Source organism: Acipenser ruthenus, chromosome 27, assembly GCF_902713425.1.
Source record: "Acipenser ruthenus chromosome 27, fAciRut3.2 maternal haplotype, whole genome shotgun sequence".
Taxonomy (NCBI): Eukaryota; Metazoa; Chordata; class Actinopteri; order Acipenseriformes; family Acipenseridae; genus Acipenser; species Acipenser ruthenus.
In genome coordinates, this window is record NC_081215.1 from 18,256,646 (window position 1) to 18,803,880 (window position 547,235).

The 547,235-nt window shown below is 39.4% G+C and overlaps 11 protein-coding genes and 1 non-coding gene across 29 annotated transcripts; 7 read left to right on the forward strand and 5 right to left on the reverse strand.

Annotated features, from left to right (window-relative positions):
* Positions 1-2,159: 2,159 nt before the first annotated feature.
* On the reverse strand, positions 2,160-6,671 carry LOC117432153 (rhombotin-2-like). The gene is made up of 3 exons (XM_034053674.3): positions 5,943-6,671; positions 4,039-4,254; positions 2,160-3,298 (listed from the first exon to the last, which is right to left on the reverse strand). Exons 1-3 carry the CDS (start codon positions 5,981-5,983, stop codon positions 3,079-3,081), a joined length of 477 nt encoding a protein of 158 aa, XP_033909565.1. The 5' UTR covers positions 5,984-6,671; the 3' UTR covers positions 2,160-3,078.
* A 12,155-nt stretch (positions 6,672-18,826) lies between these two features.
* Positions 18,827-46,610, forward strand: LOC117432274 (caprin-1-like). Of its 3 annotated transcripts, none has more exons than XM_059001835.1 (19): positions 18,827-19,063; positions 21,351-21,521; positions 26,643-26,705; positions 27,825-27,911; positions 29,080-29,318; positions 31,172-31,254; positions 32,904-33,053; positions 33,149-33,201; positions 33,708-33,791; positions 34,212-34,388; positions 35,115-35,223; positions 35,610-35,671; positions 35,911-36,021; positions 37,272-37,421; positions 39,283-39,436; positions 39,671-39,871; positions 40,142-40,248; positions 40,525-40,585; positions 45,129-46,610. In XM_059001835.1, the coding sequence occupies exons 2-19, from the start codon at positions 21,351-21,353 to the stop codon at positions 45,191-45,193; spliced, it is 2,127 nt and encodes a 708-aa protein (XP_058857818.1). In that variant the 5' UTR covers positions 18,827-19,063; the 3' UTR covers positions 45,194-46,610. The 3 variants fall into 3 exon arrangements, with proteins under 3 accessions (XP_058857818.1, XP_034760860.2, XP_033909841.3); XM_034904969.2 differs by lacking the exon at positions 18,827-19,063 and adding an exon at positions 20,065-20,224 and having other exon boundaries at positions 37,335-37,421; XM_034053950.3 differs by lacking the exon at positions 18,827-19,063 and adding an exon at positions 20,066-20,224.
* A 1,382-nt stretch (positions 46,611-47,992) lies between these two features.
* Positions 47,993-69,012, forward strand: LOC117432121 (RNA cytidine acetyltransferase-like). Of its 2 annotated transcripts, none has more exons than XM_059002258.1 (29): positions 47,993-48,061; positions 48,982-49,108; positions 49,796-49,887; positions 50,417-50,588; positions 50,718-50,840; positions 51,358-51,419; positions 52,294-52,408; positions 52,911-53,018; positions 53,407-53,540; positions 55,184-55,277; positions 55,376-55,474; positions 56,256-56,392; positions 57,740-57,864; positions 58,710-58,860; positions 60,437-60,533; positions 60,743-60,859; positions 61,148-61,249; positions 61,761-61,835; positions 62,036-62,152; positions 62,286-62,419; positions 62,766-62,814; positions 64,030-64,126; positions 64,804-64,914; positions 65,310-65,482; positions 65,877-65,996; positions 66,417-66,515; positions 66,878-66,951; positions 67,213-67,296; positions 68,272-69,012. In XM_059002258.1, exons 2-29 carry the CDS (start codon positions 49,001-49,003, stop codon positions 68,387-68,389), a joined length of 3,087 nt encoding a protein of 1,028 aa, XP_058858241.1. In that variant the 5' UTR covers positions 47,993-48,061; positions 48,982-49,000; the 3' UTR covers positions 68,390-69,012. The 2 variants fall into 2 exon arrangements, with proteins under 2 accessions (XP_058858241.1, XP_058858240.1); XM_059002257.1 differs by having other exon boundaries at positions 48,000-48,136.
* On the forward strand, positions 64,546-64,674 carry LOC117432477 (small nucleolar RNA SNORA54). Its single transcript, XR_004548792.2, has one exon. It is a non-coding gene; the product is annotated as a small nucleolar RNA SNORA54 (small nucleolar RNA).
* Positions 69,013-81,246: 12,234 nt separating the features above from the next.
* LOC117432141 (ankyrin repeat and BTB/POZ domain-containing protein 2-like) lies at positions 81,247-123,159 on the reverse strand. Its single transcript, XM_034053661.3, has 17 exons — positions 121,734-123,159; positions 96,718-96,864; positions 92,627-92,834; positions 90,041-90,193; positions 89,519-89,684; positions 88,804-88,893; positions 88,483-88,584; positions 88,147-88,243; positions 87,610-87,745; positions 86,709-86,944; positions 85,767-85,945; positions 85,549-85,654; positions 85,087-85,189; positions 84,648-84,735; positions 84,124-84,192; positions 83,368-83,481; positions 81,247-82,646 (listed from the first exon to the last, which is right to left on the reverse strand). Exons 1-17 carry the CDS (start codon positions 122,581-122,583, stop codon positions 82,449-82,451), a joined length of 3,042 nt encoding a protein of 1,013 aa, XP_033909552.3. The 5' UTR covers positions 122,584-123,159; the 3' UTR covers positions 81,247-82,448.
* Positions 123,160-126,369: 3,210 nt separating this feature from the next.
* On the reverse strand, positions 126,370-264,439 carry LOC117432458 (N-acetyl-beta-glucosaminyl-glycoprotein 4-beta-N-acetylgalactosaminyltransferase 1-like). The gene is made up of 20 exons (XM_059002225.1): positions 262,429-264,439; positions 216,608-216,720; positions 188,927-189,037; positions 179,934-180,029; positions 179,486-179,576; positions 178,733-178,833; positions 168,888-168,955; positions 156,501-156,579; positions 147,221-147,287; positions 139,394-139,537; positions 138,661-138,770; positions 135,218-135,318; positions 134,380-134,453; positions 132,457-133,708; positions 131,691-132,004; positions 130,341-130,494; positions 129,877-129,949; positions 129,029-129,182; positions 128,487-128,613; positions 126,370-128,060 (listed from the first exon to the last, which is right to left on the reverse strand). Exons 1-20 carry the CDS (start codon positions 262,577-262,579, stop codon positions 127,952-127,954), a joined length of 3,489 nt encoding a protein of 1,162 aa, XP_058858208.1. The 5' UTR covers positions 262,580-264,439; the 3' UTR covers positions 126,370-127,951.
* Positions 264,440-278,238: 13,799 nt separating this feature from the next.
* LOC117432164 (lysoplasmalogenase-like protein TMEM86A) lies at positions 278,239-289,490 on the reverse strand. Its single transcript, XM_034053691.3, has 3 exons — positions 289,316-289,490; positions 282,892-283,156; positions 278,239-281,304 (listed from the first exon to the last, which is right to left on the reverse strand). The coding sequence occupies exons 1-3, from the start codon at positions 289,334-289,336 to the stop codon at positions 280,877-280,879; spliced, it is 714 nt and encodes a 237-aa protein (XP_033909582.1). The 5' UTR covers positions 289,337-289,490; the 3' UTR covers positions 278,239-280,876.
* A 2,899-nt stretch (positions 289,491-292,389) lies between these two features.
* On the forward strand, positions 292,390-302,847 carry spty2d1 (SPT2 chromatin protein domain containing 1). Of its 2 annotated transcripts, none has more exons than XM_059002498.1 (6): positions 292,390-293,301; positions 295,404-295,521; positions 296,098-297,930; positions 299,090-299,252; positions 300,497-300,574; positions 301,942-302,112. In XM_059002498.1, the coding sequence occupies exons 1-6, from the start codon at positions 293,242-293,244 to the stop codon at positions 302,030-302,032; spliced, it is 2,343 nt and encodes a 780-aa protein (XP_058858481.1). In that variant the 5' UTR covers positions 292,390-293,241; the 3' UTR covers positions 302,033-302,112. The 2 variants fall into 2 exon arrangements, with proteins under 2 accessions (XP_058858481.1, XP_058858480.1); XM_059002497.1 differs by lacking the exon at positions 301,942-302,112 and adding an exon at positions 302,127-302,847 and having other exon boundaries at positions 292,395-293,301.
* A 1,276-nt stretch (positions 302,848-304,123) lies between these two features.
* LOC117431922 (CD82 antigen-like) lies at positions 304,124-345,203 on the forward strand. 4 transcript variants are annotated; one of them, XM_059002500.1, is made up of 13 exons: positions 304,124-307,278; positions 311,040-311,105; positions 311,657-311,788; positions 312,004-312,135; positions 312,206-312,376; positions 326,810-326,889; positions 329,433-329,505; positions 338,169-338,293; positions 339,107-339,181; positions 340,837-340,932; positions 341,410-341,565; positions 342,357-342,440; positions 342,824-345,203. In XM_059002500.1, exons 3-13 carry the CDS (start codon positions 311,761-311,763, stop codon positions 342,899-342,901), a joined length of 1,098 nt encoding a protein of 365 aa, XP_058858483.1. In that variant the 5' UTR covers positions 304,124-307,278; positions 311,040-311,105; positions 311,657-311,760; the 3' UTR covers positions 342,902-345,203. The 4 variants fall into 4 exon arrangements, with proteins under 4 accessions (XP_058858483.1, XP_058858482.1, XP_033909078.2 ...); XM_059002499.1 differs by lacking the exon at positions 304,124-307,278 and adding an exon at positions 310,741-310,887; XM_034053187.3 differs by lacking the exons at positions 304,124-307,278; positions 312,004-312,135 and adding an exon at positions 310,755-310,887.
* Positions 345,204-374,962: 29,759 nt separating this feature from the next.
* LOC117432047 (tetraspanin-18-like) lies at positions 374,963-416,277 on the forward strand. Its single transcript, XM_059001974.1, has 9 exons — positions 374,963-375,276; positions 400,306-400,360; positions 408,390-408,484; positions 409,536-409,730; positions 410,938-411,012; positions 412,869-412,967; positions 413,094-413,270; positions 413,655-413,739; positions 414,132-416,277. Exons 3-8 carry the CDS (start codon positions 408,422-408,424, stop codon positions 413,736-413,738), a joined length of 693 nt encoding a protein of 230 aa, XP_058857957.1. The 5' UTR covers positions 374,963-375,276; positions 400,306-400,360; positions 408,390-408,421; the 3' UTR covers position 413,739; positions 414,132-416,277.
* Positions 416,278-416,951: 674 nt separating this feature from the next.
* Positions 416,952-474,149, reverse strand: LOC117432401 (tumor protein p53-inducible protein 11-like). 4 transcript variants are annotated; one of them, XM_059001976.1, is made up of 9 exons: positions 474,132-474,149; positions 470,601-470,706; positions 454,897-454,932; positions 439,920-440,080; positions 431,648-431,706; positions 429,246-429,294; positions 428,386-428,482; positions 424,728-424,829; positions 416,952-422,308 (listed from the first exon to the last, which is right to left on the reverse strand). In XM_059001976.1, exons 4-9 carry the CDS (start codon positions 440,046-440,048, stop codon positions 422,175-422,177), a joined length of 570 nt encoding a protein of 189 aa, XP_058857959.1. In that variant the 5' UTR covers positions 440,049-440,080; positions 454,897-454,932; positions 470,601-470,706; positions 474,132-474,149; the 3' UTR covers positions 416,952-422,174. The 4 variants fall into 4 exon arrangements, with proteins under 4 accessions (XP_058857959.1, XP_058857961.1, XP_058857960.1 ...); XM_059001978.1 differs by lacking the exon at positions 474,132-474,149 and adding an exon at positions 441,481-441,554; XM_059001977.1 differs by lacking the exon at positions 454,897-454,932.
* Positions 474,150-523,898: 49,749 nt separating this feature from the next.
* LOC117432095 (synaptotagmin-6-like) lies at positions 523,899-533,720 on the forward strand. Of its 8 annotated transcripts, none has more exons than XM_034053556.3 (10): positions 523,899-524,097; positions 526,229-526,343; positions 526,579-526,636; positions 526,846-526,968; positions 527,440-527,635; positions 528,104-528,198; positions 528,651-529,061; positions 529,513-529,635; positions 531,067-531,178; positions 532,162-533,720. In XM_034053556.3, the coding sequence occupies exons 5-10, from the start codon at positions 527,461-527,463 to the stop codon at positions 532,467-532,469; spliced, it is 1,224 nt and encodes a 407-aa protein (XP_033909447.1). In that variant the 5' UTR covers positions 523,899-524,097; positions 526,229-526,343; positions 526,579-526,636; positions 526,846-526,968; positions 527,440-527,460; the 3' UTR covers positions 532,470-533,720. The 8 variants fall into 8 exon arrangements, with proteins under 8 accessions (XP_033909447.1, XP_033909450.1, XP_033909451.1 ...); XM_034053559.3 differs by having other exon boundaries at positions 526,846-526,933; XM_034053560.3 differs by lacking the exon at positions 526,579-526,636 and having other exon boundaries at positions 526,846-526,933.
* The last annotated feature ends 13,515 nt before the right edge of the window (positions 533,721-547,235 follow it).

Here is a 547,235-nt window from a genome sequence, read left to right on the forward strand (position 1 = left end):
TTCGACAATGGTTTGCACCTTGTCAGAGGAGGTGCAAAGCTTTTGGGTGGTCAGCAATTGCCTAAGTGCAAGGCAACATCTGTACATCTCATTGTAATGTTTGCATCCGCTTAGTATTCCAGATGCCCGTCCAATTCCAGCAGTGTGGAGTAGTGGTGAGGGCTCTGGACTCTTGACCAGAGGGTTTGGGTTCAATCCCAGTTAGGGGACACTGCTGCTGTACCTTTGAGCAAGGTACTTTGCCTAGATTGCTCCAGTAAAAACCCAACTGTATAAATGGATAATTGTATGTAGAAAATAATGTGTTATCTGTATAATGTATATAATGTGATATCTTGTAACAATTGTAAGTCGCCCTGAATAAGGGCGTCTGCTAAGAAATAAATAATAATTATTCACCTCTTCAAGAAAAGGAACAATGAAGCGGGGAGTCCCGTGTCAGGTGTGACAGAGCAATCATTTCAATGACAAGGCCTCTGCTTGAACTCTCTCTGTTGTCGGGATATTGCATTTGTACAACTGCAATCGCTACAAGGGGCGGATAGTAGTGTATATTACACCGTGTAACAATCTTTTTTTTTTTTTTGGGGTTCCTGGGTAGTAAGTGTTATTTCCTAATTGCTTATGCCTCAAAAGTATAGAAAATGGCTATTATTCCCCACAAACTTTGCTTTTGTGACCAGGACAGTGATATTTTGAAATTTACCTATTTTCCAGAACATTCCAGATAGATTCAGTGCTGAGTAAACTTGGAGTAACTTCTAGAACTTTCTAGAACTTTCCAGTAATATAAATAGTAGTATAAATACAGGGGCCTTAAGCCCACCAGTTCAGTTTAGTTCCAGCTGCCTAAGTGGATACATATCTGCATTTTTCTGAGATGGCATCAAGGTCATAGGAGACTTCAAAATGGTGGCATTCCTGATGGGTCTCCAAGGCGGTTTTACCAAGTTTCCCTGCTATTTTTGCCTTTGGGGCAGCAGGGACACCAAGGCGCACTACCACAGGCAGGACTGGCCACAGCGGACCAGTCAAGTGGGAGCCACTAGTGTACCCCCGGAAGGTGCTGATGCCACCACTGCACATCAAATTGGGCCTTATGAAACAATTTGTCAGAGCTCTAGATAAGGAGTCAGCAGCCTTCAAGTACCTTCAAGACTTCTTCCCTAAGCTGTCTGAGGCAAAGGTCAAAGCCGGTGTCTTCGTCAGACCACAGATAAAGAAGATCCTGGAGTGCAATGAATTCCCCAAGAAGCTCACTAGTAAGGAGAAAGCGGCTTGGAACAGCTTTGTTGCAGTGGTTTGGGGCTTCCTGGGCAATCACAAGGCCGAAAACTATGTGGAGCTGGTTGAGACTCTGGTGAAGAACTATGGCACAATGGGCTGTAGGATGTCCCCCAAAGTCCATATCCTTGATGCTCATCTTGATAAATTCAAGGAGAACATGGGAGCGTACTTGGAGGAGCAAGGCAAGCGCTTCCACCAGGATATACTGGACTTTGAACGCCGCTACCAAGGACAGTATAACGAGAACATGATGGGAGACTACATTTGGGGGCTGATTCGTGAAAATGATTTACAGTATAATCGTAAATCTCGAAAAACTACTCACTTCTAAATCTTTTGTAGTCATTTTTGTATTACTTTAGTATAAATACATGTTAATTTGGATTCATACGTTGTTTTTGTCTGACTTTATGTGAACGAAAAGACACAAATTCGCCCCTTTTCTCATTGGAAATAGGTACATTTCAAAATATCACTGTCCTGGTCACAAAAGCAAAGTTTGTGGGGAATAATAGCCATTTTCTATACTTTTGAGGCATAAGCAATTAGGAAATAACACTTACTACCCAGGAACAAAAATTGTGTTACATAGTATGTCTATTCCAGCCTTAACGCCCCCTCTTGTGGTGAAACTGTTAAAATGCACCACAAATTACAAACTCAGTACATGATACCGAAAGCAGATTACATACCTCTGGAAACGACCCAGGTCTACACTGCAATACACCAGCTCGGTTTGCATGTAATTACAAATTTGTACCACCTGATGTCAGTATAAGCAAAATAATCATCAACACAAAAGGGAGCAAGATGTACAGACAGGTTATCAATGTCTTCACACAATGTAACACCTGTCCTTGTCGTAGCAATGGTTATCAATAAAACAGACCCAATTTAATTATCAATCAATTAAAATAATAACATTGTGAATACAAATAAAACATTTATTCATCCTTTATTTTCTAAAATAATATTTATTATTACAATGAGTGCTTGAAAGCACCCTTTAAACACAACCTTCAGTTGTGAAACATTCAGAGCCTGCTAAACAATAGCTGCAATGAGGAACATGCCTACTGGAGAATAAGAGAGACTGAGCAAAACAGTCTAAGCCATTCCGGGTTTTACTTTGAGATTAATAAGATGCACATTGCATAGTAGTATGTTATATTATATAGACTATGCAATGTGTTTAATTAAAGAGCCCTTTGTCATTCTCCCCCCCCCCCCCCCCCAAATAAAACAAATGTATTCGTCATTTATAAATCAGTTTATATTAAGCTAATATTAAATCATAACTTCAAATCACACTTAATAAAAAATATAAGGTGAAACCTATAAGGCTGACAAACGATTTGGCTCCAGCCTTCATCAGTGTAGCCTAAACTGTGGTTTACTTGGTTTATAAACTTTACCTAAAGCACTGTGGGAGTCATTTCCATCCTTAAGGAATTCTCTTTCCTTCCCTCTAGAATAATTTATAATAAGGGGGTTTGGCAGGAAAATCCCTTCATTTTTTTATTGCATTGCAATAGAGTGAATAATATGCACCATACATCCAACCACAAAACAAAGAAAACGCCCCGCTGTTTGTCAGAAAGGCCGGCAGTGGTTCCTCCATTCTTTTCCTTCTCAGTAAATACCCCACCAAAAACACAAGGGAATTCCTCCAGCCTGCACTGCGGTTTATAAGAAGCAAATGCTTGGAAATGAGCACGTTTCCTTAGAGACGGAAGTCTGCAGCCACACGGGAAGTTAATTCACTGCAAGGCCTGTTCTCATGGAGCCAGTCTAGAGCATGCCATTGAGTTTGGTCCACTCGAAGATGTCCTGTTCACACACGATGTCAGAGTTGATGAGGATGTACCGGTCCCCCACGCAGAAGTGCTTCTGACAGGCGGCACACTTGAAGCACTCCAGGTGGTACACCTTGTCCCGCACGCGCATCGTCATCTCGAACGCTCGGATCCGTTTGTCACAGGACGCACACATCCCGTCCTGCCCGAACAACCTGCAACAAGCACAGAGACGTGTCTGAGAGGATCAGTACTGCAGTATAATCCCATTTGTTATCCAGCAGCCATTCAAGACGAAGTAGCTTCAAATTACATCTACTTACCATCTAGTGTAGTGGTACTCAACTCTGTCCCTCGACAGCCAATCCAGTCCAGGTTTTTACTCAAAGCAAGTTCTAACGTAGTTAACTGAAGCTGTTAAGAATCTATTAACTAATTTAGAACCTGGTTGGAATAAAGACCAGGACTGGCATTGATCTTGAGGGTCAGAGTTCACTGATCTAGTGCACAGCAGTGTCCTGCCTGGAAAACTAAAGAAAATGTGTTTCCAAAGTGGCAGATCCCTTCTGCTGATCTAGTCTATGTTGCATACGTCTATGGCAGGCAAATAGAATTAAAGAGTCACTCCTGAACTCAGGTGAAAGCACTTGATGACAGACTTCAAATAAAAATGTATTTGAGTCATAAATAGAAACACTGATGCTGGTAATGGCATGTCACTTTGAAGCACTATAGTACAGAAATGTAGACTACAATTTTAAGGAGATATTAACTTTAAAACATTAAAAGACACTTTATATCGGGAGGGGCGAGGGGCACCAAAGTGGGCCTTTCCAGTTCTGGTCTAAATTGTTTAATTGACCCAATTAAACCTCCATCCAGACCTTGAGGTAGTTCATTATCTCATTTTACCTCCAGGCCCTCCAACGGCAGTGTCCCCAGCCCCCTGCTTTACCTGAGGTAGTCCCTGCGGCACAACTTCCTCCCCAGCTTGTAGTAGAGCCGGCGCCCCACCTCACCCAGCCGGCAGCCACACAGGTCGCAGCTCAGACAGTCCTCGTGCCAGTACTGCTCGATGGCCTTCAAGAAGAAGCGCTCCCCAATGCTTTGCTGGCAGCCCCCACAGGTCAGGAGGGAGGGGGGCACCTGCAGCACCTCATCCACGGGCTCCCTGGACAAAGAATAGACATTTCAATCATTTACACTGCAGACAAACCAAACACCGTCCAGTTTAGCCTTTTATATGCTCACCCTCGCCTGAATTCAATCAAAGTTTATTTCAGTGCTATAACTAAACTTTATAATGTCGCCACCATCATTTTTATTTAATCCATGCCCCTGTAGAGATTCTTGAAGTAAAATTGGGAGTTTTATTTGGTGCAGCCTATATCAAGTACATCAATTGGAACAATAAACAATAACTAAGAAAGAAAATACTTTAAACACTAAATAGTTTTCAAGTAAATACTAAACATGGAATAAAAAATATGGCTAACTATTAAGTTATACGACAAACAGGTTGAAAGTAAAATAAGGATAGAAGACATACAATTTTGTAAGTGTCCTACTGTCAGTGACCACTAGATGTCAGGGTTTTTCAAAAGAATGAAATGGAACGCTAAATTAAATGCAAGGCATTGCAGTCCATTATGTTGTTTTTGACTTGAGGTGTTTATGCTTAGTGTTGCTGAAGGAATGCACTGCCTATTTGATTTACAGTGAAAACTATTTTCTCTTTGAAATATTGTTTTCTTTGTATTCTGTAATATGCTTCCATTGTAATATGACATTTATAAGAGAGCCATTCCAACCAATCCATGTACCTATTAAGAGGCATCTACTACCCCAGTGAAAGCAGGTACAGTACAATAAATAATGTACACTTTTAAACAAAAATAATAAATCATTCATGTTTAATATAATGTAAACCTCAACACAGCCAGCAAAGGTTCATATTACTTTATTACACTTAATTGCCAGTGTTTTAAAAAAACAACAAGTACTTTGTTTTTAATACAGTAAAATGTTAATGCTGTGTCACCTGTGCGGTTTAATACTTTTATAACCTTAAGTTATTTTTTCCTAATAATAAAATACTTAAATAATATTTAAAGTGTGTTATTGTAGATGCAATTTCTTCACTCATTGAAGTGAAAGTGACCAATTCAAAAGGTTACATATATCTGACGACACGTTTTTAACGTTTTAGTTCATAAGAAACGACCTGCCTGGTTACACACAGCAAAACAATTGTATTAACAAATGTGACTGCTTTAATGAATCCCTTTATTAATTGATTTGGTATCAAAGTTTATGGTAGATTAACTAACAAATAAGTTGCATTTGTAGTTGGTTTTGGTTTTTAATATGGGTTACAAAGCAAACCCGCAATTAAATCCCTTATAACCGCTAGATTAGAATTTGAAACCCAGAGAATACCGCACACATGTAGGCTACCGGTATGCATTCAGTTAAAAGTGAATATTTAAGAGTTTTACTGGTATATCCGAACAATTGTGTTTAAACATGCAGCTCCGTTTTTATTATTTATTTAGCTTTCCATCTATTTTTTAAACGTTATTTACAAATAATTTGGAATTTATTTCACAAGCTGCACAAACTCATGCACAAAAGAACATAAATGTTTTATTGGGATGTGTCCATCGAACCAAGGTGTAAATACAGGTGATCCGGGCACCAATGAGTTCTGAGGGACTTTTCAATAAGCACCACAAAACCAGCGCATGTGTTCTAGAACATTACTTTGAAATTTAAAATAATGGCACAATAATTATATCATATTATTACACTGCCAGTAGAAAAAGCTACAATTAGGGTTTAAAACGCGCGTTTACTTACTCTGTTGTGTCTAAGGTCTTTCTCTCAATTGCCGATGACATTCCCAAAATGTTCCTTGAAGGCGCCAATACCGATTGCTTGAAAACAGTTTGTTGTTGAAAAATATACCCACGCTAGTTGTTTGTTTTAAGTACGATTTTGACTAATGGAAACACCTCTACACATGTTAGGGCGTCATATATTCAGGTGGGTTTTTTTTGTTTGTTTGTTTTTTTCGTTTACAAATGTATGTATAAATAAAATGTGCACCTGTTTTGTTAATTTAAATTTAACAAACAAATGCCTGTCCTCGTGGAGGAAACGTCAACTCCTCTTCATTTAGCAATATCTGTATTACTTAAAAGGAAAATGCGTTATAAACCTGTATACTGATTTAGAGTAGACTAAATATTTTCAATGGCCGATGATTCTGTATTTCCTGAAGAATTGCAGATCGACGACTTGTCTACTCTATTCATTATTTATCCTTGCAATTTTCCTTGCTGCCTGATTTTTGCAAATTAAATAATAATAACAACAAAAATGTACAAAGGTATATTCATGTCTAATTTTTCTGCCTGCTATTTCTCTTGGATATTATTTCCCCAGCTCTCTCCGCTGACAGCAGGGCTGCCTCTAGTATCAGCTATAGTATCACTGTTCTGTACAGAAGGCTATTTTAAATAGCTCGGCCCCTTGGTTTCTGGTTTAGCTTCCTCTTTCGTGATCACGACTACACTGCTACAATTGAAGGAAATCACATTTAAAGCGACAGCGGTCGCGCTTTTAACTATACCCATGGGGCCCTTTTAACAAAACGTGAGCCTGCATCGTGTGTATATTACACAATATAGCATATACCCTGGAGTATCTAGTTTCAATGCAAAGAGGGCTCCTGACCTCAGGCCATAGGGATAGTTGGCCAAAGGGACATATTGCTAATGCAATTCTGGTGTGGGGATGGTATGCACAAATACATACAGTAAAGACTAATTATATACAGTTGTAGTCAAAAGTTTACATACCCAAATGGAAATTTATAATTTCTAGAAATTTCTCAAAAACAAAGAATTAGAGGAAAAATCTTTTGTAGCAAGTTTTAATTTTGTGGATGAGGAAAAAAAGTTACAAGAAATAGATGTCTACAATTATTTATTTAAGCAATTTTTTTTTGCAAAACTCCAAAAATGCTAATTCAAAAGTATTCCTAGCCTGACAAGGAAAATAGCTGAGGCACCTTTAGCAATAATAACCTAATTTAAACCATTAGGATATCTATCAATGAGATTTTGGCATGATTCTATAGTGATTTTTGACCATTCTTTAACGCAAAATTGTTCCAGTTCATTCAAATTCCGAGGACTTCTCTTGTGCACAGCCTTCTTCAACTCATACCAAAGATTCTCAATCGGATTTAGAGCGGGACTTTGACTAGGCCATTCCAGAACCTTGAATTTATTCTTCTTTAACCATTCTGCAGTAGATTTTGATGTGTGCTTTGAATCGTTGTTGTGTTGAAACGTCCAGTTGCGCTTTAAACCAAGTTTTGTAGTGGAGGGTTTCAGATGATTGGCTAGTCTCTTTTGGTATGCTATGGAATCCATTTTTACCATGTATTGGAACTGAATTTCCTGTGCTATGAGAGGAAAAACAGCCCCACAGAAGGATATTACTACCTCCATGCTTGACAGTGGGTATGGTGTTCTTTTCTTTGTACGCCTCACCAGACTTTCTCCAAATGTAACGACTATCACCGTGACCAAATAGCTCGACCAAATTTTTGTTTCATCACTCCACAAAACCTTTGACCAGAACTCATATCTGTCATTCAAATGTTGTTTTATTTTATATAGCACCTTTCATAGTGGACCACCATCACAAAGCGCTTAACAAGATAGTGAGGAACAATGCATAACACATTAAATACAGTGAAATACAGGGCATAGTACATTAAATGCAAACAGTAAAAAACAATGCAAATACATTAAATACAGGTATATTACAGTAAATACAAGGCTAGGATGTGAATTCTTAACATTGTGGATGTGTGTGCCATACAGAACCATACGAATAAGATGGAGTGAATATAAATAATTGTAGACATCTATTTCTTGTAACTTTTTTCCTCATCCACAAAAGCAAAAATTTTGATACAAAAGATTTCTCCTAAAATTCTTTGTTTTTGAGAAATTTCTAGAAATGACAAATTTGCATTGGGGTATGTAAATTTTTGACTACAACTATATATATATATATATATATATATATATATATATATATATATATATATATATATATATACAGATCAGACAGTTGTTTGGTTAAAAGCTCCCTCAAATTAAGCACATATTTTAACTCTAATGAGCATTTACCATATGGTCACAAAGTGGATAAGGCAATGCATTCATAAAATCTTCACGGTTTGCAAAGAAGAAAATACTTCTGGGAAATGTTTAATGTGACAATTTAACAATATTCTGATAGTATATGAAATTATCATGTAGTGGAAAACTGGGGTCATAAAAACCATTTATACTAGATCCAGATATACCAGATCCAGTGTAATGAGTTTTAGTTGTCTCAGACCCAGGCCTGGTGATAATGTGTCGCAAAACCACCTTCTCAATTGCACGTACTCAGGGGCCTGGGTTTGAGTGTCACAAGTGAAATGAGTTTGGTGGTCATTGGTGGACATTAGTCTACATTACAAAGCCACCACATAAGCTCTCTGCTTGAGAGACACCCAGGACTGAATGACGGGGTGTTCAGGTCAGGATTTAGGTGAGCAATGAGGGTAAGCTCTCTGCTTGAGAGACACCCAGGACTGAATGATGGGGTGTTCAGGTCAGGATTTAGGTGAGCTATGAGGGTAAGCTCTCTGCTTGAGAGACACCCAGGACTGAATGACGGGGTGTCAGGTCAGGATTAGGTGAGCAATGAGGATAAGCTCTCTGCTTGAGAGACACCCAGGACTGAATGATGGGGTGTTCAGGTCAGGATTTAGGTGAGCTATGAGGGTAAGCTCTCCTGGTGCTCGCCATTGTACCTGAAATAAGCACCAAATTCAAGTCAAGTGGAAAAACATTTGATTTTGTTTCCTATGGTTTTATCCCCAAGTTTTTACGATTGAGTATTAGAAGTTATGGAGGCATTTTGTTTTAAGAAAACCTTGAAAGAGGAATGCAATTCATTTCATAGTAGAAACCCAGCAACAAACAACTGCAATAATAATATTTTAACTGTTGTTTCTTGCCTTGTTTTAAACCATTACAATAGTTTTATTCCTATATTAAAAATGCAAAATACAGCCAATAACATTGTGGTCTGTACCAGCGACTGACGGGTTAAGTGTGATTGCCCTGCAAACGCCCTGCTGCTGTTAAAAAGAGTGCCCTTATCTGCCGCCAGAGTTGAGTCCTGCTCCCTCATTCCTAGAAGGGTTGGGACAGCAGACACCCTGGGCTCTGAGATAACACACCAAGGGCTGTGATAACAAGACATTGGGCAGACACCGGGAGCCAAGCATGAGAAACCAAGAAGCTGTTGACTTAGTGAGCTCTTTTATCTAAACCGCTTCTTAACAATGCTGTAATAAAGATTGTGACACAAACATCCCTGGTTGGTAGTAGTTAGAACTCACAGCAATATTGGGATGCCAGGAGGCACACTGCTAATTCACTGCCATGCGTTTCAACTATTGAGGCCTCGATTCAAATGTTTCCCAGGTTAGCCTTGCTCCTGAGCTAAAGCACAAACCTGCCGGCCAGACACCTGGGAGCTCATGTGGACATCTGCAAGTCTGGCCGTTAGCTCTCAAGATCCTGGATTAAACAGACAATTAACTTGGTCTTGGAATCGGAGGATGCCCACTGACCATCAGTTCTCCTGAACTGTTGTGGGGAATTACTGGGGTGATAATTAGGTGTAGCAAATAATCCTGCATTAACATCTGAGCCACTATTGTCCCTCTATAAAGAATGCTGGAACAGCATGGAACTTCATCATGCAGAAATAAGTTCACGCTGAGCACCTCCAGACCTGATTGCATCTGAATCATTCTCTTGCAGTCCACAATGCCTTTATCTTCCTGTAACAGGGATACCTGACTCAAAGAACATGATTTAACATATGTTTTCCTTCCCCTTTTTGTGTTACTTTCTTACAACCATTGACTTGATTTCAGATTTTCATCTGGCTCATCTCCAAAGTTATGTTGATACTTTTAATATGTTGTGATTTACAGGAACATTCTATTTGGATAACAGTAGGATTCTCTACACATCCCTATACAGTACCTTACATGTACAGACAGCAAAATGGGCATCTGAAAATAAATAAATCACTAAAAAGGCATTTTTTTGCACATTTACCTAAACAGCATAACTTAACTAAGCAAAACAGAGCAGCTGAAATACAAAAGCATACAATGTTGATACATTTTAAAATGATAAAACTGACTAAATGTACTCAAAATCTAAAATAGCACTGGCTAACACCTTCACAGCTTCCATTCACAGCTCTGAGAGTGAATACATCTTAATCCTGGCCTGACCTCCATTGTCTCTCTGAAGCTGCCAAATTGCCTGGTGGTTTTAGAATTCGGTCTCGTTTGAGACCTCCAAGCTCATTTCACTGACCTGAACTGGATTAAAAACCTTGGTTTAATTTACTGTACCGACTGCTTTTTCAAATAGTTTTCTTTATGACCAGTAACATATATTTTTTGTCATAATAAAGGTCCCACATGCACCTCTGAAACCTTTCTATAGTGATGAATATAACGTTAGCCCCGCCTTATCGCATGTGCTTCATGACAGCACATGGTCTCACTCACTCCCTCCCTACCGATCCACAGAGCCAGGCAGGGAGAGCCGGGAGGATGAACAGGAAGTGCTGTTTGTTGCCCTGACTTCCTGTCTGTTCCTCTTCAGTGTCCTGCTGTGCTCTGATAGGTCGGCCTGCGTCCAGATGGCTCAATCTGATAGGCCAGGTTGACCACCACAGGGCAATCACCGCCAAAAAAATGTACATATTTTATTTTACAGAAGTGTTACCCCTTTCTGCTTTCCCACACATAAATCATTTGCTTATCGTTGTGCATACTCTCCACCAGAGTGGAGAAACACATTCTTATAAAACTTCACATATAATAACTTCCTGCAAGTGGAGGGACATTTAATCTTCCCCTTATAAAAGGTTACTGCAGGAAAGAATTGGGAAATCATTGAAAAACGATTGAAATATGACAAAGTATGTTAAAAATATGGGAATTATATAGTATATTGTGTGAATAGTGTGTGGGGGAATGTAAGGTTGGCAAGGATGGGGTTTAATCTGTCCCTGCCAGCAATCACAGGTGTGGCCATTCTCCATTTAGGTAATTGATGCTAACTGGAGAGTGGTCACATGTACACAATGTGGCGAGGGCCTTTGTTTGCTGGAGGAGTTTGTGTGGAAAAGAAACTACTCAGAATTGAACAGCTCCTTCCAGCAACTAAGTTGTTTCATGCTTGTTGTATACCATTTCAATTGCTTTATTCCTCTCAGAAAATGTGCATAAGCTCCAAGTACACCAGGTACACCAGTGTGTAACCATTAGCCTGTCTCCCTGCAACACTCTGGCACTAGTAGATTAATGAAGTACCACATGTGTCCTATGCTTTATTTCCTTGCAGGGGAATAGGTTAATATAAGATATAAGTTTGACATGTTTCTGAGAGCTCTATTGAGGCCAATATTGCTCTACTGGTTTTTAACAAGTCATCAGGGTGTAATCCAGAGTGAATGTAAAATACAAGAATAATACATTAGTTAGTATAACTCAGATATCTATCACACGTCCATTTTACTGCTATCAAGCTCCGCACCTGTTTTAAACCCTTTTTGCAGGGTGAGCTGTATTCATGCAGTTGATCTTCCTGCCTTCCACAGTGATTAATGGTGCTGTTTTTTTTTATTCTTGGATTTCCCTCCGATGACAAGGCTGGTCTGGTGCCTGGGAGCTCAACGTGGTTCAGTCAGCATGTTTTCCTGGCTGAACCAAGGAGAGGTACTTGTTAAAAATGTCCAAATTAATACACACTAACAGATGAGTGAGTGTATTGCCACTGTGTCCCTAGCAGGAATGCCAGTGTCCCTTGACTTTGTGTTGTAAGCGAATACTGGGATTGGATGGGTATGGATACTCCCTCATCCCCTAAAGGGAGGGATGGTTCCAGGGTTTGAGGCATTGATTGAGTTTAAACAGAAGGGCAATGGAAGCTTGATTTCCTGTTTTGGCTCTACTGTGCTTAGCAATAACACGAGTTGGGCAGAAAGGTCAGCACACAAAGACAAAGCATTAAAAACAATGTGCAGGAGGGAAACACTGGAATCAGAAGATTGAACGTTTCTTATGTATTCTTCTGAATAAATGGATAAAAACTAATTTAAAAAAATCAGCTAAAACTGTTCAGTCCTTACTTTGGGATAAGCTCAGAGTTAAGCTTATCCTTGATTACCTTATGAAGATTTTTAAGATGTCAGTAGTAATGCTTTGTAAATGAGACCAGATTTTATACTATCAATCTGTTTGTATTAGTTTATAAAGTATTTATTATATTTAATTAGCAACATTTGTTGATGCGCTTAACAGTTAATAATAAAAAAATGTTCATTAAAATAAAGTGTGAACTACAGGTTGTTATTTTTTACAAAAAAAAAACAAAACACTCAATAACTTCATTGTAAAGATGTGTTTCCTAAGGTTTTAATAATCCCTGCTTTTTATTAGCGTCACATTTTCACTGCTTCTATTGGTCCAAACTAAACTTTAAAAAAAGATTCAGTACTGGAGGCAATAACTTTGATGTTTCCATCCCAGTGTTATGGTACACTCAAATGTATTACCCACAATCCCCTTCATGTGGGGACATAACCTGTTTGTTTATTTTCCGATAGAGCAGGCCCCAAAACAGCAATAGGCCTGTACTGCTTCCTGCCTGCCTAATCTAAAAGCAATTACACAACCCCTCCTCCAGAACCATAGGACTCTGCAGTGACAGCAAACCAGTCCATAGCAATGTTTAGAGAGCAGTGGGGGCCATGGGCAGACTAGTCCCAGGGCTCAAAGCACAAAGAAGGGTGACTTCAGATAGAATTTTAAAATCACTAAAAGGAGATAAATCTTGTCACTATTTCAAGGGCAGAGGCAATGGACCACAGGACACAGTTTGAGCGGAGTGTAGGAAACACTTTATTACACAGAAAGTCACGATGGAATGGGTTATTACCAAGCCATGTTATTGCTACTGTCACTGGGAACCTTTAAAATCCGACTAAACAAAGTTCTGGGATCAGCTACTAGGAACCAAGCATTCATGGGCCAATTGGCCTCGTCTCAATCGTAACTTTTCTTATGTTCTCGTGAAACTGGCATTGGCATTGCCATTGTCACTGTCACTGAGAGTTACCTAATTTGGGATCGATAGGTCAAAGACCCAGCCAGTAACTTGTGTAATTTAATTGGGCAGCTAAGATGTAGCTCTCAGATTGGAGGCAGGTGTTTTCATGTTTTGCAACTCAGCCACTGACTCCATTGATGATATGTTGCGGCAAGTGGCACGGCTGTGTTTTGCTGTAAGTCTAAATGTGTGAATCTGAAAACATTAGCTGTCTTGTCTTGCAGTCAAACAGACTGACTGAACAGACTATCAAAATCTAAAATACAGAGAATTGGTTAGAGGTAAGTTTGCTTTACTTGTAGAGTAACTGAGAGTTCTGTAAACTGTAGAGCCGTCCCTGCAAGAGGATACATTCTTTGTATTTTCACACGTTTGATATATTCTACCAAGCATGGTCCTCACTGCTTCTGAGGCCAAGCTGTCAATCCCCAAACTTAAGCCATTTGAAACTAGGGTGACTTTATTGGAAACTTTTAGAAAATAAAGCACAGAATCGTGACGTGCGTACAGGGCTACATCAAAGACTTTTACACATACCAGACCCATTTTTGGTTACCCACATAAGTAGGGCAACTAGACGTCCTGGGAAAACTGGGATTGTCCCAGCTTTTAGCCTTCATTTTTTGTCCCAGTCGGAAACAGTAATGTTAAATCGTCCTGATTTTTCTATTGCATTGACGTTTTTACTTTAAACTACAAAACGGTAGCAGTGTGCTCAGCAAGTTAAAAGTAATTTATTCGACTGTGTCAGCCATTCAAATATAAAGCAAACCATTTGGATTATTTGTTTAATAATTCTGTAATAAATACACCCAATGTTTAATTTTTTAATTATGATTGTGTTAATATATACTGTTATTTTAACGGCTTCAGAGTTGCTACGGTGTTGATTAATTGAAGAAAGAAGTCTCAGTTTTTCACTCTTGGAATCTGTTAACCCTACACATAATTTTTTCTAAAAAGAAAATGTTAATATTCTTTTTTAAAATAATTAAATCAAAAGGGGAACAGAGAGAGCAATGCTCATACCCAGCTGCTATTTTTAGTGGAAAAAGCTGCTGTCTGTTTGAAACAGAACAGCTTACAGAAATGAGTCACTCATCGAACAGGGGCTTCTGTCCTCAAAAACGCCCCTCTAATCAGTATCAGTCCTTTAGAAAAACGCCCTTTCAGTACGAGAACGCGATCAAAACACTCTGTAGCCAGGTTTACTGCTTCCTGTATGTACTTAACCTTTCTGTGCCTGCGGGGCTCAGTTGGGTACAAGTTGTTATTGTTTTCTGTTTTTCCATTTACAACCATGTACACAAAGGTGTGAAATGTAGTTCACATGGCTCTCCCTAGATGGCAGAATGAAGCATCATATCTCCCCCTAGTGGTCTTGGCCAGAGAGTGTTAAAGTGTTCGGCCTGTCAAAGAAGCCTATTCTTTTTACAGTGGGTAAGAATCCGAGATTGCGTTAAAAAAAATACAATGAAAACAATGCAAATAAATTATTAAAATAACACAAACGCTTCTGACATATTTATGCCTCTGGTCAATTATGATCTTGTTAGCCGGCTAAAAATAACCCAAAGGAATTAAAGAAAGCTCATAATATTTAGTTTCTAGTTAGAACTAAATAGTATACATAACCAGAAGTCATTTTCTAAATTGCATTTATAGCACAGCTGGGTCAGATTCCTTGAGGGGCTAGTGGGTTATTCTGCTCTCCTCATTCGTGGAATAACTACAGTAGTATGCATGCTCATGGTGTATCCTCTATATGTATTGCATGTGACAGTATTGAACAGACATATTAATGGAAATGCACCTGAGAGGTGGGTTAAATGTTGTTGCTGCTGTACTGCAGAAACAGAGTTTATGTTAAGCCACACTAACAAATGCTGCCTATACTCTGGGCCATATTCACAAAAAATTTACCACCCTGAGCTTATTTGTCTTTTGGAACACTAAAAAAAAACTGGAATATATAGGAGCACCTAAATCCCTGTTGTTTATGTAGAGCTTTTAACATCTTTATTTTTTTTTTTTTTTTTTTCGAAAACAAAAAAAAAAAAACAGCAAAAAAAGAAACTAATGCAGGGGTGTCTGGTCTTGAAGGGCTGGTGTCCCTCCTGGTTTTTGTTCCAACTGTATTAACTGGACATGTTCACAAGGTCAAGTTGTCTTGGAGCTCCTGAATTAAGTTTAGAGCCATTGTCCCCTTCGAGGTTCTGAGCAGGAGACCCCGGAGACAGCCGGAGGAAGGAACAGCCCTTCAGGAAAGGAGATGCACTTCCCGACCTCCCCCTCAACGAGGCCCGGAGCACTCCAGCTAGCTGACAGCGAGAGGTTTGGCTTTTCTGGCTGCCGTTGTGGAAACGTGAATCACTTCATTCCTGCTGACAGACACAGATCTGTGTGAACGCTGTGCTTCTGCTACCAAAACACATCCTCAGTATTTAAATGTAGGCTTAGGGACAGGAAAGTTTTTTTTTATTTTTCATTTAACCAGAAGAGTTATAGAAGTATATTTTTACCTGTTTTGTGGTGTTTCCTTCTTTCCAGCCTCTAGGCTTTCTGGTTGCGTGACAGCGGAAATATTTATCCAGCATTTTTTCTTTTTTTTTTTTGCATAGTGACAATCTCCCATTTGATTCACAAAAAGCTTTTGAAAATTGTATATGTTTGCAACAGTTTAACACCTTTTCACATTTCTTTTTTTCTGAGAAATGAATGCAAATCAAATGAGAGGCAAATATGACATCATAGCCCCCCTGCAGGTAGTAATTCATATTCAAAGAAAAACCATTTGGGGAAACAACAATATACATTCCATGAAGACTTGATAATGACTAAGAGCTTCACTAATAGAGAGCACATACAAGAAGCCAACGAGGGATGAAGCCACTATTACTGAAGGATGGAGCTACTATTACTCTAGTCCTGTTGTGTGTTACAGTTTATATACAATGGACCAGCTGTGTTTATCACAAGCTCCCAAGCAGGTTTAAATGCAAGGGTAAAGTCTAGACCGAGCGTCTGCAACCTCTTCAGTTCTAGGCCAAGTCCTTGTTCCAACCGTGTCCTTAAAAATGAGATTGAGCCAACTGCTATGAAAACACTTAATTATGTAATTATACACCTAATAAAGGGTAATTAGATAAGTAATAGCTGAAATCCATCCTACCAGGCTATATTAATGTTTGTTTTCACGTAAAAGTATTTCAATCAAATCTATTTAGTGCCTGGTCGTGTCTATTTTACTTCTCTGAAAAATTCTTGAGAATCTCTTTTTCTTGTTATTTAAATCTGATGTTTGAATAAAAATGAGCCACACATTGTGAAACAAACAAAATTCCCCAAGTATATTTAACTGAAGATGTTCATATACACATAATAAACTGTGTGTTGAATTTCTTTGCTGAGACCTAGGACTCTAAGATAAATGATTATTTCGTAGACATGGATACGTATTCTGTTATACTGTACAAGAGATTTTCTTATTTGTTATTACAAAGATTTCAATTTACACTATCGATATAGCGTTTATGTTACAGGACTCTACAGTAATTAGATATTTAGTGCTCCCTTGTGGTTGTGCAAGGATACAATACAAACATAATATATAAAAAAAGAATAGTAATAGTTTATATAAAGTATATATTTAATATTATTACTTTAATATATCATTCATATTAAAATGTAAGCATATGTATTGAAAAGTCATGTATACAAAATAATATATACTAACTTATTGGAATAATCACACATTGGACATTATAAATTTTGTACTGTGTTTCATTCTTACACAAAACATGCATAAGGGATTTGGGACAACATATTTCATGTGTTATGGCAGTGACAAAGAAGTTAGCGTTTTTAAACAATGGCTTAATTATTATCATTATTATTTTTATTATTTTACAGTGTATGTAGATATGCATTTTATGAATTGCTTTTATGTTAACCTAAAAATAACAAACCTTTTAATGAGAAAATGTAGCTGGTGGACTTTGATGGTTGCTGTTAAAATGTAGTGTGGTTCTCTTGAAATGTACATGGCTCGAGATAATTTTACGATCAAAAACTAGAAAAATAAAATAAAAAATGCAAAAACATTTTCAGATTGATTATCTTTGCTTGAAATGTCACAATTAACTTAATTTATTTCTTCCAGTTTCACAAATTGTGGCCTAAAATTGTGGAGCAAGCTGTGATTGAATCGGTGGAATATTGTGACAAACTTGTGTTAAGAATGTATCTTTCCTGTATGCTCGTAAATAAATACAGTTACAACAGTAAGCCACCAGGTGGTGGCAAATTCTAAGAAACAAAAAAAGTACAATTGAAAGGAGACTATCAAGTTACACACACAAGGGGAAGAGGGCTTTCTTCTTTTTTTTACATCCATAAAACCATGTTACAAGATTTTTAAGGCAGAGTCTCCTGAAGGTACTGTACATAAGCACAGTCCAGCAAAGCTCTTTATAAACACAATTATATAGTAAACAAACCGTTTGAGAAAAAGAATACCCAACATCTAAAAAGTAACAAAGTATTTAGCATTGCCATCTCATTAAAAAGGGGGTTTTATAGAGGTTGCATGTAATAGCAGAAGGCTCTCTCAGCCCTAAAGTGCAGACTAACACTTGGGAGCCTCAAAAGCCTTGCATCTTGAGTGGTAACAGATATCCCATCTAAAAGTGTCCCATAGCAAAAACATAGCAAAGTGTAAGAAAGTATAGTGAAATCATGGTAATGCACAAAATAAAGTACTGCTTGGCTAAAGACAGTGATAATGCAGGGCGCAGTGAGGACCTGGGGTCCGCTTGTGACAGTGGAAAGGGTAACCTTGCTGTTAATTCAGGTCTGTGATGCCAGCAACCATAGTTTAGTAAAACATATAGTCAATTTACGGTCTTAATGCAGAGGCCAGAACTATGGTAACAGGTTCACATTTCCTGGTTGTGGTCAAGATCCTAGAATCAGCATTTTGAACCACTCGATACACCAGCCAATAAGATATCACAGTAGCCCAATCAAGAAGGAACTAATTACGTTTATTTCAGTACATCGGACCAATAAAATATGATCACACAAGCATGGATTATCACAGTAATTTAAAAGGCAAAGCGTAGCAGATTATTTCCATTTTTTTCTTATGGATTCTTCTCTGCCATACAGACCTAGCTAACTGATTGAGATCATGCGTATGCATGACGGATTTTTTTAAATGATGTATTCATTATTTATTTATAACAAGACTGTTCGGTGTGTAGTAATCGCACGTTCGTGCTGTTGCATAAGTGTTGTACTGCATACTTGGAACGTGAGTCGTGACGTCCCGGTATTTTAACACAGGCGCTCTCTGGGATAGTCTACATGCCAGGACCCTTCTTTCTCTTCAGGCGGTGGTTTCAGACAGCCCTTATTGTGTTTCAGTAACACTGAGAACAAGATGGAGTATATCATTGTTGATATGTAAAAAAAAAAAAAAAGAAAGAAAGAAAAAAGGTCACACTCTAAATGAAAAATAGTAATAGTAATACTAATACCGGGGGTCGAATAAAAACATTGTATAGATAAGAAAGAGGCTTATTATATATAATTCTACATGCAGGCATACATACACAAGATCATAATTTAACTTTTTTTTTTTACTGCTTTAATGTAGAGAGCATTTCATTTTGAAAGGTTATATCTAACGGTATTGAGGTAAGCACTCGTATGTTTAAAGAACTTAGCTACTACAATAATAAAATTAATTGTTTGTAAAACGTCTCCACAATTAAAGTACCATGCCTTGTTAACATAGCCTAGGATAGGGCTGGTACTAGGTTTGGGATTTTTAACGACAGCCAGGACTGCGTATACCAACTCAAAAAGGATCTTGTGTGTTGGAATAGTGAAAGAGGTGGTCAGCGTCTTCAATATTGTTTTTACAGAAGACACGGGTGCAATTATTACCTCTATCGAGTCGTTAAATAGTTTGTAATGTGGAGGAATTGGGAGACACAGTGCTTGTTCTGTGTGTCCCGTTTTTCTGTCTGTCTGTTTGATTTGTTTTACCTTTAGTTACACTGAGATTTACACAAGAGCTTTCTCCTGGAGATGTGCAGTTTAATAAACACAAGCTTTAAAAAAATAAAATAACGTGTTTCACCAGGATTTTTTTCAGAATATTGCATGTTTTTTTTGTATTTATTTTTTTAAATCAATAAAAAGACAATTAAATAGTTACAGGTATTTAATATACAGTATATCCTGTTTTTTTTTTTTTAACGGTTTAGACAGAATTTATCTGTGAATGTCAAAGCTATATTTGGAAAGTAAAAAATGCACATTAAATATTCCATCAACGCCATTATTCACTGTCAAGTTGTTGTGTGCATGCATATCATTATCACAGAAACACGATGCCAATATGGAACTCTGGTACCAGAGTGACAATAAAAGTTCCCGACTCTGTGCATGTTCCCCATTTACTGCAAGGCCGCTTTAAAAAATAAAAAAACACCTTGAACTGAGGTGGTTCCTTTTAAACCAATGCCCAATGTAATGATACAAGCAGAACAAAAAAAACATAGTTTGTTGCAAAACACTGTCTAGTGAAGAAATCGGTACATTTCTGCTATTTTCTATAATAGTAGTAATTATTTTTTTCTATTTCAAAGCTGGCATCTCCGCGGGCAGCCCCAGTAGGGCCCTTCCTCCATATAAAGTGTTTTCTTCGGCGCTTGGTCTTTCTCAGTTGTCGGTGCGGCCGGCGGGGCGGATCCAAATTAATTTTTAGAAACGCAACATTAATATAAGCAAAGCGTTTTTAAATACTGAAAGCTGTCATTTTTTCCCTTTAGGATTTATACACACTGAAAGGTAAGCGATTTCTGTATCATAACTCCTTTTAAAAAATGCGACCGATTTAATCTATTGCTGCATTGAATTTTTTTTTTTGAGTTTCCACACGCCAAGCACGATTAATAACTATTGTAAACGTGCTATTTTATGCTAAAATCGTGATATATTACTAATAGTCAGTTTCGTTTTCCAGTGTAACGGCGTAACTGTCTGTATAGAACGAAGAATGAACGAGAAAGAAAGGCGGGGGGTGGGGAGGGGGAGAAGTGTATTTAGTTGAAAGACTGTTTAACCGCTATTAAAAGGAATCTGTCTGAATTAAATCAGTAACCTATCCGGAAACTGTTTATAATGTGCCCAGTCACCCGTAAAAACAGGTACAATACACATTTTATACATTTTTACCAATTGTATATTTTTTTTCTAAAGTGATCATTTTAACTCTCTTCAAAGTCCATGTAAAGCCCTTTTTTGAAAATCAAATTTCTGCTATTTGTTGTCTTGATAGTTTGATAATCATTGCTGGTTTTCTGAGATTTGATTATTTTTCTCCACTTCCCACTGTAGTTAGTGTAAAATGTGTGATAAAGGGTGTGTATATATATATATATATATATATATATAATATAAAATGCGTGTGTGTGGAACATGTACAAGATGTGTAGGATTGTACATGTGATATCATGTACTCGCCTCATACTGTTGACAGTGTGCATTTAATTGTCGCTTTTAATCTTCATCACAGTAGCTATTGTTCCAGTTCCCTACCTGACGGAGAGCTTTGTTTTGCGTTGCATCATATAGCACTGTGGTATCAAGTTATCCTAATTGCCCTACAGTGATCCAGTTAGTAGCCATAAATGTCTTTGGCCCATTCACCCAAACAACTATTGTTAAGTAGTTTTAGTTTATGGCCTTGAACGCTGGAATCGAGGACCATAACAAAGCTACAGTACAAGCCCCCACCACCCCCCTTTCACAAGATGGGTTTGTTTAGTGCTGCAGCACTATTGCTACTGAACTGTGTTTAGATGCTCATACACAATATCATAATGTCTAGACTAGTTAAGTGTATGTCTTTAAGTCTGGTATTTTTGCTGCTTTGTTGTCTCCAAACTAAAGTTTCTTTCTCTTTTCTCCTCAGATGCCCTCAGCGACTATCAGCAGCATGGTTCAGGTGGCCGGTCCAGAGGTGGGGTCCGTTCCTGGCTCACACTCCTTGCCCACCCAGTTCCACTCAGGTGCCCAGTCAGAGACAATCAAGCAGGTGCTGGGTGTCATTGAAAAGAAAGTCCGAAACCTGGAAAAGAAGAAGGTAATGCAGCATTTCCACCCGAGAGGGGCTGGTACAGCTGGCTTGGTGGAGAGTGCAGGTGGTCCGTCGTCCAAAAGACCATTTTCAGTAAAGTAAACACAGATCAGTACACTTTCTTTAAATACGTTTGCTACACAGCGTTGTTTTTTTTCCTCTACACAGCTGAAGGGCTTTCCTTATATGTATACAACTTCAAAGTCACTTTTCACAGCTCCAAATCTCTTGTCACCAGTGAGGTGTTTTGGTTTTCCTCAATCAACTTTTAATGCTTTTTCGTCTCCCTCCTTTTAATTTCGTTCTGCTCGTTAGATCTCAGTTTCTTATTCCAGCTACTGTACTTTGCTCCTCCCCAACAGTGTTTACTGCAGCGGTGATCATTTGCAACTTGTTTTTTTCTTCGTTTCTAAAACTTCCAGAAAACTTGCCAAATAGAACGGATTTGTGTCGACCGGCCCCATTTCAATAATTGTATTTGTTTTCAAATAAAAAAAAAAATTCTTTCCTTTGCAACCCTGCTATTGTGTATTTACCTAATCGGTCACTATGCCTTAATATTTATGGATTTCCGAGTTAGTGATTTCACTCATCACAGATCGCAAAAGAGTGAGCGCAAGCAACAGTACTTGCAAAGCGCTTTATGAAACGCACGAAACGCCAACCTCTGCATCCTTGCAATCGCAGACTTATGAAACAGGCCCCTGTCTGGCAGTCTTGAGGATCTAACGTAATGTCTTCCCCATTTACTTTAACAGTTCTAGTTTCCTGACCAAGATAATCCCACAGTTTGAAACTAGCTACTCAGTAGTTTGTTTCAGAGTTATTGAACACTAGAAGCCACCTTAAACATTGCTCATTGCTTAATTTTCATCGTAATGGCCTTGTTCCTATAGAATGAGAGAATTAAGCAAATTCTTTGAAACTGTTTAAAATTGCAATTGTGGAGGTTTACAGAATTTAACACAATTAGTGCCTTTTGTCTGTTGAACGTGCAGTAATCTAATTTTAGGTTGCTTTGTGTCTGGAAAGTGGAATTGATCAGCGGTTAATTTTCCCATAATTCACAAATTTGCAAGTCTTTTTGATAATTTGATAGTTTGGCTGCCCATTTCCCTGGAGTCTGCACATGGACCGAGAAACTAACATGGCGGCTGGGTCGGGAATCCTTGCTTGAAAAGGGACTCAAATACAAAATGTGTGTGGTGAGGAGGGGTACTGTTGCACAAAATAATCAATGTAGAGGGTCTCTCTTCAAAACATGATGAGGTAATTAATAAATAAGTCTGATAGATATAATTAATTTGTTTGAGCTTCTATAGCCAGACATTATTTCAAGACTATCGTATGTCTTTGCATCACAGTTTTGTTTTTTTTGCTTTTGGGATTCCCTTTAGTTTTCCTGGCCATCAACTATGGCAGCTGCAGGTTGCAGATTCTGATCAGGTTACCCCCACCCCCTTTAACTGTATATCTTTCTGTCCTGGTCCGATACTAGTATTTTATTTAACTATTTAAATGTTTGGCAATCGCTGGAATATAACTGGGATGGATCACCTGACTTGTATAGTGACCCTATTAAAACTACAATGCAGTAGCCCTACAAATGTGTTTTTTTTTTGTTTTTTTTTTAGCTTTAAAATATGGTATTTTAAAAGTGCCACCTCGGCTAATATAAATTGACAAGCAAATTGCAGTACCATAACCCTGGATCCCAACAGGCATTCTGTTACCTTTTGGATACAAATTCCCATAACCTTTCAAGGGTATTCAGTGTGGCCTCAACAGTAAAATCTCTGTTCTGGGACCCAGAATCAAAACATCCTGTTTTTTTTTGTTTGTTTTTGTTTTTAAAACACGGCACAGCTGCTGACCTGCTGTGGAAGGCAGTCCCTTAAAGGGTGTACTGCTCCAGTCCAGCTGAGACAAAGAGAATGCAGGCGCTTAAGTGGGAATGTTAATGTTCCCACAAAGCTATGGATACACTCAAAACAATTAGATTTGCAGTTCTCTTCTTGTTAAACTTCATTTGGCCACGATAAGCACCTGTAATTCATTCCTCATTTGCCCCAGAAACATGTGCCTTATTGGCTTTGGTACTGTGGGTACAGCATGAGCAGCTTTTAGGTTCTCAGCAACCTGCTTCTTAAATAATTGTATATCTATACACTAAGGTCACACTTCATTTGATCATTCTGGCAACCAAGAAACTCACTTTGAAAATGGGTGCAATCTACAAAGTATGTAGTTTTGAATAGTGTACATTTGTCATTCACTTTTTCACTTCATCTTTGCAAGCAAGGCTGAAATGCTTCATCTTTACATGTGGTGATGTTATCGGTTACTACACCCCTGTTTTATACTAGCAACGTGCATAACCAGTGCTAATTGACCACACAGCATTCTTTAAGCCCCTAAATAACAGGACCCTTGAACCCTTTTAGACAAATCTGCTTGAAACAATGGATAGGACCTGGTGCTGCATCATGCCCAGAAAGATTGACAAGCCCTGAACAGCATATGACTTCTGGGTTATTACTTTGGCCTAGGATTAAGGCTGTAACAACTAAAGATCACAAGTGTTGTACTTGTTTGCAAAAGATTAGATGTGTCATCTAGCTGCTTACTATTACACTTTTTAAAATGGTAAGTCTTTTAAATGTGTGTGTACCAGGTAAGTTCATTTGACTACAAAAAAGTACTTTTTACATGCCAATGTTCAAATTCAGCTTTATAAAGGAGATTGCAGAAATGCTTTTTGTTAGAAACCTTTAAATGTATGTTCTGACTTGATGTATTTGGGCTCTTTGTTGCATTGATAAAGCTCTAGAAAGTGCCTGTCTGCTGCCAGCTGTATCTTTCAGACTCTGCACAATAGCTGTCCCTTGCTTTTCTCAGACTGTCTGCAGTGGGCCTGAGGTCTCTATGGAGATCTGTTGATGACAAGGCATTTTAAGCCCCAATAGTATTTTTCCTTTTTGCTTTATTCAAAACTAAAAGGCAGCACTTAATTCTAGGTGACTGGTGGTAAACTTTTGGCATGATTTAATTTTGTTTTTGTTTTAATCTGTTTAATGCCTGGATTCATTACTGGACATCAGGCACGACTATTTCAACTTTTTTATTGTACAGTTGCTCAGAATACACTTATTACAAAGGAGTTTATCTAAACTGATTTGAGTATTTGGGCATAAACCTGTTGCATTTTACAGAATCATCAGGTTCCTTCTCTCCCAGGTTAAGGAAGGTGACCATTGCATGCTGATTTCAGCTTCTGTAGTTAAAAATAATTCTAAATGCACCAATACCCAGTAGTACATATCCCAGTAGCAATGTGAATTACGTAGTAGAGAATGAAGGATTCATATTTGTAAAGTTTTTATATGGTGCTTCGGCTTCAGTGTATTTATTTGTGTGAACTAAAAGGCTGTTTGGATGTATTGAAAGTATGATGGCTGTGGAATGGGTACAGCAGTGGGTAGGCCATAATAAAGTTTGCATGATCTCTTGGGCTGTACTTGGTATTTTATAACCAGGTTGAATATAATTTGGGAATCTGTGCCAAAAAAGTTTGACAGGATGTGGGCTACAGTAGTTCCACTTAAGGAAGCCTGTAGAAGGATGGTGGGCAATTCACTGACACACACGGGAGACGGGTGGTTTTATTTGAAACACTGCACTGCTGCCCAGTTTTATTTGGGGAATTATTTTTTATTTGTCGCCCGATGGCATTGGTGCTGCAACTCCCCTTATACCAACGATGGTAAGCAGGGGTTGCACTTGTCAGCACACACAGGCGAAATAAAAAGAGATAATAACACAGTAATAAAACTACAAAATAAAGGTGCTGCTTCCACAGTGCCCCTCCTGCCGCTAAGCCGGTCAGTTCGCGTCTCCGACCTACGCTCAGCTATTCCCTATGCACTGGGGTGGCCAGAGTTCCCGGTATAACTACACGCGTCCCTTCGGGTACATAATTATTTATTTTAATTCTTGGTTTATTTGTTTAAGGCGGGCTGTCTTCCTCATCCATGCTTGCCTGTTTTGTTCTCTCTTCAACCGCTGGCGTTCCTGCCTGGTCTTTGTTTACACTGGCGTCGTACGTCAGCGTCACGGTATCCTCTCTCCGGTCACCCGAATGCATAACCAAGCGCATTGCTTATGGGCCGAGCAATCCCCCAAGGCCCGCCACTCAGCCAACACACCCTCTTCCCCAACCTCTGTGTCATCGCCGTGACTGACAGGTGGATCATACGAGGCTGCCGCCCTCTTCCCGCAGAACCACGCATGCACCAGATAGTCAGCACAGACCTCCCCCATTACAAAGCCGTATCTTTCATATTCCCCAGAGCTGTGTTCAGCTTTGCAAGCGTTCCTGAACATTGGCTAAACTGGAGAGGAGGCATGTAGTGGAGACATGTTCACAAATGTTTACAGAGAATGTAGTTGAACCTATTAATTCAAAGTAGACGCACCATAAAGGTAGCGCTGACTCAGATATACAAAGCAGTTGGTTCGTAGATTGGATGAACTGTCTCTACCTAAACGAACTGAAATGTCATTAGTAATTGGGGGGAAAAAATAGACACTGGAACTTGAGCTCTGTTTTGGCTGGGCTTATTAGTAGTTTGGTGCTCATCTTTACTGATTTTTGGTTTTGTCAAACATGGATCAGTCGGGGTTAGGTCAGAATATGAACTTTCGCGGTGCGAAAAGTAACCCTTTCCCAAATGTATTGGAAGGTAAATGTATTTCCTGCACTAAAGCAGGAGGCGATCTATGGAGGAGTCAGCTGACTAAGCAGTATTCTCAGTTTGTTTTGCAGCTTGTTTGATATTATATAGGGCTCCTGATTTTTTTCCATTCGTGGGGATGGCAAATTCCATTTTTCCAAAATGACCAATTCAGTTTTTACCAATTAAGAATTAACAATGTAATTTGAACATAAATAATATTTTTTACACAATCTATTGAATTCATTTATTCTAGTCCCTGAGACACTGTAGTGTGATACTGTAGATTACATGTCGGGGAGGGTGGGAGGTATTTTTTTTTTTTTTAATTGAATATTGGAGACCAATTATTATGCTACTGCACATCACAAATTTGCTTTTATTTTTATTTCAGGGGAAGCTTGATGACTACCAGGCGAAGGTGAACGGTGGAGAATGTCTCAATCAAGACCAGTTGGTTAGTAGAGTAAAACGGACTTTACATTTACCTGGCTTTTAGATTTTTTTGATGTAGGGGGGGAGAGAGGATCCTTCAAAATTGTTATCTAGGTCATATACAAACTAGTTCAAATCAGATAAGCATTTTTACAGATCTGGTCCCACAGTGGGTTAGTTACACCACTGTTTTGCATACACATCTACCCTGGAAACCTTTTCTCCATCAAAGTGTTGTCGTAAATGTGTAACGCATAACCAGATGAAACTCCCCTTGATAACACGCTCCAAATGAGCATCTATGACTTGCTGGGAACAGCAGAGCGTACAAGTTCTGTGCAATGCTACATTGTATTCTCAGAGGAATGCCTCTTGACTAATAGTTGTAATGCGCTTGAGCACTGTAAATAGAAGTAACTTTCACAGAATCATTAAATTGTTTTTGCATCTGTGTATTTGTCCCAGCATTACCACTTTTTGCTTTAATATCCATGAGAATCAAAACTGGTATGTGATCCTTTCATGCAAAGGTAACACTTTAAAGTAATAGCTGCAAATTCATAATGAAGCACCAGAATATCTTCTGCACTGCCTCTAAATTCTGTAGTTTATTTTGAGTTCAACCCTGTTAATTCATGTGGGTTTAATTGCCTGTATTCGTGCCATGTTAATTTGTAACAAATGTTGATCGCATGTATAAGGTGTGTATTCATTTTGAGAAGTGTTAATTGATGCTTAACCATCTAACTCTAAAGCCAACACTCCTGTGTGCATAAAGATCCAGCAGCATTATTTACACATGAAGTTCACATGGAGAAAGTATATCAATATTTAAATGAGCAGTTTGGCTGTCAAGCTCCACAACTGCTACAAAGCTGCAACGCACTCCAGCATAGTCTGTGTGTCAGCTGGATATATCTGTATCTCATCTGAGTGCATAGTGGTGTGTGTTTGCTCTGAAGCTGGTGATTTGAAAAATAACTAATCAAATAGACCAGCAATTTGCCGCCTTCCCTGAATAACTTGGCAAAGCTATACATAATACACTACCAGTGTTTACCTATGAAGCAAACCATTTTGTAATATACTTCTTGGTTAACTTTCTCTCTTCCTCCCCCTGAAACTTTCCTGATCTCTCTAGGAGGCAGTATCCAAGTTTCAGGAAGTGGTGAATAATTTGGACTTTGCTCGGGAACTACAGAAGGGCTTCCTGGCTTTAAGCCAAGATGTGAGTATGGCAGACCAGTTCGCTGAAGCTAGGAAAATCCTTGGCTCCTAGTCTTGCTGCACCTAGTAGCACGAGTATTCATTTCAACATTAGTAAAATGATTATAAAATAAAGCATGACTACGGTGGTCAGTTAAAGTACCTTAATGTGATTTCCACAGTGAAGTGTCATTTATGGGTCGCTTAACTAGTCGTCATCTTTTTATAAAGGACATTTTGGTAACTGGGCTACACACTAGAACAGAACATGTAACACATGGTTAGTTTCTGGAATCTGTAGAAGCTGAAGGAAATCCACACTTCAGAGTTGGTGCTGATTTAATCAGTAACTGCAAATTAACCATGCTGACAATGAAATGGAACGCTCTAGGCTTTTCACATCGTGTGCAGTATAATCTCGCTGGGATGTAGAACTGTCTTTTGATTTGTATTTTTTTATTTATTTTTTTGGACAAATAGTGGCGTTGTGGTTGTTGCCAGTGGTGGGGAGAGGTTTGTAAGGCTAGTGGGTAGTCTCGTGGTTGGAGCAGGTTTCGTCACAGTAGTCCTGTGTTTACCTTCAATGTATTTATCTTCTATGACAACTTTTCAGACCAGTTGAATTATGTATGACTTTGTGAAAGCTTTCAAAACACCAGAATGTAACATGATTCTCAAAGGCCTGTGAAAGTCCCTAATTCTGTCGTGTGTGTGTGTGTGTTTGTTTTTTTTTTTTCTGTTTTTTTTTTTTTTCTTTAAATTAGGATCCCAGTAAAAATAGAATAGTGGTTGCCGTGACAGTCTTTAAACGTGTAGATCTAAAGCACACATCTGCCCTGTATCTATAGCTATCTCCTAAAGTTTAGCATCACCTAGAATTATTTAACGTCATGTAATCAAAAACTACTAAATTTATATTGCAAGAGGCTACCGGAAGTCATACTAGTAGTTCAGTATTTAATGTTAGGTTTTGAAATGTCACGTTTTAAATTGTCAATTCTTTTAATATGGGAAAACTTCAAAGAGTTATGTAACTCAATATGTTAACGTAACATTCAGCAGGTTTCATTCGACTTTATGAAGCAGAATTTAATTTTATGTAGGGTGCAGCAAAGCTTATGGCTATAGCTGTAACTTGTAGAGAGGAGGTTGTGCCGTTGTCCTGTAAGTGTGACCTGTGTGCTCTGCAGATCCAGAAGGCTGTGAAGAAGGCAGCACGTCGAGAGCAGCTGCAGCGGGAGGAGGCAGAGCAGCGGCGCCTCAAGGCTGTGCTGGAGCTGCAGTTCATGCTGGACAAGCTGGGTGAGGAGACCGTGCGCAACGAACTCAAGCAGGGTCTGAATGGCACCCCCCTACTGATGGACGACGACCTAACAGCCCTCGACGAGTTCTACAAGCTGGTTGGGCCTGAGCGTGACCAAAACCTTAGGTACTGAGACCAAAACATGCCCCATCTTTGCATCCAGGGTGTGCAATTCATATCGCCCGACGCCCGGGACAACAAGATTTGCCATTCTACTTTGCCCGTTTGGACAAGTAGTTTTTTATTTATTTTTTCTATTTTTTTTTTCTGTTGGAAAAACACTCTGGGAATATTTCGAGAGCCACGCACGCATCTGAAAACTGAGTTGTGAAAGTCTAGCACCTACACACAAACATGTAAAGTGTTTACGTCCCACTTCGATCACTTCTGATCGGCTAGCTGTGGAAAAAGCTCATCTTCTATTGGTTACAAAGAAACCCAGAAATGTCTGCAAGAGTGTGTCAGGCAAGGCACAGATTAATCTAAGTATTTCCTTTTTTTTTTCTGTAAAATGGCAAATGTGATACTGCTTAGTTCATGAACATGACATTTAAATGCAGCAATCTAGTAAAGTGTGTGTATAAAAAAAAAAATAATAATTAAAAGTTGGTATTGGCGGGTTAAAAAAAAATTGTTGTGGTCAAGCATGTACTTGTTGAGATGTTTAGAAACATTAAACTTTCCCTTGCAAAAATTGTAATTCTTTAGATTAAGTGTTGTTAACTTAGTTTGCCATTTACCATATTACATATTTTATATTTCGAGCAGAAGCGATATTAGTTAATTATTGGACATGCACAATCCATTTTTTTTTTTTTTTTAGTGAAACTATTAAAACATCAAGATTGAGAAGTGTTTATAATAGAAATGAAATGCTTAAATAAGATGATGTATCATATTTTATTTTAAAACACTGAATCTCATGGCAATGTGTTTATTAGGGATGCACTGATAATCGGTAGCCTATCGGCATGGCTCCGAATTATAAGGGGGGAAAAAAACAATCGGCTTCGGCAGGTTTTTTGTTATTTTAGCCGATTTTAATGTACACCGATATTCATGCTTGAATTTCTTCCAGCACAGAATTTAATGTTTGGTCAGGTGCGCTCACTAATGACAAGAACAGACACTCCTTTTCCCAGTGCTGTGTAACGTGTGACCAAAATGCAGTAAATACGTCTCAAAAGAGCAGTGTTTGAATTTTTTTTAAATATCTGAAGACAACAATAGGATAGAGTTGTGTGCAGAACAGACTTGATGCTACATTAAATCCAACGATGACCTGATAGCGCATTATTCTGATGCTTGCTTAAAAGAAAGTCAAATCCTAAATAACATTGATAGTTTAAGTTGTTGTTGGTTTATTATTATTATTTATTATTATTATTTGTGTTTGAGTACATGTAGCCTATACAGTTACCAGAGTAACATTCACCCTAAGTAATGCTTGGTAGTTGGTTTCAGGCTGACCAAAACTGTAATAAATATATAGGGGTATTTATTCGTAAGAATCGTATTAACCAGGCAATGTCTTGTTCAAATGCAGCATCAATGCGCAGTTAGTTACACCCCTGTAAATGCAGGGTTGAAATTTTGATTTTAAATCTTCAGTTATGACGTTTATACAGGTTTTCAGAACTACCCACAAGTAAGTGTGTTTTTAAATAATTGGAATCCATGAGTTTCAGCATTCTGGTCTCTTGTTCCTCCACAGTAGCTGGATGTATCGCTCTCTTGATCGGTAATCACAAACCAGGGTAGTTTTTATGAAACTTTTTTATATGACTGCTCAGAAAAAGAAGTTTAACATTCAAATTGTTAATTTTGGCCACTTCAAAATATTGGCAACTTTTAGATCTGAATACTAAAATGTTGACTAGGACAAATATTTAATCAAACAGTGCTTGAAATGTATTGGGTGACAATTCCATATTGCAAAACTGTCTCCTAGGCTTGATGAGCTTTTTTTCTTTTTGAAGGTTGAGTGAGCAGTACAACCAGGCAACCCTGCACTACTGGGACCTGCTGGAGGCAAAGGACAAGGCTGTAGCAGGAACAACATGTAAGTTACCACTCCAAAATGGAGCCGCTTACAGCTTCTGCACATGGAGACTGGCTTTTGATCAGTAATTGAGATTTCAACTCCAATTAAAATTAGTTTTAAATCACTTTGACCAATCTTTAAAACTGGGTACCAAATGTAGTAAGCTGGATAGGTATGTTGTCCTTTAAATACTTGTGTGCTAGTGGGCAGGGGGAGTTGTTTAACTATGAAAATGTTTTAAATACTAACCGTCTGCTTCAAAGAAGGATCCAAACCATTTTATTTATGCGAAACTCAGATTATGTAACAATATATTGTAAAAGTCATGTTCTGTAAATTACTTTAGAACGGGGGCGGACGATATTGACTGTTGGACAAGTAATGCCCACTGTCTTGAAACTGTCTGTCTTGATTTTGATTGGAGGGATTCTGCTGTTCAAGCATGGGATGAAAGTGGATTGCAAAGGGAGTATGCCTGTTCATTGCAGCTCTGGAGTGATAGTGCTGCATTCTGTGTTTGTGCTGAATGTAGGCCTACTGTCCTGATTCAGCAGCTGGGCAGTCTTCCAGTTTCCTGCCTTCAACAGCCGGAGATGTGCTGATAAACTGTCTGTTTTAGAATTCTGTAGGCAACAGCAGCGCTGCAGTAACACTAGACAGCCTTACACATTAGTCTTGGGGAAGGCTGTTCTCTCTTGAGAGAGTCAGTCTGGCCAATAGAATAATTGAACTGAAAAATCTAGCACTGCTGTTAATTTTGTTCTTGGCTTTCGAGTAGTGCAGGTTAAATGGATTGTAAGACCTTGCGGCCCTTTGATTTACTTTAACCCTTTGCGGTCCAATTTATTAATTGCGAGTCAGGCACGCCAGGTCTAATTAATTTTCACACGCGCAGTTAATTTTATACGCGCTGTTTAAGTGTTTTTTTCACAGTCAAACGGGTTTAAATGGCCCTGCATATCAACAAAGCACTCGCTAGGCATCTCCAGCCCCGCCCCACCCTTTCGTTTGCTATAACGTTCACCTATGTAAGAAATAAATAATGATAATAGTCGTACATACCGATCGATCATCTCCGGATCACTCGTTTTATCACCAAACTCCTCAATAATGCGATCCAAGTCATTATTTTATTACTATAACATCTCAAAAAAGCTCTGCAAATGTCTGTTTTCTGTGCGCTGATTCAGTCAGGCAACTTGTTCACTTACGTCCGCCCCCGTTATCTGATACCATGTATGACTACTATTCATGAGATACGCCTTATTATTTTTTTTTTATTTATTTTTTTTCCCGACTTGTCTCTGCTCCTGTCGCTCCCACTCGGCAATTGAATGGTTTTCTCTGCTTTTTCCGGAGAAAAAACGACGACACCCGTTTATTGCGTTGCTATAATGATGTCGGACCCAGTCCGACAAAGGACCTGTGAGGAATAATTGCAATGTCGGACCCAGTCCGACAATGGACCGCAAAGGGTTAAGCACCTTGGACACAAATTCAGCACTGACCAGTCTAGATCCATCTGAACCTTATCAATGGTGTTTTGTTTTTTTGTTTAATTTGCTTTGGCTAGTTTTCGAACAAGGATTTAGGTATCTAGTCTTGCCCAAGTTTCAAGGTGCTTCTATGCTTGTCGGAGCTTCTGTTGATGCCTAGTCTCTCGACAGACAAGGCACTGAAGGAGACTCTTGATAAGGTTCTCCAGAGTGGCTACTTCGACAGCACCCACACGCACCAGAATGGAGTTTGTGAGGAGGAAGAGCAGCAGCTGGCAGTTACGGAGGCCCCTGAGGCTGAGGAGCAGCCTGCAGAGCCAGGTAATGATCAAACGGTTACGAAGACCAACACTACAGGAACTTCTCTAAAGACATGGATTCAGTTTGAAGGAAATAATTTATTTTATCTATTACAGAAATTGAAGTTACTGAAGAATACACTGAACCCAGTGAAGTGGAGCCAACAGAAGTAAATACTCTTGATTTTACTGAAGTGCACCATCCGTACGAGCCCTCTGTGCACTGATAATGTACCTTAACCATTGCTGCTGTGGAGGACTGGGCATTTTAGGATGTCTATAGACGGTCTCTGTGATTTTTAGTCTTGTCCTAGCTATTGCTGAACTGCTTATTTTTAGTTCACTAGAAACCTATATTGCCTTAGTCTGTCATCCAATCTTTCAATTTAATCTTTCCATTAGACTGAAAGCAATATCTTTTCTTGAAGACTAGCAAGGTTCACAAACTGATGCTGCTATGCAGTGGGAAGTCATTTTCTCTGACATTTTGATCAGATTGTGTTTTTACTGCTTAAACAATCTCTTGTTTTTGTCTGCAGTAATGGTCTGCCTTTATTGAACTAATGATTTATAGCTGTATGACTCAATCTCCTTTCAGAAATATTTCATCCGCAATCACCATAGTGGGTCAGCCATACAAATTTGTTATTGACCTGAACTTGTTTTCCCTCTGCAGTTCGTGAACAGACAGTTCATGTCAGACGCTCCTTACAGCAGCAGTGACAAAGAACAAGGAGATGAATGGAGCACAGATTCTGAGGTAACAGCCAATTGAAGATTGTTATGTAGTTAAAAATTGACTTCATCCCTGATCCCTTTTATATGCTAAACTTTCTGTACTGTTCAGTTACCAAGCCTGCTGCACATTAGTTTGACAGCATTTGTTATAAACATGCATCATTTCTTAAAGGATAGTTGCATTTGCCTTAACTTTTTTAGTTACAGGCTTAACAGTTGACCCTTCTTGACGTGGATCATTCTGCACAGTTGTTTCAGTCTGCCTGTGTCATCTCCTTCCCCCCCCCCCCCCCCCCACCCCCTGTAATGTGGTATGCAATTGTCTCTAGCTTAACATTGAAGGCCACACAATTCCAAGCTGGCCCTGTATTAAGACCTGACATCATACCTGTCTTGTGTTCTTGACTCGGTAATATATTTTTCTATACTCAAACTTCTCCAGGTTGTTAGTGGTATTCGGCAGCAGTCCCCTGTGCAGTCAGCCCCTCCTGTTGTCGCTGCTGCAGAGCCCCACGCACTGAACCCAGTGGCCCCCACAGTCCCGGCAGACCCAGTTGTCAGAAAACTGAGGGTACAGGACCTCATGGCACAGATGCAGGGCCCCTACAACTTCATGCAGGTGAGTTCCTCATCTGTAGGGCTGCAACGAAGGGTACATTTTGACGTTTGGCACACATTACCGAAGGATGGTTCGAACCTTTGGTACTAATTTGCATAATTTACTGGTGACATCACCATAGCTACTTGTTTATATTTGATTGAAAATCCTATTTTACAGGTAAGCCATATAAATGGAATAAAACCATTTATATGTATGTAGAGGTTAAGAAGATAAAATAAAACCTTCAGACCCCCTTTAATTGAATGAAGGATAACAGACAGCAGTGCAGTTAAGAGTTTATTATCCAATTAAATAAGAATTGAATTCAGACAATCCTTTTTTACTAGCTAACAAAGGTGTATTTATGCTCATCAAATGTTGCCGAGAACATGAACTGTAGCTCTATTAGACTCCCTCTGACCACACACCGATCAGGTGAACTTCAAAACAAAGAAAATAAAATTCACACACACACACAAAGTGAACGTGTAATGTAAAACTAAGCATAGTCTTGATGGACTTGAAATATACTGCATTTTAAGGTTCATTAACCTGACAGTTATTTTTCCATTTCAGTGAGGTTTTCAATTCTTGGAAGTGTAAGCTTGGGGCTAATCTTTGTCTTTCTGCGCTATAGTATTGGGTAGACCTGTTAAATTCCAATAGTCTTGGTAACCTTGTTTTATTAGACCCCATATGTGTTGGAGTTACTTGAAGATGTAAACGCTTGCTTTTGTTCTCAAGGATTCAATGCTGGAGTATGAGAGTCAGGCCATGGACCCAGCAATTGTTTCTGCACAGCCCATGAAGACCGCACAGAACATGGATATGCCACAAATGGTCTGCCCTCCAGGTAAGTGCTTTTAGCAGTATTCAAGTATTTGCGGCTTTCATTATGCACTACAGTGCAAGACGAATTGTTTTGGTTCGGTGCACCAAGATGATTATTGTCTATTATAACTTGTGTTGAATAAATCTGTTAATGTTTGAACCGTCACGTTGTTCTTAAACAAAACTGACCTTGCCTAAATGATATATTTAATACATAAGGACAGCAGATTTTTATACTTTTAAAAATACAAAGAGTAAATTCACTTTACCAAGTTTTAAAAACAGAAGTGTAATCTTGCAGTGAAATCAGGGACTGAAGTAAATACACAGATTGTTGTAGGTGTTAGCAATTTTATTTTGCTGCTGTAGCACATGCTTTGTTAAATTTGTATATAAATTGTTCTGCAGTTCATGCTGAATCCAGACTGGCACAACCTAACACAGTACCTGTACAGCCAGAAGTCACACAGGTAAGTGTTTCCTTAATGGCTTACTGTACCTAACCAACTTCTGTAAGTCTTTGTTCTTATGCGTATAGTACTCCATGTCAAAGCCATACTAAATTTTACAATATGCTATCTGACAGGAACTGGCATATGTCTTGAATATCATAAGTGTCTTGTTATATGTCCACAGCAGTGAGGTTTGAAATTGCTGCAGGTATGGGTCTCAATATGAACGTTGGCCCTTTCCTTCACTGCTCCCTTAGGTCCCTATGGTCTCCCCAGTGCCTGAAGCTTTCGCTACATCTCAACCCTTGTACCAGACTTCCCACACGACAGACCCCCACCCACAGACAGAAGCCATGGACCCCATTCAGGTAATGATTTTAAATTGGCTTTACAGTACTGGTGAAATGAATATTTTTATATAATGTGTTAAAATTAGGGCTGTCCAATTAATCGCAGTTAACTTCTGCAATTTAAAGCATTAATTAACGCATTTCAATCTTACTCCTCTGTCTTGACCTCATACATTAATTGCCTGTGTCACCTGGAGTGCATGCCAGGATTGAATGTGTGTCGTCATTGTTTAAATACAAAATTAGGCATGGAACCGCATTATGTAGCAAAGCATTCAAACTGAAGGACTTGTGAATGGGAAGTTATTTTTTTTTTTTACAACTGACAGTTCATTGGATAGAAACAGGGTTACTTGTCAAAAGTGAGTTCCAGTATCACAGAAGTGCATCTAGTCTGCTGTACCGCCTGCATGCTAAACATGCTGTCTCTTCTCAAAATACACTTTTTAGTAGTAGTTCTGCTACAGACAAAAACAAATGAAACGTGTCTTTCGACCAAATACTCTTTTAGAAAGTCAGGATCGCTGCAAACCCATGAATCAAGCTAAGTACGATACTATAACCAGTGCTGTTGCAAAGTGGATAGCTACTGACTGCACCACTGTTAACAGAATTGTAGCTTTTTTTTTATTTCAATAACCAAATGTATTTTAAACAATGTGATTTACAGTTATGGAGCATATAACCATTTCTCAGTGACTTTTTTGTTTTTATTTATGCAATTTTAAAGTTAAGTAGAGTATTTTAAACAGCCATGAAAAACCGTAAACTGCATTTTAAATGCAGCAAGGTCAGTAATAAACTGACTCCATTGTGATTTTTAGCAGTTGGTTCAAACAATTTAAAAATGCTTTAGTGTAAATATAAAACTGATGAGGGACCAACAAATATGATCTAGAAATAGGAAAACAGGGATTTTTATGCTGGTTTTTTTGGATGATAATAGTAATATCGGTAATAAAACAAACTTAAATGCGTTGTAATTTGTATCAATTAAATGTGGTTAAAACCAATAACAGATTAAAATGATTGACTGCAATTAATTGCTTGACAGCCCAGCTATTGCATAGATCTATATATCTTTCGAGTTATTTATTTTATGTATGCATGTATATATCATCTGTCCTGAAACTGGTATGGTCTGTAGCCTTTGTGATCTACCCGAGTGGAACTGTAGGAAGAGCTTTGTTATAAAGGAGCTCCTAACCTTTGGTGTATTAAAAGGAAAGTGATTACTGTACCAGAGCTGTGTGATTGTTGGTCTCCAGGCTTCAATGTCCTTGGCCTCTGAGCAACCCCCAACTTCTTCAGCACTTCCTGCTGTGTCCCAGCCCCAGGTGTTCCAGGCTGTGTCCAGCAAACCCCTCCACAGCAGCGGGATAAACGTCAACGCTGCTCCATTCCAGTCCATGCAGACGGTAAGCAGCTTGTGCCAATTACATTACATTTTTACTTGTAACCAATTGTGAATTACTGGTATACAAATAACCTAATTTGTTTTTAATTAAATGGTCACTGCCCCCCCCAGCAATCTGCCAACTGGTATGTCTATTGTACCTACATTTCACATATGAACTCCCTGATATCCATTCCATACCCAACAAGACTAGCAGTTGCTAAGAAACTGCTAACTGAAAACCAATCTATTTAGTAGTAGAGGTTTTGTTTCTTGTTTCTATAGATTTTGAAATTGGAAAGGTTTATGGGTGTGAAGATATTTTAGTCTTTAGTAGGGGTGCACCGATAATCGTTTGCCTATCGACATGGCACCGATTTTATAAAGACGGGGGGGAAAAAAAACACAATCGGCGATCGGCAGTTCATTTTAGGGTTGTGTGGGTTTTTTTTTAATAATATCCTGAACACAATAGGATAGCTGAGACTTGATGCTACATTAAATCCCTATGATGAACTGTGAGTAATATTGTTCTGATGCTTTTTTCTTTGTTTTTTCTATTTAAGACTGGAGTGTTCGCCTGCCCATGCTGCTCAACACTCTGTCAAAACAAGTCCTCTTGGTTAGCATAGACTGCTGTAGTATTACACAATGTGTTTCGGATTGGCCTTTTGTACTTGTCTTCATCAGCATTGGTTGTGGGTGTATTCGGTGGCATTTTGAAGCAGAAATTGATTACTGCTGTCAAGTAAAAAAAAAAAAAAAAAAAAAAAAACGTTTGACTGGATTTTGTAACTTTTAAATTAATATTTATGATTAAGTGAACTATTTTAAGCTGTTCTGCATTAAGTAGTGTATGCTTAAAGAACTTAATAAAAGTTGTAGTTGACATTGTGTAGGCTACATTTCTCCTGTACAGTATAGATAGAAATCATAATACACAATGTTTGACAGCAAGTCTAGCTGTCATCTACCGATCGACTATCTTCTACACAAGTGTTTACTAGTACAAATGCAAAATGTTAGTTGTGTGACTGATGTAAAGGAAATGTGTAAATTGCTGTCAAGCACACAATATACTACGTTATTTGTATTTATTTTCTGAAATGCAACAAGTAAACGATATCTGTTCATTTAACGTTTTATAATTATGAAACTGTTTAAATATAGACCCTATGCCTTGTTCTAGTAGTTTACAATAGCTTACCTGCACTATCTATTATCGGTATCCTATCTGTATCGGACGATATGGGTAGATAACCATCAGCTTCGGTATCGGCCAAGAAAATCTTTATTGGTGCACACCTAGTGTTTAGCACCTGCGTGATTTTTATTTCTGCATGTAGGACTCAATTATGCTGATCACGTCCTGAGGTAACTTCAGCATTAGGAGATGTTTTAATATTAGAGTACCTAGTGGGTGTAACAGTTGCTTTGTAGTTCTTTTGTCTTGGTCCAAGCTTTGGAGTAAATGGTATTAGAAGTTACTCTAGTTAAATTCCCTGTATTTCTGAATTAACTTCTCCATGGAACACAGTTCCCATCTTCATTTCATCAAGGTGTCTAAATGGTGCTTTCTTCCAATTTTAGTTGATGAATCCTGGATTGGTTATCCAATGCCAGTAGCTTAAACCAAATAATACATGTCTATAAATGCTGTATACTTTTTTCCCTTTTTGAAACTGAAGGGAGGGCAAAAGCTATTGAACACCCTCGATTTTGCATATTGTGATTTGTGTGAGACAGAAATCTGCAGACTTCAAAAGAGCTTGATGCTGTAGCACTTACCTACAGTGCCTGGGTTTAATGACAGAGCCTCATGTTCAATCTTTCAACAAGTTTTAATGGCTGCATTTTTTTTTCTTTTCTCCTTGTTGTCCCAGGTGTTTAATATGAATGCCCCTGTTCCTCCTGCCATTGAGGCAGAAGCACTGAAACAGCCAAGCCAATACCCAAGCAGTTACAGCCAGGGCTTCAACAGCCAGGCTCCGCACCAAGTGGAGCAGCCAGAGGTACAGCAGGAGCAGCTGCAATCAGGTATGGACTCCTCTACCCAACCCCCCCACCCCTTTTTTTTTTTTTTTTTTAATTTAATGTTTATATGTAAATAGTAACAATGCTACTAAAGTCTTGCACAAGTTTGCTGTTTTTGTAAATGCTAAATATCCAAAGCAGTTATGACAAGGAGTATTTACTTTTATTTGTAAAAAGATTAAACTTTACATTTCAGTTTATGGATGTTAATATGCTAATTAACTGCCTTTCCTATAGTGGTCGGCAGCTTCCATACACAAGACCAAACCATCCCAGCCACTGGTGGCCATCAGCAGCTATCCCAACAGCCTCAGCAGGGTAGCGGCTTCACGCGTCCCGGCCAGTCCTTCTACAACAGCCGGGCCATGTCCCGGGGGGGCCCCCGCAACTCTCGTGGCATGCTCAACGGCTACCGGGGACCTTCAAATGGCTTCAGAGGTATGTCTTCTCACGCACTGTCAAACCTTGAGTTGTACTCTGCTTACACTTTGGTGCCCCTAACTGAAATCTTATTCAAGCCTTCATAACACCAATGGGATAGGTGGAATTCTGGTTAATCCAGTCAAGTCAACTTGGGACTTTCTGCACAGAATTAAAGCTTTTGTGTCTTTGTTCAGGGAATATTTTTGCATGTGTAGAAATGGCCCTTTTTTTTTTTTTTTTTTTTTTTTTTAAAACATTAACCTGACCACCTTAAATTTGTGTTAGGTGGATATGACAACTACCGCCCTCCTTTCTCCAACACTCCGAACAGTGGCTATGGACAATCCCAGTTTAACGCACCTCGTGACTACTCCAACAGCAGCTACCAACGGGTAAGGATGTTATGTCCTCTGTTATGTGTTCAGTCCTTCGTCCCCAGCCTCCTTGTGTCCTGTTTAAAGGATTCTGCAGTATCTGAACTTGCATTTCTTTTTTTTTTTTTTTTTTTTTTGCTAGTCTTCACCATCAGTTTTGGTTCTAAGGCATAGGATCATGCTATTGGAAGCAAGCTGTTCTGCAAAGAAGCCACTTATTCAACCAGTTATCTGTAGGTATAGGCCAATATGTGAACAATTGGTGATAGAGCATTTTATTTTTTCTCTTCCCAGGACGGATACCAACAGAACTACAAGCGGGGAGCTGGCCAGGGTCCTCGAGGTTGCTCTCGAGGTAATGCTCAAGTGATGCGTTCCTAAAGGCTTTCGGACTGGAAATGGGTCACTCGGCCCTAGTGGAAAAGGCGTTGAGAATACTAAAACCTTGCTGTATATTGATAGGCCACACCTAAACAAGTTTTAAAAATATGAATGCATTTGCCCCTGCCGACACACTATTTTTGTTGAAGTCTCTCATCAGTGGTTTAAAAAAAATTGCTATTTTAATCAGAGTAAGTCTGCTTTGATTAAAAGACCAATCTTAACTACGTTTTTAATGAATAAATGCGCCAAGCTGAAATCGCCATCTTGCATCAGGATTTTAAGCAAGCCTGTATTTTGAAACGGATATTCCTGTAAACTTGAAAGATTTCATTAATTTTATTTTTTTGTAAAAAAATAAAACACAAACTTCTGCCACTGCTGGTCCAAAATCCTGGGATTTATTTTGATATATTGTTTTGCCAATGTTAAATTCATTCAGGATTTTGCAAGCTTTTTTCTTTTTTTTTCTTTGCGTTTTTAGAAGAAAAGCTCCCGCAAGTTTCTCAGTTTGTGAATTGATATTGCTTCTGGAGAGAAAGTTTCAATAAAGATGTGTTGCATTACCTGCTGTCTGCTACTCTTTTTTTTCTTTTCATTGTGTCCCTGTTTTTCTGCTTTGGGGCTTTGCACACTTAATTTGCAGATAAATCTTACAGTAGTGTTGTGCATGTGTTCATAGGGCAACTGGGGGTCTGCACAGCATCATATAGGAGTAAGATTTCTCTGGAAGCGAGTGACTGCTTTCTGGCTTTTTGGTCAGTTGCTCTGGCCTGCATTTGAAGCAAGCAACATTTGCAGAAAGGTGTTGGTTGGGCCTGTCTAAACGACACTTGGAAGAGTAAGCTTCTCATGCATGAAATATTTTTAAATAAGTAGTTTTGAACAGCAGGAGATAGTGCTCCCTCACTAACGCCGGTCTCGGGGGTGGGGTGGGGTGGGGGGGCGCCGCGGAACACAACACACATCTTACTAAAATATAAAATAACTCCCTCTCTATAATGCACATATTGTGAATCAAAACTGTAACTTTACGTGAATTAACCGTGCATAAAGCACCATGTAATCAACGCTATGTTTTTTTACAAAAAAAAAAAAAAGTAACATTCCCACTCGTGGATAATTAATTGGCAGTTTTCAAACTATAAATAGCCTGGCTAAAAAGTGGTCGGGAGTTCAGTACGAAGCAACAGACAAGCAAACCCTCTGCAAGGAGGAGAGCGGATCAGAAGAGGGAATGGGCTTGCTCCAGGTTCGGCTGGCGGAGCAGGGCTGAAGCGAAGCTGAAGTGTCGTCTCCCAGAGAACTGCTGCTCCTCTCGCAGCAAAAATGTAAATACATTAGGAAAGAACCATGTAATAGGCCTAATATTTATTTAGTTGTAAAATGAATGCTGAATAAGATGTCTGAAAGTGCCAGCACATATTTTCTTCAGTTCAGATAGGGAACTGGGGGGCATGCTGTCCTGCTGTAGGAGCATTATATCCGAGGCGTGTTACAACCGAGAGCCTTACAGCGAGGGAGAACTGTATTTGTTTATTTTTATTTCATTGCTTTTATATGGGGAGAAAAATAGCATCCTCATATGAAGCTGTCCTGCATTTGTGTTTTCTGTATCTCGTATAAAGTAGTAGTGGTGTGGGTATTTATTTTTAATTACATTTATTTATTTATTTATATATATATATATATATATATATATATATATATATATATATATATATATATATACACACACAGTGCCTTGCAAAGGTATTCAGACCCCTGACCAATTCTCTCATATTACTGAATTACAAATGGTACATTGAAATTTCGTTCTGTTTGATATTTTATTTTAAAACATTGAAACTCAAAATCAATTATTGTAAGGTGACATTGGTTTTATGTTGGGAAATATTTTTAAGAAAAATAAAAAACTGAAATATCTTGCTTGCATAAGTATTCAATCCCCACACATTAATATTTGGTAGAGCCATTCGCTGCAATAACAGCTTTAAGTCTTTTGGGGTAAGTATGTACCAGCTTTGCATACAGTGTCGGAGTGATTTTGGCCCATTCTTCTTGGCAGATTTGCTCCAGGTTGTTGGTTGGACGACGCTTTTGGACCGCAATTTTCAAATAGTGCCACAGATTCTCAATGGGATTGAGATCAGGACTTTGGCAGGGCCACTGTAGGACAGTCACCTTTTTGTTCTTGAGGCACTCCAATGTTGCATTGGCCTTGTGCTTGGGATCATTGTCCTGCTGAAAGGTGAATTTCCTCCCAAGCTTCAGTTTTTTAGCAGACTGAAGCAGGTTCTCTTGCAGTATTTCCCTGTATTTTGCTCCATCCATTCTTCCTTCAATTTTAACAAGATGCCCAGTCCCTGCTGATGAGAAGCATCCCCACAGCATGATGCTGCCACCACCATACTTAGGTTTGCGCCACACATAGCGCTTTGAGTTTTGGCCAAAAAGCTCTATCTTGGTCTCATCTGACCACAAAACCTTTTCCCACATCGCAGCTGGGTCACTCTCATGCTTTCTGGCAAACTCCAGACGTGCTTTCAGATGGTACTTTTTGAGTAACAGCTTCTTTCTTGCCACCCTCCCATACAGGCCAGTGTTATGCAGAGCTCTTGATATGGTTGACTGGTACATCATTACTCCACTCCCAGCCACTGTAGCTCCTTTAAAGTGATTGTTGGCCTCTTTGTGGCTTCTCTCACAAGTATCCTTCTTATTTGAGCGCTGAGTTTGGAGGGATAGCATTTTCTTGGCAGTGCCTGGGTGGTGTGATGCAGCTTCAACTTCCTGATTATTGATCAAACTGTGCTCACTGGGATATCCAAACACTTGGATATTATTTTGTACCCTTTCCCTAATCTATGCATTTGTATTACTTTATCTCTAACTTCTGTAGAATGCTCTTTGGTCTTCATTTTCCTTCAGATTCACAGCCTGACCAATGATCCTTCAACAGTGGGGTTTTTATCCAGAAAATGTGACAGCAACTTTAATGGTTCACAGGTGGAGGCCAATGGTAAGGTAATTGTGTCCTCGTTAGGGCAATTTCTTTCATCGGTGTAAACTGGGAGCTTCCACAGCACAGGGGTTGAATACTTATGCAAGCAAGATATTTCAGTTTATTTTTCTTAAAAATATTTCCCAACATAAAACCAATGTCACCTTACAATAATTGATTTTGAGTTTCAGTGTTTTAAAATAAAATATCAAACAGAACAAAATTTCAATGTACCATTTGTAATTCAGTAATATGAGAGAATTGGTCAGGGGTCTGAATACTTTTGCAAGGCACTGTGTGTGTGTGTGTGTGTATATGTATATATATATATATATATATATATATATATATATATATATATATATATACTGTATATACTAAACTGTCCCCAGATGAGGTTGCCATGCATGAAAGGGTTAAGACCTGTTCAAGTTTAACTAGAGTCCAGTAAACCTGGACATACATTGTTAAACTTTACTCTCGTTAATGGTGACCATCTGCAGACATGATGATATATATATATATATATATATATATATATATATATATATATATATATATATATATATATATATATATTCTCTCTCTCTGTGTCTCGCCTCCACCCAAAAGAAGGTTAACTGTGTCACTACACTTGGCTAGAGTAAATTGATGTAAATGGGCTTTTGTATAGGGAGTCACTCTCTTAAACTAGTTGTTGCCTTAATATGCTTTACCTGGTTATAAATTGTTTTTTGGTTTGAGCACACTAAAAGACTGGTGTCTTTGTTAGACCCTCTACTCATAACGTTTAGATTGACTGCTTTTATGTACAACGGTGTTTGACCTTGCACCATATATTGTAACCAATTTTGGTTACATTATTCAGGACAGGCTGTTACAAATTTCTGTGTTTCTCAACTGCAGTCCAGACTTATATCTGAAGATGCAAAAAAAAGTTTAAGTTGCCAAAAATGTTTTCTTTTCTGTTCAGGTTGTTTGGTTTGTATTCATGCCCCAAACCCCTCTAATCATTCATTTTGGATGCACAGTTATCATGAGTACTGGGTAAAAATAAGAAATCTGTAGAAGTAAACTATATAGCTGATCACATTTTCTCACAACTAGCCAGTACTTAACAGTCTTAAGTAACTTAAAACTACAATGTGAGACATAGAAATTGTAAATTGTATTTGAGGAAAATGATATATTTTTAGTTTTTGGTGGCTGCTACTACCAGTTGATGTAATGACTTGTTATATAAAAGCTCATTCTTGGGTGAAAATAGCCGTGCTGTTTTGCTGGGTGGATATTTTGATTGTCAATATAATAGAGTGTTTGTTTATTTTGGAGGAAATGCTTTTACTTCTTGTCACACCCAGTGCAGGTTACTATGGATTTGCAAGCCATTGAAGTTGCTGGTCATCATGCTTTGCTACTGGTCCAGTGGGAGTATTTAAATAAAGGTGCTGTTAACCAGTTTAAAAAATGTCTTTTTTCCCCCCATGGTAACATGTCTTTGTTTGATTTGCAGGTCGTGGAGGTTCATTCAGACCCAGCCGAGGAATTCCACACATGACAGCTCAGCAGGCAAATTAACCCTCCGCTGTCAATACCTGAAATATCCACCCTACTTCACTCTACCCGTATTTGACAGCCAATGTCATGAAAAACAAACCTCAGCAGTCATTTACATACTGTATCTGAGATCCACCAAAGCTTTCTCTGTGGCTGTCTTCAAATCTAAACTCCCCCCTTTGCTGTCGTACCAGAATGTTTACGTCCACTTAAATTGGCCAGCGCCTGCGTATCAGAAGCTTTAATCTCAACCAGGAATATTGGTGCCTTTTGGGTTTAAAGGAATTGGAAGGAGGACATAAGAGGTGGCTGCATATTAATTATATGGGAGATCATCAAAATTGGCTCCCCCCCATCATCAAGGACATTGGAAATGCATGATTTAGATTAACCAGGAACGCACAAACAAGCTCTTTGTCATACTAACACCTTCTGTATGTGAAGGCCCTCAATACACAAAGCACCTTCATTTTCCCAAATGCTCTGTGTTTGATGCAAAGATGTCAGATGCATGTGGTCTACAATCTTTTTCAGGCAACCAGGTGCTGTGATGTTGCCTAGTGAAGATGTCCAGTGAAAACCACACAAACCAACGTATTCACAAACGGTTTTTGAGCCTGAAAGCCAATCATTTAAAATAATAAAAACACTGTTCAACTATACTGTCAAAAAATTAAAAAAAAAAGAAAGTACAGAGGTATATGAACTATAGTTTCAAGTCAAGAAAATAATCTTTTTCATATATGTGCAGGGAGATATTGGGAACATGGGTGCCCTGAAATCTCATTCCTTACACACTTACCTGGTACTGAAAAAAGTTCTACTCCATGCTGTTATACAAGTCAAATATAATGTAAAACTATAAGAAACTAAGTCAAGTAGACCCATGCTTCGGCTGGTGCCTTCTTCAGTATACACATTGAGAAATGGTATCTAGACACTGAGGAAGGCACTAGCCAAAACTTTGGTATACTTTACAGTTTTACCTTAGATTTCTGATTGAGCATTTTAAAGTTGTGGATAAAGATAAAACATACCAACGCTTGTGTAGGAAATAAAAAAAATTCTCTCCTTTGAGGAGGAACACTGACTAAATAATTAATGCTTGAACCCCCACTCCTTATCAACCGGTGATCTTGCCCACACGCACATGCCCTGTTAGCCTCCATGTTGAACCTCACTCCTGGCTTGTCCAGAAAGAGCCTCCCCCTCACTCCATCCTAACTGGCTTCTCTGGTGCTGCTTATGCCCCCCTGCTCCCAGAGAAAAGCAGCAACGGTCTAAACCACCCACAACTTCCATCATAGCCTTTACAGAATGTAGTACTGTATATGAAGTGTATAATATAAATATACTGCTTGTATATTTATAGTATACACTACCATTTTGGACTAACTATAGTTGTAGGCTTGTGATGTTGATCAAGAAATAAAAATGTTTTTGTAGAAAATGAAACGTATTGTGTTTATTTGAAATCCACATGCAATATTTTGCCCTTTTTTTTTAACCGTTTTACCAGAAACACCATGTTGAGATCAAACTACAATAATTCTTTGCAAATGTAAATAGATAAAATATAGGACCTTTACTCTTTAGAGACTGTACAGAGGCAGCAATGTTGCAAAATCAATATTGTATTGTTGTAGCCTCATGGAAACCTTCAGTTTGGGTTCATCTACAATTGATTGTCAAATATATCGAAAAAGCAATTTATACCTTAACTACAAAATACTCAATGGTGTTTGTAACAGGGTGACCTGTCACAGTGTGGGTACGTGCTGAGAGAGTAGAGAGAGACAGACAGAAGGTTTGCAGTTCAAAACGCCACTCAGGCGTCCAGGTTTTATTTACAAACACAGGGGTTGCAGTGCAGGTCGCCACTAGGGTACCTGCAGGTATCCTGCACATTCCTTTTCAATTAGGCAGGGAGGGAAGTTTAATCTCCCTGCCCTGCCATATCTAGCACACACTATTTCACAAAAAAAAAAAAAAAAAATTTATTTTTAAACCACCAAAACATATTTATAATATAAACCTCCGCCAAACATATTATTTACAGCGCAGGCCTCAGCCTTGCGACACTGTTAAAGACATTGAGAAAGTTTGGTTCTCAAATGTTATTAGATTTGCTGAAACAATTTCATAAATCAGAGCAGGTATTTATTAACCTACAGTATTTCCGATACAGAAACTGGCAGTAGCACAGTACTGTAAAATAACCCCTCACCTGCATCACATTCCATATTGAATTAATACACTTCATGCATTAACTACATCCTGTATTTACATACGCTAACCCATTATCTAACATTTTACTGTTTAGTGCCTTTAGCAAAATACGGATCACGTAATTTATATATGCATTACAAAAAATGTTCCAAAAGCAAGGTTTTGTCTTGAAGAATTTAATGTACAGCCTTGTCTATATACACGACTACTGTATGCAAATAGTGACAGGATATGTATTACTACTGCTGTGTAAATAACAAGACAATGGAAGCCAAACCATAACCTTTCATTATTAGCAAATACTACCAGAAAATCTAAATATTTTCGGATGGTTAATGGTGGTGTAATAAGGGACGAATTTATTTAATTTTCAGCGTAGCGATAGCTTTTTCGCCAATGAAGTAATGTACGACACATTCGACCAGCAAAGTCCTAGATTTTTTGTGAACTATCAAAGCAATTCAACAATATTTTGTTTTATTTATTAAATAGAATCATAAAATACGTCGTAATGTAATTATGTTCCCAAATATCTGTGAACCGTTTAAAAAGAATGCAGGCAGTTAGAGAGGCATCTCTATTTCTGGGTCCTTCCTTATGCATGGACCCTTCGTGTGACTGAAGACTAGGGAGCCATGTGAGTTTAGTTTGGAAACAGCGGTGAGTACAGCCAGGGCAAGTGGCATCAATCAATTCATTTTTACTTTATTGATGCTAGTTAAAAAAAAAAATAAGGTGGGTGACACTACTAATGTGCAGTAATTATCCGGAATTGCTTTTCTTAATCCGCGTGCAAATCATCGTATTTTTTAATTATTATTTCAGTTGTTTTTGGATTATGTGTTAATTGAAGGGTTTGCATATACGTTTTCATTATATCTCCATCTCCTTATTCAGGGGTGAAAATAAGAGTCCTATTGTATAGCTAGCAGTTACACCCATTCCAGGTTTTGTGTTTGCCACAGTGCATAAGTAACAAGCTCATGTGTGTCTTATTAAACTCATCATAGTAAAATCAGGAGTGGATCAAAGTGCTATGTAATGGGAGTCTTACCAGTATTTCAATCTCTGTTATTGGTCATTTTTAACATATGCAGAATTAGACACGTTATGCAGTCATACATTCATGTGAAATATGTACAGTGTATATAGACCATACTCTTTTATATGTGGTTTACATTTTATATTTTATATTTTAGTTTTATTACAGTGAACTGTTTCTTATGGGAAAATACATGTTTCAAATCATAACAAATTATTGTCTTAGTTGGTATTGTGAGTACTGGCTGTTTAGTGCTGTACAATACTATTTTGTTATTTATTTTTATAAATATTACACAGCTGTGGAGTTATTTTTTTTTTTACTGCCTATTAAAACTCGCTCTACTCTTGTGAATAGTACAAGAAAAATCCCTGTGCCCAATTCGGTACTGAAAATAGATGTACCCAAATAATGATATAATCTTAAAGCCTTTTCATCAGCAAAGTGTTGTGGACGTTGGGTTGTGTACCCTGGTTGTTCCCTTAGAATGGCTTGAGATGTTTACCAGCATTGTCTTTTCCCTGTCCTTTTCCCACAGAACTCCCCTGGCCATTGCAATGTTTAGGAAGAAGGTGGACAATCGGATCCGAGTGCAGATTGAGAATGGAGTGGCGGAGCAGCATCGCACACTGTTTGTGGTGGTGGGAAATCATGGGAGGGACCAGGTGCGCATTTCATCTAAAAAGTCATTTGAATCTGATGCACTTCAGTGTTCACATTCTTAACTCAGTTTCCCTCAGTCCAGAATCCAGAATTGAAACGATAAAAGTTCTTGACAAATCCTGCTTCTTTGAATTCCAGAAAAATACATTATTGATGTTATTGATGGGCTATTTTAATAAGTTTCAACAGTTCTATGATGAGATTGCATTTACTGGCAAATAAATTGTATACATAAACTTAATTAAAAAGTTTTTATTTTTTTTTTATTTTTTTTCCTTTTATTTTAAATTTAGTAGTCGCCAATTGTTTGTTTATCATTTTCTCCCCAATTTGGAATAGGCAATTATTTTTAGGTTCAGCTCACCCATACCACCCGCCGCGCGATGAGCGGCGAAGACGAACACACGCTGTCCTCCAAAGTGTGTGCCGTCAGCTGACTGCTTCTTTTACACAGGTGTCACAAATATGAGAAGACAGGCACATTACAGCAGTTATGCAACCAGCAATGCGTCTCACCATAGAGATCCAGGCAAGGCAACCATGGAGGGAAAAAATGTTTATCTGAACTAGTCCAGAGCAGATTCAGCATGGCCATGATTGCTTAGATGGCTGTTGACTATTTAATGATTTGTCGGCTCTAGTTTATCAGTGATCAATACAAATGCAGTGTTCCCTGCTTGTGTCTCCAGGTGGTGATTCTGCACCACATGCTCTCCAAGGCGACTGTGAAAGCCAGACCCTCTGTCCTGTGGTGCTATAAGAAGGAGCTGGGATTCAGCAGGTAGGGCAACTTCAACAGCGTTTAGGTTAATAGATCCTACATCAGGTTTCCCATCAGATCTATATTGGGAAGCATTTTTTAAAGATGGGGTTGGTTAAAATAATGCTGTTATAATTAAATGTTTATCTGTATGTAACCACTGTACAGACATTTACAGGATAATTATCCTAAAATTGTTGCACCAATTACGGCCTTGTTGTGCAGATGAGTGTACTTTATTCCTTATATAATACTTTAATATTATCTATAACCTGGACAGCAGTTGTGTGGGTTTAAAGTGGGGTTGGGGCACTGTGTACCTTAAGAAGAAAATGTACCACACCAATTGACACCTCTGCAGATTTAACACTGCACGTTCAACCAACAGATCAATTAACACTTAACCAAGTAACATAAAAGAGACTTTTCGTGAATAATTTTCAAAGAGACTCATGACGTGAGGGTTGGTTCACTTTGGCACGTTGGAAAGGTGCATGTATGAATAGTGCTCTGTCTTTAATTGTGCTGGTTCCCCCCTCCCCTCCCCAAGTCACCGCAAGAAGAGAATGAGGCAGCTCCAGAAGAAGATCAAGAGCGGGACTCTGAACATCAACGAGGACGACCCCTTCGAGCTGTTTGTCGCTGCCACCAACATCCGCTACTGCTACTACAATGAGACACACAAGATCCTGGGCAACACCTTCGGCATGTGCGTTTTACAGGTCAGTCACTGGCAGCAAGGTACTGTAACAAAGAGACACTGAAGCTTAAAATTGGTATTTATTAAAAGTCATGCACTGATCATTGGTCTTTTTCTCTTTCGCATAACTGTCCTTGGTTTATTTCTAAAGGACTTTGAGGCCTTGACTCCCAATCTCCTGGCCCGGACTATTGAAACAGTTGAAGGGGGTGGCATCGTGGTGATTCTGCTCAGAACTATGAACTCCCTCAAGAAATTGTACACCATGACAATGGTATGATCTAACTTGTTGGATGCACCATTTTGGGGGGATATGAAGGATAAGTTGTAATAGCTTAACATTAGCCATTATAAATTAGCTAGTGCGATTTTTGAAGATGTTAAACAAACCCCCTGCTTATGAATCAATATTATAAAAAATATACTGCCTTTTGATTGGTTGCTGAAATGTGGTGGATAATTAACTAGTCTTTCACTTCTGAAGGCTTGTGTTCAGATCTGCCTAAGGTAACAAGTAGCAGCAGTTAGTGGTCATTACCAAACCTCTACACATTTCAGTGCAGCTGGCAGTCTCTGTGTGACTGTAGTCAGGGACATAGATGCTTGTGTCTTATAACACAATTCAAAAGCACCATGAAATCAAACATTGCTTTTCAAATCAGTGATAAAACAAACCTGAGAAAGACAGCACTTTTTTCTGTTTACTCAAGGGTTCACCCTGCATGCTGGTTGGCCCCTCTCCACATGGCTGTTTGTTACACTCCCTCTCTTTGTGTCTTTCTCTCCTTTAGGATGTTCATTCTCGCTACAGGACAGAGGCTCACCAGGATGTGGTTGGAAGGTTTAATGAAAGGTGTGGTACCGGGACACTGTGTTCCCACATCATGTTCTCTTTGATCCTGGTGCCTGTTAACTATATTATTTCATCGGTTAGCCTCCTGTAATGGCTTTGGAAATAAAGCAGGCGTTGTTGATAACCTAGTTTGTGTACATTTCTCAAAGGTGTTTGTAGTTGTAGGGACATGAGCTTCATCTCCACTGGAAACGTATGTCCTTGTTCCCACCCCCTCAGGATTTGGTTTATATACAGGTCAAACATATATAGGAATCCCAGTGAGGCTCATGCACTTGTCCAGTATATAGTTTGCCAATTTTTGCTTCTGTGGTTTCATTTACATTGATGTACGTTGTCCATTGCCGGTGCTTGTAAAAGGGTTTTTGTTTTTTTTTTGTTTTTTTATATATAAAAATGTAGTGGTCGGCAATTATTTTTATTGTTTTCTCCCCAATTTAGTAATGTCCAATTATTTTTAGGCTCTGCTACCACCCCTGCACTGACTCGGGAGGGGCAAAGATGAACACACGCTGTCCTCCGAAGCGTGTGCCGTCAGCCTTGTGCTTCTTTACACACTGCAGACTCACCATGCAGCCACCCAGAGCTACAGCGTCGGAGGACAACGCAGCCCTGGGCAGCTTACAGGCAAGCCCGCAAGCGCCCGGCCAGACCACAGGGGTCGCTGGTGCGCGGTGAGCCGAGGACACCCTGGCCAACCTAGCCCTCCCTCCCCCCGGACAGCCCTCGGCCAATTGAGCGCCGCACCCTGGGAACTCCCATCCTCGGTTGGCAAAGGAATAGCCTGGACTCGAACCGGCAAAAAAGTTGTTTTTGAAACCTATTTAGTTTGTTTCTTAATTGTAAAGGGTGCCATTTTTCCTGTCCCTTGTAGGTTTATCCTGTCCCTGGCTTCCTGTAAAAACTGCGTTGCCATTGATGATCAGCTCAACATCCTGCCCATTTCAAGCCACATCGCCAACATCAAGCCAGTCCCTCCTAAATCTCAGGTGGGCGGGGCTGGATCTAGGTCTGGGTCTGGGTCTGGGGTGGGGGTGGGGGCAGAGTTTTAGGCCAAGGCAATGATAATCATCATTGTAAAATACTTTTGTCAATCCATTTGTTAAGTTTCTTTTGGTGTTTTTAAATGTAGTACTATTTATTGCCATAAAGTTACTGATGATGAATTATTATCACCTGCGGCCATATGAATATATCTAGACAACCCATTATATAATTGTGAAGAAACTTCGTAAGGATGTTCCTTAGAATAAGTTGTATCAGAATCCGGAACTATATGCAGGCCTATGTCCATACATATGAATGGATCTATGTCACAATTACATTTTCTAACATGACGGTACATTCGGTTGTCATGGTGGTGTAGTTTATTATTTACAGCCATAACGAGGGATATGTGTGTTACATTTTGTTAAATCTATGTTTAACCTTTAAAACTCATTGACACATCGTCTTGTTAATCCCCCGCCTTGCCGTTCTCTCTCTGCCCAGGAGGACAGCCTGACGCCCAGAGAAGTGGAGCTGAAGGAGCTGAAGGAGTCTCTGCAGGACACCCAGCCTGTGGGAGTGCTGGTGGACAGCTGCAAGACCCTCGATCAGGTAGAGACAATTAGCCAGGCCTGTACTAGCTCTACATTTCAACCAGGCGCTGGGCTAAAGGTGTGTAGGAATGCACCTTGGAGACTATAGCCATGCTGGTGTTTGTTGATTTCTGAGACATCAAAGTCACATCATACCCTGCATCACTGCATCTTTAATAGGTATAATTGAAATACTGACCAGGACCAATCCCTTTACTCCAGAACTTGTATGTATAAAGAGCAATTACTGTGGCTACAGAGGCTGCCTGTGCATTGCAAAAGCATGCAACTTCAAAACACATTTTTAGTTGCTGATTGAAACAAAAAGACCACTAGTCCTAGATTCTAGTTTTAAAGCTGTTCCAGAATATTTCAGCCTCCAGACTCTTCTTTCTGTTTGCTGTCAGGCCAAGGCGGTGTTGAAGTTCATTGAAGCGATTTCTGAGAAGACACTGAGAAGCACTGTCGCACTGACCGCAGCGAGAGGGCGGGGCAAGTCTGCAGCGCTCGGATTGGCTGTCGCTGGAGCAGTGGCTTTTGGGTACTATTTGGTTTTTGTTTCTCTTCTGTACCCCATTCACTAAAATGTAACCAGTTTGATACGCTTTTGTTCTTCAATTGTGCTCCTCGGGTCCATGACGCTTTTTTATGTTTCTGTTCTGATTTTAAGTGGTACGCACTAGTATAAAATGTGTTCATGCCAAGGGTTTCTTTTAAGAATGAGAAGCAACCAGATTTAGAGTTGTGGATGTGAAACTGGTGCCCCTTTCACACTGGCATGCTCTACCTGGGTCAGAACCTACCCGTTTGGGACCCGGGTTGGCTACGCGATTTCACAACCTGGGTGATAGCAAGTGCACAATGCGCGTATCAATGCCCCGGAAGCAGCTTGTTACTGACGCTTCCATCCAAGCTTCTCTGGATTGAACCGTCGGCCCAAATGTTGAATGTCTTCATCCCTGCTGCATTCTGGTTCATGGTGTGTCTCAATCAACAAAAATGTGGCTAAACAAAATAAAGATTCAGGCGTGGCTGTTTGTTATTTCGTCGGCTTACGAACGGCTGTTATGTATTTTGTCTCGCTCGACCAGTGTGAAAGGGGCGGTAGTCTGTGTCTTGCAGTGAACTGTACAGAAGGCAGAGCCAACATGGAGAACACAGATGCAGTTTCATACCCCTTACTTTCCTTATCACATTGCAAGTCACTGACGCCATCTAGTGGCTAAATATTTTAATTCTTATTTGTTATCAGGAGTCATTCGGTAAACATGACTCTTTACATTGGTGCATCGCTCCAGATAAGGTTTTGGGTCTGGGAGTAACTTACCCTCTTATTTTAACACTGAGAGAGTAAAGGCTCTAATAGTAATGGGGTAGGTGTTAAAAAAAGAGCCTTCCATTTTAACTGCAGTGTTACTTTGAACTACTGTACAACCACACATGTGTTCTGCAAGGTTCTTATCGACTCAGCACATATCTTGCTTATCTGGACCGCTGGATTGGCGTAAAAAAACAAATGATGAATATTCTACTTTTTAATTTAAGTATTCACATTTTGTATCTGATTCCTCATGCTCTCCATATGAAAACACAATAACACTTAAATTAATTGATCCTAGGTTTTGTGATTTGTTTATTACCTTACATGTATTCATAGTCACATAAGCTCTGCTGTTATCCGTCTCTAAACACCAGATCAGATTTTCTTCTCTACAAGTCAATGTGGGAGGCACCTTGAATAAGCCACTGTCTGTCTTAAGCCTCACAAAGTATCTTTGACTTGTGAATTGAGGTTTCTCTTGTATAATTTGTCCTCTGTCTGTCTTGCATCAGTGCTTACAAGTAAGTTGTATCAGGGTTGGAATAATAATTGATTATTGTTATATAGATCATTTGTTTAGCCTAGATTTATTTCGAACAATCCTCTGAAGCTCCACTGTATCCGCGCCAATGCCACCAAGGTGTTTTTCTCTCGTTAGTGTAGACATCTGATTTGTCCTTTTAAGAGATGCTGGACAAAGTCACAATTAATGGGGGTTGAGTCATGATTTAAGATCATTGGGATTATCATAATCGTTTTAGCTGGTAATCGATCATTGTCGGTGAACTCTGCTGGTAATGAGCCCCTTTTGAGGTGTAAAGCAGGGCCCTGTTCTCTGACCGCTCCCTCCTCTCTCCTCACAGCTACTCCAACATCTTCGTGACGTCCCCCAGCCCTGACAACCTGCACACCCTCTTTGAGTTCATCTTCAAGGGCTTTGACGCTCTCGAGTACCAGGTACACCTCACACTTCAACAGCAATGGGAACAGATTGATTTTTATACCTCTGCAGTAGTATGTTTTTCTCAACAAACAAAAAATGCATTTGTTTTCAGGAGCACTTGGACTATGAAATTATCCAGTCTTTAAATCCTGAGTTTAACAAGGCTGTGGTCCGTGTCAACATCTTTAAGGAGCACAGACAGACCATTCAGGTGAGTCTTTATATTGTATTAGTGTACACTGAGTAAAGGGCATACCACTTGCATCTTCTGATGACAGTGCAGTTATGCTTTACCTTTACAGCAGAGCAGGAAATAAGACTCCTCTTGCATAGCAGTTTCACCCATTCCAGGATTTACTACAAGCTTTTATTAGCCACAGTGTATAGGTAACAAGCTCCAGTGTGTCTTATTAAACTCCTAAAACCAGGTATGGATCAGACTGCTATGCAACGGGAGTCCTATTTCCATCCCTGAAGCAGTTCAATCAATTGAAGCAATCCATGCAAATACATGTCAATATCTTACAAGAAAGTGGTTCACATAGTAGGCACAGAACTGTGTAAAGGTATTAAACCCAGCTGAGCAGTGTTTACGGTACCTAGAGATTGAACCTGTTATCGCAGCCTGTGAAATTGTAAATGTGTTTATAAAACTGTATTTCTGCATCTGTAAAGTTTCTTTATTTGTAATATTTAGATATACTACAGCGTGTACTGATCTGCAGTCATGTCATTAAGCATCCCTGTGAGTGGAGCTTGTATGAACTTGCAGAATCTTTACAGTTTGTACACATCTGTTTTCTATGTGACATTCTATCTAATAAATGTAATTAAAATATCTGAAAAGTGATAAAGGAAATAAAAAAAAAAAAAACGTAGTATGTGGTACCTGTACCGATTGCTTCAGTTCTACCATATAAATACAGGTTAATGCTGAATACTTTACACAGTGATACCAAAGTCTGACCTGTGACCCTGTTCTGCCTCCCCAGTATATCCACCCAGGGGACGCGGTGAAGCTGGGCCAGGCAGAGCTGCTTGTGATAGACGAGGCAGCTGCCATTCCCTTACCACTGGTCAGGAAGCTGCTGGGGCCCTACCTCGTCTTCATGGCTTCCACCATCAATGGGTAGGTATACCATGCTCTGGAGGGAACCCTTGGGGCTAAGACCAGTGAACCCATTAAAGAAGTCCTGTAATGGTAGTGTTTCTGTTTGTTAATTAAAAAATAAACACAATTCAAAAAGTGTATTTTGCGTATCTGTAACAATATATTCAAACAAGGCAGCCAAGTTGTGTACTAGCTCTTCACCTTTTGGAGGCCTTGTTTCAAATCCAACTTCACAAGCAAAAGGAGCTGTCGGTCTTCACTGTCAGGCCCAGGACTGGTGGTAAGCAGTGAAGGTGTGGCTGTAATATTGTTCTAACAGCACCTTTTTAGTGTTATCTCGGATAGTACAAAATTACAGTTTATAAATTGCTGATTTTTCCTATTACAGTCTACTGTTTAACCATCAAAAACTATAGATATTAACTGCCTTAGTGAGGGAAAATAAATATTATTGATCAGTAAATATGTCATAATTCCACTTTTGAAAACGTCAGTGACATTGACCTTTGAGTCAGGTGTATTAATTAAATGATCATATAAAATGTACAGTCAGCACTCAGTTATCCGTTACCCAGATACACGCCCGTCGCGTTTTACCGCCCTTGTATTAAGAATAAAATCAATCCCCACTATATACAGCATATGTAACAAATTAATACACTTGCCGGTCACACGAGATTTCCGACTCGGTCACCAGTTTTCTGATACAAAGCCCATCTCTTCAAGGTTACAATTTGTCTGAATATCCGTCACAGCCCGCTTTTAAAAAAACAAAAACAAAACAAAAATCAAAACCTCTAATGCCAGAGACAAGCTACGATAATGTAACAGTTAATCATTAAACAGTTTTAGATACTGTGATGTACTTTTTTTTTTTTTTTATCTGTGATCTTTAGTTGCTTTTGTGCATTGTCATTTGCAAGTGAACTGACCATTAGGGCCTTATCAAGCACTATATTCTGCAATTTTGAATACTGACGTTGGATACTGTTATAATCTTTTGGTTTTGCTAAATTACATTGCCTTTTATGTTTTACGCAGTTCTGTGCATGGATAACATTTAAATGTTATTTTGCTGTTAGGTCTTTAATGGGAAATTTTACATACCGCTACAATACATACCAGATTTAAAAGTATGTACTGTATTACAGTTAACATGTCGTCTCTTTTGGCAAGTGATATTTTCAGGATCATATCGTTCTGAATTAAAATACTACTTCTGTTAAAAGTATAGTATTGTACCAACAAAACCAACACAGTACATCTAAATGGAAGTCTACTTATTTTAAAATGTTAAACCTATTGCTCTTTTGGTTAATGTCGGTACAGTTTCCATGGTTAATGTGTCTCTCTTTCTCTCTGTAGCTATGAGGGCACCGGACGCTCTCTCTCCCTCAAACTGATTCAGCAGCTGAGACAGCAGAGTGCTGAGAGCCAGCTCAGCCTGACCGCCGAGAACAAAACCACCTCCACAGCCCGCCTCACATCAGGTAGGTAGAGCCACACGCAGCAACCTCACATCGGGTAGGTAGAGCCACACGCAGCAACCTCACATCGGGTAGGTAGAGCCACACACAGCAACCCGACATCGGGTAGGTAGAGCCACACACAGCAACCTCACATTGGGTAGGTAGAGCCACACACAGCAACCTCACATCGGGTAGGTAGAGCCACACACAGCAACCTGACATCGGGTAGGTAGAGCCACACACAGCTCGCCTCACATCGGGTAGGTAGAGCCACACACAGCAACCTCACATCGGGTAGGTAGAGCCACACACAGCAGCCTCACATCGGGTAGGTAGAGCCACACACAATGGCTGTGCACATCTGGAAAGAGTATACTGGAGGTGTGGGTCAGCATGGTTAGCTGGCTCGGGATAACCATGCTGCAGAGTTGGATTGGACTCTGTAGTTTGTTTTAAATACAATATCTACTCTACTTAGTTTTTCTGGTTGCTTTTTAATGAGATGACTTATTTTTTAGACATTTTTAAAGCAGTTTGTAAACTCTATTGTCTACAAGAATTTTCCCTGCCAAGTCTTTTGAAAAAAACATTATAAATCATAGAGTTGATAGAAAACATGATACTATTATACATACATTGATCGAAGGGGGTATTAAAACTAATGACCCCTTTTCAAAGCATTATACAAACAACCAAAAAAAAAAAAAGTTCAAGTTCAAATACAATATTGCCCCTTACACATTTGTTTAATTGCTGCATAGATCACTATCTGACACCTTCATGATCTAGTCTGCTTGGAATCCTATGTGCTGGATTGCATCTCTGCCGTGCTGGCTCTGTATTGATGAGGTGCTCTCTGTCCACAGCGCGCTCTCTTCACGAGGTGACTCTGCACGAATCGATCCGCTACGCCCCCGGTGACGCAGTGGAGAAGTGGCTTAACAACCTGCTCTGCCTGGACTGCCTCAACATCCCCCGCATCATCTCCGGCTGCCCCCTGCCTCAGAGCTGCGAGCTGTATCCTTCACTGCTGCTTTCAGCAATACTGCTTCATTACATAGCAGGGCTGTCAGTTAAGCCTCCAAATAGCAATTGATTAATTGAGCACACAAAATCGAATCGTTCAAATAAATATCAATAATTGTACTGCCCACATAATTTTTCGCTCCATTCTTCTCCCCCCCCCCCAATGTGATTATTTTAATATCGTTGCAGTTCAGTAAAAGCTTGTGCACAACAATTGAATGCGTGGGGTAATTACACCTTGGTAGCGTCAGGAGAAAGAAAAAACACAACATTCGCAACAAGCCTAAAGCAAGTTTAACATACTACAAGGGTGTTACTAAAATATGTATATTATTTGGAATGTAATCTATATAAACTAGACACGAGTTTATGAAAAATGTCTTTTTTTTTTTTTTTTTAATTCAGTGACTGCTGCAGCATCACGCATTGCATCTTGTTAATACTATACCACCTAACCTTCACTATCTGTGAAACACACAATGCGGAAATCCCTGCCAATAATAATAATAATAATAATAATACAAATTAATTGATTTACTTACCAAAACATGTAGGTCAAGCTGATTGTTACTCCAAAATTGCGTTTAACATCACTGATCATTAGTTTTTTTGTAACGTCATTGAATAATGTTAAATATTCATTATATAAGTTCATTTTGAAACTCCAAAGAAGCGCAAACTATATACAGTCAGTTTTCTTCAATGTGCACAATTTATTTACAGTCTGTTTGCCAGGAATACAAGCCTGTCCTCCTGCTCTGGATTTGAGGCGGTGGGCTTTTTTATTTGTTTACATCGAATACACAGAGGGGCGTACTTACAAAGCATTTTCAAAACTGATTCGCTGGTAGGATGGAACCAGCAAATTAGATGCTGGTTAACAGCAGAAATACTGTAAATAGCAAGGCAGGGCGTTCGGTGCATTTTCGTTGATAAACTTAAATAATGTTATTAACTATGCATGTTACAAAAATGTAATTATTGAATCTATTATCCAGTATTTATATCGATTTATATAATGAGGAATGGAATTGATCGAAAAATCGATTTTAATCGTAACTGTATCCAGCTGTATCCTTCACACGCACTGCTGCTTTCAACAGTACTGTCTGCATCGTTACATAGGCCTCCTTAAAGATTAGCCCAGTGTTCAATGTTTTGACTAAGCATTTAACTATTGTCAAATGTACAGGTAAAATGTAGGTTTTGGCCTTAGTGTTTTACATAGTAGTAAGTATACAGTGTAAGCCAATTTATTTCATATCCATTATTTCTTCACTGTCTTTTTCCATATGCAATTAAATGCTTTGCACATAGTGTTATACACAAATACATATGGCAGTCGTTAATAAAAAGTGATGGAGTGCCTTTTCTGATTTGGTTACAAACACTCTCAGTATAACCTTAAAAGTTTTTAAACATTAAGGAAATTAAATGGAAACTAACAACCCTATAATAAAACTTGTCTTCCAATGGTCATCAAATCGAGCCATAATAATACATCGTACATCGTACTGTTTTTCTGGTGTACATCCTACTGTTGCTTCCTTAGCGCCCTCTTGTGTAGATACTATGTAAACAGGGACACACTGTTCTGTTACCACAGAGCCTCGGAGGCCTTCCTGCAGAAGCTGATGGCTCTCTATGTGGCTTCTCATTACAAGGTAAGAGCTGGGATTTCTTATCCACTGCAATTTTTCAGGACAACTGGAGGGGTTGGCAGATTTTCCATTAGGGATGTATGGTAGTGGATAGTATATCTAAAGTTTTACACTTGTGGACTCTGAAGAAACTGGTCAGATACTGGGTTGCCATTCAAGAAGTATACGTGACATTCACTGCACTGAACTCACCTTGGTTTTTCTTCCTCCAGAACTCTCCCAACGACCTCCAGATGCTGTCCGATGCCCCCGCCCACCACCTCTTCTGTCTGCTCCCTCCCGTCCCCACGACCCAAAACTCCCTGCCCGAGGTGCTGGCTGTAATACAGGTAGGACACTTTTTTCTACCTTGACAGTTTTTGTTGTAACCCACAAGAACGAAGGTTACCAAAGAGTATCAGAATGTTTTCCAATAATCACCCAAAGCAAAGTGGGCATCTTGTCCTCCATATATTGGGTATTATAACCCCCTCTTTTATTCACCTGTCATTAATTTAAGGTCATTTTTGTGAAGTCCAGGTAACTTAAATAGCTGCTACAGTAGTTGTACAGTTTGTCCTTGATTGCAGAATGGTATGTTGTGTAATTATGAGTTCCTCTGTGTATTGGCCCTCTAGGTGTGTTTGGAGGGAGAGATTTCTCGGCAGTCCATCCTTAACAGCCTATCGCGAGGGAAGAAAGCTTCTGGGGACCTCATCCCCTGGACTGTCTCTGAACAGGTAAGTGTGGCTCAACACTGCACTGCTCTACCACACATCCAAGACAGCTCTGCAGTCTGCTGTTAAACTAACAATTAATCGTGATTGCCCAGAACTTAAGATTCAGACTTAAGATTCAGGCATTCATATGTATGCCTTTTGATGTCTTAATTCAATACAAAAAAAATGCCACTGCCTTTCGGTTCTGATTTGTAAGTTTATTTTTCCAACAATGCTCTTTCCCAGCTAAATTGGGTGCGAAGTAAAGTAGATACATTCAGTTAATACCTTCGTGCCTTGGTGTAATTTTCTGCAAGGCGTCTGCCAAAACACTTGTGTTCAAGTTTAAGGTGATGAAGTTCAAGATGATGTATTGAAAATTGTACAAGGGGTACCTGACAATTACGACTTTGAACAATTATATATAACTTTCTATCTGTAGAAAACATGTACAGAAGTTAAATGTATAAATGCTTGACGTTCAAGCATTATTCCCAAATGACTTGTATTTTAAGAGTGTGTGTCTCTCCAGTTCCAGGATCCTGAGTTTGGCAGCTTGTCTGGAGGGAGGGTCATTCGCATAGCAGTGCATCCAGACTACCAGGGGGTAAGACTCCGCCTCTTCTAGATCTTGTAATGAAAATAATATTAGAATGGGTGTTTCATAGTTACTGTTAAAACGCGTTCTAGGATTACAGAACTTTCACATCCAAATGCTTGGGTTCGAAGCCAAGCCCCTTTTTACAAACGCATTCTCATCCTTTTTTGCTGTAATGCTCTATTTCGATCTCCATCCCTCTGTTTCAGATGGGTTATGGGAGCCGAGCCCTGCAGCTGGTCCAGATGTACTTTGAGGGTCAGTTCCCCTGCCTGGAGGAGAATGCCTTGAAGACAGTCAGTGAATTCACTCGCGTCAACAGTGAGGTAAGCACAGTGCAGTCGGCCCAGCTGAAGCTCCAGGGTTTAATCCACTTTAGAGACTGCAAAAAGACCATTTTGATCCCTTTTATTGGGCCATAATATACAACTAGCCTGTTGTGTCTCTGGTCCTGCGCAGGCTGTGAGTCTGCTAGAGGAGGTGGTATCGCCCCGGAAGGATCTGCCCCCTCTGCTCTTGAAGCTGAGCGAGCGTCCAGCGGAGAGACTCGACTACCTTGGGGTCTCCTACGGGCTCACCCCCCCGCTGCTCAAGTAAGTGACCGGAGAACGAAAGCCTGGAATCCCTCCAGCACTGACACCCCGACGTTGATCCTCAAAGCTGAGCCTGTGACGGCTGAGGATGTAATCTGCAGTACTTGGGCGCAAAAGGCATTACAATCTGCTACTCTCTGCTCTCAATCTCCGCTTTCGTGCCATTTTATAAATCTGTATTTTTATGTTGTTTTTATTTAATATTTTGGAATATTGTATTTGTTTTAAATGTCAAGAAAGCATGCCCGCTACACAAGAAACTCATAGGACCACAGTTAAAAACAGTGCTGTAGTAAATAAAAAAAGACATAAATAAATGAAAATGTTTCCTGTTCTTTTGCTGCAGATTTTGGAAGCGTGCAGGTTTTGTTCCAGTGTATCTAAGGCAGACCCAGGTGAGTTGACTGTCTGCTTTCTGTACTGCATTGTCACGTATTTTGGATTTTCATGAAGGAGGAGATTTGTTAACAAATTCACTGTAAAGCTTGTTTTAAAAGATTGTATTTTTTAGAAGGACTGCTGAGGTTTAATAAACCACAAGGTCATGAAAGATTTGTATTAAAATAACATTAATAAATGTTTAGTCAGTGCTGGTATTATTATAAAATAATGTGTCCTCTGTTCCATTTAAGAAGTTTAAAATCTGTGTATTGGGTTAGGGGCAGAAAAGGAGTGCCAAAATATTAGGATACTTGACAGACATGTATGCAAACCTACTTTCTGAAATAGCAAGAAGCCTCACCTTACACAATTGTTTTAAAGTATTTTTTTTTTTTTTTAAATTAAATATTATCAATATTTAAATGAAACGTTTTATCAACAAGGGGGGGTAGGTACAGTATCAGGATTGTTACATAATTCACAATTGTTTTCTATTTATGCCAATAGTTTAATATTTGTCTTACAATAAGAACCTGTGGTATAGGGGGGCTCCCGAGTGGCGCATCCAGTAAAGGCGCTCCGCGCGGAGTGCAGGATGTGCCCTATAGCCTGGAGATCGCAGGTTCGAATCCAGGCTATGTCACAGCTGACCGTGACCGGGAGTTCCTAGGGGGCGGCGCACAATTGGCTGAGCGCTGCCCGGGTAGGGAGGGCTTAGGTCGGCAGGGGAATCCACGGCTCACCGCGCATCAGCGACCCCTGTGGCCGATAGGGCGCCTGTGGCTCTGCAGCGGAGCTGCCAGATCTGTGTTGTCCTCAGGCACTATAGGTCTGGTGGCATTGCTGTGGATCTGCAGTGCGAAAAATGACGGCTTGGCAGGAGCACGTTTCGGAGGACGCGTGTTCCAGCCTCCGTTTCCCGAGTCGGCGCGTGGGTTGTGAGCGGTGAGCCGGGGATACAGATAATAATTGGGCATGCTAAATTGGGGTGAAAATCGGGGTAAAATAATTGGCGACGACTAAATTAAAAAAAAAAAAAAAAAAGAACCTGTGGTATACATTTCACAGACCCTGACTGCACTTCCCAATGTTATGTTTGAAAAGGCAGTTCTAATAGTCAAGGCGTCCCTCCAGCTGCAGCTCCATGGCTTTTGGCCCCCGTTGATGATTCTGCGCACTGTGTGGGGCTGTTGTTGTATGTGATCCAGCTCTGCTCTGTCCCCTCACAGAATGACCTGACTGGGGAGAACACCTGCATCATGCTGAAGGAGCTGAACTCAGAAGAGGCATCTCAGCAGAGCAACTGGCTCCCTGCCTTCTGGAAAGGTAGGGTGTGAGCATCAAAGAAGAGAGGGATTTAGTGTCCAGGGGCCTAGGCTGAGGAGGCTCCTCAGCAACATTGGTGGTGCTTGTCTGTTTAACAGTTCACTGTCACAGTGATTTAAGGTGCAAGAAAAAGTAACAGAAATGTAAGGCAAACATTTCAACATGATTTGTCAATGTTATAACAAGATCCTTTGACATTGACACATTTTACAGCTTGTTTCTTTTTTTTGTTACTCGATATTATAAACATAGGAGCGCATAGGAGATTTTTTTGTCTTTATGGTTTTTTTTTTTTTTTTTTTAATAAACCAACATGTTCTCTGTTGACCAAGGAGATAAATAATAATAATGATGACCAATTATCAATGTTGCACAGCAAGTTTTATGAGAATTATGAATTCAGCTTTTAGAGCCCAACCTTGCACTGTTTGTAACCTGTGATCAGCCCCTTTTCTGATTGTGGGTTCCATTCCAGTGCTACATTAACTCATCTAGAACAAGTGGCTAGCTGCTGGTGCAGGCTGTCTGTTCTGTACTTTGATACATAAGAGTCCCATTGGCATGGCTACTATTGATGTACCTATCACAGTGTTTAAAGGCTTTCTCTGCCTGCTTCCTCTCTCTCTCTCTCTCTCTCTCTCTCTCTCTCTCTCTCTCTCTCTCTCTCTCTCTCTCAGATTTTCGCAAGCGGTTCCTGACACTGCTGTCCTACCAGTTCAGCAGCTTCCCCCCTGCGCTGGCACTCAACATCCTGCAGAACAAGAATGCGAGGCAGGACCCAGATCCTCGTGAGTAACCCTCCAGTCTGGAAGACACTCAACACCAGATACTCAGATTCCCCAAGTAACTCCCTTAACATGTTTCAAGACAGCAGGTATTAATAAAACAAAGAAACGTGTTATCTGCAACTGTTCGTCTTACCTTTGTTTCATCATTTTGATTAACTTTTGATTCTTACTAAGCCCCAACTCTTCTAAGGAGTTTCCAATAATTGTGAAAATTATTTGTCCTTATAAGTGTTGAACACTCGTTACTGAAACTGCTGAATCGTTACTTGGAAAATCTGAAAAAATCTGCACCCCCTTACCAAACACAACCGCTTCAAAAAGGGCTGATGGTTAAAGGTGTTGTGGCCTAAAGTTTTAAATTAATTTCCCAAGTATGATTTGCTTCTCTCACTCAGTTCTGAGCCGTGCTCAGCTTGATGCTGACTTCACTGCCTACGACCTGAAGCGATTGGATATGTATTCCAGGAACATGGTGGACTACCATCTCATCATGGACATGATCCCCAACATTGCCAAAATGTTCTTCCTGAAACAGCTCGGAGATATCTCGCTCTCCGCAGCGCAATCGGTACGTAGTGCATCTTCATCGGAATACTGGGCAGATGTAGTTCTAATTCTAGAATAGCAGAAAACAGACTCTTCACTGTGGGGGTGCGGCAATACAATATGCTGCTTTTTTATTTTTTTATTGGAGTGTTTTTTTAAGTAGGGACCAGTTCTAAAGACAACGTAATGGAAATGTACTATTGTGAAAAAAGATTGCTTGATTTTCTTGGTCACAGAGTATGCTTTTAATTTTCAAGAAAGCCAGTTAAATGATTCAAAACTAATAGACATTTTCTGAAGGTGTGTGGTTTGTGATGTAGGTTGGTTAGTGAGCTCTGTGATTCTCGTGGTTGGGGGTGGGTATGGTTTTAATTGAATGCTGTTTTTTGTATGCTCTGTGATTCCCTTGTTTCCAGGCTCTCCTGTTGGGCATCGGTCTGCAGCACAAGACTGTGGACCAGCTGGAGAGGGAGATTGAGCTTCCGAGCAGCCAGTTAATGGGGCTCTTCAACCGCCTCATCCGCAAAGTGGTCCAGGTAAACGCCACTATCTTTCTCTCTAACCATCCAGCACGTGGCTGTCTACCTGATGACATCCTCGCCTGACTTCCATCTACCGTGCACACCAACTGTCTGTTCTGCTGTGCAGACTAGGCCTGTCTACAGATCAAGCTGCAGGGTGGCCCAGATGATGAGACACTTTTCCATTTCCTTATGATCGAGTAGGATATTTAGCAATACATCCCCATTGCTCAATTGTAAATGAACTGAAGTGTATTTATTGCATACTTTTAATGTACGTTTTCTATAATGCAGTTTTTTGTTTTTTTACTAACCAGATCTGTTAGCTAATGTGTATACTTGCCTCTATTTGCTTGTTTGTTGCTGGCTGTTTTTCTTGTTGATTTTCTCTTAATCTAACCATGACTTCCTGTTTTGGATTCCTTTTCTTGGCAGGTGTTCACCAGCATTCAAGAGAAAGCTGTGGAGGAGCAGATGGTGGCTTCCAAAGAGATAGTGATGGAACCCACGATAAAAACACTCACCGAGGATCTGGTATGGCTTGAATTGTTAAGCACTTAGGGAATGTGTGAGGCTGGGTGTTAGTGTAATAGAAAGGGCTCACCCCACCCTCCCAAATATGTAATATAATACTATAATATGTAATATGACACTAGTTCCCTGGTCTAAATACTGTAAATTTAGTCCGAAAAGTCTACGGTAGACCCAAAACCTGAATAAGCTGGAAATGCATTACACAATAGCTATCTACCTGAGTAAGTAGTAGTTTATCCATACATGTTCTCATAAATCTGAAGAAACAGCCTAGTCCAATAGACAAATCCTTCCGCTTCCTGTTGTCACTGAACATTGAAGCTGGAGATGGCTCTGTGACCCCTCTGTGACCCCTCTAACAGGATGAAGCTGCCCAGGAGTTCCAGGAGAAGCACAAGAAGGAGATGGAGAAGATCAAAGAGATGGACCTCACACAGTAAGCACCTGACACTACGACAGGAGTGGGCAGTCCTCACGTTCTCTAGTCACTCAGCTTTATTGTCTGTCCTCTAAAATCTGTATTATGAAAGCTGTTCCTTGACCTTCATTGCATAGATGTGTACTATAGGAACAAGATGATTTATTAGCTTTATTAACCCACCCTACCATAGGTATATTTTGCTACAAACTGTTGCCTTTATTCTTAGCTTTTAGTATACTGCTGAAAAATCTTAACAGATAAACTCCTCCCCAACAGGTACATGATTCGTGGAGACGATGAGGAATGGAATGCTGTTTTGAACAAGGCAGGGCAGAACGCAGCCTTGGTCACCCTAAAAAGGTGAGACCTTGTGATGGAATACGCGTTACCAAGGAGACTCAGAGACCAGAAACGCTGCAGTTTATGAGCTTTTATTTACAAATCACAAACACACACAAACCAACAAAACCCTGCTGCACAGCACCTTCACCATTACTACCTCGCTAGCACTCATGATCACCCTATTTATACACCTGTGGCTAGAGCCTTAATTAATCATTTAATCACTTATTCAATTCACGGCTCCAGCCACATCCCCACAACCCTCTCCCTGCCACCCAATACTCCACACACACACACCACACCATGCCACACTGTCACAGACCTCCATCAGCCGATGGACTATTTTCATTAGTGACAGGGCATCGCCAAATCAGCAGTAACTTAATGTATTGTACACCATTCAAATTTGAATTATGTACACAAAGTTAAGGGAAGTTTTCAAAAGGATGTTAAGTGGTATTACTGATGTTTTTCTTGCATCCACTGGAGGCAGTGTTGCAGGGGGCTAGGATAATGGTTAAACTCTGCTGTACCAGATGTACTTAGAAATTAGAGGCGTTACTGGGAGCTGTATTGAGGCCAAAGGGGTGCTTTGGAAGTTTTAAAAAGTCACCAGGACGTGATGACTAAAGCAGAAAATGATACAAAGGTGAATCTGTACAAAAATGATGTGTTAACTCTTAACATTTCACACCCATACCAAGTTGTTCTTAAGTTGTGCTCATTAAAGTCCAATACTATAGTGGAACGTCGCATATCCGACTGTCACATAACCGCATTGCTAAATAAAGAAATCCGACTTTTTCACATATCCGCCTATACCCCACAGGGGGTTGGATATGTGACTTTGTACTGTACTTCATCATCAGACCATATGATTTATGTATTTGTTTTTTTTAATTGATCCCAATAAGTGATCATTATCCCAATAAGCAATCATTATCCCAATAACCTTAGTTTTAACAGCAACTCTCCACTTTTCCTTTTTTAAAGCAATAAGAAGAGAAAGCTGCTGGACGCTCCCGAGAAGGAGGAGCCTCGGCAGAATAAGAAACTGAAGAACAAGAACAAAGAGAAGAACAAGACTAAGAGAGGCAAATTCAACAAGTGAGCCGCTGCAGGGACTTCAGAGCTGGCATTTAGGAGTTACACGTTCTTTTATTTTAAATACATCTTGATATTGATTTAAAACCAACCCAGTATCACCAGAGCTGTGCTTCGGTTTGAAAAATGACTCGTTTACTGGCTGGGGGAACGTTAGACTCCCGTCGACCCTCTCTCCCTCTCCTGTAACATCTGGGGTCTCCAGGTGGGAAACTGCATATCTGAACGGGAACCAACAGGTCTTCAAAGCTCAAGATTAATGAAGAGTTGTAGACTTGAAATGAAGCTGGAATGTAAAAAATGGCCTTATAATAGCTGTATGCTATGTAACGAAATAAGAATGGTTGTTAGAGTGGGTGTCAGTGTTTTTTATAATTTTAATAGTTGTTTTCACATACATAAAATGACATTTCCGTAAAAAGCAAACAAACATGTAAAATTAGATTTGCAGACAGAATAAAAGCCCTTTTTGTAATTGATTTTTTTCTTCTATACAACTTTCATGTATCTCTTGCATTTTGTAACACATTTGATAGGTTTCCTCTTAAAAATGCTCATACAAAATTTAATCAAAGTTGGGATAATAAAATATATCTAAGGCAGGGTTTGGCCCTGCTGGTTTTAGCTGTCTCCATTGTTTGTCCCATGTGTGTACAGAGCTTCGCTGGTGTCATGGTGTCCAGAAAATCATTAAGCCTGATCTTTACAAGCGGTCAGTTTCATCCTGCAGAACCAATCAAAGAATATTCACAAAGCAGTATTAACCTGTGTGGTTTGGTCTAGCCCAGGTCCGTTTGCTACTAGCCAGTTTCCAAAATTTGCATTGAGGATTAGAAGGAATATTAATACACAATCATTCTGAGAATCTGTGGGATGTGTTAAAAAAAGGTTTCTTCTAGTAATTTAACAAATTAAGAATAATATATATCCCCTTCCGTCACTGCTTGTATAACTGCACCATATTTAGTTGTCTATATATGCTCTACTTTATAAATAAGGCCTATGTTTTTATGAATTACATTTTTCGATGTCTATTTTTAGCTATTTGAGTTTTATGTAGATACCCCAAAAACTTTTTTTTTTTCTTTCGCTTTTTATATGCTGTATAATATTACTGTCTTAGGTTACTTTCCAAAAATCTTGGGCTGTTTTTCATTCACAATATGTATAGTAACTCGACAATACATTTTTAGTTGCACACTTAAGTTGTACCTTCTTCCTTTGCTGTCTTACACAACAAAATCCTTATGGGTACGGGCACATTCTTTTTTTTTTTTTTTTTTACATTTCGCCACAATTTACAATTCTGTTTTAAACCGTTACTATTTAACTGTAATATAGCTGTAAAATCCTGCGAACAATCCTACCTTTCTAATTGTAATGTCATTTTAAATCATCCCAGTCAACGCCTCCCAGCACGAGTGGCTGCATTCCATGAAGACTCAATGCTCAACAAGGGATCTGTAAGCCTGTCACCCCCATGGGTGCCTCCAATAACCCTCGTAGCTGTCCTGGGATTCCCCAGCTCTCCTCTCGCTCCTCTGCTTGGATGGGGGGCAGCCCGCCACAATGCCAGGATTCTGTCGGTGGAATACCACAGATTCTATAGGAATGATGGGATATGCAGCTCCGTCCAGAACCCAGACAGCTGCCTCACCATCAAAGATCAGTCTGAAAGAGGTGACAACTGTAAAGTGTTGAAGAGGCCTGCCTGGGCTGGGTCAGTCAAATTGCAGCTCCCAAAGTGGAGACCCAATTGAAAAACCTAGAAAACATGCCCCCACGCAGCTGTGCAGAAGCTTTCTGGCAGCCTGGCCATTCGACTATTGAAGATTAGTGTTGTTTCATTCTCACATTCTTGCCACTTGAATTACCACTGTCTGTGCGTTGGTGTCATTTTTAGAGAGCTAGACTTTTCTAAACAGTGCTTGTGGTCTTTGTTTTTTCTCATTGGTGTCCCTGGCAACTGTGGAGTGGGTGTTCTCTCCCTGACAACACTTAGAATGTGTAACCCGCTGACCCACTGCCTTCCCTCCCCTGCAGTTCTACAGAAGTTTGTATTTTTGTGTTGTATAACAAAATAAATGTTAAATCAATGCTGAACTTGAAAGTTCATTATTTAAAAGAAAATGACTGGTACTTGAGTTGCATTATTCCTTAAAAATTGTAAACATTTGTAATATTAAACATACAAGCTTAGTATAATATAAAGTCACTGATGTGTAAAATCATTACCGCAAACACCCCAATAGCCATGTCTTGCTTTTGTGATGTCACTGTTTCCATACCAACAGTCTTTTACATCATAAACCACATTGAGGTGTACTAATGATGTCATCACCGTTGCCTAGTGTTAAAATTAATCCAAGCTTCACTATATTGATGTTTTTATGGTAGCCAGTTGTGTTTAATTTGTGCTCTGTACAATCATAAAAAATAGGATCATTTCAATTCAGACCATCACTTTTATTCATAAAATAAATGTTATAACTTTTTTTAGCCATTTTTTCCGATTTGAAAAATGAATACAAAACGATTAAATCAATGTCGGAACTAACTGGGGATTAAGAAAATTGATTAAAATACAGGTACTCCTATAATATTGTTCATTTGAAATGTGTTAATTTGAAACCTGAACACGTCTAGACAGGTACATGGAAAGGAGGTGCTGGCATCCTTCATTGAATTTAACATCTAGATCTTTCTTTAATAGCAGCTTTTAACCATTCCTATTTGTTTTCATAGACGACAGCACAGAAAGGGAAATGGGCGCCAACGATCAGGATGAAAGTCCTACGGCTGGGTATGTATTATTGAAATCTTCATATCCATACGTAACATAGAAACATTGAACACACTGGGGTTAGCGACAGGGTTAAACCAGGTTACTCTTCCTAGGTCTCAGTCCTTGAACCGCTAGATCGAGATGATCAAGAGTAAAATACTATTGTGTTTCTTCAGCTGTGTAGCTGGAAATAGCTTCTGAAGTAATTCAACATACCTTAAATGATTTCATTCCTTTTATTGACCAGTTCCATCCAGCTCTGGAGCAGACCTGGAATGTCCCCTAAAAATCAGTTTTAGACATCACCATCACTGCTTCTAATTCTACCATCAACACCCCCATACCTGAGTTACTACTATTTACATCCCCAAAGCTTGTCGTGACTCCATTCCATACCCCCAGTTATTGGGACTGAGACCCATTTGTAGTGATGATGGTCATTTTTTTTTAAAGAAAACAAATGAAATGTGTGCATTCTTTCAGAAACTGCTTTTCCAGACACAACCATTAGAAAAGCTCAGTTGTGTGTATCTGCAATAAACAGAAAGGATGCTTTGTATAAAAGCAACACGCAGAATACTAATAATCGGTTCTTACCTATCATCCTGGACCAAAAAAATACAACGTATCATACAAAGACATTTTAGGGTTCTCCAAGACGACCCCCCTGCAGCTGCTATTTTCAACAATCCACCATTGATGTCTTACAAAAGAGACACAAATCTATGAGAATATTTAGTCCATAGTAACATGCGACCCAGTTGTGACAATCTTAATCATTCATTTCCATGCAACAGGTCGCGCTGTGATACTTGTAAATACATCCACAACACAGTAATCAAAGGGGCAAAATCTTAATTTACTATTCATGAGACTTTTACTTGCACCAGTAAAGGAATCGTATACTGCATGGATTGTGTGAAGTGTAACAAACTGTGCATCGGAGAAATAAAACAGCGTTTAGCTGATCGCTTTGTGGAACATCTACAAAGTATAAGAATTAACACCTACATATCCTGTTGCCAGACATTTCAACACAAATGACCACACTACAGAAGACATCACAGTGTGGTATAAATAAATCTATGGGACTAACGCAGCCAGGAAGCAAAAAGCACAAATTCATTTTCAAATTAGGCCCTTTGGATCACCTTGGAATTAACATTCTGTTCTGAAGTCATCATGATGTCATCACAATCCGGAACTTTTCTTTTGAAAGACAACTTGTTTATAACAACAGCTTGTTTACAGCACTGCTTTTACCATCCAGCTGTAGAAGGACTTGAAGTCCGAAATCTCCTGATATAATTGACTTTTTTTAATTTTTATTATCAATTATTCACATTTATACTAAGCAAAGATGGACCCACTTGTTCGGTGCTCTTTAAACCATTCATGTGCATTCTTCATATCCACCTGCTGGAGGTGTATGTATGTTAAAGGGAAATGTCTCTTGGTAAACCCTCAACTTTTGCTTGGCAGGCAAGAGCCCCAGCAAGCAGAACTGTTTCCAGGACACAAAGCATTGAAGATGGCACCTGAGAGAGATGTGAAGCACCTTTGCTGTCTCTTGAACCTCTGCGTTCAGCAGATGGTGAGCTTTAGACTGATTGAAATGCCAGTGTCAGCAATGATAGTTATAGGGCATGAACTGTGGTGTTTGATCCACTAGGAACAGCAGGTCATTGACTTTGGTTCTTCACAACAGGAGCAAGAATGTGAAGAGAAAAGAGAAAGAGCTGTTTCTCTCGCCTCTGAGGTAAGTTATGCAAATCCAAGTTTACATCCATTTTCTTTTTCGTTTATCTCTTCATTGTTTCAGGTTCATGATTTGCGCATACTGTACATACTCAGTTTTCTGTGACAGGGGAGGCAAGTGTTGTGGCTCATGTGCCACAGTGTACTGCAGTAATAAAAACGCTCACAGCCTTCCTAAGAGACACATTGTCTTAACTTATATGAACAGGAATAAGAGTGACCAATGCATTTCATCAATGAGATAATATCATATACAATCAAATACAAACTAAAAATTTGAAAGTAATGGTTTTTGTGTAATATTACTTTCTGTATGTGTGTGTGTATATATATATATATATATATATAGAGAGAGAGAGAGAGAGAGAGAGAGAGAGAGAGAGAGAGAATATGTTTTTAAAAACCTTCCTAAGCTAGACCTTAATTCCTTTAGATATCCAGAGAAAGGGAAGCTGTATTAGCCAGAGAAAAGAGCATCAAATGCTTCCAGGAGCAAGTGTCTATCATGAGGGTAAGTGTTGCAGTAAAACTCACCTCTACTGTGCCCAAGACCAGCATTTCCTATATATTAGTGTAGACAATAAGAGGGAAGTCCATCATTGTAATAGCTACATGAACACATGTCTTAACAAGTGAAAGGCATTAGTGGCTAGTGAGTTAACCAGCTAGCGCCATGGTCTCTTAACCATTGCACCTGATTAACATGCTATAACCACAGATCACTGTATAAAAAAAGTTATGTACTTTTTTTTTTTATATATCTCAGATATATCCACAGTATAATGATATAATATTGTAATTGTACATTGTGACTACATTTTTTTCCATTGGTGGAACTTTCATTGGCTGTATTGAGGCCATAGTTTCTGTAAGGTAGCATTGTCGAGATGTGATGAGCTTGTATCTATAGATAAATGTATTAGTTTTGTAGCTCTTCATAAAAACAGCTTGGAAAAATGCAGGACAACCAGTACAATAAGTGTTTGAGTGTTGTATATGTAATAGCACATGCTTTATTCTGTACAGTATAACCTTCTGGATAGAGGCAAGGATCTTCACTACAGCAAGATGATCATGGTGCAGGTAAAGAAACTCAGAGGTTATTCTGTCTAAATGCACATGGGTGGGGATTCTCTTAGAAAAAAATATATCAATCATTCTTCTCTGTTATCTGTTCTGTCTTTCTTGTCTGCAGCTTGATGACAACATGGGGACACTGAAATTAATCACAGAGATGGCTTTAAATGACCAAAAGGTAAGTTAGGATATAGAACCACATTTAATAAAGGTTTTCACTTTTTGTGTAAAAGGAAATTTAAACTAATAACAGCCAATGTAGGCACACTCTTTGACATGCACATGGAAAGATTTGACTCCACTATGATTGGATATAATTTACAAAACAAAAACAATTGAAGTCATTGAGTGTTTTCTGTTTAGGCCACTTGTGTACAAGACTTGAGATGACACTTATTGTTAAAACTCAGACCTAGTTTAGTGTGATAAAGAGAGAAAGTATCGATGCTGCAAATCTCCCTCCCGATTAGAAAGGGCGCTGTGTAAGGGGGAAGGTAAGCTGCCTCCTAGATCTGCCACCTCGATGGTAGGTGGAAACCGGAAGGTGACCATATTAGGAGGGGCGCGTAGCTGCAAGTACTCAGGACGATTCCATTGCAGTCAGCTGCGGGGCAGCCCTCTATTGGAGAAATCATGGCGACGCGTGGGCTGCAGGGAGGAGTTTGCTGGGTACAAAGGGGAAGCAGCTATGTCAAAACCTCCCCTTGCGCTGATAATGAAAGGCAAACGGCCGGAGCCTGTATTGTTTTTATGATTTTGGTTTACGTGTGTTTTGTGTTGCAGAGGAGGAGTGAGCCGCGGACCGGCGGTTTATAAAGAGCACGTCCTTGCACTGCACAGCACAGCACCGCACCGCACCGCACCACTCACGGCACCACGCTTCTCTGGAGCGAGAGCACTGCGCGCACAGAGAACGCGGGGACGGACAAAGTCCCGTTGTTGTTTATTTTTAGAAAAGCTGCCGTGTACCCCCCCAATACCATCGCTGGTAAAGGGGTGGACTTATTTTGTGTTCTTTGTTATTATTTTTATTATTATTAAAGTCCACAGACTGTTTTTGGGAGAAAAGGATTGTGTGGACTGGATTTATTTACTGCACCACTGCACCTGATCACACTTGGTGTCAAGAAGAGGGATTATAAATGGACCCAACCGCATTGGCAGCGCTGTTGGAGGCGCAGGAGCGGAGGCATCAGGAATCATTGACGGCCATGATGGAAAGGATGCATGGCTTGTTCCTGGAGGCCAATCGGGGGAGGGAACCGGTGGTTCAACCAGCAGTACCCCTACCAAGGGTAAGGGTAGTGAAGATGTCGCTGGAGGATGACCCCGAGGCTTACTTAGTTGCCTTTGAAAGGCAGGCAACAGCAGCTCAGTGGCCTCGGGAGTGGTGGGCTACCCAGTTGGGCCCCAATTTGATCGGAGAGGCCCAGGCAGCCTACCAAGCCTTGACACATGAGCAAGCCCTGGTGTACGACCAGGTGAAGCAGGCCATTCTCCAGCGGCTGGACATCACAGAGGAGACACACCGCCGCCGGTTCCGGGAGTACCAGCGCCCCCCAGGACTGCGACCCCGCGTGGTGGCCCAGCAACTTGTGGATCATGTGACCCGGTGGCTCTGCCCCGGCACCAACGATGCAGAAAAAATCACCGAGCTGATTGCCGTAGAGCAGTTCGTGAAGGTGCTGGGGCCGGACACCCAGAACTGGGTCACCAGGCATCGACCCACCACGCTAGAGGCAGCAGTCCGATTGGCTGAGGGGTATGAGGATGCCGTGGCATCAGCTCCCGTGGTCGTTACCCCCGCTCCTCCCTCCAACCGACCCCGGACAGGACCGACTCCGAGGACAGGACCCCCACAGCACTTCACCCCCTCCCCCCACGGGGCTACTTCTCATCGACACCCCACGGGCGGCCTTCCTCCACCCCAATGGAGGGCGAGGTCGACCCCCAGCGGGGTGAGAACAGAGAACCCCTCCCCACTGCCGAACCGGCAGCGGGACATACAAGCTCCATGGGCGCCCTTTCACCCCACGTGTTACCGGTGCCATGAGGTCGGCCACCTTGCGCGGAATTGTCCGGCGGCGATGGAATGTGGTGCGGCCTCCCATTACCTACCAACAGCACCAGGTAAGTCCAGGGGTAATGATTGGGAGGGGCCTTGCATTGTTGATGTACGGGTTGGTGATGTGAGTACCCACGCGTTAGTGGACTCAGGATGTGGGCAGACTTTAATTGAAGAAGCTCTGTTGGCGGGGGTACCTTGGTGGTCACGCGGGGTCGTGGTCATTTCCTGTATTCACGGGGATAACAAGGACTACCCCCTCACTAAATTAGATGTGACGATTGGATGTCATACCCGCCGCGTAATCGTGGCAGTGGCTGCAAAGTTGCCATATCCAGTTATTTTAGGTCGAGACTGGCCATATTTTGAAACAATGATTAATAAAACGGTAATGCCAGTCTCCGGTAAGACCATGGGAGCAGCGGGGGAAACTATTGGGAAAATATTCCCGCTGCAAGCTGATTTGTTCTATTCCCGATTTCGCCCGAAAAAAACAAAAAAAGAGCGAAGGGTTGAAAAATGGGAAGGAATGTCAATAAGACAAGGCTGGGGTTTGGTGGGGGAAACTTCAGAGTCTGTTAAATGTAAGGGAAAGGGGATTGGGACTCAGTGTGACCTGCGGGGGCAGGTTACTGGGGCCCCCAGTGCTGAAGCTACTGTAGCTCCGCTCGATATCCCGAAGTTCTGGGACCGAGATGTGGACCTAGCGTTGGAACAAAAGAATGATCCTTCGCTGGCACACATCTGGGGGCAGGTTCGGTCTATCGAGGGGAAGGATGTAGAGGATAACCGGCCGCTTACATATCCTCACCACATTATTGTCGGGCATTTGCTGTATAGGGTATCCCAAGCCACGAGCACAAGCCAGATTGTAACGCAATTACTCGTTCCTCAGTCTTTTCGACGTGAGATCATGCGGTTGGCTCACGATGTCCCATGTTCAGGCCATTTAGGTAGCGATAAGACTCGGGAACGAATATTGGCTCGATTTTATTGGATGGGAGTCTATAGTGAGGTGACGCGATATGTAGCGGGGTGTCCGGAATGCCAGCAAGTAGCGCCGGGGCGGGTTCGCCCGGCCCCGCTGGTCCCACTGCCCCTGATCTCAGTTCCCTTTGAACGCATTGCTATGGATATAGTGGGTCCCTTGAGCCAGTCTGACTCTGGATACACGCACATTTTGGTAGTGGTGGACTACGCGACCAGATATCCAGAGGCAGTACCATTGAGATCCACTAGTGCCGCAGCAGTTGCTCGAGAGTTAGTACAGATTATAACGAGAGTAGGGATTCCAAAAGAAATCCTCACTGATCACGGAACGAACTTCATGTCACAGTGTTTGAAAGAATTGTATAAATTGTTGCAAATTAAGTCCATTCGAACCTCTGTTTATCACCCGCAGACGGACGGTTTGGTGGAACGTTTTAATCAGACTTTAAAACAGATGCTGAAGCGGTTTGTCACCCAAGAGCAGAAACATTGGGCTAAACTCCTCCCCTACCTGATGTTTGCAGTGAGAGAGGTGCCTCAGAGTTCGACCGGGTTCTCTCCCTTTGAGCTGCTGTATGGGAGGCAACCACGGGGCATTCTGGATCTTGTGAAAGAAGGGTGGGAGGAGCAAACAAAAACTTCCAAAAACATAGTCAAATACGTAATCCTGTTAAGAGACCGCCTGGAATTGGTTGGTCGTTTGGCACAAGAAAACCTAAAACTAGCTCAGCATCGCCAAGAGCAGCAGTACAACAAACAAGCAAGAATTCGGACTTTTCGGCCAGGTGATAAAGTACTGCTGCTACTTCCTTCATCAGAGTCTAAGTTGTATGCTAAATGGCAGGGGCCATATGAGGTGATACGGGGAATTGGTAATGTGAATTATGAAATTAGACAACCCAATCGCCGAAATAAGACAGAAATTTATCACATTAACTTGCTAAAACCCTGGAATGAAAGGGAGGCCCTGTTTATAGCTGGTGACAGTTTAGAAGAGGATTTTGGTCCCACTGTCAATCCATTAGCTGCAACTAACATTCCGATGGGAGAACAGTTACTTCCGGATCAGAAACGTGAGCTCTTCCAGTTGGTGGAAAGGTTTAGTGATGTTTTTTCTGATTTGCCCGGCAGGACTAATGTTATTTCTCATGCTATTATTACTCCGCCAGGTGTCAGGGTCCGAGAGAGACCGTACCGGATCCCGGAGAGTCGCAGGGGTCCCGTTCACGAGGAGGTGGAGGATATGCTCAGGCTTGGAGTCATTGAGCCTTCCCGGAGCGAGTGGTGCAGTCCTATCGTGATGGTGGGCAAAAAGGACGGCTCCACTCGGTTCTGTGTGGATTTCCGGAAGGTCAATGCCATCTCTAAGTTTGATGCGTATCCAATGCCCCGAGTGGACGAGCTCCTCGACCGACTGGGTAAGGCGCGGTTAATTTCGACTTTGGATCTGACGAAGGGGTACTGGCAGATTCCACTCACTCAGAGCTCAAAAGAGAAAACTGCTTTCTCTACCCCAGATGGCTTGTTCCATTTCCGGACCATGCCCTTCGGGTTGCATGGAGCTCCCGCCACCTTTCAGAGACTGATGGACCAGGTCTTAGCTCCTCATCATCAGTACGCAGCCGCATACATCGATGATGTAGTGATTTTTAGCTCCACCTGGAAGGAGCATATTATTAGGCTTTCAGCCGTCCTACAGTCTCTAAGGGGGGCTGGGCTAACAGCCAAGCTGGGCAAGTGTGCATTTGGCAAACAGGAGACCCAGTATCTTGGCTATATTATGGGTAATGGCCGGGTAAAGCCTATCGCCTCCAAAGTCCAGGCGCTGGTGGAGACGGCAATCCCGAGAACCAAGTCACAGGTGAGATCACTACTGGGGTTAGCCGGCTATTATCGCCGTTTTATCCCCGAGTATGCCACCATAGTCAACCCCCTGGTCGATCTCACCCGAAAGGCTGCTCCAAAATTAGTTAAATGGACAGGGCAGTGTCAGGAAGCATTTGATATGATTAAGAAGCGACTCTGTCAAGCTCCCGCTCTGATTTCACCAGATTTCAGCAAAGAGTTCATCCTTCAGACTGATGCCTCCCACATTGGTCTGGGGGCGGTCCTGTCCCAACAAGTTGACGGAGTGGAACACCCTATCATTTATTTGAGCAAAAAAATGGCTCCTAGGGAAATTAACTACTCCGTCATTGAGAAGGAATGTTTAGCCATCAAATGGGCTACTCATGCTCTTCGCTATTACTTGTTGGGGCGTTCTTTCTCGCTTGTCACTGATCATGCTCCTTTAAGGTGGTTACACACGATGAAGGACAATAACGCTCGGATAACTCGGTGGTATCTGGCGCTGCAACCCTTCCACTATACAGTGAAACATCGTGCGGGTAAGGAGCATCAAAATGCAGATTTTTTTTCAAGGGAGGGGGGACCATTGGGGAATGTAGTGTTGGCCGAGTGTTCCTTCGGCATCACTCTGAGGGGTGAGATATGTGATAAAGAGAGAAAGTATCGATGCTGCAAGTCTCCCTCCCGATTAGAAAGGGCGCTGTGTAAGGGGGAAGGTAAGCTGCCTCCTAGATCTGCCACCTCGATGGTAGGTGGAAACCGGAAGGTGACCATATTAGGAGGGGCGCGTAGCTGCAAGTACTCAGGACGATTCCATTGCAGTCAGCTGCGGGGCAGCCCTCTATTGGAGAAATCATGGCGACGCGTGGGCTGCAGGGAGGAGTTTGCTGGGTACAAAGGGGAAGCAGCTATGTCAAAACCTCCCCTTGCGCTGATAATGAAAGGCAAACGGCCGGAGCCTGTATTGTTTTTATGATTTTGGTTTACGTGTGTTTTGTGTTGCAGAGGAGGAGTGAGCCGCGGACCGGCGGTTTATAAAGAGCACGTCCTTGCACTGCACAGCACAGCACAGCACCGCACCGCACCACTCACGGCACCACGCTTCTCTGGAGCGAGAGCACTGCGCGCACAGAGAACGCGGGGACGGACAAAGTCCCGTTGTTGTTTATTTTTAGAAAAGCTGCCGTGTACCCCCCCAATACCATCGCTGGTAAAGGGGTGGACTTGTTTTGTGTTCTTTGTTATTATTTTTATTATTATTAAAGTCCACAGACTGTTTTTGGGAGAAAAGGATTGTGTGGACTGGATTTATTTACTGCACCACTGCACCTGATCACATTAGTCATGTCCTTTCATTAGGATGCTGAAAAAGGGATCGAGAGAATGCAGAAGATGGTGTGCAAACTGAGAGAGAAGGAGCAACGAGAGACACAGAGGAAAGGGAACACTGAGCAGAGTGTGGGGAATGACAGCTATCCGTGAGTACAGGGCAGCTGAACATCTCAACAATTATATGGGAGAAAAGAATAGAGCTGTGAGCCCTACTGGAATTCTACATGTACCTATAAAAAGTTAAAAGAGAATAGTGTTGCACAAACAGACTAGTCAGCTCTCCACAGGTCAGGGGCTTTGGTGCTGATTGTGCTAGTTTACCAATCCAAGTAAAACAAGTGAAGAAACAGCTGCTTGGGTTTGTGTGGATTGCTGTTCTCCGCAGTTTAACACCCCTTTCCTTTCTCTTCAGAAGGAATAGCTGCGGTCTCTTCTGTCTCAATAAATTCTGGAGGAGGAGGAGGAGGCAGAAGGCCTCACAGGCTGAGATGGTAAAATGAGAGCAAATCATACTGTACTTGGAGATTGAGGTTCTCACAGCTATAGATAGGACATGTGTGTGGCCCAATCCCTCAAGAAGTGTTTCCCTCTCTGTCTTGTTATCAGGCATTCTTTTAGAAACACCAGAGATATAAAGTGCTGGCATGAAGTTGATTAAGAGCAGAGAATAGCAACACCAGAGAGGTTTAGACGCTGGAACAGCAACCCTGCAAATGATTTGTGTTAAATCTGTACTAGATTGGAACACGTCTTGTGATTTTGTACTATTATTAACGTTGACACATTGCAGTGTCTTAATAAAATCTATATATAACTGCTCATGAAATGTTTCTGTTTTACTTGTTAGTTAAAGAAAGCTAAGAAAGTTTGCAGAAAGTTTGTTTGAATCTGGGTGAGATCGCACGTGAAATAAGCTTGTTGGTCTTGTGTCTATCACAAAACCACTGCAAGGTTCAACCAGCAGTATTTCAGCTGCAGTTGTTGCACAAAAACACAACAGGAGTCAGGATTCGTTCCTAATGTTTATTAGAGCCTGTCTGCTTAGCTGTAATATGTTCATTAATGCTACACAATGGGGAGTTACATACACTATTTACAGTGTCAGTGATGACACATATGAAGGGTATAAAGTACCTTGTGAATTTACAGAATCCATGAAATATGTAACTGTGAAAGGTCATGTTGACAGAAAACGATAGATGCACTATACTGCATAAGCACCATTCACTAATGCACTACCTCAGTGTCTCACTTTGTGAATTAACAATAGAAAAGTGCAACAAGCAGAGTTATATCATGGCAAGAAGGGATCTCTTATCAATGCAAAATCTATACAGTATAAACAATACAACTATTCCCACTCCAGAGCAGTATTGGCGTACCATGTACCTTTTTCAGTAGATTAACTCTATTTATGGACGGGACACTTCATTGTGTAATCAGATATTCAGATACATAAAAAAAATTGTGCATTACAGGAGTTTTTATTTACAGCATACCAGTAGCTGGCAGGATAACTGGAGGAATGAGAAATGCATCGTGCTTTCCTGGATTACAATATCAGATTTTAAATAGGGATGTCTACAGAATAAAAGGGACCTGGGTTCACTTTGTTGTATACATGTTATATTAATATGGATCTTCTTTTAACATCTTAAGGGTTACAGTAGGTCTTTTCAGTATACACTTTTGGAAAGGGTAAAGCTGGTCATTCTAGGTGCCTGGTGACCATTGGAAGATTGTGAAGTAGTGAATATAATGAAAAGGTATCCATGATTTGATAGCCAGTGAAGGTTGCTGGTTCTGATGTTACTGGTGTAGCATTCACTATGTTAAAATAATTCCCTGTCCTTCCAACTGCATTAACAGTAATGATTGATTGTACATATTCCCACACTGTACTCCAAACAGAGGTATGTAAACTGAGGCAGCAGCGATACACTCCAACTAAAGACATAATCATTGTAAAACATTGTAAAAGTACTGATTGGATTGCATCTGGTGTGTACACTGAATCTGCTTGTACTGCCCTGTACATGATCTCAACAGCTTGTATATCTGAGTAGAATTGATTATGTAAATACTTAATACGTTGACAGCTTTGACATAATACAGAGCTGGTTAAAAAAAAAAAAAGTCCCAAATAAATGTGCGCTCCTCCTAAAACGGTACTAAAACAACTCTTCCCATGCCTTTCCCCAAGCCCCAGCTTCACACCCTGGAGGTGACATAGACAGAGCGCATCCTCCGGGCCAGCCCAGTCTCCAGCTCTTCCAGGGGCTCCAGGCCCTGCACCCTGCTGCTGCGTCCGAACACCAGTGCCCGGAACACCTCCTGCTCCAGCAGCCGCCCCATGCTCTGCAGGAAGTAGCCTTCACAAAACGAGGCCAGCTCTGTGGCGTTATGCAGCTTCAAAAAAATAAAGTATTGTAATAGGTAAGCTTCAGTAACATGTCTGAACTATTCTGTAAATGTATTTGATTGTAAAAGACAAATGTGTTTTGTAATAAAATGTCACTTTTCACTTTAACACCAAACAGCACACTAGGACTATTCCCACAGATGCGTTAACTGCTACTGTATATATGACCACTGTTGATCTCACAGCATATTGTCAGCTAGAGTAACTAACCTGTAGTTTATTCAAGATAACCTGGATGTTTATTTAGCCAGTCCAGGTAGCATATTATCCATTTATAGTAATGATATGCTTAAATGAGTTTAATTTCCATTATTTTGTGTATGGTTCTCTTTCAGTTCTCAATGCTCTTGTCCACTCCAGCTTGATATACAGTATGAACAGTCTTGCCATATTTGCAGATTTGGACATGCAGTGTGTGGACATGCAATATGTCACACAAACTACTGTCCTAAATAAAGAGTCTGACACTTCCTGCAGGGAGTGTTCTGATAACCTGAAAGAGAAGCAGCCAGGGGGTGTGTGTGGAGACACTGACCAGACCCCCACACCTTTCAACAGTTTAAAAACAAGTGAGCTTTTTAAAACTATTACTCTTTGGGAGCAATGGTAGTTTAATAAGAGGATTTAAGTTCAGCTATCTTGGTGAGTTTTTTAAATCTCTTGTAGCTCTTGTGCCCTGTTTTGTTTTTGTAACTCCAGGTCTCTTACCTTGGCGCTGTGGTAAATGCTGACAGAGTTCTCCGGGTTGATGCTCTGAGTGCAGATGATCTCGCAGTGCCTCTGGAGCGCCTCCAACTGGAAGAGACTGGCTGCAGACAACAGCTAAGAGGAGGAGAACAGGTTCTGTACTATTAGTTTATGTAGGAACAGACGTCAACAATTGATTCAACTTTTTTATTCCCTAATGTTTACATTCTAAGGTTGAATTGAGGAAAAAATAAACCCAGCATGCTTCGTAACATAGTAAACAGTTCTCGCTCCTTTTCTCTTATCACATGATCTTCCGGATCTGAGGATCTTGGGTAATGTAGTCGTTTTGTTATATATACTAAAGTCCCCCTTTGTAACAGCCTTTTCGTGAAGAACATAAACAATCATAAATGAGTTGCAACACAGGTTACAGACTGTCCTTGAGGTATCCATCCATTCTCTAATGGCACTGATACTTTTGTATGTCTCATGGGGTTACAAATGCTGATGCCAGTCAAATATAGAAAACTGGGATTTCTATACAGATTTAATGCCTCAAGCCTGCCCTAGGCTGGATGGATCAGCTCTTGTCCGGCTAGAAGCAGTTATGTTTTCATGCCTCAATCCTGCCTTGGATTGGAAGGACCATGGTAGTGCCCTGCTGGTAAAACCAATGGAGGCACTGTCCACTAGCAGGGAAGGAAGAAAGTGTAAAATATCTCTGTAGAAATGACATTCTAAGCTGGAAATGAAGTTGTTGTTTTTTGTTCTTACCTCCAGCACATCAGAAACAGGGATCACCAGCGACTCTGTGCAGCCACAGTACAGGTACTCCATCATCATCTGAAACAGAAGAGCAGGGAGGAGTTGAGAAGCAATGTAAGAGAACTACCATACAACCCAGGGATCATGTACAAAGATCTCTCCTGAAGAAAACAGAGGCGGTAATCGTTGGGGAATGATCCCTTATACCCTTGGGACAACTGGAATGCCTTGCGGGCTCATCATGTTGATGGAGTGCTGTAAGTGATATACCATTGTAATCCCTTAACTTCCGTTGTTGGCAGTCGTATGTTCAGAATCAAGCAACAATAATATCTTCAAAATCGGCAAAACCTGCATCTAAATACAGATTAACAACTGTTTCCAGTTAGTTACAGTGCTTTTTTTAAGAGCAGTCTGCTGAATTGCAAACAGACTGTTGCCAATACGCAGGGGGCAATGCTGTTAGTATTGGAAACAGATGAAGGTGGGTGAAGGGTTTTACGCATGTAGGCCCCCAGGAGGATGTACTATACCTGGAAGATCTTGTACTTCATGTTGCTGATTTCTATGCTCTTGCTGCGGCCCTGTTTATCTTCAGAATTGCCAACCAGTGCTTTAAACCTGGAACAGATGAATGAAATCAGATTTATATACCCTTTTATTATAGCAAACCTTGATGTATATTCAGCATGTATATCGTTATTTTTAGTTGTTTAAACATTGTATGCATATACGTTTTGTATTATCTATAATATGCAGAGTATTATTGCTTTGTAAATTAGATCTTTGATATCAATGTTTTTATCTGGTTAAATAAATACACATTTAAATGAAAAAAATGTGTGTTTAATTGCTTTTTGGACTTGACTGCTGTATTTTTATTAAATGTGTAATTCTTGTTTATATTGCATATTTCTGGAATGATGTATTTTCCACATTAATAAATAGACATTGCTGGAGAGATCTGCTTACTTGTCGGAGGCAGTGATCAGAAGGACCTTGTGGGCATAAAATGGCTTCCCTTCTATCAAGAACGTTACATCCGACATTTCCGCGTTATTCAGGAAATGGTTGTCTAGGAAAAGGAAATCCAAATAATCAGATATCAGTCCTAACGGCTCTGACTCTCAAATCAGAAACACAGTCTATTGAAAGTGTAGTTGTTTCCTGGTGCTATACTTCATTTTCTACATTTCCTTAAAAGGGAAAGACAGTGGCACTGTTTTTTGATTTTTTATTCAGGAAGCAATCCAATGAAGTTAAATTCGGAATTTAAAGTCCATACTTCCACACAGTGCACAGGTGGAATGCACACATTGCTAGATAATCTATTCAGCTGGGGTTTGAAACAGTCACCATGCCACCTGGACACACCCCATGAATAAAGTAACCCCCCCATCCCAAATCATGCAAGAACAAAAAAGGAAAATGTACCTAATTGCGCTGGAAGCGTTTTCTTGATTTCAGGAATCGTAGGCAGAGGACCTTTGCCATAGCACTGACTAAAGATGGAAGCCAGCTGTTGATTAATTGCATCATTCTGTTCAGGAGGAGGCAAAAAAAAAAAAAAAATGATACAACTGTGTAACCTAGTTCAATTCTTTTAGAAGACCTAGGAATAATGGGTTTTATCAGAGATTATTGGGGGGTACCTTACTGCTCCGGAGGATGGAGAACATGAGAGGCAGGCCCTCGCTGACCAGCTCCTCGCAGTAGTCATCCTCCTTGATGGCAGTGAACTCCCGCAGGAGGGTGAGGGTGACAGGGCCCCGACACTGCAGGTGGGAGGAGCGCAGGGACTCGATCCACGCGTGGAGCTTCCAGGGGAGCCCTGTCATAATACACAGTCACTGACACTCTGCTTGGATACCAGCCAGCACAAACCGCTGCTGTGCTACACAAGACTACTCTCACAAACTTATGCAATATGCATTGCCCTCCAAGTCTTGGGAAGCAGACAGACAGCCAACACAATGTACATATTCCTTTACAAATGGTATCAATAACATTTTGTGTGTCTATAAGAAGCATGGAAACGTAGGTCCTGATAACCTGCATCCACAGCATCTCCAATCAAATGCCCATGCATTGACTCCTCGATAGGTGTCAGTACTGTGAAAAGGTAGATCATCATGACCTTGATTCCAATACCCACGTGGGTCCTGAGATAAAGCTAAATAATGAGAATTGTGTGTATTTATACCTACTCTATACATAGGGGATAAAGCACTAGGATACCATTATGATACCAGTGCGCATTAAGAAAGGCTTGCAGATCACTGCAAGCACATGGGTGCAGTTGTGGCTGCTAGTGCTGCACAAAATGATCAGATTGAGCCCTCCACAGGACTATCATGGGGGCTCACAAATAAGTGAGGGTCATTGGTGTTGATTGGGCTAATTTACCAAAATTAAACATCTGCTTGGATTTGTGATGCTTTTCTTAGACTGGAGAACAAGCAATCCACACAAACCCAAGCAGCTGTTTCTTCACTTGTTTCGTTTGGCATGTTAAATGAGTTCAATCAATACCAATGACCCTCACCTGTGGAGAGCTCAATCTGACTAATCAAATAATCGCTTTGCGGACCTACCGAGCGCGTGCAGCTCCATGGTGACGTCCAGGTAGCCGTGCTCAGCACTGTAGTAGGTGGCTTCCTGCAGGGCCTTCATGCGGGCCTTGCACAGCTTGATCTGTCCCTCACTGGGGCTGACCGGCCGGCACACTGGGGCCTGCTTCCCCTCCACCCCCTCTGCCAGCATCTCCTCCAGAGACAGCACGTCCCCCTTGCCCTGCTGGGGCTGGGACAGCAGCTTCCTCAGGACATTCCTGCCGGGACAGGCACAGAAGCCAGGGGTCAATACAGGGTTACGATAGCGTTTCCGGCAGCTGGTTAACACTGTTTTAGCCATGGATGGAGGTCACATTGAGAAAGTAAGAGGACAAACAAGTCCCACTGGATTTGTTTTAACCACAGAATCCTGTTACCTACAGCTATGGCCAAAAGTTTTAGAATTGCAGGATTGAGACATAATTTAAAAAATAAAACAACCAAATGAAAATATCTATTATTTAACATCATGTAATCAAGAAACTACAAAATGATATTGCAAAAGTCTACTGGAAGGCATAATAGTTGTACAGCATTTCATGTTGGTTTTCAAAATGTCAAAGCGGTATGTAATTCTATATATTAAGGTAACATTATTCAGCAGGTTTCATTCGACTTTATGAAGCAAAATTTATTAATTCTATAGGGTGATGCAAAACTTTTGGTCATAGCTGTATGCTCCACTTTTATTTCCAAAACCATTTTCCTGGGAAGAGGCATTATCTAGGAAACAGGTCAATGTAACAAGCTGAAAGTACTACAGATCAGTGAAAAGTAAGTATTATGGTATTCTACTGTGTCTAAAACACTTTACGTATACTGTTTCTGACACAGCCACGAGGGTGGTTTCAGTAGACGAGCAGTCAGGGCTGGACTTGGTTACCTGTGTCCATGGGCAGCAGCGTGACTAAAACAATTCATGTCCTCGTAAAGTGATGATGTCAGAGCCCTGGTGTCGTGAACTCTGAACAAGGCATCTGCACCACGAGACAGCAGCAGACTCACCAGCTCGTAGTTCCCTGAGGAGGAAGAAAATACAAGACCCTCTTTAAGACGCTGAATAGCTGTGGAATTCACTTTGCGTTATCAGGGTAGGGTCTTGGGGGCTTCTAACAATCTGCAACTATGCTTCATGTTTGCTCCACCCCCTCCCTTCCCCACCACAGTTATGAAGTCGAATACAATAGATCAATACAATAAGTCTTTCAAGGCCTTTGAAGGCAAGCTTTCAAAAAAACAAACAATCATCCATACATAGGATGTATACAAACAGCATAACGAGCATTGCAATCTCTTGAACTAACATGAAGCAGCTGAAATCCTGCACACCTGCTCTGACCAGCTTCGAACCACTGCTTGTCATTGCTGGAGTTTCTGAGAGGGGTGTGTGGGGTGTAACAGGAGATGACGGGGTACCCACCTGCTGCAGAAGCCATCTGGAGTGGGGTTTCTGCATTGCTGTCCTCCCCATTGCTAATGGCCAAACCTTCCACATTGGCCCCAGCATCTAGCAGGAGCTGAGCATGGAAAAAAGAAATTCCCTTCAATTTTGTTTCTTGGGAATCATTTGCCTTAGTAACATTACAATCTGTTATTATAATTATAGAAGGTGAAGCTTACTTTACTGTAACAATCTAACTCGTATCAGCAGCTGTTTGCATTAAACTGCAGTTTTCTCTATAGGTTGTTCTCTTTGTCCTTCTCCACTAGAGAGTGCTGTTGGTAAAGAGGTATTTTCTTCACACAGTTTGTTTACCTGAACCACAGAGATGTGTCCGTGCAGGACTGCGAAGGTCAGGGATACCCAGTGTCGGCTGTCCGGGTGAACCGAGGGGTGCTTCTGAGAGAAACCAGGTACCTGCCATAGACACAATACAATTCACAGTGCAGGCACTTCCATACGAGTGCAGTGCAGCACACTTCAGCAGTGGTCTCTAAATGTAGGGTTTACCACAAAACCCTAAGTAAATATACAATTCAGTTCTGTTCTGTAGTATATTCATATACAAATCTGTTACTGAGTTCCTAAGTGGTTTTACTCAAGTCCATTAAGGTTGAATTGCTGATGAGTACTTACGGCAATGTCTAGGTTTGCTCCAGCATCAATCAGCATCTGCACTAAAGCTTCATCTCCAGATGAACTGGCGTACATCAGCGGGGTCATTCCCTGCAGACACACAGGAGCAGGGAGGTTACTGTTATTGTACAATATGCCAGCAGCTTCACATGGCACAGCTTCTGCTCCCAGTATATCACACACTGTACTATAACTGGAGGCCAGCTCAAGCTCAAGCACTTTCAAACCTCACAAAAAAAAGGTTTTAAATTTTGGTAAAGCAATGCGTTTAAATTGTTCTGGAGGGATAAATGACCCTTCATCAATGATTACTGCCTGCAATTCCTTCAGGGAAGTTAAAGGTGAAACACTTTTGCTCCTAATGAAAGATCAATAATTTGTGCAGCCTTTGATACAAAAAGCACAGCTCATGTATATAAAATAATAAATGTGAAGCCTGCTATTTGCATAACCCACATGATCCTGCCAGTTAGCCTACAGTACTTCATAGAACTTGCATACAAGTACCATAGTACTATCCTTTTTCTGGTACTTACATAAGTACATAATGAGTACTTACTGACATTTAAAATAAAGTATTACACAAATCGGTTCTTCATGGGAGGGATTGCCCATCTACACACAACAGCATGCTCCATGTCCCAGGCATTTCCTTTGTCTAGATCCTCCACATAGATCCTCCACACCTATCACTGTAATACCCACTGAACCCTACCTGGTCGTCCATTGTATTGACCCCATCGGGCCCCAACATCTCGATAGCCTGGTTGATCAGGTCGGTCCTCCCACTGTTGAGCATGCGGAAGCCCAGGTCCTGCTGGAACTTGTCCGTTGCTGCCTTGGCGTCGAGGCGTCTGAAGGAGGTGAAGCAGCACTCAGGCCTGGGGAGAGGGGGGGGGGGTGTTTAGTGAGGACAGGGGGAGAAAGAGGGGGGTGTCGGGTCAGGACAAGGGGAGAGATAGAGGGGGGTGTCGGGTCAGGTCCGGACTGGAGGGGAGTTGAGGGAGAAGCGCATGCCACCATAATAATAATAATTCTTTCAGCACTAACCCTAGATTTCAATTTTAAAAATGGAGCTGTTTTTCTTACACTGGTTTTGAAAAAATACCTGATCATGCGGCAAATGAAGTGTAATGATAATGCTGCATAAAATACCCCACATGTTTATCAGAGCTGTACCTAATAAAATAAACAGTAATAGTATTTCCACCCCACCCCCCCACCCCCCCGTTCGTACTTAAGCTGTCGGGGCTCACAGTCCAGCCCGGGAAGCAGCAGCCGCGCGGTCTGCCTGACGTCATCGCTGTCCAGCAGGAGGCTGCGCCGGTGCTCTGCGTGCACGAGGGCCACGCGCATCCACTCCATCAGTGGAGGCAGCAGGAGAAAAGGCCTGCGGGGAGAGGTGAGGAAATCAAATAACACAGTGCGGGACAGAAAGAGAGGGGCTAATTAAATTAGCACTGGGAGGCAAAGCGACTCGCTGGGTTAGGCATCAAATTTGTCTCTGGTTACAAGTGCAATAGTTTTGGGGAACTCAAGTTAACTCTCAGTGGAGGCAGTACGCATTACAAAATCACAGCTTAAAGCAGTCTAGGCAGGCAGACTCAAAAGGAAAGGCTTAAGATATTATTATTATTTTTTATAATAGTACTCATTTTTTTTAAAGATTATTAATAGATACAGGGAACAAAGAGAAAATGACTGATGATTACCAGTAATTCCTGTTAATTATTGGACAGTTAACATTAAAACCATGACCAAGTGCAGCTGTAAACAAGAATGCCTCTGCTAAGCATTATCTGTAGGCATCTGTGGGACAGAGGTGTGTGGGAGCTTAGCAAAAGCAATAACCTCACAAGTTGTGAGTTGGCAGGATGATAGTGTCTAAAACAACAGCTGTACTTGGGACCTCAGAACAAGATGTAGCTTCCTTAATGAGCTATCAATGGACCTTTTCATCCTTGTTAGATTGCAACTTAAATTTCAGGAGCTGATAATGCAGTTGTCAACATACAACATACTTCTGCCAAAGTTGTTAGAAATATGCTGGCAGTAATTTTAAAACAAATGTGGCTGTGCTCTCATGGTTTCCTGCAGTACGAGGGACCAAAAGCTCCTGACTGTCCTTTAAACAAGGGAATGGAGACACAATGAAAGCTATCACATATTCTCAGCTTATCTCAAGCTGGTGAACATGTGTGGCAGGAAAGGCAATGAGAGCTGAACAAAAATAGTCTGTCTTCAGAGAGCTACTAACTAACAGTGCACCTTGTCTCACTAATAAGTAAGACAAGTGAGCCTCCCAGTCTCTTAGCACTAGGCCACACAGCTGCCCAGTTCCCTGATCTCTAACCTCTGTGCCACATTGTTTTCCAAGCCTGGTTAATGGAGAGGCCACAGGTTTCATTTAAGCCTGTTATTAGAATGTAACCGAGTTATCTCTCATAGGAAGTGAATTCCAATCTGTCTTTGTTATCGATTGCAGCTTGTCCTCTTACTCCCCTTAACCCCACTGTAACTATTCAGTTTTAAAAGAGAATGGATTGTTTCGCTAATCAGATAGGAGTGTCGTTTCCTGGGAAAATGAAAGGTGCAGATTTATTTCTCCATGTCATACTTTCAGAGAAAGCAGAGAGGGTTGGGGGGTGACAGAGACTGGAAAACAATACAGACTAATAATTGTTAGCACAGCCTCCCATAAAAACATCAAAAGAGCCGCCTTTAAATTAGAGCCAGCTCGTATATTTTTGTTCCGGGCTGTTTTTTATTTCCTGTTTATTTGATGTTAACAATGAACATTTTTTAAAAGTTGAATCATATATTTTAGGCCAGCTTTCTGTGCTATATGATGAAATTATCCTTAAAAAGGACACCAAAAGAATGCATTCAGAATGCAGGAAAAGGAGCCCTATTTGCAAAGGAATAACAGCACTACAGTGTAATTAGTCTGTAGAGGTGCAGCAATCTAATCCATGCCTAGCCCTAGGCATCTGGTTGTGTCACGGCAGTGTACACCCCTGCAAAGCTGCTTCCTTTAACTACCTCTTGATTATTCCCCAGGGGTCAATAGGCATATTAGCCTTTACTGTGCCCCAGGCTAACTCAGTCACTGGGGTTCCTGCTGGTGGTCAGTCTGCAGCAATACTGCCAGACACTGCTATTCACTGTTTCAGGCTCTAAACAGAGGAATTTACAGCACAGCGTGACTATAGAATCAGGTAAAAAAGGCGGCATTAGCCAAAAGGTTTGTCTGCTTTTGAGGTAGATATTCCAAGTGTTTGCTCCTGTATTTAACTGCTTTTGAAAGGAGAAGAAACCATTTTTAATTTGTATAAAACTAGAACCAAAAACAACAATATAATTCAGGGGGTGTATTGTGTATGCTGACAGATCTAAATACCAACATAAACAATTTAGGGCCAAAAGTTATGAAAATCAAACATCAAGTAGTGTAGGGGAATCTCTTTTATGTATTTGTTTCTGTCAGTAAAAATATGAAAAAACTCAGGAAGGTTCATACTGTATATGATTAATTAAAATGATGAGCTAGTTTCTGGTTTGATCAGTTGAATAGGTATTAAGCAAACAACTTGAGACTGTTTGAAAGACTTTACCAGCTTTGTAACAATAATCTACATTTTAAGGTCATTAAAGAGCAGTGCAAAAGCTTAGAAAATCTGGTATTTTTGTTTCTCATGGTTTTACCTCAGAGATTCTGAAGCTACGGAAGACTAGGTCTGTAGGCCTTAAAGTGTGGGTTTGCAATAACAGGACTCTGGTTCATCATTCTCATCAGCCTCTCCCTTTGCAGGGTTTGCTGTACCTCTCCTTGTTGAGGGCCATTCTGGGGGGGTCGAGGTTGGGGTTCTCCATGGACTCCATCTGGGGGCTGCGCAGGAAGTAGTAGAGGGTGTGCAGGGCGTCGGGGGACCAGGACACAGGCTGCTGACGACAGTGTCGAGCCGGGCTCAGGCCAGGTCGCACCGCACTCAGCCTCTGCATGTGGTGCATCGCCCGGGAGACAAGGTCACCTGAGAGACAAGGAGACACCAACGGGAGAGTCAACACCCACATCCCAGAAACACAGAGGCAGAGTGGAGAGCGGTCTTGGCGAAAAGTACCTTCTCAAATGCTGGGATATTGTTATACTAACAACAACAAAGAAAAAAAAAAATTGTGTTTCTTTCATATACAGTGGTTTTGAATAGGGATAGCAAGACAAAACGTATTTTGGTCAACTTAACAATTTATCAGTCAGTCATTTAGATCAGTCTAAATGAGGTGGTCAGTCAGGAGGAGGGGGTGGGAGACTTCATTCACACTGAAACCAATTACTTTACGGTTAATTTTTAACCAAATAGCTTAAAATAGCGGAGAGAAGAGAGTCTCTGTGTCTTTTTAAACTCCCTTCACATCAATGGAGGGATTCTAAAGGGCCTCTCTGTGTCCAGTAAAGTCTTCCACGAGGCACTTCACCGGTGCTAGAGCAATGGATCCAATAACCAGCTCTGCTCCAAAACTCAGGTGCTCCGAGATGAGTCTGGAATTCAAATCCCCCCCCCCGACCAACGACCCCCGACCCCCGACCCCCGACCCACCTCATTATCGCTGCCAAAAAAACCTTAGGCCTGGAAAGTGAATGAGGGAACCCATTGACTCACACGTCCTGTGAGGCTTGCCAATGCCACAAGCTGGGATAAGAAGGAGGAGTGCTGGGGTAGAAAATAAAGCTGGTTTATAAACACTCCCTTGTGCGGGGGTACAAGAACAGGAGTGTTAAGCCAACCCGAAAGGAAAAGTTCTCCCCTCTCGTGGTATGGGTTGGAAAGTAAACAAACCGCTGTGAGCTGCTAAAGAGTCTCTGGGTTGATTCTAGCTGGTAGTAAGGGGGCGCGCAGCCTCTCGTCTCTGGGTTGATTCTAGCTGGTAGTAAGGGGGCGCGCAGCCTCTCGTCTCTGGGTTGGTTCTAGCTGGTAGTAAGGGGGCGCGCAGCCTCTCATCTCTGGGTTGATTCTAGCTGGTAGTAAGGGGGCGCGGAGCATCTCGTCTCTGGGTTGAGCCTAGCTCGTAGTAAGGGGGCGCGCAGCCTCTCGTCTCTGGGTTGATTCTAGCTGGTAGTAAGGGCGCGCAGCATCTCGTCTCTGGGTTGATTCTAGCTGGTAGTAAGGGCGCGCAGTCTCTTGTCTCTGGGTTGATTCTAGCTGGTAGTAAGGGGGCGCCCAGCCTCTTGTCTCTGGGTTGATTCTAGCTGGTAGTAAGGGCGCGCAGCCTCTCGTCTCTGGGTTGATTCTAGCTGGTAGTAAGGGCGCGCAGTCTCTTGTCTCTGGGTTGATTCTAGCTGGTAGTAAGGGGGCGCCCAGCCTCTCGTCTCTGGGTTGATTCTAGCTGGTAGTAAGGGGGCGAGCAGCCTCTCGTCTCTGGGTTGATTCTAGCTGGTAGTAAGGGGGCGCGCAGCCTCTCGTCTCTGGGTTGATTCTAGCTGGTAGTAAGGGGGCGCGCAGCCTCTTGTCTCTGGGTTGATTCTAGCTGGTAGTAAGGGGGCGCGCAGCCTCTCATCTCTGGGTTGATTCTAGCCTGTAGTAAGGGCGCGCAGTCTCTCATCTCTGGGTTGATTCTAGCTGGTAGTAAGGGGGCGCCCAGCCTCTTGTCTCTGGGTTGATTATAGCTGGTAGTAAGGGGGCGCGTAGCATCTCGTCTCTGTGTTGATTCTAGCTGGTAGTAAGGGGGCGCGCAGCCTCTCGTCTCTGGGTTGGTTCTAGCTGGTAGTAAGGGGGCGCGCAGCATCTCGTCTCTTGGTTGATTCTAGCTGGTAGTAAGTGGGCACGCAGCCTCTCGTCTCTGGGTTGATTCTAGCTGATAGTAAGGGGGCACGCAGCCTCTCGTCTCTGGGTTGATTATAGCTGGTAGTAAGGGGGCGCGTAGCATCTCGTCTCTGTGTTGATTCTAGCTGGTAGTAAGGGGGCGCGCAGCCTCTCGTCTCTGGGTTGGTTCTAGCTGGTAGTAAGCGAGCGCGCAGCCTCTCGTCTCTGGGTTGATTCTAGCTGGTAGTAAGGGGGCACGCAGCCTCTCGTCTCTGGGTTGATTCTAGCTGGTAGTAAGGGGGCACGCAGCCTCTCGTCTCTGGGTTGATTCTAGCTGGTAGTAAGGGGGCACGCAGCATCTCGTCTCTGGGTTGAGCCTAGCTCGTAGTAAGGGGGCGCGCAGCCTCTCGTCTCTGGGTTGATTCTAGCTGGTAGTAAGGGGGCGCGCAGCCTCTCATCTCTGGGTTGATTCTAGCTGGTAGTAAGGGGGCGCGCAGCCTCTCATCTCTGGGTTGATTCTAGCTGGTAGTAAGGGGGCACGGAGCCTCTTGTCTCTGCGTTGATTCTAGCTGGTAGTAAGGGTGTGCTGTCTCTCATCTCTGGGTTGATTCTAGCTGGTAGTAAGGGGGCGTGCATCCTCTCGTCTCTGGGTTGATTCTAGCTGGTAGTAAGGGGGCGCGCAGCCTCTCATCTCTGGGTTGATTCTAGCTGGTAGTAAGGGGGCACGGAGCCTCTCGTCTCTGGGTTGATTCTAGCTGGTAGTAAGGGTAGTAACCACTGTTCCTGTAATTAAACCCTGTCTTATATTTTTACTCTTAAAATGTATTTAAAATTACAATCTTAATATGGGATATTTAGCTTGAATAAAGGTGCATGTTCAACACTTCAATAAGAGAAAATAGAAAATCCAGAGCTTGCTTCCTAACATACAGCTCTCATAGCATATGTAATAAACTGGTCTTGCATTAAGTACTGTTCATTAGGGATGCAAGTCGGTTATGATTGGGGTTGGTTTTTTTTGTTTTTTTATCAGCTGTTTTTAACATTGAACAGGTTGAAAACCAAAATGAAAGTATAAAACCGGACTGAATTTGTGCAGCCAAGAGAATGGGACATACCATAATTACACACATTGTTTTTTTTAACTCTGACAAATAAGCTGAATATGGTGTTACTGCATCACACATACAAATATATTATACATCTAGACACAATGTAGAATGAATAAAAAACTATTAAGAGACATTCAACTTTTGTATTTATTATTTTCCGCAGGCTGTTGTTAGTGGCAAATCATGTTTAAATGATGTTTGAGCAGAACTACAGCTCATGCAGGTTTTTCGAAATGTATTAAATCAACAAGCGACTGAGATGTATGGGTCTTCTAATTTAAAATGTCATTAAGATTTATGTGAGGAAAAAATTTAAGCTGGAACTCAGGCCAGCTGCCAAACCCCCCAAAATATATGCAAAGTTCTTGTTTAGTATGCTGGTTTATTATAGCCCTTTGCTGTGATACACATTCCATGGATAAGGCCCTTACACTTGAATTAAATCAATATGCCGATAGAATGCAGCAACGACGTAATCTAATTCCAATACATGCACAGTAAATGAAGCTACCTTAATTAAAAACAAACTGACCTGCTCACAGGAGCATCTAATTAAAGGATCTTCCAGATATTTACACTCAGACTCCAAGCTGTAGGCTACAAGGCCCCTTTGAATCCAGGTGCTTGGTAAACATGGTCTTCCTCAAATTACTATCAAGCATCCCTTTTGCTTGTTTTGCAGCTTCACCCAGTTTACTATTTATCCAGTTTCACAACGGTTTGGGACCTCAACTAAGATTTAATTTTCTTCCATTACTTTTGCATTTGGCTGTTTTAGTCAACAGATATTATTTAGTAGAAACATGTACTGTACAGACAAATTGCAACAACACTGATATTTTTGTTTAAATCTCTAGGCTTAACAAGTGTAAAAAATATCAAAGCAGTGGTTTTATTTTACAGGGTTTTTTCATTATTGTATTCTATGCCTGTCTGCCTGTCCGTGTGTCTGTCTGTCTGCCTGTCTGTTGGTGTGCCCGTCTGTCTGTGCGCAGACTCACTGAGCTCAGAGATGCTGCCCACGCAGGTGGCGAGGAGAGCCTGCTCCAGGGTGCGCAGCTCCAGCTGAGCGTAGGCGTCCTCGCGGCTGTCTGGGCTTGAAGAGCCCTCTGTGTAGGGGCTGAAGTGTGCAGGCAGGGACAGCACGCCTAGAGAGACAAGAACAGCAGCAGGATGTTACAGCAGGTAAGGGGGAGATCAGGGATTTTACTATATATAATATACCAAAAAAAATGTTTATAGCAATGTTAGAATACATAAAAGTCTTAATTATTATGAAAAAGATTTCCAACTATACCGAAATGCTTTTCATTTTGTTTAATTGCACCTTTTTACAAGACAATTTTCACTTCTTGATTCAGCAGTAGCCTTAAACAGTTTCCCATTTTGAAGCATCAAGTATTCTCCTATTGTTACGTTCTGGGTTTCACCTATATAGCAAAAACAGATAGCCCACTTTGATTTAAGCTATTAGTGACTTAAATGGCAGGCCTTTGCTGTGGATAGTGCTATGGCAAAAGTTAACAACCCGCTGTTGTAAAGTTCTGTTTGGGTGTATTTATAAAACATTGCACCATGTTTTTATTTTGGTAAATAAAACGCAATGCCAGCAGCCAATCCCAAAATGCACCAAATTGTTTAGAGCTGATGTAAGTGAAAGATCAATGGCACACATACTGAGCTTTCAGCTATCAACAATAAAAAATAATTACAGTCAATCTGCTTCTACCTCAAAGTGCCCATATTTCACTCAAGTCTTTTGTTATAATTAAGGCTGTAACTCCCTGTGATTGTCAGATAGGCGTTCTGTGGCTCCTAAATGCAGACAAGAATTACGGGAAGCCTCCTTTTTGCTGAACCCTTAATAATGGAACTCACCACCCTTTTCTGTTGAAACCTCAAGTAAATATTACTAAATTAGAAAAGACTCTTTATGCAGTGTCTTTATACATCCTGCTGTGGCTGTTTTTCAAATTAAGTTTTGCTGTTTTGTTTCGGTGTCTGGATTAAAATAAGGGCAGAGTATAAAACATTACAAAGCTTATTACAAGAGCTGATGTGGAATATTTCCAGCCACAGTAAATCTCTTTTGTAATGGCTGTATGCCCAGCATATCTCTCAATGTAAAAGAGGTGTATCACACAGACAGGCAGCAACAAAGATGCCAAATATCGGATACAAAAAGACACCTGAGACAACACACTGTGTTACTCTTGGACAGGTCAGTCTCCAAAAAGTTTGAGAAAGTGTTTCCTGGTGAAATAATTCAAAATATAAAAGGAGTGAGCTGAGTTTCGCAGTATTTAGTCTCAAGGGACAATTAGACTCCAGCGAAGTGAAGCCGGCCTGGCTAATCCCAGCCACCGAGATGTGTGCTACTGTACTCAAGATAATGACAGTCTCTCTGGGAGCAGACTGTGCTACAGTACCCAGGATAATGACAGTCTCTCTGGGAGCAGACTGGCATTTCCTCAGCCGTCAATTGATCCGGGGAATACAGTGGCGATTTTCCGTTCATTAGCCTTCTAAGCAGATCTGTGAAGGTCATCCCCAATTAAAGCTCTGCCCAAGGTTTTCAAAGGGAAGGAACGCTGCTTCAGGGTTGATCTGATCAGCCTATACCCCGCCTGGATAAACCACAGCTGAATTTCAGCGCATTTTACAAATACATCACACATGAAATGAGTTTGCCTCAGCCCCCACACATAAAAAAGGACTTCATAATAAGCCAATGATTTTATTATGATCGTGAAGCCTGGAGTATTTAACTGGAGACTGAAGTCCATTATTTATCCAGAGAAAGTGTTCATTGAAGTTCTAACTGAATCTAACTCTGTCCACTAAAGAAATTACAAAACCACATTTCCATTGGCCACTGGGACTGACTTGAAAGCGATTTGAAACCAGACTTGTTAATTTCCATCAGCAGCAGATCGAGATCAATTAGCTTTCTTCCAGGCACAGTTTGGATTGCAGGCTGGAAGAACTTGACCCCATCAATACGAAGTGATGGTAAAAGCTACCTAATAAGTGCCAGATGAAAAGAACACAAGAGAGGCTGGCTGAGGGAAATATATGGAAGGATATTCAAAAACACATACAGTTAATCTTTGACCCAGTTTGATATTGGAACAAGATGAGATTAAGTTACAGAAGCTTTCACGGTGCAGACAGAAATGTGGCATAATAGGGGCATCCAAAATGGAGGACAACAATATAGTTCCTTGAGAAACTTCTCAAAGTGGTTAATAAGAGGGCAGGAGAATGGGGTTTTAAACCTTTGGGAGCACAACGGTTTGGAAATGATAATCAGAAGCCAGGCCTGGTCTCCTTGAAGGGGGGTCAGATTGCTGTGTACAAGCAGGTAGTCCTGGTCTGTAGGGTTGAAGGCCATTAGAAGAGGCATGCAAGGCAAGGAGGTTAATTGAAGATAGACCTCACGCATTGAGGGACACAAAAGGATACGAAAACTGTTTATCCACATTCGAATAGGAGAATTCATGTTTTGGAAGTCTTTTGCAAATAATTTTTTTAGTGTTCTTGTTTTTGCAAATGTTCCTAGTTGTTACCGTAAATATGAGTATTTTTTTACCATCAACAGGAATCCTCAGATAGGTGCTGCTGCAAATATTGTACTGAAATCAAGCTTAGAAAAGAATAATTGGTCTCCACCCCTTTCCTGTAAAAGACAGAGTACAGAAAGATCATTGGTGGGCCTTGGCGTAGATCGATACAGTAATGGGAAGTATCTGAATGCTGTCCGTTGGCAGTGCTGGTAGGAATGTGATTGTGTCTCAGGGGGTTGGAGTACGAGTGGAGAGTGCAGTTCTGATGCCTTCCTCAGCACTGCAGCTCAGACACTATCACCAGCACTATTGAGTGTTTTTATAGCTGCGGATGCAGACATAGTTAAACTGATTTTACATACGGTTGAGTGATGAAATACCTCTATTATGAGCTCCAAGATAAATGACCTTAATAGAGAGCCTAATTATTATCACTTAAAGGGGTACTGCTGCATGTACAGCGGCCATTTGTTTGTTCTTGCAGTTCTTACACCAGCTGTCCTACACTTGGACAAGATGATAGGAGTGCAGTAAGTATTACTAATATTAGTATTTTTTTTTTTTTTACTGAAACCAGTAATTCAACTAGCATGACTCTCTCCATGTAAACGAATCCCGATTCACTGTATTTACCAGAACGCTCAGGCTGGCTCCTTTAACAGCAATGCAGCAAACTGAAAACACACTGCTACAATTAATAACACATTGACTTTGAGAGCTTTCTGATGACGCAGGAATGAGCCTTGAGCCTTCCTTTAACTGTTACTTCACAGTGCCTTCTACTCCTTTAGCACATTTGCAATAGTAATAATACTAAAAGAACCACGTATTGATAAACAAACGTTTCAACCAATGCTGTCTTCTTCAAACTGTCTTGAAAGATGTGTTCGAACTGAAGGAGGTAGGTTTTTGTTAAAAGAAGACCACGTTTTTGCCATAGCAGTTGCTTACTTCGAGTATGCTTAGTCATAGGCTAACCAAACTGGAGCCACTGCCTTGCTGAATCAAGTAGACAAATAAACAAACACAAAATAGCCCTAGTTAATTAGCTTCACTGAACTGAACCTCCCTCAAAATCCCAGAAGTCTGTTGGAAAAATTGTTATTTTCTTTCTTTCACACAGTCGTTGCAAACAAGATAATTACAAGCTGCTTTGCTCCACCATCCAGTTCAGTATACACATCTCCTCAATGTAAGTTTAATACTACTGACATTCTTCCTCAGTTAAGACTTCTGTATCTCCTACTTTATCAGGCTGCATATTCTGTTTGTTTAATCTTGCTGAATTACCCTTTTCTGGCGAATTCTTCAGTATTTCAATTTCCCTACACCTAAAATGAGGAGAGGACACCCTTGAATATACTAGGGTCTCATTTGTAAGTATGTTTAGAGGCAAAGAGGAATAAAACCGATGTAATGGAATAAAATCGCCAATTCAGTGGATATATCATGCTGGAAAACCATAGAGTACCGTACAAGAATGCATTAAAAAAAACTGTAAAATACTGTTCATACAGCTCCCCATGGACTGCACTCTGACCAAATTCCAGTATGACTAAGAGGGTCTTTAGTGCTGTGAATTAATTAACAGCATTCTTTCTGCAACATATCAGTGTACGAGCAGCATTAAGCAAGTTAAAAACTATATATATATATATTTTTTTATTATTATTATTTTTTTCCTATGGACTGGATTTACGAAGCATTTCCTACAAGGAAAAATGAAAAAAAAAAGATGCTAGTTCTGTAACATGACCAGGTTGTTTGCTTGCTACATAATGAAATGTCCAAACCTTAGTAAATCTATCCCAGTGTCTCTGGCATTGGGCTCTAGGTCGTGGCTCTTGAAAGTGGAGGTCTGACGCACTTTGGTGTGCTGAGAAACCACAGCAGCTGATAGGAGAGAGAGAGAGAGAGAGAGAGAGAGAGAGAGAGAGAGAGAGAGAGAGAGAGAGAGAGAGAGAGACAGACAGACACACAGAGAGAGAGAGAGAGACAGACACACACACACACACAGAGAGAGAGAGAGAGAGAGAGAGAGAGAGAGACAGACAGACAGACAGACACACACACACACACACACACACACACACACACAGAGAGAGTGAGCCATCGTCCTCTCCGTTCCAGGCAAGGCTCCTGCCCGCACCTCCTACACCATCTGAAACTAATTTACCAAGGTCAAGAAGCCAGGCAGGGAGATTACGCCGCTACAGTTACCTCAAATACATTTTAAGTGGCTTTAACTACGTAGGCTTCGATTGCGTGTAGAAAGGCATATGAATGTGTTTTAGTAAGCATAACTGGCAGAATCCATTTGACACCGCTGTGTGTACTCCACCCTCATTCTATGGTTGTGTAAAATAAAAGTCGAAACATATTTTTATGCAAACTTTTATTTGTGCTCCTACACTTCTACAGTATTTAAATGAAATGCTGTATAATTATTGCTGGGATAAACGCTCACATCTACACAATCATGTGCTAAATAGCACAGTTTGTGTTTTTATGTTGTTTAACTTAGTAATGCATACCTTTAGCATGTACGCCGCTTGATTGTGCATTTTTTATTTAGGTGGGGGTTTGAAACGGCTTTCAGTACAGGGATGGAAATAAGACTCCCATTGCATAGCGGTTTGATTTATTCCTGGTTTTACTAAGGCCCTCCCTGAGCTTGTTACCTATATACTGTGGTTAATCAACCTCTTACTAAAACCTGGAATGGGTGAAACTGCTTTACAGTTGGATGAGCCACTACGTTATCTGACAGTGTGCTGTGGTGTCGGCTTCTGAAGAGTGTGAGCATGAATGAAAAGCTGATGTTCAAGAGGAAAGGAAGCACGCTCATAGCTCAGTCATCATCTACAAGGTCACTGAGTGGCATGAAGTTAAGATTGCTGACATGTAATCTGGAATACTTCACATTATGAGATTAAAGGCGAATGCTTCTGAATTGTGCCATGCAAACCTATTTAGAAACAGAGATTGATAATGTAAAAATAACTTTTCTGCTGTTCCGGTGGCCACTTTGTGTACTTTTCCTATTTTGGGCTTATTAAAAATAAATATATAAAAAAAGCGTGCCGATAACTCTCAATATGCTAATCCCTACTCTGTAATCCCTGGAATGTTTTTGACATTCCACAACTCTGACCTTTCCTACCACCACAATCTCCAGACTTGCCTGTTTAGAGCAAAAGCCACCTGCTCCAGCCTCTCCCACCCTCTTTCACAGGACTCAATGGGGCGCTTGTTTAGACCACAGCCGTGTTGTGAGAAGCCCGGGTTTCATGGGTAAAGATAACACCTAGCAGCCCTGTCTTTCACTGCCGCACACAAGCCAGATCCTGCTAACACCTTCCTGTACAAGCAGGGTATAGGAAGAGTTAGGGTCTCGATCTGACTACAATCTATTAAATTAAATATACAATGATAATATAAGTGTTTCCTCAATTACTACGCTGGCTTGATCACATGCAGTCATGCTCTCCAGCCACGTCATGGAATTCAGAACAGACCTCCGCGGAACGATGTATAAACTCAGGGAACTAAAACTTACTGGACTCAAGACAGGACAAATAAACCAAGGTTGCTCTAATCAGAAACAGTTTTCTTATGAAATATATCAACAGTAAAGCAGTGAATAAAAAACTCAAAAGTACAGCAAATGTACTGTGTATGGGTTACATGCCCTGTTTTTTTAAGCCACTTAAAAAACATTCAAAGACAGCTCTTGGCTTGGTCACATCCACTTGTGCCAATACTCCTGTACACAGAGGCTTATAGTCCAGAAAGAAAGCTTTCATTCAGTACATTTTTCCTGGTTAACAATAAACATGCAATGATGAAAACCAGAAATCCCCACAGACAAAGACAAAGCAAAGAGTTTTAAACTGTTATCTCATTGCAAACTGTTATTCCCTAAAGAGGACTACACTAGCGTGCCGCAGAGATGCGTGCAAGTTCTTAATACTACCTATTCATACTGTAGCACTCACCCACTCTTCCCAAGAGTACCTGTGTTTGATATCAATGCACTCTAAAACAACACCGTCTTAACATAAAGGTACAGTGATTCTTATAATGGCACCCTTTATGGAGGAATCCTGCATCTCACTACTTTAAAATCTGCCTCAACCGCCCGCTCAATCAGTCAGAGTGCTCTCCTCTCCTCACCCCCCCTCCCCCACCCCCCTTAGCGTCCCAAAGGGTCATCCTTTCACTGAATGAGCTTTTTGTGCTTGCACTTTCCTTCAAACTAACCTTTGCTAAGGCTCACTGATCCCTCTGTGCTGCTACCTCCCAGTGCCTGTAATGCCACTCATAAACATTGAACTTGACACGCCAATTTACCAGAGTCTATTAACTGGGCTTTACAGGACGAGGAAGGGAGAGGAAGAGAAAAGGGAGTGCAGAGTAATGTGCCTCCCTGAACAGGAAGCCGTTTCCCTGATAACAGTAGTACTGTTCTTGTGATTTTAAGATTATTCCTTTAAATAAGATGCAGCTTCTTCCCATCTATCTTAAAGTGTGTTTTCCAAAACCTCACAAGACTCTCCCTCATGTAGGATGTCTAACGAGTTTAAAGTCTCTCGTATACTAAAGTGCATCATTGCGTTCATGCAGCTGTCTTTTTATAAACCATTAGACGTATGCACAGATGTTTGCGTATGTTTTGTCCTTGTGGTGTTGCAGACTGTTCCGCACCTCCAAGGACATCTCACAGCAAACCCTGACCACTCGTGAAATCAACTTCAAGACCTTTAGGTTAGAGGTTCGGTAAACACTGCAGTATCTTACGCTAGTTTGATTAAAATATAGTTTTGTTATCTCTGACCAAGAGAGGCAAAGATGCAGTCTGTGTGCCCTAGATGACTGAACTTAAAGGGAGCAATCTATTCCGTTGCAGTAGGGTTGCTTAGTGGCCCAGAGGATTCATTCAGATACCAGAATGGAAAAAAAATAGAAAGGACTTTAGAGAAAGTCTGGTATATTGGTTTGAAATCCATCTGCCTCTCCTATAAAAAAACAGAAGCCTTTTTAGCAGGAGCTGTTATTACCATGCCAAAGCCTGTGCAGAGATCCAACTCTCAGAGAAATCTTGCTGGTAAATACATTTCCTACTCGAAGTGGAAAAGGTCAAATATAGTGGTCTCCAATACATTTTTTTTAAAGCAATACTGTTTTTAAAAAAGAGGACTCCAACCAGAAACACATTTTTTATTTCCATTTTTACTGGCCAATCAGGGACCATGCATTTTTTTTTTTATTAGACTGAGAACAAAAGCTACTGAATTTCTTTTTACATAATTATTTGTGCTGAAGACTAAATCGGGGGAGAAAAACTGGATTGTAACAATTAGAAGGCATAAGAAGATGTTATAGCTGTCAAATTAAAATATGCTAACTTAGATCTTAAACCACAATCAGTAAATGTTTACGTTTAAACGGTACATTTCAGCTTACTGAAGTTAGCGTACACATTTGCAATATGGCATACCTGCGGCATCGCTACGTAAATACCAGGATGGAGTATTGAAGATTCAGCCAGCTTACAAAGGGAACTCTGGGAGGTCGGCTTGACCATTAAACATCACAGGAGACCTGAACCTGTATGACCATGCCACTAAACAAACCTGTTACATAGTGTCCAAACAAGATAAAACATAAAACTAGGACAGCTAGTTATATTGTGCACTGCTGTACAAACAGATCCTTTCTGGTCAACCTGTTTGTTCACAACCTTGAATAGAGGGCTATTTGCCCAAAGCACATTTCTCCAGATGCCTTGTCTCATGGTCCTTTACTTTTGCTCGAGGAATGTTACATCCATGTAAACAGTAGCTGCGGGGGGAGTTCTATAGATGTTGATGGTTTTAAAGCCAACACGCCTCCAGTGTGAGATCTCTCACCCCCAGTGTGGGGAGGTGGATCGGGAGGCTACCGTAGCTTTCAATTGTTCACCCTTAAACTTAAAAGCTCAGTCATGCGATTTTCCTTTTTTAAAACCAGCATTACTGAATCTTGTTGATTGTTGCTTCACTTAAACGCTCTTTTTATTTTCTCCTTAATTTTTCTTCATATGTTGTTATCTTCTTTTAATATTATTTAAATATCATTTCAAGTTATGGATGGGTTTCCTAATACGATAGTAATAAAATATTTAAAGAAGAGGAAAAGACATCCAAGAAGTGCATTAGGTGGATACGGTATAATTCTAAAGATGCTCAGATTAGCAGACAGTCATGGCAGACAATTCTCTAATTCCTGCAAAAGTGCACTGAGCTTGTTTGAAAGGTTAAAGTGTCAGAATTGAATAACTGGATATAATTAAAAGCTTAGATGGGCCTAATTAGAGAGGGAGAAGATGGAACAAAGCTGTCTGTTCTAGACTAGCTCAGGAGATGCAGAATTTAAAATGGAAAGTGACTTTTTTATACTCAAGGTAGACTATTTTTCACAAATAGTCTTGCATGCACAAACACACATAGACATCATATATATTACGCAACCAGAATTTAAAATGCATCTAAATGGAATACTCTGAATAATAACTGTACTCCCAGTGTGCACTGTTTCAACTGCTAATCAATCAAAGGAAGAACAGGATCACTCTATATGCAAGAAGAATCTTAAACAGTCAGTGAAATAGGAACATCATTAGGTGTCTGTCTACTTAAGAATTTATGTTTATGATTGAAGTCAGGTGACTATTTTACATTTATAGATGGATGGACTGACACAGTAAGCTATTGATAAAGACGCCTTGTCAAAAGCTTGTCTACTGGGCTACGTTTCTTTAGTTTTACTCAGATTTCATGATTGAGTGTTTGAATGACAGATAGATATAGAGTGCTACTCCTAGCTACTGTATGACTGTTCATCTGGCCTGGTAAAAGGTATGCATCAGTGAAAAGCCCCAGCCTCCTTTCTAGTGGAACGTGTGTGTGTCACTATTTCAACTAATGATATTCCAAGGCAGACTCAGGCCATGCCAGACTTCAGAAGTTCTTTCCGAATGCCTGTGTTATTAAAGGGGAGGGGGGACATGCGGTCTTTGAAGTCTCCAGTAACACAACCTGACTCCTCCCCTGGGAACGATCCCCTCATTGTGAGAAGCAGAGTCTTCAGTCAGCACTGCCGAGGCAGTGACTCACACACACACACAGCTCCCAGCTCTCACTCTCCACAGATTAGACACTGCTCATCAGCTGGACCCAGCATTGAGTGCATGTCCCCAGCTGGCCTAGCCTAACCTCTCCATACCTCTTCTCTTCAGCAGACTGCTGGGCGCTCACTAACTGACACCATCATAGGACTCATTACATAACCCGGACTGAAAATGAATGCGCAAGCATGTCAGCTTGCTATTGCAAATACGTTTGTTTTGTAAAACAATTGTCTGAATTCCCCTTTTTGTAAAGATAACTATGGATTCACTTCTGATTTTTTTTACCCGCTTTTGCCTGCATGTCTGTTCAAACATAGGTGTTCCAGTTCTTATCAACCCCTCCATAAACCAGAAGCATGAAAAATACAATCAGTCGGACATCCTTTGGTGTCAGTTTTTTTTTTTTCTCTCCAAAAGCCTTATAATATATAGAACTCTACAAGTGCTGTACTGTATTGTGCAAATTATACTAAAACTACAATTTTTGGGGTTATTTTGTTGATCATCTTGCTGATGATCTTCAGTATAAATTGGAGCGAGATATGCATCTCAATATAAATAATAATAATCTTAAATAGTTCCAATTGATTTAAAAATGTGAATCCTGCAAACCATGTCATTTATTTATGCTCCTCTCTTAGTCCATCCCAGACACATCAGGCATTTTCTATTACAAGCTTCGAATGAAATTAGTGCTGAGTTCAACTTTTCCTAATGGCTGTGAGAATTACAGAGCCCGCAGAATGCCTGTGGACAGGCACACACATTAGACACATGTTTTAATGGCACAGAGACACAGCAGACAGGAACCACTTGTTCTTATCGCTATAGCTTCTCATGTATTTCAATTAAAGCAGGAGGCAATTTGGTTTCTAAATCAGGCACAAGCAACCGATCCGGAAGCCAGAAGAGATCAGAGGCTTCCTGTCACTGTCCCCATGTGTGTGCCTGCATCGGGATACTGATCACAGATGGGGCTTTCAGCACAAGAGCAATGCATGAACCCAGCATAGTCATGTCCCTTCAGAGTGTATATAACTGTACAACACCAACATGCAATACATGGAGGCTGCTGCATAAGCTGCAGAGTCTGCTTCCTTTACTCAGTACACAAGCACGAAACTAGTTTTCACCACTTTCATAGCAACTCTATATTACAAAGGCTTGCACGGTCGCTTTAAACTGTCTTAAACCATCTGTACCAATAAATGGAACACTACAAGTATGTACAGAACAACAGATGCTGAGCTATTACAGTACAATTTCAAAAGTCAATTCCAGCAACTTTGATGTAATTCTTTATAATACTATTTGTCAAAGCCTTTTTGTCTGTTGTTAGCAATTCAATGTTTTTCTTGGCAAGTTATAAACATATTTCCAACATTATTCAATACATCAAGAAATATTAAAAAGAACAATCCTAGCATGTCAGTGCACTACAGTAGATGTGCAGTACTTACAATCCTTATCCCCTTTTTATGAACAAACACCCTCGTTTTGCTATGGATTTTACAGTACAGCATTAAATGTGACCCTGTTTCAATTTCTACCCTTTCATTATGCTTACAAAGTCAGGGCTTCTAATTTAATTTATCTTAATTCTTTCAACATTTTAAAGAGATCTCCAAAAAAATAAAATTACTCCAGTCAGAACGGCAGGTTTTAAACTACTATAACATCTGATCCCTTCGTGACTGTTCAAACACCACAGCTTAGAGGTTTGACTGTTGAAAAATAACTCCACTCAACACAAATGACCAGTTAACCAGTCCGGGCCTGGGTATGCACCTACATTTCCTTATAACTTACTTTCAAATAAGACACTAAGACTATTTAATTAGCTATAGTACGGTTGTCTTTTTACAAAGTTACTTTGTTGAGAGAGTTAAGTGGCTGCTGTTTTATTGCGGTACTCTTATCTTGCTCCACAGTTCTTAATACAGTGCTCCCAGTGTGTAATAAATACATGCTTGAAGACCATTCTCATCCCCTCCCCCAGCGACAGGTGCTCCCTGTCTTCACAAGGTCAGCTCCAGGTTGGTTCTTTTGAAGAGGGGATTCAAAGGAGAGAGAAGACCCAGGCTGCAGATCAAACACGCAGCTGTCTGAAATGTTACACTCTGCTGCCAGTCCCCCGGAACTCACTCAGTGACTTTAATCTAATAAATAGTTCCCCGTTTGAATCCTTTATAAAAGTTTACCACTGTAATTTTGCACTTTTCCCATGGTTATACTATGCATTTACCCTAGTTTATCCTGGTTTGCCATGTTTGTTAATATGCTTTACCATACCTTGCTATTCTTTACAATGCTTTCCTATGCTTACTGTGCTTTCACTGTGCATTATTACACGTTGCTGTACTTTTACTATGGGGAACCTTCATAAGGGATTAATACACCTTTCTTTTACACTTGTATGCTGTTTATAATAGTTCAGAGTCTTATTGCTACACTCATTTTAATTCCCCCATAGCTGCATCTATCTAGATAAAAGACTACTGTACAGTAAGTAACTATTCTTAAATTGATTTGATTTACTCAGTAGATACAAGGATATTTTTTCAGAAATCCAGACAGCAGATGCCACTATTCCACCGTCACTAGAGCGGGTCTGTAAAACTGAAACCTCAAAGTTGTTTTTATATCCTACAGAAATGGAAAACTTTCTCGTATGACATGATCATAGTCCTGTGCCAATAGCTGTAAAAATGATTAATCCTTGATATATTTTATACAGGTTAAACATCTCACTGGGATTCAGAATCTGTTTAGCAGAGGATACCTGCTGGCTTAAACATATTATATATACACATAACTAAGACGGTTGTTAGCATATAAATTAGGGATGTGCCGAAACTTGTATTTTCAGAGTAATTAACTTAGAGAAATCTGAAGCCGTTTGGTATGAATTAAATGGAATAAAACATGTTAATTACTCAACACAAAACAGTGCCGTCCCTCGGTCTGCCTTGTTTGCACAATTAGTGTGTTTCAATCAGTACCAATCTGGCTGTGTTATTTAATATAGAACCTGTCCTGATCAAACTAACTAAAGCATATATATGTATTACAATCAATAATTTATTTTATCCTTTTGATATTCAATCTTTTTCTTTCACTCTCTTTAGAAATGTGTCATCTTTGCAGTGTATTGTGGGATTGTAATACTGGCCAAGGTGTCGCCTCTGGTTAAACTCAACAAAGAAATAACTATCCCAGTTCCCACAGCGGCAGCGCTTGAGTTGGGTTTAAGGAAAGGTCACGTTTACTTGATGAATCAGTTGCACTTGCTAGTTTTGCAACATATTTTCATTGTATGGCAGTAGAGCAATGTTAGCACCCTGGATGAGAGGGAAATGTGCTTATCCACGAGTATCCGCACACCCCTATTATAAGCCCATATTGATACAATATAATATTAGCTGTTTAATAAACAAACATGTAGCGTTCTGTTTTACCAAGTGATCTTCAGTGGCAATACAGTGTAAAGAAATGCCACAGCATATTGCGCTTCTAGTGTGGTTGATTATGTCATCTGCAAATGGTTTAATTAATTTACATTGTTTAAAAGGTTGGAATTGACCATTTACTAAAATAGTAAAGGCATCTGTCAGGTATTTTAGTCACGTGCTGATAGATAAAGAGTTCGTCTCCAGGTTAACACATCAGTCACAATACAGCAAGCTGCTCACACCATTATGAAAATGTCTAAATATATAAAATGAATTAAAATAATAAATAAAATTAAAAACACTAAGAGCACCATCCATCACAGTGCTGGGGTAATGACTATATATATATACTGCAATTCATCCCGGGACTGATTAAGTAAATAAATAAATAAACCTGACACCCTCCAAACAACATCAATCACACACTGCTGGGGTGCTGACGTAGTGTAGCCAGGATGTCTTGCTTTCTTGAACTGGAGTGTCCTGTCAAAGAGGATTTTGTTACCTTTTAAAACGCAGTAACTTAGCCCTCTAGAACTAGTTTAAACGTACAATAAAAAAACAAAGTAAAATGCTAAGTTTTTCATTTACTTCTATTTTTTATGCTTTTTTTTAGAGCATTTTACTGCATTGGGGAATCAAACTGAATTGTATTAAATGCTAATCTGTTATCCACAAATTACCCCTTAAAATAGCCATAGCAATTTTTTTTTAATTTCAACCCACATATCCGACTCTGCATGGCATTGGATTCCAAGTTACTGTGTCCAAAATGCTGCAGTTGACAGCTCTATACAGTAAGGTTATGTTATGAATTTCTTAATCGCTCTCCTTATATTTTTCCCCCAATGTGCACTGAAGGTAACAGTTTTCTCACGGCAAGTTATAAATACAAATACAGTATATTACACTACGCTGTGCCTTTTTCAATTATCACACAGCCAGCAATTAAAAAACCACCAACAGTTACACAAGGTTACAGCGATTACTGCCAAACTGGAGCAGAGAAGGCCAGTTACAATTTGTACTTGTTTTTGTGGAATAGCAAGCAGTACAAAAGGGCCCCACTGGAAAGCAACGTCACACTCCAGAGCTTATTATCAGGCCCTGTACCCAAAGAAAAATATCGAGCTGGATAGAAACCAAAAGCCATGCCCTTTCAGTACCTCCTCAGCCCCACTGTCAGTCTCCCATAAAAACTGTACACCTCGGTGCTTGAGACAATACCGCTGTGGGAAGGACTGTCGTTGCGTCCTCCACATCCTCTAAAGCCCTGCCTGAGGGGAACAGTTTTTGGGAAGCTGTGATATTTGAACAGTCACAAAGGGATCGGATGTTATAGTAATATACTGAAGACGACGCAGCTTAAAAAACTCTTTCCTCAAGGCTTTACGAATAAACGGTTGCCATGGTAGATTTGCAGTTTAATTTTGCAGATTGCCATGCTTTCTCCATTAGATGCTTTACTATACATGTTTAACCATGCTTGCTTATGCCTTACCATGTCTCTTTGCTATTATTTTACCATGGTGCACCGCAGTAAACTGTATTTTCATCTGTGTAGACAGCAGGTCGGTGACATACTGCTCAATTATCAATATCATTGGCCACTGGGAGTGGGCAGCTGTTTCTCCATTATGACTTCCAGCCCAAAACCCCACTTTCACACTCTTTACTTTCAATGAATTCATTCAGGAGAAGCAGCATCGAGTACTCTCAAGAAGAATATGGAAGATCAACCACAGCTATAGTGATGTGATGACATATTAACACAGTGTGATAATTACATCCGGAACACAAAATTATAAGTAACCTAAAGAAAAATTGCATGTTGGTAATACACTTTTGGTGTGATGATGACATTGAAATTTGCAGCAACACCACACACACAAAAAAAAGCTACTTACGCAAAGTTTAGCTTTTAGGTGCCATATTATAGTAGTTATACTGTAGTGAGTCCTTTATTAGTATAAAACCCATTTTAAATATGTTTGAACACCAGAAAATGACGCTTGTCGTTTATCCTGTACATAATGATGCAAAATCTCAAAGGAGATTTTAAGATTTTATCTGACGTAGTTTATAATCACAACATGAGCACATGAAAAAAGTTAACAAGCTAACCGCGCACCAAGAAAAACTATTCAAATATTCAAACTATTAACCCCTGACCTCGCTGGGGACATGAATCAATATCTCGGTTCCAGTAACCAGTTATTATAACCAATTACAGTATCCTGGCTGGAGGTTAAACATGCCTCAGTCTAATAAAAACAATAAGTACTTGGGCAGCTTAGTACAATACATAGGGCTGGAACAGCGAGAGTCTCATGTTTCACAGGCAATAGCAAAAGTGTTACCAGTGTTTACAGCATTACAAAAGTAAATACTGGAGTACAACTATATAACAAAAAATAACAGAAGGGCCAGGTGTAAAAGTGTGATGCTCTTTATATTTGAAAATGTTCATACACAGAACGATTTGGAAGGCGACTCATACTGCATTATGAAATTTCAGATCCGTGGGATATATCTAGCCACAACATTATTTCACTCATTTGTCAGTGTAAAAGCAGGAAAATATTGAATCTCGAAAAACCTCTGGAACAATTTAAAAGTTAATAATTTAACAGCAGGAAATGTGCAAGAAATGCCAGGGGATTTTATACATTGAGTTTTGGCCACGCACACACATACAGTAAACTGAGTAGCCCCCTCCAGACATTAACTGCTGTGTACATTTTAACAAGTGTGCTCAAATGGACAAGGACTCCCGCATAACCAGATATTGTTCATTTCAGGCAGTGGAATGGAAAGGGGAACATAACATGAGGTCGAGTAGACAAACGTTTCAGCTACCAGGTGAACAATGTAGCAACCAGTTGCCAGAGTACAATTCTCTAAAAACATCCATGAGAGATGCTGATGAAGTTGAAAAAAGTCCTGTTCAAGTAAGCTAAAGAGATTTGTATTAACCCTCCCTGTGTCGAACAAATAGCACATCACAAGCAGGTCACGTCTGGAATTGTTCAATTCAATTCCAGGTGGGACGAGTTCATAGGTGTAACCTTATCCAGGTCTGCAGAGGGGATGCTGGAGGTTTTAATCAGGAATCTCAGCATGGGGCGATTAGTGGGGACCGTTCACTGAAACAAATCTGTTTCTACTTAGAACTGCAGCCGCAGTGATGGTACTGTGAATAACCAGCACAACAGTTTTAATAATTTCCTACAGCCCACAGCAAACCCGTTTACACACCAATTTATGTTTAGAATTTCTGTGAACACCATCATATGTGTGCAAGATGATGTAATAAAGCAAGATGATCCATGCTTTAGAAGGAGATGTCACTACAATCACTTTTTTAAAGGTTTATAGGGAAGTTAGCGTCTTCTGATAGTCACAATAATTTAGTGGCAACTTTTTGTTCACAGTGGAAATCCTGGTATGTGAGAGACAGGGTGCAGAATGGAGTGGTGGGGGGGTTGTTGGATGGAAGTTGAGATAAAGTGTAAAACTTGTTCAGGAATTTTTATATTTTTTATAAAGTTCTCTGCTCAGCAAAAAAAGCTACAACTTATTTCCCATTCCTACCTTATCTCAACCACCTACTCCATTAAGAACTCTCTATTTATAACTATGTTGATAGTCATGGGAAAAAATCAATTACTGTTAAATATAGAGCACTATAACAAATAATCTAAAGATTTCTATGGCATTTTCCTTTGATCTTACGGTTGGTCAACTGTACGATTCAGCAACTTCCTTCATCGAATAAACCAGTGGACACCTAAGACAGACACCTAAAACAAATGTACACACTCACTTGACACACATACTATACATACATACATACATGCACACACTAACATGTAATCACATTCACACATGCATACAGTACAGACCTTGGAATGACTTTGCAGCAAAATCATTCCAAACTTTCATGTTTCTGGTTTGTGAAGCTCAGAAACTCCAATCTCTCAGCGGGAGGTAGGAAACAGACACCACCCCCCCCCCAACCCAAAACCCCTTCCTTGCGGAGCATGCCAGCACAGTTCCCGCTCGCCTGTTATTTTCGTTCTGGATCAGCGACGGTCACTACATGTGCCATAAAAAAAGCTACACAACATAAAACCTGATCCTCTGGGTGGGGAGAGGGGGTGGAATATCTGAAGTTATGATTTTTAGTCCAGCCAGTAATTAAATACACATTCCAGTAAAGGTATTGTAAGCTGTGGAACATAATTGCATTAATTTTAATAAGCTTCCATCTCTGTCCTCTGGTCGTGGTCTCTGTGCTGAACAGACATGAAAGTAGTGGACTTCAATGTAGTGCATACACTTATGTATGGATGTGTTCCTATTCCATAATCTCATGTGCTTGTATATGGGACTATTTTATCAGAGAGAGGAAAGCTAAAACACATCAGCAGATCAGCTAGGATATATTTGTGAGTTCAGGAGTGAAATTCTACGAGGCTCTGAACCTGGATCCGTTTGCTCACAGTTCTCATCTGTGGCCACACCCAGCACTGTATCCTCAAACTAATAACTTAAGAACAAAGGCATTAAGGAAACATGAGCAAAAGAAGCAGTTCTCAGCTGAAGTTCCAGCTGCAGTCGTCCCCAGAGCTCAGAGTGTGGGTTGGAGGGGCTCCTTCCCAACCTGTCGGAGAGATAGCATTAGAATATCACCTGGAGACTTCCAGGGTGCAAGCCAGCAGGTCCTGCTCCCACTCTGAAAGCCTACATTGTTTCACTTGGAGTCCAGTCCTGTCAAATGAAGGGAACTTGGGGATTGGAGGGGCTTAACATTTCCCTGTGTGAATCCCAGAGCAGCCAAGCACAAACCAATTTACCATCTGGGCCGGCACATTTTATATCCACGGTACTCTTTGCATGTGTGTGTGCGTGCATACATTGGCATGCAAAGTGGTGAATTTCTACTGTTTTCTTTGGTGCAGAAGTTCATTTAAACTGACATTTGAATTTAACAGGACACAAATGAGACAAAGGATAACTACTGTACAAGATTTAGCAAGCCATTTATATTACTGGACAGGTTTTCTCATTTTGCTTTTTCAGGAGTGTTCCGTAAATGCTCTGGTCAACCCCCAGTTCTTCTTGTATTTGCTCTGTTTAATTTAGAGCAAAATCCAATGATTGGACTCTGGAGACATTGACAGGATATATATATATATATATATATATATATATATATATATATATATATATATATATATATATATATTTATATATATATATTAACCACTACTCCACACTATATCCAAACAGCTAAGTTAGTATAAAGGGATCAGCTGTATAAAGACAGGTCATTCCAGCTCAAGTGGACCACATTCTCAGAGGGGTGTTTCTTCCATCTGTGGTTGATGATTAGATGGAAAAAGGATCCAGGGTGGGTGTTGTGTGTGAGGGCCTGTATCATGAGAATGTGTGTGAAGGTGGTGTCAATTTTGATGAACTTTGACATAATTCTCCTCCATGTGACCTAGACAAATATCATTAGTATAATGTAAAGCTTGCATTAAAGGGCTTTCCAACACAAGTCAGTGCCTTATAGGTTCGGTGACCCCTCTTGGCTCTCTTGAGGTGGAATGACCCAGATGTGATGTCTACAAAAACAGCCAAATAACATAAAATGGATCAGCCTTACAATGAGATATCTACAAAGAAAGAGTAGCCCTAAAAATGTGAAACTAGCCTTGCAAGACACAACAGAACTGGGGCTAAGTCCCCACATTCCATTCATAAACTCAAACTTGTAGGAGAGAACGGCTGACATTAAAATGGGGGTCAAGATTGGACAATGTCTGTTGATAACCATAAAGAATGTATCATTTTCTTTAGCCATTGTACTGAAAAACAAGTATCACTTGAAAAACAAGGTCATTTCGGTATAGGTGTGAGAGGCAGCAACCAATGAGCAGGAAAGATGTCCAGACCACCAATCATTCAGCATCTCTGCACTTTTCAACATTTGTTTCTAATTTATTTTTCTGAAAGCTTGGAAACATCTATCACATGTTAATGTAAACAGTTGTCAGCTTTCTATTTGCAGTATACACAAAAGGCATAAAACATTCATGTTGATTGATTCTGGCTTTCACACTTGACTGCAGCCTGTTTACAATATATCATACGGATAAACAGAAAAATGCTATTAAAAACCAACAGAATTTTCACTGCCATCATCTTCAGGTAACAAGGATGATGTTGTTATTTAAAGGGGACCTGCACCCAAAAGGGAAATGGCAAGTTTTAAAGCACAATAAAATGTAGTCCTGTTTTTCCTGCTGTTATGGAGTAGTCAGGGACTTTTGAAATGATCTCATCATTTCTCTATTCAGAATAAATAATAATTCAAATCATCCCATGGCAAAAAAGTGAAGTTGTTTTATTGTTCATTCCATTATAGAATTACAGAATCTTCACCATGAGTGGAATGGACAGAAACTCACTGTTGATGGGACTCTTGACAATTTAAAAACAGAAATCATTTCATATATTTTTCTGGCCTGGAGTGGCTCCATTGAAGAGCAACCAGACTAATACCAGGGCTTAAAGAATTAAACTATAAAGACAGTTTGAGAGACCTGAATGTATTTATCCAAGAACAAATAAGAATTAGATGGGATATGAAGTCTTCAAAATATTAAACACAAACCCTAGCGAATACTTGAAGCATAGCACATAAACCAGGACCAGACGACACAGTTGGGTATTAAGTGGAGACAGACATAGGACAAAGAGAAGGAGACATCATTACACAGTGGTGAGGGGATGGGATGGGTTATTTATAGTCATAATATAGATACTGAAACACTGGGACCCTTTAAGACCAGTATCTGTAGCACCCGGACAACCTTTGATGTAAAGACGACCAGAAAATGAAAGCAGAGGTTTAGTGCAGTCTTGAAAGACCTTGGCTCTTCCACTCCGGTCCATTGTAGGACTTTGTTCCAAACACTTAAAATAATTATTTAATGAACCCTGCTAAATATCAAATGCATAATTACAACTAAGTCTTAGACTACCCCTGTGTAAAACACAAGGAGACTTGTTTATGGTTTTCCCCGTTTTCAAAACAATAAACAACTCAGAATGTCAGAGCTACAGTGTTCCATACCATGTTCAATTTGATACTGGTATGTTAGCTGTTCACCAAAGTTTTCCATGCATCGTTCTAGCTTTATGTGCACTACTAATGAAACTCACACACACCTGGCTAATGTAAAATAAACACAAGCACCCCCTGTGGTTTTGCTTACACTGTAATTGAAAGAAATGGCAAAATAAAAAAAGCCATTCAGAGAGCCAGTTAATTTATTTTCTCTTTTTTCTTATTTCCACTTTTCAGTAGAACAGATAGCCTTTTCTACTTATTATAGGATTTGTCAAACTTTAAACCAGTTGTGTAATTGTTGGCTATTTTCCCACCCTACCCCTGATTTCCTGTCTGGGTCTGGTTTCCATAGAGACGACAGGAACTGCAGCATATGGAGGCTTCTGCAGCTGGTAGGCCTAGGCCCAAAGCCCAAACCCTAAAGCCTGGTGCCACATGTAGGTCATCCTCCAAACAGACACAGTATCTAGCACACTGGCTTTAACTTAGGCCCTTTAAATACATTTAGTAACAACCTCAGCCCTTTGTAATTCAAACAGCATGTGATTTAAATGGAATAAAATACAGTATATTTATACAATGTCAAGTTGGTTAGTCCAGACAAGTTATAGAGGAAAATAGTCAATAATTGAGGAAAGATACAAAGTCTAGATTTTCCTCACATTTTTTCTGCCTAAACATCAGGGTTACCAATCACCAGAAGAACTGCAGGTGGCTGTGAGACTGCAGTGCAATCGGTTTTCAGAAAAAAACAAACAACTTAAAACTAGAACCTGTACAGCCAATAGAATGTTGCACAGGAAAATGAAATTCACAACACCTTCTTCTTCAAGTTCTTCTATAAGTGGTTTGCAGCTCAAATGTACATTTTCTTAAAGGGGTTACAAAAAAGAAGAATATTGTTACAGGCTACTTGCACAGAAGATGTTGCATTGGAACAAAAAATACAAAAATAAGACACAAAGCAACTTAACCAACATTCTCTTTAAAATCAAAACAGCTGATCAGCAAAACTCTCTGCCAACTCGTTTCCTACAGAGCACCATTTGTGATTGCACGCCCTTTCCAGAATTAATTACAAGGGAGAGGCAGCCACATCTCACTCCCATATGTTATTCAACAGCTGGTGAAAGCCCTATTACACCCTTGGAATATGGACAGGTGGATATGGACACTTTACCCGCACAATTATTCAGTAAAGAAATATCCACTAAATGCATTTGACGCTTTCCTGCTTGTCATAAAGACACATTTAGGGTGTCGTGTTTTGTTGTTGTTTTTTTTAATGAATGAAACAACATTGTGTCACTAAAATTACAATAGTGCTTTAACCCAACAGAGATGTCACTATGTGCCTATCTTAACAACAAGGCTAGACTGAAGGCCCTCAAGACAGTGACTGAGCTGGGAGATGAAACAGGGATCTCCTGGCTCTCTGCCCTCAAGGCCTCATTGCCTCTTTGCAGAATCCCTCTGTAAACAAAAAACTCTCGCTTTCCTGCTTTCTTTCCTTTATCTGTTTGGTTTCGCTTGCCAGTTGTTTTGATGTTTAGTGTGCAGAATTCTTTCCTCTTCCTATCCTTTTTGGTACATAAACTGCTCTTTGTTCCTCTCAAGTCCAGATGCTGGCTTTGCGAACCAAAATTCTGGACACTTTCAGCACAAAACAACATAAGTTTTCCAGAAAACCTACCACTACTTCAACCCCTATCTTTTGTCCTTACATTCCCCCCTACTCCACTATTTCACTACATCATTCCCCTCTCCTCCTCTTCCCAGTTTCACCACTGTATTTTCTGATGCCCAGAAAACTCAGAAATGTTTAATGAAAGGTAACAAACTAGCACAGAGGACTTAAAAGAAGAACAAATTGTTACAGATAGACATGGTCAAACCTATGTCTAATGGTCTTACTAAGTACTACTCTGTTTCATATTTACATGGATGGTGCCATCCAATTTTTTAAATTAATTAAAAACTAGAACCAAACAATCTTGCAAAGTTATCTCGCCAATGCTCTGATTTCTATATGCATATATGGGTGTAATATGTAATGTAATAGTCCAAAACTTTGAGTTCTTTGGAACCGATATCTTGGACATGCAGTAAACACAGCGTACAGCAGAAAATATGCAGCTACGCACACAGAAAAGATAATCTCTCAGTTTACATTTGCTAAAGTAATGACTCATGTCTGTGTTTAGAGTTCAGGAAACGTGGAGCGTGAAAGGGGCTGGGGATTTTTTTGGGGGAAAATAAGCTCAATCAGGAGTATACTAAGATAACATCGAATCTTGCTTCTATCAGAAACTGCCCTATTTGTCTGTTCAAACCAAGTGGTTTACTTCACTGCTTTAAAATCTTCAACGTGCATGAAGCCCTTTTATGGGCATAACTGTCTCTAGGGGTGTAACTACAGTAAAGTCATGATACACAATATGCAGGTCACAATACTATTCTAACCCCCATACAATGTAGTCATCCTGAGGGGCTACTTCTGTTTCATGTGTAAAAGATCCAAATGATTTTATGTAATCATTAACCACTGAGCTTCTTAAACACACTATCTCCCAAACTGCAGCCAACAGCACTCTTACAACTGAGCTACTCAAACCCACTACCTTCCAAACTGCAGCCCAGCACTCTTACAGTTAAGCTACTCTAACCCACTATCTTCCACACTGCAGCCCAGCACTCTTACAATTGAGCTACTCAAACCCACTATCTTCCGCACTGCAGCCCAGCTATATGACTGATCATTCCAACCACTCATTATAATTTGGCTTTCCATGGGGTCCAATAGTAGCTCTAAAATTATTGCTGAATTTATTAAGCGATTTGCAGAAAAAGCAGAGAAAATAATATACCGTGTTATTGGAGCTGTAGATGTAATTTTTGAGTTAAAGAGTCTCAGATGTCAAGCTCTATTCTTGTGAAAGTGGTGTTTTTATACTGTATAGTAGACAAGATTTTCAGACTTTCCAGGCAAAAAGGCCTGAAGACGAATAAAATGAATTCGTTTTTAGTGGATGACATAGACACAGACACACAATTATTTAAATGAAAATGCATATTCTATTTTTATTTGATTTCAGACATCTTTTCAAGCATTGACTGCTCCTTACAGAGAGTTTCTGGTACAAACACAGTTTTAAGAAACATAAAAGATAAAAGCTCTTTCAGTCTGTTTAAAATGTTCACAGAAGTGCAAAGGGCTATTGTCTGCCTGTGAAAACCTTTATTTAGTCGGGTGCTGGTGAACCACAAAACAAGCCCCGGTTACAAAGCACTGCGTAGCAATCAACAAGCTCTGTAAAAAAGAATCAGCCGATTCCAAGAGATTATCAGCTTCACACTAAAGACTACGTCAAACCAGAAAAACGTTTTTGATAAGCCCAGGGTGTGTTCTTAATAATGCAGCCCCACATGCTCCATGATCCTGTGTAAATCATTACACAATGGGTTATTGTGCAGATTCATTTTTACTATTCCTTAAAGTGCTCCTTAATTGGCCTTATGCAGTTTCTGTCTGAGAAATTCGACAGTAGCTGAACACCAACCATCCAACTTGACCAATTTTACTTGGTTCTAACTTACAGCTAACTGCTCTGGGTCTAATATACAACATGTCTACAACTGATCATGTGAAATAGTTCCTAATAAACTGTATTCCCCCCCTCCCCCAGGGAAAGTTCTGTAGAAAGATGATCTGGATACAAATGTGTTCATTTGCTGAGTGTTTGCACTAACAGTGCATATTGTATTCCGACTTTCTGCCCATCACTGTTATTACATGTATACTGCTGTATTGTTGCTTGAAGTTATAACAGCTCCTGCAAGCTTGGTCCTGCATTCTGAAGCTATGCCAGCCTGGACACTAGCTAGTGTAAAGTTTTCCTCACTAGCCAGTCACCATTCAAAGTCCCTAACAGAGAACACAGTATGGCAGGTTGTATTGCCAAACTGAGCGATTAAGAAGCAGAAGATCAATTATCCTGTTACTGCAGGACTGCCTTCTCAATAGAAGCAGAACGTTTCTCTTTACTTTGTGATTGAGATATAAAAGAAGGAGGGCTAGGCAGCTCAAGGGAAACCCTTTTTTATTATATTTGCAAAGCCAGAACTTGAAAGATGGACTCTAGCCAACACAATGGTGTTTACTGCAGTAAGAAACTGTGGCAGCATCTGTTTAAAGTTATAGGATGGAATACTGCACTGCAATAGCAAGCCATACATTGGAAACCATGCTACTTTTTTGGAATCATTAGATGCTCTCAATAAATCTCATGTTTCTATGGACTGCAGTATTTTCAGTAGTGTGGCGAAAGAGTGGTGATCAAGGTGCAATTTGTTAGTTTTGTATATATATATATATATTTTTTTTGTCAGAAGAAATTTAAACTCTTAATGTAACAAAACGTCTTAACTTGTTAACAACAAAGACACACGTTGAGTCCCTGAATTAACCTTCTTAGCTCCTACTTTGGTGGAATTTTAACTCACCATAGTAATCTGCTCATAAATTATTATGAAAAGTACAGTAGTGATGCACTGACAGCAGTAACTTGAAGTGAGCATCCTTTGGTCTGAAACACCACTAAAACACTTGTACTAAGGACGGCAAGATCCCTGGTTCAAATCCCCCCATCCCCGTATTGCGACACCCAAGACAGGCTGTACTTACCATTGGCGTTCTTTCCGCAGATTAGGTGCTCATAAGGCTGAAAGAGCCCCCAAAGTTCTGCGTCGTTGTTGACAACAATCTCCAACGCTTCTCCTGTGATCACGCTACCTCCATCATGGTGCTGCGGCTGCTGTCCAGCCAGCACCCGCGACCTCACCTCATCCACCAGCCCCTCCATGCAGGCAGTCAGACAAATAGCAGCGTACTCGTGGATGCGCACAGAGATGCGGGTGTCAACCATCCAGCGGAAGAAGCGGCCAACAGAAAAGGCGAGCCCGCAACGGGACGACTTTCCCTTGCGGAGCCACTCTCCAGCGCTCATGCTGTAGAGCGAGATAGCCTTGACCATGGCTGACATGCAGCTTTCAGAGAGCGCCCAGCTGAGCACCAGTCGGATGGCGCTCTGGACCTCGAAGCGGGTGCACCGGGAGTGCATGACGCTAAGACGCTGGGCTTCCCTGGAAATTCGAATGAGAGCCCTCCTCATCAGCAGGGAGAGCTTCCGGATAGCTTCTTGGGAAAACACAGTACCCTTCCATGCTCCTTTGCGCAAAACCTTGCCCACCTCCTCGTCGGTCCAGGGAAATTCCTCCAATTCCAGAAGCCTGGGACACTTTGAGAAGATGTCCTCCGGGTCCTCTGGTAGGACAGTGTTAACTGTATCCCAGCTGTTGTTTCTGCTGTTCATAGACCCCGAGTAGTACCACCAGTTGCCCCTGTGCGGAGCGCTGATGAAGTTGGACTTGGAGGAGGATAGGCTCAGGGAGTTGCAGGAGTCACCTGCCCCATAGCCAGAGTCCAGGGTCAGGTCCTCAAGCGTCTTCATGGTCGAGTGGTACACCCCTGCCATGGTTTGCTTATGGTGGTTGTACTTAGTAGCCAACGACTGTGCGCATCGGTCAAGCTGCGATACCAAACTTTGTACAGCGTGCAAGTAAAGAAAAAACAGATGCACACAGGTGTTTAAGCACTTTAGCACTCTTTAAAGAAAGGTTTACTGTATCGGCCTGGATAAAACAATACCCACTGTATTATAATAGTAGTGCTATAAATATTTTTATGATGCAATACGACCAAAAATAAAGATTTTTCGTGAACAGACAGCAGCGTGTTTCATTTTTAGAAACTACATTCATGCATACATGTCCCGTCCAATTTTGGAAAGGTCCCTTCTTTCACAAACTGTTTTTGTTTCTCCCAAATTCCGTCAGACTGCCATTCCTGGCTTTTCAATAAATTGAATTGAACTTTTTATAAACACACGCTAATTACTTCCTCCGTGAAAATCAATATTGACAGTTTTATTGAAGAACGCCGACTCCTTCCTCGTAGACAAATCCATATTTATTTTTTATTTTTTTGACAGCTTTTGAAAACAAAAGTTACCGTGCGGCACACACTGCCTGAATCTCTAACTCCCAGGACTTTTTTTACTCAATGCACAGAGCAAACACCGGCCTGCTAGTATTTTAATGCGATGCTTGATGTTGCCCAATCAGCAGCCCACAGTAGCTATTTGCAGCCAATCAAATGGGGAGTGGGGTGTGGCATTCAAATCAGCATATTTTTTTTTTCTGGTCTAATGTCCCCAATTGACTGCAGTTACTGGAACGGACAGCATACGCTGCTTTTAATATAATATAAAAAGTAAAAAGTGTACTACCATAAAGATAAACAGGTAAACCTGATGGAATTACAGTAAACACATACTAAGAATCGAGTACAGTACAGTACAATATATTGTGTATAAATAAGTATAAAGTACACGACAGTATTAAGATAATGCTAAAGTGTTGACTAATTAAACTGACAATTCAATTTAAGGCTGTTATTATGAATAATAACATTATTATTATTATTATTATTATTATTATTATTATTATTATTATTATTATTATTATCTACAGAACTTGTAGTTTTCGTTTTTGTTTTATTTTTTACTATTGTTTTTATATTTTTGCTGTAGTGCAAAGGCATGTATGCAGCATTGTCATCTGCATACATAAGAAAAATACTTGTACAGAACTTCAGCAGATAGGGACCCTTAAATTACAGCAAATATCGTGTTGGGAGCTGACTCCAGTAAATATTGTGGCAGGCAGTTCATTAAGGGACCAATTCTTCTTTTAATAGTAAAATAAATCAGCAGTCTCAGAGCGAGGGGCCACTCAAAGTGATGGATGCGAGTCTCCGCGCCACGTTATTTTCAGGCACGATGGTGAAAAGAATCTTTGTCCAGAGCCAGGCAGACTTGACCTTGGAAGCCGGAGTTGGGTGCACAAGAAATGACTAAACCACACATCAAAATCACTTTTTGTGTACTATTTCCCCAAGAGCAGATGGTGTGAATGTCTCCTATTCTTCTATTCAAAATTCTATAAACAGTTCTTAGCTTCAAATGATGAAAAATAAATAAATACAAATAACTAATTACATGCAGTAAATTATTTTTTCAGACACTAAGGCTACGGATTTTGCTGCTGCCTCTAGCTGCACAAAACACATTAATATATAACTACTACTCATGTCTCAATTTCTCCAATCAGGCCAATCAAACAGGATATGTATCTTTCTTTAGCTTCTACTGTTAAATGCGTGTGTAAGCCGTCTTAATTTCGGGGGTTCATTCTGGCAGTAGAACTGGTCAAAACAGTCCTCCAGTAGGGTGCTGTCAGTAGATGTTCTAAATATCACATGTAAATTATAATAGTTATTACACGACCGGAAGGAGTTCCCAATCAGGTATGGCAATCTGATAGACACAAAGGTGAAAGATCGGTAGGAATTACTGAGGCGGTGCCAACTTTCATATTCGGTAAGCAACAACTTACCTTCCTTCCTTGCTAGCAAAAAGCTCTAGGCAGACATTATTTCATACAGTTACTGATTCTGATGGAAACCGATTTTTATTACAACCAAAAGAAACAGCGGTTCCATCGTTGGAAGGGGCAAACGACTGTCCTAATTACCACCAAAGTTACCACAAAGTTACCCCAAAGTACCACAAAGTTCCCACAGTTACCATAAAGTACCACAAAGTAACCACATACTACCACAAACAATCTTTAAATAGCATAAACAACAATGCATGTATATCATCTGAGCCGATGTACTTTTATAGCGTTTCAGTGCAGTGCTCCACAAGAAGTTTTTTTTTTAACATGTTTATAAAAATGAGGATTACTAAACTTAGCACATTGATTTGTATACAACACAGGTAATGGAAATAAGCATTGAGGAGAACTTATGACGTCACGATCCGATCTATCCTTCGTCCACGTATTTCTTCTCTCTTCTCGTCTGCATCTCCCTTGCATGACAGGAACCCGGCTGTAAACCAGCCTTCTAGTAAACAGTGTCTGAGACTTTTGCTACTATATATAATGTATATAACAGTAATAAAGTTACCTTTAGTTATCCTCATTTATATAAACATGTTTTTTTTTAAGTGTTCTTATTGTAAAGTACTACACTGCAAGGTAATGAAGTATATCGCCTCAACTTTTACATGTTTTGTTATTTATTTATTTATTTATTTATTTATTTATTTATTTCTAAGAGTAACATGCATTGTTGTTTGTTATTTAAAGGTTGTCTGTGGTAACTTTGGAGTACTTTGTGCTACTTTGGGGTGTTTTGTGGTAATTAGTAGAACTCGGCAAGGGTCAAATTAATATGTCAAGACCCCAACGCAAAATACGCCCCCATCTTTTCGTGTTCGGGGTGGGGTTGTCTTGCTAATGACCCCATCGCGTCGGTCTTCCAATTAAAGCTGTACCACATTAGCTGCGCAGTACACAACAGAGTAGCGTCATTTTTGCTGTATTCACAATACAATAACACGTTAAATAGCAACCTAAATATTCTACATTTGTTTAATTCCAACAAATAATAACAGCCAGGGAAGGCAGTAAGCCTACACTGATAAACCAGACATTATGATACATCTATATTACCCAGAGCTGTATTCTTTGATGTGTTTACTGCATTTTTTTTGGTAAGGATCTCTATAGTCTTTATATGGGGACAAATGGAAGACGCAATTGAATGATAATTTAATGTAAATATATGAAAGCATTTTAGCAGCATGCAAAGACAAAAATAGTCTGAGTTATTGTTTACTAGCTTTTTGAATTCCCTTTCACAAGCATTGCACATTTCAAACATTGCTGTTCTGCTTGTGGAATTTCAAAGAGCAAAATGCACAGTAAATGAAACGAGCTAAAAAATATAGTAAAATATTGTTACCTCTTCTAAGAACTGTAGCGCCATCTGGTGGTGTTTAATATGCCACCCAGAAGAGAATTGCACTACAGTAATACCATGTGTACATGTATCAGTAAAATGCTCCCAGCTACCTAGTGTTTTTTTCAGTAATCCAGAATTACTTGTAACATTTAACATTTGTAGGCACCAAGAGTCAGGATGTGAATGGTTGCTACTACAGCCCTATACGATTTGAGTCCAAAACAGCTTTATTAAACAGCAATTCACAAAAAATAAAACTCCAAATAGCAGTTCATGCAATAAGACTTACCAAAGCCAGTCCTAGAATTTTGTTACCCACAAAATAAATAAAGAAATAAACATTATTGCAAACCAAATCAGGCTTTTTGCTTAAAGTTTTATTTTAAAAAAAAAATAAAATAACAAAGAAAAAAAAACATAATACAGTACATTCTGAAAACTCATTCTACAAAATAATTTCACAGAAATCATTCTTGGAATGTATATCCCTGGCTTTCTGTAAGGCAGGGTCCAGCAAATGAGACGGGGCTGGGGCTGGGACAAACCACTGACATGTCAGTGCTGGGGGAGGCAACGGCTGTCTTGAGATCTCTGCTGATAAGATTCAGCCCTTGGGAAGTCCTTTCAAAGGCCTGCTCTAGAGGAGGAGCAGGAGGGGAGTAGGTGAAAAAACACCTATCGGAAGGAACTGTTACATCTCAGTAGAATCATCCTGATATAAATATGTGAAGAGAGGTGATAATCTTGGTAAGAATGCAAACAGGAGACCAGACTGGAGCAGCTGCTCCCTCCTTGTGACACACCAATATATTTCCAGGTCCCAGTCCCACAAAGAACACAAAAAGAACAAACATATCTGTCAGGTCAAGTATTTTCTCATGGTGTAAACTTAATATTCTGTGTGTGAATCCAATTTTATATAAACAGTTCTACAACTGTACACAGTCACGTCATAGCTTTCCACATTTCATTTAAAAAAAGTTTTTTTTGTTTTTGTTTTTTTGAGACATACAGCACTGATTGACTAAAAAAACCCTTTCAAATAAAAGTAATGTAATGCTGAAAATGAAGAACTGGAAACTGTATTCCTATACATGGAAGCTTCTCATCTGGAGCTTGTAGCAACTCATTTAGAAGTTCTCCCGTTTTCAAAGGTGTTTTAATTCATCATTAAAGTTAATTTTTGCAAAGGAGCATTCTACAGTTTTTGTGTGTATTTTTAAATTTCCTTTCATATTATGAACTTTAGCTCCCATTAACCATCGCACGCAAAGCTCTGGCTCATATGAAAAAGTCACATACTGTGAAATGCATTCAAGGAGCATATTTTTTAGTGTCTGGATTAAATAAATTTCTAGAACCCAAACACAATTAGTGGGCTTCAAATTTATGTTACGTATTTCTCTTACCAAATATTTTTCTATGTGTCCATATGTGAAATTCACATAATACTATATGCTTTTACATAGCAGTATTATGTATGGGAGCTTCTATATTGGTACTAACAATACATACTGGAAAAGTAATTATAAAGTCTGAAATCCTCATCTATAGAAATCTGTGGGTCTGACCTGTTTATCCCAGACATCCATTCAAATACACATTGTTTTCACTGGACTGCCAGCAATAAAACTCTCAACATGTCATATCAACCTAGTAACTAGTTTATAAATAGTGCAGACATTGTTTTGTTATAACAAAAGCTGTTATTCCTATTGACAAATACAACAAAACTCTCCCTTTTTAAAATAATTATCCTAAAAAAAATCACACACTTCCTTGAGTACTTGTTAAATTAATTAAAGCAGCTACAACAGATTTATTAAGTCTTTGATTTCAGGACAGCGAACAAGATGGCTGCACTCTCCCTTTTTTTGTCTCGATAAAGGGGTCCTTTAAGTGACTTGGTAGTCCTTCAAGAATGCCTTTGCAGCACGCACTTAGCAGGCTCTTGTTTTTTCAGCCTTTTGCTATCCTTTGGGGGGTTTCTTTGAATTCCACATGCCTCGTTTAGAGTGATAGTAATGGAAAAAGTTCCTAAGTCGTAATCGCTCCACTTCCAAACCATTCTGAAGAACTCTGAACGAAAGAAGAAAAAGAATGTTTACATGGCAATTAGCCTAATAAGGATTCATATGCATTCATATACAGTTTTTTCTATAGTAAATAAACACATACACATGCTACAATCACACACATTGTCATGCTAAACCCCACATATTGTTGCACATTTCATTTTAAAAGCAACCATTGTTTTGGTATTTTACATAACCCATACAGAAATGTATGATAAATCCTAGTGGAATACCATTATAATACCTAGCCATTAGCAGACCACAGCATTCCTGGCAATAGTAACAACAGATGTCTATCAGATTACTGTGGCCCTGATACAGGGCTGCTAAAAAAGACCAAATGGAATGAAATGCTTGACCCATTAAGCAGTACTCCCCACAGTTTAGGTGTGATTTAAAAATCAGTTTCTCTGAGGTTTCTCTGACTTACCTGTCCAGTAATTCCCAGTCCTCGCCTCCCCATCGATCCCGGAATTCCTCTGTGTTCATCCCTCCGATCTTGTCAAAGTCGGACTTGTAAATGCCAAACAAGCCAAAACCGTTTACCTCCCAATACCCTACGAGCAACAACAGAGGAAAGCAGGCTGTTAAAACATTTGAATTGCTTGTGGGAAGCAGCCTGTCAACTCAATACAGACTGAAATGAAAAGCGATCACAAGGTAGAAAAACAAAAAACAATTTCCAAAGGGCAGCCGACAGTGGCTTGCGGAGGAGATTGTGTGCCGAGTTGACAGGGGTCCCACAGGGAGTGTTGCATTGGCCTTGTGTACTCACGTGGGTTAGGGAAGAAAATCATATGGGGATAGAACACCTGCTTCAGTGACCCCTACTGGCTAGGCAGTGATGCTGTACCTGACTCTCTTTGGCTTGTGTAAGTGAATGTGAGGGGGTAATGGAATGAAACACTATTCTACCCAGCATTACCCTGGCAAGGAACCTCCCAGTAGGTTTCAGAAGTGAAAGGCTGTTACCGTTGGGCTCCCGTGGAGAGCTTCCACAGGCCAGCCTCATGACGATGGGGGCATAGGCCAGCCTCCCCTCCACGCAGTGCTTCCGGACACTCTCCACGATGTTGAGAGGGAAGTGGATGTGCAGGTCACACAGGAACACAATGCTGTGACTGTCCTGTAAGAAACACCCAGCACAAGACAAGTCATCCTTCACTGTATTCCTGACAGGGGAGTCCACCAGGGCTATTCAAAACACACAGCAATAAAATAAAAACAGAACCAGTCTGTGTACGGAAAAAGCTATATTGAGATAACCTTAATTATCCTAACCGCAAGACGGAACACAGGTCACCGTTATCAATAGGGTCTGCTGTACCGCGACAAGGAGAAACGGTCCCTGATGGTTTTGCCTTGCAGGAGCACCATAGCCAATTAGATGCTCCCTCTGGCATCCCCAGCAAAGACCGCCGATTTCGCACAGCCAGGACGCGAACCTGCACTCCCCCGATTGTCCGATTCACCCTGCAGACCACAGGCCGTGCTTTTACCAGGTGAGGCACGCGGAGATCCCCCCCTCCCCAACAACCAAGATTTTAACATTAAGTACTTGAATCAATGACAATACCTTTTTTCATTTGTCTGTTCAAAAATGATAAAAAATAATACAAGTTTAGTACAGAAATGTCCTAACCAAAATTCATTGTGCAGTATCTGTACTAAAACTTGGAAACACAGCTACTAGATTCATTCAAAATCAACACAGAGGGTATCAATACTTAATATAATACAGTATATGTAAGTGCCCCTCTTGTACCCTTGCTGCTGAGAATATGCAACAAACCCCTTATTGCCACAACAGAAACCTTTACCTCAACAGAGTCGACTCCAGCCTGCAGCCCAGCAGAGCGCTCAAAGTTCCCTTCACGCCTCATGTAGTGATACCTAACAAGACACAAGGCGAAAAATGAAGAATGAAACTGCCTGTCAAACCTACCCGAAATAGTCAAGAAAGTACAAAATCCCTGCAATTCCATGACCATGAGTTTGTTTTTTTTGTTGTTTTTTTTAACAAGGGGGTATTATTTTAAAAATCATATTATTTAGTTTGAAAATAGCCTTCTGGGATATCCTGGAAACAAATTGATATCCCAATATGATTATCTGTTAACAAAGTATAATATTTCTACTCATTTTTTAATACCAGTAATTCAAAAGTTAAATGGCTTGTCTCTCACATCTTACACACACTATACAGGAAAGAGCAAATGACAGTAGATAGAGAGTGCCGCCCCCCCGCCCTTTACTCCTGACTGCTTCCGTTACCCCTGGTTACCTGGGCAGCTTGCTGTCTCTCAGTGCCTTCTCCACGTTCATGTCCTCGCTCTCGTAGTCCACGATGATGACACTGAAGTTGTCGTCCTTGGTTTCCTGGTGCAGGAACTCCATGTCAGTGATGAACTGCTGGACCCAGCGAGCCTGGTTCTTTACTACAGACAGTGCAAGCACATTGCTTTGAGCTTTACCCTTTCATAATACATAACAAAAACCATGGTAACATTTCTTCCACTGTTTTATAAACAATAGCATGCAAGTAGTAAAAATGGTGCTAAAGCATAAAACGCTGCCTTATTCTGTACTCGTGGGACACTGTTTAATCTTCTTGAAAAAGTAGCTTGTGAAGTATAATTTTATGTAGATTACTGTAATGCTAAATTTAGGTTTAATGTTTCAGGAATCTGCTTCAGAAAATATGACTTAAGTATCACCCTTTTAGTATCAAACACATTTCAGAACACATTTTTAGAATTAATGCAAAGAAAACAAAACAAGCAAAGGACCAAAAGATTAAAAGCACAGGGGCCTATGATAAAGTCAATCAGAGGTAAGAAAATGGATTTGAAAGAATTGGCTAGAAAAACTTTTGTATCGCGCTCTTCCCAGGGTGCTTTACAATAAAAACTCAAAAAACCATTGGCCAATCAATCCAGCTAAAAATGAAGATAACTCAAATAAATATGCTTTTAAATTTGATTTAAAAGATTTGACTGTGCCAGCATTCCTGATTTGACTTGAAGGCAAGGAGCATAACAACTAAAGGTCCTCGCCCCTCCTGATTCTAGATGACTTCTAGGAACTACCAAAAGTTCAGCATTCGCTGATCTTAAGGTGCGACTTAGAGAATAAGGTGCCAACAGTTCCTGTAAATATAAAGGCCCAAAACCATGAAGGGCCTTATAAGTAGTAAGCAGAATTTTAAAATCAATTCAGAATTTAACAAGAAACCACTGCAGTGATTTAAGAACCACAGCAATATGTTGTGAATTATTATTATTATTATTATTTATTTCTTAGCAGACGCCCTTATCCAGGGCGACTTACAATTGTTACAAGATATCACATTATACATTATTTCACATTATACAGATATCACATTATTTTTACATACAATTACCCATTTATACAGTTGGGTTTTTACTGGAGCATTCTAGGTAAAGTACCTTGCTCAAGGGTACAACAGCAGTGTCCCCCACTGGGGATTGAACCCACAACCCTCCGGTCAAGAGTTCAGAGCCCTAACCACTACTCCACACTGCTGATGGGTGTGAGTCAGCACTGTCTGCAGCATTTTGAACCAGTTGGAGCCAACGTAATTTAGAATTGCTTGGCACAGCCCAGCACTCACCTGGCACCACAAAGTGCACCATGACGTTGTGTCTCCACTGCAGGCCGAGGGGCTGGCACAGCAGGGGCTTGCTGTAGGAGGTGCCCCACTGGGGTGGGGTGTGTGGGAGTGTGCTGGTGGTGGAAGGGGGGGTGCCCTCACTGTTCTCCAGGCTGTCTTCGTGACGGCTGCGGTGCAGGAGCAGGTAGATGTACTGGGAGAGCCGCACCACCCTCCTCCCCCGCTCCATCAGCTCCAGCTCGATGAGGTAGCGGTTCCCCCGCGCAGAGTCCCGCCGCTTCTCCATGTTGATGATCCTCAGCAGAGTGTAAATCCTGGGGGAGAGGGGGTGAGAGAAGGTTTATCTTTATTGTTGAGGCTGCCGATAATCTGTGGCAATCGCACACATCGCAAACTGTTTCTCTAAGGCACAGAATAAATACTAAGGCTAAACAGCACAGAAAGTTATTAGGTCCCAAGAATCAGTAGACATTTTAACCTGCAGCACCTTACTGTATTACTTTTTTACTATTGTGCATAAAGAACCAACAAAGCTTCTGCTTAAGAAAACGGGGGCCAGTGGTAATCTTAACAGTGCCAATAACATGGAAAGAAAATTAAACCAAGAAAAGCACAGGGTCAGTCCGTTCAAACTAATGGGGTTAGGGAGGGTGGCTGGTTTGTGCATACATGTGGATCAATGTGTTCCTGAATTTAAAATGACATTTCTACTTAATGAAATAGTCCCGGTATCTGTGATTTGAGCCTAGCTCTCCAGCCGCCTCACCCTCCGTTCCTCTCGTTGAGTTTCTCCATGTACTGCGCCAGCACATCCACCACCTCGGCCTCGCTGAGCTGCAGGTTTCCCGACACGTTGCAGCGCAGGTCGTTCCAGTCGGACCGCAGCAGCTCAAAGTCCATGGTGTTCACAGTAAAGGTGCGCTGCCAGTTAATGGACTCCTCAGCCCAGCCCGGACGAGGGTTCGAGTCCTCGTAGCTGTAGTCAGACAGCCCTCCCTCTTCGGCCTCATCCACCGGCTCTGCCTCCAACAGCTGCGTCTCGGTGATCTCTGAGGTCTTCATGTAGGATGTCACCCTGGCCTCCAAGGGCAGGGTGTTCTCCGAGGAATTCAAGTCTGTCTCTGGTTTTTTTACTGTCAAAGTGGTGGGTGGTGGGACCTCCTTGATGGCACTAGTGGGTGCTGGAGTGGAAGTTTTTCCTTGCCCACCTCTTTCCTTGCCCACCTCTTTCTTGTGCAAAGAGACCCATTTCCTTGCAGAGGCCTTCCGTCCCTGAACAGCCTCCTTGGTGATGTTGCTGCCCAGCCAGGGTCCCTGGCTGTCCTTGAAAAGGGTCCTCAACTGAGAAGCACTTACGAGCCCCTTGCCATTGAGCTTGGTGTTAAGGTTCACAAGCTTGGTGGTTTTGCCGTTCTGGTACAAGAAAACACCTGGGAAGACCTCTCTGGGTTGCCTGGGCAATGTGGTCTTCCTGTTTGGCCGGGGCCTGGTGATGTAAGTTTTGTTCTGGTCTTTCTTGTGGTCCTTGTTGTTGTTGCTGGTGTCTGCGGCAGCGTGGGCCGAGTTGCTCACGATCTGCTTGGCCCTGCTAGTCAGGAAGATGCTGGGCATGCTGTGTTTCGGCATCACTGATTCGTCGCCCCCCTTTTTGCTCAGCTCCTCCGGGCCAATCCGGATCCAGGAAAGGGATTTACCCCGGATGATGATGGGCTCATTGAAGTCCACCACTTCCTGGTTGCCATGGAGATCGGTTGCTGCAGCGGGGTCTTTGGTGTTAGTTCTCTGGGTCTCTTTGTCCTGCGTTTCCTCAGCCCGGAACACTTTCTGCCTGTGTCTGAACGCGTAGTCGTCAACGTCATCCCCGTAGTCGATGGCTGTGGGAGGGTCAGGCTTCCCTTTGACCCTGGAAGTCAAGCGTGGGTCGGACAGGCTGGCGTTGGTCTCGTTTATAATTGCATGGCTCTCAGTAGGTAAAGATTCATCTTCAGGGTCCACTCCTTCCTCCTCATCAGGGAAATCTACACAGAACAACACAGACACAGAAAGTTATATAAAACAGGTTCGACATTTCAGACATTGCAGATTAGGCAAACTACATGATGATAGTCAAGTTAATATATTCATTTTGCTCTTCTTTTAGTTGTGTTCCTTGTACTAAGATACACTGATAAAAACAATTATTGCTGAAATCATTTGTCTATATGCAACATGTCCATAATATCAGTAACATAGTACATTCAGGACCTAATTTAGCTTATTTAACACAGTTAAGATTAACTAACATTCCCAAAATTATAATTATAGTGACAACATTGGCTTTAGACATCAGCACTGCTTGAATTGCAATACATAAGAGTTCAGCAATTAATAATACCAATTGCTGGAAAACAAATGTATGAGAATTATTGTATTTCTTGTTCTTATTGTATGACTTATATTGTAACACTTGAATGTATTTGTATTTGCTTGCGATTGTAAGTCGCCCTGGATAAGGGCGTCTGCTAAGAAATAAATAATAATAATAATAATAATAAATGTAACACTGGTAAATGCAATAGTGATACATCCCCTAGTGGTGATATAAAGAAATGCACTGAAAGAAACAGAAGTCACATCACAGTGACAAAAGGCATTGCAGATTTGTTGAAAAATCTGCTGTGATCTTGTGCCAAGTGCTGTGAGCACTCACCTTCTGGATTTGGAAAGAAGAAAGGCTTGTCATCCTCTTCCTCATCCATCTTCATGTATTTGTAGAAGCCAAACCTGTAAAAACACACACATGATCTTTGATGTGGAACAGACGTTCCTTCCTGAGTGAATGCGCACAACTGGCACCAGTGCTCCAGATAAGGTTTTGGATCAGTAACTTATTCTCCAATGTGAACACTAGGTGTGTAAAATGTATTGTGGGTGAGTAGAATGCAGCATTACCTTGAAGTCATTTCAATAAATACTGTATATACTTTAATGCTAATTTATGGGGTATGCATTAACTACAACCTTATATTTTAATTGTACTTTTACTTTGAACTACTGTACAAAAACTTGGTCTTACAATAAAAACAAATAAACAACTATTCTTATTTGCTTTATTGACCATAAACAATATGTCTGTGAAGCAAATAAAACACAGAAACAGATTATATAGCAATATAAAGAGGGCTTCTAGTTTTTGGTTTTTATTTTCCATCTCTCTCCCTCCCTTTAAACCTTAATTAATAGTTGTTAAGCCTTAACTGAATACCAGATTGTTTAAATTAGTGACGCACTACTAGAAACTAATGCAGTGGAAATTAATAAGATGAAACCGGCGATTAGAGCCAGAATGAAATGCAGGTTCAAATAGAACGAGGTGAGATCAATGCAGGTCGTTTGTTAACTCAATCAAGATATGAGGGTAAAAAGAAACAGCTTAATTTGGTAATTAGTGTTTGATTAAGAAAGCGAATCGGCTCAAAATATGTTTAGAGGGACATCACGAGATCAAAAATAAAACCACCGCACCGCACCATTATCCCTTTACTTACTTTTCCAGGTAGATGGGAGACTCTCTGTAGAAACACTTGTTCTCTGTTTCCATGTGGGTCAGTCTGGTGAAGTCATTGGGATACACAAACGACAGGTAAACCTGAGCACGGAACACACAGTAATTAGAATTTATCTCAACAAAACAATTCCACATGTACATATTAAAAGATGGACATAACAAATTGCTGTGTTAGCCCCAGTTGTATGCTATAATACAGGTCCAGGATCAGACTGCTTGCTCACTAAGTATCTTGGTATCCCTAAATTTGTCTCCTCTTGGTGGTTAGTCTCTCCCACAAGTGCTGTGATACCCCAAATATGATCCATTTACTACCAATGCGGTATGACATTTTACCCTCAAAAACAGGTTTCCTACTAAGGACTGCCCAGGACAACACTACACTGAATACTGTACCAGTTTCAGCAGTCACCACTCAGGAAATTCATTTTTGGGGGTAAAATGGAGAACAAATGCTCCACCCAGTCACTCAGCATTGTTAGTAAATTTATCCTATTTAGGGTACTGCTGAGTTTGTGAGACAGATTGCTCATTAAAATCCTTAGCATATTTATAAACAATTGATCTGTTCAGGGATACCAAGATATTTAGTGAGTGAAGTTATCCGACGACAAACTCCCCATCCCCAGTTGTACTGCTTTCCTAGAAAAAGGAGAACATTTTGGGGTACCATCCTACTTGTGAGATGTCTTGCTCTTTAGAATACTTAGCTACAGTGAGTGTCTTAGATTCAGTGTCCATCACCTCAGACTGCAATACAAATTCAAGAAGGAAAAAAGGAGAACTGGCTGAAATAAAACTCGGGATCGTTGGGGTTCCTTGAGGACCAGGGTTAAAAACCAAAAACCACTGTATAACAGGTATTTTACGTAGATTCCTTTTCAAAATGTATTACTGTACCATACTGTTGTTTACTGATCATACTCACAAACTGACAGAAGGTGGCAGTAAAGCTCTGGTAATAAATCAGATGGCAAAGTGCTCAACTCCTTCCTCATTCCAAAAAAGACCAGAGGGTGCACTTTAAAACCTGATCTACCATCAAGCCAACTGTGATCCCCCCCACCCCCAGCTGACTGGATAAGCTGCAGCGTCTTGTTTGTGTTCTTTCATTTTCCTTCAGGCGCTGTGATCATCAGCTCACTGTCTATAATGCATGTCTTTATTTTGTTCCGTGGAGAATGTACTGCTCATAAAAGGTGCCAAACAGATCCCTTTATTTATAGTACAGGCAGCCAACCTCCAATTCATTTTTATCATCACCCAGCCAGCCACATACCGCTGGGATATGGTACAAACCTTGGTTTTAAGTGCAATACAGCTTACGGTACATAAACAAACATGGCACAATTTTCTAGCAATTTTACATATTTAAACAGTTAACAACAACACTTTAAAAAAAAAAAAAAAGAAAAAGTCATATTTTTTTTTTTGTTTTGTTATTAATTTAGTAGTCGTCAATTGTTTTTTATCATTTTCTCCCAATTTAGAGTATCCAATTATTATTTAGGCTCAGCTCACCACTACCACCCCTGCGCTGACTCGGGAGCGGCGAAGACGAACACATGCTGTCCTCCGAAGCGTGTGCTATCAGCCAACCACTTCTTTTCACACTGCAGACTCACCATGCAGCCACCTAAGAGCTACAGCATCGGAAGACAACGCGGCTCTGGGCAGCCCGCAGGCGCCCGGCCAGACTACAGGTGTCATTGGTGCGCGGTGAGCCGAGGACACCCTGGCCGACCTAAGTCCCCCCCCCACCAGGTGGCGCTCGGCCATGCGCTGCCCCCTGGGAACTCCCATCCACGGTCGGCAATGGAATAGCCTGTACTCGAACCAGCAACACCCAGGCTATAGGGCGCACCCTGCACTACACACGGAGTGCCTTTACCAGATGCGCCACTCTGGAGCCCGCCTGTAAACTGATTTTTAATCAAAGCGCAGGACGTTTGGGACAATATATACTTCTGAATGCATTGTGGTTACGGCAGTAAGTTCATTCCACGAGGTTCCAAGGTGCCCATTTTAAAGATAAACTTCAGATTTTGTTTCCTAGCAGCATGTTTCCCACAGCAGTGGCAGGTTCCTGAAACAATACCCCCTGTAGGCTACAGCTGCAGTGTGCTCTATAATCCGAGTAGGTAGTGCTAAGATGTTGCTCATCCTTTTAAAATTCTGTTGCTCACAACAGCAGCATGGCCTTGGATAACTAGCTTTCTAACTATCCTGTGTTATTGAGAATTGTTAGTATGCCTGCCACTGAAATCTGCCAATAAGAGAGTGTACCATAATGTAACCTGTGTAAAATAATTGACAGAAAGAGTTTGATTGTTACTGCACCACGCGGATATGTTGTGAATGGATAAATCAGCATTACAATGTTTACGGAATCATTTTTTCAACTGGCTTAGCAGGACCAGTTGGCAATCCTGCTTGATAATTGAGTGCAGAGACACAGTTTGTCCTGTGCCAGTCTCCTTGAAAGTAAGCAGCAGTAACAGAGAAGCCCTGTTTCTTCAGAGGGCGTCACTGGTAGGGTAAAGGCCGCTCTACTCAGAAACCTGATTGGCTGAGAATTTTCCACAACTCTGTCTGCCAATGCATCTGTGTAATTACCCTTACATTCTTCATCTTGCCTTGCTCGCTTTAGACAACTATCCTTGATTCTTTATTCGCTGGCTGCTTTTGGACTAGCCAAAGTGCACCTTGAGTCAGACTCAGAATGCCTTGCTTGACTAATCTGAATGAAGCTAAGCACAGATACACAGCAGCAAGTAAATCCAGATAAAGAAAGGAGTCTGCGCTGGCAGGCAGGCTGTCAGGTCAACAAAACAGAACAAAATACTACAAAAGAATTACAAGAAACTACAAACACAATGAAATGATTCGATACCTAGGGGAAATTATAGCACAAGGGCAGCCACAATGGTACATGCTTTTGACAGAATGATATGCCAAAGTAAAATAGGTCCTATAATGGAACACACCATCATTTTTTAGAATATTTCTGCAAGGGATGTGTTGCTTTGTTTGAATACACAAAGAAGACATGGATCTTTACAATTCTGAACACAATGACTCAGACAGAGTGAATAATACTCTCACAAAAGCTTGGAATACTGGGCTCTATTTATAACTCATGATTTATATAAGGAATGTTTATAATGAATTAAAGTTTGATATTGATGAAACTTGCATACAGTAAACTGTTGTTAAAGCAGGCAATAGCAGTCTTGAACAATCACACGAGGTGCTGGGATTGAAACTGGTTGTGAAATTAGCTTTTGTTTTTGCAGTTTACCATACATTTCCCAAGTGTATGCTGAACAGTTATCAGGTGGTACTGTGCTTTCCATTGATCCTTTCTACTTTGCTATGTATTTACCACAGCATAACACAATGCAATCAATAAGCCACACTTACAAACTGCAGGCCCTGGTAGCGAGCGATGGGGAAATCCTTCACAACATAGGTGGGTGAGTACAGGCAGGCCGGCAGCAAATTCTCCAGATGAGACGGCTCTATCATTGGAGCTGCAGAAAAAAAAACACAACACCATACTCTGTGAATGGAGGATGTCTAAACAACCACTAAGACTGCCTTTAGGGCAGAATGTACAGCCGTATCAAAGGATTTGCATTGATGAGACCAGGCTTTAGATACAGAATACAGAATGTAGAAAATAATACAGGTGCCCACAGTCTAGGATTTAGTAGTGCATTGAAATATGTCAGTGAATTGAGCCTGCCAGTCAAACCTGTTCTCTCTCAATACACTCTTTATTTTCTATAGAAAGGTCAAACTTTATCCTTTCCCTGCTGCTTTGAGGATCACGCACTGAATTCAAATTCCAGTGTGGTTGGCATGGAAACAGCACATTTGTTATTCTACTGTACATGAAAAGATTTTAAACCCAGTTCAGATTTTCTTTAATATACACTTCCAGTCTGGATAAACTAGTGCTGTTTCTCACACATTCATTCTATACTTTGCTATCAGTATTTAGTCAAAGGCAACACAGCCCCTCAGGGTTTGATTAAACCCTTGCCTTGTCAGCTAGCTACTGACTCACTTATGTGAATAATTACAGTGCAGTGATAATGATAAAAGTGGATGGTTATTTGTGTGCTGGCTGTCAGAAGCTGAAGAGACTCACTGAGGAAGAAGGTGTCCCTGGCATCTGGTTTCAGCATGTCGGCTCCGTGCTGCCCAGTTTGTGACGCCCCATGTCGTGGCCCGGCGTGGCTTGCGTGGGTCTGTGGGATGTGGTCCACGCTGTTCATCTTCAAAGAGGCCTCCTCTGAAACCGAGTCACAAGCAACACTGCATTTCAAAGGGGTTCTGGACTCACTTTTCAAGTGCGGAAAAAAAGCTGAAGTTAGCCAGCTAACACAAAACATTTGTCTCAGAGAAGCATCAAACTTTTAACCTTGAAAAAAATATTTCAAAGCCATAATAAGACTAATAAGAAGCATATTAGTAACCTACTGCCATGGCTGCAAATACAAAGTAAGAGCGACTAGTATAATGGCAAAGTAGATCACCAGGACATACACCCACTGAATGTACATATACAGTAAATATGCATGTGACAGATGGACAGATTAACATGTTCCTCCATATATATAGTTATACTAAAAGAAACATTTGTCTGTTTCAGCATATTCTAACGTTGGGTGTTTTATAGTTACACTACCGGTCAAAAGTTTTAGAACACCCCCAATTTTCCAGTTTTTATTGAAATTTAAGCAGTTCAAGTCCAGTGAATAACCTGAAATGGTACAAAGGTAAGCGGTAAACTGCCAGAGGTTAAAAAAAAAGTTTAGGTTACCAAAAACTTAAAAATAATGTACATTTCAGAGTTATACAAAAAGGCCTTTTTCAGGGAACAAGTAATGGGTTAACAACTTACAGCTGTTCTGCAGCAATGGAAGTAAATTAAGCCTTGAAAGTTGATGCTAACAATTCCTACAGGTGTCCCAACTTTTGTTGATTACTTACAAACCCTCTGTCTGTATAAAAGCAGTGTTGGAACAGACTGTGTTACTACACCCTCTTAAGCATTATTTGGACAGTATTGTACTGCAGGAAGTAGTATATTGCTCTCATAATGGCGAGAAAAAGGCAATTAACAAAGGAAGACAGACAGACCATTACAACCCTTAAAAGTGTAGGTCTTTCCTTTGGAGAAATTGCAAAGAAAGCCAAGGTGTCAGTGAGTACAGTTTCCTACACCATTAAAAGGCACTTGGAAACTGAAGGAAACTCTGACAAGAAGAGGTCTGGCAGACCCAAAGCCACAACAGAATCAGAAGACAAGTTTCTGAGAGTCAACAGCTTGCGTGATAGGCGGCTCACAGGACAACAGCTTCAAGCACAGCTTAACACTGGTCGAAGTAAGCAAGTCTCAGTTTCAACTGTGAAGAGAAGACTTCGAGCTGCAGGTTTGACAGGTCGAGTGGCAGTAAGAAAGCCATTGCTAAGATGGCAAAATAAGAAAAATAGGCTGGTCTGGGCCTTGAAGCACCGCCAGTGGACTACTGAAGACTGGAAGAAGGTCTTATGGTCCGATGAATCAAAATTTGAAATCTTCGGTTCATCACGCAGGGTTTTTGTACGCCGTCGAGTAGGCGAAAGGATGGTTCCTCGGTGTGTGACACCAACTGTCAAACATGGAGGAGGAAGCGTGATGGTCTGGGGCTCTTTTGCTGGATCCAGAGTCGGCGACTTGCAGAGAGTGAGTGGCACCCTGAACCAAAACTGCTACCACAGCATTTTGCAGCGCCATGCAATACCCTCTGGTATACGCCTAGTTGGTCAGGGGTTCATCCTACAGCAAGATAATGACCCAAAATATACCTCCAGGCTATGTCAGAACTACCTTAGAAGAAAAGAACAAGACGGTAGGCTTCAAATCATGGAATGGCCAGCACAGTCTCCAGACTTAAACCCCATCGAGCTGGTTTGGGATGAACTGGACAGAAGGGTGAAAGCAAAGCAACCTACAAGTGCAACACATTTGTGGGAACTTCTGCAACAGTGTTGGGAAGAACTTTCCGAACAATATTTGATTTCCATTGTAGAAAGAATGCCACGAGTGTGTTCGGCTGTTATATCTGCAAAAGGTGGCTACTTTGATGAGTCAAAAATTTAGATTAAATTTTGTTAAACAAAACGATTCCATGATTTCTTTTTTATCTCCAATTGTTTATTTGTTCTATGCTTTAATTTCAGAATACACTGAGACATTAAACTGTGTAAATTTCAATAAAAACTGGAAAAATGGAGGTGTTCTAAAACTTTTGACCGGTAGTATATGTATGATTACTCCTTATATACTCAGATTCTGATAAGTAATGAATGTCCTAACCAAGTTGTATTATGCATCTGGATGTGTCTATGTTTCCATGAACAACAAACATTATTCCCGGGAGTACACCTGTGTTGAACCCAATCATCACTGGCAAGAAAATGTACGGGAATGAGGTTTAATAAGACAATGCACGGGAATCAGGTTTAACTGAATAAAACCGAAACATGCTGAAAAAGACACTTTGTTGAAAACACATTTGTGATGGCTTTTGTTTTTCATTGAGCGTTTACGGCTTAAGTTATGGATTAATTAATTAAAAGTTAAGATAGGTGAGATTAATTATCTAGTGAGAAAACCACTGCTCCTAGTGTTGATTCTTCTTTTGTGATGCCACAAACAAGCATCGTAGAGTAGCAACAACCATTCTTTCCACATGGACTCCATGTCTCATGTGTTAGGAAAGGCCCACAATAACTCATTTTCCTCATTCCAATGCAACCTGTTAAAGCGTGACTCTGAGCTGTGCTCATTCATTAAAGCTTATCTCCCAGTTATGAAAAGCTATCAAAACTGTCTTGTAGGCTCGGCCGGATGAAGCCGTGTTTAATTAATATTATTGATTGACCAGAGGCCTCTGAGTTACATTAACAGAAACATGATTTATACATCTGAGACTAGAACCTGATGGGGAAGATGTATATAATTAAGAAACTTCGAAGCAGAGGCCCGGAGCAGCGTACTGAATGAGGTCGAGGGCCAAGCGAAAGAAAGGGTCAAAGAGTCTTATGCTGAGCGGAAATTGATTCTGTACAGGAGGTGTGAAGGAAATAGCTTCAGAAGCTGACAGTTGGGACAGGAAACCTGATGTGGTGTGAAATTCTGATAAAGAATGATCAGCTTTGCTCTGCAGGGTGTCCACATATTGATTCCAGCTTCCTGGGTTCGGATTGTGTTGCACTGGGATTGATATTGTGGTAAGCTCCCCCACAGGAGCTGGGAACCAGACTCAGTTGATGTAGCCTGGGTTCAAATCTCTCAGTTCAGTCCCATTACTGGCTTGTTTTCAGAGAGAAAGTAGCTTCAAATTTACGTTTCCTTATTTATTTATTTTTAAATTTAGTGTGCTCCTACTGTTTGTGGCGTTCTTATTGTAATTACTCAAACCTTTTTTAAGGTGACCTGAATTCAGAAGCAGATCTTGGATATACAATGCACTCCACTTAATTGCCTATCAGATAGCAGCATACACCATTTAAATGCATTGCAATTTCTCAGTACCAAAAGTTTGCTATTTGTTTACATGGTATTGCACTCTGCCAAAATGCATATCTGATAATTGCTTAATTTGCTTAATTGCATGAAAGATGCTTTTGTTCACAACTGTCTTATTAGTTCTGATAATTGCATTGGTTGAGGAGTTGACCGTGTGACTACAAACCATTTGACTTGCAGCTATGGCAGCTTCTAAGAGGAAGTATACCACACTCAATGAGTTGAAGTTTTAAAAATGTTAGAAAATAAGCAAAGTCAGAAGTCATTTGCAGCTGAGTTTGATGTTGATCAAAGCGCAGTTTCTCGAATTCAAAAGAACAAGGGAGAAGATTCTTGACGAATAGCAGAACAGCAGGAATCCAGGCAGAACATGACACAGATCTGGGAAAGCAAAAGCCATGGAGGGACACTATTGATACCATTAGTTAAGAAGTCCTGAAGTAATGGATATATACTGTTCGTATATACTGTGCTTTATGTAGTCCTGAAGTAATAAATATATACTGTCCATACTGTATATACTGTGTGTTATGTTTTATGTATTTCTGAAGTAATACATATATATTGTTAGTCTGTTATAAATATAGTTACTAATGAACTAACATTAGTATAACTCTGGGTAATTGCATGGCGTCTGTCCGGTCCCGACTCCATACAGATTAAACAGAGTTTATATATACATAACACAGGTTAGATCAGCAATGAGTATTCTTGGCAATCAAGTTGCATTGTTGTCAATACAAAATACATGTTGACAGTGTTGACAGTAACTGTTCACTAGATGGCACTGTCAGCTACAACAGACAGAGCTGTTCCGCTTCATGACCCAACCTGAACTGGCGCTAACATTTATTAAGCACTTAATTATACATACAGTGCTGGCTTAAACTTAATTAAATGTCACTAAAGAACAACATAATAAAGAGTGTGCTGTACTTTTTAATTGGGGATTAAATATGCAATTGAAAAGAAACAGCAGTGTAAATAAAAAGATAAAAGATAAAGAAAAGCCAGGCTGTTTTGCTGCTTTTTTTCCATATGAAAGCATGTTAGAAGAATCCTAAAGCAAGGTACTGCTCCAAACGAACTTCCAAGCCAAGGAACATCCAATACAAATTTCATAACAAATGGACATTGAGCTACAAATGTAAGTGTGGCTTAATATAGATATGTACCGACACCTCCAATATATCGTTATTTTCACTGTCCAACAAAAACAAATTTACTGCACCATTACTGCAGGATTAGTACATCTGTTCATTTACATAGTTCAGAACAATGAAGGTTCAATCGTTTTTAAACCTCTCCCACAAAACTATAAACACAGCAAGGAGAGGATTTGAACCCGGGTCTCCCAGCTCTCCATGCACTGTGCAGTACGTGTTAAGTGCTGGTTAGACAGGTAAGGGAATCTAATCTTCAGAGGCCGATATGCAGGGAATGATTCATGATGTGTACATGCTGCCGATAACTGCGCAGTAAAGGAATGACCTGGGGAGTGCACACAAATGTTTCAAGCTGTAATGCATCCCTCCACCCTGGAGCTTGTTAATTCAGGTTCAAATTAAAAGAAGGGCATTAGTAGAAATCCAAACATCACTGTGCCTTTTCTATAATTAAAATGCATTTTAAAGGTCTCTCTGGAGCATTGTGCATTTTCACACAAGGATTTATACAGATCTGTTGGAAGAATTCCTAATCCACAGCACAGCCCTGTGTAGGGATCAGAGACAGCATGTTCTGTTTTATCCCTTAAACATTAAACTGCATTTCCTGTGGTTCCCAGAAGTATTGATACCTTTAGGTTACAGAAAATCAATCAATCATGTTGTCCATTATTTGTTAAAGTGGTTGCAGCTAGCAAACAAATTCCACAAATCTGTGGTTCACTTATATTGACTATATAGCTCTCAGATGTGTAGTTTTCTTATAGCAAACCCATATTTTCATTTTAACGACATGATGTCTGGTACTGCGCTTGGTGGAATTGTCCCTATCTCTGCAGTACCTTCCACCCTGCCATTAACTCCTAATGCAGCCACAAGTTTTGACCCTGAAGACAATGCTAAGGGGAAATGATATACTGTACGATATGAAACAGTAACAGCTTTCCTGATAGCAGGGAAAGCAAACTGCAAACTGAGCATTTGAGACCTACCATATAATTATAGAGATTGGAAGTGTTAGCTAAAACCACTTTAATTAAATACCTATTTCACTTTCAATACCATAACATAGCAATACTATTACCAATACCTATAGTCTGAAAAAAATTATAATACTTGTCATAGCTTGTGCAGTGCAAGCTTTTTTTTAACAAGTCTGAGGGATTGTGGCAGGGTGGAAGCCCTGCCGGTGTAATGTTGGTGTGGGGGGAATATTGTGCTGGCAGGGAGGGGGTTAAATTCCTTCCTGCCAGAATACATGTGAGAATGTGTCTGGAGCCTTAATTGAATGATTGATGGTTAATTAGGCTCCAGCCACACGGTATATAGGAGAGGAGAAATCTTTTGTCTGGTTGAAGGAGTTGGTGACTGTAACTGTGGGTACACTGTATGTTTTTGGGCTGTATTAGTGAAAGTTAATGCCCACCCTAAGCAGCTGTGTTTTTTGTGTGAACTGTTTATTTGTTTGAATCTTCCTCCTGCAGGAAACTGGCTTGGCCCATAAGGCTACCCTGTCATAGGGATATTTCAAACAGATCAATACTTGAAGACTGTCTTCCTTTAACCAGCCCCTTCAACTCGACCCAGGAATGGAATATTCAATTCAGAACCGGATAGTCTGGGCTGTGGACTAAGAACCTTGATGTCTTACAATCTTGACGACATGTTTTAACCCCAGTGTTAAAACATGTAATCAAGGGCTCCCGAGTGGCGCATCCAGTAAACGCACTCGCTAGAGTGCAGGATGTGCTCTATAGCCTGGTCGTCTCGAGTTCGAGTCCAGGCTATTCCGCAGCCGACCGTGGACGGGAGCTTCCAGGGGGCGGCACTCAATTGGCCGAGCGTCGCCCGGGGGGAGGGAGGGTTAGGTCGGCCAGGGTGTCCTCGGCTCACCGCGCACCAGCGACCCCTGTAGTCTGGCCGGGCGCCTGCGAGCTTGCCTGTAAGCTGCCCAGAGCTGCGTTGTCCTCCGACGCCGTAGCTCTGAGGCGGCTGCACGGTGAGTCTGCAGCGTGTAAAGAAGCGGGCGGCTAACGGCGCACGCTTCGGAGGACAGCGTGTGTTAATCTTCGCCCCTCCCGAGTCAGCGCAGGGGTGGTAGCGGTGAGCTGAGCCTAAAAAATAATTGGTATTTCAAATTGGGGAGAAAATAATAAAAACTAATTGGCAACGACTAAATTATAAAAAAACAAAACAAAACAAACAAAAAAAAACAAACAAAAAAAACATGTAATCAAAAAAAACATTTATTGCTATTCACAAGGAATTATTTTTTAAATGAATAGAGTAAGTAACATTTTCTATTATAGTAACCATACAGGTTCTTGATTATTATTATTTGTTTATTTAGCAGACGCCTTTATCCAAGGCGACTTACAGAGACTAGGGTGTGTGAACTATGCATCAGCTGCAGAGTCGCTTACAACAACGTCTCACCCTAAAGACGGAAAGCAAGGGGGTAAAGTGACTTGTTCAAAGTCACTCAGCGAGTCAGTGAGTGAGCTAGGATTTGAATCGGGGACCTCCCGGTTACAAGACCTTTTCCTACAGCCCTACAGAAATGCATGTGTTTAAGAAAAGTAAAATGCATGAGCTTAAACTCATTTTAATACTGAACCACTCTCCTTCATCTGATACGTGCCTTCTTAAAATAAAAGTACTTGTGGCGATTATAATTTTTTTTCTGCTGGAATGTAATTTAGTTTCAATGTAAGTTAACAGTAGCTGCCTGGGGGGAAATGATGCTCGTTGAACCAGAACATTAGCAAATTACTAACATTTGAGAGTGGCTGCATGTTTTTTGATACTCGCTAACATCTACAACCGTTCAAATCTGATCTGTTTATTGGAATGCCCCAGGTGCTTTATGATTTTACATATAATTCCCAACAAAACATGTAATTTCATATATAATGTAAGTTTCTAATAAAAGTCTAAACTACTAAAATAATATCATAACAGATGCCCCATGGTAACTTGTGTAATGCTCTTCTGCCTTGTTGGCACAGAAATTGAGGGGTAGAGTTTAAGAATTTAACTATAATAATCAGACAATTCAAACTTAACTTCTACTTATGTTTTGAAACATTCTTTCCATTTCACTACACCCAAAACGGAAACACTGCTGTTCCTCTCACCTACCTCCCCCACCTCCCCATCACCCCCAAACACAATCTCTCCCTCAACCCCCCCCCACCCCCTCACCCAAGAGGGCCAGCAGTGTTGGCTTTACCTGTATAAAGTGAGATGTAGGCGGAATCAATAACTTCAAACTTCAGCCCTGGGAGAAAAGGCCGCCACTGAAACAAAAAACAGAAAAGAAAAAAATAATAATGTGAGCGAAAAATGAAACGAACCGAAAATCAATTAGGTGATTAGAAAACGTCTTAATAAACACCACAGTCCCCACAAAATGAAAACACAGTCTTGAATTAGAAAACATCTTTATTAACATCACATCCACCGGGAGTGTGTCATGCAGAAATGACAGAGGCCTGCTAATTAAAAGCATTACCTCTACCTCCCCAAGCGCAAGTGAAGGGAGCTTTGAAAAGTACTCACAAAGCAATGCTAGTGCTAATAGTAAGACCTCACATAACATCATTTTCCAAATCGGCTCTGCACTTACAGTGTCACTTCTCATTGTTCCAGACATAATCACTCAGGGCAGCTCATTTTAGGAAAGTGCTTGTCTCAGAGACAGTGTTTCTTTATATCAATAATATTGAGTGTATATCAATTAAATCAACGCATGGGCTGCAAGCAAATTGGAATCAGTAAAGCTTTTACAGATTTTTATTTTTCCTTTTTTCTGCCAACTTCACAGTCAAACCATTTGATAAAGAAAAATACCTGGGACAATTATATATCAGTGACATTTCTGAAATTGTATATATATATATATATATATATATATATATATATATATACACATACACTACTGGCCAAAAGTTTTAGAACACCTCAATTTTTCCAGTTTTTATTGAAATTTACGCAGTTTAATGTCTCAGTGTACTCTGAAATTAAAGCATAGAACAAATAAACAATTGGAGATAAAAAAGAAATCATGGAATCGTTTTGTTTAACAAAATTTAATCTAAATTATTGACTCATCAAAGTAGCCACCTTTTGCAGATATAACAGCCGAACAAACTCGTGACATTCTTTCTACAATGGAAATCAAATATTGTTCGGAAAGTTCTTCCCAACACTGTTGCAGAAGTTCCCACAAATGTGTTGCACTTGTAGGCTGCTTTGCTTTCACCCTTCTGCCCAGTTCATCCCAAACCTGTGCTGGTCATTCCATGATTTGAAGCCTACCGTCGTGTTCTTTTCTTTTAAGGTAGTTCTGACATAGCCTGGAGGTATGTTTTGGGTCATTATCTTGCTGTAGGATGAACCCCTGACCAACTAGGCGTATACCAGAGGGTATTGCATGGCGCTGCAAAATGCTGTGGTAGCAGTTTTGGTTCAGGGTGCCACTCACTCTGTGCAAGTTGCCGACTCTGGATCCAGCAAAAGAGCCCCAGACCATCACGCTTCCTCCTCCATGTTTGACAGTTGGTGTCACACACCGAGGAACCATCCTTTCGCCTACTCGACGGCATACAAAAACCCTGCGTGATGAACCGAAGATTTCAAATTTTGATTCATCGGTCCATAAGACCTTCTTCCAGTCTTCAGTAGTCCACTGGCGGTGCTTCAAGGCCCAGACTAGCCTATTTTTCTTATTTTGCCATCTTAGCAATGGCTTTCTTACTGCCACTCGACCTGTCAAACCTGCAGCTCGAAGTCTTCTCTTCACAATTGAAACTGAGACTTGCTTACTTCGACCAGTGTTAAGCTGTGCTTGAAGCTGTTGTCCTGTGAGCCGCCTATCACGCAAGCTGTTGACTCTCAGAAACTTGTCTTCTGATTCTGTTGTGGCTTTGGGTCTGCCAGACCTCTTCCTGTCAGAGTTTCCTCCAGTTTCCAAGTGCCTTTTGATGGTGTAGGAAACTGTACTCACTGACAACTTGGCTTTTTTTGCAATTTCTCTAAAGGAAAGACCTACATTTTTAAGGGTTATAATGGTCTGTCTGTCTTCCTTTGTTAATTGCCTTTTTCTCGCCATTATGAGAGCAATATACTACTTCCTGCAGTACAATACTGTCCAAATAATGCTTAAGAGGGTGTAGTAACACAGTCTGTTCCAGCACTGCTTTTATACAGACAGAGGGTTTGTAAGTAATCAACAAAAGTTGGGACACCTGTAGGAATTGTTAGCATCAACTTTCAAGGCTTAATTTACTTCCATTGCTGCAGAACAGCTGTAAGTTGTTAACCCATTACTTGTTCCCTGAAAAAGGCCTTTTTGTATAACTCTGAAATGTACATTATTTTTCAGTTTTTGGTAACCTAAACTTTTTTTTTAACCTCTGGCAGTTTACCGCTTACCTTTGTACCATTTCAGGTTATTCACTGGACTTGAACTGCTTAAATTTCAATAAAAACTGGAAGAATGGGGGTGTTCTAAAACTTTTGACCGGTAGTGTGAATATATATACAGTGCCTTGAAAAAGTATTCAGACCCCTGACCAATTCTCTCATATTACTGAATTACAAATGGTACATTGAAATTTCGTTCTGTTTGATATTTTATTTTAAAACACTGAAACTCAAAATCAATTATTGTAAGGTGACATTGGTTTTATGTTGGGAAATATTTTTAAGAAAAATAAAAAACTGAAATATCTTGCTTGCATAAGTATTCAACCCCTGTGCTGTGGAAGCTCCCAGTTTACAACGATGAAAGAAATTGCCCTAACGAGGACACAATTACCTTACCATTGGCCTCCACCTGTGAACCGTTAAAGTTGCTGTCACATTTTCTGGATAAAAACCCCACTGTTGAAGGATCATTGGTCAGGCTGTGAATCTGAAGGAAAATGAAGACCAAAGAGCATTCTACAGAAGTTAGAGATAAAGTAATACAAATGCATAGATTAGGGAAAGGGTACAAAATAATATCCAAGTGTTTGGATATCCCAGTGAGCACAGTTTGATCAATAATCAGGAAGTGGAAGCTGCATCACACCACCCAGGCACTGCCAAGAAAAGGCCGTCCCTCAAAACTCAGCGCTCAAACAAGAAGGAGACTTGTGAGAGAAGCCACAGAGAGGCCAACAATCACTTTGAAGGAGCTAGAGTTCAGTGGCTGGGAGTGGAGTAATGATGCACCAGTCAACCATATCAAGAGCTCTGCATAACACTGGCCTGTATGGGAGGGTGGCAAGAAAGAAGCCGTTACTCAAAAAGTACCATCTGAAAGCACGTCTGGAGTTTGCCAGAAAGCATGAGAGTGACCCAGCTGCGATGTGGGAAAAGGTTTTGTGGTCAGATGAGACCAAGATAGAGCTTTTTGGCCAAAACTCAAAGCGCTATGTGTGGCGCAAACCTAACACTCCCCATGCCTCAAGACACACCATCCCTACAGTGAAGTATGGTGGTGGCAGCATCATGCTGTGGGGATGCTTCTCATCAGCAGGGACTGGGCATCTTGTTAAAATTGAAGGAAGGATGGATGGAGCAAAATACAGGGAAATACTACAAGAGAACCTGCTTCAGTCTGCCAAAAAACTGAAGCTTGGGAGGAAATTCACCTTTCAGCAGGACAATGATCCCAAGCGCAAGGCCAATGCAACATTGGAGTAGCTCAAGAACAAAAAGGTGAATGTCCTACAGTGGCCCAGTCAAAGTCCTGATCTCAATCCCATTGATAATCTGTGGCACTATTTGAAAATTGCGGTCCACAAGCGTCGTCCAACCAACCTGAACAACCTGGAGCAAATCTGCCAAGAAGAATGGGCCAAAATCTCTCCGACACTGTGTGCAAAGCTGGTACATTCTTACCCCAAAAGACTTAAAGCTGTTATTGCAGCGAAAGGTGGCTCTACCAAATATTAATCTGTGTGGGTTGAATACTTATGCAAGCAAGATATTTCAGTTTTTTATTTTTCTTAAAAATATTTCCCAACATAAAACCAATGTCACCTTACAATAATTGATTTTGAGTTTCAGTGTTTTAAAATAAAATATCAAACAGAACGAAATTTCAATGTACCATTTGTGATTCAGTAATATGAGAGAATTGGTCAGGGGTCTGAATACATTTGCAAGGCACTGTATATATATATATATATATATATATATAAACCCATTTTATATCACCTTGCTTCATATCATACCCCAATTATTATCACAATTTTTCAAAAACCACTCGCCATGCACTGTAGATTCTTTGAGAAATTACCTCTCTTAATATCATCACACAAACCCGCTTACTGTCACGTTTTGTGCAGCCTGTCAAATACTGCGTGGCTGGGCTTTACTAAGTAACCACAGGATATAATTAATTTCCAACGCAATTAACAACCAATAATCATTGGCTGATAAAATGACATTTTGTGCAGCCTGTCAAATGCTGCATGGGCGGTCTTAAAGGGATACATTTCAGTTACAAAACACCAATGTCATAAAATTTTTCTTCTTAAACATAGTCAGTCTTGCACACAAAAAAACAGTCAGTCTTGCACACAAAAAAACACCAAGTGCAATGCCAAAGCTCTCAGCAGTCGACAATTCATGCCTTTTTGAGATAATGACACAAACAGTTTCGTTCCAGTTAAAGATACAAAATGTATTTGTCCTGTCGTAAACTACATGCATTTGTTTAAATTTAAAGAATGACTAAATGTACAGTATTAAAACACTGCTTATAATGTGCTGTCATATGCAAATGTGAAACCTGGTTCATATCATGACCCGCTTTATATCACAAATTATGATATAAAGTGGGTTCATCTGTGTGTGTGTGTATATATATATATATATATATATATATATATATATATATATATATATATATATATATATATATATACATAAAAATTATATGCTTTTTTGATATGTTGGTCTATTATACAGTACATATTCAAAATGTGTCTTTTAAAACATCTGACAAATATTAAATAAAATACAATGGAGAAACCAAAATTGATTTTGATGATTCTGACAGTTTATTTGGCATATCTATAAACTCGTATTAATGAACAATTTGTGTCAATTGAATAAACTGTTAAGCTATTTATAAGGCAAGTAAAAATTAAAATACTGCAGCCACACAGCCAAAGGCTTGAGGGCTTGAGAGAAGAAACTTCACCTGTACAAAGTAGATGGAATGTTGGTTTTGCTCATTCAGTGTTGCTGAACGGTCATGTCTGCCTGCATGCTAACATGTCCAACCTGTGGTTGAGCTTGGATTGGAATCTTCAATCCGCGATCTCCTGACTCTCAGTCTTTTACTCCACGTCAGCCCTTCCGGTCCAGGTCTTTGTTTCAACCTTGTCTTTAATTAGTAAATCGAACCAGGTCTTAAAGCACTTTTAATGAGACCTGTAGACCTGTGCTTGCACTTGAACAGTGCTCCAGGACTGGAGTTGCCTTACTCTTACTCTAACCGCGTGGTAGCCCTTCACAATATTGTCAAGGCAGGGGGTTCTCATGTAGGACTCAAGACTGATGTTAAAAACCCTTCATTTCTATTATTCAGTTCAGTCAGCAACTGACTGTGTTGCTCAAGGTGAAATTCAAGAGATCAATAAATACAGTTCCAACAAAATGATTGCGATCAATGGATGAAGCTGCAACACTTACAAACCCTAAACAGTGTATATTGAGTGCCTGGGATACAATCCAGGCTTGTAGGGAGTTAGCAGTAAACAAATCATAATTGCATTAATTCCAGTGTGTGTTTATGGCTTTGATTGCCACTCTATCAGCTCTGCAAGGTTTCATTGAAGGCTATAATCTATTTGATCATGCAATAAACAGACAAGCTAAACTTAAACACATCCTGTAAATCTTCTTTTATAAGCACACCATTCATTTTTGCATATGTCTGTTTAACTGCTAACTTAAAATCTCTGCTAATTTGGCTGTAATGAATACTACACAATACAACAGCATTGGATCTAGATTAATGGGGTTTATATTAATGATTTAAAATGTAGAAGATCTTAATTCCATCTTAAAGAGCGTTCATTTTTCGACCCACCACTTCAGATCATTAAAATAAACCCAAATGAGCCTTGGGGTAGACACATTTAGGGTACGTTATACACATATCTAACCATAATGATAGAATAAGGGGTCCATGCAAAAGGCAGGATTTCAAATGCCAAAAGAACAGGCGTGGCTCAGACAGTGAGCCATTGTTGGCATTATCAGTGCAGAGCCCTTTGTACTGTATACCAAGGTTCTGAAAATTAAACGTGTACCGTTCAAACAGTCTGAACCTAAGCAGTCCACAAGCAGTATACAACCAAACATAATGAGAATTGAATGAGCACCAATTTGAGAAGGAAAGCACCCAGGTATTCCAAAAGCACAGCCGGGTCACACTCTGAGCCAATGATAACTCTGTGTTCTCCTCCCGCCTCCAACAACAACAGCACAAAGAGCGCTCAGTCAAGTCAGTTCAAACACGGGCAGGGAGAGAAAATTTAATTAGGGGAGCAAACACAGGAAGCCATTTCTTAATTTACCCAAACACTCCAGCACTGGCATACAAATAATTACTCAGTTACAGTATGTGCATGTACCACCCATTCCACAGGATACAAAGAAACGTGGAAGAACTTTCATCACACTTATCAGAAATCTACATCTAATTTATTTTATCACCCCTTACAGTATCTTCTTCTGTTGTCACAGGGACGATTAAGTACATTTTTCTGTGCTCTGAAGCAACAAAAAGATAGAAATAAGACTATAACTAGGAGCTCTACATGGTGTGGCAAATTTGTTGTTATTCTAGACCCAGAGCTGCCTGTGGTGCTGTCTTCAAAAGTCAAATTCCTACAGTAACAGCCACATGTATTTGTTTATTTAGCAGACGCCTTTATCCAAGGCTACTTACAGAGACTAGGGTGTGTGAACTATGCATCAGCTGCAGAGTCACTTACAACTACGTCTCACCCGAAAGACGGAGCACAAGGAGGTGAAGTGACTTGCTCAGGGTCACACAATGAGTCAGTGGCTGAGGTGGGATTTGAACTGGGGACCTCCTGGTTACAAGCCCTTTTATTTAACCACTGGACCACACAACCTCCTGAGAGCTAACGACAACACATGAGATCAAGTGTTGTCGTTAGCTCTCAGCATTGCAAGAATGGAAAGGTAAAACTTAGTCTAGCAGACTAACTTTTCTGGCATTGCCTTTGTCAGTGTTACACATTATTGGAACTGCAGTAAACATTTTTGCACACAGTGACCTGTTTATGCAGCACTATAGAAAAGAGAAGTAACACAGCTCATAAAACCGTATTTATTTTTTTAGTCCACACACAGGGGCACACAGGCTCTATGCTACAGTAACCAGAGTACACAAGAACACAGTCCCCAAGATAAACCTGTCTTTGAATGAAGCATGTGAATCACAAGGCTGTGCACCAGTTAGAAGTTTAGCTGGGAATGGTTATGAAATGAAGCGATGCTTTTCGTGTTGCATCAGTCTGTCCCTACGGAGCCCTTGTGCTCTGAAGCAATGCACCAAACGCAAGGGGGAAGGACCGTCTGCATTAGTTAGTAATAACAAGGTACTGCACATACTGTAAGGGTCTTTATAATCCAGGGTTGTCTTCCTAGGTGATAAGGAGCTGAAAATGGAGGGAAAACAGAGCACAGCTTTCTTTAAGTTATCTGATGTTCTCTTTCAGAATACAGTGCTCATTATTTATACTGCTGTAGTACGGATCTGTATATTTTGAATGCCTTACAATAGTAATGATATTTGAAAGAGATGGTGCCTTGTGTCCCTATGCCTGACTGTAACCAGTGCTGTTGTCCCTCACCGTTCACAATTTAAATAATACATGGGAAGTTATTTTAGCTTAGCTTAAAGGGGAGGCCATTTTAGCCACAACATGGAGTTTTTTTTGCACACTCCTAACAGGCAGTAGTAGTGGGTGTGGAGGAAGGTGCCACAGCTGCTCCAGCCTCTACAGCAGGCTTCTCTGCTTGGCACTGTGGTTTTAGGAGTGCCACAGAAAGAAGAATAAAACATGCCATTAAATCTCAGTATGTTAATCCAGAACTGATAAGACCTCCCGGAAGCTGTCAGTCCTGATTTAGAGGTCTTATTTGCTGGAACTTCTTCCACTCCGTCGATCACTTCATCACTTTAGCCTCAACTTCTCTCAAAAAGTAGCATTAACGTGGAGACCCCCACCCCCCCAATGATAAGACGGCATAGAAAAATAGATGCCTCCATTCTGCAGTTTTATGTGTTTTCCCATTCAGTTTCTTACTGTACCCTTCCCTGTTATGATTGCTGTGGTTCTTGTAGTCTGTGGTAAGGTGCTTTAAGTTCAGAAGCTGCTCTTCAGTTCAATAAAAATAAGTATATTTACAAGGAACTACATATCACACGGCAATGGGTACATTTCACAGAAATCTGAAAAAAAAAAATTAAAAGAAATACAGCCTTAGTTATGACTTATAAACTCCGGAGATTGTAAAGACACCAGTGCAAGAACTTGATCAGTCCCACTTTTTTGTAACTGATTTGAAGTGCTGTACATTCTGTGATTGTAATAGCAATCAATATGTTTGTTTTTTCTCTGTCTAGGTTTTACACAAATCATACTGAAGTCGCTTCCATACAGAAAGCTACTTGCACCTGTGGCTTTAGTTGCTAACGTGTCTTGAAATAATGTTAGAACAGCCTGGCTGTTGTGTGATTAGGGAATACAGTGTAACAAAAGCATTTTGATGCTAACATCAGATAGAGAGATATTACTTTTTCTAATTATGTATGATATATTTAAGCACACATTGTCTTCTAATTAGCTGGATATTGGGTAAACATGAGTTGGGTTATAAATGGTTGGATATTTGTGGTATTTAATTTTAAAAATACTTTGTTTCCCATCCTTAGAAGCAAGCTGTGGCACCAGCCCTAGTCTGTATCTATAAAAAATATATATTAACAATTATAAAAGAACAACCCTGTACACAGTAGCAAAGTCTTTAATTATATTTCAGCTTACAGTGGCAACGGGGAGCTTCAGTATTGAGAAGGCAAACTCAGAGGGCTACTGCGCCTAAATATATTCTCATAAAAGACAGAAAAATGCTTTTCTCTTTCATTTTGATACCTCAGCATCGCTAGTTTCCAAGTCACATGGGGAAAAAGAAACAAGCAAATAACAGTTTCTTTCTATAACAAAAAAAATAAACTTATACCCCAAAGCAGCACTAACAAAAATATGTAAGGCAGATTTGATACAAAGTGGCTTATCTTTTATTTAATTCCTCTGTACCTTTTTGAAGATTACTTTATTCATTTATATGTTGAATTTTTTCACGACACTTTCTCAAATTGTCCACCCCGCTGTGCTAGCTGAGGGAGGGAAGCAGTCAACCTACTCTACATAGAGGTTTTCATGTCTAGAGCATGCCAGAATACTCACCCCAACCTCAATGTGGTCAGAGCCCTTGTCGTCCTGTTTGTGAAGAACTTCAAAGTAGTAGCGTCTTGCAAAAATGAGGCTGGAAGGTAAGAGAAACACGTCAGAGAGTTTAATTTTCTAAACATTTCCCCTTTACATCCCAATTTCCTGATTGCGGTGTATATTACTTCATACTCAAAGGCAGATAATGTAGTATCTTAGTAGACAGAGAATGTGTCCCTTGTAAAAGTTTATCATAGAAAAAGAATAGTACATTAAACACATGGCAAAGCATTATGAAGCCAAGAGGTATAGTAAAACATAGTAAAAAAGACTAGCAAACCATTGTAAATGCATGGTTTAGCCATGGGACGAAGCATGGGGAAACAGCACAACTACTGCATAAATAACAGATAGACTCCAACACCAACTGACAAGCACTTTCAGTCACCAGACAGAACAGAGACAGAAACAAATCAGCAGGATGACTAATGACTGGCTTCTCTTTACAACTGACAAACTCATTTTGATCAGCTTTGATCCAGCCACACGGTGAAATCACACACAGGGGAGGGGACTTTGTTCCACCATGACACACACCTCGATTATGATATAATATATATCACAGGATACACAATGAATTGTTACACCCCTCAAACAGAGGTGGATAAAGGTTGTTGAATACATGAATTCATATTTCCTCTTACTATATCTCCTTTCTATTTTTAACAATACATGAATTACGCATCATTAATGATCGTACTACCAATCATAAAAAAGGAGTTCATCTGTACAAACGCATGCATCTCAATGCGGGACCTGCATATGGTGTTTATTGTTAACACCTATAAATATATTGTGTCTTTTTTTAGCTAGATTAATCAAACTGTTTTGTGTTTGGAGGCAAACACACACTCACACCCTTATCAAAAACATATCTACAGTATATAATACAAAATTGCTTCACATCTGTTATTCCAGGTTATTGGTCTCCAGCTACAGTTCACACATCATTACTTTTTGCAAAATACCAATAGTAGTAAAGCGGCAGCACTGTGTGGTAATGTCTATTTGACTGCAGGCAGGGAATGCCAGTCCTGAAACTGCTATTTATTAGAAGATCAGACAAAACAGGACTGTGAGGCTTAGCGAATCAACACAACCTGCAGGAGGCTGGTTTAAATTGAGTAATAATAATGGATTACTCTATATTTATTTAACCAGTCGCACCATCTGCAGGATGCAGCCTCGCTTCCCTCTAGCACAGAGATCAGAAGATATCCTGCCAATGTTAGGTCGCACAGTTCTGTAGGAGGTTAAATATCCCATCTCACTCTGTCAAAGTGTCCCGGCCAAATCCTAATACCATAGGAATCCTAATCCTGATATGCTCATGTAGCAGGGCGATTGCCCTGCACGTGTGTATTTAGTGTTGGTATAATTTGTATGGGGAAATGGGTTTATTGTGTATCGTTTTGGAGTTGATTTGTTTGAATGAATTATTGTTTAGATGGGTGCTCGATTGAGACTTGCTGCCTGCTAGGCTTGGTTGAGGGGAAGGGCAGCAAGTGATTGGCTGTGCTGGACCTCAATCAGCAGGTGGGCGGGTCTTGACCGAGTGTCCGTCAGTTTAAAAACATCCGCTCGAGATGGTTCGGGGCGACTGCAACGCCATGCCAGAGGGGAGCGGTGTATACTCGGGAGGAGAGGGTCCGCTCTGCAGGAACGACAGCTACGCAACCCTGAGACTGCAAGCGGTGCTTGTGAAGGCAATGCCCAGCCAAGGCCGTATGAAGCAGCACAAGTCATTGTATGAATACCGGCTCATCGGTAGATTAGTTAGGGGATAGTGATCCCATGTGATGTATAGCGAGGGTTACCTAGTGTAGCCGGTTCCTGGAGTGGGACGCCTCCTTTTAAGGCTAGCGCTCACCCTCTGGGGCACCTTTTATTTGTAGTTTTTGTACTGTGTTTTATTTTGTATTTTTGTACAGCTTGCTGTATGGGTCCTCTCTGCGTTACCATCGCTGGTAACGTCACATGACCATTTTTATTTCGTTTCTGTTTGTGTTAATAAATCCTGCGCGCCTGTGCCGGCGTGTCAACTCCACCCCCCAATGTCTCTCTGTACGTTGTAAACAGCGGCTACCCACGCACGTGACGTAAGACCCTGTCACAGCTCAATAAAGCTCTTCTGTACCCACTTCAATAATTCTGATTGTCTCCAGCGCTGCATATCGCCAGTGTTAATAAGAATCTGTTCTCGCTACCTCTTTAAATAAATGAGGTTATGAGAATGTACCTCCTGTGATATTCTCATATCTCATTTAATTCCAGTAACTATAACAGTGTGAGGGAGATTTAGATTTAATATCCCTACTAACATCCTAGCCACTGAGGTGAAGCCATGTGCTATTCAAAAATCCCATGGTTGCATACAATTGCTCAAAGCAAGTAAAGAAATTAGGAAAGAAAGAAACTGCCGCGTTCATTGTTAAAATCACAAAATAAGAAATGAAACAAGGACTGAGCCAGAGAATGGTAAATGGTGTCATTCATATCAACACAAGCAGCACCCCAAACACTGCACCATGAGCTGATGTACTTGATAAATAATATAAAGTGTTATTAATATCAATCTGGTCACACGCTTCCTTTCGCTAGTACCTGAGCTGCATCCGACGCACAGGCAGGTGCATGGAGCGATCATGTGAGGATCCCTACACTGGGTTTAACGTCACGCTAACTCATCCGCAGCTAATTGTTCTTCAGGTTGTTGCAATAAAGCAGCCCCAGAGTCTCTCTGCGCACCACAACCAGAGACTCAATTACAGCTTTTGTGTTTTTCTTCCTTCTCAATTTCCCATTAGAGTTTTTTCAAAGGAGAGAGCTGAGCAAAGTGGTATAGTTATGTGCCATATTCGTGGGAAGCGCGATATGGCCCAGTCAGCTAACCAGACACCCAAGACTACTGTCTGGGGTGTCATATTGCAGGGGAAGGACAAGGTGAAAACATCTGCCCCTGCCAGACCAAAGAATATCTATACCAGAGGGAGTGAAGTTCTGAACCGAAGTCCAGTCAAAAAGGTGCACTGTGAGAAGAAAACTGTAAGATATAGGATCAGGTGGGGAACTAATACCTGCTGCAAACAAGACGAGAGACTTAAATGTAAAGATTTTGGTAATTTACTCTTTAAATGTACTTTTGCTGTGATAAACAGTATAGCTATGCTCTTCTATTTGTGAAAGGGTAGCGTCAGGGCCCAGGCTGGTTACCCTAAGGAAGCACACTCAGAAACAGGAGGTGTGCAGTATAAGCGCAAGAGCGTTTTATTACATTTGTGAAAGGGTAGCGTCACGGCCCAGGCTGGTTACCCTCAGGAAGCAGACTCAGAAACAGGAGGTGTGCAGTATAAGTGCAAGAGCGTTTTATTACATTTATTAACAAAAACAAAAAAGGGTTAAACAAACAAAGGAACTATACAAACAAAAAGAAACATGCACCCAAGTAACCACTATTCCAGTGCTTTAGCTGTGAGCACACCCTGCTACTCACAGCCTTTACCTCTCTACTACCTTGAGCAAACAAAGGCTTTCTCCTTGCTTTTATACCATGTGGCTGAGACTTGATTGATAATCACTCATTCAAGCAAGACCCAGCCACATTCCACACGTGTATTCAGCAGGGATGGAATTAAATACAATCTGCCAAAGAGTGGAGAAAAAAAATGTAATAACATAAGCACTGTGATACTTTAGCAGCAGTTATATGCTGCTCTCAGAATGAACTAAGTTAAGATACATATGAAAAAATACCACATGAACAAATCAACATGTCTGATGAATCACCACGCAATGCTTGTAGAATTATGAATAAATGCCAGTTACTGTTGATGTGTCCCACTAGTTATTTTAACGACGTGGTAATCTAGACTCTCACATCCTTCATCTTTGTGTAAAACACATCATAAAACCACCACACGGTTGTCAGTTTCTACTTGAGAGAGACCCGGGACTGAATGACAGGTCAGGATTGAGGTACGCTCACTTGAAGAGCTTTGAAGGGACACTGCCATGAGAGCTGCCATCACCGTGCCTGCCAGCGCTATTAACCCTGGTCAACTTTTAAGAGAAAATATTCACTAAATACAAGGTCTTTCCACTTGTATTGTATGTGAGAAAACCTGAAACTGAAGTGTTTACATAATGATGCAGTGCAGTCTATCGGTCTTGTACTGAATGAGTTAAGAGTGTGGGGAATTATCTGCCAGGAGGACTCTTGTTTCTCCGGTTGATCTGCACGTTGTCTATAAATAAATGAGGCTGTTAAAGATCCGGGCCTGGTGTTAATCAATGGAGCGTTAAGCACAGCCCAAGGCCACAATGGCTCTCTCGCATTGCTCTAGTGAGCTCTAGCTGAGGAACCCGCTCCCGGATTTCACTGCTCTAAATACAGAAGGTTACTGAGAAGCTCCCTCTACTCGCCCTTATAGCAGTGAGCTGAATACATGAATCCCAATCACAGACACCGGCCAGGTTATTGTTCCCATCCGATGGTGATGAGATGGAAACATTGGATTTTTTATTTATTTATTGTTTGTTTTTTGGCGAGTGTGAATTTAGTGCTTATGAAAGTGATGGACAATGGCACTGGCTACACGGTTCTGGAAGGCAGGCAGGCACCATGACAAATTCCCTTGAAACTCATCTCACACCTTTACTTATTCAATCCAGCCACTGATTATTATTTTTGGTGGTGGTGTTTCCAGGTAGATTCTCTGGGATCAACTGAATAGACTCCCTTATCTCAAATGGTCTAACAGAGAAATTATTTGGCTGACGTGATATGTTAAGATGAAATGGGCCACACACAGTATGGCCTTGCAAAGAAACGTTTTCACTTACCTCTGTTCAAACAGGAGGCTAATTGGAGTTACAGGTAGAGAATGACCCCTTGACCCTGCACAAAATGTTGTTGTAATTGTTAGGATGCAACCTACATGATGTTTATGTTCTATATGCAATACATTTCATTTTAAATAACTCTAGTATATTCTTATCTCCTTAAAACCTTTTGGAACTGGTCGTTTAAAAAAAAAAAAAAAAAATTCTTAACCTCAAAGTTTCAAAGTAATAAAAAAATGACAGCACTTGTTACACTGTCACATCAGGTACAGGATGTAAGATCCAGAACAGGTTCATTCAAAATGTGGATCCTTATCACTGACCGTGTGCGTCAGTCACACTCGACAGTGATCTCAAACCTCTTGTTGCTCTCAAGATGTCGTTCTCTGCTCTTGAAAAGTACAGGCTTTTATTTTTGAGAGATTCAGACGATAAGCCGGCACGAGGCTAATACATTACCAGCTGGGCTGAATCTCTGTTTTAACTCCATTGTGCAAAATGTCATGCCGAGCGGCACAGAACAGCTGCTGCTAGAGAACCCATACGTGAAGATAAAGCAAATCATACTCAGAGCCTCCTATAGCTCTTTCGGATTGCATTTGGGCATGATACGATACACGGCTGATCACACAGCTATAAAGCAGAGGGGCCACCACCTCAAATGAAAGCAAGGAATAAAAAAGAGAAACTGAAAAGTAACAGCAGATTATGTAAGATGTCTGAATCCACAGCTTTTCTGGAATTTAGAAACACATACAACCCTGACCTCTCGCTTGAAGCAGCTCGTGTGTATGTGTGAAATTCAATTAGAGAGACTGGAGTTCAGTATAGATTGCACACAGAAGGCGGCATTTTTTAAACTGCTCAACAGGTGGCTAGGTGTCTAATGTCACATTTCAATCTGCAACACGAAACCAGTCTGTAAAACACAATCTCGTTCCAATATCAAACTGGGGCTGCAGCCAGTTCCACCTGCAGTGTACAATCGACAATCCAATCACTTGCATGTATCACATTTTTTAAGCATTTCTCCCCAAACCATTGGCAGTGATCAAGATATACATTGGCTTCAAGAGGCTAGCCAAACGAGGCATTTATTTTATTTATTTTGTGTGCAAATCCAGTGGAGATTTTCACTGTCCTTTAAATGGAAATGTGTACTGCCAATCAATTTGTTTTTTAATTAAAGCACATGGAGGTATGGTAATTGATCACTTTGCGCTGAAACATGTGTCTCCTTTATTTCCATTTTCTTTTAATATCACAACATAATTCATTATGTATTTATCTTTCTACCTAAAAAATTATCTTTGATCCGGAATATGAAATTTAAAAATATAAAGATATACGAGCAATCATTCGTGGAAAGAAAAGAACAAAGTTAACTCTTGTTAGCTTTAGTTGTATTCGAACAGTAAAGTTTACAGAGAGAGAGAGAGAGAGAGAGAGAGAGAGAGAGAGAGAGAGAGAGAGGATCACCAGTGATAATTAAGAGATTAAGGGACCATCTCCAAAGAATAATTTGAAAATATATAGCCAAATAATCAATTATTAGCCTATATATAGCAAAAAAAAATCACTGTGATAATCAGAGGTAGTGATATGGATTTAAATGAACAAAACATAACAAACTTAACACCTCTCTAATATCAAGTGTACCTTAATAGCCATTTAAAATAAACAGAACTACTTTGTTATCTGTCTTTTAAAAATATTTTATCACCACTCTGCCTAGGATACCAGTTCTAAAGGGAAATTAGTTGTAGTGGTCTTATCCCTTAGTGGACTATAACTACATTAACTATAGACGTTATTACACATATTTATTAGTGTCCGTATCTCTGAGTGACTGGCACAATAAATCATCACAAGTGAATGTGTTTTTATAAGTCTTCTGTATGCCTCTTTCAAGTGCAGGGTGAAGCAACACATTCCGCAGATTTATAGGTCAACAAATGCCTTTCACCTTCAAATCTCAATTTTCTTTTCTTTCGTCAGTGTCACATTCCAATATCTACAGGGAGCAGTTTTGAGCTGCTAGAATAACAATGACAAAAAAGTAGTCTGCTGTCATGAGGCCATAATAATGCACACTCCACTCTCAGCTCTGACAGTCTGCACCTTATAATGAGCACTACAGCACCCCATCGTCCACAACAAACAAGAGGTTATATCCCGCAGATTATTTGCTGAACTGCTTCTCCGAATGAAGCATTAATTAAACAGGGGATCTATTAAACAAGAAAAACTAAAACCAATCATATTCTTTTATGACAAATCTGGCATTTCTGATTTTTCGGACAAGCTCTGTTTTTGTTTTTGGGGAGAGGCTGAAATTTCCCAGGTGGTCTCTGATTTTGCAAGACAGAGAGGCAGGCAGTATATATATATATAGATATATATATATATACACACACACACCATAGAAGATTTATAGTTCCATATTAGATTTATATTCCTTACTTTCAGGTAGTCTGTTACTGCATCACTTCCTAGGTCATTTCACCTCGGCCGTGTCTTTGGGTCAAAACATGTCATGGGTTGAAAACGGTGTCAGTCATTACGGTAGAGAAAGCAGTTTATGGGTAAAGTCAAATCCCCGGGATGTGTCTGAGGTAAACTGTTCAGCTCTGCAGCTGCAGTCCCTGGCATGGGGGCAAGGCTCTGCCCTGCGTTGTCTGCGTTGTCAGTTTTCTGGGAGGCTGGTAGCTGTGTCTGTAATCCGTCAGGTCCGCTCTGGCAAGGCTGAGCAGACCAGCCGTGGGCGCAGTGGGTTTACCTAGAGCACACTGATATATCAATCCAAGCTGTCGCTTCTCATCCATACAGATGCCCAGAGGTTGTCTCTCCAGTTGCCACGGTAACCGCTATAATTGGCTGCTGCCTCAAGCGATCCCTGAAGCTCAGAAATGAAAGGGTATCTCTCTTATGAACTTTGCCTTGATAACACTGCACAACCAGGAAGCATGCTTCATAACCAAAAGCACTGCAATACCATTAGGCTGATTGAACTGTGTAACTTTGTATCCGTAAGCAGGGGTGGCTTCACAGAAACTTGCTATGTGTAATGGTTTTTGTTGCTTCGTAGCTTTCTTGACAGACAGTGTGGATATACTGCGCTAAGTGTTCAAACAGAAACATCTGCACATTTAGTTAAAAATAAGCTGTGCAGGCCCAAATAGGAGGGTGCAGTATGTTATATTCTGTAATGAATATAGAATATCTGTTCTGAGGTTTACTCGCCTGGTACAGGTTTTAAATATAACCTTTTAATTAACCTTTCTCTTTTGATCTAAATTGCTTTATTCAAATTTTCTATGTTCCATGAGATACATTATCATGCATCCCATTTCTAAAATAGTGTGACCATGTTATAAATTTTCCTGCGATTTGCCCATAGGGGAAAATAAAGGCCATTGAGTATCTCTGTAAATAGGCGTACAATTTCAGGTGAGAGCTGAAACAGTACTGGAATGAGAATTTTACAAAGCAAATACTTTTCTTCTGGTGACACTGGTGCTTCAGGCATTGGCTTTGAAAGTGAAGGGACAGAACGTTACAGAGACACTTTTAATGATATCATTCAAACCTGTCCGCTCAATGCTATCAGTGACTTTGCTGTTAAATGAGTGACTCTAGTTAGCCGGACGGCTGCTTGCCACTTTGACCACCTGATGTTATCCCTGTTGAGCCAGCTAAATCTAATGGCTATCTTTCACACTTGTGCATTCTCTATATTCTATAAAAGTGGGTTTTATATCTTCAAATAAACCAGTTAAGTGCATATACCCAATAACTGCAACTCTGTCTGGGGAAAAGACTCCAGGTATGACACTATGACACTTAAAAAAATAAATGATAATATTACACATTTCGGTCATGCTTTATATTATTTCAACAAGAGCAACTACATGCTCAATTATTATTATAACATTAGTGTAAAACCATGGTAGTAGCAATGGCCAAAAGTTTAATCAGAGTAATATATACACATAGAGGCTTGCTGTAGTTCTAGGAGCGAGGCTCAGCTCGCTACGCTAATCCTAGTGGTTCCTCAACCTATATAGTCCAGGCTCACCTTCCAATACTTGTTCTGTAAGCCTTTCTCCTCCACCTCCCCACCGCCGCCTTTGCAACTGTATCTCCCTTCTGGGGGTCAGTGGTCCTCCTTCATCCAGCCTTGGTGACCTCTGACCAACGTCGGAGGTCACACCTCAAACCAGGGCGGCTCCTGTCAGTCCAGAAGACGAGATCCTGGGCCAAACAGTCAATCATCCCACACTCCACTTTAGATCTTACACTGCTGAGCTTCAGTCTTTGAATATATTACTCTGATGAAACTTTTGGACATTGGTACTATCGTGGTTTTGCAATGGATAACCAGTGAATATTAAAGGAATAGAACCATATTTTATACAATTGCATTGATCATTTGAAAATGCACAGCTATGATGCCATTTTTCCAATAAGCCATAGCATTGTAGCTACAATTGCCCATTGGTAAAGAACCATTTATATGTCCATTGTAGAGCCATTGAAGATATAGCTTGCAAAAATCCAGCTTCTCATTTACATCAAAGTATATTAGTAGATTAGTTTCAGTTAGCTGAAAACAGACATCCATCCAGTATCGCCATTATTTATTTAGGAAAAGTGAAACACTAGCTGGGTAAACTATCATATACGCTACTTCCTCTTTGCAGATGCAAAAACAGAAAGGGTCAGATTATATCTTTTTTTGTACAGTATCAGGTCACAATAGGCTACAAAATAATTAGCAGATAAACTAGGCCACTGAACATGATTTTGGCTTCACAATTAAAATGTAGCACACCTGATTCTGAGATAAACAAGACCTCAGTTTTTAAATGGTCGACTCACTGAGTCATTGCTGGCTTCAGAGACTCTGTATATCACACAGCTCTTGAATCAAACACGAGAAATCTAGCATGAGAAACCTAGATATTTTGTATTTTTAGGGTTTCTGGTTTTAAGATGCAATAGTTATTTTTAGTCCAGCACATTCTTCAAGAGCTCATTTCATGTACAACCATCTCAATGTTTAACAAAGGCGCTGTGGCATAAGAAAGCACGTCAGTGAAATTCATAGACCATGGTGAGCTTTTTTCACTTTACTGGTGGCTATAATTTTGCTTTCATATAACTTATAATTTTGCCCAGTTTTATGACTGAATGACTGAATCATTTATTTTAGATATATATAAAAATATAGATGTGCCATACAGACATTCGATCAGTCAGACAGCCTCCAGGTATCCCCTCTAGATTATGCTATGGTCAATAACTTATGCTATAGAAATGACTTAACAAGATTCAACACAACTGAACAAGCTCTTCTCTACACATATACATACATGTTAAAATAAAACCTTTTCTGATTATATTAAAGAGGTTACACTGAAGATACTGATGCGCAGATTCAAACTGACCATCGAGGCTTCCCAATAATGTGGTTAATACGCTGCACTTCAACGTATGACTTAATAAACTGTGGTAAATGACACTCAATTATCAAATTCGTCTGGTGGCAACTTGCTGTTCTGATAATCATGGGTGTCTTGTTTTGGTGTAAAGGGCAAAGTCAAATTTGCTTGGCTAATCCAGAGTTTTGGATAATCGAGTGCCAGGTAGGCTTTGATTTGAGTCTGTAAAGATGATCACACATTGCACAGTTCCGTGTTAATACATCCGCAATTTAAAACCAACCTACGATTAAACAATACATCTCATGTGTGCTGATTAATAGCAGCGCTAGAGCCTTCTTCTCTGTTCTACTACACTGAGGTTTCCTGGCAAGTATCAGAATACTCCTTCCATTATTCTGTGCTCTTCTGCTCCAATATTGAGTTACTATCACTTAGCTTTGCTCTGCTTTGAGCTGAAGCTACAGATGCTAAGTGATGGCACTGAACAGATCCAGTCACAGAAGTATTATCATTCGATTAGTATGCCCTGTGTCCCCTTGCCAGCATACATTATACAATGGCAAAGATCAACCTCCTATTCATTTAAATCGGCTATGTGATGCCATGGTTGTTTTTAATTTCAAATGACCTCATAGCCATTGTGATATTGCAATATGGCAATCCAGGAAGTGTGTGCTTGTGGGATATCGATAAAGTCATGCTATATTGTTTATAGCAAAATAAAGTACAGCACAGTTTCCTATGTGTGCTTTACTTTATATTGCACTGTTATATATAAGTTGGAAAATATCAGGAAAAAAATTATTTGCTGTAACAGGGGAGACCTGGACTGGCCGTCTGACGTATGCACGATGCTGCAGGAAGAGGGCGGCAGTCCCGGGGAATCCGCCTGTCAGTCATGGCAGTGACACAGAGAGGTGGGGAAGAGAATGTGTGGGCTTTCCCTCTCTCTGAGTGGCTGGGGGGCGGGCTCATGGGGATTGCTCGGCCTATAAACGAATACTTTGTTGTTCCCTCAGGTCTGCCCTTTTTAGATGAATGAGCCAGCGGAGGCGCTACGGACGGAGCGGGGCTGGAAGAGAGCCGCCAAATAATTATAAATAAAATACAAAAAAAAGAATATTGTGTAGTGGGTAAATGAATGGGCAGACCCCAGGGTTTGTATAGGAAAGTGAGGGAACACTGGTGAGTGTAGGACAGAGTCCCGGGCCGTGCGGGTAGCGATGGTTGCGGAATCAGTTGCAAAGTGCAGCACCTTTATTTTGTAGATTTTGGTTAACAGTGTTTATTTTTGTTTTTCTTTGTGCCTTCTGTTTTTGTCTATTATTTAATGCACCTGCGTGCGCTATAGGTGAGCGGTGAAATACCTTTACCATCGTTGGTAACAAAGGTATCACAGTGCCACCTTGTGGCTGTAAATAAATCGAGTGGTGTCTAGAAACCCAGTTTTCTGTCTCCTGTGTCAGTGCTTTTCACCCACCCTTCCACAGTTGCATTCAGCATTTAAAATACAGTTGAAAATATGAAACAACATAAAAAAGTCATCAACCTGTATCAATTCCCTGTCTATCAATGAACTATGGGTCCCTAAAGTCGCCTCCTAGCTAGCAGCAGCACTGTCCTCAAAACACCTACTGAGCCCGTAATCCATCATAGTCGTGTAGTAATCTATAAACCTGCTCCTCTCCTCCGTTTGAATTAAAGAAACCAGCTATTTGCCGGATACTAATCAACTCTTTAGGATGAACATCTGCCAGCTATTAAGGAGAATAACCAGATTACCAAAAGCCTTTTAGATAGGCTTCTCACACACAAAGTCATTCTGCTCAATGCAGACTGCTAGAACAGTTTACACCAATCCACCACACGTTCCAAGGGCTAAGTACACCAGAACGTTATGCATTTCATTAATGCTAACAAAATAAGAAACTTTAATCATAACTGCACTAATGTTGTTTCTTTGTATATATATATATATATAATGATGTATTGTATTTTTTCTGTTTGAATATTTGCGCCTCTTTTGAAATGGTCTTTAATTAACAAAGTAACTTACTGGACAGACTTGGAAACTTGAGATCGAAACTTGGTGAACTCCCCTGGAGCCGTCCACTCAGAGCCCAGCTGAAAAACAAAACATAAGAACATAAGAACCTAAGAAAGTTTACAAATGAGAGGAGGCCATTCAGCCCATCTTGCTCGTTTGGTTGTTAGTAGCTTATTGATCCCAGAATCTCATCAAGAAGCTTCTTGAAGGATCCCAGGGTGTCAGCTTCAACAACATTACTGGGGAGTTGGTTCCAGACCCTCACAATTCTCTGTGTAAAAAAGTGCCTCCTATTTTCTGTTCTGAATGCCCCTTTATCTAATCTCCATTTGTGATCCCTGGTCCTTGTTTCTTTTTTCAGGTCAAAGAAGTCCCCTGGGTTGTCATTGTGTAGACCTTTTAGGATTTTGAATGTCTGAATCAGATCGCCGCGTAGTCTTCTTTGTTCAAGACTGAATAGATTCAATTCTTTTAGCCTGTCTGCATACAACATGCCTTTTAAACCCAGGATAATTCTGGTTGCTCTTCTTTGCACTCTTTCTAGAGCAGCAATATCCTTTTTGTAACGAGGTGACCAGAACTGAACACAATGTTCTAGGTGAGGTCTTACTAATGCATTGTAGAGTTTTAACATTACTTCCCTTGATTTAAATTCAACACTTCTCACAATATATCCGAGCATCTTGTTAGCCTTTTTTATAGCTTCCCCACTTTGTCTAGATGAAGACATTTCTGAGTCAACATAAACTCCTAGGTCTTTTTCATAGTTCCCTTCTTCAATTTCACTATCTCCCATATGATATTTATAATGCACATTTTTATTGCCCGCATGCAATACTTTACACTTTTCTCTATTAAATTTCATTTGCCATGTGTTTGCCCAATTCTGAATGCTGTCTAGATCATTTTGAATGACCTTTGCTGCTTCAACAGTGTTTGCCACTCCTCCTATTTTTGTGTCGTCTGCAAATTTAATGAGTTTGCTTACTATACCAGAATCTAAATCATTAATGTAGATTAGGAATAGCAGAGGACCTAATACTGATCCCTGTGGTACACCACTGGTTACCTCACTCCATTTTGAGGTTTCTCCTCTAATTAGTACTTTCTGTTTTCTACCTGTTAACCACTCCCTAATCCATGTGCATGCATTTCCTTGAATCCCTACTGCGTTCAGTTTGAGAATTAATCTTTTATGCGGGACTTTGTCAAAAGCTTTCTGGAAATCTAAATAAACCATGTCATATGCTTTGTAGTTATCCATTTTCAATGTTGCATCCTCAAAAAAGTCAAGTAGGTTAGTTAGACACGATCTCCCTTTCCTAAAAAAAAAAACATACAAGAGGTCAGTGCTGCTATTGCTGTTGTGTTACTCTGGATCATTTTTAGATATAGTCTGTATTTATGTGGTTGAATTTGGAGCAGCGTGTAAGTGGTCGTTGATCTAAAATGATGGCCACAAAAACTCCTTGTGCTTGCAAAACCTCCTTTCTATAAACCTTGCACCAGCTATGCAAAATTGTATTGTATTGGCTGTTAGCGAATCGCACTGTTCCAAATTAGGAGGCGTTGCTAAGCAGATGCAGAGCTTGAGCTAAGGAATTCTCAAATATCAGCTGTTTAAACACACTACAATGATCCCATAATGATCCCTTGTTATATAAACAGAATACTTTCTTAAATTGCGGTGGATATTTCACTCATGAACCCACTCGACCCCTTGGACACTCATCCGGGTTATTCTGCTCTCCTCACTCATGGAATATCTACAGTGCTCAATGCACATTCATGATGTATCATTCATTATGGTATATGGTTGTATAAGGAGATGTATTGTTTATTGTTTATTGGTCATTGGTCGTAAGAATGGCTACCTGGCATGGCCTTCAACAGGGAGATGTCGATTTTATATATTTCAATATGAATGTCATGGATTCCATTTGCTTAACAAAATAATCAGCCATGTGTCATGTGAGGGTCAGCCCATTTCCACAAAAGTTTTCAGTTTTTTTTTTTTGTCTGTATATTATTTATGAAATTAGTTATATTGGATTGTATAGTATTGTATACCTTAGAAAATCTGTATTTCAAATGAGTTAAAGTTTTGTGATTAGCTAATAGCTAGAAATATTGTGGACAGTGGATGCATTCATTATCCTAATTATTCCAAATCTGCATTGATAGATAGATATATTTAAAAGGGTTGTCTGGCCTCTGTTTGTTTGTGATTAATGACACAATTGTCTTCGGGCAACACAATGATATTACTCTGTCTTCAGGCAATTAAGCCTTGACATATATGGACTGCTTATTAAAGTAGTCATTGTAGGGGTCATTATATATTGTATAATGGATAGCTTGGAGTCCATGTTAGGAGAATAACAAAATAGCAAGTGGGTTTCAGAGACGGCATAAACCACAGGACTGAAGGTCACTCATTAAAGTTTAGTTTTTTTTATTCTCTTAATAGAGTAGAATGTTATTATGTATCTTGTGAACATTTGTCTACTTGACTTAGCTTCTTAGAAGTTTGACCATCAAAATAATACTTTATAATCACTTTTAAAATGTGATGTTTTGACAAGCAGTCTATTATGGAAAGAAAGAAAGAAAGAAAGAAAGAAAGAAAGAAAGAAAGAAATGACCTTTTCATGTTGGCACAGTTGTGCTGGTTACCTTCTCACAACAGAAGTGTATCTGGGACTACTGTATGCTTCTGGCAGTAAATTCGAGCAGTAACGCTGCTGAAACGAGTGTAAAAGATAATCTTGCACTTCATGTAGTCTGCTGAGACAGCTTTCACACAAACGAGAGGTGAAAGAACATGAAAAGGATAGCACTCAGGCTGTCCTCAATGGCAGCTCCAAATCAAGTCTGCTGGTAAACACAGAACTGAAAAGAGGCACATAATGGGATACTGACTGGAAAAAAGAGAGGCCAACAGCAGTTTTTCCTTTGTGACAGCACCAGTATTGTTGTGCTGTGCTTCACTTAGTGGGAAGAGGATGTAGGGCATTTGCAAACACAGGAGGAACCCCTTGTGGCACAGCGACTTTGAGTGAACTACAAAAAGTGTGTCAGTATGCTCAACAAAGACCACATTTCCATGTTTATTCTGCAATCACTTCACAGTTCCACCCAGCAAGACATTCTAGTACCTGCTGCTTTGAGAAATGGAGCACCAATTTACTGAAATTATCTGTGAGATAACTGCCTCAGACAAAGGCACAGCACGAAAGACAAGTTCAACAAGTATGTCAGCAACATACAGTGAATTTCAGCATATATCGTGCACACTTTAATATCTGCATTATGTACAGGTTGTGTGTTACATACAATGTGCGTAAAATGCTTGTGCACTAGTATTCCGTAGAGTATACCCTGGTGTTTGTATACAGCTGTATACAAGACTTGCATGTTATATAAGAGGTGTGTACTGTACTCAGTCATGCATGTTACACATGTTATGCACATGTACATTCAATATCTTGAGCTGAAGATTGGCCCACGCTATGTGATCGCTATACACTGCATTGCAGCAGGGCTTTTGTATGACAGTCTGTCAGATTAAGAATAATACAGTATGTATTTTCGGTTTCAGCTTTAGAACTGTTACTAGGTGTATATTGGTTATATATATATATATATATATATATATATATATATATATATATATATATATATATATATATACACACACACACACATATATATATATTAGAGGTCGTCAAAGAAAAGCTTTGCATTTAGCCTTTTCTTAACTGACAGGATATCAATGTTTTACAGAAAACAATAACACAGCGAGCGGCTACACCTCAATAAATAAGTAGCCTTCATTTAAAAAATAAATAAGCACATAAATAAAATAAAAAATAAAACAATGTGGAGCACATTAAGTAAGTGTGCTTCCTCCATTGAATGAAATATTTCCTTGGCAGTTTGCAAATTCTGTATTCTCCTACTTGGTAAAGAAATTACACACACTGCTTTGCTTGGATGCCATTATTATGTACTCACAAGACAGAATTTAGTGATCAGGAACGCCACTTTATTGTTACAACCAAACAGACGCACGTGTCCCAATAACTCTTTTACGACTGCCGTCAAAGCCCAGCTGGCTGAGTTTACAGTAGCTATTGCCACAGTCCATAACGTAATAGTGGTGCTGTACTACTGCATTAGTTTTCAAACTGAACATAACAGCCAAAGTACTATATAGTATTTAAATATGTATCATGCACTTAAAACATTAATGTGATTTTTTTCTTTTTTTTTTTTAATCATTACCCGAAAAAGTTCCAGGTACCCGGGTATTTTTCACGGCGGGCACCCGATTCTGGATTTTCTACCCATGCTGACCTCTAATATCCAGATAGATACAAGTATCTAAGGTACTGGTAAAAACTCAGGTAGTGCTTGAGCTATATAATAAAAGAAGGCATAATACAATAATAAAATTCTCCAGGGCTGCCAACATGCTATACAAACACAAACAAGAAGTCCTAATCAGCAGTTTCTATTAAATGGTTTGTATATTTCATGTATTACTGCACAAGTCCAATTTATACGGCTGCACTTGTAAGCATGCTTTATTTAGACCAAAGCCTATACTCTTCTCAAAGACAAACAACTGAACAAATAAACACGTTTTTCATGTTGTGCCAAGCCTTTGTTTCAGAGATCTCAGAACCTGCCCTATTTTCCTGTCAATGTTCTTTGGCACGGCTCCATCCATATATATATGTTTTATGAGCTGCCAACTCGATTACTTTCAAGACAAGTTTGCCTTTCGTCTCCTGAAACATGGTTTGACTTTCAAAAACATTTGTTTTCGCTCTTAAATGAGAAAAAAAACATGTTTCTAGCTATCTAAAGGTTGACTTCAAATGAATATTAACTAAACCAGGCCTTATACTGCTAATGCAAATCTCTTACAGTTAATTTAATTATTTCAGACCTGCTTTTGAGAGCTTTTTAAGAGTGAAAATACCAATCCTCGGTGCTACTGGTCTAAATTTAGTTTGAAGTAATTTGGCTACAACTCTTGGTGCCTGCTGTAAACTTACTTGTCTCTCACTTTTCATGAGCATTGATTTCACAAATGTTGTATTTAAAAATTGTTCCCCAGTAACTCCACTAGTAAAAGCCCTGTCACTTGGGTTCAGTTGCCAATCTTGGCTGGGGTTAGGGAAGAAAATTGTCTGAAGTGTCCAGGCAGCGATGTCCCAGGCTGGGCTCCCCTCCTGGGTTCAGTGTCTTAGCAGCATCTGTTGCTTAGGTTTGACATATAAAAAGAGGTGACTGAATTGAATGGAATTGAATGGGTGCCACTGGTCAGTAAGTCAGCTTCAGTGGTGAGGGAACATTCCAATTGGGCACTTCAAATTGGGTAGAACTATATCAAAGTATATATTTAAAAAGTTACAGTGTTGTTACATTTAACGAACAGCAATATAAAAAATATATATTTCTGCATTTGCCTTCTCCGGGTTTAGTGGGAAGCTTCATCAAAATAGTGAAATAGTTAGGACAGGACTCTCTGTCTTGCTATACAATTTGCTTTACCAAACCTCTAGCTCAAAGAGATAATGGATAGCGTAGCAACGCATTAAATCTCTGTTTGCCAAATAGATAGATGCTGAGTACACACAGTACATTATCACAATCTGTATAACTCTACTATTACTTACATTACTCTAATGGAAGTGCCCTTCGCAACGTATATTTGTGCTGTATTCCTGAACCGTTCAATTACAGATGACATGATTCACCTAATTGGATGTTAGCGCAAGAACTAGGATTGCAGTCAGAAAACTAACTAATGTTTTTGGTTTAGATTGTGTGGGCTTTATTTTTTTACTCTCTAAATCAGGCTTTATGATAGTGAATACACACAAAACAGAAGAACATGTATTAACATTTTGTGTTACATTTAATAGGCATCTAATTTGGCTTATCTTATGTGGCGTAGCGTCCGGGTCAAGTCTGGTCAGCAGCAAGATTAGCAACCCAGACAGCAGTTCAGTGCTTTCGTACACTTGTATTCTTTACAAACAAGACAAAAGGTTTAAACAAACACATCAAAACAAACAGCTTCGGCTATCTCAATGCATACACCTGCTGCTCCCAGTCTTCTCTCTCTCTTCCTCTCCACACTGCTCAGGTTTAGCAACTCCTTCATCTTCTCCACTGCCGCTGCCAACAAACATTTATTTGTACTCTTTAAATAGCATGTGGCCAGGGGTTAATTAACAAACAGTAAATCAATTACCACCTGGCCACGCTCCACACTTTTCTAATTAAACCAATTAAACCATGTGCCTGTGCAAAGGTGGCCATCTTGGCTCCAAGCTGTTCACCCACTCTTGAGCCAAGATGCCAGCCACAAAAACCCACATTTCACTTGTGCAGGGCCTCTGCCCTGCCACACTAAAAAAAAAAAAAAAAAAAAGGGACATTATTGGACTTAAGTGTTTTGCTAATGTCTAAGTTAGGAATTCATTAGTTTAATGTCTTTGTATAGTTATCACACCTGCTACGTCAACAACTAACCTGTATTACAAACTGTTACCTTTTTGTAATATATTAAAAACAAATGTGGATTTGGAACAATATAGGATTTCCTCAGCCAAGTACACAGAAAGGAGCTGGGTATCAGAGTAACAAACTGGCAGGTTAGGAGTTAAGAGCAGTGGAGTCCCTCACTTCCAATCTCTGTTACTGAAACAGTGTATTTGGTTTCTAAAGAAGACAATCTGTCTGTGCTATTTTGGTCAGAGCTGCATTAAAGTCTGGGCTGTTTGTGTATGTGCAGTAAGACTAGATAGAGTGAATCAATAAAAAATATTCCCTAATTCCCCCTACATGCCTACATGCAATTCCAGTGAAAAGCCCTTGATGGCCGCCACTCTAAATCAGAGTTGCTTTCCGGCAAAGTTTAAGCTCTCAAATAAAGGGCCTCAGTGCAAACTGATCAGAGGCAGTGTGTTGCCATGCTGGTGTGATCATGGAAAATCCTAGCGACTCCACACAGTAAACATCTTTTTTTCCCCATCTCATCATAATACTGTGCCAATTTCTGGTCTAAAATATATTACTACCCTTGGGAAGGTACAAATAAAAAAAGATAAGGAGGGCTGAAGTTTATAAAATCCTAAATGTCACTACTTCAAAATTAACATAGAGTATTTACTGGAAGGCACAAAAAGAATGCTCAATAAAATAAATTTCAGAAAAGAGCATAACAAGCGTTTTTTTCTTTATGCAGAGTAAAAAATGAATCCCTTATACAGGTTTACCATGATATTTTTGCACTTTTACCATGCTTGTTACATGGTAATAGCATGTATTAACCATAATTTACACTGGCTTACCATGTTTATTAATATGCTTTACCATACCTCACTGTTCTTTACATTGCTTTCCTATGCTTTACTGTGCTTTCACTATGCTTTATTATGCTTTGCTATGCTTTTACTATGGTAAACTTTTATAAGGGATGGTTTACCATATGAAGTAGTAACATCTAGAACATACTGAACATATGACATTAGATTTAAATAAATAGCACAGCACTAGCCTTGCTGGGTCGAAAAGCTTCTTATCGTTCCAAACATTTTTTTGTTGTTGTTCTTACATGAACATTGGGTCAATCTCAATCTCAAGGCTAATGCCTTTTGTGTTTAGAACATATTTAGCAAAGATTCCACTGCATTGGGCTGTTCCCATGTGAAAAACATTATAATTTAGCCAAAATTCTATGGAATGCATACCTAATGTTGGTCAGTGCTATAGAAAATGACAGTATTTTTTTTTTCAAACAGGCTGACTCAGCCCAGAAGCAGGTCTAAATGTAGTATTCTGGTAAAGGCTGGGTGGCTGCCGGTCCACAGGGTAATTACATCACCACCAGTTCATGGCAGTGTCACGGGTAAAGTATCATATTTCGCGGAATGTGCACGGAAATATATGTTATAAATTTTATGTACAGATTATTATATTTTTTTAAAACAGCAAATATACAGATAAATGCACTGACATCAAAATCAACGTCAAAGTTACTCAAGCACTTTACAATAGCTTGTGAAACTGTGTTGTAATTAACAGCCTGTAGGTAAAGTGTATCTGCAAGGACAGCTTTCAGTTCTAGTATATCAGGTGCATGTTCACCATTTAGATCTTGCAAAACAAATACAATACTGCTTTACGTGATCTGCTGCAGACACATTTTAGCCTTTTTAGAGACATCCATTTTCTAGTTTACAGTGTGTAGTATTTTAATTTGCTGCTTAGATTGCATATAGTCACATGACATAATCACTGCACAGCACTGTGTGCATGGTGAATATTACAAATCGCGGTATTGGTCTAATTTCACGATTTCCGCGTAGCCCATGAAATCGCGATTTACACAGGGCTCTATGTATAACTCATTGAGATTCAAACTCATGCTAGAAGAGCCTACAGCTAAGTCTGTGTGGCACAGAGAGGTGCGGCCTGTCACTGTGGCCCTTGTGACCGTTTCAAGGCCAGTTTAATTTACAGACAGCTTTGTACCCAGAATAATGGAAGACAAGGAAAGGCTGTATGACCTTGTGTGAAGACCAGGGGAAGGGCAAGCTTTATCATATTTATCACTTTTTCCATCTTTTTTTTACTTGGATCTGAATAACACTAAGCACAGTGCTGGTCCCACCTGGAACAGCATTGTTGGATTTCTTTCAGCTCATTAGAAGTCAAATAATAAGCTATGGTGGAAATAACGTGAGCCAATTTAAGACACTGGTTTCTATAGAGCAAAAAACGTTGACAAATGTTGAAGAACATCTTAGAAATGTCATCTATGCTGTCTTTATTTTAGTACTTGTATGTTGAGATTTTGTGACATATATGAAGTGACAACAAACAGCAATGTTTTTTCATTGTTTACACAGATGAAAAAAATATGGATTGCCTGTAATAGAGCCTGGATTTCTAAAGTCTTCCCTTTAATTGATTTTCAGCCGACTGGTATTAATTTAAATGGAAGGAAATGATTGTTTAACTACTACAATCCATGATGATTTGTATCACTGGTCCTTTATTTGTCCAGCATAATCGATTGCTAAAACAGTGCTTTATTACAACCCACCCTCAGTGTCCATAACTACCTTGGAAAGTCTGTGTTCAGCGAATCAGAGTCAAGCATTGTCCACTTATCTAAATTCAGCCAAGTGATTGGCTCACACAATGCCTTAAATTCCTATTTGCAAGCCTGCTGATAATTCCCAATGAGCATTCACACTGAACTGTTCAAAGATGATTAAATCAATAGTATAGGGGGCTCCCGAGTGGCGCATCCAGTAAAGGCGCTCCGCGCGGAGTGCAGGATGTGCCCTATAGCCTGGAGATCGCAGGTTCGAATCCAGGCTATGTCACAGCCGACCGTGACCGGGAGTTCCTAGGGGGTGGCGCACAATTGGCTGACCGCTGCCCGGGTAGGGAGGGCTTAGGTCGGCAGGGGAATCCACGGCTCACCGCGCATCAGTGACCCCTGTGGCCGATAGGGCGCCTGTGGTTCTGCAGTGGAGCCTCCAGATCTGTCCTCCGGCACTCTGGTGGCATTGCTGTGGATCTGTAGTGCGAAAAATGACAGCTTGGCAGGAGCACGTTTCGGAGGACGCGTGTTCCAGCCGCCGTTTCCCGAGTCAGCGGAGGGGTTGCGAGCGGTGAGCCGAGGACACAAATAATAATTGGGCATACTAAATTGGGGAGAAAACCGGGGTAAAAAAATTGGTGACGACTAAATTAAAAAAAAAAAAAAAAAAAATCAATAGTATAGTCCTCAGTGTGTACTGTTCAAACCTGCCTCCTACCTTTCCAACGTACACCAGCAACCTGGCATTGATTGGGTTCTCGTCAGAGCTCAGCCAAAACTCTGAGTTATCATCGGAGGAGACTGCAAACTGGAAATCACCTGCCGCAAAAGAACATGAAGAAGAAGCCTGCATTAATCTATGTCCTGCCTGAAGTGTTTGAGGTAGCCTTGGCTGAAGTTGTTGGTCATGCTCATCCCATTGGGCTATAGCTAAACTAAGATCCAGAGATTGGGCAGACCAAGGTGGTGAAGTAAGTTTTGATCTACTCTGATATTGATGTGTACATGGAGCCTTACAAGGGCGATCAATTAAAGTTGCTGGTTTGCATGCTCTTCTCACTCTCTTTCTTAACGTACAGGGCTTGGCTACTGTAGATAAGCTACAAGATAGGTAGGAATACCAGTGCCTTTTTTGCCAGTCCTGATTCATACTTTGCACAACTGTTGGACAAATCAGGGGAAAAAATGTAGGATACGTGGAGGATAATATGCAAGGAAAATGTCTATGACAGAGACACTCTGTGACATACCATTTGGCCACTGTTTGAGACATCTAAGTAAAACTGAAAACAATGCAAATCAATAATGTTGCACGAATTATGAATCACCCTGTACTGTATATATACACTGAATGCAAGGGGGTTGGAATTTCATTACATTTTAAACATTGCACGGTTGTGGAGGTGAGAAATGTGGTCTTGCTAGAAATTAAATGAAGCAAAAAGACAACCTTCTTTTCACAGGTACTCACCATCTCTGTAAGGGTGAATGTATCCAAATATTCGCAGGCCATAGTTTTTCCATTTTGGGGCCACTGCAAGTTTCTTAACTACAGTCCTGGTCTGTAATAAAAAGACAACACACATATCACCTGCAAAGGATATAAAGCAACACATGATAAAAATCAGTGACCTTGTTGCATGTGGTGTCATCTGCACTGACATTTTGTGCAAGAATTTCACTTAACAAACGCATTTGATAAAATTAAGGCAAATGGTCCCAAGACGAAACATTCATCACAAGGCACATATTATGCATGACTAAGTCATCTAGATCCCCTTTGACTGCTCTGAAATTGAATCACTAACATCAAGACCTGTTGTAGGTATGGCTCATTCTGCATTGAACAAACTTCATAAGATAGTCAAGCCAAGACTCCAGATCTCCTGACCAGCAGCCCCAGCTCCCTGCAGACTCACATGTGGATAGAGTGGGAAGTGAAGGTTCTTTCGCAGCTGATTGATGGATGACCCACACCAGTCTTCAAACACATGGAGATTAGCCTGCCCTTTATACTGCAAAGCAAACAGAGGAGGACGGCTGTTAGTATGGATTCCAGGTGGAGAGATATATGGGTGCTGTAATACAGGGTTCTCTCCATTGCCAACATTAACAGAATGAGGAGACCTTAACACTAGGACTAAGTGTCACCTATACGTTCCATTCCAACTGTTATACAGTAAGGTTGTAAACTAAAAATTAAACTAGAAATACCAAATGTTCTGATATTCTCACTATATATAAGCTCATACTGACAGTGTTTGTGCTAACCTACCCCTCTGGACAATTCTTAGTGAGGAGGCTGAAGTTCAATTTAGCCCTCATGGTCCCAAGAAACCTAAGGTGACAGTGAACCAAGAAAATTAATAACTTTTTCCTGTCAGAGCAGTGTCTCTCCACAGGCATTCAGCTTTATTTATTTCCAGTGGGACCCAGCTATCTTTTACTTCTCTCTTATTTTACTTTTTTTAATAATAGCTTTATGAGGACCTGGGGTAAGCCATTTGGACCCCTACAACAACAAGAAGGTGCCCTTTGACCCTTAGTACACACCACAAAATGTTCGCATCAGTGCAGGAATAATTTTAAAACAACCACGACACTTGATCAGCCAGTCACGTCATTTGCTTAATCTCTTCAATCACCCAAATCACACAATATACCTCCTAAAGAAAAATGTCTATTAAAATAAATGTGATAGTGCAGATACCAGTAAAACACCATACCAAAATCATTACTACTAGTATATTTTACAGTGTAAGAATTGAATCAATCATCGCAATGTATTTTTCACATAACTCAATATCTATAAAACTTTTAGGCCTGAGATACACAAGCATTTTTTGTCAATTCTAGCTGACAACAAAAAACTGACAACTGAATTGGTGCTGCCACATGCACACTGGAAAATGTACAATTATTTTAAGCAATTTTAAGATGGCGTCTGTTTGCAGCTTCAGCAGCTGTGATAGTAATTGGAATATTTTAAAAAAGACATCGACTTAGAAAAACTTCAGTGTGGACCAGAGAGTGGCTGTGCCTCAGAAACAGGCAAAATACTGTGTTTGGAGGTTCTTCAGTTTGTCTTTTACTTCCAGTGGTGATTTCATGAAAATACTAGATAATTCCTTAAATGCGTCTCCTTTTTATTGCAGTCTTGCAACGTTTCCTATTTAGCCAAATTGAGAGTGAAATCAGGTGATTAGAAAACGCAATGTCATTGGCTGAACGCACACAGGCACATACAAAAATTGAATTGCTAATAACAGAGCAGTTGTCTATTCTAACAACTCGGTTGCCAATCGCAAACATGTTGACAACTCAAGTTGTTAATTAGTGACACACAGTCAACTGTTATTCTCAATTTGAGTTGCCAAGAAAAAAATTCTTAACAAATTGTTTGTCTCCCCGCCGTAGAAGTTTCAACAGGAATAAAAGGACTTGTCAGTTACAAAAAGAACATATTTGGAGAAAGTCCTAAGCAAAGAGCCACCAGACTACCCGCATGGCTAAATGCTATGATTTATGAGAATGGATTGATGGAACTGAACCTAATTAGCCTAGAACAAAGTGGGGTTAGGGATAGGCAGCAGTGTGGAATAGTGGTTAGGGCTCTGGACTCTTGACCGGAGGGTCGTGGGTTCAACCCCTGGTGGGGGGACACTGCTGCTGTACCCTTGAGCAAGGTACTTTACCTAGATTGCTCCAGTAAAAACCCAACTGTATAAATGGGTAATTGTATGTAAAAAATAAGGTGATATCTTGTAACAATTGTAAGTCGCCCTGGATAAGGGCGTCTGCTAAGAAATAAATAATAATAATAATTGATCAAAGTTTTCAAAACCCTAAAGGACATGACAAAGTTAACTCTAGTCACTATTTCAAGCTGAGCACAGAGACTAGGACCAGAGAACAGACTCAGGTCAGAGGGTGGCCAGTTTGGAATAGGTTACCAAGCTGCTGCCATTCGGATCCTTTAAGAGTAGACAAAGTTCTGGCATCAAACAACAACTTGTTTTTTTCAGTTAAGCTGGCCATAGAGCCTCCTCTCTTGACTTGTACGGCTGGCTCCACTCCCTCCCAGCGAATTCTAAATTAGCTCTCACTAGAAACCAGGGCTGCTAAACTACACGGCCTGCTGCCACTGCTGGCAAGACTGGAGGAGCAAACTTTCCTATTACAGTCCATTAAATATGTCAACCTGCACAGCTGTGATCTGGAAAACATTCATCAGAGCTTTTATTAATGATGGCCGAAGAACAACAAAAGACAGCTTAACATTAAAGCGAGACACATCTATTAATAAGGAGCAATAAACAGGGCTTTAAATCATTTGCTGTAGATCGGACCATTCTAAACTGGTTGAGATAAACTGTTTTCCCTCCATGGTTGCACAGGTATTATTTAGAAGGTAATCAATTAAAGACTATACAAGTGTGACTTGTATACTACCTGGATCACAATGTACTCGGCTCATTAAGAACCTGATTGTTCAGATAGCTGACACTTTAAAGTGGTTGTCAGTAACTAAACAATTCATAAGCTGTATTTGGTCTGCACTTCCATTCAGTCTCACTAAATTGCCAAGCGTGTTTTTTCCCCAGTTGTTTGTAGGTATACCAAGTAGGTTGTGTGGTAGCATTTTCAAGAGAGAAAGGCTTTGGCTGACGGTAGAAACATGATGAGTTAGGAGGCATTTTAGGGTGGTATTTAATGTAATTAAAAAAAAAAAACAGTATACACGCGGATTGATTTTAAATTTGATTCACATTTGGTGCTGAGATGTTCCAGTGGGCATCTACCGTCTTTTAGAGCCCAGTAGCTGGAAGCTGATTGGCTGACAGTACTGAATCATTTTCTAAATAACATATGTATACTTTTTATTGCTTAAATGAATATTAAAATAATCTCATGTCTGTGCATGAAAAAATAATAGCACAAAACTAAAGCTTTAAGGTTTCCTAAACGTTTTCCTCATTTGCATGTACTACAGTACACCAGTCATGCTTGGAGTTCTATTACTGGTGCGCCCTCTTGACGTACAGGCAGGTGTGTCTTGAGAGCATAAGAAGGTCGTTATTTTGACAGTCCCGGGTGAAAATAATCGGCGGAATTGCCTGTAAAAGTGGAGTAAAAATAAAAAAACTCACATGGGGGAAAAAAAAAGAGAGCTGACATTAAAAAATCTCTAAGAGCAACAGGATGTCTTCATAGGAAGAGAGATGCTGTACTGACAAGCATGTTTCTTGGAAGGGGGTCTGATTCCCTGCAGATGAAGTCACCTTCAAGTCAGAAAAAAATGATGAAGTCGAGTACACAGAAGCGAACTATGAAAGAATGCACAATGGAATGATACGCAGCAGCGTCCCATAATCATGTTCCATTTTATATTAAAATATGACCCAGGGGTGATTGTTTCCTGCATTCTACTGTAGATTATCCTTCAGTGCACTGTACTTCTATCACAAACCCTGGTGCCATTCTGAATTGAAAATGCTTGAAGCACCAGGAAGTTAGGAATGACAGCTTATAGAAGCAAAACTAAATATACTGCACAGGTGTGGGTGTTCGATAGCGTATTTACTTTCAACATTTTAATGGCCTGCTCGAGTGCAATACAATCACTAACTAGACGAGCGTCCAATCACTTATGTCAACGGGACTCATTATTTCCAGTTTAAATGCATTAACCACTTGTACTTGATTCAAGGCGGAAAAAGTGAATGTTAATTATCCCTGGGATAAACAGAAATCACAATGATTAAAAAATAATCACTTTGTGAGTGAAGACCATTACTTCATGTTTTTCTGTGATTATTTTTGCATTACCAACACATACTGTATATTGAAGTTCATATTTCAACACACACACACATTTTTATATATATATATATATATACACATATACACACACACACACATATATATATATATATATATATATATATATATATATATATAGATAGATAGATAGATAGATATTGTGCTATGGCCAAAAATGTTGCATCTGGAGATTTCAAAATCCAAACTTTTCTTAAATATTTATAAATGGTGTTCATTGGCGTCCCCTTTTCAGAAATAGTTTAAATTGGTCAGTTTTGGCAACAAACACTTCAGTGTTGACGTGCTGAAATAGACAAACAGTTGATTTTGTTTTCATTTCTGACATGGGATAAATAATTGTTTAAATGTCTTCTCCACTGCAGACAGGTCAGGCAGATCTGTAGTGTTTGCCATGTAAACAACCTCTCAAAGAGGTCTCTGTGGGGTGTCAGGTCTTCCTCTGCATTATAGAGCTAAGCTGTGATGAACAACCCAGTCCATCCTACTATAGTACCTTAGCTGCACTGTACTGGATGCCTCCAAAGGTGGACGACAACCACACACAAAAACTCTGTAAAATGAATAAGAAACTGCAACACTGATGAAGGCATCAGCCGAAAAGTTAGTACATACTTACGTTTGCCTACTGTAGGAATACAACAATTAGTTTTTGTAAGAATGAGTAGTTTTTTTTTTTCTTGGCTGTAAAGGGGTTAATGTACAGTATGGTTTGCCATATTTTCTAAAAAGGTTTAAAGAAGACGTGTTTTGTTATTCCAATACGCTGTTTTTTTTAATCTTCAGATGATGTCTATTGAGTATGCCTGTACATATTCCAACCAGCGCCTCTCCTCCCAGTCCCACCAGGCAATGGTCTATATATAGCTCCTCCTGGCGATATGAATTACAGTGTGACTGCTCCAGTGAAATCTGTCTCACACAAGCACAAGTGAAGTGAGCTTGGTGTGAGAAAAGTGGAATACCAACATCCAGAGGAGCTGAATAAAGACAGAGCTAATTGTAGATGAACAGCAGCACCTGAAACTGGACATCTATCTTCTACCACATACTGTATAACAGAAAATCCAATCTTTCACTCTTTCACTTAGGGATTTCGAACGTCTGCTTTGTTTCAAAGCTTATTTTACACTGCACAGTATAGAATTGATGTTGTGCCTCAAACTGTGAAAGATGTTTTAATGGTTACGTTTCTCAATCGTGGTGTAAATATTTAACAGTATAATAAATCTCAATAAACATAACACAATGTTTGAGCTGAAGACATGAATCCACTGCTTATAGCAAAAGAGCACCTCTCTTCAAAATGCCTTTTCAGAACTTAATGGTTCCAAGATGTATCAGTGCCTTCTGATAATAATGGATTACCCAATGGACATCCCTCTCCATTAGCTGTGCTCCCAAGACACAAGAGGGGCGTCTTAGTGATGTATGCTGTGTACTCTATTCCCAAACAGCTTGTAATGGTCTTCAATGGACATTTAACAAAGTCATAAATCACACAGCTTAACAAAGGTCAACTTGTCTGCCAAACAATTTTCCATCAACATGAACAGAAAACATGTTGTATAAGTCGCAGCCACAGGTGGGGGGGGGGGGGGGGTTGTCAGGGGGGGCCATGCACCCTCACTTTTGGACGTGCACAGTGAGGAAAAAAAGGTGCTTGTTTATGTTTTTATTTTGTTTGATAATTCACTGATGGTGAAAATAGAATGTTTTTAAAAGGTGGACATAAAAAACATAATAATTGCATAATTATTATTTTTTTTTTTTTAATACGTGCAATAGTATGCTATGGCTTAATTTTGTAATCTGGTTATTTTGTTAACAGTTTTACTTCGTTCGAAAATAAAGGTGCATTCTCAAAATAACATTTTGATTTGTTCCTGAAAAATGCTGCTACCCCCTCACCCCCAGACCTTGGCCCCCCACTTTTAGAAAGGCTCCAGCACTGTTGGTCGCAGCTGAACTGTAAGTGTGTTTTTGTTTCCCTTTATACCTTTTACATAGATGCATAAATAAAATAGGAAGAAACACAATGCTACTGTTCCATTCCATTGAGACTTTGTTTTTTTACACATTTTCCACCAAACCATCTGACTTATTTTATTTTTTTTACTTTACCTTGCTTTCAATTTTGATTGGCAATAATTTGTTTTTAAAATTACTAAAAGGAAAATGATTGTGAATTGAATTGAATTCTGTGCCTGTTGAAAAAAAAGATGCATTTTGTTGTCTTTTGCAAATTATCTACATAAAGCTGCATCCACTTTCTAACTTCTGCTGATGTGACTTATCAACAACTCTAGCACAAACCAATCTATAGATGCAACAATTAATTGATTTATCAGTTATTGATCTTTTGTTTTGCGAGCCTCAATTATTGATCGATGTACACCTGGTGCCTTACTTGCAGTGTCATACCTCTTTTCTTGTATGTTCCTAGACTAAGCTCCTCCATTTATAACTTTGTCAAAGCATATCTATTTCTTATGCATAATAATAATCAGTTTTTTGCTGTATTTGAAGGCTTGTGTAAATAATTTTCACATTTGCTTTTGCTTCTTGCTTTTTATAACAGTGTTCTCAATGCATTGATTACTGTTGATTATTACCAGTCTGATATTTGATTAGGAAACTGGCTGCTGATTGCACCTCTACAGAGTTTTCTTTAATGTTACACAGTAGCGCTGGCTTCCCCTCTCAGCTCTATTGAACACCCCTGCCATTCTGTCCTCGTGGCTGACAGTAATTATGTGATGTTTTTGTAACATTCACAGACTGCTCATTTCATTTTGTGACCTGAACATTTTTTTTTTTATTTAGTCGTCGCCAATGGTTTTTACCCTGGTTTTCTCCCCAATTTGGAATGCCCAATTATTATTTTTATCCCAGTTCACCGCTGCAACCCCCCGGCGACTCGGGCAACGGAGGCTGAAACACGCGTCCTCCGAAACGTGTTTCTGCCAATCCCTCATTTTTCGCACTGCAGATCCACAGCGAAGCCACCGGAACCTATAGTGCCGGAGGACAACACAGATCTGAATGGCTCCACTGCAGACCTGCAGGCGCCCTATCAACCACAGGGGTTGCTGGTTCGCGGTTAACTGTGGATTGCCCTGCCGACCTAAACCCTCCCTACCCGGGCGGCGCTTGGCCAAATGTGCGCCGCCTCCTAGGAACCCTCGGTCACGGTCGGCAATGACATAGTCTGGATACAAACCTGCGATCTCCAGGCTACAGGGTGCATCCTGCACTCCACATGGCGTGCCTTTACTGGATGCGCCACTTGGGAGCCTTTTGTGACCTGAACTTGTACCACCCAGCCTTCTTTATTATACAGTATTTGGGCTTCCATACCAGTGGCACCTGTAATTCTTTCTGCTGATGCGCTGACAGTATGACTGAGCAATTTATCCTCCCGATAGCGTTTTGGCTGAGAATTCAAATGCTTCCCTGGAAACGCCTCAATAAATAACAGCCCCATTTCCCTGTGCTGCAACACATTTATTTAGTGAAGCACAGGTGCTCTCCACAGACACAGAGTCTGAGTTTATAAGCAATAATGGACACAACTCGATTATTTTCTCAAAATAAATATGTATAAATAACAGTTCTTCATTCCATTATTATCAGTAATAAGGAAAAGAAAAGCATACCTGATAAATTTCGTTCATGAAATAGTACCTGCTTATATCCACTTGTTTCTTGATATTTATAAATGTTGTAAAAACATATATATTAAAACCCATGAGACAGAATAAATGTTCTAATATAAATATCAGTCAAATACATCAGATTTACAGTGTTTTCCCGTTTTTCTCTTAGCTGTAATTTAGTGTAAACTTGCGTCATGCTACTGGAAATCACTGGTGTTTATAAAGAGAAAGTTTTATTTCACCTTTTGACAGGTAGGTCGCAACTTCCAACAGCAAATTAAAACGAAATCTTGTAAGAACACAAGAAAAGTTAGGGAACGAGAAAAGGCATTCGGCCCATCAAGGCTCGTCCCTTGTTAGCACACGATTCTCCCCTACTAGGAGGATCTCATTTAAAAAGCACAGAATCTAGTAAGGTATTGTAACTAAACCAAAAAGCATTAGGGGACAAAATAATAAAACTCAAGTTAATTCTGTTATATTAATGCATTGCATTAATGCATGCTGTTTTGTACCACAACAATCCCCAGTGCTAGAACAAAATCTATGTTCTGCTTTTATTTCAAGCTACAGAGCTGCTGTATATCTTGTTTACAGGATAACGTGGGCTTGTGCTAGCGTTGATGTTATTGAAATATAGCCATCTTAATTCATTTCGAGGTGACCCCTAAATCAATTTGTCATATGTCATACCCATACACAGGGAATTCAGCATTGCAGTTCATCAAAATGTATGAGAATTTACAATAAAAAAACATCTCTTCTATTTATTTATTTATTTGACAGTATGCTAATTTTAAAGCTGATAGTTTAAAATCAGTTCAAATCAGGATGCCGTTTAACTGAACAGCCCTCAAGCTGATGCAGAGATGTGAGCAGCACCCCGCCCACCACAGACACATTCATCTCCCCTCCACCGCTGTGCACATTAAGCCATTTCATCTGTCGGGGTGTTGAGCACAAAATACATTCACAGGTTATCAATTTGCACAGCAATCTCACCCTTCTGCTAATGGCTGTCAGAAAGAAAATGTGACTTCAATGACAGAGTGACGCCTGTTTGCAACAACCACCTCCTCTGAAATAATGGACCCAAAAGAATGTATTAATACTTCCAGGTTCTAGCTTGGCATTCACCTCCTCTGTCATACTAGCCCCATTATAAAACTAAAAATGTTCTATAAAGCATGGGGCTTCCTTATTGACAACAGAGTTACAGTTTAATAAATGTATTAGCCCTTAATAATCCTTTATGATCTATTCTCTTTCATCTCCACTGTGGACACCACACACTTGTTGAATACGTTGTACCTATTTATTTTTCTAGGACTCTTTAAAACTCCCAAGTAAGTTGACCTATTTACTGAATTGAGGCACATTTTTGTTGAATGAAGTTGCTGTGCTTTCCTTACCTCTGGTGTCCATGGCAACGTGTTCTGTTTCAGGCTGAGGAACTTGCTTGTTTCTATGGAATCTCTACTCTCATCTCCATTTCGTCCTCCAAATTGGTCTGGTCCGTTCACCTATTGGAGAAAAGAAACACTAGTTAAAGACATCAGCTTGCTTCAGTGCTGGCATATTCCACACAGGTAGACAGACAGACCTTACCAGAAACTTCAAAACCAAAAGGGCTTTAAAATCTTGTTTGAAACACCTTTTTGGCCAATGACAACAAGTCTGAGTTGAGAAAAATGTCTACCAGAGACTTTTACAGTTTTGTGAATAACTTGAAACACATACTTCTTGTTTAATAAGCAGGGTTTTAAATTCGCACAAGCTCCTCACACTTCCCTTGTTTAGGTAGTGCGAGTTTCATACCAAAACTAAAAACTGGCGCTGCGATGAACATAACTCTTTTTTGTGCTGTACTCCAGGCTTCAAACTGTAAGCATGACGTTACTAACCCAATGCTGAAACTGAACCAACAACTCCGCAAAAGACATCTGATTTACACAACAAGAAAAGAAAAGAAAACAAAAAACCATTGAGGGGAGATCTGAAGGCAGGAGCAACTGCTAACTGGAATCTAAAGGTCATACTCTGTGCATCCTTTAGAAGGAGCCAAGTATATCTCCCCTTGACAGCAGCAATCAATGCAGAACAAATCAATGCCATAAAACATCAGGCACATTCATTGGGCCTGCACTATTTTCATGGTCTGCAGTTACGTTTTTTTTTTCTCCTCCTGTAGTTAACCGAGTTCTCTGTTGTTTAGCAACTGCAAGAGCGTGACCTTCTCTGCTTCGGGATCCCAATTTCACTTTAATTGTACCTTTTTAATGAGGCTGAAGGTCATTGTGGTTCTTTGGCCTTGTTGAAGGAGGATAGAGCATTTTTCACTAACAGTCAACAATTTCTTCTGCAAAACATTACCACTAAATAAGCCTTTCTTCATAATTACTATTACTGGGACAGTAATGGGGTGCGTCACAGCCATACCAGTCTCCACACTCACTATTAAAACACATGTGAGAGGCAGAAGGTAGAAACAATGTCATCCAGCTTTGATGGTTAATAGATAATATTAATTTGGCAATAAAGTTGCATTACAAACAGTGGCATTGGTTCTGTACAGGCAGTGGCATCACAACGTACAATAGTTTTCATATTTTGACATAATAGTATCGCAATGGTATGAACCAACATAGACAAGTACATTACGATGTCACAGCACAATACCAATACTTTCATATTAGGACCACTGTGCAGGATTTGTTCCAGATCTATTGTACCAGAATTGCTGCTAATGCTGCAGTCTTTTAATGGTTCTAGGTAGGGTTGGGACAATACTGAAAACCTCTGAGATGACTGCGGGATAAAAAATTGGGCTAATTGCAATTATCGTGGTGTTTGCTCATTTAGATTTCGCTGGTTACAAATATAAAATACAGAAGTCTCTTGCTAAACCGAGGACAGGTAACCTGGGATAATTACGCTTCCAGTTTAATTTTTTTTTTTTTTTTAAATGCATGCACATTTAATTAATCAATGCATCATACACTATTAATAAATTACTTTACCCCGGCTTTTCCCCTGACAGTATGACTCACCCTAAACACCACATGGACATGCCTTTACAAGGTGAGCCACTCAAGGACCACTTGTATTGAATTTTAACATCAGTTATTTACATGTTTAATTGTTACCTAGGTGGTGGTTTCTGTAGAATGTGATTTGTATATCAAAAACACACCAAAAAGCAATCCCCTTTTGTATGACTGTTTTGCTTTCTGTGCTAATATGAATCTTGATGATACAATACAATACAAAACAGATTTCCATGCTAATGAATCTAACGTTGCTTCACAATAAAAATTTAATGAGCTTGTGCTTATAATCTATTCCAGCTATGAAAATGCATGCTCAGACAGATACATCTCCAAATATGTAATTGTGCTGGCTTTCCTGATATAGATTGGGATTGATCCCATAGGCAAGGGAAATGGGAAATAAAAGCCCTTGCTGATTTCAACCGGCTTTTTGGAATCACCAGTATATAAGCTTCTGTGATCTTAGGGAATGTCTGGGAATGTATTGAATCTACAGGTCTTTAAGGCAGAAACATAAGAAACAAGAACATTTTCGAACAAGAGTAGGCAATTCCATCTACAGTAGTAACCAAGTGATTCTGCCTCAGCAGCATGACTAAGTAACCCATTCCATCCCCTCACCACTCTCTGTGTTAAGAAGTGCCTCCTTCCCTCTGTCCTTAGTCTATCTCCACTTAATTCTCCAGCTAAGATTGCCTGAGACCATGATGGACTTGTGTGTAGATAGTAAGAACTGCTTTAAAATCTATTCTAAAACTCCCAGGCAGTCTGTGCAGGGATTTGAGTACTGGAGCAGAAATAAGCATGTGAATAAGCATTCTGGCAGCAGCATTCAGAACCAGCTTTAACATCTGGATGGCTATTCATAAAAGTACTTGCCGACTGCCGTAATAAAAGGAATTTCATTTTAAAACTAACGAAAGTCGTCCATATTGTTATTCATAAAATGATCTGAGCAAACGGGCGACTGTCGCAAAGCACTTTATGAATGGGTACATAGGGTATATATTATTATTATTATTATTATTACTATTACTATTATTAATTTAAAATAATAATAATAATAATAATAATAATAATAATAATAATAATAATAATAATAATAATAATAATGAACCCCGCTTAAAACAGGGAATCATTCAGGGGCAAGTTTATGTTTATGAATAAAAAAAGACTCCCTTTTGAACACTGATCGAGCCTCCAACTTGTTTATTGTGAACACAGGTAAAAGAAATAAAAAGAAAAGGACCGCTGTCAGCCACGGATCACGGCAAAGAAATAATAATGTGTCTATTCTCAGTTTCTCACTTGCTCTCTTGCTCTCCACTTCACAGTGCTGTTTCAAGATGATTATGCCAGAGAATATGCTCTTGTGTGAGTATATATTTATATTAAACATTTTCCTTCATATAAAGCTACATATATATTTTTTTCCAAAATAGGCAGTGTTAATCACGTGTATGTCAAACTGTATAACAGAGCAAGTGTAGTAATAAAATATGTCTTTAAAATAATAGTGTGCCGAGGCTGTCGTTAGTTTAGACTGGACTGTAGAAAGCGTTCAATAACTCCTAGTTATCGACAGCATTTTGCTGTCGTTCACTCTTATGAATAGCAGGTTGAACCTCAGGACCGCTGACAACTTTATGCTAATGAGGTAATCGTTAACCTTTCTCTCAATTCATTAAAAACATGCCTTCATAGAAGAAAATCATTGAGGCTTAACAACGCATCTGAATGATCTCTTATGAACAGCAACTGCCGTTAAATAGGCGGCTATGGACGCAATCCGATCATGTACTCCTGTTTCCTCATTTCAACAGGCGTTAACCCTTTATGAATAAACCCCGATGTCATTTATAACTTTCTAGTGCTGCAAGTATTTTTCAAAATGTGACATAATAGCAAGCAGATTTCAAGGGGGGTGGGAAACATTTCTTCAACAAACTGTTCAACTAGGTCTGCTTTCTGACAAAGTGCACAGCAGGCTAAATGCCTATAATAAACTGACATGGAGGGATTCTGTTCAATTGAATATCATTGTGGTACAAGGCATCTTTAAGGACATAGATTAAATGCCCCCTAGTACGCTGTCACACACTCTGTTTAGAAAATAGTAAGAACAGTCAGGGGAAATGCTAATCCTTCTGAAATGTTGAACTTTTGTTCCTTGACAATTTTCATACAGTTTAGAGTGTTTTAGTGTGCATTAAAGTGCAGACTGATATCTCTTTATAAGGGCTTTTAAAACATCACTCATGGTCCCAGTAGTTATGGTAATTTGAGCATGGTGTAGGTCATTAGAAAGAAGAGAATAACTTTTTATTACCTCTTTACTCCTGTCTGATTCACCAGGGAAAAAATAAACAGAAATCTGCAATAATGACACGTTCACGTGTCGTATAATCTAATCCCATCTCAATCACGCAGAGATGAAAGATTTGTGTACCACATCTGCGTTTACTGTAGTGCAGAAGAAAGCATGAAATTACTGAGGTTTATCAATGCTGTCAGCAGATACTGATATTTCCCTTATACAGTAGGGAGAACAGTCTATAAATGAAGGACTCTATGGACATATTGAATTCCAAAGTCTAGCGTCACAGTACAGCCAGCACTTGAAGGGAAAAACTTCAAGTTTACATGGTTTGAGTTTTTATTTTATTTTAAAAAGTAGGTAAAATTAATAGCAGCATCTTTGTATCCTGTCAGCTTCTATTACGTACACAAAGCACTAATTTGATTGGCTTTAATTGGACGCATGTGACGAAGGCTGGCTAACGTGTGTCTAGAAGCTCCTTGCATCATCGCATCCACGTTGAACTGATATCCCACAGCACAGGGTGTCTGTTTATTTATATTGAGCCTCAGATCTACAGTACTTCCCCCTGAATTTCATGGAAAACAAAAAAAGCAATACTTGTTCTCCAGAGTTTAGCTCCAGCAAATGGTCAGGACGAGATGGTTTAGAGATACAAATGCTATTTCCACATGCGCCATCGAGCACACTCAAAGAGACAGGGCTTTCAGCTTCGAGGCTCCCAGACTGTGGAATTAAATTCCCGGCTTTATAAGGGATTCTGGTTCAGTGGGCATTTTTAAATCTAGACTTAAGGATTTTTTAAAAATATGATTTTATTAAGTTGGCCTCTCTGACATTTTTAGTACTTAGTTGCAAATTAATTTTTTAGGTCGTTCTTTTGGAAAGCGCTTCAGGACAGCTTTGTTTGTGAAAGGTGTTATTTAAGTCCATGATTGTTATTCCAGTTTTAAATGTGACCAGATGTAAATGGTCAAAGATATAGGTATAGAAATAAATATGCCCGAGAGGAACTTGGTCTTGTTTTTTTTTTCTGGTAGCTATCAGCAGCTTGTGTCTGTAAATCATTTGCATACGAATGATCATTGTGTCACTTCTTCAGACAGATTTCTGCTCTGTAAGTCGCAGAAACCAGTTTGGTATAGGTTTTGGTAAGAAAATAAAACAAATCACTTCCAACAGATTGTCAGCGCGCTTGCCAGGTACTTTCTACGAGTGGCTTCTTAACTGCTTTAATTGACAGCTGAACAAAGCTTGTAATTTATTTAAATATGCATCTATATGCAAGCCTGCGATCATAACTTCTCAATGCAGCAAGAGCAGAAAGCATTGTTTTTCCTAAATCTATTTTTAACTGTATTACTGTGTCCATTCCATCACTGGAATCTCTTAGAAGTATACAGTGCATGATTACTGCACTCTACTTTCGACTGATCAAAAGCACAAGCCTGTGCAAGTAAATGATATCCCTGTATTACATGTAAAGTGCATTTCACAGATAGGAGCTGTGCTGGCCATGCTTCTTCAGAGGTGAATAGATAAGTTACATGGCTGGCAACCTGTATACATACATAAAGCAGTCAATTTGATTGTGACACTCGGCTGAATTTGACCCTTTTACCTTGATTAATGTTTCTTGAGTTAAGCGCACCTGTAGAAGTCAGTGTGATTGAACCATTTGTCAGTGAGTTATTTCTACATGCAGTGCTTTATAGTTATTACTTACAGTACATGGCTTATCCAATCATTTATTTTTGCATAGGAAGAAAAATCCTCCCACGGTATGATTGAGCGACCTGTCATATTTCTTACACAAATACACTTAAGCGATTCACACACGCTATTATGACTTATATTGTAACACTTGAATGTATTTGTATTTGCTTGCGATTGTAAGTCGCCCTGGATAAGGGCGTCTGCTAAGAAATAAATAATAATAATAATAATATTAGAGATGCCCGTTTTGTCCAGCCACTTTTGATCACATGTGTGCTGGCTATTGCGCTGGATACAAAGGGACCTAAGGCCGGTATGGAAAAGAGTTTATGTAGCATGCAGTTACAGATATTCAAATTCAAATTACTGCAGATAAAACAAGACTATATCCTATAGCTCGGCTGTGTATAATGCACCAGGCACACTCTATAATTGACTAGTGCAGCAAGGCATGCATTATGAAGTGCATGTGGTTGGGATTCCTCCTGTCTGAGAAATGCACTACAGGGAGAAAGCTTTTGTAATATCTTTAATATCTATCATTTTCTTGGGGAAAATGATTGGGGAAGGAATTTACATTAAAATACAGTTTACCAGAGTCTGTCACAGTTTAGACTACACAACACTCTATTTTAATTCACTGTTTGTTTGTTTAAATTCCCCAAGGACACAATCGTCCTCCCCCCACTGAAATCTCCCTGGAAATCTTGATATAATATATGCTTACTCACTGACAATCAATAATCAGATAACGCGAAACATGAATTTACCTGATTGGTATGTTTTCTACTGAAATTAAAAGCATTTTGTCAAAAGAACAACTAGTGAGTCTGAACTATCACGTGTCTTTACTGATGTATTTTGCTTCTTCTTTAAAATCAGTTTGTATCACTTTTTTAGTCATTACATCCTGGTGTCTTTAAAACTCAAAAGTTTAAAGCACACCTGTGGCTTCAAAAGGGCTTTCAAACACGTTGTCTTTCTAAGTTCAGTTGGTACACCAGAGTGTAACCATTAACCTGTCCCCCTGCAACACTCTGCCCCTAGTGGATGTAAGAAATACATAAGAAACACGACATTGAACAAATGTACTATTTCTTACAACCACTGGGGGCAGGAGGCATGTGTTAACCTACAATTAAAACACATGTTACATAAAGCATCTTACTTGAAAAGAAAATAATTCAGAATAGTTTAAATGTCAGGTGAGTCCATCTTGCTTTACATCTAAACTACATTACTAAGAACTGAGGCAAGAGAGGTATTTGTTTAAAAAGTAGGTGTAACCACCAGATCCCGCTACAAAGGCATTTGCTAGAAATATGACTTATGATAAACCCAGGAAAAGACTGTCATATCCTAGCAACAGCCTTTGCTAGAATATGGGGGTGGGATTAGACAGAACCAGAGATAAACCACGTAGAAACAATGTTCTGTGTGCCCTGCTTGAACAAACATACTTATTTTCGGCTGTGGTTATGCCACAGATTTGGCAAATTAAGGTTTTCGTTCAAGTTGCCAGTCTCTTGCATGTTGGCCATCAATTTATGGAAATGCCACATTTTTAAGACCAGCTATTGAATGTAATGAGTAATTCTAAAACAATTCTGAATCTGATAGGTCACATTTTGCACACACTGATTCGATACCTGTTAAAGTTTCTCTGTCAATTTGGATTAAGACGATCAATTTTCTATAGATACATGCATTCATATTTCATAAGCATTCAGTTCATTCATCGTTAGTCATTCAACTCAATGCTATATCTGTCCTTGTTTCATTGGTGCCTCTTTTCTCAACAGACATTTCCACAAACCCTTACAGCCATCAGCTCCACTTTAACTCCAGGCACAAGGACAGCTGCGTGTGTTCGACTCAGATAAAAACATTTTTATGATATATTGGCGCTAATAAGCCACCTGGATTAAAACATTTCACATTCCCCTCCCCACTGGGTTTGGTCATAACAGTCTTTCTGAATAAGTGATAGCCTTTAATTTCTAGCCTTAACAAGAGACACACTTAATTTCACGGTCAGATTGTGATTGATCAGTACTCAATGCAACCTCTCACAGACTGAAACATAAAAAATACATTAAATTAAAAAAATAACATTTGAGACAAAGCCAAAGCCTATAAAATCTGAATGTATTCTGGCACAGTCCCAATTGTGTACGTTGGGGGCTTATATGGTTAATGCAAAAATGCCAACACAGGTCAATAAGGCTACATTTCTTCATGGATGTATCCCAGTTCTGCATCTAAAGAAGAAACAAGCGAACAGGACCATGGCTGGAAACTGGGTGAACACAGACTTAAGAGGGTTTGGCCAAAATGGGTTTCCAAGCCATGTTGATGCTGAATCATTGGGTTCCTTTAAGAACTGAATAGATAAAGTTCTGGGATTAATCAGCTACTAGGAATCAGACATGCATTCAAGGGCTGAATGGCCTCTTCTCGTTCATAACTTTCCTTATGTTCTTAGGTTTTTTGACCCAGATATGTACCAGCCTAAAGAAGGTATACATATTAGAAATTAATCACTGCGGATTCATTTCTAATAAGGATTGCATACCAGCTTTAGGTAAAAACAACATAACAGAAAATATTAGATTATTCTATTAGATTATATATCCTTTATTAAAAAAATAACATAGTATGCATATATTCAAATATTCGTTATACTCTTGTCAAATGTGTTGCCATAACACTTATTACTAAAATGCAACAAGAAGTAATGGCTATAAACGTGAACGAAATGCACTTGCATTTTAGATTCCGGTACTTTTGTTTTCTGCACTTCAAATCCATTTTCAAAGTAATTCTGGAGGATAATGCACTCAGTTATACAGTGTTATGTAGTCTTTATGAAGGTGTGCTGAATGATTCATCATTCCCAATTCAAATGCACATTATGAAGGCACATTTGTCTTGTCAAAATTGCAGACTTCATTTTTTAGCCAGTAATTCACTTAAATGCACCTCTTTCTAATCTGTGCTCTCATTCTACTGCTTGTTTTCACTGTTAAGGAAAAAAAAAAAAAAACTGAATCTGTCTCCAGCCTTTTTGCTCCGCATAAAAGTAGCGCACTGCATTCAATATTCCTAACTCAGTTGGAATGACTAAATACATTTAAAAACAAAACATTAAAACCACAGTTTGTGTACTTTTCATTTTCAACAATATAAACTATGTGCTGGTGTTGCTAGGGATACAGGAATATTCCTATTATTTCCATATTACAAGTTTTTGGAGAGGTCAGCTGCATATAGTAACAGAAGTTCATGTGAAACAAAACTAGGCTGTATTTGTTGCTTGACTTGTGAACTGTACATAAGTGTGAATGATCTATTACAGGTTTAATTTCCAGTTTTAATATCTCACAAGACTATATGTGAAAAGAAAATTCTCTTAACACTACCTCTGGAAATAATGTGTAGTCTGTTCTTAACACCATCATTAACCAAAACACTAATTGACGAATTTCAGCCACCGTCTAAGAAAGGAAAGACTCTGTGTCATAAATACTATCAGAATATTTAGCACTGGCATTTCAATGTACTGGATCCGAGGACGACCCAAAGCCCCAGTGCGTTATTTGTCAGGAGATTTTGTCAAATGAAGCTCTTAAACCTGCAAAATTTAGGTGCCATTTATCTAAAAGTGAACTTTACCATCAGCAACTTTCAATGCACAAAATGACAACATTGCTTGATGAACTGGCAGCGAAGATTCAACCACAGGGATCTCATTAAGTTAGGTAAGTCAGATCAATACATTCTACATGTACTTATCCATATACACGTACAAATGAGTTTTAAAATGCTGTTGTGAAAAAATGTGTGGCATTTTAATCAATAACTCATTGGGTTTTAATTAAAAATCCCTGTTTGATAGGCAGTTGGGATTTAGATTTAAAGGAAACATCTCTAGGTACTACATCCTGATTAAATAACAGTGAACTGATGCTAACTGAATATCAATATGTCTATTAAGAAATGATAAAACAAAGCATACTAATTGGCATCTCCAACCTTAGTTGAATCATCAGAATGTATTCAAATTGATAACTGTAAAGGCCCTACTGTGTAAAGTGCTGGGCATAGGGGAAAAAAGTGTTTGATCGCCTCACCAAGTCAACTCCAGGGTTGAGTAGTTCAGCATTCTCTCTGTTGCTTAGATTCTCAAGGTGAAAAGATGCTATAGGCAGACTGTGGAAACATCGATCATCCATTGATATTCAATCTCCCTGTCCTCATGTGCACTGCAGCGGTGAGGTTGCATTCAAATTGGGGAGTGTGGCAGAGCAGGGCTCTGCCCTTAGAAATACTGGCAGGGAAGGAGTTAAATTCTCCTCCCTGCCCAGGTTGATTGTGTCAGGTGGGAGCAATCGGTTAATGAATTATCCAATTAAGGACCCAGCCACCTGGCATAAAAGGAGGCCTCAGCCTCCCATTTGGGGGAGAGAGTTTTAGGAGAGGAAGCAACTGTGGTTTTCTGTGTGTGCTGGTTTTTGCTAAACCAGTGAAGGCAACGCCCAGCCTGGAAGCTTTATTTGTAAGTTTTGTTTTGTGTGTATTTTCTGTTTGAAACCTTTTTGTTTGGCCCTCGTGCCTGTTTATTTTGTATTTTTGTTTATTAAAAAACTTTATTTTTGAACTTTATACTGTCTTTGAGTCTCAACCTCGGTCATTCCTGTCACAGGGAGAAATACAGATTACCGTGATAGCACATTTAAGACTACTGTAGGTCATACTGTAGACAGATGGGTATTCTCAGTAATGAGTTTAAGTCTGCGAATGTGTAAACACGGGTTATCACCAATTAATCAAGGTAGCCGACTCAAAGTCTGGCTACCAGGAGACAGTGATTGACCCCTCTACTTCAAATAGTGTTTAGGCTCTGATATGACTAGCCAATCAGGAACTCTCTTTGGCCTCCCAAAATTGCCCCTTCAAGATGACTGTCAAGTTGTAGTAAGGTGTACCACTACTCAATAATCCCTTCAAAATGGCTGCAAAGCTGTCAAGTTGGTGTTCCACGCACTCTGGTTCCCTTAAGATGTCTGCATGCTTTTCCTAAGCAGTTATTGTTTTAATTATAATTAACTGCCTACGATATCGCCCACACTACACTGTCTCCTTCTAAATTAAGTGCATCAAATATTGAAGATTTTCTCCTTGGGTTTATACTGTATAAGGTACTGTATGAACATTCTGAAACACAGAACCTAAAGCACAGTACTTTTAAATCACACCAAAACCCACTTAAACATTCAGAATTCCTGTTTCCGATTCCTTTGTTTTAGACCAATGCCTGACAGAAGCAGTTTCTTTTTAAAATTTGAAATCGGCAATTATTTTTTCTCATTTTCTCCCCAATTTGGAAAGCCCAATTATTTTTTTTTATTTCAACCCGGCTGACCGCTGCCACCCCTGCGCTGACTTGGGAGAGACGAAGACGGACACAGGCGTCTTCCGAAACGTGCCGTCAGCCGTCCACTTCTTTTCACTCTGCAGGCCCACCATGCAGCCACCTCAGAGCTACAGCGTCGGAGGCCCAGGCCAGTCTACAGGGGTCACTGGCCGACCTAAGCCCTCCCCACCCGGACTGCACGCGGCCAATTGTGTGCCGCCCCCTGGGAACTCCCGTCCACGGTCGGCAGTGGAATAGACTGTACTTGAACCAGCGATCTCCAGGCTATAGGGCGCATCCTGCACTCCACATGGAGTGCCTTTACCGGATGCGCCACTCGGGAGCCCCTAACAGAAGCAGTTTCAGCAGAACAATTACAATGAATTAAAAAGACGTAAGCGTCACTGTCAGTTGGGTTTTAATGGTGCATTAAATGAAGGAAATGAATTGCTATGGGCAGAGCGACAGAGAGAATATCAAACGGGTAGCCCTCTCCATTAAATTACTGTTTTAAAAACAGGCTGTGTTCTTATTGAGTTATTTTTTTAGAATATTATCTTAATTTCAATCACAATACACTCGAACATACAGAATGCATAACAGCTGGCAAAGGGGAATCTTTACCCCACTCAAGCCCCTTGCATACCAGTGAATGCCATACCAGTCTTGGCTGTCAGCATTGCACAAACCCAATTTTTTTTGGTTATATGAAGTACTCATGTCCCACCAGGTATATACTGTATATACACAGCACACGTGCGGTTTTGTTAGTCACAGCATTCATTGATTCTTCTTTTGAGTGTTATTCATTTTTAACGCTGCTTAATCTCAGAGTTTCCCCTGCTGGATATGACCTGTTTGTTTGTGTGACTTTATGTGTCACGGTTAATTATCTGACATGCATCACAACATTGGAAGCACAAATGTGCTCATCCATTTGTGACAAAGGACTTTGCCTTGTCAAGTTTTTGAAGAGAGGCCAGGGAATTACACAGCCTCTAACCAGCTTTAGTCAGTGCCTAGAGATTGTACTTATTGAGGAGTGACTCTCCAACTGGAATGGAAGCCAATGCCATGAGCACACCAAGCATTGAGCTGAGAATCTCATACTGGAGTCCACTGGGCTTTTCTTATTTGTTGATCATTATTTTAGTGTTGGGTTGATGGATGTTGGGGACTGACTTATTACACAACGGGCTTGGACATGCATAAGAAGGGACCTTAGGGGGTGAGGAAGCTGTTCAGTCTCAATTCTTTGCTTTTTCTTTTTGAGACTGCATGCAAAGGTACCTATCTGCAAATTGCGTAATGGTTTTGTGATGCAGGGCTTTATCACAAAGCATAATGCCTTTTCAAAATGTTTTTATGAATAAAATGAAGTTGAAGCTGTTGTTAAAGAAGCCATCTAGAATAGTATTATGAATATCAAACAGTATTTTATTCAAAAAAACTCATGAGTGCTACTGGAGAGAGGGCTAAATGGAGATCACCACCCCAGTAAATACACTGTAACCACAGGTCAGCTTCATCCCAACTTCACACCAGCCCAAAGGTGTGATAAGAAGCCTTATAAAAATCATTTTCTTAAACAACCTCCACACAACTCCTTTACGCTCTGCTTTAAAAAGCTGGTTTCCTGGACATCTTTATTTTCGCTTTGACTCAGGTGAAGCTAATAGGTTTCTTTTGTTACACTGTTTCGGGCAGCTGGCAACTCTAAATGGAACTTTGTAAGCACGTGACAAAATAAGCCATTGGAGCAGGCTTCATTATGATTAGTCTTGAACACTTGTGCCTCTGCTGCATACTGCACATAGCACTGCACTTTCAGTAAAGGGACCACTAACCTTTGGCTGCTTTTTGTTTCTCCTTTAGGACAATAAGCGCTTTCCTTTTTTCTGGGGTATTTCTTTTTCACTGTAATTTAAACACATTTATCTGGCTTGCTGCCAGAGCCTTGTGGGACTCCTGTATAGTGCAGTCTGTCAGTGTAGCTGAGATATGAAATTCCATCAGCTCTCTCCTCATTGCCTACTCTAATTGCTCCAGTGTCACTTCTGCTGCCGTGGCAACCACTGTTTTGTTTTTTTTTCTCCAATATTTATATTGCACCATCGTTAGAGGTTCTTAGGGATTTTTAAAATAAATTATTAGGCTTTTTGCAGACAGTCAGGATTCGGTGTTTAATTATTCTATCACTTTTGGAGTTTTGATATGTTGCGGCATCCTGTGAAATGCTCAGATCAGGTGGGAATCGCAGTGTGGCAATATATTGCAACATATAAAGTGCTCCACGAACGGGTATAAGTGAACACAAAATAAGCAGTAGTCTTATAGGATGTTTATAGGAAAAAAACAGGTTTGAGCTAACCATGTTCCATCACAACTGAAAAGTGCTTCTCTCTATACTGAATATAAATGTGAAAGTATGACATACAGGCGAGCAGACAAGGCACATTTATATAACCCCAGATTCAGACACTCTTAATAGCTTGTTCTAAAGAAGGTCCAAGTTTCATCACAACAGGGCAAGTGGTTAGCGATATCTGCAAACTAAATGTGAAAGCAAAGTGTGAAATACATATGTGCACCCGTCTACACAGTATCCCTGTCACTGGGTGCAGTATATGTATCCCCAGCAGGGAATAATCAACAAACAAGCAGCCCTAGTCTTTATAATTCAATCACTTTACAGCCTTCTCAGGATGTATTAACATTGCACCACAGTGACCCCTGCTGGCACAGACACAGCCCAAAGTTGCCCTGTGGCTGACCCCTACCAGAACCATTATCAGGGCATGGTGTTACCAGCAACAGCAATACAAAGGATTGGCAGTTGTGATACTGTAGCTAGCTGGTACTGATTCTGGTACCATGGAACTACAAAATAATACTAGAGTGTGATATCAATTGTATATGATCATTTGAAAATGTTACTCATTCTAACAATGGCAGCCACATATCATCGTAGTTGTACACACTGCAACTACTGCATTTTGAAATGTGGTGAAATGGCATACCATTAAAATCATTTTGTCATTGAGCACCTGTCAAAGACCAGGGGAACTGGCAGTTGTGATCTGCAGATTCTGCACTAATTACGCTTCAATAAAAGTTCCAGTTCTCCCCAACAGCATGTGAAGAAGTCTGGTTAACGGCCTGGAAGCTCAAAGAACTGTCTTGTGCTAGTATTGTATTTTTTTAAATTTTTTTTTAAATTTTTTTATTTATTTTTTTATTTTTTTTATAAATGTAGTCGTCGCCAATTATTTTTACCCTGGTTTTCACCCCAATTTAGCATGCCCAATTATTATCTGTATCCCCGGCTCACCGCTCGCAACCCCCCCGCCGACTCAGGAAACGGAGGCTGAAACACGCGTCCTCCGAAACGTGCTCCTTCCAAGCCGTCATTTTTCGCACTGCAGATCCACAGCAATGCTACCAGACCTATAGTGCCGGAGGACAACACAGATCTGGCGGCTCCGCTGCAGAGCCACAGGCGCCCTATCGGCCACAGGGGTCGCTGATGCGCGGTGAGCCGTGGATTCCCCTGCCGACCTAAGCCCTCCCTACCCGGGCAGCGCTCAGCCAATTGTGCGCCGCCCCCTAGGAACTCTCGGTCACGGTCAGCTGTGACATAGCCTGGATTCGAACCAGCGATCTCCAGGCTATAGGGCACATCCTGCGAGGAGCGCCTTTACTGGATGCGCCACTCGGGAGCCCCCCGTGCTAGTATTGTATTATTCCCACTGGCTTAGCTTGTGTAAAGTGCAAGTCTGTTTAAACTTCTTCAGTCAACAAATCAAATGTATGAAATATTGTAAAATATGCCCAGACCAGTTTCAATTCCTACTGCTTGGAACCTGATTTTTTTTTTTATACACCCCTGGGATGGAAATTTACCAAAGCATAAATGTCCTATTTTTAAATCCCTGATATGAAAAATAAATAGCGCACTAAAGCTGAGGGATATTTGATTGTGACATGCCTGGGTCCCAGGGAGGGAGACTCTGCAAGCAGAACGACCCAGTGCAGAGAGGTAGGGCTCGGTGCCCTAAAATAGTGTGGTGGTGCAGGGGAATGTAAACAGGTTCAGGAATTTTATCACAGGATAATGGAATGGTGAAGCCAGCAAATCGAATTTGTAGAGCACAGTACTTCAACACTATTAAACACACAGGCAAATTCAAGAGCCAGCTACTGCAATATGCAATAAAAAAAATATTAACGGAACAAATCTAGCAAGCAATTGTTTCTTGCTAGTTTTAACCATTACACGTGTTGTATTTCTTTGCACCTGTAAACTGCACAGATGAGGTATTGTTATAATGTATTTAACCAGGATAAAGACCCTTTGAGATATACAGCATCTCATTACCAACGGGGTCCCGGTTAGATGTCGACATATAGAAAGGGACAATAGTGAAACACTGTGTTAGCCTATTTTTGCAAACAATGTACGCAACTTTAAAAAGCATTTTTTAAGATAATCATTCTATCACTAAAAATACATTTAGTTTGCAAATTACTGGAATATGTAAGGTATATTCTTTCTGAATTTGGGCTAGCTTGAATCTGCCACCCACTAGTAGACTCTTTATCCAGATACATACTGAAATCAATTGATTTGTTGTGCAGATTAGAGCTAATTAAACAATGGGAGGGAATAGTTGCCATCAGGCAGCATAGGCACTAAAGTTTTATGAATTGCACTATAAATAAGGTCTACAAAATAGGATACCAGTACATTTTATAAATCCAGCCCACTGTTCACAACTTTAATTGCAGTTAATCTGCTTCACTCTGCTCGTATTTCAAAGCTGTTGTTAACTGTTCTTATAAAGTTCAATCATTTTTTATGCACTTTTGCTCTTTGAGCCAAATTGACTTACGGGTCATTTGGTATATCCCAGTAATGTAATCAGGAAGCACCCAACTTCACCTGTAATAAAAGTGAGTAGCAACTACAGTTCTATATCTGTTGAGTGTCATCTAGTGCACAAAGACTTCATTAGAATTCTGAACAACAATACAATTCTTTCCTGGAGTGTGAACTATAAATTCCAAAAAAGGCAAATCAGTTCACATTTAGGAAAAAAAAAATCAATCAAACTTCCACTGGATTTTCTTGTTTTTTAAATGTTTTCTTTACAGGGCTCTTTTGGAGCAGCTTGAAAATGTCCACTACAGCTTGAAAAGTAGCTTACCCTTACTACTGCTGCAAGTCACTTGCACAAGTATGTCGATTTGCCTGACAGAATGCAATGCAGGGTGGAATCTGCTTTCGGGGAACTAGGCGGTCAACTAGGCTGTGGAAGACTTCAGTAAACAGACAAGAACAAACCATTTTTTACAAACCCCAGTAGAACCATTATCAGAGCACAGCATTACCTCAACACAATGGATATGGAACACATATTGTACCACAGTACTGCAATGGACACCAGTGTTTTATTGGTTTATGTCTTAGCTTTCTACCAATGGCTCATACCCTTATAACTAGCCTAGCGATAGCACTGAAGCATTAAGGTACGACAGGGGGTGGGTTAACATGAGATAACCGCACACTGAGGGCAAAGAGGCGGGCCTTTAACCCCTCAGTGTGTGGTTATCTCATGTTAACCCACCCCCTGGAGTGCCTAAATGCTATTATAAATCGAATTTAAAATTACTATATTTATTTATTTTTTTAAATTAACACAGCAAATTAAAAAATATATATATATGTTCAATAACAGTAAATATCACTATGCACAAAAAATACATTTGTTTAAACGATGTTTAAATTAGTTTAAACATGTATTTATTTTTATATATATATAAAATTATATATATATAAAATAGGGCAGCTGGCTCTTTGAGCTAAAATATATATATATATATATATATATATATATATATATATATATATATTAACATACGTTTAATTGTAAATATAGCATGTATTTATTAAAATGTTAAGTAGAGATTTGTTTAGCTTCTCCAGGTCTGCAGGAGTTATTGGGGATAGTGTGTTGCTTTGTCATTTCCACTTTTTTAATTACTGCTACGAATACATTATAGCTGTTTTAAATGCAGCATCTTTCGCTAAATTACTTTCTGCTGTACAGTGGATCGTTCAAAAAGTGAATGATACCGGCTCGCAGTCTGATAAAGCTGGAAATGCTGTACTGCTCTCCATCTTTATTTCTTATGAAAGCATAACATTGCGTAAGGAGACTGTTCAGTTCTTCCTGAGAAAGTAAATGAAAGGTAACAGGTTTACCTTTTTCTTGAAGCCAGTTTTGCATGATGTTCACAGCCCATCTGGAAGCTTTTATTGTGTTTTTTTCGTTTCATTCAAGTTAAAGTTGATTTAGTTCTGCTTCTGTTATTCCACTGAGCCGTTTCTCTTTTTAAGTAAAGTTCATTACTGGTACAGGTACTTTGTGTACTTATGAAATAAATCCCAATTGAGATCAAAGTTTTATTGTGGCACATAATTTGATCTCAAGAGCACTTAACTGTATCTAAATGATAACTCTCATATGCACTACCCTCTGTCAAGTATTGTGACAGATGAATACATAGAGAAGGACTGGGATGGGGCATTGTTGCCTGTTTACCTGTACTGAGACCCCTTGCTTGCTAAATATCTTGGCAGATTTTTGTTATAGAGACTGCAAAGAGTGGTATGAGAACCCTGCTGTCCCGTCCTTCATTGGCGGGTTTGGAGAATCCTCGTCAGAATGTGATAGAAAGAAAACTTGCAGTATGAGACAAGCAGAAATATCAGGAGTGTTCACTTATACATCTTTTCACATACAAAACCAGTGTTTACAGGAGGATCCACCTTGCATTCACTATTATACTTAATAGCAAATGGGACATTTGATGCTAATGACTAAAATAGTTGTATAAAAGGTTATTGATTGGTTTTATTCAAGTGCTGCCTTTCATTTATTGTACTTACAGCTGGCTGGAGCACTTTCCCAATGGTGTTCAGTGCCAGCTGCACCTGCTAGTTAGGGCTACTCCTTCACAAACTCAAATACAATTATTGTTCTGTGCACTGAAATTAACTGGCACCAAATGTAGCTGATATAAATATATATTACGGTACTGTTCAGCTATAATATAGTTACAATGCATTTAGAACCTGGTGTATACACTATGCTCCAACATAGGACATAGCTTTGTAGCAATGTTCCTTGGTGCATAAGCTCCCACAATTATTGCAAGTTTTACATATATCACATCTAGAGAACTGCTTATTCAGTTGAAATGGAACTTGCTGAGAGTTTCACAATCAGGGAAGCTTGCAGTTGTACAACAATGGTGTAATGCAACCCTGTACTTAGGGCACCACTATGTTGTATTTATATCTAAAGAACCATTTATCCAATTGTAATAACCAGCTATTGAGCGTTTCCGAATCTGTGCGCATGTCCCACTTAGATCTCTACATGTACAGGCAGTGGATGTAGGTCATGGTCAGCTTTTTCATGACAGTGAAAGCTCTAATTTTGCATTTACAGCCGTGGTGGGTGATGTATGTTATTAACAAACACGTTTTATTACAATAACCAGGCATGCATATTAGGAAAAAAGACACATCAGTGAAATATTATTATATCTAGGAAGGAAACTGTTCATTGTTATTAAAGTCACGTTATTGTTTTATTCTCTGCACTTTATATTTACAGTGCGTAATCTTAAATCCTTTAAATGCTTAATGTGTACACATTTTACCATTGAGGCATCTCAACATGAAACAAGCTTCCAAAATGGATTTTTCCTGTTGACCTGAGGGCTCGTCACTGAATGACTGGCTGTGAGTTACTCCTGCTGTAAACTCCGATTTTCCTGCCCTTCATTGTTCTTTGCTGCACTGTTCTCCTGTGGCACGCATACACTACAGATGCACATTCGAAAACCTTTATCATTGTGAAAGGTTAGCTAACCATACTGCTTTAAAAATCAATACAGCTCTCCAATTTAACTTCCTCAGAGAACCAGAGACTGAATACGGTTAGATTAAGCAGCTTGTCCTCTTTTAAGAGAGGCTAGATTTGTATCACGCATTCTTTCTGCAGTTTTAGTTTTTTATTGCCAATAGTACAGTTTATGTTTGGAGCTGATAAGAACTAACAGGTGACATTCGGAATGAATTTGTCTAATCCCCTTAAGTCCAAGGGAGAATTCACAATGAAATGCTGTACAGTACTTCATTACAGCTCGCAGGACTAGCAGTGTATTATGGTGAGGTCTCAAACTGGGACTGAGTGTGCAATCTCAGTTGCATATATGAATTAGAAAATAGTGCTAGGACGGGTGATGTGTGCATGCAAAGTAAAAGCAGTGTAACTCCTCCCCCAATATTTTAACATACAGTACCATTGGTGTCACAGCAGTATGATGAACCAATACATATTGGAAATCCACTGCAGTACCATGGCATACCAATAGCAAACAGCGTGTTACTGTATTAGTGCCACAGTCCAACATTAATTGGCTCCAAATCCATTGTGTTGCTACTGCAGGTAATCATTAGCTATGTGTGGTTGTGTGAGAATGGAAAACTTGACAAATAGAAACAGCTTGAGAAGCTGGATTTGAACCTTGAGTACCTCAAAATACTGCACCATGCAATCCCACCACTGGAAGACTGGATGATGCAGGCAATAGATACACCTATTAACATTTGTGGTGGCGGTCAAGGCTGGCCAGCAGCAGAAATAGCAACCAAGACACAGAAACTGCAGTTAAGCGTTTTTGAGCACTTTTATTATTTACAAAACACACAGGAACAAAATAACAGTTTGAACAAAAACACTACACACACACACACACACAGACTTCTTCAAATAAACAAAACAGCACTCAAGCACAGCTATCACAGTACCTTTCACACTCTTTTCACTGTTTCATTCCTTCTCAGCGCCACACTCTCCTACACAACACACACCAAACATGAATTCCTTTGTTCCTTTTATAGGGTGTGACCAGGGGTAATTGACAATCAATCATTCAATTGCCACCTGGCCACATTACACACTTTTCCAATCACACCTCAATCCCTTAATTAAACAATGAAACACAATTTCATCACCACACATCCAAACCCATGTGCACCCACATGCAGAGCAGAGACTCTGCACACATTCTGAAAAGACAGTCCCTCTTTGCAACACTTCAGAAGAGGAATCGATGTTTCACAGGGAAATTAATAATGCACCCAGATGGCTGGTTAAAATCAATGCAAGGTGTCAGCCGGTGAGGCATTTTTCAGGGAGTATTGGCGCACAGTGGCCCACTGTGTCAAGAGAGTGACAGACAAGGAGTGAGGAATGACAGGGCCAGCCAGCTCCTCCACCCAGCCAGGTGAGGGAGATCCCTACACTGACACAGCCAGAGGAAAAACCTCCCACACTAACCAAGCACAGTCTATACCTAGTCGTAATGAGAAGAAAACTGGGAATACTGATCTGATCCCAGAAAAAATAGAATTTTTTTAATGCAAAAAAATCAGGACATAATTAAATGATGATAGTAATTGATAATATTAAGCGGGCTTCGCTGTGTTGAAGTTGTAGCTCCCTGTTGCTAGTCTTTGGTGTCATGATGGACAATAAATACAGCAGATCGGACAGTTTTATTTATGACAGATAGTAGGCTTCAATATTAGAAGATAAAAAATAAAAAAAAAGCCAGTATTATTTCTTAGCTGCTAATGCAGAACGCCAATGCAACTTACAAAATTAAAAATTAAAAAGTCTGACATGAAACTGGGAACCAGGCAAAAGCACAAGTTTGACTTGAAACGAGTCTGCTAGGTTGCCAAATCTCCTGTTATCTTGGTGTGCTTTTAAGAAAATTCTGATATTTCACAGTGAAGCCATGATGAAAAGTAAGATTCTTGTGGTCATTTCCACTTGGAGGCCCCTTCAGCCCCTCCCCTCCAAACCCAGGTTTTGATGTGTTTCAATAAAGTGACAATTTTAGGAATGAAATCAACGGCGTTCATTTAAAGCTGTAGATCCCCTTGCACTTTCTACAAGGTATATCATATTTTTGGTTTTAACCGATAAAAAACGATAAAACAACCCTGATACAAAAAAAAAAATTAATTGGTGTATGTCCAATAAACACCGGAAAAACACTGGAAATGGTTACTCAATTCACGCTGACTTCACCCCTTTCTCTGTCGGAAAAACAAAAAAAAAAATACAAAAAATATATATATATATACAGACGTGCTCAAATTTGTTGGTACCCCTCCACAAAAAATGAAGAATGCACAATTTTCTCTGAAATAACTTGAAACTGACAAAAGTAACTGGCATCCGCCATTGTTTATTCCATATTTCATAGAAATCAGACTTTGCTTTTGATTTTTTATTCAACATAATATTGTAAATAAGAAAACAAATGAAAATGAAAATGGCATGGACAAAAATGATGGGACCGCTAACCTAATATTTTGTTGCACAACCTTTAGAGGCAATCACTGCAATCAAACGTTTTCTGTAGCTCTCAATGAGACTTCTGCACCTGTTAACAGGTAGTTTGGCCCACTCTTCCTGAGCAAACTGCTCCAGCTGTCTCAGGTTTGATGGGTGCCTTCTCCAGACTGCAAGTTTCAGCTCTTTCCATAGATGTTCGATAGGATTCAGATCAGGACTCATAGAAGGCCACTTCAGAATAGTCCAATGTTTTGTTCTTGTCCATTCTTGGGTGTTTTTAGCTGTGTGTTTTGGGTCATTATCCTGTTGGAGGACCCATGACCTGCGACTGAGACAGAGCTTTCTGACACTGGGCAGTACGTTTCGCTCCAGAATGCCTTGATAGTCTTGAGATTTCATTGTGCCCTGCACAGATTCAAGGCACCCTGTGCCAGGCGCAGCAAAGCAGTATGACATACCAAAGGCATGCAAGTATACATGATAAAATAGCTTTTAATTTCATCACTTTTCAGGAGGAATGAAGCATTATTTCAATGAGCTGTAAGGGTACCAACAAATTTGAGCACGTCTGTATATACTTTCCCAGTGCAGTTGGGCATTGTTGTCCCTCCTTCCTGACTTGTATCTCGCATTGATTTGTTCTACTGAGTGGCAGCAAATTCCTACATTTCTATTGGAGGATTGTACACGCTTGCAAGATTTAAAACAAGATTACAATTTAACACAGAGCATTGTTCTTGCTCACAAGACTTAAAGCTATATTACAGTACGATAGGGTTGATTTACAAGCTTGTGGAAATTAAAACAGACTTGCAAATTGTGGCGAAATGTAAAAAAAAAAGCCGAAACACACAAACCCCCCAGAAGAATATGCCCATGACCATAAGGATTTAGTTGTGGAAGACAGCAAAGGAAAGAAAGTACTAGTGTGCAAGTACTGTCAAGTTACTATACATATTGTGACAGACAAAAACGCCCAAGAATTTTGGAAAGTAACCTAAAACAATAATTTCTTAAGTACAGCGGAGGTTGACATTGATATGTTCCTGCTGCTATTTTAATGATGGATCTAGATACCACCCCCTTTGACTGCATTAATCCTTCTGGGGGGATTTGTTCACCACCTTATTGAATTAGCTTCAAATGCCATTTCCATTGCATTTTTATATTCCCTTCACTTTCTGGAGGTTCTGTTGCTCTAATATTGAATTATTATCCTTTACCTCTCAGTCTGTCTTCACCAGGCTTTGTTAGCATACTGAACCCAAATGTGAACAGGCCCAATGCAGTTCTAATCCACAGCTGTGTCTGTGGTGCTATATCCTGTAACCTGATTCAAACTTTGTTTTAAACTGGAAGTCCGATTAATTAAAAAACAAATTCCTGTTGCATTTGCAGTAAAAAGCATGCAAGATGTGAGAGCAGAATTCTGTAGGCAATCAGAGACACCTCCTCCTGTGAAGGGCTACGAGTCATGCAATTAGCATGTCTTGGAAAATGTGACAAATTTACTTCACTGAGCAGCATTGATCATGTCTGGAATATCTGAGTGGATAACAGAGCATTCTTCACAGGATGCTGGCTTGTGGCTTTGAAGGCACCTTGCTGGTTTCTGAGCATGGAAATCACTGGTGGAATTCTGTTGTCAGAATGCCAGAACTCATTTTTCAGCAAAAGGACTGCCCAATCAAGTGTGACCGAGGTCTGTTTGTCGAAAGATGTGAAAAAGTTTCCACCTCTACCTTTAAACACAAACTCGAATACTTCAGCCCAAAAACAATTTTTTATCTGGTTATCTGTAGGGCCATTCTTTCTTTGACCTTGTTATTTTTGTATGTGTACTATTAATTCAAGATGTACAGCAGTACATAAAGACAACACTTAATATGTCACATGCCTGTAAAATACTGTAACTAATTACTCTGCTTTTAAATTGCTTTTCACGCAGTTGCTATTGTGCTGTTTTATGTTTATGTTCAAACAGTTATTGATTTCGGGAAAACACTGGCTCTAGTTATCAGTTGCTGCATCTTCATGGAAACATTCACCAGGTGAATTTGGAGCTGAGAAATCAAGGCCCTATTCACAATATGTTGCAGGCTGTTTTTAAACATTCTCTTAGATTAAACAGTGCGCTGTAAAGAACAATGTTCTTTTGTTTGAGTTTCATTAAAAGCTGAAAGATGGTCCTGCATTAATATCTCAGAATAATGATAGGGATGTTGAGATTCGTAAGTGTATGCTTAAACTAATAAAATACAATAAATCATTTTTCAAAAACAACACATTTTCACTGCTAAATGATTCTCTTTGTACGGCTCTGATAAAACTGCTGTATAATAGCTCTCCTAAAGACTGGAACAGACAATCAATATTCAAGTTTTGATATTCATTTAAGCTCAGTTCTATACTTATTAATACAAATTGGTTCCAAATGGCTGTATCAATAACAGATGTAGCATCAGGGGGTCAAGTGTCCAGTATCTAACTGGACAGTCCAGTATTGTAACTGTGTCACATACAGCTTGTCCTATCCACCTTGAAATGCAAAACAGATTTCATTGTAGTTTTCAACACTTCTTTGTATACAGACCATTTCATAGTTCATAATTAACATCAACTGATAAATCACTCTTGGCCTTGATAACAGTACTTACAGCAGGCAAGGTTGGTTAAGTTGTGTCAGTGTTATCTTTCTGTATAGTTTAATAGTATGGAAATGATGAGGCTGGTCATCACCACCTGAGAACATTCCTCTTTATGACTGTGCCTATTCCATCGAAACATGTTCATGTAGATATATTTTTCCAGCATAATTTTTCCACTGTTGCCAAATTAAATTAATGAAATGTGTATTGGTTTACAGATGTAAATAATGCAATTTGAATTTATTTTGATAAATGAATGTTTCTTGCAAAAATAATAATAATAATAATAATTTACATACTAAAAGGAATCCAGGAATGACAGCAAAAAGAATGTATTACTGGAGCCGAAACAGAATTCATATTCAGCATTCCATTTGCTGAGGAGACGTGTAGTTGTAGATTGCTCCGAGGTGGCAGATTGTAACAGTAATTTAAAATAATTTATATTGGCATACTGTTGCCATAACATTTATGGTGTTACAAATTATAATCACAATACAATTATATATTTGTTCTTTGGGTAAAACATTCTGAGGCACTTTATATTCAGCTAAATCAATAAAACCATTGTCTATCTAAACTGTAACCTGAAAGAAAAACTGTTCCGATGTATCTTTATAAACAACTAGTTGTTGTTATTTAGCAAAACCATTTCAAAAAGGAAAACTGCACCAAATATCATACCAGAAATAAACAACTTAACTATTTATTTTGGGAACTGCAAACAGCCTCAGGTTATATTCTTATTCACTTAAGAACTGTGATTGGTGTTTTTTCTTTTGAGAAGAAAATTGTGCTAATGACCATGAGGAGTAATTAGCTCTGATATTATATTCCATTGTGTTGACTGGTAATGCTGTGATATGCACATGGTTCAGTGGGGTTTATTCAGGGTAATAAACTAGGATTCTAATATCAATGTTTTTCAGTAGGGCTTGTCTATTTCATAACCTGGTCTTAAATTAAATCACTACAACGCATATGCCAGCAGGCTTGATTTTAATCCAGGCCCCTGACCTCATACATGCATCTGATAGAACATGAGGATTGGCTGATTTTCTATACTGCTATATTATTCTGCTTATTTCTGGTGGTAACGCACAGATCTAGTGAAACTGCTGAAACATTCAAAACAGCAACACAGGAGTGATTTTGCTGTGCTGCTGTGAAGTGTGAATTACGCCTCAAGAGTGTGGCCGGCTGAACAGCTTTCTAGGTTTTCTATTTTTGAGTACACCATTAGCAGGCTCTGTGGATTAGGTCTGCACGGTATCACAGGGTTTATAAAGTTATTTGAATTTTTTCTATGATATTGTGAATTTGATTTCAAGCATTAGAGGTAATAAGACTCCTTCTGACCTACAGCATAAAATGGGCAAGTGGGTATCATAACCTGTAGTACAGGAAGTGGTGGTATATTGCTGAGCCAGGAAGAATTGTCATCACCAGTCAGAACTAAATTAGGAAAATTAAAAGATCAACTGCAAAACAATGGGAATGGTGTTACACTTTTAATTAATTAGGTAGCCCAGTGTTATGTTTGATCCGTATGACAGTACAGTATGTGTTTCGTTGAAACAGCTGATCTAATAACCACCCCATTCCTAGTAACCACTAATCCATTCAGACAAGCTTGTGGTCCATTAATAACCCATCAAGTCAATCAATTCCAGCTGTGGTAATAAGGCCTGCTTACTATTGCTAATGGATTTGCCTTTTTTTACGATTACAAATCATTTAACAGCCATCCTGTTTTTTTTTCCCCCCTAGCAGTGAGTACAGCACTTAAAATGCTGCCCTCCACTGATTCTTCCTAATTAGGCTACCCCTGCGTCTCCCGCTAAAAGTGAGTGTGATTCAGATGAATTCTGGCCTCCTGAATGGCAATAGAAGAGCTCAGTGAATCTTACTAATTGGAGGTTGGAGGAGCCCCTAGTCAGGACACAAGGGTGCTATTCACATGACGGCACCATACGTCAATACAAATGGTTCCTTTCTCCAGCCCTGCTGCTGAGTGGCAGATGGGCATGGCATTATTATACAAGCTAAGTCCCAACGGCCTTTCTCCTGCTGCCAGTCCACAATCTTACTGTGCCTAGCCATCAGACAGCTCAGGGACAGAGTACATGACTTCTATCCAACAGGGGTTCCTTCAGTTCTGTCAGCTTCACCTAATGCAAGTCTCCTGTCTTAACTTAAAAGTCAGGAATGCCATGTTAGTAACATACACCCCTTGCCACGGCTATAAATACAAAATTCAAGCTATTAGTATCATGGAAAAAGTACATCAATATCATCTGCTGTATCACATAAATGGACAGATGGAGAGGTTCTTCCAAATATGCCCAGTTTATGATACTCTCAATAACATACGCATCCCCAGTAGGTTTAGTCAGTCACATAAGAAACAGAACTTTTACACAAACATGTTTGCTACACATGGTCTAATTTATATCCAATCTCTGGTTTTTACAGAGGTGCTCAAAAGTACTGATACCCATCAATCTTTGCAATGCAAAATTATCCAATTCAGTTTGCAGCATGGTTGATTTTTTTTTTTTTTTTTTAATTCAGGTGTTGTAGGTATAAACACTATAATTATGCAAAAAATGAAAGAAAACAGTTTATGACAATTTGTTTTCAAAGTTGTTGAAATATAATTTTTGACAATTTTCGCTTCATATCCACAATTACTTTACACACATGAGATACATTTGATCAACCTCTAAAATCTGCATCCTCCACAATTAAGTCTTTTTTATGGGTTTCCAATGGAAAGAGGATTGCTACTGTATGTGGCAGCACACTGGATACACAGGTTTAGTTACAGTTCATACAGTACATAATCTGAGTTATGAAAGCATTGAGTATTTGCTGTAATTTAAAGGGTATTTTATGCACCTCTAAGCTTGACACTTAAAACAAAACAAAACTAATCCCCAAATCCCAGAGTGTGAATAACAAGTACTGTGCAATGGTGCTTATTTTCTGAAAGTAGTGTAGATAAGATCAACCTAAACAGAAAATAGCGATGTTGGAACGAACAGAAAGCTTTCATTTTCACACCAAGATGTGTGTAACTAAAATGGTACGGTCAACCAAGACACAATTGGAAGATAACTTGGGGTGTGATTATTATTATTATTTATTTCTTAGCAGACGCCCTTATCCAGGGTGACTTACAATTGTTACAAGATATCAGATTATTTTTACATACAATTACCCATTTATACAGTTGGGTTTTTATTGGAGCAATCTAGGCAAAGTATCTTGCTCAAGCGTACAGCAGCAGTGTCCCCCACTGGGGATTGAACCCACAACCCTCCGGTCAAGAGTCCAGGGCCCTAACCACTACTCCACACTGCTGCCCGGATATGGCCAAGCCTGTGGGTGACCAGATTCTTTTAGTTTCCAACATGTTGATGTTGTTTTAAAGAGAGCATAATCAGCTTGTGAATAGAGAATCTTTTCTAATTCCTTTCTATCTCTTTTCCTTACCCCCTGCTCGTCCTCTCTGCTGTCACGTGAGTCGCCAGGCTTCCTGTGATTGGACGATGCGCGGGAGTCTCTGTTCCGACCGCCATCAGTCCCTTCATTCGGCTTCTCACCATCTGAAGATCAAACACACAACATGATTAGCAGTGGCCTGTTTACTGTTCAAAAGATAATGTCTTATGTCAAAAATGTAAAGCAGACAGTGATTTTAAAAGTACCCAAGCAATCTACATCCACTAGCGTGTTATATTTTAGAGATACTGGCGTCTAATATTTTAGACGCCAGTATCTCTCATTGAGGACATCAGTGTCTTTCTATTATTCCCTGAACATGATGATAGCTTCTCTAGGGCTGTGTAGCTGTGGTTCAGTACTGCATTAAAATAAAATAAAGAATTGCTTATGTCAAGATCAGAAGATACAGAATTATCTTAGGATCTCTACGTTTTGTGTCGAGATCTTATTAATTATCAGTGGATCGCTTTTCCATTTGGTTTTTTAATTTGTCGCTGGAAATAGATATTTTTTCCCCATCGCTTATGGCTGCTCATCGAGCCTTCGAAACGTCAGATCGAGCGACAAAGCGTTGACACAGTATTACCTACTGTGAAGCAAACAGACACAGAAATAACATCTGGTGCTGGCAATCTGACTATGAGTATGGATTACAAAGAAATGTCTATTATCTTTTCTAAAACAAATGTGGAATTATGTTTGTTTTTAGTTTTGTGACAGAAGTCAACATGGTGTAGCACAGGCAGATAGAACTCTTTAACCACATAATTCTTTACTTTTCTACTGTATATTTAGCAACGTCACTTTCCACTACACCCAGTTTTCACACAGTACTGATCATCCCCCATTAACTGGCTGATCACAAGGCTGGGTTCTGTTCACACACAAGGCTCCCCTATCCAAACCGATTGAAAAATAGCAATATATTCCGTTCCTGATCAATATACTGAAGAAGACACTAGAACATTTGTCTGCTTGACTTCAGACAGCCACAGATGAACAATACAATACAAATGTATTTTTATATAGGTCCTTTCACTTCATGGCATCCCAGAGTGTGTGAAAGGCGCTATATAAAAATAAACAAGATAATTCATATGAACAACACACTCCAGCTACATCCAAGTATATAAAATCACATTATATAAGTATGTTTTCAATTCAGCCGGTACAGTTAAAAATGACACTGCATTGGGAATTCAAATACTGTACGTGGGCACCAATATGGAGGGCTGCCGTATTGTATTGCACATGTGTGGACCCTTATGCACTGCAAATTATTTTTTACAAAACTTCTACAAACTTTAATCATACACCTTCCTAAGCACAGTGAATGAATACATGGCGAGCATGTGTAAAATCTAATGTTTGTCTTTAGCCTCTTTTTAACAAAGTTGCACCTCTGTGCTTATCACCAGAGTCTCCTAATGTAGTCAAATACAGGTGCAGGGAGCTTAACAGCCCTTGAATATTAGCACATGTAATGCACTCGCTCGCACACTGTGTCTTCAAAGAAAAAAGAGAGGCAAATCAAATAATTAAAGGCTGCAGAAACCCTTTTATTATATCTTTCCTCACAAAGCAAATCTGAGAGTATTAGTGTAGCAGCACAAAGAGCCACTATCTTCAACGCTGCAGTACGTACTCCACAACCACGTCACAATTTATAGCGTTTCAATGAAAGATAATAGCAACCAATTACAATTCAGTACAATTCAGACAGCTAAAGTAGTCCAATGATCAGAAAATGAACAGGCTAGTGTCTTTCAATCACATCAGAGTTTGTTCCAACTGCCAGCCAGTGCTGTGCGACTACATTATTCCACTGGGATGGCAGAGGTAGCGAGGGCTTCAGAAGCTACTAGCATTTGGAATGGCGGCTCTTCCTCTAGAGATAAAAATTGGAAAGTAAAGGCTTGCTAACTAAAACATTTTTTAAAAATTTTACACTGAACAATGATCCCTGGGTGTCTGTTTAGCGTATTTGTTAACTTTTTACTGTCTACAAACCCAATATAACTGCATTCAAATTCTCAGTGTGGGTGTTCAAATTATCCCTGTAAAAATGTACGCTATTAAACCACAAGTATAACGAATGAGATGCTATTTATGGCCTAAATTGTCTCAGTGCTTATTATGATTAAATGCTGGTTATACAGAGCTCATAAAGTATAATTAGAAATAATTGTTATTCAATAAATGGGCATTAAAGTTTATAATGCCTCGGCCGGGAGACCCTCTCTCAGCAAGATTAGGCCATTACTAAAATCAGGTGCTGTTGTCTTCCAGAGGGGCCAGAGCTCAACAAACGTCCCAGAATTCGTGTTGGTTTAGGGGGAGCTGTTCTGCAGGAGGAGCTGTTCTGCAGGAGGAGCAGTTCTGCGGTTAGGGGATGTGTAATGCTATATTTTTCGGAACTCCGCTACTTACTCTTTAAGTAACACTGACATATTGTACATTCTATTTTATATAAAGCACAAAGAAATCAAATAGCAAATGAAGGCTCCAGCCACGGGTGTGCAAAATGTGTTCAAGGGTGATAATTTAGAATTAGTGTGGAGAATTAATGTCGGTGTTAGTTGGTGAAGGTATGTGTTTTGAGGTGTTGTTTAAATGCTGTATATATAAAGAATTATGGTTGGGGTGTAGGGGAGTTCATGTAGCCGTGTGTATTGTGTATGTTAAAGCAGTTGCTCGGTCTACAACCGCGGTATTTAAAATATATCTAGTTTTTGTTTGAATGTTTATTTTGTCCACCGTGCAGGTTTATTTTGTTCCTGTGTTTTGTAGTTGTAATTAAAGTGTGCATTTGCATTTAAACATGCAGCTTTTGTGTGTTTGACTCTCTTCCTGGTAGAAACAGCTTGCCAGTGACGTCATCCTGTTCACAGTCTAACAAAATATTAGTCAGATTCTTCCTGATTCCATGAGACGGTACAGTGCAGCAGCTATTCCCGTACCTTTCCAATAAATTCCTTGTTTTTACTGCATGAAACAATCCTCAAGTTGTTCCTGAGTTGGACTAGGATTCTTTCACCCTCAACACACAGTAGATAATCATGAAATTCTGCTCCAGTTCAATTTGCACCAGCTCATCCAGCATTCGCATTAAGGTGCCGTCAGCACTGACTACAGTCTCTGTGGAATGAATTTGTGAACAAAGCTCGACACAGTATCTGATTACTTTTCTTTATAAATCTATTTTGCCAGCTATTTACCCGTATAAAAAGATACTACTATAGTGCTGTCTAAAACCACTGTACTGTATGTTTTTACCTCTAATCAAATTGAGAATGTATTTCTTGCGTTCTCCTTGCGAGCTAAGCGAGTCAGGGTTTGTCATACAACGGGAAAAAGAAAGTACACCCTCAAGCTGAATAGACTCCAGTGCACCCTGATCCTGTACTCCAACAAGACATTTAATGAGCAATCAGGAGTGTAGAATATGTATGCTGAATAGGGGTGTGCCGATACTTGTATTTTCCGAGTACAGTACTTACCTTTAAGATGTATGTGTCGGCAGTTAGTAAATAAATCAATCCATTGTTCATTTCAAAACAAGAAGAGTTGACCTTCCATCACCTTAAAAATGATGTCAAATCAAAAGTACAGTATAAAAGGAAGGTAAGACAAATAATCAATTGAGTTTTTGTTATTATATAACAGTCAGATTGTTATTGATTGATACTCAATAACTGTGCAAATAAGGGAGACCGAGGGACCGCATTGTTTTGTGTTGAGTATTAACATGTTTTATTCTATTTAATTAAGACCTAAGAATTTCAAAAATGACTTGGAAAATACAAGTATTGACACAATCCTAATGCTGAAATCCCCAATTCAAGCACACTACTGACAGCAGACTATTTCCCAATAGAAGGTAGTTAGTAGTAGCAAGTTAATCCCACTAGTGGATTGGGAAATAGCCAGCTCCTAATGTGTGCAGGTGGAGGCAGACAGATGTTAGAGAAAACGCTACTGCGTCTGTTTGTTATTGCACACTGTGCACTGCTCCAGAAAGCAACAAAATATCACTTTCCCATAGACCCTTGCCATGGAAGGCACTGACCAAACAATACCATTTCCCTAACTACTGAGGAGAGCTAATCCCTTTTCCTCCAAAACAAAACAGTGAACACACAAGTTCAAAAATGTAAAAGAAAGTAAAATACTAGTAGCAGAAAAATAAAGAAAAGCACTCAGATCAGGGAAAAATTACCTCCCAAACACAGCCTTTTCCTCCAATGAAAAAGCTAGGCCCCTAATTCCTAAATTAGTTAGCAATTATCCAGCTGTAGCCAATTCCCTTCCCACAAATTAATTACATGTGGCTGGCAAAAGGTAGCCATCTTGGCTCCATGCTGTACCCCCACTCTTGAGCCAAGATGGCTGCCAGCCACAAAAACACGTTACTGTGCCCTGTCATACAATTGATACTAGTCTCCCCTGATGAAACTAAACACCTCTTGGCTGAGTACAGCTGTCCGCCAGACAGCCTTGCTGCAGCGATGTAGACGGGAAAGGGAGAAGGGGAGCTTGGGCAGCCAACTCTGCTATACTGAGCAAATACGTCTTCATCTTTCATATCTCTGTACATTCACACATTCCACTAAGTGTGATCTTTCAACAAGCTGCCACATAGTCACAGCTGTATATGTAGGCGCTGAAGGCCAGGATCTTGAAGGGAATCATGTACAAGGGTGCACATTTGGTGCTATGGTGCTAGATTCTAACACCTGGGTACCTCATATATCACCAGCAACAATACATCCTGGCACCAGTAGACATGTTTACAGGGAATTAAGTTCATTTAAGTTGAGGTCATGAAGGGCAAGGCAATGTTGCCTTCGTTGGGCATGAAAATTCAGGGGCACCAAGGCAGTTCTAGGGGTCAAAAAGGCAAAGAATAAATCCAACCCATGGGCACCAAGGCAATTTCATACTCATTCATAAAACAACAAGAACGAAATACAGAGCCTATTACTGAATTCAAACAAACACAAATCAATGTTTTTTGAGTGATTCATGCACTAATTGTTACAAAAATAAACTTTTGTCACTTTTGTCACTTTTCCATTGTACAAATAAAATGGTATAACATTTAGTGAAATGAAAAAACATAAAGGGTAATTTGGCAAAAAATAAATATTCAGGTTATTTTTACTAAACTCGGTCAGCCTGTCAACAAGAGCTAAATATAGCGCTTGTCTGTGTCCTGTAATTAAAGCCTTTGTAAAACCCTCTATGCCATGTGTTTCATAATTTAGGGTAAGCAAGTTCAACTGGATTTCATATAACATGTAGTCCGCTGGTGAAGCGAACGTTTAATCAATGCATTTTTAAATGTTAAAAATAGTATTCTTTCAGAAATCTAGATTTCACAGAGAATTGGAGATTATTCTTACACGGCACTGGTTCTAATTCATGGAAATCATGAAATCCTTGCTCACTGTGAAAAAATACAGCCTTAGTGATACAACAGCACTGTGACAGGGATGGCTGAGTGGTGACGTCAGACCAGAAGCAGGAACTGAACACACACAGGCAGTACTGGGGTGCAAAGCTGCAGGCTTTTATATTGGTGACCATCTCCCGATTAGCCTGGCCCCCTTTTATATGTGCAGGGCTCTCTCCTACCGTCCTGCCACAAGCCCAAATAAGCAATGTCAGTGAAGGGAAAGGTAAAAAAGATAAGATTTTCAGGAAAACTGGCTGAGGATTTACCCATGGCTGGAGTTTAACAGCGATAGCAGTGTCTGCGCAACTGTAGTTTGCTAACCACTGTGACCTGTACAACCTGTACAAACAACATGGCTTTGAATAAATAGAAATAGAAACGTCATCATGCAATGGAAAGTGCTCTGCATCACAATGATGAACAGCTGGATGTACATAATGTTAGATGTTTACATTTGAGAGACTTTATATAGTTTCACAGTTCTTGAAATTTACAGTTGCAATGGATTTACAGTTTTGTTATGGTGCATTGCTGGACACCGTAAGATGACGGTGTTGCAGCGGGTTGCAGGTTCGGGTCGGGTCCTGCAGTAACGGGTCTGGGTCGGAAGCGGGTCGTAAAAATTTTCAAAACGATTGTATCCCTGGTGTAAGTAAAAAAAAAAAAAAAAAAAAGTGTGTCTTTGTCTACTGATTTTGTGTTGTAATTATTATAATATGTACACTCCCACCTTTTATAAATAGTGTGTGTGGGAATACAGGGTTGGCAGGGAGGGGGTTAAACTCTTCCCTGCCAGAATACACGTGAGAATGTGGCTGGAGCCTGAATTGAATGATTGATGGTTAATTAGGCTCCAGCCACACGGTATATAAAGGGTACAAAATCCTTTGCTTGTCAGAGGTGTTTGGAAGGAGTTGGATGAGATGGGCCAGTGGGAATTGCTCAGTCTGAACAAGCCGAAGCATTGATTGTGAACAAAGGTGACGGCTGTGTTTTCTTTGAACTTTTTATTTTTGCCCTTGCGCCCTGTTTGTTTATTTATTGTTTAGTTTAGTTCTTTTGTTAATAAACATGTGCAACCAGAGCTTTCACTGCAGCTTTCCTTACTCTGAGTCTCATTCCTGACGCTATCCGGCCACAAACTGCCATTAACCTTTCCACCTGCAACATAGTGCATAGAACAAAAGCGTTATTCCTTACAGCAGATCCACCGAGGAGTGTTGGGGGCGGGGGATGGGGGGACAGGTTAATCGTTAAACTCTGGTGTGCCAGATATAGGAGGTTAGATAGGAGGTATGTTGAGGCCACAGGGGTACTTTAAAAATTCACTAGGATGTGATGTGACTACAACAGAAAAGGATAGAAAATGAATCTCTACAGCAACATGCACACATTAGTAAAGATGATATTTCACACTCAATTTTCTTTCTAAGACCATCTAAATCCTTTTGAACGGTACAACACTCCATGGGTTTGTACATTGTGGTCAGTAGTAAACTGCTTTTTTAAGATTTTCTGTTTTACCATGTACTTTGCTTGTTAAAAACTACCCTCCCTATTTTAAGCATTTGCTCTAAAAACGCACGAAGAGGCCAGGATGAGATGTGTGAGTAATAAGCTGACACTGATTGGATGCCAAGTCAGTATTTGCCCCGACAAATCCTTTTTAAAACCTGCTAAACTGGGTCAGAGCCGCTGCAGTGACAGGTGAGGTGTTCCAGCCTAGCCTCACCAAGCACTATCCAGATACATCTACTAGAAATCACGCATGAGAAATCAACCACTGTTAAGGATTTAGCCTATCTAAATTCCTGTCTTGAATATAGCTATAAAAATGACAATACTTCTATGTTTAGTACTAATTCCTGAGTAGAATCTTTGTTTTCGGGATTCATATTAAGTTCATGCATGGTGTGTAGGATGCCTCAGCTCCAGTTTGTGCAGCCTGAACCATCTTAGATCCACCGCTGTAGTTTTAAATCTGTAGAACAGACCCCTTTCATCATTGTGTTGATCCAACATACATTTAATATAAATGTGTATACCTTAGTATCCCTCATTTCAAATAGTAGTTTCTGATGTATATGTTTAAAAACACAATATGCTTGAAAAATACAGAATCTATATTATTTATTGGTTGTGCAATCGACAAGTAATCCAGCATTTGATTGGTTGGGACAAATGGCTGCTATGGAAATTGCTCCTTTAAACCATCTTACAGCATGAAATAGGGTTGTTACAGTCTTTAGCCTTGCTTGATCATTTCACGGGGAGACTGAAATTGTCCTCAACTCTCTTCGCTACCTTCTTTCCTGTCATTAAACAACTAGCTTCTTGCCCTACTGACTGACATGCTTTGCGGCAGCAACATGCTTTGACCCCAAAGGAGGGGAAAGGACCAAGGAAGTGGAACAGTAACAGTGTTCCTGAAAGTACGGCAACCAAATTGAGAACTTTATTTCGTACTAAATATCACGTTTTAAAATAAAAACACTGAAATATGTGTTTCCTTCAAAACTGCCAAATGAGACCTTATAGAGCACAACGGTTAAGATTTAAGAAAAGGGCTCCTGTTCAATACAATGATTACCAATTCTATAGCCAAGCCTCTAAAAATAGAAATAATCAACACGATAAGACTGATTGAGTTTGGCATCTCCAGTTCTGATGGACGATTTTAATGCTGGACCTACAGTTACTGTATTGCAGTGGTAACACAGCTTTGACTAATACGATGATAAGAAAACCAACAACACTTTAACCTTCAAAATATGTGTTCTTCGGCATTAGGGAGTTTGTCTTTAAGCTGCTCACGGATCCACTCTGTAATTAGCCTGTTTTTAGAAGCAGTGGCAGTGAGAGCTGATCTCAGATTAATCCGACTGCTATCAAGAGTCACAAATACCATATGTCCCGGGGTCTCAGCCCTGTGGCTGGTCTCAGCTGTGTAGACGAGAAACTTGAAAGCTAAGAAAATGTTTTTCCACGTGCTGGGCTGGCTTTCAGCTAAGCCTGTCGGTGAGGTATCACCCTGACCAAATAGTACTACATTGCTATTACTACTTATAGTTACAGGACTAAGTAAAACTGCCACTCTGCAGTAATACTAGTTAAACAGTGCATTCAATAATACAGTAGTATTTGTAGGATGTTTCCTATTTAAATACTACAGTTCTTAAATTATTTGGATGTTTATAAATGGCCACATAGTGTAGCCTGCAACTTAACTACTGATACAGGCGGGATTTGCCATCGGCCTATATAAGTTCTGTCAGCAAAACAGCTGTGTGTAGTTGAGCTAAAGTTTGGGTTCACTTAACTTACTTTACTTATTTTTTTAATGTATAGTACTGTATATAGTTAAAATAATAAATCGCCGCTACGAGAAAACCCCAGCTGGATTAATATCGAATTATTGAGCAGCTGTATTTAGATATGTCACTGTGTAGATCATTGGATGACATCAGCCACACCGTTTGACTGCACCCTTTTTTAATGAATCCTAATTAAAACATAATTAATGTTTAATGATACTGCAGCTTGTCAAACTCTTTCACAGACTGTTACCCCATAAGAGTTTCTGCCAGAACGTCTGACGCTGGCAGGTCACTATGGTGTAGAGGTGACCTCTTCTCTCCTGCCACTCTCCCACAGACCATGTTTCAAGGCTCCTCTCCTGAAGTGCAGAAGAAAGAGAACTCAGAACTCAGGTTTCTGCTGCTTACAAATCACCAGATCTGTGGAAAAGGAGGGGCTGACAAGCAAACAAAGATGCCTCTGTTTCTCCTCTCCATCAGAAAAAAAGACCAAAACAAGCTTCCTCTGAGTTGAAATGCAAATCTGTTAGCCATGAATCCTATTCAACTTCAGCAAATGTTGCAAATGGTCCAGTATACTAGATATTGAATTTTAAGGGGTCCAGATGGTGTATTTTAAGGAGTTCTGATTTCAGGGTAAATTCCATAAAGCCTGATTTCTACCTCCCAAATGGTCAAACCCAATTTCACACACAAGTGGTGTAAAAAAAATGGACTAATTTATCTGACAGATCATTTTATTATTATTGCTCTTATAGATCAAGCATCTAATTAAGGGTGAAAATACAAAAAATATTTCTTCATTGAATTAGTTTGTAAAATGGAGATTTGGATGGTTTATTTGTTAAGAGCATGATGAATAATACAACCCAAAGCCTCCCTATTCTGTGAGCATGTGCAGGAATTAATTCAAAATGTAACCTATTTCCTTAATCTGAAAAAAAAGTGTTATCAGTTTATAGTCTTTGTATTCTTTTCATGTTAATCATTCAACAGTGAGTGTCCTAACTGACTATAACCACCCTCATCCATAAGGTCTATCGATATAAAAAAACTCCACCATGCTCTTCATCTCTTCTCTGCTCATCTCTGCTCATCTCTGTCTCTGTCTCAGATTGGGCTGCACATAACACTACATTTGTAATTTCAAGTGGTTTAGATTACATGCAAGAACACGCCGCATGAAAGCATTGGAAAACATTATATTGTGTGATTGTTCTCAGATTCGTCCCCTGTCTATATACTGCCAAATAATGATCATGGCTATTAAATGCTGTATGACTGCGACCAATATCATTACAGTTTAGTAGGAGTCTTTGTTACTGCTGGCTAGCCAATAATGGTGACTGGATGAATGAGGAATCTGGCAGGAGTAGCCACCCCAGGGAAGGAGTGAGTGGACAGCTCTTGACAACCTATTGCTGGTGTGCAAATCTAATTATAAACACCAGTACTGCACGTGTGTAGGTGGAAGATTGGTATATCTTACATGGAGCAGAATAATAAATACAGAATGTAAGCAATGCAAAACGATAGCCAAGTAAGAAATCCAGCACGTTCCACTTTAAACTATTCAAAGCACACTATTGTGTTCTATTAAAAATAGGATTCTTTGGTCTCTTATTATTCCACAGTTTGTGTACATAATAAATCAGAAGGGGGCCTTGGTTGCAGTCATTGTTGTTTAAGGGCAGTTTTAGCAACAGGGATTGTAAGCATTCACCCTTCAAACACCACTTTGTCATTCTGAAATCCAAATTGGTACACTCCTATTACACAACTGCAGTAGAGAAGATATTTAAGCTCTAGGAAGCGAAACAAAACTTAAAAACGGCATTGGTATAGTGTTACCGTTTGAAGGATACCTAGAGATTGGTTTAACTATTGTTCTCATTTAGGCACAGAACAAAACTGCCAGTGTAGTTAATCATTTGCAGCTTTTATGGAACAGTAATTGGAAATCATTAAATCATTCTGGTTTTTTTTTGTTTTTCTGTTTTGTTCTTGTTTTCTGTTTGTTTATTAGAGAAGGCAGTTTGTTCCCATTAACATTCACAAAACAAATAAGATATAATAAAAACTATTAAAACAGTCTCAATGGGGAGGGTGATATTGCTTTCTGCTGTTAGGATGACAGACAACACAATATTACTTTTCTCAGCAATAGCAATTGTCTCTCCCTGTGAAGAGTTGTCGGCTTGGTGAGCTATGAGAAAATGCCTGGTCTATGGAGAATGCTAGAGCAGTAGTTAAAAGTAGAGTAGTGCCTGAAGGAGCCTGTATAAACACATTTTATAAATCTGCAGAACACCCAACAAGGTTTCTTGTTCATTCTAACAGAAAGAAAATCATTGGAATACCATTAAAACCCTGGTATATTGCGCTGAAGAAGCCCATAGTAGAGCCATTAATGAGGCTGTAGTTAACAAACTAATGTATTGCCTGTTGTGTACTGCCATTGTGCAGTTTTGATAGGTGTTACAGTCAACATGTATTTGTATTGTAAAACACGATATCTGGTTCTACATAAATAAATCTATGTTTGCAAGCCATGTTTACAGGTAGTGTAAACATGTGTAGACCATTTCATCTGGAGGGTCAAAATGCCCCCACCCTTTCAATGGCTTCTTTCCAACAGCTACTTTCCCTATTGACTGACCTGCTTTCAGACAGTAACATGCCTTGACCCAGAGGACAATGCTGTAATGGCCTAATAAACTGCAACTGCAACAGATTTATTAAGAGAAAAACACAGGAACAGAACTTTCCTTAACCTAGTTTAGCACAAGATATTAAATTTTAGCTCCCGAGTGGAGCATCCAGTAAAGGCGCTCCGCATGGAGTGCAGGATGCGCCCTATAGCCTGGAGATCGCTGGTTTGTATCCAGGCTATGTCATTTGCCGACCGTGACCGGGAGTTTCCAGGGGGCGGCGCACAATTGGCCGAACACTGCCTGGGTAGGGAGGGCTCAGGTCGGCAGGGTAATCCTCGGTTCACCACGTACCAGCGACTCCTGAGGCAGTAGAACCATTCAGATCTGTGTTGTCCTCCGGCACTATAGGTCTGATGGGTTTGCTGTGGGCCTGCAGTGCGAAAAAAGATGGCTTGGCAGGGCACGTTTCGGAGGACGCATGTGTCTGCCGCCGTTTCGCGAAGTTGGCACGGGGGGTGTTGCAGCGGTGGACCGAGATCAATACATACAATTGCCGATTCCAAATTGGGGAAAAATGCGGTAAAAAATCCATTGGCGATGACTAAATTAAAAAATATATATATATGTATTATATTTTAAAATGAAAATACATGTGTCTATGACATGTGTTCCTTTAAAAACTGCAGACCTACAGTATATAAAGCTCTATGGAATGAATAAGCAACAATCAGCCTCTGCATTACCAGAATTGGCAACAAATGTAGCACAGTGGTTGTGCTATACATCAGTCTGTGGAGTGGTTTGCACAGTACCATTGAGATACCATGGGGCTGGTATGTCAAACTATGAAATGGTACCACTATGGTACTATCCTATCAATGGCCCATCCCATTGCTACCACTGCCATTACCTCCATGTTATTTAAGGAACTAATACTAAATGCAGATGGTGGTGGGCGAGAATAATGTTTCATCTTTTAAAAAAAACAGAACGATAACCTTATCTTATAAGACATGCAATACATTTCAATTGAATTGAAAAGCCTGGTCACAGCTGGAGAAAACAGGCTTAGAGGCTGAGGACAAACCTGATCTAATAGACTCAGCTGAATTTATTTATTAGGCACTGACGAGCCTGCTGACGGCTGCAATCAATTCCAAGGCTGCTTTTATTCATGTATTTATTTTACATCTCCTTCTGATTGTGTCCGCTGTCACGTTGTGTCTCTCAGCACGATCCGTCTTGCTTTAATAAAGTTGTTAGTATTGAGATGCACCCTGCATACAAAATACATTTTTCAGCAACTTTTTTCCAGTGTAAAACACTGTTTTTTGTCTAAATATTGCTGCTCTTTATATTGATCTAGATATTCTATCGTTTTAACATTTGTATAGTAGATTCAAATTTAAATATAGAGTACAGTATAAAGTTTAAACAAAGACAAACTGGCATTTTACAAATGTAATTTAAAAAGTACCAGTAATTGAAAATATGATTTGATTTGAAAATAGATGTTGGTTTTTAACAGACGCTTTATGAATCTGAATATGATATGAGTTCCCTTATAAATGTTTACACCAGTATTTTTGCAGTTTTATCAGGTTATACTATGCATTTACCACAGTTCTCCAAGGTTTGCCATGTTTAAGCTGTACTGTACCTGGACTTTACAATGCTTACCAGTGATTTCACTATGCTTTGCTATACTTTTACTATGGTAAACTTTTACAAGGGTTATCAGTAAGTGCAAAAAAAGCAGATTACCCTGAAATCCCATTAAACCTTTAGAACTTGTGCTAAGGAATGTCCATACCAAGTTTCATCACAATTAAATAAGTGGTTCTCAAGATATAGGTAAAAACATTATTGTGACATTGGGGAAGTATAGTGTAGCCAAGCCAATTCCATGCATTGTAAAGCTAGTAAAGCACTGTAACGCATGATAAATGATTGGCTAAGATAACTACATTAGTAAACTCAAGAAGTGTAATAAAAGCATGGGTCACTGCGTACACAGCATGCATCGTAATAAAGAGCCGTTTTCACATAGAAAGCTTGTTTTGCAAGCTGGGCAAAGGTCATGAAAATGACTGCAGGCAGGCGTGCAGTTTCCGACTTCTACAAAGCTCTTAGCAGTCTGTTAAGTACAGTCCGTTTCTATAGAAGAAAATGTAAAAATAAAAACCTTTTAATCATATAGCTGGTAGCCCTGCTAGGTTGGAGAAGTTCTCTGTGAAACCAACCGCTTCTCAGTATATAAAGGTACGGCTTGATTGATTCCAGCACGAACAGGGCTATAAATTGTGCCAGCGAATATTATCAGGGTAGTTTTCACACCGTTTAGATAGCTATAAAAAAAAGCATCAGGCTGGGCGGCTCATTGTTCAACTGTAACCATCCAGTTAGAGAGAAAAACGAACTGCAAAAATTAGGTACAGCATCCTTCCTGTTCAGAACACACGCACACACGCATGCATGCACACAGGCACGCACACGCATGGGATATAAAATGAAGCATAACCAAGATGTGAAAAATACTGGAAGCAAATAGTTTTAAGTTTCAACAAATATAAAGTATTCCCTTATAAAAGTTTACCAAAGTATTTTTAGCACTGTATTTTTGCAGTTTTACCATGCTTTCCCCATGGTTATACTCTGCATTTACCCTAATTTATCCTGGTTTGCCATGTTTGTTAATATGCTTTACCATACCTTGCTATTCTTTACAATGCTTGCCTATGCTTACCGTGCTTTCACTGTGCATTATTACACGTTTCTGTACTTTTACTATGGTCAACTTTTATAAGGGTTAATCTATTAAAAACCTGCATTTTCAAGTGTGTTGGGCCATTGTGGGCAGATAGGATCTCACTAGTTTGAAGTGGCCAGTCTACAAGGTGTTTAAATGGTTCTGCAGTGATTGCTGTACCTGCTCACAGTCCTTCAGGGACCTTGGGCTGGTACAGCAAGTCTGTTCTCCAGAATAAAATGAGCCATCACTTGGGACTGCTCCAGAAACATCAGTGATTAGTGTTTTGGATACAGAAGCAACCTTTAACCGAGCACCTACTACTCTTTAATTTTCACGTACAGTACCACTTTATTCATGAAGTTTACTTACTGCATCAGCTAATCAGTGCACAGTCTGTCCTCATTATCTTCACAATAGGAAGCTAGTCTAGAACTCTCAGCTCAGTAAAATAATGATTTGCTTACACACAGACTACTGTATTAGACTGTACAAGTACCAGAAACCAAGCAGCAGGACCCAAGGTAGGGATAGTTGTAAGTTGTTAGTTAATGCTGAAGTTCGCTGGTTCCCTGTAGGTACTTTATATTGACGCAGGGCAACTTTTCAATGCTTTAATCTTTATTTGGCATTACTTATCAGCACATTCAAACCCTCACCCTGTTAAATTCACCCTACTTCAGTATACACTGAGAAAGCAACCATGAGCAGCAGCACAAGGAGCAGATGTTTATGTATGAAGTGAGGAACGTGCATGGAACACTGCAGATACTGCATTCCAGTGCATTCACACACCATACTTACCAGTCATTAGTAATCAATTGAGTAGCTAAAGTCCCTCTGGGGAAGGATTAGTTAATCCTGGAATCGGGTGAACTCGCTCCCTGATTTCCCTTCTGGTTGAAAAACGAACAGTAGCGAGTCTAGCCTGAGGCCGCTCTCCTTAGCATATTGGAAGCCAAGTGTGAAAATAAGTCTGTCAGATCAGCTGCTGTCTTTCTTGACCATTGGGACTGAAACTGACTTGCAACAGACAGACGTTTACATATTATTTATCAGATTGGCTCCCCACCATGACAACTTCATGCGCAAGAGGTAAAGGAAAGGATTATTTGAATTTGGTCCCCATAGCAACAAAGCACTAAGAAAAATAATAACAATACAAATTAAAACCTTAAGAAACCCTGAAGACTATTATTGCACTTCTTACTGCATGGTAGCTAAATACAGTATTTACCTGATAATTGCATGTTTCCTAATTATCGATTTCCAGATGTGACAAATACAATGTTATAAAATTAGCCCCCTGCTAGGATTCTAAACCATTAACCATTAGCTAAGCAACTATTAATAGAAAGGGTGCAACTTCATGTCAGTAAGAAGCTCCCTGTTTGAATGAGCCTGTTACAGTAACTCATCTGTCTGGGTTTCAGACATCAGTAGTGGCACCATTCTGTTCTGGATACCGATTGCACTGCATCAGTGATGATTTTTCTAGTCACAAGCAGACACCACGGGACCACTTGACCACTGCGGCTTCACTTTATAAAGCTTCCCCCCAATTTCACCAGTTTCCCACCCCCATCGATCGACCTTCCTTTTGCGGCAGAGAGAAAATTGATGTCTCCTGCTCCTTCTATGAAGGATAATCCCCGGGCGCAATATATCATTCTATCAGAATGAATTGCTAATAACAGTGCACACAAGGAAAAGATGCATTAGATCCATCAATAGGGAAGAAACTGAACAGGGTTATTTAGCTTCCAGCAGGTTTCTTGTCTGTTGTCGGTGCACTTAACCATGCTTTACAATGAACATGCTGCTGTGCAATTGTTGATATTCAAACAGCTACTTGCTGTGCTGTGCTGTATTGCACTTCTGGAACTACTGGTGTGCTAGTAGTTTTATTTAGTTTTTTTTACCTGTTTTTAATACTTTAATCTGGAATGTAAAGAGATTAGAAATAAAGTTAAAAAAAAACATTGCTTCTGCTTCCTGTGTCTAAATCACTTCCTGTGATGAGGTTCAAACTCCAATGGTCTAGCTACAACCAAGCCATAAAGGTACCAGAATACAGAACTGTATCTACAGTGTTTAACCCCTGAAATATCTGCATATTGTGAATTAACATTAAAAAAAAGCTGCAAAAGATTCCCAGAACAATAAAAAGAGAGACCAGGGATAACTGTCCTAACAATCTGGTTTAAATACATTTGGAATCTGTCAAGTCATGTTTAAAAGGGTTTTTAATATTGTTCAAACCTGAAGTGAAAGAAGTTAAGTACAGTAACCTTTAACCTTACTGAAGGTTATATATATTCTTTTAATCTTTACTGTATTGCCAGTAAACCTTTCAGAAAATCTCTTGCACTGGAATTCCTTCTGTCAAGTAAACCTTTTGTTTTTTTTAAAGCTTTTGTTACTGCCATTTTTCACACAATTTAACAAGATTGTGGGAAGCAATTAGGAGGCCTTGCCATCATGCCAACAGTCACTAAGGATTCACTTCCATTTGTTTCAGTTAAACAGCACTCGCCTTTGCAGTGGTACAATGTCTAACACATTGAGCAGACACACAAACTGTCACTGCCCTTGAAAAATGTTACAGAAGCAGTACAGTCTTATCAGTCTTATCTATACTTATCTATCCATAGCAGCATTCTCTGCTATAGGAAACTAGATAAAAAAAGTGGGAAAACAAAAACATGTACAAGTGTATATGTTTTCCTCTTTGTAAAACTTTAAAGCAGGCAGGCACACAATGTTTATACATAATCAAAGTAAATCAGCCTGCTGATCATTTGAACAACAGGGGTTTCCTTAGCACTGTTAAATTAGGTAGCTTATTTTGACAGACTTTATTAACGCTTGCTACAGTATGATTTGACAGTACGATTGAACGTGGTATACATCAAATTCTTTTTTGTATCCTCAGCATTAATGGACCCGCACCTTTAAAGGGTAAGTATTATTCCTTATAATAATTGTTCAGGAGGGAAGGTGTGCTGAAGGGATCAATACCCTTTTATGTAGAAAGATTTGTTACAGGATTGGTTTAGACAGGACTCGTTATTAGACCTAATGGGGACCGAGCTGCTTATAGGCTAAATGCCAGTACATCGCCACTTGTTTCTACATATTTAAAGCCAAAGAAAAGATAGTGACATTAAAGGATTTGTTGTAATTTTACTTGCATTTTGGGTTTTCTTACAACTTTAATACAAACAATTTTAAGACAAGGTGAGGAAACTCTTTCTCCCCTGTTTGACCAAAATCCCCACACTAAGGATATGAAAAACACACTGCAGGAGTTAGGACCATGAACAAGGAAGTTAGATACAGATGCCCTGAAGAACATGTGCTCAGGAATGGGCACTGGATGAGCAGCTCTTTAGATACATGTCAGTGTACTGTGACATAAGTACATACATATGGAAACATACAAGGCGACGGAAATAAAACAATGTGTTTTGGCTTCCTCTTTTTGTAATATTCCTGATAGAAGAATTATGAGTAATTAACATTATCCGAGCTTGTATATTAACACAGCATCCCACTTAAGCGCATATTGTATACTTGCTTCTGTCACCCAAGGTCGACCCTGCTTCTTCAAAAAGCAGTGTGAAAACGCTTAGCCGATCCGCATGGTAGAGCATGCCAGTGTGAAAGGGGCTAGTATTTTGAGGCATTTTGTAATTGGATCTGCACATATAATCTACTCCACAGTGTATTACAATATATTCAAATCAAATCAAGGGAGGCATTAGTTATATCTCATCAACTTTACAATGAACACCAACTACTTTTTTTTAATGAAGCTGGTTCTTACACATTAAGTGCAGAAAATGTGATGCTAAAGAGGCTGGGAGCCGGCTGGGCTCTTCTGCCCTCAAATTATAATGTAGATTAACCTTCGCTGCGCGCCGTACATACTCAATTGTTGCTTTGCATTTGACACGTCAATCAAGCACTGGCCCAACACAAGCCATTCGACTCACATGATTTAACATTTCATTTAGCCTGTCAGGAGCAGCCGAGGGAGAACGAGCCAGCAATTCAAAATGGCACATTACTGATTAAAACTGCACTGCTGGAATGGAAGCAATGTCTGTAATGAGGGATACTGAGGTCAAAGGGGACCATGATTTGGAGTGTCATGTAAAACAATTAGAGTTTTTCAATGCTTGTGTGATACCAAGAGACGCAATTAATGTATGAACTCTGCTAGCTTTTACAAACATTGGTATTTTAATCATGTCATCCCTTTTAATATAAGCTACAATTTAGTTTGATTCCCAATTGGGTCGTTACACTGTTTTTTTTTTGCGATCCCCACTTCTGCTCACAGCAGTGCACAGCAGTATTCCTTTCTAACCAATGTTACGCTTTTATTTTCAAATGGAGTCGTGGGTTGAGCTCTAATAAACCTACTCAGTCTGAAACAGGTGGCGGGTTAGTAATTGCTGTTCAATTTTTTGGACTTCCGAGGGTTGACCCCTACTGGTCAAGCAACAACAGGCAAAAGCTGTGTACTCCAACAAACTCACAGCCGTCTTTGCTAATTTTGGAAATCTCCTCCTCATTCGATCACTGCAGTGTTTATACTGTTGAAAGTTATCGCTTTAAGTGACAAAAACTGTTGTACACGTAACATGTTTCATGCAGATTCAATTACTCTAAAAGGTATGGTTTACTACAGGTTTGTTATGCATAAAGTGAAAGCCCTGCTTATAATGGAGACTTCAGATCAGGACTGAAATGCACTCGAAGTGCTTTGAAGAGAAGGCACTAAATATGGAAAAAATAACTTAATCCGTTTGTAAGAGGCTCTTCAGGAACAGGTGGAAATAAACTAGAAAAGAAATAACTCTAATTTATCCCTCCATGTTTACAAGAGCATTTCATATTCAAATGATTCATTAGAATAAGTGTTTCTTCTGCCACAGTAAGCAGGACATAACCTTACAACTGAGGCAAGGGCTTCTGGTGAAATTGAATGTCATGCGTGCGTGAACATGGGGAAATGCCAGTGCATTTTAATACAGGTGTTGGATTATAATGAGGACCTACAAGAGGCAAATGAGCTGTATGAACGTTTATCTAGTAGAAGCCCTATCAGCCTGCCTGCTTGTTCTTAAACACTTCCTGCCCGAATGTATTCATTTAAATAAGAGGAAAAAGGGAGAACTCCAAATATGAGAATGAGGGCTAAATGTAACACTGTTTTCTGCGAAGTGAAAAATCAAGCCACTCAAAGAGTCCGGCAGAACTGTAACAATGGAAATACACTAGTGTCTCACCACTAGAAGCCTGGTATCAAATCTGGTTTAGGCTTCAATTGGAAGTCCATTAGACAAAACCTCCACGAGCATTAGGGTGGCTCTCTGACCCCTTAAGGGTAATACTACTGGTTGGAGGAAACTTCAAGAACTCTTAAGACCAGATGCAGAGATGCAGAGCACCCCAAGATTATAATAAATGGGTGCAGAGAGCCCCCAGTGCGGTGCGTCTAACTCAGGGGTGCAAATCCTTTTGAAAATTGGTGCTAACCTGTTTTGAAAGTTTTGCACCAGAGAGCCTACTGGTGCTAACTTATCAAACCCCACCCTAATCAAGCCACCCTCACAACTTCCCACACGACACAAACCTTCTCTCCTGTGAGTGTGGGTGGGTCATGTGAGTAGTCCAGACCTAAAGAGAAACTATAGTTTCATCAACTATGTTTGATATGTTTATATATATATATATATATATATATATTATATATATATATATATATATATATTAAACATGTCTACTGGTGCCGGAATATAATGCTGCTGTAGCTATATGAGGTACCCTGGCGCTAGAATCTAACTTTATATAACAAAAAAATAGCATGTATAATAAAATTACTTTTTTTAGACTGAATGCAACATTCAATACCAGACCTTCACAATACTAACAGTGATGATTATAACCTTTTCAGGTATTTCCCAATACTGACTTCTTTCTTGCATGAAAGCACCTGTGTACTTTAATAGCACCTTTCTTAGATGTAAGATTGAGCATGGGTTTGACTGCAGACCAAAACAAAGGGCTACGTGACAGTGTGGTCTATAGAGGGGTGAAGTCATCTATGAGCTAAATTGAAGTAATCTTCAGTGAAGTGTAGTGTGGAGGCGAGCTACAGAAGAGGCAGGGGATTCTCTGAAGCACGGAATGAGTCACCTGAATCTGACAGAATAAGGACACCGTTGCCAGTACAGCAGCTGACTATCAAATACAGCGGCAATCAAAGCTGAAGGTGGCACTTCAGAGTGAGACTGAAACGCAATGTACTGTAGCACCAGCAACAGCCGACTCAATCAAGCTCAATTGCACTTTGTTTGATCCTGCTGGGTGTTTGGAAATCGGGGCTGTAGTGTAGAGTTGATCTTTCTGTTTCATGTACTGATTTCTGGTCACATTTAAGGATCAGAATCATAAGACAAAGACTATGCAAGGCATCTTTAGGGAAAATGCAACTGCATTGCTGCTGTACTGTATTTTGATTGCTATTGCTTTACAGGTCATTTTAATTAACATGCAAACACAAGTCTGCAGTAAACTGTACAACACACCAACAAGAAAACGAGTAGGCCTTCAGATCTTGGAAACACACTATCCATGTTTGTATACCTTTTTCATTAAAATAAAAAAAACATTGTTTTACCCTCAAACAGACAGTAATTGCTTACAGTTCAAACAAAAAAAGTGAAAACAAAAAAAATTGAGCAGTTACTTTGGCTAGCAGTAAGGAATCATAATATAATGGAAGTCTGTGTGCAGTGCATGGGCTAAGAAACCTCCCAAACCCCTCTTTTGGAAGGGATCCACTTAAGAGGCGCTGTAGATTACAAGTCTGTAATAGCTTGCAGTAGGCAAAAGCAGACCTTCAGGGCATTTTAATTAGGTGTTAGAGAACCGGAAGCTGCAGTGCATTAATACGAGTGCAGATGCATACCAAAAAAGGTTTACCACAATCCTGCCAGCTCGAATTGCACACAGACCGATCACTACAGAGGCACCAGTCGAGCTGAATTAAAGAGAAAGGGGGCTGAGCTGCTGGACCAGCCCACAGAATTTCCTCCCAGCCAGAGAGCTGTGGTCTGCAGTGCCAGTGGGGAATGATACACTCCCATCCACAAAGCTGCACTGCACTTAATTTCAGTCTTGAACATATGTAGCTCAGGAGCCATACTGTCAGCTGCTATTCACAGCCAGGCAGGTACTTGATTTAGTCTGTGCAAATGGAGACATCTTGCATATCTTGCACATCTTAACTGGACTGTTCCTTCAATGGGAATATATAAAAGCCATCTTCTATTGCTAGTCAGTCACGATGGGAAAGGCAGCATATCTGACAGAATGCGATAGAGGGCTCATAGTGGACTGGCCAAAATAGTAACCATCTAAAGTAATAGAGAACAGACTTATCTGCAGATTTAAAGGCGGTAACCGCCTATCCCTCACATTGTGACGTTTGGGACCAAGTTTATAATTTGTTACAGTTGATGGGCACATTTTCAACATGCATAATTTCTTTGATGAGCAGTGAGAATCCTCACCGAGGTCTAAAAATATCTTGGCATCTCATTTGATTTACATTGGCAAGAGGCTGCTAAGCCATATGTGTACACTACAGCTGCTTGAACCTAGCATAGTCAAGAATCCAGCTCCTACCTCGTAGAATTTCTCTTTGACTAAAGCCTCAAGTATGTTTCTTTTGCTCTCCTGAATGAGGAATCAGTAACATCAGACAACTCCCCATGGAGGGGAGGCTGGCCAGTCTGTGATCCGCCACTGATTGAACAGCACTCTATACCAGCACACCCCTCGGGCTTTGCAGTTTTGAATCTTCACAGGAATAAGTGGCTCGCAACATCAGGAGACACCTACAGTATATATGTTACAAGGGTAACTAAAACTCTAGTCTGTTTATAAAAAAACAAAACAACAATACATACTGTCCAGATAAAATCAAAGCGTACAGTAGTCATGCAGTACATCTTTAACTGACATCATTATGCACTATTGTAAATTACAGCAAATGCAGCTGCCACTGTTCCAATTTACTGATCTGCATTTATCTATCATCAAAATATTTATTTGAAGAAAATGTTGCATGATAGGACATGCACTGGTACCTGTTGTAAAGATAACGTCATTTAGTTAAACATTGAAATACTAAAAATAAAAGATACTACTTTAGACTACAGGCAGACATAACCATGTCATAACATGGTAAGAACTAGTTAACTACCAACATTTCCTGTTCTTACACAATGGCTACTTTTTGTATAAGCGTGTTCAGTTCAGTTTCAGTGCGCCAAAAAAATCCAAGACAAATAGTAATTTCCAAAACGCACAAAAACAGGAAAAAAACAGGTTGTATAGCAAAACAGCACTCACAAAACAATGCCAAGTCCATTTTCACAATATTTAACTGAAGCACTTTATATACTCACAACAGCAATAAATACATACATACATACATAAATACATAAATAAATAAATAAATAAATAAATAAATAAATAAATAAGCAGCTCACATAACTGAGTTAAAGTCTTAATAAGAGCTCTTTGATACGAGATCAGCAATAAGCAACCGTAAGGCTTAAAAACTCTTTCCCCAGACTGAACACTGGAGGGACTTTTAAAGCCATCACCCTCATTAAACTCCACCTTTCAGGAGAAACCACCACTACATATAACAGGTAGATATGCAATACATAGCCATAAAGCTCATACAATATCATACATTTACATTACAATATAATGTATATAAGGGTAGTAATACCTCATTAACATTTTAAGGAACAACTCTTTGTTAAAAACTCCCCCATTGACTAACATTGGGCGCACTTCCGTATATAAAGCTGAATGTGTGTGGCGTGCATGTCCCTACTATCAACGCATCCGCGCAACAGATCACCAGCATGAACGCACGCCAGCGAGGAAGCTCTCTGCTCTGCCCAGGTAAGTATTAAATATAGATTAAATGAGAACAGAACTAAAAAGAAAATACTGTTACTGTTTAAATAGCTCAACAAACTCTCTCTTTGAAAACAGATGCATGCACTCATCTCTTCTCATCTAGAAGAAAGCAGATTGCCATATAACTATTGTTAAAAACATGTTGTTTTCTTTTTTTTTCTTTTCACCGCAACCCAGCAGAGAAGAAACTCAGAGGGAACAAAAAGACCACACAAGTAAGTTTAAACATATTTTTTGTTTTTTTTTCCCCCATAATTTTAATTGCCCAAACAATATAAATGTTTTTAACAGAAAAAATGTCTGTGAGGAGGTCGGGGCTAAACCGCATCATCACTGTGTGTAATCATATAGGCAATTTACCATGTGATTACATCAGATTGTTTACAAGGCCATTTCCTTGTAATTAGATGTTAGTTACCATGTACAGTCGGAAAGCATTTGGTTATAACCAAATAATTACAATGTAACAACATGGTTATTCATGAATAAAAAAAAAAAGAAATAGCTTAGCTCTCACTTTTCATGGCTAATCTAAAAAATACAAAGCCAAGCAAACAGTTGGAATTTACAAATTAAAATACTACTGTATTGTCAAAGCCATGTTAAAGCACTGTAAATTAATACTATAACTTTGGAAAAGCACTGCAAAATGACAATGCAAACAAATCCTATGGTAATCTTTCATAAGGTTAACTGCATCCCAGTGGTATTTTCCAAACATTCCTGCAACGGTAGGCCCTAGGGAGGAAAATAACATGGGATGCAGCTTCCTAGTGAATTCCAATATACTTTGAAAATATAAACAGGGAATATTCTTGTAAAAACCACATGAGGTTATTCAAATCTAAATGTCCATGCTAAAGGCTCAGTTGCTGCTAAAAATGAGCATCACAAGCAATAATGGCCTTGTTGTTTTATTTATAAACACACCCTGCGAGAATCCATTATGGTAAGGATGATGGGCAACGGAAGCATATTTGTTTGGTACTTTGGGGATAACATATTAAAATCCAGTTATAGATATCATTATACTAGAGTGGATTATTCTTAGATTTTATTGTACATCTGCTTGCTCATAAGCACTTGTGTGCTTACTTTGTTGAAAATATAGCAACAGCACAGCATTCAAGAATATATCATATTCTCACCCAATTTCTCTGTTCTCTATTGCTGCCTTTTCTATCTGTCATAAACTATTATGATCTTTGTAAGAAGTCTGCACTTGTTTCTAGTTCCCTCTCTTGAATCCCGGTTTCGGGTACTGATTTTATTACACATAAATTTAGATGTCAACTCTTGACAGGGCCAACAAAGGACAGGAAGAAGGGACGTGCATTGATGGTCCATATGGCCTTGTGACAGGCTGGCTGCAGGGAGGAACTCAGACCAGAGAGAGAGAAACACACCGACAGACGGTGGTAATGAGTAGCTGAGTGCATATGGTAGCACTCAGCGTTTATTAACAAAATAAAAGGTTTAAACAGAACACAAAACAGGACACGGCACTTCACGCCAAAATAAAGAGACAAACAAAACGGACTATACAGTAAACAGTGCACGGACAGACACACAAACAAACACGGTGAGTTTTAAATAAACAAGTATCGTGCTGGTCCTACCAGCACGTAATAGCAATTGATATTTAAATGTATTTCTCCTTCTCTCTCACCCGTTCTCCACTCTCGAACACCCAACCCCGAGTGACAGCAATGTGCATCTATATATACTGTTGTGCTGGGATTCAATTACTAATTAATTATTCACTTGAATCCCAGCACGTGAATTCATTACGTGCAACCCCGTGCTCACATATTACATTTAACCAGCACGTGAAGTGATTTGTGCTCTCCTCGTGCCTAAATACAAATCTACACTTTTAAATCACACGTGAAACACAGACCCGTTTATATCCCGTGTACCAATCTATACACCGACATTAACACACACACGCAACATACAACACATAACACACAATTGCACACAGGTGCGGGGCACATTGCCACAGGCCTATTCTCGTCATCAATATAGGTTTATGTGACAGCACTACAGCGTTGTTTTTCCAGTAGGATTCTGGTACGAAGCAGCAGCAGCTCTTACTCATGGCAGCGAGTGTGGACTCTTAGAGGGGTTGCATTCCCTCACCTACAGAATATAAAGACACCAGAACCTGTAATCTATTAGAGAATCGCTTTGCAATGTTGTTCCCTCTCCCGCCTCCCACATCAAAACTAAGCACCAGCTCGTCTGTGGGATGATTTTCATAAATAGTACATACTACAAAAATAGCATGCAGTTATAGTTGCACTCTAGAAAACAGTATTTCTTTTTCAATATAGATATTCAGGTTTTCAAAAAAGTTATGACAAATACTGTTATAAAGGACTAAAGGGCAGTCGCTCACTTCTGCGTGAAACATCTAGTTTTCGGAGCCATCCGCTTGTTATTTCCCTGTGAAGTCAGATTTGCTGTCTTGCCCATCATGCAGATATTACAGAATACAAATATAATAGAAGCTCAGGGTTGCCATTTCCATTCACTATGCTAAAATGAAAAGTAATAGTGTTTTCTATAAAAAATCTTTTGATAAATGTTGACATTTCTTGTTAGCATATGAAACTAAACATCAGTCGCATGCAGAAATGTGTTGAACATCTGCCAGGCGTTTCCAACGACTTGCCCCTTGTGGCTTGAGAAAGACAAGGGAAAGCGGGAGAGGGAGGCTTTGCTGAAATGCACATCTGTGACACTGTGATCTGAATGCTGACTATGTACAGCAGGCAGCACCTGCAGAATTTCATGGCAGTGTGTTTGCTGGAAGGCTTTCCTGATTTACACAAGAAAAGAAAAATGTTCCTTCAAGTCAGAGCCTAAAGGCGAGAGAGAAATCGCAGTTCTGTCAGAGTGAGAGAGAGAGAGAGAGAGAGAGAGAGAGAGAGAGAGAGAGAGAGAGAGAGAGAGAGAGACACTGTCATTGTTGGAGTTCTCTTCAATTTAACATTGCCGAGTTAGCAAAGTAAAAATCCTGTTTAAATCAATACAGTATATGCAGGACCATCACAACAACATATTTCAAATGAAGGGCAAATAAGACAGACAAATAGTAGTTATTCATTATTGAATAAATACCAAACTTTAAATCAATAGTTTATGCAAGTTTAAAATAATGTACCGTAATAATACATACGGTAATATATCATGATGTATTTTGTTCTCCAACATGCAATTATTATTATTATTATTATTATTATTATTATTATTATTATTATTATTTATTTCTTAGCAGACGCCCTTATCCAGGGCGACTTACAATCGCAAGCAAATACAAATACATTCAAGTGTTACAATACAAGTAATACAATAAGAGCAAGAAATACAATAATTTTTGTTCAAGTGTGACAAACCACAATTCAATAATACAGCAGATAATAGTGATAGTTACATCAAGATATGATTAAATAGTGATAGTTACATCAGGATATGATTAAATACAAAGTACTACAGGTTAAACACTTGGCAGATTACAGTATTCTGAAGTACAGGATTAAATGCAGTAAAATAGGGGGCAGATAAGAGCAAAATAAAGCACATTTGAATGAAGGGTGATAGTGTCCCAGGATACAAACAGAGGAGTTCTACAGGTGCTGTTTGAAGAGGTGAGTCTTAAGGAGGCGCCGGAATGTGGTCAGGGACTGGGCAGTCCTGACATCTGTAGGAAGGTCGTTCCACCACTGCGGAGCAAGGATGGAGAAGGAGCGTGCTCAGGAGGCAGGGGAGCGTAGCGGAGGTAGAGCCAGTCTTCTAGTGCAGGCGGAGCGGAGAGGTCGAGTGGGGGTGTAGGGAGAGATGAGGGTCTGGAGGTAGCTGGGTGCAGTCTGGTCAAGGCATCTGTAGGCTAGTACAAGAGTCTTGAACTGGATGCGAGCGGTGATCGGGAGCCAGTGGAGTGAGCGGAGTAGTGGAGTAGCGTGGGCGAAGCGAGGCAGAGAGAACACCAGGCGGGCAGCAGAGTTCTGGATGAGCTGGAGCGGACGGGTGGCGGACGCAGGGAGGCCAGCCAGGAGGGAGTTGCAGTAGTCTAGGCGGGAGAGTACCAGGGCCTGGACCAGGAGCTGGGTAGCATAGTTGGTGAGGAAGGGTCGGATTCTTCAGATGTTGCTCAGGAAGAATCGGCAAGTGCGTGCCAGAGTGGAGATGTGCTTCTGTATTTAATAAACTGCACGACAATAATGAAAAATAGCTGTGGAAATTGGTCTACTATCTAGTCATAGCTTTGATTCACAAACACTGCTTTAATTAAAAGTGTTGCTTTTAATTTACGGTAATCTGCCTGGCTCACAAGTTTTTACATATTTCAAATACAACAGCTCATTCTTTTCTCCCGTAGCATGTGCTGTTTCAGCATGAATAGATACAAGGGCTGTAATTACAGTGAGGGGCTCTGGTGACATGATATACCACAAGAGCAAAGTTCCAGGAGGACCTAACATTTTAAAACAATGGGCCTAACCTTGTAAATCTGTAGGACCTTTAACGTAATTGACCCCGTAGGGTATTCAAGTTACTTTGATAAATCCGCCCCATTTGCAAATTACTGTTACCTGCAAAAAAGCATCTTAGGACATAATATAGCATTTAGGTCAGCGACTTATTGGTGTATAATGTTGGGTTATTTTGGAAGCTATTTTCTTACATTTCAGGCGGACACATTTTGGATAAAAAAAGAAGCCTCAGTTATGATTTATGATAAACCTACTTATTTTCGGTAAAGATCTGCAAAAACTGCAGAAAGAGATTTCAAGGAATGATGGGGAATCATCAATGGACTCCAATGTGGGCTGAATGAGAAAAAAGTACTTTGGAAAACCTGTGTGAGTTCAGGGATCAGGAATTCCCACGACATCAACCCCCCACTCTACGCCATCAGCACAATTTACTGGTAGTAACAGAGAAGGAGGATTACTGCAAAACAAAATGAGGTGATTACCAAGCAGGGGGGAGCAGCAGAGGGTTGGTGAGGTGCCCAAAGCCACTATATTAAACCCAACTGGCCAGGACAATAAAGAGCCTTCCAATTCTGGGGTGGGGAGAATGTCTGCTTTCTGTTTGAGAGCTTGAACGAATACAGTATACATTTGGCTTATAGGCTACTCATGATACAGTCACCATGGGCGCGTTTGTGTTAACATGATTCGCCCGCAGTAAGCGATGGACGGTATAAACGCCCACACAATAGCCTGACATTCAAAATCTCCCCCAATCACCAGTACAGTAAACAAAACAAACACGCGTTGTCAACGAGGTGCAAACAGCTGATTGATCGATCTGTCAAGCCTTTACTAAAGTAAAGTGTTGCCTTTTGTAATAGAAATCTATGTGAACCGCGAGGAAACAAGGTGGAAACAGCTGATTGGTGGATTAGTAAGAGCGATTACTACAGTATAAGCAATGCATTTGTTATTTAAATCTATGTGAATGGCACATAACAAGATCCAAACAGCTGAGTTTGCTCAAAATATATGGCGTGCTTAACAAGGTATAAACAATGTCTTTGCTATGCCTTTGTCTGACTATGACTATCAATCCAAAGTGGCAGATGGAAATAAAGAACAACACAAAGGGGTCACATAACAATCTGAAGTACTGAATGGCAGATATAGTAGGGTTACACTATCCACTCCACTGTGGACACATTGCTTACTCCATAGTAAATGCATTATGTAGGCAATTTACCCACTGTGGAAAAGCAGTATTCCATACAGTATCTCAAGAATCTAGACAATGGTTCTCAAATAAATAAGCTCAAAATCAATGCAAAATTCTTAATAAGCTATAAAAGGACTAGAATACTAAATCTACTTTTAAATTTAAATGGGTACGATCATTTATTAGTCTAAATGTTAAAGACTGTTTAACACAAAAGGTTTTAGCGTTTTATCTATTAAACGTTGATATACAAGCTTAGAAATCACTGTGCAAATAAAATTAAAAAAAAAAGTTTACATAAGCATGGTAAAAGAGCTTCCACAGGCTGCAATATATCATCCATCACACCATAGCTTTCCCATATTTAACAGCACATAGACAGGAATCAAGCACAAAAAAAATTTTACAAACACAGCTGTAATTTCTCTTCAGCAACAACAAGCCTTTTCATGCCAGATCTTCTGCAGATAATCTGGTTTTACCATATATCACTATCCTGAACAATGGTAAGATATTAGATTTTCTTTTCAATGTTATTTTCATCCTCTCTCTCTCTCTCTCTCTCTCTCTCTGCTCCCCAGCCTCTCGCTCCCTTACACACACTCAGTAGAAGCTGCAGGTACAGTACAATAGCTCTTTTCTTTACTCCAGTCTGTGGTACAAGCTCCAACAATAGGTGGTTTGATAGCTGTGATACAGACTCTAGACAGTTTAATGACTCTTCATTACAGAGATGTAAAGGCAAACTAGCAGCCTCTGTAAATTGTATGACTACGGAATAGAAAAGCCGAATGTAAAGGACTCGAATACAATGAATCTGTCCATCTTACAGGGTTTAAGATAAGCAGGCAAGGCTAGAAGACGCAAGAATATCAAGCATTATGTTTTCTGAAGAACCTGGTTCTTGGAACTTGGTTAAGAGATTCTTTATGAATCTGAGGATATATAGAGAAAAAATGTTCATCTGTTTCTCCACAGACACTAACATTGGTAGATATACTGCACATACGATGTAGGTCTATCTCAGACCTGCTGTCCCAAAAGCCAAAAGTTAATTGAACAGATAAGATTTAGATTTTGTTTATTAAGAACAGCATTTGTTTAGTTAGTGTCAAGGGAAAATAGCAAGATGTTCACCATTAAATTCACCATTTAATGCACAAACAATATGTCAAGTAATTTTTTTTTTCTCCTGAACAATGTATGCGGTATTAACACGATTACTGCCCAGTATGTGAGTGCACACTGTATGTCTATGCACGCTAGTTTGAAGTTTATTAAACATTTCAAATGCAAGCTGCAGACCACAAGGAAATCCTACATGACTGGGGTTTATTACACATCTATTAACAGCAACAACAGTGGTCTTCCTAATGCTAAGTACCAGCATAGAGCTGACAGGAGCCAGTTGTCTCAGGCTGCATTTACCACTGCGCACACCTTGTGCTCAAACAGATAAATTAAACTTTAGATAATGGATTGCACGTTACATAGTTAACGTGTTTGTTTGTTCGTCTTTTAGCTTTTAGAGTTTCATAAAAAACTGACACATAATGGCACTTGTCACAGAGTCCTTAAGAACCCCTCATCACCCCTCAATTCTAAATACCCCTTGCCTGCCATTCAGTCTTTTTTTATTTACATTTTTTTTATTTTAACCCCGATTTTCTCCCCAATTTATAATGTCCAATTATATATTTTTCCCCTCTCCGCAGCAATTCCCCACACAGCTCAAGAGAACTGGAGGTTCAGTGGCCGTCCACTGATGCCAAGAAGAAGCCAGTTTCCTCTACACCCAGGAACTCGAGAGTGGATGTCAGCGAGCTACAGGCCTCTGGAGGACAAAGGCCAGCCCTGAAGGTGTCCAGCCAAGCTGACTGAGCGCCCAGCCTGTAGTGTCTACAGCAGGGCAATAAAGAGAAACAGTACCTTCCGGTTTTGCCTCCCTAGCTCGCAGGAGCACAAAGGCCAATGCGATGCTCCCTTCAGAATACCAGTGGGGGCTAGGTTACAACCACCAAATTAAACCCAGAGGCGAATCTAATTATAAATGTCAGTAATAAAATGTATTCATTTGATCCTTTTGCACTTACTACATTTCGAAGAAAAAGCTGCAATAAAATATGGATATTTATTTATTTTTTCAAATCACTTTATCGCTTTCAACTTACTCTGCTTGCTATTTTTTTATTCTTTGTTTTAAACTCGGTTTTGCACAGTCTGCGGCTTTAACCCTTTCCTGCCTAAATAGAATGGCCACACACAGGCATGAATATGACCACTTTGTGTTTCGGCACTTATAGTTTGGCAACTTTAAATCAGAATTTAAAATCCAATATATTGTAGATGTTTCCAACGACATAATATTTTTTGTTGTGGAATGTATTTTTTTTGTATATAAGCCATGCCCCCCAAAAAATCAAAACAAAATTTATAATAATAAATATTATTTTTTAAAACTGCCAATTTCGACCCCTTTCTAAGATAGATATAGAAAAATAGATATATTTCAATTACAAAATTCAGATTTCAAATAGCTTCTACCGTTGAGGAGCTACAAGATTTTGTCCGAGGTATGACAAAACAGCCCTATTTACAGGCACTGTCAGCTATTTTATGGAAGTAGTCCAGACTAAGCAAAAAATCACAAAGTACATTGCCAAATCATATGTAAAACCTTTTAACCTTGAAATATATGAATAAATGCAAGTCAAAATGCAGTTGTTTTTATAAAATTATTCAATACTTTTGCATTATGAAAAGAAAAATCATATTTATATACAAACATTATAGAATCCAATCTCGCCATGAAAAGCAAATTTAAAAAATATAAAAAGAAACAAACTATAACAAAAACAAAAAGTACATAGAAAAGCTAACTATACATGGTGACAAAGCATATTGGGCTACTGCAATAAACATGGCCACCACTGTAAAGCAAATAAACAAACAATTAAATAAAGGCATTACATTTTATTTCCTGACTTTCAATAATTTTGCAGTATGAAGAGAAAACCATATTTGTATACAAAAGTTATAGAATGCAATATAACCACAAATGGAAAATCAACAATAACAAAAAGAAAGTCTATAGAAAAACAAACTATATGGTGATCATAAAAAGCAGTAATCGTAAAGATAAAGGGGTTATGCAATAAATGTGGCCACCTGTGTAAGCAAGCAAGCAAGCAAATAAATAAATAAATAAATAAATAAAAGCGATGTAGTGTGGTTTACAAAGTCAAGTACAAGCCTCTCGATCTTGTTATCTTCCTCTTTTAAATACGTGCTGGTAGCTGCGTTTCCTGTGTGTGTTTTTATAGTGTACCATCAAAATTGGCATGTAGGGATACCATATTTTGTGTTCCTAGGGCCTAGCCTTATTCAATGACAAGGCTCTGAAGGACTGATTTGATTGCCCCATGGCTTATTATTGCCATGAAAAATCCCGGAAAAGAGTTCATGTCATCAGTGCTTGAGCTCCGAAATCAGAGCGGTCCGGCGCGCAGGGGTTAACAGGTGGTCAGATTTTGCAATTCACTGATTTTAACTCTTCTGCACCCCCTGCAACTACTAGTCGAAGGAAGCAGCTTTATATTTTACTTCCCTACAGGATACCTTAAAGAGAACCTTGTTATGGGTATGAAATATAGGCGTTACTGTTGTACAATGTTTGTCTTGTTGTTTATATTGACTTTGTATCTTTTTTCTATTTGAGTCATAACCTGATGATTCTATAAAACTCACAAGCTGAAAGCCCCTCTGAGGCCTCAGAATCAGGTCTGACATCCAAGCACATCTGGTACAGAGTATCACCATTTACCTTTCCCCCTGCAACTGCTTTTAGTGGATGTAAGAAACACATCAGTAATACCACACAGTACTAATACTAATGTGGTACTTGGTGATGAATCAAGACAGCTGTAGATGACTATCAGAAACATGATTATCAGTGACAATGTTTATTTCAGTACGTTCAGTACAACAAATAATAATCGAAACACACATTATTTTTAGCAATTTCCAATAAACTCAAAATTAGTCGGTATACACAGTAAAAAATCTTGTTATAAATACTATAATTTGCACAATTGCCAGCCATTTAAGTCTGCAAATTATTAATGTTTTGCGGCTCGGGTTCAATCAATGATATAAGGTTACTCAGAGACAGTGTGATCTGTGATTAAAATAGTACTTGTATTGGAATTCAGAGTGTGACAGTATATCTTGGAGTAGGGCCAGGCTGTGAATGTATTCACTCACCACTAGATTTCATTTTTCTATTACTGTTTTTGATCATATTTCCCACAGGCCATGCTCACCCAGAATGTATAATGCCATTGTTTTGTTTGGTATTCTTTTTCAATTTTTAAAAGGTTTCCTGTGGAAATTATTTTAAAGATAAATTAAATCAGAGGAAAAGTCAGCACAGTGTGGTTTGAGATTCTTTTTCAATGTCTTGTCAGGACGTTTTTCTGTAGACCAAACTAAGAAGTTTAAAAACTCAGATGTATTTAATAAGATCTGAATTAAACCACATCACAATAACCATGATCTGTGCTTTTCTCTTATAGCACAATTTGCTTTGGCATTGAAAGGGGAGACAGAGAATGTACTTGTCTATATATGGCTCAGCTCTAAGTAACCAAACTGACAGACAGCCTTGAATGGGAGGAAAAAACTATTTGAGTCTTGTGAACATTCTTGATGTGTTCGTCATTTCCGGGTTCTACTGTAAAGCCCAACTTACTAAAAGATCCTGTTTTTAGGAACATAAAGACATGAACATACATTTTGTCATGTTTTATAATGATAACACTAATTATAACGCAGTATTCTGAAATGACTAAATTAACAATGTCTGAATTCTTCACATGCGTAATCAGATTGATTTTCAAGCATCCTTAAAAAGTTGTCAGCTGGAGGCTGTAGATAGAATCGAGAGAGCCTCTCCCTGGCCACAGTCTAATAAAGTTGCTTGAGTCTAATGGGGGCGAGTTAGCCATGTACAGGTCAGCTCACGAGACACCACTTGGCACCCCAGGGTACCATTGTAGCCCAGTTTCTCTCATGCATTTTACATTATGGAAATATTCCTCATTGGTTTCACATAACCGTTACAAAAAATATTAAAACCGTAATACAACAAGATAAGTCATGAAAAAACAAAAGAGCAGAAGAAAAGGAAATATGCACAGGTTTAGCAACATAACATGTCTTCATTCTATTACCTTTACTATCAGTGAAACATCCTTTTTATTCATATTTAAACGTCAATTTTATCATGATTTTATTATAATGCTGCCTAATAAAAGCTATAATACAATGTTTTATCGTCTTATGCCTAACTCTACTAAATGGAATATAGTTAGTTTATTTTAATCTAGTGGAAACTGATTACTGTATTTTGATAATGGTTTTGGAGGAAACTGATACGTATTTGGGGCCAGTATCAAAAATAAATAATTTGATAAAGATGGCAGATTTGCACAGGTACACCAGGTTACCTGAATTCTCTGTGATTAACCACATTTGCTGAACTATTGCTGAACTATTACAATTCATCCATTTTTTATTTCTTCTGTATTTCCTGGTATAAAGTTTCACATCTTACCCACAACAAGGAAATAAAACTCCTGCTTACATGTACAATCACCAGCAGAACGCGCATCTACATTCCACAATAGTACGGCGCCTACTGGTAACACATAAGAATTACTGTATGGACATTGCAGAAGTGTCGTTCACTGTTTCTCAGTGTCTCTATGATCTTTAGCGCATTATAGCGGATGCGCAACTAATTACTGTAGAAACTATTAGAAACTTATTTTCCTAATGAACTGACCGTGTCATGAAAGAACAGGCAGAATAAAGAGTTGGTGAATGATTTCACATATTTCACATTTCATATTGGTGCATCAATTACTTCATTCATGGAACTGGAGCTGTATGCAGACCGGACAAGTGGCGAACACAAGATCTGCTCAGGAACAAATCTGAGTAAATTCAAATAAACAGAAACCTTTTTCAAATGGCATAAAACAGGCATTTATAATAGTTAGTGGGGAATTGAATCCTGTTGAAGTCAGCTCAGTACAAAATCAACTGGAAAAGTAAAACTACCCATGCCGTTGTTTCATGTGGGACTGAATTGGGTGGTCAATAGTAATTAATCCTAAGATATCCTCTTACGTCTAAACTGTATGGGTGGTCCCTCAAAAACTGGCAGTGCACTGCAGTGGGTAAGCTAACCCTGTATTAACATATACCGCATAATTACTTACTTTGTAATAAAAAAAGACAAGTGTCCATGCAGCACTCTATATTACTGTACTGAATTCACTTGTTTTAAGAGTAGGGATAATCTTCCGAACCTTCGCTATCTTGCATAGACATGATTCTCTGCGATAACGATGCTTTTAAAAAAAAAAAAGATTTGCATAACAGGGGTAGCAAATTGTGAAAGCTTATTACGGACTGACAGAGATTCCATTAACCCCGGGTTATGAGTCAAAGAGCTCCTCATTTGCTTTCTCTGTCTCACCTGCCCTCCCATCTCCCATGGCCTAAAGAATCACAGCTACATTACACAGACAGTGATAGAAAATGTTAACCGTATCAAATCTGTCTAATCTAAAGAAATGAGATACCTTACTTCAGAATACACCGCTGTTCCTTTCCAGCCTACACTAAGGGCATATGATATTCTTACAAATTAAACTCCTTGGATACTGTTGTAAAACTTCTTTAAAAGGTTCAGAGTCCACCAATTTAGGTTTCATAGATTTTACCCTAAATATTTATTAACTCTTACCAAATGATTTTCAATGGCAATTTCATGTCCCCATGACATTTTCTGTAGGAGTAATTATAATATTAATAACGCATCATCAGTTTTGCTATTCAAAACCAGATATTCTTTGTATGATTTGGTTTACGTTTATCTTTTGCAATTTATGTGATAGTATCTACTGTACACACCCCTGTAAGGGTGTCTGCTAAGAAATAAATAATAATAATGTTTCACTTTGTTATGCATTTTAAAGTAAGTTGTTTAGTTCTATATCAAGCTTAGATTATTGCATTGGCAGCTCTCTGGAAGGCTTAGACTATATATATTGTTATAACAAAATAATTATCATGTGCGGCTGTCAGGTATTGTACAATCTTCAAACCCCTTTGAAATCTTGTCATTGGATTCTTTTTATGACTTGATAATAGTGAGATGCTGCATTTCAATACCAGGTACATGGAAAAAATTAAATTGTATATATATATATAAAAATCTTGCTTTGCAATACACATGGTCCAGGTCAGGTAAGGTAGGTATGAAGAAAGATTGTTGTTAGTATGAAGATACTGTTTTCTGTTTGTATTTGTTTTCTTTAATGATTAGTTTCTTAGATGATGAGTATAATGAAATATATTTGGGCTGGGGTTTAACGTATTTTTCCAGTTAATAAGTATAATAAAACAAAGCCTGAATGAGCCTTTGGACTCATACAGAACTGGTGAACAGATTTTAGGGTGAAAAGGAACTTAATATAGAATAAGTTAGTGTTAGAAATGACTATGTTTATGTGTATGTCATTTGCTATATTTTCTAAGACTGTAGTAAGTGTTGTTTTCAATGTCAATGTTTTTGGTTTTTGGATTGCTTGGCTGTTTTACAGCCCCAAGACACCACAGTAAACATGAAGCTCAGGGTGTTTATTTTTATAAATCATTTTGAATAAATATTCTGGAGCATGAAGCATTTCAAACCGTGTTTTTAATCAAATTTTTAAGCACTTGTCTACCACAACCATGTTCAGTTTTATTCCATTTTTTCAAAGGGTGATTTTGTAAAACTGATTACATTTTACATCATAAAAGCTTTCTGCGGCATCCTCTGAATAAAGTATAACATTGAAAATTTTCATCTTGTCGCATCAGCAGTTGTTCAATTTGAAACTAAGGTCTGTATAAACTGATTTTACTCACTCACAGTAATGCATCACAAACGCTTGGAGAAAAACACACTTTCAGCCACGCATCAAGGCCTATGGTACTTAATTAAGGATAACTGGTTATGACATGAAACCAATACCACTGTAGCTCACGTACCTTCAATTTTCTGATATTCTCTAAAGCCGAGGGCAGATAATAGAAATACCTTTCTTTGACCAGAATCGTATCCTTCCCATTCTTGCACAGGCTCAGTCAAGTTCTGTACGATTGTTAGCTACAGCACATGCATTAGGTTTTCCATGAGCTAAAGTGACTGAGTGCATGGCTGACTCCATTACTGTCACAAATATAACCGCATGCACCCCTAGATTTTTCTCTGCTTATTTTGTTCACAGATAGACGCATGTGCATAGGCAGCTTTTGGTTGGTCTGTCCCACACAGGCACATAGGCCTATATACATAACCACCCCCTCGATATAGACTTATCTTTGTGATAATAAGGTGCCTTGATGATGGAGCTTGTATCACTTAATAAAGTATTTTAACTTGATCGTTCCATCCCTCATTCAATCTTGTTTCCAGGTGTCCAGTTTTGATGTTCCCTCTTTGCATGTTATAGGTGTGAGCAATGTATTCACAGCATCATTTACAGTCCAGTCACAGTACTACTGATCCTTCCTTTCAGATCTGGGATTGGCAGGTAATCATAATATTTTTCAACACGGCTTTGCTCATGTATGTTACGATTCATTTTTAATATCTCACATTACCACTGGCACAATCAGCTATGGGCGCTGTGTGACCTGTGGTGATGGCCCGATAATCTTCACTTGGAGCCTTCGCTAGCCAAATCTCATTGATCTGTAGCCAATTTTCTTTCTGCAACATCGATGCAAAAAGTCCAACGATAGTGCTTTGCTGCTAGTACAGTACATTAGATACTAAACCCAATTAAAACTGTTAATTATAACAAACTAAGTGATTTTTGCTCATAGTTGGACAGGATCAATTGTGCAAGATCAGGGATGAGTATGTGACGCTGCTACCGCACAAGTAACTTGCTTTCTGATGAAAACTCATCGGCCGTACAGTATATCATTTACAATACGACAAGTATTTGTGCAATTGACTTAGATTAGGATTTTCAATCTGTGTACCCTGCAATATACAGGACATTTCTAATAGACAGGGATGTTGCAAAAGCTACCGTAGAGCACAAGCATCACAAATCATTTTTTAAAATTAAAATCAAGAGCCTTAAGAAAGGAAAGCCTATAGTACTTGCTATATAATAGTTACAACTAGTTTTCCTTGCTGTAGAAATCTGTACTACCCTCCATGGTGAATGAGGCAACTGCCAGGCTATGATGTTAAAATATGGGTTTGAAAAACATACAGTGAGTGGGATGGAGGCTGTAATGCTGCTGTCAGCTGATATCTCCAAAGGCAGTGAGGGGACCATCTGGAAGGTCTCTCCCCTGGGATCTCTGCTAAACACTGAAGACCAGGAGCAATATTTCCACTCTGCACACTGCATAAGCACAGTGATTGCTGCTCAGTTTTGCTTAACAAGTTTGATGATAGTGTCGGTGGTGATGATGGTGTACAAAACCATACTGCTTGGGATGGTATATATTTCCATAATATTTCATTTGCCTTTAGTATCCTATTTTGTGTCCTCTCAATCAGATTCTTGTTTCTGTTCAGATCATTAAATTATTTGCCATGACTACTAAAAAATGTCCTTTTTTCATCCACTTCTAACAGCTCAATTTCTGTAGTGTGGTGTTTGACAAAATGATCACTACAGATTTGCAGCTGTAATTATCCCCTGCTGAGAATGAAATCCCCTGCAAAGGGGACATAGTGGAGGCGGTTGTATGTATGTATGTACGTCTACAATTTCTAAAACTTTTAGGAGTCTTTTCAGAAGCAGGCCCAGGTAGTTTTTAAAGGACAGTAGTTAGTAGGCCTGGTAATAATGATCTAAGCAGAAACAGCAATAGAGATTTATAGAGAACAGAAACAATAGGATATTTAACAAGGAAGATATTAAATATTCTGAAACTGTAGATGGTATTAATTTTCTCTTAAATTCTGCTATAGATAATGGTGAAAATGAATAATTTATTCCTCCAAAAATATCAAATAGAACATCATGAATAGAAAGGGGAAAAGGCAGTATATTTAACCAGTAGCATGGTGCTAAAATAAAATGGTACAAGTCGATTTTCAGGATATACATTAATACAGTATTAAAATACTGATAAACTGATATTTTCATTTGTTTGTGGGTGACAAATATATATTTGTAATGAGGTCTGAGTTTTCAAATTTAATTGTCTGTATAACAAGAATTATTGGAGTGCTTTACTGATTGTTCCTCTGTTGTTTAGAAGGAACACCAGAGATTGATAACTGCGTGAATGTTCCTTTGTTGAATCCTGGAGAGCTACTGGATGATGTGTAATCTGGTGAAGATTTTGGTTTGTGGTGTGTTCTTTAAATTGATGAGGTTTACCTAATTGGGACAGGTGTGTATGGGGAGGTGTGACGGGGTACTGCCCCGTCTTTATGATCATGGTTGGGACTGGCAGGGAGGGGGTTAAAATTCCTCCCTGCCAGAAAAACATGTGAGAATGTGGCTGGAGCCCTAATTGACTAATCAGCAATTATTGAATAATTGGGCTCCAGCCACAGGGAATAAAAGCCAGGGGAGAGGCCCTGGCTAAGAGAGAGTTGGAGAGTGGTAGAGAGATTTCTGGAAGGAGTGTGTTTTGTTTGTGCTGTGTTTTTCTGTTCCAGTGAAGGCAACGCCCAGCCTGGAAATCTTTATTTTTGTAAGTTTTGTTTTTTTGCTTTGTGTGTATTTTGTGTTTAAAACCTTTTTTGTTTGGCCCTCGTGCTGGTTTATTTTGTATTTTTGTTTATTAAAAACTTTATTTTTGAACTTTCAACTGTCTCTGAGTCTCAAACCTCGGTCCATCCTGTCACAGTTGGTGTCAAAAACGGGATAGCGCCACCTGGAGGCTCAGAGCAGTATTTTTATTTTTTTTTCTTGAATTTTGGGAGTTTTTTTTTTTTTTTGGTAAATGGGGAAGAAGAGCAGACAGCGGCAAAGGCAGGAGAAGCAGCAGCCGAAGAAATGTAGGCTGCTGCAACAACAGCCACCCCAGCTGGAGGACCCAGCCAGTCTTTTCCCCTGGTGCTCCTGGTGCGGGAAGGAGGATCATCGGTGGAGGTCCTGTCCAGATGGGCTACCAGCTGACTGGTGTGGGTACTGTGAGGTGGATGGCCACAACTGGGCAGGATGCCCCCACAATCGGGACCAGGAGCAGCTGCAAACCCCGTCCTCGGCAGCCACCCCACCACTTCCTACATCACCGCCTTCACCACCATCCCAGGAAATATGGGACTGGTTGATGCACCCTGAGGCGGACCTCTTCCACGACCTCCCCATAGTTATCAACACGCTGTGGCGTCGAGATGGGGGGAGGTGGGAAAAGTGGGAGGAACAGCATCACCCGGCGTCCTTCGCAGAGCTGGCCCTGATGGTCGTTAATTACCTGGCGGTAGATATGGGAGACGCCCCAATCATTCCAATAAAGAAGGTGGAGCTGTCGTCCCGAGAGCCAGAGAGGGGTGAGCCATCGTCCCGAGAGCCAGAGAGGGGTGAGCCATCGTCCCGAGAGCCAGAGAGGGGTGAGCCGCCGTCCCGAGAGCCAGAGAGGGGTGAGCCGCCGTCCCGAGAGCCAGAAGGGGAGGAGCCGCTGTCCCGAGAGCCAGAAGGGGAGGAGCCGCTGTCCCGAGAGCCAGAAGGGGAGGAGCCGCTGTCCCGAGAGCCAGAAGGGGAGGAGCCGCCGTCCCGAGAGCCAGAAGGGGAGGAGCCGCCGTCCCGAGAGCCAGAAGGGGAGGAGCCGCCGTCCCGAGAGCCAGAAGGGGAGGAGCTGCCGTCCCGAGAGCCAGAAGGGGAGGAGCTGCCGTCCCGAGAGCCAGAAGGGGAGGAGCTGCCGTCCCGAGAGCCAGAAGGGGAGGAGCTGCCGTCCCGAGAGCCAGAAGGGGAGGAGCTGCTGTTCCCGCCTCCGCCAGCAGAGGGAGACGAGCTGCTGTTCCCGCCTCCGCCAGCAGAGGGAGACGAGCTGCTGTTCCCGCCTCCGCCAGCAGAGGGAGACGAGTTGCTGTTCCCGCCTCCGCCAGCAGAGGGAAACGAGTTGCTGTTTCCGCCTCCGCCACTAGAGGGAGAGGGGCCGCCGTTCCCGCCTCCGCCAGCAGAGGGAGACGGGCCGCCGTTCCCGCCTCCGCCAGCAGAGGGAGACGAGCCGCCGTTCCCGCCTCCGCCAGCAGAGGGAGCCGGGCCGCCGTTCCCGTCTCCGCCAGCAGAGGGAGCCGGGCCGCCGTTCCCGTCTCCGCCAGCAGAGGGAGCCGGGCCGCCGTTCCCGTCTCCGCCAGCAGAGGGAGCCGGGCCGCCGTTCCCGTCTCCGCCAGCAGAGGGAGCCGGGCCGCCGTTCCCGCCTCCGCCACCAGAGGGAGCCGGGCTGCCGTTCCCGCCTCCGCCACCAGAGGGAGCCGGGCTGCCGTTCCTGTCTCCACCTCCCGAGGGTTCGCTGCTGCTGCCGTCGCCTCCCGAGGGTCCGCTGCTGCTGCCGTCGCCTCCCGAGGGTCCGCTGCTGCTGCCGTCGCCTCCCGAGGGTCCGCTGCTGCTGCCGTCGCCTGGGGTTGCCAGGGATCCTGCATCGCCTGGGGTCGCTACACTATGGCCGGAGCCCCAAGGAGGGGAGTTGCTGGCCATGAAGAGGGGGAGGGAGGTCAGGAGAACAGCTCCCCCAGCTGCACTTTCGCGGCAAGGTAGTGTGTGGCCGGAGCCCCGGAAGAGGGAGCTGCTGGCCACGAAGAATTGGGTGGTGCCGGACGTCCCACCATGGCCACCCCCATGGACACTGTGCTTCCCCTCTTCCGGGACTGAGACTGAGGGGGGAGGTGGCCATTTAGGCCATGTTGTGCTTGGCACAAGGGGGGGGATATGTGACGGGGTACTGCCCCGTCTTTATGATCATGGTTGGGACTGGCAGGGAGGGGGTTAAAATTCCTCCCTGCCAGAAAAACATGTGAGAATGTGGCTGGAGCCCTAATTGACTAATCAGCAATTATTGAATAATTGGGCTCCAGCCACAGGGAATAAAAGCCAGGGGAGAGGCCCTGGCTAAGAGAGAGTTGGAGAGTGGTAGAGAGAGTTCTGGAAGGAGTGTGTTTTGTTTGTGCTGTGTTTTTCTGTTCCAGTGAAGGCAACGCCCAGCCTGGAAATCTTTATTTTTGTAAGTTTTGTTTTTTTGCTTTGTGTGTATTTTGTGTTTAAAACCTTTTTTGTTTGGCCCTCGTGCTGGTTTATTTTGTATTTTTGTTTATTAAAAACTTTATTTTTGAACTTTCAACTGTCTCTGAGTCTCAAACCTCGGTCCATCCTGTCACAGGAGGCTATTTGCTTCTGAAATGTTCTGTGCTAGAACAGGACCTGACAGTTTTTGAGCACCCTTTTATTATTAAATAACTGTAAAGCAGCTAATTACTATACCGGCTTTTGTTAAAAAGTCAATGCAAGGTTTGATCAACATTAGAACGGCTCTGTAGATACACTCTGCATAACAAATCAAAAGGTCCTTCATTGCCAACATTCTAATACAGTTCTCCCTCTTTATACTGCCAACCACAGGACAGGTACCACACTACAAAAACTACAAGGGCAATCAAAAAAACATTTCAGTACAAAAAAGACAATAATGTGTTCTTTGCAGTATTCAACATGAAAGATAACACATCAAAGAGGAAGCAGTCATTTTCTGTATTTGAATTGGTATTTTGGAATATTATTATTATAATTATTATTAATTAGTCATTTAGCAGATGCTTTTATCCAAAGCAACTTACAGAAACAAGGGGGTGAACTATGCATCGCAACTGCTGCTGCAGTCACTTACAATAGGACCTTGAAGGATGTATAGAGACAGTACAAGATTTGTCTACATTGGCTTGGCTAGATGCAATGGCAGATGGGTGGCAGTATAACAGTGGGAAATAGCATCTTTTATATTGGTACAAATGGGTTCAGAAGGAATTTATGGTGGAATGTGAGGGTGGTGCTCTAACAGAAGGCAGTATAACAAAGGAACATTGTACTATAAGTGTAGGGTGTAGGGTGTCTTTTGTTGTATAAGATATGTCATCTTGTGCAGCTTGGGCATAAGCTGAGCAAAATGATGCTAATAAGAGACACCCTGTACAAGTATCAATCAATCTTTATTTTATATAGTGCCTTTCATAGTGGACCACCACTTTACATTGTTATAAATTCAAAAAATGTATCAAGTACTCAGATCTAAAATTGTAGGTATTTCCTGCAGAAAGCCCTGGACACGTCTGCAAACTGTTACAAGTCATAAGTGGCTTTATGCAGCATTGTCTTAATTCAATTACACTATTTTATTGCACTACACTCTCTGGTAGAAATTTACATGCAATTTTATGATTATTTTGAAATGCAAAAAATTTTAATAAAAACTAGAAAGGCTCTAGTCAATTCATTGTAAGAATTCATGTGTGAGCAGAACTGTAATGCAGTAAAATGCTGACAAAACATTACGACTTGCTATTAAAATTTCACCTTTATTACCTCATTAACTCCTGGCACTAGATACTGCCTTTTCTGCTTGTGATGGGTAGGAGCATTTTGATATTTCAGTGCTGCAGTAGCTTTGCAATGGAAACTCTTTCTTTGTGGTGACATTTGTGCCAAGAAAAACTTTTTTAAAAGATTGTATGCTTTGAAAGATTTTCATTCATTTAAATATTTTTAAGTGGAAAAATCGAACATGTGTAAAAACTCTGCCCTTGCTGCCTTTGGGGAAGCTACTAAACAGATACCAACAAAATACCAGAAGGGTGCCCTAAATTCAATACCACTGTATGGCAAATATAATCTATTTCTATGCGTGCAGACCTTATATGGCTGTCAGTGTGTCAACCCATACATCCTTTTTGGTGTCAGTCTTTTGAGGCAAAACTGATCAGGTCTGACAAATAAGAGAAATCAGTGCAGCAACCAAGTTATTCTGCCATGCATAATAAAGATGACTCACATCCGCAAAAAAAAAAAAAAGAATTCTACTGTGACAATAAAATTATTTAGTATCCTCCTTCAAATTCTTGGTTATAAAACGAACAACATTTTATGGAAAATCTGTTTAGTAATACAGTTTTATCAGAGTGATATCTAGTTTAACAACCACCTAGCATGCAATTCTGGACCTGCCAACATGCTTGAATATACCTTTGCATAGTTACCCATAACCTCCTACGCATAGCAGGGTTCCAGTTTGAAGTAGCTATACAGTAATTACAGAAGTAGCCCCTTTGACAGAAATCTAAATCAAGTGGAGATAATTGTTTTGTTCCCTGTTGTACAACTAAACGGACTATGAAGGGATCAAGTGTGTGGTTTGCCGGTTTTAAACCTTACCCTGGTGTCATCTGAAGACCCACCTTGATTAAATGTCCAATTTATAGCAAAACAATATTTCCTGAGCATACTCACTCCCTAGTTTTTTAGAGCAATACTTTACACAATTAAGTTAACCATTTTAAAGTCAGATTCCTTATCTCGTTGTCGTGACCATTCATTTAAACCGAAACTCCCAAATGCAACCCTCAATTCAAAGAAGTGGGAATTAACCTTGAATTTCTCCTGCAAAACTGATGACAACAAGGACAAGAACCTCCAAGCAGATTCTTTAAAGTTATCTGTGGAAACTTTTCAGTGTTCATGATTAAAACCCTTATCGCTTCCCTACGTTTCCTGACCTGCTAATGATGAGGAATCTCAGCTCGTCTAAAAGCACTCATAAAGGAACAAAGAGGTACATAAGAGTAATGCTTATTTTAATGGTAATGTTAAAGTCCTGAAAAGCTGATATGTAAATTGTACTTTGACTTTTAAAAAGCTGTGAATGTAGAAGCCTATATAATTATATAGTTACTGCTTTCTCCCACCTTAACTCGAAACCTACTTGTATTTATATATATTCCCCCTATATATATTTTCTTGGGGACTTAAGGATTTTATAAGGAATGTTTTTTTTTAAGGACTCCTTTTTGAAGAGTGCTTAGGTGCATTTTCTTAAGTTAAACAGTGAGACACTTCCAACCCTCTCTAAAACAGCCTATACAGGTTTCACGAACTACAAACCTGATCGAACTACTCATATCAGGCTTAACAAAATGTTCATTAAAAGAGCCCTTAAAGTTTTGTGACTAGAGCCTAAGATGTGGAAGACTTACAGCTCAGCTCCATGTTCTGGGCTAGCTCCCCAAAGCCTCTGTCCGGTGCAGTGCTACATCTGCGCTGAATAACAGCCTGTATCAGTGAAATGGCAGCACTTAGGGGAGACATCCATGACATTTTGGTGGAATTAATTGTGCTTTTCCTGGACGTGTCTGAAAGCTTCTAAAAGATCAATAAGGCCCTTCCATTGTAGCTGCCCAGTCCTCCCCCAGTTTCACTGCGCTGCACCATCGCTCAGCTAATACCCATAATTAGCATGCTGTTAAAACTCTTAGCCATCTCATTAATTTCATATACATATTTTATGATTTTATGTCATGAGAAATATCACGTTCATTCTATAGTACAGTACAGCTATCACAGTTCAATCGCTGCAGCATGCAGTGGTTGAGTAAACGGTACTGTTTTTTTATTATTTTTAAGAAGCTACTGGTATACTACAAAGAAAGTGATAGGATGATTATATTTTCCTCACAAAAGTCATTAAATAACTCATGCGAGTAAAAAGAGCCATTGTGTAAGTACAGTAGGATTTTATAGAATAATACTGTGTTGTGTTTATTGTTTCATATGTGCATCCAGAGTGGAATCACATGAATCGATTTGCTAATATAAGAGCTGTCTTACCTTTGCCATAGTTGAAGTGAAGCTTGATTGCTTTCCCTTGCCGTACCAGGCTGATGTGCAGGTAAGTGAACCACACAGCAAAGGTGAGCAGCACCAATAACAGAAGAAGTTTGAACTGTTTCCGAATCTTTTTCACCGGCAATCGCAGCATTCTTGCGGGATCATCACCAACAAGCAAACCACGTGAGAATTCGGTAACGGTCCCGTCAACCAACTACGTACACTAATTTGCTGTCCCACCAAACTAGCGTTCCGCTGCTGTGAACGGCAGCTCTTAAAAGATCAGTGGGAGTTTTTCCAACTGTTATTAAAAAGGTCACAAATCTTTTTGCAAGTTCATTCAATAAAACGTGTACCGGTACTGTACAGTTGCTGTCCTGAACAAACTAAAGAGAAAAGGCATATGGTCAATCTTTACCAAAACTATTTACTGCGCGCCTCTCTCCTAGTAACTCGCTCACCCTTGTCAAACACACAGTTGTAACTACAGTCTGGGTATAAAATCGGATTAAAAAAAAAAAAAAGTCCAGTGTTAATCTTCTGTAATGGAACTCTTCCTCGTCCACGGCATATAACACTGTCTTAACGATGAAGCCGATTTTTGAAACAGCTACTTAGCATTGCAGATCAACACCAAAGGCTGTCCAGAACGTTGAAGTGCTGTTTTGCAAGACGGTCAATTGATTTTAATTCCCAGTCACGATGTGGCAACAAAACTCAACACAGTCTCAGTAGTACTGTATTACTCCAGAGGAAAAAGAGAGATTATTTTCAAAGCGTGTTCTTAGAGTTCAATCTCTGCTGCCTTCTCGTCTCTACTCTATCTGGACATGATTGATTATAGATTATAACACAAATACCGACATATGTCTAGTGTCATTTAGTTATGCTGTTTTTTTACGAGCTGGTTCGCTCTCTTCGAGCTCAGAACAAATCTGTATACCTAGCAGACTTCGCTGGGTTAACACTAGTAACTCGGCTTCTAAAACCATGGCAACCCATTCATATGTTAAACAAAAAAAAAACTCCAGTTTAACCCAAAAAGCTTTTATTTATTTATTTATTTCCTACTTACACAAAGTCAACAAATAACTAATTTAAAGCGGTCAATTCCTCGCTATAATAAACGGTAAGTATACCCATAGTAATGAAGGTTTTGACGATAAGACGTATCTCGGCTGTTTGGGATTTCAACAACATTCCAAATCCAACGTTGGATAATAGCAGTTAGTTAAAAAAAAAAAAAAAAAAATCTATGTCAATATTTTTTTTTTTTCTTTTAAATAGTACCAACCAACTCGGTCTTGCACTCTTCACTGTTGTTTGTGAAACGCGGTAAAATAGACAATTTAGTTTACATCACCGGCATATAAATTATTAACTGACATCACGATGCTCTAAGACTGAGGATGCGTGGCTTGTTTTGTTGGCTTAACACACGATGCACAGTATACGCCGTACCAGTGGTTTTCAAAGACTGGACACCCGATAGTTTCATCGAATCCCATGCCACCTACACGATAAAAAAAAATTATATATATTGCACGAGATATTAATGCTGAGCGCCGAGGAGTATGCCTTCCACTTGCTGCTATGCTGTCTTGTATTTTGTGCATAACAAACCTTGCTATTTTCCAATTCCATTTGTATTTGTAGTTTCTGGTGTTGTAATAGTCTGTTTTTCAAATGCACTCAACGGATGCCATACAATACGATATCGTTGCTGAAACATATTTCCAAAGCATTGAAAAACAAATGCAAATTAAAAATAAATATCATACAGGCACTGTAGCACTCAGTGATGTGCTGTGTATGTAAACCTGCACTGAAGCTAATGCAATGATGATACGTCCAGTCTCTCCATCATCGCTTTTGAAATAGTCTAGGTACGTTCATTCATTCAGGGCATATTCAATGGAAAACGACAGTTTAAAAACAATGTACTGTATCCAGCAGCAGCCCCACTGCGATGAAATCCCGTTATCTCCGCTTGTCTCCCTGTCTCTCTATCCTTTCTCTTTGAATCAGTGAATGAATGCAACCACGCTGCAGAGCAACCAAACCTCAAAACACCAAATCGAAACGACAGCAGCCGCAGCCTACCACAACTAAGAGCTCCGCTCAAAATCAGCAATCAGCTGTGGAGAGAGGCGGGACTAACTTTTAGACGCTGTCGAATGTTTACAGGGTATACATACCAACACGTTGGACCAAGCTAGAAAGCAGACCATAATAAAGCTTATAATATATTTCTGTTTAAATGTAGTAGTTTTATGGGTTAAAAGTGTAGCACTATCCGTGATGTTTAGTATTAGATTGTATATTTTTATAAATTAAATAATGCTTAATAACTAGGGAGAGAGAGATATATAGATAGATAGATAGATAGACAGATGTAACCATTACCGTATGGGTAATATTATATATGTATATATATATATTGCATTTATTGTATTTTTACACAAATTATATGTGATTATAAGTTTTTACTAATTACACATATTGTGTTCACTACAGCCTGTTGCTTATTACACCCCGCTGCGGCCTTGTGTCCCGCACGAAGCCAGCAGCTTCCCAGGGATCTGGCAACATAAGTCGGCTGACTGTGCTCTCTCCCAGGCTTTATTGCTCCGGCAGGAACTTATATTATTTTTAGCACAAAATACGAGACGTTTTATATTATTTCTGTAATTGTTATATTACTGTTTTTGTTAGAGACACGTTTTCTTTTGTGCGCAGGACCAACATACTCCCTTCGGTTGTGATTGCTTGCAATCCCTACCAGAGGATCTTGAAGCAGTTTTAGTGATAGTTTTTCATCACCATTGCGAAGCCTGCTAGTCCTTGCTAAGAAGCAGAATTCCTTCTGTCTTGTGTTGGTATTGACTGAGTGGTTTTGCCAGTGGCTTTTACAGGTGGGCATCCCTGTACGTTGCCACCCACGGGGACTGTGAAGTTACCAAGGTCACCTACCTGCTCCATTCCCGGCCCAGTACCGTACCGGTACTGAACCGGGTCCGAGGTTACCGCACCAATCCTGGCGCTGCCCCAGACTGTACCCGTACCAACTCGTTGCTAAAGTCACCGAACTGGTACGGACCCGGTTCCGACCCAGTACTGTACCCACTTTTACTTTTGGAAATCCAGTCTTCCTGGGACCGTCCGGCAACAGATCCTGCTGTTTATCAGTCGATGGACACACTATATAGGGTGCATGATGCAGAGAAGCTGGGCCTGGCCCATTTTCCGCCAGTTGAGGCTTTTAAGGATGCTGCCTGCCCTAACAAGCAGTGCCGGGTTTCTGAGGTGATTCTCAAGAGAGCTTATTCAGCCAGTGCGTTCACCGCACAGCTAGGGAACTACAACAGCATCCTGGTAGCCTGCCAGTCGCATTTGCTGCGGTCCTTTCTGGGAACCACAGGCTCTCACCACAACAGCTGGATGAGTTGCGCCTGGTTAACAAGAACCTGCTCCGTGTGTCCAGCTCAGCGGACAGGCTATAGGTAAAAACCTGGCTGCGCTTGTAACTACACGTCGGCAGCTTTGGCTTTCCCAGGCACACGTGTCTGACTGTGACAAAGCAATGCTATTGGACACACTGATCACTCCAGGGCATACGTTTGGTCCCACGATGGACGAGATGCTGTAGCGCTCTCACTGCGCACAGGAATCCATGAAGGAGCTGGTTCGCCTGCTTCCCAAGCAACCACCTCCAGTATGTAAACCAGCGGCAAACTGGTGCCCTCAAAGACCGGCACAGTCGGCTGCAGCCGCTGCCAAAGGTGATGTTCGGAACTGGCCCGCAAATACTCGCTGCTTTAATTGGTTCCTCCCCACTGCTCAATGACAGAAGCCGCAGGCTAAGCCACAGGCTGAGCAGCAACGCTAGGAATTTGCTGGCACTGGCCCATGGCCCCTTCTCAGGGAGCCATCTGGACTATTGGCGTCAGTGCACAGCAGACGTCTGGGTGATCACTACCGTTCAAACACGCTATTCACCGCAGTTCAAGCACGGTCCCCCTCCCTTTCGGGTGTGACTGCAGCATCAGTCACAGACACACAGGACGCTGCTGTGGTGTCTCAGGAGGTAGCAGCTCTGCTGCAAAAACAGGCTATTCGCAGTTGGAGGAAGGGTTCTACTCCAGGTACGTCCTAGTGCCCAAGCGGGATGGTGGCCTCGACCTCAGACAGGTCAACCTGTATCTGAGCCGAAGGAGGTTCAAAATTTTAACAATGCAACAGCTGTTGCAGTCAATCAGGCCAGGCGACTGGTTCACCATGGTGGACCTCAAAGATGCCTATTTCCACATCCCCATAAAACCAGCGCACAGGAAGTACCTGCAGTTCGCTTTTCAGGGAACAGCATACAAGTTCTGTGCCTTGCCATTTGTCCTCTCCCCAGTTCCCCGTGCCTTTTTGAAGTGCATGGAAGCTATCCTGGCCCCATTGAGACTCAAAGGCATCAGCTCAATTATCTGGACGACTGGCTCATTTGTGCCCAGTCTCCAGCACAGGCCGAGGCAACTGTTAAATGCCTTCCTTCCGCTCGCCCTGCTCCCGCTGTGTCTGGAGAAAATCAGGCAGGACCAGGCCAAGGTGCTCCTAGTAGCCCCTTATTGGCCCAGGACTCTGATGCAGCTCCTGAGTGGCCAGCCGTGGAGACTGCCGAAATGCTGCAACCTGCTCAGTCAGGCACGGGGGACCTTATGGCATCCCGACCAATCGAGCCTGCAGCTCTGGGTCTGGCCCCTGAAAGGCTACATTTGAGCCGTCTGGGGCTTTATAGGGTCATTGACACCGTGCAGAATGCAAATGCCCCTCCATGTTAAAGGTCTATCTGGCAGCCATTTCGGCTTGACATGCCAAAAATGACTCGGTCTCCCCAGGAGCTCACTTCCATCCACTTTTTGCAGTCTGACAGAGAGCGACAGCTCCATACGCTCTGCCCAGTTACATTGACAGGATGAAAAGCAGTCCGGACAATTTTTTGTCTGCTATGGGGTAAAGTCCCATGGTCGAGCCCTGTCTAAGCAGAGGCTGTCCAAATGGATACCAGATATGGTCAGTACTCCCTATGAGCTGGCCAACTTGCCCCCTCCAGAAAAGCTCACTGCCCATTCCACTAGGGGCATGGCAACTTCGTGGGCTTTATTCCAGGGTGCATCTGGGATACTCCCCATACCTTCACTGGGTTCTACATTTTCCCCAATCAAAAACTGTTCTATTTATTTCAAATGTTACATTCGTTTTCACCACTGTATTTAAGGACAGTGGTTTACAGTGTATACTAAACTAGTTTTTGGTCAAATATAAAACTGTATACTGTTTAAGATTTGTACTTTGTTTACCCTTTACACCTTTAAACCTTTACAGCTTTAGTCATTACAACTTTTTTTAAGTTATTATCTTCTGTATCAAAAAAAATCATGTAGTGGGTAGGGTAACCCAGGGTCCCATTTTGATTGCTTATATCAATCTTAATGACGAAGCAATGTAGAGCAGACAGGGTACAGTTACAAACGATCACTGAGAAATATATTATGCATTGAGACATAAGCCTCAAAACGTGTAGCTGTCTCCATCGCTCTTATCACTGGGTATCTTATTTCACAACCGAGATACCAACAGCAGCTCCTGTGGGATTCTGCTTTGATTGGATAGAGGCTGTTGGTGTGATTGACAGCTGAATTGCTTTATTCTGGAACTACACTAGATTGCAGGTACAAATATTGGCATCCAAAGTGCAAATGACTAAAATCCAGTGACAGTAAAAGTCTTAATCAACACAGTTACATCTTAAGTTGTAACATTGCTTGTAATATAGTGACAGACTGTTAATGCTACCCAGTCAAAGTGCTCACAAGAGCCTAATGTAAATATGAAATGTAAGAGCCTATAGCTAGTGTACCTGTATATTACCCTGGTTCATTTTAAAACTATTGTGAAATATCTATGATACAATTAGGAGCATAAATGAAACTTCCAAGTAGTTTCTTGTAAGAGGGCCAAACTTCTGGCACTAGTGCCAACCCATATTAAAAAAGTAATACAATAAGATGAGAATGCATTATAATTTCCTTGGTGAAACCCAGGTACAACTGTTAGCAAATCCTATATGTTATTTACAGTATATACCGTGGGGATCATTCCCAATTTTAAAGTTGCTGTATTTTTTTACAAGGCCTTTTTTGTTTTGTTTTGTTTTTTGTCCTTGTCTGTGTGGGAATGGAGGCAAGATTTCTCCCAGTGACCACCAGGTGGCATAATAGACACTACTGCTTAGTAACAGGTCTGCTCTGCAAATCCTATGAGAACTATGACCGTTTTGTTTACACATTATTTCAATTTGTAAACAAACGTGTTAGCTTGTTTACATAGATTTTAATCAAAGGAGCTCTACTCTTGCTTAGTGTCTTATGTAGAGGAGGTGAATTACACTGATTGAACTCTTAAAGCTGTCACCCTTTATTTTTTAATATCCCATTTCCTCCCCTAAGGAACTATACCTTAAAAACCTGGGCCTAAAAATAAGTATTGTTTTATTAATGATTTTTTACCTACAGATTATGAAAAGTTTACGCATGCCAGTTTAGCATTTAGAAGCAGACCAGATATATGAATACCTAAAATTTAGCTAAGCAGTCATGAGAAAATGAGCTAATATCAATTGGAACTGAAGCATTTTGTATTGTGAACTTGACCACCGATGTGGGAATAGGATTCCTATAGCACTAGACATCATGTCTGAAACACAGGTTGAACGCACATTCCTTTCTGTCGTGCACACTGCACTCGTGAGTGAATTATTATGTCTGTATATTTCTATCTGTTTCACTGCAGGACACATTCGAGATGAGAAGCACGGAGCATGTATTATGTCTTCATTCTTCATGCTGGGAATGGAGACACTTCATATTAGTGACTGAGAGCCAGGGAAGCATATCAAATGACCCAATTAAGCTGATTATAATAGAAAATGTGTGTTCAATTAAATATCCATAGGAGGCTGGTCTGGTGTGTAATGATTTGAATTGTTGGTTTTAGGTTTTATAAAAGTTAGAATGTGTATTTGACAGGTTTTCAGTTTGTTAATTAACTCTTGTGCATCGAGCAAACTCACCTTGTGCATAGTCTAAAAGCAGAGCATTACTGTAGAATGCAAATAGGCACATGCACTTATGCTGAGGGAATAAGCTTATACGCGAGATAAGAGACTATTTTACGAAAAAGTTGAAAAAAAAAATCTATTAGGAATTTACCTACAGAGCTTTAATTGTTGTACCTGTGTTAGTAACACAACTCTCTATGTTGTTATAAAGCAATGCCCATTTAGAAACAGCATGTTCTCAAGTATAAGCTCATGTACCTACTGTATTTGCACAATTACTCAATGCTTGTTGCTGCCATCTAATGAGAGACAAGGGAAGTGCAGTTGATACCATTGTATCAGAAGGGGACATGATGGGGTACATTGATGGCAAAAGTAATGTGACCAAATGTACACATTTGTGCACAACAGGTACTAACTATCCAGTGCAAATATGGTGTCCATTCAGACCGCATGTAGGAACACTGAGCTATTGCATTCACTGTTAAAGTCTGTTTTACTGAACGCCTTCACTTGTACCTGAATAACAATTAGGGCTGGATTTTAGCTGTAGGCCTAAAACAAATTCAACCCTATTTTCTTGAATTCAGGGCATCAGACGGTCCTTTCTTATTTCCTCTAGTGGATATAAGAAACGAAGGCAGAGGAAGAAACAAGCTGGAATATATCAAGTTGAAATGATTGCAATTGTTTTTTTTATCAGTTTTCTTATATTAAAGGTAACCAACCATCTCATTTACTTTCTTGTTATTATTTTTATTATTATTATTATTATTATTATTATTATTATTATTATTATTATTATTTATTTCTTAGCAGTACAAGTAATAATACAAGTAACAATACAATTAAGAACAAGATAAAATACAATGACTTTTGTATAAAATATCAGAACTTGTTCCACAACAAGTTCTGATATTAGTTCTGATTTGTGTTTCTTACTGAGCATACTTGTCTGTGCATATCACTATAACACCGAAGAAGGCAAGGGAATTGTCAGTGTCTGAAGTGCCTTGTGTATGCTCCTTCTAATATCATAAACATGCCATGTTTAGGCAAGAGGAGGCATATTTCTACCCACAACTTCCCTGAAGTAATTAGAAGCTGCAATCCTGAGGAATAGTCATGTATCCCTCCAGCACAGTTTAAACACAATGCAGTGCATTCTCACAGAATATGGTAGGTGTTTATATTATTATTATTATTATTATTATTATTAGTAGTAGTAGTAGTAGTAGTAGTAGTAGCAGTAGTATTTTAATAATAATAATAATAATAATAATAATAATAATAATAATAATAATAATAATAATAATTGTAGTAGTCATAGTAATAGTAGTACTGTAGTAGTAGTAGTATTAATACAACCTATGTACAAAGTGCAGAAGTAAACATTTAGTAAATTAGCCCCAAGGAGGATGAAATGTCATAACTGCCTGGCTGTTTCTTACTCAATATCTTTTCCTTTTAGTCCTTTCAGTTCAAGTTCAAACTCAGGTCACCTCAAGCATGACCACTCCCACCACGACCTCAAACTCAGGTCACCTCCTCCAGCATGACCACCCCCACCACAACCTCAAACTCAGGTCATCTCCTCCAGCATGACCACCCCCACCATGACCTCAAACTCAGGTCACCTCCTCCAGCATGACCACCATCACAACCTCAAACTCAGGTCACCTCATCCAGCATGACCACCATCACAACCTCAAACTCAGGTCACCTCCAGCATAACCACCCCCACCACAACCTCAAACTCAGGTCACCTCCAGCATGACCACCCCCACCACAACCTCAAACTCAGGTCACCACCAGCATGACCACCCCCACCACAACCTCAAACTCAGGTCATCTCCTCCAGCATGATCACCCCCACCACAACCTCAAACTCAGGTCACCTCCTCCAGCATGACCACCCCCACCACAACCTCAAACTCAGGTCACCTCCTCCAGCATGACCACCCCCACCACAACCTCAAACTCAGGTCACCTCCTCCAGCATGACCACCCCCACCACAACCTCAAACCCAGGTCATCTCCTCCAGCATGACCACCATCACAACCTCAAACTCAGGTCACCTCATCCAGCATGACCACCATCACAACCTCAAACTCAGGTCACCTCCAGTATAACCACCCCCACCACAACCTCAAACCCAGGTCATCTCCTCCAGCATGACCACCATCACAACCTCAAACTCAGGTCACCTCATCCAGCATGACCACCATCACAACCTCAAACTCAGGTCACCTCCAGTATAACCACCCCCACCACAACCTCAAACTCAGGTCACCTCCAGCATGACCACCCCCACCACAACCTCAAACTCAGGTCACCTCCAGCATGACCATCCCCACCACAACCTCAAACTCAGGTCATCTCCTCCAGCATGATCACCCCCATCACAACCTCAAACTCAGGTCATCTCCTCCAGCATGATCACCCCCAACACAACCTCAAACTCAGGTCACCTCCTCCAGCATGACCACCCCCACCACAACCTCAAACTCAGGTCACCTCCTCCAGCATGACCACCCCCACCACAACCTCAAACCCAGGTCATCTCCTCCAGCATGACCACCATCACAACCTCAAACTCAGGTCATCTCCTCCAGCATGACCACCCCCACCATGACCTCAAACTCAGGTCACCTCCAGCATGACCACCCCCACCACAACCTCATACTGAGGACAAAACGGCTGCAGTAATTTTACATTCTCACTTTGTAGGACTCATGTCCTTAGAGCACATTTTGTGGAGTGAGTGTATACTGCCTCCTGCCCACAGAAAACACAATAAAAGGCTTTATTTGCAATTATTTAACAATTAGGGACCTGGCAATACCATATTTATTACTCTGTGCCATATGTTTGGTGGAAGTGTACACTTTGGCTGCTGTTTTCTTTTTACCCACTGCCTAAGACTGCTAGGCTAGTACCTTGCTGCCACCTGCTGCGCAATCATAATATTGCAGAAAAGTACTAAATTATTTTTAATAGGTTAAACCAGTATTATTTAGTGTTGGAATAAGCTTTTAAAATATACAGACCAGGCATATATAATGAAAACAAGTTCAAATGGCTTCTTTTCTCTTCACAGATTGATAACCTCAACCCAGACAATGCCGACAACTACAAGTGTATTGATTCCAATCCTCATGTTGAAGCAAACTACACAGTTTCAATTATCGTTGTAGAAAGTACATATTGTGGGAGTGTTTTACATGTTGTTTGCCTGATCTTGGAAGCTAAGCAAGGTTGGGCCTGGTCAGCAGTTGGAGTATGGGGCACTGTTCTTTAATAAATTCAGAAATACTAAAAGAAACTTAATAAATTCAATGACAAACGTTTCAACTAAAATCTTTTTTGAAGACACTGAAGACTTCTGCTCGAATCGGTTCTCTTTGAATTTATGAAGCTTCCTTTAGTATTTCTCAGTAAATGTTTATTACTCAAAACTAAATCTTTAATATATTACTTATCTGCACCTGAATCAAATCATTTGTAAAGCAATCATAGGTTTCAACCAGAACACACACATTCTCACAAAGAAACACAGGGGCATTCACATCAAGTGGCTCGGCTAAATATCAAAACTGGTGAGAAAAAAAGGAAGGAAAAACTCAGACCAGATTGAATAGTCGAGGAGTGAGGAGAACAGTTGGAAGCTGTAACAAGTGATTCTTTTTTTAATTTAATAATTTTAAAATATATATATTTATATTTCACAGATCAAATCACTGGCCAGCATGGTAAATCACAGAGAAGCATAGGAGAGAGACTGGAAGTTTTGTCTCATGTCTTCCTCAGTACCCCCTACTGTACCCCTCACATCTCTTGTTCTCCCTGATGGGGTCGTTCCCCCACCCAAGAAGGCAGAGAAGCAGCCAATCACAGAGGAGGAGATGCTGAAGACTCTGTCACCGACAAGGACAACAAAAAAATGTACGTGGTGCACGGCTTCACCGGCCAGAGGACTCCTGAAGAGACTGATGGAAAGGAAGAAGAAAGTGGACGTGGAGGTATTGCATTGACAGCCTTTTCCCAACACCCACATATCACCGGATTACCAACACCCAGAATCAGCCTTCAATTAGGCTATTTACAGGCACTTTCTATTGGAATAGTTACAAATCATGGCCATTATCTCACCTGAAGCAGAGATACAGAAGCTTACCAAACAGAAAACAAGTCATTTGTATTAGTTACAGGGATACCGGAAGTGAGAATGAGAGAGAAACGTGAGTGAGACATGCAAGCAAGACTAAACAAGAAATAATTATCTTACACCTGTGGGCACCATTTGTTTCCCTTCAGTTTCAGAGTTGTGATGGAGTCTTTGAAGCTGACCTGGCTCATTGTCACTGTCTTTATCGTACTATAGGGAGATGAACCTGAGAATCCAATACGCTCTGGGCACATATGAGCTGAAGCAGATGGAACCAAGTCCATGCTGAGCATATGTAAGTGAGGGAGTATGCTACATCCCTGCAGTCATTTGGAACAATGCTTTTACTGGGATTTGACCATGTTTTTTCCGATCTTACCTTGGTTGACTATGGTCTGTGAAAAACTACATATTGTACAATGGTATGAGCTATTATACCAGAGCAGCAGTGTTGAGTAGTGGTTAGGGCTCTGGACCCTTGACTGGAGGGTTGTGGGTTCAATCTCAGGTGGGGGACATTGCTGCTGTACCCTTGAGCAAGGTACTTTACCTAGATTGCTCCAGTAAAAACCCAACTGTATAAATGGGTAATTGTATCTAAAAAAATAATGTAATTCTATGTAAAAATAATGTGATATGTTGTAAGTTGCCCTGGATAAGGGTGTCTGCTAAGAAATAAATAATAATATTAATAGAATAGTGTCACGGTATATTACTAAATGGTATAAAAATGGTAATGGCAATAGTTGTTTCAGATCCATTGATGGTGTCGCTGTGGTCTGATAGGGTTTCTTCAGTTTTATACAGTGGTATTTTTTCCAACTCCTCTGTAAAGGGACTGTCACAGTAACCCCTGGCTATCTGTGATGCAGACAAGCCACAGCCATTGTGTGCCAATGAAACTAATTATTGTCAACTGAATATGTCAAGCTGTTTGTAAAGCACATTTTAGGGGTTTGTTAGTAATGAAAGGTTAATATAAATGTGGAAGAGAGTTGTGTAGGAAAAGCGAGTAATTATTAGTACATGTTAAAAGAAAGCATTGCCGTGATTTTGAATGTTTGTTTCCAGGTACCCTGGAGAGGTGAAGAACATTGAGAAGTTGTTAGCTAACTGTATCTACTCCTTAGCCATTAATACATTATATTAGTATACAGATTTTGCTTGTGAAGCAAGTGCAAAGTCTAATTTTATAAATCGAATAAAATCAGTATAAAGCTAAGCAGAACAATAAACTAAATGCTTCTACATATTCCATATATGTGCTTTTACTGTACAAGCCTGTGTTTATATTGTACAATAACTACAGCTAGGTGGCGTCCGAGGACTGCTTTGTCTCAGTATAGCCATTTGTTAGAAGCAGTTCCAGACTTGCTTTATCATAGTTTACTACCCTCTTCTATTCTTTACTGTGTTTGCTCTGCCATGCCTTTCTTTTTTATTACTTTGCAGTCTTTACCACGACGTGCTGCACCATAGTAAACTGGCGAGAATGCTCACAATGAGAGCATTATGGGAGAGACACTTGACCATTCCTCAGTGATCATGGTGTGAAAATCTGCAATGAAGGCGTTTCCCTCATCGATTTGTTATTTGTAAGTGATTTTTGGAGGATTGCAATAGCAAGCACCTGTCAACTTAGTGCCTGATGCTAGCCCAAAGCTTTTTCTCCCATTGTGAAAGTGACTGGCAACAGAAAGATGCAGCATTTCATATATTACAGAATTTAGGTCCATTTTCACAGCATTATTATGCGGGACAGCTCATTACACAAAATTCCAACAATAATGGAAGAAGTATTGTTTTTAAAAAGCTGTTTTTTGTCTTTATTCCTGCAGCCCCTCTGAAGTTTGAAATTCACGCCAAGCTGAAAAACCAAATGCAGACGTGGGCACGAACAGCTCTGTGCACAATAAAATAAAATAAGAAACAGTAAACACTTTTCCTTATAATAAACTGATTTTATTTCTACATTTACAAATCAGAACCATGAAACGACGCAAGACTTATTACAGAATACAGAACACAGTAAATCAAATACAACAGAAAATGGAATCCAGTTCAGTGGTCAGAATGCAGGCTAAAATCAGCTCCATTATTACAACTGCCAACAGGCCATCAATGTAATTAAATCTAATTCTAGTTTTCTTTTGTAGCTGTGGAGTGTGTCCTGAAAGGGTTGGGATAGATTTATGAAGGAAAGACTCACTGCAGCCACCAGCCGATACATTTATCCTGTTACTGTTATTTACATTTTTCATAGGGCTGTGGCTGGTGCACAGTTTCAGCAGCCTGTTTGATTTTTATGTTTCTTTCAAAATAAATAAATAGATAAATAACAATGTTTGGTGCTTGAAACTTTACTGCAAATGAGGGAAAATGACACTGGCTACAGTGAGCCCCTATGACAACTTCCTCTCTGTTCTGTAAGCACATATCAATCCTGATCTTAACACCTGCCATTCAGTCCTGCCTCTTTCAGAGACGTGCAGGTGTACAGAATGGGGTAGTGGTTTTATGATGTGTGCTAAACTTGAGACTACATGAGAGGCTAGTGAATTAGGCTGGCTTCACAGCCATTCCTGACACAGGCTTGTCAATCACAGCAAATACAATAACAACAACAACATTCTGATTACTAGCTAGGCTTTGAGCAACGGCCTAATTGACAATTTCTCATTTTCAGGCCCATCTGGCCACATGAACTTTCGATATTTCAATAAAAACAATTAAACACATCATAAACATGTTCTGCACATAAAATAATGACATGAAAACTATAAAGAAGGTTGCATTGTACTTGCAATTTTTTTTTCACATTCGTTGCAATTTCACTACAGCTGAAGAAAAATGATGGTAAAAAATTATAGCAAAAAGAAGAAGAATACACAATGTCTTGGATATAAAGGCAATGTTTGCATTCCAACAACCGTCACTAAACACTCCCCTATAATCCCAGCGTAACTGTGTGTTTCAACATGACAATGGTATGAATCTATACATAATCTCCTGCTGTATCGTGGCATTATATCTGCTTGTGGTTCTGCTAGGGTTTATTCTGGGTAATACATTAGCAATATAACCATATCCCAATGGAAATGAATTCTTCATGCAGTACTGTGAAACTAGAGAACTATTACGGGGCAGTGGTAATACTAAAAGGAAAATGGATTATGAAAGGACTGGCAAACATTCCTTTAAATTACTGGTAACGCCCTTCTCCTCCCAGCAGCATCCACAGGGAGAAAATGTCAAACTCTGGTCCCTCCTGCCAACTTTATTCAATCCAATTAGATAGTAATTATCTAACCCTTTGGTGCAGCTAGAGTGTCTGTCCTTGAAACAATAATTAGGACATACTGTACTATACAGGTTATAGGTCCCAGTCACCTTGCCATCTGCAACATTTCCATGGGAAATAGGAGGCAGCACTTTCAGAAAAGGGCCACAACTTCAAACACTCAAAGCGTAAAGGCAGAGCTATAACCAAGACACCCACATGTCTGTCTACTTATTCTTTAAAGATATCCCTTTAGAAGCCAGCCCGGGCACTACTGAGTTTGCCCCCAAACTCACAGCCAAATCATCAAGTTGAAATGGAAACACGGATAACATCTACACATTACAATAATGAGGAGCAACAAGCTGTTACTGAGGAGGAGGAGGTCACGAGCCCTGAGGCATAAGATAAGAATATTTTCCCCATGTGCGTATGTACAGCACTGAATGAAATCTTTTACTAGTAATACTGTGGTCTGGTACCATTGCCTCAGTAAAACAATGGATTTTTTCTACATTATGGAAAAATCAAGCAGGTGGGAAGTACAGACATCAAAAGCTTGTGACGTCTACACACCCAAACTGCCTGATGTAACGCTACACTGCTGTGTATGACATTGCTGTCAGTTTGTTAACTTCTGATTTCACATTAGTCAGTACAGATTTTTACTATGAGCTATGAAGGTAACAATACAGCAATCCCTGAAATGGACTCACTCCAGGACATGTTTGAAAGCATTGTCAATAAATAAAATAGCTTTTCCTCAAACAAAAATACTCAGGCAGTACAGGGCTAACATATTTAGGGCTGGATTGCTCTATAATGTCCTGCACTGTTAATATTTTTGGTTGGTGAAGATGTTTGAGCAGCTTAAATACAGTACAGTGCCAATAGACAGATGTCCTAGGGGATACACTACCCAGGATTCTGCTCTACCTTATCATCTACTGTGGACAGCAGCAAAGCCATAATACATATATTCAATACAGGGACTTTTGGGAATAATTCCAATGACTTGGCCCCCATTTTGTGGTCTGAACCCTATCTACTAATTTACTGGTCTATCTGAACAACTGGAGATATGACTAGGTCCCATTTCTTTGATTATGGCATTCTGTGATGACTCATTCCAAGGCATTGTGGAGTTCTCCCTTTTGAAAATGAACCATGGTTGAACAGAGTTACCGTGACTGGTGTACATCATTTGAGAATAATGGTTTAAACCTTTATATATATATATATATATATATATATATATATATATATATATATATATATATATATTTAAATATATAAGAATATGTTAGGCACTGGCCATTGTATCTAATTACAATACTGGAAAAAATGTTTATGGTTGCTTTTGGATATACAAGAAGCCATTTTGTACCAAACAATCATGAATTAGTAATATTAGAAGTTATTTTCAAAAGGGTTTTTTTAGGTTCCCATTCTCCACTTAATACTTCAACACAAATTCTAAATGCCAATCGATGAAAGAAAACAAGGCTCTCAGAAGACAAGGCTCCCCCATTTTGTCATGGCAACAGAATACGCAATTGAGTACCAAAACTGAGCCTTACTCAATACAATACTAAGGTGCACCCTTTGAATAGGAAGTTCCTTTGTTTGCACAAAATTGTTACTACAATTAATCAGAATGGGGTCAAGCCAGTATGTGCTGATAAAGAAGATGATGAAACTGCATCCCTATGTCTGCCATGTCAAATCAAGCTGCTGTAGAGGTTGCACCATCATGCTGAATATTGGTGACATAATGGCACCAGTTTTATACCTCTGCCACAGAACTCTTTAAAGCTGGCCACTGCTAACATGCAAGTACTTGCATGTCACAGTAGTTGCGAGGGAGCCTGTCCCCTCCCTGCAAGGGAGTTGGTATTAGACAGTGTTTTATGTGCTTTCATACAATAATAGAGGCCTACCTCCTTAACACTAGAGCCTCTGGAGAGTAGGCCTCAAAACCAACAATTGCACTTGAAAAACATGCTGTCACACAAACACTTCAGTCCAGAAGCCTTGGGTCAGGGTTTTCAACCACTACTGAACTATTTTAATGTTTGGGGAAGTAAAGCAAACGAGAAATGTGAAACAATTGCTGTCCTTGCATATGAAGATGCAAGCAAGCAAATTCTCTGTCACCCAACCAGCATGGGGGAGTACTGCTGTTCTGTCAATACATTTATGGAGCCAAAACTTTCTTCTTAGGCATTTTGGTATTTCTTCTGTTTGTGTATTTGTATGTTGATAAATCAGGGTTTCACGTCAGATCCAGACAAGGCAAATCCCTCAAAAACATTTAACTTAAGGTTTTAGGTCTGGTATCACCTGCATGCAATTTTATGTTGGTTGTTTCTGTTAGCTTGAGTAAATACATAGATTAATTATGGCAAAAGAATGACAAATTGCTAAATTTACCATAGATAGATTTATAAAGGGGTGTGATTGTTGCTCTGTGTGTTTGGTATGGGGCAGTCTGAGTTCTCTGGTGTGGCAAATCCCATCAGGTCTACTAAACGGGAGCCGCACAAAAACTCTCCAAAGCACACTCATTTCAGAGATGAGTAAATATGCTGAAGGTTGGAAACCCTGTCCAGCTTAATGACCTGAATAATTGTTAAAAGTAATAATATGCTAATCGAACTGCACTGCCACTGGCTTTCCTAAATCCAATACTTACAGGGGCCCAGTGTCAAAACTCCCCCAAGCAGTGTTGGTGTATCAGGATCAAGAGGATCACAGCAAACTGATGGTCCCATGAATAGGTCTGCTACCAGCTCAGGCCACTGGGGTAATGAGTCAGGCCATCCACCACTTCCAATCTGTATTATGAGTTCAGCGGTCATGTAGGTCATGCTTTGAGCCTCCAGTAACAGTAACTGCCAGTATCATAAACTAAAGGGGAAAGGGAGTGAGACTACCCTGTCAGTCTACAGAGGGCAAACTGACAAAAGCAGTTTGTATTTCTATCACTTCTGCTGAAGGCGTTGTGCTGGATTAGCCAAATAACAAAATATTGAGGTTTAGTTAACGATGAATCGATCACATTTTACTCAACAAGACTCACTCCCCCTACCCCCATCCAAAAAAAAACTAAAAAAAAACTAAATGAAACACTGTCTTGTCTGGTATAAAAAGGGTCTTTTGTGCGATAAAAGCAAGGCAGGTTTCCAAAAGACAGAACTGGGAAAGCAGTGTCAATTATCAGTTACCCTTTTACTAAAATAGCTTGGCTTTGTCTAATACCAATTTCATGCTGGGAGTTTCGATAGTTCTTTTCTTGTACAATTTTTCTTTTTCTGTATTTTTTGGGGAAATGAAATATAAAGCCCTATACATATTTAATATTTTTAAATAATTGACATGGCTTGTCATGTATGCAGGAAATACTGGAGTGGCGCCATTGGGCGTAGTCTTTCCCCCGAACACTGACTCTGTCTGCTGGTACACAGCCTTTGTGCTGCTTCAGTTGTCCAGCATAATGTTAAGTAATTACAATTCTAATGTTATTATGGGAGTATTTTAAAAGTACCTGGTGTTTGGCAATACAATCTGGTAATCATACACACCAATCTAGTGCAAAATGTAACAAGAATTTCTAGAGCATGGGGGAGCATGAAAACAGCTAAAACTACTCCCTTACCCTTTTTCAGATTAGCAGGACAAAGGTGGCACAGAAGGGTCTGCAGCACCCAATTCCCTTTTTTTTTGAGGACACAAAATAACAAATGGTCCTTATCGATCATAATAAGAAGCCGAGCAATTTGGGTAACTAATAATAATAGCAGTAGTATTTGTTGTAGTGCTATATCTGTACATCCATAGATCGGGCGACTAGCCTGTTCCCTGATGCCAAAACGGTCATTGCTGGTGGATTCAGGCTATCTTTTTGGGGTCGTCTTCGTCCTGGCGCTCCACGGCGGACAGGGCAATGAGCATCTGCGCTGCGTAGTAAGTGGCCATGATGATGGCCCGGGAATGTGGCACAGGGAAGCAGAACTTGTTGACGGCAATGGTGAGGTCAGATACCATGAACAGCATGGCCCCCAGGCAGGCTGACAGTTTGGTCCAGGTCCACAGGTCATCGTAGAGCTGCACACCGGCCAGGGCCCGCCAGCCCATGAAGCCAATCAGCGCGATGTAGACCGCCACCAGGTAGGTGAAGGGCCCTGACAAATAGGAGTAGAGAAGCGCATAGCTCAGCCCCGACACCACTCCGATAGACAGGCCCGCGCGGAGGTCCAGAGGCTTCATCCCGAAGGCAGAGGAGTACAGGACGTGGCTGATAGCGAACATTAACAGGCCTGTAAGAGAGAAACAAGCATGTGAGTAACACATGTCCCTCACCAAGGCTCCAAATCCAAAATCAGCTATCAGATAACGAAAAAACATTATGTTTATCAACAGTATGTATAGTACAGAAGAGTATACATTAAGAAATAGCAATGAATAGTTAATGAAAGTGGAAAAAGTAGTATTTAAGACCTAGATGTCAGCAGCAAATGAGGTGTTAGTATCACGGTAAAGTATATTTAAATGACTGCCTTACAGTATGTGGAATACGTTCTCAAGATACACGTGAAGAAGGTGTCATACAGACAGAAGGATGTATAAATACAGCGATACACCTCCATATGATCATCTATGCCCACAATCTACTCCCAAATAATACCAAGTTTCATCAAAATTTAATAAGTGGTTTTCCAGGTATAGTAAATAATATAGTGTGACATACATAAGTACGTGTGTACGTATGTACACATGACTGCCTCACTATATACCCGTTGGCAGGTATTTCATTTCCTGCGGGGGACAGTAAGGGTCCCTGTGATTACTTTAACACACGGATGTCCAACGCAAGTCCCATAGGCTAATTCAGACAGCCAGGGCAGTTTTATCCCCATATCTTCTGGCTCTCACAATAATGCAGCTACTACCTTGGATCCAGGCCCTCAACAAGGGCTAATGGTATTTGAGAATATAAAGCTTAGTTTTGCTTTTAACATTGGCTCCTGTTAATTTGAGTTTGACACCCCTGCTTGTCACAGGAATTCCAATATGAAAATTAATCAGAATATGGTTGCCATGCCATCAAAAAACTTACAAAGACCCCCACTGTTTCCGAAACCCTCCCCTGAGAAAGGTATGTGAACCATAACAAAACACTGGGCAGCTGACTATTCTGAGTGAATTATGCAACATATTTGAATAGTTTTGAACTATGTTCAGGAACAGTAGGTATTTCAGAACATACTTTAGAATATATCCCCTTGTGAAAGTTTACTATGGTATGCCATGTTAAAAGCCTAGCAAAGAGAGGGCTCCCGAGTGGCGCATCCAGTAAAGGCACTCCGTGTGGAGTGCAGGATGCGCCCTATAGTCTGGACGTCGCCGGTTCGAGTCCAGGCTATTCCATTGCCGACCGAGGACAGGAGTTCCCAGGGGGCGGCGCACAATTGGCCAAGCGCAGCCCGGGAGGGAGGGCCATTACAAAGAGTAGTACAGGAATTGTAAAGTACAGGCAACAATGGTACAGCAAATCACAGATAAATGTATATTGTACCAAGTGATTAAATGCATAGTATATGTACTGTATGAGAACAGCACGGTACACTACACATTTACCATGCTAAACCTAGTTAAGGTTTTCAGTTTTGAATACTGCAACATATTTTGAAATATATTCTTAAGTGTAAACGTGGTCCACTTGATTAAAGCTGCCACACAATAGTGTTACATTTTCCACTAAAATATGACTTCTTGGAAGCATACAAAAAATATATCTACAATCAATATATCTCCGAAAAGATGGAGCACTTCAGCACATATTTAAAAACATTTTGCAATATACAAAATGTGCATCTTTCGGAATCACGTGAATCCCTACTGACCATGGACGAAGTAGCCTTGCTCCTGCCAGATCAGGAAGGCGTCTCCCAGCGAAGAGAAGATGAGTCCGGCCAGGATCTTGCGGGCACTGGAGTGGGCACCCAGGAAGCTGAACCCGTGGGCCAGGAGAAAGACCCACAGGCAGAAGATGGGCAGACACTTGATGAGGGCGCTGAACCACGAGGGGCTGGAGGTGGGAAGCCAGAGGACGAAATAGACACATGTGGCCTTGAAGAAAGGTACCAACTTGGGGCCTTCGCACTTCACCTGAAACAAAGCATCATGGGACTCTTTTAATCTTAATGTATTTAGGATTGATGATAAAGAGGAAGAGGGCTGTAAATGTCGTATACACGTCAGAGAATTATGATGTTTGGTTTCTATTTCATTTAAAGCTTCGGATTATAGGTCAATTCAGATTACCTGGGTTCAGATTAGTGAGAGTCTACTGTACACCCATTTCATTTATAGTGCATTTGGACCCATTTATTTGAGAGCTATTAACTTGAATTAATTTGTAATTCTTAATGCTGTATAATAACAGGGCTTGAAATTAACAAAATGTATCTGTGGGAAAAAAAACAACAAACATACAACAAACATGACACTTTCAAGCACATGGATTTCTACCACTGGTAATAATGCCATCTCAGAGAAGAGTCCTGAAAAGTATAAGGCCTTGCACAATCTGCAAAAAACATATATATATATATTTTTTAATATAACTAACTTGAATATGGTTATCCCCTTAATTTTAATTTCCTTATTTTTACCACAATGAAGCCAAAACAGTAGGGAATACATGCCTACATTTTATTACAGTGTTTATTATCATTATTTGTACATCTTATGATAAAAGGTCAGTGAAGCTGTCATTGTGAGGAGGCGCTCAGTGTAAAAAGAGCAGCTGCTGCGGGGGAGTCGGGTGAAGAAACTGGTTCTTACAATACAATTATCAAATAGGCCCAGTATCTTTCAGCACTTACCAGGATGGGAACAAGTACAAAACATGTTTATTATGCTACGGTATCTTGCACTTTGTGAATCTGACTTTAGAGTTCCTGCTGTTAGAATTAATTTAAATGATCTTTTAATTGAAACGGAATTGGCACAGAAGCTATATAATTGGCCTTGGGCCAGTAGCCACACAGAACAGTTGATACAATTCGAATTGTAGAGGCAATTATTTCAGGGTTTGGATGGTGGTTTAATTGGTTCAACTGAACAATTTAGAACAGGGTTGGAAGAAAGACCAGGAGTGGAAGGACCAGCTTTTGACACCCCTGCCCTACAGCGTTGTTCTTAGTGGCATATTTATCTGCTCTCAAAACAGGCACTGTTATTTCCAAAATGTAGGTAGTGAAAGTTGGTGAAAAGTCACAGCAATAGAAGTCCCTGATGCAGTCTGGTTTACCACACAAATATGATTGCCTGGGACTTGATGATCCAGCAGATAGTATTGCACAACATCTCAGGGAGGAAGACTGCAGCTCAGCTGTTATCTGTGTGAATGACAGACAGGTCAGGGCTAGGGGACTGTGGTGCGCTGCAGCAGATTGTGCAACCTCTCTGAAAAACAGCCCTTCAACGCTTAGCAAAGACAAACACCAGACGAGACCAACAACTCCCATGTAAGTCAGGCGCCCCCCTAACAGTGAAAACTGCTTAACAGAATCACTGGTTAAGAATGAACTGCATATTGTAATCAAAACTCAGCATTACCACTTTTTGTTCAATCAATACAAAATCAAGAATAAAATAAGTAGAAACCCTGTTTGTTTTTTTGGCTAATTCCAAAAAAAAAAGCTTTCAGCTCCACTCATCACTGCCTACTGTCTTTAATGTCCTCAATTCCACAAAGCTTTGACAGGCTGTGACACTACAACTCCTATGCCTGTGGGTGTTTGTAAAAGGGTGATGTTACATATGTGGGTTGTCACTGAATAATACTGAGGCAGACAGAGCATTGAGTGTTGACACGCCTCGCAGGCATGCAGATTTAAATAACAACACAGGTGCTGCCACTAGGGTACCAGCAATGGTAGCCCTAGTGTCAGATTTAATAAAGAAAACAAAACAAAGCTAAAAAATAAAAAAAAAGTTTGCCACACAAGGCAAGCACTAGTCCCACTAAAAGGAACGTCCCACTCCAGGAACCTACTCCACACATATACTGACTGGGATCAACATCTCCTAAACTGACCTACTTCTGGGCTCTGGGAGTCCCAGCACCCTCACGGTGACTCCGGCCTCTTCAAACGGCCTTTTCAAGCGGCCTCGGCTGGACAATGCCTCGAGCTGTGGCGCAGACGCCTTTTGAGTTCCGCACAGCCTCCTCGGACACGCCCCCAGCCAATCAGAACCTCCCGATCAGCTCAGCGTCGGGCGAGCCTACCTGCTCAATTAGTTGCTTAGCAACGAGTCTCCTATTGGTCGTCCCTAAAGGCACACATGCACTCAAGAACCAGCGACAGGGTACTCCCTGTCACAGTGTTCCAAAGCACCATCTTCTTCCATAAATCAATAACCAGCTCCCGTGAAGAACAAGCGTCACAAACACTAGCCAAGCGGAACGTCACCTGTTTCAACAGGCCAATCGATTGAAATCATTAGTGTGTCAGGTAGCACCTTTGGTGTGACCGTTTCATTAAAGAAACTCTTGTTTTTTTATTGATTGATGTTCAGGTAAGATAAACACAAAACAAAAGGAGCCAGATTCACAAAGCCCCCCCAAGGGAAAACATCTGTTAATGTTAAAAACAGAAAAACAACAACACTGCACGGGCCCTTGAATTGACACTGAATTATTTATTTGAGTTCTGTTTTTCCAAACCCTAAATGCTAATTGAATTTGACCCGATGGCTATGCGTGATTACTATACTCATTAAGCTGAAACTACTAGTGCTGGCTGATCCATCCGTAGTTAGTAGTGTCGCCAAATAAATAAATTAATTAATAAACAAAAAAGTATAATACGGTCAAGGCCTCTTAAAGAGGTAATTTGCCACGATAAAACTTGATCTCTGGATTCCATCCGTAATGGCATTGATTTTAAGAGAACCAGGACACCTTAGTTAGTTCTTAATCAAGATATTTGCTACACTAAGTTGCATTGTGTTACTGCATGATGGAATAATGTGTTCGGCAAGTCTATGAAATACTGTACATTCTTTGGCGATTCAAAGTGAAATAAACTAATTTTAAAAAGTCTTGTTTATAAGTGTAACAAAGCATAGTGAAGCATAGGTAAGCATTGTAAAGAATAGCGAGGTATGGTAAAGCAAATTAATACACATGGCAAACCAGGGTAAATATGGTAAATGATAGTACAGGAAAGCATGGCAAAACTACAAAAATACCATGCAAAAATACCATGTAAGTGTGATACCAGTGTAGTATAACTCTGAATGTGTTTTTTTTTTAATATTATAAATAATCAAAAGAAAAAGAAACACGATAATAACTATATCTCTGCACTCAGCTACCTGCGCCCTTCTTAAAGAGTGTCAAGTGCAGCTGGACTTGGTCAATGAGCAAGCCTTACCCCCAATCAGTGTGTTCCTTTTGGTTTCACACTGCAACTCTCACCTTCTGTGACTTTTATTTTGAACCACTTTTTAGTTTTAGTTCTGTAAGTGAATGATAAAAATATCTGATATTTTACACACAAGCTGTGTTACTGCTCAAGAAACAGATACTAAAACCAGTGCATGCACATACAGAGGGCCCTCAGATGTGTGCAGTTATAGTAATGCACAGTAGCTGAAAGTGTAACATTAAAAAATAAAAAAGGGGGGGGGGGGGGGGTATCAGATTGCAGACAAAGGCAGAACCAAGGCAGTTTTCATAGTCACCATGTAGAGACAGACAGACATGATCAGCCTCTAATGGTTCCACTATTTTGAATGAAATTCCTAAAAAAAAAATGTCTTTCTTTCCCAAACAACGTTTTTGTTTTACTGATAACATTCTACAAGAAACTTCTATATTGCTGGTGTTTTCAACATGAGCTTTTAAGGCAACAACATTCGGAAATATATATTATATAATATACGGGCACTAGCACTACACCTTACAAAAAAATCAAACTTGATTCCCAATCAGTCAAGCTTAACAAAAACAAACTCCCACGAACAGCTGGTTAAATAACATTGCAAGATCGCATTGTGATAAATACTGTCCTTGCTTTGCCATCTGTACCAATTCTGTCAGCATCGGGTCTTTGGCTTTGGGACCCAGTAAATTCATCTGGTCAACCTGATGGCAGCTTTTTGTTAGTATGTCTCAGTGTACTTGCTGTGCTCCCCATGCTGCCTAGTCAAGAGTGTCCAGGCTGAATCTGTTGACTGGACATTGAACCAACCAAACGAAAAGCTCTACACTAATGACCAGGCCATCTGGAGTGGGCTTATCAAGAATCCAGATCACAAACTCATTATTTGCTTTTAGTTTTCAACCATCGCTTCATGTCTTATGGAAAACAAAAGCAATTACAATGCAGTAAAAGTGAAGTCAATTCTTAAAAACAGACTAGAGTTTATTCATCTAAAATATATCTGGCATTGAAGTGCAGCTAAACTTACAAGTTACAATGCAGAACACACCTGGCCTTGTATACCATTCTCATTACTAACTGTCGCTGCTTATATACACTCACTGGTCATTTTATTAGGCACCCCCTTATCCACTGTTATTGTCTGTGATTGACTTTTGCCACACATTCTCTGGATCTCAACCCAATTCAGTATCTGTGGAATGAACTTGCAGCATTTGTGTCCGTAATCTTCTGATCCTCTGCCTAACTGAAGTAGTTATGGGCAGTACTTCTGATTAATATATCTAATAAAGTGGCAGTGAGTGGATGTTTCAAATTTTTAAGATACTGGGGAGCTCACATGACTTGATACAAATGCACGAAGGGAAAAGTATTAGCTATATATGTAAATTGCAAGAAGCAACTGTAGGCCAGTAGAAATGGTATGGTACCATGCTGTGATGGCACATCTGCATGCTGGTTATTTGACTTTTGAATCACCCACTATATTACAGAATATAGGTCAGGAATGCCACATTCATTAGCAGTGTGAAGGACAAAGTATGTGCTACATATTGAAGGTGTTTTTCTTTTGTTTTTTTGGAAAACCTACCTCTGTGCTGTTTACCAGTTTGCTGTTCTATTAGTTGAAAATTAAGACAGTAAAGACTGCTGTGATAATGCATTACTTTATTATTTTAACTGATACCAATAAATAGGGAGCCTATTCTTTAACTTTAATTTACTGAAAAGCTGTATTAATTTCCCTAGCTAGTGACCTTGCGCTGCAGCAAATGCAAGAACCTGGTACATGACGGTCTCTTTCTGCAGGTCAGCGAGCGGGCGCATGCGTCTCAAAAAAAAATAAACTGTCACATGTTACGTTTCTCTTTTGTTTAAAAACTGATTCGGTTTCTAGAAATAAACGGAGACAAAGGCGTACTTTAACTAAAATGTAAAAAACCCAAATGCCATTTTGCACAGCAGAATCGACCCCATTTTCATCCTATTTCGATAACAAAATAAAAATAATCGCGGATAGTAACGTACGAAACAAATAAATTGATTAACTACTGGTAGTTTGACAGTATCTTGTGTAACAGTTCCTTATTTTAGTTGCCGAAGTAAAACAAAACAAAATACATAACGAAGTTGGCATCTACTGTAATTAATAAATGGCGTGGATTTTGAAACGGACAAAGGCAATTCTGTTTGTTTATACAGACGTGATACTCTTTGCTAAGGATTCATCACAACGTAATCAATACATAAATACATTCATTGTAAAAAGATGATTGCACATGAGAATAATAATAACTCCCAAACACTTCCTTAATGTGTTGTATTTGTTTAGAAATATGCACATTAAATCGGATTATTAGTGAATCAGAAACGTGACATTAACAGGCTTCCTGCAAAACTGGAAATAAACACTGACATGCTTTTTTAAGGATCACGTGTCCGGTGCTTCACTTCATATACAGAATAAATCAGCATCACTGCCCTTGACTCTTGAGGCTTGAAAGATAATATCGCACGTACAATATCATAATGATCAATAAGGGAAAAATAAGAATACTGACAGAATATTATTACAGCAGGAATGTACAGCCCCCAGACATATAACAAACCACATCCTGTATAAAGCTGACACTTAGCAACAACATTAATTTATTCTTACTAAGATTTCATTTTTGAAAGCCGTTAGATTATATATATATATATATATATATATATATATATATATATGACCGCGGTGAAGTTTTTAGAATAAATGATACAGCTGTTGCTATATATATTTGCCAAGCACTGCTTTGTTACTTAAATGTGAAGTATACAGTGAATTAGAAAAACGAACAATACAAACAGCGGAAGCATCGTTAGGACTTACCACGGTGACTGGGGAAACCATTTCTGTTTAGATCTTTGTTTACTCGATCTAAAGGTTTCTTTTAAAAAAAGAGCGAGAGCCCCGTCTACAGCTTTGTTACAAATAAAATAGCAGATTTTTTTTGCAATGCGGATTGTTTTTGTCTCTTTTTAAGAACACGGTGACATCAAAGTGGGCGGCTACACGAGTGACACAATCGTGGGCGGAGATTGAGCGTCCTAGACACTTTTCGGGGCGTGGTTTGGGAATTGGGGAAGGTATTTAGAGGTGTTGACGCCTATTTTGTGGGCGTGGATATAAGACCGCAAGCTATAAATTTGGATAGCTGTCCACGTGAGTTTTGTTTTGAAACGTGTTGGCGCTGTACATTGTTTGTCAGTAGATGGCTCTGTGGTCCTGCATACAAACTGACAATGGTGTCCTTAAATAGTGACACCCTGTGGTTTAAGACAATCAACCTTCAAACGTCTGAATGCACTTATTGGTACCTTGAACTAATTTCCAATGACGTGCATTTCAATGTTTTTTTTGTTTTATTTTGTAATCGCTAATTATTTTATTATTTTCTCCCAACTTGGCATATTCAATTATTAGTCTCATCTCACCAATACCACCCCTGCGCTGACTCGGGAGGGCAAAGACCAACACACGCTGTCTTCCGAAGCGTGTGCCGTCAGATGACCGCTTTTTTTCACACTGCAGACTCACCGTGCCACCTGAGAGCTACAGCGTCGGAGGACAACGCAGCTCTGTGCAGCTTGCAGGCAGGCCCGCAGGCACCCGGCCAGACTACAGGGGTCGCTGGACACCCTGGCCGACCTAAGCTTTACCCCGCCGTCCCCCCTCCCAAAAGTTTTGCCTCCTTTGGATTTATCACAGCTCCTCATAACATGTCCATACATGCATTGGCTTTTTGCGTGATCTTTTGACACTCAAAACTACTCAATACCTGAAGACTGTCTTCCTTACAGTTATGGATGTCTATTTTCTTACAAAAGACCATCAAAATGCTTAAAGTGGGGAAAAAAAATGACTGGCAGTGGAAAGGTTCCAATTGTACTGTACAGGATATTCAAATATGGAGCCATACAATGTAACACATGTACTATAGACATGTTCCTGTAATGATACTTCAGTAAATTGTTTTTCATCTGCACACATTGTGTTGTAAAATATTCCGTCTGATTTTCATTTTCAGAATTAGCAGCGATGGGCCATTCAAGAACAGTGCCGGTGAGATTTTACATTTTATAAAGCAACACTTGAGTGCCACTTAGACCAGCTATAAGCTAGGTATCCATTCCTTCAGAAGTTCCCATCCTTACCATAGACATCTGATATTTATTAGATATCTTTGGTCTAAATTTAGAACTTCCGCAAGCTCGTGAGTCCACATTAAACTGGCTGCAAGTAAGTTGACCTCCTGTTAATATGTCCACTTACCAATGCATGACCTCGTTTCTATACAGTTACAGTGCTACTCCTTACTGTGTAAAAAGAACTGCTGTGGATGGCATACAAGCAAGAAGGCAGGCGGTTGTACTGAAAAACACTCCTCAGGCGCCGCTGATGTTTTGTTTATTGCTTCATGCTTTGTAAAACAAACATGTTTTACACGTTAGGTTCCGTGTTGCTTGCATTATCTTAGTTTTGTTGAACCATTTTGGTTTATATATTAAACAGACTTGGAAAAATAGTATAGGCCAACTCCTTGTTCACTGGTGCCATCTGGTGGACGAATCATCTTACTACAAGTTCCTGAGATTAAAGTATGTATTATCTTCCTTTTTGACATACCATTACAATACTGTGTGTAGCCACTATGTTTCAGGCTTTTAAACTCCCATCCAAATGCATTCTGGCAAGTGTTGTCCTTTCATTGCAATAAAACTTTGATTTTCTTAATCATAAATTATTGAGAGTATCATAATCCGGGTATGTCAAACTGAGATATTAACATGTAAGGTACATAGGCCTACAGTGGATGTCGCTCGAATACTACCAGCTCTAATTTTGTTTTTAGCCTACAACAGTATGCTACTTACACATAAGATACTTGATATTGCTTTGTTGGAAAAGTTCATTCCAGCAGTGTGGAGTAGTGGTTAGGGCTCTGGACTCTTGACCAGAGGGTTTGGGTTCAATCCCAGGTGGGGGACATTGCTGCTGTACCCTTGAGCAAGGTATTTTACCTAGATTGCTTCAGTAAAAACCCAACTGTATAAATGGGTAATTGTATGTAAAAATAATGTGATATCTTGTAACAACTGTAAATTGCCCTGGATAAGGGCGTCTGCTAAGAAATAAATAATAATAATTCCAATTTTTAATATTTAATAATACTAGTTAGCAACACCACAGATATCTAATTCCGGTTGAGGCTAGTTATTATTATTATTATTATTATTATTATTATTATTATTATTATTATTTATTTCTTAGCAGACGCCCTTATCCAGGGCGACTTACAATCGTAAGCAGATACATTTCAAGTGTTACAATACAAGTAATACAATAAGAGCAAGAAATACAATAACTTTTGTTCAAGCAAAGTACAAGTGTGACAAACCACAATTCAATAACACAGCAGATAACAGTGATAGTTACATCAGGATATGATTAAATAGTGATAGTTACATCAGGATGTGATTAAATACAAAGTACTACAGGTTAAACACTTGGCAGATTACAGTATTCTGAAGTACAGGATTAAATGCAGTAAAATAGGGGGCAGATAAGAGCAAAATAAAGCACATTTACATGAAGGGTGATAGTGTCCCAGGATACAAACAGAGGAGTTCTACAGGTGCTCTTTGAAGAGGTGAGTCTTGAGGAGGCGCCGGAATGTGGTCAGGGACTGGGCAGTCCTGATCCAATAAGAGTAAAGGATCTAGAGGAGGGACGAGGGTATGGTTTCAACTGAGGGTACATAAATCGCTGGCATCACAACAGTCCCTTTCTTAAGTCCTTTCTTCTATAAAAACTACACCAAACCACCTGCTACTGTACTACAGCAGCAAACACGTGTTATGTGACCTAGGGATGGCAGTGTCTTGTGCTCCAGTACGACTTCAGGAAGTTGACGTGTCTAAACTCGCTCCTCCTCCAGATTTTCAGGCAACAGTACGTGGAAAAGGATGTCTGAGAGAGCATCACAGAAAATATTCAGTGTATAACATTTATTTGAAAAAAAAAAAAGTTCCATACGTCAAACTTAAATAGAACAAATGAATGCATCAGGTTGCGTTATTTGGTAAATGTCCTTTGAAAAAAAGGCTTTTCCCCCCTCGACCAGGTGAATTAAAAAAAAAAAAAGGTATAGGTCTACTGTTTTATTTACAATTAGAAATGGCATACGATGAAGCAATATACAGAAAAAAAAATAGCTGGAAATAAATAACAATAAAATGTACCGTAATTTGTTCTCAAAAAGACTTGTTAACCCATTCACTAGCTAAATTAATAAAGACACAGACTGTAGGGTATCTTTTACATGGGCTTTTAAATAAAGTAATTGTTTTGGGAACAATTCTCAAGCACCTTTGTCTTTTAATGCAGCGAAACGCCTAGCAGGAGACGGAAATGACACACAAATCCGTTGACGTTCTAACCAGAGTGCGACGGGGATATCCCGGAGAGAGAACACATCGTTAGAGTCTCTAGTAATTTCTTTCAGTGTTGGGGAGCTTTTATTTTATTTTATTTAAACAGCACCGAAACCAGGGTTCTCTCTGCTTCGCTGAGTGCTTGCTGTTTGTTTCTGCTGTTGTTACTGTCATTTTCCCAGTTTTCTGGGGTTTTTTTGTGCGTGTTGGTGTGCCGGAGCGAGGTTGTGTTGCTCGGGGACTCGGTGGGGTTAGTTATTATTATTTTTTTGTTTTCTTCTCTCGCCGCTGTTGGACTTCACTGAGCAAGGAAAACTGACCATGGATTTCAACACTATCCTGTCCATGGCGTCTGAAAACCAGGGTCTGAGCAGCTTACCGGTAAGAAAAAAACTTCCATTAAACGTTTGACACGAATATACTGTTACTTAGGTTTCATGGTAAGTTACTTGTTATACTAATTAATTGTTGCAAAAAAAAGTACTTAAAAAAATTGACACATTTACGTTAATTTTGCCATGTTAACATTATTCACTTAGTACGAGACTTCAGCAGGAGCACATTTTAAAGTGTTACAACTACCGTTTACACAAATGGCAGTATGTTACGCTTGGAAAGCCATGTAAGCATTGTGAATAAAACACCATTATAATGAACTGTTCCTTGGTAGAAGAAGATGCCTCATCATTTATGCAGTGTATTATGCCCCTGTCCTGTAATATTATTTGTATTGGGCAAGGTAATATTATTTATATTGAGCAAGGTACTTTACCTAGATTGCTCCAGTAAAAACCCAAATGTACAGATGGGTAATTGTATGTAAAAATAATGTGTAAAAAATGTAATTATATGTAAAAAATAATGTGATGTCTTGTAACAATTGTAAGTCGCCCTGGATAAGGGCGTCTGCTAATAAATAAATAATAGTAATGCCCCTGTCCTGCTCTTTGAACCTATCCCCAAGGGTGCAGGATAAGTAAGTAACACTTCAACTGAGAATCATGATAGCGCTTATTGCAGGAAGTAAATGCTTGTGCAACGAGCCTCCTCTGATGTCTAATGTTTGACTAACAGGCTTTGTTTTTAGTCAAAAGATTCTACAACTTAAAAGGGAGATACTTTTTAGTATGCTTTCCTAAATCGTATGCGGAGCATGGGTGGCCTAACTGGATTCGTTGTACAGATTTGTTTTGGCGAGATTAGAAAAATCACTTCTTTTTAAAGATTTTCATTGTACTTTTTATGTTTTCTATTTTAGCCCTGTAAGTGCGTGTTTTTGTTATAAGCATTGATAATTCTTATTCTAACCATTTTTTTAACAGATTACTTCCTCTACTTTACCACAGAATGTTGCTAACCAGTGGTGATGAAGAGTCTTTCACTACCTGCCTGCCTATGGGTGTTTTAAAGGCTCTTAAGTTCAGTGTTAATTGGCTTAACTTTATGGCCCCTACAGTACAGTAGAGTGCTGCCATTCAAACAGCCTGAAACATAAACAAAACCTGGCATTACAGCTGTTTGTTTTAGGACTGCTGACTGATTCAACAAGGAATCAAAACTGCAAACCAAGCTCATTTTCTGTGCTGCTATCACTTGGTTCTATACAGCTGCACATAACTGTCTTATCTGTCCTAAGCCAAGGATAGGCTATCACCTGTTGTGCTTAAAGTCTCTGCACTTCAATACAGTATAGTGCTACAGTGAAGTAATTTTGGGAGTGCAAGAACATACAGACACACAAACACAGAGTAGAACCTCATTCATCCGAGACTTAAGTTATCTCTGGCTCCCTGATGAGTTTTATCTCTGAAATGCAGTATGTTATTGGCAATGTATAATGCCTGCGTTGCGCGCACACACACACACATTTACCGCCAAATTGGACAACAGTAACCATGTGATATTTCTAGCTGCTAGACACACGACTTAGTTAATAGGAAAATTGTGAGCTTTGATAGGCTGAATAGCTTATTCCCATGATAAAATGTAGCTTTGTAGTATTTTTTATTTGTGTTTATTATTTTTGGTAACAGGGTTGGCAGTGTATCGCATTTTGAAAAGATGTTGCTAGGAGTAACACTGTCAATGTAAACTAATTATAACATCTTCAGGAAACACTAATTTTGGTTTACAGAACTAGTTTTTGTATTTTGTTCATGATTTCTAGTCACACGCAATGACACCTAATTTATCCACGGATTTCACACATCAGTGGACCTATGTCCACCAGGCACGCAGATAAACACTATGTGTGTGTGTGTGTGTGTGTGTGTGTGTAATATATATATATATATATATATATATATATATATATATATATATATATATATATATATATATATATATATATATATATATATATATATTAATGTGTGTGTGTGTTTTTAATTTGGTCACACAGCACTTTCGGGTGTGCTACAATCTATACCAAATTCTGCAACCGTGTGCGTGTGCATTTTCAAATGATTCTTTTATTTTTGCAGGCAAAGCGATACAGCCTGTCGGTGGGACCCCCAAAAAAGGACCCGAAAGTCAAAGGTGTGCATTCTGCAGCAGTGCAAGCCTTCCTGAAGAAGCAGCAGAATGAGAACAAAAAAAAAGGTACAGCACCTTGCGAACAGAGCAGATAGGCTCCTATAGTTTCTTATTTTAGCCGGTTCCAAGAAGTTTGTTTTAGGGATGTGCATTTTGGTAAATTTTTATGAACGTTTAAATGCTGTGCAGTGTCGGCATTTAAACCATATCTACATACACACAACACACACACTCTTTTTATATTACATTCAGATGTATGCCGACAGCCTGGTTAATATTTTCTAAGCAAAGAAACCCTAAATAAGCAAATAACATTTTAACATCGCAAAGCCTTAACTACAAAGTAATGTCCTCTTCAATCAATCAAACAATGGTTGTAATTAAAGTTGTCAGTGGAGATAGGACTATATACATATTCATTTCATTTTTTTTTTTTTTTAATCTAGATGAAGAGTGATATTTTGAGATTATATAATATTGAGAAATTAATATTACGATTTAATATGACAGGTTTCATTGTCTCTTGCGATATTTCTCTAATTTCACTAATTCTCTGCCATCCATTCAAACTTGCTGAACAGGGTTGTGCCCCAACTGTGCCAAATGCAATCTCTGATCACCTTTTCATTTGTTTCTCGACAGTGATAGAAAGCAAGCGAAAGAAGGAGGAGCTGCTTGCCAAGCGAGTGGAGATGAAGTCTGACCGGAAAGCACGCGCCATGGCGTCTCGGACCAAGGACAATTTCAGAGGCTACGACGGTGTCCCCATTGTGGAGCCAACTAAGAAGAGGCGTTCGAAGCAGGAGATGGCAGAGGAAAGACAGCGAAATGCAGAAGGGTGTGAGCGCAACGGGACAGGTGATGAGGAGGATTATTGTGAATACTCACAAACTGAGTCAGAGTACGAGGATGATGAGGAAGAGACGGACAGAATGACAGCAAGAATGCCTGACAGAACGGCAGCGCGAGAGCCTGAAAAAGCCTCCAAGAAGCCTAATGCAGCCAAGCCTGCACCTCCCCCCATGAACTTTGCAGAACTCCTGAAGCTGGCGCAAAAGAAGCAGTTTGAACCAGTGGAGCTGAAATCCACAAAGAAGACTGAAGAAAAGCTAAGGACTGCAGAGGAACTGAAGGAGATGGAGTTCCTGGAGCGAAAGAATAAGAAATACATCCGGGAGACGGGAAGGGAAGGGAAGCCTGAGAGAGACAGCAGGTCCCAGGTTGTCTCCAGCTCTTCAAAGAAGAGTTTGCCAGACAAGGATGTAAGAAGCAGAAAGTTGCTGTCGTCTAAAAGTTATGCTGAGAAGCTCCCTCCCAACGACATGGTGAGCAAGAAACCAAAGCCGCCTTCATCCAGTGAAAGACCTCACAGTTCTTCTACTGCCAAGCAATCTCAGGGTGATAGACACAGACCTGGACTGGTTGGGTCCAGCAAAAGCTCCTCAGGTGCCAGTATTGTCAAAAACTCTTTAAAACAGAGCTCCAGCTCTCATTCCTCTGCCAAAGCTTCCTCCCCCAGGCCTTCCTCAAGTGGGGGTCAGAGGTCCTCTACCAGCAGTGACCTTAACCAGAAGAAAGGAAACTTTCCACCTTCTGGAAAGATGGGTGGTGCTCATGTGCGACCTGGGATCAGTTCCAGCTCTGCCTCAGTGCGACCAGGAAGCTCAGGTCAGGGCCGACCAGCAAGTGCTGGTCAGGTCAGACCCACAAGCGCAAATGGTCCTACAAAATCAGGAAGCTCAGGGCCTCCGCGACCTGGAAGTGGTGCACAAGCACGACCAGGAAGTAGTGGTCCTGGCCATCCTGGAAATGGTATGCGGGACCGACCTCGGAATGGTGAGCCAGGGAAACCTGGAAAAAATCCTCAAGCCCGACCTGGAAGTAGTGGACCAGGGCGACCTGACGGTAATCCGCAAGGCAGACCTGGAGTTAGTGGCCAAGTGCGACCTGGAAGTTATCCAAAGGCCCGACCAGGAAGTAGTGGTTCTGGCCAACCTGGAAATGGTATGCAGGACCGACCTCGGAATGGTGAGCCAGGGAGACCTGGAAACAATCCTCAAGCCCGACCTGGAAGTAGTGGACCAGGCCGACCTGACGGTAATCCGCAAGGCAGACCTGGAGTTAGTGGCCAAGTGCGACCTGGAAGTTATCCACAGGCCCGACCAGGAAATAGTGGTCCTGGCCAACCTGGAAATGGTATGCGGGACCGACCTCGGAATGGTGAGCCAGGGAGACCTGGAAACAATCCTCAAGCGCGATCTGGAAGTAGTGGACAAATGAGACCTGGAGGCGTGGCACCTGGCCGACCTGGAGGCGTGGCACCTGCTCGACCTGGAAGCACTATGGGCTCTGGCCCAGGGAGGCCCCAATGCACTGTGGTGTCAGAAACCATTTCAACCAAGGACTTTGTACCCACCAATGGGGTTAGGCCACCTAGACCCCATCCAGGTCACAGGCCCATGATGAGGCCTCCAGGTATCTATTTTATTTCTATTTTATTTATTTATTTTTAGATTGTGTCGTTGTTTTGACACCTGCATCTCACGATGGTGCCAATTTGCAGTACAGTATTCCCAAAGTCCCTTCTGGTAGAAAAAAATAATAATTCTAAAAATGATGCACCATTCTGTTTCACTATTTTGTATTCAGTGTTGGTGAATTTCAGCAGATCACCCATTGATGGAAGAGGGCTGCAAGTTAGAAATGGGAAATAATTATTGCTAGTGATATCACCAGCAGTGGAGATTGCAGAGAAGCCTGTACAGTACTTGCGTATCATACTGTGGGTGTGGGTCATGTTGATGGCTCTTAGTCGGAGTATGAAAAAGTTTAAGCTTTATGTATTTGATTAAATTTATTGATGAGCTCTAAAGTACAGGATTAAATGCAGTAAAATAGGGAGCAGATAAGAACAAGTAAAGTGCATTTAAGGAAGAGTGATAAGTGTCCAGAGGGAAAAGTAGTTCTACAGTTGCTGTCTGAAGAGGTGAGTCTTGAGGAGATGCCGGAAGGTGGTCAGGGACTGAGCAGTCCTGACATCCGTAGGAAGGTCATTCCACCACTGCGGGGCGAAGGTGGAGAAGGAGCGGGCTCTGGAGGAAGGGGAGCGTAGAGGAGGTACAGCCAGTCTTCTAGTGCAGGCGGAGCGGAGAGGTCGAGTGGGGGTGTAGGGAGAGATGAGGGTCTGGAGGTAGCTGGGTGCAGTCTGTTCAAAGGCATCTGTAGATAAGTAATTAACTAGACTGTCACTGCTGAAATGCAGTGCTTGTGCTGGTGTGGGGTATCAACAGAGAGTACATGGCGTTTCATTTGTTGCATTGCTAAATTGGCTGGAATAGTTGCCTATTGTGATTTTTCTTTGTACCTATGGCACAGAGACCGTGACCTGGCTTGTATAACGTTAAACTCTATGAAATATGTGCTTTATCTGTAGTGTCTCATTTGATGTATTGGCGTTTCCTGTGAAATTTTATCTGATTTTAATAATCAGTAGTGCATGTAATATAAACCAACATGAACATTTATTGTAAAATTTGAAAGTCATTGTAAAACCTTTAAAAAGTGTTAACTTTTAATAGGCGTTTAAATTGAGTCTCGAGAGTTCTGCTACTTAAATGATGTTTGCCTTTGCCAGGTCCCCCACTGCCCCCCATCACCTCCAGCTACAAACGGAAATTTGACGATGATGATGAGGACGAGTATGATTCTGAAATGGAGGACTTTATCGATGACGAGGGGGGAGATCAAGATGAAATCTCAAAACATATCCGGGAAATCTTTGGATACGACCGATCGAAGTAAGAAAAATAGTGAAATGGTAGAGGTACATTATTGTATGCAATTAAAGGATCCCAATGGTTTCAAAAATTGCTCGATGTTCAATTTAGGTTCCCTTTGAGATGATTTGGATGTTGGAAATTCAGGTTTTCTTGTGAAATACCAGCACCAGAAGAACTCCATTCATGAATCCTCCCACAGCTTTCATTTTGTACCTTCTATCAGTCTTCTATTAACCCTGTCTGGACCAAGCATTTTTCAGTTGGATGGTCCCCCAGGACCAGGTGCTTTTTGGCTGTTGTTGACTGTTCCTATAAAAATTCACTAAAAATCATTTTTTTACAGTAGCATCTTGCAAATGGTGTCCTTTTTTTCAGAACACGCTGGGGAACATTATAAAGTACTTTATACAAACTTTTCCCTTTTTTTTTTTTCAACACTGTCTCGTTTTTTTTTTGTTTAAGTCATTTTTATGATGTATTCTGTTTAGAGATACATGTGTAAAAACACATTATTCTATGACCAGAGGGATCTTGCAATACTTCCTGAAAGTTTTGTTGAAAAACATTGATGTTTGGGCAGATTACAAGACATTTTCACCTGAGTGATTGCAATGACATAATACACGTTTATTCTCAGGGTCTTTTAATGGACAATACTCTCTTTATTTTCTTAAAATAAATATATAATATAAATAAAATAAGTTACTCACTTCATTATTATCAGTAATAAAGAAAAACATTATCAATAATAAAGAAAAAAAAATGTACCCATACATTTAGTTCATGAAATAGTATATGCTTATCCACCCGTTTCTAGATATGTATAAATGTTGTAAAAGCATATATATTAAAACACATGAGACAGAATAAATGTTCTAATATAATTATAACTCCAATACATCAGATTTACTGTGTTTCCCCTTTCTTTATTCGCTCTAAACAAGTTCCTGTGATGTTTTGTTTCTGCTTTTGTCTCTGCCTGGCTGCTATAAACTGTCTCCGCCCTTTAGACACTCAATGCCCCTCTCAGTGACTATCAGGAAGTGAACGTCAGTCCCTTCCCTATCCGTTGATGTGTGTTTCAAACCTGTACTGCAAAGTATGGTGGCCCTGTAAGTCATCAAAACGAAGTGCTTTTTTTCGTGTTTACACGATTGCTGTCCTAGAAGCCCACTTCAGTATGATCATGTTAACACGATTCTGGTCCTTAAAGGGTTAACCTGCCTATAAAATATCTTGATGTATTCCTCCCTTTTTTTCAGATATAAAGATGAAAGTGACTATGCCTTGCGTTACATGGAAAGTAGTTGGAAAGACCAGCAAAAGGAGGAGGCTCGGAGGTAAGTGTACTGTAGGGTTTAATAAAAACTTAGTTATTGCCTTTGTAAAGTTGTCCTTGCCCTTAGGCTAACATGTGGATGAGCAGCCAGAGATTCATATTGATAAGCCAAGTGCACACACAAGCACCCTTCCAGTAGTATGCCCTGCAGTTCATAAGGCTTTATTACTGCGCCCCACTTTGCCTTGAAATTTGTGTTCAAATCCAACCACATTGTTAATTTGCTTTCTTCGTGTTTTGATCTTCGACCGAGCTTAGTTAACATTGTTACCAATATGCATTGAAGAAGTTTTAGCAGTGAAACTACTGAACTGTATTCGTACTGAACAATTGAAAAGTTTGCCCTCCATTCTTCTTAAAGGGTCAAGCTGGTCAGTACTTGTAAAGTTGTAATTTTCAGTACTGAAGTATATTACCCTGGCATTAAACTTTACTTGATTTGAAGATGAATTAAATATTTCTCAGATAACTAAGTTAATGTTGGAAAAGATTGTATTAACCCCAGATGAATACAGTTGGATAATGTCTGTTTGTTGATAAAAAGTTGAATTTTATGCTTTGTTGATCTAAGACATCGAGGACCATAACAACACAGCAATGTGTTTCAGGCTGAATCAGCAATTTCTTTAGAGAAAGGACGTGCCGTGACATTGATTCATGCATCACCTGTGAAGTAAATTCTAACACAGATTTATGTTTTAAACAACTGCATGAATTCAACTGTAGATGGAGACAAGACAGTATTGACTGCAGATGTCTTTATTAATTAGTTTATTTATAGATTGTTATCCCCATCTAAGTTTATTAATTGGAACCACAAATTTATTCAAAATATTTAGTGAATGCATAATATAGAGCAACAGATTACAATCAAGTACAAAATCAATTAACACCTTAATTCAAATGTTTAAGTAACGTTTTAATATACATAAGTTTTTAGATACATTAGAGTTACATACATATTCACACCTTAGATGAAAATTTAGGGCCTATATGTGAAGACCTACTAGGGGTGTGGTGATACAACTTCACGTCCCAATGTAAAATGTTTATGGGCTATTAAATGGGTGTATTTTATTTAGGGTTTTATCCAGTATTGCCTTCTTTCTACCCTCAACGTGAATTTAAAGGGTATTTAATGTTAAAGGGAACAGAATTTCACCAATAAATACTGTCCCCTTTTTCTAAGTTTAGATTGAAAATTAAACAAAACCTTAAAATCTGGACCCCTAGTTAAGGTTGTTTCCACCACACCCTTGTATACATCCAATCCTGATTTTCACTACCATTTTTGGATAGTATAAGGGTTTGTTTAACAGCATTGGCACTAGCTTTAATTGCCTTGTTGTTTCCCTCCCCCTTTGGTAGCTTGAAACTAGCCGTACTTGAGGACCAGGAAGAGATGCGAAGAGAAGAGGAGGAACTAAAGAGAAAAGCCAAGAAACAAAAAACGAGATAACATCGTTTATTGGAACTGGGCTCCCCAACTCCCCAAGCACTTAGCCACTGATCACCTTAACAAGCCGTGTATTTTTTTCTTCTTCTACTTTTAGTTTGCGTTTGGGTATGAAGGAGGATGAGGAGGAGTTGCGATTGGAGGAGGAGATGAAAAAAAAGGCGGCGATGAAAGCAAAACGAAGGAAACTGTAAAAGGCAGTCAGAATCCACCCCCACTGACTGCCTGCTGTTACAATAACTTTTTATCTGTGGCTAATCTCTGAGAACTGAAATCCAAGACCTAATCAGATTTACACTAAGGGGCAGAGGATCACTTCTGCGCTGGTCAAAAGCAACAGAAAAATAGCCAGCTACAATCAGGGTTTTCTACAAGCGGCCTACTAGACGTGGCACTGCTTCATTTCTTAGCTGGATAGCGGCTGCATCGCAATTTCTTTTTGGTACAGAAGAAAAGCTGTAGTGTTCAGATCAGCAATCCTTTGTAGTGTTCTTTTTTTATTATTGAAATTCAAACTGAGAAGAATATATTACGATGCCATTTAAGAGGATTTTTTCTTTCCTGGTTTAAAAAAAAAAAAGTGTTGAGTATCACAGTGGTAAGTTTCAATTATTTAGTGAGTTTATTTTACTGTGTTTAATATTCTTGCAAATCCCCAAAGGCACTACCAGCCTACCATGCCTACCATATAGTAATATATATCCTCCATCTTTTCATAAAAGCGGTACAAAATCTTGCAGCGGGTGAGACTGATTGCAAAACCTTCTCTCATAATAAATTATTAACAAACCATGCTAAATAAAACATCCATCAAAGCAGCAGTGGATCATACAGTACATATCTTTTGACTGACTTCATCATGCGCTATAATCTGTTCAATGGCAGAAACCATCAGCCAACATGCAGGTGTTCAGTTCTCTCAGGTAAATGACTAAAGGCAATTTTTAGTTATTTGAAATGCTGTGCCTTATTCACAAAAGAATGTTATTTTAAGTCAAAGTTTATGGTCCTGCCATAGCTATACTTTATAACGACTATGGCACCGCCGTAATTTTAATTTAATACAGTTAAATTTAAGCTTTCAGTTCAACGTATGATATTTAAGTTCAATGCGTAAAGACTACACATGAAAATTTTGCTGCACAGCGTTAGCATGTTACCAAGTTTCTTGTACTTTGTTGGTTCTTGGCGTCTCAATGGTCAATTATGAATATACTGCATGCGGTAGCTACAGAATGGATAATAGAAATACCGGGACAGCTAATTGTAGCCTGCCTGGGAATTGCCTGAAACTCGTGACCAATAAGTCCAAGTTTTCAATAAAAAATAAATAAAGTACAGTTGAATCCACTCACGTTCCATAAATCTGTATAATAAATACAATATTCTGTGTTTGGAGAAAGCTGGGATGCTTTATATTGCTATAGCAAGCCAATCAATAATGAATACAATATTATTGTTTCTTTATTTGCATTAGGGCAAATATTTTTTTAATTCACTTTTATTTTCATTTTTATGGAATGTGTCTGTCAACGTGGAAAGGGAGAGCACAATAGACTGAGAGGTACAGTACTGTGCAAAAGTTTTAGGCAGGTGTGAAAAAATGCTGTAAAGTAAGAATGCTTTCAAAAATAGACATGTTAATAGATTATATTTATCAATTAACTAAATGCAAAGTGAGTGAACAGAAGAAAAATCTAAATCAAATCCATATTTGGTGTGACCACCCTTTGCCTTCAAAACAGCATCAATTCTTCTAGGTACACTTGCACACAGTTTTTGAAGGAACTCGGCAGGTAGGTTGGCCCAAACATCTTGGAGAACTAACCACAGTTCTTCTGTGGATTTAGGCAGTGGATTTCAACCTACATATTGAATTGATGATCATTAGCACCTGTCTGGTATAATTGTTTAATCATACACCTGACTATATGCCTACAAAATCCCTGACTTTGTGCAAGTGTACCTAGAAGAATTGATGCTGTTTTGAAGGCAAAAGGTGGTCACACCAAATATGGATTTGATTTAGATTTTTCTTCTGTTCACTTACTTTGCATTTATTTAATTGATAAATATAATCTATTAACATGTCTATTTTTGAAAGCATTCTTACTTTACAGCATTTTTTCACACCTGCCTAAAACTTTTGCACAGTACTGTAGATTTATAGAAAACAACTATAAAAACTGTAACAGCGCGCTACCAGGAGACTCGGTGAGCACAGTAGATAACTACATTGAGAGTAGCAACTTCTCAGACTATAATATTAACACGGGACTAAATGGCTACGAAAGACATATTTGGATTTGTTTTCAGGTAGAAAATAAGGAAACTGGATTTAAAAAAAAAAAAAAAAAATTAATTTTATTTATTTGTTTTTTTATTGCAAGACCAGGTATTTGTACGTAAGAAACACATCTACTTTCATTAATCTCCTGAGGGAAATTGTTTTATTTATTTGTTTATTTTATTTATTTTGTGTCGTTCATTTTACACTATATGGCATTGGCCCCAGAACCGCAAAACTTGTAAAAATTGGTCAAATCATGTATCTTGCAGGAGTGTTCAGTTGACGACATGAATTAATAATTTATTGATTTGAAAAAAAAAAAAAAAAGTAATCTTATTATAAATATGTTAAAATAGTGGTAAGCTTGGTGAAGTTTGCTTAGGCTTTTTTATGTAGGGGTGCATGCTGTTTAGGTGAAACTGAAGCCCTGGGAGAAGGCTTCCTCAGTTCTAACATCAGTGTCCCACTGCCACTTATAACTGAGTCATGGTCCTTTCATTTAAATGCAGGTTAAAAGCTAATCAAAGTGTTGTACAATGTTGCAGGTTTTCCACATGACAAAATAGCTCAGATGTTACTCTGGTTCCAGTTAACTGTTCTGCTTCAGTGAGACAGTAACTGTTTCGGTGGTCTGTTGGATTTAATTCTGAAACCATCTATGCAAATTGCCAACGGTCCTACGAATGAGATGTAAAACCATTTGGTCCATTTGTAAGTGACTCTGCAGCAGCAGTTGTGATGCATAGTTCATCCCCAAGTCTCTTAAGTCGCTTTGGATAAAAGCATCTGCTAAATGACTAAATATATTTCTTCAGAGGTCCTTCTGTTGATAATGTAAAAGTGGGCAGGGGCAAATGATTAATAGGCTTTCCGAACTACATTACTTGTTCTACATTATAAATGTGACTTAATGGGCAGGGGACCTGATGGTCAATTGGGATAAAATATGTATTGTTAAAATCTAGTATTAAAATAATCAGATGCATTCTAAATTTGCCCTGAACTGATCACCTCTTTTTTTTTTCTCCATGGTTCCTGGATTTTCTTCACTGGCATAACATATTACTAATAGCTCCTGATATAAGACTGTATCTACTGGCACGGGTAAATCTGTTTCTCATTGTTTATGATTCGCTTTTCTTGATCAGTTTGGATGCATTAGATTCTGTTCCAATTGATAGTGTAATTTTATACGACACAGAACAGTAAAGTTACAAAATATATTTGTTAATAAAATAATTGTACTTTAATCCTCTTAAAAAGGGTCCCTGTGGTATAATGTATCACTCAGTGCATCTTCAGGAATTGTTTGTTTAATTGGACAAGATGTTATGAGTCTTTTCAAATCGGCATATATTTAACAGACCCTGGTTGCTCCTATTGCAGAGACCTGGTCGTTTTGGCAATTCAACAAGGTACCACCGACAAAACATAACCATATTAACCAGTTCCTGAGAACCCTGAGTGTTATTTAAACTTGCAGAAGCCTAGTGTACACACCAAGCATTGGTCAAAAGCATGCTTTGCCGACAGAGTGCTATAATGATATACATTGATCAGCTGCCGTTAATGGCATAATCACTACTGGGAGGTAATTTGTCAAATAGCCAGAATATATCTAAAAATCAACTATTTTCATACATGGAATAGAGCTACAGAGGGCTCAGTGAAAGTCGGGACTTTTTCCATTTTGAAAAAAAGTCCTGTTCAATTCTGAATTGGCCTAAAGAGATGAGTAGTACCTCACGTGGTTTTATTACTTAAAGAAGACATTTATATAGGAAGGTGTTTGACTTCTAGACCCATATTGTTCTCTATATTAGTGGTAGATAAGGAGATCTACTTTTTTAAAATTTGTTTTCTTTTGATCAGAGTTTAAAGATACGTACAAAACAAAACTGCTCCAAAACACATTACTTGCAGGCAGTCCTCACTCTGGTAGCAAGTGCTGTTTTTTCAACAGGTCCAGAAGCTGTTTGAAACTTAAAATGGAAGGGGAGATAAAGCAGGTGTTTCATTTTTATTTAATGTATTTATTATATTGGTTGAGGTGGGGGAAAAAAGTGCTAGATATTAATCTGTCCACAAAATGGCACTCCATGTTTTTCCACAATAATCTCTGATGACATCATTGCTGCAGAAGAGATGGACATGTCTAAAGATGATGATGATGATGATGGATAAAATCATGATATCAGCAGCTGGGGTGATTTTGTTACACATTGTGAAACTATACTAACAGTAAGTTAAAAACGCCTTTTTTGTTTGCATTTTCTCCATACATTTATAATCATCCTGTTAAAAAAGCATTTTTCCAAATTGAATGTGGTGCTTAGTGTTGTTCGAACTGCTGCTTATTCCCAGTTTGAATATATTTCAAAATAAACACAAATACTTTTGTATTTAATATCCTATAATTTACCATTTTCCATCCATCCATTAATGTTTTAAGATTCAATATATTAAATGTTTTTATTTTTTCTACTTTGACCCATCTCTATACATGAATGTATCAACACAATAATTTGTTTGTATATTACAGAAAACTTTCAAGAGGCAGCGGCAAGCTTCTTGTATCCTGACCTGTAAAAACAATGTCTTCATCCCTATGACAGGAATACAATTTAATTTGATTAATGTGTATTGGGATCTTTTTGTGGTTCCTTGTTAAAAAAAAAAAAAAATTGCCATTCCCAGTACAAGTCGCTGGTTCTTGCACAAATGTGCAACAGGAGACCCGTTGCTATGCAACTATTTGACCAGGTATGGTCGCCCGTAATGAGCTGATCGGGAGGTCCGGATTGTCTACAATCCAGAAGGAGAGCGTCCGTGCTGTAGGATTAACTTCAACAGAACACTTCAGCTGCAAGACGGTGCCTTTGAAGACTGAACTCAGCCAGGACTGTTACAATGATCTGGAGTCGCTGGGAGGCTGGGACTTCAGGAGCAACAGGAATAGGTTAGTTTAGGGGACTCTGATACCAAATACTGTAGAGAGGATTTGCATAGTGTAGTAGGTTCCTGGAGCGGGACGTCACTTAATGAGGTTAGCGCTCGCCTTGTGTGGCAAACTTATATTTGTAGCTTTGTTTTGTTTATTAAATCTGACACTAGGGCTAGCATGGTTTGTACCTTAGTGGCAGCACGTGAGGCATGTCAACACCCACTGTTCTGTGTCTGCCTCATTATTATTCAGTGACGACCCACACACGTATCAAGTCCCCCTGTTGCAAATCTACATTTAATTATCTTACTGTATGTGTGTTGATGGGCATGTTTGCATTTCAGCATGATAACTCAACATTGTCCAATATTTTAAAAGTGGTGCTCTATGTATTTTACAATGTCAACAATTTTTTTGGTAAAATTATTCAATCCCAAGGCATTCATTCCATTTCTTGATTTTAAAGGTGTGCCACTCAAAACAGTTACCTCTTCAATATTGTGACTGTTGTATAGAGATGTCATCAGTAGCCAGGAAAACAGTAAGAGATGCTAATCAAGGGGGACACGGAGAGCAAAACCGAGAACCCATCCCTCTTCCACCTCCAAAATACAGCTCAATACTCCAAGATTTTGTTATATGGAATATTTTTTAAAGTGTGTTTTAAGCACTTTTCCAGGCAACACAGTGCTTTGTAAAATGATATTAAAATGTATTTTAAAAACTTGAGTTCAATATAACAGTCCTTAAAGTTTTGTGAATAGAGCCCATTGTTACATTGTCACCAGTGGTTTCAGAACCACAAGATCTGTTTAAATAAAATAACAAAAGGTCTAACATGACAGGAAGTGAAGAGTGTAACTTTATTATTTTCCTGTCTTCAAACCCCTCTGGCTCATGGTGCCTCTAATGCAATATGTCGGCGTCTGAATTCTTCTTCACCACATTCAGGAGCTGGTGTACCTCATCCTCATTCTAGAACAGAAACAAAAATTAAAATAGAAAGCAAGCCCAACAATATACAAACAAGCAATATACAATTTTCAGATAGGTACTTACAAATCGATGTTGTCTATTCTACAGTAGATTAAAGAGACTGTGTTGTTTCACACGGCTTTACCAGCACTAATCTTGAACTACCCAATAATTCCTCAGGTAAGGTGGCTCAAGTGTAGTCCTAATCAGGGCCAGTGAAAGCAGTCAAGTGTTTGTTTGAGAAGTTCATTTTTTAACTATAAGAGTATTTATTACTGGTTGTACAGACCATGGTTAGCATGAATACATTCAGGTAATCTAAGAAACTAAAAGTGCTAGACCATTGTTTCATGCAAAAAAGATATGGCATTTCTTAACCACGGAAAGAAATGTAGGGCCCCTTTCACACTGGCGCTACCCGGATCCCAGTCGCGTGTAGTGTGAAACCACGTACCTGGGTCGCTTTGACCCGGCTTGAGCGAGACAAAATGCTTGACGGCTGTTCATGAGCCGACGCAATAACAAACAGCCGCGCCTGCATGCAGGTTTCACTTCCGCAAGGAACATTTCTCTTTATTCTGTTTAGCCATATTTTTGTTGATTGAGAGACCATATGAGCCAGATTGCAGCAGGGATGAAGAAACATTTGCTCTAATCAACATTTGGGCCGACGGTTCAATCCAGAGAATCTTGGATGGAAGTGTTAGTAACAAGCTGCTTCCAGGGCACTGATACGCGTGCACTTGCATCTCTTACCCAGGTCAACCCTGCTTCATCAAAGGCAGTGTGAAATCACGTACCCGACCCTCATGACACCGGGTCCTGACCTGGGTAGAGCATGCCAGTGTGAAAGGGGCTTTAGAGTCATAACAGATATTCAATGCCACCTTTCGTTTTCTAGGGACAATCTTCAGTTCATTTTGGTTTGCCTGTAAAATAAATACCAAGAAGGAAAAGTTTATTCACTATTTTCAGCACACATGATATTGTGTGTGTGTGTACATACTGTATAAACACATTATTAGTAGAGCAGGCATGGGGGTACACTGACTGCTTTTATAAAGACAAGTGTGGATTGGAATGTCATGCATATAGAATTAGATGATCCCAAAGTCGTGCTCCATTTCTGGTATGCTTGAGAGGGATATTGGGTTTATATCTACACCCAGGGTCTCAACCTGAAGTGATTATCATTTCCTGTTGTTGGCTGAGCTATGTTTTTATTATTAATGCCAGTAGGAATAATAACTACATCTCATTGCCAAGTTCTGTAATTCAATTTGAACCCTTTAAGGGGTTAAATATTTGTGGTGGATTGCCCTTTGTGATTGTAGCCAATTTATCAACCTATAGACAAAGAGAATTGTATAGCACAGCGATGATGTATTTAGGGCTAGCACAAGTAAAAGGTCATATTGTCACATGATTTAAATACAATTAGGTACATGACACCTTTGATTACAATCATATTTTTTCTATACAATTGATAATATTTTGTAACTTTGTACATAACCTTTATACAAGCCATCATGGGCTGTTTCTGTAGCCTACATGTGAAAAGCTTTAGTAAGATCACAGATACTTACCCTCCCTGGGATGTACACAGAAAGAGGGAACCCCAAAATTCTCCTTACTATTATTATAACAGTCCAGAATCCCACAATCATGATGTTACCACTTTAGGCGAATCTTTTGAAGGTGCTGGACTCTTCAACCTAGTGAGCAGGCTGACAACAAAAGGCATCATACTTCCCAACGGTTTGGTCACCGGTGATGTCATAATGACAAAATATGATATTTCCACAAGTAGCACAGTCGGTGACACAAAGAAAGCTATTTACACCACTGCTATGCTAATTAAATCACCTATTCCCTTATATAAACCAATCTGAGGATATTTTGGTTTGCCTTTATCTTGCTTTCCCAGTATTATTAATAATTCATTATTGATGTTAGGGTTGGGTCTGGGATTAGGGTAATACAATTAAATATTATTAGATGTGTGTTCACACATTGTTCACACGCTTTTTACCACTGCTGTGTATATGGAGACAGCTGTCCATTAAACAGCAGTGGTGTAAATAATGCATATTTTCTCACTATTTACACGTGGTAGTGATGTAATAACTTGGCCCATTGCAAGTGATAGATGTTAATGCATTTTATTTTATTTATTTATTTATTTTGTTGTTTTTTTTGTAAGTTATAGAAAGATTGAGATTCTGTTTAGTACTGTGACGATGCTCAAATTCTGATTTAGTCGTTTAAACTAGAAACGCGTTAACTATAGGTATGGTATTTTGCATACCTTACTATAAAAAGCCGTGGTGTGCAGTCTGTTCTATTCATACGTTTTAAAACGTTAAAAATATGGACACTTTAAAACGGGACCAATACATTTTAAAACCACTGCTACGTCTGGCATACTTTGAATGTTTCAGTATCTGAACAGTGTTCGCGTTTCATTATTCAAACATTGCAGCCAGGGCGGGACTCTCCGAGTTTCCATACCAGATGTGAAGGGGAAAGCCCGAAGTCTCGGAAGTTTACAAGCTGCCGGTGGGAACGTCACAGTATTTATCAAAGCTTATATGCACATATTGCAAGATGGATTTAAGTGAAGAACACACAAAGAAAACACTAGCCAGGGTTTGTAGATTTTATGTATTAAAAAAGCCTACTATGTCTGATATATATATATATATATATATATATATATATATATATATATATATATATATATATATATATATATATATGAATATATGAATATGAACATGTGTATGCTCTTCTGTTATCAGCGTTTACTGAAAGCAACCAGAAGGACCTGCTGAAGCTGACTGGCACAGTTCAGGTTAAATATCAAGGTACTGTCTATAATTACACAAGCTTTGATATTAATGAATTAAGGACTGTTTTTAAATTTCATCCATACACAACGTTATGTAATCCATCATAATAAACTTGGATCTCCTTACTTCTTCTTTTTAGCAGTAGCAACATTATCAATGGCCCCTTAATTTTGTGCTTTGTTTGCAAGATATACCGTATTATTCAAATACAATTCCATAGATTTTAAACTGCATAGTAAATCACACAGTCTGATTACAGACAGACCATCGTTGCAAGTGTGTGGCCTACAACACTGGACGTACCAGGTACCAGAAAGCAACCGCAGCTTTTAATCTGTTGTGTTGTATTTCTGAATATGTATTCAATGAAACTTCTAACACAAGAAAATGTGTCAGTGTTACGTTGCTAGTTCTAAGTAAGACATTTTTTAAAGCCTTAGTTAGCATGCCTGTAAGTTTTTTGGACTCTTCACTGTGTTCCACAGCTCGCTTGTTTTTTTCTGAATAAAACGTGCTTATGACGTTTAACAGTAAAAACTGGTTAACAGTTGTGTCTCCTGCTTCAGCCCCAGGCAATTGTGAACGGCCTGCTCATAGAAATGGTAGCCAAATTTGAAGAAGATCCCCTCTTGCTTCAAAGTCTAGAGATGACAAAGACTCGGCCGAGCTCATGGCTTTCCTGGCGAGGATCTCTGGAGGTCAGTCTTTTTTATTTGTCTTTGTTGCTGTTCTTCTGCTGATACGCTGATATAAGGGTTTATACCGATAACACTTTCTGCAGGAGACAACTGCACAGCTGACTTAACTACAGCACACTGCTCTGAACCATTAATGGATATTGATGTATATATTAAGCATGTGTATACAGCCACTCAATTGACCTGTCTGTTCACTGGCTGTTCATTTTCTTTAGGTGTGTCTGACATGACCCTCCAATCGGCAGTCCGAGTGGGTGGGGACAGAGCTTACAGACCAATTAACATAGTCACAGTGGTTGGGGGTTGGAGACTTGGCCATGGCCTGTGTGATGAGTATTTTCGCAAAGGTACAGCGAATTTCAATAAAAAATGTAAGCATAAAAAAAAAAATGAAACCATCAAATTCTCTGCTTGTAGATTTCTCTTCCAGTGCGGGTTCCAGGGTTGTCGTGGTAACAGCAAACTCCTGGAGTAATGACCAATCGTATGGGAGCGTTGTCCAGACCAACGTGGACCTGTTCCGAGGCATCATCCCCTCTGTGGCTCACTACAGCCCCAGTGCAGTGCTGCTCATCACCTCCCAGCCAGGTAAACACTGCTGTCCACTGAAGCAGCTGAACCCTGTTATTAACTGTGCTGTCTGTATGTTTGAGCTTTTCTTCAGTTTAAAGCTACACATTCTATCTAAAAGTTACAATATTCTCAATTGTGTGGAAGCGCCCTCTAGTGGAGGTTTCTGATCTCTTGTTGTCTGTATCGCTGCAATACATTTTTAAACATCCCAATTTTGTTCTGATATTTCTATACAAACATCATGGTTCATAAATCACTTTGGTAATACATTTTTAAACTGCTACTTTTCCAGGAGAAAGATCATTTTTTTGATAAGCATTGTTGTTTATCCAGATCTTGCTCCCTCTGTTTAGCCTTTTCATTCCAATCAGAGCACCTGCATTGTTGCAGGATGGAGCGTTATTTATTCAACAGGAATACAAAGATGTGTATTTGTATTTAAAGTATGTCATTTATGTGGACTTCCCTTTTAAAAATGCAGAATACCAGGATGGTGTGTTCATGAAATGTTTATGAGTTCCACACACAAGCCCATTGCTATGACATGAACTACTAGTATTGAGTGCTATGTAAAATATTTGGATAGGTGTGATTGAACTATTGTTGAGAGATTTAAAAAACACTTGTATGGCAAACATCTGATTTCCAGGTCAGATAGTCCCTGAGATATGACCTTGAGAATTTCCTTTTGGAGTTGAAGGGCTCTTGGGGTTTTAATCTGGTATTATTAATGAAATTATATTAAAATCAGTTAAGAGATCAGTTTTACATAGCTATCTCAACTTGATTTTCACAGGTCCTAAATAGCACAGCTTATCGACTGCCTGACATTACCGTACGATAATGTTTTAACGGGTTATTTTAAACAAAGATGTAGTAAGATTGATGCTACCTTTAACTCTGTATCAAATGAAACGCTACAGACCTATTAGTATGAGATGTATGCAACCTAAGACATTTCCCTCACCGGACCTGGGGTCAATCACAATGGAATTGTGTAGTTCGGAATTCATTGCATTACAATGTCATTGGAACTGGAACTGGAGATGAATCTTGGCACACCTGCGTAATAGTAATTCCATATTCCATATAATTGATCAATTACAAGTCAATTACACACCTCTCCAAGTTTAATCATTCGCAGTTCCATGTGGTGTTTTACAAGGATCGATCCTTATTGTCGTATTTTCAACCACTTTTAGTGACTCCATTTGTTTAAATAAATAATAATTGTGTGTGTGGTTGTTTGTTACTTTTTAGTATCATTGTAATTACTGCAGCGTCACTGTAATTGTAATTTCGGCAAACAGTGCTGCTCTAATTGCAATCGAGCCCAGGTCTGTCCCTCACGCAGTGTCTCAGATGTTTAAAATGGTTGACACACAGATCATGATAAGCTGCATGCCACAGTGACCCTTGCTTAAGTACTAGTCTTTCAGATACACAATACTGCAAGAAGCTATTCGAATGCTGGAGATAATATGTATTTTATATAGTATTGAAAAGAATGTACAGTATTTTGGGTATCTTCATGGTTATATATAACCAGGGGTTCACAAAACTGGTACGCATGTGCACCCATACAATAAAATGCGCACTTCCATGTTGTTTTTAAGACGCAAAGGTGTACCGTCAGTGCATTTTTAACAGGAAAGCATTTTTGATATAGGCAGCGAGGGTGCATATTATCTGGCTGTGACCCATACCTGCCTAACCTCCCGATTTTCTATTGAGTCTCAAGACTCAATACCAGTCCCCATATTTTTCTTAAGGCCAGAGGGTTCCATTTCACTAAAAAGTCCATCCCTGCTAGAGCTATCATTGGCTGCTTCAAGGTTTTATAAAAAATAGGTGGAAACTCCAGTTCGTATCATTAATGATTTTGTTTTATTGGACACTTGATAGCAGGGATCTCGATTTAGCTGTCCATTCAGAGAAGAGGGATGTAGTTACCGGGCGTGGCATTATGAAAGCTCGCTGACGCTTCGCTTCCCAAACTGAGCGCGGATGGAAATCATATACAACAGTTCTGGAGTTCTACATAGCACCTTTCAATGATGTCTGCAAGCTTTCTGAAGCTTAAAGGAGACTGAAAATGTATCTGAACCATTTCCACTGACCGCTTAAAAAAACATTTAACAGAACATGTTTACCACACTAAATCTGCAATTTAGCAGTTTCCCATCATTGTTCCCAACCCACCATAGTTTGTGAGGGTTTGCCATGCTTTTTAATATGCTTAAATACCTCTCTGTGCTTTACTGTGCCTATCTAGGCTTTACCTAATCACCATGCTTAATTCTTATTATTACTATTCTTTTACTATGGTAAATTTTAATAAGGGTTCACGTGTGTGTATGTGAGAAAATAAATCCTGAATTAATCAGCTTTTTAAATGGAAGATTTACTTGTATTTTCCCCAAAAAACACACTTTCGAATTAACCATTGAAACCACTTGCTGTAGCACCCCCACCAAACACTTATTTTGCTTTGTTTCCTGTTGATATTGGTGTTGTACGGCATCACATGTTGTTTTTGTGATTAGCTTCTGTGTCAGAGTTGACAGGATGGCCTCCTTTGAAGGAGGGCTCTGTTTTGTTAGCATGCAGCTGGTCTAATCTGCACTAGAAGGATCAGGACCACGTTTCCCTATCCGCCCATCAAAGCTACCCCATTGCTGCCACCATTCCCCCCCAGAGAGAGCTCCGACACTTGGCTGCTTTCTCACTAAAGGAAGCTCTGAGCTGTGTGTCCAAGGTTCAGGCCTGTCTGAGCTGACCTTGTTGCTCCAAAACAAAAACATTCGCTCTAATTCCCAGAGCTGGAATCACTCTCATAAAATGAATGTGTCCTGCACAGTACTAAACATTAAAGCACTTCCTGCTCCACTTCCTGGTGTCCATCTATAGGGCCATGTTCATTTTAACCTTCTGAGTTGTTTTTTTTTTAATATCAACATCAACGTTTTTTGATTTATTTAAAAATAAAATAGAACTGGTGTTGAGGACGGTAATGCTTTGTGATATTGCCCTGAGTGTTTGACCAGTTGTCTCGAATTTATGAAACCCTTCATGTACATATATACAGTATATACAGACGTGCTCATATTTGTTGGTACCCTTACAGCTCATTGAAATAATGCTTCATTCCTCCTGAAAAGTGATTAAATTAAAAGCTATTTTATCATGTATACTTGCATGCCTTTGGTATGTCATAGAATAAAGCAAAGAAGCTGTGAAAAGAGATGAATTATTGCTTATTCTACAAAGATATTCTAAAATGGCCTGGACACATTTGTTGGTACCCCTTAGAAAAGATAATAAATAATTGGATTATAGAGATATTTCAAACTAATTAGTTTCTTTAATTAGTATCACACATGTCTCCAATCTTGTAATCAGTCATTCAGCCTATTTAAATGGAGAAAAGTAGTCACTGTGCTGTTTGGTACCATTGTGTCAAAACTGGAGCTTTTTGGCAAGTCACATCAGCTCTATGTTCACAGATGAAAAAATGAAGCTTTCAAAGAAAAGAACACCATACCTACAGTGAAACATGGAGGAGGCTCGATTATGTTTTGGGGCTGCTTTGCTGCGCCTGGCACAGGGTGCCTTGAATCTGTGCAGGGCACAATGAAATCTCAAGACTATCAAGGCATTCTGGAGCGAAACGTACTGCCCAGTGTCAGAAAGCTCTGTCTCAGTCGCAGGTCATGGGTCATCCAACAGGATAATGACCCAAAACACACAGCTAAAAGCACCCAAGAATGGATAAGAACAAAACATTGGACTATTCTGAAGTGGCCTTCTATGAGTCCTGATCTGAATCCTATCGAACATCTACGGAAAGAGCTGAAACTTGCAGTCTGGAGAAGGCACCCATCAAACCTGAGACAGCTGGAGCAGTTTGCTCAGGAAGAGTGGGCCAAACTACCTGTTAACAGGTGCAGAAGTCTCATTGAGAGCTACAGAAACGTTTGATTGCAGTGATTGCCTCTAAAGGTTGTGCAACAAAATATTAGGTTAGCGGTCCCATCATTTTTGTCCATGCCATTTTCATTTGTTTTCTTATTTACAATATTATGTTGAATAAAAAATCAAAAGCAAACTCTGATTTCTATTAAATATGGAATAAACAGTGGTGGATGCCAGTTACTTTTGTCAGTTTCAAGTTATTTCAGAGAAAATTGTGCATTCTTCGTTTTTTGTGGAGGGGTACCAACAAATTTGAGCACGTCTGTATGTCTATAAACACAGTGATGGTATAGAAACACAGGAAGTGTTAATGCCCTGTAGTTAACGCAAGGATGTAGCAGTCTGATGACCACTAGGGGGAGTCTACATACTGTTGACATATAAATACACACACACACACATATTTTGGTGATGCTGGAACTCCTGAGTCAATAACATTCATAGAAAACAATTGGAGAGCAGTGTCTGGTTGTTGTATAACTATTTCAATTGCACAGGACACCCTTCTGAAAAATACAACAAAATATTATTTGTGGAGGGGAACTATGGTATTGCTGGCATTACTTTATTATCCAGTAAATATGCAGCTTCAAGGAAAACAAGAATTAGGCTAGTATACATAGCCTTCTATTTATATCCTATCCTATTGGGTCTTTTGAACTATAGCTTATTATTATAGTATTGATCGTGGCTGTGCTGGTTCTATATTTGTATGGAGAATTAGAATGATGGAAAGTCATGTTGTCTGGTCAGCCAGCTCAATGTGGTCTACTTACAGATCTCTGTTCCCTCTGGAGTGATCACGCCACACCTACAGCTATGGCCTAAAGTTTTGCATCACCTAGACATAATTGAACTCTCTCTCTCTCTCTCTCTCTCTCTCTCTCTCTCTCTCTCTCTCTCTCTCTCTCTCTCTCTCTCTCTCTCTCTCTCTCTCTCTCTCTCTATATATATATATATAATTTAGATATTTTATTTAACACCATGTAATCAAGGAAAGAACAAAATGATATCACAAAATCTGTATTATCAAGATTACAGACAATAGTAATAATCCTCGTAGCATTGCAGGCTGTTTTTGCATTATTTTGGCTGATCAAACAGACGGTCATGTCAATATAATGGCTACGTGGCTGCAATCTGTTGTATATTTCGATTAATAACTGTAGATTTGGCATGTTTGTCATTAGGGTGATTCCATAACTTCCTTGAGATCCAGATGTTTAAAATATGAATCCACGTGTGTGCTTCTTATATCACAGAGATAGTGGGGATATAAGATCGCGGGTCCTATTTTAAACATGCTTCCCCCCCCCCCCCCCCCCCCTCACAAATTGTTTCTTTCACAATAGAAAATATTCATGCATAGAAAACTTGATTTAGTCCATCAAAATAGACTAAAATAATACTTTACTGGACCCTATCCAAAAAAAGCTTTAACACATTAAACACTAACTTATTATTATTATTATTATTATTATTATTATTATTATTATTTGTCTTGTATTTACCAACAGTTTGTGAGTTGATAAGAAATGACTCAACAAGGTAAATAGGAAATCACTAATCCACATTTAATTGGGCACTTAACAACAGCTAAGTAAGAATGTATCAAACATAACATTATTGTTATTTATTTATGTTTAAGCTAAAAAAAAAACAAATACACTGGTATACATGTATACTCTACGGTGTGTGTGAATGCACGTATCTATATATTTTAATTATATAAAAACAAATAACAGCATCATTGTTACTTAAATGGCATAACTGTTATACAATGGTTAATACATGCATACATACAGTACATGTGTAAAAAAATTTAAAAAATCTACGACCATCGAGACAAAGCTGTCCAGAAACAAATGGGTTAGAGTCGTATTTTTTCTTTCTTTCTATGGATTCCTATACCGTCCGCGTGGTGGTGGAAATTTCCCATGATGACGTACAAGTCTGGGCACATCATGCGTTCTCTCAGTTTGCAAACTAACTCGACTGGAGACGAATCTACTCATATCTGTTGAAGTTTTTCATCGTTTATTACAGATAAGAAGTAAGGATTTATTTTACATACATCCAGAGTTACTGTTTATATGTTGGTAATGTACAGAGTAAATGTTTGTTCTATAACTTTTGAATGTTCAAAAGTTTGCGTTTTGTTTGTAAAGAAAGAAATAGGCAGCAGCGTCGAAGTGTAGTAAAATTGGTAGGCAACCTCTACTGGCGGAGGCATTTTTAAGCATATTGGTTGAAAATGTGTTTAAAATTTATTTTATAAAACGTTTGGCAGAAGTATAGCAACGAAGTTTGCTGATGTGGCATTCCCTCGGTCAGTGCCAGTACTAGTATAGCTTAGTGTAATTCAAAGCAGGTGTGGAGAACAAAAAAAAATAAGCCGTTTTTTGTTTACGTGCATCTCTTTGTGTTAATGCAACGTATTCGACTGGTAGTGTTGTTTTATAAGTGCTGTTTTCGTTTAAAAGGTGTAACCGCGAAGAAAGAAAGCACCGGCCGAATCGTAAACTTTTTTGTAAAGTTTAGCAAAGCCCTGTTTGTTTACAAAGGCGTGTGTGGTGGGGACGGTTCCGCTGTGGTGCATATGGCATGTCAGTTGTCAGGTCTAGAACTTAGTACTTGTTGTATATATTCAGTAGACCTGCTATCTGCACGTGTATATACATTGTGATTTATTCTTCCCTGTCTGTATTTTACACACTTTTGTGCTTTTTTCTATGTATATTTACATTTACTGGTTACTGTACTGAATTCGTTTTCACCCAGAAGACGTGTACATACTGTGAAATACTAAAGTAGCAGACACTCCTTTTTTTTGTTTTGTTTTGTTTGTTTGTTTTGGCATCAGTAACTGCTCGTCCCTGACGCTGCTCAGAGCTGCTCTTGCCAGATCAGGAGACGGGTTGCTGGTTCAGGAGCTGGTTAAGCTGGTCTGTTAAAAATACATTTTACTGTAATGTTCGAAAGTTAACAGTTTGTCGTCGACTGGTCTGGGATTTAAACCTATTGGGTGCCCAGTAAGTAAATATTTGTTCAGTTTTCCCAACTCTTAACTGCCTGCCAGCAACTGCTAAAATTTGTAGTCTACTGTACATGAATAAATATGAAATATAATTGGTTTAAATCTGTGCAGGGATTTTACATACCAGTTAGATCTTACCAATGTGTCTTCCAATCGCCCACGCTTGGTGGTCTGTACTGTACAAGTCTTTGGCTCACCAGTAGCTGCTGTGCTTTTCAGCAGAGTTCTAGTGTTTCCACCTGCAATACTATATGAACAAGAAAGAGTTTTTGTTGCATCAGTAAATGGTAAAAGCACTTGCAAAAACTGTACTTGCTCAACAATAATTGCAAAATCAGACTTTCCAAATGCTAACGCTAGAAAATCCCCCACACTTTCTCAATTTTAACCCACACATATACATGCTGTGCAACTGTGGTGTTACAAAATGCAAATGATTATGCAAAGACAGATGAACCAATATAAGAAAGACCCAGTTTTATCAGTCAACAGACAAGAAGGATTGAATAAAAAATAAATTCAGTGCACTGAGCTGATTACAGTATGATGCCTTGCTAAGAAAGAAAAACAAAAAAAAATAGAGGAACACTTTCAGTAGGTGTAGTAGGCTGTGGGTGTGTATGTGTGCATTGTACAGTATGTGTGGTTTCAAGTTCCAGCTGTAGAATGATAATGCCAATATAGAAAATGTTTAACTTTTATTAAAGCATTAGGCTTTTATCTATATATTTGTGTGTGTGTGTGTGTGAACGAAGCACAATAGAACACAAATATCATATGGATTTGTTATCAAAACATATTTGAGCCTCAAGTCTGTTTGTTTTTTTTTTTTAAAAATGTATTCAAATAAACCAGTTTAGAATAGTTGCTGACAGTTAACCTTGCAGAGTATTAAACAAACTACTCTCTGATTTCCATTCTGGAATAATTATGAGCAGGGTCTGCTGTATAGGCCTACTATATGGACCGCTCCATCCAATGAACATGGAAACATGCTGTGCAGTAGGAGAACTGAATCTCCAGCCAAAAGCAGAGAAGAGGGAATTGGGTATGGAAATAGTTAGCACTATAAATCATGAGATTTGGTACCCTGATAAATACATGCATGAGAACTATGGTGCTCCTTTCAAATGTGAAAGTTACTGTATATCACCCCAAATGGGTTGAAAAATAATTTGCTTTCAGTAGGACACATTTCTTCTTGTTTGTTCGTCTATTGTAGATACAGCTTTAAGCCTGACTGAGAGGATGGCAACGCACAGACATGCATATTTATGGTAAACTATTACACTACAGCAAAATGACCGTCAAATACTTGTTTGTTGAAAAAAAAAAATAACAACAAAAAATAAATAAAACGTTCTGGAATATACATAGATTAAGGTACACTCTGGTCCTGCAGGTGGCAGTAATAAGCCTCATATTTGGCTTACGCAGCACTGTATTAAGAAGGAATTCACTTTTAGACGTTTATGGCGACAGACCAGTGTCTGTGACAATATGGCAAAGCAGTTGTCAATTGGAAGCTTTTTTGCTAAGCAGTCAGCATCTTCTGGGGATTCTCATGAAGATCACCCATCTGCATCTCAGCCATCTACTTCTGACTGTACGAGTACTACAGTGACCGAAGCACAATATAGCATCGAGTTTAAACGTTCATAAAAATGTACCAAAATGCACATCCCTGGAGTTTATTAGCCTTTGTGTTAACGACTGATCGTTTAGTATCTGATGGATGGGACACACAATTTTGGGCATGTGCGTTTTTCAGGAACGCATGAAAATAAAAGCTAGCGCGACCTCTGAAGTACCGTATTCCTTCAAATTTAAGATCACATTTAAACAATTGTTTTACTTCTCAAATATCCTGCGTCTTAAATTCGAGTACAGTATAGTGATGTGTGACTGACTGCCGAGAAAATACTAACCAAAACGTTACTGCCCGATCTCGAGTCATCCATGACATACAGGCAGCCATTTTCAAAGAAGCGTCATTAGCTTCCTGAGGAATTCGAAGAGAAGTTTATACAATTTCAGCGTTTCTAACAAGCAGTACCAGCTAGGACAGATCGGAAATCACTGATCAGACCCCCGTGTTTTTCAACATGCCAAGCAATATCACATTTCACAAATTGGGAGAATAACAGATAAGAGTAATCATGACTGGAAATGAGAAGCAGCACATAACTGTAATGCTCTGTGTGATAGCAGACGGTTGCAAACTGCCTCTATATGCGTAATTGAGGTTGTATCTTTGTAAATGCATATCTGTCAATGTTTTATTTTTTCCTCAAATTGAGGGTGGAAAATTTGGAGTGCGTCTTAAATTTGAAGGAATACAGTAATCTGTTTCTAGTTTCAGTTCATAAACCTCTGGCAGAATTTAAATGCATTCCATCAAATCATAATTATTGTTACAGTTCATGCTGGTTCAATTTCTCTAATGTTACAGTATTCGATACTACAGAGAAATATACAGGTAATTCTCTTTAATAAATAGTTTAAAACACTTTTTTTGAAAGGAAGTTGGCAAGCGAAGCCCTAACTTGCTTTGGATTTTGTTTGTTTTTAAACTGTATCCATGGCAATGCTGGCTAATATTGGCTTTTGTTCCAAATTCGTTGCAGATCTGCACTCTGAATATTCTGAACTAAACAATTCCAGAGTTTCAGATTTCAAGCTTGTAGTGGGAGGAGGTGGAAGGCTTTTCCCACATCATTCTATATTCCCATTGCCTTCCTAATTAGGTATAATCCTATACATTTTAGTTCTGTCTCAATTTAGATTGTACAGATATATCGCAGATTTACAGTGGGAGAAACTGTCTGTAGATTTGTCCCTGTGATTGTTTTAAATTACAAAGCAAACAACATTGCTTAAATGTTTGGATTGTGAGTATAATTATGGGTTAGTTGGGTTACAACAAACTAATCTATTTTTTATGATGACCTCATAGAATAAATGTTTTCAAGTTTGCTCTGCGCAGTCATGAAAATATATGGAAAAGCTGACAGATCTCTGTTGCCAAAACAAAGTTGAGCCAAGGCTTCTGTGGAGTTTTTTATTTTATTTTTTAAGTTACCTTGTATTCTCCTTAAGATACATTTGTTTGCAGTATAGCTGGATCTACAGGTACTGTGGTTTGAGTTTGAAGTCTCACAGGCACAGATTAGGTTTACCAACCCCATCGTTATGGATGAATAAAAAATAGGATCAGCTTAAGGCTGAGCTCTACTGAAGGCAATATTATCACTGGAGGGTTTTCTGTTTTGCCTGTGAATAATGTTGAAGCTGATGCAAATGTTGGGAGTGTGATGCAAATCCCCCTCTTTTTTGGACAGAGCTAATTGTTAGTGTGTTGGGGACTTTTTCATTCATTCCTTCATGGAAACTCCAAGATGGTTTCCATGGAAACTAATTCTGCCTGTTGAGATGATGAAGGGATGCACTTTTGCCTAAGGAAAAAAATGTCGGATTCTGAGATTTAAACTGGTGGATGAGACTGTGTTGTAGTTTACATAGGTAGAGCTGAAAAGGAAGAATAACCAAATGACCCCACATTTGTATTTATTTATTTATTTATTTATTTATTTATTTATTTATTTATTTATTTTTAAAATCGGCTCTGTTTCGTTATTGTTCAGGTTTGCGTCAGACTTGATTTCTACTTGCAGTAAATGATTATTACCCCTTTGTTGGGACTTAAACAAAGTTGAAAGCTGCCTTTGTTGTGTTTCAAAAGCAGACTGACTCTTGTGTTCACAAGCCAAGCTAAGCAGTCCGGGGACATTGTGTTTGGTGGAGTGTGTGCTGTTGCTGTGTTACAAATCGGCAATTTTAAAATAAAGGCTGGGCGCATAGTCAGGTAGTCTCTGATTCAGAAACCAACATTCTTCTGCCCAAAGGAAGCACTGCAACATGGGGCTCTAACAACACCACTTTAAGGACTGTGTTTATAAACATTCCCTTTTAAAAAGTTAGTTTTGAAAACTGACAAACTTTTAACCTTCTTAAACAATAAAAAAAAATTAACTTGTTTTTTAATTAGGTGTAATCAAAATGCGTATTGAACAATCCTTAACCCATTAAGTACCAAATACATTTCTTTGAAAAAAATCAGAAAGCAAGCTGCATTTATGTAAGTGGATACTTTCTAAGTCAATATGCTACCGTACCATTCTGAAGGTTTTCAATCTTTTAGAAGTGTAAAACATATATTCCCAGTGTCCTATTATGGGGACAGTCAATTTAAACATGCCTGTAATCAGACCAGTTACATTTCATATCGGCTATGAAGCTCGCGCAACACAGAAAATTGAGCTTTATCATCACTGTGGGTAGGAGCTCCTGAGTGGCGCATCTGGTAAAGGCACTTTGTGTGGAGTTCCCAGGAGGCGGCGCACAATTGGCCGAGCGCCCCTGTAGACTGGCTGGGCACCTGCGGGCCTGCCTGTAAGTTGCCCAGAGCTGTGTGGTCTTCCGACGCTGTAGCTTTGAGGTGGCTGCATGGCGGGCCTGCAGAGTGAAAAAAAGAAGCAGACGGCTAAATTTAAAATAAATAAATAAATAAAAATGTTCCAACAATTACAAAGTAGCCTGTCCTCAAATGAGGACAACGGCACATAATGGGTTAACAAAACATTCCTTAAAACAGGAATTTGTGTGTGGCTTTTTTTATGTATATTCTTTCAAGAGAATAAGATTTGAGAATTCTGAATGTATGGAACTTGATGTAGCATTGTTGGATAATGTATATGTTAACTTATATAGAACCCGAACTGCAACTTGTTTACGTGACACTTATTGGATTATAAAATAGAATTAAGAAGTGAAAATAATTTATTGTGCAAAAGAAAGGTCATTCAACTTTTGCAAAATCCTGGTTATTGCTTTAAGTCATTTGACAAGACCAAAAAAACCTTGGCTTACTTGACTGCATACTTTCCTGTGTACATGACTGTGGTAAATTAAAATTCTTCATCAAGCTTGTGACACTGTAGAGTATGAATATGTGCTGGAATTAGCATACATTAATAACCAAAGGTAATCAAAGCTTTATTTTTTTCCTGTCTCTTGGAAGTGACATGCTTTACTTTTTGTGTGATGTGTTTTCTGGCTTAATTCCAAAGTGACTGCTTCTCCACGAAGTGCTGGGGGAAGTCCTTTTTAGGTAAGGCTCAGCCAGGCCAAGAACACACACTTTGACTGGAGATTTATTAATGACAAAAATTTCTGGCTTTGTGTGCATCTATCTTTTAGCAAAAACATGCTTCAGAGTCTAAAGGCATGCTGTAATACAATCCTTTTCAACAGCTACAGATGTGCACAACTATTCCTGTTTCATTTGGGAAGTGCAGGTAATTGTTACAATACTTGACTGTTTAAGGAGGATTGTAAAGGCCTTTGTTTCATTTCTTTTATTTAACACAGATGTTGAGCTTTTCGACCCAGTAGCTTCTTGGTCCCATATCTCCACTCCACCAAATACAGCCTGCTACTGTATAACTTAAAGTACATCATTTAACCCAGCTCTCTTTGGTGGTCTTTAGAAAGGATTCAACATAAAAACTATTTTTTTTTTAATGCTGGAAAGGCAGGTGGAGACAATAATTAAAATTACTTCATACTGTACACTTTTTTGGAATGAGCAAATCCAAGACATTGGCACTTAACATTGAACAGCAGACAGGCCTTTCCATGAAACTCCACACAGAGTCATTTATATTTGACTAATGACAAGCTCATTTTCGTGGGGTCTATCCTAATGCATAGAAGTTGATTCCAATGCAACAAACGTACTGCAGAAATGTCTCAAACGTTCATTGAAATGGTCCAGATGTGAATTTAGAATTGAGAAATTAAAATAACTCGGTATAGAAGCAATATATTTCTGAATGATTGTGTACATCCAAACTATATCTAGTTTGTGGGGCAAAAAGAGTCGCCATATTTTCAGATTGCCGTTTTGTCTGTGGTGATGTTTTGTCTGTGTGAGTGTCTTGATTTAACTTGATTAAATCCCTGACAACAAACGCAGTAGAGGTCCTTTGTATACAGCAAAGTGTGATATTTGTTGTTCCAAATTCTGTGGTAGTTTTGTCTGTTGAAGGATGTGGTTGAAACTGAGCAAAGGGGGGGGTCCATGGTGTTAACGTGTTGTGTACATTGCATAAGATGCAACTCAAGCACCCACATGGTGAGTGTGCTTGAAGGTGGTAAAATGCCAATTTTGATGACCTTTAACCAAATGTTGTGGGGGATGACAGATGCATTTAAAAACTTGTTTTAACAGCCAAAGGTATTGGCGTAAGCGGTACACCTGAATGGAATGACCCAGATGTGCAGTAAACTTTTAATGTTGGGAACCTCTGCGGTTTGGCTGCATGGTGACATCCTGTACTTTTCCACGACCCTCTGCTATTGAAGGCTGTATTGTTCAGTATTGTTACGAGATGCTGTTCTACAGTACATGCTGCAGCTATAGATCATGGAAACCTTTTTTTTCGTGGTACCACTGTGATCTGTTCTCCTTTGTGGGAGAGAGTTCTGATGACGCTGTAGGGTTGAACAGGTTTATTTGTAGCTTGGCTGCTTTTTCTTTCTTTTAGTTGTGTTTCCTGTTGCTGCAGGAAAGCATTCAGCCACATACATGTGATTTCTTTGCGGTTTTCCCTTAGAGATTTAAAACTAAGTTTGAGGTTAAAGAGCGTCTCTCCTGCAAAACACAGCTGAAGCAAGACGTGGAAACAGCACTGTTGAGTGTCTGGCTAATTTCAGTGGAGAGAAGCACTGCAGTTGGAACTAACCTCATTGGTAGCGTATCTACTGTAGCTGTTGGATACGCATTAATCAAACATTTATTGCTGCCAAGTTTGACAAAGGTTGATTTAGGCTTAACAGTTAAAATGTTCAAAGTCCTGAGACACAGTAATAACAAGTCTTTAGAGATGCCTAATTAGCTAGACATTGACATGCAATTAATGCTTTTTTTAAGGAGAGATGATTACTGGTAACTTTAGTGTACATTTAGATATTTACTGCAACAATACAGTAGCAGTCTTAGTTAGGGTAGGAAACTTGTAAACATACAGCTGGGACTAGCTTTATGGCATGTAAACAAACTGGAAAGCCAACAGCGTCTGGTCTCAGTCCAGTACACAGAAGGATCTGTTACTGAAGAATGTTAAACCATACTCTGGAATCATATTTTAGTTTGTTGACTCTGAAGCTGCCTGTATCAACTGAGAGTTACGGTAGTTGTAACAACCTTGTGTGACATTAAAGCCCAGTACCATCTGACTTGCACTTACGATTTCTACAACCTGCATGATTGTGCAGTGTAAATGCCAAAGCCCACATAGTATTATTGTGTAGCGATTACTAGAGTAGCGTTTTACCTGTTCAGTTTCTCATGCTCCATGTCATGTTCTCCACAGAAATCGGGACCGACACAATGGGAAAAGCCTGCCTGACTGTGACCAAGTACTTCCTGTTCTTATTCAACCTCCTCTTCTTCGTAAGTCCCAGTTTTTACCTTCTATTTTTACACTGTGCTGTACTTGAGGTACTGTACAGTCAACATCAAGTAAAGCAGCTTCTCAAGCTAAAACCACTGGTTTCAAATTGCAGGTTTTATGAGTTTAGACGTTTTAGGAAAGCCTATATAAGATGAAACCACATTCTTTTCAATAGGGTCCACTGCACTAGCCGCATTTGTACATAATCAATCATAATGATATAGTTACAAGGTCAAGACACATCAACAGTAGAAAGCCTAAGGCCTATGCCTTAAACTGTTTAATCTTGACTTCGCTTCCAGGAAGGTTGCAGACAACACAGCTACTTTACATCACTTGTTGTAAGTGAAGAGGATAGCAACTCATATCGATTTATGTGTGTATTGACAAACTTGAGAATAAGTTTACACTTGATAATGTGTGCTAAGTAATGTTAATACCATGTTTTAGATATGGAAAAGTGTGAAGTGTGATGCCTCCACTATATTCCCATCGCCTGTGATTTTATCCCATGCAGAGCATAATAGCACACATTCTGCTGTAAAGAAGAACTCTCTTTTTTTAATAAGGTCATTTTGATTGGGTGCTCCTGAGAGGTTATTTTCTCAGCTAATTCAAAATGAAAAGTTAAAACATCCCAGCACTAATTCATATAAGCTCTATCCGAGACAGGACTGAACCCACACAACATCGATCTAAGAACAGCTGTTAACCACAGTTGCACTTTGTTTTTAGCGGGAGGAACAGTCCCTGTTTAAAACATATCGGTGGGTTTGAAGCTGTACCACTGACTCAAAGGCCCATAGTGGAGACAGATGTGGAACTGTGTTGCATTCCTTAATTAGCTCGCAGTTCTGGTCCCTTAATGGGTTTGCTTGGCTCTGTGCTCAGGTCTGGCTGTCTTTCTGCTCAAATGCCCTTAATAAGTACTCCAGACACTGGCTGACACAAGCATCCAATAAACCTGGTTTTCAAGCAACTTTGTATACTGTGTTAATAAAATATTGATATTGACACTCATAGCCTAGCATCCACTTTTAAAATATGCTGTCTTCCAAATGAATGCTGCAGGCGTCAGCTTTCCTGATCATTTTACACAAACAAAAGGGCCTGTTTTGTAACAGGACACTTGAGCCTTTCATCCCTGCTCTTTAAATAGTCTAGCACCTGGGTTATTTAGATGGTTTCCAATGAAGACATGTGAACACAGATCTTTTTGGAAAAACAAGTTACAACAAGAAGACAATTCAGCCGAAAATGTTTCTGACGTTGGCTGGCAACTTTACACTGGTGATGACTAAATATTTGTAACAGAGTTAAAGAATTCCTTTTTTCTTTCTTGCGTGTCCCTGTGAAAAAACTGAAAACAGCAGAAACAGTGTTATCTCTCGAATCCCTCCCTCAGATTGATCCTTTATATATTGGTCAAAAACACTCTGACCTCATCACCCTCTATGTATGACCTTTGCTGGGACTTGTTGCTTGTAGAACTAAATCGGAATACTGTCACATGCTCTGTAAGCTATTGAAATATATTTTTTAATGTAGAGGTATATTTGAGAATGATGTCTCAACCCTGATAGCTGGATAGTAGATGAGACTTGTTTCAGCCATTTGAGGCTGTGTTACAGTAGCTTAATTTAGTTGCAGAGAGAAATGGCATTCCTGTTACAGCACCTTGCTGTGTTGCTTGTGAGAGTATTAACTGGATCATCCTTCAGTTCACACGGCAGCCCCCCCCATGAAATCTGTTTCCCTTCAAGCAGGGCTCGCCATGTGTGCCTTTGGGAAAACATTCTGCATCCGCTCAAATCACAAAATCACAAGATTTATGTGGAAAACAGGCCAAGAATCAAATCCAGATGTGGAAAGAGTTGTTGGGACGGAACAGAAATAGACAGGGTAACCCTTTTAGGCGAGGCTTGCAGTAACGCATCAAGTAGCTTTGTACAGTTGGTAGTCAGTAATTAATGTGTCATTATTATGTGCTGGCAATATTGCATTGAAAGAAGCTTTACTAGGGGTTGTTAATCATTTTTAATGTCCTTTTAAGAAGGTATATTTCAGAACCCATTATATGGCCCAGTTTGATGTATATGTTTTTATTTTGTTGGGAGGGGGTTACTGTATAACAGTGACTGATTTCAATTAAAGGAATTCTCTTAAGGCCCTCTCAATGCATACTATGCCGCACCGCACCACACAACTGCATTGCTTCTCAACAGATCTGTTTTGAGACCGATCACACATTTTAAAAAGCCCCTAAAATTTAAATTAAATAAAAAAACTTGTTATCTATGTCTGACTCGCTCCCAGAAATGTACTTTTATTGATAGTTTTTACTTACAGCTCTCTACAAAGTTATGCAAGTGTGTGACACTCAAGGTAATTGTTCTAGTAATTGTGTTCAGTCCTCTGGTAACAGTTGAAGTGTGGGCTCTTCACTGGCATTTTCTTTAGGAATAAATACGTATACCCAAGAAGGCTAGAAATTGCAGTATAAGGACTTCCTTTATTTATTCATTTATTTTTCTTCCCACAGATTTTCGGAGCTCTGATTTTGGGATTTGGATTATGGATCCTTCTCGATAACCAAAGTTTCATTGCAGTTTTGCGTAAGTACTGGGGCTTGGTCAGATTTCGCCTTTCACCTCTTATTAATTACACAGTGTAAAAATCCTGTTGGCGTTACTGCTAATATGTACTGTAGATGGTTTTTATGTACTTGCCAAATATAAAACTGGAATTATGTAGTTCATATGGGATGTATAGCTTGAAAGATGAGAGCCTTAACCTGGTTAGAGCTACCAGTTTGTGTAATAATGTGTGAGTTAATTAAGGTAAGTATAATCTTGCTGAAATATGAACTTCCAGCTCAATGTACAGCAGGTGTACTGTAGTTTTTACTACATCTGCAGAGATTTTTATATTTAATCTATACAAGTATTTGCAGATTTGCATGATCTAGATGCAATGGATAAACTTAAGTGAATAGCTTGATCCCACACTTCTCCTTTTATTTGATTGCCAACCTTCTAGATGCATTGAAATTTCTGTCCTCAAATGCAATTTGGTCTTATTTAAGAACTTGCAAAAGCTTTGCACATTTCTTTTTACATGCTTGCCAGACCACATATGTGTTGCACCACTGTGAGTGTGTCAGCCAGTTGTTCTTGGAAACTGGCAACCTCCCATTGTGAAATTTATTGACTGCTGCTATACACAGTGTCTAATCCAAAATTTGGGCTGTCAAGCGATTAATCTTGATTAAAAGAAAAAAAAAAGAAAAAATCTGTTAATCTTGGTTTTAATCGCATATTTAATTGATACAATTACTGCATCCATCTCATTAGTTTGTTTTATTACTGATGCTAATTATTATTTGTATTATTATTATTATTATTATTATTATTATTATTATTATTATTAGTAATATTATCATCCGAAAAACAATTCCTTTAGAGTTTCCTTTAGTCAAAAACTGATGTTTTTAATTGCCGTTTTAAATAATAATATTAAATTATCTTATTAATAACGTGAAATTGTCTAAATAAAACAAAACATTCACTGAGTAACGGTTACATCCTCCATAATTGTAAATAATATAGTTTAAAATAAGTCTGGTTATTCAAATAAAACAAAGCTACAATGTTAAAGGGCCTGCAGTTGGTAGCTATCGACTTCGCAACAGCACTGGTTATAAGTATCGTACTGAGCTTGATTCATAGGTTTGCAGTGATCCTGAATTTGTAAAAGAGTACTCTATCAAAACTGACTGGTTTCCTTTGTTGTTATATTGTTGTTGTCTGTAGCAGAACTACTACTAAAAAGTGTATTTTGAGAAGTGAAAGCATGTTTCGCACGCAGGTGGTACAGCAGACTAGATGCACGTCTGTGATACTGGAACTCACTTTGACAGTAGATACCTGCCTCGCATTAAGAACATCATCATATTCTCGCATAATGTTTTGCTGTAGGAATGTTTTTTGTTTTACAGACTTATTTTCACTCTGACTCAGGTGAACCAATTTTCCCTGACACAGCATATTCACGTCCTGAGTTACAGGTAATGAGACCCTGCCAGCGCGTTACATGTGTTATACACTATGCTACCCTTGGGATACTATATGGGGTCATGGGGAAATACTGTATCCCCTTCAAACAGCTAGTGTTACAGGAAAATGACCTTCACCTGAGCCAATTTGAAAAGCAATGTCATGAAAGCAAAAAGACCAACGGAAAAACAATAAGGGACTTGAAAGGGAGAATATTATCATACTATGAGATTAGATTTTTGCATTACACAGTATATAACTCTGGCTGTTTTCTAAGATTTTAAAAACCACACCACACCTTTTCAAGAGTAATTGTCACAACTTCAGTGTTTAAGTTGATATGTTACTTTTTTCCCCCCCTCATGCTTTGTCCGTTATCTCCATGGTAGACACATACTCTCGTCACTTGGTAGCAAATTACAATTGTAATTATGCAATTCATAATTAATTGCATATACAGTGTAATTGTAGCTGAACCTTGGCACACCTGCGTAATTGCAATTATATCATATCATTGACTGATTACAGTTAAATTACCATTTATTTGCCATTCAATTATTATTCTTGTATTTTCAGCCACTTTTGGTGACCTCATTTATTTGAAGAAAATAAGTTCCAGGGCTTGAATTTCAGCGCGGGAATCGCGCATTTTCCAAGTTGCTCGCGTATTTTCCAAGTTGCTCCCGCATATCTGCAGCTTTCAGTGCGGGAAAATCCTGCAGAAATATTTTAAGACTCCAAGCTACTGTATTTTCCACCCAATTTAGAATGCCTGAAACGCTACAACTATCTCCAAGGAAGTGGGTGTCAGTGACGAAAGCACCATGAGCCGCATTCTGAGTAGTTCTGGTTAAAATAAATAAATAAAAAAAATGTTGGATATTTTAAGTGCCACAAGACTTTATTCTCTCGTACGTGATTCTCAAACGCTATCTTTAAGCTTTATAGAAATTCAGTACACTGCAGTATAAGTAAATCGTTTTGAAAAAAAAAAAACTACATTAAGTCTATCTAGGTGTTGTTTTGCAAGTGGTGACTTTCGCTTTAACTTTTAAAACTCAGCCCCATTCATTTTGGGTCGCCGGCGCACCGAAGGTTACGCATATATTACTCAGGCACCGTAAAACCTACCTTGTTTAAAAGTACAGACTCGGGGCTTTCAAAAGACGTACTCCGTGTGTGTATGCGGCACTCCTAGCCGGAACTACGACTGCCTGAAGTTAAGCCTCTCATCTTGTGACAAAGTTCACTGCTTAAGTTTCATTTTGAGTCTATTGCTCTGTCGTTGTAGCAGCTAGACTGAAAGGGGTGGTATCATTGGAAAGCTTAGAAGCTCATTTCCCCCTAAAATTTTGGAATCCCCCCCCCCCCATTGGCTGCAGCACAGGGGGGAAATCCCCCCCAGCACACAAAAACGAAATTCAAGCCCTGAGTTTTATATAGTATGTGTCTATTTGTACCTTTTGATTATTGCTTGTTTATTTAGAATGAATAGAGTAAACATGTTAATGTATGTAGTTGTTTCTTACTTTTTAATGTAATTGTAATTACTGCAGCATAATTGTAACTAACTGTAATTGAACAAAATAACCTTGTAATTACAATATCAGTAAACAGTTGTGCTGTAATTCTAATTGACCCCATGTCTAGCTGTACTATAAATAGGTTTAATGGGCCATAAGTTTAACAAATAAGTGGTTTGGAAGGAATGACTTTTGATAAAAAGGGCAGCAGTGTGGAGTAGTGGTTAGGGCTCTGGACTCTTGACCAGAGGGTCGTGGGTTCAATCCCAGGTGGGGGACACTGCTGCTGTACCCTTGAGCAAGGTACTTTACCTAGATTGCTCCAGTAAAAACCCAACTGTATAAATGGGTAATTGTATGTAAAAATAATGTGACATCTTGTAACAATTGTAAGTCGCCCTGGATAAGGGCGTCTGCTAAGAAATAAATAATAATAATAAGAGGAGTCAGGCCCTGGTTCAAGTCATGTGTGTGATCAGGCTACAAATGAAGAAGTAGTACATGGGGAAAACAACTAAGGTCAATTGTATATAAAATGCCTACTTCATAGTCGGTGTTCGTTAAATTAGATTAGGCTTATTAACATGAAATGGTTTGTCAGGACAGTTCTTGCAGTGAAAGTTTCGCTTCCGCAAGGAACATTTCTTTTTATTCCATTTAGCCATATTTTTGTTGCTTGAGACACACCACCATGAGACAAATTGCAGCAGGGATGAAGAATCATTTGCTCTAATTGACATTTGGGCCGACGGTTCAATCCAGAGAATCTTGGATGGAAGCGTCCATAACAAGCTGCTTCTGGGGCATTTATACGCGCATTGTGCACTTGCTTCTGTCATCCAGGTTAACCCTGCTTTATCAAAAGCAGTGTGAAATCGCATACCCGACCCACACGACACTGGGTCCTGTCCGGGTAGGTAGTGTGAAAGGGCCTTAGGTTGATTTTAGGTGTGTGACCTTGCCTTTCAAGGCGTCAGGTGCTTCACTGAAATTGACTGCAAAGTCAAATGACGGCGAAAGGAGGCTATGTGGTCCAGTGGTTAAAGAAATGGGCTTGTAACCAGGAGATCCCCGGTTCAAATCCCACCTCAGCCACTCACTCACTGTGTGACCCTGAGCAAGTCACTTAACCTCCTTTTGTTCCGTCTTTCGGGTGAGACGTAGTTGTAAATGACTCTGCAGCTGATGCATAATTCACACACCCTAGTCTCTGTAAGTCGCCTTGGATAAAGGTGTCTCCAAAATAAACAAATAATAATAATAAAGTCACACGGCTTGAATACTATTAGTACTGCAGCTACCACTGATTAAACAATAGCATTAATATGGACAATATCAATAGTCCATGTCTGCTTGAGTTCGACAAATGATAGTATTTGCAGCTGTAAGCCATTTATAGTTTCCTGCCTGAAACTTCACACAGCTTTAAATTATATAATAGATTGGAACTCTTATGGACAAGACCTGTTTTTTTTTTTAAATACATTTTCCATCTGGCACAATATGAATAAATGCATGACTAGTCTGTGGATACAGCAATGCTAATCATTGTTTCCATTACTTTTTTCAATTTGTGGTACAGTTTTGCAAAGCACTGTGCAGACCTACAGTTTCCAATAATAAATTCTACCCAGCTGTCTAGCAGTTGGTGCAGCATACACTTAATTAAAATCTCTTGGATTAAGTAACGTAATGCTCATTTGATTATTATTATTTTTTTATTATTTTTTTTTTTAATAGTTATGTAATGCACTAATCAGGGTAGCAAATGAAAAATGTTAACAGATGCCAGCATGTTAAAGAGTTCATAAATTCTCATTGGAAGGTGCTGCCAGTTCTTTATTGCTGTGTATCATCGTCCTGAACTAGTTTCAGAACTGAACCAACACTTGTTTTCCCATGAGCTGAGAAAGTGCTGGTGTGCTGAAATTAATTTTGCAGCTGGAAATTGTTTTACAGTAAGCCCAGATGGGATCATACATTTCGGTGAATGTCTTAACTATCATGATCCCTAGTTTACCCCAGTACTGCTCATTGCACATACCTGATTAATTTACCATACTGGGGCACAAATAGCCATAGTAATCCCAAATGAGAGACATCTTCAGCATCCAAAAACTGGAGTAGGGCTTGCTTAGCAGCAGGTCTTGTTAAGAAACTTTAACAGTATGTATTTTCTTTGTCATCTAAAATCTACTTTCCATTTCCTGTTTTGGGATGCTTGCTACTGTTCTGAGGGTCATATTCATATGTGTTTACCACCATGCTAAATGTACACCTCTTTTTGTGAAGTGACTATCAAACTGTTAGAGAACTAACAAGAAAAAAATTGAGCTTTCAAATGTACCTCCCGAGTTATTTATTTGATGCTTTTTAACATCAGCATTTTTTCTCTTTAGAAAAAAAAAGTGCTCCCAGCTATAATGCTGTGCCACCCAGCTATGCAGAATTCCTGGGGGGAACCTTGCTACAGTATACTAGCCTTCTGTCCCCACTCGTTTCTTTCTTAACTTGCTGTCTATTTCTTAACGGGAAATTGTAATTTTATATTGCGGTTTCACATTCCCAAAACAGACAGAATTTGATTTTTTTTTTTTTTTTTTCACTGTTTCATATGAGGCCAAAATGTGCCCAATGGAATGGTGTGTGGGTGCCATGGGGAACCTCTGGTTCTGGTGGTTTCAGTGCTGATTCAGCCATAACTATGATGAACATCATGTCAGTGTAATTTAGTGGAACCCATAGCTTCTACTAGGGGTAAAGTTTGTTAAGTGCAAAACGTTGTAGTAATCTGCTCTTTCGGGGTGATCTTTATCCAGCTATGTTTAACATGGGGAGTACAGTGTGCTCTATAAGTACAGTATGGGAACTCTGACATGGGTTTCTCAAGCAGCTTCCACGTGATTGACTTCTGTCTTCACAGTGGTGGGGGCTGGACAAGGGAGTTGATCAGCAGTTGTATTATATCGGTGGGGTTTTCACTTCACATTTTCTTTTCATAAACTTCATTAATGAATCTGCAAGTTAAGGACATGTATCCAGTGGTAGCGACACACATAACTTTACATTCTCAAATCTACTGAGCAAGAATAACATTGCAGTCCTGTAAATAAGGCAGAGTCATAAACCTGACAAGTTGCAATCGGAAACTATAGAAGAATATGGGGTAAGGAATCTCTCAATTAAGCTGTGGTTTGAGGTGGGACAGGATATATCGGAACAGCAGAAAATCAGTTTATGAAGCCCACAACCAATTACTGAGGGCAGATGTAAAGAGTAAATTAAAAGCAGCTCTTTTGCGGAAAGGCTATAAATCGAGAAACACAATTAGAGAGGTGCTTCTGGGTAGTATGGAGTCGAAACTGACGTCTAGACACTGGGAGGTTGGAGACTAGGAGAACGCCCATCTGTAAAGCTGTACACATTCAGGGCATTTGTAGCACTTCACCCTAATGTTTAATAGTCAGGGTAACGGGGACACAATACAATTATGGTTTTCCATTTCGTATGCTTGGATGATGATCATCGTTAATTACAGTAACAGCAATAACTTAACCTCACAAAAAACGAATATGGAATAAAAAATGAACTATGGCTACAATAAATGACAATTCTGACAGAACTGGTCAACTAGGTAATTATATTCTGTTTACCAATGAAGTTTTAGTAAATAAGTTATTAAAAATTATTTTGCTTGATTTAATTCTACAAATCTTCTAACTAAAAGTGGCTGTGTGGCTTTGAGAAGGGGTGTGCGAGGGAGATATATTGTTGAGTAACCAATCCAGAGTTTGTGTCCTGCGAATCTGCAGAAAACTGTTGATTCGTCAATGAAGACACAGTTGGAACAATTCAATAGAAAAGTGAATACCATTTTATTACGAAACAATCATTTCAACAATTTGTGAATTATTGTATTACACATTTTAAATGCAACACTTAGAAAAGGGCTTGTGATTTCAGTTTAGCATTTCACATTTCATATAGCGATTGCATTTATTTTGTTTAACCATTGTTCAAACAAACTTACAGCCCACTTCTGGCAATAATATTTAGGTCTTCATCTGTTTTAGGTTCATCAAAATGATCACTTTACTCTCTGTTCCTGGTTCTCATTCCTTTTTGTTTTTTGCATTTTTATTTTTCTAATGGCACTTTCATGTTCATCTAAAACATAGTCCTCGCTGCAATATTCACTTAAAACAGACACCTTTTGTCTGTGTAAGGGATTTCAAATTCAAACTGTGAGGAACTTGTGACAACATTCCCACAATATGAGAGACGAACTGTTTGAACTAAGTAACAAAAGAGCAAAAAAACTAATTCAATTACCAAATTAACATCAATTGAATCTCAATTAGGAAAAAAAAATGTAAGTCGCATAAACAACTCAAAGTGTTGAATTGGTAAGAAAATAATCCAGTTTTTCTGGCCTAACGGCACTAGAAACTGATTTTTTTTACAGATTCAACAGATTGTTGTTTATCCCTTACTGATGTAATTTTTTTCTAGGAAAAACACTGTTAAAAGAAAATAATGGTACAGAGAAACACATAAAATGAAATAAAAAAGATAAACTTTTAACTATAACTGACGGGAGTTCTCTAGATGTTTCATTTTTTTTAAAGGCTTTGGGCCTTTCCATGTTTCCTTTGCTGGGAATTCCCCTGGTATCGTAGCCGGTTTGTTATGAGAAATGTTTACTCCATTTTACACTCGAAAGTGGGTTAGAGGCCTCTGACATATACAGTAGGTATCATGTTACTGAGCCATTTTGAAAGCAAGTACTGTAGGTCATTTCATTCTAACAAGTAGTGAAGGACATACTTGCACAGATTGTAAAATGTTTCAGTGATTCATTTTGGTGTTTTTGAAGAGTGCTGGATTGGCCCCACAAGCATGCGATGACTGATTCCGAAATTTAATGACAAAGGAATTCTAAAGATAACGGATATTTCCAGCCTGTAGGAGGTGCTGTGTATGGCCTACTGATTCCCATCCACTACTGAGACTGCTTGCTAAAGATATCCATCTTGCTGCAGATGATGGTTATGGAAGAATGTAGTAAACAGACACCCCAAAAAAATCATATTTTAGTATAAAATGTTTATTGTGAGGCAGTACAACACCGTGCTGCATATGTGATACTTTTGAAGACTTGCACTGTGTATTGTGTGGTCATTTAGGAAGGTAACCTGCATGCCAGGCTGCACAGTGTTTAGAGTGCGTGGAAGCAAAATGTAAGCTTAAGCATGACAGCTTTGTGTGACGGACAGGACAAAAAGATTTGGTTACTATGTAAAGTTGTCATATTTGCCTTGTAGTTTATCTGCTGAATTGCTGCAATCTCTCCAGTTGTTTAAGATGAGCATTTTTGTAACCACCCCAAGTAGCAACCTTTTTAGTAGTGTCTTTTAATGAAGATGGCATCCCAGATCCGACTCCACAGCTGCACCTTACAAGAGGAGCCAGAAACCAACTTGCAATATAAATTATTTCATTTTCCATGTCTTTTTAACTTTGACAGGATTCTTTTTTAAAACATGAATGAAACTAGGTGAACACAGGTGGTCTTTTTTTCCATCATGTAAAAAAAAAAAAAAATGAGTGGAAACTTTCCACCAGTGCAAAAAGAACAGCAGTTGGGCGCAGTGAGTGTGAGCTTGCATTGATTTCTCATCCTCTTTTTTTTCTCTGCAGAGAAATCCTCCGATTCTCTGAAGGTGGGCGCCTACATCCTGATCAGCGTTGGCTCCCTGGCCATGCTCATGGGATTCCTGGGCTGCATGGGAGCCGTGTACGAGATCAGATGCCTTCTGGGTTTGGTGAGAAACTCCCTCAACTAACTTTACATTTAACAGTGCTAGCTTTTAAAAGCTTTCAAACAAATGTATTAAATAAAACAGTTTTAAAGCTCATCATTGCAACTAATATATATATAAGAACCATTTTATGATAAAGTGAAATTATTTTAATAATTCAGCTTCCGCCTTAAGATACTATGGTAAAAATAACTGGGTATACTGATGCTGTTAAAGTTTGAATATTTTTATATTGTACAAATATATAATCACTTTTTCTTGAAGTGCATGCTGTATAGCTTTCAGAAACATGTTAACCTCTAAGAACATCAGGTACTCCAGAATGTAACAATTAACCTGTTCCCCCTGCAACACTGGCCCGCATTTGTTCTATGTGGTATTTAGACTGATGTATTTCATACATCCACAAGAGGCAGAGTGTTGCAGGCAGACCGGGTAATGGTCACACTAGTTGTGTTTCGGATATACTGTAGGTTAGACATTCTCTGTTTTGAGAAGTGATGAGTGAATTGGAAAGTGATACCGAGAATGAAGTGACCTAGAATACTCACGTCTGTATCATGTGCTTGAACTAATATGGAGCCATGACCTTGAACTAACTGTGTTATTCTTATTACAGAGATGACAACAGTGCAGTGAGAGTACATCTCACTGTAGCGCTGACTGATGTAACTTGTAATGCTGCACAGTTCTTGCACATCAGCAAGTTTGCTATAAACGTGAAGATGGCTTTGTTTTAAAGAAGGGAGTCATGAAATTGTTTAGTCTGTGCCAGTGTCTGTTTTATTCTTTCTTTCTTTTCAATTATATTTCCAGTACTTCACCTGCCTGCTGTTAATACTCATTGCCCAAGTGACTGCTGTAGTCCTCATTTACTTACAGCGTGAAACGGTAAGTGTGCCAGCCCCCTTAGTCTCAGCAATCATAAAACCAATTTCCATGTAACACAATTGCTGATACAAAAAAAATAATTGTAACATTTGCATACAGTACATACAACTGTGTCTACATTTTACAGAATGAAAACCTTTCTCTGGCAGCAAGATACTAAAAAATAGAAAATGTTCGGAGCCAAGATATGTCCACCCAGGCCATTTTGAAATCCTATATTACATAAATATATATATATATATATGTATATATATTCTGTATCTTCATAAATCACAGCTTAGCGCCTACTTAATTAACCTTTTAGCTTTAAAATGTTTTAGAAATAACTGGAGCAAAAAACTGTTATTGCTTTCAAAAGTACAGTCATAAGATTATATATAGTCCTGCGCATTATTTTAACCCTTTACTCAAATATTTGTACAGTATGCACTCCACAACTTTTAGATAGCAACTCTTATTGCCAGTTTCTCCCAGTTTATTTATTCAATTCATAAACCTGTAAGAGAAAGCAGAAAATATTCATGCCAGCATTGTAAAATCTTCTGCCAACCAACTAGAAACCACTGCTGTACAATATCAGGAGAAAACTGATTTGCAAAAAACTCAGAATATAAAGTTCAGTAATGGATGTCCAGGAGAACGTATACCCACAGACTCTGCAGAAACTCATGTCTCTCTGGACAGTTCTGGTTAAAGTTCCAGCGTGTAAAATCAAATGGAAGAAATGTATAACTTGATCTTTGATGGCTGAGCTGCTGGCTTGGTATTCTTCAACTGTTCCGTTCCCATTGGCAGCGCACATCCCTAAAAATATAAAGGGAAACATCTGTAATGGGACAAGCTTGAAAGCATGATGGATTTCTACAGGCCTTCCAAAATGAGATGCAATCCATGTGTTGGCAGTTCAGTTATTTTATTTATTTATTTATTTTTATTTTTTAAAGGCAGATTAAAATTAACGGCTGATAAAACTTGTTTTCTGAGTTTTGAAAAAACATGCAGAGTGGGTTTTGTAAACGGTTATGTACTTTCTGGTTTTTAAAGTAGTTTCATGCTTGCACATTTACTGTAGTATTTTATATCTCAGAAGAACCACATTTTTCTGTCACCTAGATTTGTATTCTCTCCATTTCCCGTGCAGTTCAGTGTTGCTATTGATATTAATATGCCTCCTAGACATGTCATATGCTTCTTTCACCAAGCAGACCATAGAGTAGGTTGATGTGAAGGGGGAAAAAAGTGATCTGACACAAATGCTGTGCCTGTCCATTAAGCAGAGAATTGGTACTGAACTGTGTGCTGGTTCTGAGATGGGCAGTAATCTCCACTTGGGTCTGTCAAACACAATTCACTTGTCACCCGAGCCGGATTTGAACCCAGGCCTCTGGAGGTGAAAGGTTTGTGAGGCTAGTCAATTAGGCAACCGTACTACTAGCTTCTGTTTATTTATTTATTTTCATCATTGCATGTTTTATTAATAACTTCAGGCCCTAGGGCTACAAATATGCTCATGTCACAAGAATGAAGTACTTGAGGAGATGAATTGTTTATTTTTAAATAAGTAAATATGAACCTTCACAGGGCTGTGAAAGAATCCACCCAGTGTTTTCCCGTTGTGTTGTTTTTATACTTCAAAGACTCTTTTCTGTTAACAGCTGAAGAAGGAGATGTCCTCTATCATCACAGACTTGATTGTGAAATATGAAGGCAACAGCACTACTGATATTGCCTGGGACTACATCCAGAGGAATGTAAGTTATCATCTAGCTCTGATATCCAGCAGTTAGACCACAGCCCATTACCAGCCAGCCAGGGACTGGGTCCAGTCTTCACATCCCCATGGTACCATAGATGTGCTTTGTTCTCAAACCCTACCCGTTTCACTGCTTTCCGCACCTAATTAAGTTTAAAAACACACTGCAGCTGCTGAAACTAGATAATCTCTATGATAACTCTTTGTATGCATCATCTATCTGCAATATGAAAACAAAATGCTCTTATTGTCCAGCTGGGTTAGGAATATTTAAAGACAATTGGTTAATATCATCTTTTTGTAGCTGTACATTTTTTTTAAAGTAACGCTATGGGGTCTTTTCCATTGGTATTGCGCAGAAACACTGTAAACGTTTACCGTTGTAACAGAAAAAGGTTCTGAACTGTACTGAACCCATTTGATCTTGGACAGTGCCTGAGTGAGATGGTAATCAGATCTCCATATCTCCTGTCAGGCTGGCTGCTGTGGCTGGTTGGGACCTGCAAACTGGGCAATGAACCCTGTGATTAAGAACAGCTCCATGATGCTCTACCCCTGCTCCTGTGGAAATGGCACTGCGGACAGCGACTTCTGCAGCAGCAACACCAAAGACTGGCCCGTCCACAGCGAGGTACTGCGCCACCGTGTGTACTGGACAGGGATTTCCATACATCACGCAAACAGACCTGGTGTTTTACATGTGAACTGTCTGTAATCTGCTGACTCCAACTGTGTGTGGTCATGCAGATCATACGTTCACTATTAAATATCCACAGAGCAATAAGCAGAACTGTGGGAGAAATGTAAAAAAAAAAAAAACTTAAGCAGTAGCAAATGTTTAAGATATCAAGTATCAACAATATACGATACGATAGTAAAAGAAACTTGAAGCATTTGAAAGACTTCTAGTTTTAACATTTGTTTCTTTTAGTAGTGCTAGTAATTCCCAAAGCATCACAGGGATTTTTTTTTTAAAACCACATTATAACTGATTCTGCCACAGTAGGTTTCTTGAGGACATTCTCTGAACAAGTTGATACGTGGCAGGGAACGTTTCGATGATAGGGAATGTTTTTGTAATCATTTAACTAAGGTTAAAAACTCAAGTATTAAAAACTTTGTGGAACCTGGGGTTGCTGCAAACGCCCAAGCTCTGAGATTTGCTAGAATTTCATGTCCTCTGTTTGCAAGGTTTACAAATAATCAATAATACTAATTTCCAATTTGAACTTTCAGGACACTCTTCTCTAAATCTTGCATGCTATGGTTAGATTCGATACATTGAAGTAATTAATTGAATAGCACAGCTGGGACAGAACTGGGACACATTCCCGGTTCACTGTGGTTGCTGTTACTCAGCAGATGTGTATATGTGTGTATAATATATATAATTTTTTTTTCTTTTTTTTTTTTTTTTATCAGGGCTGCATGGCAAATCTACAGAAATGGCTTTACGACAATGTTGGAGTTATTCTTGGAATCTGTATTGCAGTGGCAGTCATTGAGGTAATGTAGGGGTTGTGTGCGTGTGTTTTTTTTTTTTTTTTTTCCCCCCCAGTACACATTGCTCCCTTACATCAGTGTTTATGGCTGACACCTTTCAGATTGCAAAGTCCTCTGCAGTCACTGTCTTCCCATACCGGTGGCCCTGATGGTGACATGTTGACCATTTTCAATCTAACATACAGATACTCAACGTCTCCCTTTTCAAACTTTGTTAAATCTTTCCTTCGACTTGCATCTTACTAACAAGATAACAGTTGTAATGTGACATGTCACAGTGGTTCAATCTCCCTGCATAATGATGTACCTGCTTTTATAAATGGCCATGCCTCGCACTGTAACTCTGTAACCTTTACATGGTCTTTCATGTACTTCTTGTTTTGCAGATGATTGGAATGATCCTGTCCATGTGTCTCTGCAAGAACGTACACCAGGAAGACTACACTAAAGTCCCCAAGTACTGAGGCCATTGAAATTACCAAGCAAGAGACATGGAATTCTGAACCAGTGTTGGCACAGGGCTGAGTTGAGGAACCATTCTCTATTTTAATGCTTCAGGTGCTCATCAGCCACTCTGAGAGCAGCTCATAAATAACACATGGTTTGTGGGTCAACGTCTGTACATGGACGTTTGGAAATTGTAGTTTCAGACTTAATTTTTTTTTTGTTATATCAAAACTTTGAGAATTTGTCCGAGCCAATAAGGCCTTCACGGATGCACCTGTGTAAATGCTTTTTTCTTTCTTTTGTTAAACATAAGATATAGTTTGTTGGTTGTTTGTTTAAGCACTTCTTTTAGTTGTATTTTCCCAGAGCACTTTTAAACTGTTGATCAGTGATGTAAAGACCTGTCAATGCTCAGAGTAAGAGCATGTCATGTCTGGTTATTTTTAGCTACATTTCATGAAGACCAAGAGAAAGCGAGCACCACCCATTTAAGAACACTGTTTTTACAAGCTGCTTATTACATACTGCTGTTGTAACTGCTCTCTGCAAATTGTGGCAATAGACAGAACTGCTATTGTGATTACATATTTTATTCATATATACTGTATCATTAATCACATAGGGACTTGGTGACAAAGTTGTTTCACTGCCCCTCCATTCATACTGTTAGTTGGGCTTTTGTTTGGACAATTGTTGGCAGAAACATGATGTTGACTGAAGTTTTGCCATGGCAGTGTAAATGCAATAAGCAGTTCTATGAGCTGTGTCACATACACAAGGGTCATTGAACAGGAATTTTTCAAGATCTCTGTCTGTAACAATATAAAGCTCTAACCTTTGGAAATTACAAAGTTTAGTAAAAGCTTGAGTCCTCCTGAAATGTGTTGTTATTTTTTTTTGCAATGGCGCCGCAGTTCTTTCAGTGACGGTACCATGGGATGGCTCTCTTGCTGTAGTATTGCAATGATATTCCAGTCCATGCAATACTGCCGTTCTTCCCTTGAGCCTGTCAGTGTCATTTTCATTGCTTCTCTCGGCTTTTGCAAATATTTGCCATCAAAAATCCACTGACCTGACCCGTCTTTAAATGGTTTGCATGTTCTTTTTTGTTTTTAATAAATGTATATGTTACTGTAGTTAAGGATAGCTAAATCAAGTATCAGTAGTTAGTCATGAAGCCTTATTTTGTATGTTAATATTTTTGAGGGGAACATGATTGTCCAGATATTTGTTCTGTTCTCTCCTCCCCTATTGATTTCGTTAGTATTGCGCATGCTCAACAAAATTATAACCACCCTAAGAGTGATTTCAATAACTGGTAAATAGACTTTGTCTTTAGTTCTGGTCTTTGTATATATGTAATGGTTTTGCCATAGGAGTGAGTGTAACCCAGCCATTGAGGTTCATGTTACTTTGAACCCCAATATCATGTCATTGGAGCTTGTGCCTTTAAAGGACTAAAACCTAAGGAAAAAAATGTATACCTGTTACCTTGAATACAGTGATATTTTGGAAACCTTGTTCAGAAAAGTGGAAAGTATCAAGACTTGGTTAATATTCCTATAATGGGAAAGATGTCACTTTTTTTTTAGTGTAATGTATATCAGGGTCACATCCAGAGCCTGCAGCATATTTTTTGTAACTCATGTTGGTACAGTAGAAGGGGGTGCCTATAGTAGCTCCTGAATTAACATTGTAAGTTATATATTTACAGCTTTGTAAAATTATTTTATTTTAAGGAAATGGTGTTAATGCTTTTTTTTATTTGTAACTGCTCCTCTGAGGATCATTATGGAACGATGGCTGAAATGTAAGCAATTAAGAACTGGAATAACAGTATATTCCCCAAAGGAAGAATGTTTCAAATCAGGCAGTCATGTTCCCAACAAAAACAAAGCTATGGCACGTCTATTTTCAGAGCTGCTTGACTTTAGAAAACTTTGGTCTCAGTCCTAAGCTAACAAGGGACTGATGTCAAATCCAGTTCCCTAAGGGTCCTAATGACTGGGCATTAACCATTGTTCTGGTTTCAGGAATGTTTTCTATAGTATAGACTGTGCAAATAGCCAGCAAGGTCAATATATTGTATAAAGTTCAATAGAGGCATGTTATTCTTTAGTACTTTAAAATGATAAAGGCTTTTTTTGTTTGTTTTAAACATTTGATTTTAAGTACAATCAGGTGTATTCACACAATTGTTTCCTATATACAATATTAGATACTAGATTTTAGTATAAGGAGCATTATTACAAGGTATATTTTTGTTTGGTAAATGTAACCGTTATAATTAAAGTAGTAATAAAAAAAATCCCCCCCTAATTGTGTTGGTAATCATTTCTTGGTTGGTATTTTGGTTGTTTTGTGTGGTGTAATCAAGCAGACTAAAACAATTGTTTTTTATTTGTTTTCCATAACAAGAAAGTAAAATAATTGGGCATAGTACACATGCATGGGCCCCTCTTCTGAACTTTTGTATGGGACCCATACACAGGCTCTGTCACCTTTTCTACTCACATGTGTTGAAATTTGTAAATTTAGTACCAATGAAAGCTGAGGGACAATGACAAATGCTACAGTTGGCTAAAATGGCAGAAGGCGTCTCAAGAGCATTCCCTTCCAGCTCTGCGAATGCATCTCCTGCCATAACCCCCTCCATTGAGCCCTGGGTGCCTCTGACAGAGACAGACACCTGTGGCACGTTGTTGTGGTGGTTTTCTAATTTTTATTTTGCTTAAGACCTGCACTGAATTCAAACCGAGGCCTCCAAACCACAAGTAAAAAACAAGCAGCTAATGGATTTGCCACTTCTGCATGAAGTGTGACGTATTTTGTAACTAAACAACAAACACAGAAATGAAGCCTAGATTGTGTTACTTAGCTTCGTTACATCCTCTGGTACAGAGAATCACAATCATTGGTCAATAGTCAATTCCCATCAGACTAGGAATTCCTGAAATCAGTTAAAGATATGACTAAACCCTGTAAATGCCTGTTTTTGCTGTGATCATCCACCAGAGGGAGCTCCTAGTCTGCGTTGAAGAAAAGAAAAAAAAACGATACAATTGAATAATGATATAATTGGTATTTTTCTGTAGTCCGAAAGTTGTCAAATAGAAACATATGCACAGAAACAATGCTACAATCATTAGTCCATTTCATTTAAGTATTATTATTAAGTACTCTATATATACCATATAGTAAAACTTGCCTAAATCTATAGTAACACTTTGCTATAATAAGATATTAACAAATGTATGTTCTGTTTCAGAAATCTGACCTAACTAATTGTGTTCACGTCAGTTTCTCTAATAACTTGTCTATGAATATATTATATATAGGGGTGTAGGAATTCAGATATCTGGGGTGACCCTCGCCTCCCTTGGATTTTTGATCCCATGTCTAAAATCTCTCTTGAGGGTCATTCCAGCTGGACTCTGTTTGTGGTGGATGATGCATTAACCACCTGTTACGGAAACAGGCTTCATAGAAGGTGTCATGTGTATGCACCACATTGTGAGAACATGTCTGAACTTTGCAAAAATGCCTATTTTGAGGACCTTTGACCTACTTTTTTTCAGTGGATGTCCCTAGACAAATGTTCCAACAAAAATATGCATTTATTGATGTCCTTGACGTAAGCAATCCCCTAGGCTCACTTGAGTTTATTGACCCAATGCTATTTCTATAGAAGATAAACAAACAAAAATGATTGCATTATGTGTCAGAGCCATTTGGTGGCAGTATTCAGCTATCTCCCTCAGAGCCATATATAGAGAGAGTTTGGCCAACCTTTGATTTTTCTTGATCGGTGAATGGCAGTAGGTGATTGGTCAATCCCTTTCACGTGACCTAAATCAGTGGTACAGGCACCATGTTGTGACCACTTTCTACAGTACTGTACATTGACGGTTAACAAAAACCAACATGAATAGTGCCTTTTTCTTGTAAGTATATATATAATATATATATATTACTCCCGATATCAAATTGTTGAAATATATATATATGAACCAGAACTCAGCTGTTCACGCTTCAGATCTGTAACAGTTGATCATTAAACAGATTTGACACAGAGATTATGGCAATGTATTATCAACAAATATATATATATATATATATATATATATATATATATATATATATATATAATGTGTGTGTGTATATGAAAGAAACTTAACAATATTGATAAATGTATAATGTAGACGGTATTGTGTTTTTCATCCTTCAAAGATATTGTGATGCTGGCTAGCGGTATGGAACAAAATACATTTAGCAAAAGTTTAACCTTCAAATTATAAATGATGGATTAACTCAAGCACATTTTTTCTATGCTATTTAAATAACTTATTACAACAAATAAAACACTTCCGTACCACGGACTTCCTCATAGATTTACATTGCTGAGAGTGCACGCCCACTCCAGTTTGGTAACAACATGGTGCCTATGCCAACAGATGGCCAAACGCTCTCTATGGCTCTGATCTCCCTCAATTGAAGCCATCTTTCCCACCAGCAGGAATGGCAGACAGAGAAACGGAACAAGAAGCTGTGACAGGCAGTGAGTGAGCAGAGGATGACTCTGCTGAGAAGGGATGAATATTTTCCACTGACTTTCGCTGTCAGAGTTTCTCCTATCCTGTCTGTGGGAGACAGACAACTGGCTATTGTGGATATGAACAGCAGGTGGAGGAAGAGGCTTGGGAAGCTCTGGCTTTACTTTGCTTGGCAGCGACTGGGATCTCTAATACTTCCCGGCTCCAGGACTGAATTGTAAGCCGTTTTGATCTGAAAATCATAAAAACAAGCACCAACCCCTGTGGAGAAAGAGCTAAAGCAATAATAATAATAATAGATTTATACCCTGGTCTAAAAAACTAAATAACCTTTTATTTCTTTCTTTGTCAGTCCATTATCTTTTTTAAGATGCTATTGTTGTAGGTAAATAGTAAAGCCCTTGTTAATGTCTTTAGCAATCCAATAGACTTCAAAAAACTGAATGTTCACAATGAAAAGGTTTTGTTTTTCAGTACAACAATGATACTGGTGTGTACTGTACAATAAATAACATGTCAGAGTTATGTATTTTAATTGGTATTGACGGTAGAATGCAATGCATTTCTATAAACCTGCTTGACTAGGTGCATTTGCCAACAACAGGCCCACAATCTTTTTACAAGAAGTCTACTCCCAGAAACAACTCTGTCTTGCTCTTCCTAACTAATAACACTATGTAACACAATTTTTGTTCCTGGGCAGTAAGTGTTATTTCCTAATTGCTTATGCCTCAAAAGTATAGAAAATGTCTATTATTCCCCACAAACTTTGCTTTTGTGACCAGGACAGTGATATTTTGAAATGTACCTATTTCCAATGAGAAAACAGGTGAATTTGTGTCTTTTCGTTCACATAAAGTCAGAAAAAAACAACATATGAATCCAAATTAACATGTATTTATACTAAAGTAATACAAAAATGACTACAAAAGATTTAGAAGTGAGTAGTTTTTCGAGATTTACAATTATACTGTAAATCACTTTCACGAATCAGCCCCCAAATGTAGTCTCCCATCATGTTCTCATTATACTGTCCTTGGTAGCGGCGTTCAAAGTCCAGTATATCCAGTACATCCTACAGCCCATTGTGCCGTAGTTCTTCACCAGAGTCTCAACCAGCTCCACATAGCTTTCGGCCTTGTGATTGCCCAGGAAGCCCCGAACCACTGCGACAAAGCTGTTCTAAGCCGCTTTCTCCTTATTAGTGAGCTTCTTGGGGAATTCATTGCACTCCAGGTGGCATCAGCACCTTCCGGGGGTCCCAGCCGTACTCATCATACTTCAAGGTGTCCAGCAAGGTCTCGATGCTGTTGTAATCCTCTTTGAGGTGCACCGAGTGAGCCAGGGGAAGAGACGGGTACTTGTTACCATTATGGAGCAGCACGGCTTTGAGGCTCCTGGATGAGCTGTCAATGAAGGACAGTATAACGAGAACATGATGGGAGACTGCATTTGGGGGCTGATTCGTGAAAGTGATTTACAGTATAATTGTAAATCTCGAAAAACTACTCACTTCTAAATCTTTTGTAGTCATTTTTGTATTACTTTAGTATAAATACATGTTAATTTGGATTCATATGTTGTTTTTTTCTGACTTTATGTGAATGAAAAGACACAAATTCGCCCGTTTTCTCATTGGAAATAGGTACATTTCAAAATATCACTGTCCTGGTCACAAAAGCAAAGTTTGTGGGGAATAATAGCCATTTTCTATACTTTTGAGGCATAAGCAATTAGGAAATAACACTTACTACCCAGGAACCAAAGAAAAAAAAAAAAATTGTTACACGGTGTAATCTGGGCATCTTTCATAGTCCAGTTGCCTCTGAAGCAATAGAGTCCTGTTGGCATGGAAATACATTATTTGAAACTGGAGGGCTAAATGGAGAGGCTGTGGGGCACTTACCTCATTTATAGAGGCAGGACCCCCCCACCACCTTTTCCCACCTTGACGTGCTTTCAGAACAGACATATCCTGTCAACACAGAGAACTCAATACTGGGGGGTCAACAGGGAGTGGGGTTACTCTGCCACAACAATGGAAGGTCCTGCTTCCGTCTGCCCACCTTATCCGCTAATAAGAGCTTCCTTCTCCTGTTTTCAAACACCGCTGACCCGAATGGAAATCCTATACCCCCACGGGGCTCCCCAGTTTAACAAGCTAGTTAGGGCAAAAGCACGAGAGGGAGAGACTCAACAATGGAACTAAAACAGGCAGCAGCTATTTGTAAACTTCAGTATCTGTGGAAAACAAAGCTGGAAACACAAAGAATCCCGTTAACCATTAACCCCATATCCAGGTCTCAAGGTGACAACTAGTACAGGACTGTAGTTTTGGGAGAAGGAACAGACTTTGAACATATTAATAGTAGAAACCCATGAACCTAATGACATGAAAGTAACTTCTGCTTGAAAATGTGTATATTAAAAAATTCTGAACAGAATGCTGGAAGCAAAGTTTTAAATTCATAGAATAGTTTACCTGGGGAAGGAATAAATAATGGTGTGCTAGCAAGGGACAGTCCGCCGGTGGGCTGAACCGCCTTTCCTTGGTCCCAGCATTTATTATGTTCTTACATACCCAGAGCCTCTTCAGGGCTCAGAATGAGTATGTGTTGAGTGTACAGAGCTGCCTCAGAGCCAAGCTTGCTTCCACTCACTGTATCTGAAACACCCTAGGAATCCATTATCCTCGATGGTTTCCGGGTTACTTTAATCTATTTTTCACAAGAAAATGGCCTGCTATCAAGCCATAGATCTACCAAGAGACAGAATTGCTTAAAACAAACAGGCCAACAAGAAGAAACTGCCATATTTTCTGTAAAACATGAAATTTCACATTTCCACAGCAATTCCATTTATATTGCACTGGTTACATTATTAAAAAGATGTAATGCTTCAGGAGGCTGTGTTGTCCAGTGGTTAAAGAAAATGACTGGTAACCAGGAGGTCCCTGGTTCAAATCCTGGCTCACTCACTGACTCACTGTGTGACCCTGATCAAGTCACTTGACCTCCTTGTGCTCCATCTTTCTGGTGAGATGTTATTGCAAGTGACTGTGCAGCTGATGCATTGTTCACACACCCTAGTCTCTATAAGTTGCTTGGATAAAGGATCTGCTAAATAAACAAATAATAATAATGCATTTTATAAGCTAGATGGCAAAGAGGATTAATTATTCTAGCTACCGTATTCCCCCAGGGAAGCAGGGGTTCAAATCCAACTTGGTCCACGGTAGGCAGAATTTCACAAGAGGAAAAACCAGCGCAACGTTTGGGTACCTTTGCAGGGCGTCTCATAAAGTGTGGCTGAAGATTTGATGAGCAAGAATACATTCTAGGGCAGGCTTCTAGCAAAACAGTGCTGCTAACCCTGCAGCGAAACTGTCTGAGACAGACCTTACTGGAAAGGTGATGGATGCATACAGTACTTCTGTCTTCTTCTTCCCTGCATCCTTGTAATACTCTTCAGTGGTCAGCAAGTTCATTATAGCAACAAGGGAAAAAAAAAACATTTAATATCAGGGACAACAGAGCGTGAAATTGCTGCACTAAACCTCTCTTAGGAAAACCAATTTACAAGGCAATGAAGCATTCAATGAAAATCCTGCTCATAGAAAATAAGTGATGGTACTAAGTGGGTTAGGAAAAAATAATCAATAAAACATAATCACCCATTTATTTTTATATTTCTGTGACCCATGCTGAGCCATCCTGTTTTCTGTTAACCTTTTCCAAACAAGAATACACATTTTTAAAAACTTTTTACTGCTTCATTGTTTACCCCAAAGATACTAGCTGACACTGACTCAAATTCTCCAATTGAAAGAGGAGAGAAACTCTTGTACGTAGCACTTGAATTTCCATTAAGATCCTCCATCCGCATATTAACCAGGCCCAAATTTGCTTAGCTTAAATCCGTAACAAAAACATTTTCACTCGGACACTCGTACAACATTTTTTTTTATAGAGGAAGAAAAAAATCACAGTCATTGTAATACCCCCCCTGCATGTGTAAAAGAAGACAAATGAAGTAAACCACTGGGGGCCAAGAATGCATTGAGGCGTTACTGTCAAGTTAATGGGATTCATTTGCCAATTTACGGTTTTAGTCCACTTACATAAAACGACAGAGAAGAGGGATTCAATTTTATTTTTTTTAGAGACTGAAAGCACAGACTCTCCATGTGTTTTTTAAATGTTCCAACTCATAAATTATTAATTGTGCAAGCTTTATATAAACCAACCGTCAGGCCCTCACTAGTCAGACATCCATACAAAACAACTTCCTCTTGCCAAATTGCTTCAGTCTTTATTCCAGAAACATTAAGACATATCTATTAAAGCCCCTTCATGACTCAGTGTACAATGATATAATCTATTTCACAACTGTTTTGCTGTTGTTTTTTTTTTTTGCCCCATTTTTTTTTTTTATCAATTTGGTAGTTTTCGGTGTTGGGAAAATCTTGTGTAAATTACTTGCAAGGCTATTGGTTCTTTACTGGTTATTTCAGCCATTATTATAAAACACTTGATGATCGTATACTAAGTGGCACCTGTAAAATGAACCTTTCAATTAGAAGTAATTCTTTTTTTCCTGGTTAGACACTGTGGTCAATGACGGCCTGCATTAAGTTTCATTTCGATTGTGTTTCCTCCACTATCAAAGTCCCCAGAATTTGAAAGTGCTGTATTTTGGAAGTCTGACCTCACCAACAAATGCAGAGTGTACTGGTACTTAAATGGATACTGAAGGCTATATATTTGGAACCATTTTTTTTATTAAACTATGCATGGGTAAATGAGATGCTATTGTACATAGCAGGGTTTTCATGGTACTTGACCATTGTACTGACTTTCGGACCTATAATGTGTCATTTATTTATTTGATGGGGTGTACTGACATACATTTTCATTATAAGCATGAGCTTATTTTATTATTTAGACAGTCCCAACAGTCTTCAAGCCTCATAGCTGAGGTTTTGGAATCAATGAAATACAAAACTCATTGACCCCAGCATGTGGTCAGAGATCTTTATGAAAACCAGAAAACTGTTAATTTAAGATGGGCACTTTGAATGACTTCCAGTTCCTGAAAGTTCACGGTCGGATTTTAACATTATTTCGCTTTTCTCACGATCCGTCAAAGGCTGTCACTCCTCGACAAGGATTCTTTGTAGCTGTCAGTTTCCAGTCCGGTTCCCTTCATCAGGATTTCCTGTAGCTATCTCAGTGCATTGTCAAGGTCAACTTGTATTCCAATGTGCTGTGAGTAACAGAATATCTGCTGGTTTTGGTAAGCAGACAGAAAAACTAACCCACTTCATAGTTAAGGCACTTGATTTTTGTGTTTTAAAATTAAAAACAAATCTGGTTACATTTTGATGCACATTATTTCTGCACATATGCACTGCAGCAACAAATGAGATGATTTCAGGTTTTATACTTAATAACAGACACATCCGAAGCTTTGCATTTTAATATACTTTCATTCAAAGACGCCACTGATAAAGTAATCAGATAGGAGTTAAAAATGTATATGAAATGTAGTTCCTGCCCTTTGTGTTTATACATGTATACACTGCCAGTGATTATTTCATTCTGCAACATTTGTCTTCTCTATATGGACACGCATGTACCCATGCAGTCAGTAATGTTGCAGTCGTTCACACGGTGGTGTGTTTTCTAAGCCTAATGAGGCTAACTGTATTTGGGACCTAGAAATGAGTTTGTAGTAAACATTTACATTATCCACACACTTTTAAATAGTGACCAAACAAAGCAAAAATAAAAATGAATGTGAAAGTTAGTAATTGTTAGTACGATTTCTGTTTGTCAAAACAACAGTTTTGAGTTATAAATAATATTTAGCTCTAGTTCCGTTTACAACAACCTCTAGGCAAAGATTAAGCTTTGTGGTACCATTTTGATTCATCAGATGCGTTATTAGTCTTGTGCATGCATGATCTAGTTTACCCAGTGCAGCCATTTACAATCTCATTGTTAGCAGTGGGTCACAGAAAGATACATAATAGTCATTGTCTTATCCTATACAAACCAGGATTAAAAAGCCTAATGTAGTGTATATATAAATCTACAGAAATACAGTCTAAAGGGTTCTCTATGAAAGAAGGCATTGATAGTATATATTAATAACATCTTGTTATGCGTGGCATTACTGTGGCAGCCCCAGGACATTTGAAATGAGACGCTATATATTTTAATTTGATTGTAGAACGGGCATGGGGCATTTGCTTCACATTTGCCACTCGCTTATATATAATATACTTTTTTAAAAATGTTATTACCATGTCTGTTTAAATGTACTATAAAGTATTAGTGGATCCAGTCACATTGATGTGAATGCTGTAGTGTAATCCTTGTATGGACAACAGGTGGTGTGGAACACTAATCTAAAGTCCCATCTGATTCACAGATTACTTACAGGTGAGGGCAATTGAGCCATAATGTAATATTTTTAAGTCTCCTCTCCAATTAATATACTTTATATTTAAGTTATTTTAATTGTTTGTCTGGTTTGAGCACAACTGGGGCAGCAGTGTGGAGTAGTGGTTAGGGCTCTGGACTCTTGACCAGAGGGTCGTGGGTTCAATCCCCGGTCGGGACCCTGCTGTTGTACCCTTGGGCAAGGTACTTTACCTAGATTGCTCCAGTAAAAACCCCACTGTATAAATGGGTAATTGTATGTAAAAAAAATAATGTGATATCTTGTAACAATTGTAAGTCGCCCTGGATAAGGGCGTCTGCTAAGAAATAAATAATAATAACTGTGATATGTCCACAGTGGGATGTCTTATAATAAAAAACACATTAAAAGAAAAATAAACAAAAATAAAGCAAAAAAACTCTTTACTCAGCAAGCCATTTTCCTGCCCACAAGATGGCTTCCTGACAAAGGCCTATCAGCCAGAACATCTGATTTCTAGACAGTTTCTTTTCTTTTTCCTTTAAGTGTTTAGTACAGTTACGTTGTTTTCTTTTGGCTTCTAAATAAAAAAAAAAAAAAAGTCCAGGGCTCTTTCCTGTTAGGGAACACCACTTAATAATAGCCCTGGCCCTGCCCCCTCTCAAGTCCCCCTTCTTTTGTGCCCAACAATGGTTCCGCTGAAGGCTGCTTGTTGATGCAGGAAGACCTGTTTGATAACAGAGGATTTCTTGGGGTTTCTCAGATTGGCTGGTTGTTTGTTATCTGAGCTCAGCACCTCACTCCATTTCCCCTGGGCGACTCTAGGACAACATGCCAGAGACTTAATCACCAACACAAACTCACTTTATCATGTGAGTAAGCCTAGCAAGCGCTACCATAGCCTGCCTATCTGTAGGGTAAGTGAAGTGAAACACGGCCCACTTCATAATTGTGAATTATTCAGTAACAATTCAGTTCAATTGTAAGGCACATGTTGCATAGAAAAGTAATGGTTTTGCTAAATGTTGTAATATATGTAAGTGTTAGGTAATTATTACATTGTAGAACACTGGTACTTTGTTGTCTTGGACTATGTTACTGCAGTAGATAACCTGCGTTTATTTCTTTACACCATCGTTAGATCATCAGTATGTCAGAATTGGAAAATGGTACCATACATTGTTGTTGCATTGCCATTGAAGATTGGTAAGTGACAGCACAACTTGTGTTAGCAACACAGTGCTAGAACAATTGCTTGACCAGTTTATGCTAGGAAAACAGTATGCTTCGTAGAGCAATGAAATAGTTACATATGAACAGTGAAGCAAGGGAAAGAGGATGGTATGCTTTGCTGAGTACACTTGTTCCCAGTCATATCTGACTTGTCATGTATAGTGACTTTAGTACCATTATGTACTAGCACTGACTCCATGGAAGTCAATCCACCTAGTAGTAGCTCTGCAAGTGCTGAAAAGCATTACCATACCTGCTCTTTTCCATTAACCAGCCACTCATCTCACTATTTTCTGCATAGTAGTTAGTTTCTAGCATTGTCCTTGATCTAATAACAGTCCGTATTTCTAGAGCTCTGAATTACGCTGCCTCTGTGCTGTACATTTATCTATCCCCTATTGTTAGAGAGGATCTCCATCTCTGACCCCCACTGAAGATACTGTCTTTATTCTATGGCTAACCCAATGTTCCATGCTTGTATAGTGCAGCCTGACCCCATTATTCACTGCCCCTGGGTAAGCAGCGTGATTCCCTCCTTGCTTTTCACATGTTTCCAATGAAAACCATTTCCTGTAATCCAGCACTCAGCTCTAACTGCATGGCTTTGTGCATCTGCACAGATTAAATCAGCACTTTTCTGCAACATGATATTTATATATTACAGCTCGTAGTCTATGCTGTTACCATTTGGAGCAAAGCAACTCCCTCAACTGAAGTCAGCTGACAGGACTAGTAAGTGCTTTCGTCAGTGTCTGCTCCAATTGGACCGCAGCTTTTCCTTGGTGCATGTACAGAATCGTATAGATAATACAGTCATGCAGCAAAAAGATTGGCTTATGTCAAGTCAGTTATTTCCATGAATATTGCATAGAGTTTTACTATTCATTTTAATACTGACAGTCAGCTGTGGAACCACCTCTAAAGTTGGACAAGTTTTAGGTCTTCTAATTATCGGGGGTATAGAGTCTGCACTATACTGTCCAGTATATGTCAAAACACTACTGATGTGAATCGAAGTTACTCATAAGAACTACAGTGCAATTTTAAAAACTATTTGAAATATAGCAGCTTCTAGTGGTTTATGAATTTCTTTTACTTTTACCCCTGTTCTCCACTATCTTGTTAAATCATTTGCACCTATTTTCACCTCTTTTTCTTCTTTTTTTTTCAAAATCATACATTCCCTGGGATATTTGAAGTAAAAACCAGGAATGGAAATGACCTTATATACAGTAGAGAGCTTTGATCTGGGACTGTCAGCCAAGCATCCTGTGAAAGGCTCTTGATTAATGGGCTTTTACAGGGTACATGTGGAGTGTGATAGCCAGGGGCTTCTGTACTGAGTGATGTGTCCATTTGGATGTGAAAGTTCTTGACCAGACCAGGCAGAGACCGGGAAGGGCTTTTCACTTTCTGAGTATTTCCTTATCATGGCTACAGTGAGGGAAGGACTCCAGAAAACAGTCTCTAATGACGCAAAGCAATGTTTGAAGATAATACGATATTCAGCTCCACACTGAGCTTGGTATTTTTTTATTTAAGTTTTTATGCCAAAACACAGAGAGTTGTTGACTTTGTATAAATGGGAGCTCTTTCTATTCTTTTGCAACCAACTAAGAAAGAGTTTTTTTAGCTACTTTTGCATAGGGATCTTATAAGGTAATTGATTATGGTAACACATTTTTCTTGGTAAAATATAATAAAATGTATTCAAACAATGTATCTATGGAGAAATGTTTTTCAATAGACGAGAAGATCTATTAAATTGATCTGAACGACGACAGATCTAAATACTGCCCGAGTTAACACCAAAAGGCATTCCCATTTATTTTACTATGAGTTTAATAAGACACTCCTGAGATTACCTATACACTGGGGCTAATCAAGCTAATAAACCTTAAAAATGTATTGCTGTATAGCCTTGTAAAAGTATGTCAAAGTATAGAATATTAAATGAACGGAGAGAGAATCAAGACCATTGTTCTCAATGCAATACACTTCACATATACACCATCCAGTAGGGTGCGTGAGTCTGTGCCTATTATTCCTGTGAAAAATACAGCCATCATCCAACTTGGCATATAACCAGGCCCCCTGGTTAGCAGTGCTGTAATGGAGGGGCAAGGAAAGCGAATCAAACAAAGGTGTCAATTGGGCTGCTGGATTAAAAGGTCAGAGAGGAAAAAGGTTGATGAGAGCAATGGAGCTCCTAAGTGGAGTAAATTGGCTTTGTTTAGTGAGTGTCTAGCTGTCTCTATAGCACTTTGCACTGAAAATAGCCCCTGACAAAGGAGATCTTGTTTCTATTTGAGGCGAAAGGACTCCCTTAATTGCTCCCTGAGGCAATCGTGGAACTTGGTTAAGCTGTAATATTAGTTTGCCTGCTCAGACCACAAGAGTAGAGAGGCGAGCGAAGGGTCCCATTGAGAAAGGGCCCCCGAGGGCTGTATATATTTTTTTTTTTTTTTTTTTTTTTTTCACTGGAGTCCCTTCAGTAAAAACCACAGGCGCATGGTAGGGAGCTGTTACTGAGGTCTGGAAACAGAAACAAAACCATGATGATATACAGAACCGAGCAACTGGAGGAGAGCCAAGGTCCTGCCCAGACTGCTTCTTTCTTTCTTTTTCATTCTGGTAGTTGTAAATGTTATGTTTCTACGCCTACATGGAAGAGAAAAGTATTTCAAACACATTTTAAAGTTATATTTAAGCAATAAATACAGGGTATATCAAGGGAATTGCTATTGTCTGAAATATTTAAAAGAAAGACAAAGTCATTTTTTCCAACAAGCTTTAGATGAATGTCAAATCAAAGTACCAGCACAATATACAATCAGGTCATTATTATTATTATTATTATTATTATTATTATTATTATTATTATTATTATTATTAATAATAATAATAATAAATAATATAGAGATCTAGTTTGAAAGCGCAAGACTGTGTCAGTTTCACTGAAATGACAGACAACCGTTGAAAGTACAGGACGGTGTCTGATTCATTCAGTGGCTGGCTGAGAGGAGGTTTAAGAAGCAAAGCGTTTATGAAGTCGGGTTTATCACAGGATATGCTGATTCTTTATTGAGTCAGTATATTGTTGGATATACTGACTTGGAATTCTCATAAAAGTAAGTGGGGCAGTAAATTGGTATATTCTGGAATAATTTACCTTGGGCCTTAACTCTTAATAAAATGTATGCTGGGATGCCACAGTAAAGCATGGTGAAAACATGGGAACCATTTATCAACTTGATGGCGTATGGAGTATTGTTCTAGTGTTCTGGCAAGACACTCATAATGTCCACTCAACAAAGAAGTTGTTCCTAGAATATATAGCTGCAATGTTACCAAGCATTTCTACTAAAAGCTGCCAAACAGTATGGCCCTAACAGCTCATGATGATAATGCAATAGGAGTCCATGTAACTAGCATTGTAAATATACACTGTATTCACTACGCTCCAGCAGTTTATTTTGTAGAGTTTAAGTTCCCATTTTAAACAAAAAAGAAACAAATGCCAGTCAATGAGCACAAAGCAAATGAGTGACTGAGGTTCTGAAGCTCTGTTAATCTTAGTGCTCATTGCGGTTGGAATGAGATGTTTTCTGTAGGAAGGTGTGGGAGTTTGGGGCATTTTATCAGAAACAGACTGCCTCAAAGCAGTTTTCCAGGATTAGCTGTATTACTGTACTGGATTAGTGGTAAGTGCTCACAACTCCACTACTGAAAACAAGCAAAAAAATATATAAATATATATTTCACTTTGTGCTGTATATAATTCATGTACTGTAAAATATATGTACTACTTTGTGACTGCTGTGATTAAAAAAAAACAAAAACGATATATCCACAGCTGTGCCACTGTGTATCATTATTGAGGAAGCTGCTGTTATTTCATTCATCTCAAAACACATTTCCATCTTGGAGTTTTCTGTTGCATTATTTAATTCATGTTTCAGGCATTTTACATGCAATGTAAAATGAATGATAGAAAACCCTATCACACTATATTTTAGTGAACTATATTTTAGTGAATATCATAAATTAATTTCAATATGTGAAAAAAAAACATTTACAGTATAAACACTTGAAGAAAAAACGTGTTGTTTTTCTTCTCATGAGTGGGTAGATTTATGGAGCCCACTTGCAGTTTCAATACCAATGGGTCAGATTTTCAAAGAGCAACACCTGTTAAAGTTAGACACAAAACTAGACATAATCACGATTAATATAAAGCAGATTAAGTAAGTTTGGGTATTTATCTTGTTGTAATGCTTGAAGTGATTTACACACTCGAGTACAAAGCTTTGGATATAAGTCCCAATGTGTATCCCTCCAGATGGAGCTGCCCTCTCCGCACAGTGCTGGCAGACAGGACTGGGGGACAGAGGTGAGGGAGTCTCAGGAAGGGAAGCTGAGAGAGGCTTGAGCAAACTGTTTAAACAGCTGCAGTGAATCAGCACGGCTGGCGCCAGGTTCACGACACCTTATTCCTGTGATATGGAGCACGTAAATATCAGGGAGAAAGCAGCTTCTGATGCAGTCTTTCACTCCAACTAATCAGGCTGTCTCTCCTGTCAACAATCCCTTATCGCTCAAGACATCCATATCCCTGCTCGGCTACGACTGGTGCCCCAGTGAGTGGGAGTGTGGGGGGTTGCTTTCGGTAAGATGTCTGGTGCTTTCTGTAATACATATACACCACATAGATGGGATTCCATTCTGTAGTGTCAGAGACATTTAATAGCATGGTAACTAATTACCCATGTACTATATATCAACAAATTAGAGAGAGGCTAAAATAGACTGATTGCTGAACTTTTCCATGGAGTGCAATGATGCTTGCTACTCCCTGAGAGTCAGAAGGTTAGCATTTATATAGATATTTTTTTTTTTTTACTATTAACAACTACTTTGTCTCCACAGTCATGGTTGAAGTTAAATTAGAAGGGGGGATACTGTGACTCTATAAACATGACCAACCAGGTTGGAATGTCATTGATCTTACGTTTCTGCACATATTCAGATGATCCCTAATGCTGTGCATTTCCATTTGTTATATAGACCTCATATGTGCAGTTTTGACACATTATAGTAAACATAGATTTAAGTTACTATACTAGGTTAAATAAATCTCTGTTTACATATGACTGCACTTTCCTGTCATTAACCAGCCAGCTGCTTCCCCTATTGACTGACATGCTTTCAGCCAGTAGCATGCTTTGACCCACACAACACCGCTGAGGTGAAATGACCTACAATGTGGAGGCGTAATGGATTTCCTGATAAAAAAGGCATGGATGTGGTTCCAGATATCGTGTTTTAAAATGAAAAGACTTGTTAGCTTGGTAAAACTGGCTTATATTTCTTTGTGGATGGGTAAAGAATCACAAATACTTTTTTTTGCCTTGTCTGATTGGGGAGTGTTAAGACTTTTTGGTGGTGTAGCGGATAGAAACCACCACCGCTGTCAAATATCTTTGCCAGTGATGTCTTTCCTGTACCGCCCTGCAGTTTAGGTGCCAGATACAACTATTATACTCAGTCAGTACGCCCTGTCATTTCATGTTTTAAACACTACAAGTACTTCAGGGCAACTGGAGTAATGATACATCTGTCCTGCTTCAAAAGGTGTTAAGAACTACTAGGCATGCCTTTTCTCCTGTGTCTGCTCCCAGATTATCCCAAGTGTATTATTAGCTACTATAAAAAACAATCTGTAGGATAAACTATAGTAGACCTTGTGGGAATCAAATGAAAGATTCCTTTATGAAACCCTTTGAAGAGAACCACACAAGTCTGAAGGGAGCTATTGCAAATAGAATTCTGCCTACAATTACCGCCCAAAAGAGTTTATACAACAGCTACAATAATGATTTAATGAAACAGTATTTATTTAAAGCTCTTTAAAGTGCCTTTTATGCAACTGAGTGTTCAAATGTCTGTTGCGGTTACCGTTCCATATGGTAATGTATATATAGAGTTCACCCTGTGCCTTAAGATTTCATTTGGTCTTCTCTTGAGCAAAGTTCTGAGACGTTGTGCCATGCAAATTTTAAGGGAGAACCAGGTTTTATTTTATCAGGGTCAATTGCGTGTTTTAACTCATTCATTATCTTATCTGATGGTTTTAAGTAATGCACTTTAATTACAGGTAATGCTGACCCTGGTATTACCAACACGTGCAAATGGGTCTGATCCTTACTAGTGTGCTACTGTATCAGGACCACTGCACAACATTTGTTCCAGATCGATTGTGTTGTTGATAATGCTGTGGTATGATAGTGTAATACAATGGTGATGGGGGCTTTCAATGGGCCTGACCCCCCCCCCCTCCCCACCTCCCTCCAACAGAGTAAAAAATTGAGTTACTAACCTTACAGATTCCTTCATTAATGTTCTGTAGCTATTTCAAATCAATATATTTTTAATCTGGTTCATTTTTGTAAAAACAGGTTAATGTGTTAAATGGAAGGATATTAAATGTAAAGCATGAGATGATTTATTAGTTGACAATTATAAAGTAAGGCCTGATTTTACCTTGCTTTATGTGTCTGTGCCAAATTAAAAGCAGTTTGAACACGTTTCTAAAATTAAATCTGTTTTTTAACCTGAAAAAAGTCAAATAAAAGAATCAGAATGCAGTATCAGAACCGCCCCTATGTATATATTTTTATGATTTATTAATCATAAATATCATTTATGTAAATATGACAATGCATAATAATTCCATAATGGAATTTTGAAAAGTTTCTGCAAGGGATTTAAATTTTTTTCAAGTAATGGTCAGGAATCCAGTGCATTCATTGGTGATATCCCTTATTTATAATGTAAATAGACACTAAACTTCCCACCTGGGCAGTCAGCACAAGGGGGCTATGTGTGGAGCGCTCCATGTCAGACATTCCTACCAGTCGTAAAGCTGATAAATAAGCTGTTGAATTAGCCTGGCTAAAGAATTACTGACAAATGAAAGCACCCTCGAAATGAATGATTTGAAACAGTCTGACTTCTACCACAAGCGCCTGACAGTGATGCATGTAAAGAGACCCCCAAAAAAACATTCACGCCAGCAATAAATTCAGTAGCCAGTTTTTCTTTATGGTATCTATAAAAAAAAAAAAAAAATACTGTATTTTTTGGGTTGGTACAACCCTGTTGTTTACATATCAACCCATCTGGATTTCATTATAGTGAGTCGACATCAGACTCTTAAGGCTCTGCTGTTCCAAGCTTCTGCGCACTATAAACAGGAGACATATGGGCTAGAGATCACACAGAAACACTTTGGCAACAAACCTTTTAATGTATATAGAAACAAGACACCCAGCACAATGGTCCTGCAGATATTGAACATTTGCAACTGGCATTGCAGCTACAAATGCTTTGTGCCTGTTTGATGGCAAGCCATGAGTGGATTTGCATTTTGCAACAGTTTTGCAGATGGTCAGCAAACAATACCCTTAATGCCTGCATATTGCTGTTGGGGCAAAATGTAGTGGGAAATGATACTGTATATTTGTAAACCTTGTAACTGTAGCATTTTATATTTGGTCAGCCATTTGTGGCACATACGGGAGGGGAGAGGTTGGGTGCCAGTGGCCTGCTGTCACAATGTCTCCCTCTACGATAAAACTTGACTTCCCTGCCTGCAGTGTGTGTGTCCCACTCCCCGCGGTTTCTCGTCACATCATATCACCGTCAGCGCGCACGGCTAATGCTCTTGTCACAGTCTTATTACATTCGCTGCCAAAGGCAAAAAGAAAACGATGGATCAGCATCGCAGCGAAGGATGCACAAGCATCAATGTCAAAACTGTTTAAATTCAAAATGAGCTTCTTGCTTCCTGTACACCACCCACAGTTATCAATGAGATACACAGGGGATTCATTGGCAATGTGGTTTACTTTTTTTTTTAACCTCGTGATATTAAAAAAGACTACATCTCTGAGTCAGTGGTCAATACCTGCTAGATAAGTCACTGTGACGACGGTCCATGATTAATGATAATAATTGAACCCTTCATCTTTAGTTTAATTGCCCAAGTTATAAAATTCTACTTCACACAGGTATTTCACCCTTTCCATGTGGAAATCTACACCTCATTCAATTTTAAGGAATTCCAAGGAGGTTTGTTTGATAATTGAATTGGATCTTGATAATACATGATCATTGAAATAGGTAATTCATAAGTACTGATACTGAACAATGTACAGCATGTGGTTATCTTTAACCTTTGGTTTTTAACAATTGACTTATTCATATAGAATCGTTAGCTGGAGTGTCAACCAATTTGCACAGTGAGTTACAGCAGAAGTTCTGTACTGCATATAGCTGCTCCTCAGGCCAATAGACACACTGATTACTGGTCTGACATGTGTATCCAGAACTAACGCAGGTCATGTTTATTTAACTCAGCCCACACTTACTTAAGTCAGTTATTTAAAAACAAAAAGCTTTTTTTTTTTTGCGTTCTATTAGGTTTGATCCTCCTGGAAGATTGAATATTGGTTTACGTCTTTTATATACTCAGAGAGGCAGGTATCCTGCCAATGTCTAACCTGACAAGGCTGATCGTGAGGAGGCAGTGAACTCAAAAGCACGGCACAGACTGCACAGAGAGGTACAATGGGGTTAAATGGACCTGGCTTGAACATTATTGATAGCTATCAACCTATTGATTCCCCACAGTTACCTTGACTTTTGTCTTTTTGACTAATCAAGGGCTTATAATTGCTGTTGTATTTAGAGTTTACTGCCTGATACTACATAGGCTAACATCCATCTTTTAAAGCTTATTTTAAAGCAGACAGTATGAGATTCTTTAACCCTTTGTCGACTGTTTTATAGAGGGTCTGTAGTTTAAACCCATTACAGTATCAACAGCAGTGTGCTACCATTTCACGATCAATAACCATATTTGTTCCAAATCTATTGTGTTGCCATTGCTGGCATTGTTGTGGTTTCTAATGTTTATTCAGGATAATAGACAATATCATTGTATTTGGGTATTTATATCAAATAGATCATTATTTTTATGTATGCAGTATGCAAGTCGCTTCTTTCTTTGGTAAGCATGATTTGGTAAGCACATTTTTGCAGTGCATGTTTATTTTGTTAAATGTAAATTGCCTTCTTTCCTCTTCATTCCTCCATTCTTCTGTTTTCCTTCTAAAGATCTTTATAAAAATAGAAGCTGACGTGATTTGTGTTCGACAGCTTTCTTGTTTAAAGTGTCTGCAGCGTGCTGTGGGTGTTAAGTTAAATCATGCAGCTCTTTGTATATTTAATGTGTCTACGCAGGGAAGCGCTGGACACGGAGCAATGACCCAGGTTTGTATATTATTTTTTGGAATGTGTAGAAAAGAAGCTTATCCCCAAGGTTTTCTATGCGGCTTTCAGTTCTACAGGAGATTAGAGTATGAGCAGAGCTCTGTGAATCTTTGAGATACAGAGAACGTCCTGCTGAGCTTGATTTTTAAAAAGGCTTACTCTGATTTGATTTAGATTTACTCAGCATAGTTTTTTGAGATGTTCTCACTCTGAACATTTATTATTACCGTTATTATTATTATTATTATTATTATTATTATTATTATTATTATTATTATTATGAATGGGGAAATACTATAGTCCAAATAATTTATAAAATTGCTATTGGAAGACCATTAAATTACCAGTATGTTAAACCCAAGCTTTATCATACTACAGTACAGTATAGTGTGTGAAATGTTGCATAGCTGTGTGAAATACTGTAACACGAAACATGTAACACAATGTGATATCTTTGGAAAGTCAGAATAAAAAAGGATCCTAACAATTGTGACTGCCATTGACCCCTTGTACAGAACCATTGCATTGCCACTGATGATCATTCAGGAAGAGTTATATAACATTAAAAGCAGCAACAAAAATAAAAAAAAATACATACACTTATAAATCTATATATCCATCTACTAGCATTTCCATTACATTTTACTTGAAGAACATCATTTCCAGTAATGTGTGCCCAATTTTATTTTAATTACTCTATCAAAGGAAACCAAAAAAAAGAAAGTAGCCCTGGTTTTCTCTTGCTGATTGCTATTTACGATTGGATTTTGTATTTAATTTAATCTGCGTTGATATCAAAACCTGTGTCTAATCTTTTTGCATGCTAGTCAATCAATACATGCTTATTTATGTTATGAGTGTCTATGTGTGTGTGTGCGTGCGCGTGTGCCTCGATCTCAGACATAGACTCCTAAAGTTGCGGGAGGTGACTCGAGGGATGATAATCCATTCAGTCATTAATATTTCATTCAATTGGTGCAGAAAGGTAGGCAGAGGGTCATGATGACGAATGTGTTTTTCAAGTTAATCCTAAACATCCTAAATTGGATTGAGATCTGGCCATGGAAGATGCCTGAAGTCTCTTGAAACCATTCACACATAAATCTGGCACAGTGGATGGTTGCATTATTGTCTAGAAAGTAACCTTCACTATTAGGGTCCAAGTGCAAGTGTTGCTTAAGTAAAACTATGATAACTACTGCATGTACTGCTGCAGGAATCACATTTCACATCATCTGATCAATGCCAAATCTAATCTGGCAATCACTATTTTAATTGCCATGGAAACTAGTAAAGAGTTATGGTAACAGCAACTTTGCACTTGACAAAGTAATTATAAAGCTGGAGCTGTTTATTTTGATAACATTTTAATAAATTACTGGGAATCCGCACTTTAACTCAACAGGTACCTTTTCAACGTTCCCGGCTGATGGTACACCCATGGGATGAGAATGGAATGGAATGTTATAAGCTTTAGAAGGTTCAAGGAGCACATATAGTACAAATAATAAATAGTTATACAGCATTTGAAAGCATGGTAAAGCATTGTATACCACATATGCGATGAAGAATTTGGAAACATGGTAACTCATGTTATCTATAAAACCATTTGTTGCAGCAACGGTCTTGGATGTGTCTCTTCAAGATCCTTGTTACAACAGTTGACCAATGGATGGTGCTGTGTTTCAGGCAAAGGTCCAATTAAGAGAGAAAGCAATGGCAACATTTGGCACTGTATCTAGTCACTGCTATGAAAAATGCACTAATAATAAAGACAATAACAGTGATAAAATGGTTACTGTAAACCAAAATGGAATCATCAAGAAAGCTTAACACAGTTTTATCTGGGCTCTTGGTAACAGTGAATCCAAACATTTTCAAAGGCCTCTTGTCTCTAATATAGTTTCTGCAGATGTCAGATCAGAGCCTGCCATTTGATCACCAGGAGTCTTTAATTATTTAGTAGTCTCCACTTGCGATAGCGTCTGCATGGGGCTGAGATAATTAGCACTGCCAATTTTTTAATAATGGAAAAACAATAAGCAGAGTTTTGGGTCACAGATTGGAAGAAGGGGAACCCTGTGGGCCATCCTTGATGCCAGGACTGGGGAAGATGGCAGCTGTTTCATTGGAGATGCCAGCAATCATTTCTTTTTGTTTTAATGACCATGGGCAATAAAATCCTGGCAGTTATTTAGGAAAAGCAATCAATTACAAAACAACATTTCCTACAGATTTTGGTTTACATGAAGAGCCATGCACTGGGTAACTACAGGGTGGTCTTTAGAAAAAAAACACTGGGTGCATTGAGTGTATGAGGAGATAGCAGTCTTTTGAGTGGACTTCATATAATCATATTGTAATACAGTGGTACCTGCCATCCCCTTACAATGCATTCCTCAAATTCCTTCAGGGAAATTGGAGTGAAAATCTACAGGAATGGCTGACAAAAATACAGCCCAGCCGATTATTTGTTTTTCACAGGACTACAAGGAGATATGTCATGACTGAAAAAAATTAACACGTTCAAAATTGATCTTTTCTTTAGTTTCTATAGAAATTGGAATTATTACAGGGAACTACATATTACACGCAAATGGGTACAATTCACAGAAATCATGAAAACCGTGGAAGGAATAGAGCCTTAGTAATCGGTATCGGCTATAGTCACCTGTCAGCCATGTGCCAGCTTTCAGCCCTCTATCATTGTATATACTGAGGTCAAACTAAAAGACAGTAAAGTAGACAACCACTTCATTTCTTTCTTTTAACCAAAGCTAAATGTAAACTTTGGATGGACCCGTCCACTGCACCACTGCAGCACAGTATATCATGGTAAAAGTATATCAAAGTGCATTTAAACCTTATAACATCATTGTGAAATCATGGGCAAGTAAAGATAAGCAGGGTAAATAACAGGTAAGTATGGTACATAGAGGATACTCCTTGAATGTTCATTGCATACTTTGTTTAATTTATATGAATAAGGGTGTCAAGGTTGTTATATGAGACCATCCTCACTAGTGTAAATAAACTCTGTATTTATTTGGTTTCAGATTGATTTAAACTCTACATTTCAGTTGAATGCTGTACTGGTATGGGTAGCTGTGGTCTTCAATGGTCTCTACAGCTTGTACTATTATCAGTTTGTTTTCATATTCTGGGGATCCATCACAGTCAAAATATACACGTGTCGTGTGCCATTTCTCAGGGATTATGTTTTATATGGGAACGACTTGCTTGATTTTTGCACTTTATGGTCTGAACCGGGTCAGACAGTTTGTGGTTTTGTTAAAAAAGTTATCCAGACTAAAGTTATTCTAAGAGTTACTTACTCATTTTACAAACTGAGATTAGGATTAGACCCAATTAAACCCAGTATATGTGTACAGTAATTAAAATATATATATATATATATATATATATATATATATATATATATATATATATATATATATATATATATATATATATATATATTTAAATTATTTGACAAATGTTGAAGACATTGATAAACTTTAGTGCAGCTTCTGTATATTCATAGTAGAAGCATGAGAAAAGCGTGGTAAACTGCAAAGTGTAGTTTTCAAAAGGACTTCTATGTTTGAGATCAGGCTGCCATTTGCAGAGAAAATGACTCAGTCATATGTGAGGCAGCCCATTTTTTTGACAAAAGCTACTGCTAATTGCTAAATATTGGAGCTGATAAATCTATTGTCCATCCGCTGTAAATGCTTGTACACTGCCTTTTGGTAGCAGTGACAATAGGACTTATACAGAACGTATACATCAAATGTAGAATTCTGTACTTTTTACAGCCTCTGTTGTAGTGGATGCCCCAGCGATATGATTTATTCAGTGATAACATGGGGTTTGATGACTCTGTATAAGGATACTGGGACCCCTGCACTCAAAGAATAACAATGATAGATAATTCATTAGTCAGTCTTTATCTTTTCTTTACGCTTGTGTCAACTTGGCACGCAGCAGTCCCCACTGACTTGATCATCCTTGTCAGTTGTCCTCATTGAAGCAAATACCATTTAGTTCTCCCCATGTTGTTCAAGGGGAGTATGAAAGGTAATGAAATTATATTGTGGATACAGTTGAGATTATGAACCTGAAAAATCAACAGCTTCCTTTGAATCATTCTGTTGAATCATAATTGTTTATTTTACTTCACTTTTTTAAACGCTGAAGGTAACATTAAAATATCTAAATAAATACGTGTGGGCACATTCAAGACCAGTTTACAGGTTGTGTTACGTGTTTATTGGAGTGAATGTTATACCCTAAAAAAAGCAAGCAAAGAGCCAAACTAAAAATCTTTAGCACAATTTTAGGGTAAGGAATTTGATTTGCATGTCTCTGATATCACAGATGACGTGTGTTTCTCGGTTGACAAATGAATACTGCTGTTCACTGCCCCTCTCTCCTTGGTTTGTCTGTATTATTTATTTTCTTTGCTATGGTTCTCTGCGTTTCCATGGGTTAACAGCAACAACAAAAAAAAAGAATACAGAGGAATGTTGAAGGAAGACCATACAAAAGAGTGTAGAAACTTCCTGCTTTTCTTTAGCCTCCACTCAGTCAGGAAACCCAGAGACGTGGATAGAATGGCAGGAAACTGTGGATCCTTTCAGAGGAGCATGTCAGGCTTGGCGGGAAATGGGAGGAAGACATACCTCATGGTATATCTGGACTTATTCAGAACTATTAATAAAGCTATTTACATTGTAACCGCAGACATGTACACGTATATGGGTTACGTTTATGTACAAACTATGTGTTGTATAAAAACTAGAAATATATGCTGCACTTTGTGTAGTTTGGAAGAAGCTATATACATGTTACACCACAGATGTGTGCGAAGCCTACCTGTTTATACTGGGGACTGTCATACTGTCCTTTGCACAGAAAAGAAGCCTTACAAACATTAAACAGCCATGGGAAGCAGACACATTTGACTGGACTTGTAACTCCTGCTTCAGAGATGTTGAAAATCACCAGCATTATAATTCCATCTAAACCCAGCTGCACTAGATTTGCTGACTATGCCAGTACTTAAGTTAACCAAACATCTCTAGCAAGAACAACAGCAGCCATTTGTATCTGACACAGAGGGGTCCAAAGGCCAGACCTGCTGCTGTTGTTGAGAGGCATGCAGTGTGAGTGTGATTGGATGGGTCAGCGACACGGCCTAAAATGTGATATATTTTCAGCTTATATGTTTTTCATATATTAAGATGTAGGTTCACCATGTGTATTCTACAGCTATTTATTTTACATTTACTTTGCCTATTCAGCATATAAAAAATATATTGAAAATAAAACTGAATAATATTTTGTGCCACTAGATGTAGCAATATACAACACATTTTAGGAATGTTTTCCTCCTGTGGTGGGTGGGTAAGTGTGATCAAAGTTTGATCAAGTTGTTCTCAAGCCTTCACTTGTCTGACCAGTTAACCAATCAAAAATGCCTATACCAAGTTTCCTCAGCAACCTATGTCATCTTCAGCCTAAATGGATGATTCCTGAAGCTCTTGAACCTAAAGCCACTAAAATGCCTACCTTATAATCAAAATGGCACATTACAAATTTTAAACAGTACTGCAATCCCACCTGAAAGGGTCTAATGTGCCTTTTAAAGAAAACTTTCCTGGGTTTAAATAAATAAAATGAAGTCACATCCAGTGACTACATTCTCAGACTCCTTTTCATGCAGCCTAGTCTCCATTGTTAGCCCTGCTGTAAACAGTCCATTGGGTTTATTTTTTTGGCAGGGAGAAACAAAGGTAAATAGCTTTGAGAAAAGATCACATCAGAGTTTGGCTCTGAAGCCCCAGTCTGTGCCAGCAGCCAGATGTTGCCCCTGTAACCCTGTTGCAATGGTTGCTAAGGAAGTGGTGGTATCCAGGCTGTAATTTGTAAGTAAAAATCTAATTTTGCTGATTAAGGACAATTGTTCCAGCGACAACAATGACAAACGATGGAAATGTGGTAAATGTAATGATCAAACTTTGTAGTTCGTCCAGATTAGTGAAAAAAAAACAAAAAACATAGTTATTCACTCTATAGAACTGATCTGGTCATCTGCTTGAAGCCACCTGTCTGTGGGCTAAGCAGACAGGAAACCACTCTGTTTATTACAAAGTCACCTTAAAGCCATGAAAAACTTAAATTTGGAATCTCACTTGTGTATTCATAATCCATAAAACATTCATTGAAGCAAATTATCAAGTCACTGGCATACATTTTGAATCCTTTAGTTATACATTTTGAATCTGAAGAATGTAGACTTAGTTGGCTCAGGTTGGAACCAAAGCCAGGTTCTACAGGTTAAAGGGGAGGAGCTAACCAATCACTACTGCAGTGATTGTCCAATGGAAGAGCCCCTAGAGCCGAGCTATAAGTAGTGATTCTGTTGTCCCAGTTACCTCCTCTTCCCCTCTCTCTCCCTCCAGGGGATCCCTGGCACGTTTGTAAGTACACGGCAAGTTTGTTACATGCTTGGCTTGCCAGTGAAACAAGGCACGAGCCAGCCCCTCCGGGCTAGAGAAAGTAGCTAATTGATTCTCTTTACAGCCTCTCTCTCTCTCTCTCTCTCTCTCACTCACTCACCCACTCATGCTAATGGAGATCAGCATGTCGAGTGGTTTTTCAGAATGCTTTTCCATTTGCTGGGCAGTGACAGCACTTTATCTCTGTTTAGCACAGATCAGGAGCTTCATTCTGTGGCTTTGAGCAAAGGGGTCCACTAACTAACCTTGCACAAGGAATCTTGGGAATTTAACAAGGACTGCAGTAGGAGAACTAAAGGAGAAGCTCCATTAGCTAAGCAAGTACAATATTAGCCTGCTTGTTACGTTACTCTAAAAAGTCTCAACTACAGTCAAATTCAAGAGGTTGTATCATAATTTGACTATAAAAAAGAGCCAGGCTGCGGCAGCAAACCAAAGTGATAATGCAGGGATAACAATTAATCTGCTGATTTCAATTAGAGTAACCAGTGACCCAAAGACTATCGCCTATGAGTTTAAGTTGTCCCTGCCAGCAATCACAGGTGTGGCCATTTCCCAATTAGGTAATTGGTGCTAATTGGGGAGTGGCCACATGTATAAAAGGAACAAGAAATCCTTTGTTGAGGGTAGAGGGTAGAGGGTAGAGGGTAGAGGGTAGAGGGTAGAGGGTAGAGGGTAGAGGGTAGAGGGTAGAGGGTAGAGGGTAGAGGGTAGAGGGTAGAGGGTAGAGGGTAGAGGGTACGAATGCGCAATAATGTATTGTTTTTGTAAACCTTGTTTTGGCCCTCGTGCTGTGTTTATTTGTGTGTTTGTTTAATAAACATGTGCCTACATGCTTCAGCTGCAGCTTTTCTTGTCTCTGATTCTCTCTATCTGCTAATAACATCTTGGACCACAGTGCTATACTGTCACAGTCGCTAATATAGAAGATAAGCTTCCCCTCCCCTCTACCTTTACACCGGCATGTCACAAAATAACTATGAGCAATACCTGCATGCTCCTGGTACCACTTCCAGCTGAAGGAGCCTGGCTTGAGCTCACTGGGCGCCCTGCGGGACTACCACAGCCAATGTGTTGGTCCCTGTGGAATCCCCAGCCAAGTAACTACGCACAACTGTGCCTTTACAAGGTAAGACCCTCCGGGTCCCGCTTACTGTAAGAGGTTTGAATTAGCACAAACAACCCCCCTGTTAACCTGTCATGCTCTTTGGCCCTGTTCTCATAAAGAAAATGAGCTCTTCAGCCCTACCGTTATCTCTGGCATTTACTGTACATAACACTATTTTAAATTATACATTAAAAGGTTGTATGTGGGTTATATCTGAAGGATTGTGAACCATGCATGTTATGTTGACAGTTTTATAGTAATAATTTGATTAACTGAACAAATCAATTTTACAAACACCCCTAGTGCCAAGTAGTGAAGCGATAGAGTTTTACTACAGTACATTGGTCCCAAATGCAATTTAAAACTTAACTATAAGCAGGTTCTCTGAAGCAATGATTCCAGGAGCCAGGCTAATGGACCTGCAATATAAAGTGTCTAGAGCGCTACCTTGACACTGAGTTCACTGAGAATGTTCACACCTCAAGGCAAGACAGGCGTCAATGGGCCAGTTAGAAGCCACATGCTTCAAATGATATGGACTTCACACCCACGGAGCAATGAGCACATGAAAGGTAAAGATCATCCCAGGAGGACAGAGAGTGTAAATCCTGCACCGGGCAGAGTGAAGAGCTACTTATCACTGAAAGAGCTATTTATCTTAACTACCCTGCAATAGCTACGGTATTATCGGATCAATATTGTTGTATACTGGAAGATAATTAAGTACAGGTTCCAGAAATCCCAGCATACTTCTGAGGGCGGTCAAGAAGAATGGTATGATCTATAGTATCAAAAGCAGCAGCTTGGTCAAGGAGGACAAGGACAGAGGGAGCAGCAGCATCAGCATTGAGCAGGAGATCATTTACAATCCGGAGCAGAGCAGTTTCGGTACTGTGATGTGGCCGGAAGCCACACTGCAGAGATTCAAGCAGATTGTTATCTGTGAGATGTTTCATCAGCTGGCTGGCTACAGCCCTTTCAATAAAAAAAATAAAAGTGCAAAAACTACAAAAAAAACAACCATTATATATTAACCATTGTAGAAGCAGTGTCTTAGCAAGCATATGATTTATATACTATGCTCAGCACCTTTCATCTGTTCAGCCAGGCATGCATATCCAGTAATGGCATCTCTGCATCCTTTGAATTCAGACTGATCTGTTCTAAGTGCAGTGAGCAGGCTGAGAAGGCCTTGCAATGACACTGATTGATATTGTTACTGCAAAGTGGGGAAAAAAGGTTATGAGAAAATAGAAAAAGGGGACCTTTGTTTTAAGGAGAAAATCCTGATTCATTGATTCTCCTTGGCACTAAATCACTAAAATAAAATAAATACATATCATGGTACCTTAAAAAAAACATAAGTAATCACATTTAATCTGTCTTTCCTTAAACAAACCATGCAATTATTTACTGATCAACACAGAGAGACACAATCAGTGCATGGAGTTGACCTTAAATTAAATAGTATTGCAAATACAGTATTCCACCAGCGGGTGGCACTATTATTAGGTGCAGTTTTTATCAAAGGATATCAATAACACCTTAAATGTGTTTTTTTACATGTCTATACCCTTACCACAGAAGCATAGGGGTAAGCAGGTTTTAATGTTTGGTTAGGGTTAGGGTTCGGGTTATTGCAAATACAGTATTGTGCCAGCGGATGGCACCATGGGCAATCTATATCAAAGGATATCAATAACACCTTAAATGTGTTTTTTCAATCAGGTTTTAATGTTGGGATTAAGCTTGAGTATGGCTCTCTTGAGCATAGTGCCCAGAAGGCTAAACTAAGATAGCAAAGAAATACTAAGCAATTATATTGTAAAATTGGCTGGCTAGCATTAACTCAGACTGCAGAAATAAGGCTATAATCTACCCTGTTCCTCCTAGCATTACCACTAGATGCAAAGCCAATAAACAAGCCTAGACTGAGGACTCCAGAGGCTGTCTAAGGCTTTATTTATTTCAAATGGTCTGCAAAGAAAACCAATTATGATGAATCATCTCATTTACGAGTTTCCTTAGGGGCATCACAGAAAGCAACAGTGCCATCCAATCAGCATACGCATAAATAGTGACACAATGATTAAAATAAGATGACATAGTAGGGCTGTAATAAACACACCTGTTATTCTGGCAATACCCTGATTTAGTTACATATGTCTAAGGCAGGCAACTGAACTCATTGTCAAAGCACTTCAACATACTGTAGACTTATCAGCTATAAGAAGAACACACTGTTTGAGTAACCGTAATAAGAACCACTCCGAATGATTTCAAGGATCATAAAATGCTACAGACTGGCAAATTGCGTGTAGGAGCCAAAGACCCTTCAAATAATAATCTAAGGAAGGAAATGGGCTCAAAACTGCAACACTCCCAGTATCCCAGTACAGGATCGCGTAAAGCAGTATTTCCCTAGCCAACCTGCATTGTAGAAATAGTTTATTTTTATTTCTTAAGATTACTGTTTATTGATACCTAAATAATACACCAAACAACCACTGTTGATAGATAATATATAATGTGCAATAAAAAAAAAAAAAAACCTTTCTTCAACAGTCTTTTGCTTTTTTCTTATAGGTTCCGTCATACAGAATAGCACATGTTATACTACTGTGTCAACACCTAAAGATCAGAGCCTGCCGTATTATCTGGCTTTCCATCTGTGATGATAAAACTTATTCGTGACATATGGAGCGGGACATTGAAGCCACGCCCATTCCCCCTAACTCCCATTCACAGGTGGGTCAAGCGTTTCGGGGCGTGGTTATAGGCTGGGCATTTTCTTTAGATTCATATGACAATTCTAATATTCGACTAGGGGAGGGTATTCGGGTCTACTCACGATAGAATTAGGGCGGGGTTTATAGGAATAGAGGGAGGGCTGTAGGCGGTGTAAAGCCTCAGGGCCACGCCTCCTGGGGAACGATTCTTCGGTTCAAGCACGCAGTGACTCCGGAGCAGAAGCAGCTTGCATACCAGTCTCACAAAACAGAACAAGCATGACCAAATTATAATACCAGCGGCTGTGGAATTTATTAGCTGAAGGGAGACGCCAGCAATTGCCCTCTGGTCCAAACTCTCACTTTTTTGTTTTTATTCGCCGTTAACACAACAAGGAACAATCTGTTATCTTTAATTTTGTGGAGTACTACTCTACGCATTCTTTGTGGACTACAGGTTTGCAAACTCGATTTGATTTTAAGGTAGGGTCTGGTGTACAGGTATATATATATATATATATATATATATATATATATATATATATATATATATATATATATATATATATATATATTTGAATCTTTGTAATTAACATGTGTTTCGAATTATAAGGTTTCCAGTGTTATTGTGACATTGCTAACGCCGACACAGCTGTAGTTGTACATTGTCATATCAAATCAGTGTAATGGAACTGAGATGTAGCAGCCTGAATGCACATGTCTAGGTATTGCCAGGTACAGTATTATGACTGTCCGTTTTTGTCCTCTTAAAATCTGCGTGTGTGCTTCAGCGTGTATTTTTGACTAACTCTGCGTCTTTCTTTGCAAACTCTGACGTAATGTTAGTTTGATTTGTCATCTATCTTTGCACCTAACTGTTTTACAACTTTATGTTTCCACATTTCATGTTAATCTTACAATCTCTAGCCAGCCCAACTGTACAACTGTGTGTATCTAGTAATTTAATACTATCTACGTCTAGTAGCCCAAACCAATGCACACTACACAGGTACTATGGATCTGTAAAATACTAAACATGTGTATTATTACACAATACAGTATAAAATGTGAAGGTATAAAAAAAATAAAAATAAACATCCAGTAGATTCAATTTCCCCATTGAACTAATAAAAGCATCAGAATATCAGTGTAGGGGTTGCTTTGAAATTGAAGTTAAAGTTTTGACCACGCCATCGCTGAATTTACGTGGCTATTGATCAGAGGCAGCTCATGAAATCCTCTGGGTTTATTGATTTAGGTGGCAAAACAAATTGATTTAGCCGGTAGAGCCTTCGTTCACTAAGGCTACTTGTGACTCGGTATAGACAACAGAGCATTGGTTCTTAATAGCCTTTTGAAATCCTGACACTTTCTGTTTGTCTGGGGTAAATAGGAGAAAGGGATTTTTTTGAGTTAGAAAATGACACTTGCTTAATATAAAATGCATGTTAAAAAATACATTTCAATGAAAAGGTTCATGACTTGTGTGAAAATGTTTTCAGTGATCCTGAGAAATATGATATAGTATTGGGACCTGTTATAATAAATACATTATGTATAGACAGGACTGGATTAGTTTGAATCCCATGGCATACACTATCAGAGAAATAAATACAATGCTACAGTAGATTAATGGATCCTTGGTGAGTGGCAAAGATGTAAGGAAAGGTACACATAAATGCGTTCATTTGTTTATCTCTTTGAAGACTACTCCAAGTCTTAATGTTCTAGTTTTCTTTGAATGAATCTTAAAGTCTGTAATGCATTTGAACACTGACTGTCAGTCCGCAGTTACTGTAACATACACTATAAGCTTCTTGGAAACAGGACTCGATATACATGTTGAACATAACTTGGATACCTTCTACTTTTGTTTAGACACTGTAACTGACGAGTTACACTAAGTAACTTGCATCCAAGTAACTTACACTAAGTATGTTGCAATAAATATGGATTTCTACCCCAAGAATCCTGTCCAATTCAGGGTGCTGTAACTATGCAGTGTACAAATAAACAGACTCAAGGTAACACAACAATGCCTGAGCTGGTATTGAAATCCAGGGTTTCCTGGCTCCTACAGAAGTCCCACCACTTCTACTGTAGATCAGATTGCATCTGTCTCAGCCTCTATTAAGCCCTACTCTGCCCTGGAGATATTTGACTTCACAAACCCAGCATGGGGGACAGTGGCTGTTTGTGAAAACGTATGCATTCTAGAAGGGGAAGCGACAATTACCTGTGTGTGCCAATTTCTATTTTATTAAAATAAGCAAACAAACCATCAAACAAACCCTTGAGATGATAGCATCTCATTTCAAGGGGTGTCCCAGGAGGCTACATACACATTACTGTAATGAAGCTACATTCATCCAGGCACATAAACAGTAATTACACAAGCGATATAAAAATGGACAGGGTTTAAATAATCTTTTTATGCTGATCTAGAGACAGGGATAGTTAAATGTTAGCTGAGTGCTAACATCTGGAGCTGCCTGGTGTTCCGTTGTATTATTTGGATAAGGGTTGAAGGAAGTTTAGATCCATTGTAAATTCACTGTTTAGCAAATAAGTCAACTGGCTTCTAGAGTCAAGCTCTAGTGGGCTCAGTTAATGATTTACAGTGGTGAATGTTGCATGAATTCAGCCATTGCTAATAAGCGTGCTACTGTGAAAAATGTAACATTTAATCGAATTTTTACTTGGATGTACTGTATATAATCAACAACATTGATAATTGACCATTCTAGGTGCAGTCAGCAACCAATTTCCTTATTGAATATTACAGTGTGATAATCAGTGCATTTAGGAAAATTTAGATTTTTTAAAAACAAGAAGCAAAACAGTGTGTTGGCACTTCACAAAAGTTTTCAAATACATCTGAAAACATGTGCTTGTAATATACATACTTTCCTATATAGGCTCCAAATAGGGCACTTGGGCAATTAAGTGATCAATCGTTTAATGGAGGCTTGCAAAATAAAAGCCACAGTGAATCAATAATCATTTGAGTAATTTCATTCTTTAATCTCTATTAACTATTTTAATTTGTATTGTAAAGGGCAAAATGTAAAAAAGGAAAAGAAAAAAGATCATTGCCCTTTAATTATAAAGGGCTGTGACAGTGCATTATAAGTACTGTGTATTGATTTGAAAAAGTCATTGGAGTTCTCCCATTCAAGTACTGACTTTCATAGGTCAGATCCTGCTGATTTGTGAGGAAGGACAAAGTCACTCAGAATCCAATGTGCACAGCTTGCAGGCCACTCCACCCCCCCTTCATTAGAACAGAAGTACAAATATTATCCCAGTAGAGGTCACTGTGGAGTTCAGACAAGACCTTGGAAGAGGACACTGGAAAGATCTCTGGTCATGGCATGGGTGAGGATTGAGTGGAATTTTGAAAAATGGCTTGTGTTGTTTTAATTTAAATGTAACATAACTAACAAAGAGATCTTGGCGACCCAGTAGCACTGCATGCCAAAAACCTTGCTCCATTTGCTACCAATTTAGTCGCAGGTTTTGGCCCAACCACAAGAAACACAGAGCAGTTGGATGGCTTCTGCCATTAGGAATAGCACCAAACCCCAAGTTTTGTGTCAAAAAAGCATAGATTTAACAAACAAGTTCACTTCTTTGAATTAAAGTAAATTAATAAAAACTGTAATATACTGTTGGATAATTACTACACAAATGATATAAGATTTGGCCTTCATCTAAAAGGTAGCTTGCAGTACGTGTCCAGGAGAAAAAGATCAAGCAGTTCCTGGATCTCCGCGAGCCCATCTGTTCCCACTAGCCACTCTATCCCCTGCTTCATGATGTGATGGTAGCTCCGCTAATGTGCAGAGCATACATACATACTTGAGTCATACGTACTTGACCATTTTTAGATAAAATAAAATGCACAATGAAGTTTTTTCCTGTATGGCATTAATCAATGTTCAGGGGACATGGCCTGCAGCTTGTTTCACTGGGGGTTGTTGACGACCACCAGCCAAGATCAGAATTAAAATATCTGGCCTTGGAAATGTGGGAACCAGAGAAGCCAGGCTTGGCTCTGAAATCTGTATTGAACCGTTGGTTCAAATGAAGCTTGGAAGATCCACATCAAGCATAAAAAATGTTTATTTTCCAAATGATGCCACCAAAACAACTACAACATTTGAAAGCATGGGGTATAGTGGCTGCTAGTATAATTCTGACATTCAGGTAAAAAATAATGTTTACTCAATATAGCCCTTTCCCCTGATATTTCAGAAGGGATGAGAGGACCTTTTCTGTTGAATAGCAGTCATTAAAATCCTGCTACATCAAATTAATCTATGTTACAGTATCCTAACAAAAAGACTAGGCTTTTACTTTTTGCATAAACATGAATATATCCCCTGATCTGATGTGAAGGCAGCAGTTGGAGCTTGTTTGATCCTTGATCTAGTTTACATATTCCTAATCAGCTCAGATAATTCATTCCACCTCTTGCTAAACCTCCAGTCTTTGTCAATGAGCTTTACCAGACAGGAGAAAATTAGACTATTCCATTTCCCCTGTGTGCTCGCAGCTGAGTATATATGAGGTCTGTCTGCATGTGTGTCTTATTTTTGTGTTTAAATTGTGTTATTGTCACATATTTAAAAACATTTATTTAAGAGTGATCCTTTACCCAATAATAGAAATATGATGTCACTTGGCATTTTGCATAAAATTACAAAAATAAACAGTATATAAATAGTATAAATGACACTTGGAACCTCCCTCTGCTGCATGTTGTACCCGTAGCAATCCTTTTTGATTCACAGAGTGCCGTAGTGCCTAGCAGTTTAAATGATTGAGTGAGCTTATGTACAGTACAGCTAAAACATACTGTTAAGGGAATTTAATCATACAGGGCTCAGAAAGGTCTGCTTTCTAGTAGCAAAGCAAAGAGAACACAGACAGAAGACACTAATGAATTCAATGTTACTGTAAATAACAGATTACTATGGGGCACTGGAGCCTTAACAGGATCTTTGCCAACCTGAGTTAGCAGAGCTTCTTCTGTAGCTAGGCAGTAGTCTTTGTGTGCTCATTACTGTAGAAGTCCTGTTCCGCCAGCCAGAGGAAGTGAAGTTTTTTAAAAAGATGATCCAGACAGTTTACTAATTTATACATTGGTAAGATTCTTGTTAAGAGAAGGGTCTGTTTGTATTACTGCCTGTTACAATGCAATACTGTGAATGGGGTCTGGCCAGATGGAGTACAGTTCCATTTAGCAACAAGGGGGCACATTGTCTGCCTGCACTGTAGCTGTCTAATTCCATACGGGTGAAAGACTGTGTCATTTTAAGAAGAGCAGAGAGTGATCGATCATGTGAATTAGCTTCCGCTTGCTTGGCTTAGAATAATTGGAATTGACTGTTGTCCAGTGGTTTAAAAAGAATTGGGAGCCTGGTTTCATGTACCAAGCTCATCTGCTGACTGAGTGTGAGACCCCAGGGAAAAGTCAGCCCAAGTCAATCAACCTGAGCTGGCTGTGTGAAACTGGTTAAAAACAACAAGATGACCCCCCCCCCCCCCCCCAGCTGGGAGAGACAGAGGTAATAATAGCCTGCTTTTCTAAATTATGTCTGCTCAGCTTTAGGAAATAAAAGGCCGTTTAAAAGGTGCAGTTTTGTTATACAGCTTGTTTTAGCTCAATTAGCGCTAATCCTGAACTATCTAATGTTACCCTCAAGTGAGGTAGTTTGAGATTACTGTTAATCAGTGTCCTTGATACCAGACGTTGGGGCATCAATAGCTCATTAATGTTCAGTATTATTTATGAGTGTAGCGATACGCTAAAGCCATGAAACAGGCATGTGTTTATAGCTTCAGTTTAAATCACATTGATCATTCAAGAAGCATTTGGTGGACTACAAATAACTTTGTAGTGCTATTGGTCATCACAATGCATGATCACGATTCACTGATATCCTGCTGTTTACATCCTTAAAATAGACCCCCTGTTGAACAGGGAAATGCTCATTGCTGATTACTATTCGGGCCCATGTCTTGAAGGAGAGACTCCAAAAGCCACTTAAAAGACGTGTCTGGCCTGGCTCGCTTGTGATTGATAGGTTAGTAGGTAGAGCTCAGCCAGGGAAGATAACTTTCTATTAGGAGAAGACAGAGCCAAATGCAGCCCTAATCTTTATTATTATTTGTTTATTTAGCAGATGCCTTTATCTAGCTGAGGTTGGATTTGAACCGGGGACTTTTTGGTTACAAGCCCGTTTCTTTAACCACTGGACCACACAGCCTCCACTCTTATTTCTAAATGTCACGGACCACAGTAATGTTGTTAGATAACAGCTTTATTATGATTATTACAGATATTTATTTATTTTTCAACTTGTTTGTTTTACAGGAGAAAAAAATGTAATTGGATTTAGTTGCATGTTCCATGAGAGTCTTGTGAAATGTGGTTGCTAGACATACAATACAATCCCAAAATGATGTGTCGAATAAGTTTTGTAATTTGAATGCTATTGTATTAATGATCTGCAACTATGGCTCCCTGTATTTCTTTTTGTTTGTTTATGGTATGAAATTTATTTGATTACATTTAAATAAAAAAATGATGGTATACTGATGCTGACTAGGGTCCAGGGAATTGAGTTCAAAAGCTGAAATATGTTGTAAAAATGCCTGTCTGGATACATAGATCTGGAGAAAGTCAGTAAAGTCCGAAATATCTCTTCCCCCCCCCCTCCCCCCCGCCATGCTCCATAGCACATTTGGTAACCACTGGGACCTCCCAGCACAAGACCCCCATTCCTTTAAGGGGCAAACTCTGCCCTTATGAGTTCCACCATTCTGTACAGTCACTGTTTTTGGTTCACATTGTTGCATCACATGTTCCCTTGCTGGGGAATTGAGAGTGGTTGCAGGGCCACAACAAGGTCCCTTCAGCGTGACTCCACTAACATTGCACATTAAGGTAAATTTGTATTTTTTTCATGTTACTCTGATGTGTAAAATCCTTCCCATTCCCCCTTCTTAAAGAAAAACATATTGTTACAGGACTGAGAAATCAATTGGATTGTCAGTTAGCCAGAACATCCTGGTCAAATAAACATAACAATTATATTAGATTTTAACATTGCTAGATGTTAATTTGGGTCTTGCAGGCTACAATGTTCTTTTAAAGCAGGCAAAGCTAGGCATGTCTTTGTTGATTTCAGGGTATGGGTCAATTATCTACTAAATCAGCAAACCAGATTGCTAACACCTCCCTGTTAGTCTCTTCCTAACCATTTCATTGTTAGTTTGTCATTTATTTGCTGTAGATGCAGTTTGTTGGTTTTTTTCAGAAATCTAAAAAAGAATCTGTAGTGCAGAGGGACAGTAACGATATAATCGTCAGATCCAACACCATATTTTTAAAAATCATTTGAATGTCAGGAATAATCACACATGCTTCCTCTTTGGTGATTAAAATCTTGGCTCTGGTGATTCCAGTTGTCCAGATTTTCTGGTTACACTCCCAATTCTCCATGCTGCTGATGCAAGGACCTGTCCAGTCCTATTAGTTCTGCACTTTAACTTGTTTATTTGTCAGTGACTGGCAGCTCTCAGCACTGCTGAGTAAGGTAGTCCATTGCTCTTCTTTTAATCCCCTCGTTTTCAGTGGCTCTATTTTCCAATCAAATACTGCTGTGCAGGCAGGGATGCAGTACCATTGGAAGTTCCAGATGATGGTGTGCAAAAGTGTGGAGAAATGTAGTTGCACTAGCCACATGAACCTGGCTGAGTGGGGAACTTGCTTGTTGGGGTCCTGATTCAAAATGTGGAACCTTATGCATTGCTTGTATCTGTCTGTCCGTCACACTACATGATAACTAGAATATTCTCCAAAACTTGTTCTAGCCTCCCATTGACCCCTCTGAATACTCTGTTTATTGTATAACATTTTGCAAATACAGTATATGTGACAAATACAATGCACACCGTGTTCATAAGCACTGAATTCCTAAAAAGCTTCCCCTCCCCCAATTACCCAGAAGTGCAGATGGGAATATGTCCTTTATTCTAAAGATTTACAAGCCCTGCTATGCACGCTTTGAGGGAAGGGAGCGATCCTGGCTGGGTGAATTCATTAATGGAGCCCCCAGGTAGCCAGAGCACAATGGTGGGATTTAATAAGGCCCTGATCAGTCCCTAGGCAGCTATTTGATGTTCGAGTGCCAGACAGGAAGCCAGCTTCTTTAATAGGTTGCTGATGAAAGGAAGCCTGGGAGACAATACATTTTTATAATTGCTGTATAAAGCGCAGTGTGAACATGCATGCTCCTTTAGAAAAAAAGAAACTTCTCACATTTTAAAGATGATAAAATTTAATCACACACTAAAAAATAAAATAAAAAAATGGTAGGTATCATTACAAGATATTTTACATACCTTTTATAGAGTTTATAATAAATATATATATAAACGTGTACAGCACCTCATACCAGGCCCAGCGGCAGCATGAAAGCTGTGGGGGGCATCCACTTATTTAGGGCGGGCTCATTTTGGAAAAGACAAATCAATTAGCTTGTATTCTCTACTATTTTACTTCACTGCGCTGACAATAAACAAAGAAATAAATAAATCATATGACAGCGCAATATTTTGAACTATCTACATAGCACGAATTACCACAGCTCTTTGAGGAAACGTTTTTTTTTTCATTTAAATTATTATTATTACTGCATTAGCAACAGCGGGGTGTCTGAGCAACAGTACTTGAAACGAATACAATCATACAGTGAGCAGGCTACAGAGATTGCAATAAACAGATTCCCATACACACTAAATTACTTTAAAGTAACGAATGTACATATAATGTTTACTTTCAATTGGTTATTCAATACTGAACATAAAAAGCATACGCTCTTGTAAACTATCCGCCAAGGCGAGCCTACGAAGGGGGTTCCAAACACCAGACAACTAGATATTTTTATTATTGTTATTGTGCTTTACTTTAATTTGATTTGATTAATGATTTCTCATAGATTATTTTATATCATTTTAGAATCTGAAACTGGGGGGGCACTGGCTCTAAACTGGGGGGGCCAGGCCCCCTAAGGCCTGCCTCCTACAATGGAGGAGTCAGATTCAGCCGCTACATCTCACACCACACCATTTACTGTTCACATTGTAAAATACTATTCTCTCATCTTTTTACTTTGGATACATAATACAGTGTTGTTATTGGGTTATTTTTTTGTGAGTTTACGCACATACCAGAGCTTCTGGATTGTGTTATCCACCAAGGCTTCACTTTGACAATTCTCTAAGCATTCTGGTATGTGGGTAGAACTGACAAGAAAAAAAATAAAAATAAAAACATTAACCCAATATTATGACCCAGTTTACAAAAAGTGACCCATGGTGAAACGATCAAATCTGAAGATATTTCCTGTAAAATGTACAGTAACAGGGTCAAGGTATTCGTAACATCTAACTCATGCAGGTACTGCCCAGTAGTCTCAGAAGCATCCAGTATGTAGAGTGAAAGCGGAGCATGAAGAAGGCTTAAAGTCAAAAAGTAGCCATTGTGGGTGCCTCCAGATGGCACAAGGTGTAAATAAACTGGACAGTGAACAACATTGAGGTTCTGATGAAGTTGATTTCACAGAAGGTCATGGTGTGGGAGAATTGTTGTAAACTAGGGGTGTCCAATTACAGCCCAGGAGGGCCATTCCAGGTTTAATGGGTAAAATTATATAAATTATTTACTTCAGGATCTGGATGGAGTTTTAATTGGTTCAATTAAACAATTTAGAAGAGGTTTGGAACGAAGACGAGGAGTGGAAGGGCCAACTTTGGCCGTCCTTCTTGTAAACCGGTAACAAGGATTTATGGATGCTTATGAAATTGGACTTGAGTACGGGGTAATGCAACTTTAAAATACTTAATAGAATCCTATAAAAACTGTCTAGAATTATAATCGTCTAGGGTTTGTCTACACTAGCATTTTTTTTTGCCTTGAAACTTATTCCAAGAACAAAAACAGCCCAATTACAACAGAGTAAAGGCCATTAAACACTGGATCCGTCATCTGAAAAAGTCGCGTGGAGAGCGCTGATCTGCAGTGGAGGCTTTGTAGTAAATATACCTAGTTTCAGTATTTTAATACAAAATAAATGCAATTCTGTTGTTAATTTTTACATAACTTTGAACACAAATGTGAAATATAGTATAAACTTAATTATCAGCTTAATTAACATACGCCAGATCGGATCAAATTGAACTTGTTTCGATTCCAAAATTGACGCATCACTGTCGTACGACAATTGAGGACTGAGCGTGCAAGGTGCAATAGGGAATGCACATGATCCTTTTTTCTGTTTAGACGCATGTTAAATTCGGATGCATTATCGGATCCAGTGTGCAGTGGCCTTAAGAACTGGGTGGAATCCACAGACTGCAGATTTTACCCAAGTTTGTGTGCAGAAGAGAATATAAAAATAACAGATGGGCAACTTTGGGGTTTTCACTACAATTCCAAAGCATACATGTAGTTTGAGGAGAGAGAAATTACACGCTTTGTGTTTGAGCACAAAGAGAAGCTTGGTAATTTAACTAAAAAATAGACCAGAATGAAAAACTGTTTTACTGTCCATCTCAGATATTTCCTCCTGTATTGTCTTTGTCTTCAAGTTGGTCACTCCTCTCATTCTCTTTCTGCTGCATTCAAGCTGCTGTGATGCCTTGTAGTTCAGTGTGTTAACGCACTATCCCGTACCTATTAAGACTCGGAGGACAGAAGATTGCATTATTGTCACTGCTTGTTTTAATGGGCTTCACTGTGGAGAAATATAAAGAACTTCAGGCATAATGTGCTATACTAGGCTCCACCAATGAGCACACCCCTTACCTGATGGACCAGCCCTGCTATATGGTCCTCATTCTCTGTTCCCAAATTCTATGGTAGTTTTGAGAATTTAAACCATTAAACGCATTGCCTACAGTAAGCGGCATTCCAACCCAGACTCCTACTAAGACTTTGATTGGCTGGATATCTGCACACTTTCTTCAGCCAGCGAGTGTATACTCCATACAACTTTGAAGATTTCCATTCACGATAGCTTGTCAACTTAACTTTATACTGTAGTTCTAACCCCAGTTGCAAGGTGACTGCCACTGGAAAGAATGGTAAGTATTTCTACTATTGCTGCGTTGCAATCAAGACATTTGCACTATGAAATATGGTTGGGGGGAATTTAATTGGGACATAGATAAAAACCAAGATCGGATACATACCCATGGGTATTTTTAGAAAATGTCCAGCTGCAGTATTTTCATGATTATGTACTGGGAAAACACAAACTGTTTTTGATCCTCAGGCCCTCCTACAAATTTGCCATATGTGGAATCTGATCCCTGTGCAAACCAGCTTAGTTTCAGAGCTTAAAAATATAGCTTTTCACATGTTATTTTTAGGAATACATTTCTCAAAACCTCCCACGGGCAAATATCTTTCAAGCTACCGTAGCTAATCTTCTGGGGCTTTTAGTTCAAATGCAATGCAACACCTCATTACAGTTTGTGGGGTACTATAATACAATGTGTTTGGTGGTGTAACAAAGATCATGGAATCTGCAGTATGAATGCACTCTGCAGAAACTCTACTTCAAAGAACAACACTGGAGAGTTAAGCACTCCCCGGGGTATTAACACAGATTAAAGTTCTAAACTCATATAATTTAGTTAAAAACAATACTTGCTGCCCTTGTCACTTCTTTGGATCAGTGCATTTGTAAGACTCTTTGGTTAAGCAAACACACTCTTCTCTTTAGGAAAGCCCTCTTTCAAAAGCCTAGGAATGTAGTGAAACTGATGCACGCAGGCGAGACCTGAATCGTAATATATTAGAGTTTGTTCGAATTGAAGAGATCCTGAAGCTGTAGAACTGGTTTGATATTTTAAGGTTTCTTCTGTACAGTACTTTCTCTTTTTAGTCAGAACCATATGGAAGAGAGTCTCTTTCATTACTTTAAAACTGTGTAAATGATAAATACAGTTACTATACAAGTCATACCGTTTGATCTGCCACTTATCCCACATGTACATTGGCAGGCTTGAAAATTATTCAAACTAACTTTGTTTCCATTGGCTGCAGACCAAGATTAAACCAGTTTACATTTCACGAAACCTCTGTCAAACTGTCATCTCAGTAAGGATTGGAGGCTGGTAGAGAAATCCATCTCTCTGAATCTTTGATTGCTACAGTGACAATGATTGTCCTTCTGCACATGATGGATAGAGAGGAGTGTCAAATCAGAAAAGAATACATGTCAAGGTCCTTTGACCTTTGTTGTTAACATCTGGTGGCAGATTAAATTGTAGACCAGATGGAACAGGTGGCAGTCCTAATTTGATAACGGAGCAGGATCAGATGGAGTTTTAAGGCTCAGTTTCAGAACACAGATGGAAATGGAGCAGGAGTGTCTGGCACAATTGCTTATCTACCATTTCCCAACTTCTTCTAATCTATTTAGTGTATTTTTCAGTGTCTCCAGCTTTGAATTCAACTGCAGTCTTCTGGTGTTTTTACTGTGCTATAGTCTAGAGTCCTGCGCAAGTCCGATTTTTACGACCTGCTTCCTACCCGGACCCGCTACTGCAGGACCCGACCCGAACCCACAACCTGCTGCAGCAACGTCTTCTTACCCCCGACCTGACCCGTTTTTAATAAGACCTACAACCTGATCTGAACCCTTAAGTGTTTGTCCTGTACCTACTACCTGCGTTGACTAATGCCCTCACGCTGTCACATTCACACACAGATATATCTACCATTCTCCAGAGATTGAGCTTATCCAATAGGCTATACAGCGTGGTAGCTCGCTCTAGTGGTCTGGATATATTTTAACAAAATATTAACTACTTTACTATAAAATACCTGTCTATTCCTTTCGTGCCACCAGTTGAAAGGGAGCTACACCTGTGCTTTTGCAGAGATGATGTACCAGTTTTGTAGCTGTCGTACACAAAAACATAATGACAGGATTTACAATTTTTATATTTATTATTTTAATTCGCTATGATTCCAAAACAATTCTGATTTACCTCTCGAAGTATTATCCACTACATGATATAAACCCTGCACTATCTTTTGTTTCACCACAGACATTTTTAATATCACCAAGCAGACATGATAAAAGGATCTTGCAACGTATCAAACAAGCGGCAATAGAAGCTGAGGACACTGCTTAGTCAGCTGACTCCTCCCTTATCGCCTCCTGTGCAGGAAATACCGGTACATTTACCTTCTAATACGTTATTTGGGAAAGGGTTACAGACGACTATGTTGAAAGGACAAAAACATTTTTGTTGATTTAAATTCAGACCCGAGTCTGACCCGACCCGCTTTTGCGGGTCACCCACGGGTAAATGTGGATACCCGAACCTATGCATGACTACTATAGTCCCTATCCTGGCATAACTAGGAGTTAATGTTGTTAATGCCCCCCTTATTTAGATTTTATACAAATTCTATTGGAATAATTTAGTTTTTAGAGGTTTCTCTATGGCTCCTTGAAGAAAATGCCATCTATCTATGCAACAGTGCTGTCCAACACACTGCATAATATTGTTGCAGCAATATGTTAAGACTTGACTTAGTACAGTAATTAGTAAGGACTGAGTGTGTACTGCCAAGAGCTGGGAGGTCTAATCAGTGAAATGATCCTGCTGTCCCCAGTCTTATATTCTGGTGGTTAATGCTGTAAAGTAGCGTAGAGCTGGCAGAGGCCTAGCTGTATTCAGATCTTTCCCCTTCACACCAGTTTAGACAGCAAATCTCTCATCCCCTCTCTGCCTCTATAGAAATAAGCTAATTGAGGACCAGAGCGCTGGAAAAATCTTCTGGAAAAAGATCACTTTGTACAATGCATACCCAGTAATGTGTATTACCCTGTAATCCTATCGTAACTAATAGCAGATCCCTACAATGGCAACACTTTTGCTTTGAATCAGCTTTGCTAAGCAATTTGTTCCAGATCGGGTAGCACACTCTTGCTGATAATGGTACTACTGCAAAAGATAACCCGTGTAGAGACCTTTGTGTTACTGCTGATGTCAAGTACTGTACCATCCTACGATTGACTCGTGCTCAGTACCTGCCCATTTTAAAACTGTCTTAAAGTGGGTATGGTAAACTAATAAAGCAACTGAGCATACAAACATTACACTGAAAACACATAATCATGCTGGTTCATTATATTTTACTGTTAGTCTCACAAACGGATGCAGTTGGATGAGCTCCCAATGATTAGTCAGCTGTCATTCTGCCAGCACATTGCAACACTGGTAGAAGCAGCTTAATTGTAATCACCTGTTTGTGAAAATGAACTCTTAGAAACTGCAAAGCAAACTGGGAGGCTCCCTTGGAGAATGCACAGATGTTAACAGTTGCAAACTGAACAAAGCGGTGGTGTGCGCGATCGCTGCAGGATGCTTTTTGGAGCTGTAGGAGGTCAAACCAAAATCAATGCTTGCAGCTTTATTCTTAGCATTGTGCACTCGTTAAGCCATTACTATCTGTGCCAAAATGATGCAATGTAACGGGTGCAGTTATAGTATCTAAAGTCCATGTCACATGGAACAATGTTGCTAACAGAATGGAGCTGATCAAGTGAAATACAATTATGATGATAATACATTGTACATATATAAATAAAATAAACCACACTGTTTAGATCAATTGAATAGACCACTATAAGTAACAATTAGCAAAGCACAAGTTTAAGAAAAACTGATTATCTTTCGCACAGCCTGCATTCTCACTGGAGTATTTATGAATTGTCAGAGCCCCAGTGTTGACAGAACCTAATCACAGGGGATGTCGTTTCTATGGCAGCCAGAGAGTGGCCCTTATTTTAGAAAGATGGCTTTGAGAATTCGTAAAGTATTATAGTATGGAATGAGATGTGGGGAGTAAAAAAAAAATGCTGTGACAGGTATTTACTTAAACACTTTGAAGAGTGGCAGTCCATGCTGGTTGCACCTGGTGTGGCTGTGGTTTGGTACAGTTTAGGTTGTGGGCTGACTTTGGTTTGCTAAAGAAAACATTATTTAGTTTGTAGTGGCGGGAATGTCTTTAATTATTGATTTATTTGTTGAACTTTACTGTCCCAGGGCTGTCAAGGTTAAATAGAAAACCAGTAAAGTTTCCAGTTTGGGATAATGCTTGATAAAACAGTAAGTTTACTCCTGAATATGACTGAATCTGTATTTTTTTTTATTTATTTTTTTATTTTCCTGCAGCCAGCCATAGGAGGCTGTGTGGTCCAATGGTTAAAGAAACAGGCTTGTAACCAGTAGGTACCCGGTTCAAATCCCACCTTAGCCACTGACTCATTGGGTGATCCTGAGCAAGTCACTTAACCTTGTGCTCCATCTTTTGTGTGAGACGTAGTTGTAAGTGACTCTGCAGCTGATGCATAGTTCACACACCCTAGTCTCTGTAAGTCGCCTTGGATAAAGGCATCTGCGAAATAAACAATAAATACAGAAGGTTTTACTGATCGTACAGATTACATATTTTCAGCATGATGACCTTTTGAACTATGTAAAACCTGTTTGCTTTTCTTGTTTTGTTTCATAAACTGAATTTAGGGCTCTTCGTTTTCGGTTTTTATTTTTGATCGCGTTATGTCCCTTTTTTTGAGCCGACTGTTCAGAACTCGCTTTTTGTGATCGGTTTGAATAAAAAGTAAGGAGCTATAGTACAGAACGTAATCACATGCATAAACTGCAGGAAAGATCTTGAACAAAAAATACTGCAGGTCCAAACCTACAGGACTATCGGTGGAAATATACTGAGCGAGAGTCCCGAAATACAAGTCTACAGAAGTTAAATACAGAACACCAGCCGACGTCTAGTATACATTGCTTTTATAGTACAGTGGTTTAACTGTGATTTATTACCATGATACACATTTAAAAGGGAGAAGAAAGATGGCTTGCATGGGGGAAACTCCTTCCACCCCATAATTAAATTTTAACTTGTGGAGCCACCAAGCAATGTCTTGTTTCACAGATTACTACCACTTACCATAAATAGCTCACAAACGTCTTCCATGACTGCAAGGCATCACATGCTGCAGACTGGCGGGCGCAGGTAAAGGGGGGGAGGCTTTATTAATTGGACCTACTAACATGCATCCTGTCCTTTAGGAAATGAACAGGTTGTGAGTCAAGCTCCCCCAATGGCTGTAACACAGCAAAGGTTAAGACTGCTCTCTGCACTCCAGCAGATATCAAGGACATGCTATTATGAGGCACAGTAATAAAGCTGCTGCAGTCCTACTGGGGTTGTATATTATTAACTCCACATCTGCTATAGCAACTACAACCAAATGGCTGCTTTTTATGTAGGATCTGCTTTTTTTTGTTAAAGCCCTAGTACACACTAACAAGTGAGTTGAGTTGTTCTTATTTTCTGTCATTCAGTTCAAAATTTTGTTGGTGTTAATTTAGAATTGTCCGATCTATTATAATGCATCAGGGTAGACCTTGTCAATATTGAAATGTTTGGTTATCAATATTGTTTTGGATGGACAGTGGGCTTCTGAATGTACTATGAGAGTTTACTATCTAGAGGACTGCCTGTTCAATTACAGTAGGGTGACATTGAGTGATTGGCTGTCAAGCCATCTGTATGTCTCATGTTTTTACATATATCTAGTGAATAGCTAAATCCAGCTGTGTTGAAACCTGACACAGGTATTCTTTAGCACATGTTAATAAGAGTATCAAGAATCTGGGGATCTATGCATGCACCCTGTCTATCCGTCAGTCCCACACTCACATTCAGACACAAATCAAGATAAGTGCTTATTTAGTAGTGATGAAACTTGGACATTCTTTATCAAAAGTTTACGAGAGCACCAGAATCTATAGGTATATGGAGGTATCTGTCCATCTGTCTGAACGTTAAACTTACATGTGCATGTGTAACAGGACAAAGGCAAGCGTCTAAACCACTATGCAAAAGAATCAGGCCCATTTGCACCTGTGGTTTTAGAGCTTTGAAGCTCATCTCATCTCACAACAAGGTGACGGCAGTGTATCACACACCACTGCCCCTTACACATACAGTGGATCACAACGATGTACCTTTTCATCTTAGTCACTGCTCTGATTTTGTATAGTAAGCCACTCTGAATATAAAACCATGCAGTGTTCGAACCACTAGACCAATCTACTTCCTTCTGAAAGGGTTAAACGACTGGTACCCCAGAGTGTAGAGCTGAAAGAACCCCAGGTCTCATTGGGTTAATGATTTGGAGTGCAGTATTCTATCAGCTGAACATTCCATCCGCAGAGCAGCCAATTATCAAAGCTGGAGAGGTTTTCAGTGACCGCAGAGCGAGGGAACAGCTTTTAATTTCACAGACTTTAAAACAATTACACAGGGCTGCTGTGGGTTAATCAACTGCATGTATCTGTTTTTCCAGTCCATTTTAACAATGAGCGCGGTTTGTTCTGGGATTTATTTATCTACACTCCTGATTTTAATTATAAATTATACAGCAAAAGACAGATGGCTGCAAAGACTCGCTTTGGCATATTTGTTTAAGAAAAAAGTCCCTCAATAACAAAAGACAAATCACACAACAGGAGAAATTTGATTATAAACTGTGTTTAGCAGGGATTGTTAAACCTTACAGAGAAAATGTTTCAGCCTATTTGTTCACAAGAATATGATTTCTTGAAATGTATCTAGCTTTGAAAGAAAGGCCCTCAAAAGCTTGTTATATTTAGTTTAAAATACACATTTTTTTTTACTATGATGGGTGTATGCAACTTGTTAAGCTAAATATTCACTGTGCTAGAAAAAGGATAACTATACATATTGTTTTTACTAAGCCCCTTATGTTTTTAGAAATAGTTTCTGACATTTCATTCTCCAGTTGTAAATGATGGATTAAGGAGTGCTACAGCTTGCTACTAAACTTGCAAAAAAAAATCTGTAAGTGCAAAAGGTATCGGATCATTTTTGTGGTGTTTTATTTATCCCATACAGTCTCATAATTGGTAAGGGCTATGCAAAGAACTTTGACAAGAGTGTATCCGGTTACTAAATAAAACATTTGAGGACACCTTTGTGACTCAACACTGGTTTATATAAATATCTTTCTTTTCCCATCATGTACAGTAACTTGCAGTATAGAACGGGTTAAGGTTTGCTAGTGAATATACAGTGCCTTGATCTTGGCAGTCTTCTTGGTTGAAGTTATGGGAAACGACGAAGTCTTGCACGTTATGTGACCCTTTCATAACTCTAAATAGCAAAAAGCATGTGTCTCTAACAAGCACATGCTGGATGACTCGCTGCTTGAGCTCCACTGGCTCAACAGTAGACCAGGCTTGTTCTGTTTATTTTAATACATGAAAAACAGTTGAACTAAATGAAAGGGGGGTCAGGAAAGAGAATACTTGAGTCTTGAGTCACTATAGCAATACATGCAAAGTGCATAAACAAGCTTAAAGGCTACTGTAGTGTAAACCAAGGTTATATATAGTCTGTGATATGAAGGGATTTGAACTAGTTTGCAGTACTGCTGATGCTTTTGAAGGAATAGGAATGCTGTTTGTTTTATGAAAACAGGGAATGGCTAATGATAAATGTACTTCGAAAAAAAAAAAGACATTGCAGAGAGTGGAAACTGCACAGGAGGCAGCTGGTACAGTAGCTGGACTGTGCTACCGTGACATCTCTACTTTATTCCACTACAGAGATTCTGAGTCAATCAGCAGACAACTGCATCTCTCTCTAATACTGTCCCCTTAGGTCACTAATAAACAAAGAAGCCTTCCCATTAAACACATTTTAATGTATACAGTATTATTCGTAGTGAACATTTTTTTAAAACAATTATTTTAAAATCAAGCAGAAAAATAGTCATAATTTAAGGTACAGTACTGTACATCATGTAGTTTTCTAAAATGACTTTAAGGACAAAAATCCAAAGTGTGCATTCGAGGAGAAAGAGCTTAGTAAATCTGGCACTTAATGTGATTTTGTCCATCTCTTGTAATTTGGTCACGTTATTGGGAAACAATTAGAAAATAAACTAGGGCCATTATGCAACAGTAAACAATGTTTGTGTACAAAGGCTATGGCCACACAGCCTGTACAGTATACAGTATATGGTATGTCTCTCTGTACAATATTGAATGATGGTTCTGATATGTGATTGTGTCATTCAGTTTGACTTTAACAAAGGGTCTAGGGTTTCTATTTATCTTGTATCAGAAATTCACTGAAGGAATCACTGTGAGAAAACTGTATTGAGACATGAAGAGTTGCCATTACTGTAAGTGGCCTGATATAGAAAATAGTAGACTGGAACAATGGCGGGTCATCAACTGTACTCCATATGTAATGTAACAATAGGTTTACATCAGATTAACCTGGGGGAAGGTAGGTAGAAATGTGAAAGGTGAAAGGGCTTTAAGAGTGAATGTTGTCGGTAATTGAAATGAGGGCTGCTGTCAAACAGCATTCTAAGGTCTACACTTCACCTGCCGGTGAAACTTTTGTCAACCCTGAAGTGCAGATAATGAACCCCCTGCTACCCCTCTGAGAGGCCAGACAGCAGCCTCTTGTTGTTTTTGTAACCCCCTTTGAAGGCTCTTTCGTCAACAGTAATTGCCTCCCAGAGGTTTAGCCATCGTTGGCTTACCTGTCTCAGAGCGCTCTCTCCCCAGTGCTCGACAGCTCCATCCCTGCGTTGCTTTCCTTTCATCCCGCTGCTTCAAAGCCAGGCTACGCTCTTCACAGGGAGACGGAATGCCTTCAGGGCCCATGAACTAGAAGCAGTGCATTACAATAACACGGACAAACTTACATTTACAGAGGGTTTAAACACTGTAGCACTGATTCCCCTGTGTGGTAAGGCCCTGAGTTGACTTTCCCTGCCTTTTAAGACAGATAACTAGCTTGCACCCACAATGCAACATTTTCAATACATAGCAGTACAGTATTAGAAAATGACACTGCCCCATTTTCAAAACAAAAGAAAATGCTGCTTTGCAAACCTGACGTATAGTGAAATAGAAAGACATTGTGCTGGGATTTGTCCACTTTGCTATGCCTTTGGCGTAGTACATTTACCAGGCTTTCTGGAGCTGTATGCGAGTATGTTACATCAAAATAGTGTGTATTACAACAACGTGTCTAGTATATTACAGTATGTGTAGCTCTACTGCTGGGATACCTACAAAATTTATAGCCCCCTGGCTTCATCCGTTAAGCTATCAGCAGCTCCTCGGAGCTTCTGAAGGCAAGTGTGTTTGTCAGCAGTCTCTTACTGTGTTGAGAGGTAACAGTGGAGCACTTCAGGCCAGGTCTATAGACGTTTGATGGAGCTGAATTCAAAGGGCAGATTTTCCCGTTGGCAGCGGTCCATTTCTACGGGCTCATCAATCATTGAAACTTCCACAGACGTAGTTTGTTTTCCCCCTGGATTCGATAATAACATGGCTGCCGAATAGAAGTGCAGACTGGAGTCCTCTGTTTGAGCTGTCTAGATAACAGTAGGTCAAGTGTAAAAACAAAAGAAAATCACTTGATATAAGTCCTGTTAGGATAACAGAGTGCCGACAACAAGCTTTGAATGTAATTTTTTTATAAGTGCGTGCTTAGTGGTACTGTTGCTTTGTATTAAGGAGCTGGGTTGAGACCACTGAGGCATAAAAGTCTTATCAGTGTCATGACACCCAAGGTATTAGCCAAAGCTTTCTCTGTGCTTGCCTTGGAATATACACAACCAATAAATTACTGGCAACAAGAGATGTGCTGAAAAGTGGGCTTCGATTTGTACTACTTGCTTAAGTTATACAATTTGACCACTTGCTTGTCCTGTGTGTTAAGTTAAATTGACACAGTTCAAATAAGTATGATTATTTGTTTCAAGATATATTTTCTTTACCCATGTTTATAATATTTTCAACTCCCATGCCAATAAAAATATGTGAAATTGATAGGTAATTGTATAAAGGGCAGTCTAAAGCTAAGGAACTAAGATTCTATTACCAATCCAAGATTCTTAATGTAACTCTTAATGGTTGCATGCTGGAAATTTTCTTGCTGACAGTCTTACATTGTTGCCAGTACAAGTGCTGTAGTATTCTCCACTTTACACCTGGTGTTTTGTCTAAATGAATTTGGAATTGGCCTTTGTTTAACTTCTGGGCTGTATCTGCTGGCGTTTATGGTTGCTAAGCAGCCAGAGGAAGAAAAAGCACTTCAGAATCCCTGAGCTGAGCCTGAGAAAGGATAAAGCTGTTCCAGTGACAACTTGCATTCCCAGGCTGAACATTTAGTCTTGGAGGGTATTTCACAATTTCAAAATATAGCTACTATTATGTATAGATAAACAAACCCCAACACTACACAACCATGACCATGAAATGAGACACACAGACTTTAAGATGCTTTTATAATTATTAATGCACTTATTTACTATTGATGCATATTTTCTTTATATTTTTTTAAACACTAACTCAAATTATATTCAGTAATACTGAATTGAACTAACTTTGAATTTAGACATTTTGGGGAGAAGTCTTATACACCTTTTTCATAAACCACGAGATTTATTTTTCAATGCTACCAATAATAATTATTTCAAGTTTCCTTTACTACAGATGATGTTACTGTATTTTTTTGTGTGATCAACTGTTTATTTTTTCCAAATAAAACAGTGCATGACAAAGCAAAACAAACACAAAGAATTATATACAAAAGAGCTTATACACACAGCAAAGAGAAAAAAAGTCATTCCAGCAGGAGTTTGGCCAGGGAGGTGGAGACTGAATCCCATGTCTCCACTGTCCCTTGTCTCGCCCCATTTAGTCTAGCTGTTGCCTGCTCCAGATGAACAATATCTCTGTGGCAAAGAGGGTTGCAGAGCTCAAGACAATGACAAACAACAAAGTACTGATGAAATGGTGGTTGAATTGTAAACCAAAGTCTGATGACAACAGTAAATAATAATGGAGGACTGGCAATACACATCGATTTGTAATGCACGGTTAAATAACACACGGTACAGGGCATATGTGATTACATCATTTCTGATGATACAGTACTGAACCTCCTTATCGTTATGATATACAGTAGGATGAACAATTGCGCCTTTATAAATGAGATCAGTGCGGTTGAACTAAAATAAATAAAGCACGATTCCTCAACTTGGATCACTGGGGGAGAAAAAGCTAAATCACAGCTTTTACTTCTTAGGCAAGGCCACCTGGAACAACACTGCTCTACCATTTCTGTGGGTACTGCAGTCACAGAGGTTTTGAATGACTAGTGGCTAGGGACGCCCTGGAAAGATTATTACATGTCCCGATTTGATCTTGTGCCAATACAAGGTTTTATTGTCCGGTACATGGAAATAATACAGCCTTTAAAGTATGGCATAATTACTAAACTGCTCTTTGAGGAATTTTAATGACACAGTTTGTAGCGACGTGATGCACTGGTGAGATGCAGCTTGATGTATTTTTTTATATTTTTTTATCTAAATTGAATCCTGGCTCCAGACATGAACAACTCCTACTTTTAATACTATTTAACTACTGACAAAAATAGGGACAAACTTTTGGTTGAAATTATGTTTCCTATTCACTGTATTATAATGCCCAAGTCATTATAGCTGAAGTAAGTAAAATTGAGGGACAGTTTTTACCTACTGTATGATTCATAAAACATTGCAATGAAATCTCTTACTGCTGACGTGTGTATGCACAAATAGCTGCTTAAAGGCTTATAATGTACTTGGATATAAGCTAGTGTCTGTGACAGTGCATTTACTCCACATGGCACCAACAGTGTCTGAGTATACAAGCACCCCAACAGCTGAAGATGAACGCAAATATATATTTGCACTACTGTGCAGTTGTCTTCAAGAATACAAGGCATATAATACAAGACCATTCTGTGCCTTGTATAAGTATATTTCAATGTGTATTCCACTCTTCCACTTCTTACACACAAGCACATGTACTTTTCTTGTCTTGGCAGTAGTAAAATAGTATTATTTGACATGTCCTGCCTCATTAAAAGTGAACAGAAATAATTTCTAAAATGGCCCTAGACAATGAGAAAGAAGATGTCATAGATTGCTTGTCAAATATACAGCAGTGACGACCTTTGCAGCAATCTCCAGGGCATTTTTCTTTCTACTTTAATTTGCAGATACATCTGCCCGGGCTCTGGGCTCTCAAGTGGATTGTATTGGTGCTTCATTTTGCTGTGTCGGTTACCTTGGAAACCATGCATTGTTAACCCTTACTAGGATGTCTTACACTGTAAGAGCATTTTTTTTATATAAAAGACCCATGCTTTTCATTAAGGAAAGAGTATACAGCAAGTGCAGAGGTCAGAGGTCCATGAAATAATGGGGAAAAGGAGCTGTGGGTTAAGTTAATGTGCCCAGCTACCTTTTAACCTCTTGAAGCTTTTTCTTTTATATATATATATATATATATATATACAGGAATTTAACCCATTGAGACTTGGATCTTATTCACAAAGGGGTCCTGTCAGCAAACATATACAATAAAACAACACAATATCATGTGTGGTACTGACTTAATCATTTTAGGAGTCATAAGCAAAGAACATTCACCCAAACATGTGCAGATCCTTAATCAGGATCAAAACATTTACAAGAGACCCTAAACAATTTACAGAGATCATTTTTAAAACATTGAAAAGAGAGACTATCAAATGTACTCGTCCTATCAAGGTTAAAAGAGTTAAATGTTTTTTGGGAGCCGATAGACAAAGGACATTTTACCCAAACATGTGCCAACCCTTGTAATGACCAGGTTGGCAGAATCACAGGAACGCAGATTATAGTTGGTATCATACCTATTAACCAGAACAGTTAAATAACAAGGCACCAATCCTTGAAGCTTGGGGTCAGATCCAGCTTAGGTCACATGTGAAATGAGTTTGGTGGTTTCCACTTAGCCCTCTATGGAGCTCAGTTCTGCACAATACTGTGATGCCTCGTTTCCACTGTACAGTCGGCTTAAGAGGAGCGTGGTTGTTTTTCCACTGCAGAGTCCGAGCTATGCAACTTGTGCCAGTGGAAGAGGGGTTTATATATGATCTTAAGTGGCCCCTCTTAGAGCAATACTGTATGGCAGGGCTTCCCAATGCTGGTCCTGGGGACCCCATGTGTCTTCTGGTTTTCATCCCAACTGAGCTCTCAGTTACTTAACTAGACCCTTCATTGAACTGATAATTTGCTTAATTAGACCTTTTTTAATTGTTCTCAGCTCATAACAAGTTGCAGAGTTCTTTATAAAATATTATAGCAAACTGTTTGAGAGCTGAAAGCAAGTAAAAAGGTCTAATCAAGCAAATTATCAGTTCAATTAAGGGTCTAGTTAAGTAATTGAGAGCTCAGTTGGAATGAAAACAAGAAGACACATGGGGTCCCCAGGACCAGGGTTGGAAAGCTCACAGTTATTTCTTCTGAATGCTGCTCGGGTGCTTTCGAGTCGGTCTCCTTTGTAGTATGTGCACCAAAATGAATCACAAGCATTAAAGAAGAAATATTTTTAAAAAGGGCCATAATTATATGGAATGATTTCCGTCGGACAGCAGAGCTGACACACTTAAAATGTGCTTCTGGAAAAGCTGCTATTGTACTGTACTCACTAATTACAGCAAGCCTGTCTTCACAATCTTGCGCAAATCTATATTAATGAGTTTGTTGACAATGCCGTGATACGTTTCAGACAAACAGAATTATGTTTTGTCATCTTGTGAATCAAAGGCACATTGGCGTGTATATAACCTGAGCCAGTCTCCATGGAGTGTAAAGCAATGTGTTCTCTTTCATTGTGTCTTTGTCGTGTTTCCTTGTTTGTTTTGTATTTTCTGTGCAGCATGTGCATGTATATAATACACTGTAGCTTTGAATGCCTACTTTGTTTTCTGATCTATCTTTCCGTGTCCCAAGTCATATCACTGTATATGGAATACATCTAGTTCTGGTGGAGCTGCAGTATGTACTGTATCTGTTTGTCATTTGCAGTTGATTATGCAGTACCAGTGCAATTTAAATTATTCATGGTATCATCTGATTAATTAGGAGAATGTCAAGAATCATAAATGAAAAGAATGTATCTGTTTCAGGTTATAATTCAGGTAGTAAGAGAACCTTATTATTACATTATAACAGTACATACATATTCTAGTTGAAACCGTATTACTTACATATTCTAGTTACTTACAACACGGCTGTGTTATCTACCTTTTAAAATTCCGAAGGTTTATAAATTATAACAAAAACTGTTTTATCTCTGATCATCTTTTGAAATGCAGTAGTTGTATAAATAATTGCTTTTGCAGCATTTTGTTAAAACCTTTTAGAGTGTATGCTGCAATTATAATTTTGATTACCTTTAATTGGGAACTTGATGTCTTTTTTATAACAATTATAAACCTTTTTCTTTCATCTCTGTCTTCAGCTCATGAACAGTAGGAGGCTGTGAAACTCGAGACGAGGAACACAATATTTTGCAGGTAAATTTTCTTTTCTTTATTTTGGTAATTGTGAATGAAAGGTTTACAAGGTACAGTACAGTTTGGCTGAATTACCTACAGCATTCGTAAACCTGCTCAACATGAAACCAGATTGTTTTAACCACTTGTAACACTGGTGTAGACATTCACCAAGACCTTTGTCTATATTGTCAGATCTGCCCATCATTACTGAAACTCACTTGTAATGGGGAGATGCACATTTTACATATTACAGAATACATGTCCAGGATTTTATTTGCATAAAAAATGATCATCCTAAGTAGCACAACCCATCTATACCAAAGCATGTGCTTGTGTCTTTTTTCCAGTCTTTTTTAGTAAAAACATTTCACTATGTCTTACTTTACTGCAGGACATCCTAATTCCTTTCCCTGAAAGCATATGTACCAGTTTTAGATTAAGAAGCAGCTGATCTGGTTCTTGACAGCTCATGTCTTCTGTATTGGACAAGACTTGGGGCTTGATGTTTGTCGTTCTCCATGGAAACTGCAAGCCTGTTAGAATCTTGTTTTAAAGGCTTCAGTCGGGATGGAGGGGCTGAAATGGCAAGAGCTTTTGCAGGACAGACAAGAATTGATCAAAATGAGAGCTAGTCAATATACACAGATTAGTAAAGAGTAGAGTAGAAGGATCAAAGTCACTGGATTAGAACAAACTACTGGGAGGAACCTGTCGGTCTGTATGTCACAAAAGTGGTAAGATATCTACAGTAACAGCCCTATTTGTAATGACATTCATGGCAGGGATGTATGTGAAAATCAAGCTGGATTCAGAGAGAGAACAGAGCCCTTGACTAACTGTACTGATAGTGTCGCCCCCTGACCTCTCTCCCACATGCACAAACAATCCTATCTCTAATCCCTTTCAGGAACTCAACTCCTATTTTGCCAGCTGTCAATCAATCAGTCAATCAATCTTTATTTTATATAGAGCCTTTCATAGTGGACCACCATCACAAAGCGCTTTACAAGATGCAGTAACAACAAGAAAATCCATAATACTTTAAATACAGAGAAATGCATAATGCATGCTATACAGTAAAAAAACAAAACAATGCATAATACATTAAATACAGTGGAAAGTGCATAATACATGAAATAGTACATTAAATACAGTGGAAAGTGCATAATACATGAAATAGTAGCAGCAACACAGCAGCTAATAGCAGATATCAGGCTTAAAGAGCATGGAAAGCAAGAGGGAACAGGTGGGTCTAGAGGGTTGATTTAAAGCGAGCGACGGTGGGAGCATCACGCACCAAAGCTGGGAGAGAGTTCCAAAGAGTTGGAGCCATGAAGCTAAACGATGTGGGTGATGTGATATATGCTGTGTCTCTCTCTCTTCCATCTCTGATAATTTGATGGAACATGTTTTGGTGACTAACAGATGGCCACCATATTGCACACTTTGAAGGAATGTTGATATTAACCTCCCCCCAACTCCCCTGCCAGAAGCCTGTTTACTTTACTTGTTTGTCTTACTGTCCCAGGACAGCTTGCAAAAGGGGAAAGGTCAGATTCTGGCGAACATTGACAGTGGAGTTTAGGTGTATGTATGGTAACTGATTTGAATAAAGTATATTGCCTATTACTGAGTGTGAAATGTGTAATGGTCAGGTTATTTAGTAAACTTGGGAATCAATTAATTTATATATGGGAGTTCATTGACAGAAACGAAACAAGAATACAAAAAAAAAACAATAGCATATTGTTATTCTTAGTCATTCAAGCTGCGTAGCATAAACAGTTTCTGTTTCCAGCAACAACAAAAAAAACTACATATTTGGTTTCAGGTCAAAATTCCGGCTGTAAAACACACTTCTTCTTCATTCTAGGAACCATTTGTATTAAAATGATGGGAAGCTTGTGTCCCAACAGCTAAACCTTTGGGGAATATAAGTAAATTGGAATTTGAACAAGATCCGCTTTCTTTTTAAGTAGTGCAACTGGGGAAGAATGTTGTTAATCAACCAAGTAACCTGGGAATTAGGTATGTATGCAACATAGAAGGAACGATCCACTCATCCTATGGCTGTTCGTCTTGTTAAATGATGACAGACTGAGAAGATGGACAGCGAGTCACAGGTTTGGTTCTTGTAATTTATGGACCTGTGAACCATTTCTGAATAGGGGAGTTCTCAGTTTGATTTGGAGGGGGTGGTGACGCAATGCTATTATTTAATAATTAATAATAAATGCACTGACGCAAATGAGTCGATCTGAAAACGCACACAGAAAGTCTTGTTTGTACAAGCTGTCGCTTGTTGCTAGTCTGGACTTGGACGCTTTCAGGAAAGGTGCTAAGTAGGGCTGCAAATAGCAACATGGAGACAAAGTATATACTCCATGAGTTGCCAGGGAGACTAAAAGCTAAATCAGGATAATCATTCATCTCACTGAGGGCTGCAAGATCTTGGTGGTACGAGAAGAACTCTGGTATAGAATATGAGTCTCCCCTTCAAGGTGTTATTGATAACCTTTGATTTTAAAATGGGGTTTTGATTGTGTTATGTATACAACAAGGTTCCGCTTTCAGAAGAAGTAGAATAATGAGAAGCCAAGACACAAAAAATCATAACGAACTGCTGTATCATGGTAGTTAGCTAATCAGAAGTACTTAACACATCTAGAATCCTTCTTTATAAGCTTAATGTATGGTCAGATGAGTAACTTGCCATTTTATTTGTTTGTTGAACTAATGACTAGAATATGCCCCTTGAGATGTCCTAGGAGATATTTCATTCGGTTAGACTATAAACATAATAAATCAACACATTTAAGCAGAACTCTTACTAGATAAAATGGTTCATTATCAAACTTGCTTGATAGATGTATAATATTGAGCAACACATTTTTCCAGTCTTTCGAGCTCTGTGTCCATTGGTGCAATAAATCTTAAAACCCTAATACTCACTTCTTCTAGACTGGAGGGCCTGTTAATGAACAAATACATGTGTGTGATTGAAAGGTATTGGATGTATTGTGATATGATGGAGCATTGTATTATGTGGTATGTCTGGTACTAGATGTGATGCCCTGCTTTTCCCAGGGGCCCACTTCTAAAGGAGATACTGAACCTCACTGGGTTTAAACCTGGTGAATGCAAAGTCAATATTTATTTAATTTACTCCCTGGGATAGTTCCCTTGAGTTAACCATCTTCTTCGCAAAGATGTCTCGGGGGAGCTGAATAATCAATCATTCTGATAGATCACCAGTTACTGTACAACACAGTATCCGTTTATAGACCAGAACACATGCAATGTTTCTTCAAAAAGAACTCTGAAGTTTAAGTTTAATCAAGTATGCAAGGCTTTTACACTGAAGGGATGTGCCTTGAAATGGATTAGCTTGTGAAGTATTGATTTCTTTACTTTTCCACTTTGATGTATTGAACTATAACTGCAATTTGACCACATGAAAGGAATAGAATTGGTAATGGAAGGCTGGTATTAACAACAAAAACATTTAGTGCTGTAGTAAGTTGATAATACACTACAATAGTTACAAGGATATTTGGGCCATATTTTCAGAGAAATTGCAGTACTGGCCTTTAACTTTTATTTTTTTAAAGATGAAAATTCCACAGTAAAAAAAGAAAACTACTTGAGAGTGCTTAAGAGACCCTCAGTTACATGACTTCAATAGTTGGTACTAGTTTTGTAAAGTCAATAGGTGTTGTTTTTACCCTTTTTAAATAACAGGAGTTCATTAAAGGTAGAATACTTTGAAAATATGGCCCATTGTCTTTTGTGACCACTGTATTGGGTTTTGTATTCCACACAAGTGATTTTTGTAGAAATAAATTGACCAGTGTAAAATCCTTTGGGATATTATTATACTGTCAGTACATCATCCTGCTGTACGTGATTCCTCAAACAGTTTCGCTGTGTGCTTCATCCTGTAAAGGTCAATAGCACGGGTGCTCTCAAAATATTGAGACGATATGTCACAGAGTGATTGGTGTGTAATTAACTGGACATCAATGTCTCTTAAGGGTGCTATTAGTGTTGGAGGTTATGTTTTATTCCAATCTTCTTGTCTGCGTTGTTGACCTTTCTATGACAGTGTGTTTCCATGATTCAGTGCCTATGCTACATGGAGGATCAGAACAAACCCCAGTTTCAATCCCCAGCACAGAAAATGGTTTGTACAGCGCAGGGATTCAATCAAGTTCACAGTGTTGCAACCAAGCAGGTGTTCGATTGGGAAAACCCTATTCCTTAGCAACCCTTCCAGAACGATCTTCAGGGCACAACACATTGTATGAGATATTGCTACCATAGTGGTAGTATTGTACCGATGTGGTCTGCTGAGGGTTCTTCTAGGGTTCTGCATTGGTAATTAATTTTATTTATTTATTTTACTTTTTTGTAAGGTTATATAACATCTATATGAGCTGCTTAATTATTGATGTGTCACAATCTTAAATGTGTTAATTTGGGTTTTGCAGGCTAGAAAGGTTGAGAACTGTCAGCGATGTGCTAGCCACTTTAAGTAGTTTTATCGGTCTTGCTGTGTGTCCTTGTTACCTATCCAGAAAATCAGTTAACCAGACTGCTTACACCACCTGTTAGTCCAGTTACTTCACGCTATATTGCGATTTAATACCAGGCTTCCAGAGGTGAAAGGCAAGAGCGTCAAACCATTGAGCCATCGTCATTAGCAAAAGCCCTGCCAAGCACTATGAATGACCGCTCACTATGAATGACACATGCACATTCTTGGACTTTGTGATAGATTTCTACACCAAACTTCCCACATAGTCCCATGCTATTGACAGAGTTATGGCAGATGTTTCTATTTCTTTGTCCACCCTTGTAGGTTCTTGTCATGCAGGGATAAAGACAGACTGTTATAATGTAGAAAGACAGATAACGAAAGATAAAGGGGCCCTTTGGGGATTTGTAATATATGCTTATCTTCAATTAAAAACTCATAAGCCCTTGTTAAGGATATGTCTGCTGTAATTAAATCACTTCCTAGTTAGGAAAAAAGCAGAAGGGATACAGTATCAGGGATGTCACCTTTCATAATAAGCGAAAGCAGGCTGGCGCAGTGAAGGTCACAAGCAGACTGACGGGATACTGGTGCTGGGGACAAACATGGGGTTTCCATGTTCGATTATTCATTCGAATGACCTATTAAAGAAAGGAGAGTAACATCTGCACAGTAGAATGTGTGTTTTTTCCCCATGCATCATTTATGCATTGGTTACCTTTGCTTGATATCTTTTTGACAGAGCCATTTATTTATGTATTTAACATTTTATGCGCTGGAAAAGCCCTATGAGCTACGATCAGCTCATTTACAAAGGCATCCCAGGAGCAAGTTACATTTACATACAAGCATGCAGTAAACACACAGCTTCACAATGCATGTGTTATTGTGTCACTTCGCATGCAATCACGAGCTGCTTCAAATGATCAAACAACAATCTCTTAAAATGAGACGGGGACACTGTGGATCCAAGTTCTATAGGTAGCTTTAGATAAATTATGTTGTATGAACGAATACAACATAAGACACTGCAAAAGACACTGAAGGTACAAGGCTATAGAGCAGTTCTGTCCTCTATGCTGATTTTCACATAATGGAGCCCTGCCCCTATGCTTGCTCTCTCTCTCCACTTCATTTAATGTGTCATTTTGCTTTAGTGAAACTGCGCGACAGTATGAATGACATTTGAATATTTCCTCAGAAAGGTACACTCTGTCCAAACCTTTTATATATTGAAGTAGACCCAGAGGAAGGGCAAATGTGTCGTTCCCAGACATGTATATTTAATAGAGTAAAAGGAATAAAATATGAATCAAAATTCCTTAGATTGTATTGAGCAGCATGCATACTATATATCTACAGTACATCGTGCAACCTGTTCAACAGACCTGCCTATACAATTGGCTACTAAGACACTTTTATTGGAACCGTTAGGAAATAAAGGATGCCCATCATGAGGAAATCTATTACACAAAGGAGCTGAATCATGTATATGTCACATTACTGACTGTAGAGTATGTAAGACCCAGGGCAGTTGACTGTTTTTATATGGGTTTGAATAGGACATGATAGTGGACACCAGAAAGGTCAGATCATCAGACAGTAACTGCAGCCAGGTAATAAAGAACAGCTTAACATCTACTGATATGTCCTAATGTTTTTAGAAGCAACTGGTTGCTGATAGTGGAAGATGACGGCTGCAGAGGACTGTCACAATCAGTAAGCACAATATGCACACTCTGAATGCAGGAGCAAGCTGCATGAACAGAACACATTACTGAGAGTTACATGGGGTAGTTTTAAGCAACTTCCCTAATCAACTATGCTGGGAGCTGGGTTTCTATATACTGTAACTGTTATCAGAATATAATTGGAAGCTACTCGCCACTGGAGAAATGCGAGTGAGGCCACGACCCTTTTGAAAGAAAGCCTTTGCCTCCCTGTGCTAATGAAAAGCTTCTCCTTCATTAAACTAAATACCCCCCTAATGGGCTGCAGTTACACAAAGTGCACTGTTCAATAGAGATGGCTTTTTATTACACATCAGCCTTTATTGACTTGATTAGAAGAAAGAGCGTTTCACTACAGCAGGAGACTTGGCTGCGGGGGTCTGCCTGCTTGCTGGCTAAACCCTGGTTATACTGTACATGTAAGTACATACTGCTGAGGGCTGTCTGTTACCGGTTAAAATAACCACTGGACCAACCAGTGTAGTTCACATGGCAGCCAAACACAATGCATGCTGCATTTAGAGGAATATTGGAGCTATTTGAAGGAATTACAAAATGTAAATTATACAAAAACCTAATGCATATACAGGCAATTATTTGACCTTTTAAGAGCTGAATTCTTAACCACTGTACAAGAGGTCAGCAGTTATAGAGCTCTTAATCGCCTCTCACCGGCAGAGGTCAGAATCTGTTCTACAGTTGCAACAGGGGCAATGTGTATTTTTTTCCAGAACTGTATGTAGATACAAGTACTGTGTTCTAATTCCTGTGGTATACCGTTATATCTCTTCATGAGAGGATAGCTGTGGTATCTCTTTTTCCCTTCTGTAATTGCCCTGTTATTTTGGTCCTTGGAACTGACTCCCCATTCCCTAGCCCTAAAATCACAGGCTGCTTAATAAGGGCTTTATTAGATCAAGGAAAGCCCAAAAAAACTACAGTTACCATTTTGTGGTGTGCAGTCTTATGTTACTGTAGGCTGGAGTGTGTTGGTGTGTTATGTCTTCTTCAAAGACTTCCATGTCCTTTTTATATTCTGTGAAGAGAGAAAGTCACTCGCAGTGTACACTAACACTTAATTAACCAGTCACCAAAGAGACTGGAAACTGGTGGCTGCTTATTCAAGGGTTACCCTGCCAATCACTGTCTATTACCGTTTTGACTGAATAACAATGTGTCTCCTCAATAAGGTAATGAAGTTCATTTCAAGGTTACTCCATCTTGGCCCCATGCAGTTCTTTCAAACTCTGTCGATTTTTTATTATTTTTTTTTTATTGGATTTAGCCAGCAATATCTTTTTAAATTCAATTCCCAATTCCCACTCCCTTTTAATTAATTCCAACACACCATTGATGAAAATTGCAATTAGCAGTATTCTGTTAAAATTAGCTTCTCACAGTGGCAACGCAATACTTCAGTTAGTCACTAACTGAAGTTTAGTATAAGATTTTTAGTTTACTATATTAAATAATGCCATGTTACAGAGCCTGATACATTTTGCTTTTAAATTAAACTTTAATATAGGATATTATACACGCATGTTACCCTGAGCTTATAAATCACACTTTCAGATGCGTTTCTCTTTATTTTTCGGTACAGTGGAATGAAGACCTTGTTTTCTGTTTGTTTCTTTTCTGAACACCTCGAAGCGCTGTGTGCCTGCATTGTTCTGGTCTCCTTCAGGACACCACTCTAATCAGATGCAAATCTAGAGGAGCTTCTGGCTCATCAGACATTTTAAACAGTCAATGAACTGTGTGTTCCCTGGTGTATTCACAGCAGCTTGCAGGGGCTGACAGACGAGCAAGGCCATGGAGGGGGACTGTCTGAGCTGCGTCAAGTACCTCATGTTCATTTTCAACTTCTTTATCTTTGTAAGTAACTTCCTCGCAATATTACTGTTTTTTTTTGTATATTGTTAAACAATATACCAATAAGAAGCATACAGAATGTTATTACTATTTATTCTAGGTAAACAGGTTTAGGGGACTGCTTTTTAAATGTCTTTAACACCTAATCAATTCTGTGACAAATGTTTCCACTAGTCTTTCTCAATGTCTGCCTTTAATGGCAAGGCCTTTCCATTCCTTTCTCTATCAGTTCTGTGGCTGTCAGCAACCCCTCTCTCAGACAGTCGCCAGCGTCCAGCATCTGATGTCAATCAGGACACAGCACAATCTCCCGGTGCCACTGTGTGAGAGTGACAGCATGCTAATGTGACATTATAACAGTGTATGTTCATGAACTACAGTAGGACAAGGATCTCATTTTTAATGTCAGAACCTCCAGAGCTTTCAAAATCCACTGCACATATAACTCTGGATATTTTGTACTGCTCTGATCAGTTTGTGAAGAATGCAGTGTTGCTAAGCTACTATTGATTACTTGAGACCATCTTCCAGTGATCAGCTTCAAGACGTCTATACAATCGTCTTTTAAATGGCAGCTAAAGCTAAAAACAAACGACTTCTTTTTTTTTTTTTTTTTTGCAACCTCAGTTTGTCTGAGATTATAGAGGGGCCTGTTTTATTGTTAATGTTAAATTAATATTATTAAAACAAGAACTTTGAAAACCACAATAAAAGTCCATAGGAATAAAAAGGCAAGTTTTTGGAGTTCAGCTAAATATGGATACCTACATGAGAAATTTAATCAATCCTCTGTGATTTTTTTTTTTTATTGGTCCTAAACTAATGTAAAATTAATTGAAAACCCTCATAAGTGAAGTAGCAAATCCAAATACAATTTTGAGACAAGTTAATCAGAAACTTCAGTAGTCAGGATAATGTGGCATGTGGCTCTCCATCTAGGTTAACGCATCTGAAGTTATATCCCAGCACTTAGGAAGCAGCCACAGTATGTTAGGTCAGCAGTGATCCTGTTATCTAGCTCTCCACTGACCTCTAGTGGTTGTGTGTTTTGCAGCTGGGGGGCTCCTTCCTGCTGGGAGTGGGGATCTGGGTGCTGGTGGATCCCGCAGGGTTCCAGGAGATTGTGGCAGCCAATCCTCTCCTCTTCACCGGGGCTTACATCATCCTGGCCATGGGAGCCATGCTGTTCCTGCTGGGTTTCCTGGGCTGCTGTGGGGCCATCCGCGAGAACAAGTGTCTGCTGCTGTTTGTGAGTGTAACCCTTTAACATTGTGATGCCTGCAGTGTAGCCCTCTGTGTCTAATACTGCTCAGTCCCTATAAAAACTCTTGCAAGCCATCCTGAATCTGTACAAAAGGCAGTTCTCTCTTTTTATTTCACAATTTGATAATTCACTAATTCTGTTAGACCATGCTGACAGTACATCGTACAGGTATTCTCCTTTCCTGTATAACAGCCCTTTACTATTTCACTTTTTTCAATATTTCACATATGTTTATGTTAAGGTACATATTAGGGATGACACGTGTGCATCAAATGCTTCTTTGTATAATATTCATGCTGATCATGTGATCAAGCTTATTGTATAAAAGTCTTTGCACATGACATAATGCAATAAGCAGTGTGGAGTACTGGTTAGGGCTCTGGACTCTTGACCGTAGGGTCGTGGGTTCAATCCCAGGTGGGGGACACTGCTGCTGTACCCTTGAGCAAGGTACTTTACCTAGATTGCTCCAGTAAAAACCCAACTGTATAAATGGGTAATTGTATGTAGAAAAATAATGTGATATTGTATAAGGTGATATCTTGTAACAATTGTAAGTCACCCTGGATAAAGGCATCTGCTAATAAATAAATAATAATAATAAGGGTAACACATTGTTTTTAGTACTGAAAGGGATCTTCTTTCAAGGGCTAAAGACTTACTAACTGACTCCAGTGCATTTTTTTTCTAAGTGGGTGGAAAGGTTCTTAATGTTTCCAAACCCCTCAGTCCTGTTTTGATAATGTTTTCTCTGCACGCTGTTTCCACTGCCACATCTGTCTTGCCTCCATGCTTTAATATGTCCATTCATTTATTTGTCATTTGGCCAGCATTCAGAGTGCTGCAACTGAAGAGTCTGTGTACTGAAATATAATATCTATTTGTGGACATGGATGTATGAAAGTGTGCAGCATCTCATAAACCATGTCATTTCAAACGTATACACATTTTCCATGTTTTATATTTAACCATGTGAGATATAGAGGTCACCTTTATTGTTCATTCAGTAGGGTGTGTACAGAGTAGCTTTTCCATATACACAAACATTTGAAAGTTTAAATGTTTAAATGCTTTAGCCATAATCATAACTCTCTCTCTCTCTCTCTCTCTGTCTCTCTCTCTCTCTCTCTCTCTCTCTCTCTCTCTCTCTCTCTCTCTCTCTCTCTCTCTCTCTCTCTCTCTCTCTCCTCAGTTCTTCATGCTCATTCTCATCATTTTCCTAGCAGAGCTGGCAGCTGCAATCCTTGCCTTCATCTTCCGGGAGCATGTGAGTGTCCTATCTGCCTATTTCACTGGTTTATACCATGAATAAGTGTCAAAATAAATAATGTTATAAAATGGCTTCGATAAATTAAGTGCTGTGATTGGCTGAACAAGATCACATGACCATGCGGCTATGACACCATAGACAGCTATGACATCATAGACCAACTTATTTACCTGATCTATTAATATTACTACGCCTTAATAGTAACAATTATTTAAACAGTGTTTCTGTAAGTAAAAATGTCAACATACAACTGAAACAGCATTTAAATAACTCAACAATCTGTTTTTTTTTATGTCTGTCACTAAGAATTACAGAAATATTGGCAAATATACTGTGGTATTTATTTAGTCAGAGAACAGAACAAAGAAAACTCTGAGGCAAGCAGTAGCAGTAACACTATTCAAAAGCCATCTGAGAAATCACTGCGCAAGTCTCACTCAGCATGTAATATACTGTATACATGCAGCAGCGGCATCTACTTATTAAACTAAATAGCGCCTTATAAAACTGACTAGCGAGTATGCAATATTTAAACTTGACACAACAGATACCTCTCACGACTACCCTCCGATTTCAGAAACATATTTAAAACAAAATTAAAATCTCTCCTGCTCTCTGCTGACACAACCGTTGGGCTTTTAAAAAAGGTCGGGAAGGACTGACACTGTGCAAACTGACACGGAAGTCGTTTAGTCCACCTATCATCTAATGCTGGTTTACAATCGAGGGAATTATGCCGGTTACCGGCAGCGGTGTGAAAACAGCCTCAGAAATGATTGGTCAGCTTCTCTTGAAGACCGCAAAGCCTGAGTAGGATAATTTCCTACAAAGAAAAAAAAAAAAAAACACTCGGAAGCCTCTCCCTTGAGTGCCAGTGCAGTGCAGTGTTTGGCTGATCCTTGAATCCTCCCTCAGATGTGGGAAATCAGTCTGCTTTCAATTCACAAATGTCATTTCATCGCGAAAATTTTACTATAAATGGCGATGTTCAATGTAATGTTTATGGCAAATAAAAAAAAAAAAGTACAAAATATATGTTACAATCAAACAGTCTTCAGGGACTATTTTTTCTCAGTGGAAGGATACATATTTTTTTTCCTTAAAAAAGCCAGTTTGTGTAATTATTTTCAAAAAAAAATGTAGCCATTTTATATGCAAAATAACCCACTCCAGGGTGTGCGGCAAGACAATTCTTACTGCACTTCCTGTGTGGTTGAAGGCACTCAGCCTCATGCCTCACAACGCACCCAAGGCGTGCGGTAAGAATTGTCTTACTGCACACCCTGTCGTTATCTCTTACATCATCAATATTCCAAACAGAAAAAAAGTTACTGCTCCAGACTGCATGGTTCTGTATGGAAAGTGAAGTCTCCTTGACTTGAATAGTTTTATCTATATGAAATAGAACCACTTTTGACTGCTGTGAAGTGTAATTGGAATGCAGTTTACTAGTACAAATGGACTTGTAGCTACACCATAAATACAGTTTAATCATACCAAGTAATATTTATTGTGCAGCTACATGTAACTTGTTTTGCACAATATATTCAGTAGAATAAACATAAAGTTATACAATTAAACATTTTGAAGAGCATAATATACTGAATGTAAAATGTGTATATGCTGTCTAAACATTTGTCTGAGTGTAATGCATTGTTTAAGCATTGCTGTATTTATTAGCATGAGGTTGACGAGCGTTAACACATCTTATTGATGGTTGGTGAGAAGATCTTATGCATAAAGCATTAACATGACAGTAAATGCACTGGGCTTTCAATGCATTTAGTGGTTTTATGAACAGAACTGAGATAACGTGACTTTGTTGTTGACCAGCCCGTCTCGTTGTGTTCCAGCTGACGAGAGAGTACTTCACGAAGGAGCTGAAGGAGCACTATCAAGGCTACAACAACACAGACGTCTTCACAGCCACGTGGAACGCATTCATGAACACAGTGAGCCTCGTGGTCTATTTTGCAGCACTGATTCAAATAAAAAAAGAAAACGGTAAGCGTGAGGCTTGACCGTCATAGAATGAAGCGTCATTCCCCAGTGTGGATTTCCTCTTTCTTCTTGTGCAGTTCGATTGCTGTGGAGTGAACAGCCCAGATGATTTTGAGGGAAGCCGGTTCAGGCTTCTCTATCCGGATGACCTGGTCCCAGAAGCATGCTGCAAGAGAGACATCCACACCAGAGGGGGCGCTTTCATCAGCAAGGAGGAGTGTCTCATGGGGAACATGCTGTTCCGCAACAACAAGGTAAAGAACAACCCAAGTTAATCGCTGTGATACTTTCATAGAGGAGGCGTTTTAATGGGTGGTTTTTCTGAAATGCCTGATTAATGGAGTTTATAGTAGTACACTTGTCAAATTCAATGGCAATGTTCAATGCATGTTAACATTTATTAAATATCGTTACAGTAGCTTAATCAAAGGTAAACTGTGGATTAAGCTGAATTAACAACAATCTCTCTCTCTCTCTCTCTCTCTCTCTCTCTCTCTCTCTCTCTCTCTCTCTCTCTCTCTCTCTCTCTCTCTCTCTCTCTCTCTCTCTCTCTCTCTCTCTCTCTCTCTCTCTCTCTCTCTCTCTCTCTCTCTCTCTCTCTCTCCTCTCCTCTCTCTCCTCTCTCTCTCTCGTTGTAGGGATGTTACTCTGCTGTTGTGGACTATTTTGAGATGTACATATACATTTCTGCGGGCCCTGGCTATAGTGGTCCTGACTATTGAGGTAGGACATTTCAAAGTTGCTGTATGTATTCTCTTGTCAGCTTCCTATCTATACTAGACTTGGCTTGATACAAAGAAAAATACCCACACTCCCATATTGTGGAGGCAGTGACACCTTGTGTCCATTTTGGGGATTGCTCAGTGTTGAATTCTTCTCACCAAGTAGAGTTGTGGAGGGCAGTGGTGCCCCCCTAGTGGAATATTCTGCTGTTTCCCCCCGTTCATTTACAGCAGTGTCAGTGAAGTTCAGTACTAGTTTAATTATGTTCATAATCCAAACTACCTAATTTAAAAATATAGCTCTTGAGTGAAAGGGTTGAATCTGGAGTGACAAATATGGCGTACCCCGTCCCTACCCAAACTAAAGTTTTATCTTTTTTTTCTTCTCCTCAGCTCTTTGCCATGGTGTTCGCTATGTGCTTATTCCGGGGGATCCAGTAGGTGGCGCTGTTTCAAAAAAGACTTTTAAAAGGGGAAATCAAGAAATAGTAGATTCCTTGTAATGTAAAAAATAAGAAGAAAACATTTGTTGATTTTAATAAATTGATACATGAATGACCAAAAGGGTTGTACTTCAGGGCTGGAACTTTGAGGTGCCAAAAACAAAACAGAAAAGAAAGAGAAGAATGGCTAATTGAAAGAAGACGATGGAAGAGGCGGATTGCATTGCACTGATGTTGGGGTGAAGAGGATTTGATTTGGAGGAGCAGAGAAAGAGGTCTGCGGTGGTAAAGCAAGACCTGTACCAACCACAGCCTTTGTCCCTTGATAGAACACATAGGGCCACTTCATTCAAACCCAGTGTCACTTTGGAATCTGAAAATATCAGACAGACAGCACTGTAGACTTTGGACAACCTTGCTGATACTTTCACCAGCTTAAAATTCAGCTTCTGTGGTGCTCATTTTAACTTTGTTTTAGTATTATTATTATTATTATTATTATTTTTATTTTTATTATGATGTTATTTACAATAATACTGCTGGATTTTAGCTGAACCATATTAGTCAGTTACATATTTTAACATATTATTCCTTATCATCAGGCCATGTAACTTTCACGCTATATTCCTGATGCACTCCACAAAGCATACACTAACTGATGTTGCCATTTAAGGACTGCCTACCACGGCTTTAACTACACTTTATCACTATTCCCTTCTCTTGGCATTAGCAACATGATGACTGGTCCCCTCTTTGTTAAACACTGAGTGTTTGCTGTTATTTTCTTAATTTAATTTCGGTTTGTGAACATTTATTAAATAAAGATGTGTGTTTTTTTTCTGCTGCTTCCACCTCCCCCTCCATTAATCTGTCGCTTTGGCCTTGTTCAGGCAACATGACAAAGCATTTCCCTGTCAATTTTATCTTGGTAAAAGTGCATACCTTAAATACTCAGGCTATACATACTGAAGCTGTAAGACGTGCAGGTGATTTCACAGCCTTTCAATATCAGGGATATTGGGGGGAAATGTAACTTTAAAAAGCTTGCCCTCCTCCCTCCTGTATATCATCTTTTCTACAATGAAAACATATGTATGAATATATTAATATTGAATGCTTGATTGTGCCATTTTAAATATATATTTTCCCTTTTGTATGTACAACTTTGTATGTAAAATTGCTCAAAAATGGCTGGTAACTATTTCCCATGTATAGCCTACCATTACCCATTGCTCTATTTTTTTAAACCACTGAGTCATTTAACTGAATATTTAACTTAAAATCTCTCAATCAAAAGCAGGATTATGCCAGAGCAGCCTGTATGTACAGGGAGGTTTCACAAGTCAGGTGGTCACATGACATTGATGTTATGGCAGAGCAATGACACAATGAAGGGTAGCAATATCCTCAGATTACTGCAACCACTGGTCATGTTGATATGGGCACCATATGGAGCCCATTATCAAGACAACATTAGGCGCTGTATGGAGCATTCCTATAAGTGCACCTAACACCCTTTCATGGTTGGCCTCTTTCAATATGTTTTTTTTTTTTCCATTGCAGTACTGCAAAGTGTCCAACTTACTTTAAAATGACTGTATTTATGTCTGTTTCCTATTGACTGAGCTTCAATGTACGAAGCCAGATTGTGATTTTGATACTATGCTTGTAGACTACAGATGAATGTGATTTGTAGGTGACGTTGCAACCCGGTAATAAAGAGGTTGTCTCAATATTCATTAGCAGTTTCGTAGCTGGTTTCACAAACCTTATCATTAAAATCGAAGTTTTGGTCTGTGAAACCAGCCATAACACTTTAACCAAAACCCAAATGAAGTCACTTCCCCCCCCCTGGACAGAGCTTTGTAACTACCAATGCCAGCTGTGTCTGTATATTATTATCTTGTATTTAGTAACTTTAGGATGTCACTTGCTGTTTGTGAGAGATGTACACATTTCAAAATGGAGCAGCCAAGCACTTAAATTATACTGCATTTCATTGCTGTTCCTGACTGCATTTAGACCAACAGTGTTTATGTTCATATACAAGAAATGTAAATGTGTTTAAAACAATAAAACCTGGTTTCTAAAAATGATATGTGTGCTGTCTCCTGTTTGTCTGATGTATGCATGGATTTGGCTACGCTGTCTGGCTGCTTTATTAGAAATCCTTCATCACACTTGGCCTTGCACCTCATCTTGTGAAATGCACACAAAGCTGCTGTGTTGCTTAAGTCTAAATAGTGCCATCTATTAAAGACACATTATTTAAAGTAAAATATTGAGGCTTTTGCCAGTTTATATGTGTCACATCTTGATTATTTGTTTACAAACCTACCAATTGTTTTAAAAGAATAAATGAACAACTCATAATTATATTATTTTTTTCTTGGAAAAAGTCAGTATTGAACCCAGTACCTACTGCTCCACAGCCACCTCCCTTACTACTAGAGTTAAATACAGCACTTTGGGTTGTTATTTCAACCAAAAATGTGTTAAAACTAAAAAGAAAGTGACATCACCAGTGTGTGTGTGTGTGTACAAGCCTAAAACCCACTGATTGGCTAAACCAGGGGTGTCCAATCCCAGTCCTGGAGGGCCGCTGTCCGTCCTCGTTGTTGTTCCAACTGTACACTAAATTGCTTAATTGCACCAATTAAGCTTCTCATAAGTCCTGAATGAAACGCATTCAGTTGATTAAACAAATAAATATACCCAAAGTATTCAATTGCTTTTTTGTCAGAGGAAAAAAAGAAAAAAATACAAAAACCAGAAAAAACACAATTTATTTAACTTTTTCTTTAAGAATACAAACACAATATTCCTTCTGTAGTTTCCAAAATTATTTCAAAGCCATCAAAAACCAAAAATGCATATTTAAAACAACCATTCACTGTTCATGTAAAACATTTGATTGTTACAGCATTTAAAAAGAATATTATTCATAAAGTCGACACAAAATATTTTTTGTACTAATTATCCCATTTTATTTCCTCTCAAATTGGCACTGAACTGCAATATAGTCTGTGAAATCAGACTTGTGCACCTGCTGCTACCTAATTCAGTCCAGCGTTTAGTCCTACATCTCTGCTGTCTACCTCAGTATGATGCTTTTTAAACCTACTTGCAGTAATTCTCTAAATATAACACACACTCTAATGTATAACGCACAAGACTAACGATGAATCGTTTCAATTGACATGCACCTCTTGTGTACCATCTTAGAAAGAAAATGATAGTATGCAATATTGAATACTATACTCTGATTATACACACGTTGTGCAAAACATACAGAAATGCAGCTTCAATGTGTGCATTACACTCACAGAATTATGGTAAATGTTGAGGGATTTTTACACTGGTGCCAATGTACTTGTATCTCCTTGCCACCTCTCTGTGGTTCAGACTAACATGTAAAGATAATAAATAAATACATACATATTACGTACAAATCTTACCAACAGATCCTGTGGTTGTACTTTCGATGGCTATGGTAATTAATGTTAACCCTGTGGACGCAGTGTTGTCTATGGAAGGTGCTCATTCCAATTCTCTCTCGTGTTTTTTGAAACATGTAATTGTCATTGGTTGCTTTGCTGGTTTTGAACGTTGTTTCATCGTTGTCCTGTGCTCTTTTCCATTAGTTCATGGAAAGCACGTCAATGGTTGTCTGTTTTGCCTGACTTGGGTTTGGGGCTGGATCAAATCCTCAATGCTGTTCTGTCTGTTTTTCGGTGGATTGTAATGGGTTGAGTTGTGGTCTGATGAGATGGTGTTGACATTTTGGGGTTGGTTTCCATTGAAACCTGACTTGTATTCCTTTAAGCACAGGTTTGAGTTCCTGGATGATGGGGTACATCTCGTTTCATTCTTCGCGGTATTCCAACCAAAAGGGTTGTGGTGTTTTTTTGGTTGCATGCTTTTAGACTATCCTCTTTTTCTGATTGCGTCTCGTGGGTTTGTCTCTGTCTCCATCTACTAGACAGATTCTGCATGTGCGTAATTGCTGGACTAAAAGGGATCACAGGTAAACATTACCACAGTCATCAAGAGTTCCAGCACAGGATTCTGTTATGAACTAACATGCAAGTTTGGCTGCCAAACCACCAACTATAATTACATTATTTACTGTAAAAAAGTGTAGCTCAATATATTGATGACACTACCCAATAGTAGCCATCAAATCTGAACTGGATGGATATGATGCTGAGCACTGGGAGGCTAGGCCCACTCCAGCCTTGCTGCCCTTTATCAACATGACCATGATTTCAAACAGCATCCATATATGTCAGTCTCATGTGCTACCAAAATGATACAAGAAAGAAAGACACGGAAGCAATAGTACTATTAATAACACATAGCCTATTCAGAATTAATAAAATACCACTGTTATACCAGATATGTCCCACTTAAAATCACCAAATTCACTGCAAGGATAACTGTCTTATTTGTGCAAAATCTGCACACGAACATTCAGTCAAACAAGCATTTAGTCAAAGTATTTTTCCAGTGTGCATATTTTCTGTGTCATACAAATACTGTGCGTTATTTTAATGTTGTAATGTGTTTTCTTTTGTTCATTTTCTTTTGTTCCCTGAAACGGTTTTAATGTCTATGGTTTCCATGGTGATGCTCAAAATCTAAATTGCCTGAAGACTTAATGTTTTTTAAACTCTTTTCATTTATATTTTTGATGTGTCCTGTTCTATAAAAAAAAAAGAGAAAAAACAGAACTATGCTTTATTAATGGGGGGGGGGGATTACGTGAAATCAATTGAAAGCTCTTGTGCAGTTCTGAAAGACAACCCCACCTTTTAAAACAAATGTCCCTCTGCCCCTTTCTTTACAGGCTGGGGGCAAGTCACACAGCATAGGGGAAAACAACACTAGCTCAATACAGGAAATAGAGGACATCCACTAAATTTGCCTAAAGACTGAACTATTTGAGAGACCTTTATACTGTCTAGCCCACTTAACTTCAAGCTACTTGCACCAGCATACAACTTACTACACCTCCTGTCCTTTAAAACCACACAGTAATACCACATACACCATTCCCATCAATGCACATGAAGAATTTGAATTAAAAACGCAATTGCTGCCTCATGTACACTATCATCTAAACACACTATGATGAAGATGAAACCTCTTCCTTTAAATACCAGCAGCCCACAAACACAAAAACATATCCAAGAGCTTTCAGACCGCCATCAAATGAATCACGTTTTAAAATCGCAGTATAGCTGGTCCATATTCTTTTATTTTCATAAGAAACTGGCTAAAATCAACTGAACAGTATATATATATATATATATATATATATATATATATATATATATATATATGTGCTTGTAGTAAATAGTAAAAGGTAACCGCGTAAAGTAAATAGTAAAGGTAACTGTGCAATTAATGAACTTGCATTTTGAAATGCATCTAAAAGATGTGATTGGTCACAAAGGCAGTGATATAGACAAAAAGAGATTCTAGAATTTAAATATCATTCCATACAGTCAAGTAAATGAAGTAAAGGTTAAAGTATAGACAAGGTGGATATTGGGGATGGTGGTAATTGTAACGTCACTTGAAGTCTAAACTATGTGAAGTAAAGGCAGTTTATTGTTTAATATCCCAATACCTGCTGCACAGTGAGTGCAACTACAGCATAGTGGCAGGATAAATGTACTTCAGCAAATTCAATCCTGGAAAACGGAACAACAAGTCAAGTTAATGTGATGCATTTTTTAAAAGGGCTTTTTTTTCTCTCAAAGTGAATTCATGGGGTGCAGAACCGAGATTACTGCATCTTTTAAATTTGCCGACATGTTGATTTAAAGTGGAGCAAGACAAGTTTGTCTGGAGTTTGTTTCCGTGTTGGATTGTGAAGACTGATTTGCTTGCTTCGCCAATATATGGAGTTGTGTGTGAATAAAATGAACGTCCTTTGAACATGCTGTTGGCTTATAACTGAATCCTGTAGTGGGGCTTTGTATGGTTTAGTGGGGTTCTGTGGTTGTGTAGCTGTGCTTGTTTCTTGATCTGTCTGTTAGTGCTGCTCGGTTAACCCTAACCCTAACCCTAACCATTTTAAATCAACCCCACAATGCAATAATCCCAGTTCTGCACCCTACGAATTCAGTTTGAAAAAAAAAAACACGAATGTCAGATGCCCCTTTGGAATTGAACAATTAAAATGAACCATCAATATCCTTGTTCTCTATACAGCACCACTTGTTTTCAACTTTTGTATTATGATTCCAAACTCCAGCTTCATGTCTGTAGTACTGTATGTGTACGCTGCCTATGTGACTCAGCAAAACTTAAACATACAACTTCTTTCAATGGAACAGTAAAGGAACACTTTGTGGGGTGGAGCCAACACTAACCCCACATTATCTCACAAAGACACTGATAATAATTTCTAGTTAAAGCATTTTATTTAACTATATGATACAAGCCGGCAAAAGTCAGGATTTGTAATCCAAAAGGCAAAATTCTGACATTAAAACACATATATACAGCTACTTTTATTTATTTTTAATACAAAATGGTAATGCGACATGCTTTTAACCAATCAGCAGGAAGTAAACCCGATTGCATTCCCTAAATAGAATTGCAATCTTTTATAATCCAAATACCTTTGGTTTGAAGTGGAGGAGGATACGTATTGACTATCAGGCAGTGATTGAAGTTCTTGTAAAAACACTAAAAGGGTTAGCAGATCCTGACACAGTAGAGTGGGTAGAATACTGTAAAGCCATAAATATTTGCGACCCACATATTTGGTGAATCACACCCATAAAACCTATTTTGCACCAGAAATGTTGGCGACCTGTTGCAATATGCGAATGATGTATTTTAAGTGGAATTTTTTTTCTCCCCTATATGTGAAAAATGCATAATAAAAGGCTTGCAAATATGTATGGCTTTACAGTAAATGGAATTACACAGTATGCAACGCGGTGCAGAATTTTAGAATGCAAACTGTGATAACGTCTTGGTATGTTTCAAATATATACACGGCTTTAGCTGCTCTCTTGTTGATAATGACATCCCTTTTATTTAAATCTCTCTGAACCCACATGTAGGCGTCGATACCAGAGGCACAATATATGAGACTTATATCCCACAAATGAGGAAGACTAAAGTTCTGGAAGGTCATTTGAGCTGAAATTGGCCCCAAACCAGAGCTCATTTTCTGCCATGCTGTAAGAATATATGCCACAAGAAAATGAACACGACATTTTAAACGGGTTTACACAAAGAAGAAGAAGAAGAAGAAGAACTAAAACAGTACTGTATCTTCTACCTTTTAATGTTTGAGAAGCACAGAAGTGGCCACCGAACTACTGCAGCACCACATCAGCTGACGTTGCTTCACACAGATACAAATTGCAGTTGGATATTTTACTTAAATACAGTACATATCCACATACATATGTTGGATATGGTAATCCTATTTTAAATAAATCTACTGTATTTACTGCATAAACAAATTTATATCCTGCTACCATTATGTTCAATCATATATTTGGTAACTTTCGTTTACAATAAGTGGCAGATTTTGAAATATTAGATATTAAACTAAAATGCTATTCCTTATTTAATCCCAAATTGTATAAAAAGGCTGCTCAATGTTCATGAAAAAAATTCCACATTTACTCATATGAACAGCCTTCCAACCCTTCTGAAAAATGCCACTTCTTGCAAAAGTGGGGAGATCAGGCGAAGTGGGCAATCCTCATGTCTTTGTACAATAAACCTTCCCTTCTTCCAGCCAGCCTTGACTGTAATAATGAAGTTGCCATTCAAACATCACTTACCATGCAGTACCGCTTTGATACTAACCTCCACAAATGTTACCAAATATTGCTGAAAATGCCCATGTACTAATGTTATTGTACCTGTCTATTCCTGGCTTGTATAGACAAAGTTTGCTGTGTTGAGGATGAAATGGAAAAGGTAGTGTAAATCTGGGTCTGGTCATCTCCTGGGTTCAGATCTTCTTGGACCTGCGCCCCAGCTGGTAGTAGTAACAGAGGCTGATGCCGACGAACATGACTCGGCTGAAGACCAGGACAAGAGCCTTGTTAGACACTGTGCCGTTCTCAACCAGGGTGATGGCAGTCACTGCAGAGAGAGAGAGAGCAGAAGCTGCTTATAGGACGTGGTAACTAAGGTATTCAAATACATTTTACTTCTTTATGAGCACTGGCAACATTATCCAGCTTTGTTTTTCTTGTTTTAAGATCTCGCATGTAGGGGAGTTTAGCAGTTGCCTCTTAACATCCAGCAGCTCGTTGGTGGATGTCAGCGAGCTACTGGTCCCTGGAGGACAAAGGTCAAAATTGCAGGTGTCTGCTTGAGCTGCTGATTTTTGCCTGTAGGAGTGCCAGGGCAACACTCTGTGGAATCCCCAGTGAAGACACTCCCTTGACTGTCTGGCTCACCCTGCACACCACACTGTCGTACCTTTATCAGGTGAGTCACTCTGGACTCTTATTTGTTATCCTTTATTCCAATACAATTCTCTCCTGATATGCCAAGTAGGGTTTTGCAGTATACTGGCAATACGACAGCTATGCGGTACAATATGTTAAATCATTGTCAAAATGGACAATGTGCTCCAGATACTCTCAGCGTACACCATTATTTTCTGGCTGTGTACATTCCCAAGATGCCCGTTACTGGATCGCTATGTTTATTGAGCACAGCTCTTGCGAGTGTGTGCCTCTTCTCAAGCACCTTTTTAAAGTTCTTTAAAAAATTGTGAAATGGCTCCACTTGACTCCTAACTTTGACACTACTTAATAAATATGTTTCTCATGATGAGGTACAGAGAATAGCATAATGGTTTCTGAATTACATAGACTTTTAAAGTACTGTTCAGTAGTGAGTTTATAACTTTAAACAGCATTTAAAAAGGCACAATAAAAAAAACAGACTATTAGGAAATTCTACTTTCAACACAATAAACAAAGCTATTTTATGTAACCTTTATATAAGCTATTCAATCTTAAATATTTGGAGTGCTACCTACATGCATGTTACATTGATCTATATTGTGCATACATCGTATATTTCAATAACAATCATTCTGGTGGATTAAATGTATTGCCATTAGCATTGTGAATTGGGAACATTATTTGTTTCCTGATTCATGGAAAGAAGTGGTAAAAATCAGTACAGTATTCAACTGAAATTAATGCACAAAGCCACAAGAGGGCAGTGTTTACAACTGTAAAATATTTGCGGTCAGGCAGAGAGAACATGTAGTAGTGCCGTGTGCATCACTTAATACATATTTAGGGTTGGCTCATTCTGCATTTTAGATAACTAGACTAATGTTTCTTTCAATTTAATCTGATGGATGAACATAGCTGAAAATCATGTAAAGTGCATCATATAAAATTATAGTAGTTGCCATTGTGAGAATGCTCTATAATAGCTGGACAGAGACTGACGTCTCAGTAAATGCATTCATATTTAACCTTTTCAGTAGCTTCAATGATCTTGCCATTTTAATGTGACAATAACAATCTCTTTTCTTGCAATGCAAAATGTTTAAGATAGGTGAATTTGACATCGCATTCAGTCATTTGCCACACATTTCAGATTGTCTGTCCTAATCTAAATGCTATCAATGCACCATAACTTTCTTTAAATCATGTTAACAACTTGATATGTGTTAGTAAAAGATTAAACTGCTAAGGGGCTGCTGTTTTTGTTGCTTTTAACTGGCAGATATTATTTTTCTATTTAGAGGTACCATGTGCAATGTAATCTAATCAAGCTTCAGCCTATTCAGACCCCTAGTTTTATTTGCTCCTGTTTTACTGTGAAAACTTTTCATTCTAAACAGGTTTTACCAGGCACTATTTTAACACACATGCACAGAGAAGGGGTCATCGGGTGAAATCTAATCTAATTCTATTTGATCATTCTGAACTATCAGAAGCTTCAAATTGAAATTAGTTGTTAAAATCGGAAATACATTGACTTAATTTTTTAAAGGATCCTGATTTTTGTTAACATATGCCTTCGTTTAAACTGTCAACATATTACTAATGGTAACTTACATGTTAACACTTACTATCATCTATAATTATGAAACACTCAATACAATATGTAGTCATGAAACTCCAATGAGTTGACTAAAAGTCTTTCTCAAATATTTCCTACTTGAAGTATTCTCTAATTCTCTAATCTCTCCTTTTACCTCCTGCTTGCTGCTATCACCATTGTCCAGCTTTATTGAATTCTCTTGTGCATATAACTTCCACTTTGAATTACATTTTACTTACTGATATTATTTTGTAGCATCACTATAGTCTAGATGTTCTGTCTCCTGCGTACGAGACAATGTGATCTTCTACTGATTTAAACATTTTAAGTCTTTGAGGAAAGATTTCCAGTTGAAACATAAACCGCTCTAGTAGTATAGGAAAGATAATCTGCACAAAATAGCAGACCAAAAACACATCTAACATACTAATATACATACCTATAGGGAGAGGGATGAGAATTGAAATGTACAGTTGATGCTTACCTAAAAATTGTATACCGAAATAGCATGCTTCTGTCAGCAGTGTCCATCGGATTATCACCTTCTCTGTTGTATAGAGCGCATTCCATATGACTAGGGAGATGCCTGCAGGGAGAGCACATTGACAGGGGTCTTGTTTATCAAGTAAACTGGTACTATGAGCTGCCCTTTGAGGGTCTGAACAAGCACATTTTAAACGATTCTTCTGTTTCCACTCCTCTAACACAAGCACGTCTGTGTTACCCTGAGGCAGCCCAGGTTAACCTCAACGTATGAATGTATACAAACCTCCCACAACTGCAAATAATCTCTTATATATATACAACAAGGCAAAACCAGCCTTTTTAAAGTGTTCACTCCAGTTTGTTACTTATTCCTGTTTAATTTGACAAAACTTTATCTAAACAACTATTATTCAAGGTCTCTTGGCACTGGTATTTTTCTACTTTCAAAGAAAATTCAATAAATTGCACACAGGAGCAAACCCATTTTATATAAATGTATATAAATATAATGATATGATGGATACTTGTATCCCATGAGACAATGTCGAGAGATCTAGCAAATAACTTTTCAACGCTACAGTGTTTTAAACAGTTTTATTTTAGCACCCTAATCTATTTGAACAATTTTGTTGAATAGGAAAGCAGTTCAAGAGCACCCTTAACCCATGTAAAACTCTTGCCACAAGCAGTTGTAAGAAATACCCCATTGTTCTATGGTATTTTACGTATTTATTTTATTACATCCACTAAGGCTTGGCATCAGCTGCTCTTGGAGGCATGTCATGTTGGAGTGCTCAATTGGGATCACAGGGGTTAGTCTAATCTTAAATTGGGTAAGATCACTGTTCACAGCAATATCTTGATTTAAATTGAAACTGTCAATTCTATTTAACTGGTAAAATTCTTGACTAAACATATTTTGTCCAGATGTCAAGGTGTAGCCTCTCTGAATGAATGCCACTCTGATCCACTCCACAAAGGGTACCCTCGCTCGTGTGGCGATCCCCAGGACTATTGCCACCAAGCATCCAGAGCCTGGTGCCAATTCCCCCTTTGCTTGACAGTAGGAATGACAAGTAGGACTGTAGTCCTTTCATCTGCCAGGTGTCACTTGCAGAAAGATTATTGTAGCATTCTAGAGGTATGCCTGGCCATCTGGTTGGTACTTGATTAGGAGTGGGATTAGGAGTGGAATTTCCATCTAAAAGCAGGAAATACCGGGAATGAATGGAAAAAGCAGGTATGGTATCAGAATGTTATCCGGATTTTTTTTCCTGTTCAGATCATCGGTAAAAAATAGTGGAAATGCACAAAATATGTAGTATTTGCAAATTCCTTTGTGTGTGTGTGTGTGTGTGTGTGTGAGTCTCAGAGTCCAATTTTTACGACTCGCTTTTCACCCGGACCCGACTCGCTTTGTGGGCACCCGACCAGACGCACTGTAGCTATTTAAAAATAGATTACTGGTATGCACACAAGGACAAACTGCACACGTGGCACCTACATACTCAATGGAAGTGCATGGCTAGTATGATATTTTTTCTAATTAGTGCAATAGCTATAACCCCTTTTATGGTCTGCATTGGAATAGGCAGCATGATCACGTAAGACTTGCTGGTTAAGTTGGATAATTCAAATCTAATTTGATCCAGGACTTGCCTGAACCCTCTACCCTGTACATGGGTCTGTTTTGAAAAAGGAAAGACATACTGAAATGTGTCCTTGAAAGAACTTTAAATAAATACGGTCAGAAAACAATATATTTTATTGTTTTCTCCAGTTATGTCCAATTATTTTTTTTTATTTATTTATTTTTTTTAAATTTAGTCGTTGCCAATTATTTTTATTATTTTCTCCCAATTTGGAATGGCCAATTATTTATTACAGTCGGCTCACCGCTACCACCCCTGTGCTGACTCGGGAGGGCGAAGGTGAACACACGCTGTCCTCCGAAGCGCGTGCAGTCAAGCCGACCGCTTTTCTTTTTTCACACTGCAGACTCACCATGCAGCCACCCAAGAGCTACAGCGTCGGAGGACAACGCAGCTCTCGGGCAGCTACAGGCAAGTCCGCAGGTGCCCGGCCAGACTACAGGGGTCGCTAGTGTGCGGTGAGCCGAGGACACCCTGACCGACCTAACCCTCCCTCCCCCTGGGAGACGCTCGGCCAATTGTGCGCCGCCCTTTGGGAGCTCCCGTCCTCGATCGGCAAAGGAATAGCCTGGATTCAAACTCGCGACTTGCAGGCTATAGAGCGCATCCTGCACTCACGTGGAGCGCCTTTACTGGATGCGCCACTCGGGAGCCCCCCCCAATTATTTTTTTTTTATGCTCAGCCCACCGTTACCACCCCTGCGCTGACTCGGGAGGGGCGAAGACGAACACACGCTGTCCGCCCACTTCTTTACACACTGCAGACTCATCATGCAGCCACCCACAGCTACAGCGTCGGAGGACAACGCTGCTCTGGGCTGCTTACAGGCAAGCCTGCAGGCGCCCGGCCAGACCACAGGGGTCGCTGGGCGGCGCTCTGCCAATTGAGCGCCGCCCCCTGGGAGCTCCCATCCTCGGTCGGCAAAGGAATAGCCTGGACTCGAATCGGCGACGTCCAGACTATAAGGCGCATCCTGCACTCCACGCTGAGTGCCTTTACTGGATGCGCCACTCGGGAGCCCCCAGAAAGGTTGTTTTTAATAAAACATGTTGACAAAAGAGGATTTTAAAGAGCACAATGTTTTGTTCCATTTAAAATGTAAAGGCTCTGGGTAATTCCATTTATTCTGGCAGTTGAAAAACACTGTTTGAACTGTACAGAACAGAAAACCCAACAGTGATCCTGTGTTCAGGTTCACTAGGCATTTATTCCATTGTATTCCATACTTTTCTATTAGAAGGTTCTGGAAAGTCCAATCTAACAGCTGTACCGTCATTACATGCACAAACGATTTTTGGTTGTAGTGCAGCAGTTCTATTTACATATCAAAAGTGCTGGAGATCAATCGATACCACTGTGTTTGAAATGGCAGACACATTCAGTATTGACAGTGACAATTTGCATCTCTCCTCTGCATATGTTACAGATATATTTTGTTCTTTTGAAATACAAGGATAGAAATGAGACTCCAGTTGTATTGAGGTTTGTGCCAAAACCTGGAATGAAGTCTTTTTTTCCCCATCCCTGCATTAGCAAGCTGCAGTGTGAAAAAAATACAAGCATTCAATTTAGAGGAATTAAGTCAGGCAACCCACTTATTGGCATAATCTCAGAAGGGGACTTTATTATATCATTTTTTATATACAGATGAACCTGTTTTATATCACCTCGCTTAATATCATACCCCGTTTATTATCACGAGTTTTCAAAAACCACTCGCCATGCACCATATGTTCTTTGAGAAATTACCTCTCTTAATATCATCTCACAAACCCGCCTATTGTCATGTTTTGTGCAGCCTGCAGTTCAGTTACAAAACACCAACGTTATGAACATGTGGATCAAAACAACCATGAGTTTGTTAAAGACACTGCAGGAATACGTACAACACAGCAGGCAGCAGCAACAATAACGTACAGTAACGTGTTCTGAAGTAAACCCCACAGCCTGTTCAGTAACACCAAATCATTACAGCTGAGTAAAATCGAAGGATGGAAACATACTGAGAAGTGCCCCTCCATACAGTCTAATGGACATCTTGGTGCCAACGAGCTCCTCATCGAAGATGGCATCATACAGCTGGATAGGGAATGTGAGGGCCTGTGGAGGTATACAAAACACACAGCTTGTGGGAATCTCTTAATCTAGTAGCCCTGCCATTTACACTTTATTATTTGCCATACATACAGTCAGTTTATATAGGAGACCAATAAAAGACACTATTTGAATGATCTAAATACTACCACCTTTTAAATGTATACCTGCTCTATTGAGGAACTGTTCCCTCTACATAGCATCCCAACATATTTGGGATGGCCTCTCCTTTTGAATGCTGGCTTCTGTGAGAAAAGGTTTCCATCGATGTCTCATTCTAAGTGATAGAGGTGCCCTTTGACTGTCCACATGTCTGTCCCAGCTGCAGCTTCTTGTCTTGGGGATCCCACTCCACCGATCAGATTATTCGGAGAGACCGGTCTGCCTGCACTGGAGGCTATGCTTGTTTGTTTTGCTCTCATCTTTTGGGATACATTGTGCCAACTTTGGCAAGATCCTTGTGCTAAGTCCCTCCTGTGGAAACTGCTGAACGTAACAGTGCAACCTTTTAAAATTTGTGATCGATTTGGATGTCCAGTGTGATTCTGATCAGACTGTCTAGAGTAGTGTCTATTGATTCTCTGTGTGTAATGGATTTAGATTCTGGCAGTGTTTCAGTTCTAGCACTCCATCCGAAGATGGCGCTGTGGAGTAAATTAAGAATGCCCTCGGAATGTGCAATGTGTATCATCATGCAAATCACAGCCTCTAAACAGAAAAGGGCATGGAAACACTTATGGAAGCAATTTGTTAAATAAAATGTACATACCATTAAAGCCAAGACCGTAAGCATCACTGCGGAAACAACCAACCAGACCCTGTGATAAAACAACATTTCAATTTAACCTGGGGGAAAATGGAGGCAGCATTTAATATTTTAGCAAAGCTGGAAATTGAATTCAGATAAAGTAGGGAAGACAATACGTGCAGACACACAAACTTCCATGAGATTTGCATTCCTATCTGACCTTATTTCACATCAGTTAACAAATGTAAATGGCTGTGTCTGTTGCACAGCTTCCTATAGACTCATTGTAATGGCGTTTTAATATAGTCTTTGAAGTTAGATGTTCTAGAATATAACTACTGTATGGTGTGAATACTACTGCAAGTACAAATATTTCTTCAAACACCACCCCTCCTCCCCCATAGCCCGCATCTGAGTACATGCAGTATGTAACTTACATTTTTCATTATCATGACTGGGGTTAGTTGCTAGGTAGCTTGTAAGTAGGGTACAACATACCTGTATTCCTATTCCGGTAAGCTTTGGCCATTTAAAAGGTATTATCATTTTAAAATCCATTTCCTATATATATATATATATATATATATATATATATACACACCGTGCCTTGCAAAAGTATTCAGACCCCTGACCAATTCTCTCATATTACTGAATTACAAATGGTACATTGAAATTTCGTTCTGTTTGATATTGTATTTTAAAACACTGAAACTCAAAATCAATTATTGTAAGGTGACATTGGTTTTATGTTGGGAAATATTTTTAAGAAAAAAAACAAACTGAAATATCTTGCTTTCATAAGTATTCAACCCCTGTGCTGTGGAAGCTCCCAGTTTACACCGATGAAGAAATTGCCCTAACGAGGACACAATTACCTTACCATTGGCCTCCACCTGTGAACCATTAAAGTTGCTGTCACCTTTTCTGGATAAAAACCCCACTGTTGAAGGATCATTGGTCAGGCTGTGAATCTGAAGGAAAATGAAGACCAAAGAGCATTCTACAGAAGTTAGAGATAAAGTAATACAAATGCATAGATTAGGGAAAGGGTACAAAATAATATCCAAGTGTTTGGATATCCCAGTGAGCACAGTTGGATCAATAATCAGGAAGTGGAAGCTGCATCACACCACCCAGGCACTGCCAAGAAAAGGCCGTCCCTCAAAACTCAGCGCTCAAACAAGAAGGAGACTTGTGAGAGAAGCCACAGAGAGGCCAACAATCACTTTGAAGGAGCTAGAGTTCAGTGGCTGGGGGTGGAGTAATGATGCACCAGTCAACCATATCAAGAGCTCTGCATAACACTGGCCTGTATGGGAGGGTGGCAAGAAAGAAGCCGTTACTCAAAAAGTACCATCTGAAAGCACGTCTGGAGTTTGCCAGAAAGCATGAGAGTGACCCAGCTGCGATGTGGGAAAAGGTTTTGTGGTCAGATGAGACCAAGATAGAGCTTTTTGGCCAAAACTCAAAGCGCTATGTGTGGCGCAAACCTAACACTGCCCATGCCTCAAGACACACCATCCCTACAGTGAAGTATGGTGGTGGCAGCATCATGCTGTGGGGATGCTTCTCATCAGCAGGGACTGGGCATCTTGTTAAAATTGAAGGAAGGATGGATGGAGCAAAATACAGGGAAATACTACAAGAGAACATTCTTCAGTCTGCTAAAAAAATGAAGCTTGGGAGGAAATTCACCTTTCAGCAGGACAATGATCCCAAGCGCAAGGCCAATGCAACATTGGAGTAGCTCAAGAACAAAAAGGTGAATGTCCTACAGTGGCCCAGTCAAAGTCCTGATCTCAATCCCATTGAGAATCTGTGGCACTATTTGAAAATTGCAGTCCACAAGCGTCGTCCAACCAACCTGAACAACCTGGAGCAAATCTGCCAAGAAGAATGGGCCAAAATCACTCCGACACTGTGTGCAAAGCTGGTACATACTTACCCCAAAAGACATAAAGCTGTTATTGCAGCGAAAGGTGGCTCGACCAAATATTAATGTGTGGGGGTTGAATACTTATGCAAGCAAGATATTTCAGTTTTTTATTTTTCTTAAAAATAATTCCCAACATAAAACCAATGTCACCTTACAATAACTGATTTTGAGTTTCAGTGTTTTAAAATAAAATATCATAACAGAACGAAATTTCAATGTACCATTTGTAATTCAGTAATATGAGAGAATTGGTCAGGGGTCGGAATACTTTTGCAAGGCACTGTATATATATATATATATATATATATATATATATATATATATATATATATATATATATATATATATATATATATATATATATATATATATATATATAACTGTTGGTAACATGCTTTTGGGATGAGTTACTAAAGTCCTAAACTGCATGACAAATGCCCTTCAAACATATCAGTAGATCAACACCAAAGCAATAGAAGTCTTGTACCTGAGACCCAAAGGTTCCCGACCTGAAAATTTGATCTCGTTGCCCAGAACCTGACTGATCTGAAAAGAGAAATGAAAAGAAGTCGTTATTAGCAGTGATTACTGCAGTAAATTAAAAAAAAGACTTGTATACTAGATCACCCTTCTGTACATTTAGTAGTGCTTTTGCAGTAAAATAACCCATGAAAAAAACTTTTGAATCACCCTAACAAAATCCTCCCTTTTATTGGCAATTTGTTGTTACACCGTGTCAAAATTGCATACACAATTTTTAAACACTAAATAAATTTGTAACAATGTCCAGTACTGCATTCAAGTATTGATGCCCAAAAGCTGAAACATTTGTTATCTTGAAAAATAAATGTATTTCTCAGGATCTCATTTTGTTGCGAACAGAATAAACGAATCATGTTCTTAGAACGCTGTACTGTATTTCACAAGTAAATCCGAGGCAGGACCAGAGAGAGATGAAAACAGGCTTATGACAGAGAATGAGATTTACTGTTAGACAAACCAGACAAAGAAGGTTAACGAATGCTGAAGGTTTCCACAATTTACAAGTCAATCACGTCAAGGAATGGATTATTACAGCCTTGGGTCTGAGAGAACAGATCTGTCAACAAGCATTCTCACTGCCAATCGGGCTTTGCAGTGAGAATGCAGGTAACCTCATTTTCTAACAAACGCAATGCTCCAGGCTGGCACTGCTCCACACAGATTACCTGGTGATAGTGATGGCACAATTTACTATTTACTATTGGTGCAAGACTGTGAAGTAACACCCCCCCCCCCCAAAAAAAAAATGTGCAGAACAGCTAAAGTACAACAAAAAGAAAAAATACATCTGTGAACAAGACAGCAATCAATCAAGTAACAGTATATCTAAAATGTTTTAATGAATCAATTATGTAACAAGATTAATCAATTTGATTAATAACGCTATTTAGTTAATACTGAAACATATTAATAGCTTCAAATTAATCACAAAAACGTATTAAACATTGGCATCAATTGGATTTTTTAATTATTGTTATCAAGTACAAAAGTTAGTATGAAACGTTTCTATAAAAAAAAGCCCATAGTACAAATACGTTCAATACCACTAATTTAAGCGAAAACAACATTCTATGTACACATTTAACAAATTACTATCCCAAAAGCATGTCATTTTTTTTTTTTTTTTTTAAATACTGGAACAATGACCTACTGCCAGAGCGCTCGCTCTGCGTCCCGCCTCCAAATTGACATCTGTTAGCTCTGATTTGCGAATTTGTGTTTTGATTGACAGCCTGCCAATACTACCTTGCTGCCTGGTGACCTGTAAGTGTGGCTCCATTGACTCCATATTCAATGTGTTCAGCAGCTCATATCACTTCTGCTAAACAGGTTGAATGACTAATGACTATAGCGAGGTGATATGTAGCACGGTATGCAGGTCGTGATGCAATATGCATCATGATACATGTGATGGTCCCAATGAGCTTGAATGATGCATAATAAGATCAAATGGTCATTGATGATGGGTTTTACTTCAGATTTTTAAAATTATTTTTTTTATTAAATAAAGCAATTAAATGAGTTAGCGAGAGTATGTTTGCATACATGCCAACTGCTGGCATAAAAAAAATACTTCATTGAGGAACCATTTGGTGAACTACTGTACTACAATGCACTATGTTGTACATTTGGTCTTGTGTCACGATACAAACAATATACACTATAAGATATGTCGTGTAAAGAAAGTATCAAAATTCATCGATACACGCTGAATTTTTACACCACTAATAACCATTGTCAACTAATTTAACATGAGGTCTCTATTGGGCCTTACAGCTTTCATAGATTACATAAAACTGTACACATGAAATAGCTTCCCAGACATGACATAAATTTAAATTGGTTATGTGAGGGACTTACCAAACCAGCTGTATCTTCAGAGGAGCATTAAAAGCATACAGAATGTATTTTATATAGGATTGTATATAGTACTATGGTAATGTCAGGTTAAGCAGAGAATTGGTCTAGGAACTTCAAAAAATCCCTAGAAGAGCCGAAATGTTCATTTTTAACTTTTATGCTTGAATAAAACAGAACCCTGCAGCCATGCACTCCAGTAATGAATTATTTATTACTGTAACGTTTACATTAAATCTAATTTGTGATGGTTACACTTATAGTTACTTCTGGGAATCCAAATCCATAAAAAAAAATGACATCAGTCATCTTACTTTTAAGGACATTTATTTTTTCAGTGAAAAATAAATGTGGGAATTATTAAAAAAGCATTTTTGTTTTATTCATGTTAATCTGCAGCCCCTACTCTCCAGGAAAAACAGCTGTTCAGGGATCAGCCTGAACAGATACCAGCGCTGACATTTAAACAGCTACTGCATGGGCCTTTTCCTAACATTAAACATGTATATCTGTGCCATTGACAGTTGTTTTTACGTTAACCTTGAGGGGATAATAGTTGAAGTTCAACAACAATACTGGTGGTGTTTTAGAATTGCAGACTCGCCCCCCCCCCCCCCCCATATTGCTTCCCAATTAAGAGACAGACTAAAGTGCTTGTTGAGTACATTAGCTGCTGTGTGTTATTAAAGGCGGTTAGTTAGTCATGCATTTGTGTCAAACACCAATTAAGGGGTCTTTTGAAGGGAGGATTGGATAGATAATGAAGATATAAGTAGCTTGCAAAAAAACATGACCTTGCTTTTGTCTCAACATTCACACAATCTGCAGAAAAAGATATGTCTGTAACATGCACTTCTCTTCAGCAAGCATGGAACTTCAGGTTCTACAACTGTCAAGGGCTGCACAGTGAATAACGCCTAGTACCCCTCTGCCCCTCTGTTTTCACACTGGGCACTCCAATGTCTTACTTACAGAGATTATGTAAAGCCAGTTATTTTAGTGGACCGAAGATTTCACGTGTTTATATATTTTTTAAATGGAACGTCAGAATCTGGTATTGCAATAAAAGATTGTTCCTCAATGGTTTGGAGCAGTGTAGTTGAAAACTTGGCTATACACATTTTAAACCTACTTTACAAATCAAGTCTTTCACTGATTTGATCGCATGAGGTAACTATTGTTAATCATTAAGTCGGAAAATAATATGATGCAGGTACTGTATCGTATGTATCTTTGGACCCTAAACAGATACTGCAGTCAAGGCCTTGTTTATAAATAGCAGCTGAGTACAACAGTGTGTTTCTGGAGTGGCAAATGTCAATTTTCAAGTTTGACAGAACAGCATGAGGATACTGATATTAGATGGAACAACAACAAGGTGCAGTGTATATGGAAAAACCTGTAAAAATGTTAATACAAAAGGTACAGCAAACTTGAGCCAGTGGTTCAGAAGGTATTCGTTTAGGATAGTGTGTGTACTGTATTATTCTAAAGTCAATTAAACAAATTGCTATAAACATGTAAGAGGGTAACTAGTCACTTACTGAATTTACAGTGGGGAATGTAAGGACCTTAAGTATGAGTGAGAGAGAGGTTTTTTTTTTTTTTTTTGCTAAATGGAGGGATTTAGTAGATGGAGAATTTCAGTATAACTAATACTGTACGTGCAAAACCAGCACACACACATTCCACCTAATGGGACCACAAATCCTTAACACTATCGTTTGTGGATGAAGACTACATCTCCCAATTGTATACGTATGTGAATCAAAACTGACTTCAGCTTTGAGAAAGACTTTTAGTTGAAACATTTTGTCATTGAATTTGGTATTTCAAAAAGCCCCTGTAAACTAAAAGAAATTCTGTTAAGCGCAGTTATCTTTTCTATCCAGTGTCATGTTGCTGACATTGAAACACACACAGCTGCAGGGAGGAAGGAAAGGGCAGTCCATGTCCAGAAATAACAGGAGTTTGAATGTCAAGGACGTGCTGAGGAAAACAAACAGGTAGTAACAGAGCAGGACCAGAGAGGGGCGGCTTAGCAGGCTTCCGACCGTTATTTACAGGAACTGATTCATTACCCTGACCTCTCATCAAACAGTAACTGGATTCCACCCAACATGGAGGGCTGCAGTACCTCAGCTGAATGTACATACTCAGCACATTCATAAGAGATGCAGAACCCATGGCAGTGGTTAACTCACGGGGGAATCCTTAACAAGTAGTTTTCACTTAGGTCCACAGCCTCTTGCAGCATAGAAACATATTATATTTGATGTCTAGTGGCAGTTTTGGACAGCTGTAGGGTGTCAGAGCTGGAAGACAATGCTGTGTTCTTTCAGTGCTCGTTTACTGGGATGTAGAGTGATGGAGAGATGAGAACAGTGATTAACCTTTTCAGTGCCGAAGCAGAGAGGCCACAAGGTATTGTTATTTAAATATAAATGTTGAAGAGGCTCACATAGTAAAAGCACCATCACTTCCAGTGCAGGGTAAGTCATGATAGTATGGTGTTAATTGCACTGCCAATTTTGGCTGAGGGTCCACAGGGAGCACTGCATTTGCCTTTACAAACCCACGGGTTCAGGAGTAAAATGGTTAATCTCACTGCGCTTCTGTGACTACTGTGTGTCAGACTCCTGATTTTAATCCAGACTAAATGAGGCCTTGCCTCCTGGGTTCAGTAACTTAGGTTCTGTGGATGAAGAGGTGGCTGGCTTTATCTTCAGTCTTCCTGATTTTTTGTACGCCATTTGATTTTCTTGTACATTGTAAGTTGTAATCTTGTGAGATGTTGCAGCAAATCAAGTCAAATGGATGGAGAAGGGAACAGTATGACCAGCTCGAGAGAATATATTTTCAGCGAATAGCTTTTTATGTATTTAATATATATTTAAGCACCGTTTCAGAAGTCTTACAAGCTTTTACACGTATTTAGTATCCAGTTCACCAAAGCTTTTAGATTTTATCTAATGTTATGTGGTTGTAAAATGTTTAAACAAAAATTTAAGAAACAAAGTAATGCAATTTGTACTGCAGCACAGTATAGCTACCTTGCTTATTTGCTGTCTAAAAGTAACACCTACATCAAAGCTGTATGAGTCACCGATTCCCTTGACAGGCTCTAATAAAGACATTTCAACAGTAATGAACAAAATGAGGGAGTTCAAAAGATGTGCTTTTTTCTTATTGATTTTGTTTTTTGCTGCTTTGAAAGGTTTAAGGACATGAAACCACAGCAAACTAGGACGGCTGTGATTCCTTTTGACGTTATAATAATCTGAGATTTTTTTCCTGCAAAGCAGGAATTCAAATTCAGTTCATAATTACATCATGCTGCCTCTCCCCTGTCTACTTCCAAAACAACTTGGCAGACGGGCAGCAATCAACCTGTATGAGTCTGAGAGACGGGAAACAACCAACCAACAATAAAGTGGCCAAGACGGTCACCAACCAGTGACTGAGACAGGCACTAATCAGAAAGAGGCAGAGACGGATAGGTACAAACCAACCGACGAACCAAAACCAGAAACTGACACCAAACAATCAACCAACCAACCAACCAACCAACCAGAAAGAGGCAAAGACAGGTAATGACCAACCACATAGAGGCAGAGTCAGGATCCAAAGAACCAACCAGAAAGAGGCAGAGGGACTGGTCAACGGAACTGAGGGGGAGACACCAACCAGCCACAGGACTGAAGGGGAGACACCAACCAACCACAGGACTGAGGGGGAGACACCAACCAACCACAGGACTGATGGAAGGCCTTTAACCAACCAACCACAGGACTGAGGGAGAGGCACCAACCAACTACAGGACTGAGTCGGAGGCACCAACCAACCACAGGACTGAGGGGGAGACACCAATCAACCACAGGACTGAGGGGAGGCCTTTAACCAACCAATCACAGGACTGAGGGGGGGCGGCACCAACCAACCACAGGACTGAGGGGGAGGCACCAACCAGCCACAGGACTGAGGCAGGACCCCGCCAGCTAACCAACCAACCAACGAACCACAAGCCAAGAGAGGCGGGACCCAGTCAGCCAACGAACCGCAGGCTGAGAGGGGAGGGACCCCACCAGCCAACCAGTAACGAAGCAGACAAGCATGTACTCAGTAACAAACCAGAGTGCCCATCATTGAGGGGGAGGCACCAACCAACCAACCACAGGACTGGGAGGCGGGACCTCTCCAACCAGACGGGCATGCACCCAGCAACAAACCAGAGTGGCCATCATTGGTACATCTCAGGCAGGCACCAAGCAACCAATGAGAAATGGAGAGCAAGGAGTACATGCAAAGATTATTTTGTCATTATGAATCATCATCTCATGAGTCTCTATTATTATTATTATTATTATTTGCCATTGCAGCTACAGGGTAATCAAGTATACATAGGATTTATACAATTTAAGACAATTTAAGACAAATTCGCCTGACTCGTGTTCTGTAGATGTCTAAAGATTATTTAAAATATAAATAATTCAATAATTTTCTATAAAACAAGCTGAAAGCTTGGAAGAGGTCACGTAGGTTGTCACTGCAAGTTTTGCTGAGCTTTTTGGCAAATTACTCTCTGTGACTACTTAAAGTGTGGAGGGCTTCAAAGCATTCACAAATGTACAGGAACAAGTTAGAGTTAGGGTTAGGGTTAGGGTTATCTGATTTTTATTATATTTTTCAATAGGAAATATAGTAGGCCATTATTGAATGTATGGGGTATACTTAACTACACCACACTGCCTCCAGTCCCTAAGCTCCACTGCTGCTCCACACTGCCTCACAGAGTGTTTCATAATTAGTTAAAGCAAACCCCACACCCTTCATGTGGGTGTCAAAGCTCTATGACTTATCGAGTAAAAAATAAAATGACAACCATATTAGCATTTTGTGCACAGACTCAGAGCTCAACGGGTGGAAAGCCATTGCCTTTAGGAGAATCGCACACCCATTCTGCTTCACTAACTTCTCTATTAATAAGAATGTGCCAGGTTTCAGCGGCCTATTGTAGCACACTTGTAACCTAGCAACAGGGGAGTTAACTCTCTAACTCTACTGGAGTAAACTTACTATGGTGCATTTTGAGCGAACCTAGGACTGAGGACTGATTTGAACACCTGGCTGCAAATGGAGTTCTTTTTTCCTTATTTGAGACAGACCAAGAGATACGTAGACTTTACAAAACTGCCACTACATTCACATTCTTAGTAACTTCTCAGACCCCCAACCAAAAGTAATATTTGTAGTTTAGCTGCACCGTCACCATAATAACATCCAAAGTACAGTATCTCCCATTCCGTACCGAATCTAACCTTAGCTGGACATTCACAGACTTTCTATGACATGTTTTTGGTTATGTTGACATGGTATTAGGTATAATCTTAATTTTTAGAAAAATCCATACACAACATGTGCTATGCTGTTTAAGAATAAAATATTGATTATGATACTAGAAAATTCTTAGGGCAGCAGAGGATATTTTAATGCATTTGTTTTGTGTTTATTTGATAACAAATATTGGACATTTAAAATTGTCTGATGTATGCTTAATCTTGGTGCTAGGTTTTTAATTTGTAGTTTAAAGGTTCATTATTGTCAGCCAAGTGCTTTTTCCATCTCAGGATCACAGTTACTTTAAAATGACATTTTAACTGCAAATTACAAGTTCAAAATAACTTGTAAAGCCCCCAAATAAATGCACACGTTATCTCCTTTTGCTGAAATGGTCCAGCATAGAGATCAAAGGTACAGGTGCATTCGGAGGTAATTTAATCAAATATTTACTATCTACACAGCAAACTAGTCATTTTCTTTTGAAAGGACGTTGAAAGTGCAGTGGAAGCCAATCAGATACGCCAGTGACATTCATGGCTGGTTTCATAGGGTCTAATATTAGTCTAATCAATGTTAACTTGGGTAAGATAGTCCAAAATTAGAACTAAAACCGGGGTCTGTGAAACTATCCTTCAGTGTGGGACACCACTCTTGGCAAAACTGTAGATGAAGTTGTACATCTAGGAAATGGAGGTCCTAAATAGATAGAAATACAACTCCTAATGCATAGCAGTTTCAACCATTCCAGGTTTTACTATGAGCTTGATTAGCCACATCGTATAGGTAACAAACTCAGGTGTGTCATATTAAACTCGTAGTAAAACCAGGAATGGATTAAACTGCTGTGCAATAGGGGTCTTATTTTCATCCCTGTCTCCATCAGAACTGTATTGAATCCACTACTTCCTACTTTGCAGAATTCAAATTTAAACTGTATACATCAGTTTCTTCTCTTGAAAGCTTCAATAAGCATCTCCTTACTGTACTTGTTAAATTACAGGACAGCGAGTTATCCTGACCTTAGACCTGTGCACTTCTCCATCGTCGTCCTCCCCTCCGACCCCAAGGATCTTCCTGGTCTTCAGCCGGCTGACTAGGTCTGACTGGCTGTGCTTCTTCATCAAGGGGGGGTGTGATTTGGTGGCCATGGTTCACACTGTACTGAAGAGAACTCCCGAAACTACAGAAGAGAGAGAGAAAGATGCAGTTGGTTAAACCAGGTGAGTACCACTGAGAACAAGCTTGTATAGGGTTGTAAAAAGAATCCATTATCATGATCTGTAATTTATTTAGTTTCTGATTGTTTTATTGTACTGAAGAAATACTAATTCATAAATCATGTTTCTGGCAGTCATTCAAAGCTAAAAATGATCAGCGCATTGGATGAAAAATGTAGGGATGCAGGTGGTGAAAGTGCCAGTAAGGTGGTGAAAATTGGAAATAGGCTGGGTTAATTCTAAACAGTATCTTACTTTAAATAAAACAAGACCAAGAAGTTTCTTTCGTCTGACAAGACGACTCAGGCCTTTGCTAGGCTTTTTATTTTTAATAGGATAGTAATTTTGCGTATGTGTCTAAACAACGGTGAAATGACCCCTTTGAATTGTTTTGAGAGCAGTACTTTACTCTCTAAACACAATGGATACTGCCAACAGACTGAAACTTAAACAAGCCTTTTGAGGTTTGGCAACCTAGTTATTGACTTGATTTAAGGCTACCTTGTCATACGAATATGATTTGACTGCAACTCCTGACACATGTTTCAAGAAACGCATTTTATTCTGGTTGCTACTATGCTGCGTTAACCTCCAATTGTTTGACTATTAAAATCCAATATACAGAGGGCATGTAGAGAGGCTTGATATATTCTAGTAGAGCAGTCAATCATACTACTTTGGAAAGTACAGATAAAAATTATTCTCTGCCTTAGAGATGAAAATAAAGTACATAAGGTTTCCAGTAGCTTCTATGTATACTGAGAACATCAGACGACGCCTGATGAATACAGACACAAGTAGATTTGAGAATATCAGGTGGTGAATAGAGCAGTGAGAGTGACAGACAGGGTGGAATCAATAAAAGCACAGCAGAAAGAAGGAAAGCAGCCCAGAGGTGTGAACAATCACTAAAACTCCCGAACACATAAGTGACTGACAGGTGGCACCCAACATAGGAGGCTGTGTGGTCCAGTGGTTAAAGAAAAGGGCTTGTAACCAGGAGATCCCCGGTTCAAATCCCACATCAGCCACTGACTCATAGTGTGACCCTGAGCAAGTCACTTAACCTCCTTGCGCTCCGTCTTTCGGGTGAGACGTAGTTGTAAGTTCACACACCCTAGTCTGTGTAAGTCGCCTTGGATAAAGGCGTCTGCTAAATAAACAAATTATAATTATTATAATGAGCACACCATCTCTGCTGGGGTTATGTATCTGTCCTGGACTCATTTACCTACCGTGTTCAATAGGAGAAATGTAACACACTACACAGTATGTATGTGCATGGTCCCCTACGACACCTTAGCAAGGGAGATAGACATTACTTGATAAACATGTGTAGAAAATCAATAGTACTGTATTATACCCAAATTGAACCTCAACGCTCTGTAGGTGGTTCGTCTAGGATTAAAAGGTCAGAGGATTGAGGAACCCAGGAATCTACAGGACACAAAAGTCACTTGATTATTAAATACTGAAGAAAATCCAATACAATAATAATTAATTTTGTTAAGTTTGTTGTTTACAGCTACACGGCTAGACTGCACAATGATACTGCTTCCCAGGTAAGTGAAATGTACAGTACATTCCTGTTAGCTGACTTTTTGTTCTGCAATCACCGTTTTTGCCTCACAGAAGTTCCTGTTCAGCTGCCAAATCCTTCAATCCTTTGTTCGTTTTTTCCTTGTTAAGACCTGGAACAATTTCTGACCGACTTCACTGACAGTCCTTGAAGCAGGCTGGTATTTGTACTATCTGGAGCTGGCCAACAATTTTATGGGGGGAGGGGGGGGGGGGGGGGGGGCTTGGGACACTCACTTAAGATATAAAATGGCATCGCAAATCAGTCCTACACCTGAGTGGGTGCCGGGGGAATAGCATGCTGCTAGATTTAGTTGGTAAGCCGTGTCCTAAAACTGCTATACTCCACAGAGACTAGTCTCATTTCAGACCCCTTCACACACAGTGTGGCAGTAATGAAGTCGGGTTGAAGGCAGGGGAACAGCAAAACAATTAGGCCAAGGCTTTTCCATGTTTCTGAAAAGATGCTTTAACAGAATTAGTAAAAAATCCTCCTAGCACTACTCCTGCATTGAATAAGTATAACAACTGTCTCGGCTCACAGCATTGTGCTTATTATCCAGCAGTCGTTGCTATCTGGGCTATTGTAACCTTTACCATCTTAAAAAGATAAGGACAGCTTGGTATCATGTTTAGTCTTGTACTCCAACCCAGTGAAGGTGAATGAAATGAAAATAATAACAAGGCCTCTTTCAGTGCACGGTGCTGATTTGGATATGAGCGATGGACATTGTGCAAGAGTAGAAAATGACAACTCACGTCAAATGACTTTTCACTTACTGTGCACTGCTTATGGGATTATAAAGAAGCACTGTATGTGCCACCACTGGTTTGTTTTGTTTGGCCGGCCCATTGTTTTCATAGTTGTACAGTGGTTTCAGTATTGTCTCCCAATTAAAGAAATGTATAAAAAAGTTGAATTTTCTGCCTAGCCAACCACCCTGGACGTATGGTTCTCACATTATATCATTTTTACTTGGTGCAGATCCCTGAATCATTCATTCTTACCAGTTCTGATGAACTACTATATCAAAAGATAGGGGTGTGAAGTTCATCTCAACCTGCAAGAAACCCATTTACAGGTAATTATGGCATTAAAATGGTGGTGGTGGTGGTGGGGTGTTAAGCACCTAGATGGTGCACTGGGTTTACTTGCTAGCCTCTTGCACCTTTCACTGCTTGAAGATTGGGTTTCATTACCTTAAAAGGTCCGTGACACAACTATCACAGAATTGCTAGTCTCTGCAGTGAATTCAAGCATGAATTTATGAATTATACAGTAGACTACACACCATACATTATATATATATATATATATATATATATATATATATATATATATATATATATATATAAAAAAAAATCTGCAGTTTGTGAATAATTTATATTACAGCTCCTGCCACAGACCATAAAATACTGAGCAATAAAGAGCAGACAACACTGGTAGCTGAACACGTATTAACTAGTAAAGCAGGGTGGCTTGCGTGCATTTGTGGTTAGATTTGCAACCACAGAGCATACTTCTCACCTCCAGTCGCAAGAATTAGAAAGATATAATGATAAGTGCCAGATACTGTACTTGGAATTTGTGACCCTTACTGTGCACCCTCGGTGAGCGAGCACACTTTGACGTTATTTGCTGCGTAAACACCATTCTAGTTTCTTTTTTCCTTTTAAGAAAACTTACTTGCATGTTACCAATTAAGAAAATATAAATATAAAAAAATACAGTACTAATATGAATTATATACGGTATTTCTATGTTTGTATATAAACGTTTAAGGTCTTTCATTAAATAGACTCGCAATTAAAACAATGTATGACATATTTGGTATAAACTAGAGTATCATAACTTTGTATGGGGATTTAAAAAAAAAACTAAACTTGTTCTAAGAAGCGTCAGTAACTGGAATCTGTAGACATTTTGTTCCTGTAAAATGAACTTCAGTGAGTGACAGCTAAACGGTTAAGAGACTGTACTAAATATCCATCCAGAAAGACTAGCATCTCATCTCAAGAGCAGAACGCCCTGTCACCATGCTTGATGAGATCTGGCTCTGAGAGGACAGAAAATATACTGGGCCACCAACACCATGTCCTAGTCTGCAGCAGCAGCCGCAGAGTACTGACCAGGCCCAGCCCAGCCATGCTGGGTCATTGGGGATATTCATTCCCCCACGCATCCCATACAGTACAATGCCACTGTGAACCCTGTTTTTATTTAATTCCATTCATTTTAACACCTTTCTTCCTATTGTGTACGCAACAGTTTTTAAAAAAAATTTTTTTATCCATCACTAAAATGTATACTATCTAACTGAGTTTCTTGAAATAATGCTTTTCACAATGTATAAATACTTTTAAAAACTGCATATACATTCTTAAGACTTAATATTATAGATGCTAACTGGATTATTTACGTAACCCATTAGAAGCACCCTTGTGTTTTTTTTTTTTTTTGTTTTTTTTTTTTATGACAGTCATATAATTTTACTGAAATTAAAGGTCATACCAGGTCATTCTTCTACCAAAAAAAAAAAAAAAAATGGTACAAATAATGAATGCTCTTTGTAAGCATTTCGGTAGGGTTTGCACTGTAGGTCTGTGGTGATAAGATTTGGGACAAAGTGACTGATATGCCTCAATCAATTCTATTAATCCTAGACAAGCAGAACAAAAATCAATAATTGATAAGGAGACAAGGTCCTTCCAGACCTTTCTCATTAAAACAAAATACTGGCGAAGGGATGACAGAAACTGTATAAAGCAATTCTTAGCAGATATCTTTGTCTAGTGCCACACTTGAATTTTATTTAGTCTATCAAGTGAATTAGTCTAATAGTAATGCGGTTAGAAGCTGAGGAAGCCTTGTTGCTAAAATGATTACAAGCGAAAGGCATCAAGAGTGGGTTGCTGCCATGGATCAAATTATTTTTAAAATCTATTTATTTATTTAAGCTTCTCTCCCTGCCAGCCACTTCAGTGGAATTTCACTAAATCTCCCTGACACTTCTGCTACTGCTACTGCAATTCTCTGACCCAAACTGTAGTACATTCTAGATGCGTAATTGTCAGGAAGGAAGAAAAGTTACAGTGTAAAACTACCAAACAATTCATCAAACAATTCATCCAAACTGTACTAAACAATTCAACCAAACTGTTTCAAAATCAGGGCCCAGTATTTCTTTTTTTAAAATGTTTTTATTCAGTAAGGGTTGAAAATCACCACCTCGGAAAAAACAAAAATGCTTTGGAGTATTTTCCTAACAAGTATCATGTGTAGATGCACATCCCCTGGCGTGACCTAAATACTGTACAAAAGTCTAGCTATCAGTATCATAAGAAAGCAGCCCACCCAGACCTCCAGTACAGTGTATCCACTGTATGTGTGTGAAAATCTAAGCAGGACATACATGGAGATGGACAGTCAAGCATCTTAAACCTCCAGAATCAGGTACTCTCAACTGATCCAAACCATGTTTCATCACACTTGGCCAAGCTGGCTTTTTTAGATGCAAAATGTAAATATCAATGGATGTACGTACGGGTATCTCAACTACAGTAAATCTCTGTTGCCTAACTAAGGACAATGGAGACAACCAGTTCCTAAGACAGATAGATAGGTATTGGACCAAATTATCAAATCGGTTACTATGATCTAGACTCACAGAATCAAGAATTCACTTGTATGAATGACAGCCCTGATGAAGATGTATCTGATGCTCAATGTTCTTAATAGAACAAAAATGTGATGGTCGGTTGCACAAGAGGCTAATATCTGTCTCTCCGGGATATGCCTCCCCACGGTGGGGGATAATATAGTACAGTGTGACGATTTCTTTCAACAGCTGTCTGATCCTGTCATAGTGGCAGGACGTTCTGTTACAGGAAACACACTGTTAATTAACCGCATATACAGAGCCGACTATTCGTTCAAACTGACACCATGCAGGTCAGTAATCCTTCAGTCATTTAAATATGTGCACCAAGCGAGCCTTCAACAGCTATTCATTTAATGTGAACATTGTGTTCCAAAAACATTCTGCTTTGTAAATGCAATAAAACCTGATGTGCTCTTACTGCTCCATTTACCATCATTAGGAGTATACAATTGAAAGCATCAATACTTAAAAAAAAAAAAAAAAAAAAAAAAGAAATCAATCAAAATACTAATGTTCCGTTTGATTTAATTCCCCATCACTTTGTAACACTGTCTTTCTAAGTGCATGCAAATCACATTTGCAGAACTACTACTACACAGGTCTGAAGCAGGTTACAGCTTTGAATTCTGTGGTTGTTCTATAACCAACCTCACCTTTAGACCATATTTTGATCTACAGAGTAGGAACAGGCCATGGTCAACATAGCACAGAATTTATTCTTAACATACAATTTCCTGTCTCCCATTTAAAAAATAAATAAATAAACAAAGTCTGACAAGCTCTCATGTGGAGCCATGTTGAGGTCAGACTTCATGCCCAATAAGGCCCCCTTAACTAACACACACTCCAGAAGGTGTGCAAAGGAATGTCCATACTAAGTTGCATCTCAATTGGATGACTGGTTCTCAAGATGTAGCTAATGATGGAAGTGTGAAATACAGTTTGGGAACCTCAACTATATCTTCATTGCCAAAGCTACTCCAGTGGGGTAATGAAGTCTGACCGGGGTGGGGGTCATGTTTTAATCTGTTACTTGGCAATGGCAACGCATCTTTATAAGGCTGTCAGATCTTCAGTAAATTACTGTGTACACTGGCTATTAACCAGTCCTGAAGTTCTTCCTGCCACTTTTAAGACACTTTTAAGTGCATCCCGATTTAAATGAGAGGTAATGCAAGTTGTTTTAACACTGCATTTTCCTGCCAGACTCCTGCTGTGAAAGTGCTTGGAGCTTGAGTGTTCACTCTAGCAGTGTGGACCACGTTCACACTGAGAAAGGCAGTAAGTTGATTGAACAGGACCATTTTTATTTTGATTGTTTTAAAAAGTTTAAAAAGTCCCCTGCAGTCGATATTTGCTGTGAAATCAACGGAAACGCACATATAACTGTGTCTAAATGACAAATTCGGGTCATACAATATACTGTGCTATGGAAACCTTACAATTGACATTTCTTTCCAGGCTAAATTAGGTTTAATTTCTGGATTTGATAACCAGGGTAACAAAGTACAGGAAGTAAAACGGCCGTATAATTTAAGTTTCCTCTCCACCCCCTGCTAAGCCTTTCTAATTACTACAGTGCCTTTTATGAAACATAAGGATTGTCACACAAACCTAGATTCAGCACCTTTTGAGAATGTGTGCTAAGCAATGTCCAAACTAATTGGAAGAGCAATTATCAAGACACCATTAAAACATGTGACACACGGAGCACATGCTTGTTTAGTGGTATCTCCATTCATTCATTCATTCGCTCGCTGCCATGTCTAATTTATTCCTGTGGCCAGAGAGATATGCCGGCTAGCATATTAAAATATGGCCCCGAAAATCTGAGCGCGTGTCAGTTGCTTGGCAACCCTGGTGCTCTTTCCAAATTTTATCAAGGTGATGGAGGTGTAAAGGAGAGCAGTGTTGACATTTTGTGAGCATGACCATAAACAGTCTCATCTTCGGCTCTTCAACACTTGGTGCCTTGGTAAACTTTAATAAGGACTACAGTCTGACTTCTGATGTGAATAGGTGTCCTGCACTCACTTGAGCATGTGTATTATCAGCTCTTATCGGGTCTCCTTTAGCCCTTTAAGGTACACCAGGAATTGATCAAATGCTTAAATGGTTTATTCTTAAAATACATTTGAGAGTGACTCGAGTATTACACGGAAACTGACAATTTGGATGACCAGATCTAACCTGTGAGGAAATTTTAAACCCTGTTGCGTGCTCCTAATTGCAAAAATAATCAAGTTATTTTATTTGTGGGACATGTATGAGTCTTGTACCTTAAAGGGTTAATGGTGGTGCACCATAATCAGATATAATACACTGCATCATTTTTCTTATAGAAAGTCACTATTAAATAAAACTAAGGGTGCGTCCTTTGTGATGTCACGGAACTCCTTGGTGGTTTTTTACTATCAGATTATGTACAGCAGCTTGTACTTTACTCTCTATATTTACTATAAGTGTGTAATAGGCATTTAAACACAAACAATACATACACAGACAGCTGTAAATGTTTTACATGCTACTGACAGAATTATGATAAAGTTTGATTTCTATAGCTACAGATTTCTACAGTGTAACAGATTTCCAGAGTGAAAAACTGGGACATTTCTTTTTTTCTTCAATTGAAGCTGTAGCAACTCTTCATTTTAACTGCTCTTCAGCAGTTAAAATATGCATATAAGTCACATAATTTAAAAAATTATGAAAATGGCTGTTTTAATCTAAACACAATAGGGACTAATTTAAAAGCCTCACTTGGCTTGGTAGGCTACTTTCATCCTTGTTGCTGTAATTTTATCTGTTCATTTCCAGATAATTTCGTACGTATGTCCTATGAATCTCATTTATATATATATATATATATATATAGAATAGTCATGCTTACTCCTGATGTATTATCATTTTCTTCTGATTTGCACCTGTTTTCTTGCGTCTGCCTGTCACTGGTATAGCTGCCACTATGCCTTTGTTTGTATGTGAAAAATAATTAGTTGCAGCTGTTTTAAGGTCATATTTATATATGTATTTATTCCAAAAAGGTGCAATTTGTATTGGGTGTCCTCGGCTCACTGTGCACCAGCGATCCCTGTAGTCTGGCCGGGCGCCTGCGGGCTTGCCTGTAAGATGCCCAGAGCTGCGTCGTCCTCTGACGCTGTAGCTCTGAGGTGGCTGCATGGTGAGTCTGCAGTGTGAAAAGAAGCGGTCGGCTGACGGCACACACTTCAGAGGGCAGCATGTGCTCATCTTCGCCCCTCCAGAGTCAGTGCAGGGGTGGTAGTGGTGAGCTGAGCCTAAAAAATAATTGGATATGCCAAATTGGGAGAAAATAATAAAATAATTGACGATTACAGAATTTTTTAAAAAAAAGAAACTAATATAATTTCGTCATTCTGGGAATTTGTTTTCTTTATTTTCTTTTGGCCGGAGCCATAGTTGCATCAGCCTCAGACTCTGCAGAAGTCATATATCCTTCACCAGTTCATCACCCTTGTTGAATCAAATGGCGAAATAACTATAATGTACTGTGTCCTCTACTGCCCAGAGATCATCATTGTCAGTAACAGCCTCAGAACGAAATAAAAAACGAATTGTATTCATATTAGTTTGTGACATGTCACCCAAGTCATTAGGTGTTGATGGCTTGCTGTCACTTGGGAAATCAATTAATCATATTAACTGTGTCTGCTGTCAGTTACTTAGATGACAGCCAGCATACAGTAAGATTGACATTTATGTTATCTGGAGCAGTATCATTATCTGGGATCAAAGTGAGTATTTATTCAATACAGATTGACATTTCTATCCTGCTGTAGAATACAGTATCGACTCTAGTGTACAAGCTGGGATACCCTACAAATAATCGACAATGGTGTTGCCTGGGAATAAGGGGTCTGTCTTATTTATGGCACCGAATGTCAAAACAGTCAATCAAGAAAGTGTAGATAAGCACAGGTTTTGACTAATCTGGTATTACAAGGGAGAAAGTTAATGGATTTTTTCACATTGGAATATTCATATGAATATTCATACATTCTTTCCTATTGTAGTATATTTCAATAGAGAATTATGTCCAGAGAATCTCACCACATTGGCTTGCAAAATCAAACACATTATACATTATTGCAGCGGTCCTGTGGGGGATAGCTGAAATTATGCAATTAATTTAGCTTTAACTAATTTCAGGGGGTAATTGGCTGCGCCTGTTGCCATCTCTCAGGCATTTGTTTACGGCCATTTACAGCAGTTCACAGAGCTCTGTGTTTGGCTGGGGGTGTTGAATTGAATCCTGGGGTTAGTTTGGTGTCGTTCACTCACAAGCAGACATGGGCTGGCTTGGACTTGAAAACAACAGTACAGGTTGCGCTCAGCCAGGAAGCCTGCTTAGGAAGAGCAGGGAACCAGGCCTTTGCTCCTGTTGTTTCTACAAGGTCCTGTAGTAAAAATGCTTGGGATGAGAGTCACTGAAGCTGACCTAGAAAAGGCCACATATGGCCTCCTGTTTGTAATGCTACATTATAATTTTAGATGATTTCTGATGAGAACTCTGCAGGTTCCCATATATTTCTGTCATACTCGTTCAATCATGTTTTCCCAATCATTCTAAAAGTGCATGGTAATATGTACATAGCTTAGCCTATTTTGAGCTGACTGACCCTGCCAACCCCTTGCCTGAGTAGAAAAGAAAAAGAAAACATATTTTTCATATTTTTGTTTACAAACAGAAAGTGCTGCCCAAAGGTTATTGGCTTGTTCATTTGAAAATAAATCCCTTTTCTTCGGGGAAAATGATGTTCCTTACTGACTTCTGCTTTCATCTGTATTTTCAGATATTGTCTGAGAAAGCAACACAGGCAGGCATGTCGGCAGGCAGGAGCAGCCTCTGGGAATCTGATTTAGGGTGTGTATTTTTTCATTAAATGAAATGAGAAAAGTATTTGGCTTCATTCCTCTGGCTTATATCAGTTTGTCTATCTGAGGCAATCCATCATCCACTTGGCTGAGGGAGTTTCCTTTTAGCATCCCTGTAATAATTTGCCTCCTGACCGCTATCGGTTTAGACCTTGCCTCTTCCATTTTGCAATCCTCTTTTAAATGTTCTTTACATTTTGGGCCCTTTTATTCCAAAGATTCTTGGTCCCATCATTATTATTTGTCAAACTAACTTGACCACAGAGCTACTGAACAATTTAAATTGAATTTGGTTAACATGCATATTATAGTATGCTCTTCTTTATGAATATCTGATTTGGGAATCAGATATTTGGGAATATCTGATGTTGCAGCTTAAACTGCAATCATGGCTGCCTGTAAATACTTGAAGTAATGTCTTAAATAATATATATATATATATATATATATATATATCAATATCTCTCCTTTGTAATGCTAGGTTTAATTGTGTTCCTTTTTTTTTACTACAATAGAGTAAAAGGTAACACTAAAATGTATTATTCAATATAGAATACCAGAATTTTGAAAGAATATTCAAACCAACCAAATGCTTTGTTGGTACTGTTTTAATTGTAGCTCACACATTTTAAAAAATATGCTGAAGACAATGAGTTCTGTTTGGACTTTATTACCGTCCAGGAGGTCATGGAACTACACTCCACGTTGGCTCTAGAAGCTCTAGTTTACCTCACAACGCAGTCTCTATGTTGGAGCCACAGAGGCACCAGTTTCATGACTCCAACAATCAATTAAACCTTGACCCAACACGGGGAAAACCAAAAGGACAGGAAATGGCAACCTGTCATTGAACAAGGACATTGGATTCTCCACGCAAACCTCCACACCCAAAACTATTGTGGGTTACTCTATATTTCACTTTACTGTGTTCATGAAGTGCTCTCCCTATTGCTCAACAGATGGTCATAAATGACCTTAAAACACACTATTTTTCTGTGCCAGTTATTTCCTTCATCTCTAGTTCTTAAGCTACCTTGTGACCGTGATAAATATACTGGGGCAGGTGCCGAGAGACTGGCAGTGATGTATTGTACCATAATGAGAACAGTTTTAAATTCAGTGATGAGACCTGGACCCTGTAACCACGGTAACACCTCTGTTACTGAGCATTCCCAAAAGTCAATGCTGCAAACAATACGGGCGGGTGGGGGGGGGGGGAATAGTAAATGGTCCTGAATGCAAACCATTAACCTTTTATTTATGTAACCAGGAAGACCTTTTGCAACTGTTTAAAAATTAGGTCTTGGCTATACGCCAAGCCAGCAAGCACAGAAGCACATTGGATGTTGTGATTAATTGTGATAGATGCTCCTGATAAATTAGTACCTCTTTTTAATGCCCTGTTATTGGGTTGTTTTGCTTCCACTTGGGTTCTTTCAGTAAAGCAGTGTACTAGGGATTGGGGTGGAGATCTTGTCCATCACAGGGTTTAGTGTACATTAATAGTGGGGCTAGAATAATCTCAGAGAGACATGCCTGTGCACACCCCCATCTCTCTATATAAAGAACAGCTCAAATAAAGGCATTCCAGCCTCCTATGTGATTGGGAATATGCCTTACTAGATCAATCTTATGTCTCAATTTCCCAGGCTTGGGCTGGAAAGGTGACCGGTTTGGAACCCCTGAGAGCCTCCACACACTCACTGCGTTCCTGCAGCTCCAATCGCATCCCCTCACTACAGGGGGCACTTCAAGCCTGGAAGAACTCCCACAATAGAAAACACCAAAAAATCATAACTGTTCCCTTTACAAGCCTCCATTACAAGAGCGCCAATCATTTATTTCCAATGAAATACAGTATGCTTTATTCCCTGGGAATGGATAGGTCAGAGACCTCTGACAGCGTGTCTACAATTTATGAACCATAGGTTGTTTGGAAGCGAGCCAAAACACCTTCAATCTGATAGAGAGCTGTAATCCACTCCAATTGACTGCATAAAGGCCTTAATTGGCTGTGTGAGTTCATATGAATGTTGTTTATGAAAGAAATGAACACAGAAGTGCTTAATTTGCTAGCTTTGGAGCACAGAGCTTTCAACATCGAGTTTGCTAAATGTGAGGGCAGCTTACTCCTGCACAGAGTTTAATGGATACAAAAATGCAGTAAACTGGCTGGTTGTACTGATATTCCTGAATACAAAATTGCATTAGACTCTCACAAACTGAAATAACTGAAGTTCAGTTCTTGTCTTAGGCCTCTTCTAAGCCACTTCAGATGCTTACTTCTGTTTATATGTGCAACGTGAAATTGTAACAATGAATAAAGTTGTGCAAAAAGTTATGGAAACTCAAGTCAAGACAATGTAATAGGACTACATTCCTTGTATTTTTGATTTCCAGTACTGCATTAGTTTAATAATTTCCCCAAAATTACAACCAGAAAGCTTCCTTATGAGAATTAGACCTGAATTAAATCAAAATTGCAGTCCCACTATAACCATAGTCCAATAACATGTTTGTATACAGTAACATAAAGGATCCTGCATCCTTTTGATTTCAAGACATGTTGTTTTACGGAGTTACAAAAACAAATGAACACCTTGGCAGTGCTTAAGAGACCTTGAATTATATTTCCTAATTAACTGGTTCAAGTTTGTATCCTTTTAATATATATATATATATATAGAAGTTTTAATAGCATACCTAACTTTAAGCTTGTCTTCGATTTTTGTGCTGCTGCTGCTGCCCTTAACGTCTCTGTAGGGTATTACCCAGCCCATAAATAAAATATAATTATTGAATGCATGCACATCTCCAGACTGAATTCTCCTCTTATGTTTGCTGGCTCTCCCACGTTGACTCCTCTGTATTGATTTGTCTGGCTCTAAAAGTCAGCTACCAAGTTCCTCCTTGAACACAAAATATATTAGTTGTGTTTTCCAGACATGTGCCTGACACAAATCCTGCTTTAAAACCCAGTGGAGGCAAGAACAGCACTGTTTCACACACCAGTTAACGATTTTAAAATAGCTTCAACTGGTTATCCATTAACTTTTAATGTTGTATGCCTCGAACTCGCTTTCAGAGGAATTCACTATGTCTGTCCAGTGTCGATACATCCTACCAGACGGTCATGTGATACTGGGAGTAGGTGGAGCCAAGAGTTGAAATAAAGGCCAGCCTCACTTGGCTTTATGAAATGAGGAGTAACACTTGTGGCACAGCAGATACATTTAGCTGAAAGCTACAGAAAACTGCTCAAAACTATAAGACATGGGACAGGAAAAGTTTACTTTTGAAACATATAGAATAAGCAACAATCACTAATTCCACATTAATTCATATGCACTGATACACAAGGCAGTGAACAGAAGACAGTGGCCAATTTGTTAAGAATGATTAAAAAAATAAAGTTGCTATGTTATGAATCAATGTTATACAAGGCATCTGAACACCATGTCATGCAAATAATGGTGCTGCCTAGAACAGTTATCCGTTAATGTTTATCAAACTTTGAAAGGTGGCTGTTGAATCATCTCAGACTGCAACCATGAAATCAAGGACCACTGCATCTTTAAGGAATCTGTCTCCTCGCTGTTAGACGCACCTGGTGACTTAAGAAGGAAGACAACGGCTTCAAAAGAATCAGGACACCTTCAGTAAGGAGTCAATCAACACACAGGAACGCAAGCATGGAATGCAAGCCAGAATAGAGCTCAAGATGGATATTTATTAGAATCATAGAAGTGATCAAACTCTTCAGGCGTTGCATCATGGGAGTACTGTTTTTATTCCTTAGGCTGCACTGGTTGTAACTACAAAAACAATAACAACAAATTCCTACTTTTAAAGCTCTTTCTGTGTCAAGATGTCTCAAAACACTATTTAAAAACACAGGCCCAAACAGTCAAACTACAAAATAAAAATTACAATAAAAAAATAATAAACACTGAAACATTAAAATAAGTCTCTGTGTTCATGTTGAAGTATTTAACAGAATTCGAGTCCCTGAAACATGAGTTTTGTAGCATAGTAAGAAAAAGCACCCGCTTCCTGGGGTCTGTGCTCTTCCAAAAAAACAAGATCTTGAAACTGCAGGACACTACTAGGGATATTTGAAATGAGCAGCTCTGTATCATAAACAGGAAAAAGAACAAACACACCAGCAAGTAGCAACAGGGGAAAAGAAATAGCTCATATATTTTTAAACTTACATCACTGTCAGGGTAGCCTCACATGTGTATATATGAGTGTAGAGAAGAGACGATTACTGTACTGTACATTAGTGCTAGGCAAGGACATTAACCTCTCTAATTATTGGACTATGCTTTGCAATGTATGAATTTATGGATTTAGAGAGAATACAGGGGAGAGGAAAGGACATGGGATCATAATAACTGTCTGTGAGGGAGCTGTTAATTCCAACCCTCACTAAAATCCACGAGAGCTAACATTGCCATTTCATCGTAGTGTGTTTAACATTGCACTGTTTAAAAAGGACTGAATGGTGTTACAAGGACTGGAACAAAACATTAACTGTACTAACTGCTTGTACTTTGAATTTGTAATTGTACATTTAAACCCTATGTTATGTATTGCAAAAGTATGGAAATCAGTGTACTTACTGGCAGGAAGGGGTATTAGTGTTGTTGACGAGAGACCTGTGACAGAAAAATAAAGATGTGAAAAGCAAAGGAAAGAATCTGTAAACATGGCAAAATGCTCATATTATTTCAATGAAATGATGCAGACTTTTGTTGGAAGAATATTGCAGGAGGGGTGGTGTTTTAAAATAGAAAATACACAGTAAAAAGAAAATAACGTACCCAGTGATATAGGAAAATACCTATGTTAGAAATATCAGTAAAATCAGAACGAAAAGAAATGAAAATCTAATGGCCATTCTAATGTACTTTATTTGCTTTTATGTAAAGTATGCAAATTAAATGTATTATATAATATTTTGAAATAATTACTCCCTTCTCACTTGGATGAGCTTAGAGGGTGGAGCTGATGATAGTCAGCGTATATAAGCTCATTTAGGCAGTAGTGGGGTGGGTTTTGGTTACTGTGGTTTGATAGCCTGGAGAAGTAGCAGCAACAGCAACAGCAGACAGGAGCTCAGTAACTGTTTTGATGTCTGGAGAGGCTAGAGGCAAGCTAATCCTCTGTTAAATCTGATCTTAACCCTGTATTTGGCCTGATTATTAATTAACTATTTGAAGAGCCCTGTTTATTTTTCCATGTTTATCCTTGTTTTGTTTTGTTTTGTTGTTGTTTTGATAATAAATGTTTAAATGTTGCACCTTCCATCTCGGACTTCTTGCCTTGCTTTCTGCTCACCATTACTGTAACTGTTCAGCAACCTCACACTGTCTAACTTGCCTAGGGGGAAACCAAGACAGTGCCTGGCATTGTAAGGTTGCAAATAATGACAAGTGAGTGGGCCTCACTGGCAATAATGCATTCAGCTTTTTAATAATAAGTCAGTTTCAAGAAGAATTGGCCATTGTGTTGAAACATTCCAAGTACATATTCCACTCGAAATCTGCAGATGCCAGCTGCATAACAACCTCAAAGAGTTTAACTGAATTCTGTATGTTCGGTGATTATAGCAAATGATGAATTACCAGCCACAAATGACACCACTAAACTGCTGAGCTCACAACACAAAACCTTTGTCAAATTGACTTAGGGGTGGATTTGATCAACCTAGTGTTATATAGTGTGAGTTCAGGGAGACAAATTACACAGCAACGATTTATTAAGGGGAAAATCAAAATCAAAACTGATGATGGGTTCTTTATTTGCTAATTACAGACACACTCTCTTAACACTGACTACTGGCAGGGTCTTATTTATAACTGAACTACCCCAGTACTAAAGGTTCCTACCTTATTAATTATACAAGACAAAACTATGTCCCACCAGGATAAATCCCCAGCTGGACTTTTAGAGCAATTTACAGCACTAGGGAGTGGGGAATCAGCCTGGACTGCATTAACCACATATCAGTAGTTATCCCAGGATTACCCCTACACATAAGTAGTTGATGCAACCCAGGGGGAATGCTAACTGTCTTGTTCCAGGTTATTAGAGTTTCACTGTAGTCTTAGCTACTCATTGCTCTCTCGATTCACTTATTTGATCTCATATTCCACTGCTGTGCCAAGCAACACCCAATCAAGCTTGTAAAAAAAGATAATCTTTACACAATAGTACAAACCATATGACTATCCTCAATAATTAATAATAGAAACAGCCTGCCGCAATATTTACTGGTATAGTTGCTACAAATTGGGGTTTGTTACAAACCGACTCAATTCAGTTGCTTTGGTTTAAAACAATTAATCCATTTGCTTGCTGTTACCGGTGCAAAATGTGTTTCTTGGTTAGTTTCCGAGTTTTGAGTTTATATGTGTTTATAGTTTGCTAAAGAACTTGGTTGTTATTTGATTGATTGGTGGACTGGCTGTTTACACATTCATGCAATCCTTCTTGGCATCATCTTCCTTCAGTCTGTCAAAAAAATAACATGTTTTATTACGTTTAACTGTTTTACCAAGTTCTGCCTGGATTTTGTTGTCTGACCAAATTTCTTTCACTGTCCATATGGTTCCCCTGAACAATGTCTGATTGAACTTTATATTTAAAATGTTTGCAGCTACAAATAGTTCCCCTGCTGTTCAATAAAGTCAAGCAAGTCAACCAAACGCAGTTCATTTTCCAGAAAAGCATTATATAATATGCAAGTTGTTGCTATGGCAACGATTGTTTCTACTGTATGGTAATACATTTTATAAACACAGCAGTTTATTTTTCTTTAAGCGATTTTCAAGTAACACAAAAATAGACACCATCAATTTTAACGACAAAAAAAGTACTCCTGGGTTACGTAGTGTACTGTTCAACGCAATCAGCAACCATGTACAGTAACTTAGCGATTAAACGGCCACAGCAAAATTGAAAATTAACGGCATACAATAAAAAAAGGTTAATTTTGATAAAAAGGTCATTTTTGTAGGGTTACACCAGAAAACAATAGCAATTATTTTTTGCTCACTAAAATATGGAAAGTTGCTTGGAAATGAATGCACGAAGGATGGGGAAAAAAAAAGGTTAAAGCGTCTTGGATGTCTAAGCACAAGCTCCAGTGCTATGTTTAGTTAGATAGCTTGCCTCTTGGGCCAGTCTTAATGAGACTCATTTGGATTTGCTGTGACAGCTTCTCCCTCCCAATGAAAGCAAAACAAGTCAACAAAATCTTATAGGTCAATTACTATGGAAACCGTGCATAAAGAACATTATTAATTATATTATATAAAACCACCTATTCTAGTGGGAAAAGATGAATAAAGCATAGAAGACATTGAGTATATCGCTAGCTGAAACGGCAACCACAAGTTTCTTTAGTATTATTAAATATACCACCATTTCATAGATGTGTTTCTTCAGGTAAAAAACTTGTCTTTATAAATGTCCTTTTATATTTTAGAATATGTACAGTAGATAGTACTGTCAAAAGTGAGAAATCAACATTATCTTAACCTGGCAAATACAAAAAAGTTTCTGTGGCCCAAAAAGGCTGTCAGTATCAGAATGCAATATAAAGAGTGTGTGTAGATATAGTTTAAACGACGATATTGCAAAGAGTTTAAACCTTCATAAAAACTGACCAAAAGCACACAATAACTAAAGATTATAAAATAACATAGACTGCATGCAAGAGAAATTAAAAAAAGGTTGCTAAACAAACAGGAGTGTGGCAGAGCAGGGCTCTGCCCTTAGAAATACTGGCAGGGAAGGAGTTAAATTCTCCTCCCTGCCCAGATTGATTGCTTCAGGTGGGAGCAATCAGTCAATTAATCATTCAATTAAGGACCCAGCCACCTGGCATAAAAGGAGGCCTCAGCCTCCCATTTGGAGGAGAGAGTTCTAGAAAGAGGAAGCAAGTGGGTTTTCTGTGTTTTCTGTTTTTGAATCCAGTGAAGGCAACGCCCAGCCTGGAAACCTTATTTTGTAAGTTTCGTTTTGTGTTTATTTTGTGCCTTAAAAACCTTTTTGTTTGGCCCTCGTGCCGATTTATTTGGAATTTTTGTATATTAAAAACTTTATTTTTGAACTTTAAAACTGTCTCCGAGTCTCAAACCTCGGTCATCCTTGTCACAAGGAGAAAAACAAAAATTGAATTAACAAGGTTTGGGTGTTTGATGAGAAAATCACTAAAAACAAAATGGAAACCACCAGGCACCGTAATAAAATATATTATAAGTAATGTAGCATTCTTGCCCTAACCTTTGCCTTAAACATAACCTAATCATTACAAGCTTACTAGAAAACTGAGAACATTACAGATAATTATCTGACTTACTGTAGTTCATGTTAATTTAATCTCAGTTAATATAAATCAAACATGATTATGCTCCATGATAAGCATTACAAATCATGAATGGTTTTAGAAGACTACATTTAGGACAAATAGTAAAATACCCTGAGCACACATGTTGAGTTTAAACGTCTGTAGTACAAAACCCCGACCTATTTGGTCATTTTGTTTCTTAAGACTGGCATTATGTCAGCTGACTGCAACTCACTGTCTGAAAATGTCACTATGCCTTTCATTGAGAATCAGTTTTGCACTGCTCATACACTATTTCTGTTCACTTTAGATTTGAACAGCACTTCACTGCAAAGGACAGAGCACTTGAATGCCTGCCCCTTTCAATTGAAACAAAATCAAAAAGACAGCAGTGCTGGTACATCCGTCTGCTTATTGCTGTATGGTTTAATCTCCACTGTCCAGGGATTCGAGAAATAACATGCCAATTGGACAGGTAGGCCGGGCCGGATTAACACATAGGCAAACTAGGCAGCTGCCTAGGGGCCAAAGTCATGGGGGGGGGCCAAAAGATACGGAATTGCCAAACTCGAAGAACTTCACTCACTGACATTTCAACCGAGTTAGTGTATCCCACTTTTGTTCACACAAAATAAAACTGGTGACCTGGAACTTACTCTCACTCACTTTCGCACAGCGACACAAGTAAATTCCAGGTAGTCACTTTGATTTTTCTTGAATACAGCAAACAATGTTCCTTTCGGGGGCAGCAAAGTATAAACACAAGCAACGGGAAGAAGAATGCAAGCGGCAAAGGGGGGCATTAGAAATATTCTTACAATTGCTATGCTTTTACTGGATAGCCTAGATGGAATTTATGCAGTAATGGGTGACTGGCACAAAATTGCGCTCTTGTCTACACCTAGCGGAGAGCCACATTTTCCTATCTACAGACATTCTGACCATCAAGCCTGCTGTTAGAAACAGCACCAGCTTCAGACCAACGAAGCAAATGATCCAGTTTGCAAATGTATGCATGTATGACCATAAGAAAGTAAATAAGACCTAAAGAAATGCAAGTACACAAAAGTAGCCTATTTTATAATGTATTTTATTGTTTCTGATTTTTTTATTTATTTTTATTTTTTTTAAATGTCAGCAAATGTCAACGAAAAGGGCTACTGTAAATCTGTATGTCAGTAAAAACAACATTACAAGGTTGGCAACCTTGATTTGGCTACATGACAATGTACAGGTTTGTTTGTTTGTTTGTTTATTTATTTATTTATTTATTTATTTAATATGCATTATTGTGCGTTACAGGGGACCTACAGTTAGTGGACAACAGTTTGAGCGCCATCCTACATAAAAGTATCATGTTTTAACAATCAACATATGGTGTTCTTGTGCATATTACAATTGTTGTATTTTTACTCAGTAAATCGGGAAAGGCGATTATCAAGCCCTGCTATGGGATTTGACGCAGGCTTCAGGTTTTTCCGAATTTATTTTGAAATGTATTTAGCACACAACCTTCAACTAAACTGTTTCTGTCAGATTCGGTCAGTCGTTCAGTTCAGAGCAGTGCGTGAAACTTTCATCACAATTATAACTTGAATTCGGCATAATTGACAGTTTCTGATCAAAACCAAGCATAATAACTTAAAAAAAGAAAATGATACATTTTGCAAATTGGTTGCTATTTGTTGTTATTCATATAAGACGGTGGTTGTAGCCCAGAAGTGTTTGCCTAAGGTAAGGAAAAGTGCAGAAAAATTACTACTGTTTAACTCTGGTTGATTCCCTGGAATACAGGAAGGTTAAACAACTTGTTAGTGAAGCAGTCTTCAGTATATACATGTGACAGAGAAATAATAAATCTTGATTATAAATCTCCCTCACGACCTGTGAGGGCGCTGTGTAAAGGGAACGGAGTGCCCCGGACTGGATGGCCTGACAATTAATTCCCAGGGATGGAAGGGGCGGAGCTACGTTACACCAAGTCATCGTCCCGGAAGGGAAGCAATGTGGTAACCTTGGATTGGAGGAGAAACGGTTGCACTCGCTAACCAAGGGGACGTGACTGATGGTACATAAGGGGAGTGTTTTGTTTGTTTTGTCATGTCTAAAAATCTACTTGTTTGTTATTATTAGATGGCTAACACGATCCGGAGCTGTCGCTACAGGCCAGCACTAAACCCGGACAACACTGCACCATTGTACATGAATAAATTGTATTTAACCACGAGCACTATAGCACTCACTCTGGACATGTGAACGTGTGTGTCTTTGTGTGTTCTACTGTGTTTATTCATTTCAAACTGTGCATTATTATATCAGGACTGCAACCCGTTGTTTTGGAACAGTGCAATGCACAGTGCTGTGTATTGCCTGGGATTATTCTTTGTGGTGGCCAGACCAGGATTTACAAAATAAAACCTGTTTGGATCGTCTTCTGTTTCCTAATCACATCACCACTACACCTGCGCACCACAAACCACATTGCCACAGTACAATTGAAAAAAAAAAAAAACGATCAAAACGCAATACGTATAGGTTAACCATGCCATTTAGTTCCTGAATAAACTCATTAAATGACACAATATTGATCAAACTAAAGTGTGCAGGCTCTGGTACCTCCAAGCAATAGGGACTTATTAGCCCTGTATATAACACACTATAACAGCATGGCAAAGCATCACTCAGCTTTTTCATAGAGAATAATTAATGTATATTTTATTTAACAGTAAATAGAAACTAAACAAAGTTGTATTTGAATACTGTGTTAATTTACTGTGTTTCCATTTTTTAAAACTATTTACAGGTGTTATGCAATGTCTTTGGAGCTTTGGACATGGGTTGAAAAAGCAACCAGTCAATGTGTCTCCTGAAACATCTTACAGTCTCTGCTGAAGTGAACGTCCTGTTACAGCGGATCACAATGTGTGCTTGCTCATGTTATGTCTATACATTGTGTCAGATAACCAGGACTTCATGGGATACAGAACATCTTTCAATGTAGAATCTGCACATGTATTTGGCAGGAATAGTATTAACCCTATCCCTGGCAAACTGGAAGAACAGCAATATAACAGCCCTGTCAGAGTGCAATACATTATTCTGATACTTTCAATAACTTGTGTTACCAAGAATGTCAAAAGTATGCTTTATCAAAATTAGCGGTTCTCATATACTGTAAGTAAAATTGCAGTTGGAAGTATGTATGTTAAACTGAGTCCTGGTTTTTGTTCCAACTGTAAATTACTTAATTAGAACAATAATTGGTAATAATTGGTCCAATTAAGTAATTTAGGAAACAGTTGGAACAGAAACAAGGAGGGACACCGGCCCTCCAGACCCAGGATTGGACACCCCTGCTATATGGGAACAAATGGACACAAGGCCTTGACAGACTGCAATAATGTGATGTTGTTTCCTATGATTTGAAGAATTCAAGTTTAGTTGGCAAGTGCAGGCAAGATGGTGGCTTGCCTCGATACAACATTGTGGAAGAAGGTTTATACCCCTATTCTCCATTTCATAGTAGTAAAGACTTTCAAAAATACCAATACTAATGGCATTATAAAAAAAATTAAAATGAAAACAAATCACCCACAGAAATACAGGCCACGTTTACCACACCTACCGGTAGGTTTATGTTAATAAAAACTAAATATACACCTAAATATATAACTGTTGATCTCACATGTATCAGTTACAAATCATACAAAAGGGACCAGTGCTGCTAGATTAGTAGAACACATCCGATACATTCTATATGCAAGCCTACTTTTAAGGAATAGAATGGAAAGCTTTTTACATTCTTTAGACTCCATTGGTCTAATTCCTGTGCTGTTATCTTGATGTGTTTCTGACCAGAAAACTCTAGATAAATATAATTTAGTTTCATGAAGCAGTACTTTAGATTTATGTCAAAAACCAGCCTTTCAGGATCAGTATGCTGGGACGCATTAATAAGTAAATGTTCAGCAATACATTAAGCAACTGATAAACAAAAAGAGAAGTCTTTTGACTGGATCATCATGACCTATGACTTCAAACCACCAACCAAAAACCAATGTTGTTAAACCCAGTTTCATCACAATTGGTTGAGTTGTTCTTCATTTACTGTATATGTATAAATGTAAGTGTGACATACATAAATAGCTCAAGACAGATTGACAGTCATGTCCTGATATCCACAGATTCTCACATAACTAAATAATGTCCTCAACAAGTTTCATCACAATTATAAGTATGTACAAGTGCCTCCTTTTCACGGGGGAGAAGGATTTAAAAACAAATCCGTCTACAGAAATTGAAATGAAAAACATAACACAAAGGAACACATTTAAAAAGGTGTGTATTTTAGTAAAGCAAAACAACTACAACTTTCTAAATCTGTCATTGTCCAAATCAGGAATTGTCCAAATGCTTAAATCCTGTTTGGCACCAGACATATAATATAATCTTTAAGATCCCTATTCTCTTTCACAGTGTAGTATTGTTTGCTTGGTTTAAGCTTTCCACAAAACATCCTAAAGCATGGGAAAATGCAACAACACATTTCAATATAAAACTAAAAGAATCTATAATTAAATGTCTGCTTCCTGCCACTAAGACATTTCTGAATACCACTACTGCTGAGATCATTAAAACAAAGCCCACCTTCAGTTAGTGTTACTGAACAGTTTACAACAAAACACATGATTTACTGTTGCAGTCTGTTGTGTTGCACATCTTCGCAGTATAATTTAAAAAAAAAAACAACCATTACATTTCATAGTATTATTAACATAGCCCTGATCACAAATCAGTTTTGACGAGTGTTTTCATTTGAGATATTGCCTTTACATGAACACGTCATAAACAGCCACAGTGCACAGACCAAAAACAATCACGATTATGTTGAAAATGATATAGTGAGAATACATACAAGACAGCAGCCAGTAACATTGGGTGTTTCGCTGTAAACGTTGCAGCCTGTTCTTTATTCCATGAAATGCATATCACACAGGCTTGAGTATGCTAGTAGATTGGTATAGAAGTCTAGCAAATAATAAAAGTCTTTTGTTTCAGTTGCCTTTATGGTTTATTTCTGTGTTTTTTCCAATGCCCCCGAAAGGGTTAGCTGATTTACTCAATTCACTTTAACTCTAAACTTTTGCCCAAAAATACCAGACCAATTGCACTTAATTCCTGGTCTCATAAATGACCTCAATTTTATTGGCAGATATATCTCAACATCATGAAAATAATACTAAATGAATGTTTATGAAATCCTCTTCATGATAAAACTCTTTTAAAAAGCCTTGATCAGGTTATTTGTCATATAAAATCAAATGTCTTGTTCAAAGCATGTTACCAAAATCTTCTAATTACTGTCTTCCAAGCTTTACTGTTCAGTCTGTTTCTAGTTCCCTCTCGATATATGGGCTAATTGCGACTCATCCCTCCCTGAATGTATTTTTGACCTTCCATTTTGCTTGCTCTCTGTATAAAAAGCACTCAACTCTGCTCTACTTTAAGTAACTGTTTGCTTAGAGACCCTGTCTGGGAATTACCAGTACATTTTGTTTTGCAGAGTGACACCCCAAGGGACTAACAGAGCTGTGGGCCGCCTTGACACGCCCGAGATGGATTTTAAAAGGGCCCCTTGTTGGATAGAAAGGCAGAAATGCCTGGACTGGAAAACAGAGGTTAGGCTACACCCAGGGGCTGTGTTGTGCATTCTGTAGTACAGGTGTATATATGTACGCTTGTATTCTTAAGCATATTAAAGAGCCACTAGTGCCATTCAATGAAAATGGTTCATTCGTTATATCGCTAAATATTTTTTTGTGGTGATGGGTATATCCAAAATCAACAGAAATCTGATCACAAAGTCTTGGCAGTAGTCCAGTATTGACTATATCCAATCTAACAAACGTGGTATGAGGTGTGCAAATATTTAAATAGGTCACAGGTTTTGTGCTACTTCGAATGAACCTCCATAAATCAGATTAAATGGCTTCCGTAACCTCACAGATGTCAAAAGCTTAGATTTTCTCAAAGGACCCGATTATTTTATTACACATACAGTCAGAAAAATGTCTAGGCTGCCTATTATTGGTTGTAGCTACATTGGAAAAAACAGTTTATCACAAGTGATGTCATCAGAGAAAACAGATGCCAACTTGAGAGCAAGCAGGACCCCACGTGCACCCTGGAAACAGGAAGTCACTTCTGAAATATGGGCTCAGTGCTAAGATTCTTCTCCTGGTTATGTTGCGTTGCTGATGTTGGCTGGGGGCCCACAAGGCTGCATTGGCGTGCCTGTGGTTGTGATGCTTCAGGGACCCCTACTGGTCAGGTGCCCCACAAGTCCAGGCAGAGAACTCCCAGGCTGGGCCCTAGGTCTCCAGGGTTCAGTAGCTTCGTAACATCAATTGCTTAGGCTTGACAGGTAAACAGATGCGATTGGCTTGACAGCAGAAATGGAGGCCGCCTTTGAGCTTTAGTTGCCCTCTTTGGTGAATTTTTTTTTTTTAATTCAGTAGAAAATCCAGGCTAATGAATATTCACCAACAACATTATCACTGACCCTTTTGGATATGTAGTGTTTTCTAATACAGTGCTTCCTGTGCTGTAGGCCAGTTTTACGCCAATGGTCCAACTGCAGCTCAAGCTGCAAAGCTTTGTTTATTTTGTATCCATGGTGCTAAACTAGAAAAACTGCACAGTAAACTAGAACAAGGAATATAAAAATATAATAAAAAACTAAAATATGTTGCTCGCAATGCAATGATTCTTCTCTTTCTATTAAGTAGTCTCGAGTCATCACTCCAGTCCAACGTGTGTATTTTTGAGAGATGTTAATGCCAACGGCTTGGCGTAATCTAATTATCACAGTCACCTGAGTAAAGGTTTCTTAATTTCTGATACAGCTACGCAAATAATGTTTTACACTTTTCATTTTAATAGTTGTGAGTGGGCTTCTCTAATCTGAAACTGTGGGCAGTGTGCCAAGAAGCACAGTCGTTGAGCCTTTCAAAAATGTTAGATCTGCAAGAATGTGTTGTCATATTTCACTCCAGGAAATGTTTACCCATAACATACTGAACTGCAAAAAAAAAAAAAAAAATAGTAATAATACTACAGAGAACAAGCCTTCTGAATTAAAGGTGGAGTGCACCATATGTATTACTTCTTTAAGAAGGTAGTTACATGTTGGTAAATATCAGCTCTGGATGTGTTTCTTGTAGAACATGTATAACTTATTACTGATGAAGGGTCATGTGAATATGTAATTGTGAAAGGGGGTTGTGGGTAATCCACTGACTGACGTGGAGAGACAAAGGAAGTTAGGCCACAGGCAAAATCATAACAATGGCGACATGGAACAGAAAATACAAAGGCAAAACAAAAACACTGCAAAAAAAAAAACTACAAAACAAAAGGTTGTCTTGAAGACTGCAAGTGCTTCTCCGCTACTCAGGGATGTCCAGCTGACACACCCACCTCGCTACACTTTGGGATCTAAAAATCCCTAAACTCATCCCTGTTCCGTTTACTAATTAAGACCCCGACCCCGGTTCCACTTAGTGGTCAGCGGTTTTGATTTCTTCGGTTTGGTTGTCCAGGGTAGCGTGGACAATCCTGTTCTTGGCCGCAGCCTCGTGTGTCAGCATTCTCCTTATATGGCGAGACACTCTGCCGGGATACGCCCACAAAGCCAGTCAAGAAAGCCGATTCCCTGCAAACAAACTCAGCTGGCAGAACGTCACAGGCAAAGCATCTTGCTCTCCGACTGTTTACCAACACACGAACGAAAAAAATTAAATAAATACATGTTCATTCCCACGTGCAGGCCCTCAGCACTGCTACAGTAATACTACTTAATTTGAGCTCTATACAGTTGTTCGTTTCCTGTTTTGTAAGATTAACAAAGTTTTATCCTTTAAAAAACTAGGAGTTGATTAAAGACTTGAGTAAACAGTCCAATAACATGCTCATGTATCTAGAAACCTAAGGACCGACAAACTATACTTCATCTGCCACAGTGTCAGGGGATGCAGAATGCAGAAAGGATACTGGGACACATTTATGAAGGTCTTTACACCAAAATACAATGTTCGAGTTCTTAAATTAATCTTACAAGTTGTTTGTCACTTGGTAAGATTAACAGTTATATTTCAATTAAACAAACAATTGCATTTTAGTGTAAACCATGATAAATCAGGCCCATGGTAATGTAAATAATAGATGTGTTAAGGTAAATATGAGACACATGCTTAATGTAAATCAAAGTTATACAAAAATGTATTCAGAAAAAACAATGAGATGAAAGATTGTAAAGAAACTGTCTGACCCAATGCACTGCAAATCAGTATTTAAGCCATTCACTTTTCCTGTGTGTTTCGCTATTCCCCACATTTCACAGGTAAAAATGGGACACAGCTAGTGATTGTGAAAAAAGAGTTCTGTAACAGATTAATCAATGGCTGATACAAGATACTGTAAATCATACCCAACAGTAACTATTATGAAATGTTGATGAAAACTAATCGTAGGGGAGGGAGAGAAGTCAGCATTGCCGAAATGCAACACGGTGGCAACACTTTAATGTTTTTCACATGCAGATAAAGAAGCATTCTCAGAAATCACCATGGAAACAGATGTGTAATAACGTGTGACTTTCCCTGTTTCCTGGTAACTAAAGCTCTGTGAAACTTTGATTCCCTTCTTCTGCAGGGAAGCATAATTTTTCATCTCCAGCTTTGAAAACAGATCACAGCCAACCACGGTGTGCGTGTGTGTGAGTGGGTGAGTGTGAATCAGTGTGTGTGTGTGTGTGTGATGTACTGTATTTAGCAAATCATTTATACATCTGCCAATGCATGTTGTGTAGGTTTACCCAGCACAGTAAATACAGAGCAACTGAAAATATTTTGAGCTTTAAAATGCTGGTGAACTAGAAGAAAGAACTACGCTTGCAAATTACAGTGCATCATAAAGTCTGAATTGTGTGTCAGAGTTAAGGTTATCAAGCCTGAGGAAGTTTATACTATTTGCTTATTTCACAGTGCTTATTCGAAAATGCCTTTTGTAGAGGCATTTTTCTTAAGAGGCTTGCTGCATCTTATTGGAAGGACTTGCCCTTAGCCCTAAAAAGCATTGGTTTGTTGGAAAATTAAACACATGGGACTGATATTGTGGTCTTCTGAAAAACTATGATAGTCCAATTAATATAATGCTGTGACAAACATGGATTGTTCACATTTTAATTTGTTCAACATGCCGATGAACATTCAGTATTCAATAATATGTTCAATTTCAATTAGCTAATAAAAACAGATCACTACATTACTGAAGAGGTCCATCTGAAGAATACAGTTAAACCATTATCAAATCCAATTGCATCAACTTTATAAACGTCTATTTTAATGCAGTAGCAGATCTTAACAACAACTGTATTTCTGTTGAACATTACCATATGTTGTTAGTATATTGTATATATTCCAATATATTTCTAAGAAACACAAATAATACATTTAAAATAATATATGAACACTCGTCTAGTAAAAACAACAATACCTGTGCTGAAACCCAGCACACTGGGTTCCATAGTTGTCACTATGAATAATGGTTTTAAAAAGCAACTCTTCAACATTAGCATAACAGACCACCTTTTGAGTCCTGTTGGTTTGTTCTGCACTTTGAAACATAAATGATCACTTCTTATTATTGGTAATGACTTATTCTGTCAACTTTCTCCTTCTTTCTTCGGCCAGTGATAACTCATGAACAACTTGATGGAATGGATAAACACCTATTGATTTAGGCTTGATAGGTAAGTGTGGGGCAGTACTATTATACAGTTCTAATCAGCAGTACAGATACAACAGCATGAAACTCACTCATTCACACCATGTAAAGATAGAGATCAACTCTTGACTAATCACAGGCAGAAAAGAAAGCTGAAATGCCCAAGTCTGAACACAATTGGATGGGCACCAACACCACATTTGCTGCCAAAATAACAGCTTTATCAACTATCTTTTTCATATCTTACTTATAATAATCTTCAAAAACCGGATCTGTCAGGGTCTTTACACCAAAGTGAAATGTGCATTCATTTGTGGACAGGAAAATCCAACTATCAATGTTTCAGCGCCGACTAGTATAAATCTATTTACCGCTTCATTGTATCCTAGACTAATACAAAGAAAGCTCTTCTGTTGCATTTTAAAAAAAAAATTAATTAATTAATTGGACAGTTTTCCGCAGATCTGTGACATTTCCTGATACACACTTGCATGTTTTGGGGTTGTGTTTTTTTTTGTGCCAATCATAGCTGCAATGTAAATATGACATATTGTTTAGTTATTGTAACACACTTTTTTGGCTGTACTTTCTCAGATCAATTCCCTTCTGTTAGTTTGAGATAAATATGCATCCAAAGAGATTAATATTCTTTTCTCCGTATTGAATAAGCTGCAAGCAGCAGTAGGAGCAGCAGAATGACAACTTACTGGAAATCAGGTTTCAAAGGGGGGAGAGAGCTTATGTCCCAACAGCTGAAAGTATATTGTCCCAATTCTAATTTAAAATCTATTTCTCAATGTTTTGTGTTAGTGCCAATACAGAGACAATTCAACCAGAGAACCAAAAATTCAATTTGTGGAATTTTAATAAAAACGTGTACTTTAATAAATGTAGTATTGGTTGTTTTGTTTGGGCGACCAAACCTCACGTACCGTTTGTTTAGGGTTAATCTGAAAAACAAACATTGAGCGCCGTATATGTTGTTTTCACCAAAGCACTTATTGCTACTAGGAATCAAAGCTAAAAAAAAAAAGATTAAAGCGTCGAAACACACGTTGAAAGGTGTCAACGTCACAGTAAAAACGTGCTGAAAGTATTTTGTATGAAAAGAACTCCATTCAGCTTCTAGGTCAATCAAGCTACGTTGGCATTTTTGACCAGACTCTTGCCTAACGCTTTGTGTTGCGGGTTTGTACTGGACACTGACCGCAGTAGGTGCGCTTTCCGCCCATAAATACCAGATTTAGCTAAATAAACAAATAAAGGATCTTATTCGAAAGGCTGCACCGACGTAAATGTGTTAGTAAACCCTCTATGACGGACGGGATGTAGATTCAGTGTCCTGCAAACATACAGGGCTTGTGTTAAAAGCAATTATTCGCCTATTCAGTCAATTAAGCACCGATAGCTGGATGAATATCCCAGTGCAGCTGAACGGACAGAATGTCTTCAGTCTTCTGCTTAAGATAGGAATTGTGTTCCAGTTTTGCTTCTGGAGCAGCCGACTACAATTAATGACATATAAACTATGGCAATTACATGAAACGCAAATTATATTGAAGGATAACTTACTGTGAAAGACCAGAAAAAGAATGCCTCATATATACATGACCTTATTTGAAGTTTTTCAGATCATTTCAACAACCTCAAGTTGACAATTAAAGATTCTCCTCGTTTGCAAGGGTTCTGATGCGGCTAAGTCACCAAGATTGATTAAAAAGGCCACTATATATTACTGATTACTGTAAGGCTTCCCATTTGAAAAATAACGTCTAAAAAGATGGTCAAACGATAATGTTAATTAGAAAACTACAATTAAACTAATGGAAAACAGCATGTAATTTAGGCAATAATACTAACTTTGTGTTTGTTTTATCCACATAATAAGCAATACATCTGTATTTTCAAACGACTCTATTCTGCTGCACACCAAAACAAATGTATAACAAAATTAAACAAAATGATCACAGGTGTAAGTGACGTGACCCGCCTGCAAAAACAAGAGATGTACAACTTCACAAGCGCATCAATGCTGATTATTAAGCACTGTTATTTCTACCGCACTTTCACAAATATACTTGATACTGTCTTTGCAAACTGCCATAAACCCTCTAAAAAGAACAACAGCAAAACAAAATCATAAAAACATAATTATTTTAGTAATGAAAAAGTATGTTTACTTACAGACTTAGCTCATACTATTGCAGCCCGCTTTCTTTCCTCTGTTTCCTCTGTTTTGGCCGGTACGTGTTTGAGGGTTGAGGTTCCTATATTTACATCGCGTGGTTTGCTTTAACAAAAAAAAAAAAAAAAACACCGTAGAGATTCTAAGTGGAAAACCCACACAATTACCGTAAAGCACAGAATAAACAAAACAAAGCATTGTTTTACCGTAATCTGCTACCTATAGACAACCATACAAAATATACTAGATATATTTTAATCGTACTGTCAGAAAACTAGGACATAGTACCAATATAGATCTTTATATTTCTATGCCAACCATAGATCATTACATACCAGCTGTAAACTATCCTTTCTTATGCTTTATTCCTTATCCTTAATTTTGTTTTGGAGTGACCTGAATTGTTGGTGGAATGTAGCATATTTTTTATCAAATTAAAAAATATAATCTATTTGGCTATTTGCATACAGTAGGTAATGATTTGTGTAAAATGAACTGCTTGCACTTAATATACAGTATACATGTTAGCACATTTTTCAATTTCATAAATTAAAAAACACACCTGGCAAAGTACCATGATATCCATTTATATGTTTTACTATGGTTTCCACTGCTATGAATTTTGCTGTGCTTTTACCATGGAATACCAAAGTAATAGTACAATTCTTAAGAAACTAAGTCAAGTAGACAAATGTTTTGGCTAGTGCCATCATCATGTAACTTTTTTAATGGACAAACCTAGTTTAGTTAATCATGGGTCCATATTATATTCATCTCCGATGAGCTCCTATATTAGTACAATAAAGTATATAATTATGCTGTAAGGAATGCATGTATTTGCACCCACGCACACATCACTGCATTCTTTATAATAAACCTGGCTTGCTTTCCTGGCACCTTACTCCACTGCGTGAAGGCATAATTGTCCATTTCCCAGCTGTTAGTGCACAATACTAAACCGCATTGCTCTCACAGCTAATTACAAAAAAAGCCCTATTATTAACTGCCATTCTTATGTTGAAATAATTATGAAAATAGCCCCACAATACTATGGTTTTATTGTCTTTTATTGTGTTTTGGAATTATGTTTTTTTTTCCCTTTTAACAGTATGTATGGATTCTGTGTCCAATAATTCACAGCTAAGAATTATTCTTTAAATATTGTAACAACGACAACCTACCCATAACAGAATGCTGTGTAATACAAGCATGAAACTTCTTTCAATAAGGTGATGCAGCTTTTACATGCTATAGAAGACATGTCAGGGAAGCTATTTCCATTGCTTTACTATTCATTTTAAGGCTAGTCTGCTTGCAAACAAGTGTGTGCTACAGATGGCAAGCATTTCATTTCTTTTTGAGCAAGCCTTGTATACAATTTAACTGTATAGTTTGATTCTGTGTTCTTTTGCCACAAGTTTCGTATTATAATGTTTGCCTATCCAACTGGCACTCAAACACAGTCCTTTAGAGCCTGAAGACACTCAGACCTGAAGTCTATGAAGGTCTGTTATACCTGGCAACACCTGGACCACAGTGTGATAAAGACATTCACTGGCTCCATGCTCTGGTGTATAAATTAATAATGGAAGGCCAACCTGTTTATAATCTGGGCTTTTTCATGTCTTTTTAGCACAGCAGCCCATCCAACCTTAAACTAGGCTCTGTATCTGTATGGAATTGCTACAGTAATTCCACTTTGGAGTCTTCTCAGCTTTCAGGAGCTAAGCAAAAATGGCCTGGTCAGTAACTGGAGGAGTGACTCCAAAGTCGGTGCATGAAGTGGTACTGGTAGCTCAGTCTTCAGTAGGAGGCACTCTTCAATGTGGATTAGAGCTCATCCATTGATTACAGCATGATGTTAGGTATTGGGATGCTTTGATAAACAGGCGCCATTCTTTTGGATGAAATGATAAACTGAGCTCCACAATAAGGATCCCCAAAAAAGAGCAGGGGTTTGAGCACCATTATCGATGAGCACGCTGTTTCAGTGATTGTTCTCCCCTCCCTCTGCAAGCAGGTTCATTCAGATCAGTGAGAATGGTTAGTAAAGCATTCGAAGGGCAGGTTGAATGAGCTCAAAACAGGAAAGACATCAAGGGTAAAAATCATAAACTGCTATTAAAATGTAACCCGTTGGAGTAATGGAGAACCAATGTAAAGTTTTTAACAAACAGAGCAAGTTTGTTTATTTATTACTATTTGATGTAAAATATATTTTCTGTGCCATATTAATATGGTTGTTATCTTATTAGCTCAGTTATAAGAAATGCTGTAAAATGTAAGTCAGCTATGAAAAGGCAGTGTTGTGGTGAAGCCTTTAACTGCTGTGGAAATAGCAGGCAGAGGTAAAAGGAGGCAGTTTAAGCACACGTGTGTATTTATTTACAGAAAACAAAAATAAAAACTGTTCACAAAATAAATGGTACCACGTCTTTAATATGAAAAGACTATATCCAATGGAGCCCAGGCAGAGCCAGCATAAAAACAGTGGTATCCTTTTTAGCAGGCAGGGCTGTAGAGTCTGGGCTGGCAGGCAATCTTCTCTGGGTGCTCCTTGCTCTGGGTTCATCTCCCTCCAAGTGCATAGACTGCTTCTTTAATACACCTGTGACTGGGCTTAATTGATTCTTAATTAATCAATTAAGTCCCAGCCACAGTCTGCACCAGTGGTGCAGCCAGAATTTTGTTTTGGGGATGGATGGAGATTTTTTTGATGATGGTTAATAACACTGGCATAGCAAGGATGGATCAAGATTTTTCCACATGTCTGATATTTTTTATTGTCCCACATAGTTGAATAATTCATTTTGGGCGGGGGGGGGGGGGGGTTCAAACCCCTAAAACCACTCCCCTAGCTATGCCACTGGTCTGCACGTGTATTTGGCAGGGATAGTTTTTTGGCAGGGGGTTTGAACCCCCCCCCCCCATCCCTGCCAAACTGAAACACCAACAAATACAACAGGAGCTTGCACCCTATCATACAGCATAACACAAATATTTGTTCCCTGAGCTGTAACAGACCTTGAAATTGATATTCATAAACTTTCTACTACAAGAAGCTGGTTTAAACAGACACTTAGTGTGCATACATTCACAGAAGAAGCTGGGAAAGGAGTATTTGCAACATATGTATATTTGTTAATACACAAATGTACATGATTAAAAAAAATGGACCGCAAGAAAAATACAGTTGTAGAGCATCTTTTTCGTAGAAATGAATGGCAGGGAAACAGTCTTGACATGGTGTTTGCCTGTCTGAGAGAGAGAGAGAGAGAGAGAGAGAGAGAGAGAGAGAGAGAGAGAGAGAGAGAGAGAGAGAGAGAGAGAGAGAGAGAGAGAGAGAAGAGAGAGAGAGAGAAACCTGTTCTGAGTCTCTTTTCTGCCTCCTGACCAGAAAGACGAGTTGTTTACTCAAGAATTGACTGTTTGAATTACCCACAAACAACCTGGAAAAGGTACTGTAGTATTAACTGTGGATATAGCTCATTACCATAATTCCATGTAGGTTAAAGAAAGTTCTGACTTACTTTCAGGGAGTCTTGCACATCCAATGTCATTTCATCTGAAAAATAAATTTGTCAATTACGATCTAGTATGAGTTGTGAAGGTTCTTAGTAAGTTTCATCAAAATGTTACAATGGTTTCTTTAGATCTAAAGCTGTATGTCATTATTATTATTAATTTCTTAGCAGACACCCTTATCCAGGGCGACATACAATTGTTACAAGATATCACATTATTTTTTACACATTATTTTTACATACAATTACCCATTTATACAGTTGGGTTTTTACTGGAGTAATCTAGGTAAAGTACCTTGCTTAAGGGTACAGCAGCAGTGTCCCCCACCTGGGATTGAACCCACAAACCTCCGGTCAAGAGTCCAGAGCCCTAACCACTACTCCACACTGCTGCCATAACATATGTATGTAGATACCTTATGTACATACAGAAGTATGCCTGCCTCCAATAAATAATATAAATAGAAATGATCGCTATCAATCAAATACAATTAAATCAAAAACATGTTTTGTGGTTTAATAACTCCATCAAAATCCAATGACATACATTTATTAAAATACATTCTGTGTAGCTTAATCAGTAATGCCTAATGCCACCCCAGGGATGGAAATAAACACTCCCATTGCATAGCAGTTGGATCCATTCCTGTTTTTACTATGAGTTTAATAAGACTCCCCTGAACTTGTTTCCTATGCACTGTGGTTAAACAAGTATGTAGTAAAACTAGGAATGGATAAAACTGCTATGCAATTGGAGTCTTATTTCCATCTCTGCACCCCTATTACGGTTGCATGCTATTGGTCCTTTAACTGGCCTTAATAGCAAGGTCTTGCTGTGTACAATATTTTTCAAGAATCTCAAAGTACTCATATGCTTTTGTAATTAGCTGAACTGCAGTATTACTGGCAGCACAACAGTAGTCTTTGGTCCCATTTCCTCTTGGATGTAATTTAGTCTGACATCAGAATGCATCTGGAACAAGGTGTTTTTTTTTAGCTGAAATTGCCTGGGGCATTGGAACATCCTTATGCACAGGCCGGCTGTTAATCAATTTTCACAAAACACAGCACTGTTTAATAGACAAATGAGAATGGATAAGAAGAGACATATGTGTCATCTAAAAGGATGTTTGTTTACTTGGAAAGGCTGTTGCTTATTATCAGATTGCTTGTTGTGATTCGTTGCTGATGAAAAGAATGCAAAAACATCCCTTGCAGATGCAGAAGACACCTAAACTACACTTACCAGTTACTTTGGGTTCCCTTAGCAAATGCTCTTCAATGGCAATGCCAAAGTGGCCCTGCAATGGTTCTGTAACAATGGTTAAATGAGTCATTGGTGAAGTCAAAAGTACATTTGGTGTTGATATTGCTGGTCATGCAATGGTCTGTTAATGGACCTGCAAACAAACCACAGTTTAAAACCACCCAGTAGTAATCATAAATGAAAATATAAATCCTACCTCTCAATGAAGCCTGTCATGGGTGTCTCCTCCCCACCTCACCGAAAGCCTTTTCTAGTAATAGTTGAGGCTTGGCTATCTCTATCCAACAGAATACCAATGAGAAATGCAATGATTTATCCCATGGTTAGTAATGGTTATATTACAGCTGCAGTCTTTTAGGTTGCCTCTTTAAATGTAATTGTACATAAATATATTCTGCCATGTTACATGAGTTAATATAAGCTCAAACAAACCTAGATTTACCAGGTTTAAATTAGATTGATTTTTCCATCTAACAGTCTCAGTACAGTTAAAATCACAAAAGAGGAAAAATTGCAAATTGATTCTTTCTTTTGATTTTACGCATTACTTTGATCACACAACATGGCGTGAGTTTGCTAGTGAATGCCATGTTCACAAAATGTGATGAAACACATTATCACTTGTCAAACCAGGCAGTTTGTTGTGGTGATTGAAAGTCCTCTATTCTCAAACAGGTTTTGTTTGATATATTTTCCTGTAAAATTTCACTGTTTGTGTGTTAATTAACAGCTGTTTGATGCTGTTGTAATCAATATTCATTTGAAGCTTGTAATCGGTTTGCTTTGCACATTGGTTACTTTGGAGTCCTGCCAGTGCAAAACTGATAAACTGATTAAATGCATTTGTCTTTCATCTCTTGAGGCCTGGGTTAGAATTCAGTTTAAGCCAGAAGACCAGAAGAATTTGGTAGTCTACCTCAGGTACAGTAGACAATCGAAAAGGAACATTCAAATGGGAAATGTGTATCTACATGAACTTCCAGTAGGTAAGTACATTTTCAAACTAAAATAATGCAATTTTCATTTAGTTTGCATCAGAACAAAGTGTGCCTCTATTTTTTTGGTCAAGGTAACAAAAACATTATAAATGTTATAAAACTAATATTAAACTACTTGTTTATTTGACTCAGGGGTGCAACTTTGGTGCCAGCAACATTAAATTCTGCCGTCAGTAGATTATTTTGTTTTTATTTCTTAGCAACCATGGATGATGATAGTTTCTCATTGCGTCTGAACTACTCACATGACCCACCCACACTCATCCACATACACACGACCTTTTGAGAAGGTTTGGGTCGTGTGGGAAGTTGTGAAGGGGACTTGAATAGGGAGGGGTTTGATAATTTAGGCTCTCTGGTGCTAAACTTTCAAAACAGTTACATTTTCAATACAGTTTGCAACCCTTTTAACAGCTTCTACCTAAGTTGTGTCTTAAACTTTGAACCAATGCTAACAGAACTAAAATCAGACCTGAAATGCATTTTTATAATTCTGGGATGACGTCAGAGTCATAACCCCTGGCTCTATAAAAATAAGTGTGGAAGGTACATTTGCAGTTTGAAAATGTTTCAATTAGAAAAATCTAATTTCTGTTTGCCAGCAGTTAGTTTGGCAAATGTTATCGATTCACCACTAAAAAGGGTTCTGGGATCTGAACTGCAGGAATATATGCACATAAACTTCACAGCAGTAAGAGGTTGTGCTCATAACTACCACTGTGTAGAACGTTAGCTATTTTCAATTTATGTTTTTAAAACTGTTAATACTGTAGGTTTAATTTATTTTTTTAATTTGAATTCCTTTTCGAACAAAAAGGATCTAGTGTTTGGCTAGAGTGTCATTATTTAACATCAGACTGGAAGACATTGAAAAATTCATACTTTATTGACTTAAAGAAAGGGAATCACATAGTTATATTAACAATTGATAAGACTGCATCAACTACTTATGTTTAGGTGAATCTAGGGATTATCATGTTCTATAAAATGCTCTAAAATAATCCAGCTGTGGTTTATTCTTGCATGGGTTGACGAAGTCTGCCTTGTCATTCACATCTAAATGGATATTTCTGTGTAATCAAGCTATTATTAAGTGAGTGAAAATGATCCTTACATGTGTTGAAAGACATGAATCATCGCCTGCTGGGACTGACATTGATGAGGGGTTTAAAACAGAAATTGTAGAGATTCCCAGCATCGTCAATCCAGGTTCATTGGCGTGTCTGTCCCACACTTCCATATAACAACTCAAAGCCCTTTGAGCCTGGGAGTCAAATGAGGAGCAGACATGTACTGTAACTGCATTGGCTCTTACAAAGAGGGAATGTAGTCTTCGGGCCTAATGTTGCTTTTGGGAGGAATTCTGTTTTGTTGTTTGTGTTTATTTTATTTTACTGCTAAGAGTCCCATATGTTGGTTTCTTACTTATATGGTAACATGTAGCTATAAAAACTATCACACTTTGTCAATATAGGGCAATTTCCTTTTAATAATTTACTTGGAAATGTTTTGCTACAGGGGCCCCCTGTTTAAAGAAACCCCATTTCACAATTGGATTTCCTGCCTTTTCTGTAATGACTGAGAGACATTTTGATCAGGCAAATGCTAAGAACCATTTTAAGTTAACTATAAGAAACTATGTCAAGCATACAGACCTTTTAACAAATGTTTTCACAGTACAGTTAATTTCTAAACATGTACACTAAACTGAAATAATAATGTAGATATTTATTAACTGTGGCACAAGATACAATGTATCTCACAAGATACAATCGAGAGACAGAGCACCACGTTTACAGACTAGTTATGAACTATTATACTAGTCTCACGCCTGAATTGTGTGACACATGGATTATGATCTTGTCTCACACTCATGTCGCACAATGCATCCATTTTCAGTTTATCGAGAAATGGTGACGATGCCTACAACACAGAAATTATATATACAAGAAATCTACACAATCCTACACTATAGATCACAAGGCAGTAATGTTACTTATTATGCGGCACACAAGTTGTTAGAAGACAGGTGTCTGCATCACAAACAACAACATCATAATCACATAGAGTAAGGGAGGGGCATGAAGACTGAGCGACAGTCTCGTCCCCTTTCTCTTTCCAGTGCCCATGACGAATACCCTCATCTTTTTATGGTGTCTTCCAAGTGTGCCAATGAACTCGTCTTGCATAAAAAATGCTTTACATAGTGTGAAATCAAAAAGAATAACAGAGGTACTTTTGAATCGAAGACTAGGAAGAACTTGAACATGTGTTGCCAGTCTTCGCTTTAGCAGTTATTTTGCAACTAGGGTGAGTCGCCTATCAATCTAACCCAAACCCATCCGTCTTACCACTGAAACATATGGCAGGCACTACTGCTAGGCTAAATCTCTCAAAGTACACTTTAATTAATGAAATACAGCTGATGAAAAATGAAAGTATATAACTTCCAGTCAATTTCATCTGGTCATTATGTCATTTAAGTTGGCTGTGATTTTTCATCTGCATTGGTTCTAACTGATTTATACTGTAAAATGCTGTATAGTATATAGTTCAGTAAATAGTATGTTTTGGACAGTGGAAATATACAGTAAGTGAATGAAACAGATAATAAAAAAACTCTTCATAAAGTCGAATGAAACCTAATGAGTAATTTTACGTTAATATATTGAATTACAGAATTACATACCGCTTTGTAGTTTTCTTAGGAGGCTGTGTGGTCCAGTGGTTAAGAAAAGGGCTTGTAACTAGGAGGTCCCTGGTTCACATCCCAGCTCACTCACTGACTCACTGTGTGACCCTGAGCAAGCCACTTAACGTCTTTCGGGTCAGATGTTGTTGTAAGTGACTCTGCAGTTGATGCATGTTGTTGTAAGCGACTCTGCAGCTGATAAAGGTGTCTGCTAAATAAACAAATAATAATATATTTGCATGAAAAACAGACAAAAATTAAAAAATGAGACACTTAGGAATCTAACATGAAATACTGTACTACTATTATGACTTCTGGTAGACTTTTGCAATATAATTTTGCAGTTTCTTTTATTACATGTTTAAATAAAATATCTAAATTATGTTCATATAGTTTTTTAAAAAAAATTATGTCTCACTCCTATTATTTCGGCTGGTAATGTTGTGACCTGTAAGGGTTCTGTTTGGATTTCTTAGGGTAATACACTGATATTGGACTTAGCACAGACGTGTACCAATATAGCAGACAGGATGTTTGCACTAGTTTCTAAACAAGATCATGTTATCTGCCAGACTCAAATAGAAACAGGTAATCCAAGAAGTATTCGGGCTAGCCTCGTGGTGGAGAGACAGATTTTCCCCAGACCAACTCCTGTCCTGTCAAAAGGCAGCTTGCAGGCTGCAGAGTGCTGATAAGAGCAACTTACATTGGGACTACTGTAAGATGTCAGCCCAGGGTCGAGGTATTCATATGTTGTTATTCCAAGCAGGGGAGACAGGGATTCAGCGGGTGACCCTGTGGTTGTTAGGGAAGCATTTTATCTAGAAGAAGACAAGAGCAACTGGTAACTCATCACATGGCTCAGATCCTTTGAATGGCGTTGCTTCATGATATTCCTGACGTTTATTAAAAGCTCATAATCACCATTATATAGCTGACCTCTTTATTGTTGTTAATTAAGGGTGGAGAGCTGTTGTTTTTAGCACAATCCACTCTCTCTCTCTCTCTCTCTCTCTCTCTCTCTCTCTCTCTCTCTCTCTCTCTCCTCTCTCTCTCTCTCTCTCTCTCTCCTCTCCAGCTGACTCTTTGAGCTAAAATATATTATATATATATATATATATATATATATATATATATATATATATATATATATATATATATATATATATATATATATATATATATATATTATTTTATTTTTTTATTTTTTAATGTTTTTAACTCGGTTTTCACCCCAATTTTGAATGCCCAATTATTGTTTTTATCCCGGTTCGCCGCTGCAACCCCCCCGACAACTCGGGAAACGGAGGCTAAAACACACGTCCTCCAAAACGTATTCCTGCCAATCCGTTATTTTTTGCACTGCGGATCCACAGTGAAGCCACCAGACCTATAGTGCCGGTGCGCGGTGAACCATGGATTGCCCTGCTCACCTAATCCCTCCCTACCCGGGCGGTGCTCGGCCAGTTGTGCGCCGCCCTGCCAACTGTGCGCCGCCCCCTAGGAACCCCCGGTCACGGTCGGCAAACAACATAGCCAGGATTCGAACCTGCGATCTCCAGGCTATAGGGCACATCCTGCACTCCACGCAGAGCGCCTTTACTGGATGTTTTTTAAACTTTATGGAATGAGTCATAAATGCAGCAATTAATCAAATGTTCATATTGAACCAGTTATAACAAGCATGAAGATCTGTAAACTGTCTTTTAAATACCACATTAACAGGTACGCATTTAAACTGGCCCTTCTGAGGTTAGAACACCCACAGACAGAATTGTTAGTATTAAAGTAAGACAAGCTATGCAGTACCCCCCCCCCCCCCCCCTGCCCGCCCCATGCTTAGTGTGCCCTATTAATAGGCTTGGTGAGGTTGAGCATGTGTGCAGTGCAGATGGCTTAAGGCTAGTCTGCTGAGATTTAGTTTTTTCACTAATGATGTTGGTTGGGTTCAAACACATAAGTCAGATATTTCCAAGATGCTTTTAAAATCCTTAAGTTTCTTATTTTTTATTCTTATTATTATTTCTTCCCACTTAAAATGCCTGATTTCCTCCCACAGAAAAATGTAATTTAATTTGGTGTTGCATTTTTGTATCACAGCACTTACTGAATCATAATCATGGCCCATTAAAAAAACAAACAGTGTATGCTAGATGCTGCGTAAATGTTTACTCAGTGGTTTGTTCATTAAATACTCCCTTAATCACCAGAGCCACAGCTTTCCAATCTTAGCTGAGGTTCCAACTCCCATTTATTACCTCCTGTGTAGTCAGAGGTGGCACGTCATCTCAGATTGGAGTCAGGCAGTTACTGTATTACTCTTGGAACAATCTGTCAGCACCGCTCAAAATGAGATAGAGCAACTTCACATGGCTTTGCTCGTCCAAATGTTTTCTTTTTTGTTAAGATTTTTCTTAAGTATCCAGTTTGATCTGGATACTTTGACAGACCTGATTTCTATTGGGAAGCTATGTGGAGAAACGAGTGTTTAGACTCCCAGTACATTCAGGTTTATCAAGTAGTGTAGTCAAGGGTAAATGAGGGTCACATGAGTTCACCCAATTCTCATTTGGGGAATACAGTGTTTACTCACTCCTATTCTGTGATACGCAAATCTTGACATTTCTGCACGACCACCACAACTGACATGCACGTACTGGGTTTCTCTGCACACCCTTAGTGTCTATCATGCCACTGCCTGGCCTGTAACACCAAAAACAATAAATGTGTCCATTTATCTTTTTTACCATGACACCACTGTGTTTATCTGTCCATTTTATTTAATAGATGCTAATTTACAAATGCATTGCTATGCAAGTTATAAGGTTATAAACTGTCCATATGGTCACTATTGTGGTACACCGATATGGGAATCTTACAGTTGTATAAATCACACACCCAGTTTGCTATAAAATTTGTTTTTTTAAATGACAGTCCAAATGCCCCACAGCCTGAGTAGAAAACAAATATGTGAGAAGCGTTATTTGAAATGCAGAAGAGCTAATGAATACTGCTTTTCAGAACTGGGATCCTGTAGTCACAGCTACTCACACATCAAATATTGATTTTCTCATGTTGCTTTAGTTTTCAATATCACCACAAGTGGCAGGGCTTGCATTGCATTTCAATAATTGCAGGATGCACATTTGAAGCAGGGAAATGTCAGGCAGCTTTAAAATGTTATCCTTTGCAGCTGGCCTAGCAAGCGATTTAATATTCGATTGCTGATCTACATCCCACTTGAGCCTGCACAGAGCCATGGGTACAGTGATCTTACCTGTAAGGATGGGACTAGTTTGGCTGTTCAATGAACAATCTCACTGCAGACATGCAAGGCTGTGAATGCCAAATACAGTAAGAACTATAGGTACCATGAAAAAGCAGATCTTTGTGACCTTTACGTTTAACATGCATATCAAATGACAGTGCGGTTCTTCCATATGTACGCAGATTGTGTTACTTTAAATAACCTGTGTCCTTAACAGATTTCATTGCAAATCATGTTTGATACACGTTGAGGTGGATACTGAATGAGTTGAATTCAGAACTGCATCTCCCTGTTCAACGACAAATTGTGTGTACGCCGCCCATTGCAAAAATGGTTCAAATTGAAAGTGGTGTGATTAGCATTTATCAATAAGACCAATCTGCATGAACACTTTGGAAGGTAGTCCATGCTAATTCCAAGGATGTAATGGGATGGGAATCAATTTTATTTTGCACCACAGGCCTTTGTTTCTCACTGCTGTGAGCAACCAAGCAACTGTGTGGCTGCGGACTGCCTGCAGTGATTTAGAAACCATCTGTAGGGACAGTGTGGGGGGTAGAGCCATTGGAGGCAATTGTTGCTGGCATTTCCCAGTCCGCTTTTTCTCGTGTGTTTCCAGTTGTGCTCAATGTATTTTTGAGATGAACACCCAAGTACCTAATTTTCACAAAAGTCAGGGTGTACTTACAAGCCTTGAAAACAAATTTCTATGGCATTTCTGGTTTCCCCAATGTGTTGGCAGCAATAGACTGCACACACGTGCCACTAACCCCTCCAGTTCATTCTGAGCATCTGTATAGGACCATGATCTATTGTGTGTTAATTGTCTAGGCTACTAAGTAGACCAAGTTAAAAATAATAATAATTAAAATAAAATAAAAACCCTAAAATCATTTAGTTTCAATTTAAAATAATCTTTTATTCGCATACAATGTGTTCAATGCAGCAGCATGATTTATTTTGTGTTACCGGTAAGCTAAAGTACAAAAAAAGTGCGCTATCTCAGCGCAATGACTTATATTTAAAATACACTGAGAACTGTAAATGTGTGTGTGTGTAATTTTATTGCATTGTTTTTAAATTTGACACCTCCTCATGTCGGTCAAACATGTCCGGTTTAGCGAGGGGCTACTGTATGATTATGAAAAGCTTTTTGGGGGTGAAGGTGGGGCCCCACTATAGAATCTGATGGGATTAAACTGCCTTTCATTATATATATATATATATATATATATATATATATATATATATATATATATATATATATATAACAGTATTAAAATAGGTAATATGAAGACGGAACAGAATGCATTGTATAGATGACGTTTACATTTAACAAAAACAATGTTATTTTGATTCTTGCACCCTTGCATGTATAAACGTTATCCTTCGGGGACCCTCTGCTGCAGCAAACCACAACTCAACTGTCACTATTTTATTTGAAAAAATGTTGCACAAATCTCGCTAGAGATCTCGCTAAGACGACGCAATTGATATTTAAATTAGTATACTGCGGCTCTCTGCATTAATATGCTTTTTTTAAAGCAAAGGACTGAAAATGTGTTAAAATGCTTTGGCACTTGCTATTGACAAGAGTTTATTGGCTGAATGTACTTACTGCTGGAAATTGTAAGTTCTATATAAGGAACAGAAACAGGGGGAATACTTTGTAGTTCTCTGTACTATGGAGTGCTACCCAATACGTTGAATGCAACGGTATTGTAATGCTATGAAGATTTCTATTGAATAAAAACTACTCTGTTGAGAAACAATCAAGAAAAAGCAGTGCTATTCCAGTCAATTTTTTTTTTCATTTTATGTTACAGTACTTGAATAAAATGCAATGGTTATTTAGTCCTCTTCTGTTTTTTTTTATTGCTTAGCAGTTATTATTATTATTATTTATTAGCAGACGCCCTTATCCAGGGCAACTTACAATTGTTACAAGATATCACATTATTTCACATTATACAGATATCACATTATTTTACATACAATTACCCATTTATACAGTTGGGTTTTTACTGGAGCAATCTAGGTAAAGTACAACAGCAGTGTCCCCCCCAGCAGTGTCCCCCACTCAAGGGTACAACAGCAGTGTCCCCCACTGGGGATTGAACCCACAACCCTCCGGTCAAGAGTCCAGAGCCCTAACCACTACTCCACACTGCTGCCCTAAACCAGTTATGCCACATTGATAGAGCTGAACGAGACAGAAAGCAAAAGCAGAAGTTAAATAGGCCTAAGCTTTATGTCAGGTGATTTATTTGAAAGTGCAACAGAATCCATTGATATGTGTATTATTCATGTAAGCAGGCAGATATCAAATTGAATAAAAAGAAGAAAACGAAACATAACCGAGCCTACTGAAGAATCCTCCTGTGATTAAACTGCAGTCTTACCAACTTCTTTTCCTATTACCAGTTTATTCCTTTTCTTGTGCTTAAATGATGCATGTCCTGTAGTGTAACTGCTATTACCTAAGAGCAGGGGCTATACAGTCACGTCACTGTAATCCAAATATAAAAGATAATTCCCTTCATAATTACAGTAGTAGTAAGCATTTACATCTGTATAAACTACTGGATTTTACAGCCTTATTGTTTACAATTATTGCATGACCCCTGTAAGACAGTAAGACTGTGCATGCCAGCTGTAGTTAATAAACACAAACATCTCCTCAGAACAGCTGTACAAACTGATGTCCAGATTTCAAATGATTTTGATTCATGAGAGAAATGTATTCAGGAAAATGTACTGAAAAAAATTGAGAAATATAAAAATGTATTGCAAATGTGAGAAGCCATAGAAATTCAAATTGTTTTCAACTAAGTATAACAAATAATGTACCTCTACTTTACATGTAAGGCTATAATTGAATTGCCTTTTGCAGTATTAAGAAGTAATGTACCCACAATTGTTCCTTATACTGCTGCAATTCCCCCAAGGGTTTTTGGTTAAATATAAAATTTCAAGAGCTCAGCTGAAGTGATCTATCAATGTCACCAAAAGCCCTTGAAGAAATATCCTTATTATGAACAACTGAGGATGCATTGTTTCTTATACAACAGAAGGCATTATTAATATTAACACATTCAGTGACTTATCTAATCAAACCAGAGTGCTGACTTTTGGCACAGAACCAAGCCATGGTGAGCACAATCCCATAAAAGAAACATAGAATCTGTTATGAATATAATTTGATTAATAAACTATTACATACACATGTTCAAAACAAAAACAGAAGACCGAAAACTAAAAATGAGGACTGGGAAGTCCCAACAAATGTTCAATATGGCCACCTTCTACTTCAAAAGCCTCGAAGTTATAGAGAAGATATTGGGCTGCATAGCTCACATGTTAGCCAAGTGGTAACTAATAGACTCCATGTCAGCTGAGGTACAGAATGGGTTAAATATGACATCGTTGTGCTCCCTGTGGCTTGTCCTGTGCCAGTACCAAAACCCATCAGTCTGCTAGCATGTTTGGATATATACTGTACCCCAAGCAACTATGCCATCTCTGTGTGTACTGTCTCATCTAACTGAGCTTGTTTTAAAATCCCAGCATTAAATTCAAATAACAGCTGGTAATGCAATTGTGGTAGGTGAAGGGAGAGAAAAGCAACAAAGAGCATTTTCACACGGCAAACATTCTACAGGTGTCTGTATTCTAAAACAGTAACATTCTTAGAACACTAACATTATATAAGAGAAAGGATATGAGCCTGTTAACGTGAGGATTCCGGGTTCTGTATGCATGATGTCATAATAAAATGTAACAGCATGGTCAGCATTCATAAGATGATTAAAACAGGGGGAAGCACTGGAGTAGAAGTAGGGCTAAACAGGGCTTTTGCAGCATTGCCCTATTATCCCACTTAAATGTGCCTTTACAGTATGTCAGAAGGTGTGACATATTGCACTGCCAGTGCCTTCCGTTTCCTCAGACTAGCAGCGCTCAGGCAGCTTTACAGAGCTGAAGGAAGTGCTGGAGGCAGTAAACACAAGCAGCTATGCTGTTGCTAGGAAGCAGCTTTGTGGGGTCACGCATTAACCCTCACTTATTTACTGTGGGGTTGGCTCCTCAATTATCACTATACTGTAGTGTTATTAATTTCTTAATTAGATTTGCATCTCACTGTGAAACTGTTTTTAAGAAACAATTATTAAACTGTAAACATCAGAGGCGTATGTGTGCAAAGACATTGGTTAAATTTGGGATCTCAAGCTAGTGACAACACTAGCTGGCAAGACAAAAACACAGTAGCACATAGTTGACGTCTGCCTCTTGGAAACAAACAAGGAAGCCACAGAGCAACTGTGTGTATTGTACTTTATAAAGAAAAATAAGATTTCCCCTTCTTAGCATTAGAAAGTTAACTTAGAAATGCTCACAACAATATGTAAACCTTGCCGCTGTTACTTTGAGGGTTAATCTCTACAGGGTAATTAACTAATCTGTCAGTAATTGTAGCAGCAAAATATTACAGCAAGTGAAAAGCAATTAGCTTCTGACAGTTTAATTACTGATCTGCTTCAGTTAATGCTCTGTGATCACATCACCCGATACCAAGACTTTTGTTACTACGCAGCTATCGCTGAAAGTAATGAGCTTTTAAAGTGGTTCCCTTTCAATTTGAAGGCGACCACCAAAACATTACTTATGGGATATGCCTGCCTATTGGTAGGTATTTACTGAGCTCTTTATATCAGATCTGCCAATAGGCCCCTTCCTGGGGTGACATCCTCGGTCCCGATTAAGAGCTTTTCTGAGTCGACTGCAGTTCCCCTGCATTCGTGCTGAAAGCTGACTTACCGCTTTCGTGGAATCAGTGGCTCTAAAATAAAGCCTTGTATGCTTTCTTCAGCAGCCTGCCACGCTTGCATGGCAGGCTGCCTTTTCTTTACAGTCTGTCATATGTGAGCGACTGCCTGCACAGTATTGATTTAAAGGAGTGCATGTGTTGTCTTTTCTAGCCTACACTCTTGGGGAGAACGCAGTTCCTCCACTGGGGTTAGGCTCTGCTGTAAACCGCCGTTGAGCGATTCCACCGGCTGACGTGTGCGCAGTTGGGCAAAATATGAATAAATAATATTTTATTGTAACTGTTGTTGTTGCGCGTCCATCTTTGTGTTGACCCCACCGCACAACCCTGCTTTACCTGTGTTGTGCTGCAAAAATTGGGGCCTATCGGCAACTCTGATATAAAGAGCTCAGTGAATACCTACCAATAGGCAGGCATATCCCATAAGTAATGTTTTGGTGGTCATCTTCTCTTTCAAGGAACCAGGGTTACGGTAAGTAACCTAACGTTTTCTGCCCCTTAATTTATAATTTTTGATGTTTACATTTACACAATAATTTTGCAGTTTACTATACTTTTCACATGTGTATACATTTACTGTATCCTGGATCATTAAATTAAAACCAATGTTTCTTCTCTGAGATTTTTAAAATAGTATGAATGCATTTATTGTGAGATAAATATCAAGAGAGATGTCATCCTGCATAAATTGAACACAGAGCAGATTGAACACATGGCAAGTCATTTAGTGATATCTCAAACACATTTAGCAAGTAAACATAGATCTTAATTGGAAGCTCCATAGAGACAGCAGGGGGTTATTTATCATTTCCAATATCACAGCTGGATGGGGCCAACTCCCCAGTGATAATTCAACTCTAAACAAAAGAGCAGTGACAGAGTGGAAAATACATTATGTTTGTTACAGCACAGGATTAATACAGCTATGCCTCGTGTAGAGGCATGGTCCATTAGGCATGCAATTAAAATAGAACTGTGAAAAAGAAATAAACAGTAATGTACTAATCTCAAAACCTTCTGTCTCAGGACATTTGGATTGGGAACATTGATGTAAAAAGAAACATTTACTTGAAATCGTGTGTGAGAATTATCATTTGCACATCAACTCCCAAAGACATAGGACTGTTTCCATCATAGTATGAAGATGGAATTTAATAATCTCTCCTTCCCTGGTTTTAAAGATTGTATTAGGGAATTATTTAGAACCTCCTGCCAATGCTTCTCCTTCAGTCCACATTAACATGTCTTATTTACTCTGTTCTTTGATCTCTGTATGCTGCTGCTGAAGTCTGAACCACATATGTGTTGTTTGTACTTTGTAATTGTCTTTTTATTGATATCCATGACCCCCTTGTAAATGAGGCCTCGGTCTCAATGGGTAAATCTCCTGGTTTATTAAATAAATAAAAATAATAAAAAATCAAGGAATGGTACTGTATACTACAAAATTGTTTAAAGGATTACTTATGGGTAAAAAGTTTATTAAAAGTCTGCTCTATGCTCAAATTGAAACAGCTTTTATATTGCTTTGGCAATAAGGCAAGCTCGTCAATATCCACTGAGAGTATCAATTATCAGTGACACAACAGTATTCAATTACACTAACTGAAAAGATTTCCTATTTAGAAATCTATGAATGATAAACAAAATAATAAAACCACACACGTTACGTGTTTTAGCTACCGGCACAGTTTATCAATAATGGTAATGAACAAACAAGCATACAGTACTAATATGCATGCTTCAGGGGTTACCCCTAAGCGTGTTTGATGACCTCCTGCCTTTAAATTGTTGAAGCAGAACTCAGCAAGCAAGACTAAGAAACACACAGATTTACTAATCAGTGCTTGATGCTTTTGCTATGCAATGCCAGGACCAGCACATCATTGTGTGCTTCTGGAAGTTTGATTTGAGGAGCAAGCACTGAATGGAAAATATAAAAAATAGTATCAATACAATACCTAGGGTCGCTGCTCAAGAGGATGCTGAACAGCGACATTAAAACAATTACAAGTGTAATTAAGAAAGAAGTCTAGTGTGGGACTGAGTCATCTGTCAGACACAAAGGTGGCTAATTTATTCAAGACTTCCTGGTAGGCATTCTAGCAACAAATTCAAAACAACGTCTGCCGAAGACAGCTAGGAAATGTCAATGAGGAAATAACAAGCACATTCTGCAGGTGACTTGGCACTTTGCCAGTTATGTAAATCAACATTCAACTTGCCTAAAGTTCAGAGCGAGCCAGATTGCCAATCTACAGCAAAACCTGTCCAGCCTCTCTATAAACAGCCTATTCTGGAATCTGGCATTAATTGTATAAATCCCATCTGTCTAAAATCAATGTAAATCTTACTGTGCAGTCTGGCACCATGTAAAATGTATAATCAAATATGTATGCGTAAATACCCACATATCCTGCGGGTATGATACATCTCCTGTAAAATACTTTTTACATCCTTGGATTACAGTATTCCTACTGTACGCACTGTGATAGAGGTTTTTTTTTTTTAAGTGTTCCGATAGTTTGCAATTTATACGTTTTCGTATTTGATTTTACAGTACCTCTGTAATCCAGCACACTGTAAAATACGGCACAATTTTCTAGTCCCAAGCAATGCCAGATTAGACAGGTTTTACTGTCTACACACTGCTCTCTATCATCTCAATCAGCTTAGAGTAGTGTTAATTATTCCTCCAGGAAGATAAGTTTAGAACTTAAAACTCTCCACTGACTCAACATCTAAACAGTTGTCATTACAGTCAGCTCTCTGAATCTGGTTGCACGATTGACGTCACTAGCTTCTGAAAGGTGCATTAAAAACGATGATGTCACAATCAACCACATACATCACCCACATAAACTTTTTCCTTCTTTTAAAAAAAATGACTTGACTAAATAAAGGTTAGTAATGATTTTTAACTTCAATTTTGTATCTTAATAATAAATCAATATATTATAGATTTATAGGACTGGGAGCATCTGTGTATGGGTTATATCAACACTCATTGTGCTTAACCGAACCTCTGCTTTCAGCCCTGGTCTGTTCATTTCTGCTCGTGCTGATATTCTGCCATACGCAGATGTTTACCATCCTATAACACAAACCTGTAATTAAGGTGCTTTGCAAAATGTGTTTTATACAAAACCTTACCCAGCATGACCATAAAGAGGCAGGATGTTTTCAAAGTGCTCATGCTTCATTTTTTTTTTTTGTTGATTAAACACTGCTATGACCTTAATTGAAAATACCGATGTGGTGTTGTTTTGTGGTATACGTTACTGCGCTTGCCCGGGCATGCGTAAACTTATAGCTCAGAAAACAAAAAAACAACCATCTGAAGGGATACAATGTACTGAGTTTGGCCATAAAGTTCATTTTAATATTATTGTTTTCACAATTCAACAACATTTTTTGACTTTGTGGGTGAGCTGTCTTGTTCGTAGTGATTTGTGCAGTACTCAAACACAACATTGACAGGGTACCATTTTCTAGCGTTAAACGGATATGCATTCATCATGTCAAGAGTGGATTATTGCAATTCTCTCTTTTCCGGTGTTACCTTGAAAAAACTTCAACTGCTTCAAAACTCTGCGGTTAGAGTTCTTACAAGGACATCACCCCTGTCCTGAAGTCTCTACACTGGCTTCCTGTGAAGTTCCGCATTGAATATAAAATTCTTCTACTGGTGTATAAATCATTGCATGATCTGACCCCAACCTATCTGTCCGTCCTAAATGTCCCTCATGCTCCAAAGCGCACTTTGCGATCGTCTAGCACAGGAATGCTACAGATCCCTCGAGCTAATCTCAAAACATTCGGCTCGAGAGCTTTCTGCTGTTATGCCCCAAAAGCCTGGAATGCCCTCCCAGACGAAATCCGACATGTAGACTCAACTTTTTCTTTTGGTCGGCTACTGAAAACCCATCTGTTCAGAGCTGCCTTTAACTGTTAGAACTGCCCCTTGTTCTTTTTATGTGAAGCGCTCTGTGATGTGAACACATGAAGGGCGCTATATAAATGCTAAATAGATAGCATACCACATTCTGACAATGTACCAATGAACAGCCCACTCCTCTCCTTACATTACGTTGAATGCATCTGTAAATTTATTTGGTACAACCCCAAAATGAAAACACTGTAACACTGACATTTGTTTGTTCCAATCATTTTAAATGTTTTTTGTACTGTTATTTTGTGCCATGCCTATATTGTGTAAATAACCTAACCTTGGCTGTCTCTTGAGAAGTATAAGGTTTATGTAAAAATGAAAAGCTTATAAAATCTACTTAACTAAAGGAGTTCGAGGAGGACTGAACATCATCACAGGCAGCATTCAATTCCAAACCTTTATATAAAACAGTGGCACATCTAAACAATACCACTATTTACTATTATATTCATTGACCCCCTTATTATTAAGATCACTAAAGTAAAGGTAATAAAGTTACTATTAGCAGAATTTCCCAGTACTACATTTTTACAAAAACACAATGCACCAACAAAAGTTAGCATTTCAGTAGGGAACAAAATAGCAAAGCTGTCCTAAGGAATAACCAACCAACCCCCACCCTGGCTTAAGAGGGATTCAAATATTATACAGTAAAATGCAATTTTAGACTTTGAGAAGCATGTAGCTTTTCAAAAACCACTTTGATCTAAACCCCTTGTTAATAATGTGCAGGATATCACAGCACTGACCATCATGTTCGTTTTAAAATCAGTCTACTTCAAGCTCATGCTCCGTTTGATCAAAACATGAGTCACGAAACAAATATGAACATTAATATAGGAAGCACATCAATAATAACTCATAGGGAAAGCCATCTCTGGATCAGCAGGAGCCGCAGCAATGACATAACACTGAGCTATTGGATTAATTAATCTATTTACAGTTTTAAAATGTAGGAACCTTTTCCATGCTGTTTTTCCATCCCTGGGATTGAGGCAGCTGTAGATATGGGATATCTACCGCTCTGAGCACCACCCTGCAAACCATTGTAACACAATCATACCCAGCACTTTACTGAGGCCTGTTATACAGTATTGGCAGGGCTGTTAGTCTTGCCTCTGAATTATGTAACCCTTTCTATATATATTTCTAATACTGAATAATGTTAACTCATCGGACTCAGTTAGTAATCCTGGTTCACTTTCTTTCTAGCTGAAGTACTGTACATATGCCTAGGTTGCTTATAATCTTTCTTGAAAACATTTTGTGTCTTCAGACTATGCAATGCTGTAAAAGCTGAATTATTTGGCATGGGGGGCTGTCAGTAGTTTTTTTGTGAAGCTCCCAGGGATGCTTGCACTAAAAGCTCACAAGCCATTGCAGTGTATTGTCTGTGAGATTTAAAAGGTTAGCAGAACTATAATGACACTTCTCCCGGCCAGCAGGTGGCAGGTACATTTACAAAAACAGCCAGCAACTGGACACAAAAGGCACTGTAAAGCACTTATATTTAAAGCTGCGTTATTTGAAAGCAATTAGTTTTATGTTCTTTTCAAATCCCTGTTGTGGTGTTGAAATTTTCATTCTGGGAAATATTGAAAATGTGAACGTGGCCTAGTCAGGTTATGTCTATTCACGGCAGTTGCAGTTTCACTTTGTGTGTGTGTGGGTGTGTTTGTTGTTGAACTAGACATTTTTTTTATAAATACTCAAGAAGCACATACTCAAGAAGCACAAAGTACTGATCTTTCACAAGGAATCATCCAAAATGTAAATGTTTTACCTGGCCGAGTCGTCTACAGTGGGTATGTAAATGGAGTGCCGGGATAGGCTTTCATTTCTATTTCTTGGGCTGTTTTTTTGTGGATACAATGGACTTAATGGGATGTGGAAAGTATTACAGGTATGCACGGGTGGTAGGCTGGAACTGTTTTGGTCACTGCAAAACTGTGAAACTCTATCACAAAGTGTTTTTGTACCTTGAGAATAAAGAAAGATCTAGCAAATTTTTCCCAGAAGCTAATATGCCCAGACTCATAGAATTTACTGCATGCATCAAGTCTTAACGCTACCCTTGATACTGCTCCTCAAATAGTAACTGCCAGAATAGTAACTAAGCCTATACCTAATATTCAGATGCAACCTCCAGCTACCATTCATTACATATGTGACCCAGCTGACAGTCTAAGTACTGACTGAAATGTAAGTAATAAAACAATTGCCTAGTCTGTACACGATTAAGTGCGTGCAACTATTCAGCAACAAACATGGGAAAGCAGAAGGACCTCAGTGAATTTAGGCTATCGTCCAATAGTGTGTGTGCCCACGTAACTGGAGCAGTGGCTCCTGGGGGTTCCTGGAATGTTTTCAGAAAATCTCCACTGGAAAGCACAACTCCAGAAGCCAGTGGGTCATGACAGGTCGATTCTGTAAATGTGTGCAATGTATTGTGACAAACAACATGCAACAAAGGCCCAGAAATCACTGAAACCTTTCACATTGGACAAAACACTTTTTCACTTCAACAGTACGCTGGGAGCTAAGTGTCTTCAGTAGCATGTCACAGGTTTTTTGGCCAGTAAACGTAGCTAAGTGTCCTAAGCTGAAGGTAAGGTTTCTTAATAAAAACAGACATCTGGCAGGTATAGCCCAGTGTGACAGTCTGGCTCGCAGTGGTGACGTCACGGACCAGGAAGTAGAAACCAAAACAATGGATGGGCGGTTGAAGCTGAGTGCAACGGCACTCAGCGTATTTATTAATAAACAAAACAACAAAACACAAAACAAAAGGGCACGAGGGCCAAACGAATAAACAAACAAACAAGTAAGTGTCGTGCTGGATAATCCAGCACGTTTTAGCAATTGTTTTTTTAAATGTTGCTCGCTCTCTCTGCTCCCCGTACTCTCCTCTGTACACCCAACCTCGAGTGCAGAGAGCTGCAGGTTTATATACTCTGGCCGAGGGATTAACTAGTAGTTAATGATCTTATTATCCCTCAGCCAGAGTCTGCACGCGTTTGGTAAGGATGCATGACTGTCAGCTAGTTAAATAATCAGTAGCTGATCAGCCATGCATCCTCACGGGGTTTTTAAATATAATAAAAGACGCGGCGCTTTTATCCGCGCCGCAAACAAAAATACAAATAATAATAAATAGGGGCGGGACACTCCGCCACACCCAGCTTATGCAGTGTTTTTTTTTTACCTATCACTGGAACACCTTAGGCAGTTTTAAAGTAAGCCAGTTTTAAAGTGAGGTTTCAAGATTTTAAATTAACAAGAAGGTATCTGCAGTCCGACAGCTCCATTTAGAAGCAGGTTCTCTGAATCATGCAGTTGTGAGGAGTGCAGAACACTAAAGAAAGTATCTTGTAGACTCTCATGTTCCTGGATGTATGGGTGAACTGCTTCTGCAAACACATCATTTTGCTGTGGATTGTTTCTCTGATGTGCAGTTTAATCCTGGGACAAAAGGCTCCATGTCACACAGCTGGAATTTGTCATCCACCAATTTAATTTTACCCACTGTCATCAAATTAAAACCTCATTCTCCTTAACAATTGAGCTAAAACAATTATATTGCCCAATCTGTTCTTTCTGAAAAGTTCTGCCAGGTAACCTCCCACATAATTTTCTATCCTTCTCAAAACTGAAAAAAAAATGCAATTAAAACAAAAATGTCAATACAAAGTACCTGGAGTACCACTGTGCGTGGTTCTGCAAATTATTTTATTTTTATTTTTATTTGAAGTTTGAGTCTGTAGAAACTTGAACTTCAACAGCTCTTTCTTCAGTCAACGAAAAAAACAGTAACTTCAGCTACAGGATGACTAATAAAAGAGCCATGAAAAACTATCAAAACACCTTTTCCTGAGAAGAGGAAATCTGTACATAACCAATTCAGCTACACCAGTAACTAAAAGGTCATACTGTACATCGCGATGCATGGTACATATTTATCAAAACACCTGGTTAGTTTAAGGTGACCCAAGGGGGAGAAGGCTGATAGATGTTATTACAGTACATGATTCAGAAATATACCTTAAACTACCTTACAGAGTCCAAGTATTGTATGTGGTTGTGATGGGGTATGCCCAGCCCTATGTTGATTGTATTATTATTATTATTATTATTATTATTATTATTATTATTATTATTGTGAATTGTTATTAACATTATTTAAATACAGTATATTAATTTGTATATGTGTTTATTAAAAGAACAATGCTTTCATTATTGTTGTTTTACAGCTTGGATGGGCTTAAATTCCCCATCCACCTAAACTCGTGCGTAATGTGGCCATCTCCAAATTGATTAAGTGAGTACCAATTTGGAAATGGCCGTGTATATAAAAGTGTATCAGCCACTCATAGGAGTGGGAGATAAGATAAGGAATGAGAGAGTGAAAGAGAGATCAATCTCAAGGTAAAACAACTGCTATCCAGCCAATATTTGTTTTATGTTCGGTGTTTTGTTTAAATAGGTTTGTTTGTACCTTTTTTTATTGTTGTTACGCCTCATTTGATTTGCATTTTGTTGTTTTTTCATTATGCATTGAAACACCTTGCTTAAGACCAGGGTTTGGGGTCAATTCCTTTTCCAATTCCAATTCTATTTCCAATTCCTTTTTAAAATCAATTCCCAATTCCAATTGAAAAAAAAAAAAAGGAATTGACCCCAACCCTGCTTGTGACTTGCTTCATCTGATGGAGCTGTGAAGCGGTCTTCAAAGCTAGGCAGTCTTTCTTGCTCCACGGTCAGCTCTATGGTGGGACCGCCTATGCTGGCAGCTGCTGGTGAGAGGAGGGGAGAGAGTTAAACATGCCACTCTACATCAAAGAGGATTGAAAAGACTCCAGTGAATCAATGAAGCGCAAGAGTTTCATTTTCTGCTTCAGGGAATGAGTTAGCTCCTAATTGCACATCATAACTTCTGTCTTGTTATTTTTCTTTCCACATACAAAGTAGTTTTTTTTTTAAAGCCATCACCTTTTGGGCTCAGAATAGCTTGCTGTAGCTGCTAGATTGCTGTGGAATTGGAGCTTAGATTTAAAAGGTAACTACAGAGCACATCAGAAGAACAAGGAGATGACAGTCTTCTTAGTGGATAATTATACTTGCGAAGGAGACTTTATCTATATGCACCTCTAGCTATAGGTACTATATGACAAGTAATTTGGTCTTTCCTTGTTTTCATTTCCTGGTTTTTAATTTGAAAAAATAAGTCAGTTTATTGCTGCATCCACTCCGAGTTTGACTTCAACCAAATCAGTCATTCTGCTTGGCTACAGGCTGCTGTTGCTATGCTGTCAACTGTACCATGTCATGTTTTTGCAGGACAACAGGATTTGGAATCCCAATGCAAGTGAGCAGTAGAAAGTCATATCATTACTGGTATCTTGCGTTCTTAAAGTAACTAGTCTTTTTATTATTATTATGTCTATTTCATTAATATAATCTTCCTGAGAAGTTTGTTTCTTTGTGTGTATTTTTTTTAGTCATTGTGTACGTAGCTACCTGATAAAGAAATGTATTTAAGGATGCCCAAAAAACATCAGAAGATCTTATCTTAACTGGAGAACATTCAGTTGTGTTTATCACGTGTCATTTGCCAAGGTGAATTTGTTTCATGACCCCTCTGAAAAGCAAATGAACCAAGCTGCAGTTTTCCATATAAATTGAAAAGATAAACATTTTCTAATAAAAAAATTTAAGACTCTATCATAGCCACTCAAGAAACCAAGTCAAAAAGATGACTTTTCATCTTGACTTGCCAAGGAGAATTAATACCTCAAAACCTTGCTTCATTGCAATTTTGAGAGGCTACACCAAAAGTAAGCAACTATTTGTTATTTTTTATCAATCAAAAACCTTAAACCCATATTAAACACTGTAGAATATACAGTTAAGAGATAACCACAGGGTGCATTGAGTGTATACATTTATTATATGACAGCTGGAAACCCTCTCTACCATTCACTTTCATTGAGTTTCCAAATCCTGTTACCCTGCAATAAAACAATACAGTACAGTCTGGATAAACAAACATCATAAGGGGTTTATTAGCGGCCACAGCTGCCTGTCGCCAAGACAAATGACTGATTCAGTTGCAGTCAAAGTTAAAGCAGCTTTCTTCTTTGTTTATAGAAAACTATGACGTTAAAACAAGGGAAGACCAAAGGTCTTATAAAAGATATAACTACAGGACCAAGCATCAAGTGTAGTTGGAAATAACATTCTCCCTTGCCAGTATAATATTCTTAACTTATGCATGTATTTTATCCCCTCAATGTGCCCTATAGCTATTGCTTAAATAAACTACCGTATTTATTTACCTGTAATGTACGTATCCTTGCAATATGTTTTTCAATATAACTGTTTCAATATTTACATTTTACACTTTTTGGTCATGTCCTGGGACAACTAAGGAATGCTGCTGAAGAAACTGATTTACAAGAGTGCAGCTTTAAGAACATAACACATTACTTAATTCAAGATTCCCAAATTGTTGTCATTTTTTCCCCCAAGTTCTGAGTTATTTATTGAATTGTCTGTATTTCTTAAAACATAACTGGGTTCCAGAAATACCAAACAAAAACACAATAACACATAGCATTGACCAGTTTAAAATGTGAATATTTAAACACAAACGACACAGATTTCCAGGAATCTTTGAGATCTTTGAGATTCAGTACTACATAAATATAATACACTACCACTACCTCCACCCCCACCCCCACCCCCACCATGGGTATCACATGACTAGCTTATTACTGGCACTCCTTCATGTGCTGCGCTGAAACTGTCAATTAGCATACAACAGAGAAAGAGATACTCTTTTTTGAAACCGCTGTTCAAATGTTCTTCTAGTTCATCTACAATTCATCAGGCACAATATTGGGTGAAGTCGTATTGCGCTGAACGCAATTCTGCAGTGGAACTTTTGTTTTGATTCAGTTAGGTTTGGTCAGTGTATCTGACACCATGCCTAACAGCTGAGCCCTGACCTGATCACATATGACAGCCGTGACACAATCGGTGATGACGTGTTAATGAGAGCAGAAGTAATATCTTCTCTAGAGGGGCTTCAGTATATTGGACATATGAAATCAACATGGCAGACAATTCTCTGCTTGTCGTCTGTGTGGATCACTTATTTACCAAGTAGTGATCTGATTGCAACCCAACCCATTCCATTCCCTGTCCATTATATGCATGGATATAAAAAGTGTCGTTTTCTTGAGGACAGCTTTACCAAACAATTGCAGCAAGTCTCATTTTCATTACGGCAATACTTTTATATATTAAGATTACACTCTAGGTAGCATTAGCATTTTAACCCTTTGGGCCAGATATACTCTATGCAGTTAAACAGAGGCTACGATGCTGCTACACTTCTGGTTACTATATGCTGTTTGTACTTTCACTGCATCTGATTTCCATGATTCCCCTAATCCAACCACACATAAAATTCTCTCATTTACTGAAGATGGGTTTCCCATGTACATATGGAGATTTTATTTTATAGGAACCTCTGCATCACAGTACATTAATCCTGATGCCATTTTCCCTTTGGTGCTGAGTTATTGACTCTGTTAGCATCACTTAATTCTTGTGGTAGAGCATGATTATGCTTTAAGGATGGCAATATTTTGTTGTTTAGATCTTTAAAATAGACAACGTGCTTTGAAGACATAAACACAGAAACCTACAGATAGTTACGTATGTAAATGTATTGTATGGAAATGACTGTGCTGGCACATAATTCATAAGATTACATCAAAGGGTGTTGAAAAGCTAGCATTGCCATGGAAACAAAAGCTCTACTGCTGCTGTCGGAGAGCACCCGTGATGACCTGTGCAATAAAATGGAACCTGACTGTAATTGGAAGGATTAAAAAAAAGAAAGGTAGGACAGCCAGGGTGCTCAGAGGTCATAACAAACAATGCCTCTCTTTGCACAGGGATTGACTGTTCAGATTGGAGACCCGAGATGGAGTTTAATATTCAAGAGTTTCAATCTGGGTGACATCAGTGTGGGGCTTTGAAAGACAGCACTTGGTTAGCTGAGCTTTCTGTATGAAGATGAAATCACAATTAAGAGATCACATATGCGATGGGGCCTACCTGGACAGGTCAAACAGCGCAGAATACAGAAGTGGCACATGGTATGTTGATTCAGAGATGCGTGTGGGAAGGGCAGTGTGGGGGGGTCTTAAAAGGGTCTGAAGATCCACGGAGATAGAAAGCTGCTGACAGAGATGGGGCAGGGAAGTCACACAGGAAAACCTGACCAGATGTCCAGAAGATCAAGGGCATGAAGCATAGGACTCCACTGCTAGATCTCATTCAAGAGACCAAAGCCAGGTGGACTTGTGTCCCAGTGTGCAAAACGCAAACATCTGCCCGCCACCATCTTCAGGACAGTTTAGGAATGGCAAAAAGAAAATCCTACAGACAGAAGGCTATAGATGATTTGCCAAAGGATAAAACACCCAGCCTTAAGCAACAGCCTTAAACAACAGCCTCAGAGATGGTGTGGAAAATAATCCCCTTTTTAAAGTCCATGAAGCTAATGAGCTCAAAAAATCATTCCTTAAATCTTATCTTTAGTGCATTGACGTTCCTTATGTTGACCTCAAATCCCAGATTTTACAAACGACTATTTTGATTTTAATGCAGAATATCTATAAGAGACAGCTTATTTAAACATCTCAGATACCCCTTCAAGATGACAGATTTCCATGGCTTGCTCTTCCTAAGGTAAATTGCACCTTATAATCCAGCTTTAAACAGGATAAGACTTCAATGACAGGCTTCAGATCTAGACAGAGGCTTTAGATGGATTTGTCAGCAGGAAATAAAATATCTGAGTGTCTACAGGGGACTTGGAAAAAGAAATCAGTAACAGAGGCCTTCGCCATTCAGAGCTGTCTATCAGACATGTGAAAATACCACAGGGTTTATTTTGATGGCTCTAATCTGTCACTAAATACAATACAAAATTTATTTGAGGCCAGAATTATGTAAATCTACCATTTTTAGTTTCTCTAAAATAGACCATCCGTTATACGCACTGTAATTTAATTGTCAGGTGTTCATGGACATTCTACAAATAACTTATAATACAGTACATATAACACAGAACAAGGTCAAGAAAGTCTTTTTGAAGTATGTTATTGTTTGGTGCCCCCTTTTGACTACATGACCTGTTTGCCAAGGTATTAAGGTCTCCTCCTGCTTGGAGTCACAAGGAGCCAACAGCTCCCTACATGCCTTAATCTTAACTCCCCTGCAGGAAGCTGCCAAGCCACAGCGTGGAAATGTTAATCAATTCATCCTGTTACTCCCGATGCCTGCCTCACTAAAGCACCTGCTGGACAAGGATCCCTTTTGGAAAACAACTGGAGGGCAGAGTGGCTCAGCACATTCAACAATGGGCTCTATGGGCCCCCTGTGGCTCACCCATGGGTGCCTCCAGGGTTCAGTAGCTTTGAAACATCTGTTGCCTATGTGCAGTGATTGAAAAGAGGCTATTGTCTTGACAGCCTGTTGAAGTGGGTTGTTGCGGTGAGGGTATGTTCGATTTCGGTGGAAAAACACAATTCCAACAGAAATAAGTATCAACCATTCAGGGTTGGAAATATCCTTGAAATCTGTTACAAAATGAATAGTCTGTGTAATGTTTTGCCACTTTAACAGCTTGTTTCACCCTAGGTTCATTTAAATCATTATGCTGTCTTGTCTGTGAAGCTGTCTTGTCTGTTTGCTCTTTCCAATTAGTTGTGTTCCAATTTCTAGTCAAAATATTTGTCATTGAACTTTTTTAAGTGTGTTAGTATTTCTAAAAGTAGCACTACTGAATGTTTAATAGCAATCACCATCTACCAAGGAATAATGAATTGAACATGACAGAAAAGTTTAGAAATATGGCACATAGTTTTCTAAACTCTACGTTCCTTAACCATGTAGTGACAGGACTCCACAGCAAAGCATGAAGACACTGGTTGCTGAGACATGGGGCATAATGTTCCACTTTGGAAAATGTCCCATGTAATACATTTACTATGGAGGTGGCAATTTGCCTGTGATTTGCCCATAGGTAGAAATATAAGCCATGGTCCGTAAACTTGTCTATTACAAACTGCCAAATATAATGAAACTTTGTGTAGAATTATTATTTTATGAATGAGTAGTGTGGATGATAACATGGTGAAGCCTGCTGAATAACAAAGATATCAAAGAAAAACAACATGGTATATACATGGTTTAGTCATAGGAACAGTTTAACATAGAATAGGAAACTTTTATTAGGGCAAGAATTATTTTTACCAAAAATGATTTGCTATTATTTTAAACAAAACGAAGAAATATATTTTGTATGGAACTGATAAAACTACAGCGCTGCTGTAGTGTGCAGGATGTTTATTATCAGGCATAAATCAAGTGGTGACTTTAATGATCAGATAATCTAGACAATCTCAGAGCCAGCTAATTAGACTTAATTGGATAAACGTCATTTAAACAGATGCTTCAAACTCACTTTTAAGAGGAAGGTTGGGTCATTAGAGATATGGAACAGGTTTGTAGGTGTAGGATTTGATGAGTTACGATAGCTGGCAAACCAAAAACAAACAAGAATGTGCATGTAGCACAGTTTAACTGCAATTTGAAATAGTAATTTGAAATAGTTTTCATGCTACAGTAATCACAGTATCCTCAGCACTGACATTATGGAAACAAGTTGCAGTACATTGTAATTCAGTTGCTGTAGTTATTAGAGCTACAATCCACACTGACATGGTATGGTAAATGGTAGCATATCAGTGCCAGTGTGTTACTGAACAAATTTATAGTGGCCAATTATTTTACCCCCGATTTTCTCCCTGAATTAGTCCAATTACAATCCCTCAACATAGCAATTTCCCACACGCTCAGGAGAACTTAAGGTCAGTGGGAGTCCTCCGATGCCACGGCCAAGCCAACTGCCTCTTTCCTCCCCAGAACTCGAGAGCGTATGAGCTACCAGCCTCTGGAGGACAGGCCAGCCCTGCAGGTGTCTGCCTGGCTAGTATGCTGTAGTACGATGTTGTGCGATGACAAAAAACTGTCCCTGTTGGTTTTGCAGCTCTAAACTGCAGAAGAGCCAAAGCCAATGAGATACTTCCTGTGGAATAACTAGGTGTTTAGCACTGCCATATTTAGGATACATAGTAGTCAGAACAGCCAGAAAGCCCATGGGGTGGTGTCACAAAGACGGCCAGAGTGGGTGGCGTCAGACCGGAAGCAGGAAGGAATTCAAACACAGACAGACGGTGATGGTGATGAGCTGAGTGCAATGGCTGCACTCAGCGTTTATTAACAAATAAAAGGGTTGTAAACAGTACAAAAACAGGACACGGCACTTGACGCCAAAATAAACAGACATACAAAACGGACTAACACTAAACAAACGGTGCACGGACAGACAAACAAACACGGTGAGAACAAACACTTATATTTATGATCTTTACTTCTAATTGCTCCTTTCTCTCTCACCCGTTCTCCTCTTCCGAACACCCAACCCTGAGTGCAAGAAATGTGCGTCTATATATACTATTGTGCTGGGATTCAATTACTAATTAATTATTCACTTGAATCCCAGCACGTGAATTAATTCTGTGCAACCCCGTGCTCACATATTATATTTTAAATGCACGTGCGTGATGTGCAATCCCGTGCCTAAATACAAATATACAATTTAAACACATGTGAAACACAGACCCGTTTATATCCCGTGTACCAATCTATACACCAACATTAACATACGCACGCATATATACAACACAGAACACACAAATGCACACAGGGGCGGGGCACATTGCCACATATACCCCCCCTTGTGCGCAGCACACATGGCCTCAACGGCCACCTCCCCCCTTAAAAACCCAGCAGTCCAGGACAAAGTCTCGGGCTGGGAAGGGAGGCTTCAGTGGGCCCATGGCTGGAAATGCTGTCAGCTCCCCTGCCGGTAGTGGCACGGCTGACAGCATGCTGGTCCCGTCCTGCAGCGAAAAAGCTGCGGGGGCAGGTGGTCCCCCGACCTCCCCCTTCTTCGTAGCCGGCAGCTCCCTCCTGTGGGGCTCCGGCCACAAGAACTCCTGCAGCGAAACTGCTGCTGGGGAAAGTGGTCTCCAGACCTCGTCCCCCTTCTTTGTAGCCGGTAGCTCCCTTTGGTGGGGCTCCGACCACAGTACTGCCGGCAGCGAAGAAGCTGCAGTGGGAGCAGGTCTCCGGACCTCCCCCACGATCTCCGGCAGCGAAACTGCTGCAGTGGGAGCAGGTCTCCTGACCTCCCCCACGATCTCCGGCAGCGAAACTGCTGCTGGGGTTGGTGGTCTCCAGACCTCCTCCCCCTTCGTGGCCGGCAGCTCCCCTTTCTGGGGCTCCGGCCACCGTACTCCCTGCGGAGGTACGGGCAGCAGAGGCAGCTCCAGCTCCTCTGCTCCTGGCGGTGGTGGAACCAGCAGGCATTCACCCTCTGCTGGTGGAGGTGGGACCAGCAGGTATTCACCCTCTGCTGGTGGAGGTGGGAGGGGCAAGCAGTCCTCCCACTGCGGTGGAGGTGGAACCAGCAGGTATTCACCCTCTGCTGGTGGAGGTGGGAGGGGCAAGCAGTCCTCCCACTGCGGTGGAGGTGGCGGAGGTAGAGGCGATGGGGCTGATGCTGGCCACTCAGAGGGAGGCTGTGGCGGTGCTGGCTCCCTCTGCTGTGGCGGCTGGGCATGTGCGCGCCGTGCTGCCTTCAGCAGCATAGCTCGAGGCTGCTGGGGAACACCAGCATCCTGCCCTTCTCCCCCCAAAAAATTTTCAGGGGGTTGAGCCTGTAACTCCTCCCCTTCTGGCTCTTGGGACGGCACCAGCAGGCATTTTCCCTCTGCTGGTGGCTTGGGTCCCAGAGCTGTGGAAGCCCCGACTTGCCTCCCTTTGGGCTGTGGACGCACCGACTCCTCCCTTTTGGGCTGTGGACGCACCGACTCCTCCCTTTTGGGCTGTGGACACACCGACTCCCCCCTCTTGGGCTGTGGACGTTCGGGCTCCCCCCACTCAGGCGTAGGACGTTCGGGCTCCTCCCACTCAGGCGTAGGACGTTCTGGCTCCTCCCACTCAGGCGTAGGACGTTCGGGCTCCTCCCACTCAGGCGTAGGACGTTCAGGCTCCTCCCACTTGGGCTGTGGACGCTCAGGCTCCTCCCATTTGGGCTGTGGACGCTCAGGCTCCTCCCCATAGCTGCGGAAGGGACAGTGGGCGAACAGGTGATCCTGGTCGCAGAGGAGGCACCCCGGCGATGGCTTGTTACATCGCCGTGGATGCCTAGCCCTTAGGCGGCACTCCTCCTCCCTGTCCTTCACCTCTTTATCCGTCTCTGCCTCCCGCTTGGGCTGTGAAGGCAAAACCAGCAGGCATTCACCCTCTGCTGGTGGAGATGGGGACAGCAGGTACTCACCCTCTGCTGGTGGAGATGGGGACAGCAGGTACTCACCCTCTGCTGGTGGTCCTGCTACCTGGGCTGCTGTTCCATTTATGGTTGCCTCCAGGTAGCTGAGAACAAACTCCACACCTTCCTCCAAGGTGTTTGGGGTGTGTTCCTCCTGATAGGCCTCCCATCTCTCACTGTCCATCATCCACAGGGCCTGGACGACTATGGGCAGAGACTGGGCCTCCAGCCCAGCATTCTCCAGCATCCAGTCCCGCACTTTGATGGCGTCTTCTGCCATTTTTTTTTTTTTTTTTTTTTTTTTTTTTTTTAAATCCAAACTGCGGTTCCTGCTCTGGCCTGAGTCCTGGAGGCGCTGTCGATCCCACGCAGGACACCACGTGTCACAAAGACGGCCAGAGTGGGTGGCGTCAGACCGGAAGCAGGAAGGAATTCAAACACAGACAGACGGTGATGGTGATGAGCTGAGTGCAATGGCTGCACTCAGCGTTTATTAACAAATAAAAGGGTTGTAAACAGTACAAAAACAGGACACGGCACTTGACGCCAAAATAAACAGACATACAAAACGGACTAACACTAAACAAACGGTGCACGGACAGACAAACAAACACGGTGAGAACAAACACTTATATTTATGATCTTTACTTCTAATTGCTCCTTTCTCTCTCACCCGTTCTCCTCTTCCGAACACCCAACCCTGAGTGCAAGAAATGTGCGTCTATATATACTATTGTGCTGGGATTCAATTACTAATTAATTATTCACTTGAATCCCAGCACGTGAATTAATTCTGTGCAACCCCGTGCTCACATATTATATTTTAAATGCACGTGCGTGATGTGCAATCCCGTGCCTAAATACAAATATACAATTTAAACACATGTGAAACACAGACCCGTTTATATCCCGTGTACCAATCTATACACCAACATTAACATACGCACGCATATATACAACACAGAACACACAAATGCACACAGGGGCGGGGCACTTTGCCACAGGTGGATGTGAGCGGTATCGTACAGCCCCTTATGTGATATGCTATAGACAACTTGGGCTCTACTGTTTATAGATAACATGATAACCTTGTGATGGAGGAAGGTCCCTCACATAGTAAAACCAGCAATGGACTTGTTTGGGTTTTCCTTTTAACTGTGTAATCCACTGTCCTGCAGGTGGGGGGGTTCCTGAAAAGGAAAAAAAAAAAGGTTTTAAGTGTTTCACTTTTCTACACAGCTAGATCCACACATCACACTGAAAATGTGCACCTTTCCATTGTGATAGCGCCTCAAAAGCAGTAACAATCTTTCTTTTCTTTCATCTTGTCAGGAACCTCCCCCTGCAGGACAGCAGATTACACACAACACGTAAGGAACATGTTTTGTTGTTGTTGTTGTTGTTGTTGTTGTTGATTAAAAGCACAGTTAAAAGGAAAGTTCAAACACAAACCTACTTTTCTTATCAAACCTGACTAAAGCAGACTTTCAACCAATTATCTAGTTCCTTAATTGGCTTTTTTCTAAATTAACTTTCAGTAAATTAAGTTAAATTGCGTTCTAGGGACATCAAGTTCAAGTACGGTAATTAAAATGTTGAAGAACGTGTACCATGGCAGCTTTGCCTAATTAAACACAGAATTGGCAGAGTGCAACTGAACTAATAATCAGGGACACTGAAGCTCTGAAGTTCAATTTATATATGTCTTGAAAAGTTAATAGTATAAATTACTGATTTAAATCCAAATACAGTAATAACGCAGCTTCTAGTTATCTAAATTATACTGAATATTGTTCCTAAAGTTAAAGTAGCACACATTTTTGTATTTTCATATGTCGGTGTTACTGAAAACATGTTTTCATAATAAAATTGACTGCAGTAAACCATAGTAAAAGCAAAGCACAGTGATGTGATATACAGGCATGGTAAGACTTTTTGAAACACGTGTGTAGTCATGGTAAAGCCTGGCAAACACACTGTGTATGAGATTTATTATATAATAAACATTAACGAGGAAATGGAAATAGCTCATTTAAATTGACTGTAAAAGGTAAGTACCTTGACAATTTCTTAATGTAGCTCTAATTACAATTACTCAAATTGCAAAAAAATAAATACAAATAAAAACTCAATGATTAACCTAAATGTAAGGGAAAAGTAAAAGTAAGCAAATGAAATTGATAGCTACTTATTTCAATAGTCAGTGTCTGAATAGATTAAACCAAAATGCAATGTTTAGATCTTTCACAGTAATAATAAATAGGGCTGTATTTTTTTCACAGTATAAAAACAGCTTACTGTATTTAACGGTCTAAAAATAAGGATTTCAAGATATTTCACAATCAAACATAATATTTATTAAAGAAGAAATTAGCATTGATCATTTTCTCTAGAGTTATTATACAACAAATGTTCCTAAATATTTAAATGCTTACCTAAAAAAAACCAGCAAATGCTTAATTGTAGAATATTTCGTTTTTTATGTCCACCATCAATGATAGCAACAATAGCAACAGATTTTTATCAGAAATATTTCTGATCTTTTGATGCAGCTAGTGTCTTTTTCGTTGAAGACATTTTAAAGAAATCATGCAGCTCTATGCTGTGTGTTCAATCATTTACTGGAAGCAAACTAAACCGACTGCCATGTTCCTAAATGCAGTGTAACAGCTAGTGAGTCAAGAAGGCAAACATTTGCTGTATTTATTTTAAGTGATAAAAAATATGTATATATCCTTTCAGAAATGGGAATTTTCACTGGAAACTACATATTACACAGAAATACGTTAATTTTACGGAAATAGTGAAATCTGTGATAAGGCTGTATTTATTTCACAGTTAATAATAAAATATGTCAAACTTTCTATTATAGGAACATGACATTAGGCATGATAGGCATTACCTACAAAGAATGCACATACAGGACTCTAAAATGTATCATTCATGTTTAAAAGAGAGTTATCCTGTGCAAAAACCATCCTCTACAGCACCTGTGATTTCCACTCTGAACTAGCATCACAGGAACCAGTAGCTGTCATTAAAGTAAATCGATGATTGTGTCAGACACCTAGAGCCATTAAATTAGGCTTCCACTTGTCGTTGTGTCAAAGTATATTAGGGAATGTGCCATGCTACTGTACAATGCTGAGAACTAGAGCCACATATAGTACAGATGTACTGTCAACTAATAATGGAAAACCTCCCAACAACTGAATCATTTGGGTTCAGAGCTCCCCTAATGCTGGACAAGCACAGAGAGATCTGAACATATCCAAATTAGAAGACAAAGTTAATCTGACAAGCCAAGGCATTTTATTCTTACACTAAACTCAAATGACAGCCCAACTCATTTCTGATGAAATGAACATCGATTGATGCTGTCATGGGCTAAACGCTTTAAATTTGGCCATGGATTATCACCAGTCTTAACGCAAATACTGTTTTGCTGGTCAAAACTAATCACAGCGATATTTTCTAAAAAATGATAAACTACACTGCTTATTTATATGCAATCTGAATTTACAAAAATGTACAGTATAGAATCAGCACTGTTTTCTGATTGGTTCATTATATGTCTGGTACAGGTATTATGATTGGCTAATGTTCTGGATCTGTATGATCCTTATAAATCCACCAGTAACAGGAAAGCTAATCAGAAAACAATACTTTATTTTGAACCCAATATATACCATGGGACAAAGCACTTAAGAGAAAAAAAACAACTAAAAACAAACACTAAAAATACTTCTACAATGATTCAATAACGTTAAGAAGTACATTCAATGCTCATATTAGACTGTTTCATGAAAAGTTCAAATGAAAAGCAAAGTAAAGTCCACACAAGTCCATTGCTGGTTTTACAATGTGAGGGACCATGCTCCATCACAGACCTACTTTAACTTTATAAAACCTGACTACAGCAGACTTTCAACCAATTATCTAGCTCCTTAATTGGTATTTTTTAGATTAACTTTCAGCAAATTAAGTTAAGTTGCATTCTAGAGACATCAAGTTCAAGTAATTAAAATGTTGAAGGAAGTGTACCATGGCAGCATACTGTTACACTGTTTCATGAAAAGTTAGAACGAGGAGATCTTTTGCCAACCCATGTACGATGAAAAAACGTATATTACAAAGTATAAAGTACGAGCAAAGAAGAGATATAAAAAAGTGACCTTTCAAGGATGGAAATTTAAAATGAATGCAAGATCCTTATAAAAGACATTTTCGGTTAAATGTTCAGCAAAATACTATACTTAGAATTTTAATTTTAATTTCCGCTTTGCAGCTGTATTTATTTCCCAGCTTAATTGCGATTCTAATTTTTCTCTTGAAAGGGAAAAGCATGTATATTATACAACTCTCTAATAACCCACGCCTCCATTTATGGATCATTAATTATGGGAGTCACCACTGGTGACCAGGCAACCAAATATGTTTTTGCTTGATCCTGCATACACTACTTACTGAGCCTCACTTTCCCTGCATGTAATAAACAGCAAATATATTTTTATATTTCTTCAGGCGGTTTGCAGTATGTGACACCTCCCTTTGGCGAGTTCCCAAGTCTCTGAAATGTATCTCACTTCAGAAAGTGTGCATTGTTCCAAGTCTTCCTTCAACTGAATGATATCTGTTTATCCTTTCTCTATACACTGTCAGTGTTTTGTACTTGTTACAGTGGCACATGCAAGTTATGAGTGCATTGTAGAAATGCATTTTAAATACTTCCATGCTGAATTTGGCTCTGTATTCCTTCTTGTTATATAAATAGTCAAACAGCCGAAGGGACAGCAGAAGTATTTCTCAGTTAGGTCACAATGAACAGAAGGTAACTATTTCAACATTGCAGACCACATGAGATCTGGGAAAGATAACTCCACTGAAAACAGCAGACTACAATCTATGAAAAATAACTGGTTAATCTGTCCTGGTCTTCTTTGACTTTTTTGTCCATATAAAGACACTAAACTATTTAATGTTATATTAGGGCTGTCTTTTTGTAAATTCACTTTGTGCTCCAAGAGTTAATACTTGTTTTTGTGACATATTGCCATTGTGCACCTTACTGGGACTTAAAAAGGGATTATCACAAACAGTAACCAAGCCTTATCATACACACTTTTGAAAAGTATGTAAAAAGCATTACAATTAGTCTTTTACAATTAAATATCACTGAATCAAGAAATGACAATAGCTTTCTGTCTCACACAGCTTTAGCCATTACTATTACTGATGATGACAATGGTGATGGTTATTGTAAGCTTTATATGGTGTTTTCCACAGACGCTGGATAAGGTAAGGCGATAATTTAAGATGCAGTATTTTCTAACCAGGTCCAGAGAGAATGTCAAGAACAATTTGTAAAACACAATATAGCTTCTTAAAATACTCACTGGTGTAACAAATACATTGGGTTTGCTGTGTGGATTTTGCAACACTATTGCCTTTCTTAAAGCAGAGAGGTGGAAAAAAACAGATGACCTACGCAACAGCTGAAAGCTTTGCCAATGCTTGGGTAGACAGTATTATAAGCAGAGTTGACATTGCCTAGAGGGGTGAAGCCACAGAGTCTCCCCAGCTAGGTCCAATCTAATGCGTGGGTGTGTGTTCAGCCCAAGGTTGAAGGCTATTATAGATGAATACAACATTTAGCAGACATTATCAGCTTTTAAGACAGGGCTGACTAGGACTCCCTGTCACAGCAGAACTGCACCGACACCAAATGCATTCACAGGAGGCCATTGATGAACCATCTGTAGGAGGTAGCAGTGACTCTAACTTCAGTAACAATACCAGAGTTGCAGAGATTCACCCCTATTTTCTTCAGGAATAGTGAACTCAGTGGAGCAGAGCGCTGAAACGGCTCTGTGTTACGCAGACACTTTACCGCAGTGTCCTGTGGGCTTTGAGCTGGGAGCTGCTTCTCCAGTACAAGGCTCGCTTAAAGAGGCAAAGGGGCTGAATTAGTCTTGCTGCTTGTTCAAGACTCATAACCTTTTTACAATTGAATGCCGAAGCCCAATGTGGCACCGTGAGAAAGCCCTTTGATAAAACGCAGATCAGGAGTGATGAGATGATTAGTACTGACTCTTTGAGAAAGTACATGCACAAATTAGGTTCAGCAAAAAGCATTTGGACAGGCTAAACGAATCACTGCTTTTAGACTTGGCTTATAATAGCATTAGTGTTACCAAACACCGTGCAGCGTTTAGAGAAAAAGCTATGCTGCTTTTACCAATATCTTTTTCAACAAAATCTGTGTAACAAGCAGATTCTGTGAGTGTTAACCTTGTCTCGCCAATATGGCATCACAAAACACTGACCACAACACTTCCTCCCTAGAGTTTGGCACGGCAGAGTCTGACAGGTCAGTTGAGGTACAGTCTAGTGGGTTACGAGCGTCAAAAAAAACACCTTCATGTGTATATGCTAGCTTGGGAAGGTAGACAGTAAAAACAGAGCCAGCAGCGTGATTGTAAGGGGGAGCTGGTATTTCAATGTGACCTCAAAACTAGAAGGGTAGTACACTGTGTTTATTTACATATGTAAATGTTTTGTTTTTTTTTTATTTCAATGGGGACAAATATATTGAGAAAATTACCAGAGGTAGGAGAAGGTAATTCCAGCAGATGGATGAAGTCGAGATTGAACACCCCAGCAGAGATTTACTGAATCTAATCTAAGTACTACTGTACACACACACACACTGACAAAACAATGAAATAAAGATTTTTTTAAAGACATTTTTTCCTGTTTAAGAGCAAAAGCCAGATTCAGCATAGGCTAAAGTCTTTTCAGTGTATTAATATCACCTGCGATTAAAGCACACACTTCAAAGGCAGATGGGCTTTTTTACTTAACCGAACGGGAGGGATTGCAATTAAAAAATGAATGAATAAAGAGAGTGCTGTCGCCCCGGCGTTGCGCTGTAATATTTCACGCTCGTGCAGAGAGCAGGAAAGAACATCCACTACATTACAGACACGTCCAGACAGAAACAGTCAGGGTTTACTGAGTGCATTTAATCCTACACGAATGGATCTTGCAAAGCGAGTTTATTTTATGTGAGTCAATGGTGCGCAAGCTAGTTCTCTCTTTAGCATATTGATGTAACTGACATCACACCTTTAATCATGCCCAGTGATGTTGGTCAGATTCACTCTAATAATAATCCATCTTCATATCAGGACAGACATTACATTACTGCCACACTTTTCTGTTGAATATATTTTAGTTTACTACAATTTGGAATATGCACATATTTCAAAAGACATTATACTGTAGTATTTCAAACTCACACCAGTGGTCTAGCTGCAATGTGACCTACAACAAAGACACCAGGATGCAGGATGCTGCAGTTTATCTAACGTTGTACTGTATTTGAAATATCTGCATGTGATGTAGAAAATAAAACAAATGAAGAACCAAAAGAGAATCCGTACAATAACAGGGGACCAGTACGCTTTTTAATAAACCTAGTTAAGGAAATGGGTTTCAAGCATTAATACTCCTTTAATTACAGCAATAATACAGCAACTCCTTTAGTTGTGTTATTTTACGAGAGTCCTGCTTAAACTAGTTCTTCTTTGCACATGAAATCCTTTCTGTCCCCATTTCCACTGGCAATATTCTCCTTATTATCCAGCTCATCATCCTACTAATATATTCACATCTCAGAGCAGTGCTGCCATCCTTGACACTGACTTTCTTCATTGTTCCAATGGAGGAGAGTACCCCCCCCCCCCCCCCCCCCCCCCCCGTCATTGTCATTGTCATTGTCAGGGTAAAGCAGGACAGCTGCAGACGGAGAGGCAGGAGACAGGAAGGTTGGCCATTATTGCTCACATTATCAGGTTAGAACAGATGGGTGTCCAAAAAGATCCATCTAGATTCTAGAACACTGTTACCCAGACGTACAGCCACTGCCAAGTGCAGATAAGTAAAGTCTATGACTTGCTAAGCCCTTTAAAATATTCACATGGAACTGAAGAAATTGGGACAGGAAAGCAGAGTGATTTCTGCAATGCAAAAAGAATTAAAATAAATAAATAAATAAAAACATGTTTCCCACACAGAGGAATGTATACCTATCAATCATTATGAAGATTTGGCATTGACTCCAAATAACATGTAGATTCTAACGCATCACCACAATCTTCCAATCTGCGACTGAGCAGAATACATTAATTCAGTACCTAATTTCTAATTCAGTCTGTATTAATAGGAGTTCTCCTTGTGCAGACCAATTGGCCAGCACGACAGAAGCTATGCACCCAAGTGACCACTTGAAAGTAGTCTTTAAAGACAGGTGGTCTTTATTTACAGGGGGTCTTTAAAATGGGAAATAGATACCTGGTGGCTCATCAGATTGGGCACTATAGACACGATGGCCTTTAAAGCTGGATTGATAACACAATATGCAGCAGACTATTTTATAATGTGATGCACATTACAAAATTAAGGAGCTTATATCCTATGTCTTCAGCTTTACTGGGCAATGTTAACAAACTGCAACACCAAAAAGATCGACCACACACAAAACACTAAGCTTTAGGAGAAAACTTATACCATTTTTTTTTTGGTTTTGTTTTATTTAATGTAAACTTGACTATGAATGTGTGACAACGTGTTTAACGTAACTTTTTTGCCAAAAAAAAGAAGGATGAATGATCCCATAGAGACCTCTACTGGTGAGAGAAGAGACTACAGATCATCTGACTAGATTTTGTTTCATCTCTTCTGACGCAGGGGTTCCCAAATATTTTTACCTGACCAATCAGCACTCCTGCAACACTGTAAATAAACGTAATCAAAATGTTATTTTTTTTTCATTTGAATCTTATTTTTTCTTCATCAGTGTTTTATCGTATAAAACTGCAAACTATGCCAGTTAGTTGAAAACCAGGAGACACATTCAGCTGTTGTTCTTTAAGCTGCACAATTAATACTGGAGAAGTAGTCTTTAAAATCAGAACCCCTGATACATGCATGCCACACTTGTGTGAATGAGCTGATAATAAGTAACTGAAGTGACAGTCCCAACATTTCTGTGTCACAAGGAACAGCATAAAAAGGACTACCATATAGTGTTCACACTTGGTTGCCGATTTAAAAAAACAGGTTTTCTCAAAATACTAATCAGAGGGGTGGTAAATGCATTTGGCAAGAACCATTTAAAAAATGAGGCAGACTAACTACAGCCAATTCCTGCCCTCCTGGTGTAGCAGACGGTGTAACTGATTCTGACTGATGTTAGGGAAAGGATGCAGATCTACATGCTGGCTCTCCTACAGTGCGCGTGGTCGCCAGTTTGCCACTAGACTCCGCCTTGTTACACTGGCTGCCCTTGGTGACCCGACGCCGTTTACAGTTATGAAAGTACCAAAAATAAAAGGCATTTTAAAAAATCCCTCTTTAAGAATGCCTTCTGATATGGAAGCTTCTTTTTTTTCCTAACTCTCGGCACATTTCTCTGGCACGTCTGATATATCCATTGGCAGCTACTTCGTCGTGCTGTTCAATTGGCAGCCAAGACTATTTTTCAGGCTCTTCCCCGAGAGAGGCTGAGATGATTTCTACTTTCCTCTTTTATAATCTCTTTTAACCCTTAATTGTGTTTTTGATGGTGCAGGAGAACCACTTCATCCTATAGCTCTACAACAACCAGCCCTCCCATCTCTGTGTGCGTGCGTGCGTGCTTGTGTGTATGTGTGTGTGCGTGCGTGCGTGCGTGTGTGTATGTGTGTGTGGTTTTCTGTTTAAAATGTTAGCTGCACTTCAGGCTTGCACTGCAGATTGTGGGGTCTCTAATCGAAAACAGCTGAGATGGTTCATGTATGGAGCTGTCAGTTTGTTCTTTTCCACATAAGCACTGACCCCTGCAGAAAAAAGCAACTCAGTATTTAGGAAGGTCTAAGATGGCTATTGTATGTTATCCTTTTTCAGTTAGCCCTTATTTAAAAAGTATAGGGCTTTTATACATTTGTTATTTACATGTCAAAGAAGGTTGGTGTCTGTAAACCCTGTAAGCCCAGTATTAACTGCTTCTTGAAGGATACAATACAAACACAATTGATTTACTTATTTTTGTTTACTGGATTCAGTCCTGAAACATATAAAATGTGTATTTTGCTATAAAATTGAAAATGATTGTGGGATACTGCAGAGATACAGTTAAGAACTGAACCTGCACACACAGTGTTTACATATATATTTACACTAAGGTTGACAAGTGTGTAATACACTAATTTAGTGTGTGTTTTATTTACTAACGGGCATGTATTAATATGTATCAAAAGTGTTGGAAACAATAAGGGGCGTGTTTTCTCCTCAATGGCCTCTCACACAGGCCCACATTTTACTTTGGGGTTTTGATTACTGTTTCTCCTATACAGCGAGTGGGCGGGGGCGTGCGGCGCTTGTTTTACACATTTAACTTATATTAAGGTAATAATGCATTACAATTGGCAATCTACGTTATATTGACTTTCTTGAGTCTCACTGGGAGACGGGGAGATCAAGCCTCTATATCGGGAGTCTCCCTACAAAATCGGGATTATATTTACTCAGTGGAGTGCCGCTGCGGAGTCATTTTATTTATTTATAGAACAGTAGGATAAAATAAGAATTATTCTCAACATCTCACTTCTTTTAAATGTTAGCCTTTAGGCGTAATTCGGGGGATGCCGTAGAGGGCGCTCTCCCGCTTTGCGCTCCTTTTTTCTTCTTATCCTATTTCCTTTTCTTTAGCCTGTCTTACCTTCCCTCCGTGGCATCCTGCCCAGTAGCGTCCGCGATCTCTTCCGGGTGGAAGCTGATCCCAGTTCAGCCTCATTTAGTATTTCCAGCCAATCGCACAATGCAGCGCTCGCCACGTCAATTATTAGGGCATGGCCAGCACTGCTCCACGTATGTGTTATTGGCTGCCCCTCCTGTCTCGCTCTCTTTTTCTATTTTAACCCAGCACTATTTCCGCTTCCTTGTCTGTGTTTGTTTTTTGTTCCTCCTCCTCCCCTCCTCTGCTCCTTTCTATATCGCACTGTCCGCACAGGGCTCCCTCAGGGGGGGAAGTGAGTCTCACTCCCCCGGCTGTCCGGGTCGGCCTCTCGTCTCAACCACTGCCGTCCGGCTGTTCCTCGCCAGCCTGAGGGGACCCCCGGCCACATCCTATTCTTCTGCTGCTTATGCGCTAAGCCTTCCAGGCCTCAACCTTGCTGTCCCATCTCCTCTCTTCTATTTCAGGTCCAGGACCATTTCAGCCCCCTCATGCAGTAGGCCGTGCCTCCACCTGCCGAGGGGGGGGGGGGGGGGTTTCTCTGTTTTCGTCTCTCCTAAACGGACCCGAGACACTTTTTCCTAAGCTCTCCACGCCGCCCAGCTGCCAGCTTAGCTGCCTGAGGATGCTGCACTGAGTTGCGAAGGATCTGTCCTTTTGTCCTGTTCGTCCCCTTCCTGTCTCTTGCTCCACTAAACGCCCAGCAGCCAGAGGATGCTGCCTGACCAGTCGGGAGCGAGAGTCAGTTTGTTGTATGTTATATGTCTAAACTTTGCTCTCTCTCTCACTTTTACGTCACCCAGCAGTCGGAGGATGCTGCCTGACCTGGCGGAAAGTGTTTATATCTAATCCTTTGCTCTTCTCATGTCTCCCTCTCTACGTCGCCCAGCAGCCAGAGGATGCTGCCTGACCCGACGAGAAGGGAAAACTCTTCGTCCCCCCTATCTCGTCCTGCTATCAGTATCTAACCTCAATGTTACTAAGCACCATTCCCAAACTCCAGCCCTCAATCTCACCATCCCTCAAACTCGTCTCACTCTTAAACTCTCAAATGTCTCACCCCTCTCAAGCCTCCTAAGCAACCGGAGAAATCCTCTCATCTGGTCTCATTCTTAATATCTCACTCCCAATTTCGCCTCCTCTCAAGCCCTCATAGGCAACCAGTGAAAGAGCTTTGCTATACGGCCTCATGGTGTCGCTATGAGCACCTTAAAAAAACAAAAGGCAGCATAACGAATTATCCAGTTTTAAGGGAAATGGCTAATAATAATAATAATAATAATAATAATAATAATAATAATAATAATAATAATAATAATAATAATAATAATGTGTGGTCCAGTGGTTAAAGAAAACAGCTTGTAACCACGAGGTCCTCGGTTCAAATCCCACCTCAGGCACTGACTCATTGTGTGACCCTGAGCAAGTCACTTAACCTCCTTGTGCTCCGTCTTTCGGGTGAGACGTAGTTGTAAGTGACTCTGCAGCTGATGCATAGTTCACACACCCTAGTCTCTGTAAGTCGCCTTGGATAAAGGCGTCTGCTAAATAAACTAATAATAATTTATTATTATTATTATTATTATTATTATTATTATTATTATTATTATTATTATTATTATTATTATTAAGGATTTCTTTGCATCCTAACCTTTTTGGCATATCCATACGACACAATGTGTTTTATACTGTTGTTAAAGGAAGCTATAAAATGACTGCTTATCGATGTACCAGATGTCCCTGAAATCAAATAGCCAACAAATAAACCTATGTATATTCATTCCTCAGTGCAGTCTAAACTGACAGTGAGATGTGCTATTTCGTTTGTATAGTCATAAAAAAAAATGGCAACCTTGTTTTTACCTCTGTGGCTGGTATCCATTCCAGTATTATTCAGGCAGTCTAAATGACATTCTACAGTTTACCAGCAGGTGGTAGTATGGAACTGTTATTATTACCTGTTTTATTATTATTATTTTATTTCTTAGCAGACGCCCTTATCTAGGGCGACTTGCAGTTGTTACAAAGTATCACATTACAAAATATCACATTACAGATAAGAGCAGTTATAAAATACAATAAAATCAGTAAGAGCAAATTCAAATGACAGAAAATAAAAAAAATGCAGTAAACAATTTATTTGAGAGTGATTACGACTAAGAGCAGCTAAAAGAGCAGGGAGTGTGGTTATCTTCCATTTCTTTTCAGCAGAGTGTAGTTCGGTACGAGCCGAGTGGAGCACGCAGGAGAGCCGGGGCTGGGGCGGGGAAGGGCGGGCAGGTCAAGAGGTGAGGGAGCAAAGGGAGTCGAGAGAGGAGGTGAGGGGGGAGAAGAGGGTGGAGGTAGTCGAATTTACAGAGAGTTGGGGGAAGGAGTCGATAGAGGGGGAGGTGCAGGAGAGCAGCAGAGGAAAACAGAAGTTTGATAACGGGCAACTCCAAACTGTTAGATTGGCCAAGCCCTGCTTACAACACACATGAGTTGAGTCTCAGTAACCTATACATCTGTTTCTTTTTAGATAACTATGGTACTGTATTAATAACATAGGCTTAAATACAACAGCACTATTATTATTATTTATTTCTTAGCAGACGCCCTTATCCAGGGCGACTTACAATCGCAAGCAAATACATTTCAAGTATCACAGTACAAGTAATAATACAATTAAGAGCAAGATAAATACAATGACTTTGGTTCAAGCAAGTACAAGTGTGACAAAATACAATTCAATAATACAGCAGATAACAGTGTCAGTGATAGTTACATCAGGATATGATTAAATACAAAATACTATGCAGATTACAGTACTCTGAAGTACAGGATTAAATGCAGTAAAATAGGGGGCAGATAAGAGCAAGTAAAGCGCATTTAAGGAAGGGTGATAAGTGTCCCAGGGGAAAAACAGAGGAGTTCTACAGGTGCTGTCTGAAGAGGTGAGTCTTAAGGAGGCGCCGGAATGTGGTCAGGGACTGGGCAGTCCTGACATCTGTGGGAAGGTCATTCCACCACTGCGGAGCGAGGGTGGAGTAGGAACGGGCTCTGGAGGCAGGGGAGCGTAGAGGAGGTAGAGCCAGTCTTCTAGTGCAGGCGGAGCGGAGAGGTCGAGTGGGGGTGTAGGGAAAGATGAGGGTCTGGAGGTAGCTGGGTACAGTCTGGTCAAGGCATCTGTAGGCTAGTACAAGAGTCTTGAACTGGATGCGAGCGGTGATCGGGAGCCAGTGGAGTGAGCAGAGTAGTGGAGTTGCATGGGAGAAGCAAGGCAGAGAGAACACCAGGCGGGCAGCGGAGTTCTGGATGAGCTGGAGCGGACGGGTGGCGGACGCAGGGAGGCCAGCCAGGAGGGAGTTGCAGTAGTCTAGGCGGGAGAGTACCAAGGCCTGGACCAGGAGCTGGGTGGCGTAGTTGGTGAGGAAGGGTCGGATTCTTCGGATGTTGCTCAGGAAGAATCGGCAAGTGCGTGCCAGAGTGGGGATGTGCTGGGAATAAGAGAGGCAGGGGTCCAGGGTGACTCTGAGGTTCTTAGCGGAGGAAGAGGGAGAGAGTGTGGTAGATTCCAGAGGAACAGAGACGGAGAGATCAGAGGAGGGGGAGGAGGAGGAGGGAAAGAAAAGGAGGTCAGATTTAGAGAGGTTGAGTTTGAGGTGATGCGAGTGCATCCAGGAGGAAATAGCAGACAGACAGGTAGACATATGGGAGGGGATGGTGGAGTCAGAGGTGGGGAAGGAGAGGAAAATCTGAGCATCATCAGCATAGAAATGGTATGAGAAACCGTAGGATGCGATGAGGGGGCCCAGGGAGCGGGTGTAGAGAGAGAACAGGAGAGGACCCAAGACTGACCCTTGGGGGACTCCTGTTAAGAGAGGACGAGGTGTGGAGGTTGCTCCACGCCAGGTTACCTGGTGAGTGCGGTTGGAGAGGTAGGAGGAGAACCAGGCCAGAGCAGTGCCAGAGATCCCCAGGTCAGCAAGAGATGATAGTAGAATAGAGTGATCAACAGTGTCAAAGGCAGCAGAGAGGTCGAGGAGAATTAGGACAGAGGAGAGAGAGGCAGCTCGGGCAGACTTTAGTGAGTTGGTGACAGACAGGAGGGCAGTTTCAGTGGAGTGAGCAGAGCGAAAGCCAGATTGGAGAGGGTCGAGCAGAGAGTGGTTGGATAGGAAAGCAGAGAGCTGGCGGTGTACAGTCTGCTCGAGGGTTTTGGAGAGGAAGGGTAGGAGGGAGACAAGACGGTAGCTCTGGAGGGAGGTGGGGTCGAGGGTAGGTTTTTTGAGGAGGGGAGTGATAGAGGCTTTTTTGAAGGCAGAGGGAAAGAGACCAGAAAGGAGAAAGGTGTTGAGAAGGGAGGAGATGAAGGGAAGTAGAGCAGGAGCAACAGATTGAAAGAGGTGAGTGGGGAGGGGGTCCAGGGCACACGTGGTGGGTTTGTGGGAGGAGAGGTCAGAGTCTGAGAGGGGCGAGAAGGTGGAGAAGGAGGGTGAGTTAGTAGGGGATGCAGTGGGTGTAGAGGTTGGAGCAGGAGGGGGTGCGGGGGAGGGAGGGGTGTTAAAGAGTATGCGGATATCTGAGATTTTAGAAGAGAAGAAGGAGGCAAAGTCATCAGGGGAGATAGATGAGGGAGGAGGAGGGGGGGAGGGTTTAGGAGGGAGGAGAAGGTAGAGAATAGTTTACGTGGGTTGTTAGTGGAGGCTTGGATTACAGATTGGAAATAAGTACATTTAGCAGAGGAGAGAGTAGAGGAGAAGGAGGAGAGGAGAGTGCGGTAAAGGTCTAGGGCAGCAGGGAGTTTGGTTCTCTTCCATTTCTTTTCAGCAGATCGTAGTGTGATTCTTGCTGAGCGGAGCGCAAAGGAGAGCCAGGGTTGGGAAGGGGAGGGGCGAGCAGGTCGGGAGGTGAGGGGACAGAGGGAGTCGAGGGAGGAGGTGAGGGAGGAGAAGAGGGTGGATGTAGCAGAGTCTACGGAGAGTTGTGAAAAGGAGTCGATAGGAGGGAGGTGAGAGAGAGCAGTGGAGGCAAGGACAAAGGGGGAGAGAGAGCGGAGGTTACGGCGAGAGGTGACAGTGGGGGTAGGAGGAGCAGGGAGAGAGGGGAGAGACAGAGAAAAAGAGATGAAATAGTGATCAGAGAGGTCCAGGGGGGTGACAGAGAGGGTGGAGGGGCAGCAGGCCCTAGAGAAGGTGAGGTCCAGTTGACGGCCAGCTTTGTGGGTAGGAGGGGATGGAGAGAGACAGAAGTCGAAGGAGTGAAGAAGAGGGAGGAATCCAGCAGAGTGGATGGGAATGGAGAGATGGATGTTGAAGTCACCTAACAGGACAGTTGGGGTAGACAGAGAGGGGAGGGAGGAGAGTAGATAGTCGAGTTCATTTAGAAAGTGAGTGAGAGGCCCAGGGGGACGGTACAGTACAATTAGCAGGAGCTGACAGGGAGAGGTTAGTTGGACTGCATGAAATTCAAAGGTATTAACAGAGAGTGAGGAGAGATCGGAGGGGACAGAAAAGAGTAAGGAGGGAGAGAGGAGAAGACCAGTCCCACCTCCCCGTCCAGTGAGACGCGGGGTATGGGACAGGACGCAGAGTGAGGACAGGGCAGCAGGAGTTACAGTGTTGTCAGGGGACAGCCAGGTTTCAGTGAGAGCAAGGAAATCGAGAGAGAGGTGGGAGGCAAAGGCAGAGATGAAATCAGCTTTTTAGCAGAAGAGTGACAGTTCCAGAGTGCACCAGAGAGTGTGCGGGAGAGGGGGAGAGGCAGAGGGATGAGGTTAGAGAGGTTGGAGGAGCAGCAGCAGCAGAGAGGGGGCAGAGGACGAGGGCGAGAGGACAGAACAGGGATGTGAGAGACAGTCATAGCAGGACAGGCAAGACAAATAGGCACAGTGGGAGCAGTGGGGTGGAGGGTACAGACCTGTCTAGTAGATGGCTTCTTCCAGAGCGCTGTTAGGTTCGGATCTATTCCAACAGTGTCTCGGCGCAGGCCTCCCCTTGCTGGACTCCCACAGCTAGACTCCCAGCTCTTTTGTTGAGGCTCTTCAGTTTGCTGGCGCATCTTGCTGGCGCGGAAATAGGCTGCTTGATTAATATTACAACTATCTGCCTCGGTCCCTGGTTACCTGTAGACTGGTACTACTATAATTTAAAGTAATGTTTAACATGGAATGACATTCCTCAATTCTTCATATAATATATAAAACTGTTGTTTGTATCCTAGATTATTTGCTATTAATATAAAAACAACCTAAATATATCATTTTTACGACTGCAAGTGGTCTCAGAGTGACATAGTGGAAAACAGGTTTCCAATGTAGAGGTTTCAAGTGATGTAAACAAACTGGACTGTCAACTAGTACCTGATACAATGGTGTGTCCAGGGCTTTCACAACAAACTCCCAGCACTTAACAGACTGCCAGCTAGAAGGCTACCCGTTCCACAGAACAAAATATCAAGACAGGACAGTATAGTTAGGTAGAAATCATCTGGATTTAATAGACTGTTACCAGGACACTAAAGAATTTTCTTTCTGTGTGCAAAACAGATATCATTGAGGTTCACTGCAGCTTTAAAAAATATGTGCTAATACAGCATGAGGCCCAGCTAACTATTTCCTTGTATGCCACATGCAGCTTGATATGTAAATGATATCAGACTGCCCAGCCTTTGTCTGGATTACGAGGTTAAATAAATAGCATAAAAAGGAGCCATTTCAATTTCCAGTAGTGTGTGCTTTAACCATTTGTTAATAAAATGAGAACAGTATTTTCCTCCAATTAGAAAATAGCTTCTCAACTGCATGAGGAGGTTATGAACCTAATTACATCAATAAATGAAGCAGATTGAAGTAGTTGTCCCAGTTTACATGTACTGGTATATGGAAATTATAATAAACTTCAAATCGTCACAGACTGCTGGAATGTAGTAGGACTATTTGAGTAGTACCACCAAGATCTGTTATAGCTCAGGAAACACAAACAGAGCTGACATTTTCAAGATTATATGGTAAACCCATTTTTTTTAATGACAGATATTTCTTCATAGGCAAAACCCTGTTTTTAAACCATAACAGGGCACTACTATGGGCTGAAACCAAACCTTTGAACAGCACACCCATTAAATGAGATCATTATCATTATGTTTTCATACCACACAAATATAACTAGCATTGAAATGCTATAGTAAACCTGATAAGCATTGCAGTAGATATGAATTTTGAATGATAAAACATTAAAACCATGCAGTTTTGCCTGAACCTGCCTAACTGCATTTTGGTTATATCCCTTGAGGAACTGCCCCCTGGCAGTGGCACCAACATATACATTTAGCATGTTAAGGAAGACATGTAAACTGCCATACTTATTATCAGCATTACTTTAACTCCATGGAGCAGCGTTTTCTATCACATTGGTTCACAGTTTGTCTGCCCTGGACCATATTTAACAGAGAAAATACATAACTGTCTCATTCACCTGCCCTGCAGTTTCAGTCAAGCATTTGTAAATGTGATTCTTATTAAAAGAAGAATTCCCTAATTCTTTCTCTTGTCCACTTCCATTTACTATATAGATTTTGCATGTGCAGTTTTAAAAGTTGTGTGTTCTAGCACTTTGCATTTTCATATTATAAAGTGATGTCTTTTGTCTCGTATTATAGTTTGCATGCCTTACTTTCAGTCAGCCAGTTATAATTGCACTAGCATAAAGGGACTTTAATATAGTAGGTATAGATCAACGTGGAGTAGAGGGCTGCCTAGTACCTTTGAAACTTTCCAAATTGAAGAAAGGGGATTAGAAATGAAAAGTTCAACTGCCCAGGGAAAACTAGCACTAAGAGTGTGGTTCGAATCCTCCTTGTAAGGAGTTGCCAATCTTGACTGAGGAACCACCGAGGGACCACGTTGGGCTCAGTGCTCCCACGGGATAGGGAGGAAAAGCAGCTGGGGATATCTCACCTCACACGCTTCATCAACCGCTATGGGTCACGCAGTCATCCCTGGCTGGGCCCTTGTCTACAGAGTTCAGTAGCTTGGTAGCACTTGTTGCTTCAGTTCTGCAGGTGAAACCAGGTGATTGGCTTGACAGCTGCAATGGAGGCTGCTGGTTGATTTTCAGTGCTCCTGATCGATAAGTGGGCTGCAGCGCTATCCAAACTGGGTAGAAAAATGTAGGAAGAAAGATTGCAAATTAAATCATTTGCAGTGAACATGTTTAAACATTGCATTGTTGAAACTTTAGTTATGAGTTTGAAAAGGCATTTGATTATAAATGCAAGTAGTGTGAAAGATGCAAATATCATGATGTTTGAATACTATATATATATATATATATATATATATATATATATATATATATATATATATATATGCAGGTATGTAAGTTTATATGTCTGTAGCTTTTTAACTTCCAATGAATACTTATTTTGTTTGAATTTTATCATCATTATTATTTGCATAGCCCTCACTGATAAACTAAGTAGGAAGGACCTGCTTTCATTTATAACTCACTCATGCTGAACTCCAGTACATTTAGTATAGACCTGTGTATCCGGTGTATTACAAGGAACTGGGGATGATGTAAATACATGGATTGAAGGCGTCCTTTTGCACTGTAAGAGAAGGGAACTTGTTTTTCTTGTCTTCACAGTGCAGAAAGTTTAATCAAACAAGGATATCTCAGAAAATAGAAGGTGCTTCAGACGGTTTTCTGCAGCTTCACATATGACGATGAAGGTAATGTGAATTATATTAGTTCTATTATTACATACACAGTCTACAGCCATGCCAATTGCAGTACATGTGTTTTTTATAAAGCAAGTAGAGTTTAGTTTTTTTTTTTCTGAAGTGGAATGCCTGTGCTTAAAAGGGATAGTCGACCAGATTTACTAAACTTTTCATGCTGTGCTATTTCTAGGACCTCTTAGGTTGTGTCAAAACTTAGAACACTGTATTAATATAAAGGCTCCTACATGCACATAGCTACTGCTTACTAGTAAACAGTGTTCCTTATAAATGTTCATTATAGCAAAACCTAAATTAAAGGTAAAGATATATGTTACGAGTAGAATATATATAAAATATTTAAACAGAGCAGCCCTATCCCAGAACTAATTTGACTCATTGTTTTACTTGTCATGAATAAGATAATAAAATGTCTGCCAGAAAATTAATGGCTAATTATTGTTTAACAAGATTTGAATTACTGGAGGCAATTCTAGAATTAAGTAATCTAATACGGTCAGGGTAGCTAAATGCGTTAGTTATAGTAATGGTTTATTTCATTGTTCAGATCAGTTAAGATGTCAGCTAATTCGGCCCATGTAGATTTATTATTTTTTTTAGATAGTTGAAAATCCGGGGTGTCTGGGGGCACTAACTTAAACAAATTAAAAGCCATTAAAAAGCTGGGGAGGCCTGCCGATCAGCCAAGCCAGTAAATGTACGCCCTTTGAGAATGTCACACTTCTGCTTTCAAAATAAACTACCTTACCTTAGTTATTATTATTATTATTTATTTCTTAGCAGACGCCCTTATTCAGGGCGACTTACAATTGTTACAAGATATCACATTATTTCACATTATACAGATATCACATTATTTTACATACAATTACCCATTTATACAGTTGGGTTTTTACTGAAGCAATCTAGGTAAAGTACCTTGCTCAAGGGTACAACAGCAGTGTCCCCCACTGGGGATTGAACCCACAACCCTCCAGTCAAGAGTTCAGAGCCCTAACCACTGCTCCACACTGTAGTAGGAATGGGGCGAGGAACTGGATTCAGCAACCACAGAGCATTAGCAATGCCTTATTAAACACACACCTGACCCCAGCGCTGCAAACCATAATCAGGAGCTTACAAAACTTTGAGCTGAGATCTGAACTACACAAAGCCATAAATATGTGCAAGCCTTTTATTATGAGTTTTTCGCGAATGAAAAAAAAAACCGCAAATATTTTTGGCACGAAAACAAATTCCACTAACAATACATACTTCATATATTGCAACAGGTCGCCAGCATTTCTGGAGCAAAATAAGTTTTATGGGTGTGATTTGCCAAATATTTTGGTCGCAAATATTTATGGATTTACAGTATCTGGGTTAGGTGTATCAACTACAAACATTTTAATACATAAAACTAAATGATTAATTTGGCTACAAATGACCCCTACATGTGATCATCATACTTTGCAAAGGAGCTATTAGGGTATGCCAAGCTAAAACAGAAAAAAGTATACAGTATAAATGGGTTAAGCAGACAACTTTGCAACAAGTCTGCATCTAGTGTACACACTGAACAGGAATATGAAAGACATGAAAAAGGGATCATGCTTTATTTAAAGGGGTGCATTTTTTCTTTACATACTGGATAAAGGTAGGCTAGATGAACCAAACTAAAAGGTGCTGGAGCATACTAATATAAAGACTCCTTGGCTGATCTAGCCAAATTACATGTACCGTATCTACTGTATGGCAGGCAAATAAACTGAATTGCCCGACATACTCTTTGTTAAAGGACAGCATTTGATGAATTGCAATACGAACCACTCAGAATGATTGCACACAAGGGTAGTGAAAAAAATGCATGCAAAGCTACATACATTAAAATATTTTTAAAGGTGAAAGCATACTACCTAAGGATTGACAAATCCATATTGCAACATAAAGGACTTGAAAGACAGCTCTTCCAATGACGTTTCTACTTTTCTTGCTCAACAACATGCAAGCTGTGAAATTGAGTGCTTTAGCACGCTGAAGACTGACACCAATATAGGACTGCTAATGTCACAGCTGTATTAGAGCACTGCTAATGTCACAACCATATTATTTTTTCACACTGATATATTCCTTTTCTCATCAGCAGTGAACGGAACAGAGAATTAAATGGAAAGAAGATACATTACCAGGGTGATAAGCGAGGAATGGAGATACTTCAAATCTAATCAATCCTCGTATTTCACAGTCCACAGTAAGAGGTAGTGGATTTGCTTCATGTTATATGTTGAACACCTTTCAGTGATAATACCCTTTTTTGGTCTTTGTATTGACAATTAGACGTGCCTCAACGACTGTTAATAATCATTTATAAATATTTTGTACTGTGTTCAATATGTTCTGTGTTACTCTTTTCTTTTATTCAGGTAATTTTCTTAACAACCTTAAATTAATACTCCAATGTTTATAGTCTTGTACTAAATCTTTGTCCTACAGGTTTGGTTTCTTTGACCCTGGTTTGCACTAATCAAGGACTACCTCACCCAGTGTAACAGTAGGTATTCCAAGATTAAAAGCATTTGTGCAAATCAGGGTCTGTAAAATCAACCATGTGTTAATTTCAATTTATATGTGAAATATTACAGTTGGAAATAATCCATGTCTAGTTTATCGTTATCAATATGTTTTTTTTTTTTACCAGAAAAGCCAATTAATGTATATTATTGGTGCAACACTGCAATATTTTGTATTTTTGCTCCCTAGGTTTGAGGAAATACTTCAGTGATTATAACTAAGGGATTATGCCAGCACAGAGGGAATAGCCAGAGATTCCAGAAAGTTTTTGGCTTTGGTGAAAACTGGTCCTTAATCTCTGCACTGCCCTGGGTGAAAGTATCATTGCAGTTATAAATTAATGTCAATAGTCAATCAGCGCATCAGCGCATTCAGTGTTCAATACATTTGTATGTCCTTTCAGATGACAATCAGGGAACGCCCTAATTATCCACTTAATTATACAAATCTCTTCATTTTCTTTTTTTTTAAAAAAGAGATTTTTTTGTCACAAATTTGTTCATTATTTTTCATTAGATGAACCAAATGCATAACAAAATGTTATCTTATAATAAAAGATCATATGCAAATAAGGTATTTCAATTAAGATACCACACACTCAATTATCACAAACCTCAGCAGCTAAATCATATCAATCAAGATAGTAATTACCTCTAAGTAATCATAATGAATTTGGAGGACAATTCATTCAATTTGAACTGAGAATGTAGTATCAGATATGGATCCAGTGCATATTGTTGTTTCTTTTTCAAGTGTTATTAAACTTGTGTGTTCCTTTCTCAGCTTTTTATTTTGAACAGGGATATGAGCTCACCCGGTTCCTTCCGACTTTCCTTCGCAAGTCTACGAATGCCTTTCTCAGATGGCGTCAAATACACTCTATTGGGCATCTCAGTCTCTCTGTTTGCAATTGCAGCACTCATACTAACATGGCAGTTGTATCAATACTGCAAGCGCAAACCAAAACCCAATGGAAAAGGTACACTGATTTACTCTTGATTCAAATACCAATTTTTAACCAACTGAGGACAGGCTTGAGTTTACAGGGGTGATCCGGGAAGCAGAGGAGGGGAAATGGAGAACGTAGCCAGGCCTAAATTATTACCACATACTAGATTTATCTAAGACAACCAAACCAGAGCCACCAATAGCGGGAACAATGGAGGACAGTTGAGACACTAGTTTAACTGTACTGTAAAATATGTTATTAAAGGTGTTGACAATTCTTAACAAGAAATTACAGTTTATTACAATAACATTTATTCACATAATAATGTTGCAATTGTTTCTTTTTTTAAAACGCTGTAGTTACATATCCTTATAACCTTGTATTGCTAGCATACGAAACTGAAGATAACGTTAAACTGAAGGTAACTTTTCTAAAACCACGGTTTCTATACTGTATGTCTATTATGTATGCATTTTTATATTTATTTTATTTTTTTAGTAAAGAGCTATCAAAGTGTGGATGACAAACAGGCAGGGAAAACTATTTTTGAAGCAGCTGATAAAGAATCAGATATTCAGAAGCATGATTACAAGGTAAGGGGGGTATTAGGGCATGTCATATTGATCTGCTATTATACAACACCTACCCTGGATACCTTTGCCCAGTCACAAGTGTTCAATGTTTCAACAGCCGTAAATTGAAGAGACTCCTCCAGAGAATGTGGTCCACTTGTGCTGGAAAGAGTCGGTTGATATTTTGGTTTTGCAGCCTTTATTTTTTTTTTTACTCCATTAATACTGCCAAAACACTGCAAAATTGATAGATGTGAAGACCTTGTTCTCTTGTGGCTATTCATTCCTGTGTTATAGGTAATTGGACCCCAAATTAGCCCACATAGTTTCCTATGTGCAATGTCTAACACAAGTGTGAGGCCTGAGTAGGGTCCTGTTGCCTGTTGCAAGAAAAATGGACAGGTCAAAAAGATCAACACCAAAGCACTTGTGGTTATTGTCTGTTTAATGGGACATTAATAATTCTACTGTAGGTTCAAAAACTCGAAGATGAAATAAAAAAACTGAGCAGGTGCCTTTCAGCAACTTCGTCGATTAGTGAGCAAGACAGCGCTGACTTTCAGAGCATCACAGAGGCGGACGCCCAGGTGAACATCCACGGGAAGCTCAGATTCTCTGTGTCCTACGATAGAGAGCAGTCCCAGTTTGCCCTAACTGTCCTGGACGCTACAGGCCTCCCAGTCCAAGACTTCAGCCAAAGCGCCGACCCCTTCGTCAAGGTAAAGCTGCTGTCCGGATCGCTATCCGAGCAGCCTAATCTCCAGTGTGTCCTTCAGGAGTGGGAAACCAAGACGGTGAAAAACAGCAGGAACCCTGTCTTTGGGAGCCAGTTCTCCTGCCCACTGACCGAGAAAGAACTGAAGACGATTACTGTCAAATTAGAGGTAACGTTTATGCAAATTGTGTGTTGTACAGACAGCTGGTACACAGCTAATGCTTATGTGTACTGCAAATAAACTTAGATTTTGGTTGTGGTGGAAAAAAACAATGGCCCATTTGTAATTTGTGATTAATGTATTCCTTAAACAAACCTAGCATACAGTTTACACTTTATGCTTAACTAGCTCATTTATTTACTTTTGTTTATCACTATACTGACTTTAATTTCCTTGCTTATAAAAGTAAGAGAAAGTTACTTATAGTCCAAGTTTATAGGAATGTTATCTTCCATCTCCTCCTAGTGGTTATTCTGTTGGAATGCAGGACATTTTTATTATATAAAAAAGCACAGTTGGGCGAGCTACAGTACAAATGGTTCCTATCTCTAAACTATGTTTTTACCACGCAGTAAGCTTTTCAAAATGATTTAATGAGCGCTGTAACTGTTTGCCACAGGTCAGGGACTTTGACAGATTCTCAAGACACAGTGTTCTTGGAGAAGTGAGGACGCGCTTGAACAATTTAAACCTGTTATCACATCCGGTTGAGATCTCGGAAGAGCTACAGAAGTTAAACAAGGTGTGTTTAATAACTGTGTTTATGAAAGTGACGCTATATGAAAACGCTGATTTGACAAAAAAAAAAAAAGTGCTGGCAGAATATAGAATTTTAAACCAACTTTTTATTTTAGATTTTAAAAGGTCAGCGTCCCTTTATTAAGGGTTATTGTAGTGCAAACCTCTCAAGCTATGCTTGTAACTTTCTGACTCCCTCTGTTTACACACCGAGGGCATGGAATTGGTGAAATACAAGTACAATTAGCTATCAAAGTGGCTGTGAGATTCAACATGAGAATGATATATCAATGTCTTTTTTGTGTGTGCAACAGTTCCAGATAATGTACTGGCCCTACACACGACTGGTCAGCACATCATTCTTGTTGCTCTTGAAGTAGAACAGATTTGTTAAACAGCGCCTCCAGCTGTACAGCAAAGTGTTTCAGATTAGAAGGAAGAATGCAGCCAAGAACGACACACCCCTATACAACTGACATTCATCGTATTAACAAGACCCAACGCTGCTGTGAGATCGGAGAAGATAACATACGCATTCGTGGTTTTAGAGCTTTTAACCTCATCTCATCTCACCGACAGGGGGCAGGACAGAATCCGTAACGGCAGTATATCACACAACACTGCTGGTTACACCATGGTTTCAGGCAGTAGGTTATAAGAACCATTTTAGACACACGCACACGCACACACACACACACACACACACACACACTCATCGACATTGTTTTTTTTTTATTGTCCCTTTACCGTTTCATGGTGTTTGCATTCAGTCTTGGTGTTTTAAATATTTTTTAAAAGGGGTTTGAGTCCAGGAGTTGCTCTTATGTTCTAGTTGCTTGCCATAGTGTCATATCTATGGCAGGCTGATAGAACTGAAGAGCAGCTATTGAAACCTTCACAAAGACTTCATCAACAAATTAAAAACAAAAAACACAGCATCTGAGTAACTGCAATAAAACCCGCTCAGAATGATTGCAGGTCATTTCTACATTTTATTCCTGGTCATCTTTTATGCTTATAGAATGGACTGATACCATATTCACACTACCTAAATTATGCATGATCATCATATATCGAAAATGTACATTTGAATCAACTAAATGTGGTTTTGACGTGTTTATAGTGCATTATTTAGGTAATGTGGAAGAACAGCTTTAGTATCTTGTTGCAGGGGAATATATTTATATTAGAATTCATCATATGTTATATTACTTTGAAAGATCCTTATGAAAAATGTATTCATCTTATTAAACCCTCCAGGATATCCTTGCAAATTTGAATCTTGAATATTTTTTACTGGATCCTCAATAAAATAACTTGTTCTTCAGTGGATTCCAAGCATCTGTCTTTCCCTATTTTCTCTTGATAACTAAAACATGTCATCATGACCTGAACGCAAAAGGCCACCGATAACAGCATTTCATTTTAATTACAGGACTTGGTTGGAGAAATACTTCTGTCTCTAAAATATCTTCCTACTGCCCAGAGAATAGAAGTGGGGCTCTTAAAGATTAAAACAGCTTCACTGACCAGCAATCAAGATAAAGGTATACCATTTGTTATATATATATATATATATATATATATATATATATATATAAAATATAGTTTGCCTATAAATTATGTAACAACTGTGTTAATGCTGTAAAACCTGGAGCCATATCCTGAGCCTGTTAGTCTCAGCCAATCAGGTTCTGAGTACAGTAGCCATTATTCTGCGGTAGATCTGAGCTGTAGAACTATTGCAGAATCTTTAAACTCTCACAGCTGTGTAGCTTAAAACAACAACTAACGATCCAATACAGAAGCAGTATTTTTTTTCTACAGAAAGATTTCTTTAGTTCATAACAGCATGAATACTATATATCCTCCTCAGCAGGCAGATGGGAGATCATGGGAGATCAGGGTACTAAAACTTAATTACAGACCAGCCTTACTCAGTAGTGAGCCAGAGCAGAAGGTTATTTGGGAAATTTAAGATGAGGGCGATATTATTGCATGGCAGTGACGATATTGAAAAGCTTGTCACATTCCATTGAGACCTCATTGAAACAAGAAGGTGCATCTAAATTGGAATATTCTTGTGTGTAAAATATAAACACTTGAAGGCATTGATAAAGACTTATTTTAACACATTGCAAATTAATTTTACTAGTTTCTTTAAAGTAATTGCAGCTACCATATAATTCCGGAATTCTTTATAATTTGCACTTCCATAAACCATATAGATCTGAAGTGTGCAGTTTCGAAAGAAGCACATATAGCAAACATTTTCATTTTAAAATGTGATTTCTAACTCTATGTTAAAGAAAGTTCTGTTTCTATGTCTTATTTTCAAGATAACTGTTACACTTGCATTTACTGGGTCATTTATTTTTAACATAAAAATCTGTGTTTTCTATAAAATGTATTTCAACAGGTACAATTATATAATGATTTTGTTTTTGTCTAAAATCACTAAATTTCCAGGTAAACTTTATTTATAAACTTTTGAAAAAAGTAAGTACTTTGTTTTTATTTTTTATTTCAGCTTTATATGCAAGAGTCACCATAGTCTGCAACCAGTGTAGGTTGAAGCAGCAGAAAACCTCTCTGAAGTCAAAGTGGGGAATTACTGTATTCAATGAGGTCCTGACATTTTCACTGCTAGACTCTAACATAAGGGAGTGTGTGATTGCTGTCTCTGTTTATGAAACTATCATCAATCAAAAAAATAGCAAGCGCCTGATTGGACAAGCTATCCTGGGAAAAAGGAAGGCCGGTGAAGATGAGCACTGGTGTCTGATGATGCAATCCCTGCGCCAGCCAATCGCAAAGTGGCATTCCCTTTTAATCTAAAAGTGTGATTTCTTTGGTTACCAACTATGGTTCAAAACTATTTTTAAGAACCTCCCGCCACAACACTGTCAATTGAGTTTTTGGCCAGCATAAATGGTTCCTATTTCTGATCAGAGGGGGTTGGGGCAATTCGAGCAGATGTATGCACCTGCCAACCAAGCATCTACCATCAGCCCTCCTATCAAGGTCTGTCAAATCTGTTGTCTTGCCCATCATGACTGAAACTGACTTGAAACAGGGTCATGCAGCTTTTGTATATTACAGAATAATTGTCCGGGACTACAGTCTGTTTTAAAAAGAAGAGGCCGAACAACTGGCTAACTAACGTTTCTAAAAACATTCTGGTTTATGTTTATAATACAGACTACCCCTTTGGTCAGTCTTGTTGGTTAGATTTGGGAAATACAATAAGTATCTTTTTCTTCAGTTCATCCTTTAATGTCTGGATGTATGTGGTATTTGAAAGACTAGGGTTAGGGTTAAAAACACATTGCGGAATTGAATGAAATGGAGGAGCCCTGCAGTCAGTTCCTTCATTATATAAATGACCCATGATGAAGATTAAATAACAAAGGACCTGTTTTATTATTATTATTTGATTATTTAGCAGACACCTTTATCCAAGGCGACTTACAGAGACTAGGGTGTGTGAACTATGCATCAGCTGCAGAGTCACTTACAATTACGTCTCACCCGAAAGACGGAGCACAAGGAGGTTAAGTGACTTGCTCAGGGTCACACAATGAGTCAGTGGCTGAGGTGGGATTTGAACCAGGGACCTCCTGGTTACAAGCCGTTCTCTTTAACCACTGGACCACACAGCCTCCTGTTTTGTATAACATCCTATAAATTAAAGGTTGATTACTGATTTTGAAAACAACAGTATTTATTAGACCAGTAATGGGGGTCATTTGTGCACTCCTGTGCCGAGTCCACTGGAGAGAGTCAGAGTGACTCATACTGCCCTGTAGTATGAGGAGAGGAGATACATTTCACTTCATTGTTAAAACAGACACTAAAATGTTAATTTGCCCCTCACGAGGCTTTCCAAGGGGCTATTTAGAGCTCTTCCTTAGAGGAATTTATGTGGAAGATAAAAACAATTCATTTTGATTTGATGTACTTTTTCCCTTTGTGGAAAGTTTAAAAATTGCTGCAAATGAGTATTAAGGCTGTATGCATGAGACTTTTCCTCACAGGTTATTTTAAAGCCTGCGTTGATAAATAAAATTGGGATTGGTATTAAGAGTAGTTCATGAGTGTTTGTAAACCTTCCTTGAAGAATAGACAGTGTTTTGAAACATAAGAATAATTTCAAAATGATTGTGAATATTGTCACTTTATTTCCTAAAGAGAGGTGCATTGTTGTAGTGAACCTCATGCCCTTATTAAGTAGCCCATTGTACAGTGCATTTTATACAAAGAAAAAATAGCGTGGTGATAAGAATTGATATTTCTTATCACTTATCATGTTTGTTATTGGCGTAACTTTCACACAGGGGTGTGTGCAGGTATTCATTTGGGGCAAAAGCCTAAATCATGGATATTATACAAAAATGTTCAAATTATTATTTTGGTATGATCTCTTGCCTGTAAAACGCTGTACAGTATTGTGATTGGTTATTGTAGCCTTATAGAAAAGCTCAATACCTTGCAGCAATCTATTGCCATGAGGAAACCATCAGCTACATAATGGATTCAGAACACATATTGCACAGTGCTCCTGGTACTAATATGGTGCGTGGTTCTGTAATGGATTATCATTGTGTGATTCTCTTGATATGTCCAAGTAACATCTTCGTCATCTGTCTGTGGTTTAAAATGGTTCAAAGTGGCAACGCTGTGATGTGGATAAGGTTCTGATCAAACCTGAACTGTTGAGAATCCTAACCCAACATCAAACCCAAGATGGACTTGCTATAAAGATAACATCCTGCGAAGCAGGGCAAGGGGCTGACCGGCCAGGTCTCCATCAGTAGGTTGTTTCATCCTTTGAGAACAGTACTGATAAGCTACTTGGAATATAATATTGTTTCTAAAGGTCACCTGATTTCCTTTGTAAACCTGCTTCAAAGAAAAAATAAACTCTCCCTTACAAGTCAAACAATTCCTCCCAAGACATACAGTACATGTTGATAGTTGAAAAGAGAATTAAGGGCTCACCCACTCAGCAAACCTAATGAAATGCATAACACATGCCTTTAGAGATTATATTATATGAAAGGTGCAATACCAGGTACACAGAGAAGAAGAACTGGTGTCAGTATGCATACCTATACTTGATTCACATAACAGCTCTTTACAACTGTGCTACACAAAGAAATATATTTATATAAGTGCATATTGTGGGTTAGCATTGTGTGCATTGCCGCGTGGTGCTAAAGGAAAATGCCTAAAGACTGTGAACTCTGCATTGAATTCCTCTCAAACCAAGGTACAAAGCTTTTGAACTGTAAGATAGCAGGATAAATATCCATGCAGCTTGGCCATGAGGCATCGTCCAACTCAATGGGTTTTTTGCAGATGTTTTCCTAACTGAAGACAAGACTTCTAATATTCAGTGGCTTGTGAGATTTCCTTTGGACTGCAGTGCCTGTACTAGCATGCTACTGTTTTATAAATATGGACATTTGGCTCTCGTTTGAGTTATTGCTGTCTCCTTAAATGAGTTTGGGCCTTATTTTGTAATGTGTTTCCTTTGTTCTTTAATTAACTCCTATTTTTTATATGATGTTGATGTTACAAAAATCAAAACAAAACACATTGAGACTCCTTAGGAGGACTTGAAATGCATAACTTAGTGGTTTGGTTTTAGTTTTGAGTAGTGGTTAGGGCTCTGGACTCTTGACCGGAGGGTCGTGGGTTCAATCCCAGGTGGGGACACTGCTGCTGTACCCTTGAGCAAGGTACTTTACCTAGATTGCTCCAGTAAAAACCCAACTGTATAAATGGGTAATTGTATGTAAAAATAATGTGATATCTTGTAACAATTGTAAGTCGCCCTGGATAAGGGCGTCTGCTGAGAAATAAATAATAATAATAATAATAATAATAATAATAATAATAATAATAATAATAATAATAATAATAATAGTCACAGTAATAGTGAACTGGTGTTCTAAAACCCTTAAAAACTCAAAAGCTTGCCTAAGTTGTTTGATACTAGTTTATTTTTTTTTCCTTTCACAAAAAAGGATAAGCTGCATTTGAATATGGCAAAAATACATTAAATGAAAACAAATACAGTGTTTTGTTACTTGAATCAGTATAGCTTTGATATTAGCCATATTCCGTGTATTTTTTAATGCTTCCGTTTCAGTTACATAAAACACTTTAATTTCTGTGGCAGAAAAAAAATCTAATTTCCCTGGAACATTTCCATATATTTTACACAGATCCATACATCAGTTGATAAATTTATTTTTTACTTTAAATGTAATACTTGTTTAATATAAAATAAGTTATATTTTTGTTTACTGTAGCTCAATACAGTATATGGATAGCTAGAGCATATAGTTTTAATAACTGCCTCAAATTAAAATAATCGTATGTCTGTTTAAAAATGCAATGAATAATGCAATTAATATAACAAAAATAAACATAATAAAATGTGACAGGTGTGGTTTGGACCAATTTTACTGTTTTTGATGTCATGAAATAGTGACGTGCCCCTGGTGTAATACATATTAAGGAGGCTGTGTGGTCCAGTGGTTAAAGAAAAGGGCTTGTAACCAGAAGGTCCCCAGTTCAAATCCCACCACAGCCACTGACTCATTGTGTGACCCTGAGCAAGTCACTTCACCTCCTTGTGCTTCGTCTTTCGGGTGAGACGTAATTGTAAGTGACTCTGCAGCTGATGCATAGTTCTAACACCCTAGTCTCTGTAAGTCGCCTTGGATAAAGGCGTCTGCTAAATTCCCAGCACATCTCCACTCTGGCACGCACTTGCCGATTCTTCCTGAGCAACATCCGAAGAATCCGACCCTTCCTCACCAACTATGCTACCCAGCTCCTGGTCCAGGCCCTGGTACTCTCCCACCTAGACTACTGCAACTCCCTCCTGGCTGGCCTCCCTGCGTCCGCCACCCGTCCGCTCCAGCTCATCCAGAACTCTGCTGCCCGTCTGGTGTTCTCTCTGCCTCGCTTCGCCCACGCTACTCCACTACTCCGCTCACTCCACTGGCTCCCGATCACCGCTCGCATCCAGTTCAAGACTCTTGTACTAGCTTACAGATGCCTTGACCAGACTGCACCCAGCTACCTCCAGACCCTCATCTCTCCCTACACCCCCACTCGACCTCTCCGCTCCGCCTGCACTAGAAGACTGGCTCTACCTCCGCTACGCTCCCCTGCCTCCCGAGCCCGCTCCTTCTCCACCCTTGCTCCGCAGTGGTGGAACGACCTTCCTACAGATGTCAGGACTGCCCAGTCCCTTACCACATTCCGGCGCCTCCTTAAGACTCACCTCTTCAAACAGCACCTGTAGAACTCCTCTGTTGTATCCTGGGACACTATCACCCTTCATTTAAATGTGCTTTATTTTGCTCTTATCTGCCCCCTATTTTACTGCATTTAATGCTGTACTTCAGAATATTGTAATCTGCCAAGTGTTTAACCTGTAGTATTTTGTACTTAATCATATCCTGATGTAACTATCACTATTTAATCATATCCTGATGTAACTATCACTATTATCTGCTGTATTATTGAATTGTGGTTTGTCACACTTGAACAAAAGTTATTGTATTTCTTGCTCTTATTGTATTACTTGTATTGTAACACTTGAATGTATTTGTATTTGCTTGCGATTGTAAGTCGCCCTGGATAAGGGCGTCTGCTAAGAAATAAATAATAATAATAATAATAATAATAATAATAATAATAATAATAATAATTCAGAATAATATTCTGTACTCTAGGTGGCAGTGTTTTTGCAGCAAAATTGCTCTGCAATCTACTGTAAATTACAAATAAACAACAAACACTACTTGTAGGCTATTTGATGGTAAGAACGTTTGTAAAACAAATTGGGGGTTTACAGCTGAAGCGGCAATATTATTAAAAATTATTATTATTATTAATTATTATTATTAATTTTAAAGCAGTCTGATCCCAGCCGGGGCCATTCTAAATTCTCCAATTTAGAACACTTAATAATCTACAGGAAAGGTTGGGAACCACTGCCTTAAAAAACATTCTTTACTTATGAACCACAGGTTTGTTTCGTTGCGAAGCATCAAGTTTTCCTCCAGCGCATCACCACTAAGGTGAAGCAGGCAAACTTTATGCTTCAGAATATGTTGAAGTTATAGCTCATAATTTGAAGTTGGTTCCCAGCCTTTTCCAGCACGGCTGGACTTTACCAGTGTTTAGAGATGCAGTAACTGTATAGCACCCATTAAAACAACTTTTAAAAACAAGATGGATGTGCCAACTTAATAAAACAGTGCCACCTTTTAAACTGCAGCATTTGTAATCGCACATTTTAGCAGTAACTGAATCATTCTAGGATATGTTTTTTGTTGGTTGGTATGCAGTGCTGCATACAGTGTAGCAGAGTGATAGTTTGTGTGTAGAAATGGGGAGCATGTAGCAGCCCAGTTTGAAGATTTGCTCTAGACAAGATAGAACGTTCTGATGTACAGGTTCAATAACCCTTCCCATCCCCCTCCTCCGAACGTCATTGCTCCAGGTCTGAACGAGAAGAAGCAATACTGCATACTGACCAGTGGCGTGCCGTGACAAAATGCACTGGGGTAGCAGAGTCATGTTTTGGGATTGCTCACTAATGATTGGTCAGCTGTCGGAGCTTTGACTTTCCCATTGGTTGCTAAAGCAGGGACTTCAAGTGAGGCAGAGAATACCCTGGGAGATTTATGGCCCGCCTCTGCTTACTCCTGATTGGTCGACAAAACAGGATATTTTTCTCACTCCTGATTGGTCTACAAAAAAGGACATTCTTCGACTCTCCTATTGGTTAAACTTACTCAAGACCTTCAATTGAAACAGAGAATACCCTCAAATGTTTTTCTTTTAGTGTCTGGTTGTTGTTTTAGACTTATGCAGGGGAAATGCAGATCTCTTATTGGCTGATCACATCCCCTTCAGGAAACCCCTAGACTCTTAAAAAACCTCTCGTAAATCCTGTAAGTCATCTTGGATAAAGGTGTCAGTCAAATTAATAAATAATAATTAGAGTAGTATGTTTCATAGTATAAGCAAGCACACTGTACGCAGGTGAGTGAGGCAACGTAATGTTATTTGACTGACGGTTTACTTGGCACTGTCTGGTCAGCAGAGAATACCTTGAAGGTCCTGACGGCACGCCACTGATACTGACATACCACAGAGAATCTCAGGCATTACATGTCATCAAGCAAGTGATCCTGGCAGTCTTTTGTTTGATTTGTTGTTACTTTGTATGTTTTATGTACCTCGTGCCTGGTACGATCCTTATTGAGAAAAAAACAAGTTAAATGAGGCAGAGACAAAAAATAATGAGAATGCTAAGGAAGTCACAGCGGGTTCTGTAGTACATTTTTTTATTCTTTTCTTTTATTAGGCATTTAGTTTCACTTCATCGGCGTAACCCACACACAGAACTGACCAAGGAGGTTCAACCAACATTTGACACAGAATAGCAGCTCCATCAATGGGAGTGGCTGTTTTAACTGTATGGTTCACTGCAAGCATTTGGTCTGGAGATCCCCTCCAATGACATCATATTCAAACTATATACACATTTGCTCTGGAGCTGAAACTTGAACCAGTCAGTCAAATTGAATTAGAGGTGCTGGGGGATATTTATTCCATTCACAGCTTGGTGCTCACAAGGCCCATTTCATAAACACTCCAGCCTGCCAGCTACACAAGCAAACCCTGGTATCAAGTGATGGCTATTTAGCTATGGACCAGGTTCCCTGCCAATGTGATGTTGGCAATATGCCCCAGTTTCTGATCAAACAAGACCTGCTTGAAATGGCAAATATCCCCTTTCTGGATGAACTGCATTTTAAGGCCTACCAAAGGATCTCATACACTTCCAATCAAATGTTTGGCAATGCAAGGAAGCTTCACTGTACAGTGATTCATTGGTGTTTTAATCATGATTCGAGTACTGAATGGATATGTTGTCAAACTGAATGAGAAACCAATACACTCTGTGACAGTAATTGAGGGGTTGGTCTTTAGTTTCAAGTACTCTGGGTACTAAGTTGCTTTGGTTACAATTTCTTGGTATTTTAACACAATAATTCCTTCTCTGTTCAAGCCCTCAAGCCATCACCTGTAGATAATAAATCATAAGGTTGATTAACTGATAACAATTTGGAAGGGCACAGGAACATTTTTCAAGTTAAAACTGTCAATAAAATATGTCAATCCAGTTGCTCTAGAAAAAAAAAGGAACACAGTTTTAACATTATTGCCAAGCAACAGCTGAAATATTTATATCTGTTGACAAGCTGTTTCTTGCTCCCTTTTCAGTGGAGCATGTAGTGTAGCACAGGGATAGTTTGTGTGCAGTGTTGCAGGCAGTTAGTAGAGTGATTTGTTGTTACTTTCTATGTCTATCTGTTCTCCATTTTCAGAAAACACATAAGGAAAAAAACTTTGCTTTTGCTTCAAAATCTGTTCCATGTCTCTAACGGTACAGGATAATCTCACTCCCACTTAGGAAGCAGAAGCGCTCAGCTAAAACTTCAGGGCCACTTGCTCCATATCATATGAGAAACACAGGGACTATTACTAAACATAGTTTCACACATTTCTGGTTTCAATATGATTAGCCACGGTGTGTATGTAACAAGCTCAGCTGTTTCTTATTAATAGTAAAACCAGGAATGGATCAAATTGCTATGCAATGGGAGTCTTTATTTTTATCCCTGGAAACTTTGTTTGAATGGCTAAAAACCAACACACACATACTGTAATATTTAATATTTGTAAGCAAAGCTAGGAACAGAACCACACTTGGGGTAGTTGTAGTCCCTGGTTACGGCTACATAATTGGATTAGAAAACATCTGGATAGCTTTTGACCAACACTCTGTCTAAAATGGTTCAGGAGATGCAATATGTACAAGGAGGGAGGGAAAGGGCTAATCCCCCAAACACTTGGGGCACTTATCACACAAAACTCCAAATTCATTCTGCATGAATTCTTATTTAATCAAAAATCTGTCACATTCCATCACACAGTTCTCTGGATTTGAGACTCCTTGAGATGGAATGATCAATATGTCAGTCGAACTTCACTGCAGGTGAGGCGATAATTCTAATTCTATTACAAAGAAAGTTTATATAGAGCCTGCCAGTATTAATGTGACTTGTTGACAGAGATAAGCACTCATCAGAAAGTAGAATTTCAATCAGGTCTATGGTATGGGCAATAACAGATTGCTTTTGCTGGCTGCAGCCAAATACTTCATTAGCAGCTGGACCAGTGAAGGGGCAAAGAAGAAAAACAATGATCACGAGTGCTGCAGCTCCACGCTCTAATGCAACAGAAACTGACAAGCTAAAGCCAAGTATTGCTGGGAAAAAAACCAGCAAAGCCATGGTGTTTTGTGAATTTTTATACAATACAGCAGATTACTTATTCTATAACACTAAGCATGGATCAGATGCGCGTGGGCTGAAAAAATTCAACAACAGAGAAGATTTGCTGACCAAAGGCGTTTCTTTTTAAAAATATTTTAGATTTTGGTGCAATGTTACTGCCTATCAGGCACGGTGCTGGCTGGCACCATGAGAGCTTCCCCTCACAGCTCATGCCAATCCTGACCGGAACTGCCCTTGCCAACGCGGAACCATTCAAGTAGTATTCATCAGTATTATCATGTTTTGGAAATGCTGGCTTTGCTGGTTACAGTTTCAATAAATCAGGGGTTCTCCACTGGCCCTGAAGATCCACTTCAGGTATGTTTTCCAACCATGTCCCTAAATAGTATTTAAACTGGACAAGAATCAATGAAGTGATTTAGGACTTGACTGGAACATAGTCCTGGACTGAAACAGATAGACAGAGGGCCAGGGTTAAACCATGCTCACCCTTACTGCTAGCAAGTCAGATGAAACTTACACTGCTAACCCATTGTCCTTGTCAGATCATCACTGTGCTATATAAAATCCTGTTCACTCTTTGCAGCAGCCCATCTGAGATTCAGTACTTCTGCCAAGCCAAGGTCTATCCAAGCTCTCTCCCCCAGCTATGTATGGGATGCAGGGTGAGAAAGTCTGGAGTTAATCAAGACCTTGAACATAACAGTAACGGAAAGCTGGCAGCAAAAAAATAAAATAAAAAATGCTGCCATGTGCAGCTGTGTTGCAAAGTCATTATCAACAACAGGTTGTGGAAGGACATAGGAGTATCACATGTGGTTATCCTTGTAAAAAAAACACACACACTTCTAATCTGCTGTCCAGAGATACAGAAAGAAGCTTGTGAAAGTTGAGTGAGCCTCATAGTGAGGAATTTAGAATACTAATGCACCTTTGAATCATTGAACTATTGAATCACCTGGCACTACAGGCATACATTGTGTAATATACTCTGTCAGCTTCACTCGATAGATTTAAATAGTTAAATAACTTCTCCCTGCTAACATACCCTACTTGTTCTAAATTATATTTCTTTTCCATTGCCATTCAGCAACAGAGTGGTTTGGATTCTTTCGAGTGACACAAAAAGTGTCAAACCTAATTTATTAAGACAACAACAGATTAACCTATATGTCAATGGGATAAAGCCTTAACCCAAATCACAAACCAAAAATAAAATAATTGTGATAAAGATTGTATTTTTTTTTGCATTTTAATCCATGCTAGAATTAAATCATTGCACCCTGAAAATGTTTTTAAGGAGCTATAAGGATTGCTGCTCCATAATTATAATATAATCCTAGCGTCAGTCACAATGGGCAAGACAGCAGTGCTGACACATTTTGACAGACACTTAGAATCGGCACCGAGTTCTGTATCCTAGACTTTGTTACAGAGTTCCACCCCTAGCTTCCTAAAGGAATGCATATCCATTCAAATCAGTGCCGTCCTGACTCCCCACGTTGCCGTTGGCTATGGATAGTGTTTTGGAAGGTTATTTTGGTCCATGCTCTTTACTCGACTGTATGAGCATTTTGTTTATTCCACCCACAGTAAATTGAACCACTTTTATTTTTAATTCTGGGCTCTTTCCCACACCTGCGTCCTTGTTGTTTATCATTCTTAATTTCCTGCTGAAGGTTTCAGTACCCACATGCTTAACAAAATAAACCATGCTGCCAAGGTCGGTCTATAAGGAAACACACACGCACATTAATTAGTGAGGCCTGAACAGGGATAAAATAATCCGAGGAAACTGGCTGGTAACATAGAGGGTTAGATGGGCCAGTGGGCCAGTCTTTCTCCCACCTAAGTTTGAATTTGGTTTAGTACACAAGTAAAATTAGTTTTGCTGGACTAACCTCAGTAGACAAAATATAAAATATATTACATTGGATTTATTTTTAAAAAATCATTTAAAAAAAATTCAACCAAAGGGGGTGTTTTTAAATCATAAGCAACACCTAAACCAACTGCAGCTCTACAGCAAAAAGCATCATGTATAAATGATTGTTTACATGACAACTGTTATTACAGCAGTTACAATAGCAGCAGACAGTCACAACCAATATATTGCAGTTAGACGCCTTTGCCTACGGGGGAAAAATAAAGCAATATATGTTGTTCTTTAAACTATGCTGAAACGATCTATCAACCTCAGCCCTCTTTTAGGGGGCTCTCAGTACTTGCAACCAATCTTGTCAATTATTGTATGGTGAAGACACACCAAGCTCCCATTGAAATGACATTGCATCTTGTGCTTTTTGAGCAAAATGAAATAACTTTCTAAATACATTAAGGTTTGATGACTGCATTGCCTGCATACAGCCTACCAACACAAAGGAGAATGCTGGGTACCAGTGCTTAGCCAATAGATTGGTGCCTTGACCCGGATGCTAATAATTGGGGACAGCATGACCGGTCATACGGCTGGTGTTTGAGAGCAAGGTCATGTTGACATGAGCTCGATTAACGAAGCCAATCTATCAGGATCCTTTGTAGTGTATACAGTTCAATACCTCTGTGTTGTTCAATTTGAAAGTATGATGAATAAGAATAAGTATGATAGCTGCAAAAAAAAAATCAATCCAGATTTAATTATTTATTTAATTACTAACTTCTTTTGTAAAATCAAAATGTGCACTTTATCTTGTATATTTATTTAAATGCAATTTTGAAAATGCATAACAGTAACAACTGCCATGCATAATGGATGTATGAAAGACCAGACCCAATTATAACGAAGTTTCCCCAGCAGTCAGTGACCAGGAATGTTAAAGGGTTTTCAGTGGGGGCTCCTGTAGACTGGAAACATCTGGCCCTGGTCCTGGTCTCAGCAGTTATGATGAATTTTAATGATTTTCACAGAGCAGATAGCAGGATACTTGGCAAGGCACTCTTACAAGCTGATAATAAAGATCTTCAAGGCAAGGATCACTGCTTCGTTATTTTTTTTTTGACAACTGCCTAAAATAATTTCATTAACAAGTGAATGTAATTATTTTTGCCCACTGCCACCTTCACTAGTATTTTATTGTTTTACGTGAAGCCAGGATGAAAAAATGCTCCCAAAAACACTGGACACCCGTGCAGGTTTGTGAAGCTTGGAGTAGGACTTTTGTTTGCCATTTTACCCCATGCAGATATCCCTGAATAGATATTTGTACATTTTTCAAATATTTGCAAATGTTTTTTTAATGAGAATGCTGAGAGCAATGAGCAGTGGAATTTATCTTGGGGTTACCATGTGACCATGCACACTAGAACAGTCTGGGACAGTTCAGGCTTTTCAACTCACATGGCAATGCATTCTGGTACATTTGACCTCAGGTCTACACTTACCAGAATGCATTGGGGTGTGAATTAAAAGCCTGAACTCTCCTCGTGTGCATGGAGTCATATGGTAACCCTAGAAATACTGCAAGGAGAACTAATCATTACAGTCTACTACTCTGCGGTGCATTCCAGAAATCTGTCTCCTTTTATTTTACATTTTGGAATGAGTTGTTTGTTAAATATGAAAAGAGAGAAATAAGCCCATGTCTGGGTGAGTGTAAATAGAAATTCTGTATGGAAAGTTCTGTATGTAAGGCGTGGGAATAAACCAAAGAGTAAAAGAAAGGTGATTATTATTTTTGTTTTACAACCAATGTAAAATCTCAGCAAAAAAAAACTTTATAAAAACTGAGCAAATGTTTTAAAACACAAAGTGACCATATTTTCAAAGAGTTGACTCCAGTCTTTAATGAACTTAGGTAAACGCCTGTTAACAAAATGTATTATTCAATGTCTCTAGTGTTTCTTTTTGTATCAGTACCTCACTACTTCTTTCTCTCTGAAAACTGTGTATCGTTCCACTCATAACTACAACAGAAATGTCTCTTTACAGTATGGTATTTTCAAAATTCCTTCAAGAAATTGTTGTGCAATTCTGGTTAACCCCACATTTCTCTCTATTCTCTATTCCCTGAACTCTGTGGCCATCTGTAGTTAAGATACACATTTCCAGTTTGTAAAAACTCTTGTTGTAGCTAGTTGTTGGTTTCACAGACCCTGATTAGCACAAATCTTAAACTTACCTTACCTTTTGTCAAGTGTTAGATTTAGCAACACTCAAAAGCACATGAAGTGAAAAGTTTTTACTGATTTTAAACTAATCAACAAATCTTAACAAGGCACCACAAACACAAATACTGAACACAGATTTTTGAGACAAAAAAAAAAAAAAAAAATCTGTGGCCAGTATAAACACTCCCTTAACTACACCCAACAGTTTTCTTACACAAAGGAGCCTGCCTGAATACATATATTGCTAAATTACCGTTTAATTTATTAAGGTATCAATTAAACAACTGGATAATTACTTTTCAATTCTATCACACATTATAATGACTTAATTGTACCTTTAAGAACAGCACTTGCTGTTCTCTATATTGTAATAACTACTTGTTGGTAATATACTTTGTAAGAAGAGTACTTTCTGTGTTACGTATTGTAGTTACCAATACTTATCTTTAAGAACAGCACTTTCAGTTCTCTATATTGCTATAACTACTTGTTAGTAATACATACTTAGTAAAAACAGTACTTTCTGTTCTGTCTCTTTACTTGACACATCCCTTAATAACACATGCAGTGTTGTACAGTCTGATCTGTACAAGAGCAACACATGCTTTTGTGTTGTGTATGTTTTGCAAGTTACATTGACCGGGGTTAATGAAACTCAGAGTCAGGATGTGCAGGGAAAATAAAAGACTTTTAATTAAACAAAATACACAATGGCCAACCAAAAAGACAAACACAAAAACAGGCTTTAAACCCGAACTATACAAAAAGAACCACTCGCTCTCTCACACACGCGTCATCTCACTGTCACAAACACTCACCAACCACTCCCTTTTATACAGGTGCCTGGGCTAATTGGGCAATTCACACCTCATTAGCCAAGGCACATTCCACACATTCCTCACACAAACTCACTCATATCCACTCTAAAGAATACAAAAAACACAAAACCACCACAAAATAGGCTGTACCCCATCACAGATAACTTTCCAATTTGTACTATCTTTAGTCCACTGCAGTTTATTGTGGACATAACAGGGACTTTGATTTGTTTATCCCTTTCTGTTCTGCATTATTTTGAACTTGCAGAATCACTTTAAATGAATATCTGAGTTTTGTGTCTTTCACACTGTTTCCAACAAAAGACCTGTATTGACAAAACCCAATATAGCATTTACTAGCTTTAGTTCCTTTCCCTAATGATCTTCAGTGGCAATGCTGCAGTGCCACTACAGTGGCAGTGAATTGGTTCTGTGCTGTGGTAGGACAGCATGCAGTGGTATCACAGACATATCATTCTGATCACAAGAGTATGAACTGTTACACACTGAAATAGTGATACAGCAGTACCTCTGTACAACAGTAACAAGAGCAATGGAAAATCCATTCTCTTTGCTGGTAATGATGTACCTTGCTGATAGCTTCGCTAATACACTGGTATTTGGAATGTATGCCCAATGTGTGTGCTGTAGGAACTCTGAATGAAACCCCTTTCCCTGCAGTGTTGTGTCTCTGAGTCATTGGTGTGCTTTCCTTTATTACTGTAGCCTCTGATTTAAGGATATTCTCATTCGTATAATTAGTGTGCTTTGAAGGAGTTAAATGTACAGGAAACCCAGACAGCATCCCCCCAGCTGAGACAGAATCCAAAGGGGGTGTCGTAAAGACTGGCCTAAGCTGCATTTCAGGGCAGTCTCAGCCTGCTCGAGGCCCACGTTTGGAGTGCAGGAAATCTAAAGTAAACACAGAAATATATCTCATGCCCTTAAGAACACAAATGAGTGGGACAGATTAGATGATGACGCATTTCTATCTGCTTGTGACAAGGATAACGGAGGTTGAGACTCAGAGACAGTTCGGAAAGTTCAAAATAAAACTTTTTAATAAACAAAAATACAAAATAAACAGGCACAAGGGCCAAACAAAAAGGTTCAAAACACCAAATACACACAAAACAAAACTTACAAAATAAGGCTTCCAGACTGGGTGTTGCCTTCACTGGATTCAAAAACAAAAACCACAGCATACTCAAAACCACTTCCTTCCTCTCCTTCTAGAACTCCCCCAAATGGGAGGCTGAGGCCTCCTTTTATGCCAGGTG

Bases quoted from the DNA above. Each gene is read 5' to 3' on its own strand.
- spty2d1 (XM_059002497.1), top strand. From the start codon at position 293,242: ATGGATTTCAACACTATCCTGTCCATGGCGTCTGAAAACCAGGGTCTG. The intron at 299,253-300,496 runs GTAAGAAAAATA...CCTTTTTTTCAG, and splicing joins TTTGGATACGACCGATCGAA to ATATAAAGATGAAAGTGACT. The intron at 300,575-302,126 runs GTAAGTGTACTG...TTCTACTTTTAG, and splicing joins CAAAAGGAGGAGGCTCGGAG to TTTGCGTTTGGGTATGAAGG.
- LOC117432274 (XM_059001835.1), top strand. From the start codon at position 21,351: ATGCCCTCAGCGACTATCAGCAGCATGGTTCAGGTGGCCGGTCCAGAG. The intron at 33,054-33,148 runs GTAATGATCAAA...TATCTATTACAG, and splicing joins GGAGCAGCCTGCAGAGCCAG to AAATTGAAGTTACTGAAGAA. The intron at 34,389-35,114 runs GTGAGTTCCTCA...TTTGTTCTCAAG, and splicing joins GCCCCTACAACTTCATGCAG to GATTCAATGCTGGAGTATGA.
- LOC117432153 (XM_034053674.3), bottom strand. From the start codon at position 5,983: ATGTCATCGGCAATTGAGAGAAAGACCTTAGACACAACAGA. The intron at 4,255-5,942 runs GTAAGTAAACGC...TTCTTTGTCCAG, and splicing joins AAGACCTTAGACACAACAGA to GGAGCCCGTGGATGAGGTGC. The intron at 3,299-4,038 runs GTAAAGCAGGGG...TGCTTGTTGCAG, and splicing joins TGCCGCAGGGACTACCTCAG to GTTGTTCGGGCAGGACGGGA.
- LOC117432164 (XM_034053691.3), bottom strand. From the start codon at position 289,336: ATGGTTTCCCCAGTCACCGTG. The intron at 283,157-289,315 runs GTAAGTCCTAAC...GCTTTGTTTCAG, and splicing joins TGGTTTCCCCAGTCACCGTG to GTGAAGTGCGAAGGCCCCAA. The intron at 281,305-282,891 runs GTCAGTAGGGAT...TCTCTCTTACAG, and splicing joins GCAAGGCTACTTCGTCCATG to GCCTGTTAATGTTCGCTATC.
- LOC117432458 (XM_059002225.1), bottom strand. From the start codon at position 262,579: ATGCTGCGATTGCCGGTGAAAAAGATTCGGAAACAGTTCAAACTTCTT. The intron at 156,580-168,887 runs GTAAGTTACTTT...CTTACCTTCCAG, and splicing joins CAAGTTTCCAAGTCTGTCCA to CCTCATTTTTGCAAGACGCT. The intron at 129,183-129,876 runs GTAAAGGTTTCT...TGTTTCTTACAG, and splicing joins CTGGAGTCGACTCTGTTGAG to GACAGTCACAGCATTGTGTT.
- LOC117432141 (XM_034053661.3), bottom strand. From the start codon at position 122,583: ATGGCAGGGGTGTACCACTCGACCATGAAGACGCTTGAGGACCTGACC. The intron at 88,894-89,518 runs GTAGGGTTCAGT...GTGTGTCTGCAG, and splicing joins TCAATACAATGGACGACCAG to GGAATGACCCCGCTGATGTA. The intron at 83,482-84,123 runs GTAAGAACAAAA...TCCTCCTCTTAG, and splicing joins CTGTTTCTGATGTGCTGGAG to CTGTTGTCTGCAGCCAGTCT.
- LOC117431922 (XM_059002500.1), top strand. From the start codon at position 311,761: ATGGCTTTCCTGGCGAGGATCTCTGGAG. The intron at 311,789-312,003 runs GTCAGTCTTTTT...CATTTTCTTTAG, and splicing joins CCTGGCGAGGATCTCTGGAG to GTGTGTCTGACATGACCCTC. The intron at 329,506-338,168 runs GTAAGTACTGGG...TTTTCTCTGCAG, and splicing joins AAGTTTCATTGCAGTTTTGC to AGAAATCCTCCGATTCTCTG.
- LOC117432095 (XM_034053556.3), top strand. From the start codon at position 527,461: ATGAGCTCACCCGGTTCCTTCCGACTTTCCTTCGCAAGTCTACGAATG. The intron at 529,636-531,066 runs GTGTGTTTAATA...TTTTAATTACAG, and splicing joins AGCTACAGAAGTTAAACAAG to GACTTGGTTGGAGAAATACT. The intron at 531,179-532,161 runs GTATACCATTTG...TTTTTATTTCAG, and splicing joins GACCAGCAATCAAGATAAAG to CTTTATATGCAAGAGTCACC.
- LOC117432121 (XM_059002258.1), top strand. From the start codon at position 49,001: ATGTTTAGGAAGAAGGTGGACAATCGGATCCGAGTGCAGATTGAGAAT. The intron at 62,815-64,029 runs GTGAGTTGACTG...GTCCCCTCACAG, and splicing joins TGTATCTAAGGCAGACCCAG to AATGACCTGACTGGGGAGAA. The intron at 66,952-67,212 runs GTAAGCACCTGA...CCTCCCCAACAG, and splicing joins AAAGAGATGGACCTCACACA to GTACATGATTCGTGGAGACG.
- LOC117432047 (XM_059001974.1), top strand. From the start codon at position 408,422: ATGGAGGGGGACTGTCTGAGCTGCGTCAAGTACCTCATGTTCATTTTC. The intron at 408,485-409,535 runs GTAAGTAACTTC...TGTGTTTTGCAG, and splicing joins TTTTCAACTTCTTTATCTTT to CTGGGGGGCTCCTTCCTGCT. The intron at 413,271-413,654 runs GTAAAGAACAAC...CTCTCGTTGTAG, and splicing joins TGCTGTTCCGCAACAACAAG to GGATGTTACTCTGCTGTTGT.
- LOC117432401 (XM_059001977.1), bottom strand. From the start codon at position 440,048: ATGGCCACCAAATCACACCCCCCCTTGATGAAGAAGCACAGCCAGTCA. The intron at 424,830-428,385 runs GTATGTTTCCAT...CTCTCCCTGCAG, and splicing joins GTATGGAGGGGCACTTCTCA to GCATCTCCCTAGTCATATGG. The intron at 422,309-424,727 runs GTAAGCATCAAC...CTCTCTCTGCAG, and splicing joins TTTCGGTATACAATTTTTAG to TGACTGCCATCACCCTGGTT.